Here is a 461,512-nt window from a genome sequence, read left to right on the forward strand (position 1 = left end):
TAGATAGATAGATAGATAGATAGATAGATAGATAGATAGATAGATAGATAGATAGATAGATAGATAGACAGACAGACAGACAGACAGACAGACAGACAGACAGACAGACAGACAGATATTCTAAATAGAATGTGTCAGCATAGCAGGGGAGGGAGAGAAAAAGTGAGAGAGAGAGCATGTGTCACGTCAAGACAGAACTATTCAAACGCACTGCGGATGGCCTCGCCCACATTTGTAGCAACACAATGTTGAGCTCGGTGTTAAAACACCTCACCTTGCAGGTATTTTTTTATCTTCTTGTCTCTGTGTATAATCACTGAAGATCCAGACGCCAGTGTGTGTGTGTGTGTGTGTGTGCGTGTGTTTAAAGGAAACAGACATCGAAGGAATGGGTGGGTGCTGCTCCCAGGCTGCTAGAGGAGTGTGTCCTTGGACTGCCCTCATCTCTGACGCACACACACCCACCCACCCTTTCACGCACAGGCACACTCAAACACATTTACACGCTCACACACACCCCGGCCACCAGTTCATTTGCTGTCTCTTCACAAAAGACAAATACAAAACTAGGACCTTCATATAAACACTTCATGTGAGATTCAGGCAAAAATGTCCTGAGCTGATTACATTTACGTGTGCCGCATACACACACACATGCACACGTATCGAGATAGCCCTTCGCCTGAGCTCAGACATCTCATCAGGGATGCAGCGGAGTCCCTGTCTGCAGAGAGAGATCTCATCTGATGTGGGGTGCAATGAGGGTGGAGGGGCCACTGGCTGATTTACAAGGTTGAGGTGGGTGTTTGTGTGTCATGTTTGCAGGGTCTTCAAGGAAAGGCACACACACACACACCAAAAACCCAACAGCACAGCGACAATGAACAAAGGTCCACGCGCACACAGAGATCATTATGCCAATGCGCTCATCTTTTTATTGCACAACAATGTAATCGTCTTTTTACTAACGCTGAAACAACATTGCCACTGACTGACACACCAGTTCATTGAGAGAGACCAGGGCGTGGCTCGGTGTTGTCGGCTCGAGCAGAGGTGGCGGACGTGACAGCCGTTTTGGATGCGAGCTCAACTCGGCCACACTGAGAGCAGCTTTGAGCCCGGATTGTTTTGGAGACATCAACTCAGACACAGCCCGAGTTGTGAAACACTCTTTTTCAAGCAGAAGATGGTTGCAGACTGATCTCCCCCCCCCCCCCCCCCCCCTCCGCCTCCCTCCCCCTAACAGAGAGACGAGACTTTTCTTGCGTCACATAGTCTGTGCTGTTTTCTACATGTTGCTGGTAAAGTATCTCTGGTTACAGAGCCCAGACGACGGAATGCTACTTGCATGTGCTCGAGTCATTTGCGCTAGATTTACACAGTTTTGTTCTTCCATATAATCGAGTGGCGATTGTGTAAAGGCCCCGATAGACCAAAAAGACGCTGGCCAACAGCGACAGACGTCCGGCCGACAGACAGACAGCGACGCTGACCATTAAAGTACCTTCTGCGCTTGCGTAAGATGTAATACCCTTCCATACCATCGGCGGCGGTAGTCACCATTTCTCATGGTTAGAAAACTCCAACCGGAAAGCTGTTGGCCGGGGGCGGATTATAAAAACGTAAACAATGCATTCAGCTATATTCTTCGCTCACGATGGACTCCCACGCAAAGTAAACCATCACGTTCTTGACACGGTATTGTGAAATACTTACATTGTCAACCCTCGCTCTTGTACTTGTAAGAACATTAAGGCAGCGGAGGCGTGCTCACTGTTTTTTCCGCACGCTTGTCACTTCCCGTCGATTCGCTCCGCGCGCTGATTTGCTAGCTAACAGCCTATCAGAGTGACCAGATGTCACGACCGGCCACGCCGATTCAACGTACGTAAACGCCCCCGAGACACTTACAGGCGGGTTACGACACTACGACGGCGGCCGCCACGCCAAACAGACGGCGCATTCGGGCGCCACGACGCTTCGCGACCTCCGACGTCGGTTTGGTCTATCAGGGTCCTTTAACTGCCCGGCTTTTTGCTCGTGTGTCTTTCAAGCTCTCCCTAAATAGAACCGTATTCTCAAGTGGGACCGACATTATCGAAGGAAAGGCACAGGAACACACACGCGCACATACGCACAAACTCAAGCACACGATACAGTGAGTCCTGAAGCAGAGAGAAGGCTTAGGTCAGCTAAGCAGGCTACGGTCGCTACGACACAAAAGGTTTGGACTGCTTAACGAAATCATTGGACAACAATGTCGAGATATGAAGGTCCCACTTGGAATCGTGTGAGAATGGATCAATAACAGCATGCACTTGTGTGGCAATAAAACCCAATTAGGAGACAGGTGTGTGTCGTCTTCTTTTGTGGCCAAGGTGCGACCAACGTCGGTGTTTAATTAAGGAAAAAAAAAAAACAACAACGGTGCAGCGATTTTCCAGCGTGTGCCTCCTTTTATCTCTACTGTGCAGGCATCTCCACTTTGTATTGTTTTCAAAGCAATTTGGTCATCCAAGCTAACGTTGAGACTGTTGATATCCATCAAAAGCCTGTCAGAGCGAACCCTCTCACTGTATAAAATAGTTCTTGTACATCAGGTTGTGGTAAAAACACAACAATGTGCCCCACATCTCTGTGTATACCATATATACAGAACATGAAATTACGGAGTACAGCGCGCATGGTGTTGGAAGGCTCAAACCAACAAAAATGTGCAATATTGTGATTTCCCAAATCAGGGAAAATTATAAATACTGACATTGTCATTTTAAAGTTAGCAATACGAGTCTTCGGCTATTTTTTTCTTTTTTTTTTTTTTTTTTTTACACATATTGCAAGTTAAAAATAAAAACACACATTTGCATTTTTACAGGCACATACATACCACAAAAATAGACTATGTGGAAACTAGATATACTAGGCACAAGGTATATACAGTCCATGTGCATGGGGGCACATTGTCAAAACGAGAACCAAACAAACCGGACGGGCAAATCAGAAGAGACATTGAACAAGAAAATGAAGACCCTGATTTGCTAACATATCAACACCAAGGCATTCGGTACCCTTTATATCTGGTACAGCAACAAAAGAGAGGTTTGAGTCTTTTGATACTCTCGATAATCGTCAGTCAGTCTCAAACATGGTGAGGTTCTAGTCCCACCTGACAGAAAGGTCCAGAAGCAGCACTCGGAACCCCCCGACAAGTGCGGGGGGTGGGGGGGGATGTTGGGAAAACGCAGCTAGATGACGCTATCACGCAAAGCATCGTATGTGCTTGGCCGTGACGGTCAAGGGTTCTGGTTCTGGGATGTCGTCCGTCCTTTCCATGGGAGTGACTTTCATTCTACTTAGCGGACAGATGCAACGGAATCGTGTCTGATATTGCCTGAAACAGTAGCTTTTGCGCTCACTGACTGTGGACCCTTTCAAATCATATCAGCATAGTCCTGATAGCAGCTTAATAGGGCAAACTCTGGTATTAGCACAAAAGGAACATGGAAGAGGACCAATTGATTGCACAGGAACCGTATCGAAGCACACGACAAGCCACGGACGCAAATGGACTCGATTCATTCACAATCGTATTGGCCTTTTGGCATGTACTGTGCTGTGCTGTACCTTTCCCATAGGAAAAAAAAAAAAGCAATCGAAAGTCGCTGATGGATGGGGCCGCGGCATCGCGACCCACTATGACGAAGGTTTAGTGCATGTGAGTCACAGAACACAACATGACGATGGCTGACATGGGAAGAAAAAAAAAAAAGAGGGGATTCAAGCTATGAGATGAAGCCCTTAGATAAAAAACAATCACCTAAGCCTTGTTTCAAGAGCAGACGCCGAAGATGTGGTCAAAACACGCTCGCATCTCAGTCTCAGGGTTGTGACTCGGGCGGGCCGATTTCAAATGAAAGGCGTCGCCTAGTTCGATCAACGCGTTGATCATGGGGAGATTTAACAATGTATATCAATCAACAGCCCACTTGGCTCCACCAATCAATGACGTCTCTCTCTGGAAAGGAAGCAAACCTGAGTGAAAAGTCCATCGCATCACTTTTACCAATTTTGCTCCGGGGTCGATGCGAACGGGCGGGAAAGTTGGAAACGACGCCCCGTTTGTGGATCGCACTAAATCGTGAACCGGGATTGAATCCACTTTTCTACAATTTAACCACATAATCGGTCCACGAGAAATCCCGCGACCATTTTGGGAAAACGGAGCATTGATTTTCATTTTGATTACAAGGTTGTAGTGCAAACACGAGGTGCTTGATAATGGGATCTCCTCCTCCTCCTCCTCGCTTTTGATCGACCTCAGTGAATTGATTGTGCGATGTGACGACGGGGTGTTGGTGGTAGCGTACGGGACAAACACAGCAACCCGGAGAAGCATCATCAAGTTTTCTTCAAAAGACGCGGCGGCGGCGGCGGCGGCAGCAACATCGTACGGCAACCCCCTTGCATCATAAAAGCCGTTTCAAACGATCACCCCTTTATTTACATGGCAGTTCGTATCTGATTAGCTGTCTTCCTTCGCGTATGGCGTACATTCAAGCAAGAGAAGGATGCGAATCATTCCAGAAGAAACACAACCAAAGCCTCAACTCAATCCTCAGATTGCAATAGTGGTTTGGAATCGAAAATGTTGAGACATTCATTGCAGTTTGGGGACATATGCGGCCGATCGACTTTGACTTTGGAGCCGAGTTATTTTTATGTTTGACCCCAAGTCGCCCATTTGGGCAAGTGAACTGGCTCCGATGGGCTTTAAAGTGACATTCTTGTCAACGTGTGGATTCTTGTCGCTCTGAACCGGCTTGTTTAATCTGTTTTGGGTTTTTGTTTTTTTTTTCTCTCGTCTTTTTTTTTTTCTTCCTAAAATGATACTGCACAGCCCCCAATCCCTTCAAATATTTTTGGTTCAGGTAACAACATGGTCACTGGATTACAATAGCTCAAGTGAAGCCACAACAGCTGCTGGATTCTTCAAAAGATCACATTAAAAATAAAGGAAAAAAAAATCACTTTCCTGTACAACATTTCGATATCTATATTCATATATATATATATATATTTATATATAGGCGGGGTAGAGTATTGCAGAATTATATTGCATGTGTTAATCAATAAACCGAGACAAAAAACAAGCAAGTATACAATATGGGATGTTCTCCGATGCCTCCCTTCGATAAAGCTGAGATTATTTAAGCGCCTTTGCCTCCAGGCTTACAATCAGAATGCCGAGCAAACGTCGGGACACTTGGCCGATGTTTCGCGAGAAGTGGTCAGTGACGCCGTCAGCATGCCAAACTAATCAGCCCCGACGAAGCAGAGCGAGAGAGAGCGACAGAGCGAGAAAGCGTTGAGTCCGTTCTCCGAAAACAAGAGCCCAAAACATACCGACAAACCCACGCACACAAACGTACGCTCACGTATATACGGACATACGCACAAACCAAATATATGGCTTCTAACATTGAATCAAGGCAGTTAAATAAATGGCATTTTCTTCTATGTTTCTTTTTTTTCTTTTTTTTTTTTTTTTTTTAGTTGATACAGACACAACCAGACTTTGTGTTCAAGCTCAACTTTGGTTTGGGTAGATACAATGAATATAATATTCCTCCGAACTCTTTTTCATCAAATATTTACACTTCGATGTAAGATCGACCAGCGGTCTACAACATGATTTTTTTTTTTTTTTTTTTTCCCACTACTATTTGAAACAAAATGAAGAGCAATATGTTATTTTGCTACGACAGCTTAATACGGAAAGTAAAATGCACTCAAAACACTTCAACATTGAAAATGTCATTGTCATTTGACCTCAAGTCCCTGATTTTCATGTTTAAGTCCAGCTCCTGCTAGATTGCATCGCATGGATTCTACACAGTATGCAAATGTTACATTAATCGTACTTTTCTAAATATCTTTACAGTAAAGACAGCGCTATACAGTAGGTGTTTGGAAGCAGAGTGTACGGGGTGATACTAAGAGTAAAGTCGCTGGCACGGTCGTCGAGACCAGTCCGACCTCACGTTATACTCCTCTCATTGTATGGACTTCTCTTTGCTCGGTGTCCGGACTGGTTGAGGCACGTCTCCCTCAGCTGACACCCAGGCCCAAAGACTGGCGGCGCCAGCGGCAGCCGACGGGCTCACCGCTCACTGGGATCAGTGGGGCGGAGCCAAAACAAACAGATACACCTACAAAAAAGGCCTCTTTCCTGAAATGGACCAGGGTCACAAGTTGGAAGACAGCCGAGATCTGGCAGAGTCTAGCTCCGGAAGGCTGACAATGGAATCTTTCTTGGGAATGCCAGAGTCTTGGGGCCCTGATCCGGCAGCTCCGGCTACTGCCCCCGTTGCAGCGGGACCACTGGGAGGAGGTGTGGAGGCGAAGGCTACCCTCTGTTGAGTGCCCGCTGATCTCCCCACCCCAGAGGGCCCGGGCAGGTTGGGGTGCGGGGGTCCGATGGAGGTGTTGGAGGCCCGTGTGGAGGGAGGAGGGCTGGGGACCGCAGACGCAGCTTGCGGCACCCCCTCCTGGGGGAGCGAAGGCTGGGAGGCAGACAGTGCACGGGTATCCTGGCTCAAGCTCCCCGCGTGAAGCGAGTGGGTGCTCTTGTGTGAGGCGGGCCTCTGCTGGGTCTGTGTGGGACTGGGTACATGGTGCTGCACTAAGGACAACTGGGACCCCGAGGGGCCCACACTGGCCATGTACTGGAAAGTCCGTCCCGAAGCCGCCAAGGGGCTTTGAACGGGCGGGCTGGAGATGGCGGATCCAAATGCTCCTCCGAACGTCTGAGGGGGTTGCGACTGAAGAGGAGACATGGAGACCGGGCTTTGTAAGTTCTGCATCACCTGGAACCTTCGCACCATACGAGGAGACTGTAAAGTTCCCGGACCCACTAGGGGATTCGCCATTTGAGGGCAGAAGCTCATGGCCACAGCCTGCTGGAGGGTGGCGATAGCAGAACCTGCCTGTGACTGGCCGGGGGGAGCGAAAATACCGCCAATGGACGGCGTCATTGACATTGCCCGCGGCCGTTGCATGTCCACGAGCTTCACCATCTCGCGGTCGTACTTGACGATCTCCTGGATCATCTCATTCTCACGGTTGTTGAAGACGCCAGAGTTGAGATCGTGCTGAACTTTGTGCATCAGGATGGAATTCTTTTTACCTGAAGAAGAAGAGAAACACGGAATGTATATTTTATCAGAGGTGGGCATTCCGTCACACTGACGGACCGGTCCGCCCGTTTGGCTGACGAATGACGGAAGTGGTTTTGCATCCGTCAGTGTAACCGTCACTCACCGCCTATTTTTTGGACGTTTCTTGGGGGACTGACTGACGGACCAACGGACTTCTGGCAGACGAACCGGTGGAACTAAATGACGGATTGACTGACGATTACTATTCAATTCGTCACGAAAAATGACGGACTGACGAATGACGGAAGCGGTTTTTAATCCGTCAGTGTAATCGGCACGAACTGCGTCCATCAGTGACGATCCGTCAGTCCGTCACTGGCGGACGCCTGTTTTTCTGACGTTTTTTGGGGAGGGGGACTGACTGACGAGCCGTCACGAAAAATGACGGACTGACGAATGACGTCTGTATTTTAATAGAAGGTCCATCGGGGATAGAAAAGAACCCAGCACGTGACACATATACAGTATCTTAACCTAACTCCAGATGTAGGACTTTTTGGAGGACCATTGTGTGTTTGAAACGCAGGAACTATTTTCTAGTGTTGTGTGTGTGTCCTCTATCCTGCTTGTAAGAACTTTATTTGTATAATCGCTGTTGATCATACCACAATATTTTCATCCCGCTTTCTTACCTATGCGATCCAAACGATCGATAGCCACCGTCTCAAAGGCTCGTCTCATCATGGGATATTCTTCCAGCACCTCATTGAAGTGGTCCACAGACAAAGAATACAGTCGACAGTACGTCTCGGCTCGGACGCTGGCCGTCCGTCGACCCCTCGTCAAAAGACAGATCTCTGAAACAATGTGTTGAAGTTAGAAAGAAAAAAAAAAACCACTCTGCTTCGTAACATACGAGAAGAAGAACGCTTGTGTCATTACCTCCAAAATATGAGCCGTCAGAGAGTTTCATTGCAAGTGTGCCTTTGGTGATGACGCTGCACACTCCGTGCTGGATGAAATACATTTTCTTCCCAATGGTGCCCTCCCGTATGATGTAATCGTGCGGCTGGAATACTTCAAAGTGCAGTTTGGTCAACATGGCCGTGACAAAGTTAGGCTCCGCGTTGGCAAAGAGGGGCATGGAAGCCACCAGCTTGCGACAGTTGAAGTTGACAATTTCCTAAAGGTGAAACAATGAGCAAAGATAAGACGCGTCCAAAGATAAACAGCGGGGACACACGAACGCAAACGGCGGGCCTGGGATGTCTCACCTCTCGGAGCGGCTCGCTGAGTTCTCCCAAGATGCTCTCCTCGTCGAACATCTTGCCCTGGTATCTGTGCTCGTAGTAATCGTGGATCTTCTGACGGAAGTCGGCAGGCAGTTTGTGGAAGGACATGTACTGCTCCACTTGTTTGTACTATTGAAGAGAGCAGGTGGGACAAAGTCAGGATGCAGCAAACACCCCATCCTATTTCCAGTGGCTGTGTGAATGATGAATAGCGGTAAGGTCATGAATCTAATTTTGTTCAAACAATACTTTTGTTTTCTTATTTGTTTTGGGGCTTAGACCTTGACACCAGTAATAGCGCGTGGACGTTTGAATCAACCTCCGCCCTTATAGCGAAAGGAGGAAGACAATATGTCATAAAGCAATTCAGGACATTGTACCTTGTACCAATGTATATTTTTTGTGCGCCAGGGTTGCTCCCATCCTCCTCAAATTTGCTTAGTTCCAGTAAAAATGCTACAGGCCCCCCAGGGCATGACAAAAGCCCCATTCAACTACTAGTAAGTCAATGTTTCATCAAAAGAGTTGTGAACATTTTTAATTAAGGTCGAATTCTTGCCCAGTGCTGCTTTAATAAGTTCCAGTATAAGAAGAAAATTCATGCTGCATCCCCCATGAATGAATGAAAAACTATACTTTTTTGTTATCTCAACCATACGACTTTTTTTCTCCAAAATAGGCAACTTTTTAATTCATATTAGAGGTATACATGGTAGTTTTAATGAATTGCTGTAAGAATTATTAGGGGTGAAAAGATTCTCCCCTGGAGGGGTCCCTGGACCCAAAATGTTTGAGAATCCCCGCCATAGAGTAGATATCCTTCCATCCACTTTCTACGTGAAGCTTGTCACTAGAGTAGCGGGTGAGCCTTCCCAAGCTGACTTTAAATAATATCGAGCCTAGCAGAAGCCCCAAAAATCAACAGCAACTCTTCCTTATAGTGACACATTAGATTTATATTTACACCTGCATACAATAATGTAAGTATGTCTAAAATCTGCCCTTTTTTTTTTTTTATCTGCCTTTGCGCAGGATGAAATCGACTCATGTCAGGCAATTGTTCTGGTAAAATGCACACATGAATAATAGAAGAGATCCATCCATCCATTTTTTATAGTGCTTGTCCTCATTCAGGTCGCGGGTGAACTGGTGGGGGGGGTTTACATCTTGGACTGATCACCTGGCACGTGTAGACAAATAACCAGTTGCACATTCACACCTATGGACAATTGTGAAGCTAACCTGCAAAAACACAGTCACACACACTCATGGACAATTTCGAGGGCCCAATTTTCGTGCCCAGCGCAAGTCATGCGCAAAGCGTGTTCTAACAGCATTTATGATATTTATAGTATAGTAGCATCTCTTAAATGGAGATAACAAACTGTTACTGCTGGCTGTAAACATAAAAAAAAACCTAAAAAAACAAACAAAGTAGTTCAAAAGACTTGCTCGTTCCATCTCACATCGAAATGCATCCTTCTTAGATTTGTGAGTGACAGTCAGCGGGAGTTTATAGATTCGATGTTGGCATGTTTGCCGTGGCTGCTTTTGTTCACGGTAGTGTCGCCAAACTAGGAGAAAACACGGCGTCTAAGTAGACTCCCCAAGAACGGCTCGGCGGAACATCGCTAACGCAATCTATGACTGCCAGGTGGCGTCACTGCGTCAGTCCAGAGGTTTCGGCTCAGTAAACTCGCTCACAGCGGCCTACGAAGCAGCAATCCAACATTTTCGTGAGCATTTGAAATTCTATCCGAGTGTTTTGAACTCATACTTGTGGTGTAATTATGGTTTAAACGAGTCATTTAGGCAATTATAATCACTCATCGTAATCCTTTTGGGGGGGCGTCAATTAGTCGCGGAAATTCGCTATTTGAGGTCAAGCTCTAACCCCCAATAAGAGTGAGGCTCCACTGTTGACGGACAGTTTGCTCATGAGGCAGTAAACTGAATCGCCCGACTGTGTCGTTGATTCCCCTTCAAATAGAGCTCTTCCTAATACCCCAGCCAGCTTACCGCTGTCTGAAAAACCTTTTAAAAAAAAAAAAAAAAAAAAAAAAAGAAATGGACTCTGACAACTCAGCACATTGGCACAATCTGTGTAGCTTTCAGGGACTGAGAAGGTCATCTGCCACTTTATTCCATTTGCATTAAAACAGTCACAATACCATACCTGTCAACTTTGTACGGGGAAAAAAAAAAAACTCGTCTTGCCCATTTCGGCTCTAATCCGGAGCGTCCGTTAGCGATTCCGACTGCAAACTTCGGTCGACTTTCACAGGCATGTTTTTTGGTTTGTTTTTAGTGTCCACTGATTCACATTCTGCCTTATACAGTGGCTATTAAAAATCTACACACCCCTGTTAAAATGCCAGAATTTGTTTCGAAGGTTGTTTCCACCATTAATGTGACCTATAACCTCCACAGCTCGATTTAATTGTTAAAACATGTTTTCAAAAGGGGACGTAAAAATAAATGACCAAGATAATGTGGTTGCACAAGTGTGCACACCCCCGATAGCAACGATGTGCCTGTGTTCGAAACGTATTCAATCACATTCAAACCTATGTTAAATGCAAGTCGGCCTTCTTCTGTAAATGGCGAATGACGGACAGGCAAAATTGACTGACACACCCACCTCTGGCAAATACTTTTGGTGCATTTACGCTGGTGAAACGGTGACTGTAATGCACAGAAAGTCGACACGAGTAGGGAAGGGGGATTTTTGGGGCTTGGGGTTAGGTTAACCCAGTTAACCAGGTTAACCCAGTCAAAGATCTCATTTTAAAATATACCAGTCGCGCCTAATCCTAAATCGCAGGATCCAACTATGAAAAAAGTGTGACTAATAGTCCGAAAGGTACAGTACTCAAGTGGAGACCGTGCCTGAAAAAAACGACTTAAAGCGGAAGTCAACCCAAACATATTTTTTTTCAAGGATATGTTCTATGCAGGCCCACTAGTTGAAACACGGCATTCTGATTAATATTGCGTTTGTGGAATATGAGTTAAGCAGCACGTTTTTAGCCATCTCCGGGGGCGGCCATTTTGTCTTCTGTCGACTGAAAATGACATCACAACTGCTCAGGGCTCAGATAACGAGCAATCATGGCTCATCTTCAGAAAACAGGTGAGCCATGATTTGAGCCCTGAGGGTCTGTGATGTCATTTTCAGTCGACAGAAATGGCAAAATGGCCGCCCCTAGAGATGGCTAAAAACAGGTGGATTAACTCTTATTCCACAAATGCAATATTAATCAGAACGCCTTGTTTCAACTAGTGGGCCTGGATAGAACAAATTCTTGAAAAAAATATGTTTGGGTTGACTTCCTCTTAAGTATAATATTGGTACTTTGTTACTTCCCACCACCACCTCAAGTCATGACGGCCTTTCTATATATTCCAAATTGCAAATGCAAATGATATGTCACAGAACCTTGACACAAGTCACACTATCTTTTTTTTCGGGCCTATACAACGTATCATGAGTGGCGTATTGATGTGCTGTGACATATGCTGAGATTAGCCTCATGATCCTCCTCAGCATTGTGTGAACACCTCCAATGCAATGCTCAAGTACATGTCCTGTACTGTAAACGTGATGTGCTTCAGCTCAGGGGCTCCGCTTCACTTTAAGGGTGATTGCTTCCACTTCATATGGACCGTGCAGAAATTGTATAGCTCTTGTAATGAATGGTCTCTCAGTTTCAGGGCCTAGAGAGCAGCATGAAATGCATCACGGTCGGCGGATGACTGCAGCCTCTGACGCACAGCCATTAGAACGCATTGAGCATCATCATTGATGTCACGCAGACGGAATTAAAGCAGAAGTAAGAGACGTCATTTTTTTTTTAAAATAGTTGTTGTCCTCGGAATCACCCTACACTTGCCAAGTTGAATTAACGACTACTGTCATAAGTCACTGCCAAATATAAATTCACTTTTTTTTTTATTGGACACGTTGAATGAGGACCGTGACTGCTTGATAAAACATCACTAAGGAAAAGACGCCTGGCAGCCTCTATTCGAAGTACATTACGTTTCAAGAGTGTCATGTCACTTCCCCACATTGGGGGGGGCGTCAACATTTCACCTACCTAAGTGGAGTTCTCATAGGAAAGGTGGATATTTTTAAGGTAACACTAACCATGTTTTCTTTTTTTTCGTAGCGTGTAAAGTGAACAGATTGAATGCGAGGCCAGGGTGTTGTGCCCCTTTTGACTGCGAGTCGCACGCCCTTGTTCCCTCCATTTTCTGTCATGCTTCACGTGGATTAATCGAGCTTTGCTTGAAATGCGGGGCCGCGGAGATTTTATTTGCGGTCATGTGACACGCCGCCAGTTATGTTATGTACAACTTCAGTTGCTTCACAGTCCGGAGTCGCGCACACATTTTCAATGGGAGACAGGTCTGGACTGCTGACAGGCCAGTCTGGAACTCGCACTCGTTCAAGGATCAAAGAAAGCTATTAGAACAGTCTTTGAATCGAAAAATGCTTTTGATTTTTTTTTCCATGTCAAATCCAAGATTTTACTCAAGTAAATATCTGTTCTAAGCTAAAAATTGTAGTTGAATAATACGACTAATTGCAATCAATTATGGAAAATTTTGCCATTAATTAGTTAAAAAAAGTAAACTAATATATATATATATATTTAATTCAATTATTTAGAGAAAAAAGGGAGCAAGGTGGACTAGAGGTTGGCACATCTTCCTCACATTAGAGAGGTTTAGGGTTCAACTTCAATGTTTGAGTGTAAGTAATTATGGAGCATAACTATTACGCCATCTTGATTGATTCCAGATGAGGGTGGTGTGGTGCTACGCAAGTCTCACCTGCATGAGTGAGTCACTTTCTCGACACGTGTAGAACAAGTGAAGTGTGTCACAAGTTTTTAGCCGATGCGTCAAAATAGGCGCCGCAGCTGGTGTCCTTTTCATACTGTAGATGAGAGGTGCTGATTGGGAACAACATGGAGGTGTCGAGAGGTGTTGGGGAGAACCCGACGCTCCGCCTGAGCAGCTGCTCGTCCGCCCCTGACCTCATTTTTGATGCGTTTTGGACTACGTGAAAGAACTGACTGAGGATGAGTTCAAAAGTGGTGGATATTTGACTCTGACTTATGTTTACGATGTAGCTTGTAATATTTGTTCCACGAAATTGTACCAATTTCATCCCAACAATCTAGTATCGTCATTTCACAGCATTTTTCTTGGCGCCGCTGTTTTGTCCAATCAGATTTCAGCCCCCTTGTGTTGCTATGTCACTCTAATCTGCCTGTGGCCTTCAGGGTCAGCAGTGCTGTCCAATGTAACTGAAGCTATATAACAAATGAGATTTCAAATTCACCCGTGCTCAGCCAGAGCACTGGATGTCGATGACATCAGCATTTTTCCATCTTCTGATTGGCACTTTTTACGGCCACTAGCTAAACACGTCTTTAGCGATCTGCACACATTTTGCAATCAACATCTCTGGTTTTATGTTGTTGTTGTTTTTTTATTTACACGTGTATGTTTTTGTCATGTTATCAGATAAATACTGATTCTGAACTGCTCCGAATGCGATGTGGCACAGTTGCATTCTGTCCTATTGCAGTTTTGTATAGTTTTGATGGTTTTCTGTCGGTGGATTAAGTTGGATGAATGGAGATTAGGTGTCCACTGCAGGTCCACGTGGAAAATGATGGATTTGCCTTTCGTGGTGATCTTGAATGACTGGAAACAGTATGCAAAAACAAGATGAAGTTTCGCAGGGGAGATGGAGCAAGCAATTAGCCGGTGTGTCACAGTGGCCGCGGGGGGACTGACAACAGCCAAATGAGAGAAAATGACGTCCGTTTGCTCTCACTCGGATGACGTATGTGGCAGCTCAACTCTCCGCCGCTGACATTTTGTCATCCAAACGACCGACTCGTTGCATTTCCTCGATTGTCATTCAGTGACCAATGGAAGCATTATCCCCTTGGCTTTGCTTTCCCTTCCTTCGTCCTCCTGCGCTTTCCTCCCACGATCGCTCTCCGTTGGAAATTCTGATTCAGGCTCATCCCAAACGGCCCTGACAATGTATAATTCATTCACTTCCTGGCTAAATCGCCTCGTTATCTTATAAAGCACGTTCGCCAAAGAGAGGAACATCAGATAGCGAGTAAGTCTGAGCTCGTCTTGTCTGACTTCTATTCACAAAAAGTGCTTGTGGGGAGGAACAACATTCTGTGGGGTCTCACCCTCGACAAAGTCTCTTGAAATCAAACAGAGCCTAACCAGTGATGACCAAAGGAGACTGATTACGAGTTTGAACATCACACATCCAACGTTGTACTTTGTGTTCAAATAAAAATCATTTCACACAAACTACTTCCTGAAGAGACACGGGCGGGCTGTGTTTGACTAAAGATCTCTGCAAGGTCAGCCTGCTTGCGGATAATTGGAGTGATCAGCGGCAGGCTGTCCGGTTGGCAGAAGACGGAGCGCTGTTGTGACAGACGCATGGCGACAGAGGCGAGCGCAGGAAGAAAACATTGTCGCTTCCTGTCAGGCACTGCATCACGCCGACCGGGCTGAGACTGCACAGAGTCTGCGCAGTGTCTCGCTCGTCCCGGGAATTGGGATGAGTTGGCCCGGCAACACAAGAGGAGAGCAGATTCAAGTTTAATGACGGCGATGGAAGAGCCAATTCAATAAAAAGACAATTGGAAGACATTCTACAAACGCTCCACAAGACTCAACCTGTACTGAATATTATTTAAAGTAGAAGTCAACCCAAACATCTTTTTAATAAGTGTTAATCCACTCGTTTTTAGCTATCTCTGGCGGCGGCCATTTTGTCTTCTGTCGACTGCAAATGACATCGCAACTGCTCACAACGACCAATCACGGCTGACCTGTTTTCTGAATCTGAGTCGTGATTGGTCGTTGTGAGCAGTTGCAATGTCATTTTCAGTCGGCAGAAGACAAAATGGCTGCCCCCAAAGATGGCTAAAAACAAGTGGATTAACACTTATGACACAAATGCAATATTTATCAGAATGCCCTGTTTCAACTAGTGGGCTTGCATAGAACATATTCTTTAAAAAAATATATGTTTGCGTTGACTTCGGCTTTTAGACGGAATTTTGACACAGTTCTCGGGTAGAATCCCTCCAACCCATGAATCAATCCTCCACCACGTGGAACGACAGCGTTCTGTCATGTCAACCGCTGGCTGGAAAATTGGCAGCAAAGCCAGTTTTACTCGCATTTACGTCTTAATAAAATTCACTGGTAATTTCATAAGCTCATAGTGCTCAAGAATAACACTAATCCATACACTAAAAGGCGAGAATCACTTGACATGCTAATGAACCAAATACGAGCTCATTTTGCTTGATGATGTGACCTGAATGGGTGATCAACAGGGATTTTGAACACATGCCAAAGAAAATGTAGTTCAATGAGTAAGTCATTTTGTTTTAGTCGATATGACTTTCTATTAAATGAAAAGGAAGACAAGAAATCAGTGATCAATAAATATCTCTGCGGGCCGTTTGCTTGCATGCACAGTGATAAAAATTACTCACAGTAGTAAAGTCCGGAAACAAAATAGTCATGTCTGACGGTCCAGGAGCAACATTGTTGTGGCTTTGTGATATTGTCGAGGTTTTTGCATACACACACACACACACAAATGCAACATAACAAAAGCAAATGTGACCACTGGCCAACCAAATCCTACTCGTGTATCACCAACTTGCTGACAGCTGATAAATGAGGCAATAAGCAGAAAAGAAAGACTGTAACGTTCAGCACTACTCAAATGGAGTGTTTTACAAGGCAGCAGGGGCGGAGCCAGAAGGTGGCTAATGGGTTGGCCTGGAAAAATCAGGGTGGGACGGAATATTTCCCTCAGCGAGCACAATGCTCCTGTCCCGAAACATTGTATCTTCAAATAAAATGACAACCTGAATAATATGAAGTTCAGATCAGCCTAAGACAAGCACAATTATGCCATTCTTAATATTCAATACAATAAGAAATACACAACAAAACACAAACTCAAAAACAATTTCATTATAGTTAACAAAAAATGTTAAAGTTTTTTTTTTTTTCATAAATCTCACTGGGCTCCGCCCCCGCAAGGCGCACGCTGTCCGAAACACCGTTTTTAACATATCTGCATCATCCCGTAACACTGCTTGCATTCCAATTTGTTCAAATATTTACGATCTGCGTGCTGCTGTGGTGGAAATGGGCGCGGTAATAATAACGAAGTCACTGGAAAACTGTTCCTCCCCAAGAGATCTCTGCACATGTATTCGGTAATTATCTTTGTATTAGGAACAAATCTCTAAATTCACTATAGATGGCTTTCAACAAGTCTGCGTCAGTACCACCAAACAAAATACAACGTCCTGTAAAATACACACTAGTGTCACAGACATTTTCTCTGTAAAATCATCCAAGATGTTATGACTGTACTAATTGGTTGCAGCAGCATTGTCATCATGACACTTTCTGATCTGCATGTTGTTTCATAAACACAACTTGAGCTCAAATATGAATTCCCCGGAGCGACATTTTGCAGCGGAGAAAATCCCACAATTGGTCAGAAATCCACTTTTCTGCCCTCAAACAACAACAACAACAACAACAAAAAATCTATGTATCTTTAGAGCGGTGTATATATAATAACGCAGTTATTTAGCTGCATTCTCCCGTGGTGCATAAACACACACACACGCTTAGGATAATACAAACAGCAAATCGCATCACATCAGACCGAGTTTCATTTTCAGGTGTTTATCTTGTTCAGGTGGAATAACGCGCATGTTGTACTGTTTATTTATCGACAAGGACAACCGTTCAGAATGAAACAATGGGCCCGGCTGGATAAGATTCTGTACAGTATTTGCTGCCGGGAGGGTGTCATTGGAACTTTTCGATTGACACGGGGCGCTACCAAGTTTATGTGCGATCCGGTTCTTTGGCGTTGAAAGGGCTAGAATCATCGGGAAAAAATAAAACGTCGGATTGCCACTAAAAGCAGCGCAGGGCTCGCATCCATGTGGGAGTGACTTTGCCTCAATGCGCACTCATCCACAGTACAGTACACACTCAAGATGACATCACCGGTAGCCAGAAATAAAACACTGACAAAAGCAATGTAAACTATGTAAAACAGCCCAGGCACTATTTACCATCTTGCAGTGCACGAGGATTCCTTGTGACAACAAGGCCTTTGCATCTCACCACAGTCAGCGCCCCGCGCCCCCCTCCCCCCCCCCCCCCCCCTACCCGCGCCCCCCGTGTCCTCCATGCAGTTCCATGTAGCAGCGCGCTAGCAGTACAACACTGCATCTCTCAAGGACACCAGCAACAAAGAGGAAGGAAGAGAGAGAGAGCGAGAGGGCAAATCAAGACAAAGATCAGTTGCGGTGCAGCGATGCAGGCGGGATGGGAAAGAGATGACAATGTGAGGCCGAAAGAGATATTGAAAGAAAAAGGACAACTAAAAACAAGGGCTGTGTTTGAAATTGCTCCCTATTATAATAATGTGAGTTTTCCATTTTGAAGTGGTTGAACTTTCAATAGACATCATTTTAGGGCTGTGCACATTCATCGAAATTCAATTACAATCACGATTATTGCAATCGACGATTACAAAATGGGCATAATCGTAAAAAAACTGTTTTTAATATATGTGTGTTTACACAAGGAAACCATAATTGAATTTGCACCTTTTTTTTTAATCAACTAATTTTATAAATATTGTTTGGTCCAAAAGTAACTTTTTATTTTTATTAATTATAGTGTTCAACATTTTCTTTTTTTCCATAATCGAGCAGCCCTACATTATTTCGTATTTTTTTAAGAGAATCAAATACTACTGTACTTGAGGTAAAACTACCTCAATTAAAACATTATACTCATTGGCCTTTTCTTCTTCAGAAATCTATTTCAAATTTCCAAATCCAAATCTTTCGGGGCCTTTTTTTTTTTTTTTTTTTGGGTCACCCTGTATGCTGTGAGTAGAGAAAGCAGTGCTTTGTTTACATTCACACTGTAAACTCGACTCATCTTAAAACAATCACGTTTATTTGTTCAAGATTTGTTACAGAGAGTCGGCCAGTTCAGCAGCACACCCAAGTAGAGTTCCGGAACTATATTTCAGTATAGTCCTCTATAGAAAAATCACTAACCACCATAAAGTGATTTTTAGTCGACTTTTTTTTTGTGTGTGTTTGTGAACTATATCACCCACACTGCAGTATATATATGGGAGTAGGCAAGTAGTGAACGATTTCGAGCACAGCAAGGGAGGCGGCCATGTTTAACTACGTCGCCTTCAAGATGACATTGTCAGGACACACAGGTCTGCTGCCTCATCAATTCTTCCGCTGCCCAAGGGGGACATCATATCACAGCCTCTCTCCCGCCCCTCGCCCCGCCGTCTCCCTTCCACATCATCACATCAGGCCCCGCCCCTGGCGATGTGAAGCCTCTACCTGGCTGAACACACCCGTGGCCTCTGATTGGCTGCTGGGAGCAAGCAGCATTCCCCCCCCCCCCCTGCTCCCCCGCTCGGAGAGACTCTGCTTAGAAACAGAGAGGCTGCTCTGTTTCCTGCACAGGCCACTGCTGCAGCTCCGATCCCTCCATCGCCATTCACAATGCGTCTGAGAGCATGACAAATACACGCTGATTGTAATACAGTGGTAGCTTCATTTGATTTTTTCTTTCATTGACTCATATGCCGTAGCAAATCAATGTAACCCATTCAAATGAACTCAAATGTCATTAATCCGTTTCAGTGCCCTTTGTTGAGTGTTTCTAATCAAGAAAAAAATAGCCCAGTGTATAAAACAATACAAGAATATGTCAAGAAATAAACTGGTGGTTTTATCCAATGCAATTACTGTACGTACTGTAGTATTTCTGTGTTGGATGTGTGCCCTTAAAGCGGAAGTCAATGCAAACATTTTTTTTCAAGAATGTGTTCTAAGCAAGCCCACTAGCTGAAACAGGGCATTCTGATAAATATTGCGTTTGTGGAATAAGTGTTAATCCACTCGTTTTTAGCCATTTCTGGCGGCGTCCATTTTGTCTTCTGTCGACTGACGATGACATCACAACTGCTGACCACCACCGATTCAGAAAACGGGTCAGCCGTGATTGGTCGTTGTGAGCAGTTGTGATGTCATTTTCAGTCGACAGAAGACAAAATGGCCGCCCCCAGAGATGGCTAAAAACGAGTGAATTTTGCTGCTTAACTTATATTCCACAAACGCAAAATTAATCAGAATGCCGTGTTTCAACTAGGGCCTGCTGGGAACATATTCTTAAAAAAAGTATTTTTGGGGTGACTTCCGCTTTAAGGGGTTTGGCCTGGTGACCGACGTCAGAGTTCAGTGTGAGTGTGAGTCGTGGCCTACAGCAGATTTTGGAAAATGTTCACACTTGGTATTTATGTGTTTCTCCCGTTGAATCATCCATTGAAAGTACATCTTTGACAGTGGCTCTCCTTGCCCACATGCAAAGGGCATTTTTTCAGCAGTTGTGATGCCATTTTCAGTGACAAAATGGCCGCCCCCAGAGATGGCTAAAAATGGGTGCATTAACTCTTATTCTACTAATGCAACATTAATCATATTGCCTTGTTTCAACTAGTGGGATTGCATAGAACATATTCTTGAAAAAAATATGTTTGGGTTGACTTCTACTTTAAGTTCTTCAGCCTGCCCAAATCCAAGCTTCAACCCAATCTGTGAATCAAAAATAATGAACCCAACATAGGGTAAAAGTAACCCAGTGTGCTCAGCCACCCAGCGAGTGAGTTATGAAAACAACACAGCATTTTTCAGTGGAGGGTAATATTCCAAACACCTTGCATCCACCGTCGTAAAAAAGAGTGTTAAATGAGTACTTCACGAGATGTCACATGTATCTGTTTTCCGAGAGCGCACCCTGGACCGGTCATCAGCCAAGCGCAGTTATTGATTGCCATTGCGATTCATAGTTAGCCACTTGTGTGCTTCATTATATTAGAAACCGGTCAGTGATTTTGTCAATTTTGTCAACAAGCTGATTCCGACTATTTACGACACAGTGGGATCATTTTAACGTCGTCGTGGCTACTTTGGTGTTGAATTTCCAAAACATTTTGACTTCTTTAACTTTTACTGTCCTACCTTTTCTTGATATTGCCGTCTGGAGGAGTCCAGGGACTGGATGAGGGCTGTCGCGTGGCCAATAAAGACAGCGTAGCAAGTGGCTCCCACAATCATACTCAGCATGGTGAGCCAGATATCGGACAAACTTTCTGGGGCTTGGCGGCCGTATCCGATGCACAGCATGTGGCTCATTGCCTTGAAGACGGCAAAGGAGTACAGCTCGGACCAGGTGTCATTCTGGCGAGGAGAAGAGGGAGGGATCATCGATTAGTCAAATGCGTTGTTTAAATAAAAAGGCATCTTTTGAAGGAGAGTCGTGTGTGTGTGTCTAAGGAGCGGGAGAAAAAAGGCCTTGGGGACGGCGGGGGTCATGAAAAAGCACTTAGACAAATAAGAACTCAAGGGACGGGGTTGCATTACAAAGACAGAGAAGGGGAGCGGAAACGGCGTCAGGGGAATTTGTTTGCCTCATCAGCTGAGCGCAGAGGATGGGAAATGATTTCCTCGGAGGAAAACGATAACGAGCGGTTGTTTGAATACGTATAGGTTGGACAACAATGACTCTGGTCATCAGCTGCTTGTCTTGGCATTCACCAGGCGGCAAAACGTTGCATTGTGACTCGGGAGGCGTTATTCCAACTCGAAAGGAATATCTTGTTCTTAGCGACACAAATTCACCCATCCATCACAGCTGACTTTCGATGAGAGGCGCTTTACACGTAGGAATGTTGTTCCCGGGGGCACGGCAGCCTCATTTCAGGCCATCATGGACAAAATGTTCAATTTTCAGAGACGGAATGGGCAGTGGTGACAGGCTGTGATTTTTGTGTTAGAAAAATTCACAGTCGACTAGAACCAAAGAAATCAAATGTGTGTAATTTACCTCGAATACCTGCCGTGCCATACTGTACCTGGTTATAGATTTATTGTTCAAAGTGTGAGTGTGAGAAGGTTTAGGCTTTCTTTTTTCAGACAATGGTCTTTTGACTGTCCTACCTTGCTAACAGTTTGGGCTGTCACTGCAGCCTTCCGCGGAGCTGTCACTGCTTCCTTGTGACGTGTCAATAAACAGCTGACCGGGTCGGCGACACCTTCAAAATAAGGCTCCTCGACCCGATGGAGGCCGCGCTCCAGACCCCCGCCGGCGTTGGAGGATGGTGTCCCCCTCGTCGCCTTATTTTGAAGGTTTCCCCGACCCGGTCAGCTGTTTTTAGACACGTCACAAGGAAGCAGTGACAGCTCGGAGGAAGGCTGCGGTGGCAGCCCAAACTGTCAGCAAGGTAACTGGAATAAGAAGACCATTGTCTGAAAAAAAGAAAACAGGCCCACTAGTTGAAACACAGCATTCTGATTAATATTGTGTTGGTGGAATATGCGTTGAGCAAAAAAAAAAAAAAAAACACCCGTTTCCAGCTATCTCTGGTGGCGGCCATTTTGTCACTTCTGTCGACTGGAAATGACATCACAGTTGCTCAGGGCTCTCTTAACGACCAATCATAGCTCAGCGTCAGAAAACAGGTGAGCCGTGATTGGTCGTTATCTGAGCCCCGAGGGTCTGTGATGTCATTTTCAGTCAACCGAATTGCCGAAATGGCGGCCGCCTGAGATGACTAAAATCGGGTGGATTTTGCTGCTTCACTATTCATGTTAACCCTAATGCCTTTTTTCAACTAGTGGGCCTGCGTAGAACATATTCTTGAAAAAAATATGCTTGGGTTGACTTCCTGTTTAAACCTACTGAAATAATAAGAAGACAAGATGAACATCATTGTGCTGTGTGTGTGAGAGTCAGCGAGTAATAGAGAGCTTGTGTGAGTGCACCGTGTATGTAAACAATGGACAAAAGATGGATTAGTGAATGAGTTGATGACAGAAAACTAATTGTTTCATCAAACATTTATTGAGTGGCAGTATCCAGTATAGCCCCGTGCGCTGACGCCGACTCTGGAGCAAGTTATTTGACTCTGCCGGGGCACCAAACATGCACCAAAGCTGCCCGGCGTTCACTTTGCATCCGTAAAAAAGCCAAATGTGAGAAGCATGAAAGATCCCATCAGAATGTGGCGGAACGAGAGAGAACGTACTGCTAAACCGTGGGCCGAACCGTTGTGCGACTCGGCAGAGCTCGTGGTGAGAAAACTTAGCACAGCTTGAAATGTGAGGGGGGAAAATGGCTAATGTTCGGCGGCAAACAGGGCTGCCGTAGCGGCCGAGAACAACGCGCCTTCGAGCAGTCAACTGAAGAACAAATGCAAACAACAGAAAAGGAAGACTGTTTTCGAGGCCCGCGGCAATGGCGCCTCTCGTTCATGGAAGACTCCCAAAATAAACACAGCTCCACCAAGTGGGCCGAGGCTAAATAGTGGATGTGGAAACAAAAAGAGAAACAGCCGAGTGCAACAGATTGAATAATAGATGAAGAATGAGCACTTTGATTCTGAAATAGCACAGTCAAGAGAGAGGAGGGAGTCTCAACAGCTCTCCCAAGAGGGTTCCGTTTGGGAACCATCGTTGTTTTTGTTGATAATCAACATCTCCATCAGCGGCACATCGACTTCTTGACGAGCCTAAAATGCCCTCTTTGTACACTTGCGGGCCGCTGTATTGACTGGAACACGCACACTCTAGCTACAGTAATGAGCTCCAAAATTGGGGATTATTATTTCTGAAAGCCAAGAGTTTTTGGACTGGTCTTGAATAAGATTTGATCAGAATGTGATGTTGTGGCTGATGCTACCCCTATACGTCTGTTTGTTTTACTCATTATTTGCTAGATTGTGCATTTAATGTTAGCGTTACACGACGGAGATGCTAGCTTGTGCATTTAATTTGAGCGTTACGCGACGGAGGGGCACGGGGTTATTCTGGGATTACAGGGCTCCGCCGCCCGGTCCAAAGTGGCCCGTGGCCAGTATCCGGGCCCGGTGGTTGGGGACCCCTGTAGTATAGTATAGTTTAAAACGTTTTAGAACCTCTGGTCCGCCATTTCTACACTTGTTGGGCCATAAGTGAAGAACTAACACACAAACCGATGGACTCTCCTCAAAAACTTTGCAGCAGTGAAGCATAAAGAATTTTGGCATGACGGAAAAACTGCCGCTCCAAATGACCAATCAGTGCGTGTGTGTCCAGCGGCTGATTAGCTGAACAACTTTCAAAAGATCATCGACACCAAGCTCTCGGCCCGACCGCGTCGCACACGCACCGGCTCGGTTTATAGTGGCTTATCTGGCTTTAGTGTGTCTCGGCTTCTCTATCTTTCTTCCACTCCTTGTCTGTGCGTGAGGTCTTAGCTCTGCAGGGGGTTCTGTGAAATATTGTGTGTTGAAGCTGAGGGAGGGCAATAGCTGCTCTAGCACATTTGAAGGGAAAAAAGGAAAGTGAGACTGAGTCAGACTACTGTAGTGTTCAAAAGTGTTAGCTAGCTAGCTAGTTGTCAGTGTTAGCTAGCTAATTCAGCAATTCCAAATCCCTGTGTGAAAAAGTAATTGTGCCCTGACCTAATAAGTGGTTGCGACCCTTGGCAGCCAAGCAAGCATTAGCAATAACTGGTGAGGAGTCCACTCTTCATCGCAGAAGTGTTTTAACTCCGTCACATTGGAGAGGGTCCATGTATTAGCTGTCCATTTAAGGTCAAATCACAGCATCTTAACTGGATTTAAATCTTTGACTTTGACTTAGCCACTCCAAATCCTTCATTTCGTTTTTTTTTTTTTTTTACCCCGATGCATCGCCTAAAAGTGTCTGAGCCAGACATGACAAACTGATGGCCGGACTTTTGCAGATAGGGTTAGCGTTGTATTTTTCAGCAGTGGTCTTGCCTGTGTGATGAATATGCTAAAAAAAATTTTTTTTTTAAATCTGAAATCCTGTGGAGTCACGCCACATCACACTCCATATATGGGATACTTGCTGTATTATTTTACACCTGGTCATTATTTCAAAGCACAGTTAATTGTAACTGTATTAAACCTAATTTTGTATCATATAATGTACAGTATAGAAGCACAGTAGCAGCGAGTGGTGGGGAGTTGTTAAATACGGTTTGCACTTTCCTCCTCTAATGTCGCACTCGGGCAATTTCTTTTGGGCAGTAAACTTAACTATGCATTACAGCTCCACTGGAGGTGCTGGCATATTTGTACTTTGGAGAGACTCTTTATGCTAAGCTAATCACCTCCTGGCCCAGGCTCTATACTTAATGGCACATGAAAGTGCCATTGATTATCTTGTGCATTTTTTCAGCAAAGTGATTACATAAACAAAAGTCACCCCTCTGACGCATGTTTTTTCCAACCATCCCTGCTAATTCAGATTTCCCCCCCCCCCCCCCTTTAAAAATAGTTCACATGAACTTTCACCAACAGCTGAAATGTATTATTTTATGAAGGGAATCAGCTATGGTCAGATAACAGCATCCAATTTCTTTTATCATCCAGAAAACAAACAAACAAATGAATCCTATTTACGGAGCAGAAGAACACGATGAAGAGATTTTAGTCCCCGCAGTGAGGAAATTCAAACCGATGACAGAATCAAGAAGCAACAGAAAGTAAAATACGAGCCCCTAATATCATTCTGCTGGAGTTTCGATACAAACCAATGCAGTGACTAGACAGTGGAGACTTTAAGGTTGAACATTGCTCAAGCTCCAATTTATTTGTATCAATTTCCGGGTCACGGGCGAGAGGCGGTGTACACCCTGGACTGGTTGCCAGCCGGTAGAGTTTTCAATGAAGCGAAAGTGCATGTTTTCGGCGTCGCCAGTCGTGACATTTGGTCACCCTGATTGGCTGTTAGCTAGCAAATCAGCGCGCGGAGCACCGACGGGAAGTGACAAGCATGCGGAAAAAACAGTGAGCACGCCTCCGCTGCCTTAATCTTCTTACAAGTACAAGAGTGAGGGTTGACAACGTACGTATTTCACAATACCGTGTTGGTTTACGTTGCGTGGGAGTCCATCGTGAGCGAAGAATATAGCTGAATGCATTGTTTACGTTTTTATAATCCGCCCCCGGCCAACAGCTTTCCGGTTGGGGTTTTCTAACCATGAGAAATGGTGACTACCGCCGCCGATGGTATGGAAGGGTATTACATCTTATGCATGCGCAGAAAGTACTTTAATGGTCAGCGTCGCTGTCTGTCGTTGCGGTGTATTCCTCCAGCGTGACGTGGGTAAGCGTCCGTCACTCTTGGCCAACGTCTTTCTAGGACTTTACAAGTTCGAGTGAATCCAATTACTGGCTGGCGGGTGTCACCCAGCGTCACACAATGTTCTGGACGCCCTCCATGGGTCCCGCCCGAGGGCCCCGTCGCCACCAAAGCCACTGTCGGGGGTGTGAGCTTTGATGGATGGCCGGGCTGCAACACAATGGCTAATGTTACAAGTTGTCAGCCACTCAATAGGGGGGTGGTCTCAGGTGGCTCGAGGCAGGCTGCACCACGCCGCGGCGTCTCTTTACTTTGAGAGTGACGGCTCTCGGGGGACTGGCTGTCCCTGATTCGAGTCAGTGTCCTGTCAGTCAGAAGCGTCCCCGCCTCACAACTTCAGACCGAAGCAAACAGCAAAGTCATGCTTCAGTCGGCCACGCAAGATCGTCGATGGAGATTGCTCGCCTGTTGGCGTTTCTCTTGGCTGCGCTGCTTCCAGGACACGTGGATGGTAAATATGTTTCGGTCCAATCAGATTTCAGCCTCATGTGTTGCCACGCATGTCACTCTATTCTGCCCAAGGTCTTCAAAATCAATGAGGAGTTAACTGACGCTGGCTCCATTGGGCCAGTACAAATGTCATAGATAAATACAATGAAATCAGCACGTTCTTGCTATTTTAATATTCAATATGTTCAGAGTTATCCACTTCAATTGATCAATCATAATTGATCTTTTTACTGCGCCGCGCACAAGTAAATATCGGTTAAGCTTTGTAAAAAATTGTCGTTGAAAAACACGATTAATCGCGATTAATTACGGGAAATTTCGCGATTAATTAGTTCAAACATTTTAATCGTTGACAGCACTAGTTTTAATGTCTATTGTGCAAGCTAAGGTTGCGCGAGTGATTCTAGTCCTAATTCTGGACTATATTTAGATAAATCTTAGATAAATACGGATTCTTCTTCTGCTCGAAATGACGTACTGTATGTATCGCAGGTGATGCCTGTAATGCTCGGCCGGCCACTGACATTAAGCCAGTTTAGAAAATGTAATATTGTTGGATTTCTCCCTCAGTTTATATTACGTCAACCACACATTTCGAATTTCATACTCGCAGCTGTGTGGCTATTTCAACGGCGGACAAGGAGTGGAATGACTGCCGCGAAGGCAATTGACTTTTTAATGGTGTGTAACATGAAGAGAAAGTGTATTGGATATGGTCTGCAGTCATATTTGAGCAAAGCATAGTTGCACTTGCACTCCAAGTCACAGCGCACCTGCCTGGGCATGATTGAATATGTCGAGCCAATGGAATAAAATGAAATATTTTGCTCTCATAGCAATAAGGAGACTCACCTGTTATTATTTTCTGTGCACAAAGCATCTTACTGACCATATCGTTGTCATTTTGGGGTGATTTGAAAATGTCTGAAATAGACCCTCAGTGCTCCTATCGTAAGTTGGAGAAAGAGTGACCGCTTTTTTATTTCCCGGTTAAATAAAAGTTTGGATTTGAATGATTGATTGTCAGCCAAAAAGAAAGACAATTTGAAGTGTTTTATTTCATTATTGTGCTTTTATTAACAAGCCGGCTAGATCCTAATTGAATTTACTTACCTACCACTACAACTGTCCTATCGACACAATAAACGCACGGGATCTTGTTTTATGATCTCATTAACTTCCTACTTTGTGTGGCAGTAAAAAAAAACACAAAAAAAAAAACAAGAGTGACAGCAAGCCCTCAAAGCCAGAATCTAGAGGCAATACTTGGTTTTAAGACTTGGCGCCTGTCAGGAGGAAAGAACAAATCTGTTTAAAAGTGCATTTGGCCATGTGCCTGCGGTCTCCCCGCACTCGCGAAAAGGCTGACAGACAGACGTATAAACAAGCAGCTTTTATCTCTCCGAGAGATGCATGGCAACAAAGAGCCCAGCTGTCCAGCCATATTCACCCTCAGCCCTGCCTTGCCCCTTTTATCTTTCCTGTGCTCACCCCAGCGTGTTGAAGCGCGGGGGAAAATCACGCCCTGCGCTAAAAATCTCTCGCGACGATCTGAGCTGCGAACAACAACTTTTCATGGCGCAATCATAGCGTCGGCGCGACCACTTGAGCTAATAATGGTTCGCAGGCCGGCGTGGGTTTTTTGTTTTGTTTTGATCGGCACCACGTGGACTTTTGCCATTAACCCGGAGTCTGTATTTGTTTTTCTACTCCTGACTAAAGAGGGATTTTAGCTTGAGCACCCCACGCAGTGCAGCCAAAGTTTGCATCCGATGCTATGATCAGTTCACGCTTTCAATAAAGCCGGCTGGAATTGAATTCAGAGGTTTGTTTTTAGTAAAGAACAAATACAACGAAGGTTTTTGGAACGTGGGAAGAAGCCAACGTAGCTGCAGAGAACCCGTGCGAGCATAGGGAGAACATGCCAACTCCACACAATGCGGCCAGAGCTGAGATGTGGATCCTGACCTCTGAACTATGAGGCAGATGCGCTAAGCACAAGGTCACCATAGTTGCGATTTTGAATTGGAAAAATCTTTCATCAGATCAGTACATTTCTTTCATTAGGTTCATTCAAACGATCTTGAAATCACTCAGTTGGTATGCAGTATTGCATAAAAAGTGAGTGCACCACTCACATTTTTGAAAATATTTGAAGACAGTGAAGACACGACACTTTGTTACAATGTAAAGTAGTCAGTGTCCGGCTTGGGGTGTAACGATGAATCGAAAATCGATTAAAATCGATTCGGGCGGATTAATCGAAGAATCGATTTGAAGAACTCGGACATCTCAGCACTCACAGGCCCTATACAGCAAGGCCTAACAGAATACAACATACCTAGGTCATTAGAATATACTAATTTAGAGTGCTAAAAAATGATGTCTGTCATTTTTTTTCCATTCCAGATGCATACCACATTTTGAAGGGTGTAGATCAAATTATGCGCTTGCGCCAAACATCATTGTGTATTGCGTTTGTGGATGGCTGCAACACCACACTAGCGCACAGAGACAAGCATGGTAGCGATTTGATAAAAATCGAATCGAATCGAAAATCGGGAACTGAAAATCGAAAATCAAATCGGATCGGGGCTTCGGTGAATCGTTACACACCGCCATTACCGTCTAAACTTCTGGCAACAAAAATGAGTACTCCTGTCCAAACTGTCCAAATTGGGCCCAATTAGCCATTTCCACTCCTTGATGTCATGTGACTCGTCAGCGTTACAAGGTGCAAAATGTGAATGGGGGGCAGCCATGTTAAATGTGGTGTTATCACTCTGACACTCTAACTGGTTGGTCACTGCAAATCCAATAGGGTTCCTTACCTCCATTTTGTTGAGGGACACCCAGCAGTCAGAGGGGAAGTCCTGCAGCATGGGAACCAGGAACTGGAGGCAGCCGTCCCAGTGGCACAGCAGCAGCATCATGCCAATCAGGTTGATGATCCGCATCACAGCGCTGGCCAGGTCATAGGTCATATGGAAGATCTGGAGTGTGGCAGCGACAGCATGAAAATCTAACAAGAATCAATACTACTGTGAGGATGCTTCTTTTTTTTTTTTTTTAACCTAGCTATCACCGCAAATAGCAAACCCTCAAGTCCCCGTATTCAAATTTCACACGCAGAAGCGGCAAACCCGCTCGGCTTTACGGTCTCCTTCAGATTACACCGAGTTTGATAAATGAACGGGGATGACAGGCTCCCATCAGTCCCGCATCACACACAGCAGGGAGCAGGCAAGAGACATGCCTTCAATGAGCACTCTCAAATACACACACACACACCAGTCCAGTCACACACGCTCACGCAAGCCGGCGGGGACACACACACATGCCATCATATGTGCGGACTGACATTGTACGCACTCGTGATGGACAGGGACCATTATGATCCTTAACAACTGATACTCGGTGTCTTCTTGGATGTCAATCATGCTGAGGACAGACACTTTAGCCAATCAGCTTTCACCTGACAACTACAGCGAATTCCTGTTTATCATGGGGGACAATTTACAGACGCACATGCAATAGCTACAAAATTGATGATCAAGAAAAAATGGAGAGTACGGTACAAAAACAATGTTGAACATTCATTTTCAACATCGTATATTGTTTGGAGACAATTCGCTTCATTACCCCGTCGCCATTCATCCTTCACACAGCCGCTGGAAACAAAAATGTAATCCCAGACGAGCGAGAGCTCAGGATCCTAAGACACTTCAGGCAAAGCACTACCGCCTTTGTCCATATGGCGTCGCCATAATCAACGAAAACTGAAGGTGAAGCCTTTTTTTAAAGTGGAAGTCAAGCCCAAACTTTTCTTGACGATAATGTGTTCTGTGTGCCTCCACTCGTCTAAACACAGCATTTGGATTAATATTTGTGGAATATGAGTTAAAGCAACAAAATCCACAGTTGTTTTGTCCATCTCAGGGGGTGGCCATTTTGTCACTTGCCGTCGACTGAAAATGACATCACAGTTGCTCAGGGCTCAGATAAGGACCAATCCCGGCTCACCTGTTTTCTGAAGCTGAGCCATGATTCGTCCCGATTCATCGATTTTAAATGGATTTTCGATTGATCGTCACATCCCTAGTCGTTACCTGAGCAACTGTGATGTCATTTTCATTTTCAATCGACAGAGCTTAAACTCATATTCCACAAACATAATCATTACGGTAATCAGAATGAGTGTTTGGACTAGTGGGGCTACATAGTACATAATATTGGAAATACGATTTTTGGGTTGACTTCCTCTTCAGGAATTATTCACATATTGTCAAATGCTGCCTTATTGTGAAATGAGTCGAGTTCACTTCCAACGTAAAACTCATTATCTCAAGTTTGTGCTTGCCAATCAAAGCAAAAAAAAAAAAAGCATCCGAATGACAGCTCACGTCTCGAAAAACCTGTAAGGAGAGTCACTCGTATCTCAAGGCGCCATCGTGTATGGTAAAAAGCATTAAAAACAAGATACATTTTTTTTTTTTTTTTTTTAAACACACAAAATTTTGGAGTGCCACGTACAATGGACCACGATGCAGCGGGCAAGCACTCTACTGTTTTACCGTTGTCCAAATTCAGCCAAAAGTATAAATCCCATTTAGTGCGAGAGCAGCCGACGCGTGCTACATGCAATGGAGGAATAAGAAAATAGGTCAGTGCCGCTGAGGGAGAAATCATACTTCCCGACGAAGACGAACGAGGCTGGCCTCTTACACAGCACACGTGTTCGACTTGACTTAAATGACGCTTTAACCTTTGCTGCATTTTTGAGCCGGAAGAGCAAACTCTGCGGCGTCCTTTGTGAGCCATGGAGCAAATGTACAAGGTCCCGAATAAAATAAGCGCCGTGACTCCCATGATGGGGAGGGGAGATGACACTCACTCAAGCCCTCATCTCCACTCTCATTCTCCATGCATGCCAAGTATCACTTCCCATCATGCATCAGTCTGTGTGTGCGGGCGCGCGTGTGTCTGTGTGTGTGTGTGTGTGTGTGTGTGTGTGTATCACATCATATCTTCAAAAATCCAATTATCCAAAGGTCAAGTGAGCAGCGGAGGCCCGCTGCACCACTCAGCGCTGCAAAATGCCAACACCGCGCTGCCAATAGTGGCATAAAGGCAAAGTCGAAGGATCCCACGACATTGCCGGAGTCGGGCCGGCGCTCGGAGCTCGGCGTAGGCAAAGTGCACCCTTTGGGGTGCAAATCAAGGTGAGGCCGAAGTCTGCCAAGCAACCGCCTTCCTAACCTCCTCTTCCGGTTTTTGGAAATAGACGATTAGTGACTTACAGTGGAAGCTCCAAAGTCCAACGAGATGTATTGCATGGCGCCAGTTGACTTTGAACTTTTTCTGATTTCAAAATAATTCCCCATGTGAAATCATGTAATGCAAATTCACTCATTAAAAAAATATATATATAAACCCATTTAGTGACTATTGTTAACTGTAAAAGGTCATGTTTAAATAATAAGTCATTTCAACATTCCGAACTGGTAGTGAGAGTTCAATTACAAAACAGACATCTCTATTTGTTGTGAATTAAAGTAGAAAGTCAACGTCAAAGTTTTTTTTTCAAGAATATGTTCTATGCAAGACCACTTGTTGAAACAGGGCATTCTGATAAATATTGCGTTTGTGGAATAAGGGTTATTCCACTTGCTTTTAGCCATCTCTGTGGGCGGCCATTTTGTCTTCTGTCGACTGAAAATGACATCACAACTGCTCACGACGACCATTCACAGCTCAGATTCAGAAAACAGGTTAGCCGTGATTGGTCGTTGTGAGCAGTTGTGATGTCATTTTCAGTCGACAGAAGACAAAATGGCCGCCCCCAGAGATGGCTAAAAACGAGTGCATTTTGCTGCTTAACTTATATTCCACAAACGCAAAATTAATCAGAATACCGTGTTTCAACTAGTGGGCCTGGTGGGAACATATTCTTGAAAAAAAATATGTTTGGGTTGATTTCCGCTTTAAGTGAAATTTTTTTTTTTTTTTCCAAAATTCCTGTTTCAGGTTAAAGCTTTTTTTTTTTTTATTAAGTGTTCAAATAATAATAATTTTTTCATTCAAATGCAGTGCACAAAAAAGTTACATACAAATTGTACTTAAATAAATGTTTTGAAAAATGTTTGAACTTATAAATTAAATACAACTGAAGTGTACTTAACAAATCCACTGTAATGGATTTTAAAAAAGCAACAACAACGAAAAAATTGAATTCATTCATTCAAATTTTATTTTGTGATTCTTACCACTGGTGGCAACCGTACTAAAATTGACGAACCCTTGTTAGGAGACTAATTTAGAAACAAACTTGAATTGAAAAGGTTTTTCAAAGAGGCCCTTGACATTATCTCATCGCAAACATTTTCTCTTGTTTCCCTTCAAATACAACTTAGCCAAGTAACTCTTTGGGGCTATTTTCAAATTGCGCCCCGTTCCGCGTCGACGCCGTCTCACCTTTGGCGATTCCATTGTGTAAAAATGGCAGTCGAGCTCGCCGTTAGAGCTGCGCGTTATTCCCAGTCTGCCCAAGTTGCTCTTTCAGCCTTAATTGATTAACTGTGTTTGGCCTGATAATGGGCTGCTTATTAGACTGCCTGATGCTGCCTGTGGGATTTCCAGGTCAGGCAGTGAGAAACAGGGAGGTGGGCGCAGCGGGGGGCGGAGGCTGGTCAGGGGCCGGGTGGGGTGTGTGTGTGTGTGGGGGGGGGGGTATCCGTGTGACAAAAACAGTAATTAGAATGCAAAGTTTGCTAAGGCTCAAACATCCTGCTGACATTATGCAGCGCTCAGCATGAGGCGGGAGGTGACAAACATTAATAGCGAGCCCCGAGGCGCTCGGTTTGTCGGGCTACGAGCCGACTAACCTGCGACTTTTTGACGTCCGCTAGATCGGTGGTTTGTTCGACCCGTGCGCCGCGACTTCATCCAATGACAACAAAATCTTCATTTTGGGAAAGAATGAAGGCTTACCTCCTCCCATTGGTGTATGTAGCGTATTAATCGAGAGAGCCTCAACAGCCGCAGGAGACTCAGGATCTTGGTGAAGCGGACGATCCGCAGGGCTCGAGCGGTCTTGTACACTTCGGAATCGATCCCTTTCTCCACTATGAGGAAGATGTAATCCACCGGGATGGATGAGATGAAGTCCACTATGAACCACGTCTTTAGGTACTTTTTCTTAATGGTCTCGGGGTCCAAAATAATGTCGGAGTTGTCCTCGATGATGATTCCTGTGCGGAAGTTGAGGACCAGGTCCATGAGGAAGAAAGTGTCCGAGACCACGTTGAAGATGATCCAGGGCGTGGTGGTCTCCTCTTTGAAGAAGGTGATGCCCACGGGGATGATGATCAGGTTGCCCACCATAAACAGCAGCATTGTGAAATCCCAGTAGAACCTGCAGCGGGCATGAGGAGTGTGAATGGGGGAGGGGGGGGGGGGGCGGCAGGACGGGAAGGGAGGGAAAAGAAAAACAGGGGAAATAAACACACACACACACGGTTGCTATGGAGAAGCGAAAAGACACCAGACATAACACTCTAAAAAAAAAGTTGGGTTAAAAATAACACAATTTTGGGTCAAAAATGGACCGAGCCACTACTTGACCCAACTTTCTTGCATTGTTTTGTACAAAACAGCCCAAATTTGGGAGTTGTTTTCTGCAAAACCACCCAGAAAGTCAGGTCAAAATGACCCAAGTAGTGGATCGGTCCTTTTTTGGCCCAAAATTGTGACAATTTTAACACAGCTGTTTTTACAGTGTCATGACGGATTTAGGGGGGCGCGGTAAAAATATACGCCAGCATTTCTGCAAATTTAAAACAATATTTTGAGTTGTTTTTATAAATTGATTTAGATCGTTTTTAGATTTTTTGGGGGGGTAAGCAAGCATGCAACAGGAAATTATCAAATGGCCAAACGTAATCGGTCCCAAAATTATTATGGTAGACACCCCTCCATCGTGGTTTCATCTTGAGTGACAGCCAATTTAGAGCATACGCCATACAGGCACACTCCACAGATTTGATGATTATCGCAACTAAGCTGCAGTAATACTTGTTTGTTGCAGAGCATAACGAATATACGCAATTGAGTATTGTTATGCGTGTGTCATTTGTGTTCCAATTTAAATTGTTTTGAGGTTTATAACTACTGCAATATTGATGATAGTTTTGTTTGCCCATCTTTGGTGTTTCGTATTATGTGCTAGCATTAAGCTAGCGGAATTTTGTAAGGCAAAAATGACGAGCGTTAAAAGCACAACCTGTATTTGTCTTTGTTTTACGAGTAGTTTGACAGTAAACTTAAAGTGGGAGTGGCAATAAACAGCTTGAAGTCTTTTTTTTTTTTTTTTTTTTAAATGTTCACTACTAGCATGTCAAACTGCAGCTTTGCTGTCACGTTCGCTACCACCATCATCTCGAATCCTTGCTTGCAACTCAAGACAAGGCTTGGCCTTCGCTCAATAAGAGTTGACGCAATTGCTGCAACTTGGACAGTTATTGAGAGGAAAAAAAAGGCCAAAGTGCAATGTAATTGTTGAAGAGTTTTGCATGCAGTCCACGCACAGACTTCCACGCTCGTGGTGACGTGATGAGAGTCAAGGTATACGAGTTTGCCCCCCGTCACAGCTGTCTGTGCAGGACAGGTGCAGCGCTGAGTCACTACCCTGCGACTTATGCAACAAGCTGCGACTCCTGCGCTCCCGCATCGCAACAGTAATAAGCACCCCGGTGATCACGCTCGACTTTGGATATTCACCACGCATGAATTAGCATGACAATGAGAGTATAGGCAGTTGCGCTTCGCCTCTGCGTGGGAGCCGAGGTCTCTCTACGGTGGCCTGTGGTCTCCAGCTATGTTTAAACTCAAGTTGGAGCGAACACAAGTGGTGTGCCGACTCGGCGTTATGTGATACAAACGGGCCAGATGTTAATGGCGAGTGGAGGGAGGTTTCGAGGAGGGGAGCTGCCCGCTCTTCGCGCTACCGAAAGCCGCGTAACCGAGATGACACATTCCCTGACCCATCCCGGTGCAATTCAGCCCCTGATGGGTCAAGTCAAATAAGATCAAGTTATCGTCCTCTTGGCGTACGCAGCGCCCCACTGAAAAAAAAAAAAAAAAAAAGGGTTGTCCCCATTCCTGGTGTTTGTTTGAGCCCCAGTAAACAGATTAGGATGCAGGATACGGGCGGATGTGTCTCCAGTGAGCATGCTTTTGGCTCAAGGTGACATTCCATTACTGTGTGCAGCGCGCGCGCGCGCACGCACGCGCGCACATCCACTCCACCTCTAGCCCGGCAGCTTTGTTTTAGCAAAGCACACACCTAGACAAGGTTGATTCGATGTGTTGAGTGATTTCGTTGTGCATTGGGGCGATAGCCCTCTTTTGTTGCAGGCGAGCGCCGTGCAATGCCAAGAGTGGCTTGAGTGTTAGCAGCAGGCCATCCCAGACGTGCTACTAGTACAAACAACACTGCGAGGCTTTGAGTTGACGTCTGCAACTCTCCCAAGTCCATTTAATTGACAACAGGTTGCTTGGGTGGGATTTAGTGCACGGAGGCGTGTTGCAAAGGACGCCTTTCATCAGAAGAAGTCATGACAGAGGAAATCAGCGGCTGGAGTAAGCAAGCAAGCAAGCAAGCATGTGGTGTCCCACTATGAAGTTGTAGAGGACAATGAGGATCCCACACACCGCGAGGGTCTTACCTGAAATCACTGTAAGGGTGGATAATCCAATTCCCGGCTGATTTGACCCTCTCCTGTTCTCTCTCCACAGCCTTTTGGCTGCCGTACATGCGTAAGGAGAATTTGTTAACTCCCGGCTGCAGCATACTACTGAACTGCCTCTGCATGAAGCTGGCCTGGCTGCCTCGTGCTTCTGCATCCTCGGCGGGGACGATCGGGGGTCCGTCGTCCGGCTTCTGGAAAGTGACAGAATTCCTCGGCTGCGGGGTCTGGCTCGGCCCGTGCAGGGACGACGAGGCTTTCCGGCTCGGTGCGTTGGAGAAGGACACCTTGGGGTCCTTTTTCTCGGGCACGCCGCTCGCTCCGGGGGTAGCGCTGTCGCCTGCGTGCCCCCCGGCGAGGGACCCGCCTGGCGTGATGGAGCCGTCCGTGCTGGCGGTGGTCGAGTTACAAGCTGCGCGCTTGGCGCTCCCCGCGTCCTCGGCCCTCACCGACCCGCCGCCGCTCGGCTTCTCCTGCTTGGAGATGATCGAGCGCAGGCTCCCGGTGCCCGAGTCCCTCCTGCATTCTCCGTTTTTGTTGCATTTCATGCTGGAAACTGGAGCGACGCTGCTGCGACCATCACCCGTTAATTGTCGCGTCCGCGGTGTCTATCGCGACGGCCGGTCACGAGTCCGACGACTCCGCCCCAGATGCTCTGCTACTCTGGCCGTGGTGGGCAGCATCGCCCGGATGAGGTCCGCGGGTCTCCGTGGCTCCGGAGGCAGCAGTGGGCCGTGAGGATGCGAGAGCGTCCTCTGCGTGAGGAAGGCAGGGCTCCTTGGTGGTGAGCCTCCTGGAAGCCGAGGACGCGGCTCCCCCTCCTGGCGGAAAGTTGTTCAGTCCGTACTGCCTCCTCCTCCTCCTCCTCCTCGTTTACTCCTCCCTGGGTCATTCCAGAATTGGAGGACATTTCCCACTAAATGAAATGTCAAGAAACGTGGACTTGTCGTGCTATCCTAAGACAACATGTAACTACATCTGAAGTAAAAGTGATTCCTATTATTTCAAATATAATTGGCCGCCTCTCCCTCTTGATAAAAGATCCAGATTGAAAAGTACATGAAAAGTAGAAGAAAGGACTTACCTTCGGTCAACCCATGGTCAGAGCAATTAGCTTGATGATGTAATTTCTGCCAAGTCATGCATATCACTTTTTTATGGAAGCCCATTCCCGCCAGTGGGGGGGGGGGCAAACAAAAAACATTTTTAAAAAAAACTTTTTGGGGGATACTTTTGGAAGAAGCCCATTCCCGCCAGTAAAAAAAATACATAGATAAATTTACTTGCAGAAGCCTGTTTCCGCCAGTGGATTTTTTCCCCTTTGCACCTAAAAAAAGAATCCTTTGCTCTTTATGTACCATAGTGACCAACATTTTATTAATCATCAAATTAAAATGTACTGTACTGCACATGCAGGAAAAAATAAATAAAATAAAATAATAAATCCCAAAAATGTACCTAAAGAAAATTTCCCAAAAATCAACAATTCTTAATGATGAAATACAATTCTGTTGTATTTCAGTTAAATACAACTGAACTCTACATAACAAATTTAAACCGCTGTAATATTATGCACCATTTGAACAAGTGCTACTAGTTGGGTCCAGGAGGCTATTAGTGCATGACACATGCCTACTAGTTGAGCCTAGGAGTGTTATAGTCCAGCACAAAAGTTTTTTTTGTTTTGTTTGTTTTTTTTTGGGGGGGGGGGGGGGCATGCTAATAGGGAAAATATGACAGTAGTGAAAAGGAAACTTTACTAGAGTGAATCAGTTATATGCTAGTGCGCTGAACTGTCATAATAGTCAGGACAAAGCGTATACTAGTACTGTAGTACATGCATTGCTGTCAAGATTATGGCATAAATACTCAAAGTGCTTTCCATTGGACGCAGGGGCGGAGCCAGAACGTGGCTATTGGGTGGGCCTGGAAAAATCTGTGTGGGCCTGAATATTTCCCTCACTTCGAACTATCCTCCTGTCCCGACATCGTATATTCAAATAAAATGACAAACTGAATAATATTAAGTTCAGATCAGCCTAAGACAACCACGATTATGCCATTCTTAATATTCAATTAAAAAAAAACACAACAAAACACAAATTCAAAAATAATTTATATTTTTTAATAATAAAGTATATATTTTGTTATGAATCTCACTGGGTGGGCAACCTGTCAATCCGCCCCTGGTTGGACGTGACTTCTTTGCAAAGTACTGCTCTTTTGCCTTCGGATGCATTTCGAGCCTCCCGTTAATTAAGCTCATGAAGCACATTTGATGGCATTACCTTAATTAGCTTAAGCTGCTCTTAATCAATTCAGTTCATCCAACCGAGGCCGCTCCCTTGTTCCCTAAACGTGGGAAATGAACCAAAGCGACACCCTAATCATACATGCATGTATACTGTTCAAGTCAAGATTTTTTTTTTGAGGGGGGGCAATATCTTGTCCTATATTGAACGTTTTTTGCAATGACAATATCTCTACATGTGTCACTGTGACCCATAATGACAATTTTAGTGACGTCTTGAAGCCTAACACAGGGAGCCTTGGTGACACTGCTTTAGAATTTACTGCACTCCATGCCGGAAACAAAAGAAAAGCATAATTGTGGCAGGGGTTCTCCAATTTCTCTCACTAGGGAGGGAATTTAATTTCTCTCATTATCATAAGTCCAGTTAAACATTATGTGCCGCCAGCCTTGACCTTTCAACCTAAATATTCAGTGGTAGCTGACATTCACTGCTTACTTACACTAACAACATGGCTGCAAGCAGAGAAGTCACGAAAAAGCAGTACAGTGTTGTCTATTCAGCCATTTGTTTTTGTTTTTTTATTTTGTAGCAACTTCTATGGCTGCTCAAGTGTATTTTTTTCAGCGACTAGTACGAGAAACAATATGAGTGGAATCATTTTCTCATCCGTATGACAAGAGCTTGATGGAAGGCAATCATGGAGTCAATGGTGCTGAAAATGACCAAAGACATCGTAAAGCAGAGATTGATCCAGATTGTACACTTTTGACCCGAGGTATGTGCTTCCACGCTGAAAATATTTTATAACTAAAACTAAAATAATAACTAAATAACTCACATAACATACATTTCCTCACTGCACATTGAGAGTTCGTAATCAGGATTTTTCCAACCCAAAATTAGGAGTTACTGGTCATTATCAATACTTACCAGTCTGAAAGGTTAGGAGCCATTTTAGGCATCCTAACATCATTTGTTAGTGGAGTAGTACAAATGAATGAATCACCCAAAACTATAATCATAAGGATTTTATTGGGACTGTAAAAATACAACGTTAAATCCGTAAATAAAACAATACAATTTGACACTTTTAGCCAGTTCCACAGAGATAAGATTTTTTTTTTTACATGCCCTACTACTGGTGGCATATGATAAATAAATAAGATTTAGATTTTTTTTTCTGTCCTCACTCACAATAAAAATGCAGCATAAATTCATCCAACAACCACCCAAATTGTACCACACACACACACACAATGAAACTATTTAGAAAAAGCTAACTATGAAATGCCTTTTAAAAAAGAACACCAAAAAAATTCATAGTTCAGCAGATGTCTCATTAAAATACTAAACAGTGTGCAAATTAAAAACAAAAATAACCAATTGTGCAAATAAATACAAATAGTCAGAAGCACACACACGAATTGATCCACTGGCTGTACATTGGCTCAGCATTGTTCGGATAACTTGATACCAACACATCTGCAACCACCACAGGTAACGTTTAAAAAGAGTATTTTTATTTTGACTTGGAACTAGAAAAATGTGTCCTAACCTTGTGGCAGATCCCATTTTTACTGTTGTCTCAGTACTCACGGGATCCTTCAGCGGCCAATGTCCTCAATTACTGCAACAGCAGCAAGAGCAGCATCCGCCAACCAGTCAGCACAAGTGGAGGAATGACGAGTACGAGCAAGTCCGAGTCAAATTCATCTCAACTTGGATGTCCGTAAGAATTAAGACCAGCAGCTGCGTTTGTGTCCGCACTCCTCGAGAGCGCGAGACTTCCACATATGAGGTGAGGGGGGGACGGGGACACTAGGAGTTGCCAGAAGCATTTTCATTGCTAGGCGAGTTGGAAGATGAAGAGGACGACGACGAGGGAGAGAAGTTCATCCCTGATAAACCCGGTGGGTTTGTGGCTGTGTTCTGGCCATTAAGACTCTTCCTACACACAGGGCATGTATCATGCTACAGGGAAAGAGAAGGAAACAAAATGTCAGTTATGCTATTATGCAAATCAAAGCTAGACTGGTTTGTTGTACTAGCTGTGCTAATACTGAATTACTTTTAGGCCGAACTAGACAATTGCGGGATGGGGGAAAACCCCACCCATGTTGGCTCCATTCATTGATGGTACTTGTGCAGTTCTGCAACAGAGACTCTTAACGCTTTGCTTTTTCATCCACAGGTATATTTTGCTGGGCATTGGCTGGAATCCTTGCATCTCTAAATCTCACTTTTCAAGATAACCCCCCCCCCCCAAAAAAAATTGCATGTTTGTTCTGTCATTAGCATTGCATTACTGAAGATACCATTTTCGACACTTTACAATGATCAATTATTCGTAAAGATAACATACTCTGGGATTGACCAATAGCATCGACTTAAGAGGTTTCGTCCCAACGTCAACAATATTACATTTTGAAATACAGTTCACTTTTCAATACTGTATTTGTACGGTTTGGCGGCAGATGGCTGGATGTCGCTTTGTATCCGGAAACGTACTTTCACATGCATTTCAGCAAGACTCCCAACGCTTTGCTTTTTAGCTACTGGTACACATGAAAATATGAATCCGGTTAACAGGGGTGTAACGTAAAAAAAACCAACAACAAAAGAACACTTGGGCCGTGGACTGCTCCTCTTGTTCTTGGGGCTAACTAGCACCTGCTGGCACCATTTTATTTATTTCTGTATTTATTTTTTACATATGTATTTTAAGGATGAGACAAAAAAGGCATCTGTGTTTTCTGTTTCCACTTGCTCCCTCTCTCCTCAGCTCACAGCCCAAGATAAATTAACAAACAATACCTCAAAATTAAATTACAGGCATAAGATGGGTACCGAGCGAGATGATCTTCTCAAAGATCATTTAAATAATAATCTACTGTCAGGTTATACAATTTTGCCATATGACAAAAAGTGTTGTTTTTCCTCTACCTTTAAATGTTTACCATAATAGATACAATCTGCAGTGAAGAACTCTACCGCATCCTACCGATGCATTTCCACTATTTTAAGATCATTTTTCTTCCCGGAAATGAGTGTGTGATTGTGCAGTTGTACTTAATGGCGTATCCAATAAGTCTCGGTGAAGTACCTGCTCAAGCCAAGGGACGACACAGTCGTTGTGAAACAAATGATTGCACGGCAGCTGCCTGACGCTCTCGTCCACGCTGTAGTCTTCTTTGCACACGGGACACTCCAAACCAGCGCCTGCACACGTCAAACGACGACTCAAAATGTCTTCAGCGCAAACTGCAACTCCGTCCCATATTTTGAAATGTTTCATTATTAAAAAACGGTTTGCTTGGTTTTTGTCTTGAAACTCACCCACATGTTCTTCTGTGATGGAGACTGTGGGCAAACTCTTTATCCGTTCTCTATCCGCTGGAGGAGGACCCGTGTTTTCAAACTGGTTGAGTAGCTTCAAGTGACACAGGCCACAATTGAAATCAAGCACCCACAATCGTAGTGTTTCACTGTATCTTTTACACATGTGCATACATATGTCTTCGACCAAATCGGTTTACAGCACACTGGGGCTTTGACTTGCAAGCTGACTTGCTTTCGTGACCATGCTCATAACTCAAATCACCTCGTTGCTCAAATCACCTTTCCCCATTGAAACTAATGGAACTACCATCAATGGGCTCCAGTCCCACATACACACCCCCAAAAAAAAAAAAAGCTGTTTTTTGGGAGTTAAGAAAAATAGTCCTCCACAGTACTGAACTTTAGGGAGGGGGAAAGAAAATCAAGAACGTGATGAAACGGAACGTAAAGATTAAACAGTTTGTTCATCTTTTTTTTTTTTTCATGCTTCCATTCCCATTGACATTGTGCTGATTTTGGTTTGATTAGACTGCACCTTGTCCGCCAGGGTGCAGTATGATACAGACTACATAACATGATCAAGCGTTTCACGACTAAGTGACTACTCAGTAAGATGCAGTAATCAAGTGTTTTCTGCAGAGGATAAACAACATATCCCAGTGAGACTGTTATATTGTCTAAATGTGCTGCTGCACTGTTGGTGTTCAAATATCCATTGCTTAAAAGGCTTATAACTAACGCAGCGTCAGTATTGATGGTCGTAAACATTCTCAGGGGGGAATTCAAGTGTGGCGTGGAAGTTCCGCATTGCTTGGAAGACATTTCGAACTAGACTCTAATAGAAAAGGCGCTTGTTCTACCTGGGTTATGATGGCATCCAGTCCATTTGCTCCCCAGGCATAGTCCATTGGGTTTGAATGAAGCACACCCCTGCAGAGTTTTTCACAAGGCGCTTAATATGACTTACACAATGAAAAGACAAACAAAAAAATAGCAACTCACCATGACCCCATTCCAATATTCGGCATAGCCGTTGGTGCTATGATCCCATTAACTAGCTGTTGGATAATTCTGTATAAACAGTAAGAAAAAAAAAGTCCATTTGAAAATGACATCTGCCTTGTAGTAATAACGTGTTCACACAAGTGCTTTTTGTTAACTGCAACATGATTGCAATTGTCACACACACAACAGAGTTGAATGAACATTTACCCCTCTAATGTGGGAACCCCTTCATGGCGTGTACCCTGTCGCTGAGCCGCATGTCGACCCCGCGCTTGCTGCAAATCGGTTTCTTGCTCCCGCTGAATTTCTGCCTCTCTGTTATCTTCTGTGGGTAGCCAAGTCCTGAGTTCAAAGTTTTCATTGAAAATTCCCAGAGTGAATGGACTGTACCCAGAAGGAAAGGTGAACAAGTGCTGGTGATTCATGGTCGGCTGGAAAAGACAACGGGGATGATTTCACACAGACGGCTTAAGAGTGCAAAAATTCCCGAATTGACGGCTGACTGACCTGAAAGGGTGTTTGTGTCTGTTCACTTGCAGAGGATGTTGATGGGGCACTGTCTTCAGTTCTGCATGGGGAAAAAAAGAGCAAAATATATCCGATCGTTATCCTGAGCAACAGCATTTCAGCATTTTTTCCTTATACCTTCTTTCATTTGGTAATTCCTCAATGAATCCAGAGTCACAACGTGGACAGGTAAAGTCCTTCAGATATTGACACAAAAATGAATGTCACATTAGAACAATACACTCAGAAGAACATACTAGGCTCTGAATATCACAAAAGGAGTCAGCCAGCCTTCGCTCGAATGTGCCCAATTGCTTCAAAATGCTGCTGCTCGTCTTTTAACTGGAACACGCAAGCGGGATAAAAAAAAAACTCCTATTCTTACCTCCCTCCACTGGCTGACATGCACATTTAGAGAGGTGTTTTTGTTTGTTTGTTTTTTAAACGTTGAACTGCTCTATCCCTTCACGTCTCACCGGTGCCTCAGGTCAGCTGACCAGTAACTCCTCCAGGTACCGCAGTTTAAGCGGAAGCTTAGAGGGGATAGAGCTATTCCTATTGTTGGTTCCAAATTATGAAATGATCTTACTAGCATAACATGTGTATTCAATCTATAGTAGAACTATTCCAGCGAATAGTATTTGTGTGCGCTGAGTGAAAACCAGAAAACCAAGCGAACAGCGCAGATAGCTTTCTCTTTCTTATGGGCGTTGGTATGGATAACAAACATTTCAGCACAACTCGACAAAATTCTGTAGAGCCACAATTGTATTTCTATGAAGACGATGTTTTATGTGTTCACTATACGATGTTAACGGGGATACATTCGCCAAGTTGAGCAACTACTACGAGTATTTGCTAGCTAACGAGCGTGGCTATCGACCTAACTCGTTGTTCCCCTACACAACCACACACTTGCACACAACACTATAACGCCATTCGTCAAGTCAACACATCAACTGCTGCTTGGTTTGCCTTACCGGTAATCGCGGGCTTATCTCTGCAGAACACCGGTGGCAGAAAAACCGGCAGGACGGTAAGGAAGCTTCCGCCATTTCTCCACTGAACACTGGCAGCTTTTTAACAAACGATCGCGAGAACACGAACCGACTCGCGAAGCGGACTGACGACATTTCGCAGTGCATTTTGGGATGGCTATCCAAACAAACCGATGCGTCGTCGATAAAATGGAAGAGACAAGTACATATCCGGTACAGCGGTACAACAACGACAACAACAACAACAACAATGATAATAATAATAATAATGATAATAATAATAATAATAATAATAATAATAATAATAATAATAATAATAATAACAATAATAATAATAATAATAATAATAATAATAATAATTTGACAGACTATTAAATTTCATGCTCTTAAAATAAATAATCATATTTTTAACATTGCCTAATATGCTAGCTGTCCCATGTTCAGGGTTAGTTGTAAAGGTATTGTATGCACAGTTTCCCCACTTGAAAGAGATTTGTTCATCCACAGATTATTTTTAATGAATTTTACTCAGTGATCAAGCAACGTTTTCTTTTGTCTATTTTTTCCTTAGCATTCAGTGGTTTGACAGTTCAAACTACAATTCAAGAAGTTGTATTCATTACATTATTCGCAGGTGAACTGTTGTGTAATTTTCCTTTTATTCCGAAATGTAAAAAAAAAAATCACACAACGGAAGTAGTGCTCTTGTTTACACTCCCCCCAAAGTAGCAAGTGGAGTCGTCTCAGTAGTATCGATATAACATTTGCAGATTGTCTGTTACCGTTTTCTTTTAATTAAATTGCTTTTCTGCTACGACAATGGAGTCTAGTGATACAGGTACAACCATACTATTTCAGTGAAATGTTCAATGTTTGACTGTTCGGTGAATAGTAGGTTAGCATTCGGCGTCAGTTAGCATCATGTAGCCCAAAACGAACACAGTTTGTATCGCATGCTAGTTACCTTCGTAACTAGCATGCGCCTAGTAGCGTCAAGCATAATCGTTAGTTCCGTGATAGTTAGTATTTTAGGAATTCAAGACCCCCTACATTTAGATAAACAGTAAATGTACGTTGCAATTTGCTTTCCGATCCGCGATAAAGTCGAATACCTAACATGCGTTTCCCAAAGTAGCCCAATTTATGTCTGACGTGTATTTGTATTTGTACTAAAATACTCAACTTATTCTAAAGTATGAATTTAGATTGTGTTGATTCTCAAATATAAATAACCACGAGGGTTTAGTGAATGCCGTTGTTGCTTAGGTTTTTGGGGTCCTTTATTTCATTGGATCTGATTTACAGTTGGCAGGAAAAACAATTGCAGAATCTTAATTAATTTTAATTACAGAATCAGGTATTTTGAGACCATTGACAGTCAAATGCTCTACAACATGAAGACACACTGGGATTGCTGTATTAAGTAACAATTTAAAACATATAGGGTACACACAAGCACATTTACAAGACGTGTTAGAAAAGTTACAAAATGTATTTCAAACCCAGACTTCAGGTTTTCCCCTTCAGTGTGGGTCAGTAGATCAACCAGCATGTCTACAAAGAGATACTGCGATGTTAGCTTTGCTCATTGTGCGCATGGCGATGCGCCTTCTCCCAATGCCCTGAGCATCCCACAGTTTCTGGCCAAGAAGAACATTGCCATATTGGGGCACCCTCCCCACTGAACCGACTTGGCTCTGGCTGATTTTTTTTTCCTTCTTTCCCAAGCTTAATGATGTGGATGGTGGAGCAACAGAGTATCCTGGAAGCATCTCCCTAGACACCAGGGGATTGCTTCATTTGGATCTGAAATATGTCTTTTGTAACACCAGTTTTGGAACTTTTCTGACACATCTCATAACTGTTTAGCCTCTGAGTATAGCCTCTCAGAAACAGAGCAATTACAGTGTACATTAACATCCGTCTCACTGTCTAGTTTTAATGTTCAGTTATTCAGATTCAGAAATGGTAATACGTTGAAGGACCTTCCAAAAAGAATGTATGTTCTAATGTCTGTAAAAGATTAATCATCTTGTTTGCCCCCCCCCCCCGTTCTTTTAGGGAGAGGAGGATGGAAAAACAAGAATGTACAGAAACAGAAGATGAACTTGAACATTATTCGCCAAGAGCAACTGATAGCTGAGAAAAAGAAGGAAATTGAGGCCAAATTGGCCGAGCAAGCAAAAATTAATGCACAAACTCCAAACAAATGTGATCCTGTAAGGTAAGTACGTGCTCATGTAATATTAACTTTTAACACCCAATGATTATTGTTTTTAAATTCCATTAATGTCAGGTGCTATACATCCATTCTGTTGTATTGATTGTAAGCATAATGAATAATTTCACCTCTTGCGATCCAAATAGTTCTCCCACTATGGAAGGCCCCTCCTCCAACAAGTTTGTAAATGATGGAAGCTTCTTACAGCAGTTCATGATGATGCAGAAGCAGAAACCTAACAGTGTTTCTGGTTAGTACCGCAAGCTGTTCAACATTTCAATATTATTTGCATTTCAAACATTTAGTCGATGGGATAATCGGTAGGATAATCTATTCAAAAAATATCCGCCAGCTCGCCGCAGCTCTAGTGTCCAGACCAAAAACTGTTGATATATCTTTTAATTTTATTAATTGACATTATTTTTTTTGAATTGATGTTTTCTCTAGGTTCGCCCAGTGACACCAAAAGTCAATCGTCTTCCCCAGGAGGAAACACATTGCAAAGAAAAAGCATTTTCGTTGGCAAGCGGCCTGGCGTCGGCAGCATGCTCAGCCAGTTTAAGAGCTATTCGCAGTCCAAGAAGAGTCCAGTTCTCAGCCCGAGGCCAAGTGTGTTTTGTTCCCCGGATGACGACGATGATGAGGAGGATGAGATTGATCTCTCAGAGTTCTTAAATATGAAAGGTAAATCAAGGCCTGTGTGTTTCCGTGTAGCTCTGCACAATAATATGTCTCGGACATTCTGAGTCATCCCCGCTCCTCGGGCACACTTGGCTTAAGACTGGCATTTTGTCACAGGTGACCAAAGAGTAAATGTACTGATAGCCTGCTTAAAGTTTCTCCCCCAGAGGACCCAGACACCCGACTGGTTATCAACAAGATGGCCTCTTTTGTGGCGGAGGGGGGACCCGAGCTGGAGAGGAGGGCCAAAGAGGACTACAAGGACGATCCTGTTTTCTCGTAAGTCCGAAGGACAGCTTTGCCCCTCCAGGTTTATCAAACTCATAAAATACTTGAATCTCCTGTGTTTTCATTTTTTTCTTTTCTAGGTTTTTGTTTGATAGAAACAGTATGGAGTATCTCTACTACAAAAAGAGAGTTGCTGAATTAAGAAAGAATGCTCCAACGACTGATAACACGTCAGTTAATGGTAAGGTAACATGATAACGGCAACACGCATTCCATCAATTTAGAAACTGAAATGTGCACTTGTAGGGGCTTCATTGTATTGCGTTGTCAGTCATTAGGGTGATAAATTATCTTCTGACCCACCCACCATGCGTAACCTTGAAATTCGTGTGCATGCGCCAAAGAGGCGTAGATAGAACTAGAGTTCTGGTGTGATTTGTGTTTTCTTTCAAATTTAGTGCTGTGCTTGTACATTGCAAGTAGTTGTACATCTGTCATGATGTTTACCCGATTACGCAAAAAAAAAAAGAAAAAGATATTTGTCCTACACATTTTTTTAAATCTCAATAGTGTCAGTGGTAACTCCTAGAATTAAAACTCCGTAACTTCTTACGTCATTCATGAACCAGATTGTAGCCTGCGAACTAAAGGACGGCCAGATGTAACGATTTGTATTCCGCCGTCGTTTTTTTTTTCTTTCTCTCAATTAATGAAGTCATTTCCTGAGCACCACGCATTCATTTTAGACATACCTGAAGTTGTAACTTATGGTAGGGAGAGTACAAAGATGTCATGAGCGCAATGACAGCAGGAAGTCCAGCTATAAATCGCACCAAACGTGTGCCAATATCAAGTAATTTGCTGACAGTTGTTACAATAAGTGTTTCATCAACTCAGTTCCCATTCACCAGTGCTGTCCTCGTTGCTCCTCCTCCCTCTTTTTTTTTTATCCTCCATTAGCTCTAGACTGGTGATGTATGATGCCAGTTGAGTATGGTACAGTAGTAGAGTGTCATTTGAGCCCCAGTACTGATAGACTGCTTAAAGTCTCCCCCCCAGTGGACGCGGAAACCCAGCAAGTGGCCGAGAAGCTGGCCAGGTTTGTGGCTGAGGGCGGCCCGGAGGTGGAAAGCATCGCCATCGAGCGTAACCGCGACAACCCTACCTTCAGGTCGGGTTCTTGAAAATCAACGTTGACACGAGCCCAATAAAGCCTTATTCCCCTTTAACCTCGCACGCCTTTTTATCCCTCCAGTTTTTTATTTGATCACAAAAACCCAGCCAACCGCTACTACAAAGAGAAGCTACGAGAGTATCGCGCTGCCGCCTGGCAGACTTCCTCACCTCCAGCGGCAGAGTCCAGGACAGAGCTGCAGAGACCAGCTGCTCCTCCACGGCCCCAGATTGCGTTCTCCCCGGCATCTCACCCGCAAAGTCAGGTGGAAGACGCACCACCCGTCAAACGCAAGAGGAAGAGTAGATGGGGGTCCGAAGATGACAAAGTGGAGCTTCCCATTCCGCCCATCGTTGCCGCCCAGGAAACTGGCGTTCCGGACCCCAACATGCCATCTCTGTCTGGTACTTACAGATAGACTTACATACAAAAGCGTGTGGGAGATGTCCCCCCCGCCCCCCAAAAAATATATAAATAATTGTGTGATAAATGGGGGTTCACTGTAATTAAAATAGTGGTAACGTCCCTTCTGTTTTAGCTCAAGATCTTCAAGGTCTTGGTTATAAAAAGGGGAAGCCCGCTGGTCTTGTTGGTGTGACAGAACTGTCTGAAGACCAGAAGAGACAGCTAAAGGAGCAACAAGAGGTACATAGTTGTTCGTGCACACTAGGTGAAAATTAAAAAAAAAAAAAATCTGTTTAGCTGAAGTCCACAAGGAAAATGAAACAATATCATTCCCTGGTTTGTACTTGATAGAGCAGTTACAACAAGACTAGACTAACTAACCACTGGATGTGAGCTGTTAATTGAATGCCACCCCCCCTTTCCCTCACACACACGCACACACTTTGTAGATGCAAGAGATGTATGACATGATCATGAAGCACAAGCGCGCAATGGCCGAGATGCAGCTGATGTGGGACAAGGCCATAAAAGACCACCAACACGAGTACGACAGCGACGAAGAGGTGGACCAGGAGGCTGGCACCTGGGAGCATCGTCTCCGGAAAATGGAAATGGAGAAGACACGAGGTAAGGCTGGCAGGAATGAAGAGGCAGCGTTCACTTGCATTTCAAGTAACCGTCTTGGAATTCATGCTGCATTATGGATAATGTCGTTCTTTTCCTCAGAGTGGGCCGAATCTCTGACAGACATGGGCAAAGGGAAACACTTCATTGGAGACTTCCTACCTCCTGAGGAGCTGGATAAGTTTATGGAGACTTTTAAAGCACTCAAGGTCAGCTCTTGTTGGAATTATCTTGAAATAAACAAGGAAGACTTTCTTTAATCTTCTCTTTAAAGCAGCACCGGGCAAGAATTCGACTTTAATAAAAAAAATTTAAAAGAGTTGTGAATTCTTTTAAATTTTTACATTGACTTACATGTAGTTGAATGGGACTTTTGTCATGCCCTCAGCTCAGAATTTCACGAATCCTGGGAATCCGGGAAATGTGGTTGACTTTTGTCAAAACACTACCGCTTTTGTCCACATGGCACCGCCATAATGAATAAAAACTGACATGAGACAGTGTTGCTTTAAAAAGTCATTCATAAAAAATTATCAGTATCGATTGATACTGTCAATTATTAATTTAACTATGTTTATTGTTTTAATTTTCAATAGTTTCGAACTGCACTACATCATATTTTATAAGAGCTATTCTAAAATAGGCAGCAGTGGAATAATGCTTGCCTGCTTGGGCTGAAACGATTAATCGAATAATTCAATCTCCCAAAAAAAAGTTGGAGCCAAATTGCTGCCTTGAAGCTTCACAATGATTATTTTTCCACACAGGCACAAACACAAGTTTTTGCAGACTTTTGCACCATTCTGTGTAGAAATCAATTGGCAGCGAGCCATTAGGAAAGAGCACAAAGATGGAGAATGTCCAAAGTTTTGGATCATTTCACACTTAAAAAAGAAGATAAGGTGCGCCGTCAACTGCAACGCAGAAATAACTAACGTTCCATAATGATCACAGACAGAAGGTATCAAGAACAAACGAGGAGTGGACCCACAATTTTTTTTCATGTGATATTTTGTTTTGGGAAATGAATGAAGACAACCTCCAATTTGGCATACAATGTTGTACTTTTACATAAATTGATGAAAACTGTATATTATATCGGTTTAAATGTACCCGACGTTAGTGATGGTGTTAACAAATTCTAACGTTAGTATTTTAGGGTTCATAAAGCTCACCTCGCTAGTCTGAGAATTCTTGTGGGTTAAAATCCTTCTCGAGAGGGTTTTTGTTGAATCCAATTGTTGTGCCCTGTTGTGAGAAAAATAAAAGCAACAATGGCATTAATGCACGGCTTTTATTCCTTTGCAGGAGGGGCGGGACCCCGATTACTCTGAGTACAAAGAGTTTAAGTTGACGGTGGAGAATCTTGGTTTCCGCATGCTGATGAAGATGGGCTGGAAGGAAGGTGAAGGCCTTGGCAGTGAAGGACAGGGCATCAAGGCTCCTGTCAACAAGTGCGTATTCATCTGTACAATTGGGTATCATTTGGTCTCTGGATTGACATCACTGTTTCATTCCCAATAGAGAACAAAATATTGATCATGCCACAACCCATTTCATTCTATCCGACTGGGTACATACGTTGGATTCATTTTGTGTATGTGTGCGCGGAATGGATTTGTTTGATCGCAATTAAAAGTGTAACAATACGTACAAAGTTATTGTTTTCAATTTTGTGATACATACATTTTAATGTCAGATTCAATGGCATTTAAACGGACAGTTACTATTTTCATTTGAGCTGACATTATTACTTAGAAGCCAGTTGTATAGTTGGACAACTTTTATGCGACAGTGAAAAATGTAAAATAAAATGCTTGGTTGGATAATGTGAAGTAGTGATCCCTCTTTTTTTTTTTTTGCTTTTTATGCGCAAGAACAGAACAATCATCTTTAAGATACAGTGGCTCGCCTAAAATGTTTCTTTTGGGGTTTTAATAATGTCCACTAAAAACAACTACTGTTTGTTTTGCAGTAAACAAATAAAACATCACTGGCTCTTTGTGAAGCTTTATCTTTTTTTAAATCTTTTTCCCCGGGGCTTATTTAATACTTTCTCGGATGTCAGAAACTGACTCAAAGTGCTTTTGTGACCGGTTGCAGGGGAACTACAGCGATGAATGGAGCAGGGTTCGGCGTTGACCGCCCAGCTGAGCTGTCAAAAAACGACGATGAGTATGATGCCTTCAGAAAGAGGATGATGCTTGCCTACCGCTTTAGGCCTAATCCATTGGTAACCTCATGTCTCCTGCTCTTTTCTATACTGCATACAACACCATAAATGTGTAAGAACCACTGTAGGTAGGTAGTCATAATCACCGAATTTAATCAAATGTTTTGTTTCCACAGAATAATCCACGGAGACCATATTACTGACCGAAAACAGCTGTTCACGGAAATGGAAGAAAGCTGAAAATTCAACTTGCTTGTAAAATTTGATTTCATTGCACAATGGAAATATTTGACTGTGTGTGCATGTGCGTGGACAGGATAACAAGGGTGACTACCTCCTAAATCCCCCCTAAATGTTAGGTTTGGTTCAGTTTTGAACATCCCACTGCGTCTGTATCATAATCAATTACTGTACTGTGTTACACCAGATATAATTAAAGACGCCATGTACACTTCCATTTGTCCCACATTATTTCCATCTTCTGTGAGGCTACAGTTTCAAAGCCGTCTGTTATTTTCCCTTAATTCTTGTCTGCTTTATTTTGTTTCAATATTAATACAAATATATTACTGCTTTCTGGAGGTGTCTGTGATGTGTGTCCAATAATCTGTTTAAACTTATATTAAGTAGGCACTGTTCAGTTTGCTATTTGCATTTACTACCCATGCCTGTTAACTAATAACTATTATGAACAATATTAATTTCCCCAAGGTTCTGAACATGAGGAGGGATTGCTGTCTGGAGCAGCCGAGTCGTTTGGAGGGTGACAGATAAGTGAAATCAGACCTTCACTATGCCATTCCCCAAGGGGCTTACTCGAGATAATTATAACTCTGAGACCCCAGCCAAGCAAAAGGCACTCTAGAATTGGCCAAGGTATCAGTAAGTGGCGACCTAATCGCACTGTAAAGATAAAACACGCTTTGCGTATTAATGGGGGGCAAAATTAAGATTCGTAAGCGTTGCCCCTGAATCGCGTTTTTAAGTAATGAATGAAACCGGCTCATAATTTGCAATTGACTGCGTGCCACCACGGGGGAGACGCGCTTCCTTTCTGTTTTCGACAAAACGCTTATGTGAAGATAATGTCTTGTCCGTGAGCTTGCTTGTCGCACTTGGACTTTGCATATTTGCAAACTTTGATTTGACGCAGTAACGCGCTGACTGTCGGTGCGAGTTGACTTGAGTTTAGGGGGGGAGGTAAACAAGATGGCGACAACCTGACTGGCCGAGTAATACGAAGAGTCCGAAAAATATGAAATGATATGCAACTTGGCTGGGGTCACACATTTGTTATTCTGAGGACGGACACAGGAGAAACGAATAAAGCCTGCGAACAAGCAAACATACACGCGGATTTTAGGTGAGTTTTCCATACCGGAGGAGTTGGCAATGAACTAGCTAGCTAGCAGTTTACATTGGGACTTGGACGCAACCCTAGCTATCTTGCGTTAGCTGGATTTATCTGGATGATGCTGTGGTCGTCAGGGCATCTTCTGGTTTAGGATGAAGATACACACGCCGACAGTTACATTTGACTTTTCCCCCATCATCACCGGTAAATGGGAAGCGCTTGGCTTGACGTTTGTAGTGTCAATGATGGCTAGCTAGAGTTGCATGTCACCGCTAGCTTTACTTGTGTGACGACGTTTCACGCATCCAAATTTATGCTCGCTGTTTTTTTTTTGCCCTTCAAGGAAATGTATTTGTTTGTAGAGTTTGTGGACCAAGCTACATGTTTTGCGGCATGTGTACTCAGAAAGCAATGTTAAAAGTGCAATACAGCGAGCTAGTTCATTCAAGGAGATGGGCTACATTAGCATTCTGGCTAGCTATTAGTTGAGCACAATACATTGTCATTGCTACATCATTTTAATTTTACATTAAACGCTCTTACGAAAGTATATTATTATTATTATCATCATCATCATCATTATGCGGAAACCGATCCCGCCCAGGGTCCCCTATAACGGTCCACACGCTGTTATGATTGGCTCCCAATTGAGACAACTTAGTTCAGAAGTGTGCAGATGCATTAATGTTTAAATGACCCTCGTTTTCTCGGCAGAAAGAACCTCGGTGGAATGGAGGACACCTGAAGCCGGGAGGAGCACACTTTCGGACGGCTTGGTCTCTCTACAGAAGCCCAGCTGACACTGCTGCATGAAATTAGTAGTGGAAGTGTGTTTGGATGCAGTCCAGGTTTACATGTGTCCTGAGGCAGACTATAACAGGCAGCATGGATCCTTGACAGAAATGTGCTACATGGCCTTAAACCAGGGCTGGTTGCCCCTACAAAAGGGTGAATTGAATTAATTCATATAGAGGTGAGGGTAGAAAAAAAAAATTGTAAGTGAATTTGTCTCAAAAGGCACACAATGAAACTCTGAAGACAGTGGGCCTAATACATTTTCTCCTCAGAGTGCAGCTTTTGATTAAAAAGAACAGTAATGTTTACAAATCTGGACTGATTCCCACCCCAGCCTGAGGTCTCCCTCTCCCACGTTCAGTATTTATCTTCATCACCTCTCGTTTTTGGGCCAAGAGGTTAACAGTGGATTACTCTCCGCCACCAGGAAGATTTGTTCCCAAGTAGTTTGCACACGAGGCTCAGTCTGTGGATCAGTCATGAGCACCGGGGAGATACATCACCTCAACTACCTGAATGAAAATGAACTGATGGAGATGGACACGTTCATTCACCGCATCGACTCGACCGAGGTGATTTATCAGCCGCGCAGGAAGAGGGCGAAGTTGATAGGAAAGTACTTAATGGGGGATCTGCTGGGGGAGGGATCGTATGGCAAAGTGAAAGAGATGCTGGACTCTGAAACCCTCTGCCGCAGGGCTGTCAAGATACTGAAAAAGAAGAAGCTTAGGAGGATTCCCAATGGCGAAGCCAATGTGAAAAAGTGAGTATCCTTCCACCCTGTTTTTGCACGCACGGTGCTTAATGCATACGAAAACGCTTTCTATGTCGGGCTGAAACGATCAATCGAATAACATTGTAGAAATAAGTTGGTGAGCCAGGAGGAAAGAGGCTGTAAATGACAGGGAATGTCCAATGTTTGGAATCATTTCACACGTAAAAAAAAAGATGAAGTGCAATGTGTCTATCACAATATAGAACGTGCGTTCCATGCTAGCACGTCTATTATTGCAATGTATCTCTGTTAACTAATTAGCCTACCGCCGCTAGTGGGAATGTATTGTAATGTCTCTTCAAGTGATCAAGAATAGACGCGGTCACTGGTGCACTTAAAATGGATTTGACTGAACAAAAAGTAACAAAAGAAAGAAACACGTAATTCATTCATAGACAAGCTGACGCCCATGAATTTTGACGCGTAGACTGGTCTAACAACATAACATGTAGGCCGCCTCTGCCTTTTAAAGCCACACACATTCAAAGTAACAGCTGCTCCAGTGCAGAACGTTGAGGATGGTGACCTCAAGTGGGCAAAATTTTCTTGCAGAATACCAAAGAATTTAATCACACCATATATCGTTAAATATGACTGCACCCTGCGCTAATTATAGACAAAGCATTAGGGAGCAGTTGCACGAGTTCGCAAAGGCAAGAAGGTCTTCAAGATGCCGTGTTTAAAGAGCTCCAACAGTACGTCTGCTCTCATTGGTGGAAGCCATGAGCAGGATCCTGCAGCCTGTCCAGGCCTGCGTATGTTTCATGTCCCCCGTTGCTCTCAGCATGTTGACTTTACGATGCCATTTCCAGGACAGCATTCAAAGCAAGACGCACCTTTGTTTGGGAATGACAGCCCCGCACGCATGCACGCTATCTGCACCTGATGTCAGATAAAGCCCAGTGCAGTGAAAACGCACATCGATCAGCTCTCTCTCTCTCAGTCTGAGACGTCCTGCGAATCGGGCCTTGGACACAGCACCTAACTGTGTTGGTTTTAGGTTACAGATGAATGTCACCGTGCCTTAGGCGGCCACGCTGACTGGTCATTTTGGGTTTGTGCGATTGTGATACGTGGACAGTTTTCTAATAGCCTCTATTGTTATACTGGAGGTTATTTTTTGATTTGTTTTGTTTTGGGTGGAATCTTGGAGTTGTGAGATTTTATTCATTGACAGTTGTTTTGTTTTTTTGCACCTAGATTTGAGTTTTCCTACCTTATAAGTGATCCTTGAATGCACCCCGAGCACTGTGCTAAAAGTACTTTTTCTGTTTGTCTCCCATATGCAACAACTAATAACCCGTGTAGCCTACTCCACTGTTACAGTTTTTTTGGTTCTCCCAAATGTGTGCAAATGCCACAAAGTAAGTTTGATGACTTAATACCATTTGTGGAAAGTGCCACTGCGCATAATTTGTTTGCCCATGTGTGATGTTATGTCAGGTTGTGCGGAGGTGGGCGTGATTTATTTTCCATTGACTGCAAGGGAGAAGGGAAGGGTGTGCGGAGGGCTCATGTGGGCTAAGTTGGCGGAAACATAACAGGTGTGACTCCTTAGTTGATTGATCCCCCTTTTGACTCATGCATTCGGGCGCTGGCCTTGAGTATTGATTTTGGTGAGACAAAGAGAAGGACTTTGGCCAGCAGTTTGTGTCAACGCGCTAAAGACGTGAGCACCAGCAGTGCTGTGGCCAGGCAGCTGCTTTTGTTATGCCTTTTGTTATGGACGTTTTACCTTTTCATTGTGCAGCACATGATGAAATAGAAAGGATTGATGCAGTCGAAAGTAGCGAGATGGCACCGGCTAGCTAATACTATCGATGAGCCTCGTTTTTTATATGTAACATGTTCAGGGTATGCTAGATGCATGTTGTTTATGTTTTATGATGCCCTCCATTTGAAGTGCTTTGCCATCATCTTGAGGCATCCATGCGCTATTACAAATCCCTTTGGCAGGGGTGTGAATTATTTACAGCAAGGCTTGTCCCCATCTCCTGTGAATAACGCTGTATAATTTTTTTTGTGGGGGGGGGGGGGGGCGGGGGGTTCTGTATTGTAATCCCTCACAGCTCGGTGATGAATGTCGAGCTTCGCTGGGATTTTTGCATGGCGGTTTAAAGGCTTCATGAAAGACTGTGGAAAATGGCCAAATGTTCATCTAAAGATTAATCCTTTTCCGTGCTGTTTGCGTCTTTTGTCACAGAGAGATTCAGCTGCTGAGAAGACTCCAACACAAGAATGTGATTCAGTTGGTGGATGTTCTCTACAATGAGGAGAAGCAGAAAATATATCCTTAAGTGGTTTTAGTTGCTCTTGTCTTTTTTTTTATAAGCGTCTCACTTCAATAGTGATTCAGATCAACCTATGTTCAATTTCTGTTCATCAGGCACACATGTATGCACATTGCAATGCAATACAAGATGACTTTTATGTGACCAAAGACTAGTTGTACACTACAAGCCCAATAATAAACATAGTTTTGATTCAATAACTCTGACAGTATGTTAACATGATCTTTGTCACGACGCACAATTTGTGAGCACTGAGTGTATTTGTTTGGACGTTCTGAATGCCCTTGACTTGTGAATTACGTATATGGTGATGGAATATTGCGTGTGCGGGATGCAAGAAATGCTGGACAGCGTCCCGGAAAAAAGGTTTCCTATATTTCAAGCTCACGGGTATGGCTTTGTCGTTTCCCTTGCTCTTCTCACCCCTTCCATTTCCATATTTATTCTATTTTTAGACTAATCCTCTTTGCAACAATGGCTCCGCCTCTATATTTAGACTGCTGCGCTTATACTTTTCAAGTAACTGCCAGTTAATTGCATGACTGTGTAATCGCAAAATGCCCGAGGCCCTTAGTGTTGAACCTTAATGTGACTGTATCACTTGCATCAAACTGGAGGTCTGTGGGCCAGATCCGGCTCGCGACATCACTTGATGTGGCCCGCAAAGGCAAATCATGTCGACTCCACTAGAGCCGGGAGCGCTGTTGCGTCTTTCTACCTTTTAAAGCCGGGAGAGCGGATACATCTGTGTCTTTTTTTTTTTAATCCAATTCGCCGTTTCTTAGCCAATTTAATGCATCAGAATATATACGTGACAGTGTCGCGGGACCACGGAGGATGTCGCGGACTTTTTTTTTGAGCCGTAGGCTAATGGCGGAAGCCGTCGATCGCCGGGTGCTCCGAAATGAGTAACGGCAGTGATATATAGACGACGCGGTTGTGGACTTTAAACCAGAGATATTAATTATTTTGTAAGTGTTGAATTTCTGGGAAAACATCAGGTTTTCAAGGGTAATTCCAAAGGCGACCTTAAGTTTTGGGGAGCTGTTGAGCCAGGCGCTTTTGGCCTTAATGAGTTAAATTGAAAAATAGTATAACAAAAAAAAAAAATGACTGGCTTCTAATTTCAAAACTAGTTATCCATCAATTTATTGTGTATATGTGATGATATAAGGCGATCGTGCATTTATATGGGTTGACATTTATAACTGCCCTCGGAGGGAAACCATAGCAACGATGTGGCCGGTGACAAAAAATGACTTTGACACCCCCTGGTCTACATTGTTCGATTTGCCGGTGAGCACACTTGCTCACAGTTTGTTTTTGTTTTTTGCAGGTACTTTTGCCAACTCTTAGATGGCCTTGAATATTTGCACAGCCAGGGAATTGTCCACAAAGACATTAAACCAGGCAATCTGCTGTTGACCACAGACGGGGCACTTAAAATCTCTGATCTGGGAGTAGCTGAGGTAAGCTTACACGTACAAATGTGATCTCATTTTGTAAAAGAAGAGGAGGAATGGAGTCGGAATGTATGTTGAGCTTTACCGAGCTATGCTTTTGCATCCAGGCCCTGCACCCGTTTGCAGAGGACGACACGTGTCGCACCAGCCAGGGCTCTCCGGCCTTTCAGCCGCCAGAGATTGCCAACGGCCTGGACACCTTTTCAGGGTTTAAAGTGGACATTTGGTCTGCGGGAGTAACACTGTGAGTTGTCTCGGCGCTTGGCCCTTCGACACAATTATCCCTGTTGTGTTTCTGTAATGGCAACATTCACACACAAGCTGCTATGGCCACAACTGACACTCGGGCACTTTACGGTCAACTGGCTTACAATTAGCCAGTCAACAGCCAGCCGCTGTTCCCACGTCACTCAGCAGGCCCTACCTTTTTAAAGCCACGCACACTCAAAGTCACAGATAACATGAGGATGATGACCCCACGTGCGCAATAATACCTGCATCTCACATGCTCATTTTATATTTAAATACTTTTTTTTGTTTTAATCAGATGAATCGATGGGAAAAGTAGAATAATTGATTCTAAAAATATGAGATGGCTGTATCATTATAGTCAAAAAGCTATAGAAGTAATTTCCTTGTTCTCCCCCCCCCCCCCCCCCCCCCCGTTTAGATACAACATTACTACAAGTCTTTATCCGTTTGAGGGGGACAACATCTATAAGCTATTTGAGAACATTGGAAAAGGGGAGTTTACTATTCCTGAAGATTGCGGACCTCTCCTCTCGGACCTGCTGCGAGGTGAGTATTGAATCTCTGGAATGTTCTTGGCGGGGTTTTTTAAGTTCAAGATGTTTGACTGTCACAGCGCTCGTTTGCGTTTCCTTTTGTACACGGCGCCATGCTTTGAAGGGATAATGTTAAGGAAAAAGTGACTTTTTAGGTGCCATGCAAATAAGTGGGGTTTCAAGTGTGGAATTATTTGAGTCAAAATGGATCCACAAAGCAAGCCTTTCAAGATTTTGCCGCTATCGAGCTGTTTTGTGGGTATTTGTGCTCGGCGACGTGTCCGCCGCGTGCACGTATCTTGCGCCTGATTTGTCGAATGCGCAGGAGGACAAAAAAAGCACATTGCAGTGACGCTGCACGGGTGTCCTTTATCAGTGTGTCCAGCTGGTGGTGCTATGACATTTGAAATCATTGGGTGTCCCTCTCCACGCGGTAGAAATCCCTTCAGCTGCTGACGTCATTCTATTGATCTGGAGCCCACAGCAGAATGCTAAACACTCCGCCAGGCTGCTGCAAAGCTCCTTGTTAAAACAAAAGAAGTCGAGAGTCTTTTATGGCGAACCTCGTATCGGTTTTATGTCAAGGCCAACTCAACTGCCTGAGAAATCCTGGAAAAAAAAAAAAAAAAAAAAAGGGACTGAGATGACATCAAGAGATGAAGGTGAATCTGTGCGCTTTTGATGGGGTGGTGCTCTGTCTTCAGCTTTTCCTTTTATGGGCACGTTTCCCCCTTTCATGAATCGCTCCATGTGGGGGAGTTTAATTCTGCAATTGAAATGACATGAAGTGTTACATTTGGTTTATTTTTGATCAATGGCTGTTGAGTTAGCAACTCGTGGTTTCACGAGTCTTCAGGCCTCCATCCCTCAGTGTGTGACGTCTGTGTCTGATGATGCGTCAGATCAGAGACCATGAATATTGCATCGTCTAAAATAAGCCCAGCACTGCTGGGAGATGGTCACATTCTTAATATTGTTATTATGATTAGGTCTGTGTCCGCAACACATCACTGCTGTCTCATCATGCTGACATTTTGGCAACAAGCCCACACAAGGGCCCAAAATGGAGTTCGTCAGTCACAACGGGTTACAGTTTGCCTTGACAAAATCCCAGATGAATCGTTTCACTGTTCACTTGACACCTCGTTGCATTTTCTACACTCAAGTGACTATCTAAGGCCGGATGTATTCCGCTTTAGACAACGATTGGCTCCCCGAGATTGTCCAATTCGGTCACGTTCGGCCGCTTTGCTCGCTATGTGGCGGGGCCCTACGCCACAGCAAACTGGTTCATCACCCGCAGTTTGTCACCTCGAAATATTATAGGTGGATCGAGGTAAAGCAAGCAAGCAAGGAAGCTCTTGTACCTCAGCATTCTGTGAACATCCACCACCAAGCTGCGTCCATGACTGTACATTCGCGCGCAACATTTTTGCCAGGTTGTGATTTCAAGTGGGCCCTTTTTTTTTTTTTTTTCTCAGGAATGCTCGAGTATGACCCGGCAAAGAGGTTTTCCATACAAAACATAAGGCAACACAAGTAAGTGCTTTCTTATTTGCGATATTCCGCGAAAGCCAATCTGGAAGGCTTCGAATGCGATCATAAGGCATTCACTGAATGGTTCCACATGGGCAAAAGGTCATTGATACGGCGCTTCTTCCGTGTGTTCCTGCCAGCTGGGTGCGTAAGAAACACCCACCGACGGAGCTCCCCGTGCCCATCCCCGCCAGCGCAGAGAGCAGGGACCCTTGGCGCAGTATGACGGTGGTGCCCTACTTGGAGGATCTCCATGGCTACGCTGAAGACGACGACGACGACGAGCTTTATGACGGAGAGGATGAGATCATCTACACTCAGGATTTCACAGTGCCAGGTTTGTGTGTTCTTGAGGGACTTTTTGTGGCCGAGGTTTCTTCTCCAGTTGTCCGATAACGGTACTCTGATGACAGTAACGTAAGCAACAAACGGTTTGTGCATCGCAATTTCATGCTTCCGTGCACTGACTCTTACTGGTGTATGTGCCACCAGGGGGCAGTATACACATGCATACTACTGACTAAGCTGCGGTAATACTTGTTTTTCACAGAAGAGAAAGAATATTTGCTTGACTTTCCGTCTACATGGTTTCCTGCGCTGTTTGTGTTCGAATATCCATTGACTAAACGATGAAGACTGCAACATCAATGCTGCTTTCGTTAGCCCAGCTGTGGTGCTTTGTATTTTGTTGGCAGTAAGGTTTGAAAGTCCAAGTTATGTGGTTTATTTGAATAATTTTTTTTTTTTATATATATATATCCCTGACTGAGAGTGGACTGGCTCTTGCTCACATGCGAGGGCTTAAGAGTAGCAAACTGCTCCATTTTATTTTCATTCATCTCAGCATAACTGAAGCTTGCGCCGAACAAAACAAAAGTCGAAACCTGTAAGTTGGGAGGAAACTTATAATTTGGGACACGCTTTTGTCAAGTACTTGATATGAGGCTAACAATCGAGTAGCGCTGACATACCCCCATCAAAAAAAAAAAAAAAAAAACAGTCCAGAACGGGTCCTTACAACGGACAGCAAACCCCACAAGATTATAAAAAAAGTGTCAATAAAAGAAAACGACTGCCAACAACAAGCATCGGAGACATGTCATCAGATGTCACTTACTCGCTGTGCTTTGATTATGACTGTTGACCACATCCCAGTCTTCCTCACTGCGACACACACACAATTCACAACCTGTATCAGTTGCTAGGCAACAAACCTGAAATGAAAAATGCATTAGTCTGTGCTGGCCGGGCATCTAGAAGGGGTGCCCCACTTAGGTCCGATAGGAGCTGCAGAGTGTGAATGAAGTGTTCTATAAATAGCCCAGTGGAAATGGTTGTGGTGTTGGGAGCGTGAATGCTTTTCTAGGATTCACTCCCACGTGTGAAGAGCAATGCTGCATCTCCGGTACATGCTCTTTGTGTCTATGGTAATGTTTCTCCCGAGCAGATACTGCGTCCCATGACTTGATCCTTTTTGAGTGTATCCCGTGTTTAGTAATGAGGCCGTCTTTTGTATTGGGTTTTTCGCATGTAATTGGTGCCGACTCGTTCACTTTTCCGGCAGGATTTTGAAGTCGGGTTCACGTTCAATCGCTCAGTGGAGGACTCTAGGTTTACGGGTAAACGAGTCCAAACGTGCTATCGTCTTGAATAAGCTAAGCTAACACAAAACTTAAAGTCATAAAGTATTTGTATGAAAAACTCTTGTGGGTCATAAATAGAAAAACGGTCAGCTTAGCGGAATGTCTGATTTCTGCTCTCAAGCCAATTGGGGTTTTTTTGTGTTTTTTTTCCCCTCTGTGTCCAACTTTTAGGACAAGTGGCCGAAGATGATCACGATCTGGACTACAGCCCACCCATGGCCAAGCCGCTGTGCGTGAACGGCACCGAGGCGGGCTCTCTGAACAGCAAGGCCAAAACCGAACGACGGTCTTCGTCCTCGTCCAACCCCTCGCGCAAAGGCATCTCCACGGCGAGCAAGATCCGCAAGCTGTCCACCTGCAAGCAGCAATGACGCCCCCTTTCTCCTCTTCACTTTCAGTTGGCAGCAGCCTGCCTGGTGAGTGGGGGGGGGCTACATATGAAAAGCTTGAAAGGAAAGTGGGTGCCAGGTCCCGAGGCCTCTTTTCGACGATACAAATTCACGTTTAAGGGAGAACCTTTGCTCGAGCAAGAGCGGGGCGGGGAGGGGAGGGGAGGGGAGTGGAGCGTAAAGAGAGAAGCTGTTATTGATATTCAGCGAGTGCCACGGTGACTCATCACGAAACTGCAGGAAAACTCATCGCACGTTTCCATCACAGCTAGCGCGCTGACGTGTCACTCGTTTATTTACACGGACACATTTATTCCGACTTAAAAGCCTAATGGGGATAAAAATGCTTCACCCCATTCGGAATATTCCGACCTGATCAAGTTTGTATTCCGAACGAGAGGCGCGGTTTGTCGGTTTTGATCCGATCGCCGCGCATGAAAACGCTTGCGGAACAAACCGTCTTTAGTGCGCATGTCTGTGACCTCAGTATACGCGTGTGTTATCTCGGAAGCAGAGTGACGGGCGCGAGACTGAACGGATACGTTTGCAGCTCCATTAGGAAGCGTTAACTCGACGTAACAGCGCAAACGGGGGAAAAAAAAAATACACAAAATAATAACCTTTAACCCATTAAGGATGGGAGTGCATAACCGTCTTTCTACCCTTAAAGCCTGCAGAGCATATACGTGATTTTCTTTTTTTTTTTTTTTAAATCCAATTTTTGTTCTCTTAACCAATGAGATGCATCAGAATATACACGTGACGCTGTCGTGAGCCCGCAGACGATTCTTTCGAGTCATAACGGCGGTCGATGGCGGGAGCTTTGAAATGAGTAACGGCAGTGATGTAGACGATGCGCTTGTGGACTTTGAACCAGTCGAACGTGATGTATGGTTAAGATATGTTTGTAGACAATGACAATATCGACGTCTTTGTAACAAAATGGAGGATGGTAATTACCACTCGATTTTTGAAATTAAAAATAGTGCTTCTCTTACACTGACGCCTTATTTTTACCTCTTCGATTGAAACAGAAAAGATGAATAAACTTGGGCCTGTGTGCAAGCCACGTGTCTAAGGTGTCAAAATCTTTTGGAATGATGTTTCTGTCTGCTACAGGGGCTGAGATGTAAAAAAAATTTTGTAGGTGTGTAATTTCTGGGAAAAATTCAGGTTTTCAAGGGTAATTCCAAAGATGACCGACGGTTTTGGGGAGCTGCTGAGCCAGGCACTTTAGGCTTTATTGGGTTAAGGTAGAAATGAACGGAGCGATTTTTTGTTGACGCGGAAGTCGCTGCGGCTTCTTCTACTACCGTTTCTGATATATTTGGTCAATCTGCGCATGTCAAGATAATTTGTTCCGATCGAAAGTGTGATGCATGAACATGCAAGTCCTATTCGGGTCAATATTTTGAGTGTCCGTGAAAACAGCGCAATCCAATCAAAATTTTAATCCGAACTCTGGTCAGATTAAAGCAGCACTTGGCAAAAAATCGACCTAAATAAAAAATGTTCACAACTCTTTTGATGAAAAATTGACTTACAAGTACACTAGTTGAATAGAACTTCACGCCCTGAGGGTGTCTGTATCGTTTTTTACTGGCACAAAGCAACTTTGAGGAGGATGGGATCAACCCTGGCACACAAAAAAAAATACAATTTGGGAAATTGCTTTACGCTATACTCACTTCCTCCTTTCGCTATAAGGACGGCTCAGGATTTCACGACACTACGCGCTGGCACGCATGGGAAATGTGGTTGATTTTTGTCAAAACACTACCGCTCTTGTCCACATGGCGCCGCCATAATCAACAAAAACTGACATATGACGCAGTGTTGCTTTAAAAGGAACGCTGTCCATATAAACGTAGCAACTGGAGCTTGGGCCGTGCGGCAGATTCTGTTAGCGTAACAATCGTGAGTTTTCCAAAGTCGCGGTGAAGTTTTCTTTCGCGCTGTGGCATTCACTCCCAGCGGGGGCTTGTTTGTCACGGCCGCAGTGCAGAGGAGAAGCGGCATGTTAATCTTTGGAGGCAATGACTCACCCCGAAGTCGACGCCGCCCGCCTGCGCCTTGTTTGCCTGGATGAAACGTTGAGCGTCACGCTTTCTTTTCTACGCTCCGCCGATGTTGGTCTCTTTGCCTTCCCATAGGTGGAGCTGTCCCCCGTCCTCATCTGTCCGCAGCGGACACGCTTGTGAGAGAAACCTGCTGAAGTTTGACGCCCCTCTCTGGACCATCTGGCTTTGTAGAAGCGTGTGCTCTGAGCAGGCTTGCCAATTGGTGAGAAATTGACAGAAAGCTTGGTAAATTTCCATGGGAGTTTAAAACGGGGCATTTTCTCTTGAAATATTCCAAATTGGAACATTTACTTGGAGGTTTTTGAGGGTAATTTAATGGAAAGGCATAAATATAAAGGTTTGGTTTTTCATAAGTCAGTCACTCCAAATACAGCTCTGGGGGCGAATATTTTTTTTTTTTTTCTTCCTGCAGATAAATGCCCCTAATGACATATGAATTTGGCAGTCATGATGTTAGTCGTTTAGAGAATCAAAGTAATCTTGATTTTTAGTTGAACATATTTACCCATGAATGGCAAAGTCAGAGAAATGAAAATTTTCCAGACCAGTAGATAGCTCGCCTTGCCCCAGTGTGAGGGCATTACCAATTCTTTATTGCTTACGTTTTTTTTTCTCTCCTTTGCACTAGAGCAGTGGCATATCTGAAGCCTGCTTGTACCTCAAAATTTCTATAAAAAAAAAAAAAAATCAACAAAATGATGGCTCGGTTTGTCATTTTAAGTATTTATTTGCAGAAAAATGAAAAATCTTTTGTTTGGGGAAAAATGTTGACACCCTCACCAGGCATCATTTCTTGGCTGACTGGTGGAATTAAAGCAAGCATTGGACAATTCAACCACCAATGGGGATGAGTTCGTTTTAGCTTTTCGGGTGATGTGTTAGTCGATTGAAACGAAGCAGGCAAAATGTTTCTCACCAGTGTGCGTTGAAACGTCCCTTCTGAGCGAATCTTTGGCCACAAACTGAGCAGGCAAAAGGTTTTCCTCCACTGTGTTAACATGATTTGTTATACTTTTGATGTACTAAAAAAAACACACATACGGGGCAGGAAAAATGTTTTCCCCAGTGTGTGTGTGTATGAGAGATCAAATGTCATTTGATTGACTTGCTTTTGCGACAGCACATCGGTCACATTAACGAAGCTCTTTCGGTAGATGACAGAAGGTGCAAGAAACTTATTGATCAACCTGTCAACTTTCATAGATCTAAAGTCATCAGCATTGTGTTCAAAAGGCCCACATTTCACAGCGCAAGTCAATTTGTGAATAAATTGAGACGAGAATCGTTATTTCAGCAGTCATACTTTTTGTGGCGTTTTAAAAAAAATTTTTTTTATTTGTGGGTTTGAGATTTTTCTTGTTGGTTCAGTTGGTTGGGGAAAACTGCTCTAGTCCCAGCTCATGTTTCTTTTTGCTGCGTAAACGGCCTGACACGTGGTTGAATTTCGACGGGCAATGATTTTGGTCATCCTTTTTTGAGACCTTATTTCATTTAAAATTGTCAATCTTCCGAATTTCAGCCTCTGGAGTAAATATTTTCCAATTTTTTTTGAGTTTTCAAAGAAGCATTTAACATCTGCTTTTACTTTGAAAAACAAACATTTTGACATTTACCAAACAAGTATTTTTTGCTCTCAATTTGAAATGTCCTGTTTTTGAATATAGGATTGGGAAATAAATAAATAATTCTGGGATTTGGCAGATTAATCAATGAATAAAATAATTGTTAGTTGCAGCAGTAGTTAAATTATAAAAGTGATGCCTGGTGGGAATGTGAACATTACACAACTCAAAACTGGTGGTTGTCAGAATTATGCTCAAATCTATTTTCCCTAACTACGGAAAAACAGTGCAACTGATCATTTTTCAGGAGTCTTTTAATTTTTTTTTTCCCCCCCAGAGCTGTCTTACCTATAAAGATCCAGCCTTTATTTCATTTCGCAAATTCTCATGGAACGTTTCCAACTTCCTGGAAAAGAATGGAACCTGATCCCTAAAGGACAAAGGACACCTCAGATTCTTTGCTCCGAGACAAGTCGAAGCAATCGCCGGCGGTGGTCACTTTCCTCTTGCACGTTGTCACTTCCTCAAACTCCCGACGTCCTGCCTCGTCATGCTGTCTTCCCTCTGCCGAGGGCCAAAATGTTGCACTGGACTTTTGACAAGCCCGTCGTTCATGTTTTCATCTTTGCCGCTGTGTAGCAAATCCTTCAGAGCGCGAGTAGCGGGGAAAGGGACGTTCCTCCACTGAGTGGGGCAGGTGGAGGCGCAGCCAGGAGGGAGTTGACACGGGCGGCATTAAAACGACTCTTCGATTCACAAGCCTCTCTCAAAGGTGGAGTTTTTTTTTTTTTTTTTTTTTTTAAACAAAGGTATTTGCAGAATCTGTAAAGTGGCTTTTGACTACCTTTTTGTTTTTACAGAACCTTATAGCAGTTTCAAGGCACATTGTGATCTGTGTGTGGGGAAAGAATATTAAACTGTAAAAGCAAACTTGATAGATCTATTTTTCAATATGGATGGAAAGCTGTTTATGTATTTCTTCGATATCCAGTTTAAGGTCCATGTACTTTATTTTTTTTTTTTGGTCCTCACTATTAGGAACATTCTAATTTACATCTAGCATTTCACTGGTGGTGCTAGTATCATATAGATGTCCAGTAGCGCAAAAATTTTGACTTCCTACTAGTGTTCCAAAAAATGTCATTACTTGCGAGACACGGTTGTAGTTCGCCAAATTGTCTGTTAGTGAGGACAGTGTAATAGTAGGTGGACTCAAAGCTGGATGTCGAGGACGTTGAGTAAAATGCTCCAAACGGTTTGCATCAATCTGTGACCCGAAGCTCTTTTCACCAACCCAACGTACAACCTGCATGCCGTACAAAGCTGGATGAGGACAGACTGACTGATGTCTTGTGAGGGGACTTCTGCTTTCCCCTTTAGTTTTGTTTTTCCAATGAATATTTTTTAATTATTTATATAAAAATATCCCAAAAAGTCTGTTTGGTTGCATTTTTTTGGGGGGGTTGTTTCAGTTGGCTGCAGTGACGCTAGCGGACGTAATTCGGGATTACTTCTCGCAGATTATTTTTTTCTTTGCTCACACATGCACTATAGAATTTTTTTTGTCACCATTACTAGGCTGTAACACTCTTAATACACATGACTGATTTTTTTTTTTTTCTCCTCACACTACTGAAATGCTTTCACACCATTAAAACACTATGGAATTTAAGTCACATTATTGAAACTCTCACTCCAGAAAGGCTCTCCCACTGAAATGCTATGGTTAAACGTTTTTTTGCGCTCACACACATGAATCTATCACACTTGACTGAAAAACACAGTTCTGCACAATAAACAATCAACATGGCCGAGAATTTATTCATACCATAGTCATGGTTTCATAATGCACACGCAGACCAACCTTGCACCCGCACTCATCATACAAACAAAAGTAAAAAGCAACATTTAGAATTGTGAATTATTTTTGTCGTGGTGAATGAGCTATCGATCACAGTATTCAAAATGTCATCAGCCGCCGGTGACAACTGATCACTCTGATTAGCTAACGAATCAGTGAATGAGAGTGCACGAAAGCAGAGCAACATAAAAGAAAACGGCATCAAATACATGAAACTCAGCAAAACGCTTTTTACTTGGACTTGATCCTGTTTGTGTTGGGCACAGTTATGTATATTTTATTTCTCGAAACCCTAACTGTGGATGGTATGATAATGACTTCTCAGTTACAGGGCGGGGGGGTTACAAGCATGCAAATGAACACGTGTGTGTGTGTGTGTTTGTGTGCATTTCTTCTGTATGATATGTGAAAAGATTGTAGCTGTGTATGAGAGCATTTCCGTTGTGGCTGTGTGAGATGAAACCCTGAATCATATCCCTGACGTTCCCTCATCCTCATTTTCTATTTACCGATTTCCGACAGTGTTTCATGCCTGCTAACGTCTAATCCCATCACACGGGCACTCCTGCTGTCATACACTCACCTTTCTCTAGCTAGTCCACCTCATCCCCCCCCCCCCCCCCCCCCAGCAGCTGTGTTGTGTAGTGCTAATCACATGGGCAGGGGCCCCGCATCACACTCACCGCCTCCCCCTATTTGGAAGCCGAGCCTATCATCAGCCCCCCTCTGGGAGTACATCAGAGAGCAGGTGAGTCACGACTATTTGTGGGAAGGAGGGAGGAAGAGTGCTGCACTCAGTACGTCATCAAGGTCAAACAGAGACGGGCTGTTTGAAATTGTGTAGTTTTCCAATGTGTAGTGCAGTCAGAGGTTCTCAAAAGTGTCACACCAAGTACCACCTGAACAAAAAATTCTTAGCTCTACAAATACTACTATCATGACCAACGAGTAGGTTGCCAAGTGGCCAAAATAAAAAATGAAACCGTTTTTTTTTTCCCTCCCTAAATATTGTTTTTCTCCCCAATCTGTTCCCGTGTCCCCTCCACAAAAAATTAAAGCATTCTATAATATATTTTATAAAAACATTCACGTCACATTTTTTTTTCCGATTTTGTCTCACTTTTTCCTTCAATTGTGCTTTTTTAGCATCTCAGTATGGTAGTAATATTGGTTGTTCTTTGCAGAGGATAAAGAATATGTACCAGTGAGTACAGTGGACCTCTGCTATAGCAAGGGATCGGGACCAGGCTGGCCTGCGAATGGCAAAAATGTGCATATAACTGATGCCCATTGAAATGCATTGGGATTTTTTAATGGGGGTCCACTGTATTGTTAGATCTGTCTACATGTGTTGCTCTAGTTTGTGTTCAGATATCCATCGCTTTTTTTCAATTTTCTTAGGTGAATGGTGTTTCCGCCTTACAGACATTGCATTGTGAAAATAGAAATAAAAAATCTAAATTGGACATAAATGTTTTTCACAGGACAGCGATGATATGCTTTTTAGTACACAACGTGTAATTCTCTTTGTTTTATGTTTAGTTTGGCAGTAACGTTCAGTTGAGCTTGAGTTAGGTTGCTTGTTGCGAAGTGAGTTGTGTCCTCTGCCACCAGGCAATGATCGTATCTCAAGTTTGCGCTCACAAGCCAAAGCAAAAAACTGCGACGGTCGATGCTTGTAACTGGAAAACTCCTAAGTCGGATCACTTGTATTTCAAGGCGCCACTGTACTCAAAGAATGATTCTGTTTAATTAGTATTAGCATTGCTCATAAAAGTTGAATAAAATTATGTTAATAATAAAAGTCTGAAGTCTCTTTCAGAGTATAAGGTGATTTTTTCTCTCTCGCTCTCTCTCGTTTGTGTACGTGTGTATTTTGACAAATGGCCATCTCTGAATGAGCGTTTTGCGTCAGGTTGCCCTTTCAGGTATTTATCGTGGATGATTGCTGAATTTTCTGCATGACTCATCCACTGCTATAAAGCGAAGAGACACGCGCGCTCGCAAACTCCTACCTTCCTGTTGAAAAGACTGACTGTGACGTCATCGACATTCCTCTCACCCATAAGAACGTGATGAGGAATTAGTTCCACGTCAGTTTGTGTAAGAAAAGCGTTTCCAGATTAGTGCTGCCATCCAGCTGTCAACTGCTCTATAAGGCAAATCCAGCTATCCATTTTTTTTAGAATTTAGGTCGCGGGTAGTGATGTGTTAGAATGTAACACGTTACCATAATCGATTTTTTTTTTTTTTTTTTTTTTACAGCAGCGACTAAGATAACGCGTTACTTTTCTAAGAGAAACAGTCTGGTTACAGTTACTTTCATAAGTCACAAATTATTACTGCATAGTCCTCAACATCCAGGTCACAGACGACTAACTACCATTCACCAAGCTGTAGTTCCATTAGCTGCCTCTTGAGGGCAGCAGTAAGTACACTTGAATAGTAATCACTTTTCAAACACGGTTTTTCCTCACGCGTGTACGTGACAAATAATAAAATACAGGAGGAGAACTCATTCTTAGATGAAGACAGCAAACAATTGTACATCATAGAAGACTTAAGGTTGTTGGCATCTGCTGAATGTAAATAACGTAACTTGGTTAGTTTTGAAATCAAGTAATCAGTGACTTAAAGTACTTTTAAAGTCAAGGACTTGGGAAGAAGGGAGGAAGAGTGCTGCACTCAGTACAAGGACTGGACTGGTCGCTGGCAAATCACAGCGCACATAGAGACACTCACTTTCACACCCATGAACAATTTTGAGTCTTCAATGAACTTAACAAGCATGTTTTTGGAAGTATGAGAATAACCATAGAACTGCAAATGGAATTTATTGCGGCATGTGGGAAACGGTGCGGCCGCTTCGGATAATATGAGCAATCATTCAATAGCATTGACATTAATTTGATCATAGCATGGAAATGACCACAAAAGCATCTTTACTGTACATCTTTTCCCCTCCACACCACAAGCAATTGTGTTGATTTGTTAAACAATACATACAAAGCTCAACAGGTGACAGACACACACTTATCAATTCCAGCAATATCTCTAAGTCACTAGTTAATAGTATTGCTATTCAAATATTCAAATGCTTTTGTCTTCCTTCTTCATTACAGCAGTGAAACTTTATTTTAGTTGTATTATACAGTGGGTAACTTATCCTTAATAAAGAAAAAAAAATTCTCTAACGTTACGGTAAGTTTCATGTTGGCGCCATTTAAACAAAAAATAATTGCCACAGAATGGATAATGTGCCACCCACATTGGAGGTTCTACTGCACGATGTGCGAACTGAGGAAGACTTCAGTGAATGGTTTATTCCGTAATAAGAATTTGGTTTGAAGTGAAACAACTGAAACTATATGTACAGTACCAATATTTGTTGCATTACCTAAAATTGGTTAGGTAAAACACACACATTTAATTTCATATATATATATATATATATATATATATATATACACACATACACACACACATTTCATTAAACAATTTGTTAATTGTAATTATATAAACGTTTTTTTTCAAATGGAGATGAATTATTTTACTACTAAAATAAAACCTTTTTCATTCACATTTGAACTTTCTCCAACCTCATAACAATTTGCCCGTTTTAAAAATCAAATGTGGCTTTTGAGTACGAAGGTGTATTAAAAGCAATGCGCTTCCGTATTTGAGCACCAGTGCTAGATTGTGCAGGTATACCTCATGTTTTGACCCGTAACGAGAATGAAAAGGTCCACGGCACAATGTGGCTGAATTCTTTTGGTCTCGCTCCGCATAGAATTTCCTGCCAATATTTCTAAAAATATATATTGTTAAAAAAAAAAAAAAAAAAAAAAAAAAAAAAATCAATCCAACACCGAATTCCCTTCGTTGTGCCAAAAACGCTCTTCACCGTTGTTATTTAGAGAGCGGCGCAAACACTGGCGTCCCTTGTATCCAAATACTCCCCTCATGGAAACTAAAACAAGAAGGACACTTGCGGAGGATATGGTTGCTTATGATAGAAATACTGACATGGATGTTTCTTCCCAACAAAGTGCTTTGTTTTTTTTTTAAGTTTGAAACTGTACAGTCTTTCACTTACACAGTTTCGGACATACAGTAGTTATAGTAGTAGTAGTAGTAGCATGCGGTAAACTCACAATTTGTTTCAAAATATTTCTAAAGATGGAGGCGCTAAATTGTGTTATTCTGTGCAATATGTTGAGCAGGTAAAAAGGGGTGTCACATGTCACAGCACATGGCATCACAGTGGAGATTAAGGTCTGAGAGGAAATGTGGGCGGAGCATGGCCATATAATGCAGTGTTCCCCCGCTGTATCGCTCTTCATTGTAGATTTTTCAGAGACAACAAATGCCTGCGAGAGTTGTTGTATGCCGTTTTTGTATGTGTTGCTGCTCTGTGTGTGTTAAAATGACCAGGTATGCTAATTCCCAACAGCCCGCCTATGAAGTTCCACATTATATTTTGTAAATTCCTCATTCCTGCTTAGTTTACACGGGCATTGGTTTACTATTTAATTCGTGTTTAGCACCAGGCATGTTTTCGGGCAGCTAATGGGTCCTTTGTTTATGTTGAGTGAGGTCGGGCATATTGTTGGACAGCTAAGGGGTCCTAACGAGAGACGTATCGAGTCTGTTAGCAGTTAGCTGCAGATGCGCGCTGTTTTTTTTTCGTCGTCGTGTACGCGCCGGGATTGAGCGAGTTTGTTGAGCTCTGTGGAATGGATTGGAGTGCTATTAAAGCCACGTTGTTCCCTATCACTGTGTCCGGTCTCGCTCTTTGATTCGAGTGACCGTTTGGATGAGTCGTTCCGGCGAATCCCCCCAAATTCACATATAGTCCTAGCTCTCCACAACATTATATGTTAGCATTAAGCTAGAGGTGTTCCGTTAGAAACATTTGTATGTTTCGGTTGAATATCGTGGTGCTAGTTTAACAGTAAATTTCCGATGGGAGTGACAAAAGTGTTAATTACAGAACTGTACTTTAAAAGTATTTGGCAAACGTTTGTCTCTGGGTACATTTAAATGTGTAAGTAGTGGTTTTTTTTGTTTTTTTTTAATAGCTGCAGATTTTCACTTATTGCGGTGGGGTCTGGAACATAATCCTTCGGATAAATGGGGGTTCACTATATTTGTGATTGCCATGTGTCAGACTAATTTAGCATAATGTTCATCTATGAAAACCTGGGATACAAGTATGATGAAGTTACTTGGGACTGCGGTCAGGCGAGGCGGTGTGAGAGGCAGCGAGCACGCTCTCGGTTCCTCCCCGGCCGAGCTCGGCCGTGCGCAGGCCGCCGTAGAGCCTCTCCTCCACCGCTGCCGCCAGTTTGTCCGTCAGGCCACCGGATGGGCTGCTGTTGTTGTTCCTGTTGTCAACTCGGGGGTCCATGCAGCGCGCGCTTGTGCTTTTTGTGTCGGAAGAAGTTTGCCGACCGTCACCCTGGCCGCTCGCGGTCGCATCGGTTCTGACGTCCAAGGTGCCTCCGTCGCGGGATGCCTCGTCAGCGCTCTCTCTGGCTGCCTCTTCGCAGGCCGCAATCTCACTGGCTTCTTCATCCGCCGCGCTGGCGATGCGCGAAAGTGTGCTGTGGTACCTGGTGTCCAGAGGGTAACTGGCACTGTCGCCTCTGGGCAGCGGAGTGAACCTCTGCCGCTCCAGAGATGGCGAGTAGCGACCCCCGCTCCCCGATCCGGGGTCGCTGTATTGCTTGCGTCTCTGCCACTGCTTGCGCAGGTGCACTCTGGAGCGGTGCCTGGTTCGAAATGGCGAATCCGGCTGGTCGAACCTCGGGTCGTGCCGGAGGAACTCGTTGAAAAGCGCGTCCGTCTTCTCGTCGATGCTGTAGTCGCGGCGGTGCAGGCGCGGTCGGTGGAGAGCGGAGGGCTGAGAGGTCTGCTTCAGCAGCTGAGATGAAATGTGCGACAGAGGTTCCTGTTTCTGTGGATGAATGGGTTTGACGAGCGGATACGGTTCTTGGAGCGAGAGGCTACCCTTGTGCTTCTCCTCTGTGCTTTCGGTTAAATCGTCTTCCAGCTCCTCCTGGAACAACCTGGTGTCAGTGCTCTCGCACACGGAGCCTTTTCTCCCTGAGCTTGTGAAGAACAACCTCCTCTCCGAGGCCGTCTTCCCGCGAGGGGCTGCGGGAGTCCCAAAAATGCGCATCTCCTCAGGCCCCTTGGATGGCGTTTCGATCGAGGCGTAGCCGCTATCCATCTGAAGGAGCTTGCGGTTTCCCACCTCCCCTTCTCCGTCGACCCCGCTTCCCGATTCGCCGGTTCCGCCCGATGCTCCTCTGATGCCTCCCTCCATCATCTCGCCTTCTGCTTCCGGCTCATCATCCAGGTCTTGGGACAGGCAGCTGTCCAGCTGCCCGGTTCGGGCCCCGGCACCGCCAAGCGACGAGACACTTTCGGCGTCGCTGCGGATGGACTCCCGGTCGGTGCTGCTTTGGTCCGAGGAGGCATATTGCTCCAGGGAAGCTCGCAAGCTCCAGATGTCTCTGTAGAGAGACGGTTGAGCCTCCAAGGACTCCTGCCGAAGACCAAACGAAAGAGAAGAACCTGAATCTGCTCTTGGTCGGCTCTCAACTCCTAACAGCGCTTCTTCGTCGTCGTCCACTTCCATCTCACAATTTTGCCTTAGATCTGCTGCTGCGCCGTCTTGACTTTTCCTGGGCGAGTCTTCAAATTGAACAACTTTGGCTTCCTGCTGCGGCTCGAACAAGTCGTCGTCCTCTCGTGGTTCAGCGCCAACTCTGCCATTGTCCGTCGTTGTGACTGTATCTGGTTTCAATGCTTCCTCTACTCCTGGTTTGTTGCCTGAGATGCTCTGTTTGGAGCAATCATTTGTTTGCCGAGGCGGGTCTTCTCTCCCGCCGCTGTTACCGCTGACCTCCACCACCACGGCCTCCAGATTTAGCCTGAACACAGTGAGAAAGCGTTTATTTCACCAAGAACGGCAAAGACCATGTGGCAGAGGTTGGGGAATCCAGTCATATGGCTTGACTCGACGTTTAGGAATTGGGAGCTTGACATGACATTTGACATGGTATTCATTGGACTCGACTTGAAGTAAGTTTCATGGAGGGAGCGCCCCGAGATGACTAAATTTGGATTCAAGGATTCTCTTCGGCGGAAAAGCAGAACGGCAACGTTTACAAGTGAGATACTTCATCCGTCGCTACATATCCCACAGAGGTAAGATAGGTTAACGTCAAAGTTTAGCTAATTGACTTTCTCCCACCTCTGCTGCGTGGTACGACAAAAGTACCTGTGGAAGAAGACCGAGCTGTGGTGACCCATGGACGGTTGAGACAGAGACTCAGCAGACAGAGACTGGAGGCCACTGGCCTGACTTGGAGTTTGCGGGAAAGACCCCGTCGCACCATTTCGGAGAGAAGAGTCATCGTCAGTATGGTCAGTGGTTTCACTTGCAGCTCTCTGCCTCTGGAAGGGTCTTCTCTTCGGGGATCCTGGTTGACCATCCCATGAAAGGATACAGATCCATTTTTTAAAAAGGGTTTCTCCCAATACCGCCTTCATGGCAGCGTTCCCGCACAAACCTTTGGCATCGAGACTGGCGGCCCGGTGGCTCCTGTCGAATTTCCATCGCTTGAAATACGGCCCAGCTCCCTCCAGACTGGTGTGGCGCCGCAGTTTTGACAAGAACTGTAAAACTGAAGTCTGGCCGGGAACATGGGTGGTCTCTCCCCGCATCATGTGTTCAGTCGGAGCCTCTGCTCTGCCCCCAAGAACCTCCAACTGACCGGCACAAGGAAGGGATGGACGATGATCGGAAATTAACGTTTGTTAAATTGGCACGCAGTGAATGATAATGATGATGCCAGTTGGAGAGTTCCGCACTGAAGAACCTCTCCCAGTGTTAGCTAAAATGCAGGAATATATTCTGTCAAAGCGAGGGATGTAACGATTCACTCAAGCCCCGATTCGCTTCAATTTTTGATTTTCAGTTCCTGATTTTCGATTGAATTTTTAAAAAATGCTACCATGCTTGTCTCTGTGCACTAGTGTGGTTCTGCAGCCATCCACTCAATGTTTGGCGCAAAAGCATAATGTGATCCACACATTCAAAATGTGCTATACATCTTGAATGAAAAAACGTTTCAAGACGTCATTTTCTCGATGAGTTTAATCAACTCGATTTTCGATTAATCGGGGCAAATCGATTTTAAATCGCTTTTCGATTAATCGTTACATCCCTAGTCAAAGCTTAACCTGAACTTCTAACACAGTTTGTCCAGTGTCACAAGTAGAAGCCCCAAAATTATATTTGGGAAAACATTCAAAGGTGAGCCAAAGTTTGTAAAAGCTCAGGCCAAAAGCCTCAATTCCACCAATCGGTACCGTTCGGATCCGTTCAGCTCAGTATGCTCCATGGTAAAAGGTCCCACAATATACCATCTAAACCGTCCCACTTTTCAGAACCCCTTTCTTGGGGTTAGGTTCGCAATGGTACTCAATGGTACCCTACACACACTTCTCTCTGCTGATTGGTCAACCTAGAAATGCGCCTTCTTCGATTTTACAATTAAGGATTTGAATGGAAAGAAAACCCCTAAAAATCCCATGAAAAGGTTGACCTGATCTGTACCAGAGCGAACCGAATTGTTCCACCTGATGGAAACTAATGTCCCATCCTGGTGACTCCACTGAACTAAAACATGCAACTCCAAAGTATTTCATTCGGAATAGAGTATTACAAATGTTTTAAAAATGACAAATGGCTGATGCTCACAGTCAGAGAGCCCCGTCTGGGAATCTGGTCCAGGATGATGGAGTGATGCGCGTCTCCTGGCAGACCTCCGCTAAGGCTTTGACCCAACCAGTCTGACACTCTGCTGTCAGTCGGCTGGCAGAGAAAGAGAACAAACACTCGTGTCAGAATTTGCTATGAATGAAGATGGATGTTTTTTGCTCCTTATTAGGCTTGTGGAGCACAAATTCTGTGTTGCAACAAGTGAGCCATTTGTGACTGGGTGACGTTTCTACGAGTTGTCCGGTTTCCTTCTACATCCAGGAAGATTGCATGTTAGCTGACCGACATTGAGAGGTGGGGCACACCCAGAACCGGTCGCAGGGCTTGTTCTGATGAGATACTGCTAAATTAAGGTGCGATGGATCGCGGTTACCTGGTAAATGGTGAGAGGCAGCTTGGGAGCCGGCGCCTCAGTGATGTTGACAGAACTGCTCTCAGTTGAGTCACACTCCATGATGGTGAGGATCTTGAGGTCACACGGGGCCGGCGGCAGGTGCAGGTGAGTCAGCCGAGCTTTTTTCAGGTGGTGAAAATCCCCCTCGGTCAGAGTGTATCTGATGAAAATGCAAGGGAAATTCATCTGAAATCAGCTGCTTCCAACCAAATTAGCCAATTTCATTATTCTGAAAATGTGTTTATTATTGTTGTACGGTAATGAATTATTTGCTACAAGTAATGTATCTTTGTTCTAGTTTTCAGAGAAAATGTCCCACGCTTTAAAGGGAAAAAATGTAGCCATTTTATGAAATTAAAGTTGGACTTACTAAAATGATTTTTCATGATTTTTTTTTTGCAGGGGGTGGGATTTATTTTCTTTCATTTAAAGTCAAAATTTGGGTTTTGTGATGAATTTTAGGTGGGGATATTTGTTTCAAAGAAAAGGTCATAATATTGTGAGAAAGTATTTTTGAGAAAAAAATATCTGTTAGGTAAATGCAGAAATATTAGGGAATAAATGTTATGTTTGAGGAAGTTTTTTTTTGGTTGTTTTTTCGGGAAAGAAAATATACATAAATTAAGTATTATATTGAAATTATTTGGTGAAGTAACATTTCTTAAGAAAGAAGTTGAACTTGGTTCATCTATCTACACCAATGACTTATAGTGACTAGTGAACAATTAAATGTTCTTTCACTAGATTGCTGGTCCAATTAACCCTACAAAGGAATAAAATGGTCACCAAATTTTCCTTTTTTTTTTTTTAATCAGAAATGAAACTTTTCTAGTTGCATTTTTTTGTGCTCTAATTCAGAATCTGCCCTTGCCGTATTTAGTCATATGTATGAATGAAGCGTTAGGTTCAGCAACAGGTGAATTTTTTTTTTCCTGAAACATCATAGCTATAAATGACAACTTACTGTAGAATCCATATTGCGCAAGATTTTACACATCAAAGTTAAAAGCAAAAAACATCTCAAAAACCTGATGTGTTGTGGAAAACAAAGACATTTTTTCAAATCAGCATAAAAATACTGTACATTCAGGGGCAAATAAAGCCATCTTTTGATAAAAACGTTCTGTTGACCACTCTAATTATAGCTTTGTGTTCAACTAAACAGGTTTCACACTAAGTAAATACGTATGTAAATTGAGGTAAGATCATCACTATTTCGGCGCACCTGTATATACTTTTTGGGACATTTTTATTTACTGCTGTGCTAAAATATGTGCCTTGGCTCATGTGGAGCGCACCTGCGTCCTTTGTCCTCCGTCATCCTCTCCTGTTCGTACAGAGCAGATTCGTTGAAGGAGACTCTGCGGCCCGTTAGCCCGGTGGAAACAAATCTCTCGGACTCCCCGTCGTGGCAGCTCGAAGCCGAGAGACCGTCCGTTTCATCCAGTCGAATGGTGATCTCTGAGTGACACATGGGGGGAGGTTGAGTGACGGCGCAAGGGTGAGGATATGTGCTCATGTTGACCGAGTGTGTGACCTCTGACCTTGGGTGGGCTGAGAATCGTCCACGTAAGTTGTGTTTGTCTTCTCGGGGTCATCACTCGCTCTGAAAAGGACGCATAATCTTTATCGGCACCCACTGAGGCATCGCTGTTTGGTTTCTTTTCCAATATTTTTGCAGTCCAATGAAAAGCACGTAAGTCCAAGTGTGGTAAGTTTTGTGTTTTTTATTCCAATTGCAAAACTGTTCTAATAATTTACGCATGTGTTGCGTAATCCGTTGCCATTGGAGGATAAATTGAATGGGGCGGGGGGAGAAACATCGCAATGGCCAAGAGAGCATTTTGCTGGTAATTTTCCCTATGGATGCTCAGCAGTTATCCTGATCTAGAGTCCAAGTGAAACTGTAAGTGTGGCGCACGCACCTGGAGTAGCGTCGGCCATCCATGCAGCAGCGGTGGCAGAAGAGCAGCAGCAGGGAGAGCAGGACCAGCGTCCCCCCAGCGAAAACACTCAGCAGCACCAAGAGCAGCACATAATTTTCCACCTGGCCCGCCGACAGAGGCACATCCTGGTGGGAAAAAAACATCGGCACTGCTTTTATCAGCATGAGTACTTCCACTTGATTTGCACTGTAGTTTTGTTCCCCCCCAAAATAGATGAAGACGTTCTATTTTGTACTCGGCATATTTGCTACGCCCACGTGTGCATCCTCCAGGAAAACAGCCGTTCCTGACATAAACATACCACTCAACACCTACTGTGTTTTTATTGTGACATTGAAGATGATGGTTGGTAGTTGAGTGGTTAGCACACCGCCAAACAAAAATGTCACAAAAAAAGAATGTAGACTGAAGTCTGGTACTGAATGAGTTCATGTGAATTTGAGATTTGGACGCCACGTGCGGTCGAGTCGCGCCGGAAGTGACGTCACGAACCGAACCTGCGAATTTGGACACAGCCAAAGTGTTTGGTAAATTCACATCTTTAATTGAAGTGGATGAATAAAGTGTCTTACATATTAATTCATGGTTCATTCGCCTTTATTTTAGCGTAAGACTGTAATACAGATTAATTGAATATATTTATTTGCATGCGTTTGTTAAAAGATACGTGGGAATAGGGTCTTGAAAAATAAACTGCAATTAGATGACGATTTCGAAAAAGGAAATCGTTCACCCCTCGGGGCGATCATCCACTTTGTCACTCTGATAAAGCACGTTAGCACCAGCTCACCCATCTTACTTGTCACACTTTGTTTTTGTGTCTGTACCCTTTATAGTCAAGCCGCGAGTGCAATAATGGATTCTTCTCCCGAGCTCGGAATCTCTTGGTGGCATTAGCCGGTCAGCTAAGCGACATATTATTTAATAAGGATTTAGAATTAACACGGGGGAGTTGCTAGCTCCTCACAGTGATTCTTATCCCCAGACAGACTCACACGTACAAAGAGACAGCACTCTCTCTGATGAATACTCGGAGCGTCTTGGCTGAGCAATCGAGCCTCGCGGACCCTAATCGAAACGTCATCCAGAGCCTTAATTCAATTTCCAAGCGCTTCTCAATGAGTGGGGAAATGAGGCCTCTGAAGGCTAAAAATGGAAACGGAGGAGGATGCAGACGCACATGAGCAATCCCCGTAGCGAGCCAGCCCAGCGTCCTGCTGCATCTGTTTCTGATGTCACTTTCCGAAGAGGGTGGAGTTCAGTTCACAAAGTAACCGAGTTACTGGGGAAGAACAACTTGTGTACGTGTTGCAAAGTTGAAAGCAACGCAATGGAAGATGCTAAATAAATACGCATACGATAAGTTGACCGCGGTGAAGTTTCGTCAAGATTGGGTACTGCATGCGTCACTTTCAGGAGTGGCCTCGTGATATATCCAGTAGACCTCATAGATTGATTATAATTATTATAAACTTTGAGAAGAATGAAACAGAAGACATGCACTAGAATTAGAAGTCACGCTGATTCATTTTCATGCTGAGTGAAACACTAAGAAGTCGTCTGAGTTCTCCAAATAAACATGTCAGATTATTTTAGCGAAGCTTTCAGTATCAGTTAAAAGTTTGGGTTCCCTCAGACATGTTCATACTTTTACAAAAAAAAAGCATTTTTTGGTTAATGGAAACGCCTGAATATTTCTCTCACTGAGCACAATCCTCCTGTCCCGACACATCGTATATTCAAATAAAATGACAAACTGAATAATATGAAATTCAGATCTTCCTTAGACAACCACAATTATCATTCTTAATATTCAATAAAAAAATTAAAAAAAAACACACAAAACAAAACACAAATTCAAAAATAATTTCCTAATAATTTACAAAAACTTTTAAAAGTATACATTTTTTCATGAATTTCACTGGGTGGGCAGTCTGTCAAACTGTCTCCGCCCCTGGTGTTAAAGCATGACAGTTTGTGCATCAAGGTCAATTCCTTTTGATTGTACGGCCCCATCTGGTGTGCGCGCCTTGGCCACCTGGGGGCAGTATAATTCAGACATAGTGCACATGGAGATGGCCACAACCTGGTGAGCTGCAGCAATATTTGTAGTGTACGTGCAGCACACCTGTTAATGCTCACAGGGGGACTGTCCAGGTTGCCCCACCAATATAACAGAATGAACAAAACAAAAACAAAATGAGTGAACACTGTCCACCATGGCAATGACAAATATTGGACGAGAAATTAGTGTACTTGCCAGGTACAATGTCCACATATTAATGTTGCTTTAGGGCTTACAGTGAGTATTCCCGAATAGTGGAAAAGCACAGGTCGAACATATATAAAGTGATTTGAAGGCAGATATGCTAACCACTAGTGCGCTGTGCTGACCTCAGTAAAATGTTTTCAAATAAATAACCCGGATGTAAAGCAAGTCATTTCTACTTACCAGCAAGCATGGGCTGTTTTATATTCATTAAATGCAGCCCTGGCCTACATTCGTCTGAGGCCTTCGGGGAAATACAGTATGTGATGTCGTATTTGTTTGACTACACGGCTCGAGCGACATCTTTCATCTGCGAGTACAAGTGTGCGTATGTACTCAATTGTCTTTGACTGCAGATCAAGACGTCCCCACATGGACACTCGACCTGACGAGCAGTTTGCGTGTGTGTTGCCGGCTCGGGGTTACTCACAGTGGGGTTCTCCGTCAGACTTGTCAGAGCGGGCGAATCATTGCTCATGGTCCAGGTCAGCGTGGGCAAAGCCTGCAGAGGACCATCAAAGTCAGAGAGCGTCCAAAAACACCGCATCTGTCTTTGTTGCTTTTCATGTCAGTGTGGCGGCACGTCCGGTGATAAATTTCACTTCATTGGTCCGAAAATGTGAATGTACGACTCCGAATAATGTTGCCAGTGGGAAGATGTGTTCAAAGCCTGAAAGGGGAAGTCAACCCAACATCTATGCGCTAGTTGAAACATGACATTCTGATTAATATTGCATTTGCGGAATATGACAAATCCACCCGTTTTTAGCTATCTGTGGGGGCAGCCATTTTGCTGTCGGCTGAAAATGACATCACAGTTGCTCAGGGCTCTGTTAACGACCAATCACGGCTCAGCTTCAGAAAACAGGTGAGCCGTGATTGGTCGTTACCTGAGCAGTGAGCAGCTGTGATGTCATCTTCAGTTGACAGAAAGTGACAAAATGGCCGCCCCCTGAGATAGCTTAAAATGGGTGGATTTTGCCGCTTAATTCATATTCCATAAACGCAATATGAATCAGAATGCTGTGTTTCAACTAGTGGGCTTGCTGGGAACATATTCTTGTAAATAATTTGGGGGAGTTGACTTCCCGTTTAAAATGAATTCACTTTTGATTACAGAAGCATACTCTCATCATGAAAATTGCAGAAATGGTTCCGCGGACACGGACTCAAGCTCCTCCCATGGCCATCTCAGTCCCCAGACCTCAACCCCATTGAAAACCTGCGGCGGGGGCAAAAGTGGCGAGCGCAGGAGAGGAGCCGGTTTGCTGGATGATTTCGATCGCTCTTTTATAAATACATTTTACAGGAGAAAATAAGATGCTGTTTTGTTGGCAAAAGGGCCATGTACAAACATCACAGGTGCTAATAATTGTGGAACACATCACTTGATGTCAAATCATTTTTTCTTAATGTGGTAGTTTTTTCCCCCCATTCAATAAATCCACTTGAATTAACGGTTGGATTTTACACTTTAAAAAAAAAAAATGTTGGTCCTATATTATTTGGGGAGGAACTGAATTTTGTAGATGCTAAAGAGCACTTCTGTAACCGGGGGTGTTAATAATTATGGAGGGCAGTGCAGTTTGCTGTAGCTACATGTTTTATTCAGAACTGCACAATCTACCATAGATAAATGGAATTTTGAGCTTTCTGTACTCAACGTCAAATATCAAGTACCTACTTCATACAGAAAGGGTAGTCTCTAGTACTTTAATACTAGCATGCTAAATGAAATGTAAATATAGATATTTGAAGAATCATGGTGACTTAATAGATGCTGTGCGCTCTTCATGTGCATTTTATCAAGGAAATACTGTACAAAGAGAAAGATGATTTTTTTTTTTTTTTTTTTTTGGTCCGCTCTCCCGCACCTGCATCAGAAGGCAACATACTGTGAATTTGTGATCGCCTAGGCTGGCCGTCACCAAGCAGATGGACCAGCGACTCCTGCATGATTGGATTACAACCATTTTTGGGTGATTATGTCAACACCGTCTGATGAAAATCCCCTGCACAGGCGGCTATAAACACCGAGGGCAATTATATAAACTACTGAGTTTCTGTTTTTTCTTCTGCAAGGCTCTTCGAAAGCTGTTATCTCTGATTACAGTAATTCCCAGCTCAACAAATAATTACAATAAAAGGCTTTCGAACAATCACATCTGGACACATCCACATGGATGATTATTTTAGAAGGCTGGGGGATTAAGACCTCCCTAGTTCCCCAAAATGTTATCAGTTTTTAACCGCACTGCCGTGAAGGTAATGGATTAACATCAGACAGGTGCATTTGCAGAGATACTGTCGCTTTTGAAAATGCATATTTTGCGAAAGGCTCGCGACGGTTGTTTGCGTTGCGGATGTTTTGGTCAAATGACGGCCATCTTTAAATTGAACCTTTTGAATGTTTCTGAGTGCATGTGAGACAGAGTGAGGCAGAAGCATTCACGTCACATTATTACGTATACGTCAAGTCCTTGGTAGCATTCCTAACACACACACACACACACACATAGAGCTAACTGCTGCACATTCTCCAGCCATGTGACTCAGACGGTATTTTATGTAATATCTCATACATATCATCGGAGCTAAGGTAGCTATGTTAAGGACGATGAGCTCAGCAAACACGCACACGCACAACCGCCTATATTTTTTTTCTTAGTCTGGTTAATGAGTCCAAATCAGTTGATCGTTTCGTTTGTCTTGGGAAGATCATATTGGTTTATAAGTGTAACTGTAGCCCCACTTTCATGTATCTTATCACCAAATGAGGGAAGAAATGACAGCTCGTTCGGTGCAGAAAATTCAAAATAATGTCTGTCTCAAAAACGAAATGACCTTCTAAGAGAAGTACTCATTTGATAACATGCTTATAAATGTAATTGTAGTTTGCACAATAATACACGGAAAAAAACTGCAACATGGAGGACAGTTACAATATTCGACATGTTGATGAAGCAATACCTCTCAGACAGTGCTAATCAAAACAGAAATTATTATTATGATTATGATTCTTCTTCTTGTTGTTGTTGTTCTTCTTATTATTATTATTATTATGATTATTATTATTATGAAAGGCTTTTGGGGCTTGTTTTATAAAGGTCTTGGATGGGATAATGTTAGATTATGCAAGTGTGCCTAATGTTGTGGCCAAAGTGTACCGCAAAAGCATGCTTTTGCTTATCATTAACGCATTAACAGCAGCAAGCATGGATTATTTTAAATCACAGTCATAATTACAAAACAAAAGTGGTTTAGTTGTTTTTAATGTATTTTATTTTGTGTCAGTCAGATTGTGTAAATCAGAAGAAAAAGGGTACTAATGAAAATAAATATTTTAAAAAACTGTGTGGTGGGGGTGTATCAACAGAGAAAAATATCTGGGTATTTTTTTTACAGATTATACTTTTTCAAACCTTTTTTTTGGTAAAAGGCAGAATTTTGTATGTTGGATTTTTTGGGGAAATTTTTTGTGTGAAAGTCATATTTTTCCACAAAAAAAAATTGTATTGATCAGAAAAAAAGAATATTTGTGAAAAAAGTTGAACAAGAATTAAGTCATTTATTTGTAGGGGTTTTTTTTAAATAAAAAAAGTAACATCCTTGTCCCCTTTCAAAGAAAAAACTGCATTTTAGCAAGTGTAACTTTTTCAAGAAAAACAATATTTGCTGAAAGTCAGTTTAGTCTTTGTTGTATTTTGAAGTTTAAAAATAAGGATTTTGAGAAAAAAAGCATTGTGAGCTTTCAAGAATAACATAATGTTTTGTTTTTTTTAGGAAAAGTATCTTTTTTCATCTTGTATGCCAGTGACATATAGTGACAGGCAGAACGATTAAATATTCTTCTCCTAGATGGCAGAAGGTGCAATTGCCCTGCGAATCCACTTGTTGACATTCATGCATTTACTTTTGTATCACTTAGCATTATTTCAGTACACTTGTTGTGAAATTTTTGTTTGGTGTAATAAGTGCCTCGGCTCAATAAAGGTTGGGAAACACTAAGTGTGCACTCGAGTGATGCTTCCAGTGTTTGCACCATGCAGTTGTGCGCGTGAGTGGGTTGGGCGGGTGCTCTCCAGACACTCGGTCACTTTTTACAAAATTCATCTCGTGTGTTTGTGAGTGCGTGTTGCATCTTACGTTCTAAACAGAAGGTGTTGAAGTCGCTTCCCTCCACCGGCTGTCACTGTACGGAGACCCTCATCCTCATCATCCTCATCCTCTCTCCCGCGTCCCACATGCCCCGCTGCTCCCAGCCCGCCTGCGTGGGAACAAATCACGGTGAGCGCGATCATCCACGACTGCATAGCTACCAAACGTCTTTTTACGTAATCAGACGACATAGTATCACATCATCATCAACTCGCCTGCGTGGGCGCCCAACGCTGGTGGTCGTAGTGATGGTGGGGTTCCTCCTCTGGCTGATCCGCGGGGACTCGCCGAGACGAAGGTTCCGGTCCAGCCTGCCCCCCGTCTGCATCCTTGAATCAGGGGGAGCTTGGAGATGCGCCGGAGTTATGAATGAAACGCGCACGCCATTGGACACACCCACACTACCCGCCCGTCCCTGCTTCCGACGCACCACGTGACCAGCCCCGACGATGCTGCTGCTACTGATGATGAGGATGATGATGATGATGATGCGAGATGATGGAGACTCCCCATGCACCCCCCCCCCACGCCAAATTCACAGCTTGCTGCCATTCATCGTCTTACAATCGATTAGATGATTCTTGAGTGTGGTGCAGTTGATTCATTATTATTATTTTTATTTATTTATTTATTTATTATTATTTTTTTTAAATTTATTTGCTTACGTCAACGTGTTTTTCCACCATTCATAGGAGTGATGAACGTCATCATGTAAAGACGTTGTTGTAGTCTGACTTTTCACCACACGGCGGCAGCATTGCACCAGCAGTAGGAGGTGAATACAGTGGCTTCGCTTTAGTGGTCTGCATTGACTATACTGTACTGTATATGAAAACGCTTTGCGCTTCCTGTACACTAGGTGGAGGTATGCACCAAAGTGACAATAGAGCATGTATTAGAATCATTTGGTAAGTATAGTCAGACAGGACAACAACTAATTAATGAGTTAAGAGGTCAGAAAGTAGCTTTGAATACTAGAGACATTTTCACAGAGAAGTTCTTGTGAGTTAGGTTTTAAAATTCTATGTCTATTTTTTTAAAGAGTAGGGTTGAATAGGAGGTTGTGAAATAGATCAAGACCCATACTCCAGTTCAGAAGGTAGCGGTAATGCACCAAAAGTTGTTTGCCTATCACCAAAGACAGAAGAACAACAAGAACAAGAAGAAGAAAAAGAACAAGAAGCAGAAGAAGAAGCAACCGTAGTCTTGGCAATTTGGATTCGGTTTCCACAAGGATTTAGGAGGCTCATTACCACCAGGCTTGTAACTTTGGCTAAAATGCGACGTGGGATTCTGGTTAAGGTAAGCCAAAGTAACTTTAAAGTAAATCTTTGTGGGCTTGAGATGGGCACACCACGGACTGGTCGATTCACAAGACACAAAAATTCAAACGACCATTGACACCAAATGGTCAATTTAGAGTCTTGCGTGAAGTCCTCCCCCTGTGTAAGAGGGGGAGAACATACAAACTCCTACCAGAAAGGCCGATGCCCAGATTCGAACCCCCAACCTTAGAACCGCGAGGTAGAAGATTTAATCTCCCCAAACACCATGTCGCCCATTTGTGTTTTCCAGAACTATTTGCGTATCATTAAGTATTGATAAAAACGATTACACAAATTATGAATGAGATGCACATAATCACAAAGGAGACATTGAACTCATTTGTCAAAGTAACCACAGGTTAGGATTCCTGTTGAAATATTACATTTCTTTTGCGTAATTGTGTTGACTATGCGAATTTTCAAGCTCTGGGTTGTGACATTCCAGAGAACTTGACACATCTGAGCAATGATGGCAGCTGAGGCCAAGGAGAAGTGGGGAGGAATGCGAAGGAGAAGACCAACACGCTGTGTGTGTACGCGCGCGCGTGTGTGTTGAACTGTGTGTCTTTGCTCCAGTAGCTCTGACGTCAGAGATGCGTCTGCTCCGGAGAGCAGGACATCCTGTGCAATTGTTCTTGGCGAGACTCTGAAAATGTAAAGTAGCCCAGCCCCTCCTCGTGAGTGAGTGAGTGAGTGAGTTTCAATGTAAGGCACATGCTGCTCACGTCGTGTGCGTGTGTGTGGGCGCTCATAACCGTCACAATTCCAAGGGCTTTTAATTATTGCAACGTCTCTTGATTGCAACGGGGCTGTGAACAATGAGAACGGTAGGTAGGCGATAGTGGAGCAAGCGGAGATGTGACGCAGACCGGAAAAAGAGGGGGTGTTGTGGGTGTGCCTATTTTTAGTCCCAGTAAGGAGACGCGTATTAGTGGCATTTCTCTGCCCTGCCAGGCTGTGCTCTCCTCCGTGCATCATGTGACAGGTGCAGCCCCGAAGCCCGGCTGAGCACCAGAGGTGGGACGTGAATACTAAAGAGGCCGGGATGAGAGAGGCGTTTTGCACAATCCTCAGAGCAGACTTGTTCTCACCGTCGTAGCAATGAAGTCAACACTCTTGTTTCCCAGTGCGGTGGTGGTGTGCTCCTGTTGGTTTTCTTACCAAGGTCATCACACGCTGATCATATTTAATCAAAATTGAGGGATGGATTTTCAATGTTAATTTATTTAGGATCGTGTTTACATACATGTTTTGGCAAAATAGGACACAGTTAATTTTTCCAGTATTTGTATTTTTTATGTGAACGTTGATTAAAGTTAATGTTGGGGGGGAAAAAATCATTTACTCTATTAGGTGAAATAAAGCAAATGCGCTGGCATTTGGGGGTGACAAAACAAAAGAAAATCTGGCTTTGAATGTCATTGTCATTTGCTATAAGCAATGGGGGATCGATTAAAATAGGAAATTAGATTTTAAGGATGTTTCGCCCGGTCCTACTAATTATTACTTTTATTATTTCTTCATTAATACTGGTATGTACGAATTACAGTACAATGCTTGTTTTGTGTTTTTATTATTCTAAAGCAGAGCTTCACCGATCACCAGCTAGGGACTAAAGTAGGCGGTACCTTCTCGAAAGAAACCATTCCTATTGGACAACGCACTATGACTTATGTCTCTCTGTCTCCCTGATTGGCTGTGGGTTTGGATGGGCGTGGCTTACCGAAGACCGTTCCTCTGTTGTAGTAAAACGGTGGCAGGCAGACTCTAGCTTTGACGATTTGTGTGGTAGCTTCAGCTTCTCCCTCAACGTTAAGTGCTGCATTGCCTTCATCCGAAACTTGGTATCTGGGTGAGTAGTCGAATAGTTTGAGGGATGACACACGGACGAAACGTCATAAAGCCGTGTCTGTTTTTTTTTAAGTATTTCAATTGTATTGTGTATCTTACAAGGGGGCGTCGGTCGTTTCTGTATTCACAGCGGTTCCACTATGCGTCTGGTCGTCGACTCCTGCTCAATCGGCGGCACGTTGGAGCTCGTTGTCCCCAGAGGGGAGACTGTGGACGGGCTGAGGACGCGCCTCTCCCGTCAACTTAACGTGCACACTCACAGCATCGTCCTGCTGCACAAAGACAAGTAAGCCTCCGACACTTTTCTTATACGGCGTTCCAGTGGTGGAAAGTAACAAAGTACAAAGAAATACTGTCGTATTTCAGTAGATTTTTTTTCAGGTGTGTGTGAATTACTTGAGTATTAATTTTGTCTGATGACATTTTACTAACCGAGTACAAATACTGTCAAAAAGGTTTATAATTGCCCGTTTGAGCCACAAGATGGCGGCAAAGGACTATGTTTGGCACAAAAATAATCTAGGTGAGTTTTTTCAGTGAATAATGGAGGATTCCCCCCCCCCCCCAAAAAAAAAATTCTAGACATTTCAAATTATGGTCATTGACTTCATGTTTCTTGCTAAAATACCCAAATTGGGAATTGTCTTCACATATATTGCTATATAGTTACCAATTCCCCTTTTAAAATAAATGTGATATTTGAATATTTTTTACTAGCCTCTGATTTCAAAACCACTTATCCATCAGTTTGCTGTGTATCATACATTTTTTGGGGTTCACGCAGTCATAACGGCCCTCTGAAGGAAACCATAATTACAATTTGCCCCCAATGAAAATGAGTTTATAAAGCCTCACCCAAGTCATATTTTGAGACTTTTTTTTTGCCTTAAACATCCCAGGATGCTGGACACCTCTGCTGAAATGCGGTTGTGCTACGTCCTTAGTTCAAGAGATCATGCATTTTTACCCCTGGAATTAAATCAAATTAAATATAATCAGACTTTGGTTCAGTTGTTTGTGTTTTCTGCCAAAAAAAAAGACGTTGGCCATTATTTTAGGCCACGACTCCAAAGAACTTAACTGTATCTGTTTTGTTTTTTTTAGGATTTATTTTTTGACACCTTTTTACCTTTATTCCCTAAATTCGAAAAAAAAAACTCGACACCATCATCTTTTCAAAATAGGCTCGTTTCTTGTTTCAGCCTATGTATCTGTCAACTGCATAAAAGAGACATAAACATAGGTAAAGTCACTTGCAATTGAGCTCTTGATTGATTGAGAACTTGGGAGGTAGCAACATGGGGGGACGTCAACAGGACGTCCTATCAATGAACAAGTACAAACATGTACGATTTAGAGTCTTGTACTTTTTTTTTTTTTTTTTTTTTTACACAAGCATCTGTTCTTCTACTTAAAGCGGAAGTCAACCCAAACATATTTTTTTCAAGAATATGTTCCCAGCAGGGCCACTAGTTGAAACACAGCATTCTGAATAATTTTGCGTTTGTGGAATATAAATTAAGCAGCAAAATTCACTCATTTTTAGCCATCTCCGGGGGCGGCCATTTTGTCTTCTGTCGACTGATAATAACATCACAACTGCTCACAACGACCAATCACGGCTGACCTGTTTTCTGAAAATGACCCGTGATTGATCGTTGTGAGAAGTTGTGATGTCCTTTTCAGTCGTCAGAAGACAAAATGGCCGCCCCCAGAGATGGCTAAAAACAAGTGGATTAACACTTATTCCACAAACGCAATATTTATCAGAATGCCCTGTTTCAACTAGTGGGCTTGCATAGAACATATTGTTGAAAAAAATATTTTTTGCGTTGACTTCCGCTTTAAGTACAGAGTGCGTGAGTACTATTGCCACCTGATTGAAGCAGTATTAAAAACCAGTCTCTCCTCTTGTGTCGTGCTAGGCAATTGACTGCTGGGAAACTCGTGGAGCAGGGTGTAGCAGATGGCAGCAGACTGACCTTACAGGTGCCTGGAGCAGTCCAAGCTGGTTTACTTGTAGGTTTCTAAACACACACGCAGAGAACATGTCCGCACATTTTTTGGGGGGGGGGGGTTACACTTCATATTATTTCATCATATCCCTCCACAGTTTACTAGTGCCACAGTGGAGAGGATGGTGGAAGTTTTGGAGAGGTTAACGGAATGCGAGGTAAAAGTGCAGACTTGACTATACTGCAATGATTCCCAACTAGTGTGCTTTTTTTTTATTTATTTTTTTTTTTTTAAACTTTCACCTGTTTCTGTCCCGACAATCATGCAGATCAGCGATTTCCTCTCCGGGTGTTCACCTTTGGCCATTAAACTGGCACTTGGTGTCCACACAATGCATGTGCAGCTCCAGCTGTCTGCTCAGGATGTGGCAAAGCTGCAGCTGGACAAAGCTATTAGCAGCCCACCCCCAAAGGTCGACACGGGCCAGTCTGCTTTGAGCTGCTCCCCCACTGACACAAGCGCCCCGCGGTCGGCTTCTTCTCCCCCACTCGCATACTCTGCCGGCTTTGTGCCATCTGGCCCCCAAGCTGTTTCTTCTATGGACTGCCACCGCCAAGCAACTTCTCATCACTCCCGTCGCCGTGGCGCTCTTTTGACGCCTTCCTTGCACTCCGCTCGCCCACTTGCAGCCACCACGCCGGTTTGTTTCAATGACTCCATTGCTGCACCTCAGAGTCCATTACCTGCCTCCACCTTCACAGAGGTCAGCCATGTTGGATCGGATACATCGTTCTGTCCTGGACAAACGACCCTGTTTTTTTTTAAATAATCTCATCCTTGATATTTTACAGTCTTTTCACTCACCCACTGCTGAACCGATCAAGCGGCCGGGTGCAGTCATAGAAAGTGTCGTTAGGCGCTCTGAAGGGGCGTTCTCTGGAACTTTCTCTGGTGAGTCCTGATTGATGAAATCACGTGATGGTGAATGTAAAATGTAATCTCATCTAATCTGCCATCAGGCACTCTAACGCCGTGCAGTCGCAGCGGCGTTAGCCATCGTCGCCGCGGCATCGCCATTATTCTGCAGATCCTCGATGACCTCCTCAGAGCTGCCTCACGCCACCAAGGGGCTTTGGCATCCCTTTGTCCGGCTTCGGACCCTCCGGCTCAGGAGCACAAACGCAAACAAAAGGCCGAGCCCGTCAATGAGGCTCCGGGTAGGCGCAATCACAGTTTCACTGAAAAACTCATTCACTGCCAGCCATTTTCAGACCGTCCTTTACCCTGCCACGTGAAAAAATATTTTCGAAAAAAATATTTTCAAAAAAAATATTTGTATATTTTATACACAAATGCATCCCTGGGGTTGAATGTCTGGATTCTTCGTAAAAGACAAAAATAGATGTCATTGGCAGTAAATGAGCAAGTGGGTTGGTGATTATGGAGGACAAGACAAGCGGTTTGTAAAGACAACATTTGTAGGTTCAAATTTAGTGTCAAAGTAAACCATGACTTTAGCTTTTCCAATTTGAGCTGAGTCGAATGGTTGAATCAAGTCAGTAGAGGTGTCAGAATTAATCGAATAATTGACAATTACGGCTGCGCGACATTGGGAAAACATGCGATATGGATGTTGACTATATGCAATACCGATATTAATGCGATATTCAACATGTACCTAGAGAAGTGACATTTTTATAATCTAATGAAAGAAGTACATTTTTTTCATACGGCAAAATAAGCAAGCTCAATGTGTTCGTAGCTAACGAATTGTAATTCCCCTAGATAATGTCCCAACTATTTGGTGGTGATGCGCAATTTACGTTTCCATCTGACTGGTCAAATTCAGATAAAAGCATACCATTCCAGAATAAAATTATTGCATATCTTTGCGATATGCATATTGCATGAGCTAATATTGTGATATTGATATATATATATATATTTTTTATATATTGGTCATCCCTACAAGTTATCGATTATCAAATTAATGGACAGCTATTTTAAGAATCAGGTAATGGTTTAGCAGTGAGTGCGGCCAAGAGAAACACTACGAATTGAAGAGAAAGCAATTCCAGAAGTCAATTAGTACAATTTCATGGAAGAAATATAAGAATTTGGGGTGTAAATGAGGTCAGTGTTGCCAATAGTGTTTAGGCCAGCATCGAGTGCCCCTAGACTGATTAAATTGAATCGTCCGCTCCTTTCTACTCTTATCCGCAGCAGAAGAGGCCTGCCAATTCCACACCAAGTCCGAAGAGAATCAGACGTTGCACTGCAAGCTAAAGCACTTGCAGTCTCTGATGGACCAGCGACGTCACCACAGGCAAACGCGCAGAAGTTCCCAATTTTCACAACCAGCTCACCCCTATCAGCGTCACGATCGGCCCTCATCTCCATGGCAGCAGGCCAGAGGAGCGGACCTGAAATTACATTGGCCGCCAAAGTGTGCACGTGCTACCGTGGAGTGAATTATGAAAAGAAATGACTGACCGAACACTATTTGGGTCACTTGGATCCAGCATGTCTTCCTTTGCTTATCCATAACTGAAAAGAACAGATTGCATTACACTTGTTGTTCCCAATATAATTAAGATACAAAGCGAAGCAACGTTAATGCTTCAGTTTGATTTTGGTTTTCCTGCCTTCAGGAAATGATGATGAAATATATCCAGAGAGGCCAGTAGGTGGCAATGTTTACATTACAAGTGTGGTACTGAAATGACCAGGACTTTGATTGTCTTTTCCGAACATACAATGTCACGTCCATGCAAAGTCTGCTCAGTAGCACAAAGCCCAGACAACGTGTGCTCTCGTCATGCATGTAGTTGCTGGAACCTGAAGAGGGCGGACTCTTGTAGCCAAATTCATTAAAAACATTGCCAAACCAACAAAAGTCTCGATTCCATCTATCCATTTGCTCTCACAAAACTCACCCTAATGATGACAAGCTGCAGCTTTTCCCGGCTTGCTTTGGGCGAGAGGCACTCACATTCACGCAAATGGACAATGAAGATTATCGGATGGGCCGATCATGCATGTTTTGGGAATGTGTGTGTGTGTGTGTGTGTGGGGGGGGGGGGGGGGGGGGGCTGGAGAACGTGGAGAGAGCCCCAACGTAAGCACAGGGGGAAATTGGCAAACTCCCCACAGAAGAAAGCCACCGCCGAATTTCAAACGCTCGCCCTCAAAACTGTGAGGCAAATGTCCCAACGACTCATCCCCGCCGCACTGCCAGGCTCTACTCCATACTGTGTTTATGAGACACTCGATGCGAAATGTAATTTGATCATTGGCAACATGCCCTGTTTTGCTTTTCACGCCCTTCAGCAACTTTCAACTTGACGTCCACTTGTGATTTACTCTGGATGAAACTAGACAGCTAGGAGGCTCAGCGACCGACTCCACCAATTTCCAATTACTATACTATGATCGAGTTCAACAGCAGAACTAACTACAACAAAGGTGCAACTGCCAAATATTACTTATCTCAATTGTAACAATTACTTTTTATTCCCACAGACAAAAACAAAAGTTTTTGATACAAAAAAACACATAACTCCCTTCAGAGATAATATTTCCAACATTATCAATATTTCCCCTCGCATTTGATCTGTATTACGTGTACACGACCACTTGATTCCAGTCGGCGCTGTCAGGAGGAAGCGGCCATTTTACGTGGCTGATGACGTCAGTTCCGTCACATGAGGTCAGCACAAAAGAGCGCCAAAGAGGCAGACTGCCTCGGTGGACCGTTATGACCTGCAGGGTCACGTGACACGCATGCTTATCTTGTGATTCCTTCAAATTCAGGCAGTATAGTTCAAGAAAAAACACACACGGTTAAGATATAATTCAAGAAAAAAGACACATTATAACGCATGAAGCAATTTGGTGGTACGAATATCAAGAAACAGTGGCTGCTCAATAAAAAAAAAAAAGCAATCTTTGTGACCGCCTTTGTTCTTTTGAGATTCTGTTAACACGAAGATCAACCAGGAGAAACGCAACATTTCGCGAAGTAATCGGAATTCACGTAATACGGATGGGATGAGTTTATTTCGTCAGAATCAATAGTCTGCGTTTAAGGGAAAACATCACAATCGCGTATGATGGCCCACAAAGCAACTTAATGGCGCTTTTAATTTTTATTTGAACTATCTATTCAAACGGAGAAGTGGTGGCCTCCTTTGTTCATTTTGTTGACATTTTAAATTTACCCCTCGATATAAAAGGGAGGACAGCTGTTAGCTTAAGTGAGTAGATGCCATCGTAAAGTGTTGCAAAGGCGGCTGGTTGTTGAGTCACGTGATCCGCCCCAATTGGCTGTAGCGGTCCGTCGAGAGCTTCGTCACAGTAAAAGACTTGCACAGTCTCTTATCGCTCTCATTCCCTCGGAAGCTCTTCGCGACCGTTAGTGAAGCCGTTGTCTGTGGAAAGGTAATTGTTATATTTCTTTCTTTTGTGCACTTCAGTTTATTTTTATTCGGCGCTAATTCTACAAAATCATCTGCGTATACCGTACAAAGCGGGGTTTTACCGTGTGTTTTTTGTACGTGCGTGCAAAGCTTTGATTTGGGGTTGTTTTATTTAGGAGAAAATGAACTGATTGTGAATAGCTATTGAAGCGTTTATGTAATTTTGATTTTTTTTGTTTTTGTTTTTTGTAATTCTTAATTTTAAACGTACAAATATGTATTTGATACATTTGGTGTGATGCTATTGATTTAGAGTGACTTGCGGTATTTGACGCAAAGCTGGCATTGATGGTAGTTTGTGAAACAAAGCGGGCAAAGGGAGCTCTGCACTTAAAATGGCGCTGGAGAAGGGGGAGGAAAAAAAAATGCTAACTCGAGTTAGCATCAGGCTAACACTACTGACCACGTTTGCGGCCTCGAGACCTGGAGATCTTAATTTCAAGCAAACGTTATATAATTGTTCTCGACACGATACAAACTATTTTACCAATACGTCTAAAGTCGACTACTCAAGTAGAGCACGGATGTTTTTTCTTTATTGTGCTATTTTGAGATTGCTAACCTAGTTTAACCTCTGTGGCGCAGTACGCTGTGGCATAGTTTGAACATCGCGTTACCACGAGAACCTGTTCTAAATAATTGCTCGCTTATCTTCCCAACGCACTTTGAAGATGTCGGACGAGGGAAAGTTGTTCGTTGGAGGCTTGAACTTCACCACGACCGAGGACTCCCTGGCGTCGGCCTTCGGCAAATATGGAACCATTGAAAAGGGTGCGTTAACGGGGGCAATAGCCCAAATTGTTTTCATCATTCAACCTTCTGTTTTATTGCAATGGAACAAGAAAAGTGAAACATTCAACGAAAAAACGTCCTTTTCCAAGCCATTGTCCTTCAGCATTCAAATTTCAAATATTCAGATCACTATTCTTCACATCCTACAAAAAATGTTCTTCCACATTTCTTTGAATATTTTCACTTTTTTCAAGTTCTGTTTTCCCCCAAATATCCAAAAGAGGGAAAACTACACCTACTTAAACTCATTCAGGATATCTCGCACAATTACATTGTAATTGACATTACTCATTTCATTTATTTTACAGAAAAAATTCCAAATAATCCCCTTGCCTTTTATATTTTTTCAGTAATTTATGTTCACGTATTAGCTTGTCTCTTGAGAATTCACACAATTTCCAGAGCAATTGCATTATTGATTTTGCAAGAATAAGGCCTCTGTGCTGCAGGTAGTCCTCTTACTTTTCTATTTTATCCCCACCAGTGGATGTGATTAGAGACAAAGAGACAGGAAGGTCCCGCGGTTTTGGCTTCGTGAAATACGAAAATGTGGAGGATGCCAAAGACGCTTTGGAGGCCATGAACGGAAAGGTAAACCACACTTTGATAAAGGTTCAACTACAACACTGTCAAGGAGTGACCGCTGCTAATTGAGGCGAAATGTCCTCCATAGACTCTGGATGGCCGGTCTATCCGTGTGGATGAAGCAGGTAAAGGTGGCGGTCGCTCCAGGGGAGGATTCAGCTCCGGTGGGCCACGTGGTGGTGGCGGAGGCCGTTTCGGGTGCTCCAGAGGCAGAGGTGAGTGATTAGTCCTTTCTTACAGATGGTGTCTTTTCAAGAGTCTTTAAAGTTTCTTTTGTTTTAAGGTGGTTACAATGGAGACAGGAGTTACGGCGGCGGCGACAGGGGTTACAGCGACAGGGGCTTTGGAGGTGGAGACAGAAGCTTTAGTGGCGGTGGCGGCTACAGGAGTGGCGGCTACTCAGGCGGCGGCGGCGGTGGCGGAGGCTACAGGGACAATAGGTACTTAGTACAAATACTGTCCACTTATGTCCAATTTTTGACATTTTGTAAAATGTTCATGTTAATGCGATGTCTGTAAAGCAGAAACACTATTCACGCTAAAATAAGAAAATTGAAAAAAATTAAAGATAAAGTGTCTTTCACATGACCGCGACGATATGGTACAGTGGTACCTTGATCTATAAGTGCCACATTGTATGAGATTCTAGAGTTAAAATGTCCATTTCTTCCAGGGGACAAGGTGGATATGGCGGCGACCGTTCAAGCTCCTACCGCGATGGATATGACAGCTATGGTAGGCATTGATGTTGATTTCATGCTGAATAGATTTATGTTGGGGCTGTAATCACACTTCACTGTCCAATTAATCCCCCCCCTCCTCCCCCCATGAAACACAGCTTTCTAAAAGTAGCCCTTATTAAACGCAGTCAATTGTTTGAGGACCCCACACACAGCCCCAACATATCACATTTGTCTGATACGATACACCTTTTGCTGCTTGATGCCAAGGCAATACATTTTGGGCAGGCGATCAAATTTTGCAATCCGCTTCACCCTGCATTGAAACAAGGCTGGCGCACAATAAGAAAGAAGAGATGCCTCGCTCCCTGTGAAATTGGGAGAAAGATGGGAGCCTCTTGTGCAAAAAAAGAAAAAAAAAGTGTGGGAGGGCTTCTGGACTGTGATGGGTTGAGTGGGATGTTGTTCAGGAACTTTCAGTGTCTTTACCTGTGCCCACTTCTTATCCTCAGCTCCAAACGACTAAACACCTCCCTGATTCAAGATCATCACTTGGCTGGCTGTATTTCAAAGATGCGCTCCTCAAGAAAACCCGTCCATGTTATTGCTGACCTTAGTTTTGTAGTTCTGTTGTAGTAACCAAGCATCTTAAAAGAATGTAGCCCTGAGTTTTGGTCGTTTTAAAGCAAAAAAAGAAAAAATTCAGTGTTTAAAACAAAAATTACAGTTAACGGTCTTTGCTTTGCCCGTGGGCACCACAAATCTTTCCCAACTATGTTAACTGTAAAACTTAATGGATAGGTGAATTCCAAACCACAAATTTTGGGGTCAGAGTGAGCAAGTCCATGGCTTTTTTTCTTTTCTTTTTTTTTTGGCGCAGCCACGTACACTGTGAGCTTTTTTTTTTTCCTTCAGTTTGTCCAGAACATTCAATTGTTGCCTGGTTTTCAAAGTCCTTTTCTATATTGGCACTTCTGAAGGGGCTCAATTGTTTTTGAGGCCCCACTGACTGACCTCCCGCCAGGGTTTTAACTCTGACGAAAGAGATTCGTTTGCCCAGACAGGCTTAAGGGGGTCGTTTTTAGTCCAAAATTCCTTTTTACAATTAGGTTAGTTGGCGCCTCCTGTGTGTTCAATTTCCCAAAAGCGTGAATTCCTTTCAGACTGGTGAACTACAAATCCGAAGTGGCTGGCTGTTCATGAAGTTGCAAATTGCAGCATGCTACAGTCTGTCCAAGGTATCTTCTGTGCTCTGCTCAACATCTGCATTTAAAAAAAAAAAAAAAAAAAAAAGAAAGTGCTGTAAATTGGACTAATCTTGTCAAGTGATCGAAACAAAATGTAACTTTTTCCTCCTAAAAGTAAAATCACGATCGGGAACAGATTTGTAATTTTTGTTCTTTGTATGGTCTTTTTTTTTTTTTTCTTTTGTCCAGTTCGGCTTCATGGAGCCCATTAAACAGATTGTGGAAAATATTCTTTTGATTCTTGCCTTAAAACGTGTCGCATGGGGGGACTTGATTCCAATTTTGTGCACATTAGTTGAAATGCTCGGGATGCATTTGGAGTCCAAATTTGGAGAGAGATTTACCAAAAAAAAAAAAATCAAATCAACTGCCCGACTGCTTCCCTAATCTGAATTTCCATTGAGAGCGTACCACTGGGCTCCGCCCGACTATTCAAAGACTCTCGTTGGGCAACTTGTGCGCAAGGTTAAACCTCTAGCGGGGGTTTAACGCGAGTCGTTGCTGGGAACGTTTAGCTGGTGTTTGGTCATGTTAATGCTTCATTACATTCAAGAGGTCAGCTACTTCCAAATCCGACAAGTCCTTGGAGAGTGAAGCGTTGCGCCTACCAACAAGTGCTGCTCAGAGATGAAAGCTGCTCTCTTGCCTAGGTCATATGTGGAGAGAGAGTAGGCCAATGCACGTGAGGTAAAAATCTCCTTTTGCTTTGCTCACATCCTTCCAACTCAGTTGTCATTGTTTCCATGAATGCCCTCGAGTTCAGTCGCTCTTTCTAGTCCTCTGCCTCACAAGTCGCCCACAAACATGACATGGCCGTTAAAGCCTTTCCTCCGAATTCTTTGTCATACCTGAGGAATTGTGAAGCTCCTGGAATGTAAATGCTCCATCAGTTCAAACAAAAAAAAAGCACTGGCCTCTTGAGTCATGGATTGTACTGACCTGTCCACTTCAGATCACTGCATTAGTCCTAATTTGCCCCCCCCCCCCTGTAACGACCCACAAAAGTATTCTAAAAACTACTCTTACGACTTGAATATGTACATTTCAATATGTGGTGAGTTTCAGACCCATGAATAGTGTTGTTGCATGCTGTTGGAATTTTTTTTGTTTTGTTTTGTATTTGGGCCGCTTCGTTGTTTGTACACAGACTTGACACATTCTCTTTTCTCCAGGTTGAACTGATGATTGGACTTTGTGGATGTCACAGCTGAAAGACTTTCTGCCCAAGAGGTGCCCGTCAATCGGTGACAAGACCAGTCGGGGCAAGTGTGTACGTTGCTTTTTTTTTTTTTTTCCCTAGTTTTCCTATTTGTGAGCAGATTTCACTCCAGCTCATGTTACTCACTAGGTTCTTAACTCATTCACTGCCAGGCATTTTCAGACCTCCTTTACCCCGTTTGAAAACATTTGGGGACTGTGAAAAGACACATTGCATGTGCTTTTATCTGCAATACCAGGAATACTATGAGCATAAAAAACATGAGACCATTTTGGAGAATACTCTATAGTAATCTTTTGAATCAGTCTTTTATGGAGTTTTGTAAGTTTTGTATATTTGCTTAAAGTAAAAATCGAAAAGACAACTAAATTCGTCCATGGCAGTGAATGAGTCAAAGGCATGCATCCGCGTTATTGCAAAGCCATATTTTTTTCCTTCTGATTCACGCTTTTATTCAAACATTACCAAAAATACCGCAGTGTTTGGTAGTACCCGGGCTAAAATATTGGCACTCAATGGGGAAAATTGATTTGATGCAACAGTTTAGGCTATGCTCGGCCACCGATTCAAGTGACGATACTGTGATTGTGTGATTGTATCATTTCTTTGAACGGGGGTGCCTAAGTCCAGTCTTAGAGCCCTTATCCAGTCTGGTTTCAAAGTCTCTTCCAACACAACTGGTTGAAATGATCAGGACCGTTATTTGGGCTTCTCAGAGCTTGCAGATGAGCTTATGATTTGAATCAGATGTGCTGGAGGAAGGAAACATCTAAAAGAGGCTGGATAGGGGCTCTCGAGGACTCAACTTGGGCACCCCTTCTTTAGAAGTTTGATATGGCTTTTCAATTTCTGGGGTTGGCAAAAACGTTTAGCTGGCCTTCTATTTGCTGTTATGAATATGTTGTCACCTTTGTCGAAGACCCATGCCTTTAAAAAAAAAAAAAAAAAAGGAACCAAACTCATTTCAGGTGTAATATATATAATCTGTTTAACGAAGGATGTTGCAGATTTTTAGCCAGCACCACGAGATGTTGAAGGCAAAAGGTTGTTGTTAAAATGACTTGAGTCACTAGTTTAAGGTGACGAGATGTAAGGTTCGTGTTTTAATTCACGACCTTGGAAATGTGACTGTTTTGTGGAGACTGGAGGATGATTTATCCATTTTGAGTTGGAATAAAGTGATATTGGTGGAAATGCCCAAACAAGATGTTAATTTTGGCATTTTTTTTTCACCTGATGGGGCGTTTGACCCGTGTGCATCTCCTAATTAAATGTGCCTATGAAGTAGTTATAGGTTTCTAAGACTTCTAATCTTATTTTTTTTTTAGGTGAGGGTTCACATTTGGACCCTAGAGATGTCCCATTTTTAAATAGACTAGCTTGTACAGAGTTTGAAATGTCTAACGGATACTTCTTACCTACTACAATCACGATTGTGTTTGTCTTTACAGGTCCAGATTGTTGCTACGGTGAAGCCTGATATGTGGTGGCTCAGTGAGTGTCAGCGTGTTCATTTGTAAAAATAAAAACGCCGGAGGACTGACTCATTGAAGGAGTTTCAATTTCAACAATGTGAGATTTTTGAAAATGTTCTGTAATCAAATAAATTGAGTAAAACTAGAGACTGCTTTTCATTATTTCATTAACACACCTTTGAAATGAAATGCATGCTCCTGGCGCATACTTGCTAGGATTGTTGTAGAGCTTCTTTTTTTTTTCAGGCGCTTCCTGTTAAACGATGCAATGTAAGATAAAAAGCATAGAAATCTGATGTGAAGTTTGGCTAGTACACCGCCAACATTGTTAAATCCAAAGAATACGTTGCATTGGAATGGACAAACTCAAACTACTTTAAATTGTGTGAGGTTGGTTTAGTTTTTAAATCTCCCTCACTAAACACTTTGGAAACATGGATAACTCCTGTAAAATAGCCTCTTCAAAACCGTTGATTCCACTGAACGTGTCATATTGAACTGACATTGAACTTTAAATCAAATCCACCTTTGGTGGTATCAAAACAGGCTCTGCAAATCAGCTTTCTATCAATTTAACCTGCTCGGTGCTCTAGTCAAAGTAAATGAATCCACACAAAATGCCAGGAAGTGGGAACAGAAAATACATGTTTAATATTGACCATTTACAAAGTCGAAGCCCAAGTTGTGATCCAGGTGGGGCTGACAAGTGGGATGATTTTACACATACCACAAGAAGCCAAAGCGCTTGTGTAAAAGCTCTTCCCGTGGCCTGAGGTTGAAGAGCTCCTCTGACAGGGGGGGCACCCAGCGGTCCGTGTTATAGACGCTCTCGCCCACCTGGGGGAAGACAAAACACCCGTGTCAACGTTTGCTCCGTTGGTTCGTCCAATAGGCAGGTGAGACTGAGACCATTTTAAAATATGAGGTCAGACGTTTTCCTTTTAAGTCTGTTTGGGGAACAAGTCGACATTTTGGGTGTAAAAATGACCTCAGTCACAGGCAACTGGCTTGGTTGTGTACTTCACACTTGGTGGTTTCAGACAAGCACTAGTGGGGCCTACCTACCGCACTAAATTGCATTTTGTGGCATCACCCCAGCATTGTATTGTTGAAAAAAAAAGTGTTTTAGGGCTGCCAAGTCATTTTGTTGATGAATTGGGACAAAGAATACATTTGAACTTTCATCACTGTTTAAAACTGGTACATTATTTCAGATTGACTGCACAAATTACGATTTAGTTGCTGGTTTGGTGTGGAAAGTGTTAGAAAATGGCCAAATATGTTGATCGTTGTTTTCCAAAGTAAAAGCAGATGGTTACAAACGTTTCACTTTGATGAAACAGTCTGCATTCATGGAGGACTACATACAGTAAATCTGAGCATATTTACACTTGAGCCTGAAATGCTTGAGGATTTGGACTATTTTATATTATTTTTTTTAAACTTCACTCGATTAGCTAAATTTTTTGGCAAGCAACAAAAAGGTTGGGGGGGGGGGGGATAGAGACCAAGCAACAGCTCATAACGCCCAAAAGTCGTACGTCGAGGCGCTCGGAAATATTATTTCCACACTATTATATTTGTTTCCAAACGATTAAAAGGTATGTGTATACACAAAGTGGTGACGATTTTAGAACGTTATTGCATCCGCATGGCTCAGTAAAGTATACATTGGAAATTATAACCACATTTTTTTTTTTACCTTCCACCCGGGAACATCCTTCATGAGAATTGCCTCCTCTTCTAAGTTTTCCCTCAACATCCGCAAGTTTCTGCAAGAGAATCAGAACAGTTAAAACAAATTTAGATATAAAAATCAAAATACAAACCAAGCCAGGTTTCCTTAAAGCGGAAGTCAACCCAAGCATATTTTTTTCAAGAATATGTTCCCAGCAGGCCCACTAGTTTTACGTTTGTGGAATATAAATTAAGTAGCAAAATGCACTTTGTTTTTAGCCATCTCCGGGGGCGGCCATTTTGTCTTGTCGACTGAAAATGACATCCCAACTGCTTACAACGACCAATCACAGCTGACCTGTTCTCTGAATCTGAGCCGTGATTGGTCGTTGTGAGCAGTTGTGATGTCATTTTCAGTCGACAGAAGACAAAACGGCCGCCCCCGGAGATGGCTAAAAACGAGTGGATTAACACTTATTCCACAAACGCAATATTTATCAGAATGCCCTGTGTCAACTAGTGGACTTGCATAGAACATATCCTTGAAAAAAATATGTTTGCGTTGACTTCCGCTTTAAATTGTGCATCTCTATTGGAAGTAGAGCATTTAAGAGGAGGCCTTAATACTTACGACAGACATTTATGAGTTTAGTCTTAAAAATGAGAACAGAATATTGTTAAACTCACATTAGCAATTTCTATTGCCCTATTTTGGGTTCTTGTCGGTAATGCGATGCAGATTGAGGGAGAAACCATTGGTTAGCCACAAAATAAAAATCTCAAATTGATGGTAGATCTCAATTTCACATTTTTTTTGTATTAAACTACTAAAATACTTTTCTTCTCTTGAGCTGCACCTGTATCATAGACGCACTGTCATGTTGAATTTTATCTGCTGTTTGCATCACATGTTTTGTCTTCAACTCAGCTACATGGGTTGTGGTTAGAATTAAGTCTTTTGTTTTTGTTTTTTTGGGCATACACACTATTAACTGGCAAGTTAGTTGGTGGCTCGAATTACAGCGAGTCGCACAACCTGTTCTTCCACCTGGAAGGCAAAATGAGGCATCCATTTCAGATGAGGTTATGTGATTATTTGCACAATGTATTAGACTCAAGGCCACTATTTGAGGAAATACGACCATAAGAATGTCCAGTCAACCCCAGTTTATTGGGGGGGGGGGGATACGCTCAAGACCCGCCCACAATAGAAATCATTTTTAAAAATCTATCGTATTATCCCACCCACAGATTAAGCGCAAATAGAGGAGTGGCTGAACATTAACATTTTGACCCCGCCCACACGCACAAATTGTGTGCAAAATAACCCAAAATGTGCTTTAATATGGGTATTTACGGTCACTCCGACTCTAAAACCTCGTTTTCGAACTCCTTGTCTCAACCCTGCAACCTAACATCAATGATGCAGGGAGTGCTCCCTCTACTGGGGACATGTGGTACTGCACCCATCCCACTCGTTTCTATGCGGATTTTTTCTGACCACAATTTCTGAACCCAGTGGCCGAGACACTCAGAAAGAACGTCGCCGCCCCCATTTTCAGGGGCCCTGAACACGCAAGACACGCATCAGCGGCACTATGACCCTCCGTTCATCCAGAATGGACATCAAAGTGGCTGTTTCAACCACTTCCGCCAAACAGTTCAGTCCAACGTTTAACTCCACCCACATTTAGTCCAACCCTGATCTGCGGGCTGCAGTCTGGTGCACTTGCTCCCTCACGCTGTTTATTGTTCTCCCGGCATACAATAAACAACTGATAAGTGCATCGTGACTATGGTTCACCATATCCGACTACAGTATTTGTATTTGCCTTTACCTGCGGTCATGCTCCGCCTGCATTAGCGGCATCATAGCTATCCTGGCTTCCAGCTCCTCGATTTGCAAGCGCCTGTGGGACAGAAAACGCACATCATCAGTCTTCAGGCGCTGCAGTTCCCGCCAAACGCAGCAAACTCACAAAAAATGTTCCTACCTCCTCTCCCGGTTCCACTTGAAAATTCTCCAGTAGCCAAACATCATCAGGCCGATGCCAATGCCAAACATGCTGTAACCTGTTGAATGAAGATTTGTGAGTCTAATTGCTTCGATTAGGGATTCCCAACCACTGCGCCGAGTGCAACGATAAAAGATCCGATATCACTTAATCAGCCCAATTTTTTTTTTTTTTACAGATGTAGCTTTGTTCATCTATTGATGCTAGCGACATACAGTGAAAGGCAAAAAATACAACCAAACAAATCTAATACTTTTGCACTAAATGGCAGAAGGTGTATTTAACCTGTAAGTCGGAGGATGACCATTTTTTATGAATAAGGATGGAGGGACGAGGACGGAATGGCACCCAGGTCGAGGACAGAGGACGGACCAGCAAAAAAGTGTCAAGTGCCCAGCTCTGCTGTATAGAACGCTCGAAAAATAAATAAAGGGAACGCTAAAATAATGCATCAATAGATATCTAGATATCAATTAGGTAAATGTTCCAGTTGAAAATCTTTGTGATTGACAAGTTGGAGTTACATTGTGTGTTTTGCTGTTCACTTTATTTTTATCTTTTGAGCAGTGCATATTATTGTGACATAATTGCACGTTGCTATGCTGTAATATTTTTCTAATGTACGGTAGATTATGTACATTGGATCAATAAAAGGTTGAGGGTTCGCTCGAACTCTAAGCAGGAGTAATCTCAAGCAAAAAAAATATTTTCTTTTATGCCCAGAAAAAAAACCTACTAATTTTGTGTTTCTGCATTCAATAAAAGGCTTTTTAATTTCTGGATCTCTTTTCCCATAATAATTAAGGCTGGCGTTTTGCCTAGATTTAAGATTATGGTACGAAATGCTTACCATGCAACGGTGCGAGGTCAGTAATAATCAACATACATATGTGGAATGTTTTCACACTCTAAATACTAATTTATGCACTAATTGAATACGTTTTAAACAAAGCCACTGTTATTTCTGAATTGAGCCCATTGCCGTAGCCTGTTAGCATTAGCAGTGAGCCACATGAAGTCATGATAGTCCGACAAGATTAGTAACTACTACGTCTACGAATTTGCGTGCGAGTGTGGTGCATGTACCCGAGAGTCCTCTTTTGGGTAGGTTTCGCTTGTAGTCGAAGGCGGCATAACCTCCCGGCGGAGGCATGTCCTGCTTCACCTTGGAGCCCGCCATCTTGCCCCGGCCTCCACAGGCCAAAACACGATGACGTCACTGAAACAACTCTTCTTCTTTTTGACTACGGCGAAGGGCACTCGGGCGCCTCCATACGACTGCATTGAAAAATATGAACTTACTGACCCCACTATGTATTGTGTATGTATGTTACATTCATTTTTTTTGTCCAATAAGATTTCAACCTGCCCGCTAGGCCCGCAACAACGTCAGCATTTGTCCGTCCTCTTGATTGGTTGGTTCGAGCAAAAAAAAAAAACTAATAATAACAATAATAATTACATTCAAGTTTGACAAGCAAAACAGTATTTCTGTCTTTCTGTTTTTTGCTAGCATCTTACATCTGTTGGCGGATGCAACTTAAAACATTTGACCGACGGGAATTTGTACTGGCCCTCAATGATGTCAGCATAATTTTCATTCTGCTGGTGGCGGTAATTAAAAGGTGGGTTAATTTTGTTGTGTTCCCACATGCATGGCCCGCCACACAAAGGAACATAACCAAATTCCATACAATTAAATTCAATATTTATCCATCGTCATCAACTGATGTTCACTTCTTCCATTAACAACATAGCTTTGACCATATACACGCTGGTTTACAAAAGCACAGTGTTTCCGACGTAGCAATTTGGACCCTATTTTTAGCAACTTTTCTGACTATTTTTACCAAAACTGAATGACAGTTTGAGTGCAATCATTTTCACAATGTTTTGCATATGACATGAAAGAATCTTTCAATCACAGAGTCCATTGTGCTGAACATTTCCAAAGCAAAAGCAGTGTGTTTTCCTTGTTGGAAACTTTTCACCTGAGGTATGGGTGATGTCCATTGAATATGGAGGACCCACTGTAGTGTGGAAGGAATCCAATATGTCACTTTATAAAGTATACTGTACACAAAACAAATAGAGCAAGTTAAAATGTATCTTTTTATTTATTTAGGAGCTAGGAAAAAGTTAAACCAAAATAATTTTGAACAATAATTTGCACAATGCAGTTTAGGTTGGGTAGCAGAGAAAATATGCAATGTGGCGGGAAGTCACAGGATTAAAAACAAATAATTGGCTTGTGCTTTCTGGGTTCACAGTTGCAGACACTGTATTCCAATTTCAAAGACGGGATCATGGTCTCTGGTTTAAGGGTGGACAAATTCAGCTCCTCGGCGTTTGCATTTTGTCGATGAAGATGTGACACTCAAATTAAAATGCCAGCGTTGACGTAAATACAAAATAAGCAAATTACAGATGGTAATTACAGATGGCTTGAGCGACAACACCACGCGTTTTTAGCTAAGGTGCAAAATGAACATTGGCTGTTAAATGTAGGCATGCTATGAAACAGAAAGAAAAGAAAGCAAAAAATCAACTCTTCATTTGTGAAAACCTCAATACAGGAAGTAAAAAAAAAAAGAAAACATCAGTCCCAAAAAAGAACAACAAAAATAACTTAATGTAAATACAAAATAAATTCAACCATTTAACTAAAGGGATGAATACAATGAAACATTTACAACTCTTATCCGCTATAATTTGCTTGAAGCAATGTGTATATTTCTTGGGTGCGCATAACTCTAATCAAGCATTCAAGTCAATCATGTGAGTCAGTTTGATGCAAAACGAATGAATTACTTGACGACCCAGTCAGGGAGAAAAGAAGTACCAAGTTTGGTGAATTTTTGGTTCGTCTGCCCCAGTCAAATCAAAACTATATGCAGGACAGCAAAACCTTAAAATGAACAGAAAAGGAAAATCATACCAAAAAAAAAAAAAAAAATGACACGAAGGAAAAAGGTTTCTTCACTTTTGGGAGCTTGTATTTGCCAAACTGTCCTCCTGGGTGCGCTGTTGACCATGACATTGGAAAAAGCAAAGAAGGGGTCCAGCTGGCTGAGGGGGAACTTCTTTGTATTCTTTTTTATTTCCACGTATTTGCAGTCTGCGAGATGGATGAGCGAGAGGGTATCATGTCCAGCAGGTACTCCCTCTGGCGTGCGTCGACGCTGGCCGAGCTTTTATGTCCGCTCAGGCTGGGGTTCACGTACGCCATTGTCACACCTGTTGGGGGTCAAGAGGGCAAGTCAGACCAGGGCACATCTCACTTGAACATTTCGCCAGACCAAAAAAGGCAAAACTATGTTTGATTTTTGAGGCTCTGTCCACATGTACAAGGGCATTTAATCATTTGAAAGTCATTTCACGACAAGTTATTTGTAAATGTTACAATAGAATAGGATTCACCAATTTCTTTTCGGATCAAGACCCAATTTTGATGGGTTTTTTTAACGTCAACATAAAAAATGCGCCTGCTAGAATAACATCACATAACTTACAAATGTCCTTATTATTGAAAAATAAGCACTAGTTTGAGGATAATGGATGCAAGCGGCAAAATGGCCCCGCCCCCTGAGATGGATAAAAACAGGTGGATTTTGCTGCTCAATTCATCTTCAATAAATGAAAAATTAATCAGAATGCCGTGTCTAGACTAGTGGGGCGATGTAGATCATATTATTGCAAAGACAATTTCTGAGGCGACTTTCCCCTTTAAAAAAAACATTCCAATTATTCTCGAAGAGTTGATAACTTGAAAATTATGCTGAGTGTCGTTTGCATAAACTATGTATAAAAATCTGAGAAAAACGTCACTCGCGTAATCATTTGTAACGCGGCGTATGAGTTTGGCAATTTCGGAGCTCGACAGCAATTTGCGACGATTCAGTTTCCACGAAGCGGAAATGTCCCAGCAGCCATTCAAAAACACCCGCGTTCATGTGGACGAGGCCGACTTGCATCCCAACGACACACAAACGGGACACAAAGGAGACAGCAACCCCGGAGAAAAGTTGGCCCGGCGAACGCGGGCAACGGCGACTGTCGTCTGAGGGTCGCTTTGGGCCGGACAGGAGTTTGAAAGAGAGCAGATGTCGGGGCTGTCTGTGAATGCGAGTCTACCTTTGTTGCTGTTGCTCTGCTTCTTCCATGCAGTGGATGAGGCACTGCCTGCGCTCATATTCCTGCTGCCGGCGACTCCGCTGCTGCTCACCTTTGAAATCTGGACAGAGCGCTGGGTCACATGCTCGTGCTTACCTGGCCGGCTGACCAAAGCGGCTGCCGCCACGGCGCTCTGCAGCTGGGAGGAGGAGGAGAAGGAGTGGGGGACACCCCTGACGCCGCTGTGGGAGAGCTGGCCCGGGGAGCCCTGAGGGTGGAGAGAAGACACTCTAAAAACAAAAATAATTACACCGCTCGCAAAATGACGACAACAATACGCGTTGGGGGGGGGTGGGGGTTCGGCGGCATCGAAAAACAGGCCAAAATGGCCGCCGCAGAGATGGCTAAAAACGAGTGGATTAACTCTCGATATTTACCAGAATGCCCTGTCTCAACTAGTGAGCTTGCATAGAACGTATTCTTGAAAAGATCTACCTTCAAGTAGAGAAAGGAGGCATTATTACTTCCGCCCGCTGCTGACCTTGATGGAGTGATGGTGGATGACGTTGGCCCCCCGGTGCAGGGAGGACGCTCGGGCTTGCTTGAGCTGCTGGGACACCAGCTGCTCGGCCTTCAGCGACAAAGAGGACGACGAGCTCCCGTGAGAGACGGACGAAGACGACTGCTGAATGATCCGCTGCTCGATTTCCTGCTCTTGCTGCAGCGCTTTGACGAAGGCGGCCTTAAGCCGATTGGTGTGCTCGGCTTTCAAGGCCTTCTTCTGATTGGACGACATGCAGTCTTCACAGAGGACGGTGCCGCCTTTGGCCTTGTCCTGCCTCCACCTACACGTGAAGTCGGTGTTGCACTGGGTGCACATGTTGGGGTCTCTGACGGTGGGCTTGGATGGAGCTGCCCCAGTCTTTCCTGAACGGACAGATGCAAAAGCCCAAAAAGTTTGAGAAGCCTTGTTGTAGAGTAGGCGAGCATCTGCGACTTGACCCTGAGATTTGTAAATGTATATTAAAAAAATAAATAAAAAATTCACTCCACACGGCAAAATGTTTCGTTTCGTTGCCGAGCACTACAATTTAAAGTGTCACGTCTCAGTATGACAATAACATTTGGCGTTCTTCACTGAAGATAAAGAATATATGCCTGTGAATATTGTAATAGATGGTATGTCTACATGCGTTGCCGCACTTTTCGTGCTCAAATATTCATCGCTTAGAGGGAAACGATACCACCGGATACATACTGTAGATGCTAATTGTTTGCCGATGGCATTTCCCATTGTATGTTAGCATTCGGGTGGAGGCTATGTTGTTGCTTTGAGTAGACATGTAAATCTCTTTGTTTTATGTTTCGTTTGATATAGAGGTGCAAAGAATAATCGACAATTAATCGATTAGCAAATTAGTCACTGATTATTTTTGATGATTGATTAATGGTTTCGATACCTATTTTTACATTTAAAATTGTTCACATCCTCAGATTTCCAGCTTCTCAACAACAAATATTCGTCAAATTCTGCAGTCCTCCATGAAAGCAGACTGATTATATTTGTGTTGAGTACAAATCAAACATTTCCTTTTACTGGGAAAACAATGATCAACATTTTTGCCTATTTTCCGACATGGTACAGACAAAACCAGTGACAGAATATTAATTGTGTTTATTTTCTGCACTCTCAATTTGAAGTAGCTAGCTTTTTTTTTTTTAAATGAAGCGATGGAAATTAAAAGTTTTTTTTCCTCAATTACGATAATTGAAAAAAATTACATCAACAGATGAATCGATTATTAGAATAATTTTTAGTTACATCCCTAGTTTGACTGGAACCTTCGGCTGAGAGTGGCAACGGACAGCTTGAGGCCTCATTTCTGAAGAATATTTTGCACTCGCAAGTTGAGAATAATAAATATTCAGAACTAATACGAATATGACAAACACACCTCTGTGAATGGTATCCAGCAGGTTCTGGACCACTTCTTCAAGTCCTACCAGGTAGATGAACTCATTATTGGCTGCTGAGGGCAGGAAGTTAAACTCGGGAGCACGGGGCTTTGGAGGGGGGATCTCCAGGAGCGTCTTCTCGAGTTGTTTCCGCAGAGCGAGTTTGGCCGCGGCCTGGCGGCTGGCGGGACTGTCATTGGCGCCCGCCAGAGGCGCCACGCTGCTCCCTGAGGTAGAAACCTTCAAACCGGACGATCCCTGTGAACGCGACACAGAGAAAAGCGTGTCGCCAGAGCGGAATACAGACACAAATGGCAGAAGACGCGAAGGGTCCATCTGTCCGTCCTGGATTTCCTCCTCCGCGGTGACATACTGACCAGTGAGTTTGCAGTATTCCCGACTCTGATGAGGCCCGCCTGCACCATGCTTCTCTGGCCCTGGCCAGCAGGGGCTGAGGTCCTGGCGCCCAGCAGCAGGGGGGGCGGCCCCCCTGAGCCTCCAGCTCCCGAGGCTGCCAACTGCTGCTGCTGCTGCTGATGCTGATGCTGGCGGAGGGCCTGGATCTGCTGCGGAGATACGGAGATGGGACAACCAGGACAATGAGGGGTGACGACGCACACGGGGTTCCACGGAACGAGTGGCATTGGCGTCCGCAGCGCCAACGCAAAGGGCACACAGAGCGAGGGCGAGAGAAATCCAAGATCTGATGCCAACACCTCCAAAAAATGGTTTGTAATTTCCTGTATTACCTCATTCACCGTTTGTATTCGCCAACTGGAATCCAACCGTTTAGCGGCCACGCCTTATGCATGTCTCAAGTCCGACGTTGTTCATTGGGTAGCGCGGCCTGGCCTGTCTGAGGAATTCAGGTTTGGAAGCCGCTGTCATGACTAGCATGTCCCTGTAGAGGGCGCCGTTGCATTGCTTTGGATTCGAGATCGGCACAGCTTTTGAGCTGAGGGTAAAGATGAAACCGGCGGGCTCGTCGCGTCGATTATGAGGGCGGAAGAAAGGTTGGACGTTTAGACACCTCACGTTCAAACAGAGAATGCACGCGTGTGGTATCAGCAGAGCACGTTTCACGGTAGGTGGTAGAAAGTATGTCACGAACGTCAGAAAAGATGACGTGGAGTGAATGATAAGCGGCGCTTATAAAAGGCGTTCACGTTGCTCATGGCGCGTTTCTTAGTGGGATGTCGGTGAAAAAAATATTTTGTGATCTAAGCCCTTTTCTCAGTCTTGTTTTTGTTGTTTTAGAGTTTGAGGTGTCAAAAAAGCAAAAAAAAAATATTAGCGTCAAAGTCACTATTCGGCTTGCCGTTTTTTTTTTTTTTTTTTTTTTTTTTAAACAAAATGCTTGTTTTCTCCCCTCTTAGGTCATAATCTGGTGTTTTTGGTGAAACCAACCTATGGTCTACTGCTCTCTGCTAACAACCCACCCCTCCCTTGACGTACAATACTTGTCTTTCAGTTGGGCTCCATCACTTTGACAGATTTCCTTGGCATCATTGTACTACTTTTCTCTATTTGATCGGGCTTTGACAGCTTCCCGTGGAATCTTAGGGCGCTTCAGAAAGAGCACCACAAACACAAATCGCTGAGTTTTTGCAAGTTCCACTGGACGCTGTTTGCAATTTGTGGGCTACCTCATTTCGTGTCATGAAAATCAAAAGATGACACACCTGTCTCTGTATGATGCTGTGCAATTCTACACCGGCCTGAAATTGTGAAATGACCTCCCTGACGGTGTCCATCAAAAGTGTCAATAACTATCCTTGAACAGGCAGATTCTTCTTTTTTTTTTTTTTTTGCTAGTAATCAACCTGCAGCTACTTGAGTGTGCAACATTTGCCGACGACTCACCTGCGCTCCTCTGACCAAGGGCGGCATGATGATCTGCGAGCCGTGTTTGGATGACACCTGCTGCCCCCCGCGCACCAAAGGCGGCGGTATGACCGTGCCTGAATTTCTACCCGACGCAATCTATCGGGGTGAGACACAGACGGCCAATGAGAAACGGCGTCGGCCAAAGTGGAGGTCGCGTGCGACGCTCGATCGTTCCGTTGACCTGCTGTGAGCCTTTGCTGCTTGCAATCGTCCCGCGTATTAGAGGAGGCGGAGCGGAGGAGCTGGACACCCCCGAAGTCTGAGGAATGGCAATTATTCATGATTATTGACACAGTACATTGAAGCGCCGCGACATCGCGCTTCGTCGTTCACACTCCTAGCATGTCGCAGATTTTTGTGTGTTGCTACTCTGCGTGGCAGTAGCAGTTGTTAGAAGATATCCATCTATGCCATTTAACAGTTTATGGCGTTTTGCATTATAGGCGAGCGTTAAGCTAGCCCAGTGTTTCCCGACAAAAAATGTCGCAAAAAGGTTAAAACCCAGTAAGGACGGGAGCGCATAACCGCGTTTTTACCGCTAAAGCCGGGAGCGCTGCTGCGTGTTTGTCCTTTTAAAGCCGGGAGAGCGGATACGTCATTTGCTTTTTTTAAAATCCGGTTCTCGGTCTCTTAGCCAATGAAACGCATGAGAATATACATGTGACGGTGTCGTGAATTGTCGGAGGATATCCGGAAATTTTTTTTCGAGGGGTAATGGAGGCGCAGTCGATGGCGAGAGCTCTGGTATAAGTCACGGCAGTGATATAGACGAGACGCTCGCCGTGGAAGCGTCTGGAAAGGGTCGCGCAAGGTTATGGAGTTGGACAGCGTGCTGCTGCCCTCTTGTGTGTAAATGCGAAATTGCATTTAGAGTGTATTTTATACGCTTTGCAACGGGGCTACGGGCCAGAAGTTATTCATTCGATAACAGAGTGTGCGGGTTGGATAAAATTTGACCGCGGGCCGCATTTGGCCCCCGGGGCCGGACTTTGGACATTAATGAGATAGATGAACAAAGATACATTATTTGTGGCTTACTAATGTTCCTCATCCAGAACACTGGTTTGGAATCACAGAGAGAGTGGAATTACGTCAGATGCAAGGATGGTTTGCTTGAACATTTTGCTGTTTAAATAAACAATGTTGAATTCTCTTTTCTTGTCATGTGTCAGTTCGACTGTACACAGAGAAACCGCTTGAAGCAAGCACACTTAACCTCTTATTTGGGGAACAGTCGTTTTTTTCTTTCTTTCGCTTTCTCCCATTTCTTGACTTGACTACTTTAAAAAGTGTGTTTTGACAAGTTTAAATGTGTTTACATTCAAAATAGTCGTTTTTTTAATTTGGTTTCTCGATATCGCAGCTTTTCCTCCGGCGCGGGTGGGTCTGGAACATATTCCCCCCCCGTGGTAAATGGGGGCTCCCCGTGTTCCCGTACAGGAGTGGGCCTCTGTGCGTTTGTGTGTGTGCGTGTGGGAGGCGCTTCTGACTTGGGCTCACCTTCTGAAGCGTATCCCTCTGTAACTGGCTCTGTCGGAGTTTCTTCAGCAGCACCAGCTTGGCCTCCTCCAGCCTCAGCTCCTCTTTCAGCTGCTTAATGACGCGCTCCCGTTCGCCTGGGCTGCTCTTCTGCGCTCCACACATGAAATCAATCACTTGGAACAATCGCGCTACTCAAGACAAACAACCGTGTCCGGTCACGCGTCCTTCGTGGGGCGAATCTTTCATTCGTTTGGAGTCCCTCTCAATCGGATCATCGGGGTGAATCCGAGCCACGATTGCGAATCCTTGACGGCGCAGTAAGGTTGCTCATGGCCTGGCCTGACTTACTTCCTGCGCCCTTGTTTGTAACTCGATAGCGCCACTTTGATGCAAAGTGCGTTTTGAAAACATCCATGGCATGAAAAGCACAACATCTCACCATGAGGAGGTCTGTGTCCAGTTCCTTCAAGTGGTTCAGACCGTTCATAGGCGGACTCGGGGAGTCGTTATCTGACAAGATGATGACATCATCATCATCATCATCATCATCATCCTCGTCGGGGGATGGAGGCCGCTTCTCCCTTTTTATGCTGAAGGACAAAAAATGGCACCTGAAGCATGTGGTAAGCAATCACATTTTTTTAAAAAAAAGTATGCAAAAAAAAAATAGACAGTATGTATCGTCCGAACGATGGCTTTTATCTTGAAAAGCTCCTAAGTTGGGTCACTTGTATCTCAAGGGTCAGCTGTATATTCTCACTGTAATTTGCGGTGGTGTCGAAAGGGAAACTGCAATATATTGAGGGCTGATTATAATGATAGAGCTCAAAATGTCACACAGCATGAAGGTAAAGGTGGATTGTGGCCTCACGTCTGCGTGTAAAACACATCTGCAATTCGAATGGAATACAACGTGCCAAATGTGAAATGTACAATCGAAAGCTTCTTTCCGTTTATGACAGGCGTGTTGGGACTCCTCTAAAAACAAGGATGGCCTTGTACACACACTCAATCGCGGTGAATGTATTTTCATGAAGCACAAAGTCAGAGCATGAAAACATGAGGCCTGTCGGCCTGAGCCGCCCTCTTTCTGTGTGTGTGTGTGCGTGTGCGTGTGTGTTTCCTCGGGGCTTAGTGCCATCATCACTTCCTGTGCATTAATCACTACTTCCAAAGTAGTCACATGACCTCAAAGTCATTATCACGTGACTCACTTTTCCTCCGATACAACCCCACCTCCCCTCCCTGCTTCTTCCATGGAAGTAGCCATGGCAACAGCCGGCTGGAACCGGTTTATGACACACGGCTTCATTTTGTGTGCGTGGACTTTTTAGGGTTCCGATGGTGATTTATGGGGAAAATGGAGGCAGACCAAAGGTTAAAGTCGAAAGTCGCCACTGAGTACTGCTGCGGCCTTTTCTGTGGAATGTCAATAATAACAAACAATGAAACTTTAAAAAGTCTGTTCATGTCCAAAATAATTCAATGATATCAATTTTGCATCAGGATCAAACAAGCAGCCTGCAGTGGCTAGTAGTAGTAGGACATTGTTTATCCTGTCATCATCCAGCTGACCATAGCATACACAATTCACAGTCAAATATCAGTGACGGAATGGCACAGGCAGAAGCTAAACATTATTTAAGCCTGGCCTTAATATAGAGCTGAATTTGCCGACTTACATTGCAAAAAAAGACAAAACGAAAATTCTCTACAACCTTCAAAAAAAGCTTTACCAACAAGTTTTCTTAAAAACTAAAAGGGATTCACAGGTTTTCCGATATATATTTGCATCATTCCAATATTGCTGGAGTGAAAGACATCCCCTTTTAATTGCTTGAACAGATTTTTGTACGATGAATTTACAAACACATTGAGACTCCCGGATTTCAAAGAGCTTTCGTATAAAGTGAGCAAGAGATTGTGTTTTTGCTCTCTACTTTTTGTCGCTTATCCTGCCTGATATGTTCAAATGAGGTGGCGCAGAATAATCTGCTTGACCAGTTAGCGACTGGCAGTGGTTTTGCCTGTGAAAAAAAAAGTGCTAATAGCGAGGTGGTGAGTTGAGTACCGTAAGTAGGGGGGGGGACAGTTGTAACACAGGTCAGTTGTGACACTTTCAATTGATCCAATCAGGAATAAGATAGGAATCACCTGATGCTTAGTTCAGTTTAGCCCAGTGAAAATGTAGTCATAAAGCAGACAGAAAAAAAATGTGAGGGGAAAACGTCATTTTGATGTAAGAAAGTTTTTTTTTTTTTCTTTTTTAACCTCAAATGATTATTTTTACATAGTCTGCTTTGTTTAACTCATCAAACATACAGTATATCATGTTGAGTATGTGTTTATTTCATTGAAATACTTTGTGGTCATGTTTTCACTGTTAGCTCTAGGTCAAGCTAGCTCATTGCTAATGCGCTCAGGGACAGCTGGAACAAACTCGTCAAAGCGTAGAAAAAAATTGACCACAAACTAAATTTGACTTGAATACATCAGAACAAAACAATTGTCCATATAATCCAGCCACGTTGAAAGAACGCAACATCCAGGTGCAGCTCTACTTACCAACCAAAATTCTGCCCCAGCTACCGACCAAGCTTCTAATCTGATTCCCCACCAAACGTCTACTCCAGCTATGGACCAAGCCAATCAAAAGGCCACAGTCTCTACAGAGAAAACACTGACTTGGCTGAACTTTAGCATAAAAGTTGTTCGACCCTTACTAAAGGCCACACAACAGAAACTCCCTTTAACAAAAAGAAAGAGGAAACAAAAAGCAATAACAGACACACCTGTCAAGTTGGCACTGCAAGGAGAGCTGAGAAGGTGAAACAGAAAACACGCTTGGAAAAAAAAAAAAAAGTTTGATCGTTGTAGCTAGTGCACAGCGGCAACTTTTGTACAATTTTATTCATAAAAAATTCATTCGCTCATTTATTTTAAGTCCTATAAGCTGCAAAACCGCGACAACTGTGTTTACATGTTTTGAACAAAAAGCGTTCCATATCTTTTGACATTATTATCATGGCCTTTATTTCAAAACGTTGCTTTTCACGCCAGTTAAAACTGGCCCACACCGTGAGGTCAATTGTAAGTTACATTCCGCTCCTTGCATTTGTGATTGAATTTTCTGTTTTTGTTGCACAGGCTTTTTTTTTAATGCAATTTATAAGTAGCTACTTCTAGCTAGTTTGCATAGCAGTTTGAACACTCACAATCACAGCTTACCGGTTTTCTGAAGCTGAGCCATGGTTGGTCATTATCTGAGCCCTGAGCATCTGTAATGTCATTTTCAGTCAACAGAAGTGACAAAATGGCCGCCCCCAGAGATGGCTAAAAACGGGCGGCGTAACTCTTATTCCACAAATGCAACGTGTATCACAATGTCTTGTTTCAACTAGTGGAGGCTCAAAGAACATAGTCTTGTAAAAAATATGTTTGGGTTGACTTCTCTCGTTAAGGCCGAGAACTGCCTGGGGAAATCTTATGCGATCATAAAACAAGCTTTGCTACTGAAAAGTGAATTGCTGTTGAAAAACAGCAAAGCTACAACCGGCCGCAGGCCCTACCATGATTCTGAACTCATTTAGACTCATTTGGATGGACTAACTTGACAGATTCTTTGCGTGCGTTCAAGTAGAGAAGCGTTTCTTACCCTTTGGAAGTGCTCATGTCCACAGGCTGCTCTCCGGTCTGGATCTCCACTTTGATGGTTGCCTTCACCTCGCCGGCAGCCAACATGCCGCTGGACGCTTTTGGCTCTGTGGGCTGCAATCGGCTCACGGCGTCCTCATCCTCCTCCGCCTTCGGCTCCCTCTTAGCTCCGTCATCGCGTCCGGTTTGATTGTCCAAGCTCGCGTCGCGGGCGGCATCGTCTTTCGCTGGCTGAGATTCCAAAGGTGGCGCCGGTAACTGCCCTGGTCCCTCATTTGATCCGGTCCCAGTTAGACTTTGAGCATCCTGTTCCAGTCGTGGTTCAGGTCGAGGTGAAAACGCCTCCTGGGCTGTGGGCTGAGACTGCTCCAGCTTGGGCTTTTTGCTTCCATCGTCAGGGCTGGAAGGGTCTGTCGTGTGCGGCGCTGCATCCCTCTCCAGTGCCCTCTTCTGGCTGCGGGTCTGGCGGACGGCCTCCTCAGACATCCCCTGCGGATACGTCACGAAAAGGATTTGGTTACATATGTGGATTAGCCGGAGAGTTCAGACATATCGACAGAGCGTGTCAAAGATCAAGGCGACGTGTCGCTCACTCATACCAACACTGCAACTTATCAATCCAGCCATGCCTCCGACACCGACTCTCACCGTCTAAACTAAGAAAAACGTCAAAAGAAAACTCATCCGTCATTGAAAACGTTTCTAATTTTCATTTCAATGTGCACCAGGGGTCAATGTGGAACTAACATCGGGTGTAAAGTGAAGTGTCTTGGTTCCACCTTCAAAATGAGGAGTCTCATTAACCAACATAAAAAGAGCTTACTTTCTCGCCTACGAGATGGGAACATCCTGTTTTGGAGGATTTTGTTGTTTTACATGACACAGAACTACACTAACCGGTCCCGTTCATGAAGTGCCCCTGCATAATCGAATGAGATTCAATACAGGAGCTCTTTAAAACATTCTGATCATTTAACAATGTTAGTTTGCAGGATCATACTGAGAGTTGTTCATTTTGTTTACTTTATTGAGCTCCATATTCAAAACTGCTCGCACACGATGCGTTGCAGGTTTACGCCATTGCAAAGTACAAATAATTGATTCACCGCCGTTTGTTTTCAAAGCACAGATGCCCATAGCATTTTTATTGACATTTGAAGAGCCGCAAAAATATTGTGTTGGAACTTAAGAGCAAAAAAAAGATTGTTTCTAGCTTTTTCCATTGCAGTTGAACATTTCACCAAAAACACAGCTTTCTGACCAAAAAGCATTACAAAATGAGCTTTTTGCGAAAAGAAACATGACCGACGCCAGTATTTTGTTTTATTTTTGTGACACCTCAAACTATAAAACAACAAAGACAAGTCTGAGAAAGGGCTTTTGATGGCAAAATAATAACGTATTAACAGTTATGCAACTAAGAAACACACCATGAGTGACTCGGACATCTTACCTCACGACCAGAACAGACACTTTCTACTAGCCACCATGACACATACTCTGTTTTATACGATACTTATGCATACTCTGTATATCGAGTATATCCAAAATGTTGGCATTTCTGTCCCTCATGATTGACGTGACAAGCCTTGTTTCACTGCCTAATCTTTATCTTCTATTCAAAAAATGTGCTGATCTCAATTCTGAAGCATTGCAACGGCACCATCTTCAGAGATCTGTTTGTCATTACAGTACTTTACAAACTTGAATCTCACAGAAAGCTGAGCAACAGCCTCGTCCACGCCTAACTGACGCACATACCGTACAAGCTGGCGGTAAACGGTTGGACTCAGGTCGACAAATGTAAACATCAACGGCAAAGAATGAATTTAAAGATTAGGAAGTGATTTATCCGGAAAGTAGTAAACAAAGTTCTGTGGGTGAACGCAAACAGCTGCGAAAATATTTGATCATTATTTTCTTTTTTTACATAATAGATGTTAGATTACAATTCTAACAGCTGAAAGAAGCGAAAGGAGCATTAATGGCAGCTACAATTTAAAATCTGAACAATGAAGTAAGCGACGACTCAGAAATATGAAGATAACGCTGGGTCAAGAGATTTGAGTTTCGCTGATTCCGTTTAGCACTGCGCTCTGCGTCTTTTGATCTTATTCACATTATCGCCGCTGCTTGTCTGGCGGACAAACTGACCTTGACTCATCGGCAGCGAACACATGGTTTCTCAAATGGCCTTCAGACAAAAATTTGTGGATTAGTATCATCACAAGATGCCAAGTTAAATTCCCAAACATTGATTAAACACAACATCCCAGCAGTAAGTGTCCAAATCATTATGTTGAAGGTAAATTGGAGCGGTAAAAACTACACAGGGGGGGGGGGATACGAATTGGAGCAAATCCTGAAATATTCATCACAACCCATGAAGCCAAACGCAAGAGAAACTATTTTATTCTATTTTTTTGGGGGCCGACTCATAAAACGTCTGGCCATCTTTTAACCCAAATGAGATCCCTTACCATGTGATCTGGCCTATATTGTACAACAAATGCACCAGATGCGGACATGACGAAGACAGTTGCTTGTTCGGTCACACACACACACACACACAGGAACACACTCACGCATCATTACTGCAACGCCCGCTCAGGGTCAAATCCAAAGCTTAGACTCAAGCAGACATTTGGTCACACGCCCATGGCTCGATAATGATAATGCGCCTCTTTAATCCATATATACAGCATATGCGGCATTCCCCACGGAATCAGTAAAAATATAAAAGGAGGTAGCCGGTTTTAACACTTCCAAGTGTCCGCCCCCCACCCCCACCTCCCAAATGAAATAAAATCCTAAATTGAATTCAGTGGTAACGTTCTTTCTGTAGCAGGTTCAACTTTTTAGTGCGCAAGATTGTCATACAAATTTTGACCATATACGTTTAGCACTACACACCATCTCCGTCCTGGCAGATGAGTCAAACAAAGCTAAGTCAACAATAGGTCTACCAGTACAGTACATATGATATCTAAAAGCCAGCTGGGTGACTGTGGGTACATTATTTAATTTGACGATAGAATGGGGATTTTCTTATTTGCATGTTAGGAAACTTCTCTACTTCCCTAAACACTTCACATCCGTCACGCGTGATCACACGTAAGGGTGAGAATGCATTTTTCGGCTTTTACACTCGTACGACAAATGATGAATGTGACTGTTACTGTTAATCGGTCATGAACAGCAACAGCGGTTTTTCTCCTTTATGCTACATGATTGCTTCTCAAATGTAGAACGGTTATGAGCAACTTAAATGATGGATTTTCATGAGCGCTACTGGGGGACCACATGTATGACAAAAATTTTCAGTATGGGCAAATGACATGCTGGCCTGTGAATAGTGGAAATGCGCATATATCTGATGCACATTGACATGCATTGGGTAAATTGGGAAAAAAAACAAACTAATATGTTTAACTATTAAATTTCTTTTTTATATACACGATACATTTACTAAAAGCATAACACTCTTAAAAAGTGAACTCGCAATCCAACACCCTCCACTTTCACACGGACATCGCTACAGCTATATGCCAACACATTCTCGTTCCAGAACCCTAAACAAGTCCTTATTGCGCTCAACACAAGAGTCGACCCAAACTGTACCAAAGGTTGACATGTTCGGAGTCTGACCAACACGCTATGCAGTGGGAGACGACCTTTGCCCGTACTGTAGTTCGCTGACAAGATCAGTCCGAGATGCACACTTGAATCTGTCACTTGGAATATTAACTTGCAATCTAGCATCCACATTAAGTGCATCGATGTCCAGCATCATATTCATGCATACGGAACAGCGCCTGCCTTTTGTACCAAAGAGGATCTCAGTCTGCCCGGAGATAAGTGACAACAAGGTTGTTTTTTTGTTTTTTTTTTTAAGGGAAGAAATAAAAATTGCAATCATGATGATGTGCATGAAGCGCACAGAGGTTAGCTAGTATGACAATCGGCGTAATAGTCGCAAAACAGCAAATGGACAAATCATCTGGTAACAGCTGACTAAGTTTATGTTTTTGTTTTTTTTTAAATATACTCTTACATCACTAAAACACACATGACATGACCCTTCTTCCCAGGATTCAGTAGGACACACAAAGCACTTTTCCCGAGAACTGGTTTAAACCAGTTGGCTGGTGTGTGTGCGTGCGTGTGCGTGCGTGCGCGACTGAGAGAGAAGCCGAAGCTCCTTTTAACCCTCCAGGTGCCGGAGCAGACACTCGGCTTCCACAGTGGCGGCCATTATACAGTGTCTACGTGTGTGTGTGTGTGTGTGTGTACAGTGTGTGCGCGTGCGTGTGTGTGTGTGAGATCGGCATGGAGGACATACTGTAGCAGTGAGATGATGGCGTTGCACAGGGAGGGAACGCCGCCACGTACCCTGCGACCTCAGGCCAACCGGATCTTTCTTACACGGGGTCCCAATGGCTAAATGGTTTCACATTTCAACTCTGAGGCCTTTTTTTTTTTTTTTTTTTTTAACATGCATTTCCTTTACGCCACCCCCCACATACGCACACCGTCTAACACATGGATCTGAAGCTCATCAACCCAGGCATGAATATGGCATCATACGCAACTCGTGTAAAGCCTCCGAAGACAACCAAAAGTGAAATAATAGACAAAAGAGAGCATGTTGCGTAGCTCTGATGGTGATGACGTGTACTGTACAAAGCTTGTATATTGCGCAACAGTTGTGATTCATTTTCCACATTAGCGTTTAGAGCATGTAGTGCAAAAGTCAAGTACTATACTGTGTAACTAAATTAAAAAAAAAAGTAAAAGTACAACTGAATATATTCTTTTGGATTCCTTCCAAGGTGGGCAATCAAGTTGATCATGAAGATCACACTAAGTGGAAAATCTAAATATTGAGTACCGGTAGACGGCATTTCACTAAATTTCCTTACGCTACTACAGGGGGAAAAAAATGAGCGTTTTCTTGGTTTTGAAACACTTATTCCAAAATAAGGAGCAGCCTCAATGAGAGGTATTAAGTGACAGAGTGTGTCAAAAAAGTTCACACTGAGCGTGGTTGGGTGAGTAGGGAGGGCGATGTTCTTCTCAGCCAGGAAGTGACAGATGCTCAAGCATTGTGAACAGCCACTAGCTGTCCTGCCGCAACTCTCACCACTTCTCTTCTCAGGATCATTTTGTAGGCATGATGCTTGATCGTCAGATCCACGTTGACGGGGACAACTTGGAGTTTGTAGTGTGGGTTTGAAATGCAGGGCGCCCCCAAAAGTCAACACACTCTTCCGTTTTTTTTTTCATTTTTAAAATTTTTTTTTTGAGGTATCATTCGGACAGACGTGAGGCCATGAGCATGTGACAGCTCAGGCTTTGTCGTTTTCTACGCATATCATTCTCTCGCCCGTGGCTTGCCAATTCACATTGGAGCAGTGTTGCGTAACTGCCACCCGGCAACACCTTTTTTTGTTGTCACCAACCCAAGTTTAACGTTGAGTGTTTAAGAAACTTTTTCGGCCGTCACACTCCTCCAACGTGAACAGTTTACACTTCAGCTGTTGAGCACATCGTAATCTTCCGCTTGAATTGAATTGACTTTTGGGGCACCCTAGATGTCTTTTGGGACACCAGTCCAAGAACCTTTCCTCACACAAAATACTTCCTCTTACAGTTTGTCAATTCAGTATGTGAGCCACATTTCCGATTCTCTTTGTGTTGCACCTTTGTCCGAAAGAAGTCTCCAAAAAATAACGGTGGTATCAAGGGTGACATTTTGACTCTACATTGAACGTATCATTTCTATTTCCATTTCTTGTTTTCGTTTCAAAACCTGAACAAATAGGAGGTTGACCGGTGTTCTCTAAACGGATTACATTCGACCTTAGAGGTTCTACTGTACTCGATCAAGTTGTCCTAAAAGGCCTGCACTCATGCGCAGCAGCTTAAAATGGTGCCAGCAGACAAGCCCTTTACAGAGAACATTGGCCGAGTACACAAACACCCTCAATCAGTCTTGTTTGTGATCAGTGTAGCGGCACGTTCTAGAATATGGACCACAACAATGTCAAAAATCAAAAAAAAAAAAAAAAAAAAAAAAACCTTGTGGTATGTCCTGACTCAATCATTCAGGTAGAGCCTGGTAATTTTAACTTTACTACATATTCACTCAATCAGACGGACTGAACTGACAATGTCAGCAGAGTCCGCCATGACACGTAGCCCGGTGACGGGACAAAACCTTCTCCACTCTTCTTTATTTATCTGACCGCCATTTGTTCACAGACAATGCCGCAATGGTTGTTTGTACTGCTGTTGCTGCATGAAGAGTTCCTTCCAATATTATGCAAAGAGGCTGTAACAGCGCAGAGTAGTCACAGTGACCCCTCCAAGGAGCTGGCCACACCACCATACCCAAAAGGAAGGCAGATGTCTAAGTTAATAACCATACAGTGAGCTAAATAATTACTGGCATGAGTTGCATGTTTGACAAAATGGGAACAACCGTATTAAACTGATGGCTCAATCAAGAAATTCTAAAGCAGAAAATCCCTTGATACAGGTTCTATTTTTTTTTTTTTTTCCTGTTAAAGGGAGCTTTTCTTCACTCCATCAAGCGTGGCAAATATTTTTCGTTACGAACTGACTTGTGATAGTCGTCAGCCCATCAGTTAGTCCGTTGCTCCGTCAGTTGGTGCCCGCAGAAAAACGGGCGTCCGTCAGTGTAATCGTCGCAGGCAGTCACTGAAAACCCATTTCTGTCATTTTTAAAAGGTGTCCCGTCATTCGTCTGCCAAATGGGCATCCATCGGTGACGGACTGATGAACTGGTCCATCAGTGAAAATCCCTTGTCCGTCAAAACCGGTCCGTCAGTCTGACAGAATGCCTACCTCTGGTAATTAGTAGCTATCTTGGCTAGCATTAGCATAACTTGTGTGTTTTACATACCTGGCCAATAAATCTGATTCTGATCAGCGCTACTGTACATCGTGTACACACACACACACGCACACGCACGCACGAAAGCACTATATTGGTACGGCTTGGCGGCACCATAGCAGCCACCATCTCGCTTGGATCTCTCTTAAATCCTGGAAATGTATTTTTGTAGGTGCGTGTGTGCGCGCATTTTGGACAGGCTGTTACATGTGCAATATTGTGACGCGTTCAGTGGCGTTTTGAGTCATGGTGAAACCAATAGCCGACAGCAAGCCAGTCCTGAAAACTAGTGTCAAATCCCCTACACAATTCAACGGGTATTAGCTCCATCCCTCAGTGTGCGGCTAATTTGAAAGACTACTTTACAATCTACTATGATAGACATTTATCAAGCGTTTATCGAAATGGATGAAAACTCCAGCATTCAAATGTACAAGTAATGCAAGATTTTTTTCTTCAATTAGAAAACAAACAATACCATTAAGCTATTGTATTGTTATAAGGCCATCTGATAAGTGATGAGCTATTATGACAGAAGACCTTACTATTTCATCAGAAGTACAAACATTGCCACAGCTCAAGTTAAATAGCCATATCTGCTGCCTCAACAAGAAACGCCGCTGAGCTTTGTCAACACATGAACACACACAGGCTCCCATTGTAAGAAAATCGTCAGAAAAAAAGGTTTGAAATGCTAGATACTTCACATAGACAACAACAATGCTTGATTAAAATTGTTCTGAATTGATCAATGACTCTCAAACTGAGCCTTAACTTTGGGATCTGCAAAATAAAATGCAATGAATAATGTGTAATTTTGGGGTAAAATGCATACCTACAAATATAGGGACCGGCACAAAAAAAAAGACTATTATTCAGAGTGCCAGAGTAGCAGCAGGACAACTTGTGTCTGCTCACATCGCCCTGAGCATCTGGCAGTTCCTGGTCGAGTAGAACATGACTGTGGTGGAGCAACCTCCCTACGCACGCGACCTGACTCTGTGTTTCAAGCGGTTCATCCACGGGACAAGGATGTCAAGTCAATTCAAATTCATTTATACAGCCCCTTAATCACAGGAAAGTCTCAAAGGGCTTCACATGCCCATAGCTGACAACATATTAACGACATCCCCTGATCTTAACCTGGGTGTGGATGACATAAAGATGGCTGTGACAAGGGAGTTGCGGAGGATCCTGCAAGAATCTTTCCATGAGTGCATGAAGGCATGACTCCAGGGGGATTAGGTCGACCGGGGAAACTTGTAGCGTGTACACCAAAGCTGCGCACACCAGTTCAACCAGTGCAAAAAGTTAGTTTAGAAGAGACAATCTCCTTCCTTTCTCGCTTCCTATTCCCCGCCATTGTTGTGAGTAAGAATACAGTAAATCACACAGGCTTGTTACTCTGTTTTGGTGACTTCCTGGGGATTACAGCGCCACTTCAGGCCTGGCATACTACAGCGTATCAGCATCTATGCGTTGACTCAGACATTTTTTGAAACCATTCTGTGTGATGGATAAACTTGTTGAAAATGAATAAGAAAAAGATCGGCCCCAACCGATTAATCGCGAAACCTGAGGTTTCACTGTACACTTTTGGAGCCACTGTGATAGCAGTCCTGGAACCTTTCGGACACACTTTGGAAACATTAAAAACATTCCTCCCTGGACCTAAACGTCAGAGAACCCCTGGAATATATGACACAATGAGTGTGTGTGCGTACGTGTATGTGGTTTGCGTGAGGGGCTGTGTGTGTGTGTGTGTGTGCGTGCGTGTGTGTATTCAGCTTTAAGAGGAGGAAGACTACGGTTGTCACAGCGAGAAGTAGGAAGATTAGCTACTAGATAGCAGAAGAACCAACAGTGGCAGCTGCCGTGGGCTTCAAACGGACAGCAACCTCCGCCGTCCATGCTCCACCGCCCCGGTAGAGCCCAGAAAGCAAAGTCGGCCCTTTAAAAACTAAAGCCAGCCCACAGTACATGTGCAACTAGCCGGCTTTTTAGTGTTGACACCGCCTCGGAGGAGGTGAGCTCACGAAGGAGTTAGCGAGCTAACATTAGCTCCGCCGCACAAACAACAACAAGCAGTCACTTTAGCACGCATGTTCAAGGCTCACATGAAGCCACCAAAAAAGCCACAACACACACTTCCAGTCAAAGTGATAAAGAAAATAAAAGCTCCCCGAGCGGACAGTCGCTTGTAAACAAGACCCACACGGTCAGAACCGAGCCCGAATCGTTGACCTGGCTGCTCCCCGATGCGGGACAGCCGTCATCTCAAGCGAGGGGGTCAGCAACTTTCAAAAACATCATGTTTTTACAAAGTCAAACTTGAGTGGAGCAAACCGGGGAAGTAGTGTTTACCTTTCTGTCCCCCTCCCGAGGGAAAATGGTCGGGTCGGAACTCGGTAACGTAAGCGACCGGCCCACAAGCGGAGCTTGCCGCCGGCGAGGAAACGTTATAATCCTGGCTTCATTTCACCATTTCACCTAACAAGATCCGCACCGGTAAGCGTGACAAGCTTCCGAACATTTCAAAAAGAAACAATTTAGCCGGAGCGGGACCCCCTCCCCTTTCCACGGCTCAACCTTTGGCTCTAAGGAGAAGTGTTACTTTTCAACAGCCCATCAGCTTCTTTATCGTCACAGATAGGTGGAGGAAGACCTGGCTCCTCTCGGCTAGACCGAATAAAAGGCTCCCCTCGATCCACTCACTAAAAACTTCGGCTTCACCCCCCACCCGCCCCAACACACACACACACACAGTCAACTTACTCGGTCGCTTTGTCGCCCGCTCGTCGCCGATGGTCGACCAAGGAATGTTTAATCTGCTGTTAACCTGGATATATCGTTGCTTTTTTGAAATCAAGGGGATATCCTCTTTTTTCGGCCCTCCCCGCTGCCGCGTCTGTTGCCAAATAATGCGCCTCAACACACATGGAGCCGCTGCGTCCTCTTTAGTGGGCATGCGCACCTCGGCATACCAGGGCGACGGGATCACATCATGTAAACCGATGACCACCAAGGGCCAAGGTAGGAAGGATGAGAAAAGTCAGGAACCCCCTCCCAGGGCTCCTGGGGGGTGACCCGGGACTGACTGCCCCCGGCACGCTCACTCAGTTCTGTCCAAGCATGTTACCAATTGATATGTACATACACTTTGTCTGTCATAAGCAATGAGCACTGGGGGTCAGTTGTGGCGAGCAACGAAGTGCAGTGGCGCCTTGAGATCAGGGTTATAATAGTTTGGGATTTTTCATTATAGTTAGTTTTTCTTTCGTTTTGACATTTGTTTTTAGTTACATTTTCAAGTGTGATTTTGATTTGTTTGTAGAGTAGTTTTGTTAGTTTTTATTTGTTTTTATTTCAGGGAAAATGTTTCGTTTTAGTTTTCCTTTTATTCATTTTAGTATTAGTTTTTTTAATGCATAGAGTATTTGTCAAGTACAAATAAACTGCAATTCCCAAACAACAATTCAACCTTCCTTCTTCGTACTTAAGTACAGCAATACCGAAACTAACACATTTAAAATGGACCCCCGACGTGGGAGTAGAAAGAAGCCTAAAAAGAAGCCTTTCACCGAGTAGGCTGAGATGAAACTTGGCCGCCTCGCGACCACGTCAAACGAATGAGGGCCGATTAGTGGGCCGGACTAAAATCCACTTCCGGGCTTAGTCCAGCCATTAAAAAAAAATTGTCAGCCCCCACCCCCCGGCCCGAAAATGGGCATCCGGCTGGGCCGGAGGGTCCGACCGGTCCAGCCCAGGGACGGACTGCCCAGCTCTGGTAATGACATAATTAAGTAGAATGTAATGAAACAAGCAGATGTTGCCAGGTTTTTCGCTTCAGTTCAATGTGTATTGTTCTGCTTCTTCTTGACCACCTGCGGACAGTATAATACAGACTTATGGATCAACATGAGCCAGTCAATACTCCTCAGTAAGATGCCGTAATATTGGTCCTTCGTCTTCACAGAAGATAAAGTATATGTGCCTGTGATTATTGTTATATTATCTGTCTACTTGTTGCTCCGGTTGTTCATTTTCAAATATCCGTTGCTTAAAGAGTTATAACGCAGCGACATTCATGCTATTTGTTTGCCCAGCTATGGTGTTTTATGATGACGTAAAAAAGACGTAACTAGAGTGAGCTAAAGTCATTGTGATTGAGCTTGTGATTGATTGATTGATGGGTGGATGGATGGATGGATTGGTTGATTAATTGATTGATTGATTGATGGATATCTTAGGGACTTCCCTATCCATGGCCTTTTATCAGAAAATTGTTCGATGTTGGCACCAAGAATGATACAATGAATGTGTTTTGTAGTGTGCCGTCTTGAATACGTCAACCATCTGGCATTAAAAAACTTTCTATCTAGCCTCTGGCTCACAAACACTTACTCACTTGTGTTCGTGTTAATGTATACACAATATACTTTAGCTGCCTTAAACAATGGGGTCAGTGGTGGGAAGTATAAAGACTTAGTTACTGTACTCTCGACTTATGGCTATTTTGTTGTTTGTATGTGAAGTGCTTTGTTACAGCTCTAGCTGTTGTGAAATGCGCTATACAAATAAAATTGTATTGTATTGTATTGGGGCGGCACGGTGGCCGACTGGGGCGGCACGGTGGCCGACTGGTTAGCACGTCCGCCTCACAGTTCAGAGGTCGTGGGTTCAATCCCGGCTCCGGCCTCCCTGTGTGGAGTTTGCATGTTCTCCCCGTGCCTGCGTGGGTTTTCTCCGGGCACTCCGGTTTCCTCCCACATTCCAAAAACATGCATGGTAAGTTGATTGGATACTCTAAATTGGCCCTAGGTGTGATTGTGAGTGCGGATGTTTGTCTCTGTGTGCCCTGCGATTGGCTGGCAACCAGTTCAGGGTGTCCCCCGCCTACTGCCCAAAGACAGCTGGGATAGGCTCCAGCACACCCCGCGACCCTTGTGAGGAGAAGCGGTACAGATAATGGATGGATGGATGTATTGTATTGTATTGTATTACAATACCGGTAAGTAGACCTGTCAGATATCTGAACATGCCTCATTTATTTTTCGGATGACTTTTTACTTTTACTTCTTAGAGTGGCTATTAAAAAAAAGTCTCCACACCCCAGTTCAAATGCCAGGTTAATGAAACAATGAAAAGTTATTTCACAACTTTTTCCACCATTAATGTGACTTATAAACTGTACGTCTATTTAAAAAAAAAAAAAAAAGAAAAAAAGGAAAAATAACTGAAATACTGTGGTTGCGCAAGTGTGAACACCTTCGTATAACTGGCATGTGGCTGTGTTCAGGATTAACCAATCATGTTAAATCAGACTCAGCACACACCTGCCAGCATTTAAAGTACCTCTGATTAACACCAAATCAAATTTTAGATGTTCTAGTAGGCTTTTCCTGACATTTTTTTCATTTTTTTTGTAGAATCCTGAATTTTTTTTGCTAATGCTGACTTGGATTTGGAACTGTTCATAATTCCCTCCACCTTGACTAAGGCCCCAGTTCCAGCTGAGGAAAAAGAGCCCCGAGCCGGATGATGCTGCCACCACCATCTTCACCGTGGGTACAGTATAGTGTTGTTTGAGTGATGAGTGGTGTTGATTTTCAACCAAACACATTATTTGGAATTTCGGCCAAAAAGTTCAGCCATTTTAGAGCTGACCTCTCAATGCGAGGCCTGCAACAACGAGAACAGAGAAAAGTCCTGCAGAAATGACAAAACTGGCTATACCGCTCAACCGAGCCAAGGAGCTGGGCTGGATCTTCAACCTGTCAAATATGGAAATACTGTAGTGTTAATTGCTCCAGGCTGTAAAAGAACTTGTCTGGAGTTCACTCCAACTCTCCAGCACTCTCAATTGCATACATATAACTTGTACATCCTACGTGGTTCTTACTATTACTAATATTATTTATTTACATTCGGGTGTCAAAGTCATTTTTATAATGGTCTGCATTGTAGTTTGTGTTTCCCTTAGGGTGCTGTTCTGACAGTGAAAACATATAATTGTGTAATCGCCTCATAACATGCAGAGAAAATTGCTGTAATGGTATTTAAGGAAAAATGATTCAACTTCAATTGCTCCATTTATTTTCAAAAGGGGTTTGGTGAAACAACAACAAAAAAATGCTTGTTAGCGTGACAAAAAGTGAAGACAATTTACACTTTTCGTTTAGCCAAGAAAAATGAAGCAGTTGCACATGATTTGCTGCAGCATACCACATGTAAAAATATGGCGGGCTCGATTTGGCCGCCAGGCCTTCAGTTTGACGCCATTGAATGTTTTTTTTTTGTCTTTGTTACCTTGTGTACATAAGACTACTAAACAGAGCGCATACGTGCTTACGTTGCAAATGAATTGGAAAGAGGGTCAATCTCTTGACCACTGCAGGTCTCATGAAACCTCTGAAAATGCAACACAAGTATTACAAGGTGAAGTTACGGTTTCTCTTTGTTTTGCTTCAAATTCGTTCATTTGGAATGTAGTCTCCCTGTGACACAGTATATTACAGCAATCTTGGATTTGGTGACGTCATTCGACATGACAAAACCACTGCGGCTGTGCATGCAAGGGCTTACTCTGTACAGAACTTGCCTGGGGGCTGGGAGGTGGCCACTTTACGACCCAGTACAGCCCCAAAATATTGAAAGTGTTTGCTGGAGAGTCGCCAAGTAGCCTCGGGAAAGGCACCCACCCCAACGCAACTGTTTGGGACGCAACGTTATTTGTGCAGCCACCTCACTCTCTCACCTGAAGCTCTTGACGCATACTAACTGGATGCAGTTTGTGTGTACAGTATGTGTATAGTATATGTAGTATATGTATGTAGTATATGTTGCCAAGTAAAACAAATGTAACAGAGTGCAAACTTGGTTTCCCCCTTTACGGATACAGTAAAGGATTGTTCTTCTTAATATGTGTGTTTACGATATAACCATTTTTATTTGAACAGATCTCAAACTTTTTACACCAAGTGTACTTGGTGTAAAAAAAAAAAAAAAAGACATCACAGTTGCTCAGGACTCAGGTAACGACTAGTCATGGCTCAGCTTCGAAAAGTAGGTGAGCTGTGATTTGCCGTTGCCCTGAGCAACTGTGATGTTATTTTCAGTCGACAGAAGTGGCAAAATGGCCGCCCCTTGAGATGGCTGAAAACGGGTGCATTTTGCTGCTTAACTCATATGCTACAAACGCAATATTTATCAGAATGCCGGGTTAAGACAAGTGGAGGCACATACATACATGTACATATGCATACTATTGTCAAGAACATTTTTGTGTTGACTTCCACTTTAAGAAATGCTTTGGATGAACGTGTATTGATTCTGGGAAATGAAAAGCTGAGTCGCCCGTTCTTTGTACTAAAACCGCGTGGACTTACAAAAACTGGCACAAAATTTTGTCAAATCACAGCTGACCTGTTTTCTGAAGCTGATCCATGATTGGTCATTACCTGAGCCCTGAGCAACCCTGATGTCATTTTCAGTCGACAGAAGTGACAAAATGGCCACCCCGTGAGACGGCTAAAAAAACGGGTCCATTTTGCTGCTTAATTCATATTCCACAAACGCGACATTAATCTGAATGCCTTGTTTCAATTAGTGGGCCTGCATAGAACATATTCTTGAAAAAAACATGTTTGGGGTGACTTCCGCTTTAAAGGCAAGTGAGGAGATTTACAGACCGATACATTTTTACACGTGGTAGACTTACACACTGAAACAAGTTGAATGCTTTCCATAACGGCACCACCTGCCTTTTAATTTCAACTCTTCATGACATCCCTGAGGAATGAACTCAGCCCCAATCCCATCATACTCTACATCTGACACGTGCAGAAGAAGTCATCATAAGCACTGGAGTGTGTGGGGGGCCACCGCTCTCTAACAGGTGGGGGTTGGTGCGATTGAGTGCTTTGTCAGCTTCATTCTGCCATCCTAAGCTTCTCTTTATATGATGCTGTGTCATCAGGTCTGATTGTCTCCCGCTTCTCATCCTGCCACTCCATCTCCTGAGGCCATACGTTGATTTGTACACATCTGCAGAAAGGCATCTGTTCACTCCTGCCGTAATAAAATTGGATGGAATACATTTTTTTTTTTTTTTTTTTAATTAAGGTAATGCTATCTGCTCCCGATCCTATTTTCGGTTCCTTAATGTTATTAGTAATTCAAATCAAGTCAATTCCATCTATGAGCTGTTGTCTGTCTATAATTGTGTCCAATCTCACGAGGTGCCCTGTTAGTGCAAGTGACGCCTTCAAAGTCACATCTCAAAGCTATCAACCCTTTTTTAAATGAAACGGTTTAGTCTTTGGTAGATTTTCTGGTTGTGTCACATTGCCGCAATTACTTGTGTCACAATGCCAGGTGGCTGCGAGTTAGCGTTATGAATGTCACACATTTGAACATAAATTTTAAGATGTCCATTTCTTTCACACTCCTCCATACTAGGAAATGTTGCACGAAATAATCGGGACCGGTGGGAGCTCGTAAAATATAGTAGTAACGCATCCTGCAAACAAAACAAAACAATTGGATTCATCGATTAGTCAATTTTCCAAGGCCGCAGCCCGATACACGTCTTATATTTTTACCAGTAATTGGTTTGCTAAAGGGCAAAGGGTGAAAAATCAATGGACATTAAGAAATCAGAGGTCAACTCCTGAAACGGGATCACAACTTTCATTGGTTTGGAACAAATGTTTAAACAGGACTCGTCACGCGTGTCTGTAAATTTGAAGGTGTTTAGCAATTGGCAAGAGACACCACATAGACAGCTTTGTAAAGTAAAAATAAAAATGGGATTGTGCCTCATAAGCACATTATGTTTTACATATTGTGTAGCTGTTTTGTTCAAACATCTGCAATGGATATAAAGTCTACACGCCTGTTCAAATGTCTGCCTTTTGTAGTATAGAAAATTCATTTAATAATGGAGTAATTAATTTTTCTTTGAACTTTTATATTGTCAGATGATTTATAAATGGTGGCAGATGTGTGCTGAGTCCCATGTGTTTGAATATGACTGGCCAATTCTGAACACAGCTGCATCCTTTAGTTAAAAGAGGCCATTCACATTTGTGATACCACATTATCACAATTGTTTTTCAGTCATTAATACTTGCCCTCTTGAAAATATATATTTTTTAATTCAACTGAGTTGTACAGGTTGTAGGCCATTAATTTTGTCAACAAAGGTCTTGATGTCATTTTTCATACCACAAAAACTAAACTTTTTTTGTCCACTGTACATGTGTAAATGACAAGTTTTAGTTTACCCGCTTACTACTTTCTGGTGGTTCTGTGCTGACCTATTTTGGAACAACATATTTGACAACTCTTCTAAGATTCTACAGAGATTCCTCACATTGCTTATAAACAAGCTCCTGGACGGTCAAGGTGTTCATGACAAGTTTCATAGGTGAGTAACTTTATGAAAAACATGGTGATGTTGGTGTTTCATAACACAAGTAATTAAACTGTTGACTAAGCTAATTGTTTTGGTAATGACCTCCTGTTTGTTTGCATCCCATGTTGGACACAAAAACAGGAATAACTGGAAATGTAACAAATTTTCAGAGAGTTTGCAAAGGTGGCAAAAGTACTCCTCCGTATTTAAGTAGAAGTACAGATGCTTGGGTTGAAAAAAGACGCTGATAAAAGTAGATGTACTGATTCCCCTTTTGTACTTGTAAAAGTGGTAAAGAACGGACTCTGAAATGTACTCAAGTACAAAGATTCATTGAATAATGGTACAAACAGTCACGTGTACAGTAGAGTCATGTAGTAAGTAGTATTTGTACAGTTTTTATAATTCAAATGCAGTAGTTTTATATAATTAAACTAGCACCCCCTCTAATTTTTGTTCATTAGAAGACAGTACTCCAACATCTTATAGAGACATTCAGAAGCACATTTATGCCAATAGGTGGTGCTGTAGTACCACTGTGACTCCACTAGGGCAGTGGTAGTAAAACTTTTTACACTAAGCACCACCTGGATCCTAAAGTACTACAACAGCATTAAAATACAGAAGTGTAGTAGGCCTAACAAGTGCCCAGAATGATTTATTTTTTATTGGCTTGATTAGACTCTCACTATTTTATTTTATAGTCAATGTAAATGGTATCAGAATAAACACATTCACACAGTAACACGCTAACTTTGTGTCCTATCTGTATATCGATCCACAGAGTTAACAAATGCATACCGTGATACCTGTTATTAGAAAACCCACTTTGAATTTTGAGACATGAGCCATCGCCCAACCATTTTTTTTTCTTTGAGTTGTGAACAAAACATTTTAGTTACAAGCTCTAAATGGTGACAGGGATATTCATAACAAGCAGCAGGCAGTAAAGAAATGTTAAAAAAAAGAGGCCACTCGCTATTGATATTTAGTCCCAGTTCAAATGTAAACATAAAACAAAGACAATTACACATTCGGTATTTAACCAAACCACATAACTTACAAGAGTGATGCTAACACACAATGCAAAATGCCATATAGATGGCCTAACAAAACTAGCATTGATGTTGCGGTAATTATAATCCTTTTAGGCCTTGTTAAGACTGCCCGCCAAAATCCGTTTTTTTTAGTCCATCTAAAATGAAACTGGATGACTCTTTTGTTGTCTGAACAGTCACGAGGCTAATGAAATCTGATTTTTGTGAGACAGATTGAAACCACTTTCGGAAGGTAGTTTCATATCACACTTGGACAGGATACATCTCAGTCCCCAAACACACCGTTCGGTTTTGACTGTCTGACACATCCTATAAGTGATCGATATTTGAACACGAATGATGCAGCAACAAATAAAAACAGACATTATAAAAATACTCACAGCCATATATTCTCTACCCACTGTGAAAAAATACTAAAAAATACTATTATTACTATTAATATTAATATTATTATTACATCGTACTGAGTCATTTGCTGTCAAGCTCTTCTTTGTGTAGGATGCATGTCTGTATTACACTGCCCCCGATGCCAAAGGTGCATTCATGATGCCCACATTGTTTATTGCTTACATTCTATTTAATTATGATATTATAGTGTGTTTTTATAACGTATAATACTGTGCAGTGTAATCTTTCATATTAATAAAAACACGTTACGGGAGTGCTTTTGTGGGGTTGGAGCTGATTATTGGCATTACCATTCAGTTGACTGGGGAAAGATTATTTGAGACACACATGTTTTAAGTTACGAGCATGACCACAGAACAAATTAAACTCGTATGTCAATGCACCACTGTTTACAGTAGTGTTTAGGCAAGGTCTGGTGCCAAGATAGAATAGACTAAAATTGGATATTTAAGGGTTAAGTGGGTTAGCCCAATTTTAAAACTACATTAAACTCCGGCTTCTCTCTGTCGGTGTGGAGGACTACTGGCCGTCGGTGGCCACATGACGGCGTCAACTTAATCCTCATTAAGCGCGGTAACAATGAATGCAGGAAGAGGCTGCTGCAGTGACGATGAACACCGGCTCACTATTTGGCAGGAAACGGCTCCTCTCTGCTGCGTCCAAGAAAGCCTCAAGCGTCCCAGAAGTTCAAACTCATGAAGAACAGTCTCCACCCCCTGGTGGCGTGACGTGACGGCTTCTGCTCTTTTGCCCACCAGATAAAGGCGAGAGACTTCATGAAAACCAGATAGCGTGTTATCTAGCCATCCATTCTCTGAACCGCTATCATCACTAGGGTCTCAAATATGTAATATTTATAATACTAATACAGTATTTGAAGGAGATGTTTGATAGTCCACACGCTTCGTGCTTTGAATTGACCGGTGAAATAAATAAATGACTGCACAAGTACTCATTTATTATTGTTAATAGTTATGATAAAACAAGATAAGATAATAATTTAATGATCCACAAAGGGTTTATTCGGGTGTCACAGCAGCACACAACCGATTGTTTGAAAAGATAAAAACAATAATGACAGAATATAATACAATAGTGAGTAACTGTGAGATAAAATGATCTTTTTGAACGATAAAGAGGCACGTGGTCAGTGTGCTTCACACAAGCAAAGGCACAACACCTACAATTATTTACAAACATACACAAGTTAATAACATTCATAAGCAAAGCAGAGAAAACAAGTAGCTTACCAAAATTCCTTAAAGAAGTACATTTAAACACATTATGAGAAAACTTAGAAAACAAAACAAAACAAACAAACAAACAAACCACATTAAACGTAAAGGAATAAAATAAGCTTACTAATATTGATATTGTGGGTCATCTATCTATCTATCTATCTATCTATCTATCTATCTATCTATCTATCTATCTATCTATGATCATGTTCTACCTAACTACAGAGGTCAACACCTGACTTTATATTGCCTTGGTTTAACATGAAGTTATAGTTTGTCGTTTAGATGCCTGTCTTTGCCACGAATGGTATTACAGCCAGTGCACCTAACAAAGTGTCTGATTAAATTATGTCAATTTTCCACCCGTTCGTCAATTTAATTATGTTCCATTAGTCTTGAACCAGATAAGCCACACAACAATTCTCGCCGCATTCAATAAATATGGAACGTGTGTAATTGTATGTTTTCACCGAGCACATAAAGGGGTAGAACCGTCCTGCGCAGGCGGCAATTCACTAAAACAGTCCGGCAGAAATTACGCAATGTACACGTTTACAAGGAGAGTCCGAGTACGTAAATTGCGCAAATCGACCAGGGTAGTTTCATTGAATAAAGCGAGGGAAGACACAGGGCGTTAACTAACTACATTGTTTTTTTTTAATGATAAGAAAACTTACATTAAAGCAACGCCATTACACGATAGATACATTTATTTAAACTAGAAACGGTAACAAACGAGCATTGCCGCATTATTGTTACATAGCGGATAATAACTGGAGTGATCTGAAAATGGCTCTACGGAGGATCACTCAGGAAACATTTGATGCTGCAGTGAGGGAAAACGTCGATGAATTTGAGATGGATCCCGACGAAGCTCTGAGGGAAGCCGTGGAGCAGTTTCAGTCTCAAGGTTTTGTTGCCAGAGTTAGCATAAATGTACCCTTTTGTTTCTTGGTAACTTGCATGCACAATTTGCTGAATCATGACAAGTTGGATTGGGTGAATAATGCACGTTTTTAACTATTGAGGTTAAAGTACTGAATAGTTAGCTTAATCATTAAAGAATAACTTAGCTGAACTGTCCAGCTTGAACAAATAGACACACTTGTACAATTTGATAAAGGCTAACCTTATTTAGCTAAATCTTTCCTGTTATTTATATGATCACAGTGTAATCCATCCATCCCAGATAACTGATGCATACTGTACATGCAGGTGTGGACCTCAGTTGTATTGTAAAAGCTGTACCTGCTGCACCATCAGATGACAAACAACAGGAGCAAACGCATGAGATCATACAGGTATAACTTTGTACTTATTAGTAATTGACGATGGAGTGGCCACACCTTCTGATATCATCTTTCTTTCACTTGCAGGCCCTGGAGGCCCTCTGCATTGCCCAAGACTCCCCTGACAGTACAAAAATGGCAGTAGATCTGAAGTGTTTCACCGAGCAATGTTCTGTTGGATTCGCACAACGGTACCTGGCGGCCCAGAAAGGCGCATATCCCATCATCCTTTCCTACTGCCAAAAGAGCGTGGGAGAGCAGGAAGCCACGTTGGCTTCTCTGTCCGCCTTGGCTGCGCTGACTGACGGACAGCCCGACTTGTTTGATGCAGGCGGCAAGCAATTCCTTTTGGGTGTTCTCAAGAAGTACCAGGCTGATTCTTCATTGACACGAGCTGCCATCTCCGCGGTGCGTCACTGTTGTTTGAAACATGAACAGAACAGACAGGATTTGGTCAAAGCGGGCATCCTGCCTTTACTGACTAACGCCATCAAACAGCAGAGTGGATGTGCGGAGGTGGTCAAGGAAGCTTCTGGTGCTCTCAGGATCATGACTTTTGACGATGATGTCCGAGTTACGTTTGGACATGCTCACGAGCACGCCAAGATGATTGTTCTTCAGCACAACGGCCTGAAGGTCTTAATCGAGTCTGCAAAAGGTGAGACCGGCTGATCTATACAGTGCATACCATCCATTAAGCGATGCAGGTTGACCTCAGGATTTCAAAACAATTTCTCCGTGAGAAGTACACTTGGGGTTCACTGTATAATAAAAAAATCGGTGATGCACTGAACCTGCCAAAAAAAATGAACCGATGTGTATCTTAGGATGACTGCAATGGAAATTGTAATCAATCCATATGGATAGTTGGATGGTAACATTCTGACCTATATATTGTTTGGATGTTTCAATTTAAACATTCTTCACTTACAAGTACGTACAAGTGCAAAAAATAATGACGTATATTAAAATGTTAAAATATAGCTGGAATGATTAATCGAATAATTTGACTATAAAGAAAAAAGTCCAAGCAAAATCTCTGCTTATACAGTAGCCTCCCATCACTAGTTAGAATGTATTGTTTCCAAGCATTGACACAGCTGCCGGTGCACTTTCAATCTATTGAACGAAGGTTAACAAAATAAACTTAACAATACTGTACTGCAGTGTTTTTCAAACTGCAGTGTGCCGCGAGATATTGTCAGGTGTGCCGTGGGAAATTATCTAATCATGCCTTTACTACATTGTAGTACTCTTCCATACCAGCAGGTAGCAGCAGCAGGTAGCTACCGGTAATTGTCTTTGTTTAGAGACAAGCGAATTAGTGACGCATGTTTATCCAAACAGGCCCATGTTACACACTGAGTATCAATACGAAACATTATTAAATACTTTTTTCTTTGTGTTTATTTAATTCCTATTCAAGACGTTATAATACAACGTCATTCTTCAATGTTAAAAAAAAAAGCTTATCTAAACAATATAACACTTATATTGTTAAAATTAGCTTTTTTCCCCCACTATTTCAGCTGGTGGTGTGCCACGGGATTTTTTCAATGAAATAAATGTGACTTGACTCCAAAAAGTTTGAAAAACACTGCTGCGCTGTACTGGTCACGGATATGGTGGAAAGTGACGATAGCGACCTCAAGTGGACAACAAGAGTACAAGCACCTTGCATGCACGTTTTGTTGTTTAACCATGCAAAATTAAGTTTTATTAGATTACTTGATTAACCAATGGGATAATTGGTAGAATAATCAATCCAAAACATTCAATAATGGCAGTCCTAATAATGACGGTTGAATGCTTCATCTTTGGAGTGATGTCTGTGGAAAGCAGACAGTACCATTCGTCTATGTCATATTGTGGATCCGTCTTACTTTCTTAACGTGATTTCCGCATGTCTTTCTACCTTCAGCTCACAATGACAATATCTCTGTTTTGAGTGAGCTGTGTGCCACCTTGTCCCGTTTGGCCGTACGGAACGAGTTCTGCCAAGACATTTGTGACCTGGGTGGACTGAAGCTCATGATGACGTTACTCGCAGACAGCTATGAGTCAGCGGTACAGACATAGAGTTAGAAGTTATAAAGGTGTGTAATCCATACACATTCTTTTCACACGAGATTCTTTTTGCCTTCTCAGGAGTTGGTGCGGCAGGTCCTTAGTGCAATACGAGCCGTCGCGGGAAATGACGATGTGAAAGATGCTGTTGTTAAAGCGGGTGGAGTCCAGCTCATTGTCATTGCCATGAACAGACACATGACAATCTCTGCTGTAAGCCATCGTTATGAATATTGTGTGCTAGAGCCTTACTGATGAAATATTAGGTGGAATAAATTTCCGGTAACCGATTAATTATCCATATAATAAAAAAAAAATTGAATGAATAAAATAACTTATTTTTTGGTCCCTTAATGCTTACAACAGTAAAGGTATGAATTATACGCAGAGCATTTGACGGTTTTACTTAACTTTGACCTTAAGTGTTAGTTTAACTTTGCCACAGAGAGAAAAATCTGCCATTTTTGGGTGAGGGTTGAATGTACTTATCTTCTAAAAAATAAAATCATTTTTGTCCAGTTAATCAGTTGGGCTCTATTATTTGTCACTTAGGACAAGCCAGTAGACAGTAATTTTTAATATCCTTGACACATTTTCTATCCTTATTCAGGTGTGTGACCAGGGCTGTGCATGCCTTTCTGTCCTGGCTTTACGCAAGCCCAACAACTGCAAGGTCATCATGGAGGAAGGAGGAGCCTTAGCGGCCGTGCAGGCAATGAAGTCTCATCCTGGTGTTGTTAATGTGCAGGTAAGCATAACATGACTGATCACCAGTCAAGGGCACATGGAGACTCACAACCATTCACACTTCATTCCACTTCAAATGTAACTTCAAATGTTCACCAATGAAATGGCTACGAATGCCATTCATCTTTTCCAGGGCTTTTGAAATAACACCAAAAATAACCATATAGTATTCTAAAATTGTTGAATGTAAATAATTAAACAGTGTGTATTATTATTTCTTGCCGTAATTCAATGGCCATTGTGTGTCTGGTGTGTATACCTTGGACACCAGGGAACCGTAACATTGTATATACATAAATATTACACGTAGATCTGATGACGAAACACAGAATATCGTTGCAACTAAAGTGCAATAATTCACATTTTCCAGTGGATAAAGAATTATTTTTTTAATAGATCCATCTTGAGACTCCAGGCCAAAAATTACGCAAAAATTCTGCTGTTTATCATTATGTCGCTAGCCTCCGTTACAGTTCTGATTTTGCTGGATCTCTGTGTAAAATGAGATCTTTTTCTGCCTTTTTTAACCAGAAACAGGCATGCATGCTGCTGAGAAACCTAGTTTCACATCAGCCCACCTACAGCCAACCAATTCTGGAGATGGGTGTGGAGGCCCTCATATTGCAAGCGCTACGGACCCATCGAGACTGCGGCGACGTTGCCAAGGCTGCCCTCAGGGATCTGGGCTGCCAGGTGGAGCTACGGGAGCTGTGGACCGGCAAACGTGGCGGCATCACTAACTGAAACGGGAGGAGAGCGGCAAAGAAAAGTCAAATTAGCCATTGTAGTAAATTGTCCGGAAATGTTTTCAGCAAAACAAAATGCAATCTGAGGAAATGCACATGTTGCAGTTGACATTGTGTTTTAGGGAGGAAAAGACTAGATCTACAAAGAATGTTCCTTTCCACTTTCTTCTATTGTCAAACTAATTTTTGTCACGGGCCACATTGTAGTTATGGTTTCCCTCCAAGGGCTTTTATGACTATGAACCCTTTTCAATGCATGATTGCCTTATATTATCACATAGATGCAACAAATTGATAATGAATGAATGAATGAATGAGAAGCCACTAAGTAATTATTTAACTATTTTAAATCTATTTTAAAGGGGGATTGGTTTAAAAAAAACTGCTTACACTATGTTATATATCAGTGGTGTTAAAAGTGAAGATAATTTGCAAGAAACATGAAATCGGCGTATATGATTTTTCCTTTGCGGGCCACATAAAATGTCATAGGCCGCATCTGGCCCCCAGGCCTTGAGTTTGACACTACTACTGTGTTCATATTTGATTTTTGTAATGGTAAAAAAGTTGGCTTACTTGAAATTCCAAGTTGCTAAAGGTCAATCAATATATGTGAGAAAATACACATGATGACTTGGAACATGATCGATATGTTTTATTTTACCAATGTTTAACCACAGGTTTAGGTATGTGTTTTAGTCCTTTTCATATATTGTTTACACATTATTTAGCTATAACACACTGATGCATCACACATCAATTTTCCAAAGTTGCATAGTTTTTAAACACTCCTTTCTAGGCCATGCACTGTTTACCAACCTTTATTGGGCCAAGGCACACATTTTACTCAAGAAGAAAAATCCCTCTGAAGGTATATATAGTAGACTGAAATGATGTAAACCTCATCTCAATGTGCTCACAAATGAAATTAGTTTGAAATCTGTTGGAGGGGACTGTATCTTGAGCCTTGCAAAGTCGTGTCCATTTTTTCAGTGGTGTGTTGGTTTCACATGTACAGTGGACTGGACAATCCCCACAGTGTTTGAGAGCAGAGACAACATTGATTTTTCATTATTTTGGCCCTTTTTATATACTTGCTGTCAGTTGGTGATTTTTTGGGGGGGGAATAAATATTTGGCAGCGTTCTTAACACCGTTCTTCTCTGCGGTGTGTCAAATTTAGATGATATTTTCACTATACAGGGACTAAGTTAAAACTATGCTCACACTTGCGTGTGAGATTCAAGGCCAAACAAGTCAGAATTTCTGCTCTGAACTATTTCTGTTGACGCCCCTCCATCCTGCCTATCGTGAGAAGCCTTGCTGGCGTCAGACTACATTTCCCATAATGCCTGTCCACTCGCCCTTGTCAACCTCACGGCATGGGGGGATGGCTGAGCCTGTTTCGGCTTGTGACAGGAGGAGCGGCAACAGCAGCATGGACGATAATGTCAGTCACTGAAAGTCACCACTGTGCGAGTGAATGATTACAAGTCAGTGCACATATTACGCTACAAAGTTGGCGAACGGCTGCCGCGGCGCATTTGCTGCACTGAAAATGAACGCAAGCAGTTGTGTAGCAGCGAGCTAACGGCTAGCTAACCTTATCTAACCCAATGTTTGGCTAAATTTAATGCCGAAAGGTGGGTTCGGGGGATATTAGTTTTGCCTCGGAAAGTGCAACAGGGGGAAGTTTTCCAAAGCCTTCGAAGTTGTGGCGTTGTCAAATCAGGTAAGCAACTGGTTATGTGTTATGCTGTTATTGTGCTATTTAAAGGCAGGTGACGGCACAATGTGATACTCTAACGTCAGAAAGCGTGGTCGGTCTCAGAATCGAGTGCGGTACTTGAAGAACCTGACCAGACATCGTAAGTGTAAAGTTAACGATCTGATGAACCCAATCCCCAGCTTTGTATTTCGCAATCGCGTGTCCGAAAAGTTGTGAGAGTCGTTACGTACCTGGTGGTCTTGTGGTTAGGATTCGGCGCTCTCGGCGCTGCAGCCCGGGTTCGGTTCTCGCTGAGGGAAGTGAATGAAAAGTTCAGGCTGAAGTTCCGTTTAACTTTAATACAGTACCTGCTGTACTAACGTTAACTACCAGACGCCTGTTGTATTCTCCGTTGAACTATTTAATGGATGCCCAAAAACATGCGGGAGCCAAACCTAAGACACGGAATAAAGTCTACTCAGTCGAAAAAGATCCCTGTTCTTATACTATCTTGCTGCACCCACACAGTGGGGCGACATGCCTGGTCCATGTAACAATGTGTGACTCCGCGGTCTTAACTGGATTCAACTATCAAGTGTGCCAAACAGTGTTATAGTTAGGGAAGGCCATCGACATTTAATCAACTATCTTTCAAAAACAAAGAACCTTTTGGACAGTGATATGAATTACAACCAAAATGTGTGGGGAGGAGATTATTTGAGGACAGTTATTTCATTATTGAGGGGACAAGGGACACTTTGGGGCCCAAAGTGCTCATCTCAGGATCTGGCTGGAAACGCTGTTGTTCTGAGGCCAATATTAGTAGGCCACTTTTTCACAGGAGCCCCTTGTTGGCTCTCCTGGCCACCTCTCATTATCTTGTTCTGTTGATTCAACATGGCTTTGATGTGTTTTCAAACTCATTTGCAGACTCTGCATCAGCAGTCCCCCAAAATTAAACATTGTATTGTAGAGTGGGTTTTGTGCTTGAATGGTTTTTAATGCAATTCGGAAGACTCTTCAGGTTCATTGGAAGTTGAAGAAAATGCATTATGTCCTCTTCATTATGACCTTCAATTATTTGTATTGGAAATAATAGAAATAGAAGAAAAGGGTCAAACTTTTGCCAACATTGATTAAATGTACCGGGAATTTTGTGTTTTAACTTTCCCTGGTTTGCTAAAGGCACTGTAAAGAGTAAAAAAAAGTATTGAAAACTGAACACACACCACAGTGTTATTAACGAGCCTGAAAAGAAAATTGCCAAGTCCATCAAATCAGGCTTCAAAATGGTGTGAAAAACAGACTTGTTATAGTACATTCTCACAGAATGTGCTCAAATGTCTGTCGTCACATACAGTGTGTCTGCAGTGTGAGTAGTGTGTGGTTGTAGTTGTGTGCACTTTCTCATATTTGATCACATTGTTTGTACAGGACGGTAATTGAATAACTTATGTAAACGATGAACTGGTTTTGTGCAAGAATGTACCTGATACCTTATTATAATACATTTCAGTGACATCCAGGCTCCCAGTTGGAGAGCATTGCACTTCTCCCTCCATCTTCTAGTTTGATAATTGACTGCAAAACCTGTGTTGTCACAATGAAGTTGGAAGCCTGAGAAGTTAAAGGTCATATAAATAAGTGATCGCCTGCTAAAGCGATGAGCTCACATAAGCTCACTAGCGGGACGCAAACTTGTGTTGAAAGTGTAACCCGCGATGCAAGCAAGGAATCGGCACGTCTGTTGTTCTCTTGGCAGCGGCCCACCGGACACCTTTCCCCTACAAGTCAACAGCGTTGCTCTTCATGAGATATTTTGGGATGTAACTTTGCCCAGGGTCTTGTTGGCAGGTGGCTAAATGTAACAAGGACACACAAGTTAGTGAGTCCATACCATAAGAGTTCATGTGCTGTCATAAAGCGGTAGTTGTGCGAATTGAGGTCAGGTAGAAAAGCTAAACAACAACGGCTAAAAATTAAAGCAGCAAACAGCGCGGGCAGCGCCTCAAAATGAAGATCAAACTTTGACGGCAAGCAGTTTTTCAGTTTTATTTATTTATTTATTTTAATTGAGCCGTTAGTTGTACCTTCTGCCATCTAGTGGAAGAGCATTTAATTGTTCTGCCTCTCACTTTGTCGCTGACCTCGACAATAAACATCCAAAGACACCTTCTTTGTAGTAAATGGATCGTTTCCCATGACATGATTCCCCGGAAGTCGCCCAAAACGGTCAGCTTGAAACAAAAATGGCAGACTCCCTGTTCAATTTCAACCTGAGACCTTTTGGTGTGTCTTGTCATGATGGACACCTCCACTCAATTTCCGGTGTCGGCGTTACTTTTTTCTGACTTCAGAGTAGTGACTTATGGGGCGTCGTGATTCTCAACTGGTGGGCTCCAAAAGTGAGACGTGGACCCAATTTAGGTGTGTCAAGGACAGCTAGTAAAAAATGACTTGCATTTGTCTTCTTTTTTTTTCCCTCAGAACACTACTAAGACTGAGACAATTTACAACATTAGGTAAGCGTCAGAAAATGTTACTCACTTACGGTACTTGTGCTCTAGTCACTTGCTACTCTGTAAACCAATACAGTGCAGCTCAGCCTTTGGCTAGCAGACTTCATAGCTAGCGTTATGATTTTGACGGCATGTCAGATACATTTGAAACGGAATCTAATGCTATTTTTAAACAAACAAACAACCTTTTGCATCATTGGGAAGTCAGGGTAATAGTTGAGAACCGCTACTCCTAAATACAAACATTTTCACCAGGATACATGAAAAATGCTGAGTTTTCTTGGGCATTTTGAGTCCCTCTAAAAGGCATTTCTATCGTCGGAAGAAAAATATAACAACATATGGTCCTCGGGCCTGAATTAATTGTGTCTAATGAATTGTTTTTCACCATTTCAATGGAATTGATGTTTCGTCTGACCCCTGCTCTTCAGCTCCCAGAACGATTCTCCCCCCCCCCCCCCCCCCCCCCCCGCGGTGGTGTGATTCATGAGTACGCTCCGAGGCGGTGGCGTATAGTCCTCGGGCATGGGGAGTGGAGTCCAGGATCAACATGCAGCGCTCGCCCACGGAGAAGTGCTGCCGCGGGCCTCCACTCAGTCAGAAGTGAGTGAAGAAATGCTCAGAATAATTATATCTTTGAAAACTTCTCGTTTGGCTGTGAACATATTGCAACGACTGCCAGCACATGTCCAAAACTCCAGAATGGTCAAGAATGAAAAAGTTTCAAGCCTAAGTCCAGACCGAAATCGAATCCACGAAAAAAAGAAGCGCTTGCTCGTTTGAACTCAGTCGTATTTTAGAAGCGCGTTTGCCTTTGTGGGGGAAAATTCTGATTCCGATTCTAACAACTTTCCGCAGCCACAATTTGGATCCAAGCAGTCCTTCTTACAAACTGTGAAATGGTATAAACTGTTTGGGGATGATAGTTTGCAGTATATTTACGACACTCCAAACTATTATTAGAGGCAATTCTAAACATTTTGGGTGACGTCATTTACTCACATTTATTGACTATTTTCCGTAGTGCTCCGTCTCTTAACTTCACAAATAGCGGAGGATTACTTTATCGTTCTTTTATGTCAGAGCTAATTGGGTATTTTTCTGGAAAACTTGCTGGGTTGAATTGTTGGCATGTGTTAAGCGTCTTTTCTTTGCATTTGGTCATCCAAGGACATTGCGTCAGATTTGTCCGCTGGCCCATCGGATGCCATCAATCATTCTCAGGGCAACTCGTATTTAATCCTCTACAGCAATCCAAACGCAACCTGGCCTGGCTACTTGGTTTGAACTGAAAAGTGACCCTTCCTTTGCCGCACAGGGCCTGAAGCAGACTCGCTCTGTCCTCAACTCGCTCTTCTCGGGGGCGTTGGCGGGAGCCGTGGCCAAAACCGCTGTCGCGCCCTTGGACAGGACAAAAATCATCTTTCAAGGCAAGCTCGACACACTCGAAAGCAATGAGACCGAGCTAATCTCAGGGGGGCGGCCATTTTGTCACTTCTGTCGATGGAAGTGACGTCACAGACCCTCAGGGCTCAGATAACGACCAATCACGGCTCACTTTTTTGTTTGTTTGTACATATTTTTAGGTCACATTAGAGGGGAAAGTTTTTTAAGCCGTTTATCACGCCCTCGTTTTTTTATGTCACAAAAACAACGCATTTGAACGGAAGTGTGTCGTCTTTTTATGGCAACGGAATTCACAAATAACTGAGGCTGAACATTTTTTTTTGTTGTTGTTTTTTTTTTTCAGTGTCTTCTGCAAGATTCTCTGCCAAAGTAAGTTTGACTCGATGATGTATTGACACCACAATGACGTTTCTCTCTCGCTAGTCACTCAGACAGTAAGTGATCTGCCAGAAATAAAACCTCGACAATACTAGTCACTTTGTGGTAGAAGCTTGAGAATGACCCCAAACAGAAAGTAATTGTCACCCTGTTCAGGGGAAAAGTTGGCAAAAGTCTCCCTAAGTGAATTGCTGACTCTAACATGGGAAAAACAAACCGTAAAAATAAATAAAAAATAAAATAAACGTTAACATGCAAGGACTGGGCGTTTGTAGGAAGCCAATGTCCTTCAAAATTAAAAATGTTTAAAATTGTGGGTAACAAAAATAGATTTTGCTGGCTATCCGAGCACACAAAAGATAGTACACCTGCGCAGGCCGAAATGAGAAATGTGCGTGAAATAAAGCAAGAAAAAATGGATAAAGATGGGTTTGCAGATACTAAGTTTTGGATGATGATTATTAATGATCAAATTATTATTGTTGTTTTTCATTAAAAAAAAAAAAGCATGACAGTACATCAAGTAGAGAAAAGTAAGCTGCCGTATGTGTTTCAGGAGGCCTACAGGTTAATCTACCGCACGTACCTTAAGGATGGCTTCTTCACGCTGTGGCGCGGGAACTCTGCCACAATGGTGCGAGTCATCCCGTACGCCGCCATCCAGTTCTGTGCTCACGAGGAGTACAAGAGTCTCCTGGGAGACTATTATGGCTTTCAGGGCAAGTGAGTGTGAGCCTCAGCATTGCATACACACACACACACACACACACAAAGAGTTGATTTTGTTACAACGGGGCTAGGATTTAGGTCTTAAGACGGCCGCGGTGTTTTCTTGTTTGGTGTTTGCTCCAGGGTCCTGCCTCCGCTCCCGAGGCTACTGGCTGGATCGATGGCCGGCATCACGGCGGCCATGTTGACGTATCCACTGGACATGGTGCGAGCTCGGATGGCTGTTACGCCGAAAGAAATGTAAGGTCATTTTGAACCGTAACCAACCGGCGTTTGGAAACGTTTGTTGGTCATCTGAAATGTCACCACGACAACGGTTGTTTGTCAGGAATATTCAATAAGGAGTCGACCCCGCAGAATTGTTTGGGTTAATATGTTCTATGCGCCTTCACTAGTCCAAACGTGGCATTCTGATTAATATTGTGGCTAAAAATCCACACGTTTTTAGCCATCTCCGGTGGCGGCCATTTTGTCACTTCTGTCGACTGAAAATGACATCACAACTACCCAGGGCTCAGGTAACCACCAATCACGGCTAACCTGTTTTCTGAAGCCGAGCCATGATTGGTCGTTATCCGAGCCCCGAGCAACTGTGATGTCATTTTCAGTCGACAGAAGTGACAAAATGGCCGCCCCCAGAGATGGCTAAAAACGGGTGGATTAACTGTCCACAAACGCAATATTTATCAGAATGCCTTGTTTCAACTAGTGGGCTTCCATTGAACATATTCTTGAAAAAAATATGCTTGGTTCGACTTCCGCTTTAAGAAAATATATACCAGTATATCGTCGCTGTCATGTGAAAAACTTATATCCATTTTTTTTTCAATTTTCTTATTTGTACGTATTTCCGCGTTACAGACCTCGCATTAATGTGAAAATCAAAAACGTTTCCAAAATTGGACATAAGTGTTTTTCGCAGGACAGCGGCCATATGCAGTGCAGACATTGTTAATGTGGAAGAAAAAAAAAAAACAGTCCTTGTCTGATGTTAGGTACGGCAACATTCTGCATGTGTTTGTGCGGATCTCCCGGGAAGAGGGCCTGAAGACCCTCTATCGAGGCTTTACGCCCACCATGCTGGGCGTGGTCCCCTATGCGGGCCTCAGCTTCTTTACCTACGAGACGCTGAAAAAGCTTCACGCAGGTACAATATAAGCACAACAAAGTGCCTCTGCTCACTCGCCGGTCTTTATGTTTGCGACGTAAAGCGTAGCCTTTAACGCCAGAACTCTGATTTTGCTCCCCTGTGACGCAGAGCGAAGTGGGCGCCCGCAGCCCTACTCGTACGAGCGGCTGGCCTTCGGCGCCTGCGCGGGCCTCATCGGCCAGTCGGCGTCTTACCCCTTGGACGTGGTACGGCGGCGCATGCAGACCGCAGGGGTCACGGGCCACACGTACGGCACCATCCTGGGCACCATGAGGGAGATCGTGTCCGAGGAGGGCTTAATCCGAGGACTCTATAAAGGCCTCAGTATGAACTGGGTCAAAGGGCCCATTGCAGTGGGGATCAGCTTCACCACCTTTGACCTGACTCAAATCCTCCTGAGGAAGCTGCACGAGATGGGCTACACGTCGCGGTAATGGCTCGAAAACTTGTGAAAACAAAAGTGAGTGAGGAAGGAGTTTTGTGGCAATGAAAGCAAACACACACACACACACACACACACTCGCAGTAAGTGTCCTCCTAACACGTGTGCCCCCTAAAGATGTGACTTAAGTGTGTGCATTCGCTCTTGTCATGTGCATCAAAGTGCAAATATGCTGTGTGGATATTATCTGTTCTTGCGTGGCCACTTAAGGTGTCGACTGAACTGGGAGTCACGCCCGTGCCGAGGAGTAGGGCTGCTCGATTTTGAAAAAAAAAAAAAGAATTGTGATTATTTTTGCTAATTGAAATCACGATTATTCAAACGATCATTTATTTTTGGGTACAAAACAAGAACATTTTTTAACGTCAAAAATCTAAAGACAAATACATGTAAGTGAGTTCCTTGTAGACCAAACTAAATTGCTACAGTTAGTTATTTATAAAATTTGAAAAAAAATCAAATGTGTAAATTCAAGTATGATTTCCTTGTGTAAACAAACATAGTGCGTTGGATATAAATTAATATTAATAATCGGGTTTTTTTTGCGATTATGCCAATTTTGTAATCATGGAGTGTAATAATCGTAATTGTAATCGAATTTCGATGAATTGCACAGCCCTACCGAGGGGCTCCCATGAACTGCCTTCACCAGCAAAGAAGGCTGCCATTTATTTACTGTCCACTTTATAGATTCTTTAATATATGAGATTAGGTTTTATGTGGAACATGTGTATTGAGGTATTGAAATGTGCTATCTATACTTCGATGCTTGCCCCAAGTGACCTAAACATGAGTTCAACTTTGAACTGTTTGCTTCCTACAGCGCATAGTCGGGCTGCACAATATTGGAAATAAAACATGCGATAATGCAATGTGGCTTGTGTTGCAATATCGATATTATTGCGATATTTAACATTTATCTAAAGAAATGACATTTTTCAATATATTGTTACGTGTTTGTGATACGCAAATTGCACCGGCCGTGATCGTGTTGACGATATTTTTTCAATGTTTTGTGCAGCCCTAGCACGCATGTGCAGCTCAATAAATTCGAAGAGTGGTTCTCGAAAGTACTACCTTTTTTTTTTTTTTTTTTTTAACACAAAATCGCCGTCAAGAAATTAATGGCACATAAGAAACAATCAAAGAATTTTAATGTGGAAGTTAAGTCTCAATTAGTCTGCGGAAAACCATCTTCCCGTATGTTAATGAATTGATGTAACAACCCGTTTTTAAAAATGAACTACCGCAATAAAGTTCTATACAATATTCCAATTTATTGAGATGCATCTGCACATTAGCGCAATCGCAAGTACAATTTTTTTTTTTGTTTACAGGGCGATTAACTTTAGTTTTCCACGAATGATACCAAAGTACAGGATAGCTGTGGCTGATATCTGGGTTTAGTATATCGAAGCACAAGAATTCTCAGACTAGCTAGATGAGCTTTATCCCGTGTGCAGTTTGCGTGTTCTCCCGGTGCTTCTGTGAGTTTTCGGCGGCTTCCTCTCATCCAAAAAGCTCGGCGAGGACACGGAATGAGGACAGGGCGCTACTCAAAATGTGGGGATGAAAATGACGTCGAGTTTTGTAGCGGTGATCCTGGAAACTGACGTCTATTTTTGTTCAAGGTGCATTTAAAATGAAAAGAGTGCCCATGTTATTTCATCGTCAAGATTGTACTGTATCATATCATAGACTTTCTCTTCTACAATTCTTTTGTCTAACATTAGTGGACATTTTACACTTCAGTTGAAGAGAAGCTGATGTTTTTTTTTTTTTTTGTTTGTTTGTTTTCCTTTTTTCGTCTCACTCATTTCATAGATTTGAAACATCCTAGTGAAGCGGCATTAGCTAGCATTAGCTTGTTATGAATGTCACTTGGGCACATAATCACATTTCTTTCTTTTATGTGTGCGAGGTTTGTTGGCCAGTTCTCTTGTAAAGGCAAACTCAGGCCAGATATTTGAGCACAGTGTACAGGAGGGGGCAGCAAAGTCACTTTTATAAACATGAGACAATCTTAACGTAGCAGCTTGTTAGCGCCTCGTCAATATTTATTGTACGACGCGAAATAGACAAATGTTACAATATCTGATTCATTTATCAATTTGAATGCGCAATGCAAAACTGATATTAGTTTTAAATGTAACACTAAGATGGAATAGTTACAAGCTTTGAAAACTGAAAGCGAAACAAAGCAAAAAGGTCAAGAGAAAAGCCAGCACTCATCGTTTGAATTCCTACTATGCTAGCTTTCCGTTTTGCAGATATTGATTGAACTGACCTATTGGGAGCTGCACACACCTCTCACCACACCGTCTCAGTTGTGGCTGCACAAACAAGTTGCCAAGTAGCTGTAGATGAGTCCAAGCATAATAAGATGGCAAGTCTTACTACAGCGAATCAGTGGAATTTGTCTTATTTGTGGAGAAAAAAAACTTGACGTGCTAGAAGAGAAAAAAAAACGACTGCAATTTTGGATAAACATGCCAATTTTTGTTTTAATAGGTATAAAAATCTAACAACAGATTTTTATGATTTTTTTTTTTTTTTCTAATTGTTCGTGGCGTGTTATCGGTAGTCAAGCAGGAGTTCTCAAACTTTTGGGGTCCAGGCACGCCTCGCAAGGGAGCCGTTTTTCCAAGGACAGATGCCATAGGAATGAAAAAGGTGCCTAATTTTGAGAAGAAAAGTTGTGACGTTATGATAATGAGGATGACACATGGAATGTTTTCAGGATCATCTCAGCAGCTGCAAGCTCACTGAACATCTCAGTAGCGTCTCTTGAAGTGCCTGGCGACGAATAGTAACCCTTTTACTAGGACTCAGCTACTTGCACCAACCTTTTTGCAAGGTTGGTCTTTTTTTTTTTTTTTTTTTTAGTTTTGATAATCCGCTGCTGGAGGTGGTTTGTAGTTGGAGGTGTAGAAGGACTCTGAATGAATGTCATTCTCCAGTCCAGTTTTTCTACCTGGATTCTGTAATCCTGATGACCTCCTTGTAGGATTTAGCTGCATAGAGCAACTAACTCATCTTGGCAGGGTTTTTTTTTTTTTTTTTGCTTTGGCTACGTTTTTTTCCCCCGCTGTGTTCCCAACGGCCACGGCAGCTGCGTTTACCCCAAACGTAAGACACTGTGGGATTGGGGCTATTTTCCCCTCCAGATTTCAAGTCTTGCAAAGACAGGCCGTGGCGGAGCGGCGCTGTTGACTTCATATGCTTAAAGGCGCAGCTTACCGCGGATGCCATTAGGTTCCTTCCTGGCCCGCCACATTCTGATTGGGTCAGTCAAGTTTGTCAAGTTCTGTCATAGTTTTTAATGCGGTTGCCGGGCAGCTTTGGAGTTTGTTTGTGTCCCCCGTGGTCCGACTCCAGATTGGGCATTAGCTAAAGATGCACATGCATAAATATTGCCGCTCAATACGAATTTGATAATATTATTTTTCAGTCAAGAACTAATTCACTCATCCTTTGTGTATTTACTAGTGTTCTAAACAAGTATAAGCAGCGAGTGCCTACTTAATATGTCAATCCGTTTTACTACAACCAATTAGGTTGCTCACCTGCGTTACAAATGCTCACTGCTGTTACAAATGTCTGAAACATTTCCCTGGGCATCCACAGCAATCACTGCCTGTCACGTTTGCCCCTCCCTCCATATTTAAAAATAAATAAATAAATAAATAAATAAAAGTATTTATGCTGATTTCCTTTGGAATTACATTTTTTAATAGACTTGATGGAATACTAAAACAAAAAGAAAATCCTGACAATTTGAGTGATGAACCATTTTAATGTGCAGATATTCATGTTGATTTAATTGTTTTGACACAATTTACATACCTCCCAGGACACGGTATTGCATGATACATTTTGTTTTGTAGTGTAGCCGTTATTCAAAAAACGCTAGTAATTTGTGCCATCTGAGTGTGGATAATATGCGTACCCCATCTGCATACTACATTCACATTGACTCAACTACTTCATATGACTGTTTGTAAATGTCAAATAAAACTGCTAAGTACTGTTGAGATGTCTTCTATCACTGTTGTGTCCAGTATTACTTGTCTCAGCTTTATTTATAGAGCACTCCCCCCCCCCCCCAAAAAAAAATATATATATCCTTTTTTTTTTGTATATACTGGCGCTTTGTAATTGCGAAAAATAACCACTAGAGAGACCTCCAACCTCGGAAATGAATTTATCATGCGCAATTCTAAAAACGGTCGCTAGATGGTAGCGCAGGCACAGTGCTTCGTCCAGTTACGCGGAGGCGATCGGAGTCACATTTATTGTCTTGACGTATGAACTTGAACTTTGACCGTGAACGCACCACAGGAGCGCAACGCTTAAAATGGGGATCACCGTAAAGTTACGCTGAATCAGATAAGACTTATTTTCACCATAAAGGTTTTATTGATTAGATGCCTAAGGGCCACTTTACAAACAACAACACCAATAGAATTTTTTTTCCACGTTTGAGTTGAACACTGAATTTTGACTTTGTGTGACAATTTAGTTGAATGAACGGGGGACTAAAGTAAGTGGCTCTCGGGACTAATTAGGTGGTATGAAGGAGACCAAAACCAAGATGGAGGAGTGTGCATGTGTCAAAGGATGTGGTTGCTATAGATACTTGGCAGGATGCCAGAAGGAGGCAGGGACAATTTGCATTTATTCAGATTTATTCTTCTCTCACACACACTTCCTCTTGTATCTCACATTTTAATCACCATTATTTCTGTCCTTTTCCCCCTCTTCAGCTACTGGCTCCTAGCGCACCGACCCCCCCCCCCCATTATTATTCTGAGTATTATTGTTTTTTGGATTCTCATTATTATTTTGGGGGGGTTAAAATTATTCAGATTTTTTTTTTGCTGCGTTACTTAAAAAAATCAGTAAATTTATTTGAAGACAACGGTTCATGAAATACAGCACATTAGCATGTAAAGCTATGAAGTTGCTACACAGTCACTTTTGTTCCATAAAATATGCCCTATCCTTTAATCACAAATGATCACAAAATTACTGAATTAAATACAAAAAAACATTTATAAAAATATGTAAAATAATACACGCATATTCTGGGTTTTATAGTATATGTGACGAACAAATATTTATTTTTGTGTGCCAAAAATAACGACAATTCAATAGAATTAATTCTGTTGACCCACATACACCACAGCTTAATGTCAGTATTTCGATCATAGTGTTTTATGTTATCTACTGTATATATTTAGAGACACTTCATTATTTTGGACATGAACTGTGAGAAAACTAACTACAGCATATTGGTCAAATCAATGTGATTTTTTTATTGACAAGACAAATGGATTTATACAGGATGTAAACACAGCATGCGTTCATGGAAAACCAATTAAATCAATTCTTCAACGCAACGTGCACGAAATCTAGTAGTTGATCACAATTCACTAGAAAAAAGAAATACATGCTGTCATGGAAAATCAATTCAGTCATTTCTTCAACACATATTGTATGAAATGAAAGTAGTCGGTCACAATAGAAAGAAATACAATGTTGACACTTTTTACATTTTATTTGCAATAAAAACAATGCAAAGCACACCTGGATTATTTGCAGTGTATTTCCAAGTGTACACGCAATACATACATATCTGTGATCTTCATTCACAATAGCAGGATAACGGTGTAATGGATCCACAACCAGGACTAGGATTGCCTGTTCTTGTCCGGTATCACATTCTGCCAAAAAAAAAAAAAAAAGAAAAGAGAGAGAGAAAGTGTAGATGAGTGAGACATGAAAAAAAGCAAAAATCATTATTACTTGACACTTTTAAAAATGAAATATTGAACGTGTGTGTGTGTGTGTGTGTGTGTGCGTGCCTGTGTGCCTGTGTGCCTGTGTGCGAGCATGCGTACACGTGTGTCTCCAATCACAGCACTTTTGGACGAAAAAAATACCAGGGAAAAAAATTACAGTGTTTGCAGGGTGCTGAGTTCGAGAAGGGACTCCCTGGTCATGACTAGCAATACGTCTGACTTTGAATCCACGCTACGTCACCCTTGAACCCTCATGTACGGAATGCCAAGAAGACTCCCAGCTCAGCGGGGGAGCCGCCCAATCCCACCCGAGGGAAATGACACGCCCACCCGCATCCCAGGCACGGTCCGCTTTTGCACCATCACTGCACGGCGACCCGACCAGTAAAGAAACCTTTGATGGTTCCGAGTTACCTTGTATAATAAAACGATATTTTTTCAAATGCGATTCACACGATGGAGAGTGAAGAAGAGGACGAATGCACTTATGGCTGAATACAGTCCCCTGGATAGATGCGATGCTTCAGACATGGAGCAAATTATGAGAGGCCTCAGGGCTCTCCGGACCTCTTCAACTGCCCACGCTGTCCCGACCAATGCTTAATGTATGCACTATTGTAGTCCACAGATAGCAGCTTGCAGATAGTGAAACATGATCAGCGGCCTTCACATTAGGTACACCTACAGAGCCCCTTTTTTGGCCATCAAATAATAATGCGCACACAATATGCCAATTTGTGGCCACCAAGTAGGTATTACGTGCGCACAAAATACACATTTGTGGCCATTATGTACTGCATACCTGAAATACCGTGCACAAAATTCTACTTGGTGGCCGTTTAATGTCAAATAAATGCAAATTTGTGGCCGTGAGGAAAGTACGAGTGCACAATGTACAAATTTGCGGCTACGAAAAAAGGTATAAGGTGCAACGTAGTTATCCCGTGCGAACGTTTTACCTACAGTATTTCATGAGCTCAAATCGGTATGTTCTATGCGCATTATACAGATTTCGTGGGCACAAATAAGTATGTCCAGTGCAAGTTATTCCTCTTTCTTATCCCCAGAATAGTATTCGTGTGTGCGTTATACCTAATTGGTGATCTCAAATTAGTATTTCATGTACACGTTATGTAGTTTGTGATCTCACGTTGGTATTTCGTATTCATGTTATACCTACTTCGTGGTCTCAAATTAGTATCCCCTGTGAACGTCATACCTAGTTGGTGAGCTCGAATTAGCATATTATGCACAGGTTAGACCTATTTCATGGCCACAAATTAGTATTATTTCGTTTGCAAGTCATACTGTACCTCCACAGTAAATTTCATAGAAGACTATATTTGGTCCCAGTCCAAACAGAGTTAAGAGTGAGGAGAGTTTGATCCATTCTGAAGATTTACTCCTGCTCTAGTGGCCGGGGGGAGGCTATTGAACTCCAACATGTTTAAATACAACCCAATTAGAGAAAAAAAAAAAAAACGGTGACTTTGTAAAAATTACTCTACCAATTTGATGGTGTATATTGGGACCACAAAATAATATTTTGTACGCACATTATCCCTCCAGTATTTCGTGACCACAAATTAGAGGCCTCACATTAGCATTTTATGCTATCTACTGTATATTGCGGCCACAAATCTTCCTCCCCATGTCATTAATATATGATGATTATTGTAGTTGTAATGCAGCGGTGCGGATATTCACTGCATCACACTGAGAGCTGATTCAAACATTTTGCCCCCTCTCTTGTGTAGCTGAATAAGATAACCGTAATATCAGAAAAAAAGAAAAAAAAAACCTCTGAGTGCAGCGTGGTGCCGTTCCACTTCATACAAAGTCCAAGCAGCTTATACAGAACAATTTACAAGGCGGCGAGAGTGAGATGTGTAAAGGTTAGATCGTGATGAGATAAAGTGAAGGCTGGATGATGTAACTGCTCGGAGACAATAAGAATAATGTGAGCGCGAGAAATGTGCACACGCCACATGTTTAAGTTCAGTGGAGGTGGATCGAATATTTACTAGCATGAATTGTTGCGTTGTAACGTGTACAAAATCGTCTCGTATTGCTCTTGTCAAAGCGGAAGTCAACATAAACATATGTTTCTCCAAGAATATGTTCCCAGCAGGCCCACTAGTTGAAACGCGGAATTCTGATTAATTTTTTGTTTGTGGAATATAAATTAAGCAGCAAAATGCATTCGTTTTTAGCCATCTCAGGAGGCGGCCATTTTGTCTTCTGTCGACTGAAAATGACATTACAACTGCTCACAACGACCAATCTTGGCTGACCTGTTTTTTGATTCTGAGCCGTGATTGGTCGTTGTGAGCAGTTGTGATGTCATTTTCAGTCGACAGAAGACAAAATGGCCGCCCTCGAAGATGGCTAAAAACGAGTGGATCAACACTTATTCCACAAACGCAATATTTATCAGAATGCCTTGTTTCAACTAGTGGGCTTGCATAGAATATATTCTCGAAAAAGAAATGTTTGCGTTGACTTCCGCTTTAAGTCAATGTCTGACAGCGTCAGTCCAAACTTTTGAAAGGCATAATATTTGATACAGATCTTATGATGGATGTCACCGCAGGTGTACCTAATGCGTCGGGCCGTCCCTCATGAACCACGCGGTTTTATCCAAGAAGTTCACGCTTTTCACGTTAACGAGAATCCAAGTATTATTTGGTTAACTGTTAAATCCAAACACAACTGGAAGAGTTGGGGTGGCTTCTGAGTGTGTGCTGATTCTCTCCTCTCCACACACACATTGCTGCTGACATTGTGTGCGTGCAACAAAGACGTCTTGGCGGCCCCTCATTATAAATACATGTCATTGGATCACAGCTCGTGTGAATCCCCGAGTCTGCTGCGCTCTAAGTGGCCGTGACTGAGCCCTGAATGGGTGGCCGACTGACAGCTACACCAAAAGAGCCAACGGTGTGTGTGTGTGTGAAGGGAATGCCGTGATAACCCCCCACCCCCAACCCCACCCCGTCCAGCCTATGGGAATGAAATCTTCCCAGCGGGACACGGTCGGGATGTGGCTGCGTATTATACACACATACAGGCTAAGCAGACATTTGATTAGGTACAGTGTTCCCCCACTGTCTCGCGGTTCAGCCCCCTCTCTGCAGATTTTTAAATGGATGGGTTTTAACAGTATACAGCAAAGTCCAAATTTGGAGCAGAGAGCGCCTTCGTTGACGTTACATGTTATGCCGCAACATACCGACTACTGCAAGAGAGCCACCAGCCGAAAAACCATCAGGGTTCTGCTACAAATAGCCGTTGGCCAAGCAAGGCAGAGATAATATATGCCTGTGAGTGTTGTAAGCGTCGCTGCTCCATGTGTTATAGTACCAGTACAATTGTTTCTATATTTCATGCAAATATTCAAATTTGTCGTAATATCGATGGTAACTTCCCTGAATCTGTCGAGGGCGTTACGCATTGTATGTTAGCGTTAAGCTAGCTGACTTGTTAGCTGAAAATCACATTATTTTCAGTTTAAATATACACAGTGGAATTCTCTATTATTTTATGTGTTGGTTTTTCAGTAAAGTACTACTGGGAGTGACAAATAAACAGCTTGAAGCACACAGGAGAACTGTCCGAGCGAGAGGAGAACAGTACTTTTAATAAACGGTGTGTTTTAATAAATGTGGATATAGAACGCGAGGGGGTAACGCCATGAGATTGTTGTTGTTTTTTTTTTTAATGATCTTTCTATATCCGATGTCTACAACACAGTATATCTTTTATTTATTTCACTCTGCTCTGCTGCCAGGTCAGCATTGCAAGTGAGACTCTGTTCCCAATTGCCGTATCACAGCGATTCTCAGCCAGTGTGCCGTGGGGCAATGATTCAATGTCCATTATTTTGACAGAAAAAAATACAAAATCTAATTTAAATCGGAAGTTAACCCAAACATATATTTTTTTTCAAGAATAAGTTCCTAGCAGGTCCACTAGTTGAAACACGGCATTCTGATAAATTTTGCGTTTGTGGAATATAAGTTAAGCAGCAAAATGCACTTGTTTTTAGCCATCCCCGGGGGCGGCCATTTTGTCTTGTTTTGACGGAAGATGACATCACAACTGCTCACAGCGACCAATCACGGCTGACCTGTTTTCTGAATCTGAGCCGTGATTGGTCGTTGTGAGCACTTGTGATGTCATCTTCCGTCAACACAAGAAAAAATGGCCGCCCCCACAGATGGCTAAAAACAAGTGCATTTTGCTGCATATTCTTGAAAAAAATATCTTTGGTTTATCTTCCGCTTTAAAAAAGAAAGTTTTGTTAATTTATTTATGCCAACCACGTTTAGTAACAGGCAAAACGATTAAATGTCCCCCCCCCCCAAGTGACGGAAGGTTCGTTTTGCTAAGGGTTTTTTTTTCCCGATGATAAATATGTGCCTCGGCTCAATAAAGGTTGAGAAACACTGCCTTATCAAAATGTACTTAACTTTACAACGATTCAATTAAAAAGTACAAAGAAACATGTAGAGACGCGTAGAGCTGACAGTGTGAAGCAAACCTGACGGCGGCTTGCTGCATTTGACCAAGTTGAAGACCGAAATGATGAGTAGTGTATGTGTGGAGGAAATGTGGGACAAAACAAAAAGTTTCTTGCCACCTCAACAACAAAGTCGCGTTGATTCACATCGACGGCTGGAACAATGCGCTTGTGCGCGCGTGCTTTTGTGTGTTGAACGAGCGCACACTCTCTGATTTCGCAGGCAAAAAGTGTCTCTATCCCAGTGGAACCACAAACCAGGCCACAGTATCGTTCTTGGCTTCGCCGTCAGCCTCCCTCCTCGTTCGCGTTCCGTTTGAGTAACAAGACGGCATCTCTCTGCGGGTACAACAAACTTTCCCCTCGGCGCCCTACTTTTACTCCCACCTTGAACCCACGGCGATTAGGAAGTCAGCATTTATGGATAATCATCCTCCATATGTGCGATGGACACAAACGATGTAGTACACTGCAAAATGCAACCACCCAAATAAATATTTCGTTCAATTTTACATTGGGTGTCATGCGGGCTTGTTATATCACATGCATGATTAAAATATGGGCGCCACATGTGGAATATACAGCTCTAATGCTGACACGAGAATGCTACGCTGTATAATGTGCGGTTTTGTTAAACATCTGAGCCTTCATCCCCCCCCAAAAGAGGCAACACAATGAGGAAAATTGTGAAATGGAGAATAATGGGAAGCCTGCGAGGGAAAACGAGAGAATGAGGGACAAAGAGAGATTTGAGCCTTAAAAAAAAAAAAAAGTGTCAATGCCGAGCCTCCTTTAGGCATGAGTGAGAAACAATGAGGCCCCGTGGTGTGCGAATGGTCGGGGAAAACATGCATACAAACACGCCAGCGCGCGCACGCACGCACACACACGCTCGCGCACACCCCACTGAGCCCGAGCCTGTGCCAGTGAGACAGGTCTATGGGTCTATTGAGGGAGCTGTCCCTTTCTGTGGAGCTAATGAAGCCTGCAGCCGCAAGCATAAAGAGAGCACAGAGGTATAGCCGTGCGCTTCTTCATCCATTCACTCGCTTCCTTCCTTTCGCGCCAGCCTCGCTCGAAATGAACGAAAGGAAGCTGGACGTGTGGACATCGTCAATGGCCACGCTGTTATCGAGCGACATAGCATCGCCGTTATAAACACTCCACTGAGTCAAAATGTGTCACTTTTCCTCCTCAGTTTACGCTTTTAGTTCTTCCTGAGCATTATTATTATTATAATTATTATTATTATTATTATTTACAATGGTATATATGTATATATGTGCAGTGTATACAGGCTGAGTCAAACCAACAGCCCCCCCCCACAAAAAAAAAAAAAATTAAATCAGCCCTTTTATGAGGCAAGGAAGAATGTACTCCAATTATTGTCTTGGGATCAAATTTTACATTTCCAATCACTTTTACGAGTTTTTCTAAGTCAGTGACTTTCAAATGTTAAACACCTCGCGACCATAAAAACATGATCTCACACTTCCGATTATCTCGTTTGAAATAGATGAACAGTGGGTTAGGAAAAGAAAAAAAAAAGTCTACACACCCCTGTTTGTATGATATAAAAAAATGAAAAATCATTTCAGAAACTTTTTTCCATTAATGTGACTTATAGCATGTTACAACTCAATTACATTTCAAAAATCATTGTGAAAGAGGAATTAAAAAAATTTAAAAAACGCCTAAAAAAATGTGGGATGTGGCTGTGTTCAGAAGAATGTTAATTTCGTGAACGAAAACCAGATGAAAATATTTTCGTCAATGCACATTTTTCACCGGACAAAAACTAGACTAAAGACTACAAGCGCCGAAATAAACAATAACTGTGACTAAATCAAATCAACATGCAAGACGAGACGAAAACGTAGGCTAAAATCTACAGATCACCAGCAAAGACAAGACGAAAATTTATATATGATTTCTTGGCGTTGATTACCACTCTCTTGACCAAGTTCTCGCGGAATTGACGGCAAAATAACGCTAGGTCAGTAAGTGGAGAGTTTCCGGTCACGGCAAAATGACAACTGCATAAACATGAAGCATTAATGATGAGCTGTGCATAATATTGCCGTGGCTTTCAATCCATCAAATATTTGTTGGAATAAAAGTGCCTCATTTTTGTTGAACAATTATGCCTGCTTCATCATGGCCATAACGAGTATTTTTTTTCAGGTGGCACATAGTGTCAAATGTTTGAGAATCACCGTATTCCAAAACAACCTGAGAAAAAAAGTACAACAAACTAATATAAGTATTTTAAAAGGGAGTTAGCCCACTTTTCAATCACTCCAATTTCCTGCTTGAGCTCATTTACATGTTTTTAAGACACAGACAATGCTCCTCTGCGGGATGACTGTACGCTTTCCATTTTGGTGACTCCGTCTGAGCCGTGCATGTCTGAAGTCCGGCCCTCGGATCAGCCAGAGCGGACGAACAATAGACGGCGCCGCTTATCAAACGGGGGGGGGGGGGGGGGGGGGAGCGGCTGCTTCATTAGCATGTTGCGAGGCCCAGACGACGAGCAAACAACCAGACGACCTCTTCAACTGGCCTTGACCTTTGAACTCCAGGGTCCTCATTCACCTGCCACAACCCCGTTCTGGCGGCATTTCCCACGCTCCGCACATTCCCCGTCGATCACAGCCTCGACGCTGCAGTATTTAGCCCGGACATGATGGAGATTTTTGCCTTGTGTCTCTTTGTGTGTTTCGCAGTCTGACACTTGACATCCCCCGCCTTATTGACTGCACCCGACAATGAATATTGCCTAGACGTAAGTACGTCAACTTTATTTGAATAGCGGTTGCCACCGACGGGACTCACAAAGTGCTTTATGACTTTAAAATACAAAGTCACTTATCATTTATAGTTAATACAAGGAAATAACCTTTATATAGGCTGGATTCGGAACTTTCTCCCTATCCGCGATGTATACTAAAAAGCAGTTAAAACATTTGTTTACACAAGCATTTCAGTAAAACTGTATAATTTATAGATTTTTTTTACTACTATTTGTTATTGTATTAACTGTAAATAAATATGAGCTATATTCATTGTATTAAGTTGATGTTATGCTCTTACGCAAAAGAGCAAAATATTTCAGCTTGCTGACAAGGACGGACAATGACAGGGTGGACATTTTGAGCTCGTGTGATCGCTTCATGAGCACACGGTGGTCCTTCACGTAGCGACACGATTCAGTTAGCGAACCGTGTACTGTTTAACAATATCGATTTTTGAATATCTGAAAGGTTATTATGTGAGTTCATATTTGACTATGACAGAGTGGACATGGTAAGCTTGGCAAAAGTCAACTAGGCACAATACAAGATGAAAATGACAACACGTGCGTGTAAATATTTATTGCGCAACAAGCCACTGTTTCAGCCTCCATTGAAGAAAGACAAACGGCCTGCTAGCGATGTCACTGAAAACCTTCAGCAGATTCTTAAAGGGGAAGTTACCCCGCAATGAAAAAAATGCCATGTTGAATTTACTCAATTTTATATCATCAAGTGGCTGCACAAAATAAAATCACCTAAATTCAAGTAGATTTTTTAAAAATAAAAGTATAGTATACTTATTTTTTTGTTTTTTTACCAGGATCCTGATGATTTTATTTCCTGCAACCATTTAGCAAAATAAAATGGAGTAAAATCAACAAAAACCTTTGACAGTGCATTATGACAGGGTGGACAGCAACTTGTGCAAAATGTTCAATTTGATCATGAAAATGGAACATGGAAATGAGTGAATGAGTGCATGATTCCAAAACCTGCCATAGTGTTCCTATGTGTTGTAAATAAACCCCACCTTCCACCCACAATGCTGTTTATTCGCCATTTTGGTGTGCGTGAAGGGTAAACTCGTGACGGCCTTTCCCTTCCTCTTCCTGGTGGTTCGCGATTGGTCGGAAGCAGCAGCTCATTGGACGAATCCCAAGTGATGTGGCCAGCCCGAATCTCGGAGGAGTGTTATTTTGAGACGTGGCGTTAGAGCATCCTTCTGCTCCCTCACATTGACGGAGGAGCGGGAGTGTGGAGGGGGGGGTCGACGGGGGGTGTTTCTCTCTCGTGCCTTGCAGCATATGGACGCCCTTTGCCGCTTTATGCAAATGAGCGAGATGCAGACGCATGTTCACAAACGCAGACAAACGATCAGCCAGCCTCTCATTACTGGTCGGCAAAAACCAGACACCCCCCCCTGCCCGCCCCCCTCCTCGAATAATAACCTCTGCTAAGCACCCCCCACTCCATCTTTCGCTCCCCCGCACCAGTCTACCCTCTCTCCAAGCAGACACCCCAAAATGCGAAAAACGCCCCCCCCCCCCCTCGCCCCGTCCTCTCGCTCTTTCCTGCCACCAGACATGTGATTCGCGTGACCGCCATTTTGCCTCCAAACTGTACCGCGCAGCAGCTGCCTCGACCGGCGAATGCAAATAAGGGGGGGGGGGCGACCCCCGTCGTGTGAATTAATGTGCCTGGAAATACGAATCTTCCGATCCAGCGTCGACATTTGATCAGCCACGGCCGCTTTCGAGCCTGCAATCGAACTTCCTGTGATGCTTCCGAGCTACAATTTCTCCCCGAAAGCGCCCGGTCCGTACGTTTTCACGCATGAGCCCCTTTAGCCCCCCCCCCTGCAAAATCAGCCACCTCACGATGTGTTCACTGCCATGGTAACCAGACAGCCGCGTGCATGAAGATGAGACGTTTGTGGCCCGCCTGCCTGGAGTTTATTGAAGAGCTGCTTAATTAGAGTGTGCGCTCGTCTGAGCTACCCTTATTTGTTTCAGGCTCTCACCTGTGCTTTATACAGATCTGGAGAAAAAAAAAATGACGAGATCGGTTTACGCCAGAAAAAGCCATGACAACAAATCTCGATTGTGACACAAAGGAAACGGAACATATCAATGGCGTCGGGTCAAAACCTCCTGTGTCAAAAATTGCTACATTGCATATTTTTTCCACAAATCAGTCAGTCTGCATGTGTGAGTGCTTTTTTTACAATTTATTGACCGATCTGAAGTGTTGAAAATTGCTTGCTCTCTTTGATGATGCAATGTTAATGGTTGAACTAACATTGCATTTTTGGGGTCTCCTTATGGGGATTCTCATAGCGGTACGCAGGTTCCATGTAGTGGTTCCCGATCCCTGAATTTAATCAAACAAACTGAATTTAAAAAATTTTTTTAAAAAACATGCAGTATATTTTGAAGTGCAGTTCAGTTGTGTTTCACTTTGAAGCGCACTACATTTGCATTTCATCTTTTAAAACTGTTTGCTTTCAAACATTTGGATTTTTTTACTGTGTGTAATACATTTGAATTGAATCAAATATGTTTAAAATTGAAGTGCATTGTGTGTAAGTGATTCTTCAAGCGTGATACGAAAAGTGGAAGGCAGGTTCCCTCTCAAGTGTTACGCGAAGAATCACTGAATTAAATATTAAAACTTCGCATGTTACAATGGCTTAAACATTTTTTTTTTAAATCTCACACAGTACATTTATTAAGTACAATTCAGTTGTATTTAACTTTAAAGTAAAATACCTTACATTTGCATTTGATCTTTTCGAACAATTGTTGAGTACAATTTCTAGTTCACTTCTGCGTAATACATTTGAATCAGCTATAATTATTTATGTATCATATCTACTAAGCACAATATTGATTTTCAACCTTTGATTATGTGACAGTGGCTTTCGGAATAAAACCCCTGCCCCATATTTGATGAACGCCTTCTAAGCTACTTAGGTGGTCCCAAAATGGTGGTCCCAAAATGGATGATTTTGAAGTCCTCTTATCTTAATTTGAATTGTTTAATCCATCTATGTGTGGCAGAGAACTGTTTGATTTCAAAAGAAATAGGCGTCATCTTTTCTCCAGTCCCATTTGCATGCAAACACGCACACCATATGGCGCACTCGGACCGCCGCAGCCTTAATCTCATGTTAACCGAAAAGCGACAAAAAAACAACACGGCTTAAAACAAACACTAACTGCCGTGATTATGAAAAAAGAAAAAAGTCACCTGTCTCCTCCTTGCTGTCGCCCGCATTCATCGTAATTAGCGGCACGGGCCAGTAACAATCTGGAGGGTTATGCAAATGCAATTAGACGTCCCATTTGCATGCGACAACGACTAAAGCGACGCACAGATGGCAGAGCGCCGAGACGCGCCCGCCATCTTTGGCAGAGGGAAAGTCTGGCGGCCATTTTGTCTGAAGCTGTGCCCATCTGGACGGGAAAAAGAAAACACACACACACACACACACACACAATTCCTGTGTGGTGATGCACTGAGGACCGAAAACAGCCGTTTGTGCCCTCCAAAGTTCGGATCTGAGTGGCTCACATTTCATTTTGATGCGTGTCATGAGTATTGTCATTTTTGAGAAAGGAGTTTTGTTTTTTGCAGAAGCTCCGTGTGGATGTTGTGACTACATGGCTGAGTGTTGAAGCAGCTGAGAAGGAGAAGAATGGACAATGTTTTTGTTTTTTGTCCTGGGCTGCGTCTGTGACAGGAAGTGGAAGCAACGTGCCCGTCAGTGGAAGGAGAGAAGTTGTGAGCGGGGATTTGGGAGCAAGGATGACAGATTCGTCACAGTTCAATTTGAGTAAGGTAGAATAATGCACTTTGTGAGGGGAGAGTGGGTGACAGGAGTGACGGATTTGGTGGAAATATGGAGAGGAATGTCATAGCCAGGCATGATGGCGGATGACCAAGAATTGAAAACCGGTTCTTTTTGTAAAAACAGTTCCCAGTAGTCTGATTCTGAGTAATTGTTTCTATGCTTGCCTGATGATTCCATTTATTGATTCCTTAAAAAAAAAAAAAAAACTCTCGATAACAATATTGTCTTTTATACAGAACAATTACTTGTTTTATGTCTGAATTAGGTTTGGTGCAAGTTGAACACAAAAGTTGTACAGTCAATATTCCAAATGAAAGCAACCAAGTCACATATTGGGAAATGTATCCAGTGAAAAAAAAAATCAGTGGTGGATTAAAAGAGATCTGAGATCCTGGCAGGATTGGTGAAAGTTGCCCTCAGTCTCAATGTTTAAAATTGTTTTACAAGTTGGTCTTAAAAACCAAAAGAATTCCTTTTCTCAGGACCAATAGATGTGCAAGCAAGGCACCCCAATTTCTTGTAACATGCTCCAAAACTGAATGAAACTTTTTTGGTCTCTTGACATACTCTGAGAATGAAGTCACCTATTTTTTTCTTTTTGCCCCAAAGTATACATTAGAGATGATGTGTGAATACGGGATATTCTATGTCTTCTCTTTAAAGTTGAAGAGTTGAAGCAAACAGAGTCATTTGTATTATTTCAGCTCCCACCCAATCAATAAAGAATCAGAGAGGCGCACTCTAAAAACAGTTGAGTTAGAAATAACATAACTTTGGGTCAAAAATGGACCTATCCAATAATTGGGTCAATTTGACCCACGTTCTTGCATTGTTTTGTACAAAACAGTCCAATTTTGGGGATTATTCTATACAAAATGATAGAATAATTGACACAAAACTACCAATTTTTGGGCTTGTTTTCTGCAAAAACAACCCAGAAACTTTGCACAAATTGGCCCATGCAGTGTATCGGTCTATTTTTGACCCCAAAATTGTGTTATTTTTAACCCAACTCTTTTTAGAATGCAGTGTCAACAACCGACTCACAAGATTGTCATCAATTCCCATCCCCGGTGAGAATAGGAGGGAGGCCTAGAACTGAGCCCTGGAGGACAACTTGGGGTATAATGTGATATTGCAGTGTTGTTCATAGTGAAATGCTAAAAAGTACTTACCGCTGGAATGAAAGGAAGGTAAAGCATCTCCGTAGTCGTCCTCTTTACTCTTCAGTCCATTTTGTCGCGTACACATCATGGAGGGGGGGGGGGGGGGGGGGGGGGGAACAAGTCTCTGGTTTGCACACACATTCGGACAGCTCACTATAGTGATAGCAAACCAAGAGTGGAGGGGGAAAAAAAATAATGTCAGTCTTTTTGCCAAATGGTTGGGGAACTAGACAGCTGGGGATGGAAAGAAGTCAAAAGTCCCATACTGGATTTGAAAGAAGGTGGGGAATATGTCAGTCTTTTGCGAGGAAAAAAAAGATGAAGAAGAACAACTATCCCTCTTGGCAGCGCTTCAGCATTCGCTGTATTGGAATCATTTTGGTGGGTGGAGGGGAATCCCCCTCAGCAAAACCACACACAGCCAAGTGGAGATGGGGTCCAGTCCAGCTGAGAGAGGCCGCACAGGGCCCCGTCCTTTGTAGGCCCGCAGGCCCCCCGAGGCCACATGCAGAGAGGCAGAGGAAACCCGACTTGGAGGCGAGCATGCTTCGTATTGATTTCACCCGCAGAGGTGCTTTTAGCCTTCAGGGACCTTCTCCATCCTTGCCTGCCCACTCACAAGCTCCCCGCTCAGGCTTCATGGGCTGAGCTGGACCCCTGGATGGAAGTGCGGGGCCACAGAAGGAGAGAAGGAAGAGCCCATGGCGATGATGATGAGCTGCACCGGGGTCTCGGAGTTCAGTCATCTACACGCATTCATCCAGCCTTGCAACCACCCACCCGCCCGTGTTTCCATCTGGAAAAAAAAATAAAATAAAAATAGGAGTGTTTTACTAAATCTCACCTTTGGCATTCAGCATCCCTACGTTCAATGCAAATGCAAATGCAAACAGTAACACTTTGATTAAAAATATGTGGGAAGAAAACGCCAACTTGCTCTTTTGTAACCTGCCCCAAGGCGCCCACCGCTGCACACAAACAAATAAAAATGAGCTCTGCGTGCTCTTTGAAACACACTCCGCTCGTAGTGGAGACGTTTACAACAGAATGGAATAGAAGAATAGAATCAAATGCAACTTGTTGCAGAAACAACACAGTACATATCTGTTTAGCAGCACATTATATTTCTTAAAGCATTTTAAAACACACACACACACACACGTGTATTTGTGTGTGTATATATGCACGTACGTACCTACAAAGTATTTATATACGGACAAAGTACACACATTTATATGAATGTATTGGCCGGAGTGGGTCAGAATTCTCATGCCTCCAAAATCACCACTTTTCAAAATGGCACGTTTGTCCAACGTTTGCAATTGACATTAGCAAAGAGAGCAAGCCATTTTCAACACTTTGGATTGGTCAATAATTCGTAAAAATAACATCCACACGTGTGCGCTGATCAATGGTACAGATATGTGAAAAAAATATTACATTTATCAAATATACACACACACACACACACACACAATTGTACTTGCATCAAGGAGTTATATCTGGTGGGAGGATTTGCTCTGAGCATAATGTGGCAGAAGTAATAATTCAAGTTAAAATAATTACTGGATGTTACACATTAAGATGATTAAATTCCAAATTTCTTACTGAAGTCCATTTCAGACGTCCTTTCATTCAACTTTTTCAGGGTAGCTACGGGGGTAACCAACGACAAAAAGTTTTGAGATCTGATCTCTCCGTTGTTCACCACCACAATTATATTGTTGAATGAATACTCCTATGACGATGTCAATCAAACATGAACGTTATCTTTGCACAGGCACAATATTGCGCGGCGTGACGAGAGGCGCTAGCCACCAGCTAGCTAGCGAGCTAACAGGCTTGGGCCTCGCAAGTAGTAGAACTCGCAATTGCTCCGGAAATCCACTGACGTGAATGATGTCGATGATCGAGTTGTTATTTAGCTGGGCTGGAGGACTCATCCCTGATGGTCTCGTCCAAAAATCAAGGAAACTAAAATGATGGAAAATATCTCCACAATTGAGTACTATTATTAGCTACTATTTGTCAGTATTTGCATGTTTTCAGCAATTATCTTCAAACATGAATTATGCATTTAGTATTTTGATATCACTTAACATTTTGTGATTTTTTTAAAAATGTATCTATAAGTTATCTAGCTAACATATAGCTATTTAGCTTTAAAGCTTATTAATTTACTCATTTTATTTCATCAAATGGGTGCACAAAAGGAAATAATCTGGATCCAGATCCTTTTTTTAAATTAGATGTATCGTCTACTTGAAAAATGTATCTTGAACCTGATGATTTTATTTTGCGCAACCACTTGACGAAATAATATTGAGTAAATTCAACCAAAACTTGTTTCAGTGTAAGTACACCTAAATTCAGACAAACTCATCGTTATTTCAGTACACACACAACACGTTTATATTTTTGGTAGGTGGCGGGCCGTAAGATTTTTCAAATGCACAATATGTGCGTCGACTCAAGAAAGAAAGGCTGTGCAAAATCATTTTATGATGATGATACAATGTCATCTTTTATGACTGTTCTTTTCTACGCACAACAAATTGCTGCAAGCGCCGTCTCTGCACCGCCCACCTCCACATCCCCGTTGCTGTCAGAGCAAGCGGCGAGCATCACATTCAGCTCAATGCGCTTTGCCGGCAAATTAATAGCACAATGAAGGTGGTGAGATAAAGCGACGGCGTTGCGATAGTGTGTTGGCCAATTTGAGTTGGCTGTTATGTGCTTGCTTTCAAAAAACAAAAGCAGCCACAGTCGCCTCTCTTACTGGCCGCGGCCTCGAGAGCGACGTGGGGTGAAGATTCGGACACAATGCCCACATTGAGCAGGTCCACACATGGGTGTTAACTCCCCATTCCTTCACACACAATAGTCGTCCCCCCGACCCCAGCACACACATACATAAGCGCTGGAGTAAGGGACAAAAATGTTGGTTCAGGGCAGCCCTCCTCCGCCTAGCAAGAAAGAATGGAGACACATTATCGAGTTGGCGGGGGAGGGACGTAGGGGATCGGTGGTGCCGTGACCCGTGGCTTTGGACTTGGCAAACAAAACAGAGATGTGTCTGCGAACACAATCGCACGATGGCCTTCAAAAATTACACGTTGTGCCTATTATTCGAACATTCCAACCCTTAGATTACGTTACATTTATTTACATTTTTGATATTACATATTAACGTAGTCACTTGCAACTAAAATTAAAGCTGAACAATTTTGAAAAATCATCCAATTGTAATTTTTTTTTTTTTTTGCATTTTATTACGTGATTTTTTTTTTTCAACACACACACACTGACCAATACATTTTGTCTGACACCACCCAAGTGACTCACACCACAAACTGCATTACACAACCCGACAACACAAAGCTGATAATGTTCCAGGCAGCTCACAGTCCAAAAAGAAAGATCACAGGCACCTGAGGGAGGCACTCAAAACCCGTGGTTAGCCCAGCTGGTCGTTTGTGAAAAGGACATCTCGTTCCAGAATGGACAAGAGCAAGGTGGACGAGAAAGGGACCAGTGGCAGAAAAAACAATATTGTCAACCTGTACGTATGAAGTCTATCTATCTATCTATCTATCTATCTATCTATCTATCTATCTATCTATCTATCTATCTAGCGCTGCTAGCTAACTGACTATATAACTGTAACTAGCTATCTATCTAGCTAGCTATTAGCTTTCTTGCCCTGTAAAATCCCACTTGTTCTCCTCCCTTGTTGTTGTTTATCCATCTATTGCTCTATCTATCTACAGTGTATCTATCCATGCATCTATCTAAGATGATGAGCTGATCATTTGATAGTGGCCCTCAGATTTGGACACCCCTGCTCTAAAGTCAAGGCACCACTGTAGTAAAATTTTCAAGTGCTCGGAACGAAAGATCCGACTTCATCCTCACTCTTTAAATGCTTCGTGTTTGCAGCTGAGAGCAGGAATCACATCCTCCGCTGACTTTTTAAAAAATCATGAAGCGCACCTCCGAAGACTATTTAACAAGCAAATGCTTCTCCGTAGTGGTAAGATGTTTTTTGTGTGTGTGTGTGTGTTTCAATTGAGCAGTGATGCTGCCGGCATGAACAACCCTCTGGTAATGCACATCTTTATTTCATATTCAAGACAGGTAAACTCTCCCCTGGTAAAGAAAATTTGGCAATGGAGGCGGTGTATCTCTTTAAAATGGATCAAGAAAGCTATTTGTGTGGCTGCGTAGTTAGCAAGAAGCCTACCTGAGAGCTCATTGTGCTGATGTAAAACACTTCAGTGTAAACTGGCGAAACAGAAGGAAAGAGCGACGACGCGCTGCAAAATGAGAGGAGAAAAACTATTTCATCAGTGGGGGGTTGGTGGCTGGGGGGAAGACATGCAGACAGAGGAAATAGATTAGGAGGTTCATAAACGTGCACCGGCAGAAGGGAATATCCAGGAAATGGAGTGAAAAGAGGAACAAGAGGAGCTTGTGTGTGTGCTGTGAGAAGTAACAAATGATGTCTGTCTTTGCTCGTCCGCCTGCATCCTGAGTGACACTTTAGCACCTTGGCGGCAGCGTGCAGGCGCAGCAGGCAGGTTGGCTCTCGCGCTTGCGAGCCATGCCGGCAACTTTCATCCATTTCCTTCTCCCCCGTTCCATCTGAAATGCACCTCCGACTCTCATCTGTTTGCAGCCACATCAAATCTTGCCCAAATCGTCGCCTCGCCCTCTGTGTTTTTGTCAAAACCTTTTCTTCCTCTCACTGTTGGCGATCAGCGGATGTTTCAAGATGGGCTGAATGGATCGACGTGGGGCCGAATAGGAACACTATCAAAATTGGGCTTGAAAAAAAGAAGGGGGAAAAAAGCAATTGTTTTTGGAATATGTTACACTGGGTTTAAAGTAACCCAAATTGGATGCTATAGCTAACCCAGAGCTGGGTCAGAAAGGGACCAAACCAATGCTTGGTTATTTACACCCAGCACATTGGGGCGAGGATTTTGACCTAACACATTGGGTCAAGATTTTTGATCCAACAAGGCATACAAACTACCCATACCATTGAGTTAAAACTGATCTTGTTAGAATTGAGCATGTCTGCCTTGCAGTTCTGAGGTTCTGGGCTTGAAACTCCGCTGCAGCTTCCCTCCTCGTGAGTTTCCAAATTTTCCTCCCACACTTCTCTCCAGCTACTCTGGCTGCCTCCTACATTACCCAAAATGTTTGGTTAATTTAAGACTCTGAGTTGTACATAACGCAGTATGAATTTTTATTATAACAATGGGCCCTGCGATGGCTGGCAACCATTCCAATGGGTGCCTTCTCCCCAATATTCAGATTGGATAGGCTCCAGGATGGATGCCTTTCCCTCTTAGTTCCTTACTCAGAACCACAAACAGAAATTGTTTTCAACTTAAAACTGTGAAAAACATCAGTCAGTAAGATGTATTAACAAACAATAACAATGGAGGAGAACAAGGGTGACTTTACATAGCAAGAAAGCTAATAGCTAGCTAGATGGATACAGTATACAGTCAGTTAGCTAGCCAGCCAGCTATCTAGCTGGCTAGATAGATAGATAGATAGATAGATAGATAGATAGATAGATAGATAGATAGATAGATAGATAGATAGATAGATAGATAGATAGATAGATAGATAGATAGATAGATAGATAGATAGATAGATAGATAGATAGATGCTTCATTCATCCTGGAAGGGAAATTAAGTTGCCACAAAAACTACCTATAATTGATCTGCACCAAAGTGCAAAAGTTTAGTTTGTGATCTACTGTCAAAATTTGGATGGAAATTGTGGCGCTCGCTAATAAGCAAACCAATGGAATGAAAGCATAACCTCCCCAGCGGAGGTGAGTTCTATTATTTCGCAGTATCTCCCAAACTGTCTCCTGAAGATCTGAAAAGCGACATGACCCCGTGAATATTTCGTCTCCAAAAATGTGCACAAACGAGTCTCAACGCTGTGACGCTCCTCTTCTGGTCCAGGCACGACGCATTATCATCTGCATTCTGGCCTGCTCAAACACTTCTCGCTCTCTTCATGAGCGCCGCTTCAAAGGTGGCCCAAACAGCAGGACACACACTCGGCTAACAAACCTCATTAAGGGTCCATACAGCGGCTGTGTGCTAACACTTTGGCTGTCACGCATCCGCTCTCAATGCACATGATGTCCACAAAGCGTCTTTACAGAGCTAATTAGGAGGCTCCCCCCTCTCGATTTGAAACTCATCTGAATAGGAGGGAAAATGATAACGAGGGGGATGGATGGGAAAAGGCGGGAGACTAAAGTAACAAAAGAAGAAGAAGAAGAGGGAGCTGGTGTGGAATTAACAGCAGCGAGAACTAAATACGGTGACTCGCCGCTGTGTAGTGCTAGCTTGTCCGCGAGCGTAGCTACACCGCGATTGGTGTGCCACGCAGGGTTAAAAATGGGAGGAACAGTCTCTCGGCGCCAAAAGAGCAGCCGCCGACATTTCTAAAAAGCTCCTTGAGAAGCTTTTAAACGGGGGCGCAGTAATGGAAAGAGCAAATCCTGCCTAAATGTGAGGCTGCCTAATACCTGCGTGATGTTTTTGACCTTCTTTGCTTTCGTGCAGGCTAATTGTTTTTAGAGGAGCACAGCGAGGAAATGATGTGTTGTCCTCTGTTTAAAATGTCTTTCAGCTCCTCCCTCGAAGAAAAGCAGAAGGTCATGGCGATATGCAAAGTATTTGCCACATCTTCACAAAACCTTTTTCTTCTTGTTCCTGGAGATTTTACATTTACTTACTATTACCGTGGTTGACACCTAAGAAGAGTTTTCCAGTATCTGGGCTTTACTTATTTTTCTGACAACTCCTTAGTTTTACTCACTATAATTAATAACAGATACTTGTGCTTTCTACTCTTTACTTAGTCCAAATAGCCGGCTGGCTACTTTGATGATGACGTGATGTAAAAAAGTCAGAGATTGAGAGAGGTAAAAACAGCAGTGTTTGGGATGCCGGAGATTATTGATTGAGATCTTGGGGACAGGAGCAAAATGGAGGAATGAGGATGATGCAGCAGATCTGGACAAAGAGAATTTTTTTTTACGTCAGCTTCAAGAATGATTCACGGCAAACACATTGTCTCGTGATTGCCGAAAAACTACCAGCTTCTTACATGAAGAAAAAAAAAACTCCATCTAATGTGAAAAACATATGAAGGGAATATTTTTTTTCATTGTGCCAAGTTACGCAAACAGGCATTGTATATAACTGACAGTACAAATTCATTTCTACTTTTACTCAGTATGTCTTTTTTTAACTGTTAAATAAAGGAGTAGGCGACTTCAACTTTACAAGTACAAGACTCGTCAAATCTTATCACCTGCATTTTTTTTTTGTGCTTACCAGTACATATTAATACAGTAATAGGTCATTGATATACAATACTTTGTTATATGAATGTAGCAACTTTAAGTGAGTGGACAGAACTCAAACATAAAGTAACTGTAGCAAAACATGTCCAAATACAACATTTGAAACATTTGTTTATCTAATCGATTGTTTTATTCCTTCTTTTATCTCTTGAGAATTACAAAGATTTCTTCATTCTCCCATTCATTCATTAACCCTAACCCTGGTCACCAGCAGGCTACTGGATGTCATTTTAATTAAAGCTCAAGTCAACCCCAAAATGTTTTATGCGCCACCGCTAGTCCAAATGCGACATTCTGATTCATATTGCTTTGGTGGAATCTGAATTAAGCAGTCAAATCCACCCGTTTTGGTTCATCTCAGGGGGCGGCCATTTTGTCACTTGCTGTCGACTGAAAATAACATCACAGTGTCTCAGGGCTCACGACCAATCACGGCTCAGCTTGTGAACGTCACATGACCAAACTCGGAAAACAGGGGATTTTTCTGCTTTCTTTTTCTGGACTACTTCTCAAAAAAAAAAAAAAAAAAAACAAATTGAGCAAATACTCACTTCTCCAGGGACCACCAGGGACACCACTGTCACACAATTCCATTTTAACACATTGTTCTAATTATCAATAATTACGAATTAACATTTTCAATGGACACACCAACGTAAAGTAAGGACGGCACCACATAGCCACCTTGCTAAGCGGCGTACTGCTTTTAGTGGTGCAATCCGTCATTTTTGGAGGCTTTGTTGAGTCCACCGACCAATTTTAAGTTCAAGTTGAAGTTATGACCTAATTGTTGTCTCGTCGGGCCCTTGGTGGGAAAACAAGAGAGCGCAAAGCATTCTGGGGGAATGGCAGGTGTCCCTATGTCACAGCGGCCAGCTTGTTAATTTGCACAACTCGTCCACACACGCCGGCCTGCGTGTGTGCGTGAGTGTATACATATATCAGTGATGGGACTTGACCCGGGCGAGTCGCGGCAGTGTTTGCGCGTCTTGCTGGGCGTGGGAAAAAGACGGGACCCCTTTTCACAGCTGCCTCGGCTGAGGCCTAGACTGCTGCGCCCCAACACACATCCCCCCCCCCGCCCTTGGATCCCCTTTCCCCCTCGGACCCCCTTACCCTTGTCCGACTAGACCCTCCAACCGCTCCCTGCCTCCCCTCCAATCCTATTCACACTTTCAAAAGCGCCCACCCCCCCCAACCCTCCCCCTCCACCCCTTCCCCAGCCCTTCATAAATACATCTTATTATTTAAGCCCTCGTTTGCATAGAGATCTCCACTTTGCTCGTGAGGCCTTTTTTTTGGGGAGCGAACAAGTGCAAATTTCACTTTAGTAATCTCCTTGTGTTAATATTTGTTTAGAGCACAGTGCGCACACTTTAAGGAAAGAATTTCAGATATTTCTGCTTTGCTGCAAAGAAAGTTGAGCAAGCGCTTTGCTGGTGTGTATTCCATCTGCCACCGGCTATTGTACAGTGCCTCACCCACTCATACATACGCACGCTGACACCCCCCCCCCCCCCCTCTGCGCCCCCCCCCCCCACTCTCTGCAATGCATTACTGCAGAGATTTATCTGCCATCAGCCTGTATAATACGGAGGTTATAATTTACATCCACTTTAGAAAACAGCAGCGCGGGGCCGTTCCTTGCATATGCTAATCGCAAGCTTGGGAAAATCGGGGCAACTCAAAGAACTCCGTACGACATTTGAATAACTGAGCTTTCTATTGAGCGCCAAGGTTGCGGAACCATGAAGATTTGACCTTGGTGATAATATGTACTTTGTGTTTAATTCTTAATGCTGGGGAAGGGGGGGGCTGGGGTTGTGACGAGAAGCGCGTAAGTGGGGAGATGGAATGTTGTCTTGGGCAGGATTTAGTTCAAATAAAGTGCAAGCGCTATTCCCAAGACGACAAATCATTCGTCCAAATTTACGGAGCTCTGCCGCGCGGGCTAAATGCCTCGCCGCGGCTGAATTATGCATCGGCCGCGCACCTTTGTGCAAGCGTGGCCGACAATAGCAAGGAGACAAGAGGAGGTTGTCGCGTCGAGGCATTAAGGACGAAAAGGACAGAGCCACCCAAACGCTCTTTCCACATGAGCGGGTCCAAAACGTCGGCTTGAGCCCGACTTGCCGCGCTGGGCTAACGGGATAAAGGAAGCGCAGCAAAGATTACACGGCCACCTCCCCGCCACCTACCACACTCTCTACCTGACAAATAGGATCATCGCGGTTAAAGGGATAAAACGCTGACTGCATGAGAATGAAAGAGGTGTGTGTGTGAGTGTGCGGGGAGAGGAGGTGTGTGGAACGAAAAAAAAAAAAAAAATGCTAATATTTGAACGCAGAAACAAACGATGCACATATACCGTACGGTATCCCGTCGTTGTTTTTACACCTCACATGACCTTGCAAAAAGGCCACCACAAATAATCGGTGATGACCTCATACAGTGTAATTAGTCAATCAGGAGCAAATATCGCCAAGACAACGCAAAGTGGGCTCACCTGGATACTTCAAATAGACAGGCAGTGCCATTGTGATTTTTGGCGGGCGAACTGTTTCAATTGATCCCTGTTAGAAAAATATAAAATATGCCTTTGCACTCATGTAATATGCAATTCTTGACTTGTACATTCTTTGTTGTGCTAGGATGGGAAAGCAGACCTTGTTCCCCTCTCGGCGGGTATTGTTTTATCACTTTCTGTGAGACAAAGCAAGATGTCTGCAGTTGTAGGTGTGCGTGTGTGTGTTGGGGTGGGGGTGGGGGGGCAGTTGCATAAGGCAGATGATAACTGCCTGCTCATGTGTGTCAATACGAGCTCGCCTAAGGAGAACGAGGAAGACACTTGGAGCGGCCGGCAGGTTGCATTTCAACCATCTGCATGCATGCGAGTTTTTATTGAAATGTAGCGCTCATTATTTTCAAAGTGCTTGTCCTGTCTTGCGTCTCGGGTTAACATTTGCCCCCTTGACGAAAACAAATTCCTGCATCCACCATGTACAGATGGCTGGCTTCATTTCAGCCATAGGTGTCTTATTTTAATATTTTGTTTTCATGGTGCCTTGATGAGTTGTGTGCTTCAGAAGCGTCGTCCACGTTCACATATTGTTTCGTAAAACATGCAAAGTTGCAATGGCAAGGCAGATTTATTATTGTTGCAATCGGATTTACTGATTTATGTCGAGGCCGCGCCTGTTTGGTGGAATTTGGTGAAGTTGTTGTAATGAACGCTTAAAATACAGCTTGCCAAAGAGGTGTAGAAAAGGGGTGTGGTCATTCATTCGTGGTTCATTTGCCTAACCTATAAAATCAAAACATTTACATATAATGAATCTGATATTTTTTTTAATACAGATCAGCTTGTTGAAAAATTACATGGAGGGCCTTTAAGAAAATAATTGCGCATTAAATTGTAATCGGAATTTCGAGGAGAAAAAAATGGCAATTCGATAATTTTTCAAAATCTTTCAGCACTAGCACATACCGTAGTATTTGTGTTGGATGTGTGCCTTTCAGGGGTGTGTGATGTCAGAAGCCAGTTCGTCCAAAATATGAGCATGTGAGCGTGAGATAGCAAAAACGCTCCCCCAGTGTTTTTCCACTCAATTCTTCATGCCGAAGCCACGCCCACCTATGCCAGTCAGCTACCCTGCTATGAGGCTCTCCCCATCGCTCACTCATTGCCAGATTGCTCGCGGCACACGCGTGCAAAACTGTCGAGCCCTTTTTCGTCTTTCTTCCCCTCACCACTAGTTCTACCCAAGCACGTTTGCCCGTCCCTGTGGCTGGTTTATGGTTATGCCACAACGACAACTCAGTGTGAGTCGTTCTGTCCTGTTGTCTGTGGATTTTGAAGCATTACATGATCTGGTCCCAAACCAAGGTAAAAATCAAGCAACTTACAGTCAGTGACTCAACCAACACACACATACGGGCGCACGCACACACATCTAATCCTGTGAAGAAGCCTGGAGCATTTTTCCATTTGACCTCCAGGTGCAAACTCTAAAAGCGAGGCTCCAAATGACAGCTGAAGCACACGTGTACCTGCGGGCTGACGGACGAGCTGCTCGTCATGGCTGCTGGCCTTCTGGCTACAGAAGGCAACTTTAGAGGCGATGTCTTCGGCATTCTCCTTTGAAAGAAAAACAAAAAGACAATGTTAGCGCACGGGGATGCTCACAAAAAAGACGTTTGTGCAAAATGTGGGACAAATGTTCCATGCAAACCCACTAGTTGAAACAGGGCATTTGATAAATATTGCGTTTGTGGAATATAGGTTAATCCACACGTTTTTAGCCATCTCCGGGGGCGGCCATTTTGTCTTCTGTCGACTGAAAATGACATCACAACTGTTCACAACGACCAATCACGGCTCAGATTCGGAAAACAGGTCAGCCGTGATTGGTCGTTGTGAGCAGTTGTGATGTCATTTTCAGTCAACAGAAGACAAAATGGCCGCCTCCAGAGATGGCTAAAAACGAGTGCATTTTGCTGCTTAACCTATATTCCACAAACGCAAAATTAATCAGAATGCCGTGTTTCAACTAGTGGGCCTGCTGGGAACATATTTTTTTGCAGAATATGTTCTATGCAGGCACATTTGTTGTAATACGACATTCTGATTAAAATGGCCGCCCCCCTGAGCTAGCTAAAAACGGGTGGCTTTCTCATATTCCACAAAATGAATCAGAATCCCATGTTTTGACAAGTGGGCCTTTATAGAACATATTGTGGAAAAAAAACAAGTTTGGGTTGATTCCCACTTTTAATGTCTCCCAGGTATGAGAACTGTGCTACATGTATAGTATGTCATGCTTGATACAACACACATGATGTAATACGGATAAAATGCACTCTTTGTAGCATCCGGGCAGCTTCATCAGTTGCTAAACTACAAACACAAAGACTAGTAGAAGCGGCGTGATCCATGTAAAACAATCACAGATGCGCACACACACACACGGTCACATTTGGGCCCAGCTCTTGTCTAACAGTGCACATCAAATATTGTCAGTCATGGTCTAAATGGAGCATGCTGGGACTTCAGGGATGTTCAGTCATCTCCCGGGCTTGATGATTCCACTCCAAGAATAGATCAAACGCCACGTGTCGCCCTATTTTGTTCTTTGCTGGCAAAAATAATCCACTGGATTGAATATGGTTCAAAAACAAGATTGTTTTTGGATGATGAGCTCGGAACAGATGACACGAGTGCGTTGACTTAACCCACGAACAAAAGTCGACTTTTGTGCCGCGTTACACAGGAGTCGGTATTTGATGTTGCGCGAGAAATACCAATTGGCCATCATTCATTGGATCCAGATTAGAAGGTCAACGATGTGGAAAACATTGAATGAGTTTTCCATTCAAATGAATGGAAATGTGACGATTCTGTTCCAGTCACACATTGTGCTCCTTCTGGTGTATCTACGCTAGGTGGGCAGATAACAGGGATGGGCAACTGAAATGCTGGAGGAGGCCACAATTTTTCATCAGTACTGCTGGGGGGCCACAGGTCCACGCACGTCTTACCAGACGTATGACAAAAATGGCGTTTTGAATACGGGAAAAATATGTGCTTTTCATTTTTGATAATACATGTTCAAAAGATCCACTATCCTAACCTAACACATGGTTGAAGCAAACAACAAAATAACATGGATCTGTAAATATTATTATAGGCTTTTGGCAGTCTACATGTGATGCTGCACCATTTATGTTCATATATTTATGAGAAGAGTACCAACTACCGCAATACCGATGCTACTTTCGTTAGCCCCTCGGTGGTGTTTTCATGATGTGTTAGCGTGAAAGCTGCCGGACTTTTGGAAATTGTGTGCTTTAATACGGAACAGGTAATTCACTTTTTTCTTATCATTCAACTTGAACTGGTCAATGAACAGCTAGAATGGTTGTTTGTCTATCCTACGTGCCGCGCAATTATCTGGCGACCCGTCCAGAATGTATCCTGCCGTTCAGCCAAAAGTCAGCTGCGAATAAAGTTCACCAACCCTGGTAAGAATAGATGTTGTTGGAAATGGGAAACTATTAAGGACCGACTGAAGCAGTGGAAATGAGTCAAATATTTAGACACCTAAAAGTGAAATCCTATAGGTCAGGTACATCCAAAGATGACGTCACATTTGCTGTTACTATAACCGAGTCAAAAGGTTGGAAACAAACATCGATGAAAGATGGAGGCTGCTGCGCTGCCAACAACGTCACGTGTCCCCCAAACCGGCCAATCACGCGGAGCCTTTTCACACCTTCCACGTCTTGCCTCTCGTGATATTATTACACCTTAAACACCCATTCACGTGCTGTCAAGTCCCAAGTTTCCCACGGGCGCGTAAACGCCTCCTTTTGTGCCTTAAAGGCGAGATGCTTCATGAATTGAGTTGAGTCTGAAAGGGACGCGCGTGGGCCATGTCGGATGATCGCGGACCCGACCGTCAGCGAGTCGAGCACTCGCTCTTCTTTCCTGGAGCGTATACGATCACCATCCTCCTCCTTTTCCTCGCGTGTCGGGCGGCGTGAGCATCCCCTCAGCATCCGGCGTCCCCTCGAGCGAGTCCTCCGATAGCACGTCGCGGGTTGAGTTGGGTGGGGAAGGCGCGTAGGTTGCGAAGTGTTCGGCGTCAGTTGGTACTTTCGGTTCTCTAGCTTTATGAAATTAAAACTCATACAGCTAGATAACCAAAGACACAAACTAAGCCTGTCGTCTCTCTTAAAGGGGCCGCGCACATCACCTCCCAAAGCTGAGAGGGGAGCGCGTGGACGCGCGCGCATGCACGCACGAGATGTATCATCATGCAGCTCTGCTTATATTGGGCATAATAGGGACTAATTGGAGACACGTGTCCCTTGGATGATGATAAACACATTGGGATCTTGAATCTTAGTCCACAACTCGTAAGATTCTCTCACTCGCATCCCTTTAATGCCAGTAGAGTGTCTAAAAAAAAAAACCCACACAGCATCACACTTACTTGCACTCCAACATGACTACTGTGCTCCTCCTCCACCACCTCGCTGAATCAGTATCTCCCCCAAAAAAAGAAGAAAAATAAAAGCTCAAGTCCGCTTTTCATGCAAGTCAGATCCCACATAAATGGTAGAAATTTTGCGCCGCAAAAAAAAAAAAAAAAAAAGTGTAGCCACGGGGGCAACTCCAAGTGGTCTGCAACTTCTTGCAGAGAGCGACTGACAAGTGCAAGAAGTGCACATGGTGACCGCACACACGTTAACTCCGCCTCACATCGAGGAGGGAGGGAGGGAGGGGATGAGAGACGGCGAGAGAGAGAGAGAGAGAGAGAGAGAGAGAGAGAGAGAGAGAGAGGCGGGAATATGAAAACATTATAGCTGACTTGAAAATGAACAACGGTGTTTAATTCGCACCCAATTTCCAGTGGAAAAGGTCACGCTGTTGTTCTTGTTTGTTTGTTTTAAAATAGAAACGCGTTTTTTTTTCTAAATGCCGCGCACGCAATCATTTATTTTGCAGATGTTACGAAAAGAAATTAGAATTAGATTGTCACTTTATTTTCATTGTCATGCAATTATTTGAAGTGAACAAATTCAACAAAATAATCGTTTGCCTTCTGAAAATGAACAGAATACTCAGCCATACGCCTGTAAAATTACAACATCGATAACTGGTTAGGCGTTTAAAAAAAGATGAACACAACAGCAACATATTTTTTGCTCTGCTCTATTGTGAAGATACAATTCGAAATCAGTTGACCTACATTCTCTCACTTGTTAGTTTGACCTACTTTAGCAGCCTAAAGTCTATTTCCATTTTTTAAAATTCATTTATTTTTATTTTTTTTTAATTTGTGCTATACACGTTCACACTCTGGCTTTGTGCAATTTTGGGCATTTTGGGGGGCGAATGTGACTCAGTGACAATTTCTTTATCGCCATGTTTTGTTCATTCATTTTTGCTGTTCTCAAACGCCTCAAAGATGAATTGGAATCCTATGAAATGTATTTTTCCTGTTTGCTCGTATCATTTCATAACCGGAAATATGCTCACCGCCTTGCATTGGACCCACATGATTTTTTTTTTTTATCAGGCAACTCTAACAAAATAAAAATACATTTCGAGGCTGAAGCAAAACTGCTGTTAAAAATAGCATCGAGCAGGTGCATTTTTAGGTTCTGGTGGTATTAGAACCTGCCCAAAAAAAAAAATCCTGCAAGGGCGCGCACACACACACACACACACGCCTGCTGCATGCGTGGATAGGCTTACCGAGTGTAATATTAAGATGTGACTGATATCAGGGCTGCATGACGAGATGAGATGGCGAAGATAACGATCACACACACACACACACACACACTCACACACACGCACACTATCAGCAACTTGCTATATCTGCTCATATTTGACTCAAACGTGTGTGTGTGTGTGTACAGTACTGTAAATGCATATGCGCGTGCGTGATGTACAGATAAAAAAAATGAAAATTAAAAAAAAATTTTAAAAAAAGCAGAGGGGAAGCTATACCTGCGCCTATTCCCGCAGTTTCCCAAACGAACCTTGCACCAGATAACAGTTACATATCTGATTATGGTGCGTGCAGGGCAATCTGTTCTCTGACTCGGGTGCGTGTCGGGCCACGTGCAGCGGCTCTGTGTCCTCGTGCATCTTCAATCTTTCGGATTGCACTCTGCATCATTTATAAGGAGATCCAATCGGCTGCGCAATGTGCGGGAAGGCCCTTTCGGCTGCATGCGGTGTAAAACTCAACATCCAGGTTGACACACTCTGAAAAATACGCGTCGAATGCACAATTACCCACGACTTAACAACACTAATGAAAAAAAAAAAAAAAAAAAAAAGTGGATGCGTTTTACGCACTAAAGTGCTGATGATGGATTTTCCCACAAACGTGTGACAAGGAAAATAGAATCCCCCCCCCCCCAATACCCCCTAACCTGACTGAAAGGGGTGGGGGTGTGGAGGGGGGTTGTTGGGGGTGAGAAAAAAGAAGTCAAAATCAAGTTCAACAACGTACTGGAGAGACATTTCCATGACAATCCGGTCTGGTCCCGCAGCCCGCACCCCCACGCCGCACACCAGAGTCTGGCGTCAGCCCTGCTACACTTTCCCAGGCTCACATAACAATGCCCCCCCTACCCCCCCAGCCCCCCCCCCTCCCTGAACTCTGCACCGCAGCGCTGGCTGCCGGCGGGTCCTCCTCCACCCTGAACCTCCTCCTCCTCCTCCTCCTTCTCCATCAATGCTCCTCAAACGAGCACATGGCTGCATGCACAGAGCCTCATTCATGAAACGATCTACACGTTGCTCATGAACATTCTGGACGTGGCCGGCGGCTCGTTGGTGCGCATGCGTGCGTGCACCGCTTTGTTAATTGGTATTTGCATTAACACGTTGCGTTAGTGCGCTTAGGTCATTATTTGGCTTGAGCTGAAGTATTAAAAAAAGATGCAGAAGATTTAGATGGAGGGCTACAGTCGTGCAGATCACACACACACACACACACCCACACACACTTTTTTTAAAGCCAATTTTAGTTTCTTTACAGCTTTAAAGCCATTTTTTGTTTCTTTACGGTTTTAGTTCGTACACAAATGCCATTTTTTGTGTTAACCTGGACTCCCCTCTGCAAGGTTTCACCCGTCTTCTCTCAAATATTCACCCTCGTGTATAAGCAATATGTGCATGCATGCATAATCAAAATGATAAAGGCTGCGAGAAGGGAGGAGGAGGAAAAGGAGGAGGAGAAAGAGGAGGTAATACATGCCGGCTCAGGGCCTATTACGTTTGCCAAACAGTCCCTATATTGTACTGTACATGCACGTGCTGAATAAACAAGGCATAAAAATCACACAGGTGAGTTTAATGTCAAATAAATAAATAAATAAATCTCCAAATTAAGCCGGGGTGCTGAATAATGGGGAAAAAAAAAGATCATTTGAGAGCTCAGCTTCACAATGGTTTCATAAGCTTCAACTCAGCATTTCATTATTTTTACTAGCGGGGATTTTTTTTTTTATTCCCCACACCCCCCAGCAAGTTTGAAATCCTTCTTGTTGACCATTATCCTAATTGCTCAGCAAATATGTTTAACAAGAGAGATGATATGCATGCACAAAATAATGTACGTATAAGATGTGTCGTTTCTCGGCTAATGTGTTTGGCATGTTTCAATTTTCTGTGCGCTTGAGGCCTCGTCATTTCTGACATCAGAATATTTCAATTCTTTAAACCAAACTTGTCTTTTGATAAAATGTCCACAGCTCCAAAAAACAAAAAACAAACAAACAAACAATCAAACAAATAACACGTGTGAATCAATACATTGAGGATGCAGGCGACAAGCCGAAACAGCGCCACACCTCGGTGAGAAAAAAAATGAACCGCTACAACTAAAAGCCATAAGTGTTATGTACAATATTTGCATGATGTTCGATTGAGGGGGGAAAAATATGATCATGAAACAGGAAATGTAAAAAAAAAAAAAAAAAAAAAAAGGAAAGAAAAGTTATAACGTTTCCATGTCGTGGTTTAATTTTACAAGACAACTTACCGAATGTGCAGTGAGGTGACACGAATGAACTAAAAGGGCAACGTGTGCTAGCTGTAAATTGCCGAGAATATATTGTCAAAGCATCCTTTCGTTGATGATGAATAAGATCATGATTATTATCACTGTGGTGATAATTAATAATGTGTTTGTAATGAAGTTTACTAAACATTCACAATAGAGGGACATATATTCACTTATATGAGTAACATCAAAGCATCTGACATCATTATTATTCTGATGAGGTCAAAACAAAACGTCAAGTATCATGCACATCTTCGATATTGTCATGAATATTTTCCAAAGTAAAACGCGTTTTACAACGTGCTACCTGAATCCGTGAAATGTTTGTTGGATTCATAACGAATTCAACACGCCCTCCTTAACGCGTCATTGCCATTCAGCCAATCGGCAAGTCAAATGTTTTTCATTGATGTGCAATTTGTGCACGTTGAAATGGGCCCGACTGGGAGAATTCCTGTTGTTTTAATTCGTTTTCGATTATTTGGATAATATCAAGGCTTGCACACGCTTATAGTGGAAGGGAATGTGTCCAAATTGTTCATTGCATCAACTGTACATCTCAAGTCAATTTCATTGACAAAAGAAACAAACAACAACAAAATCGACCATAGCCTCCAATCAGTGTAATTGTTGCAAATGAGAGTGTGTAAAATTGATATACGGATTAAATGTGATTTATTTTATCCACTGTTTGATTTGGACTCTGCTACCAACACTTGTTGGAGACGATTGATGACGTGAGCACAATGTAAAAGGTCTGTTATTTCTTTCTTTCCTTTTTTTTTTTTTAAATAATAGCACTGTCCTGTGTAAAATATTATTATTATTATTATTATTATTATTGTTATTACGCACACATTCGTATTTGAGACAGTCTTAAACATGCAGGCATATGTGCTTATGTTTTCGACATAGAGTTTGCATAAAACTTTAGGTTCGATTTTGTGTGTGTGTGTGCGCGCGTGTGCGTGTGTGTGTTTGTGTGCGCGTGTTTTAAAACAGGCAACTCTTTTAAAATATGATATCAGTCAATTGTATTTCAATGTATTAAAAAGTATAACACAGATCAGTTGCTTTCCATGTAATCATATTAATGAACAGCACAGCGTAACAGAAAAATGTTCTTGAGCCAGATTGTGGTCAATGTCATCACAGTTATTCAAAAGCTGTCGTATAAGTGGGAAGAAACAAAATACGCACAAGAGTGCCGATACATTTGCATATGTTGCGCACGAGATATGCCGTACAGTAAAACGAACAAGCACACACAGAAAAGTCTGATATAAACAACAACAACTAGATTTAACAAGTGGAGTGCACCTCAAAGAAACCGATTACAAGTGAATAATAACACACATGGTAAAATATAATTCAAAATAATAAGAAGAAGCAATCTGTTCTCGAGCCAGATTTAGAATGCCTAAATTCAAACATAAACTCAGAACGTAGTCCACACACACACACACCCCCCCACACACACATATACATATGTCTATACATATATATATAGACATATATATGTATAGACATATATCGATTAAAGTTTTAAAACTAATTTATCACAAAATGTTATATAATTGACCACGATTAATCGTATTTTTCAACTACAATTTTTTACGAAGCTTGGAACCGATATTTACTTGAGTTAAATTTTGGAATTAATGTGGAAAAAAACCAATAAAAGTATATTTAGATTCAAAGTCTGTTCTAATAGATTTCTTTGATCCTTGAATAAGATTCTTTTCTCGTAAAATACAACAGGTGAACGACTCCCCAAAGACGTACAACTAATACGGTATTTGAATTTGGCTTTGCAAAGTGTGCAAATTATTTTGGATTTTTCCAATGAGCCGTCAAGTCACTTTTTAAACTGCGTAAAAGTCCATCTTTGCGACAGCGCCTCTCCTCTCAGTTTGGCTGCACATCAGCAGAGGTCAGCTGCTACAGGAAGTAAATAAAACTCAGTTCATTTTTTTTATTAGGTTATCAAATTGAAATTACTCTCCATATGCCTAAACTTTGACAGTCCTCATATATATATTTTTTTTCTGCTGCATATTTCTCAGTTTATATATATATAGATATAGATATATATAGATATAGATATAGATATATAGATTTACACTACACACACGCACACGCGCACGCACACACACCCACACGGTGTATAGCCTACATATGCACACACACTGTAAAGATGACACACACGCACGCGTAATAATGACGTATCCAAATGAATGAAAGCAAACCTACTGTGAGTGTAAAGCGAGTGAGCGCGAAGTTCTTACCCAGCAGTGTGCGCGAGTCCAGGCAAGGAGTGCGAGTCTGAAAGAGGCGCCGTCCGCGTGCCTTCATTTGAGTCGGCCGCATTTTTATGCAAACGAGCCGTGACACCACCCAGTGAATGGGAGGGGGGCCAACAGGGTCCAACAGGGGCCCGCGTTCCCACGGGCCACATTCCGACGCTCGCTCAAGTTCAACCTCAAAGCGGCCACGCCCATTGGACAAGAGCGCGTGGATCAGCCCCAAAAGGCGCGCGCGCTGCACCATGGGAGGGACACCACAAAGACTGGCCCACCATGGACAAATTAAATAGATTTATCCCCCCCCCCCCTCTTTCGTGGAAAAAGTATGTACAATGTTTATCAGCTTTAATTTCCTAATGCATTTCAATGGGGGTCACTGCACGAAGTTTACATGCATTCAACAACCCTTTTAAAACTTGAATATTCCAGAATATAAACTTTTGGGTTTTTTTTTTTTTTTTTTTTGAAAAACCCAATTAAGACCCTTGGGTTACCCCTTTTCGAACACAAATATTAATCATGGTAACCTCTTGTCGAACGGGGCATTGATTTGTGTTTTGCGCATGCTCTATCCACAAGGAATCTTGGTCTTTGTAGTACATAAAGTACTTGTGAGCGCATCGTCCTTGCCGTAGCGAGCCTAACTTGAGTACATTGATCTCACCGCACGCTGCGTTTTTTTCACCTTATTTTCTGTCTCCACGGCAAAAATGACACCGTGTATAACGACAGACATATACGTGTTTATAAGTCCATATACCTCTGACGGGCAATTCGCCGGAAATACACAAGCACAGAAAGAACGCAGCACAAAAGCACATTTTTAGAGCGAGGAACGAAACCCGCTGCTTTATTCCTGTGGTGAGCGAGAAGAATATAAAGTGTTTTATTCACGGTAGAATTTAGCAAGCGCGAATGATGCCTATTTGCGTCACGACGCCCGTGTGTTGCCGTTCCAATCGGGTTATTAACTCTGCCCGTTCATTCATGTAAACGTTTCGGAAAATGCCAATAGCAGGGGTGGATTGTACCAATATTACTGCCGCTTCAGGGTTGGGGACCTTCTCTGCCTCTTCTTCTCACACTTAATTCCACTGCATCTCTTTAAGTAGACCTCAGTCCTCCCTGACATGCGTCGCACAAGTGTTCCTATATCGGAAATAAGTGCTTGTGCACTACAAAAAGCCATAACAAAAAAACAATCCCTCGACAAAAATCACTTCAAAGTCTGCGATATAGTGGACGATGACATCAAATGCGCAAGTGTTCCAAGCGTGTTCCGCGTGTTTTCCCACGTACATGACATGCCCGCGTCCAGCCACAGTATAATTAGCCGGCTCGCTCCCACCGCCGTTCGCACCTCCCAATGCTCCCGCATTTGCACTCGTCTGGCTCGCTGATCCCGCGACCCCCGAGGGAATTGAAACTCTCAGTCATGAGTTGGTACTACGCAGTGTCCATGACCACTGACAACTTCACATGGCACACTTTTCCACTTGTGAAAAGGTGCTCATGCCGGTTCATTTGTCGACACACCAAAGCGTACACTCAGAGCGATTTTTTCTTTTTTTAAACGATTTAAACGATCAGCCGGATTCGGTGTTGATCACACACGCTCAGGGATTTCTGATCGTAAATCTTGAATATGTTTAACAGTTATGATTGTCCAACCGTTTTTCCGAGCAGATCGGGGAGTAGAAATCCCTCTTCAAACACCTCACAGGATAATCAGTCCGGATAATCTCTGAAAGAAATCGGACAATTTTTTTTAAAAATGTCGTCATTTGGACTTGACGGATGGGCACAATAAAGTAAGAAAATGGGGGGAAAAAAAGTGAATAAATATATCAAGTTTGGTTAAACCACACCTCTTTCTCTGCCCCACCCCCTTAGATTTTGGCCTGTTTTGCTGCCGCTTCCCCACCACGCTCATCCTTTCCGCTCAGTGAGGGGGATAAATGGCAAAGAGCAAATTGAGGCTGTTATTTGAGTCTTCTTTTAATTATTATTAAAGGCTGTACAAATAAACTTGACTTGTTACTTAAGTTTCAAGAATAAAGTGATAACTATGACAATAAATGTGTAAATGTCATGTGAAATATTCATGTCATATTATTGGGAAAAGTTGTTATATCATCGGTCATATAACAGAAGACTTTTCTATGAATATTTAATGATATCATTTGGTTTCATTCTTACAGTATGATGAATATTAGTCTCATATTTTTCATTTCTATTCTATTTATTAATGTGTTCTTTTTTCTTCAAAGTGTGGCCCTATTAATTGCTTTGTTGCGTAATCGCACCTTGAAACATCAGAAAGTTCTGCATCAGTCGTCATTTTTCTGCTGCATGTTTCTCAGTTTAAAACCATCCTCACCTTTTCATCTTCTCATTTCCCACCACGCTCCGCTACATTTACTTGACTTGTCATTTCCCACCGGCTCAATTAGCCAACAAAACTCCACAGTCAAGCCGGCCTATTGTTCACCTGCTTTACAAGCTTGTTCGTACTTTCACGAGCTTCCTTTTACAGACCGCCTCGGCTGCTCTTAAAGGCTCGAACGGCACCGTAAAAACGCGCCACTCGTGCGCCCAAAGCCATGCACAAAGGAGCAAAGCCATCAGTAGCTTATTAAGTCAGGACAAGTAAAAGGGCCGGCCAGGCCAGAGGTGAGATGACCCCCGTGAACTCCCCCGGCGAGGAGCCGGAGTGTGCCGCTGACCAGCGCGGCTGTTGATGGACTGGCGCCCAGTGCATCGGCTGACCCCAGGGGTCTTTTCGGGCGGGCAGCGGACGGGTGTGTCTTTAACCAATCAGCATTGATCAGATGACCCTTGATGACCTTTTGGTCACGACGACTTTGGAGGGTCAAACCGTTCGTTGTTCATCGAGAAATTCTTATCGCAGTGAGAAATGATCGAATTTTGATTAATTGCGCCCCGCCAAAAAACATTGATTGACTACAAATAATGATCTTTGTTTGTTTATGCATGCTAGCGTTGCATAGTGACCGGCAGGACGATAATTGTTCTCACATTAGGCCGGTCAGTGTGTCCATCGTTACGTACTGTGTAATTTTTGTAACATTTTTGTTTGGTGGTGTGCTGTGACATTTTTTAAAATATGTGCCTTGGCTCAGTAAAATAAAAATAAAACAATAGGAAATGTTGACCCAAGACACAAAAGTGACTCTGCCTTGCTGCAACTGGCTAGAATTTGTGTGTTTGCAGTGTGGATGCTGAGATGTAGCATTTTGGTAATTGCACCACGGCGAATAAGGAAAAAAAATAATAAATCACAATTTAAGAGGAGAAAATCCTAAGGTTTTTAGAATACAGTGGTGGTATTACGAGTATATTAAAAAAAAACGGAAAGTAATAATAACAACAAAGAGGAATAAAAAAAAAGATATATTTTTGAAGACGTAATTTCACAAGGAAAAAATAACTCATAACTTGCGCACGCAATAATAACAGCGGTTTAATTCACATGAAAATTTCTCACACTGTCCTTCAGTAGAACTAGAAGTACAGATACTTGGTCATAAAAAAAAGACCCCAGTAAAAGTATCGATTCAACTGGAGAACTTCAATTAAAAAAAAAAAGAATAAAAAAAAAACTCTGAAAGAACTCTGAAATGTCCTTACGGTGGATATAAAAAGTTTACACACCCCAGTTCAAATGTCAAGCTTTGGTAATCGAAAAAAAGACACAGCATTTTTGTGAGACTCCAAGATCAACTTCTCTCATCATTGATGTAACTAATAACCTGTTGAATTCAATTGAAAGGCAAATAGTGGTTGCACAAGTATGCACACCCTTTGAGAACTGGGAATGTGGCTGAGTTCAGAGCAAACAATCACATTCAAGCTCATTTTAAACGACCGTCTACAAACGCCTGCCGCCTTTTCCAGTGCTTCTGATTTAACTCCAAGTAAAGTTAAGCTGTTCTTGTAGGCTTTTCCTGACGTGGTTTTTTTTTTTTTTTGCTTTCTAGCAGAAGTCTGAAGGTTTAGCATCCAACACCGGCAGCTATTTGGAACTGTTCATAATTCCCTCCATCTTGACTGAGGAAAAACAGCGTCAAACAACAACATGAGACATGTAGAATAACACCATACACCATTTTTTTTTTTCTTATTCGCCTTCATCAAAATGCGTATTGTATATAATTGACAGTAAAAATATAGTTTTACTTTTGCACTTAAGTACATTTCAAAGGTTTTTTCCCCCACTTTTACTAACATAATGGAGCTACATCAGTACTTCTACTTCTTAAAGTCCTTTTTAAAAAATGGACTACTTTTGTTAGAGTGTGAGTTCTCTTGCCACCTGTTGTAATCGCAAAGCTTTCAAGTGTAATATCCTTTTCCACGAAGGTTCGCTCTAGTTGGTCTGGGGAGATACTGATGGAGACTGCACCCCCCCAAGCCAGCACACACCCGCACCCCTCATTTTTCATCCGGGCTTACGGGCTCCTGACAAGTCTGGGACAGGGTTTGCCTCCACGTAAGGCAGACGGACCGGCTGACACCTCCATAGATGTGACGTTAATTATGGGCATCTGCTCAAACGGCCCGTCTAGAGGCCTGAGGGGCCTGCTAAGGTCCTTGGCTGTTGTCATAGGGATGGCGGAGAACCGTTGGTGGGTTTTTTTAGGGGGGGGGGGGCGTGCAGACAGACACCCCGTTATTCTCCTGAGGGGTGGCCAGACATGACCCCCCACGACTCGCCCCCTTTTGATTTGGGTGGGAAAGAGCGAGCGGCCAGCCAGGAAGGAAGACGTCATTTTAGGTGCACGTTTTATCGGCTGCCAAGGGGAACGACCATGAGCGCTCTTTTCTTATTTACCCTTGCGCGGCACACGAGTCAAAATCACGCTGTTGTCAACCTCAAACGGACTTGTACGACTTTAGGAAAAGGTATTTGGATTGTTTGTACAACTGTTTTTGCGTCAAGTAGTCAAACAAAGTAGACAGATAGATAGCAGGTGGGTTTATTTATTTATTTTACTCATTGGAACCCCCCCCAGATACAGATACTCAGAAATTAGGGAAAGGTATTGGAATTGTTTGGGTTGATCTGGCATAAAATGTAATCATCTTAATCATTCAATTGTCAAACAAAGCAGTAGTAGACACACGCGCGCGCGCGCACACACGCACACGCGCGCCCTCCTCCATGCTTATGTTAATCGCTGTCTGTGTTCTCTAATGCATTATTGTGTTTTCCCACACTCCCTGTTTGCCGCATCTTTTGTCAGTGGGAGTAAAAGAAGATCGATGAATGGATGAGAGCCTGAATGGGCAGAAGGAGGGAGGGAATTATAACGTGGGCAGTCCACTGGTGACCCCTGCTGGACAGGATGTGAACATAATACGTGGGAGAGGAAAGGACGTCCTCCATGGACATGGATGGATATATTGCGGTACATCGTCCAAAAAAGGCCATGTATGTTATTTTAATTGTGTCTGAACTAACTGTTTGCTGCCTCTTGGTGAAAAAAATGTTTTCAATCTCAATAGGACATTGCTGGTTGAATAAAAGTTAAATTGTTAAAATAGGTAGGAAACGGCCTTATGAAAAGTGTTTTCGATGTGTTTAATGAATTCAATCTTGCTTTTTGACTTGAACTACTGAAATAAATGACCATTTCAAAGATATTTCAATTCACTGTAGTGCATAACGTTGGAGATACTTTTCTACATAAGAAATAATGACAATCTGACAACAAAACACGTCTCAGAAATGAAAAGCGAGCATTCGTGCTATAATCTGTAACGCCGATTTCTTCCACAAGATGGGGCTGTAACGCTATTATCAAAACTATGCAAGCATCAGCTCACGTGTTCCTCAATTCCCTTGGATCTGCAATCTTGCTTGAGATTTGATTCAATAAATATGTCAGGAAACTTGTAATAAAACTATTTTATGTTCATATCGAAATCTAAAGATGTGTGATAATATGCAAGCAGTTTAACTTGTATTTAATTCAATGTCCTTTTTTGTTCACATTTTTACTGTATACGTGTTGTACTTTTGTATTTACTTATTTGTACACAATACAACAAAACAATATATATATGACAAATATACACACATTTTAAGCTTGGTTTTAAAATTACTTGGTCAGTTTGACTTTGGGGGTATTTTGATATATTTGTTCCTCATCTAGTCTATGAACTAAACTTTTGGGACTTGGACTGTCAAAACGGGTCTTCCACTCATACCGGTCTTGGGCAGTCGTCATCAGCTGACCTCGGATTTGCCGCAATCTTGCCATGTCGTTTTTAGGGATGACCTTTTTGTTTTTCCAGTTTGGAGTTTGACTCGCTGTATTGTCTCCTGGTTTCCTGACTTGTTCATGTCCTTCTTTGTTGTAAAATGACTTTTCAATTGGTTTTGGCTTGCCCTGTCCGATGCCGTAGTTCGTCATTGCTGGTGCGCTGATAATGGAGAAAACTGTGCTGGATTCTGGTAGAGAGAGTATAATCATCTCGAGAAAAGTCATGCTGTTTTCATGTACATGTTGCCAAATGTGTGGTAATTACAATAAACAAACAGATGGCTATTTGCAGAAGAGGTGGCAGAAGTGGTTATGTGAGAAAGAGAGAGTCACGGAAAGATCAGTTAGATTAATTTGTTGATGATTATCCATCCATCCATTTTGTACTGCTTATCTTCACCAGGGCCGCGGGTGAGCTGGAGCCTTTCCAAGCTGCAGTGTACATAGCAAGTTTGGGCTTCGAGGGAGAGGAATCACATTTTCAATTTTGGGCTTGAGCTAAAAAAAAAAATAAAATAAAAAAAGTTGTATCTAACGTTGATTTACTGAACAGACATGTATTGGAGTGTACAAGGCAATTGGAGTACCTGGAGGGAGCTCACACAAGCACAGTCGGGCCTGAGAAGCCAGACACTGATTTAAACCTAGAAACCTCGCCAGCATCACTGAACACTTGACCACCGAGCTGCCAAAACCAAAATGATGTAAGGCACAAACAAGACTACAAGCCCCACTCAAGCACAAATTGCCACAAACCTGGGTAATAAAACTAGTTCAATAAGCTGCCAACAAGTTAAGACTTTGATTTTTGTTTTTTGCACAAAACATTTGCTTCCAGGCACACCACTGGTGAAATGTGTTTTTTTTTTCCCCCTTCACTGATCGTCAAGGGTCAACAATATTAAAATATTACATTTTTCCAGAGAAAAGGGAGAACATAAAAACTCCTCATTTTACATTTCTCTCACCCCCCCCCCAAAAAAAGTGGCCCCAAACCTTTTTTTGCACCAGTTTCACATAAAGACATATTTTCAACAGACTGTCAGGGAAACATACAAACAAAAAAAGAAAATGCTACAAAAGACAAGTCACCATCATGCTGAATGTATTTTTTTGTAATTATAGTGGAAGCCCTACCCATGTTGCTCGTCAATGAGCCGACGTACCTCATTTTTATTCCAACAAGTGACATCGTAGCCAGGCTCACTTGTGCTTTAGTTGTATTTGAGGATTAGAGTTGCATATTTTGTAAGTGACAATGCTGCCGGTCTCATTTTTTTGTAACAAACATGCAGCATTAGCATAGTATGCTAATGCAACAGTATTCTAATGTATGCTAATATGCTAACGTTGCTCACGCATTAATGGACACAACATTTCAGCTGGTATGACTCTTCTAAGACAGGAAGCAATCGGAATTACCGAAGTTAGCGAGGCTAACAGCAAATCTCCTCCCCAAAAAATCTTATTTTCATTCTTTCTGACCTGTGCAGACGAATGAAGACTGTGTGGCCTTGTTGACCGATCGGTTCGCTGCTCGCCGGCAGCACACAGGTAAGTCAAAAGTCCTCTAAAAATCGGCCAACTGGAAGAAGATGAAATCCCAAAAAAAAAAAGAAGAGCAATTAGCGGTTAAACGTCGATGCGGAGTAGTGAAGTTGACTAATCGGTTCAATGCTTCGTGTTTGCTGTTTACTGTTTTAAGAAATAATGGTGAGCTACATACAAAGCTCAAGTGTCGCATTGATTGGGGGAAAAAATTATGCCTGCTGAAACTCAATTACAGTTACACTTGGTCTGCGGCTGCATTGAGTCACATTTACGTTTATTATCAGGAGGCAGTGTGAGGCAATGTTAGAGAAACAGGCTCAGGCCAACTAGGGCGAGTCTTACCTGCAGCAAAAGGAACCCAACAGCTCACCTAATTAATTCTTGGCTTCATTATGTTCTGTAATGATAGGATTAGGGACGAGGACAAGCAGCATGACGCAATTAAGCAAAAAGTGAATGAAAGTTTTATTGCAAAATACAGCATTTGGATGAAGCAGTTATTCACGGAGTAAAATAACGCAGGTGAGTGTAAAGAGGTGCATTGTGGGAAATGCCCCATTCTGTTTTGCCTTCATTCCCTAATATGACAAATTAAAAACCAGTCATTTCAGTTATGCGTGAAACAGGAAGTCAAACGCTGGAACGATACTACGATTCAATAAAAAAAATCACATTAAAATAACACTTTCAAACACAGGTATACAAAATGAACCCATCATATCGTATCAGTCATTCTAGCAAACCGCATCGGGTCAATTAAAAAAAAAAGAAAGATGAGCGACGTGCAGCCCCGTCGATTGTTCTCCTCCCGATTCTGTGGTGATGCTAATCATCATAATAAACCTGCATTGCGTGTGTGCGCGCGACCATTTGCACATATAAAACAAATAGCCAAGGGTTTTGACAGAAGCGGTTCCATGTTTTTGAACCTGCGTTTTGTATTTTTTTGTATTAGCAACCGCCGCTCATTCAGGATGAAAGGAGGAAAAGGACCAAGCTAGGCGGCTGAGTGGAGCACACAAAGCACAGATGCTGCACAGGAGCTCATTAGACACACGCGCACACACATACGCTCACACACGCGCACACACACAAATACTCAGCCACACATGACCTGAATTTTAAGCGCCAAGGTAAATCACGATGTAATTGGGCAGGGAAAAAGTATGCGGGAGAAGCTGTTGTCTGTTATTTTGCAAAAAACCAATCTGGCTTAGGGGCCCCTCATTTGACCCATTTTCAGTGGGGTTCAACTTTAGGCTATTTGGCACATCTTTAGCCGTACAACTTTTCACCTTTTTTGGGAGCACCACATTTGAAGTACACAGAAAGAGTCTGACGCTGACCTGGCAAACCTTTTCAACAAGATGTGATGTTCTGACAATTTAGTTGCTTTTTCTGTTTTCGGAAAAGGCTGCTTAAAGGATAAATGTGTCGTTTTGACAGGTCTGCCGCTGTTGAATTCTTTTTTTCTGTACAAGGCTGCTAGCAAGTTCTCCAGCTGAAACTTTTTTTTATGGCTGCAAATGCAAAAGATTGCAAAAAAGGCGGGCGGTCCTCAGCCTTAAAGTCTGTAAAGCTGCGCAGCTGTCAAATGTCGTGTCATCAGGCTAACACTTGAAGGCTAGGAAAAGGATGAACAGAGCTTTGGGGAGCGCAGACTCTTCACGAAAGTGCGATTTCAACATTTCAGCAAGTCTGCGGCTTTTGAATTTGGTGTTTTTGTTTGTTGGCGCAGCAGTTTTTGTGGTCTGAATGTGTGAAGCTGCCTTCTACACGAAGTGGTTTAGTGCATTACATTTTCTACATTTTTTTTCCCCCTCACTCTGTGTATTGTTTGGTCAGGCATAAACACAGTAGCTTAACTTTGGCACGGAGCACTTAATCTCGGTGTGGCTCTGTTGACTTTTCATGTATGCGGTTAGCATCTGAGAGGGCTGCGTCTTTGTCATTGCCACCAAAAAGAGGGAAAACATTAAATGTGGGTAAAAACGGAATTCGAGTCAGATATGCTGCTGAGAATGAATAAACCCATCAGATTTACCAGCGTCGTCAGCATCAACCTAAAATCATTGAAATACGGTTGCTGTTCAATGACATTTGTTCGGTGACATTTACACTCGTGCATCTGCATAAAAAAAGGCACTAAATAATAAGCACCCGCAGTAAATCACAAGCTCCGTGAAATGGGAAATGATTAAATATGGTGTAAATATGGTAGGCTTCATTAGAAGTGCATGTAGACCAATGATTCACAAAGTGTGCTTAGTGGTTCCCTCTAGTGGTACATTAAGCAATCCACTGCCTAAGTGCAGATCAGTTGTGTTTCAAGCGATACTTTTCTAATTTGACCGTTTTCAGCAGTAAAAAGGTCATATTTTGTATGAATTTGTTCACTTCATTTTTTCATGTACAATTAACACTTTTACAATGGACGTCAACCCCTAAGTTTTCTTTACAATATGTTCTGTGCGCCTCCACTTGTATAAACACGGCATTCTGATTAATATTGCGTTTGTGGAATATGTCAACCCAAACATATTTTTTTCAAGAATATGTTCTATGCAAGCCCACTAGTTGAAACAAGGCATTTTGATAAATATTGCGTTTGTGGAATAAGAGTTAATCCACCCGTTTTTAGCCATCTCCGGGGGCGGCCATTTTGTCACTTCTAGCGACTGAAAATGACGTCACAACTGCTCAGGGCTCAGGTAACGACCAATCACGGCTGACCCTTTTTTGTGAAGCTGAGCCGTGATTGGTCCTTACCTGAACCCTGAGCAGTTGTGATGTCATTTTCAGTCGATAGAAGTGCCAAAATGGCCGCCCCCGGAGATGGCTAAAATGGGTGAATTCATATTAATCAGAATGCCGTCTTCCAACTAGTGGGCCTGCTGGGAACATATTCTTGAAAACCAAGCAAGACCACCATCTCAGGTGGACTTGCTGTCGACTGAAAATGACATCACAGCATATGTTTACATTGTCCCTCTATGTGGCAGATTTTCACCTGTGCCTGGAAGTGGCATCTCGCCGATGTTTGGACAACCTAAGTGGCGGTTAGCAGCGTCTCCCACCACGTCTCCTTCACTTCCTCCCAGACAAAATGCATTTCATGTGCTTTACTGACTAGCTTGTTTGATCTCGTCACGTTAACAACAGCACCAGTAAAAACAAACCGCGCCGAATGAGACTTTCCGGCCAATAACAAGCGCGCACAGGCGCCCGAGAGCCAAGATGGAGAATTTATTATGCTACTAAAAACATCATTATGCTCTTTGTTCCCGCTGTGGCCAACTGTGTCTTTCCTGGCAGCGCTGTTAAGATGATGGAGCAGTTTTTCGTGGCATAATCCCGCTCCTCTCAAGTCTTGCCTTTGGATGGCTGCTCCCCTGACGGAAAATGATTGACATTTGCAAAAAGTCACGCGGCCAAGTCTCCTTTTATGTGTGTGCGCATTGTGTGCCGCGTTAACTAAGGACAGTGCGCCAGACACCAACACTCGCGCAAACGTGTCATCTACCATCTTTGAACGTAAACAGGCCCGGATGTTTGTTCGTTCGTCATTTAGAATTTGTCTTATCAATTTTAGATCAGCTCAGTTGAAAAAGCCAAATACTTCACTTTGTAACTTGATTTCAAGGGTTCCTCGGAGAAAGGCCATTCTCATGTCTCACGAGAGCACGTTGTTTAGCTGTTGTTCCGCTGATGGGAGTGCCATTTGCAAAGTGTAGCGCATCGCTTTCCGTGCCTCCTGTTGTGTTGAGAGGAGCTCAAGCAATGCAATAAGAGTCGTACGGTCCCCCGCTGTCGTGTTTGCCCGACGACTCTCGCCGAGCTGATGAGGTTTGCCGTCTAGAAAGTTTCCCCAAAATGTGCTTTCTTGCACGGTTAACACGCAAACGGATGCAAAGTGTTGCTATTCAGCCTTCATTCTGACTCCTCTTGATTTGAATTGTAACGCTTGCTTTGCTTGTAATTTGCATATGTTTGGCGTATATGGCATTGCGCAAAATAAAGTACTAAACTGAATTGCGGTTCCTTTTCCCGCCATATTGCATAAAATCAGATTGGGAACTCGAGTCATATGACTTGACTCCAGTCAGATTTGAGTTGCCATTTTTTGGACTTGCGGCCCGCTTTGGCCCAAAAACTCGGGAACGACTCGACTCGACTTGGTATCCAAGTGACCCAGCTTGACTTCGACTTGGAACAAGGTGACCTGACAAGTCATCTTGTTTATAGTTTGAAATTGACGTTTTGCCTGTTTAGGAAGGAAAGCAAGAAATAGAAAAAGAGGGTTTTTGTTTTCCTTCGCGCCAACCTGGCAATCCAGTCAGCGTCACTTGCTGGTGTGAAGTGGTTTGGCACATTATTTCCGAAGGGGATTTTGAAATTGAACTGAAATGGAGGCGCCTTTCAAAAATGGATTGCGTTTTTCCGTTCGACAATACGATGGGAAAAAGCGGTGTCGTTTGGGCTGCACAAAGTATTTTAATGAGGTCCCCAAATTTGGACAGCAAATTAACTTCAAGTGGGGCAATTACCTGGAGCCCTTTCTCTCTTGTTTTTTTTTTTTTTTTTGGGGGGGGGGGGGGGGGGGGGCGGTGCTTATCTCAGCTATCAGTGGTACTTTTAGGACTCCAAAAACCTGCCTCCATGACATGAGGGGAGATGCATTATTCAAAAACATCTCGAGCACCTAGCAACAGCCTGCAGATCAACACTGGGCGCAAATAAAACACTTTGCTAGAGCTAGCTTTTTTTTTTTTTTTTTTTTAATACAAGTGAATTACTAAGACCATGCAAGTGAATTCTCACTTTGATGAAAAGGACGTGATGAGACACGTGCATATTACTCAAGCTCGGACTCGTACTCAAAATCCATTTTCGCTTTTCTTATTGACATTAGCAAGCCAACGACTGAGTCAACTTACCCAAAAACATATCCGTGTCCAACACAAGAAAAATCGAATTTGATCAAAATGGTGAATGGAGTGCATTGATTGTAATTGATTGATTGAACCCACGCAAAAGTTTTCCTTTTTAGTTGAAAATAACATACTTTAACCTCCTCCCATGCCGTACCCTGGCCAGCGGCAGACTAGATGGTTTTTGTCTTCGGTCCCATTTTAAATCCACCTGTTGTGTTGTACTAGCCTCAATTTGTCTCTCAGGTTATTATTATTATTCTTAAATTGTTCAAATGTGTTGTGCTCTACTATTGTGTTGAGCCTCCTTTGAGGTCTTAAATTCAGTTTGATGGATCTTTTTTTTTTCAATAAGCATTTCTAAGATAATAAGATAACAGCACGGTGTTTTTAAGGAAGAATAATACCCTGAATTATATAAAAAGGAACGTGAAGAAATAAGATGGTTTTGCAAAGTGTAATTACAGGCCGAAAGTCACTCCTTTCCATACAGATGAAATAAGCAGACTCACGCAAAGCAGTCTGCAGATTGTGATGCCATTTTTTTTTTTTTTTTTTTGTTCCAGTCTTTTCCCTGCTTTTGTTGGGATGCGGACTTGTGTTGTTTTGTTGTCCTTTGGTGTTCCAACTAGTGTCACGTGAGGAGAGAGAAGCATCATGAGGATGTGATGAGGTTAAGCTGGTGGTCAGACTGACAGCCTAATTGAATTCACAGACACTGGCTCAACCTTTAAAGGTTTATATCGGATTATGGTCATATAAAGATCCCTCAACCACCCCTCCGCCCCTCTTTTTTTTTTTCTTTTTTTTTTTTTTTTTTTTTTTTTCCTCCCAACCAGCCACCCTCCCCCTTCCACCTACACCGCCACCGTCTCTCTTTGAATGGGGGCGCTGAATCCGTCTGCCTGCCTGTCAAGCGTCTTTGTTTCCAACTGATCTGGCTTCTCTGTGGAGCACCCAAAGGTGGCCAGACTACCAACTCGCACCCATCACGCCCCCGGGTGCCGGAAGATGAAGCGGCCGTCATCAGCCACTCGCTGAAGTCAGGCTTACCGCAAAGTGCCGCAAAGTGCTGCTTCACGCCCGCTCCGTCGAGCTGCACCTGCAAAAGCTTTTTCTTTTTTTTTTTTCCCACCCTTCTTCTTTTACATCTTCTGCCCTCCGTGCACATTCCACCGGATTGCATCCCTGCTTTGTCCCCTTGAGGTGAGTGTGCAAGCGGTCGTTATTCCTCGTGGGATTTACGGCTACACGCGCCGTGGATCGTTTTGTAAGCATTTAAGTGCGAGTGGCACGGTAAAAAGGTTGAAAAATGAGCTGCACGTGTGGTCTTGCGTGCGTGAAATAATATCAGTATAGGAACAAAGTGATGGCTTCAATGAGGGCAAAGCAGTGCTCGGTATTTTTGAATTATTTACACCTCAAAGCGTTTTAATACTGAGTGAAATTTACGACTGATGTAGTGGTATGCATAAAACATCAACTCTTGTAAGCGCGCGCGCGTGTGTGTGTGTGTGTGTGGTTTTAGGCTGCAGACATTTTAATTTGAACAAGTTTTGACTGGGGAAAACCTTAGCGAAACAGAAGGTTGGAGTGATGCAACGGGATGGGCATGAACAGGTGTTGGTGAAATCTATTGTGTTGTGATGAAGTCTTCTGTCGCCTGCACATGACAGCCAAGGACGCCTTCCAACCCGCGTGCCCATTGGCCGGTGCAGTGCGCACATTTGCCTTAAAGCAGCGCTTTCCAACCGTCACTGAGCCAAGGCACGGATTGGATGTTCCATTAGAACAAAGTCAGGAAACAAAAGTGTCACAAAAAGTGGAATCAGTGCACACTTTAACATTTTGCAGCGCTGCATTCGCAAATCGACCTATTAGTGATTGTTTTATTTAGACTGTTTTTGTGCTCTGGCCAAAGCCATGTCTAATAGAAAAAGGTTGCTTTGGCGCCATCTGGTGGCATCGTTGTGCAAAGCATTTACAGTATGCAAGATAAAAACGAACAAAGATACATACGTTGACTTACAAGTGACTTGTCCTACGTTTTTTTTGCGCTTATTTAAAACAATCACGTAACTTTGCCGAAGAAAAGCCCGCTAGCTTCATGCCAACACGCAATGCAAAACATAAACAGGCTGACGAATAGCATCAGTGTCACAGACTTGTAACCCTTTAAGCAATGGATAGTTGAACACAAATGGTGCGTCAACACATGTAGACCAATAAAAATAGCAATACCCACAGGCTTTATCCTTTGCAAAAAAAAACCCAACAAAACAATTAATACCACTGCAGCTTACTGAGCAGTTGTGACAGTCGTCTTTGTGTATTTCCATATGTCTGTGTTATACTGGCTCCTGCTGACCAAGAGGCGCACACACCAGCCACGCCACCATTTTTATTTAACGACATTAGTACTTTATGAGAACAGTAATACTTCTGAGGAAAGTCTGTAACTGAACCATCAAGTCTGATAAAGGTTTTTCCAAGTATATTGTAAACGTACAAATTTTCTGTCTGTTAGTTCCGGAATGGGCCACAATATTTTGTGGTACTCTCAAGAAACTGAGACCGGTCACGTGTTCGCAGCTCGTGCTGCTCTCTTGTCATAGGTAAACTAACTTAGAGTAGACTAGGGCAGGCTAAAAAAAAAAAAAACAAGTCAATGTGGCGGCCATGTTGCCAGGGGCGACTTTCTCATCAAATGTAATGGAAAGCATAGACGTTAGCTTAGCATCGCCGTAAGCATGCAGCGCAAAAAGGAGAGTGTCGTACCTATTGGTATCTGTGGCTGTTTTTTACTCAGGCGCTACTCGTGCACGTCTCTCCAACATTTTTTTTTTTTTTTTTGATACAGTGCACGGTCGTTTGTTTCGTAAAGCCCTTATCTATGGCATCTAATCGTAACGTACAATCGGTTAAATCGAACATCCTCAGTACCAAAAATGCACCTCGGACTAATCATTTTGGACTTTAATATGAGATGCAATGCACGACATGTAAAAGCACTTGGAACAAAAATGTCGTTTCTGTGAATATTTGGAAACTCCAAATACAGAATCAAAGTCTCAACACTTGTATAGGAGAACAGTTTGGGTCACCTTGACAAATGAGCCGCATTGTGTGGCAATCCGAGAGCCCCTCCGAATACAACCGACCCCTTTCTCTATTCCACGCTCCCTTGGAGGAGCCCCCCCCACCCCCACCCCACCCCAACCATTTTCTTGGCCTTGTTAGTGCACCCATCACCAGCTGGGTGTCAGTGCCATAAAGCAGGACGAGGTTAACAAGGCGGGCGCATGTACTGGTGCAGGAGGAGCTGAGCGGATTTTGTGTGTGTGTGTGTGTGTGTTGGTTGGTTGGTGAAGAGGAGAATAGCGAAGAAGAGCGCTGCTAAAAGCTGCTAGTTTACACCATGCATTTTTCATTCTTTCTGCGTGTGTGTGTGTGTGTGTGAAGCTGAGTGCACTCACTATTGGGCATAATGGACAGAAAGCGGCGTCGTGCGCTGGAAAAGGGTTCTGAAATCGTTACTGCATGTACTCTTTGACTGTACTTTTTTTGTGCACTGGATGAAACGCTTTGATGTAACACGGCAGACAGGATATGGGCGTATTATTAGCTGCGCCAAAATTGGATTTAACCCGTTCACTGCCAGCTGTTTTCGGGGGCATTTTGACAGATTTTTGGAGACCCAAAGTAGATTGGGTTCTGTGGCAATAAGCACTGAACCAACCGATAGAAAGAGGAGACTCGCTTCTTTCACCAGAAAAAAAAGTTTTTTGTTTTTTTCTTTCTCTAGCTTCTCCCATTCTTTTGTAATCAGCAATAGAAGATGGGCTGGTTTCACCAAAACGGCAGATTTCTGGCTGATAGTCAGAGAAAACAAGCTTTTTGTGGAAAGAAACATGTCAAGCAGAACAGAGACTTGAAATAAACGATGCTGTACATTAGAGGTGCAACGATTAATTATTTTGCTTATTTATATCCACCATATTACTGGCCTGCATGCTCATGTGCATTATTATTATTATTATTATATAAAAAAACAAGGCTTTACTATATATATTATTGTTATTATTATATTGATATTCATATAGAGGGTTAGGATTTAGTTTGTTTTGGTTTCATTTCACTGTTCACAGGTCGGGAATAATTTCAGTCAGTCAATCAGTGGACCTATAGCATTTTGAATTGGTTTTAGCATATTTCAGAAATTTGTTGAGGTGGCCCGCCTCCCCCTTCCATTTTTTCTTTTTCTGTGTATATTTGTCTGTCTCTCATTAGATAACGTTTACACAGCAGTGGTTTATCTCCAGTTAACAGCTGATTTTGGTCCGGGTGTTTTTTTGTGCTGGACAGCCTCCGATGATCAGCCCCTTGAGGCAAACTTGAAATCATGTGAGCGGACTGAGATTAGGCCACAATATGAGACGGGTTCTCGCCCTCATGTGAGCGAGCCCCAAAAGGGGAATTGGCGCAGGCGAGCCATCAATCAGCTTCACCGTGTAAGCAGGGAGGGCTTCAAGTTGCTGGTCAGGCCAATGGTTACCAGCGCGGATGATGGCGAGCGCAGCTGAGCAACGCGTCCACACAAAGGAAACGGCCCTGTCTTTGTCTGGCCCTTAAAGTTGACACCTGGCGCGAGACAAACGCTCCGTCACTTACAAGTGACCTTTTTTTTTTTTCTTCTTCCTGCTAAGCTTTATCAGCATTTTCTCTATTGTGATATTCTGTTTCTGTTATATTTTGCTGTCACATTTGGATGGTTATTTATTTATTTGGATTGGAGTGGTTTGTTTTGTCCCCCTCCATCACACTGCATGAAACATCTCCTCTCAGCACTTTTTGTCTGTGTCTTTGCTGAATGTGTGAAAGACACCTGAAGGACAATGTTGCGTTTATCTCTCGTCCGCGCCGTCAGCGTTCCACCAGCGCAGCGCATCCTAAAGCCAAACAAACGTTCGCATCAAAACCGGTCAGCGCGCGGCTATCTTTTCCTCCATTTCACATGTTTTCATTTCTCTCCGCCCGCTTCCCCGACGGCGCTACAACGTCTCCCGCTTGTGTGGCGAAATCCCGGGATAATAGCGTGGACTCGCACACCAAGACCTGAACCTTTTGAACTTTTGCCTTTGTCCTTTGCCGCTTTGGGGCCCAGCTGTTGTCGTGATCACGTGGACAGCAGTTTAGCTATCCTGAGCTAAATGATGTTAATCTTTAACCCTGCCACTCAAACATATACTCTCCAACTAAAATATATGAAACCTTAAACAAAACCCCTCCAAAAAACATTTGTTAAAATCAGAAAAGGACATTTCAGCATAGATCTTAAAGTAGCTTCATGTTAGCATATATGGTAATGCGAAAAGCCATCGAGAGGCTAATGCAGATGAGCAGAGATTGTACGGAGGTTACAATCCTCACAGGCGTAATTCTTTTGGCTATTTGGGAACGAAGACCATCGCTGGAGGATATTTGGGAACTTTTTGGCTCTTCTTATTGCTCTTATTTACGCTGCTTCTACGTTCATCTTGCCCAGCATGTTTTGGCATGACGTGGTACTCCGCTGAATGACAACTACTACAACGCTAAATTCGGCCCTGCCTGCCTGCATACTGTACGAACCAATAAAAACAAGAGTGAAGGATGATATAGTTGGGGAACACCGCGCAAGTGGCGGTTGAGATGAGGATCGGAGAGGAGAAATGTTCATGTGTCTTCAGACAGATGGCTGTCATAAGAGCTGTCAATCACGGTCAGGAATGTTTTCTTGCGACGCACACACATTGTTGTACCTCATATTCCTTCTGTCTTGAGAGCCTTTAATAAACCCAAACATATTTTTTTTCAAGATTATGTTCTATGCAGGCCCACTAGTTGAAACATGTCATTCTGATAAATATTGCGTTTGTGGAATATGAGTTAAGCAGCAAAATCCGCCCCTTTTTATCCATCTGTGGGGGCGGCCATTTTGTCATTTTCTGTCAACTATAAATGACATCACAACTACCCAGGGCTCAGGGAAGGACCAATCACGGCTCGCCTGTTTTCTGAAGCTGAGCCGTGGTTGGTCGTTACCTGAGCCCTGAGCAGTTGGGATGTCATTTTCAGTCGACAGAAATGACAAAATGGCCGCCCCCTGAAGATGGCTAAAAACAGGCGTCAACTACTCCGGACCTTTTTGCGCATGCGTAAGAAGTAGTACCCCCCCCCCCCCCTCTCCTCCATGCCATCGGAGTTGGTATATTTACCAAACAATTACAAACGGTTTCTGGATGAAAATAAACTCAAGTATAAAAAAAATCCTATCGTTTCACGACGATGTCGAATGACGGCGGTCTTTTATTTATTTATTTTTTGCGCTCTTCTGTATAGCCAGCCATTATTTCCGTAGAGGAGATGTGAAAAATGAGCGAAGTTGATTTAATTCTTGAAGAAAAGCTTCGATTTTCACCGTTTGTCCGCATTCGTCACTTCCCCGAACACGCCCCCCCCCCAGACGGCCCGGTTGCGGGACGCACCAAATAGACGGCTTGACCCGACTTTTCAACGGCCGACGTCGGATTGGCGTGTGGAGGCCGTAAAATTAATCTAAGATCCGGTCAGTGTTTCAGATGGATGGCGAATCTCAGCTTTTTCCATGTAAAGAACAAAGTGATGAGTCATTAGTTGTTTTGCATGATGGCGATTAGTCACCAGGCGCGCTGAGCAACGTGTGTGTGCGTGTGCGTGTGCGCGTCTGTGTGACAGCATGATAAATGCGCACAAGAGATGAATAGTTTGAGTCATCCAAGTTCACTCTTGTCTCTGTGATTGTGATGAATGTTTCGGTCGCTTTAATAATATTAAATCGCTCCTCTCCCTGCAAACGTTTGCACCATTTGACCAATTTCAGACAGAGGTGGCCACGAGACATTTCGGATGGCCATTTTTTTTTTTTGTTGATGTGATTGCTATTGCATTTGCGGAATATGAATTTAGCCGAAAAATCCACCAGAATGACAAAGCGTCCAGGTAACGACCGCAGCTCACCTGTTTCCCAGCTTTGGTCATGTGACGTTTGCAAGCAAACTTTACAACAGAGAGAAAAAGTGGCAAAAATGGGCAGATTTTTTTTTGCCAATTTTTTTGGAGGGGGGGTGGGTGTTTCAATGTCATTATCTGTTGTAATATTTTAATTCGTACTTGCCAAAAAAAACGTGTTTGCGATTTTAAAAGAGCTATTATCGGCCAATTAAATCAGCCAGCCGATTAATCAGTTGGGCCCGTCACAGCATGCCTTTCGTTAGCCCTTTATGCCATTTTGCATTGTGTGTTAGCATTAAGCTAGCGAAAGGCAAAGTCCTGTGGTTGTTTTAAATGCGCAACGCGATTCTCTTTGTTTTGTTTGAAATTGAACTTCAATTGGGAGAAGCAGCTTAAGACCTCTTTTTTCAGACTTGTTCACTGTCTGCCAAACTTCTGCTCCTTGTGAAGTTTCTAAGTTGAGTTGAGTTGAGTTGAGTTCGCTGCCCATAAAGCATCTGGGATTTTTGCTCACAAGTCAATGAAAGCTCGCATCTGGAAAAAGTTGGCTGGCTCATATCTCAAGACACCATTGTATTCTCTTCCATTCACAATACGATTTTTTTTTTTTTTTTTTTTTTAAAGTCAAGATGGCCCGCCTGTGCCATTTGTGAATGCAGAAGAGCACATGAGCTTCCCTCCAGCGGCTTTGAGGACCGGCTTTCATTGTGAGGATGTGACAAGGGCGATGAAATGACCTCGCTTTCATTTGTCTTCCTTCTTCTTCTCGTCGCTCTTATCCAGTTCTCTGCCGTCACTCATCGGGAGCCGTCTGCTCTTGAGGGTTTGCTGTGACATAATTAGGGTGGGCTTCGTTCACTTGCGACGTGGTGACATGCAAGACTGACAGTTTGACTCTTCACTTTTTCGAAGGAAAGGAAATGACGACAAAACAATTCATGCAGAAAGCGCCTTTTCCTTGGCAAGTACAAAAGCGCATCAACAGTATGCGGCGCTTAGTGTATCATCTGTGAAGCAGAGATGAGTTCAGGCTTGAGCAGGCTTGGATTGAAATTGAACGGAGATGCCAGCCGACAAAAAGTGTGCTTGTGTCACCACGCGCGTCGAAGTGCACATGAACGCAGAATTCACTGGCCTATCATGCGCATCGTCCGCAGTCGGATGTGACGCCCGACGAGGAAATGCTCCACGACCGCAGGGGCAAAAGTGGCAGCAAAGCTCAACTGGTTTACTACAGTTTGGCTTCCAATTTTTTTGTGGGTGCTGGAATGGATGAATTCATTCATTCATTCCATTTGGGACGCCGATTCGATATGATTAGAGTGATGCCCTCGCCTTTGGGAAAGGAGAGCCACAGTCACCGCATACTGAAGGCTGCGAGAACATCAAATCCGCAAAAACACACTTGTGCAAAAGCTGCTGTGGGTTTTGAATGGTTTTTATGTGAAGTTGTTTGTTTTGTTGCTTCTAATAAAAAAACATTTAAGAAAAAAAAAAATACACCACAAAAAAAAAAAAGCTTCTGTGAGCCACAGCTCACACGGCCACACACTCACACGCCGACTCGCAGACATCATACGCCACCCATTTGTTTTTGTCTTTTTCAAATATGTTTACAATGTGTTTCCAAACTTTATCGTAATAAGTTTAAATGTATTTAAAGTGGAAAAAAAGGCTCCTCGGGGCAAATGGATCGAGCCACGCTTTCAGAAAGATGTAATGTGAATGCAAAATATCACTTAGAGAATTTTATACAGTCCATTTTGTCGGGGCGGCACAGTTGTGTGACTGGTTAGCACATCTGCCTCGCAGTGCAGAGGTTGTGGGTTCGAATCTGGCCCCCGGCCTTGCTGTGTGGACTTTGCATGTTGTCCCCGTGCTTGTTTTCACCGGTTTCCTCTCACATTCCAAAAACATACACGCTAGGTTAGTTGAGCACTCGAAATTGTCCCCTAGTTTGTGAGTGGGAGTGTTTTTTCTTTTTAATTTTTTGTCTGTGTGCGCCCTGCGATTGGCTGGCGACCAGTTCGGGGTGTCCCTCGCCTCATGCCCGGAAACAACTGGGATGGGCTCCGGCGCCCTTGCGAGGATAAGCGCTTTGGATAATGGTTGGATGGATATTTTGGCCGAATTACTGACCGTAACACAGCCGTAAAATGACACACTCGTTAAAATTCCCTCTTTCACACGTAGCAGTTCGGAAGCGATTTGGCTTATGTCTTCTTGCCGAGCAGACAGTTGAATGCCGATCCCTGATTTACACGCCAGTCGAGTGGCACTTTTTGGATCTCTGTCACTGGCTTCCAACATCCTTTCACACAAAGCGGTGGTCAAAATATCTCCAATAAACGTCCACGTTGAAGTCCACTGGAGCATTTGAGAGGCAATTTGTGTCGAGCGCGTGATTCATGAGGAGGCGTTCACACGTGATGCCTGTGCGGGTGTTGATAGTTGTCAACATGTCCACATGTCCCAAAACAAACCGTGAATTGTGACGGCGGGGAATCGAGGTGGCCAGGCTGTCGGATTCCACATTTTTTTTTATATGCGTCCGACGGTGGGCAAACGTCTTGAGTTGGTCCGAAGCTTGACAAAGCAGCACCCAGCGAGCGCAACCCAAAGTTCGCGTCCAAAGAGTCCAGCGGCTCGACCCCAATCTGTCACAGCCCATCACGAGGTCCAAGCCCCTTTCACCGGCGGGACGTTTTCAAGTGTGTGCCACAGCGGGGTTTCACCCACACCAGGACCCGCTTTTGAAGAGCCCAACTTAGTTCCCATTAAAAAACACTCACGCGGTTGTTGTTCGGTGCCATGTGCTTTAGTGGATGTCACGGGGGTGATATACTATCTCCAGGCAATGCTTTTCTTTCGCCTCACACACTGCACTTTTAGCGAAGCTTCCTTCACATGGTCCGAAAGACTGATATTGTTGTGCTGGTTGAATCGCTGTTGCGTAATCGTCTTTCAGAGCATTGGGGGATGCTGTTGGAATGAGTTGCAGTTACCTTGGTGAGGGTGAGGAGGCTTTCATGAATTATTTACTCGATGGGACTCAAATGGAGGCGCACAGCATCCATCCATTCATTTGTCCATCAATTTCATGTAAAGAGGATCTTGATTTTGGGTCACAGGTGACTTGGAGCAAATCCAAGCGAGGTGCACCCTGGACTGGTTGCGAAACAATCGCCGGGTACACGTCAGCGTTGCTGGGCAAAAACCTCACATGCCCAAAAATGGTCAATTTCACATTTTTCCAGAAGTCGACACTAATAGGCAGTCCCCAGATGGTCTATGTAGTTATTTATTTATTCAAAGTATTAACCAATTTGCCGTGCTGAAAATAACAGTGAAAAGAAATCTATTGACTTAATTCATTCACTGTCGGAGAGGCGTCATCTAAGTCCACCTCTTTTTGCGTTTTTGCCCCTCGTCATTGAGTGTCTGTTTGGTTTTGTTTTTAGACGAAAAGGAGTGAAAATAGTTTGTAGACATTCGGTGCTATTTATCGTAGGCAACAAAAGACAGCTGAACATGTTCCAATACTTTTGTTCACGTGAAAAAGGTCTGCATTCAAACAAAAGTTGCTATCTTCTAAGTCATGGATCACATCCTGATGTAAGCGCCTGGAAAAAAAAAAACTTAAATGGGAAGTCAACCCAAGAATATGTTCCCAGCAGGCCCACTAGTTGAAACACGGCAGTCTGATTCATTTTGCGTTTGTGGATATATAAGTTAAGCAGCAAAATGCACTCGTTTTTAGCCATCTCCAGGGGCGGCCATTTTGTCTTCTGTCGACTGAAAATGACATCACAACTGCTCACAACGACCAATCACGGCTGAGCTGTTTTCTGAATCTGAGCCGTGATTGGTCGTTGTGAGTAGTTATGATGTCATTTTCAGTGGACAGAATACAAAATGGCCGCCCCCAGAGATGGCTAAAAACGAGTGGATTAACACTTATTCCACAAACGCAACATTTATCAGAATGCCTTGTCTAAACTAGTGGGCTTGCATAGAACATATTCTTGAAAAAAATATGTTTGCCTTGACTGCTTTCTTTAAATGTGGATCCGTTGTCTCATATTCATCTCTTGAGACCTGAAAAACAAATCAATTTAGGCCTCACTGCCCCAATATTTTGAAGAAGATTATCATCATTAAAATATCTCCATCGTTTTACTACAGTTGAGAACATTGCAAAGAAAATAACTAACAAAACAATTTGAAACTTGACTGCCTGCTTTCTGTCACCTTCAGGTCCAAGATGGCGCTTTGTCGGCGCGCTGCCGGGCCACGCATCTTCTTGACTCTCTTCCTGCTGCGCTGTTTTGCCCTCGGTGAGTTCCCCGAATCCAACTGCACCGATTTCCGATCTCCGACAACATTCCGTGGTCACAGTAGACCCAAATAGCCCAAGGAGGGTCACGTTATATTCGGTTTGAGCGGATTTCTAGCAAAGCTATGCGCACCAATAAATGTGGTTTGTTCTGATTGCGTTGGCTTGCACGTTGAAATTGATTTACAGAGAAGCTGCAAGAGTCACAGAAAGGAGTAAAAGATTAGATGGAATAACTCCCAGAGAATGTCCAAGGCAGAATTTGACATTGTGTATAAGGTGCAATCTCCAGCATTCCAGGCCATTAGCATTTTTATTGGTGACTTTTTCAGCATTCTATGTCAAAACGACATGCAAATCAATTGACTTTGCAGCCTTCACCGCTTTTGTTCTCTCCGGCAATCGGCAGGGCAGTCCGACGGATGATTAGATCAAGGTTATACCAAGGACAGCCAGTGAGGACACCGTGATGCCAGCTATAAAATCCACCGTTATGGAGGAAATGTGACGGCACCTCAGTAGACGTGCAAATCGGATTTTCATTTCTCTCCTGAAAGCGCATTTTCAGCACTTTGATGGAAGCCAGCCTTCCCTAGACAAGTAACAACCTAATGGCTCAATTCATGGAATGAGGTCATTGTTGGTGATGTATTTGCACCTGTGCCCCCCCCCCCCACCCCACCCCCAATGCCAACGGTGGACCTGCCCATTGAGTACACAGCATGGAAAACACAGTCAAGAGAGGAAAGGAAGAGAGGAAGTGCAGCTGGATTGGGATTCACAGAGTTGACGTTCTGGGGAAACGCATCTGTTTCGTCATGATTTTTTATTTTATTTTATTTTTTTATCCTATTGTGGCAGACAAGTAATTTGAGCGTTGGATGTGAGAGTTGACATACAATACAATTCAATTTTATTTATAGAGCGCATTTCATAACAGCTAAAGCTGTAAAAAGCACTTAATAAATATTTATATAAATAATATTCATTCATTCATTCATTATCCATACCGCTTGTCCTCACAAGGGTCGCGGGCCTGCTGGAGCCTATCCCAGCTGTCTTTGGGCAGTAGGCAGGGGACACCCTGAATTGGTTGCCAGCCAATCTATATAAATAATATATAAAATATAAATAAAAATATAAATAAATAAAGCCAATAAATTGACATTAAACACTATATACAATTGACACCGGAAAAGAGCCGAAAATTTCAGGTCTGATCAAAAGCCCGAGAAAAGAAATGTGTCTTCTACCGGGTTTTAAAAATGGACAGAGAGGGGGCTTGCCTAACAAAGAACAAGGCATTCTGATGAATATTGCGTTTGTGGAACAAGTTAATCCACTCGTTTTTAGCCATCGCTGGGGGCGGCCATTTTGTCACTTCAGTCAACTGAAAATGACATCACAACTACTCAGGGCTCAAGTAACGACCAATCGCGGCCAAGCTTCAGGTCAGCCGCGATTGGTCGTTACTTGAGCCCTGAGTAGTTGTGATGTCATTTTCAGTCGACAGAAGTGACAAAATGGCCGCCCCCAGACATGGCTAAAAACGGGTGGATGAACTCTTATTCCACAAACACAATATTAATCAGAATGCCGCGTTTCAACTCGTGGGCCACTGGGGACATACTCTTGAAAAAAAATATGTTTGGGTTGATTTCCACTTTAAAATCCAGGTTAAAATGTTGCTTATTTCTTTGGGCCAGCTTGGCTCAAAACGTCCCCTCGCCATCTTTTAGGGAGCCGGCCAGCAATAAGAAGAGCTGTCTGGTCAAAACAGCAAGTGTCACTTTAAGTCACTTGCAGTGCTCTTTCACTTTTAGCCTTATTTGAGCAACGCCATTTGTCAGTTGCATGCCTGTGAGTACACTTGTCAGCCAAAGCCCTTCCATTTCCATCATTCAATTTACAGCAGCTTTCTTTGTCTGGTCTTCCCGGCCCAGCGTTGTGGGCCAGGCTCCCGATGTCATTCCGCCTCTCGCTCTCGGGCTGCGCGCTTCTCGTTTGATTACATCTGATTTGAGGGGCAGGCTTGCGGGAGCTCTCCTAAGCTCACCGAAATGATCTCAGAGGGGGGTGGGGGGGGGGGGGGGTTGGGGGGGTCGCTGTGTGAAAGATGTCCAATCTAAATGCAGATGGAAATATCCTCCAGGGATAGAAATGCGCTGTTTGTATTATTCCAAAAGGCCTTTTGTTTATTTGTGTATTTATACACAGCTTTTTTTTTTTTTACAATTTCTCGAATGTTGTTATCTCACAGGGCACATGGTCACGCCAAATGAAAGGAAACAAATCGGTTTTATGTTGCTGTTGGATGCAGCGAGGTTGTTTGGTTTCATCGTTTCAGGTGATCCTGTTGTCATGGTGACATTGTTATTCATGCGCAGAGCCATGAAGCACGCTGCTTTGTGCTGTGCGGTGAGCTTTAAAAATCATTTTTGACATTTATGCGAATACAATGGGGTTTGGGGGGGGTCGGCAAACCGAGAAATAAAAAGGAGCGGGGCGAATGAAGTTCACTTCAGTGTGTGCGGGTACTTTGCATTTGCGTAATGAGCACTGAGTTCTCTTCCGAGAGTGATGACAAAGATTGTGTGAAAGTCGCTAATGAATCCCCAATGTCTGACAAATTGCTTTAAAGCCAGAGCTGACCCTCATTTATATTTCTTCTCGACGACAGCGCACGGGGCACTAATCAATGAGACGACGGATTTGCGCTTGAATCCAAAAGTATCGACGTGCCGAGACAAAAATGGATCGAGAAGCCCGCTTCCCGCTCGCCACATTGTAAGCACGGTTCCTGGCAAGTCGTTATTTTACACTATGGTGCTCGCTCTTGTCCTCGCTGCAGGTGCGTCCTCCTCCATCGTTAACATGCGGAGGGTCACTCTTCCCGCCGTACAGCAGCCGTTGGCAGGTGAAGCCGTGCTCCCGTGCGGCTTCACTCTGCCGAACAGCTCGTCGGCTCAGAGCGTCCGCCTCCTGTGGACTTTCGTCAGGCTTCCTGCAGGTGCGCAAGACACCGTGGAGCGTCTTGTGCTGTCAGCTGAAGGTAAAACAATATGACAGACACATATGTTTATATATTGGTGTCCATCGCAAGAGGGAAAAAAAAAGTCAAAGTTTTAGCGGCTTCCACTCCTTTTTTCATCCATTCATCCGAAAGACATTCACAGTCGTGGCGGAGCCTTTCTGTCACAAAGTTTTTCGACTAGTTCCTGAAAAATGGTTGAGGTCGGGGTTCTTGAAATGTTCCACACTCACTCATCCAAAGTTGCACAGGAAAAAAAAAAAAAAGGCTCCATAAAGTTGGAAACCAAAAAAAAAAAGTCATCCAAAATGAGTGATGGTGGCATGCGACGCTTGTCATCTTGAGGAAACGACTTTCGAGGGTTTTCCTTTGCCCCTTTCTCAAATCTGCCTTTGTCTCTCCGTCTGTGTCCGTCCGTCCGTCCGTCTGCGTCTCTGTGCCAAAGGTGATGTAATCAAGGTGAATAAGGCTTTCAGCGGCCGTGTCAGGCTGCCAGGGTACGCCGCCAATCCCCTCAACGCTACCATGGAGATCTCCAGTCTGCGTACGGACGACTCAGGCACTTACCACTGTCAGGTCGTCATGGGCAACGACTACGAGCGAGACGCCGTGCCCCTGGTGGTCTACGGTAAGAACGGCGGCGAGCGACAATAACGTGATGACACAACAAAGGATTTCATTTTCTTTGATGATTTGGATGCTCATTTGATGTGCTAGCATGCCTGTGATTTGATTTTAATTACAGCGGTGGCAAGTAACAAAGGACTTAAGTAGATTAAGTAGACTTTTGTTTACATTTGACAATAACAATTCATTTTACTTTTGTTCTTAAAGTGGGGAAATCAACCCAAACATATTTTTTTCAAGAATATGTTCCCAGCAGGCCCACTAGTTGAAACGCGGCAATCTGATTAATATTATGTTTGTGGAATATCAGTTAAGCAGCAAAATCCACCCGTTTTAGCCATCTCAGGCGGCGGCCATTTTGTCATTTTCTGTCGACTATAAATGACATCACAACTACCCAGGGCTCAGGGAACGACCAATCACAACTCGCCTGTTTTCTAAAGCTGAGCCGTGATTGGCCGTTGTCTGAGCCCTGAGCAGTTGTGATGTCATTTTCAGTCGACAGAAGTGACAAAATGGCCGCCTCCAGAGACAGCTAAAAACGGGTAGATTAACTCTTATTCCACAAACGCAATATTTATCAGAATGCCTTGTTTCAACTAGTGGGCCTGCTGGGAACATTCTTGAAATAAATTGGGGTTGATTTCCTCTTTAAGTACATTTCAGCATCTGTACTTATTCACTTTTTCTGAGGTACCAAATTAGGACTAGCAAAAGTAGATCTACTTTTATCAAAGTCTTTTTTTTACATAAGTATATGTACAGCGGGCGAATACTTTTGCCACCTTTGATTAATTAAGCATTACTAACATGAATTTAAATTCAACAAATCATTCACAACACAATGAATGACTTGATTAATGAAGTGTGGTCCTCTGCGTAGCCCCATTTTTTTTTGCCTCACCTCAATTTGCACCTGTGTAATTGTGTAATTGTTTTTTTTTAATGAAGGCACTTTGGCTGAATACCACTGATATTCTTTCAAGTTGCTCAACTGTGAAATTCCCGCGGAAGCTTCATGTTCTTCAAGGCAATAACCTGGCCGCGCTTTTCTGCGGAATACGAGAAAAAAAAAAAAAAAAAACGAACCCCGCGTGTGCATTTGTGCGCTTCCGCAGGTGTGGTGTTTCATTACCGGGCTCCCGGCGCTCGTTACGCCCTCTCCTTCGCGGACGCCCGGCGAGCCTGCCAAGAGAACTCGGCTCAGATGGCCACGTCGGCCCAGATGTGGGCCGCGTACCACGACGGCTTCGCCAGCTGCGCGGCCGGCTGGCTGGATGATCAGACTGTCCGGTGAGGAGAGAAGAAATGATTCGCCGCTTAGCTGGCTGCACTTTCGTTGTCAGCTGAAAAAAAAAAAATGCTTTGAATCACTATTTTGTATTAATACCCAAAAATGAACCATCCATTTATTCATTTTCCAAAGCACTTATCCTCACAGCAGGAAATTGCTGTGGTGCACTAGAGGTACTGTACATGAAAGTAATGGTGGAACCTCAAATTGTTGTTCTGCGATCTCCTTTTTTTTCCCCCCTATATAAAATGATCTCTAATCTCTACGGCAGTCAATCTTCTCATTCCGTTGATCAGTTTTGGCATAGCAAAGGTGATTCATGTTTACGTTGTCTCTGCAGATATTCTGTCCAGTCAACTGAGCTGGACTGCTCTGGACATAAGGAGTACGCTGCTGGAGTGAGGAATTATGGCAAAAGGGACCCCAAAGAGTTGTTTGACGTGTACTGCTTTGCAAAAGAATTGGATGGTAGCGCACGCACACACGACACACCGACACGCGCGATCAAAAATCGATTATTTTTACTGTACCGCTACAACTTTACTTAGCGATCATTTTTATGTTTTAATGCCCTTGCATGTGGGAAAGGAGAGCCACAGTTAGTTGTACTTTTCAGCCCTTTATTGAGCTCAACGACAACAATAAAATGCATCAAAAATACACAGCGCAGCCTCATGCAGAAGCTGTTCTTCGGCCACCGGGGCCCCGCCTCTTAAAGGATGGATTTGAATCAGGTGTGTTGCAGCAGGAAGAGATGGAATATATCCCCCACAATAAATGAGGGCATAAAGATCACGTATAATGGCGATGTGCAGACCAATGTGAGTAAACCACATGACTGCAGTGGTGACATAATTATTTTTAGTCCATGCACGCCTTCCTGCCACGTTTGCTGTTGAATATGCCACTAAAAATAGTCTGCTTTTTATCTGCCTCACCTGGGACAATTGTTGAAAAAAAAATATTTATCTATCAGAAGCATGTTTTTCTTCCTCCTTCATTGTGTCAAATCTTTTAAGCGCAGCCATCAAATGTGCTCCTAGCGTCTGTCTGTCTTGCCATTGTGTTTTCTGGCTGCAGGCGAGGTGTTCCACGCCTCAGTTCCCGGCAGGTTGTCGCTGTCGTCAGCCTCAGACCGCTGCGTGTCCCTGGGGGGCCAGCTGGCCACCGTGGGGCAGCTTTATCTGGCCTGGAAGGCCGGCCTGGATAGCTGCGCCCCGGGTTGGCTCTCCGATGGCAGCGTCCACTTTCCGGTCAGCCTCCCTCGACCAGACTGCGGCGGGAACAAGACAGGAGTCCATACAGTCACGGCGAATATCACAAGTGACAACACCACAGCGCTGTATGACGCATACTGCTACAGAGGTATCGTGTTTGCGCCATTGGGTAATTCGCACCAACTTTGCACAGGTCGATTCAATTTGATCCATATCACCGCACTATTATGCACTTTAGATAGCAAATAACATGCTGTAAGTGTTTATTTTGTTCGGCTCTCTTTTGCGCAACTAGTCAGACTGATTGCTTTGCCCTGAGAGCAAAAAGTAAAGATTGAAGCACTGTATGGTGGCAGTGAACTCAACTCAACTCAACTCACTTCACAACAAGCAGCAGTTTGGCAGAGAGTGAACAACTCTCCTTAAAAAAAAAAAAAAAAAAAAAAACGTAACGTATTGCCACTCCTACTTGAATGTACTGTCAAACTAAACATAAAGCAAAGACAATCATGTGTATTTAAAAGAATAACATAGCTTTGCCTTAAATTCCATTCGCTTCATGCTAACAACCAAAGTAAAACAACATGTATAAGCTAATGGATATCATTGGTATATAACCCTGTGAGCGTATGTATTTTCAACACAAATGGTGGAGCAACACCTGTAGACTGGCAGAATGCCAAGGCTCACAGGCATGTATTCGCTATTCGCGGGCCGGCCCAGTGTGGACTGTAACGGCGTTTCCATATGATTTGCTCATAACTCAAGTGTCTTGAGTTATGTGTCTTGAGTTATGAATGTGGCGGTGGACGGAATTCAACCTCACGACACCACTGGAATTATTTATCTTTCATACTTTTTATAACCAATGATAATAATTAATGATAGTAGTTAGAATTAGTTGATGTTCTCTAGTCGGATGTAGACTGGGAAATGATTCGACGTGATGATTGCTACGACTGTCCGATGGCATTGCAATATCGTGTCGGATGAGTGATTGGCTACAGAAATAAGCGATTCAATGATGCGGAAGAGCAAAGAGACTGAAGGTTGTTTTAAATGTCCTTGACATGCCAAATGTCCTCACTCCAAGTAGGTGCTGTCGAAGCCTCGAATTGGGTCTGTAATAACAGTGACAAAACATGCCATGGTCAGTGTTGTCGCTATGGCAACACTTAATCCTGAGGTACATCTTCACACTGTCACGCGGCTGTGAAAAAGCGGGACTGTCACAAGCAATGGAAGGATTTACTTTAGAATTTTTCTATCCTCTATATTGGCTGAAAATCTTATAGTGAGTTGGCCTTTTTTTTTTTTTTTGTTAAAAAAAATCTGTATTTCTGCAGGTAAAGTGGAGAACACAGACACCATCTCTCAGATCTACACCTCCCTGTGGAAGCCCTGGAGCTACCTCACAGACTCGAGTACTGCGTCTTCAGGAACAGAGAGTCCACCTACCATCACTACTAAAGGTTTTACATTTGTCTCATGTCACTTCCGTAACAGCTGATTCATCAATTCATTAAACGCAGATTGAGCAGATTTTGTTTCACAAATTCACTACCAGTCAAAAGCTTGGCCATGGCTTCGCATTTTCCGAACTTTCAAGGCATTGTCGCCGCTCTCAACCGCTCTGATTCACTTGATACATGAAACTATGCCCACTCAAAATTGGATGCTACTTCCTGAAAAAATATCTGCTTAAAGCCTCCAGTGGCTGGAGAGTATCCACCATGTTATCATGGGGCCTTTTCACATCGCAACAACGAGGTGCTCTAAAACGCTAAGTCGCAGTCGATATCAGATTCACATTTTTTTTCCCTCCTCTGTCTTCTATCTTTCTATTCATGTCGTGCACACACTCATGGCCAACAATGCGGCGCCTTAGAGCGGAAGTCAACCCAAACATATTTCGTTCAACAATATGGTCTATGCAAGCCCACTAGTTGAAACAGGACATTCTGATTTATTTTGCGTTTGTGGAATATAAATTAAGCAGCAAAATGCATCTCTGGGGGCGGCCATTTTGTCTTCTGTCGACAGAAAATGACATCACAACTGCTCACAACGACCAATCACGACTCAGATTCAGAAAACAGGTCAGCCGTGATTTTTCGTTGTGAGCAGTTGTGATGTCACTTTCAGTGGACAGAAGACAAAATGGTCCCCAGAGATGGCTGAAAACGAGTGCATTTTCCTGCTTAATTTATATTTCACAAACGCAAAATTAATCAGAATGCCGTGTTTCAACTAATGGGCCTGCTGGGAACGTATTCTGGAAAAAAATATGTTTGGGTTGCTTTAAAGCAGCCATTATAGCAGACTATCCCAAAGGAAGATGTAGCTAGCCAGCTAGCTGGCTAATTGCATGTCACAATTGCACCAGATAACCACTGATGACAACAATGGTGTTCAAGTTGCTGTGTAGTGGGGAAGGGGGCACTCATGCCGGATCCTAAGCGTGTCACTGGGCCCAGTTTTAGCCACACCCCCAAAAATCAGGAAAACTGAGATGGTGAAAAACAGTTTCATGCTATAACTCCACAATCCAGCACAAGATAGTTCTCAGTCTTTCCCAGTTTTCAGCAATTTCAAACATGGACAATGTACATTACTTAGAAACTAATCAGCATTCACATCACATTGTCTTAATATATTTCCCACTTTTCTCGAAGTTACAGGAGTTGAATCGGTGCTTCGACTTTTGCCGGAGTCTTTTTTGTTGTTTACACAAGTAGTTGTAGTACTTTAATTGTACAGAGTGTGGTTACTTTTGCTCAGGTGAGGGTGACCTTTCTCCATCTAACTGGACCGGGCTGGTGGACCTTGAGGAGGAGGAGTCCCTTCTTAGTGCCAACGCGTGTAAGTCCACTTGATGACATTTTGCTCAACGCTGATGTCCAAACCAGAAGGGTTAACAGCAACTGTGTTCCCAGCCTCGGCCTCGGACCCCTGGTCCTCACAGTCCTCAGATTCATACGTGAGCCTTCGGATATTTCCCGGTCAAACCATCGACTGGGGAGAGCCATTTGAGCCCGACTCGCCTGAATTTCTCCGGCCTCCTGTTGTTCCAACGCCTGCTGAGAAGAAGGTTCGGGTTTTTTTTTTTCTTTCTTTGTTTTCGACCTTCCACCCTTGAAACCTTGATCGGATATTTGAATTGACATTTACATTTCAACTGCAGCTTCATCTGTGAATTTGAAATAATTCCAGGTGATCTCCGGGATTGTCAAATCCTTTTGGAAGCCTTGGAACTACCTCGTGGGGACTGCTGGTGCTAGTGAGGAAACAACTGCAAGTCTCAAGGGAACAGCAGGTGAAGAAGACGTGAAGAAGAAAAAGAGGAAGGAGGAGAAGAAGGAGGAGGAGGAAGTTGGGAATTTGGCCACGGCAGCATCATCAGGTGGGTTCTTTGATTTCTAGTTTTGTCTTGAGACCTTTGTGGAATCATAATCACATTTGAATCACATTATGTTAATACGTTTTCAAAGCACATTAACGCTCATAATAACATAAGTGTTCTAAATAAAGACATGCGGGATAACAAAATTGGGCATTAATATTTCAGAACAGAGTAAGGACTGTTGCCCTAGATTATGAAAAAATACAAATAAAAATGAAGCCTTTATTATGGTTATGTGTTGTTTGGCTGCTTAAAACGCCCAAATTGCCACAGGGCTGAAATAATCAGTGATGAATATTTTAACATTCGAGTTACCGGGTATATGTTAATATGATGTTTGTGTTCAATGTGCAAAAGATCAAATACTATAATTCAAAAGATCAAATACTATAACTATATATTTATCAAATATATAATAGGATACTTACAACTTTATTTTTGGAGGCACATTTTAAAAGATTAAAAGCATTATCAAACAGAAACAAAAAAAAATACACCACAACTCAAATGACCATGTCAGACATTTTTTTAAGTTTCTCTTTTCTTCTTGACACCCATGATCGTCTGCAGGTTTATTTCCTTGGGGAAGTTTCCTGCCTAGCGGCGCCTCCGAGGACGAGACGACGCCGGCCAATGAAGAATCAGCCGCTAATCCTACGTCTTCTTCTCCTGCCTCCAATAATTCCTTGACCACCGCCACGACCATCCGTGAAGCGACTCCGCAGGCGCGTCTGTCCACCACCTCCGCCCCAGTCCCTGCAAGGACTTCATCTAGCGGGGACACCTGGCTTGGCGTAGATACCGAGACCACAACCCAGTCCGGTGACAAGAAGGAGGTCACGGTGACGTCCCGAGCCGGTTCCAGAGGCGGAAGAGGCAGAGGCAAGAAGAACAGAGGGGAGGAGAGGAGCAGAGGAGAAGACAAGGCAAGAGGAGATGACGAAGGAAGTGGAGAGATTAGCGCTGCGGAGGCCAAAGGGGAGATTCAAGTCTCGCGACGTCCAGTCGGGACCAGTAAACCAAGAGAAAGGTCCAGGTCCCGAGAACGGGGCCACAGGAAAGGACAGACCACGACCACCACAACCGCCAGCCCGCCCACCACTCCCGAGCCCTCCGCCATGTCCTCATCTCGCATTGTTGACATATCAACAATCAAACCCCTGGCCACCGTTTTGACTGAAACACAATCCGCATCCGTCCAATCAGATTTGGAGCCTTCATCTTCTTCCTCTTCTTCTCCATCAACCTCAGCATCCACAACTACCTTTTCTTTCTGGACGTCAACCTCCACTCCAAGCCCGTCTGCATCCGCAGCCCAGTCGGTAGCGTCGCTCTCCCCTTCGGCCGCATCGTCTCCAGCTCATACCGGCCCGCCTCCGTTTCCCACCTCGGACAACCCGGGCAGCCCCGCTAAGCCCGCGGCAGCGCTGGAGTGGGTTCCAGTTGAGAGCGTGGGGCTTCTCAACGTCTCTCTGGATCCTCCTCCAGAAGAGGAGGAGCCTGCCTGGTCCCAGACTCTGGGCTCAGGGTCGCCGTTACCAACCAATATGGAGGAGGAGGGCAGCCGCTTCAATGTTAGCAACATCACTCTGGTCCCAGCTGGTGAGCGCTGATGTCCTGCTTGAATTGATTCTGCTTCTCAATCGACGTAAGCTCTTGCGATGGTGAACTCTAAAAACAATTGGGTTAAAAATAACACAATTTGGGGTCAAAAATGGACCAAACTACTACTTGGGTCAATTCGACCCAACAAAACTGCCCATTTCGTACAAAACAGCCCAAAAAATTGGGCTGTTTTGTACAGAACAACCCAAAAATTGGGGCTGTTTTGTACAAAACAACGCAAGAACGTGGGTCAAATTGACCCAAACAGTGGATTGGTCCATTTTTACCCCAAATTGTGTTATTTTTAACCCAACTGTTTTTAGAGTGTGATGATTTATGATTTATTGGTTTTCTTGAACAAGGACAAAGCATATGAATAAACATTGCCATAAATGGGCTACATTTCCCCCAGACAAATGCTAAGAAGAATATTAGCAAAATCAAAGATTGAAATGACAAATCTGCTTTGTATTGATGAGAACAAACTGGTTTAAGCTTTCTGGGGGGTGAAGATATGATATCCTTGTTTTAAAAACTTGAGTCTATCTTGTCCTGTTTGGAGATTGTATTTTTTATTTGTTTGTTGTCTTTTCTGAAAATGTGCGTCTAAGCAAGCTATTCTGATTTTGGTGTGTCAAATCCAAAAGGTAAACTGAGTTTCAGTGTTGTTTTAATGCACAGATTAGTAGCGTTAGCTCGCAGTCTTGTCAACGTTAGTTTATGGTAATCAGATGACGGTGAACTTGCTGGAGGTTTTTAGGGGACTGCGTGTCTGCAGCATGCGCTACATGCTGATCAGCGCACTAATTGGCAAAGTGGAATTGGTGGCTTGGTGATAAAGTGTCGGCACTTTTCCCGTTTTCACACCACTTTAGCATGTCTGTCTGCGTGAAGGTTTTGCAACTCTTGCAAGGTTTAGTTGATGACGCGTGGAAGAACAAATAACATCTCAGCAGTTGCTTGTAGTGCTGCCGAGGAATGACTCACATGGTTGACTCCTGACGGCAGATGATATTAGCTATCAAGAACATTGCTTGTCCCCGATGAGGTGTGTGTACTTACTGTCATGTCTGAGCATGTCAAGGAGGCAACAAAGGTAGAAATACCATTTTTCAGAGCTCATGTGTAATTCTCATAACCAGCAATAACTACCACATGAGACTACAGTTCTCGGGATTATCACAGAAGATTGACTTTTCATTTCCTTGTCAGTGACCTTGTCACTTCACTACCTCATCTGGTCAAAATATTACGTTGTCATCCCCCAGCCCCGGCTGCATTCTCATCCGAACGGGAGAGCCCACCTATCCCGACCGTCGGTGTAGACAATCTGCTGATTGGCTAACTACTGCCACCTAGAGGCTTGGCGTGCGTTTGAAAACGCACTTCTGCGGTTACGTGTGGATGCGTTTTTTTTATGTGTATTCCAAGGGGGGGGGGGGGGGGGGGGGGTTATACGGTTGTTAAAAAAAACCCGGCTACTTGTAGACAAAGCCTAAGTCTGCAGCACGGCGCAGCTGCAGGCTTGCTTTGCTTCCCCACCTAGTTTGGCTTGATAATGAGCATGCTCGCAAGAAACATCCCATCGCCCGCCAGTTGCAATCCTCACGGGCATTGTTGAGATCCCGCATTTCTATGGTGATTACTTTGCTCCTCTGCAAATCTGCTGCGAGCGAGTCAAAGCTGCCAACTGGCGGTAAGAGGAGAGAACAGCTGTAAATCGTATCGACGACAAGCCTGGGGGCGAGGGGAAGGGGGGGGGTTGTTCGACTGACTGGGGCTGCTTGTGTTCGGGATGAAGGTTGATTGATTGAGCGAGAGTCCCTGGAAGCATGCAGGCTGTGGGCCATAAACACACAGACGCTGATATCTTAACCACACAAAGTGGAGATGTGGATGGATGGAGCTTGCGAGTGGGGCGGAGTTGGTGGATCTTTCCTCAAGCTCGGCTTGCAAGTTGCTGTGGTGTGGCGCAGGTAGTTTTTGCTCCCGGTCGCTTCGTTGTGGGGGCGGAGAGAACAGTAGAGGAGAGTCGCAATGAGGCAAACAAAACGCACGCGTTCGCAAGCAGGCTCTCCAAAAGAGCCGCATGGAAAGCTGTTTGCGCATTTATTTCATATCCTTGATATCCAGCTTCAACTCCATCGACAAACTAACTAATACACTCTTTTAGTCCTCGTGCTAACCAGTTGACCACCGTGCCGTGGACATCAAGAATATCGAATAAATGCTTAAACGGCTTTGCCTAATGACGTCATGGTCGGCATGCAGCTTTTACTATGATCCACCGAACACAAATAAATACGTGACTGAAGGTCTTGGGGATGACTTTTGTCCTGTCTGTGACTCTTTTCGATGCGTTAATGTTGCGGTTGCTGTGCGGACTCGAGGACAGTTGAATCTGTCAGCTCATCCTTCCACACACACGCACACGCACGCACTATCGATTTTTCTGCACCACTCACTTTAATGAACATCCAATTGCGCAAGGTTTGTCTTTTCAACGCACAAGCGCATAGTTTAGCTTGTCACATCGCTTTATATATTTGAGGTGTTCACTGATGTGGGGGGCTGCAGATCTTATTGGCCCGGATTGGTGGAGTCAAGGTACCGCTATACAGCGAACCCCTGTTTTTTGGTTTTCTTATTGTGGTAAGAAAACTGTGGTACCCTCAGCTTTTGTGCTCTTTCTAAAATGCTCTAACAACAACAACTTTAACAAGGAGCTCAATTTAGCTCGTTAGTGGAAAGACGAAGCTGACGCAGTTTGTATTTACTCTGCGAGTGGCTATTAAAATGCTGACAAACGGTGGACTTATGTTTGTTGGTTGACAATTTGCTATCTTTACGGGCTGTGAAGCACGTCAACGTCCTTGCACATCCAGTGAATCGTCTGTAAGATGTATATTTTTAAGATTTTTTTTTTCTTCCTTCACGGAGCAATTTTGCGAGTCAATGACATCATTTGAGGAGGAACTTTCAAATTTTGTGAAGCAATTTAAAGATTTTTTTTTTTTTTTGCAGGTTAATCACAGGGACCTGAAGCGAGGGTTTAATTAAAAAATATGAACATTTTAGGGTGGGCGTGATGATTACTTTTTTTTTTTTGTTGTAATAGGACATTATTGTGCTCATATTGTATTCATATGATGTTCATTGAGGATCTCAGCATCATTCTGCTGAGTTACTGGACTCGCGAATAATCATAGCCTAGCTCTTGATTTTCACCCAGTACACGTTGCAAACCACAGAAAAGCCTTTGCAGGCACATACACACTTGCAGAGGTGGCAGAACAAAGACTCGCACAGCTAGCTTTGCGACCAGACTGAACGGGCGGTGCTTTTCAAAGACCCTAAATCGCCATAATGAGCGGTTGAGGGGAGAAACACTTGGTGCTGCGTCAATTGATATGGAAATGTGTAATTGTGGAAACAGACCACACGCACGCACGCACGCATTTAGCGGGTGAATGGCTCTGCTCATTTCTGCGGAGGATGTCTAATGTCCGAAGTTCTCACGATGCCCACTGCCCATGGCGGAGCGAGCCGGGGCTTGCTTTCCATATGGTAACCATGACAACTGCGGCTGTGAGTGGATGGCAAGGTTGAAGCGCTCTGGCTTCTGATCCCTGTGAAAGAGGTGGAGTGCGAAATGGATATGAGTGTGTTGGAGCTGTTGGTTGTGGCTGAGCTGCCTTGATGGCTAATTAGCATTTCCCGGCCGCGAGCAAGTTTATTCAAAATATCTGCACTGGAACTGCGAATGTGCAAGTACATCTAGATACAATTTGAATAAGAAATATAGCGCTATAATGTTATAGTTTATGAAACATATAGTATGGCATCATTAGGAAGAATATAAAGAAATGGAAAGTTTTGGCGACGTTTTTTTTTTTTGCTCACTTCAGTGGACATTGTGCTGCTCCTTCTGACATGAGCAACCATAAAGACATATTGCTGTACAGAGTTTTCTCAGCTCTTCATTAAGCCATAACATAAATTGTTCTTCACAGATGACAAAGAATATATGCCCGTGAGTATCGTTGTATTCTCTGTCTACATGTGATGCCACTGTTCATGTTACTTCAGTGGTTATGATACTGCGACACTAATGCGTTTTGATAGCCTCGTCTATGAAGTTTCACAATGCGTGTTAGCATTAAGCTAGTGGCAAAGTTATATTGTTGTTTCAAAAACACAGTCATTCATTAATGGAATTCAGTTTATTGTCGCCACACAGTGCTCATATCTCAAATTTTTGCTCTCAAGTCAAGGCAGAAAAATCCAAACAATGGCTCGTATCCCGAAAAACTCAAAGTCCTGTCAAGATTGTCTAACGTCATTGAAAACACAAATATATAAATGCAAACATTTAGAAGTTCTCCCGCAATTGATCACTTTAAATTATGAGTGTTATTTATTAAAAACTTTTTTTGCTTTTGTTCTTTGCTATTGCAATCAAGCAGGATTACACCAAGAACACCAGGCGAGTAGCCCTTAAGGAACCATATTTGGTCATCATCTGAAAATAATGCTATTAGTGAAAATGGGTTGTTGTTGACAATAGCAAGAAAATATAATGAGATTCTAGTGTAATAGACTAGAAAGTCATACACAATATATTTAATTTGGACTCCTGGGGTAAATTTCTGAATTTCCAAGAATCTTAACAGGTGACCTACGAAAGGTTATTTGATCAATTGATGCTATATTTTTGTTAATCGTACTTCGCCAACCAGTGTGTCTATTGTATCAGTCCACTAACTGCGGTTAGTATCCTTTATTCAAATTTTTCCCCCCTCCCCATGTTGAATTGTCTCTTTCAGTGGAGCCCTGCGTGACAAACCCATGTCTGCATGGAGGGAAGTGCCTTCCTCAGGGAACAGGCTACAGCTGCTACTGCCCACAAGGGTACGCGGGGGAGAACTGTGAGATTGGTGAGTGATGCTTCCGCAGATACACACACATAAATACACTAATACACGCACGCACGCCAGCATGATAAAGTTGACATTGCGTCAGGCTTGACAGAAGGCGCTCCGGCAGTGCTCCAACGTCAGGTTAAAGACTTCAGCTTCCCATCTCGGGGTTCAATAGAAAAAGGGGAGGGGTGCAGCGGGTCAAACATCGGACTGACGGACTGCCAGACTAGGATGATGTGATGCTCCCTCCAGGTCCAACGGCCACAAGCGCTCACTGACAAGGAATCTTATCAACAAACAAACATTAGAGCACTTCGCTGGCTTTGCACAGCGCCTGCCAAAACTTTAGGTACCTCAAACCATTCCTTTGCATGGATATGTTCCAGACCCACCCACAATAGGCGAAAAATTGAGTTTTACCCTTCAGATATGCTTTAAACACATTTAAACTTATAAAACTGGTTGTAAGCATTGTACACATACTGTATTTGAAAAAAAAAAAACACGGTGAGCATAAACTGAACAGAACACACTGTACGTATTGTAGTGCCCTGTAAGAGGCGGGGCCTGTTGGGGTGGAGTGTGATGTCGACGTGTGAGTGTCTAGGTGAGAGCAGTGGGCGACAGCAGCTTCTATGTGAGTGTGCCCGTTCCTTGACTGTTTTCGCCGCATTCCATGAAAGGCTGAAAAGTGCACCGGCAAGCTAAATTCATGTTGCCAAAGCAGTAAAAGTCTCACTCTGGCGACATTTTGGTGCCAAACAACTGTGAACCTGATTTGAGGAGCTTCGTTTAGAGTGTAAAAGGTAGTGCTTTGCCGCCATCTTGTGACATCTATCGGCAATTATAAACTCTCGTGAAAAAGAGTCCAAATAACAAACGGTTAAAAACATGTCATTTAGCACAGGCGCTAACAATGAATCCCTACATCCAATAATTATTTCACCCGTACCCTGGAGAACCAATATATCCGAAAGAGATCTCATTATGCCGCAGTTCCGTTGCAGCATCCGCATACTACAACAGCAAAAAGCAAGATGGAACATCGTCTGTGGAACAGTAGAATGCTTGCTGCAGCTTCTTGCCGCAGATCGGATTACATCAATAATGGTGTCGGAAACGATGCTGTAGGGATGTTTGTGAGCCATGGTGAAGTACCGCATTAGACACCTGCACGGACCGTGACACGGCGCATAAATCGGCCCGCTCTGCCTTTAAGGAGCAAATTGGAGTGTTTAATTGGTTCTCTTAAGGCCCACTTGACTGATGGAGCAGTCATCCCTCAAGGAAGTGAACACGGACAGGTAAACGAACAAAAGTGATGACACCCTCACGGTCCCAACCCGCCTCGGAGCGCCATTACCTTTCATGTCAAGGGATAGTCGGATGATGAGCGCGTATTGTGGATCGATGGTAGTTGATATTTGAATGATGGATGGATTAATGGATGATGAGTGATTATGGCTGAGAGATGAGGCATGAATTATGGATGGGTGATGATCCGTACTGTATATGATGGATGAATAGAAAGTACAGTAGATGGGGCATCGTTGACGGGTGACGGATGTATGACTGAATGAATTCAAGATCGAAAAAAGAGCGGATGGCCGGACGGATGGTTGAAAAATTAGCGATGGATAGTTGGAGGGGTGATGATTATGATGGATGGTTGATAGAAGATTAATGAGGGATTTTTTTTTTTTTTTTGCATCATGGGTGGGTATATCATATACTGTATCGATGGATATTGAGTTTATGAATGATAGATTGATGAACACATTTGTTTTGAATTTTTGAAAAGTTGTGAGATGGACTTTCAGGAAGCTCTTTAATGCAGACTCTTACAAGTTGAGTGAGCTCTCGTGGTTTTAGCATCCTAGCTAAAAATGTCACCGACTCACAGATGAATCAAGCATGTAACATTCATTCATTCAAATGAATACTTGTGGTCATAATTCCAAGTATAGTATTGCGACTATAATTTGACATTTTAATATAATGATCTAATAATGTGCTTTACCTCCTTTTTTTTTCATAAAATACTACATTTGAAGATGTATGAATAAAGCTATAATTACAATTTCTACACATGAGTGTATTAAGAATAGAAACTTGTTTTAGAAATTCGCAATGATGTTGATTTAGAGCAGATGTTGCAATCACCTTTTATCAGCTCGTGCGGCCAAATAAACTTACTAAGCACTGTAGGTCAATATCTTTATATCACAGAGCAGGTTTTACCAAAATAGGGGGACAAGGCTTACGGCATTATGCCAATTGAGTGGCATATAATGCATGTAAGGGAGCTAAATGGCACCGTTCATCTGCTTTAAAAGTGCACCGCTGATAAACATACTCATGAGAAGTGAACACAAATGGTTGGGCAAAACATGTAGACAGACAATACAATAGTACTCACTGGCATATATTCTTTATCCTTTGTGAAAAATGGATAGTATTACTGCAGCTGAGAATTTAACGGGGAAGTTGACCCTAACATTTTTTATTAATATTAATAAAAATTAATATTAATGCTCTGTTTCAACAAGCGGGCCCGCATAGAACAAATTCTGGCGAAAAAAATACGTTTGGGTTGACTTCTTCTTTAGGCTGCAAATGCACACAGATGCCACATTGGAAGACATTGAGAGTGTCTCCTTCTGTGAGACAATGGGAAGTACGAAAAAAAAAAATGCAAAAGGGAATAAACCTCCTCACATCCTCTTTTGTCTTAATACGATGCTCTCTAACATCAATGTCGCCCTCTTCTTTGAACAAGAACATATGGCAGAATTGTTTTTGTGTTAGTGGCTGAATGGCACACGAATGGATACATTTTCTTCTCTCCACTTACAAAACATCCTTTTCATGTGAGCCCTAATGAGATTATTCTTCCCCCCCCCCCCTCTCTTTCTTCCCCCTCGCAGATGTCGATGACTGCCAGTCGGAGCCATGTGAAAATGGAGGCACGTGCATCGACAAGATTGATTCTTTCCTCTGCCTTTGCCTACCCAGCTATGGAGGAGACACATGCGAGAAAGGTGAGAGGTGAAACACTGAGGGTCAGACAACGGATGACTCGCGGGGGGGAGGGGGGGGGATAACGGGGTAAACGGTCTCTTACTCGTTTATGTGCCGTAACACAGCGCACAGTAAATAACAGAATACTGCACACCGGCGGCAAGTCAGGAAGTACAAATTCTTTGTCAGTGTACTGAAGTCGATTTTTCCTGTGTCTGTACTTTACTTGAGTATTTTTTTGGGGTGGGATTTTTACGCCCTACATTTGAAAACAGAAACAGTATCTGTACTTTTGTACTACTTACTGTGTTAACATAGGCCTGTTGATGTATTGCTACCTCCGCGGATGCCGAAAAAGAAAGTACATTTAAATGCAGGGAAGTAAAGTCAACCGTGGTTGAGATCACGATGGGAACTTTAAAGGTGGAAAAAAAGAATAATAATAACAGGGGTGGAAACGAAAAGAAGGTGAACGAAGAAGCATAAACGACAGCAAGACGACCTTCAAAGCCCCAATGCGAAACTAAATGAAACAAAGAAATTGTTGACGTGCGATGCAAATCAAAAGCACAAGCACTATTAAAACAGGGTGTGTGTCCTGTAATGAGTGTTAATGAATCTGTAACCTTTGCAGCAGTCAATGTATCCCTCTGTGTTATTTATGGCCATTAAAGATGCAGGGAGGGAAGGGGCTGTGTGAAAATCGTCCTTTATGTAGTGCTGCAAATTGGAAACTGCCTCTCCTCTCATCTTTACCTTCCACTTTGCTCCTGCTCTTTCAATGAGAATACAAGAAATCCTAATCGCTTGCCTTGTTTTTCCTCTGCAGACATAGAGGGCTGCGAGCACGGCTGGAGGAAGTTTCACGGCCATTGCTACAGGTAAGAAATTCTAGTCGAGCGGTTTTTGAGCCACGGCGCGCCAGCTTCACAAAATGCCGCATTTTGACAGACCGGCACAGAAACAAAAAAAATCATGCGATATCACGCGAGAGGGAGCGGCGTTGCATTGTATATCAATCCTCACAGCTGTGATTGGGTCGCAGGCCGAAGATAACAGTTCTACAAGTGACAGCAATTAGTAAACAATAATAAGGGGTAAGAAATTATGATTTGTTTATTTAATCCTCATTTAGCGGTTTCGCTAATCATGTGATTGGCAGGTGTCTACGCTAACTGAAAGTCAAAACTACAGCCAACACAAAACAAAGAAGCCACCAACTATCTTTAGAGTAGCTTTTTTTTTTTTTTTACAAAAACAACCAGAAAACTGTTGAAAATAACACTTATTTGCACACGGTGCATTGTTTCATCCTGACATTTTGTCAAAAGATTGATTAGCTATCGTCGTGATAGCGAGCTAGCCAGCTAGCTTGCTTTACTTACAGTTACAACAACAAACACGCAATTAACGATGACCTAATAACACATTTTAGTTTATTCAGTACAGCATCACTGATGGAAGGACGGAACTACAGTAACTGTTGTACAAAAACAAAAGTATTTAAAATACCTGTACAACTCAACATTGAATGTAGTTGTTGTAATTTGCGGGATACTAGCGCTTGCTTCTCTCAATGAGCAGCTCCCATCTTGGGCTAGTGGTGATACCCAAAACATGTTATTTACTCTAAATTACAGTCTAGTCAACTTCACAAAGATAGGATGTTGGAAATGGAAGCAAAAATATTCAATTCTTTTTGGGTAGTTTTGAAGGCTCTTGAACATGTTATGTCAAGGTGAAATCTCCCTCGTCAGCCATGCTGCGATTCATCACCCTCTAAATAGATCTTCTTGCTTTCACGTTGATCTTCTAATCAGCGGCAGAGGAGCTTTATTGAGTCAGTGCAGATTATGGAAGCGGGACAAAATGTGCGGGTGTTTTTCGTCTCTTAGGTACTTCACCCACAGACACACGTGGGAAGACGCAGAGAAAGACTGCAGAGAGCACAGCGCCCACCTGAGCAGCGTTACCTCCGCCAATGAGCAAGAGTTTATCAATGGTAAATTGGGGTGCAGGACACACACTAAACACAAACACAACAATACAGAAACAACAAGTTTGATAAGATAAAAGGAAGCGCGCCCATTGTCCAAAACAAAAATAAAGCATCCTTCTGTTGTATGAATGGCGTCAGGTGCCAAGTCTGCCATCTGCTGGATGAGCAAAATGAATGAAAATACATTATTTGTAGTAAATAAATAATATTTTTGGAAAAGGAAAGGAAAGAAACATAATTGGATAATTTTCACACGGATGTGAATCACAGCTATGTCACGATAAAATTATTGAATGAAATCTCAAAGTGTTAAAACAAATGCCAAAATGTAGAAACTACACAAGAAAAACTAGGACGGAGACATTAAAACAAATACCGGTAAAGTGTGTTGTGGTAAATATTAGGCCCAACTGATGTGAATTTGTTGAAGTCGATTCCAATATTTGGCAGCATCAAATTCTGATGACAGATTAATCAGTTGATTAATTTAAAAATATATCATTGATAATAAAAAAAAATATTTTTACGTCCATTAATGCTTACTTATGCTTGTTATTGTTTAACTTTACAACAGAGAGAAAAATCTGCAAAAAAATGGGGGTGGGGGGTGGATGTTTGAATGCCATTATCTTCGTCCTATGTGTTATGTTAACGTGTTTAAAAAAAAAAGAAAAAATATTTTAAAAGTAGTAATATCGGCTGATTTCGGCCTGCCAGTCTGTCAGGGCACTAGTACATATCGTCGCTGTTCTGTGAAAAACACGTATGTCCATTTTTGTCATTTTTGAAATTTCGACATTAATGGAATGTCTGTAACGCGGAACCGCCATTAACTGAAAATTTTCCAAATGACAAAAATGAACATGCGTGTTTTTCACAGGACGGCGACGATATCCTACATTTGTACTTAATTGCTTATACTTAATGACAGTAATGTTGTTGGTTCTTTAAAGGTCTTGGACATGACAACGCCTGGGTGGGTCTAAACGACCGCACGGTGGAAGATGACTTTCAGTGGACCGATGGCAACGAACTGGTCAGTCGGCACTCTTTTACACTGCCGCGGTCTGAAAACGTAAATTCTCCTCTAATGTCTTTGTTCAAATAACAGAAAGTTGTATGAAAATACTTGTGTTTTTTTTTTTTTTCTCATCCCTCTAATAAAATGGAATCCAGATTCCAGTGGTGAATCCTGCTGATAAATGAAACGGACTCATTTCTTTTGCAGGTGTACGAGAACTGGCGGGAGAGCCAGCCAGATAACTTCTTTGCGGGAGGCGAGGACTGTGTTGTGACCATTGCTCATGAGGACGGCAAATGGAACGACGTGCCCTGCAACTACAATCTGCCCTACATCTGCAAGAAGGGAACGGGTACTTTGTACTTAACGCAGACAATGCAGACAGAGTTAACCAAAAATACAGCGGAAGCTCCAAAGTCGAACAATTCATGATGCGGTGCCCGTCGACTAAGCATCGCGGTGCTTTTCGATATGAGTTGAATTGACGGCCTGCGTAACGTTTGGGGCATATTTTTACCCAAAGAATTTCCAAGAACATATTTCTTTCATTTCCACATTGTTATTGCAGTTTTGGAGGTCACACTGTAATCAAGTAGACAGAGCTGCAAAACAAAACAAAAAAAAAAGCTACAGCTACAAGCAACTGTGTCAAAGTCAAATGAATTGAACGCCTTCATTCAATAACGGGAAATAATTACTCTTTGACTTATCAGGTCTCAGACGTGGCTGAGGTGAGATGATTGCTAAAATCATTACTAGAAATAATTAGAATTGTCAAACAAAAAGTCAAACAACTTAATTAAGAAAAGCAATCATTATTGATTTTGTCCAAGTCTGATAGCTAAACATAAAAGAAGGCCACAATCATTTTTCAAAGTGAATGTGTAGGATTTGAGAATAAATATGGTGCACTGATGGATGTTTTTACGGAACCTTTCTTGCCTGCTAGGCCTGCTGAGCCTTTGCATGCTAATCACAATGCTAACCACGGTAGCATCCAGTTCCACGTAGCATTTTTGCACTCGTCAAATAACGCTTGGTTGTTATTTAATGATGATACAATTTCTATCATTAGAATTGATTTGATACATGTTGGTTTTCCTGTTTTTATCACAAAAAAAATAAGAACATCACGTTTCCTCACACATCAAAATGACTGAAGTGATTAACACACAACGTTCCTGCCTTTGTTTTATTGATTTTTTTTGTGCGTTTATTTTAAATCCCTGACCCATTATTACATCCGTCGGGCATATGCCGACACCTAGTTGTTCGAGCAAATGCACTTTAATGAACAAAAACAAATTATTTAATGTGGTGATGCACGAGTGTTACCACTAAGCAGCTGGCCGCATTTTAGTCACATGTGCTTGTCCTCAGTAAGTATTCTCACACTTAGAAGTGACTTAGAAGTTGGCTAGATTTCCGTCTTGCTTTATGAAAGGTCATCGCAAGCAGACGCTGCACAAATCCAGGCCAATAACAAACTCGAAAGTTGGAGCCCGAGCTGCCATCTACTGGCAGGAGATGATATTGATATAAGGCTAACATGGTCCTACTTCACAGGCGTCAAACTCAAGGCCTGACCCGGCCTAATGCCTTGAATTTTTTCTAGTACTTGCCGTCTTTTTGGGGCAATTGTTCACTATCATTTGCTTGTTGTGAAGTTTGCTGCCACAATCTATCGCTGTTTGCTCGCAACTTTTGACAAAAGTATTTGGGCGACAGTTCCTAGCTCAACCGTAACTGATCCTGTTTCCAGTGCTGTGCGGGACCCCGCCTGCTGTGGAAAACGCCCACCTGGTAGGTCGGCGGAGGTCGCACTACGACATCCACGCGGTGGTGCGCTACCAGTGCTCGGAGGGCTTCTACCAGCGCCACATTCCCACCGCGCGCTGCAGGGCCGACGGCAGCTGGGAGCGACCCAGGATCATCTGCGCCAAATGTAAGTCCGCTCCATGGAATGCATTTGAATCGCAACATCATTTTCAGTGGTCTTCGTAAACAAAGATGAGTCTTTTGAAAAAAGACAAAAGTAAAGACTGCCATTAAAGCTAAAAATACCTTCATCAGGTTTTCATCCAAAGAACAATAACTGTGGGATGACACGTTTAAAAAAAAATGTCCTGAAGGCACCTTTTTTTTTGATATGCTACTTTAAGAAGACATTTCAGGCTAACATAAAAAAAAAAAGAATTGGGCACAATGTTAATAATAGCACAAAAGCTTTATTTTCAGTCAGAGAAAGTCACCGCTCAGGTTAGTGATTAAAGTCCACAAGCGCGTCATCTGTATCACCGCCGTGACTTATATGAGAGCTCCCGCGATCGACTGTGCCGCCGTTCCTACTCGAAAAATTTACGGATATCCTCCGACGACTCACGACGCCGTCACATGTATATTCTGTTGCATTTCATTGGCTAAGAGAAAATGGCGTATACGGTCTCCCGGCTTTAAAGGGAGAAACACGCTTGTGCGTTCTCGGTTTAATGGATTAAATTAGAAGCATAAAATGGGGCCAGTGAAAGGTGATTTATAATTTTTTTTCCACAGATTATTTTAATCATCATACTGACACTTTTAATAAAACTTAATCTCCCCCCTTGAAGAACATTCCAAACTGATACATTTCTTTTCTTTAAAGCGTAAGTCAATTTTTTTTTCAAGAATATGTTCCCAGCAGGCCCACTAGTTGAAAACACGGCATTCTGATTCATTTTGCGTTTGTGGAATATAAGTTAAGCACCAAAATGCACTCGTTTTTAGCCATCTCCGTGGGCGGCCATTTTGTCTTCTGTCGACTGAAAATGACATCGCAACTCCTCACAACGACCAATCACGGCTGACGTGTTTTCAGAATCTGAGCCATGATTGGTCATTGTGAGCAGTTGTGATGTCATTTTCAGTGGACAGAAAACAAAATGGCCGCCCCCAGAGATGGCTAAAACGAGTGGATTAACACTTATTCCGCAAACGCAATATTTATCAGAATGCCCTGTTTCAACTAGCGGGCTCGCATTGAACATATTCTTGAAAAAAATATGTTTGTGTTGACTTCTATTTTAAGTACATGAGTTTCCCATGTCCCTTTTCAGCCCGGCGCTCCCACCGATACAGACGCCATCATCGCAAAGAGCGGCGCGAGCGCCGCGGCCACAGGAGGCACGGCGAGGGCCACAAGGCCAGAGAGGACGACTGAACCAAACAAGACGACGTCCGCCTGCCAAGCCGAGGTGCTACTGTGGCTCCAGTTCGCGCAAGCAAAGCAGCTGATTCCCTTCTCCTGCTTCTAACGGCTTTCTCCCTCCTGACAAATACTTACGGTTTTATTACTATCACACCTAGAGTTGATTTCGTTAAACTGCACTTACTTTAGCTGTTTTAATGCTTTTTTTTTTTGTTTTTTTGTTTTTTGTTTTGTAATTCTTGAACCCACTTCCTTTAACTAAGGTCCAACGCGAACACTAACTGTAACACTAGATCTCACGCTCCCAAACTTTTGCGTACAGTGACCCCTCTGCCGCCGGCCGTGAACTTGCGTAGGTCAGACTGGCGGCAGAGTGTGTGTGTGTGTGCGTGTGCATGTAAGAGAGGATTGTTCTTGTTTTTGTCTGTGTGATACGAAAATGACTCATCTAGTATTCTGTTACAAAGCACAGATGTCATTGATGCGAGCTAGCAAGGTGACCCTCAGCTTTTTTTTTTTTTTTTTTTTTTTTGTACCTGCTGCAGTTGTTACTTTGTCCAAAAGCACACGCATTGCAGATTTGTTTTTTTCTTCTACTGACGTGCTTTTTTTCTAATATCTGCTCCGTTTTGGGTCATGTTTTATTTATTACTTTTACTAGTGAAGATGCTCTTCTGTTATTTTGTACTTATTTGGTGTAACATTGTTTTTCTAATCCAGTATTATGTCATACGGTCAGCCAGTAATGACATTAATCAGTTGATTGTCTCTAATCTGAGTATTGTACATATTGTGGTGTTTACTGGCTGATGTTTCATCAATAGCTGGACCTTGTCCAATGGGATCATGCGCCTCAAGCACTCTCTGTGACTCGCTGAGTGGCATTGACGACTTGATTGATTGCGTGAATGAGATTATTCGACTCCACTCACTCGTACCTAAATTGCTAAAAACGTTTTTCAATCATTGCATGGCTACATTTACTTGATGGCTAGAATGTGGAGATTTTATAATTTTTTTTTTTTTTTTTTTGGTCTTTGATATTTGAATTGTCATCTACCTTTTTTGGTGTTCTTATGACGTTTTGTCCTGTTGTTGTTTCATTCTTAATAAAGAGAAAATTATGCAGCATTTATGATCGTTTATCATCTGTTGTGTTTCTCTACTCAATTCATTCGTTTTAGATTTTACTGTTTGTTTTTTTTTGCCATTCATGCTTAAATAATTATTTTTTTTTAAATTATAATTCCTTTTGTACTTGAACTACGAATAACCTGACTTGCATTTTTTTTTACGTAAGAGCCGTCATTCGGCTGACTGCTTTGAAAAATTTTGGGAGATGCAAGCAGCAACCCTTTGTCCATAGAATTAAAGCAAACAATGGAACAAAAACAATTTTATTAAAATTACATTATTTTAATTTCTCATTACTGTTTGCTTTTTATAACGCACAACATGATTATGCTATATTCTGTATTTTAAAAAACATGACAATAATTTTGTTGCATTATTTTAAGAGTCTGGAACAGATATATGGCAGTTCTATTAACTTCAATGGGGGGGAAAAGTGATACTGGTCAACAGTAAGTTTTAATCAGAGATGGCTTTATGTCTCCCAAAACGTATTTTTTTTAAATCATTTTGTAAAAATATTTGTTGACCAATGCGATTTGAGATATTTTTGAGTCACAAATGTGGTCACAGAATTAATGAACCTCTGACCTCAAGGCCCCACAGTATTTTCAGTTATTATCAATGAGAATAGGGAGGAATAGCTTACTAGCTAATAACTGTTTTTGTGTCTGAGCTTTTTGTTTTCAACTACTCGCAATGCAAGCTGACAAAAAGACGTCGCGTGATAGATAGCGGAGTGTGACAGTGCACTTCCATCCAAGGGTTCACCTCTTATCAGTTGTGTGGGCCAACTGTGACATCATCATCGGGTAAAAGATCAGATTCGCTCAAAGCCAGTGTTAATGTGTCAATGTTGAACCTCAAACTAATCAAATTCAAATAGAAAAAAAAAAACATGGTAATAACAGTCACCTTTATTGTTCAATATGAAGTTATGCCATTATGTACACTTTCACTTTGAATTCATTCCGTTCTGGGAATCCAGTAACGTGTTTTGGTACCTTAAATCACTGATTTAAAATGGTTGTGTTATTTCATTCGGTCAACTGCTGATGAAGATGAGTTTAGGCAGGAAATTGAGTTTTTGCGTGATTCACCTGAAAGCTGTGCTAGTTGATCACAGTCCTCACCCCCATTAAGGTCCTGCTTATCAGGGTCCAACAGTCCATACGGGGAGTGCTGCACTGCACTGGGCCACTCACAGCAACATGATAGCTGCTCTCTTCCAGGTTTGGGGTTTGAACATATTTAGTGTTGCGAGACGCTTTTCCACGAGGCGGTCGTCTTGACAAAATGTGAGCCTGGAGAACCCTTGACTGCGGTGTGGTCTAGTTTTTCTTCTTTTTGCTATTGCTCTGTCCCTTGGGAACAGGTTTCATGAAATAAGCAGGACTGTTGTGGCAGTGCAGAGCCAGCAGAGCGGGCACAACAGCAAGCAGTACATTGAAGGTGAGAACAGTCCACAATTTGTCTGCTGGGACTCGGTATGTAAAGGGCGTGCGGGAGTGTAGAGATGCTCCAATGTGGCACCACTGGGCCTGGACGCAGAGGGAGAGAGACAGAAAAAGAGGGAGAGAGAGAGAGAGTAAGCTTTAGTTCTAAAAATAAAGTGTGGAAATTTGCTCATGCAACATTTAAAAACATGACAAGTACACTTCACCTGGGCGGTGGCTCCAGCAAAGAATAGAGTCCAATCTAGCATCCAGCTGCAGCCTGGTCTTATCAGACCATAGATCAGGACAGTCATCAGGGGCACAGCATAGAACAAATAGACTAGCATCTACAGGAAAAATGAGCTTTGATCAAACCTTCTGTTAAAAATATGTATACCGGAGAAAAAAAAAAAAAAGGAATGAGGGAATGGCAACCATTAGGTAGGATCTTGAAAGTAAATAGTATCAATTTGACACACCGCAGAGAAGAGTGTTGCTAACAAGCCTGCCAAATTGGAATGATTAAAAAAAAATTGTCAAGTATATAAAATGAGGCTAAATCAAGCCGTTGTCTGAATGAGTGCAACCACGCACCTCTGAAAAATGGATGCTACGTCATCCAGAATCTTTTCAAATGACTACATCGCTACGTGTTCGAAAATAAAATAAAATATATCCAATTAAATCCTCCGGTGGATGGAATACATCCTGCCAGGTCCTCGTGGGGCATTCCACACTGCGACGAGAGACGCTAGCCACCAGCTACAAGAAGAGCTAGCAGGCTTCTGGGGGTAGTCATTTAAATAACAACACAGAACATTTCCATAAATTGTGGCATCCAGGGAAGATGCATTTCTAGGGTAGAAATAGCTAGCTAGCTAGCTAGCTAGCTAGCTAATTGCGCGTTGTCGTGTTAGAAATGGGCCACTGTGTCTTCCACAATGGTCTAAAATACAAAATACATACGTCAAATTCATACAAGTGTTTGATTCAAATCCAAGCTAAAAAAAAAAAAAAAAAAAAAAAGTTGGCCATGACTTTGCTTTAAAAGCTCAGTTGAGCGTTCTACCCTTGCTGCTGAAAATTCTCATTTCTCACCAATGCCATTTATGTGAACTGTGACTGGAGGTTTGTACAAAGGCTGAAGTTGTTGTGTGCGATTCCTTTGCTTTCTTCATTGTAACATGAACAAAACCAGACCAGAGCACATCAACGACACGCATGGCGTTGCACACATTCAGACAAGCCCATCGCCTCGGTGGAGGTGAAACAAGTTGTATTCGTTTACTCTCCCTCTGACTCACCATGACTCTGGGGAAGCCCACAGGATCTTTAAGGTACGGTTCAAACTGATAAATGTACTTGAAGCAGAAATCTAGAGGACAATCCAGCACCACCTGAGGAACAGCAAGAGGAAAGATGTAGTTTTCACACATGTTGCAGAGTTTCTTTGCAATGTTTTGCAAGTGCTCTACTCACAAAGCCTCGAAAAACAGAGACAGCCACACCTCCTAGTAGCAACACCGCAAGCAGCAGGTCGAGAGGACGGGATAACAGACCTTTCGTTTGCTCTGCGCTGATCTGGTCAACAAAGACAGTTTCGGAGAGATGTTATCGTTTCACTTGAAAAGAACATTTAGGAATGAAAGAAGAAAAAAATCGTTCTTTTGCAACTTGCAACACGTTTCCTGAACTCTTGATTTGTGGGAGTATTATTTGGTAACAATATCCCTTCAAATAAAGTCGATTTGAAAGGTGTATACTTTTAGCATGAGATTTCAGAGCAACGCCCCTCCCCCCACCACTTTTTTTTTTTAATTTACCTTGTCTGCTGTGACGATAGGCATCACTCTGGGCCTGCTAAAAAGGATGGAAGCTGCCCAGAAAGGTGCTAAAAAAAAGGGAACATTTCGCCAAAAAGCTGGACGGATGTTAGATCCATGTTTACCTAAAAAAAAAAAAAAAATGGAAAGAAAAATCTTATTAGAGGACAAGTAAGTGTACAAAAAGAGTCTGTTTCCATCCCTCAAGGTACAACCGACTACAGTGGGTACGGAAAGTATTCAGACCTCTTGAAATGTTTCACTTTCTATGTCATTGCAGCCCTTTGCCAAAATCCTAAAAGTTCATTTAGAAAAATTTCAAGGGTTCTGAATACTTTCCGTACCCATGTAGGAGCTGAACAACTAAAGATTTTTGGTAGTCGACTATAAGTTGAGTCAAACTTGATTATTCAATGACGTTATTGATATCATTGAGGACAGTAACCGCGGTTCTCCAGCTGTTTTTGCATCAAGGACCAGTTTCACCTCAAGACATATTTGAATGGAAAACCAAAAGTGAGCTCATAACATTTATGTCCCCAAGTTATGAATGCACTCACCAACAATCACTCCCGGGATATGAACCAGTTGATGCGCGATGGAGGATCCCACCCAAAGCAGTGCCAGGCTGCGGTAAGATTTCCTGCAAGGACCAAAACAACATCAAATCTTCTAACAAAACACATATTACAGAGAAAAAAAAACAACTCATGCTAGCGATTAAGCCTCAGTTTACCCTCTGAACATGCGATGGATGATGATTAGGAAGAGAATAAAATGAACGACGCCTTCCCAATACGACATCATCACAGCATAGGCTGTACTCAGATGAGGTTCTCCCTGGAGAGACAGCAGCAAATTGTGATTTTTAGACCTTAAATGACGCAAAAAAAAAAAAAAATTCTTTCAGGGAAGTGCATCAAATATTACCATCTTGAGGTAGAAGCCCATGAAGCCCGATATGAAGCCATCCTGCTCCAGTGCATTAGTCAGGCCCACCAGACAAGTAAAGGAAAACTCTGCAAACACTGGACACACAGCAAAACGGCACAACTGTTAAAAAAAAAAAAAGAAAAAAAGAAACTCTTCTCACCTTTCATTTAACAGGCAACGTAATGGTTGGTCTCTAGTACCATAAAATAAAGGATCCACTGTCTTTTTATGTGGTGGGTTTAAGAGGAGGAGGAGAAGCAGAACACATCCCAGGACGGCCACTCCGACTCCCAGGATGGGCAGAGGCCTGCCGGAAGAAATGATGGATGGGGGTGGCGGGGGAAAGAATACACTCAGCTTTTGCGTTCTTTCTTCAAACTACTCGAAATGCAACTTAATGCATCATTATTCAATTCATAAATTATTTCAACACTGATAAAGAGGCTTCTTACATGAACATTCATTGGCAACAATATTAGGTACGCAGACACATTATAAACGAAATTCTATACATGTGTGATATTGTACATCCTCCACTCTCCTCCTGATCACAGGAGCTCTCCAAGGGTGCATCCTCAGCCCCCTCGTCTTCTGGAAAATGGCTGACATTATTGTGGGCCACCTGTGAGAACGAGTTTTAGCAGTCCCATTGCTACATGACATTATCATGAGTTCCATTGGTCAGCAGTACTGGTTCTAAAGGCCCTGGGAAGATTATCTTGGCATGGCAACACATGGAGGCTGAAATACGATTGGACAAAAAGATCGAACATCCGCATACTCGTACTGGAAGCACTTCAGCCAAGAGAAACGCTATAAAATGAAGAGAATCGACTGTTGGGAATAAATGAATCCAATTTCATGGAACGGACATTGTCAAAACAGGTCAGTTCTTCTGATAGTGTTTGTTTAAGGTTTAAATGAAACTACATGCATACGAACACACTTACTCGTGGAGTGCAGGGACATTGTTGATGGTGTACAAAAGTGCAGGGGCCATCAGGGAGAGGCCCAACACGCACATTTCCTCGGGAAGCCTCATGGTCCAACGCTCAGCTGTTGCTCTTTGCACACAGAAGAGAGTCCAGACAAAAATATGGCCCAGCTGCTAACCTCACGCCGCACAGCAACGGCTGGACACATGCGACTGCCCCGATGTCCTCTCCTTTTGATCAGTGATGATGAATCGACACGACCACGTCTACAGTCTCCACCTTCCCTGCAGGTCTCAAAGTCCAGCTGCAGTGTTAGAGGCTCAAATTTAATGATGTGGATATTCAGGAGCGTTAGATGGTACCTAACGACATGGGAAAAAAATGCCCCCCTTTTCGCTTGAATATGTTGGTTATTCTTCGTGTTTTGTTCTTATACTTTTAATAACTTGCCGCCATTTTATCATACGTGCCTTGTTTCGATTTTGTAAGTTAGCCAACACCGTCGCCTAGTGGACACAGTTGCTCATGTCAACTAATCGTTTACGTGACTAAAAAAAATGTTGTAAAGTGTATTTTAAATAGAGGAAAAAAACATAATTTTGTGCTTTATATAAACGTACAGTGATGACATAATTAAATAGAATTAACAGTTTTTGTCGCACTGCATCAATAAGATATTGTTGTCGATAGAACTAATGGGAGAGAATAGAGATTGTAACAATTAAAAACGTTGGACGTTTTTTCATTCAATAGCATGCGAAAGTGAGTCCAAATATTTGCTGGTCATCACTATTGTATGTTAGCACTATTGCTATGTAGTGTTAAGTTGGGCCCTTTTGCTCCAAGTGAATGAATTGAAGTGAGTTTGTTCGATTCCTTAGAGAGACATCTGCCGTGTTAGCTATCAGATTAACAATTTCTTTGTAGGATATTTCCATTCTTGATTAGATTCTGGATTATAGCTGTAACCAATGAAGTTCCCAAGAAAATATGATCTTGTTCAGTCCGCCACATTTCATTTTCTTTCCCGTAAGGATGCAAATTCATTATGCAACATCTTCTGCATAAACAATTCCAAAGCAGGCTGTCATCTAATGCAATTTATCTTCTCCAACAAAGCGGCTGAAGAGGATTACTCTGGTGTTGCCACAGAAACTTAATGCCCAGTGAGAGTAGAGAGGGGAGGAGTGGGTGGCAAAGGATAGAAAGACAAGCCAGTCAAGCCTTGACCCCTCACAGCGCACACACAAACATTTTTCTGAAGCGTGCTCACTTTTTGTGTGTTCCATCATGCTGCATCCTCTGATAATCGGCATCATGACCGTCAACACCTCTCTCACCGTCATCTACTGGACCTTCCTCCTGGGTGACGTCTACTTCAAGTGGATGATGGAGCCGGAGGACAAGCCCAAGAAGGTGGTCAGCCCCGCCTGAGGGTCCCGCATGAGCCCACCTGCATGACTCACCTGACACAAATGTTGTTTGCATGTAGGACTAGAGTCAGTTTGTAGAGATTTTTCTTTGGAGTCTTGTTTTTTTTTTTTTCGGTTTTTATTTTTCTGGAGAATATTCCAGTTTCACGCCAGTGAGCAGAAGTGCAAGGGAGTGAGGAAGGAGTCAATGAAACAGGTACGTTCTAATACTGAAAAAAGAATGAAACATCTTGCGTGGGGTTACCAAACCACCATGGTTCAAGTTGGTGTAATATCTCTTGACATACATCATAACAACACAACAATTTAACATTGCATGCCAACATCCAGAAAATCCCACTCAAAAATCATGTTCAATCGCTATTTTAATATGTTAAAATAAAATGTTGATCTTAATAATTAATCCGTATGCATTTCACCTTTACATCTGATGCACAGAACAGGCAAAAAATAGTCTTACTCAAATCAATCTAACTGATTTTCACTCTTTGTTCTCTAAAAAAGAATTCCAGACTTTCAATCTTGAGTTGACGTAATGCAGCACGGCTCACACAGAATGAGAAGGAGGTGGAGTTTTACAACACTTTTCCGACAATTCAAATGTCCAAGACAAGTTATTCGATTTGTTACGAAGCTGTTTTCAACACCTTCATTTGGTTACTAATGCGGAAAAATAACAGAGGACGTGGGAACGCGCATCAATAGTATCGATTTATGATTTTTTTTTTTTTTTATAAATGTTTTTAAATTTTAATTGACCATATTAAGAAACAAGCTGAGTGTGTGTGTGTGTGTGCAGCCTATTTTCTATGTTTCTAAGTCAATTTGGGCACTTCAGGGCAGACTGTTCACAACCCCAACCTGCTAATCTGCTGACTCGGTTAAAAGGAGCCGTGTGTGTTGATGACATGCGAACAAAATCCTAATTAAGGATTACAAAGAGGAGCACCTTGACTGTGCGGCCGAACCCTCCTGACAGACATTTGGAACCGACGACGCTTTTCCATCTCGCTCAACATGAGCCACGAATTCTTCTGCGGCCTGCACCCGGTCTCCTGGTTCATTCTCTTCGCTAACGTTGCCGTCATCATCCTGGAATGGCAGTTTGTCATCAGTCGCTTTGTCCAAATTAACATGCCGCGGACAGAAAACAAGACGGAGCCCTAGACCAAGAAATCTGGGGGACTTCTGGATCACCCCGTCATAGCTTTTGTTTACACTTGTATAGAGAGAAGCAATGATGGTGCGTTTTTGCTAATTGTGACAGAGGCATCTCTAAAGGGGTTCACTTTGACTTTTTTTTTTTCTTCTTTGTGCTCCTTTTCAGATGCACCTGACACCCACTCATTTAGAAGACCCTTTATTGAGGAAAAGATCTGAGAAGGAAACACATCTTGATCCCCAGGTGAGGAACCTTCATTTTAAGTGGAGTAAGGAATTAACATTGTCTTACTGTGATAGCATGTTTGCTTCAGGAGAAAACGGGTGAAATTTTAAATAGGTGTATATTTTTACTCTCAATTTTATTATACAATTTTAAGTCAACTATCCATCCATTTTGTATATCGCTCATCTCCATTCGGGTCACGGGTGAGCTGGAGTCGATCCAAGATGACTTCGGGCAATTGGCGGGGTACACCCTGCGCTGACTGGTTGCAAGCCAATCGCAAATAAAAAAAAATAAATAAATAAATGTCGCCGATGAACCGAACATGTATATGGGTTGAAGTCAGAGTACCAAGGCAAAACCCAAGCACAGGGACAACATGCAAGCTCCAGACTGGAAAACCGGAGTCCAGATTCAAATCCAAATTCAAACTGTAGAAATATTAGATGATGATATCATTTCCCATCTTGATCTGGTCATTTTGCCCTTTGAAAAATCACAGGGCACTTCGAGAATATGACTTTTACAACACCGGGTTACTGTATCGTGTGATTTGTCGGTTTTAAACCCACTGAGGCTTTCCTTTTAATGTACGTATATTTTCACACCGCTGTATGTATGCAGAGTGGTCGTAAGCCTCTTTGGTGTATTTACCGTCCACCTCTCTGTGCTCATATCGGTAATCCCTACGGATGGAACGCTGATATCGCTTGGTGACACTGTCAATCCCATTAACTCTGTCCTATATTTACCGCTCCCGTGGCTCACGTTCCCCGCTCTCAAGCATATTGGGCCCTCAGTGAAAGTCTCTGGAAGTGGAACATGGATGTAGGGATTTCAGTCTAGACTCAAGATGAGACGAATTGGCACACTTATGGTGTCACCTCAGGTGTGGTGAACTACATTTTGGCTCTTTTCAGACTATCATTCCTTCAAAATGAGCCGCCCTCACATTCCCATCCGCCCATCCTTTCACTCATTAAGAAATCATCACCATGCACAAAGTCTGACTGGACTTTTGCTTTCAAGAGATCATCCATTTGTTGAAAACAGCCCAAGCCATGACGGCGTCCCTGAACGCCTCACGGGGAGCTTTGCTGTGGAACTTCCCACAGCTGGTGTTGGAACACCGGCGGCTTCTTCAGATGTCCGCGGCAAAGAACGAAGAAGAGGATGGTGAGCAAGAGGAGGCCTATTTCTTGGACTACATCCCCCCAGCAAGAGATGCCGTAACGCTGCCACGCCCTGTAGTCTTCGTCTTCGTCGGGGTGGTCTTGGTTCTGGTGGCCACGTACGCCATAGTGGGACACCTGATAAAAGATCTCATGCATGACCTTGCAGGTAACCTGAGACAGGAAAAACCTGTCCATCACTTCGTGTCACCTCTCTGGTGCTTTGTCTCAGAACGCAAAACTGTCCCAGAACTGTCCCAAGGCTGCATTGGTGTTTTGATCCAGTTCTCACCATGTGGGTTGATTTTATCCCGCATGTTTTTCTTGTGACGGTTTGCAGAGGTCAACCTTCCAAACAACAACCTTCCCTCATCATGAAAGTGAACCCAAACAAGTGTTTGGCATTATTGATGACCTCAGCGGAGCCAATAGAAACTGCAAAGTGGCAATCAAGTGGTCTAGAGAATGGATGGATGGGCAGACGGACGGATGGAAGGAGGGACGGACGCACAAACGGATGGATGGATTTCTGGATGGAAGGATAGATGGATGGATGGATGGATGGAAGGATGAACAGATGGATGGACGAACAAATGGATGGACGGACAAATGGATGGATGGACAGATGGATGGATGGACGGAAGGATGAACGGATGGATGAATGGACGGACAAATGGATGGATTGAAGGATGGACTGATGGATGGACGGACAAATGGATGGATGGATGAATTGATATTGGGTTGATGGATGGAGGAATTGATCAGTTGGAGAGCGGATAGATGGATGATGGAAGGATGGATGGATATGATTAATCCCAATCATAATATGTTTAATAATAACACTGCTCTTTGCGGTTCCATGAGAAAAAATGGTTACATATAAAATGATAAAATACTGTGTTGTTTTTTTTCTCATGACATTATTAAACACTTTCTTTACATTCTATTTCATCCCAGCTGTTTCCTGTCAATTTCTGAAATTGATTGATCAGGTTGATAGAGAGGCAGTGTGCTTGACTTGGAAATATATTTTTGGCGTGGGTTATTTTTGCAGTCACAAAACAGAAGTATATAAAAAAAAAAACACCTTGTATTGCGTGTCACGTGAGGATTATTTATACATGTCAATTAGTGGCCGAGCAACGCTTCAGATGCAACACACGCTAGAATCCAACGTATCATTGTATCCCCTGTTCTTCCTCTCAGACTGGATTCTTGGCCCCAAACCGGTGGAGGATCACTGCGAGCAAGACAGAGCGGCAACAGTTGACAGAGAAAAGCAACTGCGCGCGTGTGGTCACCAGATGGAGCGAGCCAAAGAAGGGATGTTGCCAGGTTGCCACCTTGCATCCAGCCCTCCTCCTCCGTGGAAAAGTGGCATCCCTTCATTGGGAGAGCAAAGAACATCCTCCCGTGGCATGACGAGCAAATGCCCCTCGAGCCCTTAGGTCACCTCCCTTTAATTCCTTTTGATGACGTCATCTCATTTTTTTTTTTTTTTCAATCATCGCAGTCACTGTAGTGATGCTTAAAGTAAATGTTTTTGTTGTCTCCTTTCACTGTATTTAGCCAACGTCGTTTGCAGATGATAAGAGCAAACCTCTTGTGATTTACACCTTCATCATGTAATCTGTCCCTCTTCTTAATCATTCGACATTGCACACTGATCACAATCAATGACAAAACGCATGAGAAAAAAAAATGAAAATGTGACATACTGAAATTGATGTTGGATGTAAAAAAAAAAAAAAAAAACACACACACATTATATGCAATTCAAGTTCCTGTCATCGTCACATGCATGTTCTCCTGTCAAATAAGCTTTTTTTTTTTCCAGTAAACAACTGAACAATACAAGTCTGTCTCATCTGCTCTCATTAATCCAATTAGCCGTCCTGCTTATGTGTATCACCTGCACGGGTCAGCTACAGTCAGCTTATTTGTAAAGACCTCAGGATTACTCAACATCAGCATTGTTCAACACTATTACACTAAAGTGATGGATGGATAAATGATAGATATATTGATTATATTCCATTTTTTATTTATTTATATTTCTATTCTGAGCTGTTCTCAGAATAAAATGTAATTCTTAGTTAAAATTATTTCTACAAATTCTCAATACAGGTCCATCTAGTATTCTAAATCTATAATTGCAATTGTGCTTTTGCGTCGCTCGAAGCGGTACATTTTCTCCATCCGTCCCTGAAAATGTCGCACGGGTTTCCTATCATGTGCTATCATTTATAAAGTATCTTTCCACTGTGGTCCTGATGACACATCGATATTTTGAATTGAGAATCGATTATAAAGCATGGAGACATTTCAATCTCAATCCGCACATCGGTGCTGCTAGAGAAAAACAAGAAATTAAAGTATGCTTATGCATTCTATCATGACTCCGAAAATGAAATCTGAATTATCGCGTTTGCGCGGCTGCGTGACTTTTGTGGATACCGACGAAAAACAAAAAGCGTGACTCGGGTATCGTCGCTCTGCCTGCACGAATGCACTGTAACGCCGCCATCATGAAAATGACCATCTAACCTTGAGTGCCTCAAGCTGCTATAATCTCCTTCTATGAGCTCGGCTCGACATGCAGACGCTGATTTGCTCGAGCGGCGGAGAAACCTGACATTTCCTCTCCCCTCTCAGCGCATTTGGCCTGTAAGGAGTTTTTCTTCCAAACTCTTTCCGCACCACGATGGATTTCCCCACTGAAGCCTTGTGAGGCGTTCAAGAGCCATGGAGGCGCCCGTGGACAGCTTGAAGGTCCGTTACAAAGAGGAAGACGGGACGGTGTTGTTTGAGAGCTACATCCCCCCCTCCCGGGACGCCATCCACCTGCCGACCTATGTGCTCTATTTACTCATGGCTATATTCATCGTGCTAGGGGTTCTCTACGCCATCATCGGTCACCTCATCAAGGACCTCATACACGACTTTGCAGGTGTGTGGCTATGGATTTCACCGTCTATTTGTGATGGGGCGACATAACTCAAACAATGTTCTGTTTTGCAGACTGGCTCCTGGGACAGCAGCCCGAGGAGGTGGTGGTCAACTATTGTGAAGCCAAAGACAAATTTGTGGCCGACTGGTGTCCGGAAACCACGCCAGAGCTGCAGGAGATGGCTCGGGCTGAGGAGGACAGGATGGCCGAGAAGGATTTGATGAAGTCGCCGGCTATCTGGATCATCTCCAAGGAGCCTCGGGGGACCAAGACAGGGCCCCGCGTGGTCTTTGGGAAGAGAACTTAAAAGAAGTGTGCACTCAGAGAGCAGCTCTATGATTTTCATGACCAAGTAATGGCGGCTACTGATGATGCTTTGGTCATAGAAGGACATCTAGTGGTTTTTAATAGTCAGTGCATCTGGGCGGGAAAAAAACTGCTAGGTTATTATTGCATGGTGAGACTCTTCAAATTATAGCAATCACAACTCAAAAACACAATAAGAAATTCAATTTAAAAAAAACCCCATCTCAGTGCCAGTCAAAACCAACATGATTATTTGTTTAATACAAGTCTTGTATTGAAGCTGGTTGTGCAGGAGTACATTTAGAATAAATGTCCCCACAAATTATTCTGTGCTCGACTCATGTTTCACTTTTTTCGCTCTCCTGACTGTAACTCATATTCTGTGATTCAATTCATCATTTACAAGCATTTACCAGCAGAATAATATCCCATGGTGCCACTCTAATAGACAACAACTTTTTAAATGATATGTCCAATAACAGCAGAAGTGGACTATTCATCACTTCAGTGACATCAGCGATCATCTGCCAGTATTCATTCGCAATTCATGACAACAAGTCCAAACACCCTGAGAAAAAGCCTGGAGTGAGATATAGAGGAGTGAGAACAAAAGATTCAGCGGAAGCATTTAAAGGTGATCTAATGACACAGAACTGGGATGCAGTACACAACAATGATAACGTAAATGGAGCATCTGAATATTTAAAACGCTATACAATAAAAACTGCCCTATAATTGTTTCATAATAAGCAAAAATAGGATCATCCTAGTCCGCTGATAGTGTAGTGGTACACACGCCTGAGTTGTGTGCGGGCAGCGTGGGATCGATTCCCGCTCAGTGACAGTGTCTATGTGTGCCCTGCGACTGGCTGGCGACCAGTTCGGGGTGTAGTCTGCCTTCGCCCATTGACGGCTGGGATAGGCTCCAGCAACTCCCCGCGACCCTATATAGGATAAGCGGTTTGGAAGATGACATGACAGGATCATCCTTGGATCCCAAAGGGATTGAAAAATGCATGCAAAAATAAAAACACGTTTTATAGAGAACTCATGAGACAGACAAGCAAAGGCAAAAAATAAATATAAAAGATACAAAAATAAACTAACAGCTATTATAAGAAACATTAAAGAGAAATTCAATGCAAACATATTTTTTTCAAGGATGTGTTTCCAGCAGGCCCACTCATTGAAACACGACATTCTGATTAATATTGTAGTTTGTGGAATATAAGTTAAGGAGCAAAGGGGGCGGCCATTTTGTCACTTCTGTCAACTGAAAATGACAAATCGCAATTACTCAGGGCTCAGATAACGACCAATCACGGCTCAGCTTCATAAAACTGGTCAGCCGTTATTGGTCAGTACCTGAGCCTCGAGCAGTTGTGATGTCATTTTCAGTCGACAGAGGTGACAAAATGGCCGCCCCCGGAGATGGCTAAAAAGAGGTGGATTAACTCTTTTTGTACAAACTATTTTTACAACTGGTGGGCTTGCATAGAACATATTCTTGAAAAAATACATCTTTGGGTTGACATCCGGAAGATTATTATCAGAAAATATGAGATGATATGAAAGACAATGATAAATATATATGGACAATTCTAAATAACATAATAAAAATGGCCCAAGGTATCATACAGGCAACGGACATAAACTATTCATACAGCCTGTATGAATAGTTTATGTCCGTTACCTGTATGACCTGTATGATACCTTGGGTTCAATGATTAACGTGTTGGTTTCACCAATAAAATCAAGTCAAATCAAATTTATGTATATAGCCGTCGGCAATTTACCTCACGTTAGAAACGGATTTTCGACCATATACCAAATTGCCATTTGAGTAAGCGCGCCATTTGAGCTTGGGGGGCGGAGTCAAACGTTTAACTCCACCTCACGTTGAGCAACGCATGGAACAGCGCTCCGCAGCCTGTCAGGGCTTGCCCGATCCTCCTCCTCCTCCTCCAGCCGACACAGGACACTCTGCTCCTCATACCTATGAAAAGATAGCCATGGCTCAAGAAGACGTGTGCTTTAAAGGCGACATGGACGCTCATTGATTGCAAAGGAATTACTGAACCTTTATGGATCGGAGTTCATCGCCGATGTGGGGCGAGTGTGAGAGGTGAGGTGCTTTTATTTTCATCTTTCTTGCTGTTTTAAAGATAATGCAGCGCAAAGGGGAAACGGTGGTGTTTGATCGCAACACGCCAATTGGCCAAGATTTATTGAAGCTCATTTTATGATGGCTTTAGGTGTTAGCAACATGGTCACTGCCAAATTGCAAGCTATTCGCCGTAGAGCTAATTGTCCTTTAAAGCGCAGGCCCAGCAACCATCTGCATATTCGTCATTTTTGTCTGTCATGTCAATACTAAAATTAGATGTGTTATTGATGACCCATTTCGACTAACGTGAAACGCAGCAGCAAAAAAAGTAACGGTAAAAAAACAACACAAGTGTCATGAGCTATACAATAAAAGCTCCATGATGCCAACACAATAGGAACCGTTGGTGTTCTAACATGTGCATTCTTAACATACTGCAGTGTGACACATTAAAAAAAAAAAACAATAGTGTCGTTTCATTATGTGATTGTCTGGCTCAAGCACAACAATGCGGGATGTGAACAACTAGTCTGCTCATGTGGTCAACTTTTAAGCTCTGGCATGCTGCAACTGTCTTGTCGTTTTCAGCTGTTTTTAGGAATGTGCCATGTATGGCAAGAGCATTTGGGAGCTTTCGGCCTGCATGTGTAGTATGCCAGTGTAGAGCGGACTTTAATGTAAGTGTATTTTTAGCGCAATGCTACCATGCTAGTTAGCACAGTGTACTATTGTATTGATTTGCAGGCTGCATTGCCTCTCGTCCCTCCAAATGTTCCCTGCTGCGTGTCCTTCATGACCTAATGAATGACAGTCCCCACTACCACAATTCTTCACAGAGGTGCAAATGTCATACGGTGAAAAGAAGGGTTTCAAGAGGAGCAGCAAGATTTACTTAATTTAATTTCACAATTGATGAATAGGTACACTTTGCAGACTTCCAACTATTACAAAGTAAAATGATGATGAATTGCAATCAAACTTCCTATTCATGGTAAAATATTTTGTAAATATAATAGCTGCGAAACTATGATACACCAGTTAAGACAACTATGAATCATCTTGAGTGGTCTTACTATGGAGAGAGACAGACAGAGAATCAGTCAAAAGTTTGGAAATGGTCCCAAACATTAAGAGGCCAAAAAATTTAAGCTATTAAGTCTTAATAATGTACATCTGTGAACTTAAAGTCATTGCAGGTCACAAAGCATCATCCACATCATAAAGTATGGCTGAAAAAAAAAACCCAAGATGTGCAAAGCTGTTATCTGGACAAAAGGAGCCTACTTTGAAGAATCTATATTTTGATTCACCATTAATATTCCATAATGTCGATGGCTTAAAGGGATACCTCCCATATTTAGGCCAATTGCAGCAACTTGATATTTTGTCTATAATTAATATACTTCATTAATATTATATTAACATAACTTCATTATTTTTCATGCTCATTTAATAACTTTAAAACATGTTTTAAAAATAATATAGCTGGCCGCCATGTTCATTAAAACGTCATTCGTAGTGGATAACCTTCACGTGTTGTCAATTTGGACTAGACTGCACATACAGCTACGCCAAACGGAATGCCTCTATAGCGTTAATCCCGGAAAAAATGAAGCCATATTGTTTACAGCTAACACTATAAAATGTGTCCAATGTGTGTCTATTGTCTAAAGTAAATTTGGCACGTTACGTTTCTCCAACACGGATGTGCCCGTGTGTTCAAAATGTTGTCATAAAAGTGAAATTTATCTATATGGCTGTGTATTTTTCAGCTCTTGTGCATTTTTTTCAAGCTAAAGTAGTTCATTACTACCAATCAAGATATGTAAAATTAATGAAGCCTCCCTTTAAATATTAATCTACAATTCAGAAAAGTTCTAAATAATGAAAAAAAAAAACCCACTGCATTAGAGGATGTTTCCAAAATTTAGACTGATACTTTATTTGTGTCAGTGTGTTACTCGCTGAGCGTGGAATTTGTTTCTCTCCACAGTGCTGTGGAGGAGGAAGCATCATCCAAAGTCACAGGCACCGCGACAGGTAGGCCTGACCTGCAATTCTTATATGCAGCACATATAGTAAAAGCGTGAATTTTTACTGGTTTGTAACTCCAAACTATTTCAGATGCGTGTCGAGACGAAGCAGACAGCACTCCTCCTCTTCAGCCTCACACTCTAAAGCAGTTTGAGCAGGTATATATATTTTGTATACATTCCAAAGTATTGCATTATTGTAAAACCAGACATGTGAATAACGTTTTGATGTGCTGTGATTTTGAACCTGGTTTTAAAGTTTGTAGCAGTCTTGTGAAAATGGCAGAATAGTTTTGTATCATTTTTACTGGTTTTCTGGTGCCAAGTCCGTTGGCAGTAGTCATTTGTAGTCATCTGGGGACAGTGTTCTCTATATTGCTATCTTGTGGTCAAATGTGTGATTACAAGATTACATCTCCAGGGGTACAATATACAATTTTACTATTTTGGTATAGTTGAATTGTAGTTGTGTGTTTCCATTGTCATATTTGTGAAGGCCAGCAAAAGAACTTAATCCTAGTGCCACAGTTATCGTCAGGGCTTTACATAACAATTTTGGTGTGTTGCTCAAATGAGCACCAGAGGTTGTTGCTTGGCAGTCATTTTTTTTGTCCCGACCCAATGACCTCATGGATGAACTTGAAGATTTACAGCACATTTGGGCAAAGTTATAAAGTGTTCCGTGCACCAATGTGAATGGAATAGAAATGTTAAGATTTACTGAAAAGGTCATATAAATCATATTCTATTGATTTATGACATTGTCAACATGCAGGCCTGTATGGTGTACTGCCTGATGGAGGGTGAAGGCCAGAAAAGTGGCTTTTGTAACGTCTATAACTATGATATTAACCAAAATGTATACAGTAACGGTCTTCATTGCGGATGGAAATGAGATCACCTTTAGCGGAAGGGCATCACATGGAAAACACCCCGAATGGAAGCTCCTGGTTTCTCCCTCCGGGCTGCAACATGGCCCAGATTTTCCCATCTCAACTCTGCAGGATTTTTACTCTGAGTTCGGGGAATATACGGAGAAATATTCCTCTTATTGTTTGCTAGCAGAATGTCACAACGGGCAAAATGTAACCTCGTGTGTGATAGCTGACAATTAGATTGCTAATTAATTCCAATGGCAAATCTTACATTTGTAATGTAATATACAATGATTGATGTTTTGTATTCAACAAATGTCGGATGGACCAAGAGGCGAATCCAAATTTTGACATCAAGAATTTACAACCCAATGGAAGTGTGCATCAACAAAAGAATTAAAAGTATTGGGACCTGGCCATTACACAAATTGGAATTAAAAAAAAAACAATCAGGTTTTCCCGCATTTTTCAGATTTAACAACTGCAACTCTTCAGGGAAGACATGCTGTCAGATTTTGGACTGTGTTTATGTACATCCTTTTTTTTAAGCACCCAACCAAAATTCGCTGTGGACACTCTCTGGGGACACTTGTCTTCACAAATTTATTCTCACCGTGTGTCTGTTTTGATATTTGAACATTGAACAGGATGTGTGTGGGCACGGAGGTGAATGTCTCACGTGTTAATGCGCCACATGATGTCATCCTAAATCCATGCAGACCCTAAATTTGGTGTCTGGCCCATTTTGCTCTGAATTATTGAACAACGGCGTGTAATAGGACACTTTAATGGACAGCCTCAATGATCGCATCCGGAACAGGAAGTAGTGACGTATCCCCGGGCCCGCATGTGTAAATAACCCATTGCACCGGATCACTGTTAGTCAAAACAGAAGCTTATGTACAAAATAACATTCAACTAGAATTTACACTGAAAAATAGTTTTGTTAATGGCTCACTAATATCTCTTTAGCAGTGTGAGAGAATGAGGAAAGCTGCCCGTCTCTAGTTCCATTCCACATGTGAGTTTTCTGTGATGCTCCTTCAATAAACGATGAGCCGTGGTACAGCAGGGTAACACTGGACTGAAATATTTAAAGTTATATAATTATAAACCCCAAAATGTTCTTTACAAGAATGTGTTCTGTGCAGGCCCACTCGTCGAAACATGGCATTTACACTAACATTGTGTTTGTGGATTATGAGTTCAGCAGTAAAATCAGGGGCGTAGCCAGAAGGTGGCTAATGGGTGGGCCTGGAAAAAATCAGGGTGGGCCTGAATATTTCTCTCACTGAGCACAATCCTCCTGTCCCAACATATTGTATATTCAAGTAAAATGACAAACAAATAATATGAAGTTCAGATCTCGCTTAGACAACCAAAATTGTGCCATTCTTAATATTCAATAGAATGAAAAAGACAACAAAACGCAAATTCAAAAATAATTTAATAATAATTTACAAAAATTTTAAAGTATATGGTTTTTCATGAATCTCACTGGGTGGGCAGTCTGTCAATCTGGGTGGGCCTGTGCACACCCAGGCCCACCCATGGCTCCGCCCCTGAGTAAAATCCACCCGTTTTTGTCCATATCAGGCGGCGGCCATTTTCAGTCAACAAAAGTGACAAAATGGCCACCCCCTGATATGTGTGGATTTTGCTGCATAACTCATATTCCACAAACACAATATTAATCAGAATGCCACGTTTAGACTAGTGAAGGCGCTTAGAACATATTATTGTAAAGAATTTTGGACGGTTGACTTCCCCTTAAAAAAAACAAACAAAAAAAAAAAACCTAAACTCAAATATGTACAGAAAAGCCCAAACGAAAGGTCAAAAAAGGACATTTGTCCTTGCGTGCATGTGTGTCAGCTGCTGTTTTTTGCAGAAGGGTGAGACTTCCCATCATCTCACAAGTGCCTGTAAACCTTACCCCCCCCCTTGGTGTGTTCACCCCTCCCCTTTCCTCCCCTCCACTTCCACCCAATTCCCTTGACAGTCTGAGATTCCAGGGATGTGTGCTCCTGTAAAATAAGCCCGAGTGCCATCCACTCGCTCCCAGATCTCACCATGGAGCTGACATGGGTGCATCTGTGACCACTCGGGCCGCAGAGACGCCCCCTCTGCACCCTCAAATACTCCCATAGACTCCGTGTCTGTTAGTTATTCGTTTAGAAGTGCGTGATTTTTGTCAATGGGGTGTCAGAGGCCCAACGAGGCGGCATTTGTCACGACTTCCAGGCTGGAAGAGAGACGCGCCTCCTTTTGACATGGAGGAGCTGAGGAGGACTTTTTATTTCTGACCTGTCGAGCAGCGTCGGCGCTCTTTGACGGTCATGTCTAACGGCTACCGCACTTTGTCGCAGCACCTGAACGACCTGAAGAAGGAGAACTTCAGCCTCAAGCTGCGCATCTACTTCCTGGAGGAGAGAATTCAGCAGAAGTACGAGGAGAGCAGCGAAGATGTCTATCGAACGGTGAGTTGACAATGGAGATGAATTTTTCTCTTGCCGCTTAGATTATTGGGGAAAAAAAAAAAAAAAAAAGTGGATGCAGTTGGTCTTCTCTGAGCAATGTCCAATTTGTTGGCTCAGCTGCCATGTTCATTAACTGTCAGTGTTGTTTATAGAAACGTCTTCATTGTGAAGGATGTTTAAGGTGTTACCATTTTGCTCAGGGACCTTTGCTTCCTTGCAGTGTGCGGTTTAGCGCAAACGGCTTGAAATAACATTGACAAAAGCAGAGAAATTGCTTTAAAATGGACTGCTGTTACACTTAAGAACAGGATTTACTGTACACTCGCGGGCCACAACATCTGTTGAGCCAATTAATAGGTCATGATTACATTTTTGCGAGGTATGGTCCACTCGCGGAGCTAAAGGGGGGGGGGGGGGGGCGGGAGCTAGCCCCACAATCCCAATTTCTGTAAAATTGTATTTTATTTCAATTTCCCTAAAATCCTGAAGTAGTCTTAATTCAATAATCTATGAAAGAAAATTCAGGTATAAAAGATTATTTCGCCTTTGTAGAGGTCTGTCCTCATAAATGTCATCCTAGTTCAAGCGTTTTTTTTCTCCTTCAATTGTGTCGGTGCACCTAATGTTGTAGAGTGATGTCATTTTTTTTTCCCGCAATGTTTCAAGTATCACAAGACCATCGGTACCACTTTAATGAATGAATTTCCTTTTGGGATTAGTGAATGAATATCCTCCTAGATCAATAAAGATTCTAATGACCAAGCCATTAGGGATGACAGGCATACTTCCTTTATTAATGTAACAAAGAATTAGTGGGTGTATTAGTTTATTTATTTTGAAAATATCAGTTGCTTAATAAGGAACACAAATGTAAGTAGAATTTTTTTGGGGGGGGGGGTTGATGCTTTTTCTGCATTATCATTACAGTATGTAGGTGTGCCTAATGCTGTCCCTTTTTTTCTGCGGGCCCTCAGTATCTCTTCAATAATCGAATGAGTTTCCTTCGGGATCAGTGATTTATTATTATTTCCTGGATCAATACAGTATATACACTGTGTGGATGATAAGCTTTTGACCAAATTTCCTTGATCTACTAAGATTCTATTAAAAAGCATTTAATGGATTTATTTGTTATAAGAGTCATTTCACAGTTTTGATCAAATAAATTGTGATTTTTGTTGTTGTTGTTGCTGTTGTTGTTGTTGCTGCTGCTGCTGCTTCAATGAACATAAGCCAAAACAATGTGATCAGGCAAAAAGAAGTTGCTCAGCAAAGAAAAAAAAATGTGCAGTGTACTTAATGTTGTTGCTTGATGTTGTCTTTTTTTGTCAGCTAGGTTCCGCGTACTTTCCCGTGTCTGCTTTATTATTTCTCATTATTTTGGAAAATGCACAAGTATCTTTTAGATCCAGACTTGAGTGAGTAGTTATGAGTGCATACCAGAAGTGTTCCGATTGAAAGTCAGCACTGTATATTCATCCAGTGAGATTTTAATCTTTTATCTTATCGTTTGAATCGCTTTGTGATTAACTACAAAGTATTTGCCCCATACGTGAGAGCTGCTCCGGCTTGTTGCTGTTGGCAGGGCGTCATGAGCCAGGGCTCGTTGGCCGCTGTCTAAACATGTCAGTGAAACCCAGCACAGCCTAGGTGGGTACATAGCGATCCCTCTGGAAGCTTTGATATGCTATTTTTAGCCCGCGTGAACGCACATGCAGTTGCACGAGCCGACGTCCATATGACAGGAGACGCGGAGCAGCGCGTTTGTCTTGTCGAGTTGACCAGCTGTGAGTAAACAGTTGTGAGCGACGTCTTCCAAAATCCATCTCTCTGACCGTAAGAATGTAATCTGTGAGAATAAGACAGGTTTGTTTCAATTTGTAAGTGTAGTCTCTATGTCCCTGCTTTATTCAAGGAGTTTGTTGCTGAGGGCTGAATGGCCAACAGGGGCCAAAATAGCAGGTGTACTCTGACGGTTGTCTATATATAGAGCACTTTTTAAGACTTGGGCCATGTTGTTGACACACGCGAATACACATTCCTCTCAGCAGCGGGTTTATTTATCATCAATTCTGAGGTGACTCATTACATAATCGGAATAAGAATATGACAGATTATGTTAGAGTTGATGATAGGCGATTGAGAAAGATTGGGAAATAGTGAATACATTTCCTTCTGGATGAATCATTTGTTCATATTTTAAGGAGTTTCGCTTTAGAAGTGGAGCGTCATGGCTTGAGTCCTGTTGTGGACAAAAAAAAAATTAAGAATAGCAAAGTTGTTTGGAGAAAAGTTAGTCTGCTTCCTAACTACTGGACTGCTGCAACCCTGAAACAACAGCTTGACGCCTCTTTTTTTGAAGAATTGCTGGCAGTCAGAGGACAGTCAAAGCAAAAAAATAAATAAAAAATGGAGACACTAAGACACTTTATTATGAAGTCACTCTCAAAGAAAGATTTCTCCACGCAACTTTTTTCTTTTTTATATCGCACTTTCACAACAGCTGCAGCTTGAACAAAGCGCTTTATAGACCGTAAGATAGATGACTTTGCTGGTGGTGTGGCATTTTTTTTGTGGGCACAGCAAAAGTTTGTTGAGGCTACCAGTCCTCTGCTAGACTTTCTGCTGCTCTCTATTTACATATACATTCTTGCATACCCGACTTCTCCGAACACATCTGAACATTCTCATACATGCTTGTTATATCCCACACCAGTGACAGAAGGCCCATCCCTTTCTTGCCTTGTCAGACCAGCGCCGCCCAGTGTCCAACATAGCTAGCTTTACGTGCCCATATTAAATGTAATTTCTTACGGTCTGGTAAAAGTTGAGCTGCGGGCTGGATCTGGCCCATGGGGCGGGCTTTGGACATCCTTGGTCCAATGGAACGCGGCAGGTAAACAAACTGTAAACCGTTGGCCAACAGGTGCTAAGTTTCTGAGCTGCTGTGGATTCTACTGCACTAAATATATCGACCTTGACTGGATAGTCCGGTTCTGATCTGATGATACACAATACCTACAAGCTCTGATTCACTCTGCAGATGGGGAGATTAGGAAGTGATCTCATGGCAGCTTTAGCCAGAGAACTGTTGGTTAGAGGGTATTCCTGATTGTTCATGTAACCTAAAAATAATACATGAATGAAAAAAATGGTCTTTTCTCGTAAAAATACACTTTGTTTGAAACATGATACCAGTCAGTGACATCAGATCACTTCTACAGGGTGTCCGCTGTGTGTTAGATCAAAACTGTCGGTCCTGATGTTGGTTGCTGCTGTGTTGGTAGTCTCAAGGTGTTTGAAATTGTGGTCAGAATCCCCCACAGGTGGGAGGGAAGAATAGCTGTGAGGTCCTTTCACAGAAAAAAAACATTCTGTCGATTATTTCACTTTTGTATGGGCTACAAGAGCAAACTTCAGTGGTTGTTGATGAGCGATCTAATAACTCCGTGAAAATCACCAGTTTTCCAATGAAAGCTGAAAGGGGAAGTCAACCCCCCAAAAAATCTTTACCAAAATATTGAGCCTCCACTAGTCAAAACACGGCAGTCTGATTAATATTCTGTTTGTGGAATAAGAGTTAAGCAGCAAAGTCCACAGGTCTTCAGCCATCTCTGGGGGCAGCCATCTTGCCACTTGCTGTCGACTGAAAATGACATCACAGTTGCTCAGGGCTCAGGTGCCGACGAATCATGGCTCATCTTAAGAAAACAGGTGACCTTGATTGGTCGTTAGCCCTGAGCAACCGTGATTTTCGTTTTCAGTCGACAGCAAGTGGCCTCTCCCCTGACATGGACAAATATTTTACAGCTTAACTCATATTCCCCAAATGTAATATTGATCAGAATGCTGTGTTTTAACTAGTGGAGACACATAGAACATATTCTTGTAAAGAAAATTCTGGGGTCGACGTCCTTCTTAATGAATAGAATTGACAGGTTTGTGCTTTTATATCTTGCAGAACATCGAGCTGAAGGTGGAAGTAGAAAGCTTGAAGCAGGAGCTCCAAGAAAAACAGCAGCTTCTGGACAAAGCTCTGTAAGTTGACACTCGCACGCACCGCGCAAGGCCACTAAAGAAGAGTACTGCATGTGTCAGAAACAGAAAGTCAGGTTTAATTTTATTCAGCGAAGATGATGTACATTGAAGGAAATCCAGAAACAATGCATTCATTTGGCAGATTCCGGCGGCACCACAGATGGATCTTAAATGTATTTATAGGTGCTAGACATTTATAGTCAAATAGTTCATCCTAAGCCAACATGTGCTGGTGTTCTTTTAACGTCCAAACTGCTCACAATTTAAGATACTGTTGTCACCTCATATGTCTTACCATGTTGTCACAGTTGTCTGGAAATGCGAGGTGAGGTCATGCCTATGGGAAGACTCTGCCAGTATATTTAAATGACACCCAAATTTATATTGATGGTTGCTACGCCAAGATGGCAAAAATGACAAGTTCTCTTGGATTTGAACAGCTGTCTCATAAAAAAAATGTCCGTTTCTTAGATGAAAGTTGTTCTTTTCGTGTTTAAAAATTTGATTTTGCAGACATGGTTCTGCTCTCCATATTTGTCATATTTGCTCAATGGATGAGGACACGTCTTCATTCCACTTATGTGTCGTGGATTTAGAAATGCAGGCATTACTCATACGGGTTCAAAATATCCAAGTTATCTGAGCCGCCGCATGTGCTGCCGCGGGCCAAGTATGAATGCAGACAAAGTTCCAGAATGGGACTCAGTGGCGACAGTGTGGCGTGTGCCATTCTGGGAGCGGGAATTCTGGGAGCCTTGCGTTGACCGACAACGTGAGGTAGACAGATGCTCACGCTGTTGTGTTCGGGGGGGAAAATTAGAGATACCGGTATGTGATCTGATATCTGCAAATAAAAAATAAAAAAATGTCACGGCATCATCCTATTTTCTAAAATGTGTTGTTTTTTTGACTTACCTTTCATTTGTAATGCGGTTCAATAGAATGGAAAGATTATTGTCACATGTACTCTATATATAACATTTTGTTGAGCTTCAACTGATAAAGGTGCTTAAATTGCCACGATATATCGTCGCTGTCATTTTTTTTTTTACAATATCGTGAACGTTTTTATACAGTATCTTGTGCTTTTTATAGATCGCCAACCGCCCCACAATATTGTGATACTTATCGTTTCGTGAGGTTCATATCGCGATATTATCGATTGGTGACATTTGGATATCGTGACATCCCTACAGAGATGTATTCCTTTTAATATCATTATGTTGTTCAGTATATGTGATGAACTGAGAGTCCCTTCGAATAAATCCATGTGCTGTGCATAGATTCTGCTTGCGTGCCTAATGACGCGTCCGGGGGAGTATATATACTGCTGTATAAAAATACAAATTCGTGAACAACACATGTGCTTGGATATATCTTGGCATGACTCAATGCAATACAATAAAAGCCTTACATGACGGGTGGGGCAACTTGATTCATATTAGCTCAGCTATAAGTGGAGCGGTGTTGGATCGCTCTTTAAAATTGTAGCTGAAGATATCATGGCCTTTTTTTTTTTTTTTTTTTTTTTTTTTTTTTTTTAAAGCCAGGGTCAAACCTCCGTCATGCACACGTTGACATAGGTCTTTTCTTAATCTTTGACAGAACAACAGCCGAGAGCTTGACCAACCACAATGAGGAAGAGGTGCAGAGACGTTGTCAAGAGAGGCAGCAGGAGATCGAGCAAATGCAGCAAGTGCTCGAGACCAAGATACAGTTCCTGCAGGAGGTAAATCGGCGTCCTCGCAAGCCTGTCGCATGTGCGCCGCCGCCGTTATATTCACCCGCGGCTGCTTCTGCGTGTGCATTTTTCCAGGAGGCCCAGTTAGCACGCAATGAGGCAGTAAGGTCGGCCTCGTTAACTGGGTCACGCTCCCACACTTGCAAGATCTCCCAAGATGCCGCTATGGAAGATACCACTGTGGATGAGAGGCCTCACAACGTCATGCCTTCATCCAACACCAATAAAGACAGGTGAAAAACAGCACAACATTCATGGGGAGATATCGAAGGTGCTTCAAATTCTTACATGACAACGCGGCTTTGGAAAACGTGACTTAAAGCGGATGTCAACCCAAACATATTTTTTTTAAGAATGCGTTCCCAGCAGGCCCACTAGTTGAAACACAGCATTCCGATTGATATTGTGTCTGTGGAATATAAGTTAAGCAGCGAAATGCACTCGTTTCTGGCCCTCTCTGGGGGCGGCCATTTTGTCTTCTGTCGACTGAAAATGACATCGCAACTGCTCACAACGACCAATCTGAGCAGTGATTGGTCGCGGGGCCTGCTGGGAACGCATTCTTAAAAAAATATGTTTGGGTTGACATCCGCTTTAAGTCACGTTTTCCAAAGCCGCGTTGTCATGTAAGAATTTGAAGAAAAAAATCTGAGCAGTGATTGGTCGTTGTGAGCAGTTGTGATGTCATTTTCAGTCGACAGAAGACAAAATGGCCGCCCCCGGAGATGGCTAAAAACAAGTGGATTAACACTTATTCCACAAACGCAATATTAATCAGAATGCCCCTTTTCAACTAGTGGGCTTGCATTCAACATATTCTTGAAAAAAAACAATGTTTGCCTCGACTTTCTTTTTAATTACGTCAAATTCTTCATTGACATTCACACGCAAAGGATATTTCCCAAACTATTTGTGTGTGTGTTTTTTGCCTTTCTTCACAAAGTGAACTCGTCAGACACGTTTTTGGACTGCACATTGCAGTGTTTTTTTTTTTTTTGTTGTTGTTTTTTTTTTTTGCACGTACAAGCCTTGTCTCAATAAATGAGGGTTAATGCCACCACTTTTTGGTGTCCTCATCCCAATGAGTCACTCATCTTGAAAACATAGCTGAATTATGAAACTGGGTGGTCTTATTATCAGTGGCCAAACATTTGCACACATACCAGTACAAGGATAAGCCGCTTTAAAATGTGTTTTTCTTTATTTATACCTTTTTTTTTATTAAGTGTACATGATTTTGGCATGTCCCCACAAACTGCTCTGCTAACTGCAGTGTGTGTAATAAGTGGTCAAATGACACTAAGTATTTTTTACATGGATTTATTGGCCATAAAAAAGCAACAATTAGATCATGTTTGTTCTATTTTCATAATCATTTTGAAGATTTTGTATGCGCCCCAGAAATTGCTGTCCACTCTGTCATTATGGCGTAATTGTGGCTTTAAGAAACCATATAATCTTCTCAGTGATGTCACAAGCAGCATTTTGTCTTTCTTCAATGAAGGCGGAAACAGCGGAGAGTTTCAGAATCAATATTTACAGTTACGTTTCGTAATTGTCATCATATTATGTGTGAAGTTGGATGTTGTGAAGCTTAACATGTGTCCGCTCTGTCATTGTGAAATTGATTACAACAATTGACATCAGACAGTTCAAATATATTGTTAAACACTACGCAGTCAGCTTGTGAAGGTCGGCCATGTGCTTATTAAATGTTAACGTTAGCCAAAAAGGTCAACCCTGTCATTGTCCACCCTTCAGTAAGCTCATATATTTTACTGTTTGCATGGACCTTGTATGCACTAAATTTAAAAAAAGTGTGGGAGCAAGACCAATATGCATTTTCTAACAGCATAACATGTAATTATTACAATGAATATGTTCATTGGAAAAAAAAATACTTTTTGGGGGGTGAAATGAGGAAATTTCAAAGGCACCCTTTTGGTGATATTGACTCAGAATATAATATGAAAGTTATTATTTAAGTAGTTCATTTCAAAAAGTGAAACCTATATAACACAGATTCATTTAAAAGAGGTAGAGAAAAAATCATTTTGATTGTTTCTTATGTAATATTTTGATTTCTTGCAAGTATGGAAAGTATGTGTGGAATTGGATTTTAGACATTGCCAGCTCTGGAAAATTATGGAGAATAGAAACTATTGAATGAAAAAAAAATGTTCCCATAAAATTTGGAATATCTAAAAAAAAAAAAAAAAAAAAAAAAAAAAGAGGGGTTTGAGAGAATAAATAAGACATTAATTGATCCCATTGGGCCATTTCCGTACCAGTACAGTAATTTTAAAACAGTATGCTCAAGTACAGTATCTCTACTTAATTATGCACCCATCCATTTTATACCGGCACATGAGAGGATTTATTTCCTATTGAATAGTGCGTGTGTGCAGTTTTGACTTTGAGAGTTGATCGAGTCAAGTATTTGAGATGGTTTTCTGTAGTGTCATGCAAGCATTCTTAGTAACGGTGACGCCTGTGTGTGTGTGGGCTCAGAATTATCGAGGATCTGACAAAAGAGCTTCACTCCAAGGAGGCCCGCATCACAGAGCTGAGTGGGGAGAAGACAACTCTCGCACACAGGGTGGGGGAGCTGGAGGGACAGGTCCACAAGCTGTCGTCCTCTCTACTACAAAAGGACAAGGATGTGGAGGTACACTGGCCCTTTTAAAGCGGAAGTCAACCCACCCCCCCCAAAAAAAATCTTTACAATAATATATTCTATGCAGCCTCACTAGTAAAAACGTGATGTTCTGATCAATATTGTGTTTGTGGAATATGAATGAAGCAGCAAAATCCAGCTGTTTTTAAGCCATCTCAGGGGGCGGCCATTTTGTCACTTGCTGTCGACTGAAAATGACATCACAGTTGCTCAGGGCTCAGGTAAGGACCAATCATGCCTCAGCTTCAGAAAACAGGTGAGCCGTGATTGGTTGCTACCTGAGCCCTGAGCAACTGTGATGTCATTTTCAGTCGACAGCAAGTGACAAAATGGCCGCCCCCTGAGATGGACAAAAACGGGTGGTTATTACTGCTTCACTCATATTCCACAAATGCAACATTAATCAGAATGCCGTGTCTAGACTAGTGGAGGCGCATACAAATTATTGTAAAGAAAATTTGGGTTTTACTTCTACTTTAGGACTTACTAGATTTTGTCATCCATGCAGGTGCACTGATCACTTCATATACAGAATCTTCCACTTTATGATACTGAGAACTCGTCCAAAATATTATTACTAGCCTTCTAATATTACCACATTCCACTCGGCCACTGCATCTCTTCTCAACAGACCTCTCCAGTGGACAGAAGCTCCTGAAGCAGCATATGTCACATTCCTCAGCCTAATTTAAACAGCTGATCGTGTAGGGCAAAGGAGTTATTTCACCGTGTGGAGAACTTCTTAAACAAACAAGCACAGACATAAACAGGTGGCGTTTACTGTTACGGACAGACTCTATAGAGTATTAGTGGATGATGTTTGTGAGGCTTTCAATATAATTCAAAATCTTTACACTCTTACCTTTTTCAAAACTTACTCAGTAAATAAAGTGGGTGTTCAAATTGGATTCCATAAACCTCACTAGGTGGCATTACAGTCATAGAAACAGATGTGTAAATTAAGAAAACTGAAAAGCAGTAAAAAGATCCCGCCATGTTCCTAACTTCCTAACCCTATAAAGTTTAGTTTTTTGGATTTCCACAAAACTGTTTATGAAGTCGTCATAGACAATTGGAGGTATGCCCTGTGGGATGCCTTGCGGTCATCTATAAGCATGCATTATTTTCTCTTTCATGCAGTTCTATCAGGAGGAACTTGGTCATGAGAGGCTGCGCATCGAACAGGAAATGCAGGTATGCCAAACTGATTTGGACCAGAATAAGTGTATTTAAAATGATTTTTTTTTTTTTTTGGGGTATTCAAAGAGCTCGCATTGAGCTCGCCACTAAGTCAAATTCCTTATTTTTGAAGAGCAGAGCCTACATTTGACAAAGTCTGCCTCCTCCCTCTGCTGAACAACAACAAATATTTTCAGCAATGGACACAAGCGGGAAGGGCAAAGCCGACCAATTCAAAAGCGTGTTGTTCTTAGAGAGGGTTTATATAACCGCAAAGTACCGACTCCTATTACAGTTAGTGCTTTATCTGACACCCCCCCCCCCCCCCCAAGGACATGTTCACTCCTCATATGCTCGTTAAAGCTTCAAAATGACGGAGGAAATAATATTGTCAGCAGCTCACACCACCCACCAGTGGAAATATTATTTGGGTTTCATATGAATGAATACTACACTATCTACTTAACATTGCAGTGGGCTATAATATGTTGTCACATAAGCAATGATTTGTTTTCAAGGTGCCTCTGCATGCAATTTAACTATCAAATCCATTTAGTGGGGTTTAATGCAAATATACCTGCTCAAATGTTCGCAATGGATACACGTATACATGATCATTCCTGCCATACAGAGGCACGCGTGTGAATAATAAGGCAACGGGACTCGATCCAGCCTGCCACATCCTTTTTGGGGGGCTGCTAAAACATATAAAGTGTCTACTTCACGTTTCTGGTTAAAATGATTATTTGTATTAGTTTCGGCTGAAGATCTATGGTCAATTGTTTGATTCACTTTTTACGGGTTTTACAAACATTTTTTCCACCAAATACCGTCCTTATATAAATTGAACAATAGTTGAGCACTTTAATCCTTGGTTATCATTCTTTTCCGACTTATAATAACAATTGATACGATGAGATGATTATTCAGTTATGATTCATAACAGCGCTTTGAGGAAAAACATAACGGTAACTGTGGCCCATGATTAAAAAGTAGTTGTATACTCACATTTAACTATGAGCACAAAGTGTCATGTGAAAATTAAATATGCAAAAGGCTTCATTCCAAGTCAGTTTTAAAATCATAATAAAAATTTGGTGGCATATAACCAGTAATTATCTCCTATACAATTCAATATGTTATCTTTTGTCGGCACGAGTTATTTAAGTTCAACAGAGCAGAGTGATATCTCTCTAGACGAGTTCTGTTTACAGAGAAGTGTTCGTGTGTTTAAGCATTCCAATGCGGTGCCCTCTGTCATATGTGCGTGTGTGCATGCTGGCATCTCGCACTCTCAGAGTTCACTGACTCTGGTTTCAGTCAGCCTGTCGATAGATCAGGTTGACTCCTGAGCGCCCCGTGAGCCAGACAGACGCCGATATTGACTTGATGTCCTTCCAGACTGACAGCCACCACAAGAGCTCTTAATTTGTTCCCCTGACACCACAGCCATTTAGATCCCAATCCATGGCAGAGAGGAGGGAGTATCACGTTGACTGGTCTCACTTCCACTGTTGCCAGGCAAAACAAAAGTCTGGACAAAGCTAAGACATTGTTTGGATTGTGTTCTTGACTTCTTTTGGGTCTCACATTCTAAAAGACAGAGTTATCTAACAACTCAGTATTTAACCTTCAAATAATCACCTCGAGGAGGACATTATGTTGAATCTTCCTGCAGGAGTCTTAAGTCACTAAATTAACAGGCCAAACAATTCCTTTGAGGATTTTCCCTGCGTATTTGTTTAAAAGTCACTGCAAGACAGCGTGACCATCTGCTCGGATGCCAGACAAAACTTGACATATGAATTACAGATGCCTGAGAAATGCCGCGTTGTTTGAGTATTAACACTCACATCATTGTGGGGATATCTGCTCCAGGCAACAAATCCACAAACTGATGACGAATTATCTGATGACCATTTCAGAATGTACCCTGCTTGTTGCCCCAAGTGAGCTGGGATAGGCTCCAGCACAACCTCAGCCCTAGTGAGGCTAAGCGGTGTTGATTGATGGATGGATGATGAATTATAAGGGAAAGTGTGTTGTTTATACCAGCAAGACTGAAAGTTTTCAATAATTGTTTCTATGATGTAAAAAAAAAAAAAAGTTGCATTTGTTATGATTTGCTTTACGTGGGATTGCACAACCCTAATACAGTATATTTTAAATAACCGTGTTTAAAAGCATGCTGGTCTTGATCCACTTTATTGTCCATACTGTTTTTCAATCTTTATTAAAGACATTTTACGTTAGAAAAAACAAATCTCACTGCACACACTGCAATGTAACTATGAATATGAAAGTGATGTGTTGGGCAATTTGCCCTCTAAAATAATTACGGCCTCACTTTAACTACTAGTGTTGTATCCACATCTTACCCTGACAATGATGCAGGATTACAACTTAATGTAGACATTGTTGTTGAGTGCGGATTTTAAATTTCTAGAGCGTCACTAATGTCACTCGGGAGTTCACTTACCAAATCAGTCAGGCGAGCTGAGCTTTGCTAACTGAGCGAGAGGAAGTAGCCTACACAAAGGGGAACGCCGTGTTGTCCATTTCCTATTAACCCAGATAAAGACAAATATATCACGACTTTACGTTAGATTCGCTCTTTAGAGAACTGGCCGTGCACTTTAATGAGGATTTCTTTTGATTGTTTTTTGAGAAAGGGCTAACCTGTGTGACGGCTACGGACTTTGAAGTCCCTTTGTGCTGTGAATGGTACGCTCCAGTGCTGTGGGTTTGGTTCAGCCTGCCTCCTCGTTATCTCCCCCGGAAGATCTCAGGCAGCGCGTAGCACCTGACCGTCGCGGTAACAGACGGCCGTGAAATGAGAGAAACATCGCTTCTTCGCTTGCCGAAACCCTCCACGAGCCTGGAAAACAGCTTAGGGGCTGCCTGCATCTGTGTTTTGTCCGTATGAAAAGCGGCGGCGGGACAGTTTTCAGTCGGCGGTCGTGATGAAGTCTGCGGCGGCGCGGGGGCTCGTGACTGTCCGGTGAATGAATGGTGCAGAGGAGCGAGCTGGCCGGGTTACCGAACAACACTTGTTTGAATTAAAAACCTACTCGGAGACTGTTGATATTTTTTAACACTGCGTCACCACGCCTGTTGCCATGGACCACAGCACCTGGCGGAGAAGACGCACCTGGTCCGAGTGTTCTATTGTTATGACTGACTAGACGCTCGTGTTTCCTGTCAAGCCAAGGTTAACTGAAGGTACTGAAAGGACAAGGACGTTCAGTTTGAATGCCTGCTAGTCGTAATTTGCATGTGAACAACCGCTCATAATCGAGGGAAATGAGCAACATCTTTATCAAAGCTGGTTCACAAAATGAAAGGGACATGTTGCGTCTGTGAAAACCAAAAGGGGCTTACTGAAGCGTAAAGACTGAGCCACAAAGCTATGAACACAGACTGAACATAATGCACTTTTTATGTGTGTAACCGCTCATAAGGGAGAGAGGCAGCTTGTTCAATGCTGGACAACAAAATGAAAGAGACATGTCGCATCTGCGGACGGGATCTCTATGGCAACCAGCGCCGGTGGATCTTCCACCCGGCCACCAAACTCAACCTGCAGGTTCTGCTGTCACACGCTCTCGGCCAGGAGCTGGCGCGAGACGGCCGCGGGGAGTTCGCCTGCTCCAAGTGCGCCTTCATGCTGGACCGCATGTACCGCTTCGACACGGTGATAGCCCGTGTGGAGGCCCTCTCCATCGAGAGACTTCAGAGGCTCCTGCAAGAGAAACATCGGCTCAGGCAGTGCATCGGCGGATTGTACAGGAAGACAAACTCGTTGGAGAGCGCCGTGACTTCTGCGGATGAAAGTGAAGCAGCAGGAGATGGGATGGTGGATATTTCTGGCCTCACCCATGCGAAGTACTGTGCTCTTCTTCAGGAGGACCTCGTCTATTCTTTGTATGAATCCTGGGCTGATGACAGCATGGATTGCCACCATCGCCACCACCACCCGTCGTCTTCAGCTGGGCCGGGGTCAGAGGTTGCAGGGTCTCACCGTTGTATGCCCACCACTCCTAGGAGATGTCGAGGTTGTTCCCATTGGCGCGTGGCCGACTCTGACTATGAAGCTGTTTGTAAGGTGCCCAGGAAGCTTGCAAGGAGCACTTCCTGTGGCCCCTCCACCAGATATTCCGCCAGCTTCATTGGAGGCAGTGGTGGCGATGCTGAAGTAGAGGAAAAAGGAAATGGGGAGGAGCCAGATGAACCGCCATCCTCTCTGACACTAGTTCCTGGTTCTCAGGATGTGTCAAGGACTTCAGATAGCGACCGCACTCTAGCAGGAAGAGCCAGCTCCAGCCCCTCTATAGCATCCCTGGAGACATCTGAGGACTGCTTTCAGCCTAAAGGCACAACAGATGAACTGCTGAACTCTCCCAAAGAGTCGCTGGATGACCGGATATCTGACACCCTCCCTTACAGAGCGCCTCATGGCCATGCCACTCCTGGATCAAGCTTCTCTCTGGCCCTGTGTTTGCTACAGAATTATGCTGTCCACCGACCGGTCCAAAGTACCAAGGGCAGTAAACTTCCGGTATTGCTTAGACGCAGCTCCAATCATGGAAGGTTGGACTTCCCTGATCCAATTTTGGAACTGACATTTGGAACTCTGGATGGTGAAGGATATCGCCACATGGCAACACCTGAGCTGGAGGCCCCCCTGATCCAACTGCGTGCTGGACCAGATCGTGACCCTCACCGGGATAATGTAGAAGACTACTCGGAGGATTTTTATATCGAGTGTCCGCCACCAAAGCCGCATCAGGTGTAACATCTTGGCGAGCGGAATTGTGAATGTACTGCATTTGGATGAGGACACTTTGATCCGTGAATAACCCACATAGTGCTGTCAGTTCCCCTCCAAATTACTTTGTCGGATCCTCGTTCTAGTCAATCGCACAGCTGAAGAAATGCTTACTAACAAGCAAACCCAAGGGGAAAATCCTAACTTGGAGTTCCCCAAAACTGTTCATAAAATAATTGTGACCAAACGACCCCAAAAATCTTTATTTACAAAAATAATCACGTGTGGTACTCTGTAATGGTTGGCAATCGCGGTTTTGCTGAATTAGCCACACAAATGTGTCAGTCACTGTATCCAGCTCACACAGCAGGCAGGCAGGCAGAGGATGTCAGCAACCATTGTGGTTTGTGTCTATGTGAAAGAATACATTGAATTAGGAGTCAGTAAGCTTCCAGCCACGGCATGGCCTACTTGCTTAATGTGTGTATGTCTGTGTTGGCATGCAACAAAAAGGCCATTGAAGGCACAGGATTCTTTTCGTATGTGAAACTCAAAACAAGACTTTAACATCTGCGTTTCACGATGCAGCATGTATCCGAAGACAGCATTTCAGAAAATCATTTGCGATCAATTAGTAAACCTCGGCGTTAGCTTTGTTGGGCTCTCTGTAAGTTGGCTTGACGTAAGTAGGTTATGAGAGGGGAGATGGTGAAGACAGTGGCTTCTGCTATTGGCCTCATTTCACCCACTGCCCTTAAGGCAAAGCCACCCACCCATTGTTACAAAAACCTGTCATCTCACCAATTCAGCAATTCCATTTGAAATTGCAATAACTACCGCAATTATTTTTGAAAAACAAGTGTCGTGCTTGAGAGTAGGAATCACACGGGACAGAGGCAACCGTCTAGGGGAGTGCACATGTGGGTTATGTAAACATAATAGCGGTACACTCCCGCTAACTCATGCGTGTAGCAAAGTTCTATGCGAGAGGCTTTTACCAAATGATCACATGAATGGGCAATTTTAAATGTTGAACGACTGTTACGCAATACGCAGACTATGCTCTTGTGGTCTTGAATTTTTTTTAATTTTTTTTTTGCTTTAAAAAGTCAGTCCTTAGTGAGACTACATAGACTATGATTCTTTGCGCTGCTGAGCCAATAGGAGCACATGAATGGCCAAGATTATTTCTTTGGGAATGTCGTTGTTATGTACGTACAAAAAGAAAATTTTGTGGTGTTTTTTTTTTTTTTAATGAGCTTTTTTTTTTTTAAACAGTACGGTGAGCTTACATATCGCCAACCTCCCCGCAATATTGTGATAAGATCGGATCGTGATATCCCTAGTCCTTACTACACCATACAGTATTATTGACTGACAATATTGTTAGTCAATTTATTAATAAGATTAGACCAATTTATTAATAAGATTAGACCTAATATTATTGAGCAAATATTCCCACCCGCTTCTGCAAACCATTGGAGGCTGCCTCAAAACTTTTGTCTCTAAGACGTACTGTATGTGAGCTGATGATTTCGCTCCCTCTTTCGCCTGCAGAACCTTGTTGAGGAGCAGCAAAGCCAGTTGAACCAATACGAGTGCGCAGCCGGTCAGTGTGTCAGCGAGCTGCAGAAGGCCCAACTGCAGATCCAGTCCCTGCAGGCCAAAATCCACGAGAGTGATTCCAACAATATGGTAAGACGAGTTCAGAGGAATACGATTGACCGGAGTCTGAGACTGACTTGTGCATCCACCTGTAGAAGCTGCAGGAGAAGCTGAACGAGATGGAGTGTGAGCTTCGTTCACTCCGCCAGGCTGCTCAGAGTCGGGAGAGAACCATCCAGGACCTCACAGAATCCATCAGCACCAAAGACACTGAGGTGAGCGTCTTGGAACAAAATGGATTCGATTGAATGTGTGCACTCTACTCAATCGGCATCCTGGCTCCAGGCCCAGGAGTTGTATCAGCTGATCGAGGGGCAGAACGTCACATTATACAAGCTGCGAGAGATGGCGCACCGGAATCAGCTCACACAAAGCAAGGTCAGATGTTAATTCTGATTAGTCAATCGTCTGATGTCCTCCAGTTGGCAAACAACGCATCGGCTGTGCAGTAATTTAACTCGATTCACAGAATATATAAATGACTACTTATACACAGTGAAAAAAAATCATAATCTTATTTTGTTATTTATTAATCATAATCTTATTTTGTTATAATTTAATAATATAAGTCCCCCGCCCCAAAGACCACATAAATAATCTGTGGACTTGTTCTAAAAGTAGCTCACCAGTGATCGGAAATTTAGCAACGTAGTAGAAGTGATCATTTGAAAATGTAAACGCTTGCAGAGATTTACAGAATGTGTTTCGTTTTGACATTTGTGTTCGTTAAATCGTTGTTGATAATTGTGAGAAATCATCATGATCAGTGTCTTCATAATAAATAGAATAAACAAATAAATTCACTTTTTTGTTATTTGCTCATTTATTGATTTGCACAAGTATCCATGCTCAGTAATTACAGTCTTTAGTTATTTTTGTATCCTGTACTCTTTATGCACTCTCGACCTCGTCAGATTCCTCTTTGATATGATGTCCACACATTGATGGATATTTTTGAAACTTAAAAAGCATTAAAAAAAAAAATCTGTCCATATAAATTACATTCTGAGAACAAACCGAAAAACTCAAGTGCAAAAGAAACAAGTGTCACTGCCTCTTACCTCTAAACATAAAGCCATTTCAACAAACACAAGCCTGTCAATTGCAATAGGTGTCATTATAACCACAAACTATTGTAGCCAACCACAAGCCTGACGAAAAAGGTTTCTGGAGAAGGCCAGTAAAAAAAGCCTTCTAATTGGTTATTCCCTCTTCAGGCTCCAGAGGGGGTCAGCGAGTCCGTGACACTTGCCCAGCTGCAAGGCGAGCTGGTGGGAGTGCAGAGCTCCCTCTTCTCTTTGGGTCTGGAGCTGGAGGCCAGCCAGAGGAGTCTCAGACAGAGTCAGAGACAAGGTGAAGATCTGGCCCGCTTCAAAGACAGACTGAATGCTGACCTCCAGGTTGCGCTGGAACACAGGGAAGAGACTGAAAAACACAATCAGGTTTGTGGCTATTTACAAGCAGGGCGGGGTGTACAGCATGTGCTATTCAAAAGGCTGAACTGCTTCTACTCTTCGCTGCAGGACCTGCGTTGCGCGCTTCAGAAAAGTCGCGCTGAGCTCCAGGCGAAAGAAGAGGCTCTGAAGGAAGCCCAGACACAGCGGCTCACTGCGGCGCAAGAAAAAGACAGAAGCATTGCGCAGCTCAATCACTCTCTGCAGGTCAAGGAGCGACAGTTGCAGGTCAGCCCTCACGCTTTGCGACCGTCATATAAAACTGCAGTTTACCAAACGTGTCTTCACGTTATTTTGTAGGAGTACTCAGAAATGTTCCAGGCGCCAGAAAGCTCCAAACCAAGAGAGGCACTTCTTGAGAAATTAAGAGAGCGGATTAAAGACCGAGACAGAGCTTTGGAGGTAATTTTTTTTCACACGCCTTACATTTAACAATATCTTTACACTCACGTAATGATTAAATTAACATCAAAAGTGAGTACTTGTCCTGATGTAATCAATCGTCACCGATTCTTGAAGGTGCTTGAATTTTTGATGTGCTTGAATATTTCACAACAGTGCTTTCTGAATGAATCATGGAGAAATAAAACATTGCAATACACAAAAGTACAGTTTCCTCATTTTAGATGTTTTATTCTAAAATGTAATATGCTATGAAATATTTCAAAATGGTGCACGTGAGCATAAACTCAGCATACCTCAGTCGGGATTTATCGCTTTGACATTCTGGACTTCCTTGATGCCAATTAGCCAGGGTTTTGGCTCCATTCCTTGCCATCATAGCAAAAACTGCAAATAAGTGGGGAGAGGTTACACAGGAAAAAAAAAGACTAGGTGAATTTGCAGATATTAAGTAATAAATATCACAACTGAATCGGACCTTGGATCAGGTGTTCTCATCTCACAGAACGTCCTCCCTCTGCATCCCGCAGCACTCCATTGATGACAAGTTCCGCTGTCTGGATGAACGTGAGGCTCAAGTGAGGACGCTGCAGCTGGCGCTGAGGGAAAAAGACCGAGACCTGGACAGGCTGCGCTGCATCCTGTCCAACAACGAGGAGACCATCACGGTACACTTGAGCTGCAAGGTCGAGCCGACGTTCATTCGTACACTTCCCATATAGCCACGCTGTCTGCTTATTTTAGAGTCTGGACGCTCTGGTGCGAGGGAAAGAGCTGGAGCTGGAGCAGGCGGCCGACGCCTACAGAAACCTCCAGTGGCTGAAGCAGCAGAGTGAGGAGAGGGAGAGGAGCACTTTGAGGGAGAAGGACACCGTCATCGGCCAGATACAAGCAGCGCTGCAGGCTCGCAGCAAGGAGATGCAGGTTACAAACACATTTAGTGATTTTTTTTTTTTTTTTTTGGGCTTCTGTGCTAATGCTTGGCTCGCTAAGCTTTACAAGAACAAAGTGGACCAAAGTTGTTTGTGTGTGTGTGTGTGTGTAGGATCTGACGGCGAGCCTGGTCGCCAGGGTTCAGGCCGGCCCCACCGAGGTGGTGGAGGAGTTGAAGGCTCGGCTCCAGCTGAAGGAGAAGCTCTTCCAGGAGCTGCTGTCGGACCGCAGTCGCCAATCAAGCGAACACCAAGCGCGGGTGTCGGACCTGCTCAACGCCCTCAGTGCCAAAGACCAGTACCTGCAGGTATCCCCTTTATTCTAGTGGTTATCCTTTTTGTCGCGGTGTGGAACGAATTGTCATTGTCATTGATGAATGCTGACATTGATGAGTAGTTGAGCTAGCTAAACAAGAGAGGCAAAGCCAAGTGGTCAAAGAAAAAGAAAGAAAGAGTTGGCTTCACGCCACCGGCTTTCTCCTTTTGTCCTTTCTAATGTATTCTAAAGAAACCGACTGTTGCAATCCCCCATTTTTGGGACCAAAACACACTGAAATCAGGTGTACAATATCAAATGTGAAATGCTCCGTTACAGTTGCAACAGAGAGACCGGAAGAATCACAGAAAGGCGGGACTGTTGGGATTTTTTTTTTTCTATGTTCGGCTCCTAGTTAGAGAGCAGCAAGATGTGCAAAAAGCACTGAAATGAACAAATTTCCGTTCATCCCGAATCTTCCCCCGAAAGCAGAATACAAATGTGCAGAGATTGTGTTTGTGCCATGTCGTTGTCACCCCGATGTATTTTCGGACGCATCACTCTGTATCCATCTCAGGACAACTCGTACAGGCTGTCCCTGGTGATAAGCGAGCGCACGGGCCAGCTGCAGGAGGTGCGCGGGCAGCTGTCAAAGAGGGAGCAGGAGCTGTGCGAGCTGAGGCGGGACAAAGAGAGGGAAAGGGGCGCAGACGCGCAGCATCTGCGAGGTCTTCTCCGAGAGAAAGAAGCCTTCATCGAGGTGCCGCTTTCAACCCTTCGTCTCGCTGTCCCCGGGCAAAGTATTTACCGTTCACTTGATCGATCAGGAGGTGATGCAGAACCGAGAGGAAGCTATGATGCAGTCGTCGACAGAGAGTGACGAAGACATGAAGGCTCTTCAGGAGGAGTTGCAGTTAATGCTTAAGAAGGAGAGGGAAGCCCAGGTGCGCGTGGACATCCATTCTTCTTTTACCTGTTTCCATATTAACCCGTCCGTATCCACTCCTTGCAGGGAGAACTCTTTGCCCTGCGTTCATCGTTGGCTGCCCAGCAGGCAAAGGGAGCTGCAACAGCAAGTACCGAAGTAGGTTGTTGCGTCCGTTCACGGGATATGTGACCAGTAATTTGCGGGGGGGGAAAAAAAAAAATCAACTCAAGTCTCATTCTATTTCACCCGTAACGAAATCAGCACGTGCTGGAGCAGCTTGTCTCCGAGTACCGTCAACTGAATGGTGCCCTGAGGGCCGAGAAGAGATTATACCAGAATCTGGTTCACGGCAACAGCGACAGGTAGGCAGTGGACACTAAGCAGTCACAACATTCGGTCCACCTGCACATGAAAACAAGAATTCTGTCTTACGATGCTCGGTTGTGTCACATTGGAGTTATTGTTGTGGTTGTAGTTTGCGACGTCACAAAAGTGGAATGCTCATTCTCCTTGCGCTACCGGTAAATAAGACAAGGGAAATATTAGCGTTTTTTTTTTTTTTCTTTGCTACATTATAAACATTTCTCCCACATGTTCGCCAGCTTTGAGCATCTTATTGCTAAGGAACTATGTTGAAGTGAGGGGAGGAGCTTCATTTAGACATCCATTAACGTCCTGTTGATAGAAAAGTAATGCTTTGCCGCCATCCTGAGGCATTATAGGCAATATATATGATAAAACCATTTTAGGGGCGGTGTCAGTTACTGCGCCCACCTGCCCGTCCGTCTCTGTTTATGAAATAATGTTTTGTTAAAACGAATTTGTTCCCCTCAGTGTCAAGCCAAAGTGAGCATTACACTGTTCAACCAATTTTTTTACGGCATTTTCTAAATCGGGATTTATGAATCCTGGCGCTGGATCCCAATAGACAGGCTGTGCAGGCAACTGCCTTGGTAGTGTGCAATGTCCAACTGTGCTCTCCACTCAGCAGCTCAGACAAGGTCCTGGCCCTCCACACTCAACTGGACTCGGTTCAGGCACTCCGCGGACAACTAGAGGAGGTCCTGGCCCGGATTCAGAACATGGCCCTCGACCTGGAAAGGGCTACCAAAAGGCAACCTGACTTAGGAGGTGGGAACGGTCAGGGTCGAGCCTCTGGGTCTGCAGGGGGCGCTGTCACAAATGCTGTGTGATGTTTGGTGTGGCCTCAACACGCTGATGCAAACGTGTTCCTGAAAAAGTTGTGCTCGTAGATTAAAAAACACCTAACCTCATCCAGATGCAACATAATCAAAGAAGACTAACCTCAGTGGAGTCATGTTTATTAATATACTTGTGTTGTGCATATGTTCTCTGGTTTCAAAAAAACTGCCTGCGTTTTTTTTTTGTTTTTTTTTTGTGGGTTTTTTTGGGTTCAGTTTTGCCATTTCTGTGTGCCGTCTCTCACCGATTTCACTCTTCCAGCGTTAGAGCCGCACTCACGTTTTCTTCAAGTCTAGTGGAGAAACTGAAGCCCATGCCTTATACATCGAGTGCAACACCTCGCCATCCATTATTTGTCTGACATCATCTTGTCGTCTGCAAGGACATGAACGGCAGTTCACGCAAACGCACCGATCCCTCCAAAAAGAGATTTCTCCCGCGCTTCTGTAGTCGGCTTTAGATTTTGCGCACACAGAGCAACACAACTGAAGCCCTTTGAACAGTGGGGTGGTGTGCACAGATGCACGACAAGTTTTCATGAGTGGGCCCGGCCGTCTGCAACTAGTGTGCGCTGCCATTCAAATGGATGGGTGCAAAGGGAAACGGCCAATCGAAAACGGCCGGTTCTATCGCCATGCTCCTTATCCAGACAGCCACCACCAAACCGTGCCAAAGTAGTAACGGCAGTATGCATACAGTATATTGTTTTATTGTAGTACTTTTTCATAATTTCAAATATACCTGTGCTAAAAAGCGAAGCTTGGAGAGTCTCTGTCTCCGAAAAGCACGAGTACAGTTGGTGGCGCTATCATATGTCAATAGCCTCGCAAATATCCACTCTCCTTTATTCTCGCCGGCTTCCTCTCTATTGTTATACTGTAGTTAAGTCCACTTCTGACTTTACAGTCTTGTCATAATGAAGTAGTAGTTACGGGATGTGTTGAGCCTCAAAATCTTGTTCCCTGATAAGAACAGCCGGGGTCGCGTTTTTACCGTTACGCCGCGTCAGGAGAGTCGCCAACCATTTGGTTCGCGATTGTTCAGTTGCGTCGCTGGGTGTGTGGCAACCCGTACATTTCAAAAGGAACTTTGCGCTCGCTACATTATAGTGGAGATAGGCTTGAGACATGAGCTCAGCTATATTAGAGCAGATGCTAGTGAACTTGTGATAGTGATAGTGGTTCGCTTTTGCCATACATGATGATACGTGTGTTGTTCAATCCATCCTGGAAGCTCTTATCTCACCTCAGACATTCTGTGTCAATACTTTTTGTATTTGAAATGCAACTCAATAAACACATGCTGCTTTTTCTCTGTCCAAGAGAACTTCTTCTCTTTATGGATTTCTCTTTTGTTGTGTTTATTGGGAGACGTTTTGAGACTATCCCAACCCAGAAATTCCTGATTTTACCTAGTAAGGACCCACAAGCTCTGCCCCAGAATGTCGCTGGTCCCTATTTCTTATTAAAAACAATTCCAGCACCCTCAACACACAGCTGATTGTTACATGTAAATTCATGACGTGACACAGTCATATTAAATGTGTTTATGTCCCTCCCACCTGCGTGAGTGGCATGCATTCCATGTCTGCATGACTGTTTCTCCCCCAAACACTCCAGTATGAAACACCAAATGAGCAAAGCTGTCACACTGACGACCGCTGCTTGAGTGTGTTAGTGTCAAGAAATACACTTCCTCCACCTATGCCTTCCTAATACAAGTGGACACTCAAAGAACAACATACAGACCCCACCCCTTTCCTAGTGATAACATTTAATTCAGACATAGTCACATAATTATGTACTGGACACCCACGTAATGAGTTCAAATACTACAGAAATGCAACAATATACTACTGCTTCATGTTCCAGTTCCCTCATCCAGCCAAGATAACGCTGCGCAGTTCCATTCCAACTATAATCAATGAAAAACGGAATATTGTTATATCTTTATATCTAAAGGAATATTTTAATACAGCACCTGTATTGGATTATCACATTGTGCATTGTGCTACACACATGGCCATGAGTATAGCGTCAATGTGCTTCTTCACCGGCTATAACCAACTCAAAATGTTTGCCCTTGCCCAGACCAGCCCAAAGTGGCTTTATTTTACTTCCACCTTATATAATCCCCGACTATATTTTTCTTCCAAAACTGACAAACCTCCCTGGTTTTCAGTAAGGCACTCCACCAGTGGGTTAGCTCCACCCTTGCGTGTGTTTTTGGCCAGCTGGAAAGAGATGACATAACATTTTCCCTCAGCCCTGTGACTCCACGTCACCGTGGCGCTGTGTTAGTGGAGAAAATAGCCCCATGAGTAGAAAAAGGGGTCAAAATGACAGGAACAGGAGAGATTTAGGCTACGAAGCCATAGCGACTCCAAACGTGGGCCGCGTCTAAATGTGCTGGCTGTGTTTGCAGACGTCAGCACTGAGGAGGAGGAGGAGGAGGGAGACGATGAAGACGGCAGCAGCGATGAGTTCACAGACAGCATCGAGGAGGACGAGAAAGTGACGTCTGCAAGTTTGCCTCCCACTCAGGTTGGACTTTTCTGTCGCGTATCCATGTACAGCAGTTCAAACGCATCCTAACGCTCCTATGTGTGTTTTGCGTAGACTCAAACGGCCCGTGGACATGAAGGCCAGTCTGGATTCCTGAGTACTAGCACACAGTCGGTGGAACTGGAGCTCAGGGAAATACAGTCCCAGCTCGAGCGAGAGGGATTCGCCTCGGTGACCCAGATGAGGTGCATGTTTGTCCCAGTGACAATTGCCATTGTTTTTCTCTCCATTTGATGGCGACCTTGTGGTCTGTTTGCTTAAAGGAGCACGCTGCAGAAGCTCCGGAAGGAGAACCAGTTCCTAAAAGAACATCGGGGAGTGGGGACAAACCACAGGAGTCTTCACCAGGGAGAGTTGGAGGAGGAGGATACTGAGGAGGAGGAGGACTACATGGACGATGATGAAGAGGGGGTTACATCTTCAGTGCCTGTTAAGGTAAAATAATATCCTGTATATTTGCTCCCACGTTTTCCCTCTTTAGATCATGTGACTGTGTCGATAAGGTTACTACTGGTATTTGGGGGAAAGGACAACGTGGTGACCTACTGGTTAGTACGTCTGGATATGCTGACTTAGGGCAAGAGGCAGGGTGCCCCTAAAAAGAAAAAAATCAACCCAAACATATTTTATTCAAGAATATGTTCTATGCAAGCCCACTAGTTGAAACGGGGCATTCTGATAAATATTGCATTTGTGGTATAAGAGTTAATCCACCCGTTTTTATCCATCTCTGGGGGCGGGAATTTTGTCACTTCTGTCAAAAATGAAAATGACATCACAACTAACCAGGGCTCAGGTAACGACCAATCGCGACTCAGCTTTAGAAAACAGGCGAGCTGTGATTGGTCACGATGTCATTTTCAGTCGACAGTTGATTTGTCTTTAAACCAAAAATGTCTTGAAATGTTCCGTCCCTTTGCAATTGTAATGAAAAGCGAGTTGTTTTTGTCAAAAGGTTTGTGTGTCATTCCTGTGGCAGGGCTTCGAGCCTGCAGCGGGCGTGAGCGAGGCAGAGCAGGCGCTCAGTGAGCATTCGTCCCGGCTTTGCTCGGAGAACCGAGAGCTGCAGGAGAGGCTGATGGTGTCCGAAGCTACCGTCCACGCTCAGGCCGAGCAGCTGAAGGACTACAGGGACCTGCTCAGTGAGTGCGGCCGCCACAGCAACACGCCGGTAGAAAGGTTGACATTTTTAATCGCGCGCATCGTTGAACCGCTTTGCTATCTACTGCAGCGGAGACGTCCGTGCAGCAGGCCAGTAAGCAGGTGCAAGTGGATCTGCAGGATTTGGGCTATGAGACTTGTGGGCGCAGTGAAAACGAAGCTGAGAGGGAGGACGCCAGCAGCCCAGGTGACGCTCTCACGCGCGCTGCTGAAACGCTCTCACACGCTTTCACAAACACACCACTGAAATCCTTTTGGCTACCGCGCACAACTGAAATGCTCTCATGCGCTACTAAAATGCTCACATGAAATGCTGTTTTGCACACTCGAGCACTCACACACTAATCATTAATTTTTTAACTAAAATGCTCTCATGCGCACACACAGAACCGTTCCGAAACTCTCATACAAAACTGAAATGATCTCACACACACTACTGGAACGCGCTCACACGTCATTGAAATACTCTCACATTACACTACCGAAACGCTCTCACACAACACTGAAACACTCTCACACATGTCTAATATGCTCTCATACGCACACACTCCTGAAATGGTCTTTCACAGCACCGTACTAAAACACTCTGACTCAAAACTGAAATGATCTCACAACCATCGCAGACTTTCTGTCGCGTTTGCATATAGCATTCATTAATGCGAGACCTTTTCTCTTCGGCAGAGTTCGACGACCTCGAGATGTGCACGTCGTTGTCCCATCGGCAGGAGGAGGGCGTGGGGGGAGACTGGTACAAGGCCAGTCCAAGCAGACGGACTGGAGGCGTATGCGACGGAATTGGGGAGGAGTCGGCTTTGCATCACCTGGTCCAGGATTTGCGCTCCCAGCTGACCCGCTGCCACAAAGTCATCCGCGGGCTTCAGATGCGCGTTCGCTCCCTGTCGGCCACAAGCGACTACGCCTCCAGTCTGGAGCGGACGCCGCGCAAGGTATCGCTCAATCGGCTCCTCTCGTTTCTTCACCGCGGGACCATCCCTACCCTTTTACGCTGCGCTTTGCAGGTCAACTGGGCCTTCGAGATGTCACCCGCCCAAGAGGGCGTGGAGGAGGATGAAGGCTGGATGTCCGACACTCAAGCCACTTCACTTGGGTCCAAACCCAGTCGCGAGCTGCAGGAGCTGATGGCGCGCGTCGCAACCCTGGAGGCCCAATTGAAGAGCTCCAAGCTGGAGGGGAAATGCCAAGCAGAGGAGGGGAAATGTGCCACGTGGCCTGGGTGAGCCGTCAGACGTCACTACCAAACAATGCAGTTCAGCTGCAATGATTGGGCACAGTTTCCTGCCGCCTTGAACAGGATAAGCAGTGGTCTCCACTGTTTGTGTGCTCTCTGAAATGGCGCCACAGGATGGCGCCAAAGCCATGTCTATCTAGCTCTGTAGCTCAGGGGACTTCAGTCCTGTTCCTCGAGGGGCCCCGGTTTCGTGGATGTTTACCATTTCTCCCTGCTGCAACACACCTGATTCAAATGATCAGCGTCTGAAGACGTTGTTGATTATCCGTCCGTTTGAATCAGGCGTGTTGCAGCAGGGAGGGATGGAAAACAGGCAGGACAGCGGCCCTCAGGGAACAGGGTTGAAGACCCCTGCTCTAGCTCATAAAATGTAATTATTACGAAAGTCACACACACCGCAGTACATTTTTGCAGTGGTGTGTGTCTTTAAGGGGCGTGGCCTGGTGGTATTTGTGTGTTTGACATGCCACCAATAATCGGGTGAACGTATATATGTAATTTTTTTTTTTTTTTATAAACTTCCCTCGTGCGCCGGTGTTTGGAGCTCAAATTTTGACTAAAAATAAATCGATTTCAATAAAACTTGAAGTTGTGGCACTGTCAACTGCATGTTGAAGTGGCACAGCCTTACTATGAGACAATTATAAACATTTTTGAGGGGGGCGGGTGTTACTTTTTTCACTATTCACGGCAGAGCTCAAGTCGCTATTAAAAAAAAATGGATAAACGAATTGGGACATTTTTGTGTACCACCGTCCTATGAAGCAACAATCAGACTATAGTCTGTCATCTGTAACAATATTATCCTTGTATGGAGTACCGCAAGATGTGGTTCCGAAACAATGGTACGACACAATTCAACTATTTTTGGTCGCCTTCACAACTTTTGAAAAGGACCCCGTGAACTGCACCGCTTTGTGTATGAGAACTTTATCAACAGAGAACAGCCATGTCTCATCCTCTCTTCTCTCTCGTGTCCCTCTGGCCCCTTGCCCTCCTCCTCTTTGCGCAGCAAGTACAACTCTCTCATCCAGGCCCAAGCTCGCGAGCTCTCCCACCTGAGGCAGACGATGAGAGAGGGTGAAGGAGTCTCCCATATCCTCAGCCAGCATCTGGGCGACACCACCAAGGTGCCTCAAAAGTCCCTCCGCAGTCACGCGGAGCTCTTGTCAACCTCTCCGTCGCAACTTTTTCTCTTTGATGTCTCAGGCCTTTGAGGAGCTGCTGCGGGCCAACGATGTTGACTACTACATGGGCCAGAGCTTTCGAGAGCAGCTTTCGCAAAGCACCGCGCTGGCTCAGAGAGTGCTCGCCAAGCTCACCGGACGTAAGGCGCACCCTCGCGTCTCCGCCGGACGCAGCTGCTTTGTTGTCATTCTCTGCATTTAATTTTTTTTTTTTTTTTTTTTTGCCAACGCCCATCCTGTGCCTTTCCTGATTTAGGAGTGGAGAGCCCTGTTGACAAGACAGGCCACGAGTTGCTCGCCCTGCAGTGAGTCTGTTTCATCATGTCTGCTTGTGTATGACTGACTAGGATATTTAACTCACACTTTTAAGGATGTCATGAGCGCGCCCCTCGTGTTTGAGTTAGCTGAAATCAGTTCTGTACAGCACTGGCGGAGCTAGAGGGGGGACTGCAGGGGCACTAACCGCCCCACCCCCCAAAAATATGCTTGGACCCCCCAGGCGCCAGACCAGATAATTGACTTTTGGGTATTTTCTCTCTTTTTTTTTTTTTTCCCCCTGAGCTATCCTTGACACCGGTGCATTTTTATTGATTTATTTTTTTAATGAAATCATCTGAAAGCCATTTCTTTTTAAGAGTAATGTTGTAAAATGAGTTTGAAATGTGAAAGAAGCGTTAGTTTGTGGTGTATTTATGGTTAAAACGAGAAATCTAGGACAATTTAAACGTTTTGTGAGATCAATTACTCACAGGTTTTCGCCATTTGTGGTACGGCTTGGTAGCTATCCGTACCCTGTAACCCTTAAACAGCTGATAGATAGATAGATAGATAGATAGATAGATAGATAGATAGATAGATAGATAGATAGATAGATAGATAGATAGATGATGTAACACGCGAGGGGCTCGAGAGGAGACAGATGGTTGCCGTTAATCCACACTCAAGTAGGTAGCGTGGCTCCTTTACTGTTAAGATGATTTAGTTGCAAAGACATCCCACCAGCTGCTGTTAAGCAGCTCAGAGCTGCTGAAGAGAGGACGTGCTACCATCTCGTAGTAACGTTTGTTTTTTTTTTGCGCGTGTGCATTTTTTTTTTTTTTTTTGTATCGTTAGTGTGAAGATATCTGGGATTGAATAGTAGAGGCAGACACGTATTTTTCTCCTTTTGAACTTTACTGAGGCTCAAATGGCACCGCTGTGGAAATCTCTGATTTCTAAGAGCTGTCCAATGTACAGGGCGTCCCTGTGGTCCTTTTCTATGAACAACAGCCGAGGTCGATCCCGAGAGATATGCCTACTTAGGATGCTGCATCAGCAACTCAAACAGTAAGAAAGGACTGTGGTGACTTTGACAGCCGTGGAAGCAAAAGTAAAACGCTCGTCGGTAGTTTTGCGAATGCCTCTCTGTAGTTGGATTCTGTTTGTTGCTATTTTTGTTTCTCGCGGTTATTTTCTTAGCCGGTGAGGTCTTGTGTTCTTTTACCACTATATCGTATCCTCTCGGCAAAACGAAACATTTTATGAGGTTTGAATTAACCCGAAATACATATACAGATGTGTTTTTCTAGGATTTTTTTTTTTTTTTTTTTCTCACGTTATTCCCAACACTTTGCCTTGCAGGCTGAGCAAGGAGCTCCAGCAGAAAGATCAAATCATCGAGTCTCTGCACAACAAGCTGCAGCAGCGCCCTGAGACGCCATCCAGCTGCCAAGCCCTCTCGGAGACCACCGACCCATCAGACAGGACTTCCCTGGTGTCCGATGAGTGTCAAACCAATGAAGACCTGGATCTGTGCTCTGAGTTAGACGCCAGAGAGTACCAGGACCAGGAAGAGCGGCTGCAATCCGAGCAAGATGGTAACTTGACCTTCTTTCATTCCCTTCTTTGTCTTCTTTCTTTGGCTCTCTGTTCTGCGCTTCATCTTGCTTGCGTCGCCAACTTTCAGCCCATCCATCTATGGCTCCTCCTCCTCCTCCTCGCGGACCCCTCAAATCATCCCTCAGCTGTCCTGGAATTCTTTTGTCAGCTTCTGGGGGTTTAACCAGTCCATCCTTGAGAGGTAGTGGATTCCCGACTCAAGGCCTTGGAAAATACCCCCCTGCTTTCTTTTCTGCCTCTTTACTTGCTGTCATTCTCCACCAGCCCCTCTCAGTCCTCCCTTCTCCTCGTCCCTCCCTCCCCCTCGTGACCTTGATGTCCGGGGTACAGAGGTCACATATGACCCCCACCCTCGGGCCCTGTCCGTGACGGCCGTTCGCCCAGAACTGGACACACTGTACAAACAGATGAATGAGCAGATAAGGGGTGAGGGGGGATGCTTGGGGGTTTGTGTGCCACCTTCTTTTCACTCTCTCACATTTCACGCAGTCATTCGTACATGGTGTTTGTGTGTTTGCAGGGTTTCCCGATCCTCAGGGCGAGCCTCTGTTTGCGCTCTCACCCGGCGCCCACAACCAGTGCGACCTTTCAGGCTACAGCCAGCTACCCCAACATGCCTTTCAACAGTACCAGCTGGGCGGCATTCCCGAGGCTCACTCACTGAAGTCGGACTCGGCTATGCTGACAGGAGGCGGGACTTTTTGGGACAACATGACTCGGCCTATGGGGAACTATTCTGGAATTCCCGGACCTATCCTAGAAAACAACCAGACAGGTAAACGTGTCTACTTTATCGATCAAGCTTCCTTCATGAGACGGTGGCAGCTTACAAAATGACTTCCATTTGAAATAGCCTATATTCAATTGAACTGTGACAAATAATAATAACAATAATCAAAGAGGTACTAAACTTATTTAGCAGGTTTTCTGCAGTAAAAAGTGTCTGTTTGGTCTAAAATGAATTCTCTGCCAGAGATTTTCAGACCCTCTTTTACCCTTATTTGAAAAAATATATAAATAAGCTCCTGGTATCGAATGGCTGGACTGTGATAAGCGATATAAATATGTCATAAATATGACGTATGATTGTCAGCATGAGGCGCCTTTTGCCACTCGCTGTCGACTGAAAATGACATCGCGGTTCAGCCTGCGAACGTCACGTGAGCCGTGATTGGTTGTTACCTGAGCCCCGAGCGCATGTGTTTTGCTTTCAGGGCCCAATTTAATTGAAGAGCACTTACGGGAGGTGAGATGTCTCCGCCAGCGTCTGGAAGAGTCCATTAGGACCAACGAGAGGCTTCGACAACAGATGGAGGAAAAATTGGCAAACCCTGCGCGCGACGGAGGTACTACAGCTCTAATATCAGCTCACCTCATTTCAATAGGCCTGATGCAGAATGTGCCGCGAACAAAAGCAGAAAATAGGTTAGCCGACTTCCTGCTTTTATGAGTGCTCCTTTAATCAGTTCCTGTTGTATCGTTCAGGAGCGGCAACAAATATCTACATTCAAGGGCTGGACACAGTCACCCATCTGTCTAATGAAATCAGAGTCCTGACAGATGAGAACTTGAATCTGCAGTCCCGTCTACAGGCCAGCACAGGTAACCCACCTTGAAGTGTGCCATTGTATTGTTTTTTTTTGCTCAGAGGGACCTGCAGCGAACACCTTGTTTTCCTTGTGTTGACGCGCAGACTCGTGCGAGGAGCTGATTGCGGCACGCGCTCGCCTCAAGCAAGCCGAGCTGGAGGCTGAGCAGTGGAAGGAGGAGTTGAGGCGACTTCAGACGCACAGCGAGGAGCAGGGACAGCAGATCCTCGCCCTGAGGCAGGAGAGGCAGGCCAGTCAGGAGAGGATCAACAGGTGTGTGCGGCCCAAAAAAGCTCGGCGGAAAATCTGCATGTTTTTTTTTTTTTTTTTTTTTTAATCCTAACTTTCATGTGTGCATTCTCAGATCGCAGCATGAGGCGTCTCTACTGCAGCAGCAGTTGAGCGAGAGCAGAGAGCTCATCCACTCATTGCAGACCGAACTGCATGTGTACGATCGCGTGTGCTCCAGCTTCAAATCCAACAAAGGTTTGTCACATTACGCTCTTAGAAATGGCAAGTGGCAACAAAACGTCAACGCAGTCCTATCTAGTGGTAGTAACCAAAACACACGGGTGTTTTTCGTACTGTACTGTGTCATGACAGCCTGCAAATTTAATTTAAATCGGATTAAAAGGCTGATCGGAATAAAATGCATGTACACACCCGATTTGGAATATTCTGACCCAATCAAGCCCATTCCGATCAAGATTTTATTCTGAACGAGAGGGGCGGTTTATGTCGATTGTTAATCCGATCGGCGCGCATGAAAACACCTATTCCAAAATTTCGGAACAAACCACATTTACCGCATGTCTGTGACATTAGTATGCGCGTTTCTGTTATTCCCGGAAGCTAGTCGAAGCAGAGCGAGCAAAAGACATGGCGGGCGCATGACTGAACTGGTACATTTGCAGCTCCATTAGGACGTGTTTACTCGACGTAACAGCGCGAATGGGAAAAATACGCAAAATAACGTAAATCAAGTTTTAAGTAGAAATGGATGGAGCCATGTTTTTTTTTTTTTTTTGTGCATGTAAATGTAGGCAATAATAATCATAATGATAGTAACGATATTACAGTAGGTAACTTTATTCCTTTAAATCTGATCATCAAATCTGATAATATAACATTAATAATTATTAGTAGTAGTGATGAAACGTACACTTTTCACACACAAAAGAGTGAATTTTCAGTTATTACATTTGTATCTAATAGGTCATTTCTATTTTATTCATTATTATACCTTTCACCAGTTAAAACCTTTTTTTTGTTTTTTTTTTTGTTTTTTTTGCAATTGGGGCCTTTTTTATGATGTTATTTGGGTGTGACATTTACATCATTGGGAGTGTACCAACTCCTTCTAAAAAACAATATACGGTGATACCGCCTGTCCTCAACCTGAAGGTGAAACTTGTTTTTTGGTTTCAGGCTTCCTATGTGAGGCCCCTGGCCTGCCCGTGGAGTTGGGGGAGCTACTGAGCGAGGTGAGGAGTCTGCGGGCCCAGCTGCAGAATAGCGTACAGGAGAACAGCGCGCTCAAGCAGCTGGAGCTCCACAAGCAGCTGGAGCAGAAGCTAGGTGGCGGCTCCCCTCGCACGCCGTCCCTATCGGCCTTCGGTGCCAGCCCTCAGAGAGAAAACGTCTACAGGCGTCAGCTGCTCCACGGTAACATCGCCACTGCCTGCACAGCCTCCGCCATGCCCTGGGGATAGGGACTGAGTCCTGGGCCAAATAGCGAATAAACACAAGTCATTGACTGCCCGTAGAAATGCTACAAAAAATTGTCTACATACTAGTCTCACATCACCACAAGCTACAGTTTGGTACAACAATTTTTCAAAAAAGCCGCCTCAAGATGTTTAATCCCACTCCCGTTTGAAGTTGACTGTCAAACTAAACATCAAACTAAGAGAATTAGATGTCTATTTAAAAAAGCACACAACATCACCCTCTGATAGCTTAATGCTAACACACAATGCAATACACCATAGACAGGCTAATAAATATCATCGATAGTTGTGGCCTTATAACCCGTCAAGCAACGGATATTTGAACACAAACGGTGCCGCAACATATGGAGAAAGACAATATAACAATTCACAGCCATGTTTTCTTTATCCTGCGCACGCAAAATAACTGCTATTATTAAGAGTTTACTGAGTTGCAGTAGTTGTGGAAGTCTTCTTTGCATGGCAGTACTACGCTTACTATTTTATAGTGCTATTTTCTTGATTGGAATACATTTTTGGGGAGCTGGAAAAAAGGAATGGAATTTTTATTTCAATTCATTTCAATTGGTAAAATTGATTTGGTATGCAAGAAAATTGATTTCCAGGTGATGGAACAAATTTAACTCGTTTGTGATACACTGATACTACTCAAGGCTCAGGTAACGACCAATCAGGGCTCACCTGTTTTCTGGAGATGAGTCATGATTGGTTGTTACCTGAGCCCAGAGCAACTGTGATGTCATTTTCAGGCAACAGAAGTGACAAAATGGCCGCCCCCTGAGATGACTAAAAACGAGTGCATTTTGCTGCTTAACTTATATTCCACAAACGCAATATTAATCAGAATGCCGTGTTTCAACTAGTGGGCCTGCTGGGAACATATTCTTGAAAAAAAAAAATGCTTGGGTTGATTTCCACTTCCTGTCAAGGTACCACTGTAGTAAACCAAAAATATACCGGGTACCTAACAACCCAAGCTGAATGTATCTCCTCCCTGATATACAAAATTTTTAGTATATCAGTTGAGATGTATCACTTCAACAATACTTTCCCTGACACCAAATACTACTTTATTTGCCAGAAAGCGCAAGAAAAAGATGCAAATAGGTGAAGACAGGTTCCATGCAGGAAAACCAGTAGGACAAATGAATAGGCGGGGAGGGGTTCACGGTACACGTGCATGTGAGGCTTCGGTGTGACGTGTGTCCAAGCCTGGTTTGTGTATGTGTGCTCCGCAGACCCGGCCCCTTCTCCACCTGTCAGGGACATTGGTCTGTTTAACTGTGGATCTCCCTGTCCCCCCTACTCGGACCTGGATGACAGCCATAGCACGGCCAACGGTGTGATTTTTAACTGCACTGCATGACTGTGGCTTCACTTGTGCACAGTTTGATCCTAATGTGCCCGTCAGCGGTTTTTTTTTCCCCACTACGGACCTGCACACACTTGAATGAAAGAAATCTCGTTCTATTTGCTTTCAACCACCGCAGACCCTCTTGACCCTCACTCCGAGCTGGAAGGCGACGCCCCCGATGGCTCGTTCGCTAGCCGTTATGGCCGCCACGCCCTCGGTCACGTGGATGACTTTAACGCTCTCCAGCAACAAGTCCTTGAAGGTCGCAGCATCGTGCAGCGCATGGAGGCAGCGCTGCACCCGTGCCTGAGCCCTCCTTCACCGTTAGGAGCCACCCACAAACAGAACAGTGAGCTGGTGAGAACCCTGCTGCTTTTATGCAATTTTATCCGACCTTTATAGAGCCGAGGCACATATTTTAGACAAATCTCCCAGTGTACCACCAAACTAAAATGTCATAAAAAGTATGTACTGCATACTGAAAATAGGGCTGGGCCATTTTGGTAAAAATATTCAGCACAATTAATTTTATTCATGTGAAAATCACAGTTGATAAAAATTATTATGCATTGATTTCAAAATGTATAATTTGTTCAACTATCAAAATTATCATTTAAATATAATTTTTAAAAAACAACTAGAAAATAAATAACAAGTAAATAATAAGTAAATCATATTATTAATATAATAGCAATAAATAAAAAAATACATAAAATACATTCCTGCTATGAGCGCGTTGGCCTCTTAGGGGCAGTGTGGCTTACACATGGTGATGTAATTGCATGAAGATAAGAGTAGAAGAATAAAATATAAATAAATACTGTATATAACAATAATACATTTTAGGACGACTATATGCCAATGAGTATTGGTGTAGTTCCTGCCTGTATGAATTTCCACAGCCAGCGTTTGTGTTGTGAGTATTTGTTATTTGAAGGTAAATTACTCCTGTGATGTCTAATGCTAACTTTTGTTAGCCGGCTAATAGGGTTTTCCATTGAGTGCTAGCATTAAGCTGGCGACGTACTTAAAAACAAACTGTCTTGTGTTTGAACACACAGTGTGTGTAATTCTTTTTTGTCGTGTGTTTAGTTTTAAAGTAAACACCGACGGGTGTGACCATAAACTGTTTAAAGAGCTCAGGAAGTGGCTAAGATCATACATCAAACGCATGCACAACAAAACAAAAATGAAAAAGAATGAAAGAAACATTTCACTCTGTGAGGTGTTGTGACTCTATATAATGTATGATTTCCCTTTTTTTTAATTGAACTACTAAAGTTTCCCATGATTAATTCGGATAACAAGGAGTTGAAAGGAATGAATTTCCACTGCGCGGCTCCCCCTAAAATTGCTGAAGGTGCACTGGCCAGGGGTCAAATGCTTGTCTTTTCAATAACCAGGAGCTGGTATCTGACTCATTTCTATGCAGTTCTTGGATTATGGCAGTGCCAAGAGTCTTTTGTCCAACACCAAGACCCTGAGGCAGATTTTGGAGGAGGCGGCTTCCCTGCTGAAGATGTTTTGGCGGGCGGCGCTGCCCAGCACTGACGCCGCCATCCCGAACCTGAAGAAGGTTTGCACCGGCAGTGTGATGGCAATTCATCACGGAAGTCGCACAATCAAGCGTTTCATGTCTTTTCATGCGGTTTGAGCACAGGAGCAGTCTATGCAAGAGGAGATCTTGTCCCTCAAGCTACGTGTGTCTGAGCAGGAGGAGGTTCTGAAAGGGACGATTCAAAGACTGAGGAGCACCAGCCGCACCAAGGACAGCATGGAGCATTTCATTGTGAACCAGCGTAAGTTACAGTTGAAGAAGAGCGATGGGGCGGGGGGTGGGGGGGGGGGGGGGGGGTGGGGGGGTTGAGAGAGAGCGCCGCAGCAGATGATTTTCAAACATTTCCAGATGTGGACTTAAAAACAACACATAAATCCATTGGTTAGCTCAAGGCAACTCTGTACTTCAAGCTTATGGAGTAACTCTGTTAACAAAGAAACAGAAATGAAACACGGGTTCCTTGGTGGAGGTAATAACTCTTCTTTCCACCTTGTTTTTACAGTGTCAAGGACTCGTGATGTTTTGAAGAAAGCAAGGACAAACTTGGAGGTAAAAAAAAACAAATAAATAAATGTATCTGTCATTTTTTTCCGTTGTGACTCGTGCCCAGGTCAAATCATTATTTGTATCGGGATGTTCTCCTCTCTTCTCATGACTCTTATCTGTGATTCCATCACTTCTTGTCTGTTTGTGTCTCACTCGTCCCTTCGTCTCACACCTGTCACTGCGTGTGAACACCTCCAGAAGAACGAGCTGAGACTTTCCTCTCTAAGCTCCTCCTCTTCCTCTCCCTACGCCGGTAATTGTCTTGCCAGAATAGGTGGAGGCTGTCCAAGATGCTGATTTTTGCTTTTGGATGGGCAGCTTTTACCTTGTTCTGCATTTGTTGTTTGCAGTCACGCCCGCATCAACGCTTTACCATTTAATAGCCGTCCTCACCCCCATTTTACAGTACAGCAACAGCCAGTATTTATACAGTATATATAAGTATTCATCCCATCCATTTTCTAGAAAACATGTCCTCATCAGGGTCACGGCTGAACTGGAACCTATGCCAGCGGACTTTAGGCGAGAGGCGTGGCCCTCGCTAGCCAATCGCAGGGCACATTTAGACAGATGTTAACATTTATGAACAATTTAGAGTCTTCACTGGACCTAACGTCAAGGTTCACTATTTGCAAATTCACATTATTTTTTTTTAACCTATCCTGTGTTATTTATTGAAAAACTCACCTATTCACATTTTTTGTGGTATTTTTGAAACACCCGAAAATGTCAGATGATGTGTGTTGCATCTGGATTTGAGAGATAAGCTTTGTAAATTTGGGAGGAGCTATATTTAATCCTGGGTTGTTACAGAGGGTCTTCGCCGCATGTGCATGTGCGCATAAACTTGGCGGTGCATTTTTTTCTAAATCAAATCATCAACATTTGCGATCCAAAAAAGGCATGCTTGGATGACTTTTGGTGTGGAAGAACGCCCATCACTATTTTTTCCATCGGCAGCTGCAGAATAAAAATAGGGAGCTGTTGCCTAATTTTTCCTATTGCTGTGTGTCACAAACCTTCAAATGGGTACATGTTTTTGTGTGTGTTCATGTATGTTGTTGTTAAGGAGCACGGCAATCACCACTTATCTTCAGCACACCATCTGCATCATCATACAACTAACACAAATGTCAGAAAAAAAGTGTAATGTTTTTGATGAACCCCAATCATGACATGGGAGGAGATCAAGGAAATTGTGGCCGCCGTCAAGGTGTAACGTGCTGATTTGTGGCTACCAAATTGATAGGACGTGTGAACAAAATACAATTTTGTGGGTGTAAAATCAATCCCATGAAATCTTGGACAGACTTGGCTGTGATGTGATGTCCTTCAGGTTATAATAGTTTAGGAGTTTTCATTAGTTTTCATTTCATTTTGACCTTTGTTTTTTAAATTCACGTACTTTTAATTTGTTTATGGAGTGGGTCTGTTAGTTTTTATTAGTTTATTTTTTCAAAGATGCTTCATTTTAGTTTAGTTTTTATTCATTTTAGTTTAGTTTTTTATATACTGTATATGGAGTATTTATTGAGTGCAAAAAAACAAAAAAAAAGTACCACCGCTATTGTAAGCCACTGTAACATTATACAGTTTCAGCTTAGATAGATGATTTCCAAAAATGTTTCCGAAATGATTCAAATCAATTTATCCCACATAAGAATGGGATAGGAAAATAGGAGGTGTAGAGTGACTTTTGGGAACTTCGCTATCTTGTGGCCACAATATTTTCTGTTTCCCCCACATCATGTTTGTGGCTGCTGCTGCTCATATTGCCCAACTTCCTTCAAAAGCTTTTCTCCCGCATGCAGCTGAAGAGCCAGGAGGTGGTGCCCGAGAGCAACCTTCTGATGTCCCTTGCTTGAGGACCGACGGCGTCAAAGCCCCCGCGGCCAAACAGCGTCCTGCGGCCAGGAAACGCACCAGCCAATGCTTGCATTAGACCGTCGAACAACCAGCCTCAATGCTAGCACCTGTGACCTCGATATGTAAAATCGCCAAGACATCCCCTGTCCCCTAAACTTCTAGTCTCCAACCAGGCCTTACCAAACTCCCTTCAGCTCCCCCAAAAGCGCAGTTCATGTTGTTCTTTGAGTGTAACTGTCAGCGGTGTGTGTGACAGAAGGTGTGTTGAAATGTGTCCCTGGTGGTTGCGGTGACAAGCTGGATGGAGCGGCTTGCGGACGCCCCCAAATGGAGCGTCTTATTCCGAGAGCCTTTGGAGGGAAAAAGGTGTTTTGCGCACGTAAAAATGAGGTTTGGGAGAGGAACTCTGCAGACATTTGAACCATCGTTCGAAAAGTTTGGGGTCACTTTATTTAAAAGAAAGAAAAGCACTATATATATAATTTTTTTAAAAACTTTTTTTCATGTTATATAAAGCCGAAGTCAACCCAAAACATTAATGATTAATATAAAATATTAATATAATGGTAATGATTGATATAAAATATGAGTTAAGCAGCTAAATCCACCCATTTTTAGCCATCCTGGGGCGGCCATTTTGTCACTTCTGTCGACTAAAAATGACATCACAGACCATCAGGGCTCAGATAACGACCAATCACGGCTGACCTGTTTTCTGAAGCTGATCTATTGGTCTTTTGCTGAGCCTTGAGCAATTAACTGTGATGTCATTTTCAGTCGACAGAAGTGACAAAATGGCCGCCCCCGGAGATGGCTAAAAGTGTGTGGATTTTGTGGCTTAACTCATATTCCACAAACGCAATATTAATCAGAAAGCTGTGTTTCAACTAGTGGGCCTGTATAGAACAAAGTATGTTTGGGTTGACTCATTAATCCACGCATTGTACCTTCTGCTAAAATGCGACGTGGGATTCTAGTTAAGGTAAGCTATTTAAGACAAACTTTGACGTAGTTATTTGCCGATGTTTCGTCACCCCTGTCCTGTAAATGGCTGAGCGCGCTTCGCTGACAATTTCTGAACGCAAGCTATGAATTTCCGAACAGAATGTTCAAAAGAGCTGTTTGGTTTTTCAGAGTGCACCAAAAATAGAGTGCCCGTGCACAGGTGCGCCGGATGGGGACACGTAGTGGTTTCTTGCCAATTAGAAGCACAAGATGGGGACAGATATGGATTAATTTTTTTTTTTTTTTTTTTTTTTTAAACTCGCTGTCAGGTTATACTGACAGTTTTAACATGACAAGCATTTTTGGTAAATATACAAACTCCCTTTATTTTTTAAACTGCTTTTCTTAAAAAAAAAATATATATATATATATTTCCAGGCGACCCACAAACCTTTTGAACAGTAGTTTGTGTGTGTGGTGTGTGTAGTCAAGGAAAGTTCACTCAAAGAAAAACGATCTGTAATTCCATCAATCACCATATGTGTTTCCATCTTCAAATGTAACTCTCTGACGTTCACGATGTATTAGTAGAGATAATGGAGGAATGTTGGCCCGGTTGCTGTTTTGTGACTATTTAATCTTTTCTGCGTCCATCAATGATGAGTCATAGACACCAGCAAGTGGCTCATTGTTTTGTCACCAGCTTCCATTCTGGCTCTTCAAGTGCTAAAGTGGCGAAATGTGGCATTTCAAACGTGCATGTTTGCTGAATTGTAAGGTTGAAGTGCCGCCAAAAGCTGACGTACGAGCATGTGCAATAATGTAGTGACTTGAAACTATCACTGGAGTGTGCATGATCGTGAGTGTTAAAAGACAGAGAGAAAAAAAACCAATCGAGTTTTCGGGTGGGAGATTGCCATCACTTGCCAAAGTTTGAACTTTAACTTGCCTTAACCATGTGAATGACGAATTAGCCTATCAGAATGCAGAGGGCTTCTCGAACCACGTGGAGCTGGTTTGGGGTGTTTCCAATTGTGCAATGAAGTCTCGTTTTGGACCAAAACAAACGGAAGAAAAGGCAGATTTTCTCCGAAAGGCCTCATGCCATTCATTTTGTGTTTCTCTATTTTGACATTCTCGTGGCTCGTGGTCATGTTCTAGATGACGCAAACTTTGGCAGGCTACTGGTGGGATCATTGTTCTGTACATTTTGCTTTGTTTGACGCTTGTACATGTGCCATTCGTGCTGTAAATAGCCAACTTTTTATGTGCGAGAGTGTGTGTGGGCGTGCGCTTGAATAAACATTTGCTTTGTGCAAAGTTTAAGATTTGGGGTAGCTGTGCAATAACTTTCTCTCTTTTAAATTGATGTTCAAAGTGTGGTCTTGCCATGCCTTATTTTTATTCCGCTTCTAGAGGCCACTTGCTGTGTCCGATAAGAAATCACTTTGCATTTCCAGTCCCATGCCACTCAACACGATATTGTCCCCACGCATAAGTATATTTTTGCTTCGCTTGACTTTGAATTGAAAGCTTTTTCATTGGGCTCAAAATGGATCATGTCACACTGATTGATATGGTTCCTTTTTAAAAATGGGAGTATTTTCCTTGCTAGAGCAGGGAAAAAAAAAGCCTTATTATTGTTCAAGAGGGGAATCGATGCAGTATGAAGCATGTCTTGTTGAGTTCCGGATGTATATACTGTCGTGCTATTTAAAGTGGTGCAGCTTTTGATGTGGCTGGAACGAAGCTTTGATATGCATTATGAACAGAAAAAGCCGATGCAGTACTCGTATGGATCCTGTCTCCGATGACATTTGAGTGTGTTGTTGCCAAAAGTATTTATTGATCAAAGTTTTGGGAAAGAACCAATAAAATGTAAAAAAAAAACATATATATATTAATAATCTGAGTGCTTTGCTTCTGTTTTTATGTAAAGGGGCACTCACAAAAAACAACGCTTAACTTGCACATTTCCATATGTATTATAATTGTATACAGTAAATTGTTGTAATTTAAGCCAACTCCACTGAATGGCCTTTTTTAAATAAACGGATAAGAAATTATGTAGACTGAAGAAAAACAGGGGAAAAAAATGTAATTTTCAAGCTTAATGTCAACTAACTTAAGAAATGCATATTTTTTTTAATTGGATTAACAAAATACAATATAAAACAAGATAGAAAAAAAAAATGAATTCAATATGTACGTATGCATATGTATACAACACACAATGCTTGCCCAACACAAGAACCTATCCTAGAAAGACCAGAGGTAATAAAAGTTTCTTTTTTTATTTATTTTTTTAACAAGTACAACCTTGTGCAAACAACTTAACACTTGAACCGCAAAGCATTTCGAAACATCCATAAAACGGCGGTAAAATTCAAGTTTTGCTCTCTGATTCGTATGCCGCTGTCAGTGCACACGACTTAACACTACCGTCTGGTTGAATAAATATAAAAAAAACACACACCAACTGCATAGATAAACGAAACTGATGGTCACCTCGGCACACAGACGCGTTACCATTTCATCAATGAGCAGAAGAGAAAAACATACCACGTACAGTAAATCTGAATGGAAATACTGAACTGGTGTCAGAAACAACAGCACAACATCAGACTTATTGCATTTTTTGTTCCAGCAATATCAACTCAAATAGTGAGTTCAAATTCCTCATCCACCCAATGCACGTTTGTGCACGTATTCTCGGGCCCGACCAATTATAATAGCCGATATAAGGCATTTTCAAAAATAAAGAGTTGAACTTTTGCCGATTAAATGCCGTTATAAATCTTTGATTCTCATAACAGTAAACAATGATAAGTATAATGTGCAATCACGTCATAATGTATGAATTACATTATTACATATATTTCAAAGATAGGCTGACGTGAGAAAGGCATCTGGTTTTCAATTTTGAAGTCATCACCTCATGGAAAAGAAAATAAGAGAAGAAATGTGATTTAACATTAAAGGGCATCATGCCGAAATCATGTTTTGCCAGTACGCTCACTCCTTATGTCTATGTACTGCATTTTCTAAATTGTACTTGAAAATCTCTTTCTGTTAAGGCAAATAAGGACAAAGTGTATTCAAACGTTTTTTGTAAGCATTAAGGGAACAAAAAATATATATATATATTCACCGTATATTTCTGTAAATAATCATCCTATTAATCAAGTATCAGAATTTTTTTTCTGCCAAATACGGAATCGGCCTTAAAAGAATCCAAATCGGTCGGGCCCTAATTTATTTGATTTCCTCTATCTGACTTCAACACACTGACATGCATATGATCACAACGTGCAGCAAAACATTCAAGACACACACACACACACACAGTGATTCAGTCAACGCCACAGTGTAGTCGTCATCAAACTGCGGATGCCCGTCGCTACATTCTGCGTTTTGATAGCCCTAAATGTAGATATGAGGCCACGGCCGGTGCCTTTTAAGCCGTGAACGTGTTTCAAGTGCAAAATTTTGGCCGCTTAAATGTCATGAACACCAAGTGGCGTCGCGGCGGCGGACGTGACGATTAGATGGGCTTGTAGAGCAGCGAGGTCACGTATTTCTTCTTGTATCGGTGGGTGGCGCTCAGCACCATGACGCCGTCCTGCAAGTACATCGGCCACTGCTCAGCGGATCATTTGCATGTTGGGGAGGACACGTTTACAGCAACAACAAAAAAAAAACTGCCGTCTCACCTTTATAGAGAGCGCGTACAGATGGTTCAGCATAACATGGTTGGGTTCAGGCAGCAGGGCGGGGTCACACTGCCAACACGGAGCGACGCGTTATCACACAGCACACACAAAAAACGCACCAAAAATAAGATAAGCGGGCAGCACTTACTGAAATATTTGTGTCCTTGTTGAGTATGACCTGAAGCAGGTGAGGGGGGAGTATAGGGGGAGCTTTGAAATGCCCCTCGGGTCGGAACACGTATTGACTCTGCCCGTACGGACCTGGAGGGGAGCTGGACAGATCTGGAAGCGAAAGCGGAGTTAGTCAGTCAGGCACGACTGTCGCACATCTGAAAGATACGTCTATAGTGGTCAATGGCAGAGAATCAAAGCACAGTATTTAAATTAATTAAGAATTAAGATGATTCAGCTGCTTTCCAGCCATCTCATGTACTGACATTTTACGCAGCACTGCCCCCTGCTGTCGACTGAAACTGACATCAAAGCGTTTTTTTTTTTGTTTGTTTTTTTTAGAATTTGGGAGGTTACTTTTTTTTTTAATTCCGCCAATGCCAAATTTCAATGGGCGTCAATTTTATGCACGTCCCGATCCTCTGTACCGTGTTTAGACCAGTGGGAGTACATTGAACATATTATTGCAAAAAAATGTTTTGACTTCATTTCCCCTCGAAATAACTCAATGTAGAAAAACAGACCCGACGTGTCGGAGCACTCCAGAGAGTCAACCTGCAGGGCGTCAAACACCTCAAAGTCGGACTTCTTCACTTGGATCAGGTTGTTGATGGTGCCTAGCTGGCTTGTCACCACTGGCTGGAAAAGCAAGCATCACCTTTTACCAGTATGTGAAAATTCATTGCAAATAATGAAGTATAGTTACTATAATATATATATTCTTGTAATAGTTACTATTTTATTTATCCCGCCTTCTATTTCCTAATGCATTATGCTTCACCGTTCGTATGGATGTTAGCATTTTAGCTCGGAGACAGCAACTGTCAGCAAAGAGAGAAATTCCAATTTGTGGGCCGCGGGTGAAGAAATCAAACGTACCTCTGAGGGATCGTGCACCCATTGCCCGTCCACGAAAAACTTGTACTGGTGCTCGCCTTCAGGCAAGTCCAGGATTGCTACAAAGTCACTGTGGCTTTGTCAAGAAAAGAAGACAATCGTATGATGATAACCAATGAGCAGAGGTCATTAGAATGACGTCAAGTGAACCCCCGTTTATCGACAGGTGAAAATATGCGACATTTTCAAAAAAAAAGAAAAAACAAAAAGAATATCTTCGTACCTTTTATTGAGCGGTATCTTGTTGCTCCAGTTATTAAAGGAGCCAGCAATGTAGACCTCCTTCCCTCCTCCAGCCCATCGGATGACCGTGGGACGAGCCTGAGGAACAGTTTTCACCAGGTCGTCCAGATCCGGGGTGAATTCTTTCTCTCCCAACACCTGCAATTGTAAATTCAAAGCACCACAATTCAAGGAGCGCTCATGTTTGTAGCGCAAGTCTTTGCTGCAGTACCTTTGACTCCAGGCCATGCGTGTTGAAGATGTTGGGGTCGTCCGTGCTGTCCACCATCTTACTGCTGGGCTCAAGGTCCTTGTGAGCCCCGCCGCTGTCTGAGCGCTGAGCTTTAGCCCCATGGCGCTCTGCAGACACCCTGTCGCTTGTGTTGCCCATCACGCCGCCCTTTTGACACCACTGAAACAAAACAGCAAATGAACAGACTACTACCAGAATACTTAAATATCAAATAGATGGCTAATAGATCTTATATGTGGGATCTTATTTGGAATAAAGATTTATTGTTTACTTTCTTCAAATAAATAAACTTTGCTCGCCTATTTATGGCAGCGACATATAGTGACAGGCAGAACAAGTCTCTTCCACTAGATGGCAGAATATTCAATTAATCTCTATCCTTCGGTTGCCATTCATGCAACTGAATACAGTGGACCCCCACATACTCGCGGTTCGCCACCCATGGATTCACTGAAATTTAAAGATTTTGGGGGGGTTAACCGCCCGTTTTTCGTGGAAAACGCTAACTGAAGATTTATGCCCGATTTTTTTTTCAATCATTTTTGAGGTACAAAAGTAAATAAAGCTGTTTTTTTTAACATTCATAATGGGCTTCAATTTTATATGCGGATTTTCAAAAAGCGTGCCGTAATTTTTCTAATGTAAAATATGTGCCTTGGCTCAATAATGTTTGGGAAACCTTGTCCAGAGCCTTGACGGACAACCGTCATGAACAGCAGAGGTGAACATGTTGGAGCCTCCAAACATCACGCAGACGACATGTGTATTTTTAGCTGCTGCTTGTCGCGCGGCTATCCTAAAACTCAGGCTGTGTCACCACTACCGGGCCGCTTTGAAGTGCTGGAAATCGCTCGTGCTGTAACGTTAGCACGCGACAACACGGGAAAAGTTATTTATTAAACATTCCATTGCGAAAGAAGCTGTGAACTCACCTCAACCAGCTGGTGTTTATCACCCTGCTGTCTTCAGCCGAGAACCCGCCTCCTCTCCATAGACTTGTATATATAGATATCCCTTTGACCCGTTGCTGCGAGACTGACTGCAGTAGAGCTTCAGCGTACTATACACATTGGAGAATACGCAATACTGGCCTCTAAGTGAGAAACTTCTATTCGCAAAATCATGTTATAATGGACAAATACTATCAAACGTCATCGTTCAGTCCTCCTGTGAGACCTGTCTCTGAGTGCATAACCGAGCGCTCCACTTTGTTACATCCAATATGGCGGCTATGTCGACGTTTAACAATCAGCGCTCAAAGCGTTATCTCTATATGTCTATGCTCTCCTCCCACACACTGCCGTTAGTCTGTGGTCCAACTACGGCGCTTCAGGAAGGACATATTTGATAAAGCGACCATCCCATTAGAAATGATAAGTTATGGAAAAAAATGTAACAGTACCATGTACATTTACTGTTTTGTAACCAGTATGCTCGTTTAATTATTTTTAAATGGCAACGAATAAAACAAAGTTTGTTTTTCGAGATGATTCTGGCCAAGTGTGTCGACTCTTCTGTATCATCGGTTTTCGAACATCAACCAACAATTTCACAACACCAACCCTAGTGAGGATAAAGTGTTCAGAGGACAGTTGGATGGGGGGGAAGTTACTTATAATGTACATGTTGTCGTTTACATAAGCTACTGCTACAAAATGCCGGTTAATTTGTTTAAAAAAACATTTTTTAAAGCCAGGTTCTACATGTGAGGTTGCGTGAGCACACAAACTATGCTGGTACAGTAAACGAACTTAAAACAATCAAAAAGTGTTGTCACATTTATAACATTTGATTAGCTGTGTGGTCCTCTAGCAGATAAATTCCTGTGTCAACACATCTAATATTTGTAGCCTCTTTAACACCACTTAACACCTATATGACCCATGATGCCTTTTTTTCCCTCCAAATTTGGAGAGTGAATGTGGGTTGAGCAGTAAATATATTTCCATTAAACCATCATTTAATGTTTAAGATTGATGACAATATGTCACAGATGACCTGTTTGGTTTTGTATTTTCACAGTTTTATGTTTGCAGTCACATACAGTTCAGTCACTCGAGTCAAGTATTTTTTGCAAAGGGTGGTACATTTGAGTGTCTTTCTCAGCAGCAGGAAGACAAAGAAGCATGCTGCAAATATAAATAATTCATATTTTAGCTAATAGCAGACCATCCTTAGTGCAATACAGTACATCTGCCTGACCGAAAGGGTCCAGTGTAAGGTGGTGCAAGTCATGCCACATCACGCCAGACATCTCAGCTCATTCAGCTTAAACGAGCGTGTCCACACTTGTTTGCTTGCAGTGTCATTTGCTGATTCCCAAACCAATCTTCATGTACTCGTAAACGACGTAGCTGATGCTGACAGCCGGAATGACTTTCATAAAGTTGGGCAGGATACCCCGGTAGAGTCCAAAAAAGCCATCTTTGACGACAATGTTCTTTAGTAGGGAACTCATGGTGGGCTGGTCTGAAGCATTCAGGGACGCTGAAGAGAAATAAATGGATTCATACGTATAAAAATGTGGGGCTTTCTGTGACATTACCGGATGAAACTAAAATGCACTAAAACCTTTAAACGTGAACTCTGACATTCTCAAAATTACTGAATGCACTTGTCCAACTATTTAACGTTTCGGCACTTTTTGCATGACTTGCTGTTCTGTTGTGAATTTTGCCATTCAGCTCCTTAGAAAAAATGCAAGTTGTGCTGAAACATGAAAATTTGGGCAGAGCGTTCAAAAGTTTAGACAGCCAAATTGCTTCATTTTAGGTTCATCCTGGAATTTTTTGTGAGTAGTGGAGGAGTCAATATGACCATAAGGCACCTTTGATGTTTCCCAAAGCTTTCACTGAAAAGAAATTGCGAATTTCAATTGGACTTAATATGCCTCGTATTAAATAGGTCAAGCTCTAAATATGTGATATTGCTGACAGGGTAGACAATGACAGGGTGGACTACTTTGGCTAATGTTAGCATTTACTGAGCACACAGTGGACCTTCACTTAGCAGTTAGCAAGATGCGCTGTTTATCAACTACACAGTATTTTGAATTTCTCAAAGGTTTTTATATCAATTGATATTTCACTATGACAAAATGGACCTTGCATACAAGTGACAGGGAAAAAATGCATAAATGAAGGCAGCACAGACTTATTACACTGCTATGTGGGCAAATGCTTGGCCACTTATATTACTACCACTTCAGAGTTTCATTATTCTACTACACTTTCATGACTATGTGATTCTAATGAGAGCACCAAAGGCACTTTATAGTGATGGTGACCCGTATGTCAAAAATACGATTCATCCAGTCACCGCAGGTAATATTTCTTCACATTTACATTCATCGGGTAGACTCCAGTCCGTTTACCTCTCGCTTGCATGCGCGTGCGTACGAGGGCAAGCGGATAGCTGGCCAGCTGTCCGCAGGTACTCGAAATCGTCCCGCAACCCAGCAACACCAGAACACCCGGATTAGCCGAATCTTTGGTGTGGTACGATAGCCATGCGTTCTTCAGACTCTGCGGCAAAGATGCATAACAGTTTTTGTAAGAAGAGGAACTGGGTCATTAGCATGCGTCGTCCGGTCTGCGTACCTCATAAACGGCAAGGTCTATGCCCGCGTAGGGAATAATGCCAAGTAAGTTTGGAATGTAGCCCTTGTAGAAGGCCTTGACACCCTCTTTCTTCAGGATTGTCTTGGCGCAATCAAACATTCCGGAATACTGGCCAGTTTTCCTTAGTGTCAGTCTAGTCTTTAATACCTTTGGGATGGAGACCAAAAGTACACAGAAAACAATGTATTCTGGCCTCTGTTATCAACTTCATCCGGTTGTTTTTTTGCAATGAGTATTACAGTGTTCCCCCAGTATATCACGGTTCATCCTTCATGCCCCTACTATCCTGCATACTGTTTTTTAATTTTAAAGTATTTTTTTTAATGGGCTGTTACCGTACACAGCAATGCCTTGACTTAGATCTCATCTAAAGGAGACCTAATGCTGACGTCTGCTGGCTATAGTTACTGTTCTTTGTATTTTTTTTTTTTTTTTACTTTCCCAAGTTAATGGTGAAACCAGAGTTGGCCAAGACTTTTCTCCACTCATCCCATTAAAAAAAAAAAAAAAATTGTTCCCGTTGACGACATTTCATGTCAACAGCTCTAAAAAATTAAAAAAAAAAAAAAAAAAAGGTTTTCTTGTATAGTTTCTCTATATTGTGGATTTTCACTTATTTTGGGTTTATCTCAAAACGTATCCGTCGCAATATATGGGGGTTCACTGTGATTAAATAAATATTAATGCTACCTCCATGGGGTAAATAGCGGTCTGTGCAGTTGCGCCAGCCAGCGAGCCGGACAGAAACCTTTTGTGCGTCTCAATGTTTTGACCTTCTGATGACAACAACTTCTTAAACTGCAAACAAAGAAAAAAAACAAAAACATGCTGTACTTGTATTTCCACAAGATTGCATACAAAATCGCCTCTAAGAGGATTGGTACCTGCTCGTAGGCCATGAATTTGATTGCCGTCTCAGGTGCGATCTTTAGAACATTGATGCCGTTGCCCCGCCACAGCGAAGTTACACCTCCCTCCACGATCATCTGCTTGAAACCTCTTGCCAGACTTATTTTGTTGGTTTTAGAGGAGTGAACCTGAGTTACATAAAACAACTTTATTGACATTTGCCATCCAAACCAAAGACAAACCGTTGGTTAAAGTGGCTTTACCTGCATGAAAACCTTCAATCTATCGAGAGGGGCCGTACCGGTGCGAGAGACGGAGCCCGCCACGGCCCCTGCGACCAGTTGCTTCCACCAACCCCCTGAACTCTTCTCCTCCTCGGTGAACTCATCCGGGATGGCGAGGCTGTCGCCTATATCCAGCACCTACAGGCCACATCAACCACATTACTTCATTCCGGCTTCGCAAGTAACCCCAACTTCCTTTTCTTCAGTGTGATGTCACAGTGGCGCAACAAGTTAACTGCACCCGACAAAGACGATCTAACATTAAACTCAAGAATCACAACAGCCGTAAAGTACTGTAAGTCAATCAGTGGCACGGTATTTTATTTAAAGGTCAATCGTGAATTCCGAAACTGTGAGGAAAAATAAACAAAGGCCTGCGCTCCAGTTGACTGAATATTTCAGATAAACATAAGCAGTGTTTTCCCAAAAGCAAAAGTAGGTGCAGAGGTAATTTCAAGTCGTGTGGTCCAATAATGAGGAACAAGAATACAGAACGGTTTGGTTTTCAAACCAAACACACACGACATATGTGTGGGTTTTTTTTTCATTTGACTAAAGCAGTGATTCCGGAAGCACTATGTGCGACAAAGATCGTTATGGGGCGCTGTGGGAAATTATCCAATTGCACGTAATTGGTCAAAAATGATTACACAGATCAACAGCAATTCTATTGATGTTGTTTTACCATAACGCAGGTTTGAAATGAACGTTTCCAATCAGCTACGATGCGAGACAGCGTGTCTACAATTGGTGAAATAAATAACTAGAGACTTGCTAACGAGGCAGATAACATGGCTTACTAACTAGCGTGGCTAACGTTAGCTCTTTCCGCTCTGACGTCACTTCACAAAGCAAAGAAGACTACTGAACTCATTTTCTGATAAGTACTCTTACTGTTTGACTGTAATTTGATTATAGAAAAAAAGTAATTGTTAATTTTCTTTTTACATTTACAAACACACCAATGTAGCGAATTCGGTGGAAAAAAATAAGTTAATTTACCCAAACACTTAAAAACTGTACATTTTAGAACTCCTCTTCCTGCCTGGTTGGACACTTGATTGCAACCGACCTCAACCCCATCAAACATTGCTGGGATGAACTAAAAGAGAAATTGTGAGCCACGGGGCCCTCTCGGGTCATCTGAATTCACAATTTCTTTAGTATGAATTTAGGATGACTTCAGACACATTCTAAAATCTTGTTTAGAGCGAAAATCAACCCAAACATATTTTTTTCAAGAATATGTTCCCAGCAGGCCCACTAGCTGAAACGACATTCTGTTTAATTTTGCGTTTGTTGAATATAGGTTAAGCAGCAAAATGCACTAGTTTTTAGCTATCTCTGGGGGCGGCCATTTTGTCTTCTGTCGACTGAAAATGACCTCACAGCTGCTCACAACGACCAATCACGGCTGACCTGTTTTCTGAATCTGAGCCGTGATTGGTCATGGTGAGCAGTTGTGATGTCATTTTCAGTCGACAGAAGACAAAATGGCCGCCCCCGGAGATGGCTAAAAACAAGTGGATTAACACTTATTCCACAAACGCAATATTTATCAGGATGCCTTGTTTCAATTTATGGGCTTTCATAGAACATATTCTTGAAAAAAAAATAAAAATGTTTGCGTTGACATTCCCATTTAAGTCTATCCAGAAAGGTGGAAGCTACTCGAGCTGCAAGGGCTATCACCCCCAAACAGGTGTTCCAATACTTTTGTCCATATGATGTATCACAAGCGAATTACAGAGCAGGCACTCTCCACTTAATTTGGATTAAGAGCCAGTGAGTGTGCTACAACAGACCTGACCTAATTGTTTTCGACAGCCAAAGTCTTTCTAAGCAGCGGCCAAAATGTTTACTGCGGAGAGAAAAATCCATCCAATCTATCACAGGACGACTGCTGGACAACACGTGACTCGATTGCACTGCAAGTTGATTGACGGCGTTTCACAAGCGACCCTTTTATTTAGCGTCTGCGTGCAAATGAGTCATACTGAAGAGTGTTTCCAGTAGCGTATGATCTCCTGCAGGTTGTGTGCGGGGTGAAACAGGAAGTGTTCCCTCCACTCGTTCCAGTCAACCATCATCGTGCCATCGATGTCCATGCTGCGGGAAAGGCACAAATTCAATTCAGCAACGGGGTGTTGAATGCTACAGTGAAGCCCCGCTTAATCGCAGCTCGCTGTATGCTCTTTGTTGTTAAGTTTTTTTTTTGCTTGTTTTTTTTTTTACAGAATACACAGAAGTCGAAAAATCGAGTTGCGCGCCTTCAGGGTAGTACCACGTTGTGCTTTAACATGCCGAGCAGCACTAAAGTCTACTGGAAGAGATGTAGCATATTTAACAGGATAAAGTACCAGGTTTTGCAATTTTAATGTTCGTTGATTTCACAGAGCAGAAAGAATAAATGACTTTTAGTATTGTTGTACGCTCTGTATGTGGTACTGCTCTGTGTGTGTTTAATTACCATTTGTTCAAAGTTTTCTATAAGCACTGTATCATTGATGCTAGTTTCCATTAGCCTGTATTTAAGCTAGCAGACTTTCGTTAGACAAAATTCTACAGATTTGTTGAACATTTTTGGTGTGGATGTCTTTTGCTTTACTTGACAATTTTACAGTTAATTACAAATGGAGTGACCAGAAAAATAGCTTGAAGCGAGCACTGCCTCTTATTTGAGGAACTGTAAATGCGGCAAATTGAGAACAGGAATAATACTAAAAAAAAGGGGTTTTAATAACTTTCAATGTGTTTTAAGTGTGGGGCAGTGGTAAGACTGTTTTAAAAAAAATGTTTTTATTGATCTCTATATCGCAGATCTTTACTGATTAGTTCACTGTACATTGCAATGTGTAACACACTATCTTATCTACACTGTGTCACTTTGGGAGATGCTTCTAATATTTTGGCCACGTTTATTTTCCCGCTACATACAACCACAATCACTTGCACCGCTGCACACCGCTTTAAACAATGTTAAACCATAACCATGTCTATATTTGTGAAGACAATATTTTTTATGAAGCTCTTGTATTGCTACTAAATTAATTGTACGTTGTGGGCATGGTAGTGAACAAAAGAAAACGTGACTATATTTTCATTGTAGTTGGAAAATAGAAGTTGGTAAGCAAACCTTTGCAGGATTTTCAGGGCATCCACTTTGCTGATCCCCAAGCCCAGTTCTGCAAGAGACTGCTGGATCTCAGTGGCATCAATGCGCCCTGGCATAAAGAAAATAACAATTGCAGATGTGGTTTTAGTCATTTCTGTCATAATACAGCACCACAATTGATTTTTAAACTTGATAATGAGCATGTGATGTAAGTTTAAGAGGTTCCAGCAGTTTAGGAAATCTAACCATTCTATACAGAGTGATTGCATTTCCAGGGGCTCAAACGTATTTTGACCAAGTAGCACAATTGTTGGTATAAGTATACATTTTAATAGGTAAATAAAAAAGGCCGGGCACTGGGGCATTTTCTGGTATTTTGGCCCTTGTTCTTTTTCTGCGACTAAATGACAATATTTATATTAGGTTTTGGAGGGAGTTGTCAGTTCGAGAACCATTAATCTAAACAGATAATTCAACAGTGGGCTCTTATGTTTTTCCGGAGCTGAATGCGTGTCACTATGCGTGAACTCTTGCAGAGTGTTTTGACGGTTATGCAATTCCTACCGTCGTTGTTTCTATCCAGACTCTTGAACGTCAGCCGCAATTTCTTCTCGTGCTCCTTCAAATATTTGGTAAACTCGTGGAAGTCCAGACTGCCGTCCTTATTCTGGTCACCACTCATCACAATTTTCTGCAAGCACACACACACACACACAACACACACTGGCTCATGCTTGCCAGCACTTTCCAGATGGAATGCATGCAAAGAGACGCGATCGAGGAGGGCTCCGGAGTGCACACAAGCTCCAGGCCGAGCTGTACCTGAGCAGCACCTTGCCGGAACACTCCCATCGCCTTCAGGCCCGCCCGTAGTTCGGCGACATCCACCTTTCCGTCTTTATTCGCATCGAGCTTCTCAAACAGGTCCTGGTAGGAGCGCTCACTGTCGGCATCCCAGCACCGGGCTGTTGGGAGTAAACCGCTCGGAACCGTCCGAAACATTGAGGTCGTGAGCAAGCGGCGCGTGCGAGAAAATACCAAATAGCTTTTAATCCATGTTGGAAGCAACCCACGGCGTTATAACCTCAACATAAAAACTCGAGAGATGAGCTGGTGAAATCGTTGTTTGGAGATTGGATGTAAAGTCCCAGCGTAAAGCTCCGAGTCTTTCCAAGGGGGAACTGCGGTAGTATAAGGGCGGAGCTACGATGGCTGCGACGCTATTCGCAGCATTTTCTGCGGAAAAACAGCAACGACGCTAAACTACAAAACGCTCCAAGACACACAACCCGTGCGCACGTAGATTCTAGCATGGTGCCCAGAAGGTGAACTTCCTCTTAGTTGTCCGCATGCGAGTTAGAAGGAGAAAGAAGGAAACAGGAAATGTCTGGCCTTATCTCTCCATCCATCTCCACAGACGTGTGGGGTTTGAAACACGCAGTGTAAGGTTTCCTGGGGTGCAGTGCAAGTAAGTGGCCGCATGATGGCGGGATTTCATTGCCAATTGCTAGCAATTTTTCACACTAACCTAGCAACTATTTTTTTTAGCCACAGTGGTTTTAAAATATGAGCGAAATGTATCTGCTTTTGAAAGACGACTCAGCTCCACAAATGTTTTGTGACATTTTTGTTTGTTGGTGTGCTGTGACATTTTTCAAATAAATAAAGAAATAAGATAATCATTTAAATGATTCCCCAGGAGAATTTTTTTTGTTGCATTTATTTCACTACATACAAGAAAATAGCAGACATGTTTACATGAAAACAAAAAATCAACATCAGCAGGGAGGAGACTAAATATTCTTTTCCGTCCTTTTTAAAGGAAATCTTTTTTAGCATCTCTAATTAAATTTACCATAATTTTCTAAATTGTACAACTTTGTCACAGACCAAAATTTGAATTAACCATATCATAATTTAACACCCTTCATTTAATAATCTTTCTAAATACATTTATTGACCTCGACTGTTTCTTTGTTGATGTAGTTCTTATAACACCTTCCACAACTGTACTATGCGCGCACTATTGAGCAGAAAATGTTAATATAGTGTGCCCCCCACAACGCCGAATGAAATGCCCCGACCAAGCGATGGGGAACCTTTTTGGACGAAGGCGCCGGGGGCTTGAGCATGCACCTGGCCCCCAAAATGTCTGTGCACATTTTTTCCCCAGGATGATGCAGACACTCATGCAATCTATAAACATAACAATTACTGCCATTTTTTTTACCTTATAACGGGCCAGAATTTTCTTAGTGCTCTGCAAAAACAAAAATTATCACTAACTGATGTGTGCCTATAGTAAAGTCTACCTGAAGTATATCTGCAATGTTTTTTTTGTTGTTTTTTTTAACACTGAATGTGAATTTGAAATGGGGCTGTACTTTGTAGTTGCGTCATATTTTCAATTCGTTTTATGACGGCGATCTACTTTTTATGACTTCTCAATGACAGAATGGAGCGTCGAGGTCGAAATGCAACTACTGTACAATTTTTGAGCAAACTCCAGTGCAGCGAGGTTTGAACCGCGAGATGTGAATGAAGCGTGTTGTCAGCGTTGCAGCCAATGAAACGATGACACGTCACGAGCGTCTTAGTTAGCAGGCTGCGGGTGGGAAGGAAGAAGAAGCCCGTATGAAGTTTGAAAAGGTTTTGAACAGCTGAGGGGGCAGCAGTCGGTGGAGAAAGTCCTGTCCGGTTGTCTGTCGGCACTTCTCTTCGTCGTCACGGTCTCCCACTTCACCCAGCATGTCGTTCTTTCTCATGAAAAAGAGATTCGAATTCAAAGTGGACTTCGACTTGGAGGAGCTGTCGTCAGTTCCATTCGTCAACGGCGTCTTGTTTTGCAAAGTTCGCCTCGTACACGGTTCCTTCGTCCAAGAGTCTTCTCGGTAAGTTTGGAGATTTTGGCAGCTATTTTTAGCAGCCGGTCACTTAGTTTACGTCAGCCAAAAATATTTAGAATGTTTGTTGTTGACGTAAACATTGCGTATTAATGATGACAGTCCATAAGTCACCGTTTAGCTTTTCGCTAACTGTGTAAACTACTAGCTAAACATTTGAGTATTAAATTGTAAAGTGCAGTAACAGAATTACTGGCATGCCATGCGACACTAAATATGATGTTTTCGACTCATTAGTTAATTAAATGAACAGTAATTACATATTAATCAACTTCTAAACCAATGAATACTGTATATGATACAACAATACACACGTGTAAATATGCAAGGGAGAACTTAACCAACGTAATATACAAGAGTACTTTATTTAACTTTATTTACTGTACGATTGTACAAGTGAGAACTTTAACGTACTTTTTGAGCAATCGTGCAACTATCTTTTGTACAAGCGAGTACCGGTACATTACTGTGCGAGGGTAGAAGGGCATACTTTTATTGTACGAGGGAATACTTAAAGTACTTATTGTACAAGAGAATACTGTACTTTTATTGTACAAGGGAATACTGTACTTTTATTGTACAAGGGAGAACTTAATATAATGTAATATCGTACTGCTGCAGTGACGTTACTTGTTGCCTGGCAACTATTTGGCGCAATTGTTTATAAACTCATTATAAATTAGTATACTTATTTATTAAACTGATATGTCTCGAAACCACAATAGTTGGTGGCAGTTCTGTCACTGACTCTCCTATTTAATGCTAGAATTTTAGCAAATTTCCAGATAGCCAACATTAATTGTGTATTATTGTTGGCTCATTATATTATTTTTACAGTACTGTAGAATGCAGCAGCACAGGTCCCCAGTGGTTAGCAAATCTGCTTCACAGTTCTGAGGTCCCGGGTTCAGTCATACATTTTGTATAAAGGCAAAATGTGCAGACAGTTTAGAACTCCATAGTGATAACCAAAATAAAAAAATTAACTTCCTTCCTTTGGGAAAAAAAAAGCCAACTGTTCATCCATTGCGCACAGCCAAAATGAGTCACTGCGGAAAAACGAGCTGAGACGTAACTCGTGCCAGCCCTGCCGTTAGTCGTCAAAACATCACCATGGTAATGGTTTGCTAAGACAAACCAAACTGTACACACTATTTTTAAAGCTTTGTGGCCTCTAACCACATGTGTACCTACATATATAAAGTCCGGATTGAGATTTTCATTTGAATGCCATTTTGAACCATGCATACGATTATTCTAAGTCCTTCCTGTGGTTAGTCAGAGTCAAGTTTTTAAATTTGCTTTGTTTCCAGGGAGCCCGTCCAAGCCAACTGTGTGCACTGGAGGAAGCGATTCTCCTTTATGTGCAAGATGAGTGCCAATGCCCGGACAGGTGTACTGGACCCATGTGTGTGTCGGGTGTCAGTGCGCAAGGTAGGCGACAGGTTTCAGGCCCCAAGATTTGTTCAGTTGATGTGACAAGTTCAGAGGCGATTTTTAATTTGTAACCAGGAACTCAAAGTCATTGTGTAGAGTGGGGGTGGGGGGTGGTGGGGGTACAGTGAATTCACAATTTAAATCTGGCCCCCAACTGTGATATTCTTTTACACATTTATTAAAAAGTCCTAAACTATTTAAACCACAAATGCTCATGATCCATAATCATATAGTTTATGCATGCAAACTAATTTTGTTGTTTTTGTCATTTTAGGAATTGAAGGGTGGAAAAGCATTTGCAAAGGTATTTCCTCCATGAGCTTCGGAATCAATTATCCATTGGAACAATGTTATCACTCCTTTTCTATGATAGAAGGACTTTGGTGTCCTATTAACACCGTGACTGTTTTTATGTTTAGTTCCGGCTTACTGATTGAAATATTTGTAATTCTGAATCCACGCTGTTAACAAGTAACTCTGTTTGCCTTGTCTGTTCTGTGTTTTATTTCTCTCCATTTTGATCATTTGCATCCATGCGCAGCTGGGCTTTGCTGATTTAAACCTGTCTGAGTTTGCTGGGTCGGGCAGCACAACAAGAAGATGTCTCCTGGAGGGATATGACACCAAGAAAACCAGACAGGACAATTCAATTCTTAAGGTACCATGCCAAGTTGTCAAGATTTGTCTCCAAACCAGAATAGTCGGCGCTAAAACTAAATGCAGTTCGATCATGGGCTGCAGAATTCGCAATAGCCTAAAAGTAGTTTGTTTGTCATCCCGTAACCGACATTTATCTTGTCTTCCAGGTTGTCATCACAACACAACTTATGTCTGGAGACCCCTGTTTTAAAACGTAAGGATACCCTCTTTGACTCCAATTGTGAAATCTAATTTAATTATTCTTTTTAATCCTATTTGCTACGGGAGGTTTTCAACTTGGGCATTTTATCGAGTTCACAGAGTGCGACGTGTTTTTTTTTTTTTTTTGTATATTTGAAGACAATCTTTCTTATGGCAAATAATAACACTAGGCTAACACTAGGTTTCATTCAACTGTTCAGAGTTTAACCGTCGCCATCATAACACCTTTAACGATACCATGTTTTAACTAGCAGGTTAACATGATTGTCATAGCAAAATACTTGAATGGGAAGTCAACCCCCCCCAAATATTTACAATAATATGTTCAGTACAGCCCCACTACTCTAAACACGGCATTCTGATTGATAATGTGTGTGTGGAATATGAGTTAAGTAGTAAAATCCACCCGTTTTTGTCCATCTCAGGGGACGGCCATTTAGTCACATGCTGTCGACTGAAAATGACATCATAGTTGCTCAGGTAACAACTAGTCATGGCTCAGCTTCAGAAAACAGGTGCCACATTTGCACGTATCACTTAAGCCAGTCTACTGCACCACACACCATGACTGTTGGACATCTCTTTTTTTTTTTTTTTTTTTGTCAGACTTTTGAAGCTGAAAATTTTGGTCTGCTTCCAAATTCTGCAGCCTTTGGGGCATCCCGCTGTATGTCCTAGAAATCATAGCAACATCCGGCCTGTCGGTACACTGACGCACTTGCTCGTTTCTGATGTGAAAATTACCCACAGAGATGAAAGTATCATTTTGATCCTCAGCTTTTATCTGAGAGCTGATAACGCGCCGCCCGGTCATTCATGCTCTTTTGCGACAGCTGATAAGTGATAAGATCAACACCAAGGAAGTGTCAAGCCCTGCTTGGATGCCGGACAGATCATAGCAGAGGATGTGATGTAACTGCTCACTTCTGGCAAAGCTTGAAGTGACATGTGAATACTCCCCTGCTCACAGTTTGCTCTTCCAGCTACAAAACACCTTGTTCATATAATAGTCAGAGGTGGGTAGTAACACGCTACATTTGCTCAAATGACGGAAAGGACGGAGTACTGTTAAGATTTATTTTCCAGGCCCCAAACAATTTTCCAAAAATTCAGATAAATAATAAATATACGTTTGCAAAAAACAGGAAGGGAAGTGGAGGGGGTTGGGTAGGGGAATCTTGGGAAAATAATCAAATAAATCAAAAATACTGAAAGAAATTGGGGTGAAAAATCTATATGCAAATTTGTAGGTGATGAACCATGAGTATGCGAAGTCGACAGACCTTTAATTTGTATCTTATTATTGCCTGTGTGATGGTTGTTTTTTTTTTGGTGTTGTCAGAAAGACTTATACCTCAGCCTCCTGTCATGTGACTCTTTTAGCAATCCATGGTATCCGCTGGCGACATTTTACTCCATTCCACCAATCAAACAGGGCCAGGCTGTCACATGACCACACACACAAGCCCCACACACATGCAACGTTTGCTAAATGACAAATTGACATGAAGTCTGGCCGAAACAATTGAGGAAACAACCGCGTGCCACTCGCGGTCATTAAAATAAATCAGAAGTTATTTGTAATTTAGTACTTTAGTCGTTTTTTTTCACTGAGCACTTATTCTTACTGAAGTAATTATTTGAAGGACTACGTGTTCCTTTTACTTGACTTCTATTATTCTAAAGCAACAGTAGAATTGCCCCGCCCCCCCCCCCCCAAAAAAAAACTACTAAGTCCAGCTCAATGAAATTGAGCAGTTGTTTCTGAATATAAAAATATAAAATCCTGATGCGCTTACATACATTCTGTACAAATTTGAGGTTGATTCACCAAGACTTGCCACAATTATTGGCCTGCGAAATGATGCTGCAGCCAAGGAACTGTTTGCCTTAAGTGTCAACTGGTGGCTCACTCATCGCACTCAACGTTACTCATTACATGTGAAGGATTTATAGCACCGTGCCGTGGAATTATGATACATTCTTGACTGTGCTTCCCCACCCTCGTCATTTGTGTGTTTATCGTAGGAACTAAAAGGTGTGCCCACCCCTCCCAGTAGTGTCTGCTGAGGCGCGTGGTATTAAAGCGATGACAGTTTGAATCAACTCGTGAATCATCCGCGTTACTAACGCGTGCTCGTGCATGTCACCGAAAGGAGAGTCGTGATGTATTTTAATTTTGACTGTTAAGCCTTGAATTTCACACTAATGATTTTTTTTTTGTCTGCTATCTTAAAATGTTACTTAAAAGAAGCCTGTAAAGTGCCTAATGGTTTTATCATGGCGGCAGTTTGACTCGCTTTACATTGCTTTGAAATGACAACAACTTGAAGGTCAACCAGCCTCATTGAACAGCTTGCGTTCAAATTTGGAGCTTCTGATGTATTCACTGATTCGGAAGCTTCATGTATGGAAATTCATTTTGTTTGATTATTGTTATTCTCTCGCTCTGTCTCCTTGCAGCCCCTCATCCACAGCCATGACATTGGGTGTACCACAGGCTGAGTCAGAGTGTCTCCTTGAGGAGCGTAAGGGAGGAGATATGCACACATCCCGTTCAGCAGCAGGTACTGATGCACACAAACCGTTTCTAATAAGCCATCAATTTAAAAAAACGATCCTTAACTTCAGAAGAGCACATTTAAAGTGTAAGGGACACCAAAAGGTTAGCCTAAAAACGTTATTAAGAAGGAGTACAAGTACAGTCATAAGATTCCAATGATTACTTTGGTTAAAAACGTAATGAAAAGATGCAGGAAACAATGCTTTCGTGAGCTGGGAACACCCACTGGCCGTTTGACCCAGTGCGCGTGTGTGTGTGATCGTCTCCAGGCTCTGAACACGGCAATGACAAGCGGTCGGCAAGTATTGGTCACTCTTTTTTTAAACGAAATTAATCAGAAGGAAAACCACGACGGGCACACGTCACAGCCGGCAAGTCAGAGCCGTGGCTCGCTGACGTCATATCCGCCTTATTCACGATTTCGACCGGCCCGCAAGATTTCCAAAGCCTAATGCTAAATGAAGGAAAAAAACGTTTATTGTGACATGTTTAATACAAGATATTAAAATTTGTAAAAAAAATAAATAATAATAATAAAAAAATGTGTCCCATACACTTTAAAGACAGATGTGTTTATTGACCATATTAACAAACAGATGTCCTCGGCCTCCTGCCTTTACCACTTGGAGCAGCAGAGGCCGCTGTTGCCATTGCAGAGGAAAATGCTAACCGTTTTTTAAAAAGGGGTTTCTTTAAAGTTGAAATCAACCCAAACATTTTTTTTTCATGAATATGTTCTATGCAGGCCCACTAATTGAAACAAGGCATTCTGATTAATATTGTGTTTGTGGAATATGAATCAAGCAGCAAAATCCACCCGTTTTTAGCCATCTCATTTTAGCGGGCATTTTGTAATTTCTGTCGACTGAAAATGACATCATAACTGCTCAGGGCTCAGGTAACGACCAATCATGGCTCGCCTGTTTTCTAAAGCTAAGCTGTGATTGGTCGTTGGCTGAGCCCTGCGTGCTTGTGATGTCATTTTCAGCCGACAGACGTGACAAAATGGCCGCCCCCAGAGATGGCTAAAAACAAGAGGATTAACTCTCATTCCACAAACGCAATATTTATCAGAATGCCTTGTTTCAACTAGTGGTCTTGCATAGAACATATTCTTGAAAAAAGTGGTTTGGGTTGACTTCCACTTTAAGAGCAAAACCAGAACTGAAATTGACAATACAGGATACCATTGTTGCAACTCATAACTATGAAATCTTAATAAAAAGTATTGCGAAAGATCTCAATGAATAAACAACACTGCCTGATTGAATGAAATCCATACAAGGACTGTAAATACAGTACAGTATCTCTGAAGTATGACAATATTTACTTTGAAATAGTTTCGAAAGACTTAGGTTGTGGTGCAGTCCTTCACCGCTGCAAACAACAAGTCCCATGATAAACAATTTGTCATAGGATAAAGTTGGTGAAGAATTTACAGGTCAACCTAAAATGCTGATTTTGCTATACTCAGGGACTCCAGTTCCAGAGGAAATTCGTCTTACCAGTGGTCACACCAGAACATCCAGCTACACCAGTCAGCACTCCAAAGTTTCAGGTACATACGCACATAGAGTATATTATTCTCCTCTGGACAAACACGACATTCCCTCTTATCTCATCAATCGAATCTTCTTTACAGGCTACAGCTCAAATCATTCCAGTTCACCAGATCTGAGACATCGAAGGAACGCTTCAGGAGGTTCCGCCTCAATAGGCATCGACAGTATCCCAGAGCCCAGTGAGCAGCAAACAGAAAGAGCGGACAAGGAGAGCCGGTCCTCCCCTCCAAACCCTGCGAGCTGCCATCACGCGACAGAACAGAACTCCACAACTGCCAAAGCTTCAAGGTAACGCAAACATCCGCCCGAACGAACGCGTCAACACGCTTACGCGGACGATCCATTTGGAATGTGTGTTTTGAAGCCAGTAATCCACTGAATGTTGTTTCCCATCGAGCACATTCACACAATGTCCCACCTTGTTCTTCTCTGTGGCTTAGACATCCAGTCAAGCAGAACTCAATGGAGAATCAGCTGACGAGGGTAAACGACACCAGGGTCAACGCGGATGACATCATTGACAAAATCCTTCAGGGCCAGGATTTCAGTCACAGTATCTTGGACTCCAGTACGGAGGGTGTGTACTTAAAAGTGGGAAGTCAGCAAGCATCCTGCTGATGGAATCAAATTACGTTAAAGTGATGCGGCGTCTCGCCGCGCTGGCTTGAGATTCTCTGCTTGTAGTGGCGAGGTCAAAAATGGCCAATTGTTGCCAATTGTTTTTTCTTTTCTTTTGTTTTCACATTAACACTTTACAACATAAGACAATGATAATGATATTCTAACGTAAAATTAAAAAAAAGGCTCGTTTTTACTCATTTAAAGTTAAACCAAATACTCATGGGAAAAGTATTGTAAAATAGCTAAATGTTCTGCCAATAAAAATAAAAAAAGGCAGCTGATTTTTACTCATTTAAAGTTAAACCAAATACTCATGGTATTGTAAAATAGCTAAATGTTCTGCCAATAATTCATATTGTAAGTGTAGGGGGGCCGAAATGTTATTTTATCGTCTTTTTTTTTAAATTAATCAGTTATTGTAATTTTACTCTGCCAAATATCGGCAATGGCCTCAAAAAATGCTTTTTGGTTGGGCCCTAACTCAATTACAAATAAAGATGGATGCAAAATCTCTGTTTCGAAGCTTCGCAGGGATCACTCAGCCACACACAGTAATGTTACTTGGGACGCACGCACCGCTCTGTGCACAAATAATTTGACGCGATGGAGGTGAGCCAGGAAGAAACAGAATTTAAAGGGCAGACAATGTCCCAAATTAGACATTCGCTTGGAATTTTCAGACCTAAAAAGAAGATAAAGTGCAGTGTCTACTGCAAAACAGAATTGAGTTGCGCAACAGCACATCAACAGTTTCCAACACAAAGTAACGTTAACATCGTTAGCTAATTTCATATATACTACCACAGCTAGTTAGAACAAATTGAAATGCACAGGTGCAGTCAGTGAATGCGGCTGTCGATCTTTGCCCACAGCCTCTCGGAATAACCACTTGCTCTCAATTATTTCCTCACTTTGAGGCAATCTGCTCATTCCTTGACAATCACGCTATGTTTTTCTGGTTCAGCCCAAAAATAATCCTGCACCGTATATGTAGAGCCTCAAATCCCGATACATGGTTAGAGTTTTCTGTTGCAGCACATGGGTAATTGTGCGCTGCTCAGCCGCTTGGTGTTTGACCAAGTCGTCAACTAATTTTTTACATCCACTTCAGTTGCGTTTGGCAGTGGCCAAAAGTGGAAGGTGGCCCGCAAAAAAACCCCGACTCTGATACCCCTGATAATATATCATATATTGCTATAACGTCGCCATACATATCGAAAAAACAATTGTGCCACTAGCGTCATGTGATCAATTCTTCACACCCTCACTCTGAACCGATTTTCGCAACTGACAGTTACCGAGCGTTTTTACAGATTGTAACGTGTGTTGTGCGTGTCTTGTCACAGAGGAAGGACTCCGATTGTTTGTCGGTCCTGGCGGTAGCACCGCTTTGGGAAGCCAGCACACTCGGTGAGTGTTATGTAACTCTGGAATGTGTGTGTGTGTGTGAGACCCCCATTTTATGAATTGAGTCCAGTTATACATTACAGTGCAAATGTGGAATTCTTGTAAGATAATGTAAGGGTGAATCCCCACATATATGTCCTTGGTTTTTGGAATGTAAACTATCAGCGGCGTTTTCTTTCAGGGTCGCAGCAGGACCGTATGAGCAGGTGGTGATCAAGCGCTAAGCTTTGAGAAGCATGTGACCATGGTGAAGAGTGCCGTATTACATTGAGGCAATCGGAAGTGGCCGCCCCTCATTCCACGAAGAGGGGGCATTTGTGTACAGTACAGCACAGGAATTACCTACAGTATCTGTAGACCTGGAAAGCCCTCGAGTGTCCAGCAGGTGCAGTTGAAGGCCACTGTGGTCGGGGTTTTGGCAACTGAGCAGGCATCAGTCATCCTGGAATCGACATATATTTCAAGCAAATGTTATTAATGTCATGAATACAAAATTAGTCACTACTTTCAATATTTGATTGTATGTGTCATTCCCATTGTTTTTGTATCGTTTACTGGTGTTGTGTGAGTGTATGGATGAGCTACCATTTCCCTTTTTTAAAGTTTTATTTTATTTTACAAAACATCAAGACATTTCAGCCCTTTTGTTTTCTTCGTCATTATGACTGTCCTGACCCTGACTACTTGCAAAGTCTATGCTTGAAAGTGATGAGTGAAGGGGGTACGACATGAAGTACTTAAACTGTTCAAGGGGCTCTTTATTTATGCAATGTATGTAATTTTGTAAATTACTGTCGTGTAATTATATGCAATGTATGTCATTTTGTAAAAATACTGTCTTGTAACAATGCAGTCATACATATGTAACATTTTTTTATTTAAAGTATTGTATTTTAATTAACCTTAGTAGGTACTGCTCAACAAACGAGTACACTCCAACAGATTTGTTCAAAAGCTTTTGATGTCCTCAGAGTCAAATTTTATGGCCTAGTGAGAAGTGGATTTGAAAAAGCGTACTTTTCACAGAATATAATATAATGTGAAATTTAAAGTGCCTGTGCAAAATAAAGTATGAAATGTTTACGAAACACACAACCATACATTCATATGTTGTTAAATCAAGTCAAATTTTGGGAGCTCTTCAAATAGTATGATGTATTAGCAGTATTTAGTCAGTTTATGGCATTGGTCAGTATTTATTGCATTTAGTTTAAGAAAACAGGATTGTACTGTACTCATTGTGTTTCGCACTGTAAATAATGCCATTTTGATTCACCCCACAGAAATTTATGATTAATGCTTAATATTTTTGTGTCGGGCATTGTTACTACTTAAATCATTTTAAACCCAAGGACGTTTTGAAACACCCATGCTGGCTTTCAGATATTTAAAATTTTGTTTTATTCTTTAAAAAAATGACTGAACTTCTGAAAACGTTAAAAGAAAAGTTATGGAAATCTAACGTTGGGATCATGACTGCGCACGCATTATGACACTGACGTCACATGCGTAAAATAAGAGCAAGAGAAAAATAATTGCTGCGGGAAATTATATTGAGGTGTATAGATAAAGTTGCTGATTTATATTTTTTTGAATTAATAACCCCCTCGCCCCCCCAAAAAAACACATTGGTTACGTTCGAGCGAGATAGAGAGTGACTCTTCTGCAACATTCTCAGTCACATGGAAAATTAAAGACAGTTGTTGAAGTCAGTGTTAACATTATATAGGCGTGATACTTACACAACATCCAATGGTAGTTAACTCCGTCTTCAAAGCATCCCACAGACATATAACCCAAAATATGTTCTCCACCATCCCACGTTGACGTATGCGCGACAGCATTGCACCACTTCGTCACCGTCCAGTTCCGGTTCCACTTCGCATCATCATAGGCAGCACATTAGCTACAACAACGACGGCGCCAAGTTGTTATCGTCCATTGGCCACCGATTTTGCGCCGATAACACGCCAAATTGGTAACAATCGGGATTAGACAGAAACAAAACAGATGGATTTGTAGCTGGAAGGAAGCAAACCGTACTTGTTAAGATCGGCGTCGCGGGATTTAGCCACCATGGCTAACATGGGGAGCCAGGCCGTGAGCAAGCCTGCGTCCGGAAAACATGGCAACGTACTGCCCCTGTGGGGCAACGAGAAGACTATGAACCTCAACCCGATGATTCTTACCAATGTCCTGTCCTCGCCGTATTTCAAAGTTCAACTGTATGAGCTAAAGACGTACCACGAAGTTGTGGACGAAATATATTTCAAGGTAATGTCGTGCGATGCTAATCTGCATGCTAGTTGGCTAACCGCAGCTGGCTGGGCTCGGCTAGCGTATCGCTTACTTCTATTACGGTTCGAGTATTTTAAGGGAAGCGTTTGCGAGTCATACATATTACGTTATTTGAATTTGAAACACTGCGCATTTGCTTGTTCATTATTCTTAACAGCACAACGTGGCCTACATAAAATGCTAACGTTTGAAGCTAACTGCTAACCAAGTAGGCTGTCGTAGAGCGTCCACATTTTAAATGAAAAAACATTTAGATTTTAGTTTTCAATGATAGAATTGGCTCAAAATAACCTACATACTATCGGGATGTATGATTTATTTATTTTTTGGCCTTGTTGGCACATATTTGTTTCCCCCAAATTTTCCCCAAAATTTTACAAATAGTCTACACTAGAATCAGCATTTACGAAAAATTGTAGGTATGTGAAGATGATTTTTGAAGTGCTCATTCCATGTTTTTTTTAAAAACATTTGTAAAGAAAAATTCCACAAGGGTGTTAGCCATTTGTCACGTTAGTATTTAAAATGGTAGTAAGGTTCCTTTTGTGACATTCCCCAGCTTGGTTGACACTGTGATGATAATTGATATTGTTCAGTGTGTTTCTTAACATATCAACTTTTTAGGCCTTGTTGGCGGTATGTCAAATCGTTATATACTATATATATATATATATATATATATATATATATATATATATATATATATATATATATAAATATTATGTAAGACATGCAATAATAAAAAAAAAAATCACAGTAATATTGATATCGCCATAGTCAACATCCATGTCGCATATTTTTCCCAATATAGTGCAGCCCTAATTACAATTAGGTTGCATAATTTTGGGCCTTGTTGGCACCAATGTCTATTTCCTCAACTTTATACGTAAATGGTGCTTCCATGCAGGTGACTCACGTTGAGCCATGGGAGAAAGGAAGCAGAAAGACTGCAGGTCAGACTGGAATGTGCGGAGGGGTAAGTGAGAAGTACGTGCTTTTTCTTTTCCCCATCCTTAATCCTCTTGTAGTCCACCCTAGCCTCACTGACATTATAGGATGATATTAGTAAGTTAAATAGACTTCTGATCATAAACAGTTCAGTTATTGTTAACAGCTGTTTAAAGGTTTGGGAGGAACAATTATTTTTAACCACATTAACAATGTCTAGACTGTACAGTGGTACCTTGGCTTAAGAGTGACCAATTTAACAAAATATGAACTGACACTCGCCCGTAAACTAATATTTAAAACAAAAAAATAATGTGGGGGGGAAATCCGACAAGCAAATTTGCGGCTGCCGAGCGAGTATGTGGGGGTCGACAATACCAAAACTCAACTAGTCAAAACTACCATCATAGCCTCATGCCCATTCATCCCTGCACATTGAACACTTTCTTGAGCACTCTATTCTTTTTGTCGATCAATTGCGTGTCTCACTAAAAATTTGGTACTTTTTTTTTTTTTTTTTTTTTGAGATTGTTCGAACTGATTGACATTTCCGTGCATTTTAGTGGGCAACGATGAGGTGAAAAAATACCTTTTTGAATTATAAAAGTGGTCACAAACACGTTCACCTCTTAAGTCAAGGCAACGCAGTATTTCTGATTATAATGCAGTCTTCATTGAGGGAAAAAAAAAAGCTTTTTTTCTTTTTAAAGTGATCAAAATAACATTTAGTTGAGTAATCCCAGACTTTTGAACACAAGTGCCTGTTAATAGACAGCTGACTGTTTTAGTCTGCCGTGATGCGGTCTGAAGACGTTCTTGACTTGATCCCCTCTAGGTTCGTGGAGTTGGCACCGGTGGCATCGTGTCTACGGCCTTCTGTCTACTATACAAACTGTTTACGCTCAAGTTGACGCGCAAACAGCTGATGGGCCTCATCACGCACACAGACTCGCCCTACATCCGAGCACTTGGCTTCATGTACATACGGTATGATTACCAGACGTTGCCGCTGCGCACGGCACAAATACCCGCGCTGCTGATTCTGACGTGCTCTTGAACCTTGTTCAGGTACACACAGCCCCCAGCCGATTTAATAGACTGGTATGACGGCTTCATGGATGATGAGGAGGTATGTCACGCCTGGTAATATTTTCATGTTTCTATTTCTCTCCATTGAACTCATGCAATCCCATGCATTGAAACTGAACACCCCCCCCCCCCCACCCCTCTCCTGCTGTGATGCGCATAGCTGATTTTTCACCTTTGCCTTCATTTGGCTTAATTATCCGCAGTTTTGTCCTCAAAACCTGAGTAGCTAGGTTACTTGCTCACTTCCACGCTGCTGGTTGTTGTCAGGGTAAGTACCTTAAATGACGCAGAGTACTACATCTTTTACTAGTCATGTGTAATTTTTGATATTTTTTAAGGCATGTCCATATGCTTTTGTCAAGATTTGATCAGGACTCGTTGCACAAAAAGACTTCTCTGTAATTGGCAATTGTATTGATGCACACATTCAAACTTCTATCATGTAGCAATGTTATTGCACTCACTGGGCACTTTGCGAGGTCTAGCTGTACAATCGTAATGAGATCCAATGTAATGACTGAGCCAACAACTAACTCATATGTTGACCTCAATTCTCAATAAATTAGAATATTTTGGGAAACCTTTTTGACAGTAGTTCACTTAAAAAAACGGAAAAAAAAAAAACAACTAATTGATGACGGAGTGAATGTCATAATTCTATGTTTTTACAGTGTAATTGTGATGATTGTAGCGAACACAAAACAAAATTCATTATCTCAAGAAATTTTAATATTACAGCCAGCAGTGGTTGTCAAACTTTTTACACCACATAATACGTAAAAATAGTCATCTGCCAGTGCAACTTTTTAATAATGTTACCAAGCAACACTAATAAAATAAACACATATTTATACACAGGCTGCTATGTGAAGACTGTCTTACGATCTCAAAGACATATTTATATCTTTTCACAGTCCAGCCATTCAATCCCAGGAACTTATTTATATATTTTTTATTTTTCAAACGTTAGAGTAAAAGACTGTCTGAAAACATCTGGTACCGAATGAGTTAACCGTGGAACTTGAGGATGGTGAGCCCATGTTGGCAGCACATCACATCCGCGTTGTTTAATAATCCATTTTTGTCTGAAATGCTTTTTTTTTTTTTTTTTTTTTTTCCCCCAATCACACGATTAATCGGTAGAATATCCTATTCTAAATATGTTTGATAACTGCATCCCTACTCTCAGTATGATTTTTAAAAAGTATAGCCATTTTACACCACCGGAAATCAAAAACACAATAATGAACTCTATGATGCCAGTGAAAAATGAGCACTTTTATCATTGAATGGTCAGAATGTTTGCTGCAGCTCTTACGTTGGATGTCACGGAATTGTCCGGCCGTACCTAATGATGTGCTCGGTGTTATGTGTTTGATTCGAGGTGTGCAACCAGGCCTCCTTTGCTTTCCTGCATTCTACTTAATTGAAATATTCACATATCTCTACAATTCCTAATCCTCAACAACTGGTTAATTCCCCTGTTTTTTTCTTTAGATGCCCATTGTGCTGCAGGTGAATTGGATAGTGTATCTCAGCACTGTTGGTTTGCGTGTGTGAGTGCAAAGCGGCTGTTCTCTACCATACAACGTTAAGGACCATTTCAAGCGAGGGCGGGGGGTGCGCTTGCCCCCCCCCCTCCGCCCACATCTGTGCTTCCACTGTGGCCCGTCACAAGCTCCACGAGAGTTCCCGTTGTGCTGAAGACGGGAGGAGGAGGAGGAGGCAGCTCATGTTTCTTTCCCTCTCTCACATTTTAGCACAGTGAGGACGGAGCTCAAGTGTAGTCAGATTACTCGCCTCATCTACTCTCCCGTTTAAACCTAGCTGACAATATTTTCTGGCGAGGAAGATGGGGCGTTACTAATCTGTTCACGTTTGACCATCGCCAATGCTCACTGTGTGAGTACAGATGTCTGCTCGACATCTTAGATGAGCCAAACTGTGTGTGACACTGACCTGTTTTCCCCTCTGTGTGGTAAAAGTAAAGGCAGACACATTTGACTAGAGAGGTTAAGCTAGATGAACAGAGGTGAAGGCTCAGTACTTGGCCATCACATACTGCCTTTTGAGTTGATTGCACCAACGACGCGACGTGGCTGCCGATGTGCTAAGCGACTTCCTGTCGGCTGCCCGCCACCGTTTGATTGCAGGAGCTGGACGTGAAGGCGGGCGGAGGCTGCGTGATGACCGTCGGCGAGATGCTGCGCTCTTTCCTCACCAAACTGGAGTGGTTCTCCACCCTGTTCCCCCGCATCCCCGTGCCGGTGCAGAAGAGCATCGACCAGCAGATGAAGAGCAGGCCCCGGAAGGTCCCTCAGAAGCAGCCGCAGGAGGAGGAGGAGGCCTTCGACGAACCGGGGCGACAAGGGGAACGGCGGCCCTCCAGGTCATTTCTTAACTTCAAATTTTCACCGGTGTCCGAAGGAATCCCGGTATCTTCGGCACTCCCGTTATCAGCACAAAGAAAGCAAGCCATTTTCAATTGTTTTGCTAGATCTATGATTTGTACTAATAAAACACACACGCGGGGACTGTACAGGTTAGTGGGCAAATGAGAACTTTACCGAATTTGGACATTGGCGGTGTTTGCCCGACACCAACCAGTTACGTAGCAAAGGTATCAAGAGACCTCAGATAGTAAGGTTTAAAGGGGAAGTCAAACCGAAACAAATTGTGGACAAGAATATGTTCCATGCAGGCCCACTTGTCGCAACACGGCATTCTGATTATACTATCGTTTATGGAATATGAGTTAAGTAGTAAAATCCACCCGTTTTTGTCCATATCGGGTGGCGACCATTTTGCCACTTGCTGTCGACTGAAAGTGACAACTGCTCAGGTAACAACCAATCATGGCTCAGTTTCAGAAAATAGGTGAGCCGTGATTGGTCGTTACCGGAGCAACTTTGATGTCATTTTCGGCCGACAGAAGTGACAAAATGGCCAATTGGGTTGTCTTGTGACAATTTAAGCGACGAGCCTTCCAAAACAAAACAATTAGCTACTAGTAGGCCTACTTTTCAACTGCAAAATAAAAGTGCACATCCGTTAAAGATGAATGTTTCAGAAAGGACTTAAAAAGGAAGAAGTTTGAGTTTTCAGGCAATATTCACAAATACATATGGCAAAAAAAAAAATCATGAAATAGGTGATTTTGTGAATAGTGAACTCTAAATGGGCGGTGGAAGAGTGTGTGCATATTGCTCCTGGGACTATTGAATCTCCCTCACAGGGTAAATGAAATTTCTTCTAGCTGTCAGCCAATAAACAAATTGATCGATCATTTCTTGTAACTTTTTTTGCCGGTCTCGCGACGTTGTCATTAACGGCGGTGTTCTTCCCAGGACCCCCAGGCGGACACCGAGCCCCAGGCGCTCTCCAAAGCGGTCGAGGAGCCGGAGTCACCACCGCGAGCGAGACCGCCACGGCCCCAGCTACGACCGCGAGCTGGAGCGGGAGCGCGAACGTCAGAGGAAAGAGAGGGACGCCAGGGAGCGCGATAGGGACAGAGCGGACAGGGAGAGGAGACGATCCCGCAGCGCAGAACGAAACCACCAAGATCGACGCGAGCGGCGAAGAAGCCGCAGCGGCAGCCGGGACAAGAGGAGCGAGCGCAAAGACAAGGAGCGGGACGGAGGCGACGACCGGAGCAAGAGGAAGGAGCGCGACCACCACAGGGAGCGAGCGGCCGAGAGGGACAGGTCCAGGGAGAGGAAGAGCAAAGGGGAAAGCGACGACAGGAGGCACAAAGACGACAGGGAGAGGCACAGGGACGAGCGCAAGGCCAAGAAGTCGAGCCGGAGCCGCAGCCGGGAGAGGCGGCACAAGAGCGGCGGCGAGGAGAAGAGCAGGAAGCGCGATGGCAGCCACAGCAGAGAGAAGGAACGTGACGGGGAGCAGCGCTCGCACAAACGCAGCCGCAGCAGAGAAAGGAGCCATCACCTGAGAGAGGCCAGTAACGACCACAGCAAACATGGCGACCGACGAAGGAGTCCCAGCGTCGAATAAGAGTCACTTCCTACATGTTTTGTTTTGTTTTGTTTTGTTTTGTTTTGAATCCACTTCTCGTCTCGCAGACCGAATGTCACCCGGAATCGTCGTTTGGTTTTCGCCTTTTTCACGTCCTAGTAAGCCGTCGTTAGTCTTCGCTTGACATTGGAAAAGTGGCGTTTTAATTTTGTACGGTTCATTGTTTCGGCCCCTGGAAAATATGATTTTTGTATATAGCTCATGTTTCAGAGACTTGTCTACACATCAGTGGCATGAGTTTCATTCATTCATGTGGTGGGAACAGTCAGGCCTAGCTAAATGCTACCATGTTGAGCAGGATACCTTGATTTCTTAAAAAAAAAAAAAAAAATTTAATAAAATGTCAAACATGCATCTGTGTACTTCAAGAAGGAGCAGAGCGGCTCTGTTCCCCACTTTGTAGGCCACCTGAGAATGTTTTAATCCCTTCAAGTAGAGTCTGCAAAAGGTTCAGCTGAGACCCCTGCTTGTCATGTCTGGGTTGTTGCTTTCTTGCGTTTTTTCTAATAAAACACTTTTATGAATTATGGTAATTTTTTGGGGGGAGGGGTCTGGAAGAAATGTAAATAATATGGCACTGAATAGCAATGCAAAGAAATTGATTTTGTTTTTTTAATAAGAGCGTTCTTCATATGATTTTTTTCCAATACAAAGATGAAACATTGGTGATTTGACCAATTCCTGAGAAATTACCCTTTAGAAGGACTAATATCAATTTTACGTAAGTGAATAGACCCTCACAGTATAAAACCTCAGCTACTATGTAACAATGTGGGTGTGGGGGGATAAAGACATTGATACAAGCAATACAAAGATATTGTCAATGTCAGTCAAAATACTGTACACTATGGGTCAGTCTGGAATTGGAGGACATTCAAATCAATCAAATTTTAAATAATTGCACACAAAATTGTTTTTCTCTAGATTTGTTCTCGGGACAAGTACATTTGCACAGAAACTGCATGTTTTTGTATTTTATTGGAAAATAGTTTTAAAAATACCAAATAAGTCTGGAGTACACCTTAAAATGCAATTTTGTCTTGTCCCACTCCCCTAATGACCAAATGGAATTTCAAATAAAATAGTTCAAATGAAATTTAACTTTTGTATTTGTTTCACGGCTGTCTCTTGTAACTGGGGGAGCAACTGCCGCATGCATCACGTGACCGACGCAGAGTGATACGCAAAAGGTCTGCGACACATGCCGCGACCAAAATTGGCCATAAAAGGCAGAGGAAATTCCGCCCAGCGGTGTCCTCCTCAGTATCAGCCATAGCGACCCACCCCGACTTGGAGTGAAACTGCAACACAATTTCAAAACAACGCGCGCAACTGTTAGCCAACCATATAACCTTTAGCCTGGTAGAAGAAGAAGCAGTCTGTCAATCACGTCATATGCTGGACTTGACATCGTCAAACAGTTTTCCAAAACAATGGGTAGAGCAAAGGTATGTCCTCACTTCTATTTTTCATATTTTATAGTTAGCCTTTGTTCTTGGCCTCACTCTACCTCATGGAAACCTGTTATGCATATGATCAGAATATTATTTTTATTTTTTCCTATATTTATGTACAAGTTTGTCCTCTTGGTCGGCAGTAACGGCTAGCTAAACAGCTAGCTTCTACTCCTGAAAGAAAACTACTCTGTTACCTGCAGCTCTGTTGCTGTGTTTGCTCAGGCTTTAGAAACTATTATTTTTATTTTTTTATGATTAGTATTATTTTTTGATAAATATGAATATGAAAATATGAAAAGGGAAGGATTGTTTTTCAAGAATTTTGAAGCCCAAATTGTCCTTCAATTCTGGAAGGACCCATATGGACAAACGTTGCTCAAGGGCTAGGATCTGCAATTTCAATGCAAATCCAAAATCCTACTACCCAGACGCCCTTAAATGTTTAAGCCATAACAGAGCTAACATTGGCATTACAGTATTAGCATTAGTTTCAGAAAAACATCACATAATAGAGTGTACGGTGAAGTGTCTGCATCATGTGCCACAATCACGGATTAGCGAAATAAATATAATTTGGTGTTGAAGTGCTGTCTCCATGAGTGAAAACACAGATGTATCTTTTATTCTATCTATATCATTAATTCACTTGTTCCTTACTCCCTACTTAATGAATTTTATACTCTAGACAACACATTTCCATAGTTTTTTGAAAGAAAAGAAACAAACTGGGATTCATTTCTCTTCCACCACTCAATAATGGTCTAAATCCAAACGTCTGGGATTTTTAAGTACTGGTAATATAGTACAGTGTTTCCCAATGGGTATGCAAGCACATTGCAGGGGGTACATTGAAACATTTCATGTTTTATTTCCAAGATGATAAGTAAATATTCTCAGTCATTTCATAAATACGTCAATAAAATTGTATGTGCAGATGTGTTTTGTTCCTGACAATTAAAGTTGAAATGTCTGTTTGTAGGGGACTTATCCAAATGAACTCCAGTTTTTTTTTTTTTTGTGTGTGTGGTAAATGTTATAAGAGCTATATATAACAAAGGCATGTTTTTTTTTTTAACTCACATTACAAATTTGTTTTCAAGGCAACATTTATTATGTTAAATTTGAGCTGAAAAGAAGAGAGATAATGTTAAAATTAAGGAGATGAAATCAAATGATTTTCATATAATAATCACTTGCGTTATCAGCGCAACACTATGTAATATATAATACAATTAATAAATGAAACGATTAATCAGTTTATTCAGTGTCGTGTTTTAATACTTTTGCCCATATAGTGTACGGAGTCCCCAAAAAGCGTTTCCTGTGCGCTACTAGGTCTAAAGTTACAAGATGTCGCGTGACTTTATTCGTCACATTATGATAAGACTTGTTGTGTGTGGTTTATGTTATTGTTATTTACACTGAATGATAGTTATCCTGTCCTGTTTCCAAACACACAGGATCCGACTCCGGTCCAACGTCGGTCTCATTCCAGGCACAGACGGTGAGGCAGTACGTGGAGTTGGGGCTCAGGTCAGTGAGGATGTAGCTTTGCCCGAGCACTATCAGTTCCTGGGGTGATTCAGAGACCCCCTGCTGCTGCGTGATCACCAGCCTGTAAGCGGTGTCGTTACGGACGTCTTCTTGGGGCCACTCCACCATGACCACCACATTGGTCAGTAGTGAGACGTTTAACACAGGCACAGAAAGGCCTTCTGAAAATGAAAATCGGGAAAAGACACATGATTTGTATTTGAACAAGTGAGAACTAGAGTGGGCCAACTCCGTTCCTGTCATTTTTAATTCATTTTCTGCCGTGGATTTTTATATTCCTCAACTGGAATCCAACTACGGTAGTTACTGCCTCTATTCGGGTCAAGTACATTTTTTCAACAGGCAAGAGGGTCTCGCTCAGCTTGTCTGCGAAATTCAGGTTAGACATTATGGTACACGTAAGAAAGTGAAACTCTTGTATTTACAGCTTGAACACAGTGAGGCACTGTGGGAGACTTGAACGTCACATTCCCGTCTGAGGGAATGACATCATGTATGCGGCGTGTCACGTTTTCAGCGCGTTGAGGCCTCATGTGTGCATATCATGCGACATAAACAACAATGGAGGAAGAAGAGGGCTTTGCGTTTTCAAGTTGGAAAGTCACGATTTTGACTTTGTGTCGGATAAAACAAAAGTATTAAGGATTGTTGCACACTCTGTGTGCTGTCGACAGAGTGTTTTCTAGCTTCAGTAACACGACGTCCCCCAAAAAACATGAGCGCAAATTGAATCGTTATAATTATAAACAATGTACATGATAAATGTTGAGTGTTGAAATTACAACAGTAATAGTTAAATGTATCAAGTAAAAAAAAAGACTTAAAAATGATTTAAAAATGGATTAATGTTAAGTGAAGTCTAGAAAAGACTCATTTTTTGGATGTATCATAAAATAATTATGGTAAGTCAAAAATGTTGTCTTTATTATTTTTTTTTCAGTAAAAACAAACTATTCTTAAATGTCACAGTTAAAAAATGAACTTCCAATTAAGCTGCAAAAGCGGGTGTCATTTTTATGTTAAGCAGGGTTGACAAAACGAAAAAAATAGCTTGTTAGTTACTTTTGAAAGCAAGTAATCAGTAAAGTAACTAAGTTACTTTTTCAAATCATCTTTCTTGTCATTTGAGGAAAAGCACAATTTCTTAAAAAAAACAAAAAAAACAAGCTTTGAACTTACCACTCTGACTGAGGTCTCTTTTTCTGACGTCGTGCGACACCACTAAAGAGAAAGCTGGGTGAGAATCTCCAAACCGAATTGTTGAAATACAACTTTTATGCGAGCGCTAGCTCCTACCACTCGAGACGGTCGACCCTTGGCTTTCCCCGGCGCCGTTGCTGGCCGTGACCAGCAGGTCTGAATAGGCGGTGTTGACGAGCAGAAAGCAGGACAGTCCGGTGGTGGTGCACAGCCGGGAGCTGAGTGAGACATTGCGCTTGTACACGGCGTACGTGGTGGCAAACGCCGAAGGGCTCCAGGAAACTTTGGCGATGGAGCTGTTGCTACTGTACAACACCGTGGAAGGCTGACATGGAGCTGGGGGGAGAGAAATGAGGTTAGGGTTGGAGTGGATTTTGCTGCTCAATTCACATTCCACAAATGCAATATTAATCAGAATGCCATGTTTAGATTATTGGAGGCGCACAGAACATATTCTTGTTAAAGCGGAAGTCAACGCAAGCATATTTTTTTCCAAGAATATGTTCCCAGCAGGCCCACTAGTTGAAACACAGCATTCTGATTAATTTTGCGTTTGTGGAATATGAGTTAAGTAGCAAAATGCACTTGTTTTTAGCCATCTCTGGGGGTGGCCATTTTGTCTTCTGTCGACTGAAAATGACATCACAACTGCTTACAACGACCAATCACAGCTGACCTGTTCTCTGAATCTGAGCCGTGATTGGTCGCTATGAGCAGTTGTGATGTCATTTTCAGCCGACAGAAGACAAAATGGCCGCCTCCAGGCTAAAAACGAGTGGATTAACACTTTTTCTCTACCTGTTGAATCATGAAGAGGCACAGACGGGTCGCTGGTTCCAGCCGTGTTCCTGGTCTCCACTGTGGCCACATAGTACGAACCGCAGGGAAGCGGAATCTCGAAGGAGGTCCTGTCCGTCCAATAGGAAGACACCTCAAACTGGGTCTGGCTGTCTCCCAGCAGGTTCCCCGATAACCTCAGCAGGTACTCTGTGTATGCGCAGCTTATGTCCGTCCAGTTGAACTGCAATGTCTGGATCTCCATGTACATCATCATAGGCTGCACCTCAACAGCGTCTGGAGGACACGGGGCTGAAAAGAGGGGGAGAGTTTTCTATACCAACCATTTTCACTTGACTGGCTAAATATCTTAACACTTGGGATCAAACCTGATTTGTCAGCAGTAAAAAATATCTTGAATGTCATTCTATGACCAGGAAATGTAATGATTCTTTTTTTCTTAAAGTGACCCAAAATACAAAAAAAATCCAAATATTTTCAAATGTCATCCTTTTGTGCTACAAAGTGTGTGTACACACAGTGGACGCCACCATTTTTACAGGGGGGGCGGGGCACATAGGACCACACACTTCCTAACCAGATGTATGACAAAAATGCTGTACTGTACGTGCATATGTGCAAAATCCTTGCTCTTAATATATTATTTATAAAAGACCCACTGTCCTAACCCAACAACAAAGGTTAACTCGGAGGATAGTCTTAATATTCTTGAACGGTTGCTACCTGCTCCTTTTTGCACCGGGTCACTGAAGGAGCTGTTGCACGTGCCATCCGAGGCCTGGACGCTGAAGTTATAAAGAGTCCCGCAGTCCAGATTAGAAATGGTACAGGTGGGATAGGTGCTGTAACAGTAGAGCATCTCTCCACTCCACGCCTGAGCGCAGCCGTAGTAGTCCACAGCATGATCGCTGGGAGTCCACAAAAGCACTGCAGACTGATTACTGCAGTGGAAGGTTACCGAGAGACCCTCAGGCTGGCAGGGACCTGTACAAGGTTTAGAAGGAATCTCGTTGATTATTTGTTGTCCGTTGACACAGTGAGATTTCATAATGACAAATGGAGAAGTATTAAAAAGCATAAACAGTCTCATTGGTGCATCGCAATAAATTACAGTATCGCCGATGATTATATTTATTTTAGTAGTTCAATTAAATTAAAAGAAGTGAAATTCATGTAATACTTTTCAGAAGGCCAACCTAAATTCCACATCATAAATCATTGTGAATGCTAATCATTGTGAATTACTTTAGCATACCTGTCACGTTGTACGCTTTTGCCGTAATTTGTACAGGTGGAAACACCTTGAGAAGTCCTCTTGTTTATAGTTTTAAATCTGAATTTTTGCACAGTTTGTCTTTTTAACAAGGAAAAAAAGAAAGATTGGAAAAAATTGTGTTTTTGTTCCTTCATGTCAACATGGCAACCCAGTCGGCGTCACTTGTTAGTGTGAAGTAGCAACGTAAACACCAACGGCGTCGGAGCAACTCCGTTGATCATTCATTTGAATTAATTGATTGTTTAATAGGATGACAAAACGCATGGTTTGCACCTCACGGAATGATGACACAACATTAACAGTGCGCCACTCATATAAACGTTAGCATGAAAAAAATAACACACATTCTTCTAAATAATTGAATTCATTTGTTACAGAAAAAATGCCACCACTTTAGAGGGATGGCCCTTGAACCAAATGAAGTATACACACCCGTGCTGAAGGTAACATTGTGACTGGCCATGCTGGTGCAGTTCTCATGACTGGCCGTCACGCGCACCGCATACTGCTCGTCACAGTGCAGCCCGGACAAGCTACAGTTAGTAGAGTAGCCACTGCAGGTATGCGTGTGTCCATCCGCAGCCGTTGCGACAACATGGTAACTCGCAGCGACGGGGGAGGGGGTCCAGGACACCAAGGCGCTGTGGTCCTCACACGAGGCGCTGACATTCACCTCGCTCGGTGGACACGGTTCTGAGAAGAATGAACAACGTTGTCTTGTCTGATATGTAACCCAACACGAGCGACTTATCACCGGCTTTGACAAAAACCATGGCCAAAATACAGAGGTAACATACGTACCCATGCTTATTCTATAAGGCGGACTTCTCAAACTGCTGCACTGGTCTGACGAAGCGGCAACGATGACGGTGTAGTGGAGGTCACACTGTGCCCCGTGCAGGGTGCAGCCGGTGCCAGTGCCATTGCAGGACAGGTACGTGCGGTCGCTGGCCTCGGCCGTGGCGGTGTACACGGTGTTGCCCTCGCCGCCTCCCGTGAGCTCCCAGATGACGAGGATGGAAGCGTCGTGGCATTCAGGGATGGCCGTGATGCCAGAGAGGGAGCAGGGGGCTGGGGAAGGGACAGATTGACAATGCCAAGCATTTGTCACCTGCATAGGATTACAGTAAACCGACGACCTAGCCCAAAAGTAAATATAAGAACCGCGAAAAATTGACCACCCAAAATGTTTACAATTTCCTATATTAATAGTTTAAACCATAAGTATACCACGAGCTAAGATCCATAACCTCGTTTTACAAGATTACCCATAGAAAGAAATAGCTAATATTTGATTTGGTTTTTTAAAAATGTACCAGACGTTGGCACATAGCAGAGCAAAAATGCGGCAAAGACCGTAACTTTTTGTGAGTCGGCCTACAATAAAAAAGATCAAATGAATTACCTGTTTGCAAGTCAATGGTGGCGCCGGGATAACTGTCACACTGGCTGTCCTTGGCCGTCACGCTAAAGTTATAAAGAACGCCGCACGCAAGGTCCTGCACCTCGCAGGTGGTGTTGGTCCAGGTGGTACAATTGGCCATGCTGTAATCTTCCCCGAGCGCTAAAACGGTGTAGCAGTCGGCGCCCAGGGCAGAGTCCCATGAGATCCAGGCAGAATTGGTCACACAGTCAAGGCTGCCTTGGATGCCCAGAGGCTGGCACGGAGCTGGACAGACCAAAGGTGGTTTGAACTTCAAGGGCAGAGAACAGTGCTGGGAAGTAACTAAGTGCGAATACTGTACTTAAATAGACTTTCCTGGTATCTGTACTTTATTTGAGTATTAATTTTTCACTTTTTAATTTTACTCCCTACATTAGAAAACACTTCTGTCTTTGTCAAAATGGTCTGCCGAGAAGAATTGAATGGCTGAGAAGCTTGGTCTGGTGAGTGACGTGTGCAAAGAAGAATGGATTTTACAAGTGAAGTTTCATACCTGTCAAGAAGCTGTAGTTCTGAGCGGAATGGGTCTGGCAATCTCCTTTGACTGCTATGACTTGTACGGCGTAGCTACTGCCACAGTTCAGATGCCCGGTGGAATACTCGTTGCTGCTGGTGTTAAAGGTGTCACGACTGCCTAGTACGTTGTCCTCACTTAGCCACACCAAAAAGTAGTCAGCGTACCCGACGGAGTCCCAAGAAACCGTCATGTTATTGGACATGCAACTTAGCTGGGTGGTCACATTCTGGGGTGGACATGGGGCTGGGAATGCATAAACATGCCTTTAGATTTCTATGCTAATACGATAGGTTGAAATGATGGAAAAAGCAAGGCATTATAAAAATTGTGAAAGGTTTCAAACGCTTAAGTAATGTGAAAACAAAGTTTGAACTCCTAAATATTTGAATTAATGCGTCATCTACCTTTTAAGGTATTTGTCAGTCAAGGTCGACAATCGTAAATGTTCAAACTCAAAGGTTAGTCTCGTTTTGGGGAAAAGACTGGTGATTGTGAGCAAAGAAATCGTCTTTGTTTTGTATGCACACTTGCCAGTTTTTTCCCTGCATCATATATGGAGTGTCACATTACAAAAAATGTTGGAGATGTTAAAAACTGGTGTCGCTGTACCATGCTAACAATGCTATTCATAGCATGGTGGTCTTTGTAGGAGCCCCTCACCTGAGTCAAACAGCAGAACTTGACTGGGAACACTGGAGCAGTTGTCATCCATTGCCACCACTTGAATGGAGTACCGGCTACCGCACATGAGATCATCCAGAGTACAGTTGAGGTCAGAGGTCTGGTGGCTGACATTTCCATGGTAACAGAAGGCTGTCACTAAGTACTGCGTCGCACCGTCACTGGCAGACCAGGACACGGCAGCAGTGTTGCTACCACAGTCTTTCCCCACAGAGACGTTAGTGGGAACACATGGTACTGAAGGGGGTTGACGGAAAACAAATCAGACTCAAACACAGAAACTATCCAATCATTCCAATATGATGTTCTGGTACAGTAAATCCCCGCTGATTTTCTTGGGGCGTTAATTAGCCTACTCATTATTTATTTTACAATTTGCTGCAGGGCTCAGTTCCTAGACTCCTGTAGTGGGGGTTTACTGTATACAGATATACCCTCCCTTAAGCTCAAATGTATTCATTCCGTGGCCAGAGTCAAAGTGCCTTTTTGATTGTAAAGCACATAAACCTCACCTGACTGCACATTGTGCTGTGCCATGGAGGTGACGTTACACTGCCGGTTGGACGCTGTGACGGACACAGCAAAGTTTTGTCCGCAAGTCAGTCCAGAAACGTTGCATTCGCCAGAGTATGACATGCAGATTTGAGAGATGCCGCTGTCAGAGCCCATGGTGGCCGTGTAGTGATCGGTCCCGTTGCCAGGTTGCCACGCGACCATGACAGTACCAGAAAGGCAGTCTTGCATGGTGTAGACCTCCTCTGGTGGGCAAGGCCCTAAAGAGACAAGACGTGAATTAAACTAACCTCACAGCTCCTAGTGATTAGCCTCAGGGGTATTTGACCTACTTGTCTGTATGGAAGTTGTTACGGCGGTCATGCCCACACAGTAATGGTTGTGAGGTGTCACCGTGAGGCTGTAGTTTGCCCCACAGTTAAGGTCTGACAAGTGGACTTCGGTGTCATTGGTGCTTTGCGTAACACTTTGGGTCCCCGTCTCAAGCGAGACCACGTACACATTTGTTCCATTACTGACATCCCAACTAAGCGAGACAGCGTTCACGTCGCAATCCACAGAGGCAAGGACATTCTGGGGCGAACAAGGTTCTGAAATAAAACAAAAACCATCATTTAAATTATTTGGATTATCAATTTAATACATGCTATAGAGGAGGTCAGACAGGAGTCTGTGTCTGATGTTTGAGGTTGACACTGTGGTCTGCAGTAAGAGTAGGGAGCTGGTAGAGAACCCTAGAAAGGTGGAGGTATGCACCGGAGAGACAAGGAATAAAGGTCAGTCACAGCAAGACAGAACATGTGTGTCAATGAAAGGGAGGTCAATGGAATGGTACGATCACAAGGAGTAGAAGTGGAGAAGGTGCACACTTGGGATCAACTGTTCAGAGCAATTGAGTGGAAGAAAGGTGAATAGGTGGGTACTAGCAGGTGGAGGAAAGTGTCAGGGGTGATCTGTGACAGACAAGCATCAGCTTAAATGAAAGAAGAGTTTTAGAGGATGGCAGTGAGACCAGCCACGTTTGGAGACGGTCGCAATGGACAGAAGACAGAGCTGCATGTGGCAGGGTTGAAGGTGCAAGCTTTCTCTTTGGGAGTGACCAGGATGGAAGGATCAGGAATGATTTCATTCGAGGTGGCATGGATCAGTGGTCGAGCGGTCGTCTCCCAACCCAGAGGTTGTGGGTTCGATCCCTGGGCCGTTGTGACCTCGTCAAATTATCCTTTAGCAAGATACTGAACCCCCAGTTGCTCCTGATGCTGCGTCATCAGTACGTAAATTAGGTACAGTGTGAAGTGCTTTGAGTACCGAAGATAGAAAATCGCTGTCCAAGTGACAGCCTATTTACCATTTCATCAGAGGGACAGCACAGACTTGTAGGGTTAGAGACAAAGCTGCAGAGGCCCTATTGACACAGTTTGGACATGGGTAGATGCTGGAAATGAGCCGCCATGTAAGAGACAAAGAGGAAGACCAAAGCGAAGATTGCAGGAAGACTTACAGATACTGTAGCTGCAGTTAGACAATAAGCTGCAGAGGACAGGGAGAGATAGAAGAGGATGACTCTGTTAAGATGAAAGGGAAAGACTACATTTAATAAATGAAGTTCTTTTCCAGTGTAAATACCCATGTAGACAACGGAGCTGTTGCTGGGCAGGCTGGTGCAGTCTTCATCCTCGGCCATCACCAGGACGGTGTACTCCTCCCCACAGTGAAGGTCGTCCCAAGTGCAGTTGGTGTGGTTGCTGTAACACCAGTGGCTGTGTCCATCAAGACCAATGGCTTCTGCAGTGTATGTTTTAGCGCCATCACTGCCCGACCAAAACACTTTGGCTGTGTTCGACCCACACTGCTCATAGGTCATTACGTCACGAGGGATGCAGGGAGCTGAGGACATAAGGTGTATGTGACCACATTTACAAATGCAGCTAAATATCGCAATGAGATGAAATACAAGGACGGATGCAACTTTTAAATGAAATCATATTAGGCACTCTATGTGGAATTCTGTTTTGAGATCTTACATGTTTTGACCAAGGCAGGGCTGCTTGGGTCACTGTTGCACACGGTTCCTTGTCCTTGCACGATGACGCTGTAGTTCTGTCCACACGGTAGAGCAGCAGTCAGGCTAGTCTGCGTCGTATTGTAGTTCTCCACATAGCCCAGACTTCCTGTGGCCGTGATGAGGTAAAACACCACACCGCCAGCAGGATTCCAGGAGAGCTGCAGCTCGTCACTCTGACAGGGCGACTGAGCCAACACAACCACAGGCTGGCAAGGCTCTTAGATGAGGAAAGACAAGTCATGACGATACATTATTGCATAGCAGAAGCAACCTGCATGATTTATTGAGATCCAATGAAAGAAAAATCATTGTTACATTCAAAATTTTTCATCGGTAAATAGGGTAACCCAAATATCACAACCATCTCTTAGTAGGATGCAGTGTAGTTCTATACTAATGAAATCACTAACAATTCTTCAAATTCTTAAATGACAGTAGTAATTTACCTGTTTGAATGTACACAGAGTCACTAACTTGGCTACAGCAGCCGTGACTCAGTGCTTTGACGGTCAAGTTATACATCTCCCCACAGGAGAGTGCTGGGAATGCACAGGAAGAACCTGTGGAGTTGCACCAATGCTCCTCCCCTCCTGAGCTAAGGACAGCGCTTCCCATGTAAAGTTCCACTTCAGGCTTCTCCTCCCAGGTCAGGACAGCAGTTTCAGAACCGCACGGCAGATCAACGCCAACATACTGAGGTTGGCATGGGCCTGTGGAATAGTTGTGTTACAGTTTTCAGACAAACTTCGGACACGAGAGCTTTGCAAACAGATTTTTGGCAAACCCACGCGTGGTGAAGTTCGAGTGCATATTTGACGTGATGTTGCAGTAGTTGTTGCTGGCAGTGAGGCTCAGGTTGTAGGTTTCACCGCAATCTAAACGCGTCAGGTTGCAAATGCTCAACACGTTGTTTTGCTCAGCTTGGCAGTGAAACTGAAGACTTCCACTGGCGGTCAGGGAAATGTTTGCCATGCCGTAAGGACGGTTCCAGGACGCCACTGCAACCCCGTCAGAGTTACAGTCGACTTCCACGTTTATGTTGGTAGGCAGGCATGGAGCTGGGAAAACAGATTGAAAATGTAAAAGTCCATCCGTTTGTTTTCTCTGATCTCTTCCAAGAGATAAGCAGTGTGTGTTCTATCTTACTGCAACTGCATTCGTTTAGCATGCAGCGCTTTGGAGTTTTAAGAAAAGGGCCATACAAATTGGATGTATTATTGTACCCGTCCAGGAATGACATTAATTCATATGATTATTTCGATTTTGTTGATAGATGATACCTAATTCGTGGCCACATTTGAGTACGTCGTGTACATTTTTGCATTCTGTGGTTAGCATTAAGTCTGTACCTGATGTGAACGAGACCATAGCGCTGTCAGAGCTATTGTACTCCTCTCCTAAGGCTATGGCCCACACGTCATATTGGATGCCACACATAAGTCCAGAGACAACACAGCTGGTGTCTGTGTCCTCGGCCTCACACATCAAAGTGTAGTATCTGTAATGGTCGTAAATGTAGGCAACGTAACCCACAGCGAGCTCACTCCGCTCCCAGGAGACAGCCACTGTAAGCTGTTCACATTCCACATTGGCGTGAACATTGGTAGGTGGGCATGGCTCTGCAATGACAGGAAAATCATGATTCGCGACAAATCTCTTTGCACCTTTTGTGCTCTTTCTAAAATGTTCTAAGATTCCACCAGATGGTGTCAAAGCCATGGCTAATAGGAAGGTGGCAATTGGTACTGTATGTATGCTGAATCGCAAAATCCTTTTCAATCAAGATGTGAGTAATTCACATCTTCATGACTACTCAGGATGACATGATTAATTTGTTAGCTGATGAGGACATTGTTTTGCGGCGAAAGACAAAAGAAAAAGAAAACTTTTGTCAGGGGATTGGAGGTACCTTGACTGGGTTTGCCTTGGTCCTCCCAAAAAACTGAAAATGTCCCTGGCGGAAGGGCTTGGAGCCTATCCTCATTTCAGTTAGTCCGACTAACCTGTCATGAGTCGGTACGTTTCAGATGTCGCTGTGTTGTTGCAGACGTCATTTTTTGCAGCCACGGTGACGTTGTAGATCTGACTGCACTGCAAGCCGGTAACGGTGCACTGGGTGCCGGTGCTGTTACAGGTAGCCGTCAGACCCTGGTCAGTCACAGCCTTGACACAGTAAGACCCGGCGCCCCTTGTTGCACCCCACGCGACGCGAGCCTCGCTCATACTGAAGTGGATGGAGAGATTCATCGGGGCACACGGCTCTGCAAATTGGGGAGTTTCAAATGATGAAAGCAGTTTCAGCAATGACAATGTGTGTGTAACATGTAATGATCACACACTACCGGTGGCAAGGTATCCTGACATTAGGCCAGTGCTGTTGCAGGTTTCCCCGACACTCGCCACAGTGACGTTGTATTCCTCGCCACACTGCAGAGGTGCGAGCAGGCAGTAGGTCTGGTTGCTGGTGCATGTTGTCGTGTGGCCCGATGAGGCTGTTAGCTTAGCCATGTAAGACACGTCTCCAAAGCCAGGTAGCCAGGATACTATAGCAGACTTGATCTCACAATCCACAACGGCTTCAATGCTGCCCGGTTGGCAAGGCTCTGCAGATTTAAGAACATGATGTCTTAATAATGTTTATAGCAGAGTTGCATCATTGTTAGATTTACAATTACTCCGATTGTGGTGTTGTGTAACCAGCCTGTTGGTTGGTTTGTGCGTTGGTTTGCAGGCGTTTGCCCAACTCCATCACCAATTTTTGTGAAAGTTTGTGGATTAACGTCACTTGCATAGCAAGAATCAATACTTTGGGACACATCGGAATAAAAAGGTAGCTAGAGGAATTTAATATCTGTCATTCCTGATTGTTCTCAATGGAACTGTAAACAGATTAAGCATAATTCTTTGATAGTGAATAAAATGTGTAGTATGGGAAAGTGACCCTCAACTAAAAAGCAAGCTTTGTATTTTGGGGATGAGCTAAGTTTAGCCTTGGGTTGTTACGGAGAAATTTTGTACACATGCACATCCACTTAGGGTGACTTTTGAAGGATAGTGTTATACGATTTGAAATACCTGATGTGAATGTCACCATTGTGCTGTCAGAGCTGTTGTACACCTCTCCCAAGGCCACGACCCACACCTCATATTGGATGCCACACATGAGTTCCGAGACAGAACAGCTGGTTTCTGTGTCCTCGGCCTCACACATCAAAGTGTAGTAATGGTTGTAAACGTAGGCGACATAACCCTGAGCGAGCACACTCTGGTCCCAGGAAATAGTCACTAAAAGTTGATCACACTCCACATTGGCCAAAACATTGGTAGGCGGGCATGGTTCTGAAACACAGTTAGGACACACACACAGGATTTCACAACCGCGACCAGATTATCACATGCGTCCATTGGTGATGCTGTGACCCACCTGTCATCAACCGATGGGTGTCAGAGGTGAAACTATCACAAGCCTGATTGTGTGCTGTCACAGTAACATTATAGATCTGACCGCACTGCAGGCCCCTCAGATGGCAGCTCGTTTCTGTGCTGTTACATGTGGCTGCCCAACCTTGCTCATTTCTAGCCCACACCGAATAGGACCTTGCGCCATCTGCTGCACTCCACAGCACCTGGGTATCATTTACACTGTAGTAGACGGAGATATTCACGGGGACGCAAGGATCTGGGGAAAGAGATGTGGTAGTTTTGGTTCAAGCAAAATGCTTCCATTTCAACTGGACACAATGGGCTTACCGTTTACTCTCCCCTCGAAATAACTCAGCCATTAACGTCTAAACCACTGGCAAAAATAAGTGAGTACACCCCTAAGTGAAAATGGTCAACCTTACTATTGCGGTTATCTAGTTTCAACGTTCATATCTGGCCGTACTAGATGGTGTTGATGTACTGTACTTAATTTTGCTGCCAAATACGTTTCGGCCACTGTCTTTAATAAGTCGTCAAGCCTCAAGGTGAGTAAAGGTTGCATTCCTACAAGGGCATGCTTGAGCTCACCTGTAGTGAGCAAGACTGCAGTCGTAGCCGGACCGGCACACCCAGTATGCATTGATTCCACCGTAACCGAGTAGTTCTGTCCGCAGACCAGGTTGTTAAGTTCACATGACCCTCCCATATCACTGCAGGAGGAGTTGCGTCCGTCGGTGGAGGTTGCATGTACAATGTAAGCTGTGGCTGAAACGGCCGTATCCCAGCTGACCAGAGCTTTTCGGCTGGTACAGTTTATCGCTGTGGACACCTCACCAGGGGGACATGGAGCTAGAAAGCAAGAGATGAGCAAGTCTGAACGAAGAAGGGAAAGAAAAGGCAATTGTGAGAAGAATTTGAAGAAGGCGTACCAGTTAGCTTCTGTGTGGGGTAGCTCATCTCGCTCATGCAGACGTTGGTGTGACCCATTATCGTGAAAGTGTAAAGTTGACCACAGCTCAGGTCCAAGAAGGAGCAGTTGTTCTCATCAGTTTCACAAGTGGCGTTCACACCTGAAGCAGATGTGGCTTCTACCGTGAAGTTCTGAGCCAGTGGACTGACTTGATCCCACATCACCGTCATGATGTTGGAGCTGCAGTTGAGATCCCCTGTGACGTTCTCCGGCTTACATGGAGCTAAAATGTGGTTTAACGCGGAAAGAAAAGACATAGAACCATGCATGTTTCATCTGTTCTGCCACAAAGGAGACATTTGTTTCTGGTTTAAAAAAAAAGAAAAAAAGAAGTAGGACTCACCGGCTTGGACCTTGTAGTCAGAACCAGCGATGATTTCACACTGAACGGAGGACGAGGTGACCACCACCTCGTAGACGTGGCCGCAATACAGGTCATGGATGGAGCAGTTGTTGTATGTGGAGTTGCAGGAAGCTGTGTGTCCTTCTACGCTGATGGCCCAGGCCGTGTAGTTGTCTGTGCCGGGCGTCTCTGACCAACTCACATTCATCACATTGGTGTAACAGTCCAGTACAGCTACAACATCTTCTGGCAGACAGGGAGCTATGAGAGACGGGTCAAATAGAGGAGTTATTTATCCATTTTTTTTTATAGCTCTCATCCAGTTCTGGGGTAGTCTATCTCAGCGGTGTAGTGCTGGTGTAACCTAACATCCAGTTTTTGGACAGTTGGATCAGGATGGTTGAGGTGTCTGTAAGTGACCGTTTTGCACTGAATCCCAAAATAAACAGCTCGCATGTGCAAGGACGACAGAACAGCAGTGATGTGGCGGAACCCATTAGCTTTACACAAAAGCCTAACGGCGGCATTCTGATTTCATTGTAGAAAATTGAATGACGTTTTAAAAGTGATTTTCTGGCACTCATGGAGTCTTTGCTTACCGGAATCAAAATAAATGTCAGCGTGTTCAGTGCTGTTGCAGCTCTCGGTGGACGCCACCAGCGAGGCCGAGTATGAGCGTCCGCAGTGGAGTCTGACAGCACAAGAGGTGTGGTTGGATTCGCAGGATGCCACATGGCCGTGCTCCCCTGTCACCTCCACTGTGTAAAAAGCTGCTCCGTTGCTTTCGGCCCAGGAGAAGTTCCCGTTGTTCATCCCGCAGTCCACCTGAGCAGCGAAGTTTGTGGGCTGGCAGGGAGCTGAGAAAACATTCAGCAACAATCATATTTTTATCGCTACGTGCAGGACCTCGATTTGACGTTGTTGTGCCGTTTCTGGAAATAATTTTTTTCAGACTTCTGATTGGCTGAAATAGCCTTATTGCAGGGTTCAAGGCCACCTCTTCTTTTGGCATGCTTCAAAACATGTCATGTTTACAATGACTCTATGAGTACATGCTGTGACCATTGTTCCTTTCAAGGTTTCTTGTTAGATGGTCATTCGAGTTGTAGGGTCTTTCAGGTAGACATGCCATACCTGTGCTTAATTCCATGGAAGGGCTGTAGCTGCTGTGGCAAGCCCCATCCAGGAACGCAATGTAGAAGGCATAACGCTGTCCGCACTGTAGGTCGGTGAGTGTGTGTGAGGTGTTTGAGGTCGTCCACGATGAAGGAGGAAGCGTGCCAGAGAGCTTCTCGTATTTCAGTATATAAGAAACCCCTGGCACCGGACTCTGATCCCATGAGATGGTCACTGTATTGGTGTCACAGGCGACCTCACCCGCCAAGTTTGTGGGTGGACACAGAGCTGGCATGATACAGAAGGGAAGTTAGTAATCGCACGAGTGTGTCAAAAACATCTGGGCAGCTAGTCAACACACCAGTCGTCACTTCCACAGCTGAGCTCGGCTCGCTGCGGCATCCCCGGTCCACGGTCACCACGGTGACGGAATAGTTTTGCCCACAGTGAAGGTCAGTGAACTGGCATGAATTAGAAACGTTGGAGCTGCAAGTGTGTGTGTGTCCATCATGGGCTGTGGCTGTGGCTAGGTACATCTCGGCCCCTGTTACACTGGACCAAGACACTGTGTTGTTGTCCTCACACGGTGGAGACATGGTGACGTTACTGGGAGAGCAAAGGCCTGGAGGTAAACGAGCAAAACAGATGAATTGAGTCTTGTTAAATTTAGCCTAACGTGATACCGATAATTGTCGCGCACCTGCTCTGAAGCTGTAGACTTGACTCGGTGTTCCAGCGCAGGACTCAGAGTGCGGCGTTACGCTGATGTCATATGTTTCTCCACAGTGGATGTGTGAAATTTGACAGCTGGTAGTGTTGGAATGACATTGATGTGTGTGTTCATTTTGGCCGGTCAACGTCACTGTGTATTCAACAGCACTGTAGCTTCCCACCCATGACACCAGGGCTGAGTGATTGAAACACACCAGTGTGGCACTAATGTTCACTGGGGCACACGGGGCTAGAAAGAATTGAGAAAAAAAATGACAAAAAACAATGAATATAGCATGATGCAACAAAACGCAAACTGTCACCAGGTCCTGCCAGTAGTAAATTGAGTCATCTGTGAAAAACCCTACCCACTCTGGCCGCATCTTGTGCCTGTCGTTTGATTTGCAAATATCGTGTATTTCTTCTGGGGAGCGTGTTCTCCGGATGAGTCACCAGTAAGTGGTATACGGGACTTCTCGACACAGCTTCCTTGTTGAGCTGTTTGACTTGACTGGGCATAGGCTAGTGTCAAAAGAGGGTTGTCCAAAATGGCTCGCCCCGCAGCTCTCGCCTCGTCCCCTTTTATAGAATTTATGCCCTCTAGCAAGTCCATAGCTGACTCTCTACTTATTCGGAAAACCAACACTATACCTTTTAAAGAGCACAAATCCTATGTTTTTCCGTTCAGCATGATAGCTCTACCTGCTAGGTTCCACCCAAGACAGGAAGTCCTTCCTGGCTCCCAGGGACTTCTTCGCTTGCTTTGCCAGGTGTAAAACCAGTCATTTCCCCCCTTTGGGGCATCTCTAGTACAAGCATGTCTGTGAATATTTACCACTGTCCGTGAGTGCCTCTTTACGATCTAAAAGCGAAGTAATCCTGGTGCCCTGTAATCTGGCACAAGTAATTCAATTATTTGGGGGCTCCAGAACTTTCAAATCCTGACTATTTTCTTTACGCGGTAAGGGATCCAGGGGGCAAAAGCAATGTCACTAATGTCAGCTATGGCTTTAAAGAAGGTTAAAGAGGATAACCTGTACTCCTTGTTTGCAGTAGTTTCTTAAAAATCTTGAAAATGAGTGTTTGCTATGGTCGACTTACCTGTTTGGAGTGAATGACAGACACTAGGGGCGCTGTTGCATTGTTCTCCCTCAGCCAGCACAGTAACATTGAGATCCAAGCCACAAGGAAGATTGTGGACTACGCAGCTCGTATTTGTCGTCCTGCAACCGTCCACATAGCCATCTCCAGCTATCTCAGCTTGGAAACTGAGACGTCCAACAGTATCACTCCAACTGAGCACGGCTGTGTTGTTGCCACACTTATACTGCTTGGAAATAACCACTGGAGGGCAGGGAGCTATAATACCCAAAATGATAACAAGGTGAATATTAGCTGCATAAAGCAGGTAAACGGACCTGAACAATGCACCTACCAGTGGTAATGTTAGTGCTTGCTCCCGGTGGGCTGTCACACCGGCTTCCCTGAGCCACAACAGTGGCCGTGTAGGTCGCACCACACTCTAAATCTGTTAGCGCACACGTTGGAGTCGCTGAGCTGCAGGAAACTGAGTGGCCGCTTGTGGCTGTTGCATTAATGATGTAACCTGTGGCATCAGCCACTGGCATCCAGGACACAGAGGAGGAATTAGTGCCACAGATTTGGGTGCTGTTCTCAATGTATGGTGAGCATGGAGCTGGGAGAGAAAAAAATGATAATTTATTGCTGATAAGTGTTAGACTACGTTTACAGTATATTCCACGGCTGACAGACCACTGAGAACAGAATGGGATGGTCGCGAGAAGACAAATGTGACAGCGCTGGGAATGCCGTGGATGCCCGGCCAGAGGTTTTGTCAGAACATTACACGTACGCAATAGGGCGTAACACAACTTGGAGGTAGTCCGTAGTAGGACGTGAAACATACTGTATTTATTACCCGGCATCTGAGTTGCATCAGTTGATTTGTTGTTGGAAAAAAACTTTTTTTTAAATTAACAATTTCATGTTGAAATGAATTTTTCACTACCTGTCATCAACATTGCTTGTGAGCCTCCTGTGCTGTTACATGCATTGTCCTCAGCTAGAACAGTCAGATTGTATGCTGCTCCACACTGCAGCCCATTCAGCTGACAGGAAGTTGACATGCTCCAGCAGGATGTTTGATGCTGGTAGCCGTAAGCCAAAACATGGTACGCCGTGGCCCCGGCGCTGGCATGCCAAGATACTGTCGCTGCATCAGAGCCACACTGGAGAACGGCGGTCACATTGACTGGGGCACACGGTCCTTGAGGAATAGATACCAGAAAGATAAATGTTGTATTCTGCCAAATGAAAAGCATTAAATATGCCAATTTTAGAAAGTACCTGTGGTCATTGTCATGTGAGCAGAGGCGCTGGCGCAGTAGTCGTCATGAGCTGTGACATTAATACTGTATTCTGTTGCACATTGTAGATTACTAAAAGAACAAACGAGGTTCGATGTCACGCAGCTTTCAACGAAGCCATTTGGTCCCGTCATAGTTGCTGTATAGGTGGTTGCCCCGAAAGAAGCATTCCAAGAGGCCCAAATGGAGTTTGTGCTACAGTCTGTCATTGCTTCCAAGCTCTGAGGTGCACATGGAGCTGCACAGACAAAAATATCACTCGTTTTTTTCTTTTGCTCAGTCATTCAAACCTCATTACTTATCCTATCCAGAAATGATACATCCTAATACCTGTCATGACGGTCTGCGGGACACTATACGGCCCAGGGCAATCTCCATAGCAACCTTTGACAGACACATTGTAAGTCTGTCCACAGTGAAGGCCGCTCAGACTACAGTTGGTGCTGTCCGTGTAGCAGGTGGCTGATATCATATTTCCGGAGAGGGGAGTGGCGGTGACGCTGTAGTTTAGTGGCCAAGAAGACTTTCTCCAGATGACCATTAAGTCATTGGTGTTGCACGACAAAGTGGTGTTGACATCCGCTGGTGCACATGGTACTGAGAAAATAAACACGTTTGAAGAAGAAACTGAACTGTATACATTCTACCCAAATATCACACATTGCTGCTGTGACATAGATAATTAATCCTTAAATACAGACAAAACTAAGGAGTGAAAATAATTTATTACTGTCAGTTGTATCATGCCCACGTTAGTAACTTTTCAGCACACAAAATAGTTTCCCTCATTTATTATCTAGCAAATACGGATTTGCTGAGGTGGGCTTCTTACAAAATTGTTCTGGCCCGTCATTCGTCATCCGTCAGCGGCCGGGGTGTCCGTCATTCATCCTTCCGTCATTTTTCGTGACGAACCGAATTTTAATCGTCAGCCCATCAGTCAGTTTGTGACTTAAGTTTGTCAGTTAGCCCATCAGAAGTCTGTCGGTCCATCAGTTGGTCCCCCCAAAAAACATCAGCAAAACGGGCATCCATCCGGACGGATGCGGTTAGTTTGACGGACGAAAATCCACTTCCGTCAGTGCTTGGTCATTTTTAAAAAGTGTCCCGTCTTTGGCAAAACGGGCTTGGTCCGTCAGTGACAGACTGGTCCGGACTGGTTCGTCAGTAGGACTGAACGCCCACCTCTGCAAATCTGTTGTGTCATCGTCGTTAAGTTTCCTTCATTCACGATGGGAAGTGCAGCTAAACATAGTTAACTGTATTGCTTATTGGAAACCAAGTAACAATTTGTGGATGTTGTTCACGTCCCAACAATTTCTTTGCTTGATGTATCCTTAAAATCACAGCTACTCATTACCTGGTGCTTGCCAGATGGGGGAGCTGTCGCTGCTGACACAGACGTCATCGATGGCCGCCACAGAAATGTCATAGGAATGGTCACAGAGCAGGTTTGTTAGTGTACAGTTGAGGGTGGGGCTGACGCAGGTGAGCGTCTGCTCCGTATTGGTGGCTGTCACAGTGTAGATGGCAGCATTTGCATCGGGGTTCCAGAACACATGAGAGATGCCAGCCGCACAGTCCAGCTGACTGGACACGTTGCTGGGGATGCATGGCTCTGCGGGAAGTGGATCAGTGAAGAGGTGAGCCGCGCCAGTCTCAATGACTTGGAAGTGAGGGTCGCTGGCGCTCAGTGTTGTTACCTGTGTATAGTGACACGGCGTCTCCATGGAGACCTGTGCAGTTCTTGTCCATTCCTGCCACTGTGATGCTGTAAACCTCTCCGCACATAAGGTCATAAAAGTGGCACAATGTTTCATTGGTGGTGCATACTGACGTATAGCCGGCACTGCTCACAGCAACGGCTGTGTAGGAGTTGGCACTGGCACTGGCCACCCAAGACACGGGAACGGGATCTGGTGAGCATGTTTCCACAGCAGTGACGGCGGTAGGAGGGCACGGCACTGATGGGAAAGACAAGGTGAGAGTGAGATGACATCAAGAAAGTTTACATGGCAACCTCAAAGTAAATGAAAGTATCTGTAAGCCCCTACCCCCACCCCAAAAAAAAAAAAATTGGACAATTACAAATTTCGCAATCTTTGCACAAATGTTTGGACAAATCTTTGAATTCCGTCTGCAGTTTTAAATCAAATTTCACTTATTTCAGACTCACTTTAGGTTACCTTAAAAAAATCAATGGCTCACCGAATATTTAATTTTGAAAATATCAAAGCACCCTCAGTATTAACGCAAATGCGGCAAAGTGTCTCCCTACCAATTTAAGCTAAACGTAGCTCCTCCTCAACATATAAAGCTTGTCTCACATTTATCACTTCAACATTTTTCCTTGGACCCAGGACTGTGCTACTTTCATATTTAGACAAGGCTTCGGTTCCATTTCGTGGCGCATTTCAGAAGGAGCGCATACATAAATTCTCGTACTTGTTTGCACGATGGCCTCTGTGCTGGGCATACTGTAACATGTCCCGGTGACGGCTACAACGATCACAGAGTAAGTGCTGCCACAAGCCAAGCCTCCGCTGGTGCACTGGGTCTCTGTGGAGTTACAGTAAAGAGGCTGACCCAAGCCTCTGGAAATGGTAGCCGTATAGTTGTCCGCAGGGACAGAGATGCTCCAGGTCATTGTCAGCTCGCCTGTAGGGCAACTTATACCCGCTTGAACATCCTCTGGGCCACATGGTACTAGAAGAAGACCACATCAAGCATTACTTTGAGCATTTTTTTTTAGCTTACGCTCAAATCGTTAACGTTGCAGTACCCGAGTCCATGCTGATTGATGTGGATTTAGATAGGCAGTTTCCATCATAGTTAGTGACAGTAACGTTGTAGGTCTTCCCACAGGGCAAATCAGGGATTTTGCAGTTATTGACAGTATCACTGTTGCAGGTGAGTTGAGCTCCACTCGGATCCTCTATGGTGGCCGTGTAGTTGCCTGTGGACTGGTGATTCTGCCAGACTATCAGAGCGTGGTTGGCTTCACAGTCTCTGAATGCTTCAATGTTGTCAGGAGGACAAGGCGCTAAGGAGGAGGAGCAGGAGAGATTGAAACTGTGCAATTGTGCAGTGCATCGTTTGACGTGCAATGGACTGGTCAGTCAGTTATTCTTACCTGTACTAAATGCAATCTCATCGCTGTCACTGCTGTTACATTTGAGATTGGTTCCGATAACGTGGGCCGTGTAGTTCCGCCCGCATGTCAGGGCTTCCACCAAGCATTCAGTGCCGACTGAGCTACAGCCATGCACATTTCCATCCATATCCTGAACGAGTGCAGTGTAAAATATGGTGCCGATGCTTGTCATCCAAGTGATTGCTGCTGAGTCTTGGCTGCAGTTAGCTGATGCTGACACAATGGCGGGGGTGCAAGGAACTGCGGAGGTGGAGGAGCAGAGAAAGAACTATTGACCTGGATTGACTGGATCAGCCGCCACAAAGTCCAGTCCGTAACCCGCTTGAGATTCTTTGTACCTCCCAGAACATACCGGTCTGAGCCGACTCTCCCAGAACCCTGTTGGTGGAGCAGTTGTCGTTGGAGGCGCTGATCCACACGCTGAGGTGTTCCCCACAAGGCACGTTGGTCATTGCGCAGCTGTTGGACGAGGAGGTGCAGTTGTAGGTTTCTCCTGTGTTGCCCTGTGCTTCTACCGTGTAGGATAGAGCACCTGCAGCTGAGTCCCAGGTAGTGATCAGGGTTTCGGAGTGACACTCTGCTGCTGTCTTCACATTTGCAGGAAGACAAGGCGCTGGGGGAACGGGAGATTGAGTTATTTGCAGTCTTTCCATACAATCATTTCCTTCTAGAGTGAACCCCATGTTTATCGCAGGGACACGTTAGAGACCCACTTGCAATAGGTGCAAATCTGTGACATAGAGGCTAATGCATTGAAAAGATGTACAGAACATATTGTATTGTATCGATACGTTTTGTGTGGTACGATTACACGCGGTTTGGAGTTATTATAATATAAGCCGGTTGTTATTATAATATAATTCCGTCCTCCTTTAATATCCAGGAGTTTTGTCTTCTCCTGAATGGACAGAATCTTCCTTTGGTGCTTATGATTACTTCCAAAAGCCTTTGGTGATGCACAATGCTTTTGTGGGCTGTGTAGGGCTTGAAACCAAATTAAAAATGCTCAAAATATGCATTTTGTTTCCAGCAGGCAATCGGAGCACAAGAAAATGAACATTTGAGAGACTGATACAAGAATCTGGAAAAAAACAATACAAACAATCTCATGAACTGCAGATATCCATAATATTGTTGCGATTTCTAAGATAAAACTGGCTATGTTGCACAAAAAAAAATACTCGGTAGGTGAACAGCAGTATTTTAAGGGCTGAACCATGTTGTATATCTAATAGATAGATAGATGATTGAGGATGAATCCTACTCACAGGTTCGGACAAACTCAGGCTGGCTGACTTCACTGTTGCACTCTGAGCTGACAGCATACACGGTGTATGTGTAGAACTGACCGCAGCCTGTATTGGTGAAGAAGCAGGCGCTGTCCAGTGTCCGGCACTCAGTCATGTCACCGTTGTTGTCTTCGGCCGTGGCTACGTAGTACAAGGTGTTGTTGGTTTCCTCCCAGCTAAATTGGATCACATTGCTGGAGCAGTCGTGCCTGCTCAGTGGGTGAGCTGGTGCGCAGGGCACTGGAGAAAGGAGATTAGGGAATTTGATGTCGATCAGTGTATGTCGCTAAGGAAAATCGAGATCTAATATCTTTGTCTTTCTCCTCTTTTGGTTCAATTCCGGCTTCACAAGACTTTACGGACATTCGATTTCCTTAAGCAGATTGTGTGTTTCTGCCTTGATATGAAAAGTGACCTTTGAGGCATTCCCCTCACTTCAACAGACTGTAAAGAACAATAAATTGATGGTGTTGGGTATCCATTCTTAGTGACTAATGAGAGGGTGTGACTGTGAGAAAAGAGTCAAAGATAACAATAGGAAGAAGCTAAACGCAATCCCACTGGGCCGATTTATCGGCAAGGTGACCTCGAGCTGCGGCTTTGCGTGTGACGGTAAAGTGAGAAGTGGCCTTCCGGGCAGCGCTCACCTGTCTCGAACAGGGTGGAGGTGTTAGCGATGCTCTCGCAGTCGTCCGAGATTGCCGTCACGTGGACTCTGTAATTCTCGCCGCACTTGAGCATGGTGATCTGGCAGTTATTGGAGGCTGACGTACAGTTGAGCGAGGCACCGGTGCCGTCAACAGCCGTGGCCCGGTACAAGTTGGCACCAAACACCAAATCCCAATTTACTGTCACCATACCGCTGGAGCAGCTGTAGACCACCGTGATGGACGTCACCGGATTGATGGCTAAACAAGATGAGTGAAAGCAGTTAGTACCTCCTTAGCAACTTGGACAGCAGAGGTTTAGTCTTAGACCTGGATTGGGGACTGGGAAATTTTGGGTTCAAGAGCTGATCCAAACAGAAAAAGCGATCCGCCATGGATCCAGAAAACATCTTGGCCCTAACAGACTAAAAATTGCGAAGGCTTGGCTGGTTGCTGGAGAGACACGGGATGGCTTTTTAAGCACCACTAAGGTGCTCCATCAAGCCCCGCAAATTGCATTGAATGGAAAAATGAGAGGGTTAAGGAAATTTCCCCAACCTATTACCAAGCCCTAAACGTTCAACGTTGCAGTTTTTTCCAGGTCATGTTGCATTTGTGGACATTACGTATCCACGCGTATATTTCAGATGACCGGATACGTTGGTTAATTGAGGATTATGTCCATCGAGCAGAATTGATTATTTGTTAATTGGTGAATGGAGTGCATTACCTGTCCGAACCAGCACAGGTGTCAATCAGTGAGTCCGTTTGAAGTTTAAAGACCATCTTGACCTTAGCTCTGGTAAGTGCCCAATGATTGATGATCCATTATACTGATTCTTCATTTCCCCCAGTAGTCAATCAAGGAATTTCAGTCAAATGCCCGTCTCTGTCCACCAACAGTAGATACTCACCGGATGTTGTGTGCGTGACGTTGGAAGCCTCCCCTGGTACTAAGAACACGTTGACCGATGATACCCCCACGGTGTAGGTGGAGCAAGGTTCTAGATTACTGATCACCGCGGTTGTGGACGATGTGTTCATGATGACAGGCGCGTTGCTGGGATTGTCATTGTCGCTCACGGTCACTTGATAAAGAAGAACTTTATCCACAGAGTCCCACGTCACTTGAGCCATGTTCTTTCCAGTTGGGACGAGAGTCACGCCAGTTGGCGGTTGCACCACTTTGGAGACAAAATACAGGTGCTACTGGAGTGCATCTTAATAAAACCACAACATCCCTTTTTAAATTATTTTTTTTTTTTTCATTAAAAGCGGAAATCTGAGTAGACTTACAGGTGGTGATCGTCCTGATGTTACTCTTGGCGCCCCGTCCCGCTGTGTTGGTGGCATAAACGTAACAGTTGTACGTAGTGAATGGAATCAAGCCGTCCACTTCCCCGCTCAAAGTGGTGAAGGTCTGGTTGTATTTGTTTGTGGGGATACTGAACAACTCCTCCACATACAAGATGTAGCTGTCGGCCCCGAACACACTTGACCACTCAAATATGACGGAGGTACTTGAAATGGCTCTGGAATATGTAATCTGAGATGTCGCAGGTACTGTGGGAAGGCAAGAAAAGGTTTAATCTACGAATTGCCTTGAAAATATCACTTGTCCGGTTGAACAACATCTACCTGTCATGGTTTCGTAGGTGTCTGAGCACGCAACAACGGAAGACATAAAGACCTTGACCGTGACCAGGTATGTGTGGCCCGGACGTAATCCCTGAACCAGCCTCTGAGTGCTGGGTGGGTATAGCATCAGCACCACAGGGGCAATACTGGTGGAGTTGATCACTCGTAAGTCCAGTAAATAGACTGAAGCTCCAATGTCATCGCTCCATTTGACATTCAGCGATGATGCCGAAGGAGATGTCACTGACACAATGCTACATCCTGGAAAACAAGGAAATTGAGGGGAGCAAAAACAGTTTAATGCTGGGTAAAAGCAACCTTTATTCAACACTGTACAACAACGGACATAGAGGAGAAATGACGTGTGGTTTTTCTTTTTAAATACAATTGTGAAAAACATTTTTCCAGGACATCATGTGTATATTGTTTTACAATTGTATACTCAGTCATTTTATGATTTACATGAGTTTGTATAATTTTTCAGATTTTAGACAGCACACTGCCACATTTTAAGGAATGATTTGGGATCTGGATTTGTCCGTCTGACACTCTCTTATCTCTTAATTAGATGTATTTAATTATTGCTTTAATAATAATAATAATCGATATAGATTTTGTGTGTCCGTAATTATCACTAGACAAAAAGTTATTTAAAGTGCTTATAAATTTGAACGCACTTACCTGTTGCCAAAACTTGTTGCATCTAAAAAAAAAATAAACGAATGAGGAACCACAATTAATGAAAGTTTAAGAAAAACAATAAATGCACATCATAAAGTCCAATTACCTGTACGGCAGACAGTAGAATGGCTGAAAAAAACATCCACATCTTATCCAAACGTATTGTCATTCCTTTAAGACGTTATATCCATTTGCGCTTTCCTCATCCGGCTGTCTTGAACGATGATCTGAAACCTTTACGGACCAAGTAGCGTAGATCAACTTGGTGGGAACCAATCAGGGTGTCCCAAAAGTAGGACAGGTGTATGCCTGCGGGTGCTCTGTCATCATGAGACGAAGCAAATGGGATGGTTAGGTGGGGACACTTTCACTTCTCCACCCAATCTTCCATTCACAGCTCTTCCATTCACTTAAGCTGCACAGTATCTCTAAAACAAGTCCAATTTAAGTGTGAAACACTTATTCTGAGAAACAAGACGCATGTAAGGGTATATGAATGAAATGTTGTCTTCATGTGCACATTTCTATTAGAAGACATTTCAGATTTTCACATGTAACGTGATACAATCTCTTTTGTATAACATGCTCGGTCGGTGTCCTTCTACATTCTTCCTGCATTGATATAACTTTTCTTGGAAATGCGCCATCATCATGTTGTACAAACAAATGCAGCTTCACCATGTTTAATTTGAACTCTAGGCTCCACTAATTGAGCTAAGTCTTTAGTTCGCAGAGTCCTACTGGGTTGATATTCAATCAGCATTGCTTCACTGTATTCAGTACCCAAACAGTTCCGTGATTTCGAGACCAGTAACTGAATTTCAAAATCTATTCGACCGCTGATTGAGAGCCAGTGTTGAAGCCTTTAGGACAGGAGTAATATGTTCTGATCTCTTCGTTGTGGTCAGAACCCGAGCTGCAGCGTTTTGAATGACTTTTGATGTTCTTTTCAAGGTAAATCTGCATGCAAATTGCCTGCCTCATATACGGGGTTAGTAAGATCATCGTTTGGTAACTCATGGCTCTAAGACCTTTGAAAAAGAGTATGTGAAGATGACGCAACACAGTCATTTGCTTTTGTGAGGTACGATAGGCTTTTTGGGCTGTGATATGGATGGCTGGTGCCAGGTGACGTATTATTCTCTAATTTCAATCAATGAGAGCGCAGTATCTGGATCAAAATGGGGACAAAATGATCCCATCCCAAACATGTTCAGTACAAGTGTAGCGTCAGGTATAGAATTTATAAGGTTGGTATCACGACACCTCATACACACCAATGTGCTCTGCAAGTGGCTGATGACTAGTCCAGAGTGTCCTCTGCCGCTCGCCCAAAGTCAGCTGACGCCAGCTCACCTGCGACTCTAATGAGGACAAGTGCTTTTGAAAATGGATGGATGGCATTACTGGGTAGTTTCCATTTCCATTTCAGCAGTGGTACCACTCCCATTCTGAGGTTGCATCAATTTCCACAGCAGTTTGTGTCATGTAGCCTGTTACTCCCACCATTGAGGTTACGTTCGCATCAGCATTTGCTGGTTTGCTTACTTAAGCCAAAGCCACAAAACCTGCGAAAGGGATGCGGCTATATACATTTTAACATTGGCATCTCAATTATTTTGGCTGTTTTTTTTTTTTTTGTCAATCGATTGATAAAGTCAGTCAACATTCATATCTTGCCAGCAAACCTGAAATCTGTGTGCTAATGAATGAGGATAATTTTGCGGAAATTAGGACCGTTCCACCTGCACTGAACTATTCTAGTATAATCAATAAAAAAAAGATTAAAATTTGTTTTCTTTTTTTTTTTTAATCATTTTGCAACCAAAAGACATATTCAGTACATGCATATCTTTATGAAAACAGCAGTGATGGACTACAACATTCCAAAACAGGAGTATAATATTTCATCCATGTATATTGGCTGAGCAAACTGGCTGTAAACACAGTCCTCCTCCATGTTGTGGTGTTGTTAGGAGACTCCCTGAGGGTGGCAAACATGAAAGTTGTTAACGTCTCCTCACGGCTCGTCAATGCTCAACAAGCATCATTTCGTATGTGGCTCTCTGTATACATCAAGCAGCTTATCATCTTACAGCCCAAACACATGATGTCACGTTCCTTCAGCACCTTTGCATCTTCTTTTTACCTGAGTCACGTTTACCCTCTCGCTCTGCCAAGTTTCTGTTGGACTCCCACAGGTAATGGAGGAAGAAGTTGCAAATATTATTATCCTCTCCAGCTTTGTTCCCCTCCTACATTGTTACCACACTTCTATGGGCGCAGTCTGTTTGTTTTATGGAAGCCAGTGATGCAGTTACAAGATACCGCGTCGAGTTGCCGAGCGAAACAATGGCCTCGTCCTGCTTTTATCAATTGCTTTCATGCGTGCAACAATCTCAGCGTTGTCTGAGGCTTACATAAGTCATCCAAGATGATTCACATGGAACTTACCAACATTTATTTAAGGCTTCTTCTTCCCCGAGAGATCACTGAAGAGAGACGGTATGTTAATCGAAAGCCCATAAAGTAATATAGAAATAAGTTGGGGTGCTTACCAATGCCGCCGTTAAACCCTGGGCAGGGAACTAAGAATAACACAAAAATAAAATGAATTTATTTATAAAGGACATGCAATGTGGCTGGCTTTGTTGTCGTTGCCATGGCAGCCCCAGTTTATTACTTAAATGCTCTAGAAACTTTATAGAATCCATTTCAGCCTGTGTGGAGTTTACTTGTCTGGCTTTGCTCCAGCTTCACCCAACATTCCAAAAACGTGCCGTATTAGCTTTATTATAGATTCTATAAAGTCCATTGGTGTGAATGTGAGTTAAAAAAAAAAAAAGGTGCCCAGCGATTGGTTGACCACCAGTACCAAAGTCAGCTGGGACAGGCACCAGCCACCCTCATGAGGAAAAGCGCTTTGGAACTTTTGTTTTCTGTTTAACTAATCTCAAAAGAGCAAAAAGCCGCAGTTCCTTGTTCTTTATGCACTGGAGCTGCCCACAACTGATGTAACTGACCTGAGTATGTTCTCGGTTGACAAAAGTTAACTTTGACTCCAGTGGGTCCAACTGGCGCCGCCACCACCGTGTAGACGTCCCCGCAGCTTTCCTCCTGGATGTCGCAGAATTTGCTGTTGGCAGAAGCGAGGCACGTGTAGTTGGCAGCTGTCCCGTATAGCTCCACCGTGTGCCCCTGGATCTGAGGCGTCCATGACGACTGCCAGTAGACCCTTAGGGAGTTGTTTGCCCAACGATACAGTTTGACTTTGGTCGGACAGCAGGCACCTAGGAGAAAGTTCAAATTAGCATTGTGCCGGTGAAGAGTGGCCACCAATTTAAATGACCCATCATCTTGATATCAACACGCAACAGCCACTTCATGAAGGATTTTCTAATAAGCATGTTGGGCATCATTTGAATTTGGACGGTTCCGATTGCGATTCCGGTCATTTGTTTCGATTCTGGTTCCTAACGATTCTCGATTCCGATTCCAAACAAAAAAACGAGGACTTAGCAGGATACCTGTTATCAGAATTCCAGTAATGTGTTTGTCTTCTAAATCCTTGACAGAAAGTGTGACAGGCATACTAACTTCCGTCCACTTGTTCTAGGAATCCAAGGCATACCCAGCCACGAGAGTTACGTCTGGAGAAGCATGTTGCCCTTTTCTGGCTCTTCTCATCGAGGAAATGTGATTATTTGCGCGAAGGGACCGGCTAACCAATTCTCTGATTTGATTTTCGAGAGAAAAGCAGAGAGAGGCTGGAATAATAGTTTTGACACAGACCGCACAAGTCTGTGTCAAAACGCATGTGCGCATGTCAGTAGACCCGCCCCCTGTACGCCGGAGTGCCCAGCATGGCACCGCGAGATGACCGAAATTCGCAAACAGTTGCAATGAGGCTTGCACTGGCACGAAAAGAGTCTACGGTCTATGAAACTAGAGCCCCAAGTATGCAGCTGATGAGGATGTAAATAATCCCTTTGTCGAAGTGATTATTCGCTACGCTGTGTCCCTCACTTGACGAAAAGCCGTGATATTTGCACTCGGACGTGTGTCCGGTGCCGCTGATGGCTTCCAGGTTGACGCTGTAGTTGGTACCGCAGCTGATACATCCCATCAAGCAATGGATCTCCGTAGTGTGACACTTGGCGTGTCCGCGTGACGACATCAGCGTGGCAATGTAGGAGCGAGCGCCACGGCCAGCTGACCAGGTCACGTTGGTCATGGCCTGTGTGAGCTGGGTGACAGTCATAGATGTGGGACAGCAAGGACCTTGAAGAGATGCAATGTGGGGATTCAAATGAAAGCAGGCAAAGGTATCGTGTTAGTCTCGGGCGACCAATCATCCCGCAGTACCTGTTTCTAAAATGTTACTGTATCCGGGTAGACTTGGTCCTGCGGCTGTGGTGGCCACGACTGTCACCTCGTACGTTGAACCGCAGGCCAACTGCGTTAGCTCGCAGGAACTGTTTCTTCCATGACAAGTGTGTGTATCGTAGCGCCCGGTGGCGGTGATGGCGTAATCTGTATATTGGCCGTTTGGCCTGCTGAATTGGACTCGGTATGAGGACTGGTTGAACTGCGTCATATTCAGAATCTCTGGCGAACACGGAGCTGCAGACAGACAGGACGTTGGGTTTCTCAATGAAAGTGACTTACAACTAGACATTTCTATTCCACAATGAAATGAAAGAAGTGGATGTCGAATTACAGGGCGTCCTCAGTTTGTGATGGTGCTTGCCCACATACAAGGTTTCCAGGTCCCAAACAGATTAGTGAGCGAGCGAGTGCAGCAGAATAAAAAGATGTTATCTCGAAAACTTCCTTTACTAAGTGTGTCGAGACCCAGTTTGAGAACCACCGGTCTGTACCGTATTCTATTATTGTGAGCTTGTCTCTCAGCATTGGCGCAATAAGACAATCAGTGAATCAGTGGTCTCATTATTACCTGTCTGGTGCGTGTGTGGCGGGCAAGTGCTGTTGCACCCTCGTAGCTCGCTGCACGGCGTGACCACCACGGAATAAACTCCGTTGCACCTCAGATCTGACAGCACGCACACCGGCGCCGTGTCATTGCAGCGGATGACCTCGTCAACCCGCTTTGCCGTCGTCTGGTAAAGCTCTGACCCTTTGACCGGTGACCACGTGATCTCAAGGGTCTCTGTAGAATCAGACTTTAAAGAAACACCTTCTGGGCAGCATGGAACTGGCGGGAGGGGAGGGATGAGAGAAGAAAAATATTTAAAGATGTTTCAGGATGGGTCAAGATAAAAGCATGTTAGCCTGCGTCTAACTGATATCATGAAGAGATTAAAACTGGATTCTGCACTGGTACTGGTATTTGGGGTAACTTGTGTGGTCCTTCCTACTGGTGGTGTAGTTGTGCATGTGCGCAAAAGGACTGGAGCCGGCCTGGTTGTAGGGGAAGATGCTGGTGAGGTAAGTGTAACCACACATGCACAGGAAGTGGCAGCTGGTTCCAGTGGTGTTGCACGACTTCTCGGTACCGTCGTCCCTCTTTATGAAAGCCATGTAGAACTCCACTACCGGTACCTCATCCCACACAACTGAGCAGTTGTTAGCTTGGGCTTCCTCCACCCAGATGTTGTCTGGGGGGCATGGGTCTAACACAAAGAAGGGATGTGAATCAGGACTGGAAGGCATTTGGAAGCCAGGTTTTAGTCAAAATTTTGGAGGTACTGAAAAGTAGGAACAGGGCAAAACAGGCTACTGTGTCTGATATATGCGTGGCTAACTTAGACCCACATGTAATGTAGTGGGCTGGAGGTGAGGGGAAACTGGCCCCAGCTGAGTTGAAAGCAGTGACAGAGACCGAGTGATTCTGGCCGCATCCCACTGGACCGATGTAACAGTAGTGACTGGCTGTCTTGGTACAGTTTTGACCATTAGTGGTCCAGGCCAGGTAGTCCTCAGCTCCTTTGACTGACATCCAGTGCACAGTGATTCCGAGGGCCCCAGCCAGAGTCACCTGGACGGCAACCAAATCTGGGCTTGGCGGACCTTGAAAGGAAATCCAGAGGAAGATTAATATACACTGGTGGTGCTTTGTCTCTATGGCTTAAGTCCCTCATCACTAGATAGGTTTACTTTTTTTATTGTGGGCTCTATTTCCGTAAACAGCGCATCTGCGGCAGGGCGCTAACGCTGGCGAATCCTGATTTTCATGCCAGTGAAAGACTCCTTGCACGCGTATGCCAATTTGAGTGAACATTTGGTCGCAGAAAGTGGATCTAAACGTAATCCTGTTCAGACCATATCTACCATAAGTGCCATCACTTGGTAGACCACTGGTCTAATGTGATTTTGCTGAACGTTTTGGACCTCCAAGTGCCCGCTTCACCCATGTCAAGACTCTCAGGGCTACACGGTGGAAGCGTCATGTACTAGCTAGATTCCATGCCGGAGATTGGCGTGCACAAAATATGTTTATGAGGAACCGCAAGATCTCCACTTTGCGGATGATGTAAAGTTGGCCACCGGAAGAAGGGCACTGGAGACGGGGTTCCAACCGATTATGCGACCGTGTGTTAAAGATGGTAATAATAATAATAAGGCATGCAATGAACTGATCTCTACAATGATTCAGGAGGGTCGATGCATGCTGTTGTCTTACTCGTGAATGAAATACAACGACCATGAAGATGCAGAGGTTTTTACTCCAAGCCTTGTAAAATCGAGCCCATTATATTCACATGGTGGATCAACTGTAGAACGGACATCAAAGTAAAAATGTCTCTTGCTCACGTGTGATCTGGCACACAGTGACGTCGTCACCGGCACGACCTTCAGAGTCTCGCGCTTCGCCCTTGATGCAGTAAGTCGTCCCGGCTTCAAGGCCACCAAAGGTCATGTTGCGGTCAGTGGTGGTGACCTTGAGGCGCGTGCCGGAGCCCTGCCGGATGATGCAAAGCATGTAGACGGCGGCGTCTTCAACGGGGGACCACGTGACCAGGATGGTGTCATCAACAGGCGAGGAGGTGATCAACTCAGGCGCCGTCACCACTGAAGACAAAAGGCACCACGTTGCAACACGTAACAACCGTGCGTTGTTTTGTAAGAGATGTAAAACAGTGAGCGTCCCCGCGATGAGATTTCGCCGCGTTCTCCCCGGGGAGTGGACAGCGCCTTGTTCTCATGGTTTCTCTTTACATGGCTACATGGCCCTGGATGGATACAGTTTCCAGCATTGCGCATAGGCCGAAAAGCTCGGTGACGACGACAATGAGAAGTGAAATGACAATCTGTTATGGCCAGCGGAGTGAGACACAAGTCATTGTTGTTTGGGAACAACACTGTGGCAGTCAGTCATTAGCATCTTGCAAGCGCAAGTCTGGCCAAGTGAAAGGACAGTACATATGATCACTGAAAATCAACATACACTACAATCAAAAATAGTAGTATAGAACTTGTAGCAATGCACCTGTTTAAGCAATATTTTTTTTTAAAGTCCAGCAAAGTACGTTTACTTTTTAAATGTAGTACATTTTAAGTATCGTTCAGTTTAAGTACAACACAAATATTTATCTTGATCTCGCTTTTGATGAGCAATTAGGCCTACTGTGTGATTTTAATGTTCTTTTATTATGCTGGTATAAAGTTTGACAATCCGTATAACCGTATCAGTCATGATTCGAGACTCATTCAGGGTAACCATCTGCACGTCGAGCAATGTCTTATACCTGTCCTGGCATTGATGGGGTGTGAAGGTTGGCTCCGCCCTCCCGAGTTGATTGACATGACGCTCAGCCTGTAGATTGTGTAGGGCTGAAGCCCAACCACAGTGGCTGGGGAGCTGTTCACCGTGGTTTCTGAGAAGAAATCACCGCTTTGGAACACTGCCCTCAGGGTGTAGCCGGTCGCCCCGGCAACCTCTGTGAACTCCGCGGTGATGCTGTCGCTGTGCTTGGAGTAGGCCTGCACAATGCTGGGCACGTCGGGGGCTAGTGAGGGATGTGAAGACGTTCACGTCGTTGGAAAGAATGTCAGGTCAAGACAGCGTTATTTTTATTTGTGTGTATACGTACATACATACAGTATGTATATATATATATATTTTTTTTTTATATATATATATACATACTGTATGTATGTACGTATACACAAATACGGTACATTATCAGTTTATTGTTGTATTTATTCATTCACTCATGGCTCTAAGACCTTTGAAAAAGAATTTGGCAAGATGATGCCAACACGATTGTTTGCTCTTGTGAAGTATTAAAGGCGTTTTGTCGGGTCTGGCTGGCCTTTGGTGAACTGTGGCAGCCGAACTATGAGATGAGCTCGAGTCATCCCTAAGCATGACCTTCGTGGTCAAGGGCAAAACTTTCACTTGTAAATCCCACGCTGCGTTCACTGACCTGTTGTTTCCTCAGTGTCCGCACTGCTCAGGACATTGCAAGCGTCATCCATGGCCTCTAGTTGCACGGTGTACACAGTGTTTGGCGACAAGGAGTTGACTGATCCCATCGTTGCGTCACCGCTGAACTGAGCGAAAAAGGAAGGCTCTCGAGAGTTTTTGGGTGTTACCGTGATCTTGTAGGAGGTGGCGCCGGAATATCCTGACCACTGCATGGTCATACTTTTGGATGTGACCGTAAAGACGGAGAAAGTGACGTCTGGAGGGATCAGAGGTAATGATGTGCGTTTATAAAGGGGAAAAAGCCAATGGCCAATATTATACAGTGGTGTCTTGACTTGAATTTGTTCCAGATCCTAAAAAAACGACCACCATATTTTTGCTATATTTTTTGTGATGAATAAAGAGAATTTAAAGTAACACTGGTTTTATAAAGTGTTATTACTGTACATACTGTACTATTCATGTGTTGCACCTTTAAGGGCCGTGCCTCAGTGACTGACATCAGGAGCTGTAGTCAGGGCTGCCCCTTGCGAGTGTTCTCATTTTATTTGTGAGTTTGACTTTGTCCTGTTCAGTCAACGGCTGAAAGCATGTCAGCGACAGCGGCTCACCGTCCGATAAAATCTGAGGGCATCGCAGTACCTTCATGTTTTACCTTTTTGTTTTTCCGAGCAGTGGAGTTTGCAACTCGAAAAATCTCTTAAACTGGGACACTCGAAAGTCAGGGTACCACTGTATTTTCATTTAGTGAAAAAAATGGAATATAGAAAATAAAAATCGTTTTGTAATTTTTTTTTTATTTACCATTTTCAGCTGTGCGCACCTAAAAGTGACAAAACAATGTAATCAATAAATGCGAGGCTTGATAAACTGCAGCATTTTTTGCATTTCAAAGACATCATTTCATGGTCGGGGGACCAACGGCTATCGTATCCTGCTGCACATTGCTTTCACTCAACACAGATTTCGGCGCAGGTATTTCTTTCAGGTCTGAATGAATTTGTCCTTTGAGGGACGGGTGTGCATGCCACACACACTTGATGAAAGCTGTAAACATCAAAAGAGCCTGTGTGTTCACAATCACATCGCTCTGCAATGTAATATTGTTGAACTGCGCATAAAATGTGCATTATAGCAAGGATGCGGGAAAAAACACAAAAAAATGGTGACCTGCCGTATCAAAGTTGGTTGTGTTTGTAAGCAGATGTGTTAAAAGTACTCTTCCGCTTGTATAGATGCTTACGTACGAAAAGACTGCTAAAAGTAGTTGTACCGATTCAACGCCTGTACTTAAAAGTAGGACTGAATGAAATGCACTTCGGTACAAAAACAAAAATGAATTGTTGCTGTTAATTATAAACGGCACGATGCACGTGAACACTAAAAGTTTCCCACTTTTCACTTTAGTGGTCCTCCTACTGAGAAGAAGAAAAAAAAAATCATGGCACATGTTAAGAGCTAGCTAGCATTAGCATTGGCTTTTAATGCTATCAAAACAACAATGTGTTTTGTTATTATTATTCTCAAAGTGCTCCCATGCCTTTTGACTCTTTGCTAAATTTGTGAACTAAGTAACAAACAATGCTATATTAGCTAATGATAACATCAGCAAATACATTTTAATGATCTCAATTGTCCCCGTTTTTGGCTTTTGTCATGTCGTGGAGATTGGGTGGAAAAAAAAGTATCCACCCTGTTTTGATAAAGAAGTAGAAATGATATGTTTTCAAATGTAGGTAGAAGTAAAATCAACAAAAAAATAAAAACCCAAGTGGGAAGCACTGCGACCTGAATTTGTTACTTCCCGTCACTGTTAATGAGAGTCGATCTGTGGCAAGCAATCATGACTTACCTGCGTGACGGTCACCAAGAGTTTCAGCATCATCAGCCATGTTGTTGCCATAGCTGCACACTTTCTTCACGGCCTGGAGGCAAGATGAATGTTTTTGTTTTCTTCCCTTCTAAAGAACTTGAGGGAAGCTTACATTTCCCTCTCGCTTTTGCTCCCTCAGGTGAGCCGACAGGTGCAATATTGTTTCTGCAAATACCAACGAGCCCAGGGGGTGAAACTCCTCCCCTCAGGGGGACGCTTGGGTGGCCTGTCAGTGTCTTTCGTAGATTGGAATGTACAGTATATATGTATTTTTCAAAAATACAGTTAGATCTAATTACAGTACTACAGTTACAGTAAATTACAGCACAGTGATGTGGTGGTTAGCATGTCTGCTTCACAGTTGAGAGGTTCTGGGTTTGCTGTGTGGAGTTTGCATAATCTCCCACATTCATTAGGGAATTTATTCCCAACAGCCTTTCTAGATTAGATTTGATCTCCAATCAGATTTCAGCCTTGTCATTCTAATCTTCGGAAACAGTAGTGCTGGCCGACGTAATTTAAGATACATTAGCAAGTTAGCAACGGAACTGTTTCTTCAACCGACCAGATTTCAAATTGGTCTCAGCTATTTTCCATTCTCTGATCGGTTGGTCAAAGCATGCCAAGTTTGACTAGCAAAACGCTTTTCTAGTCATCTGCACACAATAATTAACATATCTGGCGACTATGATGTTTTTTAAAAAAAATATGTTTTTGCCGTAGATACATCTTGATTCTGAGCAAAAAAGTTATTTGCTGTACTACAATGATGTGATCACCATCCACTGGCCAGTTTTTTTCTTCATTACTGATTTCAGAAATATTTGTATTTCATTTTATTTTAGTATGTGAAACACTCTTATTATGATGTTGATTTTAAGTCAGGAATGTTGAAGTTTTTCTTCTTTCACCACTCTTGGGCATTCCCGATGTCGTTTGTGCTTATATAACCAGGTACAGAAAACCTACTTGGTTCCTTTGTGTAAGTGTAACTTCATATAGGGCTTTCTTCTCTCGTGTCTTGAAGAGACAAAAGGCGTCCATCGGCGTTCTTTTCTGGCTTTGCAGATTATCCCGTCGACTTGAGACTGTCATTTACGCACCTTCTGGCCTGATAAACGCTCTGAATGCAGCAACCTTAAAACGTGGCCGGTGCCTGTCGAATCTACCTTTGCACGTATTGTCCTGTTGGCTAAGCAGACATTGTAATAAATCAAATCCAAGTGCTTATAAACTAGTACTGACTACGATTAGTCCAAGCAGATGAAATTAAAATTGTAAAGGCACTTTTTTTTTTTTTTTTTTTTGCTGAATGGTAAGCACTTACTGTACCTTTCATTAGATACAGTACACCTGCACAATCTAATTAGATAATAGAATAAACTGCATTCAGTATTTAAAAGAAAAAAATGTCATATTCGATTGACTCAGATAATTATAAACATATTGGGAAATAGGGATGTAACGATTAATCGGAAAACAAGTCAAAGCGATTTGGTCCGTTTAATCGATTCAATTAATCGAAAATCGAGTTGCTTAAAGAAAGCATTTTTTTTTCAAGAATATGGTCTATGCAAGCCCACTAGTTGAAACACGGCAATCTGATAAAATTTTGCGTTTGTGGAATATAAATAAAGCAGCAAAATGCACTTGTTTTTAGCCCTCTCAGGGGGTGGCCATTTTGTCTTCTGACGACTGAAAATGACATCACAACTGCTCACAACGACCAATCACGGCTGACCTGTTTTCTGAATCTGAGCCGCGATTGGTCGTTGTGAGCAGTTGTGATGTCATTTTCAGTCGATAGAAGACAAAATGGCCACCCCCTGAGAGGGCTAAAAACGAGTGGATTAACTCTTATTCCACAAATCGTGACATCCCTATTGTTAAATGAATACCAATCTGATATTACTTCTTTATGCAGTCACAATATTTGATACAGCTTTTGTATTTTAGAGTTGGCATTTTAGAAAAGTCACTCCCACCGATGTGTCCTCAGGTTAGTGAACACAAAAAAACGGCATCTCTTGTCCCGAACAATCAGCAGGAACCTTTCAGGCATGTTGTTGGCATACATCCCCTTCCCCGACAACAACAGTAGAACTTGATAGCCCGCAACCAACATTGAGCACATCCCAGCACCAACAAGGTTGGCTGTGAAAAGCGTTGGCACAAAACAACCAAACAGAAAGCCAGTAAGAGGACACTTTTGGTGCTCAAAGGCCAGCGGCATGGCCGTTGGACGTGTTAATAAATGGGCGGCGGCTCAGCGAGGAGAACTAAAGTTGATACTCATTTGACACGATGGGATTTTCCTGTAATATTATTCTGACCTATTTTTTTAATTTGATTCATCGTTTATGGCTTTAGCCCTGTGGCGGATTGTGAGCATCAAATAACGAACCGTTGCGAAGCCACACAAGCTACATATACATCTCATGAGTGACTCGGCATAAAATTGTAACCTTCCAGAGCTATTTAAAGTAACAGTCAGCAACAATTTTGCTTGTTTGCGCACCAGTGTTTTGGTCGAGCACTGTACACAACAATAACTAGCATCTATGCTAGTGCTAGCACAAGATGAGCGTGGCCCTGGCTGGTCCACCCGTAATTTATACACAGCTAGGACAGGTGATGGTGAATTAGAGGTGAATTATTCCATTTTCACAGTTCAGCGCAGCATCAGAAGTTATTCCGATTAAAACACTTCTTTTGTTTTTAAATATGGTTCATGAATCTAATGATTCCATCTAAAAACATCAAATATACAACTGCATCATATTTCATCTTCTCGGTGTATTATCGATCGTAAATACAGCGGATATAGTCAAGCAATCACTTTTAGATGAGTGTAATTATCAACAATGCACAACAACGTAACGTAATGAGTAACATTGTTTATATTGCTCTAGAGATTGTTGCATTATTATCACTGACGATTACCTTAGCTACTGTATTATTAATTGTATTGTTCATGTGCAATCGATGATGTATAGAAAATATACAAATATATTGGGACACCTGGCCATAGCAAATCCACCGATGTAATATGGCTCGCCTCTCAATCTCGGTTCCAGTTCATCCCAAAGGTGTTTAATACCCAACTCATTCGATCGTGCTGAAACAAAAAAAAAAAAAAGTCCCTTCCGTAGTCCCCGTGACTTCAGGACAAATACTTTAGTCCATACGGTGTACTAAGTAAACAAAGTCTCTCTTGTGACCCTGTGCTCGTTTTGTGTGATGCCATGCACTGATTGTTGCGCCCTGGCAGCTGAATGCCGGGCATTCCCCCGCGGGACGAGTTGAGCTTTGGCCAGGTCTGCCGTCAGTCTCTTGGCCATGCGGTCCGTTGTCCTCTTCATGCTGCGAGCGGCCTCAATGGCTCGGTCCAGAGTCCTGTTCATCTCCTCCTCCTCCTCCAAAACACAAGGGAGAAATCAACATCCGGGTGCTTGTAATGTAAGAATATGGTCATCATTTTTTTTTTTTGGGGGGGGGGGGGGGGGGGGGGGCGAGACCACCTTGCTTCCTGTCCTGCTGCCCGGCTGAAAGTAGACATCGCTGGGCAGAAGCGCGGTGTCGGACTGGGTGGAGCGCTTCCGGTGAGTGCTCACGCGCGGTGGCGGCTCCTTCAATTTGTAGCTGAATATGACAAGAAGGTTTCGTGTGGCATCTCCGCTTGGGACGTGGGGATGTTGTTGTGTATGTGCCTTTACCTGGCAGGTAGACTGCAGGAGGAGCCATAGCTGACCTGGAGCAGTGGCCTTTGCGAGGGCCGCGGTGCGACAAGACGCCATCTGTCTTTGGAGTGAAAGCTATCCATGATGGCCTCTGATTGAAGAATGAGGTCATTTGTTTTGTTTTTTAAATAGCTGCTCCTTGTGAAAGATTCATTTTGCCTCGATCCTGAATAGTTTTCGCAGAAAAAGAATTTCCACTTTATGTTGCTGCCACCACCAAGTTTCACTGCAGGGACAGCATTGGCCGGGTGATGAACGCTGCCTGGTTTCCGCCAAACATGACACTAAGTTCAACCTTTGTCTCATCCGACAGTGGTTGCTAGCTGCCTTAGTTAAAAAGTTGTAAACATTTCAATCCACTCACGATAAACCCATCCGGCCCAACGGAATGTAAGGACGGAAGCGCTTTAAAAGGACGAGGACGGCCGGGGTCGGAGGACGATAATTTTTATGAATAATGACGGAGGGACGAGGACGGAAGGGGACGGACCGGCCCAGAAGAGATGACCCTCTTTTACCGTATGTAAATGACAAACATGCTGTATGTCAACATTCCGGGATCACTTGACTGCAATGGTGCTTTAAAACCGAAGTCAACCCAAATATTTTTTTTTCAAGAATATGTTCTATGCAAGCCCACTAGCTGAAACACGGCAATCTGATAAATTTTGCGTTTGTGGAATATGAATCAAGCGGCAAAATGCACTCGTTTTTAGCCATCTCCCGGGGCGGCCATTTTGTCTTCTATCGACTGAAAATGACATCACAACTGCTCACAACGACCAATGGCGGCTGACCTGTTTTCTGAATCTGAGCCGTGATTGGTCGTCGTGAGCAGTTGTGATGTCATTTTCAGTCCACAGAAGACAAAATGGCCGCCCCCGGAGATGGCTAAAAACGAGCGGATTAACACTTATGCCACAAGCGCAATATTTATACATAATGCCCCGTTTCACCAAGTGGGCTTTCAATAGAACATATTCTTGAAAAAAAAAAAATGTTTGCGTTGACTTCCCACTTTAAGAGACCAAAGTTGTCTAGAACCTTTGCTCTTGCCGGGGTCCATATCCGTTGAAATCCAGTCGTCCAGCCTTAACTGACTCCAGCTGAAATTGCTCAGCCTTTGTCTGCTGCCGGTTGACTTCCACGAGCTACAGTTGGAAATGATGACATGAGTTTCCCCGCGTTTCCTTCAGCGTCATTTCGCTGCCTCATTTCCTCCTACCTGGCTGTCTCGCGCTGGGTCCTGCCTTCTGCCTTGGACGGACGCTCCTGACGATCTTGCAGGGATTCCATCTCCCTTGCCAGGTGAGGCAACTGGAGCAGACCTTCTTCTAGGTCCTTCTTCAGTCTGGACACCTCCGCCTGCAAGGCCACGATAGCCTCCCTGGACACGCGCAAACGCGAGCGCACACACGTGTTGGCTAGGTCATGCGATGACGACAACGAAGAAACGGAAGAATCGCTCGGTTTTGACCTATTACAAGAGCGCGGGTGGCGTTCTCTGCGCTCTGCATCCATCGCAGGTTGAGAGGCGCGGCCAACGTTCGCATCGGGACCACGTTCCCCGTCGTGGGCGAAGAAAAATTGACTTGAATGGTCACTGCAACGATGAGCACGAAGGGTTAACTCACCCGCCAGCTTGAGAGGAAACTTTTGAATGGTTTTTGGGAGCCATCGTTCTACTGAGGCTGCTGAGCCTTCCGGCCGCGCTTGGGCGGGCGACTTCTGCCGCCGGCCGCTTCCGTCCTTTGGGTGGAGGGTTGCCGGCAGATTAAGGGCGGAGCCTTCACTGTCTGACGTGCTAAATGCATCACTGGGCACTCTGGGGAAATGTTATGCACTAAAATCAGTCACATTGGAATGTGTGATCAAAGCAAAGCCGCGCATGTGTACCCGGACCTTTAACCGAAGCAATATGATAGCATAAAACAACGCAACAACTGTGCCACGTACATCATCTGGAGTAGTTTAGACTCACTATTTCTCTCGTGTTGTCACATAAGTAGAAACAACTCAACAAAACTTAATTTATAAAGCATTTAAAGAGGAAGTCAAACTCTTGAAAATCTTTACGAGAATATGTCATATGCAGGCACACTAGTGTAAAGTCCAGTGTTTTGTCAACCTTTATTGAGCCAAGGCACATATTTCACATCGGGGAAAAAAAATCTCACAGGACACCACTAGGCAAAACAAAAACCGTCGATACAGGGTCATTATGTACCTTCTGCCATCTAGTGGAAGAACATTTGATTGTTTTGCCCGTTACTATACGTGGTTGGCAAAAAAAAATTTAAAAAAAATATATTTTTTTTCGAAATATATATTTCTTGTCAAAACAATAGACGTTGGATAATTTCCCGCGATACACCTGATGCTCTCTCACAGCACACTGGTTGAGAATCACTTAATATGAATAACCGTAATATCTACCTGTTTTTCCATCTCGCGGTGGCCATTTTGAATTTGAGTAACCGTGATGTCATTTTCAATCGACAGAAGTGACAAAATGGCCGCCCTCTGAGATGGCAAAAAAACGGGTGGATTTTGCTGCTTAACTCTTATTCCGCAAACGCAATATTAATCCGAATGCCATGTTTAGACAGGTAGGCCTGCGTACAACATATTATCGCAAAGAATTTTCTTGAGGTTGACTTCCGCTTTAAGGAAAACAAAAAACAACCACGGCAGAACTGCAGTTTTTGAACGGCCGCTAGCTCGTCCGATGGCGAGTGACCTCACGTTCCATAACGATCAATGGAACGCTTCCCATTTCGTCTCTCTCGAATAATTTGAAATATAATCGGTTAAAGAAGCAGTCCCCTTTGCTACTACAGCCGATTCTGAAGGCCCTATGCGGATTAGATTGACGTGGCAGCATGAACTGTGGGCGGACCCAAAACATAACGGGAAGACATGAACACAATTCCATAGGACAAATGTTCACATTTCGGTTGTTAAACGCACGTCGGTGCTTGCGATGATGTCTCGCACCTTTCTGCGGAAGGATTAAGCTGCAAGATTCCACCGGACCGATTCAAGTAGGAGCTCCCAAATCCGCTGTCTGTCTCCCCGCATCCAGGCGCCTGCACCCGCGGACAAAAGCGGGAAGGCACACGCGTCACCTTCAACATTCAAAACCCGAGCAGAGGACATGCAGCAGAGTTAACCTGCGATCGCGATGAGCGCGCATCAGAGGAAGGGCAGACCTCCGCCGCCAGACTGACGCCCTCGCCAATGTTTACAACGCCACCTTGCGCGGAGCTGCGGCAGAAATAAAAAAAAAAGTGACAGCTTTCACGATGCAGACGAACTTCGGGCAACCGTACGCGCGACGCCCACCTTCCCCATGTGCGTTCGCCACTGATTCCGGGACTCCAAGTGTCGCTGCTACAAGCTCTTCCCTCCAACAAGGCAGATCGTCTCTCTTCGTCACCAAACTCCTCATCCTCAGCACCCAGAGGTCGCTCCACGGAGACCTCCGGGCAAACGGAACACCTGCACGCAATCGCAAACACTCCTCAACTGACCGCAATGGAACCGAACACCTACACCTGAAACACAATCTGCCTGCAGGAAGAAGAAAATGAAGAGCGACTGTGGTGCACACTATGTTCTGGGACCCACATGATGTATTTTCTGCCTCGAGATGGGCATAATAATCACTTGGTTGTTTAACTGATCGGTAGGAATTCTGATGATTGAGTGTAGTCGATCATTGTTTAATCGTGTATTTAAAGTCAACCCAAACTTATTTTTTTCAAGAATATGTTCTATGCAGGCCCATTAGTTGAAAAAGGCATTCTGAAAAATATTGCGTTTGTGGAACAAGAGTTAATCCACCAATTTTTAGCCATTGCGTGGGGTCGGGGGGGCGGCCATTTTGCCACTCCTGTCGACTGAAAATGACATCACGGTTGCGCAGGGCTCAGGTAATGACCAATCATGGCTCAGCTTCAGAAAACAGGTGAGCTGTGACTGGTTGTTGTGAGTCCAGAGCAACTGTGATGTCATTTTCAGTCGGCAAAAGTGACAAAATGGCCGCCCCCTGAGATGGCTAAAACGGGTGGATTTTGCTGCAAAAAGAGGAAACCAACTCAAACATATTTTTTCAAGAATATGGTCCCAGCAGGCCCACTAGTTGAAACAGCGTTCTGATTAATATTGTGTTTGTGGAATATGAGTTAAGCAGCAAAATCCACCCCTTTTTAGCCATCTCAGAGGGCGGCCATTTTGTCATTTCTGTCAACTGAAAATGACATCACAACTACCCAGGGATCAGGTAACGACCAATCACAGCTCGCCTGTTTTTTTAAAGCTGAGGCGTGATTGGTCGTTACCTGAACCCTTAGTACTTCTGATGTCTTTTTCAGTTGACAGAAGTGACAAAATGGCCGCCCCCAGAGATGGCTAAAAACGAGTGGCTTAACTCTTATTCCACAAACGCAATATTTATCATATTGCCTTGTTTCAACTAGTGGGCTTACATAGAACATATTCTTGAAAAAAATATGTTTGGGTTGACTTCTGCTTTAAGCGGTTCAGGCAAAATTTAGTTCTTGGATTCATTTAGCCAAAGAAAGAAAGGGCTGACTTTTAGCATATTGTTCATCTTTTGTCATCATAATTATTCAAAAAGAGGTTTTGGGGAGCCAGGCAATCATATATAAGAGAACAAAACCTCCGCACCTGTTGATGACTTGCATTGAGTCATTGAGCTCACTCCCTTCCTCTAATCCGTCATTTGGAGCAGTCCCGTCCTCCTTTTGTGCCTCGCTCTTTGTCTCCGTTCTCAAACATTCAGCGGTCAAACCTACGCTTGACCCCTGAGACACAGTCACAAAGTTACAACGCCTTTCTCAACAGCCTACACGCTCAAATGGGTATTACAATACAAATGACACACGATGAGGACACAACAAGCAATTGACTGCTTGTCAGCAATAAACCAGCTGCCTGAAATCAAATTTAAAAAAATAATAATAATTGTAAGTATGCTGGGCTGGTGAACAACGAACTGTAGTAAATCTAATAAAAATATTTATTTTACTCCAAAACTGGAATATTGTACTTGTTTCCCTTTATTTGAGCATAATGTTTAAAACAAAATGGACACATTTCAAAATAAGATTACAATTGAAACTCAAAAGGAGTAGGTAGAAGTTCAAAGAACTTATAAATATCCTAAACCCGGTTCACCAAATGAAGGATAAGCTGTGTTGCATATACGTACACCAACAGTCGCTTACTTCAACGTGACCTTTGCATGAAAGATGAAATACTTTGACTATATCATGCTCTCATTCGTAATTGTATGACCCGATTGTTTTTCTTCATATAGTAGCTTGGAGGCGTAACTCAACTGAAGAGAATACCAAGCGACTAATTGGGGCATACTCGGAAGAGTGTGTGTGTTACCTCGTGCGGTGAAGGCGGAGGCGAGTCCTTCTCTGATTGGTTGTCTGTTGTGGGCGTTGACGACAAGAGAGGCGGCATGATCTGCTCGCCCGTCTTTTTGTCGATCATCTCCTTAATATCCTCCAGGTGCATCCCCAGCCGAAATATTTCCCCTTCCAGTTGCCTGCAGGCATGTAAACAGACAATCACACGACTGCTACATGCGCAAAAGGAGCGCAAAACGTCGAGGGCGCACCGGTTGAGGTCAAACGTTCCGATGTTCCTGCACAGGCCCAAATCATTCTGCATCTCCAGAGCTCTGTGCTCTTCTTTGTTGCTCATGTATTTTCTTTCCAATTGGTCCTGTGCCTGCATTAAGCTCCTCAACATCTAGAAGCGAATTCCAGTTACAGTCACGAACAGCAATTGCCGTTCATATTCTAATCGCCACTCACCATGTGCTGCTCTTGGGTGCTAACCGATGTGTTGTTTACACTCTGCTTGAACTCATCCACCTGCACAGAAGATGCTTTGTCAATGTTTTTTGTGTCGTGAAATTAGTAGGGATGGAATAATGGCGACGATATCGTCGTCGTCGTGTTAATAGCAGCAAAAGCCCAAGTTATTTTCCATATGTGCAGTTCCAGCACCCTCTGGTGGTTAGTTTATTAGAGCAGTTTAATTTGATATGATGTGTAAAACCGACGCTAATCGCCAGATGAAGGGGAACATAACACATTTGAGTTCCTCCACAAATCGACCCGATTCACAATGTGTGCGCGCATTTGCAAGTAAGTGCCTCAATATTTGGTGTTCGCTCATTGTATTTCATTTATATATAAAGTATGGTTAATGTACTGTTTGAACTATAGGTATAATTAGGACCAAGGCTAATAATTAGCATTGTGTAGAGGCATTTACATGCAACTGCTCATGTTTATTTTAATTGTATTTGTATTTGATGTTCCACAGAAACCATGTACACAAACCCACACAACCAAATAAAACAGAAATTCAACAGATTATTGCCCACATGAACAAAACTATGTTCTAGCCAATCCAAGGTCCCTTAAATCAGTCATACCAGCAAATATTTTTCAGCGTCTCCATCGGCCCGCTTCAGCCCAACACAGCATTGTGAACTACACAGTCCATGATAGGAGCGCATGAATGGCCAAGCCTTTTTTATTTATTTATTTTTTTTTTGTCAATGCTGTTATTATGTACAAAAACAGAATATTGTGATTTATTTTTATTTTTTTAATTTATGCGTTTTTTATTTTTACAATATCGTGAGCTTTTAAACAGTATCGTGAGCTTTTTATACTGTATATCGGCAACCTCTCCAAAATATCGTGACATCGTATCACGACATCCCTAGAGTTTAGTAAACACGGATGAAACTTTTTGGAAGCTAACCGTCTGCATGAAGTGGCTAATGACAGCCCTCAGCTCCGTGGTCATTTTCTCGGCCTCACTGGTGCCATCTTGATCAGGTGCGTTGAGCTTCGTCTCATCCGGGTGGGCTGCTTTTACTTTGTCGGCTGAAACGTTTTAGAGAAAAGTGATTTCATAAGATCATAGGTAGACTTAAAAGTATGAGGGGAAAAAAGGAACTGATGGAGGGTCAAACAAGTGTTTCCAGTCTCAGTGACTTTCGTGTAACTTAAGCAGCCCAATGAGAAGAAGATGTTTGTGTAACCGGGATGGTGTCACTTGACCCCATTTGTCTCCATGGAAACAAGCGGTATATCCTTTGTCTTATTCGCAGTCGGTGAAGCAAAGCGCTGTCCTGTGATAATCTCGCATGTCGTATGCAGCAACGTACCCGGTGCTGGAATGTGAGGAGCTGCAGGTCCAACATGGCTTCCCTCACTGCAGTCTCCTGGCTCATTCTCGATGCAAATGTCTGAGGAAGGCTGGAAGAAGAGATGTTTTGAAAAAAAAAACTTTCCCCCCCCCCCTAAATGTTATGATTGGATCAGATTTAAAATTTACTTACATTGGTTCCTAACCTCATTTTATAAATGAGATCCTCAGCCCTGACGTATTTGGCCAGTGGTTTATCGTATTCAGCCTAAAGAGATGAAGATAAAAAATAAATACATTAATAGACTGAAAAGGAATAAGTCAACTAACCCCTAGTATTGAGGAAGAATGGGGTACTTGGAGTAAATCAATTCAGGTAATTGACTCCCCACCTAAAATGTGATCATTTGTGTCTGCCTGTAGGTGCCACAAGATGGTGGCAAAGGACTACTTTTATCTAAATGAAGCTGCTGAACTCACTACAAAATATTTTCTTGACAGAATGATGCCACAAAATTACAAAAAAATGCAAGTAGGTGATTTTTTTTGTTTTTTTTAATTACTAAAAATTTTTCACATTTTTTCACAGTTTAAAGACCTAATTATTCAACATACCTGTATATATATATTTTTTATTTTTAAAGCAATTGTCACCTTGTTTCACATACCTCTGTTCAACTACATCGTTATTCAAGTATTTGCCTAAGTTTATTTTAATATATATCATACTCTGCTTTTTAATATATGAAGTATTTTTTCTATAAATCAGATTTTATATATGATAATTCAATGACTTTATTTGAGGTTGCACTTTAATGATTTTTTGCTCTGGCAGTTTTTTTTTTTTGGCAACCAAAATTAACTATTACAGTGAATATATTCCAAACTAGTTTATTTGTATTATTGTTTCCTAGAACAGAGGTCACTAACCTTTTTGCAACTGAGACCTACTTCTTGAGTACTGATTATTTACAAAGGCCAACCAGTTTGATACACTCCTCTGAAAAACCCATTTGCTCCAATTACACGCAATTATCTGCTACTGTTAACATGTAATGCTGTTCATCTCTGTGAAGACACAGATCCTGTAAATAATTTCCCAAAAGTATCAACAATTATTTCATAAATGAATATCAAAATGCAACACTTTATTTCTATAAATCTCTGCAAGTGTTAACATCAGCATCTCGCTGGCACCATGTTGGTGACCAACAACCCAAATTATATTCATTATCCCATTTCGTCAATGCTCTGGTACGTGTTTTTTTTTAATTTTTTTTTTTTAATACTCATTATAATTCCTCAAGGGGAAAAATCAACAATGAATGATCATACTGTAGCAATATTACTGGCCGAAATAGTGGGCCCCAAAATGAAATGTTGCTAAATGAAGCAATAGAAGAAGGTGAATACCTGTAAGTGTTGCACCAGGACAGGACTGCTATGCTCACGTATGTCTTTGAGAACTTGAGGCTTGTCTGAATCCTCCAGGAGCCTGCTGATCACCTCTAACATTCCCGGGGAGGACTGGCCTCGGATCATGGGCCCGGGCACGTGAGAAACAAGCCTGACCGGACCACTGGGACCTTTTGGAATTTTGACCTTGGGGGCAACCTTGGAGAAGTCAGGGAGAGGGTAATGGACTTGACCCTGGCCGTACTTGAGCTCGCCGAAGGACCCGCTGCGCGATTGTGGGACTTTCCTGAGGTGAACTTCACGCTCTTCGCACTTTGCTGCGGTTGCAACGCTCTGATGGAGAGCGGATACTGTGCTCTCCTCCCCGTCCAAAAATTCTGTTTTTGATGCACTGTTGCCGTCACGGTAAAAACTTGCGACAGAAGGCTCTTTCCCAGGAACACTACTCATCAGCGCCGCGTTGTTGTGTGTGGATATGCTAGCCAGGAGGTCGTCCACGCTCTCCAGCAGCGAGACCTCTGGGAGGGTCTCGGCTTCAATCGGCCTCGCCGTCCCCGGCAACTCCTCCTGGGAGAAATGCCGCAGCAGCAGCCGGGCGACGTCAACTACAGGTCGGGCGCGTGGCGGGGCCGCCTCGACGTCCGTTTCGTCATTGACATCCTCTGCTTCTTTCTCCGCGTGACGTCCAACAGAAACCAAATCAAGGTGCGTGGTCGCAAATTGCCTTCCATCAGAGCGATCCTTGCGACTGAAGGAAGGACTGCCCGGGTTGCCATCAAAAGGGAGGTCCTCCTGATCCTCATCGCTGGTATTTTGACCAGGGTCCACCTTGTCACTCCTGACAAGAATGGAGTCCGAAACAGAGTTATCTGGAAAGATACAAATGAAGATGATCTCAAAGCTGCTGGTTTGACCTTTTTGGAGCCAAGGCACATAACTTACATGAGAAAAATCTTACAGCAAACCACACAAAAATATGTCACAAATGTTTGTATACTGAAATAATCAGTTTCCGCACGACTTAGTCAGTGTGAAATCTGGTTTAGTTGGACACAAATCTGATGTAAAGGTCGTCGCAAAAGTCGCAATTTTTTTTCTATTTGGTTTCAGGTACCGTTCGGACAGATGGCATTTGGCAGTTTTGGCAAAACTTCTTGCCCGATGGCAATTTTGCAACGCTGCTCCGGTGTCATTTGGCAAGCGGAATGATGTGTTTCCAAAAAATGTTAAGCCCAAACTGTTCAATCACGATGACCTCACATCTCCAAGAACGATACTTGAAGCCAAATAGAAAAATGAAGCGCACAGTGACTTTTGACATATACTTAACCTGTACTTGCTGACTTTTTGGGTTACAGTAAAATGCACCAAATATAAGGCCTTATTATTCCACTCCAAAACTGTTCCTTATTACATCGCTGAACCCTCATGAAGGAATGTTTGGATGAGTTTGGTGTGAAAGAAGATGAAAAAGCGGACCTCAAATTCAAGAAAACTTTAAGATTGTGAGCCACAGGGCTCTCTCTCAGGCCCAGGATCATTCTCATCATCTGAGCTTCTTCTGGATTAATGAGGGATAAAAGACCAACTCTGTGTTTTCCTCAATTATTATTTTGTTTCAAGATATTATACGTGAATATTTATCGGCCAATACTTTTGTCCATCGAGAGTTTTTTTTTTCCCAATGATGGAACTATTAATGTAAATGGAGCAACGGCTACTTTTGAAGGCCAAGCGTCCTCATTTTGCCATTAAAAAAAAAAAAAAAATACACACATTGTAGCCCGCATTTTATTTTTAATGTTTCACGCTTTGTGTCTTTAACCGTGTTGCAGTTGCCAAACCTTGTGGCCTCCAGTATGTGACTCACCACTGAAATGAACGCTGGCCTCAGACACGGCAGACTCCGCCCGCGAGAGATGCAAAGTCAAAGAAGAAGCCTGCAGATCACTGAGGTGGACACTCTCATCCTCACCGAGGTCCAGCACAATTCTCTGCTGGATGCGCTTTTCCCATAACAAAGTTGACTTGCGTTCTTCCTGAACATCCTCGTCGGAATCTTCTTGTTCCCCTTCCATGACCCACGAGCGGACCTTGTAAGTGAGACTTTTTTTGTCAAGACAATGGCGCAAGCTCATAAATCCAATCAATTTAAGTTCTATCATTCTAGTCATTCACGTGGCAGTGATCTTTTAAAATCATTTACACACTGTCATAGTTTTGCATTACGCAAACCTTTTGGAGTGACTGATGGATCTCTACAAAGTAGCAATGCATGCTCTCGTACTCTCGCTGGTTAAAGGCAAACATTGGAGAAAGTAATCGAATGTATAATGTCATCTACATCATTTAACTCCACAGCAATGCTAAAATCTTGGACGTTTTCAAGTGAAATTAAAATTTAATTCAGTCCATCAATAGTCATATAAACACTAGATAACCAGTATAAAATGAAGGGGGGGGGGGAACAACAATAATACTAAAAGAACAAAAAAAATACATTTTTGCATAATATCCCAAATGTATGTCCTCTACATGCATGTGGCATAAAGTAAGTGTCACAATTGTCTACTATTCATCTACACTCAAATGCTTAAAAGATGGGTTGTGGGTACTTACTCAAGTATTAGACAGGTCCTCTAATAAATACATACATAAATAAAAAAAATAAAAAAAATCCTGTCTGAAACAAGACGTCACCTCTTAGTGTATTACTGCAAGAAAATAAGTCCGAAGCTTCTCCCACTTCCTGTCTTGACATATGCTTTCTTGGACAGGTTTTGTTTCTGCACCGTCATTAATATTGCACATGTTAGTGGTGTCCATCTGGACCTGCACTGTCAGCTGTACAGGCGTCTGGTTGCCTGGTAACGGCAGTGTAAAGCACTTGAATCTTACTTTATTTATTTCTATTTATTAATTTTTTTAAAGAAAAAAAATTCACAAGCTTGATACCACCTACACCTGCATTGTGAAGAATATCACATACATGCACACATTACTGTGCTTATTTGTATTTGTTTCTTTGAGCCAGCGAGAATGACTTCTATTACCACCAGCAGAAATTGTCGTTCAATTCACTTCCCAAGCTTCAAATGGTTAAATTAAAATAGAATAAAATCTCTCATCACTCCATCGTGACTCGATTATATTTTGTGGTCTGCTCTGCATGGCTCACTGACAGTGGCGTTACAATACGTCATGCCATCGTTCCATTCAAATTTATTGGACCAATGACTGGAGTCTTGGGCGTGGCTTTCTTTGAATACCGAACTCCGATTGGCTGCTTGTACAAAAAAAACACTACGATAGGTGGGGGGGGGGATAAAAAAGAAAAGCCAACCTTCTTTAAAACAACTTTTCGAAGTTTAACAAAATTAATGAAACTATGGCAATTAAATAGTGTCGTCTATGCGCAATGTGTCTATTGTTTGCACGGGAGTAGGGCTGATTATTGGAACAAAGGGAAACAGGGAAACTGTTCGAACTGGATCGCCTCACGTAAGTTTTCAGCTAATACGCTAAGCGGCTAACTATTGACATTGTAACAAGACAGTAATTCACAGTTCTTAGTATTTGTTGGATAAAACTGCCAGTAATTGTTATGTCTGATATTTACCCTTAACAACCAATTGACTGTTGTATTAGATACTCAAGAATGTTGACCTTTGAGAAACATGCGGACTTTTTAATTGTTTGATTTTTTTTAGAAGTATTGTGGACGGGACTGTATTATTAATTGCTTGAATAGTCTTTTTTGTAGTACTGAACTTAAATAACAAATACAGGGTTCATGTAATCCAAGCACAGTGTTGTGATGACAAACCGAGATGTAAAACAATTATTAATGGTTCGAATAAAATTCCCTGCAGGTTTTCTAGATTTCCTGCCCCCGTGAGAAGGAGCTACCGGTCAGTATGCCATGTTCCCTTTTCCTTCTGTACTGCTCCAGGTTTTTTTTTTTTTTTTTGCTTTGTGGTGTCTGGGGCATTCATTTCTTTCACAAATCTCAATCAGTCGAGGTTCAACAGACACTTCATTAGGTACACCTGCACTATCGCGTTCCCAATACAAGTGGGCGTAAATGTGCTCCTGTTAGAAATGTATTCTTGGAAACGTTGTTTCGTTCCTGTCAGTTTTACACTGCATCATCATTCCAAGAAGTTTTTGTCCATCTAATGCAGCTCAATCGGGATATTGAGATGTTAGAACCAAGTGCAGTCCAGCACCAATGCAGGTGTACCTGATGTTATGTCTAGTGAGTGTGCGTCACTTGTCCACACACACGCACAGTTAATCATGCCAACAAAGAGCTTTGAAAGCAATTCAGTTCGAAGCACACCCTTTTGGCAGACAATGGCGGCACACAGGCACTCCTCAGACTGTTTGGATGAGGATTTCTTTTTTAGCCCAGTAGGACCTGGTCTACAGAAATACTCCTTTACAGTCAACTGACACTTCATACATTTCTACTTTCTCTACGCTTTTGAATTTCCAGCGGGACGTCCATCTTTGCATGTATACTCCATCTTCATGATCATTTCAAACTCATTCCAAATAAATAGCTTCCAAACGATCCGATTTAAATGCAGCAGCGGTTTAAAACTTAGCTCCTCCCTCGACAATCAAAGATCTGCGTTTCTCAGGCGAGACGGATCACTTGAACGATACTTCTTTGACACCAATTACCGCTTTCCTATTAGACAGGGTTTGACGCAAGAAACCGAGGCGTGTGTTGGTTTAAAGTGGAAAATGAAGGGAGAGCACCTTATCTACTGTGGCTTGTGTGACCTCATGGAGAAGTGAGCTAACGGTTGGCTCTGGTCGCTTGCTTATCTTTAGCTAGTTCACGCATGCTCTTTCCCCCTTGTCCTTTCGGGGGACGTTCTGGACTGTTTCCGAGCTCGTTTTGGGCGCCAGCTGGCAAAGCCTTTCCGTTGTCATCGCTCTGCAGCAACTCTGAGCTCATCTCCTCGCCTTTGATTGACAGCTCGCCGCGTGCCGGCCGCCATCCTTTTCCATTCCCGCCCTGCGCTCCCTCTCCCGCGCCGCCTCACTCAGCTGGCTTATTTGGTGGGCGTTGCCATGGCGGCGCGCGGTCAGAGCGCGGCTTGACACACAGCATCTTGTATTCTCTCCACACAGGGCCACCGAGGCGGAGACTGAAGGGCAGCGACGCCCAACCCGCAACGCAGCCTAGTGGACTCGCACTTCTGCGGACTTTTTGATGATTTTTTTATTTTTATTTTTTCCCCCCTTCAATTCTATTTCGAGCTTCTTCTTTGCGCTTTCTTTCTTTTTCAACGCAACCATTTGGTCGGGAACGAAATTAGGGTTTTCCCTCATATTATGCACAGCGATGGATACCGACGGCTCCGTGGTTAGCACGCGAACAGAGGATCAGTCCTTCAATGTCCGCTACAGGTAGGAGCCGCAGGCCTTGCAAGTCAAGACTTGCTCAGCAAAGTTATTGTTTACCACGATGACATGCGTTGCGTCATAGCATCCCCTAGATGCTTGACAACGTGCGCGTGAGCGGCTGTCTGCCTTTCAGCTACGACAGACTTGCTGGCTCCCCGAACAGGAAATTGATGGATGCACATGCGTTAAGGAGGTGAAGTCATGCTGGGCTCTTGATAGGCGGCGAGTTGAGGGTTAAGCGCCTTGCTCAAAGGCTCGTAGTCTTGCGCCTCTCTTCACGAATCAGACCCAAGACTTTATTTGTAATGACTTGTAACACCCCTGTGTGGGTTGTGCTGTTTGGGACAAACGTCTGTCTTTGGAAAAATGTAACATTTACTCCAATACACACACAAATGGCACAACGACAAACAGAGGCCTTACATACTAATTGCGGATAGGCAAGTACCGATACCAGGTATCGGGCCGATACTTGGCCTTATTTCAAGGTAGCGGTATTTGCAACGGTGGCCAATACCTTATTGTTATTGGGGTAGAGTTGACTTTCTTTTAAATGATCTGTCATTGTTTTTTTGGGGGGGGCTTAATTTTATGTGTCTAAAGTACTTGTGGAACCTGACAGTATCGATAGTTGGTATCGGAATCAGTGACCTCTCAAAAGTTGAGTACTCGTACTGGTATTGGTCTGAAAGAAAAGGTGCTATTGAATGTCCCTAATAATTATTATTATTAGTCAACCAATTCCCCACAGTTGTATTTTTTGTCAGTTACAATTCAACCTAAAGAAAAATGAGAAATGAAATGACACTGCTGTTCAATCTTGATGTGGAACCGGTTGACTCCGGTTCCTTCAATTTTGTCATTTGGCATTTACCGGTAGTTGTTTAAAAACTAACAAACAAATCTATCCACTTCTCTCACTAAGCAGAATAACGACACACTTACATTCAACAATATCTTTATTTCCTATTCAAAGTTTTACACACGTAACGACACAAAATAACAAGTGCAAATGACGTACTTTACAACGGGTATTATTAGTCGATGCTAAGATTTTAATCAATAAGAATCGTTGCTTTAAAGGAGCAATTGAGGCAAAATACTTTTGATAGAGTCTCAACTGGTTTTTACCGTCTTAAAGATGATCAATATGACATTCGCGCTGTTGTTTGTTTTCTAGCATGTAATAACAAGGGCAGGATTGAAATATATTTGAATGTTTCGGGGCAATATTGGCTTGAATTTTGAGCATCGCGCAAGACTGCAGAAGCCACTGCAGTCTTGATTGATTTTTTTACAAAGCAGATTTTCGCTTTCTCGTTCATTTCCTGTGAGTGCGCTTGACGCGTATTGCCACAAGACATCCCGGAGTCCTCTCCAATTACCTGCCGAACGTGCACCGCCGAAGCCTCTGTTGAAGCTAGCGTCAATATTTAACAGGCCCTAAAATATTTATCCCGACATCATCCCTCGCTTGGCTTTGTGTGCGCGGCAACAATATCGGGACGATCCTTCCCAAGTCATCGACTCCGCGGGCGGCGTCTTGCACGCCTCGATTTCAAAACCACTTTGTCATTGGCCCGACCCGTAATCTGTTGCGCTCCTGCCGCTGTAATCTCAAGCGACCAGGTCAGAGGAGAGCGCTTGAAGGAAAGACGATCAAGATGAGCCGAGAGAGCGCTGACTCGGAATTTTGCGCGCTCGCATTTAGGCTTAACGCGGTTGACGGTGACGCGCGCCTTCAGGGTTCTTCTCGCCTGTAATATCTCTGACGTCAGGCACATTGATGTCACTGGATGTTTTTTTTTTCTTGTTTTTTTTTCTCGGTGAGCACCAAAAGAGAGAAAGTTGTTCTTTCGAGGGGTCAACTCTCGTGCAGTGGAAAGCTCAGTAGATGCCTCGGAGATGCGGCATGTGCTGCTGCTGTTGTTGTTGTTGTAAGGCAAGAAAAAAAAGCTGCAGGTAGGCCGCCACGCACAATCAGGTTGCGTATTTCATTGACAAGCACCAGCTGATGTTTTTGTTTTACAGTGAGTGAGATACCGCCTTAGAGATACGAGCGACCCGACGCGCAAGTTTTTCCAAGATACGAGCTGGCCATCGGTTGATTTTTTTTTGTTTTTGTTTTTTTGCTTTGAGCGAGAAAATGAGATACAGGCGCCGTAAGGTTCGGCACAGTAGAAACACGATGGTAAAACTTCGCAATGAAATTTTTATTTTGCTAATCTCCACTGATTGTATGAAGGGTTAGAAAGAAAAAATATTAAAAGAAAAAAAAAATAGATGACAATGAAAGGCAATGTAGTACACACAAAACAACTTAAAACAACGCGCAATTAAAAAAAAAAAAAAGTATATTGGAGTTTGGCCGACATTCTTTTACGTACCGCATGTTATTGTAAAATACAATACTTTAGATTGCTATATTTCTTATTGAAGTACAGCAAACATTTTTGGGGAGAGGGAGGCTGAAATGATGGTGGCTGAGCTGTTTTCTGAATGTGAACCGTGTTTGGTCGTTGTGAGCAGCTGTGATGTCATTTTCAGTCGACAGAAGACAAAATGGCCGCCCCCAGAGATGGCTAAAAACGAGTGGATTAACACTTATTGTGGAAACGCAATATTTATCAGAATGCCCTGTTTCAACCAGTGGGCTTGCATAGAACATATTCTTGAAAATAAAAAAAATTGTTTGCGTTGACTTCCACTTTAACTTGCCAAACTTTTTTTTTTTTTTCCATCTGTGATAACGGCACAAAAAAACGCAAGCAGTTAACTTGAGGGTGACGAAAGTGCATGCCAACCACATATTCGGCCAATAAAGCAAACATTCTACATTTTTGGTTTCGACCCATTCTGCAAGCTTTTTGGATGTCGTTTTGCTCTCGTCTGTCATCTAGATTCCACTCTACTACCGGATGTGATCCACCATAACAAATAAGGGGCGTACGTGCACACTCCGCTCAATTCGGCCACACAGTCCACATCCATTGTTCTGCGTGAACGGAAGGAAGCGGCGAAACAACATCCTCCACCGAAGGCTTTCGCCGCGCGAGACGTTTTTCGGCCCCTCGGAGCAGCGCTTGAGAAACTTTTCCCCAGCTCGCCCAAAAGTGACCCTTTTCTGTCCCCGCGTAGGATGGAGGTGTCCTGCCTCGAGCTGGCGCTGGAGGGCGAGCGCCTCTGCAAGGCGGGCGACTACAGAGCCGGCGTGTCCTTCTTCGAAGCCGCCATCCAGGTGGGCACCGAGGACCTGCAGGTGCTCAGCGCCATCTACAGCCAGCTGGGCAACGCCTACTTCCACCTGCACGACTACGCCAAGGCGCTGGAGTTCCACCGGCACGACCTGACCTTGACCAGGTCGCCCGGCGCCGCCGCCGCCGCCGCCGCCGCGCAGAGCCGCCGCGTCCACAACGCCGGGGTCTTACTCTGAAACGCCTTGCAGGACCGTGGGGGATCTGCTCGGGGAAGCCAAAGCCAGCGGGAATCTCGGCAACACGCTGAAGGTGCTGGGGAGGTTCGACGAGGCCGCGCTGTGCTGTCAGAGGCACTTGGATATAGCCAGGGACATCGGCGACAAGGTAAGCGCTCAAGTGACAAGTGTAGCTCCCTCCACAACAAAAGTGACACGGGCGGTTCTTGGGACAGGTGGACATGCGCAGTTCATGTCCTTAACTCCAAACTTGCAGTGTAGCAACACGAAAAAAAAAAAAAAAAAAAAAAAAAAAGCGCAGCAAAAATGTCCTCGTTAAAAAAGAAAATAGGACTTGATACTATTACGCTTATACAAAAACGTGAATGACCGACATGAATGAAATAATGAAATCCTGCGCCTTCTGGTGTATGCGCCTTGGCCTGATTATGGAGACGCAGGCAACTGTCACAACTCCTCAGTCATACAGTATTAGTTGTTCTTCAGAGAGGATAAAGAATACATGTCTGTGAGTATTGTTTTATCCGCTGTTTCTGTTCCAATGTCTGTTACTTAAAGGGTTGTAAGACACCAATGCTTTTCATTAGCCCATCTGTGGCTAATTGTTAGCGGGTTGTTAGCAGTGAGATAAACTGAGTTTACTAAGGCAAAGCTATGAGGCTGTTTTAAATACGCGGCTGGTCATGCCCTTTTTTACGTTTAGTTTGAGGGTAAACTTCAACGGGAAGTGGCAGCGAAATCTCTTTAGAGGATTTGTCCACTTTGCCAAACTGTTGCTTGTTGTGAAGGGAGCTGAGCTGAGTTCACTGGCACCGTACAGTGCTCTTATCTCAAATTTTTTGCTTGCAAGTCAAAGTAAAAAAAAAACAAAAACAAACAAACACACAAAAAAAAACAACTTGTCAGTCATGCGACCACGGAGGGAGGAGCTTCATTTGCAAAGGCAAAACCCTGTCGAATATAAAACTAGTGCTTTGGCGCCATCTTGTGGCATAGCAATTCTAAATCTTTTATTTCCCCTTGAAGAACTCACTCTACTACGGTTTTTGGTCCCTTTCTAAAAAGATGGCTCAAGGTGGCCACGGAGGAGCTAAAAGTTGACCTGATTTGTCAACGGAAGTTAGTGACGGGACACTTTTGACGAAAAATGACGGACAAAAGTGGATTTTCGTCCGTCGGAATAATCGCCACTAACCGGGCCTGCTTTGCTGACATGTTTTTTTTTCTGGCAATTAGCTTCGGCTTGAAAAAGTGACGGACGGGCAAACTGAGGTATGATGCCTTTCCTTTGTGGCTTTCAGGTGGGTCAGGCGCGAGCTCTCTACAACTTTGGGAACGTGTATCACGCAAAAGGAAAAAGTATTTGCTGGGGCGGAGCCGAGCCCGGAGACTTCCCGGAAGACGTCATGACGGCCCTGAGGAAGGCCTCGGAATATTACGAGTATGTCACGACGGTGTACCGAGTGTGTGTGTGTGTGTGTGTGTGTGCTCCTAGCGCCCGCCCGCATCCTCCATCTACTTCTGTCGTCTCCACTCGCACTCTCAGGGCCAACTTGGGGCTGGCGCAGGAGCTGGGCGACCGGGCCGCCCAGGGTCGAACCTTCGGCAACCTGGGTAACACCCACTACCTGCTGGGGAACTTTCGCAACGCTGTGGCGTCTCATGAGCAGGTGAGGGAAGAGGAGGGCGCCACCCAAATAAGTTGCTTATCTTCAAAAAAAAAAAAAAAAAAATGAAATCTTTCAATCTGTCGTCAGCGTCTGCTCATAGCCAAGGAATTTGGCGACCGCTCCGCAGAAAGACGCGCCTACTGCAACCTGGGCAACGCTTACATCTTCCTCGGAGAGTTTGAAGTGGCAGCCGAGCATTATAAGTACGTTGGCTCACTCACGCGCTTGTGTTGACAAAGAAGTACAGCGCGCTTGATATTGGGGATGAACAATTAATCGAATTGAAATCGGCAACCCAGACATATTTTTTTTCAACAATATGTTCTATGCAAGCCCACTAGTTGAAACAAGGCATTCTGATAAATATTGCGTTTTTGTGGAATAAGAGTTAATCCACCCGTTTTCAGCCAGCTCAGGGGGGCGGCCATTTTGTCACTTATGTCGACTGAAAATGACATCACAACTGCTCAGGGCTCAGGTAACGACCAATCGCGGCTCGCCTGTTGTCTGAAGCTGGGCCGTGATTGGTCGTTACCTGAGCCCTGAGCAGTTGTGATGTCATTTTCAGTGGACAGAAGTGACAAAATGGCCGCCCTGTCAGATGGCTAAAAATGGGTGGATTTTGCTGCTTAACTCATATTCCACAAACACAAAATTAATCAGAATGCCGTGTTTCAACTATTCTGCTGGAAACATATTCTTGGGTTGATTTCCCATTTAGGAAGTGCAGTCCACATGTTTCCATATTTTTATTTATTTATTTTTCAGATTGAAGCTTATCGTTGTTTCGTGACAAGTTGAAGTACTGCGGCCACAGATTAGTTTGCGTAGTTGTCGTCATCTGATTTATGACTTCCTGATTTATGTTAACGCCGCACTTGTTTGACAAAATTGTGTTGTCGTGAACGCTTAAAAGGCAGCGAGTCAAAGTGTTTGGTAATGATAAATCTGATATTGTTTATTGTAATACAGATGAATTTGAAATCATTCGTTCATCATTCAGTGAATCGAAATGAATTTGAGATTGCTTGTGTTTGTTAAAAAAAATACACGGGAAGAAGAGCTTGGAAAAAAATAATCGCAATATTGAAGGGCAGGAGGGGGACCCTAAAATGGATTGATGTCAAGCAAAACTATGTCATTGCTTTAATGACTTTTTTTTAATATAGTGACTTTTTCTTTGTAATCCAACTCACGAGAATGTTTACACTGCGCAATACTTCTTCAACCTGCAAGCTTGTTGTTGAGTAGACTTCACTTCCAGCATATGGTTTTCTCCAATTTTTGCAAAAAAAAAAAAAAAAAAAAATCTGCAAGAACTCTCAAGTCGGGTCACTCGTATCTCAAGGCGGCACTTTAAATGTGGTCTGTCCGTGGTGGCTCAGGAGGACGCTGCAGCTGGCCAGGCAGCTGAAGGATCGCGCGGTGGAGGCTCAGGCGTGCTACAGTCTGGGCAACACGTACACTCTGCTGCAGGACTACGAGAGAGCCATCGACTACCACCTCAAACACCTCATCATAGCCCAGGACCTCAATGACCGGTAGGCGCGCTCACGCAAGCACGCCGGAGCCACGGGGCTCGCCGCTCACTTTGACCAAGGCGCCGCGTACGTGCAGGATTGGCGAAGGTCGAGCGTGCTGGAGTCTCGGAAACGCTCACACCGCACTTGGTAACCACGACCAGGCCATGCACTTTGCCGAGAAACACCTGGAGATCTGCAAAGAGGTTTGTCTTCCCAACCCATGCGGGCCTTCGCGAGGGATTTTTTTTTCGGAAACGTCTTCGCTCTGTACAACACATGGTCAAATCCGTATTGCGCAAGCTTTTATAGGTCAAATTTTAAAACAAAAAAATGGGAAGATTTCAAAAACCTGATGTGCTGGAAAAAAAAGTAAAAAAAATTTCAATCTGCGTCAAAACATGTTTTGGGGCGCACAAAGCCATCTCTGATGAATTTTTTAAAAATATTTTATATTTTTATATTTAGTTTTATATTTTTCATCATAGTTATTTCGTTTTGACTTTTGGTTTTTGAAGTTGGTTTTAATTCGTTTTTAGAGCAAGTTTGTTAATTTTTATTAGTGGTATTTTTTAAAAAATGTTTCATTTCAGTTTTTATTAGTTTCAGTATTAGTTGTAATTTTTTTTCATATATCGTCGCTGTTGCGTGAAAAACACTTATACCCATTTTAAAAAATTTTCTTATTTTTACATGAATGGTTTCATGGCATTAATGTGAAAATTAAAAGTTTCCAAAATTGGAGATAAGTGTTTTTCACAGGACAGCGACGATATGGAGTATTTGTCGAGTGCAAGATAAAACAAAAAAAAAAGTTACTAAAAAATGTTTTAAGTAAAGTAAAAATAATAGATTTAAAATGAACACTGCACGCTTTGCTGTGATATTAAGAGACGAAAACAAAACGAAGGACATTTTTACTATCACTATAGTTAGTTTTAGATGTCATTTCAGCTACAGCAGTTTCCCTTTCAAAAGCACTTTAGTTTTTATTTGATTTCAGGAACAACGTTTTTTTTTTTTCAATTTTCATGCTAGCGATTCCGCTAGATTTTCGTTTACTTGAACAACCTTGGTGTGTGGCAGACTGGCGACAGGAGCGGCGAGCTGACGGCGCGTATGAACGTGACAGATCTGCAGACAGTGTTAGGGCTGAGCTACAGCACCAACAACTCCACCCTGTCCGAGAACATCGACTACAAGTTGCAAGGCGAGCGAGCTATTGGCGCGCTCGATGCTCGGGATGTTTTCCCGCGGCAGCCGCCATCAGCAGGTGTGTCTGCGTTGCAGGGGCGAGGCCGAGGATGAGCCGGAGGCACAGCATGGAGAACCTTGAGCTAATGAAGCTCACGCCTGACAAGATCAACGTACGCACCTCGCCCTTCTTTTGTTTTTATGTCTTTAATCACAACCTTTATTATTATTTTTTTTTACCAATTCAGTGGAATGGCATCATTTCCCTTCACACACACTTCACAACACAGTGGTTGCTAATCACTTTTTTACTTTGCACCAATGACCAGGGGTGTAACGAGTAATCGAAAAATCGATTTAAAATCGAGTCGTCCCGATTAATCGATTCGATTAATCGAAAATCGAGTTGCTTAAATTCATCTAGAAGATGATGTCTTGAAACGTTTTTTTCATTCCAGATGTATAGCACATTTTGAATGTGTAGATCAAAATTATGCTTTTGCGCCAAACATCTTTGCGTATTGCGTTTGTGGATGGCTGCAGAACCACACTAGTGCACACAGACAAGCATGGTAGCAATTTTTTTTAAAAATCGAATGGAATCGGGGCTTGGGTGAATGGTCATCCCTACCAATGACAATTGAGCGTTTGTGTTGTGAAGGGTCAGAAGTGGAGCAGCGACATCCTGAGCAAACAGAGCAAGCCCGGCCTCATCAAGAGCTCCTCCAAGTTGTTCTTTGTCAGCCGTCTGCGCGGGAAGAAGTTCAAGGCCGGCGGGGGTTCCAGTAAGGTCCTCCAGGACACCAGTAACACTCTGGACAGCGGCCACGCCCCCTCACACAAGGTGGAGCTACTTGCCAGACGACACTCGTGCACTCATCCTCGACACTCGTGTCTGACCGCCCGCCCGCTTTGTTTTTGACTAGCGATCCGGTCCTGACATGCTCGGGGATGAGGGCTTCTTTGACCTCCTCACTCGCTTCCAGAGCAACCGCATGGACGATCAGCGCTACTCCATCCGAGAGAAAGGCAGCAGCAGGTTGTCGCTAAACGCCGGCCCCCAGTCTCCGCCCAGGATCATCAGGAAATGTGAGTCTGGAGTCCCAAAAAAGTAAAAAAAAGAAAAAAATCAGAAAAAGTCGGCATTTGTAAATCTACACCCGATCATAGAAAAACGCACAAAAAAAACGTGAATAGCTGATTATAGCTATTAATATCGTTTTTTTTTTTTTATCTATTAATAATAAGTGTCTCCATGTTGCCTCACTCAGTTCGAGATGCCAATTCATGAAAAATCCAAATCCATTCATGAATTCCTCCTCTCCTCCCTGGCAGCCGTTTCCGAGTCCGCCAACGTTTCCGGCGCTCAAGGCCGGCGGCTTGAGGACTCCTCGGCGGCGGGCGGGAGCCTGCCGGGCCTCAAACTCAACCAGAACAGCAACCAGGCCGTGCTCAGCCACCTGATGGCCAACGCCGAGCCCGACGAAGACTTCTTCAACATGCTGGTCAAGTGCCAGGTGGGTTGTCACCATAGCAAATTTAACTTCAATGCCATTACCTATGTCTGCATTAAGAATCACAATACTGAAACGATACTGAAAGTCAAAAGTCTAAAACATCAGTAGAAGCAATAGACTAATCATAGATACTTCACTTGATGCAACGTTGTAACACGGTTATTTTGATTATTTTATTCGCATTATTTAGAACTTTATTAAGCAAAACGCAACCACGCCTACTATAAAACACACATCAATTCATTGCGCAATCCCGATTTTTTCAAAATTGTTCAGCCCTATCTCTACTAATTCATCGCTAGGTGCTGGGTATGGTTTCATTTTTTGACAATTGGCTCTTTTTCTACAACGTGGATCTCTTATGTGGCCTCCAGGGGTCCCGTTTGGACGACCAGCGCTGCGCACCTCCCGCTCCGCCGGCCCGCGGGCCCACGGTACCGGACGAGGACTTCTTCAGTCTCATCATGCGCTCGCAGGGCAAGCGAATGGACGAGCAGCGCGTCACGTTGCCCGCGGCAAAGGCCAACACTAACTCCAACTGAACGGAGCACTTACAGACCCCCAAGCCCCCCCTGAAAGGTGGCGTTGACAACGCCTTTCACGTCATCACAAGCATTAGCCAGCATGTAGTGGACCATGTGGAAGAACTCTCAACTCAGCTTGCACAAGCGGTATCAGGGACAAAAATGTTTTTAAACCTTGTTTTTCACTACGAGTGTCATTATTTCAACCTGTGTATTATTTTTAATACACAAGTGCATTTCTATTTGTACGTGTTTTTATGAGTGTTGTGCATCTGTTAACTTCTCTTTTCTGTCTCTACATGGATTCTTGTTTTTTTTTTTTTGCAGATCGGTAAAATAATTTTACAAATGCTTTTTCCAGTAATGTCCGTCTAAAAAATTTTGTAAACTTGTGTACAGTGCTAATCTTTTATCTTTTGTACTTCATGTTTAGAGTGAGGTTGGAGCAATTAAAATCCCTCTCGTGGCTACTTGGTTGGTTTTATTGACCCGTTCCAATGAAACACAATTACACTTGATTAAAAGAGACTTTATTGTAACGTAAGATCAAATCTATTAGCTTGCATTAAATTAAATCTTTTTTTCTTTTTTTTTTTTTGTTAAAAAACAAGACAGGTTTAATACATCAGCCACTAGCATTTCCAAAACATCCTATTAACTGTACATAATCACAACTGAAATAAATATTCATGTATGTATTAGTTTGGTGTTATTTGTTAAAAGACGTGAGCATTAAAAGCGTTTGAAGGATAAAACATTTGCATTAGACAAAAAAGTGCATTAAATTTCAAGAACTGAACACAATCCATATGTCCCAAATACTGGCTTCAAATAAATATTAACCTATTCACCGTGCATAAAATTAGTAACAGTATCGACTATTGTTGTGACCTCAGTGCAGCAGCATTTGAAAAGAAGAACAAAAAAAAAACTGCTCAACTAGAAATAGAGGCTTGTATTCCCGTTGGAAACTGGCTTAATAACAATCGTTCATTGTTTATAACGGCTCCTGCAAAAAAAAAAAAAAATACTGATTACTGAAGAACAACGATTTACACATTTGGGGTTGTACTCTGGTGCGTAAAAGTGAAGTAACGTCAGAATGTCGGGAAGCAACAGCAGAAACTGTCAAAGCTGCCACAAGCTTGCTATTTGGCACACCAAACAATCACAGTTTCACGTGAGAACGTCTACTTTGCCCGACAAAAATTGAAAGAAAGAAAAATACAGCGGCAGCCGGAGGAAATGGTTTGGCAAAAACGCAAAATTGGATCTGCTCCGCTGTGTTCGCTTGAGAACTCAAGAAAGGCACCATCATGAAAAAGAGACTTCGTTCCTGTCAGTGAAAGCGCATGCAACCTGCTGTGGATGTGTGTGCGAATGCGTGTCACCGCAGTGATGAACTACGCTACTAGTGAGGCAAAACTGTGCACTAGTTGACATCTGTGGAAAACCGTTGGAGCATTTAGCACTACTACGACAATTCAACGCACTAGCATCACAACGGTCTTACTATTAACATTTGTTTCCCACAAGGGACATTTTTGGCCAACTAGTACACAACCAAACCTCACGAGTAAACTACTATGCTGCACTAGAAACACTACCAGGCCTAACTAGTAGGCATGTGTCATGCATTAATAGCCTACTGAACCGAACTAGTAGCACCAAAATGCCCACTTGTTGTTTTGCCTCACTGATAACATGTCGTTGCGCTAATAGTATTCCAACGGCGTTCTACTAGTGTGCAAAAATTTCCTACAGTAGTGGGAAAAAAAAACAACAACATACTAGTATATTTGAAAGCCACTCTTTGTGCTTACTAGTAGAACAACTTTGGCATACTAGTGGGACAACTACACGTCAAGTTATCAGAAGGCACGTGACGTGGGTACTACTAGTAGGATCCAGGAGGCTACTAGTGTGTGAGACGCATGGCTACTAGTTGAGCCAAGTAGTGTTACAAGTGCAGGATACTAGTTTACTAACTATGCGGTTTTAATTCCGCACCAGTAGGCCAAAAGTGACACAGGAAGTGGAAACACAGTACGAGTAAGATAGTCGTTCGACTAGCGTGCTGGATTGTCTTACTAGTAAGAACAAAGCGCGTACTAGTACGTGGAGCCTAAAATGAATTATCAAGGATACTGAATAAATGCTCAAATGAATTTCAATCGATAGTGTGAGTATTGGTAGCGTGTGCTTTTGCTGTGTTGCTAGTTTATGATCGTCGTGATTCCCTACGCTGCCAACTGTGTGTGTGTGTGTGTGTGTGTGTCTTCAACTTGGTGGCGTGTGCGCGACCGCGTCACGGGTTGTGCGTCCACAGCGTGACGGTGCGGTCGGCGGACGACGACAGGAAGGAGAGGTCCTCGGTGTGCCAGCGACACTGGATCACCTTGTCGCCGTGCTCGCCCACCACCGTCACAGGCAGCTGCTTAGTCAGGTCGCCTGAATGATGAAGAAAAAAAAAAAAAACAATAAAAAAAAATAATAAAAAGGTACTTTCATTTATATAGCCAATAGGAACATGCATCCATTTTCTATACGGCTCGTCCTCATTAGGGCTGAAGTTGAAGTTCTTATAGTTAGATATCGAATGCTACTGTAAGCTATTATTTATAACAGTATCTTTGAACCTTAACGATGCACTTAAATGTAAGAAAAAAAATATGCTTGAATAATGATTCTATTAAAATGTATTGCACAGGAAAGTAGAATAACGAATACAAGTTCAAAAAGAAACAAATGCATTGAACTTCAAAGTGAAATGAACTGTATTGTGCTTAGGCAGTGATTCTTTTGTGTACCACTAGAGGGAGCCCACATACTACTAGACTAATACTGTGGTGAAAATTGTCATTTAAAAAGTGTGTATTTAATATGCTAGTGCTTGCTAGTTAAATACAAGAAAATAATTAGCAGACTTGAATAAAAACATATTCGATATAAAAGCTGAATAAGATTTCCCAAAATAAATGTTTGAGAACAAATGTAATATTGTGCGTTAATAGTTATGTACAACTGAACTAACAAACTTATTGCATTCCATTTAACAAAAGTTAGTCTCTGTAACATTTTGTAGTTCTCAGATTTCATTCAGTGTTTCTTTTGAATACCACTAGAGGGAGCCAGCCTACCACATTTGGAGAATCTGTCCCTTACAGCATGGGCTCTTTGATGAGCGTCTTCTCCTGAATTTCATATTAGCGCCTATGGACTAGTAGACTACTTGACCTTGGAGGTTGGTGACCATGACTTTGGCGTCGTAGGAGCCGGTGAGCAGGTAGTGCGCGCCGGGAGAGAAGCGGACCGAGCGCACGTCGCTGCCGTGCGGGCGGTACACCTGCACGATGCGCCCGCCTCGGATGTCGTACAGCATGCAAGCGCTGTCCTCTTGTCCCGTCGCCAGGAGACGGCCGCTCGGGTCCACCGCCACCGAGGCCACGGGGCTGCCTGAGGGGGACACGCAGATGCGCGGATGTCAAACTTAGCGCCTATAGCAAGCATGAAATTTATTTTAAATATAAAAAAATATGTTTTGGATATTTATCATCATCAACTATATTGCTCATTCCTAGATGAGGTTGTAATTAGAATATGTGGAATACTTTATCCATCCATTACTGATTTATACGCAGATTTTCACTCCTCGCCAACCCCCCCCATCCCCTAAAAATGGGTGCAAAATAAGCAAAATTACTTAATACATTTTCAATCATTTAATTTTTATATTTGTAAGTCATTTAATTCTAATGGTCATTCATGGATGGGGTATAGTAAAAAAATTAAAACATTAAAAAGTTGACATGCGTTTTCAAAAATGCAAAAAGTTATTTTTTTTATAATAATAAAATATTTTGTATTATTTACAATTCTTGCATTCAACTTGAATAGTATGTTTTGAATCTTCATTCATTCATACTATTCACTCCGATAAAGAATACCAGAAAATCGCGGGGGCGTATTATACACAAGTACAGAGTAGGGGAAGAAAAAAAAGGCTTTTTACAGCCTGAATGGAGGTTAGTGTGCCTTTTATATAAGGGGATATATTATTGATGAGAAATTATGGCAGGTTATTTGTCAAAATTGTTCATCCTAAACAAAAAGACGTTGCAAATGTTAGGATCGCTCAGCAACGTGCAGTGCACCAAAGTCATCCAAATTGTTTTCAAACGTTGCCAATACCTGAGCCGTGGAAGGCCGTGCCCACCACTCGCACGCAGGTGGGCACCCTGAGGTCCCAGAAACGCACCGTCTTGTCTTGGGAGCCGGATGCGATCATCCAGCCGCCCCACGTGTAAAGCGACAGGATGTGACCTGCCAACGAATCGCACGTTTGAGCGCACACCCGACACAAGCGTCTCGCCGGCCGCTTGTGCTGGCATCGGCGTGTACCCGTGTGTCCGCTGAGGGCGTGCAGGCCTTGCCCTCGCTGGCAGTCGGTGGTGTAGATGTTGCAGTCGCCCGCTCCGGCGCTGATCAAGATGGCCCCTCCGCTTTCTGGGCCCTCCATGAAGGCCAAGTCCCTGATGGTGCCGTCGTGCATGCTGAACTCCAAGTCTGGACCTGCGGCGGGGGGGGGGGGGGGGGGGGGGAATAGCACTCGCTAATACTGTAACTTTATAGACAGTAACAACATCATTGAATGGAATGCAAAGAATTCAACCGTTTGTGCCTCATGATTTAATGCAGCAATTCAATTAATTGTGCTGCTCCTTCTGGTGTGCCCGCCATGGCCACCAGGAGGCAGTATAATCAGGTGACAAAAAGACTTTGCTGGTGGTTTTGCGGGCCCAGGGAAGCATTCGTTCGCATCACCGTTACATAAGTTCACCCTTAATTTGTCTCGAGGGTTTCGAATTCCCTCTTTTTAACTTTAATCGCGAACCGGAGTCAATAATGGACAATATAACATAACATAGCATAAGATGATTATTCAAAAGATCATTTTAATAATATTCTATTGTCAGGTCATTCAGACAGTTTATGACAAAAGTTGCTTGTTTTTTTTTTTGTTTCGTTATTGTCAATAATATACTGGTACTTCCCACTTTGCGGAAATTGTACAAATATGACTGTAGACTTTATTAGGGATGCCATCTAAATCTACCATCGTTTTCCCTTTGAATCCCTCCTTGATGCTGCTCTTGTGATTTGTTTGCACCTTTTGGTTGCTTTCCATATTATCAAAACAAGTGCATGTGTGTGAATATTTTTAATCATCATTTTCATCACGCGATGAATAGAGTATCAATAGTTATCTATTTATAGCCGTGCGTTATTCACTGTTTTGACTAACTTACTTGTAATTCAGACACACGCTTACCTGTGGCGTTGCAGGTCTCCGCGCTGAACGGCAGAACTTTGACATATTTGTCGTTGGAGCCGGTGGCCAGCAGCTGCCCGCAGTGGCTCCAGGCCACGCAGTAGATCGAACCTTTGTGGTGTTTGTTCCTCTTGAAGCGGACCACCGGCTGCTTTGCTGGACTTGACCCACTAACCCGGAAAAAAAAAACATGAGCAAATGAGCAAAGGCACAAAAAAGGAGGAATAATAATAGTGTGGTCAGGTTTGACATATTTGTCCCACTGCCGCAGTGACCTGGTGTCAGGTGTTTCTGGATAAGCGCAGACGCGGAGCGTTTTGGAGTTGGAGCCCACGGCGTAGAGGGCCCCAGACGGGTGAAACGAAACCGCACGAACAGCCTGAGTGTCCTCAAGAGTGTGCACGGGCACAAACAGTCTTTTTTCTTTGTCGCCACCCTGTTGAATAAAAAAAAAAAACAAGTCAGATTAGATCCATTTCATAGAAGTGTCTTTTGAGATGAACTCTATGACCTCGATATCTAAGGAGCATGGCACCGATGCCACACGTGTAACAGTTACAATGCGTACCTAATAATCTGCTAAGCCGTATTAGCTTCCTCATTTGTTCCAAGCAGTACACTACCAGAACAGTTTTGGAACAGTAAAGCTGGATGCGGCCTTCCATTGCGGTATGTAGGCAAGATGGTCATTTACTTAGTTTAAAAAGTTCATTCGTAATATTCCTAAAAGTGGCACATATTAAGCTCCAGTACAGGTTATCATATCTCCATTTTACGCTAACAAAATAAAAAAGTGACGAGCACATACATCCACGTATACACGAGCTACTACGACCTCAATTGACGCCGAGGCACTCACACAACACCTGGACTGGCTAACGGCTACGGCCCGCCGCTAACCTCAGCTCACGGCAGCTCATTTACTGACGCACAAGTCACTCACCAGACCTTTCAAAGCCACACACACCCAAAGTCACAGCTATGTCTGGAACGTGAGGAAGTTGACCAAAAGTGCACTACAGTATCTGCACTTCACATTCACATTTTGTTGTTTAAGAATGGATAAAGAAAGTAATAGGATTAAGCGATGGGATAATTGGTAGAATATCATAGTACAGCTTGCAGCCCTAATAAAATGTAGAGAATTTTTTTTTTTTTTTTTAATTGATTTAAACTGTTGAATAAATGTCTGAAAAGTGCATTGCAACTGCAGCTCTCCTGTTCCCAAAACGCAGTTTTCTGCTTTGGGCAGGTAGATATTTTCCACATACAAAAATAAAAACCATCAACAATGTAGCAGTAGTACTGTATCAAAGGGAAGCAAACTGTACTATACTAGGCGCAAATGAGTGCAAACTGCGTTAATGAACACACCTCTTTACTGCGGGATAACGAGCCTGGTGAGTCACCGTGCGGACCCGCTTTGTGATTCTGCCCGCTGTCAACAAAGAGACAAAAGCCTTTCAAACGACCCGTCCGTCTGTTTGTGTGACCGTGAGCCTTGCGACGTTGCAGCCACCTCTGTTGGACGATGGGCGATTCATTTGGGGGAGAAACGGGACGGCCTTCCGCAACGAGCTGCGGTGTGCTGCTGAGCGTCCCGCCCCCACGGCTTCGGTTGCGCTCGGGGCTGGCGGACGGGGGGTTGTTGTTGCATTCCGGGGTGGGTGCGTTGCCATTACACTGCTGGGCCAAAGACTTCACCTCCTCTCCTAAACTCTCCATCCCCACGTTGAGCTCCTCCAGCTTCTGGATGGACCTGATGACACACATCAGGCTCTACATCAGTGCATTGTCGGTTTCATACTCCATCAAATATGTATTAGTTCACGGAGGTGGGCGTTTTACAAAATGTTGCTGGTCTGTCATTTTTAGTGATGAACCGAATTGTAGTCGTCCGTCCGTTTGGCAGTTTAAGTCAGTCAGTCCGCAGTCAGTCTCTGCTAATTAATACTATTGCATCTTAGTAAGGAGATGTGACCGTCTTCACATACAGTATATAGGAATGTCTGTATTAGACTGCCCCCAGGTGGCCAAGGCACACACAGCAGAAGGAGAAGCACAATGTCTATTGAATTGAAGCCCAAAAAAAAAACACCCGTACTACCCGTCTTTTTTTCTTGAAAAAAGCCCATCATGATTCCCATAACAATACATCTTTTTTTCCCCGAAATAATATTACATTTGTTACCGTAACACGACAGTTTGTTTCTCTCACCCCCCCAAAATCTAAATATCTTTCATTCCTACTGCATTTAAGGATAAATATGGTAGTTGTGTTTAATCTGCATTCAGGTTATGAAAACATAATTGATTGACTGTCTTTAATTCTAATATGTAACCCCCCCAAAAAAATCTAACTTAAAAAATATATACATTGGAACAATTAATCCCCTGTTAGGGGTCCCGGGACCCAAAAGAGTGGAAGCATCTATTTACATTTTGTAGTACCGTAAATTTGAAATAATTCCTGTGAACAGACACATTTTTTCTTGTGCGCTTATTCAACTGTAAACATGGTGTGTCCTTGAGGCTTCCCCATATGAAGTGGCAAACATACAATAAGTTCGGTCATTTTCAGGGGAAATGCCATCAAAAGGCCTTCGCGTAATAATGACTATGTGTGATGTGACGATGCGCGATGTGGGGAAGCCGAACGGGATCGATCGCTAAAAGCGTGCCCCCTCGCTCTCGTCCGACAGACACTCACCGCCGACAAGCTGGAACCTCTGTGGAACCTCGTACCTGTTGAGGAACTTTTCTGTGAGGCTGTGCTGCAAGTCGCTGGGTGGAGGCTCCTGCTGCACGCCGCCTTCCAACAACATCTGCTTGTACATCTGCCTCTGCTGCTGCTTCTGCTCCAGGTGCTGTTGCACACGCAGGCGCTGACGGTAATACTCCTCGTACTTCTCTGTGGACTCCCAGAGCTGCGGGTTGAAGCGGAACGGCCATGCATTATGTACTACGCACAAAGGATCGGTCGAGGGATTTGACGCAAAACTATAAAAACAGGTCGGTGCGAGCTCTTGGGTCACATAATGGAAGAGGTGGGTCACGGCTATTAACTGTCAGACATGCCTCAAAGGTGACATTGTGTGGGTGTAAGTCAAGCTCCACCCACATTCTTCTCTCCTATGGGGACTGCATTGGCGGTAGACACTTTCATTCGCTAGTGACAACGTATTGTCGTATCATGCACACTGACTGGCTGTAAAAGTGTGCACGGCCTCGTGTAACTGGGGAGTGGCTATGTTCACAATTGACATTCTATCCCAAGGACTTATTTATGTCATTTCATAGCGGGGCTGAAAAAGTCTGGTGCGGAATGAGTTAACCAACCACATTAAACGCTCGCGTTAAATGGGAGTCAGAACACACCTGTCACCATTTAAAGTTCCTCTCATTAACCCGAAATATATTTCAGCTGTTCTAATAGGCGTTTCAGACATTGATTTAATTGGTAAACATGGGCAATTGTAATCGTTTTTGGGGCGGCGTGTCAACCTTGCAGTTTTTCCGTTATTCCCGCCAGGGCTCAGTCCCCGTCCCCCGCGAATAGCAATAGCATAGTATTAGCGTATCAGAAATAAGTTTGGGATTGACCTCATTCTTTTCAGCAGAGCCAGCCGGTGGCGCATCCTCTCCAGGAGCTGAGGTGGGACGCGAGTTCTGAGCTGCACTTGAACCCATCATTTTGTCCACAGGCGTGTCGGTCCTCGACCTATACACGCACACACACACGAGATCACACAAGCCAGCTATGAACGACATATACGATTATAAAGATATATATATATATATATATATATATATATATATATATATATATAAAATATATATATAAAATACACACTGCAGGAATGGCCAAGTTTGGATTTGTGCCTTTGGTTTAATAGCCTGCAGCGCTATTAATAGAAAAAGGAAGAGGAAGAGAAGGTCCCCAACTAATGTCCAAAAAAAAGACATCTCACAGTGTAGACAGAGGATATGGCGGTGAGTATTGTTGAATGCTCTGTTTGTATGTGTTGCTGCTCCATGTGTGTTCAAGCTGACATTATTTGAAGGTTTATAGTGGCTGAAGCATTTTTGCTAATATGCGTTAGCCCATCTGTGAGGTTTCATATCATATGTTAGCATTAAGCTAGTGAATTCCGTTTTGTTTGTAAAATGTTTGGCTGACTAACATTTTGGTGTTTAAATATTCAATACAATTCTCTTTTGTTTTTTACCCGTCACTCTTGACAGTAAACGTCACCTGGGATTGATATAAAAAAAGACTTTGAGGCCAGCATGCTTGTCTTCCTATTTGGAGAAATATGCGAGCAAGGGCACAAAAACAGGCACTACGGAATACTTTAAAAGTGTATTTGTGTACATTTGTGTTGCATAAATAAATAAATAGTCTCACTATAGTGCAGATTTGCATCCTAGTAGTAAAAGGTTTAACTTGCGTTTCTGGCGATTCCTCAAAAATGCTGTGGCAGTCGGAGCTCTCCATCATGAGGCTCCGGCTGAGGTTCTGCCCGCTCGCTCCAGGGTAGTGGAAGTTGGCAAACGAGTGAGACATGGGGGAGACACCTTTACCCGGTGCGACCTCGCCGCCGCTCGCTCGCTTATCCTGGCCGGACAGCCCGTAGGACAAGCCATCCAGAGCCGGATTCAAAGAGCGCGACATGTAGGTGTCGGCGGACTGAGGCCGACGCAGCGGCGAGGACGGATAAGGCGACAGTTTGCTGATGAGCGGAGTGAGCAGGTCGGCGTAGCCGGTCTTGGCCGGTTTGACCAGGCGGTCCACGTGGATGTTGAGCTGCTTCTGTTCAAAGGCGCAGGAGAAGACGCTGTGGGCCAGGTTCTGCATCCAGGACAGCAGGGACAAATCCACGTCGTCGCAGCCGTTGCCGCACAGCATGTCCACGCCCAGCAGGACCTCGCTCTCCGTGATCTCTTCACCCGTTGCCTTGCTCTGGACAAAAACGCATCCCACAACTGAGACAACCGTCTTCCCTACTGCTGACCGTTTTGTATGGAGTGTTCTGACTCATTGTCCTTTTCTTTTCATTTCGCTCAAGTGGCAGCGAATCTGAAGCTTGCTTGCGACTCAAATTTTGGCTTACAGTACAAGCAAAAAAATAAAAATGTACTACGCCACTGTTTGGCACTCCTAAGCCGAAGTACCACTGCATTACAGTCATTGGTTTAGCCCAAGTCGTTAGTGGAACTTACAGCCAGTCTTTGCCATATGTGTGCTATGGACAGATGCTTTTCCATTTTTTGGTAGAATCCAAACATCTGTAAGGCATTTACATTGTCCGAGAAATGTTGAAAGATGAGTTTGAAATGATATGAAAGTGGTTTGGGATCATACTTTGTGGTATACTTCCGGTTTAAATGATTAATATAGGAAATTATGAAAAGATTAGGGCGGTGTCAAAACACACACACACACACGCGGGCAAATAGCGGGACATGCATTAGTGTCGGTCCCGACCTGGCAGAACTCCACACAGCACTCATAGAGGACTCCTTTGAGGAGTAGCTGGAAGAGGCGATCGCCGCTGGCTTTGAATCCAGCCTCACTCAGCTTCCTATCCGCCGGGATGAACTCGGCCACCATGGTGCAAGCCTCCTCGAAACACTGGACCCGGGCCGTGCTCGGGTTCCAGTCCTGACAAGTGAGCAGCGGTAAAGTCACGAGCAACTCAACCACAGAGGCCACAGCGGCAACAGCGCAAGTAAAAAAAAAAAAAATCTTGCCTTGAATTCGGCGTGGTTTGTGAGGCGAGGCAAGGTGAGCAGCAGACACAATTTGCTGTAGTCGTCTTTTGAGGGGCAAAACTCCTCCAGGGTGTGCAGACACTTGACCGCCTCCTGCATGGTGAACTCCAACTAAAAAATACATGTGAGGAAAAGAACACTAATTGACGATGGTCGGCACTCAGTACCTCACTTGGGCTAAGTTGAGGTGAGTCCAAAACATTATTGTGCTGTGGGAAACTAGCCAATTGGATTTAGTTAACTCATTCACTGCCGGACATTTTCAGACCCTCTTTCACCCTAACGTTTGAAAAAAATGTTTGCACAGCGGTCAGTGATGGGCTGCAGCTTGTAGCCTAATTGCCATATTTTACAAAAAGGAATTGGACATTTCTGAATAGTGTGGCAGAGTTCAGAAATGAAATGTCAATTGCAAGAGTGCCAGTCATGCGCTATTGCTTTTACTTACGTGTTGTGGCTCATCCTCAGCAGACATGGCGTTATTCACACACAGAGCTTCAAGAAACTTCTGCTTTAGGACGATGTAACGGAACCTGAGACGCAGAATTAGTCACCGTGACGTTTTGATGCTATTTACAGCGTATTTTCATTTTGTGCCAACACTGACTGATAACAAAAAAAATGTGCAGTTGTAGCATACCTCTTTTTGTCAAATTTCTCCATACACTCCAATGGCTGAATAAACTGCAGGACCTCATCCCATTGGCCATCCAGCACCAGTTGCCTAGAACAATCCCATTAGTTGACGTCCACAACTTTCAAGATCTCATAAAGTATGACAGGAGAAAAATCAGCCGTGCTCGAGGCTACCTGAGGAAGAGCATGTCGTCTGAGTAGAGGCCGTTGATGACGCCGCTCTCCTTTTCCAGAGCCAGCATGCTGATGTGCAACTTCCTGGAGTGGAGGAAGTCCAAGATCACCTTGATGATCTCCACCTCCTTCACATTTATGGTTTCTTCCTCTGTCATGGTGGCGACGGGCTGTAAAAAGAAATATAAACAGTAAATGCACAGAATAACCACTGGAACAAATCACTGACTGAAAATTGACAACTGATCATGAAAAAAACTGTCGCATGTTTTAAAATAAAAGATACGCTTCGGCACAAACAAGCTTCATATAACACAGCCCTTATCAAACCTTTCAGGAATTTTCTTTCCAAGGACCAACCAAGAAAAATAGCATCCGGCGTGAGTTGTGGTTTACTGCTGCTCCTTGCGAATGCTCTATTTTGAGGGTGTTTTTTTTTTTTTCTTTCCAACGGATTTTCAAAAGGGGATATTACCCAAATGCTTTACCAAAAAGGCAATTTTGTTGCAAAACAAAAATGCGGAACCTATCATCTGATTTCCAAAATTATTGATTTGTTGAATTGACCATTCCTCCCAGATTCGGCATGACCTGACAATGACATGATAGCATTGATAGACCTGTAACTCAAATTTTAGCTGAAGCATATAATTGACCAAGTGATGACTACTAACTGCATGTTGTGGCACTTAGTTATTAGTCCCATTGTGTGCACTTTTTAAAATATACAATACAGTGATTTCTTGCAAATTATTTGGCATTAAATTGCATTGGTTTTACCACAAAGATAATCTCACCAATTCGGTACACCTGTATAAATAAGATTAAACAGACCATCATTTAACTGCCCTTGTACTACTACGAACGATCAACCGTCAGTAGAAGTCAGGTGAATGAAGACCACGTTCACAACACTTATGATTATAAGAACAAAACATTTAAGAGTGTCTTTGAATATGTGACAAAAAACGAAGGTAACAAGTTACAATATGAAAGAAAGACGATGCTATGTTAGCATGCGTTAGAAAGCAGCGGTTAGCAAAAAACCCATAAGAAGATTAGGCTACTTGTTAGCATTACATGCCAAGTGGAGCTGTCGGATTACGACAAAAGCAGCAAATAGTTACCATCAGGAGCTCATACCAAGCCGGCTAATTTACCAGGCGGCACTTAAGGGAGAGATTTGACTAGCTTTCGCCAGAACGATGGCAGGAGGAGGAAGGCGCGGCATCATCATCGGCTTGTTAGCCGGGTGGGGTGCTGTGTTCCCCGGCGACAAGCGACGTCAGTAGTTTAGGGGCAACCGTGAGAATTACTCACCGCTTAGGAGAAAAACATGGGGTGAAAACACACAGCCGCCGTGGCTCCTTGACGTCAACACACGCTGTCACGTCGGTTCCAATATGGGTAGCGCTCGTTGTCGTTTGACTGGAGGCGTCCTGCCTGCCTACTGTCACGTCCGTCCTCCTCAAGCCGACTGTGACCCCCCTCCTCCCGGCTTGGTGCATGTGTGGCCCGGCCCAGCCCAGCCTGGCGCTGCCTTCATGGTCACTGCTTCAACACCACAAAAGCTTGCACCCGAAGGAAACAATGTACAGAGATAACAATATAATAATAAAATGCGATAATAACACAACATTAAAAAAAAAAAAATCTATTTGTGTTGCCATGGTGACAATTAAACACCAAACAGTGGTCTCCGAGGCAGCCGTTCTCTAAACGTTTTAACACCATGAAAAAAGTCGTAGTTCTCCAGAGACCACCATAATGTACTCATTAAGTCCCATTGACTGGTAGCCCTAAGTGTTCTCAAAAATTAGCAGGAACTTTGATTCCTAAATGCATTTATTTACTAGAATTACAATTGCAAGCTGCTGTAACATTATATTTTGAATATGAGTGAAATAGCCTATAGGGGAAAACTGTATTTAAATAAAGCTTAATTAAAATGTATGTCACATATGAAACAGTAAAAAAAAACAAAAAAAAAACTAAAGGTAATCACTTTTTAGTGACATTAAATATTGAATGGGGTCCAATCGGCCCCAAAGATAATAGGTGGCTTAAGTAGGAGTATGAATACACAATATCATTCAAATAGACAGGAAATTAAATGAGCAAATGACGCACCATGAATCTTGAAAGTTGCTGCATTTTAATATAGCTCAAAAGACTAGGGGAAAACACAACAAATGTACAAGGTCTGTTGAGCATATTAAGTAAAATGGAAATTACTTGTTGGAAAAAATAGGATTGATGATATGTCATCATTATTTCAGTCCCTGTAAAATCTTCATACATTGCGTCCTCGCATTTCATTTTACAACACATCCGCTCAACCTTCAACACACCGTTTCATCCGTCTAGAACTCCAACTGTTAAATTTTGTTACAAAAAATACTTTACTGTACGCCAAAATACATCTTTACAGTGCTGATGCATACTTGAAGATAAAGAACAGGTTAAAAGTAAATGAACAAATAGGGGACTACTGTATGGCGTGAAACCCATTAAAAAATATTTACAATTGTGGACAGTCAGGATGGAAGTCAAGACAACACTGTGATCGTATGTTTTCATTGCACAATGAGGAATTTTTGTCAGTCAGTGATATTGATGCTGGATCACACTTTTGTGGATTTTACAATAAAAGAAATAATAATAATAATAATGATGAAAAAAATCGTGACATAGTAGAAGGCCCCGATTGAACAATTAAGGAATGAAGGATATTAAATTAATAAAACGCTACTCAAAGGCTGCTCGAAGTTCACTTGCGATTATATACAAATAAATCCAAGACATTTACTATATTACGTTGCTCTGGATAAAACTGTCTTGAAAATATGTTGGACGCGTTATAACAACTAAAATAAATAAAAGAGTCTTTTACTGGTGCATTCCACGAAGGGTTGTTGATACTCAACATGATCGCTGGGAATGGCAAACACTCTTCTTGGCACTTGGAATACACACAAAACCATGCCTGTAGAGCGACAGTCGTACTCTGTCTATATCTGATCCCTGATCAGACAGGCAGGCCTTTGCATGGCCCGCTTCCAAAGCAAACTCAAACAGGCGCTGACAAAAACGACACCACTGATCACAACACATCCCGGCGACACAAAACAAGCATAAGGCCGCACATGATCAACTCGTCGAAAACAGGCTGCCTCTTTGAGAGGCGGGACATTCACTTTGGAGTTTCATCAAGGCATCAATTGCCCATTTTCATCTTGTTTTGGCACATGAGGAAACATGCTGGACGTTTTTAGCCCTGCATGACACCTGGGAAACTCATTTGTCTTCCACATTCCAGTTGTGATCTTAAAATTCAAAGTGTTTCCAGTGTGGAAAGCGGTTTGAGCGTTTAATTCATATCTTTGATGTCCAGCTTAAGGTCCATGTACGAGTACACTTTGTCCAAACTAATAAAGACAATTTTAGAACAACCGTGTCTTACATGTGAAATGTTTTGCACTACTAGTGCCACTTTTGGCCTTGGCTTTGTTCTGAGCACAAAAACAGTGAATGAGTCTTCCCCCCGAAAATATGCGAATAGACAAATTCACCGCAGTGGGAAAAAATGTTACTTGTAAACAGTTCCTCTACTAGTGCATTGAATTGTCCTACTAGTGAGCACAAATCGCGTTCTAGTACTTGGACCATAAACTGGATAGCAAGAACATCAAATAAATGCTATTTCCAGCATAAGGTCCATGTAGCCGACTAGTATGCGCTTTCTCCTCACTAGTAGGACAACTTTGGTAAACTAGTAGAGAAACTACTTAACAAGAGAGGCTTTTGCACGAGCTGAAAAATGTGTACTACCAGAACTACTAGCGACATAATAAAATTCGCCTAGTTAATATCGAGAGCTTCACCATCAGTACTAGTAGAACACAGATGTCAACTTGTGCACAATTCTGCCTCACTGGTAACATGCAGTTGTACTAGTAGCATGCCAATATTGTGCTACTGGTGTGCAAAGATGTTATACAATATTGGAAGGCAGTATCCGCGAGTAGCTGACACCCATCCAAAAAGGTTTGTAATTGCATATACCCACAAGTGGGTAGAAAAGCACTTCTGACGACTAGACAAGGCTACGGTCTGACTAAATGAAGCTCCTCCCCTCACCGACAGCATAGAGTTCCTTGGCCCCAACATGGCATCAGATTGCGTCAAAGCAATACTTTTTCACTTTTTTGGGTCTGAGGACAAAAAGAGTGAATGCGTTTACCCCAAAGATCTGCATAAAGACTAATTTATTGCAGGGGAAAATAATGTTAGTTGTAACACGGTTCCTCTATCGGTGCGCTGAATTGTCTTACTAGTGAGGACAAAGTGCGTACTAGTGCATGGACCCAACTCTGGATACTAAAGGGCAGGGAATAAATGCTGCCACGGCTGTCCATCTTCCAGAGAACGTTGCACTCCGGTGCTACTTCAAGTGCATTTTTTTGGGCGTGCTCTGCTTCTTATGCCACAGATGAGCTGCAATGGTGATGGCGTCCACGCTGGCTGACATGGTTTTGGCCGGGATCTGGCTGAACTGCTTCCTGTCCGAGTTGTACTTATAAAGGCGCTCGATCATCTTGGCGGTGATGATCTTCGGCCCGATGCCGGCCAGCCGCATGATCTCCTCCGTCTCGGGGCAGTAGGCGTACACCGAGCGGAACTGGCAGCCGGTGTCACGGAACAACACCAGAAAGTTATTGGCTTCGGATTTCTCAATTTCCTGCAGAGGAAGTATGGCAAAAATAGCACTGTGAGTTGTTATCTTAAGACTAGAGGATGCCGTTTTGTAGGAATTGCATGTGAATTTTGAAGAGCTGACGCTGAACTGAAATGCCGGAATGGAATTGTTGAAATGAAGACGGAAGAAATCGGAATGGTTTGAATTCGTCAAGAAATGTGGTAGAAGAGGGAAATGTGTAAACTATCTCTTAATTGAGGAATTCAACAGTGAGAAGGGAAATACATAGTTGAAGTTGTTCTGTGACCATGATTGCAACTCAAAACACTGATTTCTCAATTAATCTTTCTCCATGAACAAAAGAAAAAAAAATCTGGTATTTTTTAATAAGGAAAATTGCATACTGTAATATTGTGCTTTCTAAAAACAGTACATGCAGTAACAAGACAATTAAATAGATTGTAAAGAATGAAATAGTTTGGGCATCATTAATTCATTGCATGACTTGGCCATCGGGGGGCATAATAATAGTCATTCAAACAAAGAAGAGTTTTACAACTACTGCAAGTGGCTCTCTCTCTCGAGGATAAAGAAAATATGTCTCGTATTGTTATATTGTTTGTTGAAATGTTTTGATGCAACATTTGCGTACAATTATCTACAGTTTCAAACGTTAGAACACAATGCTAATCGTTAACCCAGCTGTAGCGATTTGCATTGTTTTTGGGCATTAAGCTAAGCAGATTTTACTAAACCAATACTGAGTGGTTGCTTTAAGTACACTATGTGCAATCCATTTTGTTTTATGTTTAGTTAGATTGCAAACTTCAATATAGGGAATAGGAATAGTTCCCAAGATTGAATGATATGAATATGTTTAAGTCGGAATGGTTGCAATCGGTCAAGAAATGTGGAAGGGCGAGTTTAATGTAATGTACAAGGGCTTTTAAATTTGGGAATTTGATTTCAAAAAGTGTGCAATTTGGAGAATATGCAAACTAGTTCCCAAGTTGTTCAGATTGAGCTGAGCAGTTTGAAATCGAATGGAAAAATTTCTGAGTAACATGGTCATTTTTATAATGTGGAAAACAGTTTCTTACATGTCCTGAAATTTGTGAACCATTCGAGCATCAAAAGGTGGAAGTAGAACCGAGAAAAAAACCCAACAATAACGTTTTTGTGTGCAAAGTAAGACCGCGTGCTCTTCAGCATTCAAACAACAAGACGTAAAAACATACATCAATGATCTTGTTTTTCTGCCCTTCGTTGACCTTCCCAGCCAGGCAGCAGTGGGCCAGGGCATTCTGGATGATGTGTTTGTTGGACTTAGCACTGGGCTCCTTGTATAGTTTGGGCCCTGCGGTGTAACAAAAGAGTGTCAAAGAAGCTGAATATGAGTCGCATAAAGCGAGCGGACACGTTGTCCCATACCGGTGTACTCAGTGTTGGACGGAGTGGAGGAAGTGGTTGAATCATTTTCCCAATCCTTCTCTCCGTTGCGACTACCAGCAGAGGGGCACGAGGAGAAACCCTCAGAAGAGTCTGGCCTGTGGATGGCAACAAACAAGGCAATGAGTGGGAGACACCGTGCGCGAGGTACGTCCAGACGCATTGCGCAGACGAGGAGGATGGGATGGCAATCGGCCCGCGCGCTTGCATCGCGCAGTCCGACAAAGCTGTGCAGTGAGGGAGCGGAAGCCATGTTCAGCCAAGCAAAGCCAATCTCAGCACCGTCATCGCGGCTTCTGTTCGAGTGGCTTGAAGCAACAGTTGGAAATGCGGCCGGTATCCAGAGGAAGAAAGAAAAATAGCGGAGAAGAAAGAATGGAAAGAAAAAAAAGCTGAATCGACACGAGACAACGGCTACCTGCACCAAAACCACAGCTCGTGTTGACTCGTTGGCATGACTACTGACCTGCCCTTTCTTTCTTTAGGGGAGTTTAGAAAGAACGGAACGTGAGAAGGAGCTACTTTATTGCCTCTGAGGGAAGCATGCAATAGAGGGAAAAGAGACAAGCACACGACAAGAGTGTGTCAAACATATAACAGACAATCCATCAAGTCATTAGTACATCATTGAGAACAAATAATATAAAACATAAAAGGCCTGATATTACGAGAAGAGCTGATCTTCAGAAAAGAAACCACAAACCGTTTGGACATCTAAAATGAAGATTGATTTTCCTTGACTTTTTTTTCTTTTTATTTAATAATAATAATAATAATATTAATAATAACAATCATAATGATAAATCAGATTTATATTGTTTGAAGCGATATGTCAGCGCATCCACCATATTGGATGTGGCCATCGTATTAGCCATAATATCGTCAAACAATATTTGCAAAAATTGAGTTAGAATGATATAATACAACGATTCAGTCTTAATCCAATGACTGCTGTCTTGATGAGGAGCAAGTGAACCGGGCATCGCCACAAATCGCCTCATTTTGCCACTTCCAATACGGCTGGGGGGGTCGACGTCCTCAAGATGGCGTCTCTGCGTATGTGCTGTAAATATTGTAACACTTGCCTGCTTTTTTTGCTGAGCGGTTTGCTACACAAATAGGGTGAGGTAGCATCAAATATATGGAGCAAAGTAATTACTGGCAGTAAACTGCGACCCCCCCCCAAACCCCCCTTAAGTCTGAGGTCTGGGGACAGGTCTGCTCCCAACTCATGAAAGACATTGCACAAATAGTGATGAATCGATATTCCCAGGTCTAGTTAGTGATGTGGCGAGTGAATAAATAGTGGGATCGTTTTGAGCAAAAAGCAAATCGGACTGGTTAAGAACTAAAGTGGGTAAAATACAAAACCACAATAGTATTCGCAGAGGAAAAAATGAGAAAGTGCATTACCTGTAGTACTTCTTGTTATCTTGATGGTTGCTCTCATTATCAGTCAGATTCAGAGAGGCCAAAGAAACGCTAGACACCGAGTAGCCCCGAGGACGCACCCCTTCACCACAACACCACACAGGGTAAGGCATGAGTTTACATTATTAGAGATTTTTTTTTTCTTTGGGGGTGCGGGGGATCTGCACGTCACTCACCTGCTGCTCTCACAGGGGTCGTGCAGGACTCCATGACATCCCTGTGGATGGACTTGGGGCGGGGCTTCTTCTTGAGACTTCCGCATCGGGGCTTGACCACCTGATCCATGTCCTCCATCAACTTGAGCTGCTTTCTCCGCATATACTCATTCTTAATATATTCTCGCCTCTCCTTCTCATCGTCCCTCTTCTGTTGCTCCTCCTCTGCTTTCAACCTATTGGACAGGAATGTTCATTTAAATGAAACTGACAAAATAACACATCATTTGTCCCAGTAATTATAAACACTGTGTGGTGCCGGAAATGATCCAAATATCATTTGACTGGTTCAAAAATGATGATGGATTCATAACAAGTTTTTGTATCTTTGTTCATCAATGCCAGTGACATATGGTAAAAAGCAGAACAATGAAATGCTTTTCCACAAGATTTTCCTAATGTAAAACATGTGCCTTGGCTCAATAAAGCTTGGGAAACTGTGGTTGTAAGCGATTTGGAATGAATTAAGACAAAGTGAAAGAGACGGACCGAGCAGCTTCCTTCTTCTGCTCCTGGTCCAGCTCCTGCTGTTGCTTCTTCTCCTGTGCCTCCTTTTCCCTCCTCAGCCTCTTCTCCAGCAAAGCTGCTTTCTTTGCCGCCATGTCCTCTTCACCTTTTGCATCATCCTGGAGTTGAATGCATGGGGAAAACCGTCATCAGCATCGTCAAAGAAAATGCTTCAAAGGTAGGCATTTAACCACATTTCAGGGACGTTAAAGTGGAAATCAAGCCAAACACATTTTTTTTTTCAAGAATATGTTCCCAGCAGGCCCACTAGTTGAAACAAGGCATTCTGATGAATATTGCATTTGTGTAATAAAAGTTAATCCACTCGTTTTTAGCCTTCTCGGGGGGCAGCCATGTTGTCACTTCTGTCGACTGAAGATGACATCACAACTGCTCAGGGCTCAGGTAACGACCAATCACGGCTCAGCTTCAGAAAACAGCTCAGCCGTACAAAAATGATTTCTATTGCATCTACTGTGGTCACAACTGACCTTGAAGAAGAACCCACAGCACATCTTCTGGTCCTCTCCAGTTTCTGCAGTCGGCTCCTGAACTTGGCTCTCAGGAGGACACAGTCCAGAGAGTGCCACCTCCACAAGTTCTCTCTTTTCCTGAGGGTGTTTGTTGCCTTGGATCTCAGAAACGGGCTGACACAAGACCTCTGAAGTCCTTGACTTTTCATTCGTCCGTCGACTTTCCTCTGGATCCGCTGATCCTTCTTCTTTCTCTTTGGCTGCGGGATGCTGAGGAGTGCCGGCACGATTCTTCTCCACCGCCTGTTCTTGGACTTTGCCGTCTTCTTTGCTCTCCTTGGTTTCCGTGCTCTTGCGCTTCCCGGACTCCTCGTCGGGACCCAGGTACGCAAAGGGGCTGGTGTGCGTTTGGCTGGACGCGAAGCGCCTCAGTCTCGGTAAGCTGTCCACCGAGGTGGGGGTGTTGAGCATTCGGTTGATGGGCGTGATCTTCAGCTCATTCGGCCGCGGTGTCCGAGGCGTCCTGGCGTGGAAGGAGGCGGGCCGTCGCTTGAGGCCGGCAGAGGGACGACTGACAGGATTGGCGGAACCTGACGAGGACAAAACGGGGGACAAGGAACCCACCGATCCTCTGGCTGATGCTCGGCCCGTGACACTGCTGCTGCGCAGCTCACGGAGCTGCCTGGGGGGAAAAAAAAAAACAAAAAACTGTTATGTTTGATGACTTATGACAAGATTACCATTTCACGCCTTCTAAATCAGTATTATAACTCAATAAAACACCTCAATAATAGCTCTGAGCACCGTTTTACTGGCGTTTGGGCTACCTGTGTGGTGATGGCGCAGGCGGAGGAATGACCCAGGCTTTTTGCTGTTGTTCTTTCATGGACATGATCCTCTCCTGCTGCTGAGCCAGTCGTTGCATCTCCGTCTGCAGGAAGCCCAGTGACGTGTTCAGCCGCTCAATTGAGCGAGTGTACTCTGCAAGGTCCGACTCCCCCGGGTTGAAACCTGCATCACATACAGAATAAGACGTTGCTTGGATCACGGCGATTCATATAAGAGATTCTGAGGGGAAATATGGAAATAGAGTTCACTGAGATCGTGATGAAAAAAATCAAATCTGCTTTTTTTAAATCCCACTGGATATTTGTGTGATTGATTGTCATGATTACCAAGGATGTTATGTTTTCATCTCATGTCAGTTAACAGGATTACCCATCTGGTAGCTAAAATGGTCGCCACACACCTCATTAAAGGCAGAATGTGATTTCTGCTAATCGGCAAAGAAAATACGATTAAAAATAAATTCATAACATTTATCAATTAATAAAATTTATTGTGGGGCATTTGTGACATAAAACAGGGGTGTCTAGCTCATGTGTGTTGCGGGCCACATTGTAGTTATGTTTGTTTTTTTTCCTGTTATGTTATGTCTGACGTTATGATTGTTATAAATGTATTGGAAAAAATATATATAATTCTTTAAAAAAAAAAAAAAAAGGCTGATAAACTGCCAATAAGTGTTTCCCAAGAAAAAAGGGGGTTGGTTCCCAAAAAAAAATAAAAATAAAAAATATTTTTAAAAAAACAATGGCGAATAGGTGAAACCTTGAGTGCCGAAATATGCGGGTGTCCACTGTATTACAAAAATAGATTACAAAAATTATTGATAACTACACTTGAAACCAGAAGTCAGGAAAATAGTTTGTTCAACTATTGTTCAATTAAAAAGGGGTTCACTTGCAATATCTCAGCATCATTAAAATTGAAGACTAATGACCTGAGTGGACGAATTCCACTGTTCTCTTTTTATTTAAAGCTTAATGGCTCCCACCAAAAGACTGCCACTAAAAGGTTCGTGCAATTGTGGTCTAATTCTAAACACCTGTCAAATATATCAATATTTTTACGAACGATGATCAATAACGCTCACATGTAGACGCACTGGTAGTCAAGCTAAAAAAGTGCTAGGAGTGATCATGGCCCGCTCCCAGATGTTCAAAATTGGAACTCAAACTTGATTTAGACCAGTATTCATCAGAAAAAGATGTCTTTTCTCTATTCACTTCTGCACTTAACTACGACAACAATGGAGTTAGCTCACTCTGTTCTCAGTGGCTCAATTTGCAAGATTTTTAGGGAGAAAAAAACTAGACCCTTTGCTTTAGATGTACCCCAAAATGTATTCCAAAGTGATCGAGCTAGCGCTAATGCTTGGGTGCCTCCCACCTCCATCTTCACAGGGAGATTTGGGAGCCGCACCATCAGGCTTGCATCTCTCCGCCCTCTCCATGCTGCCGTGGCCGCTTAGCGTCTTTGCCGAAGGCGTTTGGGCTCCGCTCGGATTGGGACTGAGCGGGCTAGTGAGTCCTTTCCTTCGCACCACATTCAGAAAGGCTGTTCTGCCCATCTTCTGACGATGCCGCGTGAACGCTTCCTCCACCTGCGAAGACGACCGTATGACTACTACCAGCAAGGTCTACGCCAATTTGAAAAACTCTTTCCCTTTTCTTACTTTCTTCTTCTGGGCTTCAATGGCTCTGCGCTTCTCCTCCAACTTCATCCTCAGCTGGATCATCTCCGAGGCTATCAGGTGGGAGGGGTCTCGGGGAGAAGGTGGGACTGGAGAGGGTGACGTGATTGGCAAAGGTGGGGTACCGATCTAAACAAAAGGCAGTCAGCGACTACATGAATTCAAGCCAGCAATTCCTAAGGTGTGTCACTTTTCTCACTAACAATTTTTTTCAAAAATGACGCCAAATAACGTATCTTTGTTCATCTATCCATGGCGGTAACGTATCGTGACAGGCAGAACAAGGCATGACGGAAGGTACGTTTAACTCATGTACACCTGCCATCGGTACCACAGACTTTGTGCTCAACTGACCAGGCCCACATTGCACACGACGAGCAAACTTTTGGCAGTAATTTGAGATTATCATCGTTTCAGTTCTGCATATTTCAGTATTTTACTTTTAATGAAATATTGTTTGAGGAGCGTTGTTCAAGACCTACTGTTTACGCAAAGTGCCTGCTTCAAATTGTCGCTATATGGGTTGCACTAAAGTGAAATGCTGTAGTGTCCCCCGGCCTCTTTGTTTTATTTTTAACCTATCCTGTGTTATTTACTAAAAAACTAGCCCATCTGCTGCTATGGAAATGCCACAAACACCATGAGATGGTGCGACTGTACGAATGTAACATTCGGATTAAGCGTGGGTTGATTGGTCATACCTGAAATACGGAAAGCAGGGATTGTATGTCGAGGAAGAGACTTGTCATACTACGCTCGTCACATGTGACCTGAATTCATTTAAAGCGGGAGTCATCCCAAACATATTTTTTTCAAGAATATGTTCCCAGCAGGCCCATTACGTGTTGAAACACGGCATTCTGATTAAATTTGCGTTTGTGGAATATAAATTAAGCAGCAAAATGCACTCGTTTTTAGCCATCTCTGGGGGCGGCCATTTTGTCTTCTGTCAACTGAAAATGACATCACAACTGCTCACAACGACCAACCACGGCTGACCTGTTTTCTGAATCTGAGCCGTGATTGGTCGTTGTGAGAAGTTGTGATGTCATTTTCAGTCGACAAAAGACAAAATGGCCGCCCTCAGAGATGGCTAAAAACGAGGGATAACACTTATTCCACAAACGCAATATTTAGTTTTGTGTTTTTGTGTGACAAGAGTGACTTTAGACGCCGTACGCCTCAGAGCTTACACATGCTAACAACATTAGACGAACAATGAATGAAGGTTTACTATCGTGGTTGTTCAGAAGATTGCGCAACACTAACCTGTGAGTAAGTGTTCCTTGCTGGGGGTTTGTATGGCGTGTTGACATCTGAACTCTCTGGTGTGGTTCCTCCACTGCTCCTTCCCTCCAACTTGCGGAACTTCTGCTCGGCAAAGCTTGTCATGCGCACCATGCCGCCTGCAGAGCCACCGCAGGATGAGGCGGGGCTTACTGTGTGAGATCTGGGCAGCGTGGGAGCTGAACTCCTGTCTTCGCCATCCCCTCTGCCGCAGCTAGATCCAGGGTTCGACTCACCAACCCCTTTACGCCGGCCTTCCCAGTTGCTCTCAGGAAGGGGGCACGAGCGCGTCGTGGTCTCGCAGTCTGGGTCTATATCTGAATAGTCTCTCAGAGATGAGTCCTCATCCAAGCTTTGGATTTCCTCTGTCCGCACATGGATGCCGGTGTCGTCGGTTGAGAGCGAATTAGGCTCATGGTCATTGAGGCGGGCCTTAGCTGCACCCGGGTGGTCTCCTTGACCCGCCACCCCTGGAGGTCCTGAAGGTGGAGCATCATGGAGAAAGAAGCCATTCTCTCTGTCTCCCATGCCCAGGCTGGCGTGGGGCCTTTCTGTGTCATGAATAATCTTTAGTGCCTCCTCGATGCTAGGAGGCGTCGAGGGACCGATGTGGCCGCCGTGGTTACCATGGTGATTGGTGTCGGGGAGGACTCCATTGGGATGCCTAGGGTCAGGGCAGATGGCTCATTAAAGCTTTGGAGACTTTAAATGAAAATGAATGATCCAGATATTAATTAATGAGGATTTTCAAATATTACTAAATGGCAGCACAATTTGAGATATTCCAAAAACATCTTAGGTGCATTGCAGAATCTTAATCAGGGGTCAACAATCTTTTTGAAATTGAACGCTACCTCTTGGGTACTGATTAATAACAAAGGCTATGAGTACTCCTGAATCAAAAAAAAAAAAAAAATCTGAAAATCACATTGAATTGTGTTATCATTATAATAACACTGTCAACAGCAAATTTTAATCAGAGATGGCTTTATGTGCCCCGTCAGCATATTTTTGACCCTGATTTAAAAAATGTCTTTACTTTTTTTCAAGCACATCGGGTTTTTGATATATTTTCATTTTTTGTTTTTGCGGGGACATCAATCCCAAATTTTCCATACAAGAATATGTTCTATGCAGGCCACTCATATTCCACAAACGTAATATTCATCAGAATGCTATGTTTAGACTACTTAAGGTTCACAGACCATAATATTGCAAATATTTTTGGGGTTTGACTTCCTCTTTAAGTTTGACCTATAAAAGCTTGCACAATACAGATTTGACTATGCATTGTAATTTATAGCTATGATGTTTCGGAAAAAAAATCCACCTGTTGCTGAACCTAACCCTTAATTCATTCATAAATATTACAAATATGTTACTATATTACATACAACTACCGGTATATTATTTTGTTATGATATTATAATGAATTAAAAATCTGATGTCCTAGAGAAAAAAGAAGGGCTCTGACTAAAAAATAGTCTCTAATAAAAAAAAGTCTCTCAAGATTGGCAATAATGTCTGACATTGTTTTGGTTCATATTTTGAAGCACCTGCTTTGGTTCTTGATCGAGAAGGTGTTGTTCCTGCCCAGTGGTTTGCGGGGGGTGAAGTCTTCCTCATCTTCTGCGATGTGCCTACTTTGTCCGTTCACGTTGACAGGCGTGAGAGACACGTGGCGCTTGATGCCACCTCGAGGTGCATAGTGAACTTTGGACCCGAGGCCATCGCTGCTGGCAGAGCGCGTCATACCGCGGAGGGAGGGCGCTTCGCAGGGCGGCACCGTGGCATCTCCATCCAGAGGAATCTCAAAGGAGATTCCACGTGCGGAAATGCTGAGGGAGGAAGATTTGTTTTGAAATAATGATTTGTTGAAATATGCGTTTTAGCACGAAAGGTGTGGAATTTAGGTACAAACCGTCTCTCCTGTGGCCAAGTCCCAACACAACCATCCACAAAGGACATAGAGGTAGATCTTTTCATTTCACCTAATTCAGAGAGAAAGAAAAGTTTCAGTCATACCGTAGGGTCCGGTATTCCCCCACTGTAGGCAAAATCGGCAAGTAATCGAGTTTATCATATGTAAAATAGCTTACCATTCCCTCCAATGAAAACCATATTGTATTTGATCAAAAATCAAAACAATTGAATGTGCTTACAAGATCACGATCAGTGTTTATATGAAAAGCTATGAGAACATAACGAGTTAAAAGGTGCAAAAACACAACAAGGAATCGATACCAACCAGTAAGCATCCTGGATGCACTATATTTGATATATAATGATTTCAAAAACTAATGTGCGGGCTCGCGTATATAACACAGCAAACGTAATCAGATGACACGTTCCCAGCGACATATATAGCAGACCAGCCCACCAGGAATTCCGCAAGGCTTTCCAGATTAGTCAGTCCAGGCCTGCCTACAGATGCAAAAATATGGCGGCAAAGCACCATTTTTCTACGAGACAGCACCTGGGCCTGTCTAAAAAAAAAAAAAAAAAAAGGTCCCCCACTAACATCAACATAGTTTCTTGGAACCAAGATGCCACAAGATGGTGCCGAAGCACTACTTTATATATTACTACTTTTATCAGCCAGGGTACAGCACAAAAGAAGTGACGCTACCTTCATCAGAGATGTCCTCTGGGCTATCAGGCCTGTCAACGTTGTTCTGCTTGGACACAGGAGGCATATTTCTTCGGGATGTTACGGGGACGCCGCCTGCGGAATTAGAGAGCTCACAATTACTTGACACAATTTCATTCATCAAATGGCGTGCTGCTATTGTTGCTGATCGTTAAGGTGCAAACTTTACCGTTCGGGTCAAAGACTCGGGGCCGTACGAACGAGGGTTTGACCACTTCGAACCACCAGAAAAGCTCGGCCAGAAACACCAGGTAGTTACTCTGCAAGAACGCGCAGGCACACACGTCATCAAACCGTTACTGTATGTACTGTATGTCAGCAGACACAATGACATGGACCACATATTTTAGATATTTTGTCAACCATCCATCCATCCATTATCCAAACGGCTTATCCTCACAAGCGTGCTGGTAACCTAACCACGATAATAAACTAAAAACTAACACTTCATTAACATGTCAGTCAAGAGCGTGTACGGACGTTAATGCAATATGTTCAATAGGTTTCTATTTGCACTGCACCATTTTTTGCGACATGCTTGTTTAAGGATGCTAGATGATCGCAGTGTTCTCCAAGCCATTTGAGTGATCTATTAGGTCAAGGCCTGTGTTGCTAGGTAACTGGATAAGGAGTGACAGCACATGTACTGGGAAATCTGTACATGTTTTACTGTCTGGGGTGTTTAATGACAAGCCTCCTGAAAGCAGTCAAAACTCCATCTGGAAATCAGTTTATGCATGTTAACGACAAATCCATTCGCACTGTAGATGTAGAGGCCTATACCGATGATTTATGTACATGGCAGAACACACCGAACAGTCATCCTTTAAAGGTATTTAAAAAAAAAAAAAATCATCTTTGGTTAATAAATTAAACACAAGCTGGTCATTAGATGTTTATCAAAAACCAGAGAAACAGTCATGAAAAATGTCATCATGTCACTTGATATATCAAGTCTGCATTAAGACTTTTTTTTAACAGGGTCACTAAATGATAAATGGACTATCAAAATAGTTTTCGGTTATTTTCATAAAATCAATTAGTTGTCGATTAATCGATGAATTGTTGAACTTCTAGTCCAAACCAGCGGGAAAAGGCACCTGGCTACGCTTGCACTGTTGTCCTCGTGCCGTCCTGCGCCTACCCTGCGGTCAACTCCATGAGAAACCAAGTGCAGTGTGAAAAGGGCCTACGTTTAGAGAGGATCACATCGAAGTCATGTCATTCTTTGGTTTTTGTTTTTGACTTGCATGGCTTTTCTGTGGATACCCATCGGAAAACATGTAAGTTAGGTTCATTGAAGACTTTTGCTGATACGTGTGCATGTGAGTGTGAATGTTTGTTTGTTGAAATGCGCCCCTGCATTTGGCTGACGACCAGTCTAGGGTGTGCCCTATCTCCTGCCAAAAGTTAGCCGGGATAACCTCCGACTCACCCGTGACCCTGATGAGGACAAAAGCTACAGAAAACGGATCATTGGATGTCTCTAAAAAAAAAGCTCTGTGTTGAACATCAACAAGAGCTTTGTTGTTCACGTGAGAGTGAAAAGTACATGTTGCAGATCAACCAACAAACAAACATGCTTTGGCAAAAACACAATAGTGACGTTTTCTAGCCCGGAAGTCAGCTGTGCCTGCAATCGGAATGTTTCCGCCTACGCTCTCTACACACTGTTGAACCGTTAAAGACTGTGTGGCTTGGGCCAGTTTCGATGCTAACAGAGCTCCTATTACACAGCAAATTGGCCTGAGCCACAATTGGCGGCTGTATTTTCTGTAACGTTCCCATGTTTTTGTTGTTGTACAAAAAAAAAACAGCAGGGGTGACGAGGAGAAGGAACAAGAGAAGCAGGCAGAGACAGGCCAGGACTGGTCTTGTCCTCTGTTCTACTGATGCTCGAGGTCACACACAGACTGTCACATTCATTTCGCCTGGCGGCGCGACAAGACTCGCTCGAGCAACAAAAAAAAAAGTCACACAATAACAACTCCAGTAAGAGTCAGGCCTGCCACACACACCAAGGCATGACAGTTTTTCCTTGCATGACTCATTCTCCCCTTTTGGTAATATCCCGCCGTCTCTCTCCTCATTCTCCAAAGCAACTTTTTTTGAATGCCTTTCAGATGAATCCACATTCAAAAACCATCCATTTCTGCATCTTTCCATTCATTATCTTTCCTGATTTATTACAAATAAGATTACTCACTTGATTAACTGTAAATTCCGTTTTTACACATTGGCAGACCACAGTATCAGGCGCATCCACACAATCTAATGAGCGCCTACTCAAAGACAATAATGCTCAATTTGAAATGCTGTCAAATGGCTATTAATTCAACAGCACGTTTATAATTATAAATGTATTATAGTGGTGCCTTGAGACATGAAAAACTAACATTGTGCATGTGTGTTTTTGATAAGAAAAAGGGCACTCTATCATAATGTACTTTATTAAAAGAAAAAGAAAAGTAATAATAAGATCATTTAACAGAATGTAATGAATTAAACACTGCTTCACGTTTGGTGTTCAACTATTCGTTGCTTCTAAAACTAACTTTCGATCCTAACTGCTAGCACGACAACGGCATTTGGCATTGTTTGTTAGCATTAAGCTAGGCGAACTTCCTTAAGGCAAAGCTAAGTGGTTGTTCTAAACACAGAAATTGTCATTGTAATTGTCTTTGTTTTATATTTCTTTGACAGTAAACTTCAACTAGGTCTTGAAGTCTCTTCTTTTAATTGTACACAATCCGTCAAACTGCTGCACTCGCAAGTCAAAGCAAAAAATCTTCCGCTTGTATCTCTAGCCAGGTCAGTTGTACCTCAAGGTACCACTCGTAAATGTTGCACAACTGCATAGTAGCATACTGTCCGAAAACGGCCCCTATGACTCATTTTGTTTTATGTTTAGTTTGAAATGAAACTGGGAGTGGGTAAAAAACAGCATGATGCCTCTTTTTTGAAGAATTGTTCACTACCTGGCAAACTGTTGTTTGTTAAGTGACTTGAGTTGAGTTTATGCTAAAAACACTTGGGTTAAAAATAACCCAATTCTGGGTCAAAAATGGACCAATCCACTAGCTGGGTCAATAGAGCCTAACCCTAAACCAAGTTTCTGGGTTGTTTTCGCATAAAACAACCCCAGAAATTGGTAGTTTTGCACAAAACAAGCTAAAAAATTGGGCTGTTTTGTACAAAACAATGCAAGAAAGTGGGTCAAATTGACCCAATTACTGGATCGGTCCATTTTTTACCCAAAATGGTGTTATTTTTAACCTAAATGTTTTTAGAGTGCTCTTTGCCACTATACAGTGCTCGCCAATTTTTGCTCGCGATTCAAAGCAAAAAAATCCCATCTGGTAAGACACATATGTCAAGTGACTCAGATCTCAAGGTACCACTGTTTTCATTTCTTTTTAAGGAGAAGAACAGACACAGAACCCAAAACTGTGAGGCAGACATGAACCACTATTGCTGCCTTGTTACCTGCCTTGGCACCAATTCCATTTTTTTTTCTCCTACGACCCTGTCTGTTGATTTTGTATTAAGTATTTTTTTGTAAATGTCTGTCAAACATTTTTCCCCCCTACAATTTTAGAACGCATGTCTGTCAGTTGTTTCCAATGCGAACGGAATTTGTGCAGACCGGTTTCATCTGGATACCTACCTTAATGGATGCATGCGCGTAGAGCATGTCCTCCAGGCTGAAGTGACAGCAGCGGTTCAGGTTCGTCCTGCAGAAGTCCTGCACCAGCTGGAGGTTGTACAGACTGTCAGCCAGCGACATGATCTCCTTCAGGCAGATATCTGCTCGGCCGGGGGCGGGGTTAAGCGTGCACGCATGGGAGGGGTGACAGGAAGACGAGGGGAAGATAAGGCTATGTTTACACTTGACAGAAAATATTTCCTATACTGCCAAAACTGGGCTTAAAAATGAAATGCCAAATATATTACTTAATTACTACTACTAATTACTTTTAAAAAATGACATAGTAAACTAGTCTACTGTTATTTTCTACTTATGCCCATCATATTTCTCAAGTAATAAAATCTCAATAATATCTAATAATACCGTAATAATATTTTAAGATTTTTTTTTTTGGGGGGAAAAAATGCCTAACACAAAAACTGCCTGAAATGAAAATATACTCTGGCAGACAAAGAACAGGCATAATTTGCTTTGACTTAAAATATGTAATCTTAAATATAAGCAATTAATTGCCCAAACTGCCCCTCTTATACTCTTGAAAGAATCTGTAACAAATTTGAAACTGGATGAATCATCAAGATATGTTTGGTTTGCTACAGGACACCTATCAGAATCTCGGTTTCTCTTTTACTGTACCAAACTGTCATCAAACACATTCATGACATTTTGAAATTGATGCGAAATTTAGCCAACTCTCACATCTGGCGCATTTGTGTGTGTGTGTGTGTGTGTGCGTGTGTGTGTGTGTGTGTGAACATTCAGAGCACAGACGCTTGAGCTGTTTATCTTTGAAAGCGCAGCCGGCAGCCTCCTAGAACTCCAACGTCACACAGACCTTGTGACCAATCACAGCCCAACACAAAGCATTTGTAGAGAGCGCAAAGTAAGCGCAGAGAAAAATGGTCTTTGTTTCTCCTCCTTCCTTCCTGCCTTGCGGTCTTTCTAAGGTCATCATCGACGACACTGCTTTTGGTGAACAAATACACTAAAGTTCAAACGGGCTGCTTTGGCTTTGATATCTTGTGTGTAGCTGTCTCATCAATTTGGTGGATTTGTTCATTTTCGAGTGCCAAAAAAACAACAACAAAGAAACATGTGCAGACAACATGTGGGCCCCCACCTTCTAATCGAACAGCCTGTGGGCAGTAGAAATGCAGCAGAGCCGCCAGGGCGCAGCCATCTGTGTTGTCCTTTAGCAGGTTGTCCACCAGGGGGAGCAAGGGTGCGCTGTTCTGCTGGACATGCGCCCTCCTGTAGCGAGCCTGAAACCATGACAACCAATGACACAACGACATCGTCACAAATATGATACAGTACTGCATGTGTCATCGGGCTGGTTATAGACAGCTTTTTTTTCATGCACACAAACTGGGGAGGGAAGCGCGAGGTGGCAAGACCAACCAATTAAACATGCAAATAATCAGATGCAAGCAGCAGTATTAATTATAACAAAGCCGTCAAAATCTTTCACTTGTAATTGGTTTTAAATTACTTGTACCCAATGCAGCGTTTTGTATCTACAGCACAAGCCAGAAATTATACAATTTTACTTAATTGGGCCCAAAAATCTTATTTATTTACACCAAATGTAATGTATCTATCTATGCCAGCAATGTATCACGACAGGCATAACGATACTTTGCCACTAGATGGCAGAAGGTCCAATTCACCTGCGTATCCACCTGTTGCCACTCAAACAAAACAATAATAGCTTTGTGTTCAAATAGACAGAACCCAATATCACAATGCTGCATAAGTATATTTTTGTGACTTTTTATTTTTGTTGGGGGGGGGGGGAGATTAGTGCGTGCCTTGAGATTTTTCTAAAATCGTCAAATTTACTCTGTGGCTCAATAAAAGTTGGGAAACACTGCTGTGGTAGACAACACATAAGAGTTAGAGCTGCTTCCTAACTGCAGATATTCTCTTGAGTCTCCCTGGCTGTGGGCCATTTCAAGCCACAAAGACAAAATCACTACATTTGTCTCAAACTCCCAGTTTAGCAATAAACACACAGGAGCAGAGTCAGGCTTGCATAGTTCAAGACCACACAGCTTTAGTCACATTCTCTGTCTCATTGATCAACTCTAGATCAATTATACTTCAATATGGGGATAAGGTTTGAGGCTACATGCAAATAGGAATGGAGGTGGAGGTGGGGTGGCAGGGGGGGTGACAGGTTCTGGTGAGATACAAGGTTTTGGGAGGGGTGTGTTTTAGGACTGAATGGACTTACAGGTACAAGTCTCCAGTACCATTTGTTGGAAGACTTGATGGTGAAGGATGATTGGACAACAACAGGAGAGAGTGGTATTAACGCTCAGTAACAAGCAAATTCTGTTGCTGTATACAGTGAAGGGACAAAAGCTCCCCAAATTAAAAAAAAAGCACAGTTTAAATGACACGTTTCATTAAGAAAGAACAATGGCTAATACTGGGGGTGCTAAAAGTTCAATTTTTCCATTTTGTTGCAGGTCTCATTCGGACAGACGTGAGGCCATGAGTATTTGACAGCTCAAGCTTTGCAGTTGTTGTAAGCTGCAGTTCAGCACCAGTATAAAGGACAAGTCAACCCCCAAATTTTCTTTACCATCATGTTCAAACACGGCATTCGGATTAATATTGCATTTGTGGGATATGAATTAACGAGCAAAATCCACCCGTTTTAGCCATCTCAGGGGACGGCCATTTTGTCACTTGCTGTCGACTGAAAATGACATCACAGTTGCTCAGGGCCCAGGTAACGACCAATCATGGCTCACCTGTTTTTCTGAAGCTGAGCCGTGATTGGTCGTTCCCTGAGCCCTGAGCAACTGCACACAAATGCAGACATTAAGACTAATATTCACGAACATGTCAAAATTCACCCAGCCATCACAATGTCAACAATGACATTTTAACTAAACTATGTGAGCAAATGTGACATCGGCACATTTGGCACAAACATTCTCACAGGCTCCACCCACAAATGTGCTTTTGCAATTAGTCATAAGACCTCCGTTAATGATTATTCACACCATCCCAGAATAGAAAAAGTGTCTTGTGCTCCTGCATGAGTTTGTGTGTGTGCGTGAAATTGGCTCCTCCGAGTGTATCCAGCTCAATGAATAGATGTCTGTTCGAGCTCCGGCGGTAGAGAGCGAGTGAGCACACTTTAAAAGACCTCGCCCTCACTCATTGTTGTGACATGCAAATTACGACACAAACAACGCGTGGTAAATCATGGCACATAAAGACGCGCTTGGATGAGTTTGTTGTGGAAGAATTTGAGAATTTTCGGAAGGTGTCAAAATACGCAAGTTGGTTTGGTGTAAAATGACACAGGAGAACTGCTTCAGGGGAAGTCCCACATCAGATGAAAAGCGCTTTACTAAGTACATTTAGTAACTCGCCTAATGCTGCAGGCTTTTTTTTTTTTTTAAGTAACTTTGTTCTGTAAGAGGGACAATCTCACCATATGACTCAGCAACTGTGCATTATACTAAATGCCACGTCTGCATTAACTGATGAGTTTTGGGCTAATATCTTTTGGAGAATGGTCATCGGTGCATTGTACTATTTTTGTTATATTGTGTTCTTTGTATAAACTGTCACATACTGAGGCTGCATTTACACTGCATGCGTTAAGTGACACTGTTTTGTTAATTTTTTTGTCCTCAAGTGGCACAATCTGAATTTGTGTCATGGCAGCGCGTAGAGACAAAAAAGCACATATAATCGGATAGCTTCAGAGCAGAATCAGACTTCTTCCATATGTGGATGAAAAACTGATATGTGCCAACGTGAGTGTCGCATCACTGAACAGACTGGGTGGACACCAATGCAAGCTTGACGTCATCAAATTACACCGATTGGTGACTTATTCGTTTGTCCAAATAACACAAAGAAACAAAAAAAAATACCACTCGCTGTACATCTAAACTACAGTGAGATCAATGAAGTAAATATCATCACTGTTGGGTAGAAACCTCGTATGTTCATTTTTCCCACAAATTGATACTATTGGTCTGTCCCCACTTTGTCCGTCACTTTTATGCATTAATAACCGATGAGAAGTCTTGAAAACAGCTTCAGATTGTACATTTGTTGTCATAAAACTGCGCCTCTTCCTCTGGGATTTTTTTGGGGAAAAAATATGTTTGTCTGAATGTTTTGTTTTTTTAAACAATAAGTGAAAGCAGTTAGGCTGTTTTGTCAAACACGGATCGCTGTAATACTTCCGTACAGAAGGAACTGTCCAACCACGAAGGTACGTTTGGACGCAGACTCATTTCCGCCTAAAACACTGCTGTGCCGCTGAGTCAATGGTGAGCAGACCCGATTTTTTTCACTTACTTAGAAACATGGATTAGTTGACCTAATTAGGCACAGTGATATAGCAGGACACTTGACTGTGAAACGTGCATCTGACTCTCCACGTGCTCGTTGTGTCATACGGTCCTTATATAACATCCAGTCTTCTTTCTGCCCCAGCTGACTGAGCATCCCTATCCCCGTCCCCCACATTTTTCTCCCTCACTCTGACTGCCCATCCTCACTTTCCCCCCCTCTCCGTCTTCCTCTCCCATCTTTGTCCACTCCGACAGCGATGCCGCAGCTCGTGCCAACATTTCCTTGCAGCCGGTGCATGACTGAGCACTTCATTTGTCCATGCGATTTAGTAGACAGATCTGTGTGAGCTACAGCACTGTTGGGTTTCTTGTGTGGATGCAAACATGCCACTGACGCTGTAAATATTATGGCTGGGATTCAGCGAGGAGAAAAAATAATAAAGTAAAACCCTGGACTTTTTCGGAAATTCAATGAGGTCGTATGCTACAGCTGCATTAGAAATTTAAAAGAAAACAACATTGAGGTGCAGGTGTAGCTAATGAAGTGCGTGGTGAGTCACAATAGCACCTAGATTAGCGTAAAGTCTGACGGTAGAGAAAATAGTTAGCTTGACCCACCATACAGACAAATGTGAAATTTTGTGCCGGTACAGTATTAATAAACTAAAATCACAAAAATATCGACCTGATTTTACATGAAGTTTTGTTCATCCAAATGCTAAGCCTATTTAATTGAGGTTGAAAAATTGGACTTTTTTATTGGATCGTCAATTGTCAATAAATGTAATGAATGAAACGCTATAAGCAAGCTTATGAATCATTAAGCACAAAAACAACTTCTAGCAATGGGCTGTTAACTGTGTTTGATTCCTTTAATTTATGTTTGCTGTATTCTTTATGGGTTATTTTTGTATAAAGATTACTGGTACTGTATATGTACACTGGATAAAAAAGTGCACATCCCTGTTCAAATGCAACGTTTTTTTGATATATATAAAAAAAAAAAAAATTAGACCAAGATAAATCATAAATCAAACTTTTACTATCATTAATTTGGCCTATAAGGTGGACAACTCAATTGAATTTTTTTATATATTTTTGAGAGGGATGTAAAATCAAACAAGGGAAATAATGTGGCCGCACAGTTCAGAATTAACCATTTTGGAACTCATGATAAATGAGAATAAACAAACACCAGCCACCGTTTAAATTGTCTCTCTCTGACTACCCTCAAATCAATCTCAGATGTTCCAGTAGGATTTTCCTGACATTTCTTGCTTCCTGATAGAAGCCTGTTCAGGCATGCTGGTAGCAGGATCATGCTTTAGGGCTGTTTTTCCCCACTGGCCCTGGGAGCCTTAGACAAGGGGAGAGGAATTATGAGCAGTCATTATTAGCAAAAAAAACAACCTTTTGGGCTTCTGCTAGATAGCAGAAAAGTGACAAGAAAAAAGTACATATGAAGTTTATATGGGGATTTGTAGCGGTAATGGACCACATTGGTGGTGGACAAAGAATTGTAATGATTTATCTTGGTCTAATTATTTATATAACAAAAACCTGGCATTTGATCAGGGGTATGTACTTTTTATATCCTCTGCGCATGTCAATGTTGGCAATGTAAAATATAGTTTATTAGGACCAAGATTGTTAAACACGGGCTGAAAAAGTGTGAAAACCCATGGTAAAGAAAGTCTTGGGAGATTGTGCTTGTGGGAAGATTTGGCGTTTTTACCTTGGGCGTCAAGTTTGCTTCTTGGTAGGAAACTTCTTTCAGCTTCTGCTCTTCAACAAGAATGTCCCTCAGGTGTTCATTCACCTGCGGAGTGACAGCGATAGCATAACAGAGGTCACATTTCACACAAGCATCGACCGGTAATGGGCTGAACGGAGTTTGTGTTGCATGAGGTGGGAAAACTGAAAGAAGAGACAAAAGCCTTCATAAATAAAACAAAACTTTGCTTTCAGCACCACCTTTAATTACTGTCTGAAAAGGTTCCGTAGAAAGTGTGATGCAACATCTTGGCCTGGGGATGCAGGCATGAATCAGCCAATGCAAAGCGTGCAGTGCAAGTTTTAAAAAACGGAAACGATCCACCATGCTTTAATGCCTGCAAATAAATCCCTTTGTCTTTGCCTTTGGCTAGAAAACTTGAATGAGAGTGATCATGAGAACTGCAGAATTTATATTGCATTTCTTGAACAATCTCAAAGCATTCAGTGCTGTGCTGCATTTCCAATAAAGTTTTCTGTGTTACAACAGGTGAAAACGGCTAAGCATAAGTGTGAGGGTGCACTCAGAGAAACGAGAACTGAAGTCAGACCTTGCACTTCAGTCTTTCTCTGCATGACGTGTGCTCACTCACGGCCGACAACGAGCCGCTCTAAAGCGGCCACACCAGTCCGAACCCACAGTCTGCACGCTGGCTGTCTAGTCAGACTTGATCTTTTTCACCTCACTCTTATCTCCAAGATGTATGTGCACTCCTGGGTCACAATGAGGCGCTCTAAAGCGGCCACCTCAGCAGACTGTCCGAGGGGAAGATGCTTTTTCGGGGTGTAGGCATAGCTAGCTAGCCAGCTAACAGCATGTCGCAATTGCGCTGGAGAACTGCTGATGCAAGCGAAGAAGCTCCGATTCTTATATAGTGGGAGGAGCGACTAATGCCAAACTCCAAAGTTCGTCACGCGGCGCAATTTTAGCCACTGTCAAAAAATAAATAAATCAATGAAACTGAAATTGTGAAAACAGCTTGAAGCTATATTGCCACTATTGAGTATTTCACAGTTCTCAGTCTTTGCAAGTTTACAGCAGTTATCTTCAAACAATGTCTCATGTATTACAACTTTCTGTTCACCAATCCCTTTACAGGAACTTTAAATGTGAGGCTGATGTCATTTAGAGCTATATAAGATCCAAGACATAATTCAATGTGATCCTATCTGCTTCCTTAATTACTCTCATGCGAACATGAGAATTGAAACAAGGTCTAAGGACTTGACTGCTAACTTATTTACTCTAATAAAAGCTGCGCGCTTGTTAAGGATGCGCATATAGACTGCACTTCTTACCTTGTTGAGCCACGTGGTGATGGCATCCTCGGTGTCATAAGGCTGCTCGTGGACGTGCGTGTCGATGTGCGAGGGCCCTGCGGAGCAATGTCTGTTGATGCAGGACATCACCCGCTCCACACTCATCATCTCCACCGTGTACGCCATCATCAGTGTGTCTATCAGCGCCAAGTGGGATGTCTGGAGAGACATGTATCACAAATTTAATCATGCTCATTTGCAAATAAGACCCAATAGAGATCAATTTACCTCAATGTCTTATTAATATTGCACAATTGCACATAATGACTGGATAACTCATCTTCCATTGCATATATTTTTTTTCTCGGAAATAATCAAAACAAAACAAAAGACATTAGACCGTTAACGTTCCTGTGCGTGTTTTGTCCCAATATAGTGCTTTAGGGTTCCGCCATTTACCTGTTTTGCCGAATGCGGAGGTTGGTTGTACATATACTGGATTAGGCATGAAATGAAAAGTAAGAAATTCCATAGGAATCCCTTCTTCTTCAGACCATTAAATAGTTAAGACTAAATCAACAGTGCCTCTGCTGGTTGCAGCCAAGTAGTGCAATACATTTTTTATCAGTTCACCCCCAAAAAATTGAATACTGATTATCATGTTCATCTTTAATACATAATATTCCTGCATCAGCCGCAAGTGGAGATCTTCTTGCGGTTCCTTATAAAACCTACTTTGCACACTCTGATCTCCTGCACGGACTCCAGCGAGTCTGTTATGCTACGACCATGTAGACCGCATGCCTCGCCTGTACTGTATTTAAAGGGAATGAGGGAGCCACTTCGATTGGCTGGGAATAAAAGTCGGTGTGTTCACTTCTACAACAGTGCAAACGCCCATTTCAAACTATGCCCTTGATGAAAATACCAAAAGAAAGAAAACTCCACCCATGTGCACTAGACTAGACTGCATTAGACTGCACTTTTGCGCTAGACTTGCACTGGGCATGAAAATAGGGTCACTGGTGTACACAAAGCCTGACATTCTGCTGGCCTTTCTAATCTAACTCTGGGCTACGCCAGGCTAGGCCAGACCAGGCCAGGTCGGGCGGGCTATTTGACCTCCACTTCCCTTTCCTGTCACACTGTGGGTCAACTTAAAAATATTGTAGCTTAACAAAGCATCCATCCTGACTGAACAAACATCTCAAGTCAGCTGCTCCGTAACCTACAAGACCTCATCCCGCCAGCGACGGTTCTGTTGGCTAGCACAGTGTGTTTCCCTAAAAGAAAAAGAAAAAGAAAAAAAGCCAATGACTCTGGGCTAGTGCTTGACGTCTTCTCCACGTGCTCATCCTGCCAATCTAAACAGACAGTGTGCTCGAAAAGAAATATGCCCATTGGAAGAAAACTACTCAAGAAGAATAATAAGTATGATACATGACACCAAAACCTGACTGAAAAGGGCCTAATGTCAGCAGCACTTCTTTTTTTTTTTTTTAATTTAATCACAAGAAAATCAAACACATTTGATCTGAGAGGAAAATAGTGAGGCTCATTTTTCTCATTTGGAAAAAGTCATCTGATACAGAAATCTTTTTTCAACTCAAGACACTCAAACTTTCAAGAACAAAACATTCGATGACAGACAACAATAAATATGACATGGTTTCTGTTTAAAAAAAACCTATAAATTATAAGCTAGCTGTATACAAGCTGAACTAAGTTATTGGGACACACACTCTTTTCAACTACAGTACAACAGCTTCCCCTCTTCTAGAAAGAAAAAAATCTGTAATTTTGTCCATTCATCCAAAATAACGTGAGGTTAGCGGTCGCTGTTATTGTAAGAGAGGGACCTGTTCTACTTTATCGAAGAGGTGTTTAATTGGGTTTAGATCAGAGATGAGTCAAGTTCTTCCCGATCAAACTCATAAATACCTTAACAGACCTTGCTTCGAGCACCTAAAACAAAAAAAGGCCTTCCCCAATTCAAAACCTTTCCCACCATCAATATTACCTGTATAACTTTGAGAGACGGGTAGTACAAACAAACAAGTGAGATAATGTAATTGCACTAGTGTACACACCCTCTTATGGGGATGCCATTTATAAGATGCAGACCACGGCCAAATCAGTTATAATAGGTTATGCATAATTGTGCAAAATTTCACTTTTTTTTTTCTCAATTGAATTGTAGGTTAGAGTTAGTCTTCAGAGTCACTCACAGTATTATGTGGTTAAAATATTTAAATGAGTTATCCTGGTCTAGGTTTTTATGGCACAATAACCTGGAATTTGAACGGGGATGTGTAAACCTTTTATATGCACTGAATTAAATTAGTTGATTAAAGAAGTTCATTCAGAGGTATGTCATTTGAACATACTATACAAAGCCTAAATTCCTGTGAGCTGCCACTTTTTGTAATTATGTCAAATATGTTTCAGAATTCCAGCACTATACAAACATTGCCCAATACTTGACACCGCATGCAGAGTTAATGCAGCACGACTGACTGACTGTGCTTTGTGCAGAGCGGCTAGCTTTGCTCCAGCAAAGATTTCCATCAAAACCCACTCCACTTTCTGGGGGTGATTGAAGCTTCTCTGAGCTTAATTTTGCATAAAACTCCTTAATCATTAATGAGGGCAAGAAGCTTATCTCAAAGTATGTGTGGGAGTTCCAGGCAGAGAGGTCCAAAGCATTTAATATAGTGTACAAAGAACATCGCTTGTTTTGACAGTGACAAATTTACCGGTAGCCTACTAAAATTGAAAGTGTTCATAAAGCACTTCATGATGCTGGAAGGTCTCCTCGCAGCATTTGGTACCAGGACTCACAGAGAGACGGAACAAACAAAAAAAAAAGCTATTTTGACAAACAGGTGCATCATGGCTGTGCCTCTGTAAATAGGTCAAAGCATCTCCAAGCATGTTAGGTTTCATGGAACGGTCTCAAAAAAGTAAGCCTATAAGCTAGCTAGCTAGCAAGTGCCCAGCCAACAAGACACCACAGTCTTGATAGAACTGGTCAAAGTGTACAAAAATTAGCTGCTGGTGCATGAGAATAGCGGTTAGCCTAGCTAGCTTTGGCTATTCTGCTTGGCCCTTGTCTTTAAAGATTCACACTAGCTCCATCTTCAATTCCAAAAATAGTTGCCGACTGCTAGTGTAATATACCTGTTTAGCACTGCTTGTATGACATGTATTTAGACTGACAGTCAAGTCGACAGCCACCTACAAACTGTATAGTATGCACTTAAAAGCCATGCGTTGTGTCTTGTATCTTGTGTGTGTCATGTGCGCGTGCATATGTAGATGCCAGAAGGAAACCCCCATTCTTGGTGGCAGACACCACCTTTTAAGGGTGTGAAAATGGCAGAGCAGCCACACTTGAAGGACCATCAGTATTCATCCTTACTCTTTTTTGCAAGACTGTATGTGTTGTGTTTGTGTGACCTCGCTCAAAGGCATTTTTAAAGGTCAATGCAGCTGAGCAAACACATAAGTAGCCTCTTTGTCCCTGCCCCGCAAAAAAACAAAGTGTGCTTCACACAGGTACACAATCACAACGTTGGGAGCAAAAGAAGGGTTGTTAGGGCAGGATTTTGCACCTACTTTGCTCGGCTCAGTTACAAATAACATAAAAACAAAAATTGACATGCCTCGTGGCAAACAGAGTGTTTTTATGAGAGCTACGTGCCTTTCTGCAGATACATTCAATTACTATTCCACCCTTCTGGTCTCTAACTCTTTTTCATATCAGTGTTTTAATGCTCAGCAGATAATTAAAGGGGGGGGGTCACACTCACATTCGTGAAGGTCTGACAGACTTTGCAGTGTGTGCGTGTTTAATGGAAAGGGAGGGATGGCACTCATACGAGCAGCAGACACACGTTGACTCACTGTGAGACTCCACCCTCCACTTTGCTGCAGTACTGCACATCAAGTCCTCCTCCTTTGCTCCGTCCGTCGTGCGTTTCCACGCTTTTCCTTGACTCCTCATCTCGCTCTTTTATTAACGGTTTCTACTCGTCAGCAAACCAGGACTCCCATCCCCCTTTTTTCTGCATCCATTTGTCCTCTGACTGACTGACTGACTTACTGCCACACTCTCACCCCTCTTCTTCCTCGACATGAGTTATACAGTCTTTGGAAAACCATGAGGTCATCAGTTTCGCTGCCTACAAATCAAAATGAAAGGGCAAGCGTTTTTGCCCCCAAAAAACAAAAACAGATGGATTTGAAATCTTCAGATACTGTACACTTAACAACTCAATGAGCTACTGTAAAGAAGAGTGTTTTGAGCCCGGGTCACCCTACAGTGACGAATTCTAACTCTATCCACCATTGAAAATAGACACTGGCTTGACTAAGTGGACGTCACTACAATATTGGATAGAAATTCAATATTAAAAAGATAAAGGAAAGAGGGCCTTGTGAGCCTTCAAATATCTGAAACTAACTTCAGAGTGAAGTAAATGGAACTGACAAAAGAAATGGTTACGAAAGCAAAGAAGCCGCAACAAGAAAGAATCTACTGTTTGTGTGTGCTAACATCATGTCAAGAAATACTTAATTACTTAATTTTGTTTGCGTAGGACATGTAGCTACTCAAATATTCATATTTAAAATGCCAAATGCTTTGGAACTCCCTGTTTTATATAAAAAACACAAGCAAAAGTCAACTGCTTTAACAATAAAACATGTAATACTATGTAACAAATAGCATGGCGACATGTTGATGCTGCAGTTATCAAAGTAGTAGTCCACTTATTTTTGCCTCTATTGATTCAACACATAATTAATCACAATCAATTCCACACAACCGACAGAATCCATCGCAATCTATCATTTTGCCCAACCCTACGCCCGAGTCAGTTAGTCGAACTGACTGCTTGTCTCTGACTTTCGCATTAATGAAATAAAATGGTCTGATTTACTACTGCACCAGATCTCCATCCCCCACGACATGCTTGCATCATCGTGCCTACACTGGACCCATAGAAACGTCCTTGAAGCTTGAAAACACGTGTTAAGCAAAACTACAGTCAGTAGTGGCAAGACTAATTCCAATTCAGCTGTCACTTCCGGTTTGTGATGAGCTAGACTTCCAGAGGGAAAGGCTGGAAAGCAGAGGACATGTGGAGGCAGGTGACAAAGGGAGAGCGAGAAGAAATGAAAGCGTGAGAAAGATGGCAGAGGGAGGAGTCCGGGAGGGGAGGGCACACTGCAATGCAGACACCTTTTGAAGTGATGGTCGCCAACCATGAGACGTTTCTGCCACGTGTGGTTTCCCTTTGCGGTCATGACAAACAAAGTACACATACTGTCACGCTTAGAACCACGTCAGATTAATTGCTCACTAACAGAGAATAAACACAATTGTCACAATGAAGAAGAGATCAATGCTCAGATACTATTTTGAGCCGAAATGAGACTGACACTGTTCTGTTGTTTTCTGGTGTCTTCTGTATGTTTTACTATCATTCATTTGTGTTAAGATTTACAGTTTTCACTGTTATGTAAAGTGCTTTGTTTACAACTAAAAAGACATTTTAGAGAACAAATTATTTAGTCTATTGCATGTTGTTTCTTTTCCAGACCACAAACTACAGATAGTTGGCACAGGATCGACGGTGCCTCTGCGCTTTACAACTACAAGTAGTGCTATTGACAGTAATTTAACCTCACCTGCGTTATCACACAATGAACCAAAAATCAATTCCACACAATTGGCAGAATTCTTAATGATCAATGACAGAATAACATGCTGGTCTTTCGTGACTCTGAGAGCTAGTAAAAAGATTTCAGCAGGCTATAAATCTTGACTTAAAGGAAAGTCAACCCAAACATATTTTTTTCAAGAATATGTTCTATGCAAGCCCACTAGTTGAAACAAGGCATTCTGATAAATGTTGCGTTTGTGGAATAATTATTAATCTACTGGTTTTTAGCCACCTCTGGGGGAGGCCATTTTTTCACTTCTATCGACTGAAAATGATATCACAACTACTCAGGGCTAAGGTAACGACCAATCACGGCTCAGCTTAAAAAAAACAGGTCAGCCGTGATTGGTCGATACCCTAGCCCTGAGTAGTTATTATGTAATTTTCAACAGAACAGTCAACAGAAATGACAAAATGGCCGCTCCCTGAGATGGCTAAAAAATGGGTGGATTTTGCTGCATAGCTCATATTCCATAAATGAATGAGGGAAGTGATGCTGTAGCTGTGGAGGATTCAACTTTGGCCATCTGGGAAAGGTTCTGGAAAAACACTTCTCCAGAGGTGTCATGCTATTTGAGATAACAGAGTACAGCATCATATCATTTGATTTCACTGTTGACCGCTTGCCATCCTGGATGCCTTCTCAAGATTTCTTCCTGTTTTTACCAACCAAATAGGTTCTCCCTTTGAATTTTCTCTTATTTTGATGGGAGATTTACACCAGGCAATGTTTTTGATTTTTGTGAACTGTGGGCAAGTGAAGCCCTTTGAGATTCTTTTGGGATTGAGGGCTGTATAATACACTTGAGTTGGCTTGAATTGATTGTTGTGCCCCTACCCAGTTTTGAATGATGTAATAATAGCTTGTGAGAGAAGCCCGCGCCAGAATCCACCATTAAAACAATGAGCATTTTATAGTAACATCAACAATGTTTGACTCTCAGTGTTGCAGAAACTCTCTCAGCATTCACAGTAATCACATTACGAAAATCTTACACAGGCTTTTTTTTTTTTGTATCTCGGCCTCAAGTTAGGTGACGCATGTTTGTCCAGCGCAGTCCGATGACACAGAGAGTGGACAGTAAGTAATAAATTGCAATAGGAAACCCGTCATTCGTGGCTATTTTGCTTTGAGCATCGCACAACTTAAGGGCAGTCTAATAGTAGAACCCTCTTGAATATAGCAAAACATGATCACTCACCATGAGTATGGGCGTGCTGGTCAGATCTCTCTCCGTGACGAGTCTGTCCTGATCGGTGACATATAAACCTTTCTGGGCCAGAGCCTGGATGACGGCGTTGTGACCCAGTAAAGGTTTGACGGCATCGCTTCGAAGAATCAGGCTTCCCGCTCGGCAGTAGAGCTCTGCCGACTGGAGGAGGCTGGCCACCGGTGGCTTCAGGTGCTCCTGGTTGTACTGGTCCCTGTAGAAAGGCTCCACCAGCTCATCCGGCACTTCATCTGTATGGCGCGAGAGAGAGCGAGAGACTGATTCAACTACCGTGCACACTTTTCAAGTGTGGATGCATTCCTGATCTCATCGCTACTAGCTAGAGATGGGAAGAACGCTGTGGAAGAAATGATTTCAGTCAAATCATATCAATTACGAATCAGTCGTAACGAGTTTGCTGTCTAAAGAAGCAGCATATGACGTGAGCTCCGCTAGCTTGAGCTACATTGAAACAAAACTCCTCTTGGCAGCAATGATGTGCTCAGTACAGCACTAAAAAGAAATCAGAATAAATGAATTCACAATGTGAATTTGATACATACATTTTCCCCCCCTACAGTCCATCATGGAAATCTGATTAAAACTAGACATACGATCCCGACTACTTACAAGAAGAGTTGAACCGTTCAGTCAACTAATCGCCTTTACCACTTACTCCACACCAACGTTTAAAGCTTGAAGTCGACCAATCGTTTATTGACGGGCTGTACCTTTAGGATTGTGGAGGGTGGATGTTTTCATTGTCGCCATAGTGACTAAACAGTGAAAAAAAAAAACCTGCATGCTGACTATTTTCCAGATTCCCTCCAAAAGCTGAATATAGCTCACCGTATATGTCAGTTAACTTTTGTTTACATCCAAATTACTGCTGTGGGAAACGGTCTACAGCACAACAAAAATAGCAGTGCCATGTATATATATATGCAAGCATAGCATGTTTTGTTTCTGCTTCCATACTCTTTTTTAGAGTTCATCAAACACTTACAAGTCGCCAGATGAACTCTCCACTGCTGCGGAATGCATGACTATAGCTGCAAATGACATGTCCGTTTGTGCTTCCAAATAGGACAGCCTGCTATCTTTTTTCCAATCTGATTTACGTGATGAGGTAACAGGATTAGAGTTGTCTTCGCGCAGCGCAGCATACTCAATCCACACCGACACAAGTGTACAAGAGACACACAGGCCTAGCTGTCATCCGTTTTTTTTTAAGTCATATGGTCGTCAGTGTCTTACACACTGCAGCTCTCCTCCACTTTGTGTGTATCATATTAGTCACGCATGACTGCGTGTGTACATGTACAGTATGTGACACAGTCTGAGTGTGTAGTAGTGTGTATTCCAGGCGGGAATTTCCTCTCTGCTTGAACAAAGGACACTGAAGGAATCTAGTTTCCCTTCTTTAATCCGACCAATAAACAACAGCAAAGAAGTTCAGTTCTAAAAAAGAAACACAACTTGTGATGGAACCGCTAACGTTTTCCAGTGGTTGTGGTTAATGCAGCGCCTCCAAGCCTTTCAGCTGAGTGACAACATTTAAACCGGCGCTTTATCTAGTACTTTATAAGAAATCCCGTGGCAGCTAGCCACAGCTATTCAACAAGTTAGATAATTAACCAATTTGGTTGGAGTTCTCGACGAAGGAGTCAGCGTTTATGAAGGCAAAATGTTTGAAATAAGCTTACTTCACAATATTCTTTTGTGTGCAACTGGGTGGCCTGCGCTCTACAAAACAGATTTGAAAACATTTTTGTTGATATCAAAGAAAGCAGAAGAAAATCTGCCTGGGCTAGGGGGGGGGGAATATCTTTTGTGTTGGTCATCAAAGAGGAAAAAGACAGGAAGTAACTGCAACAGGAAGTCCAGGAACGTAGATGGCTGCTGCCTGGGATACCCCCAGGACACAGCTCAGCAATGTTGATCTGCTAACAGTGCAGCTATATTTGGTGGGAAAATAAAGTGATAAAGCGCACCTTTCAAAAATATGCTGCAGTGCTGTAGTTAACTATATTGAATAAATACTTTACCGTGTTCTAAGTTAACTTTATAGAAGCCATGTGTTTTTAGCTCCAAGCCCTTATTGCAATGCATCGTTTTACACAAGCCATTTAGGACACCCTGTAAAGGTTATATGGTAATCCGAATTTACTGTGGCACTCTTGTACCCGCTGTCCCTTTTCTGTGCTTTGATGATAAAAGAGAATAGCATCACAGCCATCTAAGGGCATCTGGAAAGTGAGCATCGGCAATGGTGGTTACATCACAGCCAGTCCGGGTCATTGCGGGGTCCGCTATTACTGCTTGACAAGAGCACAATGACACGTGATTGTCACGGTTCTGTCTGACTTTAAAAGTGTTGCATTTGATCATTTCCCCCAAAGCACCAAGCGTAACCATCAGAATCCGAAAACTACTTGAATAATTTCTGTTAAATTAGAAGGATATGGTATGATCCAAAATAGAAATTTTTTTTGGTCAAGATCCAGGATTTGGGATTTATTACCGAGAAAACTGCAAACACTGCAGAATATGGCTATTTCTTTTTTGCACAATTGCCAACCACTTTGTAATGTGCATCACTGCCACCTATTGGACTGGAGTGGAAGATAAACAACTGCAACCAGGAACACCGCATGAAGCGGGCAAAAGCGATTGCGATTCAAAGGACCCGATAGGGCTCCTAGAAGTATTTTCGTGACGTAGAGGGGTCTAAAGTGACATTTTGTTCACGTTTTCCCTTTTATTAGCAGGTAAGCTTGCAAACAGGTAGTTTGCCTTCTGCCTACTCAACATAGTAACAGTCTATTAGGGAAAAATGAACCACTTTGTCATCACTGTACTTACAGGAGATGCGCTTGGCCATATTCATGAAGTTGGCTCTATTGACAAATTACTATTATTATTGCTAGTACTGGTAGTTGATATTTTTCTGTACTTGCATTTTTATGTTTGAAAGCAGTCTACTCTCCACAAACATCACTTATTCCAATCTAGGCCCCACAGCCTCTCGGTTATGGCTATGAATTGGGCCACAGTTCTTGGCAAAGCTTGGAGCGGAAAGTATGTCACCAGAGGGACCAGGGGGAAAAAAGAACGAGGCAAAAGGAGGGTTTCGAAGAGCAACAGCATAGTGTTCTCATAAGTTGCCTTCCCTGTCTAGCTTGTGCATCTCGCCATCAGTTCATGGTCTCTGGTCGTTAAAAGGTAATCACGTGTGCCTTCGTTTAACACACAGTGTCTGAAAACAGACTTGAACAGTTTAAGTGGGCACACGGCTGTTTAAAGCTTCCACAAGCGCTTCCTCAGCCGATGAGCGTTTACATGCGTGAGGATAAAAGAAAGCACAAATCCACATTAAGTATGAAGTCCAGTGACTTCATTACGAGTAAGAAGAAAAGCTAAAGGCTGTGACTCCTGCAGTTGACGGTTGCAATTAAAGTTGACTGCCGACTATTTAGACTGTTGGATAAAAATTCTAAATACTTCCTTGGTTATGGACTCTCTAAATTGAAAAGATTTTAAAAATAATAATAAATAACTTTTTATTCTTGGAATTAGTGTGTCCAACACAACGTACATAATGTCTGTGACTTAAGCACTACTTTTACACTCTATGTAATGAAGCTTTGGTCATCTCTCTATGCCATACTAGCTTGGTTTGACTAAACAGGTCCAGATTTGACACTGAGTAAGCATCATTATATTGGCGTAACTATTTGTCTGGTGGTGTGTCGTGGGATTTTCCTAACGTAAAATATCAGCTTGGGCTCTATAACAATCCAAACACTGATGTAACCAATCATCGATAAAATGATGAATGATGAAAATGATTGTGCGTATCACACACAGTATCAATGACAGTTACGTTTTTTTGTCCATTGGGGAATCATATTTGGCAATAGACAAGTCATAGTGGGTTTGACCCATGACCATATAGCCAAAAATAGGTAAATGATGTGTCATTAGGTGAAAAATTATGAACAATTGTGTCTTTTCACACAGCGGGACACTGGAGGGATCGTATGTATTCATAGATTGTCTGGCATTAAAAAATGGATGATCCTCAAATCAACGTTTCAGAGAAAAAGAGAAAGTGCATTTTGGCAGGTACTTGTTTTTTTTCAGGTGCAGATGTCAAGGCAACCACTCACCCCTTTTATCACTTCTGTTCCTTATGGTTTGCATGAATTATGCTGTCTTTGACTGTTTCGGGATTCCTCCATGAACGTCATGTTTCGCACAATCCCCTACCTCTTGAACACTGTTACCACTGTCCCATAGAAATACACACATTTATGGCGTGTACAGTTCCACTGTGTCTATATTTCGATCATGCCGAGCATTTCCTTTATTTAACAGACTGGTAAATCTAAAATTCATTTTAGCAGACACCAGTCAAATTTGACCACAAACAAATTCAGTGTCAGTGAAAGTTTATGCATGATGTGGGGCCTGACAGGGTAGCATTGTCGGGGAAGTAGCAATGTGCCTGATTTTTGTTGTTGTTGTTGTTGTTGTTGTTGTTGTTTTTAATTGTGCAATGGTGTGACATGTCAATCATCTGTGTTTTTATGGAGAATTCGTGTCCCCTTGTGAAGTGGGCCTCTGTAGAGGAGACGCAGGGTGAGGGTGCAGATGTTAGGGAATGACTGCAAATATAAGTTACACTTATCAGAAACATAGAGAGGAAATGGTGCACAAGAGAGCAAAAGATGCAGGTTCATAACTAAAGTATATTGTTGTTTTATGCTATGTGGTGATAGGGGGAAATGTGGCCTCGCACTAGAGACGCCACTGCTCAGTGTTAAACCGTTGTAACACTTTTTAAATTTAAATTCATTCAAAACATCTAGGTGTGGCAGAATGACTTTGGTTCATTTCCATGACTGTCAAATGTCAAAACAGGTCAAATTCGACCAGAACAGAATGTAAGGGTTAAAGAGTTTACAGTATTCGGCGGATGGGAAAAGATGATGGGGGCGCCACCTACCCGAGCCAAACGCCTTGGCCACCAACCACGTCAGGCTGGAGGAGATCTTCGCCCTGGTGAAGTCATAGTGCTCAAAGCTCCTTATGGCAGGGACGATGAAGGTCCGCCTAACGCCGCCGCCGTCGTGCGCCGCATCTCCCATCGTCTCTTCTCTACTGCGGCAGGATCGAGGAGGAACCGAAGCGAGTCAAGCGCAGGAATTCCTCCCAACGGGTGACATCGCGTCCGTTGCAACTCAAACGCAGCTTGGCGAAAAAATAGCTTTCAGATGGTTGGAGGATCACGATTCCAAACTCACATCACTGTCAACGTCCTTCCTTGTGCTGTAGTTTAGTGGATTTTTCCCCATTCCCCAGCACAACGACATCCATGGAAATAACGGAGCTTACGAGAGAAACTTCCACACCCAAAGGACGCTCGTGTCCATGTTGCTAATTTTTTCCCTTTTCTTGTCTTGCGTCCTGCCCTCTTTCCTCGGCAAGCCGTCTCTGCGTTTTTCTGACCGAACCGAGCCGAGCAGTGAGTGAACTGCGCATGCTCGATCCACCCACCCATACATCTAAAAAGTCACATAATATTCATTCCATCATGTTCATGTATTGCACTGCATCCTAACACTTTACTATTGTTAATGATGTTTGTTTATTCATATTCGTATTTGTTAAACCTTTCGGCCTTTGACCTTTAATCATATTTGCTTTCAGTATCATCCTGTATTTATTTTCATACTGTCCATATAAATGAAACTACAAATACATTTTAAATAAAAAAAAAAACAATGTGATATTTCTATGCAGCACAGAAAACAATGTATATCTTGTCATTGCAGGCTATTAAAGGAATTTATTAAGAATAGAAAAAAAATCAACTGGGCTGGCTATATTTTTAAGCTCTCTGTCGCCCCCATTGGAACGTTCGCTCGTGGTTTTAAAAACACATCGTCTGTGTCATGGTTAGTGATGTAAAACTTAAAATCTGGAATTAAAATTTTAGTATCTTTAATCGTCTATTGACACGCGCTGTGGTAATAAAATCCCTCTTAATTTGAAGTGCGTCGCTGGATGCAGGAGCCAGATAATTCCAAAAGATGGCAGCAGAGAGCCGCAAAACGCCGCCGAATAAGAAAAAAGCGGAAGTTAACAACCCTCCAAAGAGACGCTACTCAGTAGCTACTCTAAGTTTGTCGTTTTGAATTTATGACTTCTTAATTCTTCATGTAAATCTTCAGAAATAAGGCGTAAAATTACCAAATAACCTCTGGGTCTCTGTAAGATTCAAAGCATCAGCATGTGCTTGCTAGGTACAAACGAAGCGAACCGGAAATTAACTTTGCCGTGTAGTCCCAGTGTATAGTAATGAGAGGTAATTGAATTTTATATACAGTATTACTACACTTAAAGCATTAATTGTGGTGCGGTAAGACCTTGCTGCTAATGTCTCTAAGTTGAAGCTACTTAGGTAACCAAACCCTTCTACTAACTTATCTTGATGAATGCACTGTATCTCTATGTATATTTATAGGGCAGTTATGAAAAGGGTGTAATAGCTAAAAATGTGATAATTATTCCTAATTATATATGTTTGTGTCCCCTGCACACTGTCAGCAATTGATTGTTGGGTAAAAAATCCGACCCCTAAACCCTCAAAACCAAAAAGGAAAAGAAAATTGCCTACTCTGTACCAATCCAGGCGGCAATAAGATTCACAGGGTGGAGCAGGCGAGTTATTTTCCAGTGACACAAGTGTGAAAATAATACAAACCTCACACCAGACAGCAACTTAAGCAGTGTACAGAGACACATACCAACTGTTAACATCTTAACTCATTTTGAAAATGTGAGAGACCCCACACATAACGAGGAAAAAAATCGGCATGTGTGTACGATACTGACGCCGACAATAACCGGTTCCCTTGCAGGCCCCACACCCACACCAAATGTTTTGCCATTCAGCTCCTTGTTAGGGAACAACAAGGTGCGTATAAAGCACTGAAGCATTGAACGTTTGTGCATTCTAAAGTCTAGACAAGGTCAAATTAAATTCATAAAGATCATAGTTCATTTTATGTTCACCCTGAAATTTCACCCGATTGCCAAATATTCCTAACTTTTTGTGAGTACTCTCAGAGCTCACAAACGCTTACTCCCGTGGAATGGGACACAAGGGAATTTTGAGATTATAAAATAAAAAGACCAACACAAAAAAGAACCATTCACACTCACATGCACACTTATGTAAGGCAAAGTCTTCAATTAATTTAAGATGAATGCTTTTGGAATGTGAAAGGAAGGCAGAGTAGCAGGGGAAAACCCAATTCACGCACAGGAAGGACATGCAAACTGCACACAGAAAGGCTGGAGCTGAGATTTGAACCTCTAACCCGAGAACAGTGACGCAGACATGCTAACCGAGAGTAAGAAAGGACAGCATTGTGAATCACACTTTTGCCAGTAGGTGGCACTCTTCATCCATCCAGCCCCCTGTACGTAGTGACAATTTATTTGACTCCATTTCCTAGACAGCTTTATTGATTTTTGTTGTTGTTTAAATATATAAACCGCTAGAAACACAATCATTCACAGAATGGTAATCATAGACAGGAACTTTTAAAACTTTGTAGTGTTAAAAAAAAAACAACAAGTAATCTCGTTACAGGTCTTCTAATTTCTAATCCCAGATTGTGCCATCTCCCATTTATTTCCTGTCTTCTCTGACAATTGGATCTCTCTCTGTCCCGCCACAGTAATCCACGGTCATTTGAGAGTCATTTCCGATCATCACATAGCTGGCGTTTTCAATATGAATGTTTGGATGCTGCTGCAAAACCGATGGCGCGCTGGAAGAGTCCACCGAGCCCAGGAAGTTGCGATTTTCCATCATATGTGCTGCTTCACACCCTCGGGGCAGCTGCCTTTGATGTGTTCTCTGCTCTTCCGACCAAATGCTTCTCTGCTGATTAATTTTTGCTGGCGATAAAGCCTTTTTTATTTTGGTCTCAAAGCTTTTGTTCTCCTCAAGTGAAACAAAGGTCTGCAGCACCATGGGCATGCGGTGTCTGGGCATGCGGTTCTCTTTTGGCAGCAAAGGTATGACAGTGTTGTGCTTGTGTTGCTTGTTGATGGAGTTGATCAGGGCCGAGTTGGTCTTCACCTCCAACATACGTGTGTTGAAGTTCTGGGTGAGCAGCAGAACAGTAAAAGCGGAGTTGTTGATGGCGTCCTCGATGCACCTTAGGGTGCTCTTACCGGGTACGGCAAAGTCCCCCGAGAAAGTTGCGCCCTCACTTCCGATGACGCTCTCCAGTTTTTCCTTCATGCTCTCTGCTACGTCGCCATCTTCCGGAGCATGCAGGATGACGAACGAATAAAATATGGCCTCATCCTCTTCTTCAACGCATTGACTTAAATGTGCCCCGAGTGAGACTGTTCTTTTGGGTAGAACACGGTTTGTCGAAAATGCCAGCGAAGGTTTCGATCCTGTGGTTGGTGTGGTGCTTTGCTTACAAGCATGTTTCATGTTGTTGAAGCCCCCGTCCTGACCCTTTCCGCGCTCCGTTCCAGATGCCGCATCCCTCTTTGGCTCTTCCGGCCCAGGAGCTCCACTGGATGTTGGTTGCGATTCCACAGATGAAAGGTGAGATTGCTCGGGAGAATTACTGTCATTTAGGCTGTCGAGAGGGCTTTGTTCAGGGTTTCCCGAAGCTTCGGGGCTTACGTTATCCCCCTCGCATGGGATTGTCGGAGGCAGGCTGATCTCCAGATGTGTGGGATACGATAGCTCAGAGCAGCTTGACTGGAGCGTGCTGGGGAGACTTCCAAGCTTTGTTGTCACGCCCTCGACCTGGCTGTTCGGGGTACTGTTGTAAGAGCCCGATTTGAGATCCCTGGAGGAAGACAGCCACACTGCTAGCTGAGGCCCGCACACGTCTTTAGCTTCCTCCTTGAGTTGATCATATAAGAATTCCTCGTGATTTTCAGTTTTCGGACTGCTGCTGGAGAGGGCCCTCTTGTACGCCAGATTCCTTAAAAGTTGATCGCACATGCCGTGCTCGGACAGAATTTTGAAAATACGAGCCAACGCTGCCAAAGATTCTCCCGTTAAATGCCGAGATTTACCACAGTGCTCTGCAAAATGTTCGAATTTACACCCACTCTTACTCCATATATCAGCCAGAAGCTTGGCAAGTTCACTGTCCCCCAGCATGTGGAGTTTGTCCATGGCTTTCTCCTCTTTATGGAGAATGATCAGACACAAGGTGTGTATGATGTTATCTTCAGGAGACTCACCTAGCTGGAACGTCAGGCTAAGGACTTGCTCCGGCGGGACACTGGCCAGGATGTGGTAGACATCCCTCAGGCCTGTCCCTTCACATTGCTCCTCTTGACTCATTTTGCGTCGTTATTCTCAATATTCAGCACAAGAATATGCAATTGTCCCACATGATAAGCTTCCGTGTTTGGCCTTGAGTGTGGTGCAAATCAGGCTTGTCCCTTCGAAAAGAAGATAGACGCCAGTATTACAAATGGAGCTCGGATGGCCTCGCATACGGCCTACCGCAAAGAGTGCAAAAACCTTTACAAGATGGAACTATTCGTACAGCAAGGTCCTATTTAGCTTTGAACACGTTTCAAGCCATAAGACAAACAACTGCCCGTTGGTAGATACCCACCGACATGGAGTTCTTGTAGCAATGATATGGACTTTAGCCTGTGTCTCCAGCTCAAATCAGGAAGTCCCCCAGATTTCCCTGACTTGGCTCAGTTAAGACACCCTCCCTTTTCTGCACCGTATAACTTGTCGATTCTTGTCGGTCCTCAACCCGTTGGAGGAAATCTCTGCATCAAGTGGGAGTTTGATTGCTAAGCTGTACGTTTAGCCGCACTGGTGGAAACTATGTCGTGTGCTAGCCTGTCATACGGTGTCATGGATGACGAGGAATGGCAGCCCGCGATGGACAAAAGACAAAAACAGGAAGTAGTCTGCTGCCTTTGCCTGCTCACTAGGCCTTTCTTAACATGTCCTTTCTTCACTTAAGGCTTTGCAAACATGGCTGTCTTGTGCTCCTCTGCGCACAATGGGCTCAGCCGAGGAATTCTGGCTCTCCTCCCCACTCGGGGCCAGTATATTTTTATCCACGGAGGAAACCTCCAACCCTGTATTTACCAGGGGTGGGGCCACACTGGGCGGAGTGCAAAGCAACATCAGGTCTCCCTCAGTACGGCGCAGACAGAGAGCCTCTGTGTTCTCGCTGCAGTCTGATATGTTTGCTGTGTGACCACTTCTGAGACTTTACAGTAATTCTATAGGAGCAGCGGTTTGCAGGGCTCCTATAAATACAGCAATTGTGGAGTAGCTATATATGTTCTTAGAATACAGTGTCACTATTCAGTTGAGCTGTAAAGTGCATGCCTCCTGAAGCGCACCTTTACAGAACGATAGCAACCAACTCGACCTGGTTCCACCCGCACAGTGTATGCTAGAGATAGACCGATACGTTTTTTTTCAGGGCCGATACCGATTATTAGTCGTCAAGGGGGCCGATAACCGATATTTAGAGCCGATATTCATTTTCAGCCAAAAGGAAAATATTGGCGTCAAAATCTGAAAGAAAAAAAAAAAGTAAAACTCTTAACTTTGTTGAAATGTCTTCAAGCATATCCGTCCATCCATCATCGATACCGCTTATCCTCACAAAGGTCGCGGGGCGTGCTGGAGCCTATCCCAGCTGTCTTCGGGCAGTAGGCGGGGGACACCCTGAATTGGTTGCCAGCCAATCGCACTCTTCAAGCATATGTTTATTGACATTTTTTTCAGAATGTTTTCACTTATTATTACAGTACATCTTTGTTGTAAAAGGCTAACAAAAAGGGTGCTCCCGGGGTCATCAGAGTGTCTTCACAAGTTAAATGAAAACTTAAACGATAGCTCCGTATGTTTTCTACAGGCAATAAAGTGCTCCAAAATTTCAAAATGACAGAAATGTAAACATTTCACTCATCTTTGTTTTGATTTCAAACAAAAACAAAAAGTGCAGAGTGTTCCCAGGGTCAGTGTAATCACTTATAAAGTTAAGTGGGAAATTTAAATAAATAGTTCCTTGAAGTTAACACAGTTTTAAACTGAAATATTATCGGCCGTCAGATTCCTTTAAAAAGGCCGATGCCGATACCCGTCAAAATACGGAATATCGGAGCAGATAATCGTCCCAGCCAATAATCTATCCCTAGTATATGCCCTTTGATATGCACACACATGCTGACAGCGTTTGCGCAAACTCTGGATCATCTTCACTAGTTACATAACAGCGGGCCAAACGTCCATCTTTATTGAGGTCAGTCTTTTTTAACGAGAGACTCGCTCTCCACCCCGGCAGCTGCGTTAGTCACCCTGGCAGTACATTCGGATTCACCTCCAAGCAAAACCTCTTGTCAGTTTTGCAAACTATAACACTGAGCAGAGGAGTTTTCATAGGAGGATGGTGAGGAATACATTCTGACCTTCACTTGTTTTCTTTTTTATGTATTTTGAAAGTGGTACAATGATTTACCCAACAGAGGCACCTCTTTCTTCATATGGGGCTGCTCAGCCGCCAATCTGAATGTTAAGCAATCTAATTCCAAAATCAACGTTATTGTGGAATATGCTAAAATGAGTCAACCAATCCACAAGTCACTTCGGTTAACATTACAATGTTTTACAATGGACCATTTAGTTTTGGCAACCTGAGAGCATCATGCAAGTCGTAAAAACAAATCAAAGCTTGCAGATTAGCTGCATTAAAAACCAAATGAAATTGAACCCCGACGTGTGAATGTGTATTGTATGTATTGTTTGGCTGTTTAATTGCTTAATACAGCGAATTGTACTGTTTAGGCATATAGTTAACTAATGGATGCACATTGGATGATGTTGCTAGGTTATTCTTTGTCTGTGTTGTTGCAGACCACAATAAATAGACGTGTCGAGTGGAATACGGGCCTGGTGTTCTCTGACAGGAACACCCACATCCATACTTTGGATGTCAGCTCAAACGTCCACTCAAACATATTTTTTTCCAGAATGTGTTCTATCCATGCCCACTAGTCTAAACACGGCATCCTGATTAATATTGCGTTTGTGAAATATGAGAAATCCACCCGTTTTTAGCTAGCTCAAGGGGCGGCCATTTTGTCACTTCTGTTGACTGAAAATGAGATCGAAGAGCTCAGGCCTCAGATCACGACCAATCATGGCTCAGCTTCAGAAAACAGGCGAGCTGTGATTGGTCGTTACCTGAGCCCTGAGCAACTTCGGTGTCATCTTCAGTCGACAGAAGTGACAAAATGGCCGCCCTGTGAGATGGCTAAATGTGGGTGCATTTTGCTGCTAAACCCATATTCCACAAATATTAATCAGAATGCTTTGTTTCAACTTGTAGGCCTACATAGAACATATTCTTGAAAAAAAAAACAACATGTAAAATGAAAACAATGCTATGGTCCAATTAAGAGTGCATCATTATTAATTCACTGCCAAAGACATATTAATGTCTTTTCACAGTCCAGACATTCAATCCCAGGAATTTATTTATATCTTTTTTCAAATATTTTCATACACAAGGGTAAAAGAGGGTCTGAAAATGTCTGGCACTGAATGAGTTAAAAAAAAATAAAAAAAAATAGAATCCATGATGATTATTACCATCACTTTTTATGGGTGTCAAATATGCTCCTGTTACAACATAAAACGCACAGATGTGTTGTTTGTGTGCACGGTTGCTGGCCGTGAGAGAAAGCCTTGAGGGGGGAGAGACAGAGGGGGTCACGTATAAGAGGCTTTGGGGCAGACAAGTGAAAAGGAGGCCCTTTCTTGGACCACAGACCATGGATTAGGATGAAAGACACACGAGTGGGGGATACTCTCCCTTTTTTTTTTTTTTTTTTTTATCTTGCTCATGCACTTGCTATATCTTTCTCCTCTATTTCAGCATCATAACCATTCACAATGAGAATTTGAAAAGATGATCCAAAAAGGGTTGGCGTTGGTGTAAGGTCAAATAGATATTATAATTGGAGTGTTTGCCGAGCTCGAGATGAATCCATGTCGAAACGGATCGATCGCCCCTTTAGAATTCACTTTGTGAGAGGCCATAAGAGGCCATGAAACGCGCTGCTCTTTTCCCAGCCGCCGCATTCGTCACACATGCTAAGAGAATTTAACACACCCGCTTCCAGCAGGCAAATAAATATGCTCTATACGCATGTACATGTGAGCACATGCAAACACATGCACTCATTCAGCTAGGCCTCTATTGAAAGACCGACAAAAACACCTGCCCTTCAACTGCCACAATGCGCCCTTGCTCTTGGAAAAAAAAAAAAAAAAAAGTTTCTCCAAAATCCTTTAACATTTAACTTTTTTTTTTTTTTTTTTCGCCGTTTAGTTGAGAAAACACAACGCTGTGAATAGCTTAACATTTTTACGCAACACTGCGTCTTGCTCAGATAAAGGTTATGTATGGGTGAATGCAACTTTAGGATGCCTCCGTGCATGCAGTCCAAGTCAATTCATGCGTGTGCTGCGAATCAAAGCAAACACAACCGAGGTTAGTTTATGTTGTTGACAACGAGGGCCGGCAGATCTGAGCTAATGTGACAGTTAACTAGCATTAATTCAGGAGCAAAGGTAAATGAAGCGGGCCCGCGGACACGACATGGGAGTGCGCCGGCGATGGGAAGACGTGTGTACTGTACCACACTGGACTATGCTTGGGTGAGCATGTAGGGCACGCCAACAACAATGCATAATACAGCCGCTGGTGATGGGGGATGGATACACACACACACACACACACACACACAAACTCGCACGCATGCACAGACATTGACGGTGATGGGGCACGGAGCAGTTTATGCACTTATCAAGAGACGGGCTTTGATCAGGCTGACAGGAAGAGCACTCGCCCCAGAGGAATTAGCCAAGTCTTGCCTTGCAAAAAGCACATCCACCATAAATTAGCCGCGTTGCGCTCGCAACCGAGCACACAGACTATCCGATACATAACTCAATTAATATGCTAAACGTATGACTGGATGTATGATTTGTTCCGGTTCGGCATGTCCGAGGGTGACATGATAACCATGAACATGCGTGGAAAAAAAAGTTGCATGTAAAATTCTCTCGTTTTAATTGGCTGATGGTTTTCAACAGCGTTTTGCCGATGGCATCGTTCACAAGCAGCCTTCGTTTTTATTACGTTGGATACATTACAGTACAGGTAGAGCGGCGCCTTGAGGTATGAGTTGAATTCCTTCGTTGACCAAGCTTGTTACTGAAGACACTCATATCTCAATTGTATTGAAATGAATGGAAATTTCATTAATCCCTCACAGCCTCGCCCCCAATTATGAAAAAAATTGTTGTGGTTTTTTTTGAAGAAAAATAGCATTCTATAACATTGTACTGTACTTTTTAAAGACACACAATAATGGCATAAGTAGAACTGAAACGATTAATTGACAACTAGTTGTAACTCTCTGAATAATCATTCATCTGTTTGTCTATTTTTTCAGCTGTAAATAATGTCCTGTTTTTAGTAAAGGGATGGAAATTAAAACTTGTTTTTGCTGATTTAATTGATTAACAGGCAAAATTATGATGGATTAATTGATTTTGAAAATAATCGTTATCTGCAGCCCTGCAACATAAATTTGCCACTTTTTTTTGCTTCAATTCAATGAACATTGTGCTGCTCCTTCTGTAGTGCGCACCTTGGCCTCATGGGGGGAGTATGATGCAAACGTATGGATTTTTTTTTTTTAAATCTATCTAGGTGTTGCGCCCCCATTTGTGTTCAAATATCTGTTGCTTATAACACCGCAACACTGATGATATTTGTTAGCCAACTACAGCAGGTTGTTTTAAATACACATTGTAATTATGTTACATTTGTGTTTAGTTTGACAGCATACCTCAACTGGGAGTTGCAATCAAAGAATTATTCACTCCTGGCCAATCTGCTGCTTGTTGTGAAATGAGTTGAGTTGAGTTCACTGCCACTATACATGTAGCGCTTGTATCTCAAATTATTGCGAGCAAGTCAAAGAAAAAATCGGCCAAACGACGGCTCGTATCGTGAAAAATTAGAAATTCGTCTGACATGCATCCCAAGGCTGTTTTTTTTTTTTTATTTATAAGGAAAATGTTTCCACAGTTCAATCAAAGGTCTAAACATGGAGGCGGCTGTTGATTATTTTGCAAATTCCTCAGACCCAAATTCTGGCCAATGAATGAATAAGGTATAAAGGTTATTAAGACGTCCGTCCAGTTCGGCACAAGGGAAATCAGGAGTCCAAAAGGAACTTAGTGTTTCTACAAAAATAAATGCACCCACTCTGGCTGCATTTGGCATTTCCAATGGACGCCCTTCCAGAATCCCTTTGTCACTTTTGTCCATCTCCAAACACTGCGGATGCTCTGCTCGTACAGCAGATGCTTCTAACCAAAGGATGTCAGCAATGGGAAATTCATTGCATATTCCTACCCCCCTCCGTTCGCCATAATCATCACAATTAGCAGACATCTGCAGTGACTCCAAAGCTGAGAGTGTATTCAAGTAATCAAAGCAGCTTCACCGACGGCGCTGACTGCGGCCCCCTCCGCGATGGGCCTCATCCTGAAGGGAAGCGTTCCATTACAATTTCACTGATTAATTGCGATGGAGCATTTGCTTCTGGCAACCGACGAGAATGAGACCCACCGGGAGGTTGGCGAGGTGGCAGAATTGGATGCAGGATTGGCGCTGACGTGGCGTTGGTGAGCGGGGTTCCACTCTTGTCGATAAGGCGACACGAGGAGCTCACGCTGTGGTTTGCAATTAGCTGAAGGAGCGAGCGCATGTTACAATAATATGATGGTTTTCTGGACCATCAAGTAAACATAAAACTGTATGGAGGCCACGTTTATTTGCGTCCTTGGAGAAGTGGATGATATAGCACAAGAAATTTTGAAACAATTCTGCATGTATTTACGAAAATGCGTCAGTAGTGCGTACAGATGAGTATAGGTACTGTGGAGGGGCAAAGGCACCGATCCAGTGTTGCCAACTTGTAGAAATTCACTTCTTGAACAATTTATGTTAGCGTATTTTCCGGACTATGAGCCGCTACTTTTTCCCTAGGTTTTGAACCATGCGGCTTATATAAAAGTGAGGCTATTCCGTGGATTTTTCTTCCACCGCTAGGGGCGCTCTAACCGGAATTAGAAATCAAAACTAAGAAAAAAAATCAATGTAAAAGTTTATGCAGGAAATATCTCATTTTTCAACATAGATAGGTGCGGCTTATATATCGTTTTTTCATTATTATTATTATATTTTTAATAGAGTGGGTGCGGCTTATATAAAGGTGCGCCTTCTAGTCCAGAAAATACAGTAATTTCCCCTATTTTTAAAATTCGGTCAGGAACATTACAGAGTGACTGTGCGCGGGAGTCTTTTATTGTACGTATATTGAATATTAACGCTTCAAATTACTTACTGATGTTTTTTACTTTTTACCATTCCCCACATATTGTTGCAAAAAGTACAAGCCTTTATCTTGGAGTCAGTAATAAAAGTATTGGCTGCGATACCATAATACCTCTAGGAACGGAATCGTCCTCGCCTTTCTGTCAGTGGTCAAGTGGTATTCATCAACAACTCAAAAATTTCTGCATTAAAACTCTTGAGAGGATTTCCCCAAATATACATGGAGCTATTTCTTTAAACCGTTTTTTTTTCCTCACGCATAATTTGCATAAATTTTGAGTAGCTGCTTGCGCTTTCCATCGCAGATGACAACATGTCTGACAGCTCATTACTGGCGCAGCTGGAGATGTCACTCTTCTAAGGCACAGCGCGTTTAAACCAACACTTAATAAGTTGGTCAGGAAGTGGCGTGTCGGACATTTCCGTTGGTGTTGGCTTAGACACGTAATTGCTCATGAGAATAGATACACTCAATATTACTCAGCCCAGTGTCAAACATGCAAACATTTGGCCTTTTGTCCAAAATATAATTCACTCACAAACCGGTGGACCCACGGTATTGCGGGTCCACGTGTTATTTTGACGAAACCTTGATCACATTATAATGAGCCTTTGGGAGGTAAGTAGTGATTACGCAATGATGGCACTTACAATTTTCCTCTTCTCCCCGGCCACTGGTGCCCCGATTGAGTGGGCAAAGAATGGAGAAAAATAAGCAAGAAAAATCTGACGTCTTTTAGTGAGGGAGCTGCATTAGCGGCATGTTGTGACTTTCATATTGTGGGAAGTCTTGCTAGATTAGAAGGCGAGTATTTGTAGAAACACGACTCAATTGAAGCGAGGTGCACACATACCGATTATCAGGACGAAAATGAACATTTTGCCCACTTCCGATCAAAGTCTTCGCTGTTTTCCGATGTCTCACGGTCCGCTGCCCACCAAGCATAGTTCGGCAACTCATTTTCATCATAGCTCAATGTCGACAACTGGTTTTGCTGCGATTCAATATTTGCAGCACCACTGAAGGGTGTCGCAACGTCGCATATGTAACAGCCAATCAAGATTACACATGAGCTCTGGCAAACCAAAAATAAAGTGTTCCTGGGTTAGCATAAGCGAGACCCAGCTGGACGGTGGCTGCCACAGCGTCGCCAAGCTGGACCAATACAGGATATAAATTACGTTTTACAATTATATTTAACAACATGTATAATTTCATATGTATTTGGTCGTGGCTGGGCAGGAAAGCGAGGAGAGTCTGACGCCAAAACGCACAGGTGCAAATGGGGCGATTGCCGATTGCCAACAGCCTCTCAAAATATCCACGCACTCTCCTTTTTTGTTGTGGGTATTGACTTCTTTCTTTACAATAGTGCCATGTTTTTGTGGTTCAATAAAAAATAACAGTACGGTATATTTTATGGTGAGCCTCAAAACCCGATACAGGACGGCAGTTTGGTCGATGATCGGTACTCAGTCGCTCCGTGTGAGGCGAAGAGTCGTCAACTGGAATTTTTTTTCACTGTGGTCCACCTCAGTCCTTTTGGGCTGCGTTGCTCAGTGTGTGGTTGGCGCATGTGTCTTGATGTGTGTGTGGTGTACTTTGTTGTCATGCTGAGTACACCACACACTATAAGAACAGTAAGCACACATTTGGGTTTTTTTTCCCCCTCGTCTTGTGTGTGGTCGCTCACATTTGGGGGGAGGGGGGAACGTTGAGATGTTAAAAATTGATATGTGTGCCTCACTTAAACTAAAGAGGTCATGTTACCTGTGAATTAGACATGCTGCATTCGTGCAACTACAAAGGTGCACTGGAAACACAAAATGTGTCTTGTGTGTGGAGGTAAAATGAAACCAACCATCGATGTGATGTATAATGTTAACATATACACATATAACACTGTTTGATGACATGTGACAAGCATATGGCCAGCCGATGGCGAAGTGGTCGTGGCTAGCACAACAAGCTAATGTAGCAGCCTTGGGCTTCACACGATGCTCCTTGTCAAACATAGCACAACAGATGGACTCAAACTCTTAAAGCGAAAGTCAACACAAACATATTTTTTTCAAGAATATGTTCCCAGCAGGCCCGCTAGTTGAAACACTGCATTCTGGTTAATTTTGCGTTTGTGGAATATAAATTAAGCAGCAAAATGCACTCGTTTTTAGCCATCTCTGGGGTCAGCCATTTTGTCTTCTGTCGACTGAAAATGATATCACAACTGCTCCCAATCGCGGCTGACCTGTTTTCTGAATCTGAGTCGTGATTGGTCATTGTGAGCAGTTGTGATGTCATTTTCAGTCGACAGAAGACAAAATGGGCGCCCCCAGAGATGGATAAAAACGAGTGGATTAACACTTATTCCACAAACGCAATATTTATCAGAATCCCCTGTTACAATTAGTGGGCTTGCATGGTACATATTCTTGAAAAAAAAATGTTTGCGTTGACTTACCCTTTAAAGCACCAGTCAAAGCACATCCCAATCAAAAGTCCTTTTACTGTCGTGTGAGAGTCCTATCAAGGAAAGAGCAAAGCAAGAAGTAGCACACACAGTGCTAAAAGTAGTAGTACGCCTTTCAATGAGATTGCTTCTTCACTGCAACTTCGAGTAGGGCTTGACGATGTGGCCTGAAAGTCATATCAGGGTATAAATTGGATAGATTCACATTAAAGGTATATATCACAATATAAGCTATACACACTAAAAGTGTAAAAATGATAATGGTAGAATACAGGCCTCCCTGAAATATGATTGGACCCCCCCCCCCGCATTCTCCATAGAGAACATTCTGTATAATGAATGTCTACCCGAATTTTCTCAAGAATTTGGGGGGTTTGTAAAAAAAATGGATTCTCTGTCTTCCTTTGTTGTTGTGTGTCGTATGATTAGCTACTCTTCGTTCTCCTTGAGTGATAACGATACTTGCCAGAAGTGTCGCTTATTTGCCATCACAAAGGTCGAGGATTAGTGACTTAGAGGATTTGTCGGGCCCTGGTTTAGCCACGCTAGCTAGCCAGATGCAGCTCATAGCTGCTGCGGAGCAAATTAGCTTAGCGCCAAGCATTGCTCCGGTTGT

At 43.1% G+C, this 461,512-nt stretch overlaps 26 protein-coding genes and 7 long non-coding RNA genes across 83 annotated transcripts; 15 read left to right on the forward strand and 18 right to left on the reverse strand.

Moving 5' to 3' along the window:
- Positions 1–1,257: 1,257 nt before the first annotated feature.
- LOC147141162 (potassium/sodium hyperpolarization-activated cyclic nucleotide-gated channel 2) lies at positions 1,258–37,152 on the reverse strand. Its single transcript, XM_086043496.1, has 9 exons — positions 37,093–37,152; positions 35,988–36,891; positions 33,253–33,676; positions 29,094–29,255; positions 20,620–20,838; positions 8,432–8,578; positions 8,100–8,340; positions 7,850–8,014; positions 1,258–7,186 (listed from the first exon to the last, which is right to left on the reverse strand). The coding sequence occupies exons 2-9, from the start codon at positions 36,554–36,556 to the stop codon at positions 6,246–6,248; spliced, it is 2,868 nt and encodes a 955-aa protein (XP_085899622.1). The 5' UTR covers positions 36,557–36,891; positions 37,093–37,152; the 3' UTR covers positions 1,258–6,245.
- Positions 37,153–39,276: 2,124 nt separating this feature from the next.
- Positions 39,277–44,276, reverse strand: LOC147141163 (E3 ubiquitin-protein ligase RNF126-like). Its single transcript, XM_086044091.1, has 9 exons — positions 44,095–44,276; positions 43,253–43,311; positions 43,115–43,175; positions 42,815–43,038; positions 42,605–42,673; positions 42,463–42,532; positions 41,600–41,693; positions 41,367–41,482; positions 39,277–40,234 (listed from the first exon to the last, which is right to left on the reverse strand). Exons 1-9 carry the CDS (start codon positions 44,257–44,259, stop codon positions 40,082–40,084), a joined length of 1,011 nt encoding a protein of 336 aa, XP_085900217.1. The 5' UTR covers positions 44,260–44,276; the 3' UTR covers positions 39,277–40,081.
- Positions 44,277–44,785: 509 nt separating this feature from the next.
- sugp1 (SURP and G patch domain containing 1) lies at positions 44,786–52,075 on the forward strand. The gene is made up of 14 exons (XM_086043905.1): positions 44,786–44,950; positions 46,174–46,336; positions 46,480–46,583; positions 46,781–47,017; positions 47,170–47,293; positions 47,383–47,483; positions 48,290–48,413; positions 48,498–48,820; positions 48,955–49,061; positions 49,271–49,448; positions 49,548–49,654; positions 50,754–50,899; positions 51,549–51,678; positions 51,795–52,075. Exons 1-14 carry the CDS (start codon positions 44,932–44,934, stop codon positions 51,819–51,821), a joined length of 1,890 nt encoding a protein of 629 aa, XP_085900031.1. The 5' UTR covers positions 44,786–44,931; the 3' UTR covers positions 51,822–52,075.
- A 277-nt stretch (positions 52,076–52,352) lies between these two features.
- On the forward strand, positions 52,353–67,729 carry stk11 (serine/threonine kinase 11). Of its 5 annotated transcripts, none has more exons than XM_086043599.1 (12): positions 52,353–52,981; positions 53,687–53,920; positions 54,195–54,530; positions 56,746–56,829; positions 57,134–57,223; positions 58,170–58,302; positions 58,404–58,540; positions 58,967–59,094; positions 60,563–60,620; positions 60,758–60,954; positions 62,432–62,676; positions 64,803–67,729. In XM_086043599.1, the coding sequence occupies exons 3-11, from the start codon at positions 54,247–54,249 to the stop codon at positions 62,629–62,631; spliced, it is 1,311 nt and encodes a 436-aa protein (XP_085899725.1). In that variant the 5' UTR covers positions 52,353–52,981; positions 53,687–53,920; positions 54,195–54,246; the 3' UTR covers positions 62,632–62,676; positions 64,803–67,729. The 5 variants fall into 5 exon arrangements, 3 of the variants coding, with proteins under 3 accessions (XP_085899725.1, XP_085899724.1, XP_085899723.1); XR_015088444.1 differs by having other exon boundaries at positions 52,354–52,981; positions 53,687–54,530; positions 64,803–64,932; positions 66,630–67,729; XR_015088445.1 differs by having other exon boundaries at positions 52,354–52,981; positions 53,687–54,530; positions 64,803–64,932; positions 66,932–67,729.
- Positions 67,730–70,968: 3,239 nt separating this feature from the next.
- cbarpa (CACN subunit beta associated regulatory protein a) lies at positions 70,969–88,865 on the reverse strand. Of its 4 annotated transcripts, XM_086043565.1 has the most exons (12): positions 88,766–88,865; positions 85,933–86,062; positions 85,706–85,826; positions 81,990–82,061; positions 79,270–79,415; positions 78,889–78,950; positions 78,643–78,805; positions 77,324–77,504; positions 76,930–77,043; positions 75,737–75,935; positions 75,445–75,646; positions 70,969–75,094 (listed from the first exon to the last, which is right to left on the reverse strand). In XM_086043565.1, the coding sequence occupies exons 4-12, from the start codon at positions 82,035–82,037 to the stop codon at positions 73,378–73,380; spliced, it is 2,832 nt and encodes a 943-aa protein (XP_085899691.1). In that variant the 5' UTR covers positions 82,038–82,061; positions 85,706–85,826; positions 85,933–86,062; positions 88,766–88,865; the 3' UTR covers positions 70,969–73,377. The 4 variants fall into 4 exon arrangements, with proteins under 4 accessions (XP_085899691.1, XP_085899692.1, XP_085899694.1 ...); XM_086043566.1 differs by lacking the exons at positions 81,990–82,061; positions 85,706–85,826; positions 85,933–86,062; positions 88,766–88,865 and adding an exon at positions 81,743–81,857; XM_086043568.1 differs by lacking the exons at positions 81,990–82,061; positions 85,706–85,826; positions 85,933–86,062; positions 88,766–88,865 and adding an exon at positions 80,292–80,448.
- Positions 86,634–93,739, forward strand: LOC147141167 (midnolin). 5 transcript variants are annotated; one of them, XM_086043569.1, is made up of 10 exons: positions 87,719–87,869; positions 87,997–88,207; positions 88,789–88,894; positions 89,024–89,179; positions 90,819–90,912; positions 91,007–91,066; positions 91,178–91,612; positions 91,701–91,800; positions 91,869–92,066; positions 93,073–93,739. In XM_086043569.1, the coding sequence occupies exons 2-10, from the start codon at positions 88,144–88,146 to the stop codon at positions 93,318–93,320; spliced, it is 1,461 nt and encodes a 486-aa protein (XP_085899695.1). In that variant the 5' UTR covers positions 87,719–87,869; positions 87,997–88,143; the 3' UTR covers positions 93,321–93,739. The 5 variants fall into 5 exon arrangements, with proteins under 5 accessions (XP_085899697.1, XP_085899699.1, XP_085899695.1 ...); XM_086043572.1 differs by lacking the exon at positions 87,997–88,207 and having other exon boundaries at positions 87,720–87,869; XM_086043570.1 differs by lacking the exon at positions 87,719–87,869 and having other exon boundaries at positions 87,878–88,207; positions 93,076–93,739.
- Positions 93,740–95,120: 1,381 nt separating this feature from the next.
- On the forward strand, positions 95,121–101,472 carry cirbpa (cold inducible RNA binding protein a). Of its 3 annotated transcripts, XR_015088384.1 has the most exons (8): positions 95,121–95,289; positions 95,999–96,098; positions 96,604–96,710; positions 96,793–96,919; positions 96,988–97,144; positions 97,378–97,439; positions 99,804–99,901; positions 101,302–101,472. XR_015088384.1 is itself a non-coding variant. In XM_086043109.1 (7 exons), the coding sequence occupies exons 2-7, from the start codon at positions 95,999–96,001 to the stop codon at positions 98,553–98,555; spliced, it is 561 nt and encodes a 186-aa protein (XP_085899235.1). In that variant the 5' UTR covers positions 95,121–95,289; the 3' UTR covers positions 98,556–98,860. The 3 variants fall into 3 exon arrangements, 2 of the variants coding, with proteins under 2 accessions (XP_085899235.1, XP_085899234.1); XM_086043109.1 differs by lacking the exons at positions 99,804–99,901; positions 101,302–101,472 and adding an exon at positions 98,548–98,860; XM_086043108.1 differs by lacking the exons at positions 99,804–99,901; positions 101,302–101,472 and adding an exon at positions 97,897–98,860 and having other exon boundaries at positions 95,122–95,289.
- A 481-nt stretch (positions 101,473–101,953) lies between these two features.
- On the reverse strand, positions 101,954–106,266 carry ndufa13 (NADH:ubiquinone oxidoreductase subunit A13). Its single transcript, XM_086042986.1, has 5 exons — positions 106,104–106,266; positions 104,997–105,075; positions 104,841–104,912; positions 103,028–103,097; positions 101,954–102,162 (listed from the first exon to the last, which is right to left on the reverse strand). The coding sequence occupies exons 1-5, from the start codon at positions 106,195–106,197 to the stop codon at positions 102,043–102,045; spliced, it is 435 nt and encodes a 144-aa protein (XP_085899112.1). The 5' UTR covers positions 106,198–106,266; the 3' UTR covers positions 101,954–102,042.
- Positions 106,267–107,115: 849 nt separating this feature from the next.
- On the reverse strand, positions 107,116–127,998 carry LOC147141170 (transcriptional repressor p66-alpha-like). 4 transcript variants are annotated; one of them, XM_086043457.1, is made up of 11 exons: positions 127,804–127,998; positions 118,111–118,598; positions 114,895–115,045; positions 114,474–114,602; positions 113,155–113,232; positions 112,950–113,069; positions 111,464–111,649; positions 111,086–111,344; positions 109,672–110,057; positions 109,152–109,398; positions 107,116–108,254 (listed from the first exon to the last, which is right to left on the reverse strand). In XM_086043457.1, the coding sequence occupies exons 2-11, from the start codon at positions 118,593–118,595 to the stop codon at positions 108,115–108,117; spliced, it is 2,181 nt and encodes a 726-aa protein (XP_085899583.1). In that variant the 5' UTR covers positions 118,596–118,598; positions 127,804–127,998; the 3' UTR covers positions 107,116–108,114. The 4 variants fall into 4 exon arrangements, with proteins under 4 accessions (XP_085899583.1, XP_085899584.1, XP_085899581.1 ...); XM_086043458.1 differs by having other exon boundaries at positions 109,287–109,398; positions 111,464–111,652; XM_086043455.1 differs by having other exon boundaries at positions 111,464–111,652; positions 127,804–127,997.
- LOC147141171 (uncharacterized) lies at positions 127,300–134,685 on the forward strand. Of its 3 annotated transcripts, XR_015088424.1 has the most exons (4): positions 127,300–127,536; positions 130,458–130,592; positions 132,825–132,925; positions 133,007–134,685. It is a non-coding gene; the product is annotated as an uncharacterized LOC147141171 (long non-coding RNA). The 3 variants fall into 3 exon arrangements; XR_015088425.1 differs by having other exon boundaries at positions 127,300–128,061; positions 130,458–132,925; XR_015088423.1 differs by having other exon boundaries at positions 130,458–132,925.
- A 2,987-nt stretch (positions 134,686–137,672) lies between these two features.
- On the forward strand, positions 137,673–146,684 carry armc6 (armadillo repeat containing 6). 3 transcript variants are annotated; one of them, XM_086042778.1, is made up of 10 exons: positions 137,673–138,060; positions 138,366–138,451; positions 138,527–138,847; positions 138,941–139,097; positions 140,361–140,506; positions 140,588–140,719; positions 141,117–141,254; positions 141,785–143,730; positions 146,194–146,228; positions 146,657–146,684. In XM_086042778.1, exons 1-8 carry the CDS (start codon positions 137,940–137,942, stop codon positions 141,995–141,997), a joined length of 1,314 nt encoding a protein of 437 aa, XP_085898904.1. In that variant the 5' UTR covers positions 137,673–137,939; the 3' UTR covers positions 141,998–143,730; positions 146,194–146,228; positions 146,657–146,684. The 3 variants fall into 3 exon arrangements, with proteins under 3 accessions (XP_085898904.1, XP_085898903.1, XP_085898905.1); XM_086042777.1 differs by having other exon boundaries at positions 137,674–138,060; positions 138,527–139,097; XM_086042779.1 differs by having other exon boundaries at positions 137,972–138,074; positions 138,527–139,097.
- LOC147141173 (uncharacterized) lies at positions 141,645–148,799 on the reverse strand. The gene is made up of 3 exons (XR_015088338.1): positions 148,597–148,799; positions 143,958–144,017; positions 141,645–141,993 (listed from the first exon to the last, which is right to left on the reverse strand). It is a non-coding gene; the product is annotated as an uncharacterized LOC147141173 (long non-coding RNA).
- On the forward strand, positions 146,686–158,339 carry slc25a42 (solute carrier family 25 member 42). 2 transcript variants are annotated; one of them, XM_086042782.1, is made up of 8 exons: positions 146,686–146,828; positions 147,544–147,655; positions 147,976–148,001; positions 148,567–148,733; positions 148,863–148,979; positions 149,735–149,886; positions 149,998–150,349; positions 156,255–158,339. In XM_086042782.1, the coding sequence occupies exons 1-7, from the start codon at positions 146,751–146,753 to the stop codon at positions 150,321–150,323; spliced, it is 978 nt and encodes a 325-aa protein (XP_085898908.1). In that variant the 5' UTR covers positions 146,686–146,750; the 3' UTR covers positions 150,324–150,349; positions 156,255–158,339. The 2 variants fall into 2 exon arrangements, with proteins under 2 accessions (XP_085898908.1, XP_085898906.1); XM_086042780.1 differs by lacking the exon at positions 156,255–158,339 and having other exon boundaries at positions 149,998–154,363.
- LOC147141175 (uncharacterized) lies at positions 155,624–188,885 on the reverse strand. Of its 4 annotated transcripts, none has more exons than XR_015088336.1 (4): positions 188,758–188,885; positions 179,931–180,018; positions 168,481–169,267; positions 155,624–156,057 (listed from the first exon to the last, which is right to left on the reverse strand). It is a non-coding gene; the product is annotated as an uncharacterized LOC147141175 (long non-coding RNA). The 4 variants fall into 4 exon arrangements; XR_015088335.1 differs by lacking the exon at positions 188,758–188,885 and adding an exon at positions 182,876–183,114; XR_015088334.1 differs by lacking the exon at positions 188,758–188,885 and adding an exon at positions 182,337–182,536.
- A 5,553-nt stretch (positions 188,886–194,438) lies between these two features.
- On the reverse strand, positions 194,439–197,117 carry LOC147141176 (uncharacterized). Of its 2 annotated transcripts, none has more exons than XR_015088353.1 (4): positions 196,959–197,117; positions 196,551–196,650; positions 195,653–195,750; positions 194,439–195,563 (listed from the first exon to the last, which is right to left on the reverse strand). It is a non-coding gene; the product is annotated as an uncharacterized LOC147141176 (long non-coding RNA). The 2 variants fall into 2 exon arrangements; XR_015088354.1 differs by lacking the exon at positions 196,959–197,117 and adding an exon at positions 196,889–196,932.
- Positions 196,202–239,373, forward strand: LOC147141177 (neurocan core protein-like). 4 transcript variants are annotated; one of them, XM_086042854.1, is made up of 21 exons: positions 196,202–196,313; positions 196,559–196,619; positions 212,837–212,916; positions 215,767–215,967; positions 216,392–216,574; positions 217,692–217,866; positions 218,208–218,335; positions 218,948–219,232; positions 220,431–220,556; positions 221,866–221,946; positions 222,021–222,175; positions 222,298–222,487; positions 223,058–224,089; positions 228,919–229,029; positions 231,942–232,055; positions 232,865–232,916; positions 233,931–234,037; positions 234,988–235,070; positions 235,263–235,407; positions 236,818–237,000; positions 238,151–239,373. In XM_086042854.1, the coding sequence occupies exons 3-21, from the start codon at positions 212,844–212,846 to the stop codon at positions 238,252–238,254; spliced, it is 3,528 nt and encodes a 1,175-aa protein (XP_085898980.1). In that variant the 5' UTR covers positions 196,202–196,313; positions 196,559–196,619; positions 212,837–212,843; the 3' UTR covers positions 238,255–239,373. The 4 variants fall into 4 exon arrangements, with proteins under 4 accessions (XP_085898980.1, XP_085898982.1, XP_085898981.1 ...); XM_086042856.1 differs by lacking the exon at positions 196,202–196,313 and adding an exon at positions 196,434–196,450; XM_086042855.1 differs by lacking the exon at positions 196,202–196,313 and having other exon boundaries at positions 196,506–196,619.
- Positions 214,485–222,635, reverse strand: LOC147141178 (uncharacterized). Its single transcript, XR_015088355.1, has 4 exons — positions 221,856–222,635; positions 218,806–220,205; positions 217,709–217,919; positions 214,485–216,380 (listed from the first exon to the last, which is right to left on the reverse strand). It is a non-coding gene; the product is annotated as an uncharacterized LOC147141178 (long non-coding RNA).
- A 901-nt stretch (positions 239,374–240,274) lies between the features above and the next one.
- LOC147141179 (transmembrane 6 superfamily member 2-like) lies at positions 240,275–245,004 on the reverse strand. The gene is made up of 10 exons (XM_086043335.1): positions 244,516–245,004; positions 243,766–243,872; positions 243,563–243,660; positions 243,369–243,472; positions 243,193–243,275; positions 242,633–242,757; positions 242,289–242,390; positions 242,114–242,206; positions 241,037–241,156; positions 240,275–240,914 (listed from the first exon to the last, which is right to left on the reverse strand). Exons 1-10 carry the CDS (start codon positions 244,605–244,607, stop codon positions 240,705–240,707), a joined length of 1,134 nt encoding a protein of 377 aa, XP_085899461.1. The 5' UTR covers positions 244,608–245,004; the 3' UTR covers positions 240,275–240,704.
- A 664-nt stretch (positions 245,005–245,668) lies between these two features.
- On the forward strand, positions 245,669–250,349 carry LOC147141180 (uncharacterized). The gene is made up of 3 exons (XR_015088410.1): positions 245,669–246,129; positions 247,261–247,338; positions 249,699–250,349. It is a non-coding gene; the product is annotated as an uncharacterized LOC147141180 (long non-coding RNA).
- Positions 250,350–251,054: 705 nt separating this feature from the next.
- Positions 251,055–252,074, forward strand: LOC147141181 (uncharacterized). The gene is made up of 2 exons (XM_086043481.1): positions 251,055–251,442; positions 251,514–252,074. Exons 1-2 carry the CDS (start codon positions 251,238–251,240, stop codon positions 251,747–251,749), a joined length of 441 nt encoding a protein of 146 aa, XP_085899607.1. The 5' UTR covers positions 251,055–251,237; the 3' UTR covers positions 251,750–252,074.
- Positions 252,075–253,661: 1,587 nt separating this feature from the next.
- Positions 253,662–300,007, forward strand: LOC147141182 (myomegalin-like). 9 transcript variants are annotated; one of them, XM_086042199.1, is made up of 49 exons: positions 253,662–253,873; positions 255,849–255,895; positions 255,980–256,047; positions 259,133–259,243; positions 263,205–263,281; positions 264,887–265,010; positions 265,098–265,255; positions 267,534–267,690; positions 268,840–268,893; positions 275,204–275,341; positions 275,407–275,526; positions 275,597–275,689; positions 276,529–276,753; positions 276,835–276,993; positions 277,066–277,167; positions 277,656–277,835; positions 277,912–278,091; positions 278,213–278,407; positions 278,933–279,115; positions 279,183–279,299; positions 279,368–279,439; positions 279,545–279,645; positions 280,272–280,414; positions 282,911–283,029; positions 283,105–283,235; positions 283,314–283,485; positions 284,030–284,192; positions 284,282–284,398; positions 284,893–285,158; positions 285,231–285,445; positions 286,473–286,590; positions 286,670–286,787; positions 286,904–286,952; positions 288,268–288,503; positions 288,593–288,706; positions 288,790–288,951; positions 289,046–289,300; positions 289,740–289,871; positions 290,011–290,127; positions 290,219–290,387; positions 290,479–290,600; positions 291,543–291,779; positions 293,083–293,184; positions 293,335–293,555; positions 294,631–294,774; positions 294,859–294,997; positions 295,259–295,305; positions 295,501–295,555; positions 297,114–300,007. In XM_086042199.1, the coding sequence occupies exons 1-49, from the start codon at positions 253,833–253,835 to the stop codon at positions 297,242–297,244; spliced, it is 6,696 nt and encodes a 2,231-aa protein (XP_085898325.1). In that variant the 5' UTR covers positions 253,662–253,832; the 3' UTR covers positions 297,245–300,007. The 9 variants fall into 9 exon arrangements, with proteins under 9 accessions (XP_085898325.1, XP_085898322.1, XP_085898318.1 ...); XM_086042192.1 differs by lacking the exons at positions 253,662–253,873; positions 255,849–255,895; positions 255,980–256,047; ... (4 more) ...; positions 267,534–267,690; positions 268,840–268,893 and adding an exon at positions 271,478–273,667; XM_086042193.1 differs by lacking the exons at positions 253,662–253,873; positions 255,849–255,895; positions 255,980–256,047; ... (4 more) ...; positions 267,534–267,690; positions 268,840–268,893 and adding an exon at positions 271,480–273,667 and having other exon boundaries at positions 280,275–280,414.
- Positions 300,008–300,391: 384 nt separating this feature from the next.
- Positions 300,392–304,649, reverse strand: prkab2 (protein kinase, AMP-activated, beta 2 non-catalytic subunit). Its single transcript, XM_086042222.1, has 8 exons — positions 304,302–304,649; positions 303,349–303,528; positions 303,118–303,275; positions 302,877–302,970; positions 302,522–302,636; positions 301,975–302,108; positions 301,827–301,895; positions 300,392–301,735 (listed from the first exon to the last, which is right to left on the reverse strand). Exons 2-8 carry the CDS (start codon positions 303,505–303,507, stop codon positions 301,658–301,660), a joined length of 807 nt encoding a protein of 268 aa, XP_085898348.1. The 5' UTR covers positions 303,508–303,528; positions 304,302–304,649; the 3' UTR covers positions 300,392–301,657.
- Positions 304,650–305,311: 662 nt separating this feature from the next.
- LOC147141184 (mitochondrial adenyl nucleotide antiporter SLC25A24-like) lies at positions 305,312–324,449 on the reverse strand. 2 transcript variants are annotated; one of them, XM_086042218.1, is made up of 11 exons: positions 324,334–324,449; positions 322,938–323,033; positions 311,802–311,928; positions 311,259–311,346; positions 310,120–310,231; positions 308,102–308,260; positions 307,874–308,026; positions 307,680–307,787; positions 306,969–307,136; positions 306,743–306,893; positions 305,312–305,856 (listed from the first exon to the last, which is right to left on the reverse strand). In XM_086042218.1, the coding sequence occupies exons 3-11, from the start codon at positions 311,917–311,919 to the stop codon at positions 305,675–305,677; spliced, it is 1,239 nt and encodes a 412-aa protein (XP_085898344.1). In that variant the 5' UTR covers positions 311,920–311,928; positions 322,938–323,033; positions 324,334–324,449; the 3' UTR covers positions 305,312–305,674. The 2 variants fall into 2 exon arrangements, with proteins under 2 accessions (XP_085898344.1, XP_085898343.1); XM_086042217.1 differs by lacking the exons at positions 322,938–323,033; positions 324,334–324,449 and adding an exon at positions 312,060–318,121.
- LOC147141185 (EEIG family member 2-like) lies at positions 313,678–323,679 on the forward strand. Its single transcript, XM_086042221.1, has 11 exons — positions 313,678–314,128; positions 315,454–315,574; positions 315,852–315,881; positions 316,119–316,235; positions 316,384–316,430; positions 318,902–319,005; positions 320,476–320,559; positions 320,644–320,851; positions 321,004–321,140; positions 322,531–322,594; positions 322,773–323,679. Exons 1-11 carry the CDS (start codon positions 313,986–313,988, stop codon positions 322,813–322,815), a joined length of 1,098 nt encoding a protein of 365 aa, XP_085898347.1. The 5' UTR covers positions 313,678–313,985; the 3' UTR covers positions 322,816–323,679.
- On the forward strand, positions 324,426–331,482 carry prpf38b (pre-mRNA processing factor 38B). Of its 2 annotated transcripts, XM_086042220.1 has the most exons (8): positions 324,426–324,865; positions 325,797–325,865; positions 326,673–326,824; positions 326,906–326,980; positions 328,311–328,354; positions 328,424–328,482; positions 329,080–329,315; positions 330,274–331,482. In XM_086042220.1, exons 1-8 carry the CDS (start codon positions 324,668–324,670, stop codon positions 330,935–330,937), a joined length of 1,497 nt encoding a protein of 498 aa, XP_085898346.1. In that variant the 5' UTR covers positions 324,426–324,667; the 3' UTR covers positions 330,938–331,482. The 2 variants fall into 2 exon arrangements, with proteins under 2 accessions (XP_085898346.1, XP_085898345.1); XM_086042219.1 differs by lacking the exons at positions 328,311–328,354; positions 328,424–328,482 and having other exon boundaries at positions 326,906–326,966.
- A 2,234-nt stretch (positions 331,483–333,716) lies between these two features.
- On the reverse strand, positions 333,717–359,135 carry LOC147141187 (uncharacterized). The gene is made up of 46 exons (XM_086042223.1): positions 358,929–359,135; positions 358,823–358,844; positions 358,142–358,402; positions 357,800–358,066; positions 357,418–357,687; positions 356,504–356,764; positions 355,836–356,096; positions 354,920–355,180; positions 354,547–354,807; positions 354,196–354,456; positions 353,859–354,119; positions 353,117–353,377; positions 352,774–353,031; positions 351,744–352,010; positions 351,394–351,651; positions 351,056–351,313; positions 350,462–350,722; positions 350,128–350,385; positions 349,016–349,276; positions 348,677–348,937; positions 348,334–348,603; positions 347,799–348,056; positions 347,200–347,460; positions 346,816–347,079; positions 346,475–346,735; positions 345,888–346,142; positions 345,539–345,802; positions 344,806–345,066; positions 344,467–344,724; positions 343,813–344,082; positions 343,252–343,521; positions 342,910–343,173; positions 342,423–342,680; positions 342,025–342,285; positions 340,731–340,988; positions 340,398–340,658; positions 339,865–340,122; positions 339,181–339,447; positions 338,649–338,912; positions 338,045–338,314; positions 337,676–337,936; positions 336,691–336,951; positions 335,968–336,258; positions 335,266–335,505; positions 335,149–335,190; positions 333,717–334,130 (listed from the first exon to the last, which is right to left on the reverse strand). The coding sequence occupies exons 1-46, from the start codon at positions 358,989–358,991 to the stop codon at positions 333,832–333,834; spliced, it is 11,439 nt and encodes a 3,812-aa protein (XP_085898349.1). The 5' UTR covers positions 358,992–359,135; the 3' UTR covers positions 333,717–333,831.
- A 1,496-nt stretch (positions 359,136–360,631) lies between these two features.
- Positions 360,632–369,213, reverse strand: fndc7a (fibronectin type III domain containing 7a). The gene is made up of 14 exons (XM_086043343.1): positions 369,067–369,213; positions 368,019–368,037; positions 367,213–367,470; positions 366,532–366,792; positions 365,597–365,854; positions 364,598–364,852; positions 364,201–364,455; positions 363,780–364,037; positions 363,188–363,445; positions 362,849–363,103; positions 361,846–362,112; positions 361,381–361,410; positions 361,277–361,314; positions 360,632–360,806 (listed from the first exon to the last, which is right to left on the reverse strand). The coding sequence occupies exons 1-13, from the start codon at positions 369,115–369,117 to the stop codon at positions 361,283–361,285; spliced, it is 2,457 nt and encodes an 818-aa protein (XP_085899469.1). The 5' UTR covers positions 369,118–369,213; the 3' UTR covers positions 360,632–360,806; positions 361,277–361,282.
- A 2,650-nt stretch (positions 369,214–371,863) lies between these two features.
- Positions 371,864–384,177, reverse strand: aknad1 (AKNA domain containing 1). Of its 5 annotated transcripts, none has more exons than XM_086042206.1 (20): positions 384,072–384,177; positions 383,323–383,545; positions 381,450–382,321; positions 380,230–380,304; positions 380,056–380,146; positions 379,647–379,771; positions 378,683–378,742; positions 378,484–378,617; positions 378,249–378,411; positions 377,520–377,656; positions 376,173–376,328; positions 376,001–376,094; positions 375,825–375,916; positions 374,462–374,652; positions 374,305–374,338; positions 374,053–374,214; positions 373,872–373,978; positions 372,804–372,993; positions 372,609–372,729; positions 371,864–372,500 (listed from the first exon to the last, which is right to left on the reverse strand). In XM_086042206.1, exons 2-20 carry the CDS (start codon positions 383,528–383,530, stop codon positions 372,282–372,284), a joined length of 3,231 nt encoding a protein of 1,076 aa, XP_085898332.1. In that variant the 5' UTR covers positions 383,531–383,545; positions 384,072–384,177; the 3' UTR covers positions 371,864–372,281. The 5 variants fall into 5 exon arrangements, with proteins under 5 accessions (XP_085898332.1, XP_085898330.1, XP_085898331.1 ...); XM_086042204.1 differs by having other exon boundaries at positions 371,864–372,503; XM_086042205.1 differs by having other exon boundaries at positions 371,864–372,503; positions 372,804–372,918; positions 375,798–375,916.
- Positions 378,890–397,201, forward strand: gpsm2 (G protein signaling modulator 2). 7 transcript variants are annotated; one of them, XM_086042210.1, is made up of 20 exons: positions 378,890–379,018; positions 380,460–380,568; positions 381,528–381,743; positions 381,935–382,157; positions 383,288–383,407; positions 385,334–385,363; positions 386,598–386,876; positions 390,012–390,233; positions 390,319–390,454; positions 391,608–391,747; positions 391,853–391,976; positions 392,064–392,179; positions 393,362–393,517; positions 393,594–393,702; positions 394,583–394,706; positions 394,787–394,863; positions 395,352–395,534; positions 395,617–395,779; positions 396,026–396,207; positions 396,582–397,201. In XM_086042210.1, exons 7-20 carry the CDS (start codon positions 386,680–386,682, stop codon positions 396,747–396,749), a joined length of 2,097 nt encoding a protein of 698 aa, XP_085898336.1. In that variant the 5' UTR covers positions 378,890–379,018; positions 380,460–380,568; positions 381,528–381,743; positions 381,935–382,157; positions 383,288–383,407; positions 385,334–385,363; positions 386,598–386,679; the 3' UTR covers positions 396,750–397,201. The 7 variants fall into 7 exon arrangements, with proteins under 7 accessions (XP_085898336.1, XP_085898338.1, XP_085898335.1 ...); XM_086042212.1 differs by having other exon boundaries at positions 381,939–382,157; XM_086042209.1 differs by lacking the exons at positions 378,890–379,018; positions 380,460–380,568; positions 381,528–381,743; positions 381,935–382,157; positions 383,288–383,407 and adding an exon at positions 384,775–384,953 and having other exon boundaries at positions 385,325–385,363.
- A 44-nt stretch (positions 397,202–397,245) lies between these two features.
- On the reverse strand, positions 397,246–410,235 carry wdr47a (WD repeat domain 47a). 2 transcript variants are annotated; one of them, XM_086042208.1, is made up of 17 exons: positions 409,969–410,235; positions 408,649–408,818; positions 408,479–408,562; positions 408,287–408,371; positions 407,818–407,949; positions 407,552–407,728; positions 406,515–407,026; positions 405,667–405,784; positions 404,809–404,990; positions 403,583–403,822; positions 403,438–403,501; positions 402,339–402,499; positions 402,064–402,233; positions 401,133–401,303; positions 400,923–401,054; positions 399,969–400,187; positions 397,246–399,182 (listed from the first exon to the last, which is right to left on the reverse strand). In XM_086042208.1, exons 2-17 carry the CDS (start codon positions 408,804–408,806, stop codon positions 399,040–399,042), a joined length of 2,748 nt encoding a protein of 915 aa, XP_085898334.1. In that variant the 5' UTR covers positions 408,807–408,818; positions 409,969–410,235; the 3' UTR covers positions 397,246–399,039. The 2 variants fall into 2 exon arrangements, with proteins under 2 accessions (XP_085898334.1, XP_085898333.1); XM_086042207.1 differs by lacking the exon at positions 409,969–410,235 and adding an exon at positions 409,776–409,938.
- Positions 410,236–410,784: 549 nt separating this feature from the next.
- camsap2b (calmodulin regulated spectrin-associated protein family, member 2b) lies at positions 410,785–447,436 on the reverse strand. 2 transcript variants are annotated; one of them, XM_086042851.1, is made up of 23 exons: positions 446,920–447,436; positions 441,900–442,159; positions 435,008–435,187; positions 433,671–433,754; positions 429,841–429,873; positions 428,725–428,866; positions 427,563–427,702; positions 424,065–424,155; positions 423,875–423,970; positions 423,167–423,236; positions 422,802–423,083; positions 421,228–421,909; positions 419,941–420,087; positions 419,655–419,868; positions 418,250–418,433; positions 417,441–418,104; positions 416,932–417,068; positions 416,404–416,618; positions 416,210–416,309; positions 415,263–415,328; positions 414,779–414,894; positions 414,586–414,704; positions 410,785–413,389 (listed from the first exon to the last, which is right to left on the reverse strand). In XM_086042851.1, the coding sequence occupies exons 1-23, from the start codon at positions 447,059–447,061 to the stop codon at positions 413,093–413,095; spliced, it is 4,461 nt and encodes a 1,486-aa protein (XP_085898977.1). In that variant the 5' UTR covers positions 447,062–447,436; the 3' UTR covers positions 410,785–413,092. The 2 variants fall into 2 exon arrangements, with proteins under 2 accessions (XP_085898977.1, XP_085898978.1); XM_086042852.1 differs by lacking the exon at positions 415,263–415,328.
- LOC147141193 (uncharacterized) lies at positions 414,786–417,121 on the forward strand. Its single transcript, XR_015088351.1, has 3 exons — positions 414,786–415,852; positions 416,253–416,331; positions 416,419–417,121. It is a non-coding gene; the product is annotated as an uncharacterized LOC147141193 (long non-coding RNA).
- A 1,989-nt stretch (positions 447,437–449,425) lies between the features above and the next one.
- Positions 449,426–451,981, reverse strand: ticam1 (TIR domain containing adaptor molecule 1). The gene is made up of 2 exons (XM_086042933.1): positions 451,589–451,981; positions 449,426–451,409 (listed from the first exon to the last, which is right to left on the reverse strand). Exon 2 carries the CDS (start codon positions 451,306–451,308, stop codon positions 449,614–449,616), a length of 1,695 nt encoding a protein of 564 aa, XP_085899059.1. The 5' UTR covers positions 451,309–451,409; positions 451,589–451,981; the 3' UTR covers positions 449,426–449,613.
- Positions 451,982–461,512: the final 9,531 nt, after the last annotated feature.

Source organism: Filicampus tigris, chromosome 10 (genome assembly GCF_054856515.1).
Source record: "Filicampus tigris isolate MCC_2025a chromosome 10, RoL_Ftig_1.0, whole genome shotgun sequence".
Classification (NCBI taxonomy): Eukaryota; Metazoa; Chordata; class Actinopteri; order Syngnathiformes; family Syngnathidae; genus Filicampus; species Filicampus tigris.

Coding starts and splice junctions, on each gene's coding strand:
- LOC147141162 (XM_086043496.1), bottom strand. CDS start 36,556: ATGAAATGCAACAAAAACGGAGAATGCAGGAGGGACTCGGGCACCGGG. Junction 8,579..20,619: donor GACGGCAATATCAAGAAAAG/GTAGGACAGTAA, acceptor TCTCTTCAATAG/TACAAACAAGTGGAGCAGTA. Junction 8,341..8,431: donor TCAGCGAGCCGCTCCGAGAG/GTGAGACATCCC, acceptor TTTCACCTTTAG/GAAATTGTCAACTTCAACTG.
- LOC147141163 (XM_086044091.1), bottom strand. CDS start 44,259: ATGCACTGCGAAATGTCGTCAGTCCGCTTCGCGAGTCGGTTCGTGTTC. Junction 42,674..42,814: donor GGGGTTCCCACATTAGAGGG/GTAAATGTTCAT, acceptor CTGTTTATACAG/AATTATCCAACAGCTAGTTA. Junction 40,235..41,366: donor TCGTCCCTTGGCTTGAGCAG/GTACTTCACCGA, acceptor CTTTCCCTGTAG/CATGATACATGCCCTGTGTG.
- sugp1 (XM_086043905.1), top strand. Junction 48,821..48,954: donor CAACATGCCATCTCTGTCTG/GTACTTACAGAT, acceptor CTTCTGTTTTAG/CTCAAGATCTTCAAGGTCTT. Junction 51,679..51,794: donor GCTTTAGGCCTAATCCATTG/GTAACCTCATGT, acceptor TTGTTTCCACAG/AATAATCCACGGAGACCATA.
- stk11 (XM_086043599.1), top strand. CDS start 54,247: ATGAGCACCGGGGAGATACATCACCTCAACTACCTGAATGAAAATGAA. Junction 58,541..58,966: donor TGGTCTGCGGGAGTAACACT/GTGAGTTGTCTC, acceptor CCCCCCGTTTAG/ATACAACATTACTACAAGTC. Junction 60,621..60,757: donor CAAAACATAAGGCAACACAA/GTAAGTGCTTTC, acceptor TGTTCCTGCCAG/CTGGGTGCGTAAGAAACACC.
- cbarpa (XM_086043564.1), bottom strand. CDS start 79,722: ATGAACTCATTCAGTACCAGACTTCAGTCTACATTCTTTTTTTGTGAC. Junction 78,951..79,269: donor GATGGCCGACGCTACTCCAG/GTGCGTGCGCCA, acceptor CGTCCTTTTCAG/AGCGAGTGATGACCCCGAGA. Junction 75,647..75,736: donor CGCCAGTCTCGATGCCAAAG/GTTTGTGCGGGA, acceptor ATGGTCAACCAG/GATCCCCGAAGAGAAGACCC.
- LOC147141167 (XM_086043569.1), top strand. CDS start 88,144: ATGAAGTCAACACTCTTGTTTCCCAGTGCGGTGGTGGTGTGCTCCTGT. Junction 90,913..91,006: donor CAGTCCAAGCTGGTTTACTT/GTAGGTTTCTAA, acceptor ATCCCTCCACAG/TTTACTAGTGCCACAGTGGA. Junction 91,613..91,700: donor CTGCCTCCACCTTCACAGAG/GTCAGCCATGTT, acceptor GATATTTTACAG/TCTTTTCACTCACCCACTGC.
- cirbpa (XM_086043108.1), top strand. CDS start 95,999: ATGTCGGACGAGGGAAAGTTGTTCGTTGGAGGCTTGAACTTCACCACG. Junction 96,099..96,603: donor ATATGGAACCATTGAAAAGG/GTGCGTTAACGG, acceptor TATCCCCACCAG/TGGATGTGATTAGAGACAAA. Junction 97,145..97,377: donor GGAGGCTACAGGGACAATAG/GTACTTAGTACA, acceptor CATTTCTTCCAG/GGGACAAGGTGGATATGGCG.
- ndufa13 (XM_086042986.1), bottom strand. CDS start 106,197: ATGGCGGGCTCCAAGGTGAAGCAGGACATGCCTCCGCCGGGAGGTTAT. Junction 104,913..104,996: donor AAGTGGAACCGGGAGAGGAG/GTAGGAACATTT, acceptor TCTGTCCCACAG/GCGCTTGCAAATCGAGGAGC. Junction 103,098..104,840: donor CAGGCGGAGCATGACCGCAG/GTAAAGGCAAAT, acceptor ATTCTCTTGCAG/AAACTTGCGGATGTTGAGGG.
- LOC147141170 (XM_086043455.1), bottom strand. CDS start 118,595: ATGTCTGAGGAGGCCGTCCGCCAGACCCGCAGCCAGAAGAGGGCACTG. Junction 115,046..118,110: donor GACATGAGCACTTCCAAAGG/GTAAGAAACGCT, acceptor TTTGTCCTTCAG/CATAAAAAGGGAGAAGCGGC. Junction 113,233..114,473: donor AGAGGGATACGCTTCAGAAG/GTGAGCCCAAGT, acceptor GCCATTCCTCAG/ACTTCGGGGGTGTCCAGCTC.
- armc6 (XM_086042777.1), top strand. CDS start 137,940: ATGGCTCTACGGAGGATCACTCAGGAAACATTTGATGCTGCAGTGAGG. Junction 138,452..138,526: donor AAACGCATGAGATCATACAG/GTATAACTTTGT, acceptor TTTCACTTGCAG/GCCCTGGAGGCCCTCTGCAT. Junction 139,098..140,360: donor CTTAATCGAGTCTGCAAAAG/GTGAGACCGGCT, acceptor TTCTACCTTCAG/CTCACAATGACAATATCTCT.
- slc25a42 (XM_086042782.1), top strand. CDS start 146,751: ATGGGGAGTGGAGTCCAGGATCAACATGCAGCGCTCGCCCACGGAGAA. Junction 147,656..147,975: donor GACAAAAATCATCTTTCAAG/GCAAGCTCGACA, acceptor TTTTTTTTTCAG/TGTCTTCTGCAAGATTCTCT. Junction 148,980..149,734: donor GCTGTTACGCCGAAAGAAAT/GTAAGGTCATTT, acceptor GTCTGATGTTAG/GTACGGCAACATTCTGCATG.
- LOC147141177 (XM_086042854.1), top strand. CDS start 212,844: ATGGCGCTTTGTCGGCGCGCTGCCGGGCCACGCATCTTCTTGACTCTC. Junction 217,867..218,207: donor CTGGATGATCAGACTGTCCG/GTGAGGAGAGAA, acceptor TTGTCTCTGCAG/ATATTCTGTCCAGTCAACTG. Junction 229,030..231,941: donor GGGGGAGAACTGTGAGATTG/GTGAGTGATGCT, acceptor TCCCCCTCGCAG/ATGTCGATGACTGCCAGTCG.
- LOC147141179 (XM_086043335.1), bottom strand. CDS start 244,607: ATGAGGCTTCCCGAGGAAATGTGCGTGTTGGGCCTCTCCCTGATGGCC. Junction 243,276..243,368: donor ATCCATCGCATGTTCAGAGG/GTAAACTGAGGC, acceptor TGGTCCTTGCAG/GAAATCTTACCGCAGCCTGG. Junction 242,391..242,632: donor CTATCGTCACAGCAGACAAG/GTAAATTAAAAA, acceptor TTTGTTGACCAG/ATCAGCGCAGAGCAAACGAA.
- LOC147141181 (XM_086043481.1), top strand. CDS start 251,238: ATGGAGGCGCCCGTGGACAGCTTGAAGGTCCGTTACAAAGAGGAAGAC. Junction 251,443..251,513: donor CCTCATACACGACTTTGCAG/GTGTGTGGCTAT, acceptor TCTGTTTTGCAG/ACTGGCTCCTGGGACAGCAG.
- LOC147141182 (XM_086042192.1), top strand. CDS start 272,360: ATGCTGGACAACAAAATGAAAGAGACATGTCGCATCTGCGGACGGGAT. Junction 283,030..283,104: donor CAAGTTTGCCTCCCACTCAG/GTTGGACTTTTC, acceptor TGTTTTGCGTAG/ACTCAAACGGCCCGTGGACA. Junction 285,446..286,472: donor AAATGTGCCACGTGGCCTGG/GTGAGCCGTCAG, acceptor CTCTTTGCGCAG/CAAGTACAACTCTCTCATCC.
- prkab2 (XM_086042222.1), bottom strand. CDS start 303,507: ATGGGCAACACAAGCGACAGGGTGTCTGCAGAGCGCCATGGGGCTAAA. Junction 303,276..303,348: donor CGCATGGCCTGGAGTCAAAG/GTACTGCAGCAA, acceptor TTACAATTGCAG/GTGTTGGGAGAGAAAGAATT. Junction 302,971..303,117: donor AAGATACCGCTCAATAAAAG/GTACGAAGATAT, acceptor TTCTTGACAAAG/CCACAGTGACTTTGTAGCAA.
- LOC147141184 (XM_086042217.1), bottom strand. CDS start 312,239: ATGTTTCGGACGGTTCCGAGCGGTTTACTCCCAACAGCCCGGTGCTGG. Junction 308,261..310,119: donor GCTACTGGAAACACTCTTCA/GTATGACTCATT, acceptor TGTGGCCTGTAG/GTGCTGGATATAGGCGACAG. Junction 306,894..306,968: donor TAGACCTTGCCGTTTATGAG/GTACGCAGACCG, acceptor TCTTTGCCGCAG/AGTCTGAAGAACGCATGGCT.
- LOC147141185 (XM_086042221.1), top strand. CDS start 313,986: ATGTCGTTCTTTCTCATGAAAAAGAGATTCGAATTCAAAGTGGACTTC. Junction 315,575..315,851: donor GTCGGGTGTCAGTGCGCAAG/GTAGGCGACAGG, acceptor TTGTCATTTTAG/GAATTGAAGGGTGGAAAAGC. Junction 319,006..320,475: donor CACATCCCGTTCAGCAGCAG/GTACTGATGCAC, acceptor TGCTATACTCAG/GGACTCCAGTTCCAGAGGAA.
- prpf38b (XM_086042220.1), top strand. CDS start 324,668: ATGGCTAACATGGGGAGCCAGGCCGTGAGCAAGCCTGCGTCCGGAAAA. Junction 324,866..325,796: donor TGGACGAAATATATTTCAAG/GTAATGTCGTGC, acceptor GCTTCCATGCAG/GTGACTCACGTTGAGCCATG. Junction 326,981..328,310: donor GAGGAGGTATGTCACGCCTG/GTAATATTTTCA, acceptor GTTTGATTCGAG/GTGTGCAACCAGGCCTCCTT.
- LOC147141187 (XM_086042223.1), bottom strand. CDS start 358,991: ATGACAATACGTTTGGATAAGATGTGGATGTTTTTTTCAGCCATTCTA. Junction 353,032..353,116: donor CGCCGTGTCACTATACACAG/GTAACAACACTG, acceptor CACTTCCCGCAG/AGCCATGCATCCCCAGCAAC. Junction 340,989..342,024: donor CAGCTCCGTTGTCTACATGG/GTATTTACACTG, acceptor GTTTTATTTCAG/AACCTTGTTCGCCCCAGAAT.
- fndc7a (XM_086043343.1), bottom strand. CDS start 369,117: ATGGCAACAACATGGCTGATGATGCTGAAACTCTTGGTGACCGTCACG. Junction 362,113..362,848: donor ATATCACGGCTTTTCGTCAA/GTGAGGGACACA, acceptor ACTTTCTCCTAG/GTGCCTGCTGTCCGACCAAA. Junction 361,315..361,380: donor AGGGTTTAACGGCGGCATTG/GTAAGCACCCCA, acceptor GTCTCTCTTCAG/TGATCTCTCGGGGAAGAAGA.
- aknad1 (XM_086042202.1), bottom strand. CDS start 383,530: ATGGAAGGGGAACAAGAAGATTCCGACGAGGATGTTCAGGAAGAACGC. Junction 378,618..378,682: donor GCACCCAAGAGCAGCACATG/GTGAGTGGCGAT, acceptor ATTCGCTTCTAG/ATGTTGAGGAGCTTAATGCA. Junction 376,329..377,519: donor TCAATGCAAGTCATCAACAG/GTGCGGAGGTTT, acceptor GATTGCGTGCAG/GTGTTCCGTTTGCCCGGAGG.
- gpsm2 (XM_086042210.1), top strand. CDS start 386,680: ATGATTTTTTTATTTTTATTTTTTCCCCCCTTCAATTCTATTTCGAGC. Junction 390,234..390,318: donor CACGACCTGACCTTGACCAG/GTCGCCCGGCGC, acceptor AACGCCTTGCAG/GACCGTGGGGGATCTGCTCG. Junction 390,455..391,607: donor CCAGGGACATCGGCGACAAG/GTAAGCGCTCAA, acceptor TGTGGCTTTCAG/GTGGGTCAGGCGCGAGCTCT.
- wdr47a (XM_086042207.1), bottom strand. Junction 405,785..406,514: donor TTTGAGGAATCGCCAGAAAC/GCAAGTTAAACC, acceptor GTGCGTGTATAG/GTCGAGGACCGACACGCCTG. Junction 400,188..400,922: donor CACGGCCTTCCACGGCTCAG/GTATTGGCAACG, acceptor TGTCCCCCTCAG/GCAGCCCCGTGGCCTCGGTG.
- camsap2b (XM_086042851.1), bottom strand. CDS start 447,061: ATGGGAGATGCGGCGCACGACGGCGGCGGCGTTAGGCGGACCTTCATC. Junction 427,703..428,724: donor ACAGGCTGTTCGATTAGAAG/GTGGGGGCCCAC, acceptor CCGGCCGAGCAG/ATATCTGCCTGAAGGAGATC. Junction 423,971..424,064: donor CCGAGTCTTTGACCCGAACG/GTAAAGTTTGCA, acceptor CTAATTCCGCAG/GCGGCGTCCCCGTAACATCC.
- ticam1 (XM_086042933.1), bottom strand. CDS start 451,308: ATGAGTCAAGAGGAGCAATGTGAAGGGACAGGCCTGAGGGATGTCTAC.